The following is a 576,716-nucleotide window of genomic DNA, read 5'->3' on the forward strand; positions in this document are numbered from 1 at the left end:
CCGATAACTCTGGAATTAATATAGCTATACGTAGGTCACTGAGCAATTTTCTCACTTCATCTGGGTTAAAAAACAATTACGATATCTTAAACTTTTCCGAAAATATTTCAGGAGAAAATAATAACTGATCCCCACCGTACGCGAAATACAAACTACACTCCTGGAAATTGAAATAAGAACACCGTGAATTCATTGTCCCAGGAAGGGGAAACTTTATTGACACATTCCTGGGGTCAGATACATCACATGATCACATTGACAGAACCACAGGCACATAGACACAGGCAACAGAGCATGCACAATGTCGGCACTAGTACAGTGTATGTCCACCTTTCGCAGCAATGCAGGCTGCTATTCTCCCATGGAGACGATCGTAGAGATGCTGGATGTAGTCCTGTGGAACGGCTTGCCATGCCATTTCCAACTAGCGCCTCAGTTGGACCAGCGTTCGTGCTGGACGTGCAGACCGCGTGAGACGACGCTTCATCCAGTCCCAAACATGCTCAATGGGGGACAGATCCGGAGATCTTGCTGGCCAGGGTAGTTGACTTACACCTTCTAGAGCACGTTGGGTGGCACGGGATACATGCGGACGTGCATTGTCCTGTTGGAACAGCAAGTTCCCTTGCCGGTCTAGGAATGGTAGAACGATAGGTTCGATGACGGTTTGGATGTACCGTGCACTATTCAGTGTCCCCTCGACGATCACCAGTGGTGTACGGCCAGTGTAGGAGATCGCTCCCCACACCATGATGCCGGGTGTTGGCCCTGTGTGCCTCGGTCGTATGCAGTCCTGATTGTGGCGCTCACCTGCACGGCGCCAAACACGCATACGACCATCATTGGCACCAAGGCAGAAGCGACTCTCATCGCTGAAGACGACACGTCTCCATTCGTCCCTCCATTCACGCCTGTCGCGACACCACTGGAGGCGGGCTGCACGATGTTGGGGCGTGAGCGGAAGACGGCCTAACGGTGTGCGGGACCGTAGCCCAGCTTCATGGAGACGGTTGCGAATGGTCCTCGCCGATACCCCAGGAGCAACAGTGTCCCTAATTTGCTGGGAAGTGGTGGTGCGGTCCCCTACGGCACTGCGTAGGATCCTACGGTCTTGGCGTGCATCCGTGCGTCGCTGCGGTCCGGTCCCAGGTCGACGGGCACGTGCACCTTCCGCCGACCACTGGCGACAACATCGATGTACTGTGGAGACCTCACGCCCCACGTGTTGAGCAATTCGGCGGTACGTCCACCCGGCCTCCCGCATGCCCACTATACGCCCTCGCTCAAAGTCCGTCAACTGCACATACGGTTCACGTCCACGCTATCGCGGCATGCTACCAAATAAAGACTGCGATGGAGCTCCGTATGCCACGGCAAACTGGCTGACACTGACGGCGGCGGTGCATAAATGCTGCGCAGCTAGCGCCATTCGACGGCCAACACCGCGGTTTCTGGTGTGTCCGCTGTGCCGTGCGTGTGATCATTGCTTGTACAGCCCTCTCGCAGTGTCCGGAGCAAGTATGGTGTGTCTGACACACCGGTGTCAATGTGTTCTTTTTTCCATTTCCAGGAGTGTATTTGGGCTTGGGACAAGGGTACTTAAGGCACAAGTAATACAAGCAAATCTTCAGAATATCTGAGAACATGCCGTACAGGATAAATTCAGTGCTGAGTATTTCGTTAAGAATAATGTGACCATTTCAAACTATTTGCCAGACTTGATATTTGAAACTGGTTGTCGAGCGAGCGTCTTTACTAATTAGGCTGCCTGAGCACCAGATCGGACCGGCTCGGATTCTGAATGTTACATGCGTTTATCTCAAATTTCCCCCGAACGTATGTTCATTGTAAGAGAAGTGCTTTCCTCATTGTAAATAGTATGATTCGCTGTGACAGCATTACGACCTGTACTCCTTTCAATCGTTGGTTGTGTTGCGCTATTGCTAAGTTACAGCACAACTTCCTTAGAAGAAATTGGAGGCAAACAAAAGTGACAGCAGTTTGATTTGTGCTCGGGTGTCCTGAAAGATGCCAAAAAAATTGGTGAAGGCGGGCACTCGCGAAAGGTGGGTGATCCAGATTCCAGAGCCGTATATGGAACAACTTTTCTGTATTCGCATTGTAATCATCGCAACGCATGATCTGCGATAACGGACTGCTCTTTTCAATTTCAGTAGCAGGGCATGGAGATGAACATAACCAGAAGACCATGTATCTTGCTTTCTACGTATGTGGAGCTTTTTCACGAAATCAGTCAACAGCCCCAAAAACCTTAAGGCATTTTGAAAGCAATCATTATTGTGTAACGTCGAAACCAAGAAAGTACTTGAAGTGCCTTTTAGAGTCACGAAATAAATTATATCATGTGATAACAAAACACACGAGGGTTGGAACTTAAATAGCAGCAACTATTTATTCACAGCCGATACAAAAGAGTTACATGTTTGCACCTGTTACTATCCTTCAAAGTAGTCACCAGCGTTGTGTAGAACCCGTTGCCAGCTATGTGCAAGGCGCAGTGTACCGTTAGCAGAGCCTGTTGTGTTGACGGTGCGAATGGAGTGGTCTGAAGTTATGATGATTCTCGTGTACGACTGTGATGGTGTTATCCTAACGCATTACGTTCCTCCACGACAGATCATCAATACACGGTATTACTGTTCGTTTTTGGAGCATCACCTGCGACCAGCTTTGCGAAAGAAGCGGCGACACTTCCTGCGCAACCCACCCATCACTTTGCACGTAAATGCGCGGCCGCATACAGAGCAAGCTGTGGCAGCTCTGTTCGGTCGATGGGACTGGTAAGTACTGTACCATCCACCATAGTCCCCGGACTTAGTCCTTGTGACTTTGATTTCATTCCGAAGATGAAGGAACCACTTCGTGGCATTCGCTTCAGAACTGTTCCAGACATTCGACAGGCAGTAGACCCCTCCATTCGCACCATCAACAGAACAAGCTCTGCTAACAGTATACTATGCCTTCCACATCGCTGGCGCTACGGTCGCAGGTTCGAATCCTGCCTCGGGCATGGATGTGTGTGATGTCCTTAGGTTAGTTAGGGTTTAAGTTCTAGGGAACTGATGATGACCACAGCAATTAAGTCCGATAGTCCTCAGAGACATTTGAGCCACATCGCTGGCAACGGGTTCTACACAACACCGGTGACTACTTTGAAGGACAGTAACAGGTGCAAACATGTAACTCTTTTGTATCGGTTGAGAATAAATAGCTATCACTATTTAAGTTCCAGCCATCGTATTTTCATTTCTGAAAAAAAACTGTAATAGTTTCATGTGCGTCACAAGCTCACATTACTGTGCCAACAATCAACACATCAGATACGCACATTACGCAGAATGTAGTATATGATTTTGCGATGTAGATGTCTTTGATCTGTCATTCGCGTGTATGAGAAAGGTCTGGAAGAAGTAAAGCTGTGAGGACGGGTCGTAAGTCGTGCTTGGGTAGCACAGTTGGTAGAGCTCTTGCCCGCGAAAGGCAAAGGTCCCGAGTTCGAGTCTCGGTCCGGCACACAGTTTTAATCTGCCAGGAAGTTTCATATCAGCGCACACTCCGCTGTAGAGTGAAAATCTCATTCAAGGTCTTACACTTAGTTTGTGTAGTCGTTCGACGCGCTGGTTGTATTATAAGAATGTGCCCTTTTATGTATTGATGTTGATAGACAAACAATGATTACAATTTTAGAAAAACTGCATGATTTATTCAAAAGAAAGAGTTTCACAAATTGAGCAATTCAGTAGACGTTGGCCCACTTCCAGCACTTATTCAAGCAATTATTCGGTTTGGCATTTATTGATACAGTTGAATGCCTTCCTCAGGGATATCCTGCCAAATTTTGCCCAACTGGCGCGATAAGAATCCCTAGCTGGTTGGAGGATCCTGCCCATAACGCTTCAAACTTTCACAATTGTGGAGAGATCTGACGACTCTGCTAGCCAAGGTAGGTTTTGGCAAGCACGAAGATAAGCTGTAGAATCTTATAGGGGCAGGCATTGTCTTACTGAAATGTAAGTCCAGTATGGCACGTCAGGGAGGGCAACAGAACGGGCGTAGGATATCGTTTGCGATGCACTGTGGTATAGGGGTGCCGCGGATGACTACCAAAGGGGTTCTGCTATGAAAAGAAATGTAATGTCACCCCAGACCAGCACTCCTCGTTGTCGGGCTGTATGGCGCGCTACAGTCGAATAGGTGCTTGCATAAGGACAGGATTTGTGATTGGTGTAAACAATGGCAGCTAACTCTAAATATAGATAAATGTAAATTAATGCACATGAATAGGAAAAAGAATCCCGTATAGTTTGAATTCTCCATTAGTAGTGTAGCGCTTGATACAGTCACGTCGATTAAATATTTGGGCGTAACATTGCAGAGCGATATGAAGTGGGACAAGCATGTAATGGCAGTTGTGGGGGAGGCGGATAGTCGTCTTCGGTTCATTGGTAGAATTTTGGGAAGATGTGGTTCATCTGTAAAGGAGACCGCTTATAAAACACTAATACGACCTATTCTTGAGTACTGCTCGAGCGTTTGGGATCCCTATCAGGTCTTATTGAGGGAGGAATAGAAGCAATTCAGAGGTGGGCTGCTAGATTTGTTACTGGTAGGTTTGATCATCACGCGAGTGTTGCGGAAATGCTTCAAGAACTCGGGTGGGAGTGTCTGGAGGAAAGGAGACGTTCTTTTCGTGGATCGCTAATGAGGAAATTTATAGAACCAGCATTTGAGGCTGACTGCAGTACAATTTTACAGCCGCCAACTTTCGCGGAAAGACCACAAAGATAAGATAAGTGAGATTAGGGCTCGTACAGAGGCATATAGGCAGTCATTTTTCCCTCGTTCTGTTTGGGAGTGGAACAGGGAGAGAAGTTGCTAGTTGTGGTACGAGGTACGCTCCGCCACGCACCGTATGGTGGATTGCGGAGTACGTATGTAGATGTAGATGTAGGGCCAGCGGTGGGCCAGTGCCTTACTGACTTGTTCAATTTGTGAAGCTCTTTCTCTGGAATAAATCATCCATCTTTTTTGAAATTGTAATCATTTATTAGCCTGTACATGTGCGTCACATCTACCGATTCGGGTAATTCCTTCGCCGTGGGTCTTCTTTTTCTGTCTTAGAGTGTATTTACAACCCTCACGGTCGATGTCTAGATAACATATTCAAAAGTATACTCAAGTATAAATAACATTGTAAAATGTGTTGTCAGTGAAAATTGATAGAAACTACCGAGTTCGAGGTTCTTCTTCTTTTTCCTGCCCTGTATCCCGTGTCTTCACGGTGTCACCACATTAATTTTAAGACTTGTCAACGTTAGTGACAGTTGGCGGTTGGATGTCCTTCCTGTCTCCAAGATTTTCCCTCGGACGGAATTTGTGTACCTGCAACTGCCTATCACTAGTGTTACAGAGGTGAAAATGTCCTGACGATTTCGAAATGTCTACGGATCGGGTAAGTAAGGCGGGACGTGGGTACCAGTCCGGTATTCCCCTGGTCGGATGTGGGAAACCGCCTAAAAGCCACATCCAGACTGGCTGGCGCCCCTTCACTCGTCGTTAATCCTCCGGGTGCATTCGATCCGCGGGCCTGCGCGTCTCCCCGACTCTCAGATCCAGCGCGCTAATGCGTGCGGCTGTCTGGGTTGCTCACTGAAGTCGACCAACGCCTCGAGAATTTTCGATTCGGTTTGAAAGACATAAAACTTCGAACGAAATTTACTCTGTGTAAGTCAGTGATTAGTTCTGTGATTCCCTGGATATCTCATCCCGCATAAGGCATATATGAAGCATATCTCAAGTGCAAAAATTCCAAGATAGTAGTTGACATTTGTAGAATAGTAAGAAGGTACTGTAGCTCAGAAACTTTTCATCACTTTGTTTGTTGGCTTCATATACCCGAGAAAAGAACGCTTGGCAGCTTGGCAAAGTGGGCCGATGCGCGCTGTCAGTATATCTATTTTCTGAAAACTGAACACCGTTGTACAACGTTTACCACTTATCACCAACTATTCCCTGGATATCTCATCCCACATAAGGCATATATGAAGCATATCTGAAGCGCAAAAATTCCAAGATATTGGTTAGCATTTGTAGAATAGTAAGAAGGTACTGTAGCTCAGAAACTTTTCATCACTTTGTTTGTTGGCTTCATATACCCGAGAAAAGAACGCTTGGCAGCTTGGCAAAGTGGGCCGATGCGCGCTGTCAGTATATGTATTTTCTGAAAACTGAACACTGTTGTACAACGTTTACCACTTATCACCAACTATTCCCTGGATATCTCATCCCGCATAAGGCATATATGAAGCATATCTCAAGTGCAAAAATTCCAAGATAGTAGTTGACATTTGTAGAATAGTAAGAAGGTACTGTAGCTCAGAAACTTTTCATCACTTTGTTTGTTGGCTTCATATACCCGAGAAAAGAACGCTTGGCAGCTTGGCAAAGTGGGCCGATGCGCGCTGTCAGTATATGTATTTTCTGAAAACTGAACACTGTTGTACAACGTTTACCACTTATCACCAACTATTCCCTGGATATCTCATCCCACATAAGGCATATATGAAGCATATCTGAAGCGCAAAAATTCCAAGATATTGGTTAGCATTTGTAGAATAGTAAGAAGGTACTCTAGCTCAGAAACTTTTCATCACTTTGTTTGTGGGCTTCATATATCCGAGAAAAGAACGCTTGGCAGTTTGGCACAGTGGGCCGATGCGCGCTGTCAGTATATGCATTTTCTGAAAACTGAACACTGTTGTACAACGTTTACCACTTATCACCAACTTTCATGTGCAGTCTTACTCAACATGTACTTTAAGACAGTTGTCAAAATGCGACCCGCTGGCCGTATGCAGCCCGAATCAAGTGTTCACGCCACCCTCAATCCTAAACCGCGTTTTATAATAATATGTTGTGAGGGGTCCACTTGTACGTGGAGCCTGATTTTGTAGAATATTTCATAAAAAGTGGCATGAAATGGTTATGACATGTAGAAGAGATTGTGTATTTGACACCACTGAACCAAAGATGTTGCCTGAGTGGCAGAATCGATTGTAAGTAAGGGTGCGCAGAGCGCTGAAGTAGCTGCTGTTGCACTCTGTTAAAGGTAGGACGGGTGTGAGAAACTAGCTGTTAGCCTATGGACGCAGCATAATACAGTTTTTTAAGGTAATGAAATCTTGTATATTTAGTTTTAAGTATGCAACAGCGCAATGTGGATGTTGCTAATTTTACAGTACTGACCCTTGAATGGAGGAACCAAGTATTTGCCATCAGATTTAATGTATAGGTTGATTAAGGTATACCTGATTTGTAATATTTTGTGTGCTTTGTACTTCTGACACAGAGAATTTAAATTTTGGAACCTATGTTGCCAAACGATGTCAGACTTTTTCTCTTGTAAAGATCGAAGTATTTTTAATTACGACAGTAAGTGACAATTGAAGAACAGCTTCGAAGTTCACTAACTTTGAAGTTAGTGAAATGTTTCATATAAGATTTTGTGAAGCTGAAACTTTATTTTGAATACTATTTTCAAACTGAAGCATTCTGTCTTAGTATATCTCGTTATCAGTACCTCATATCATGTTCCTTTAAGTCCAATGAGTATTTTTTTAAAGATATGAGTTTTCAATCAGAGTCATAAAAACATTAATGTGCCAGAATCAGAAAAGTATTAATGTTTGTAACAGCTTCAATGCGGGCAGCATTGCACAGTCGTGAACCAATACCCAAAATTATCACTGAACATTTGCAAGGTTATTCATTTATCAATTAATATACTGACATTATTAGTATGAAGGTATTTCACGGCCGGCATTGCACTTCGCTGATCCAAGATTCAATATTTTGTATGCCTACTGTGGAGAGAACAGCATACCAAGATTACATCCGTTGCGACTGAAGAGCTAAGGAAAATGTAATTCATTGTTTATTTGCATAGGGAATTTTATCAGTTTGTTGCACAGGGCCATAGAACTCGATGCTCACGAGACTGAGTAAATTTCAGAGGGATTGATTTCGTTATAGGCATTACATACTGGTTTTCCAGATTAAGTTGCTTTATTTTTTCTTTGGATTACAGTACAACCATTTGAACAAGAACACATTACACAGTAAATTTTCCTAAGATAAAACATTACGCATTGCACATCCATTAACAAACAAAACAGCAAAACTTCTGAAAAGAACGTTACAATATTTCTAGCAAGCAACGGTAGAATACAAAACCGTCAACGAAAGGGTACGAGCTTCTTAACAATGCATTTTTCCTGCTCATTAACAAACAAAAATACTCACAGAAGCAGTAATACTTTAAGATGTCTTTAATTTTAATTGACGTTGGTGAATTCGGTCGTGAGCTAAGAAAAATTTGCTGCTTGCGCCAATGGTACGTAGCGCGGCCACTGCAGGATCAGTAGAAGTGAGACAGGAAATATTCTATTGTTTGTCTCCCATTGCTGACAGTTCACGAGTCTGCACGACCAGCACCGATCAGCTTTGAAGGTATGAATATATAAAATGGAAGCACCATGAACACGGTCGTCTTCAAAACTGACACATGTTTGAAGCAAATAATATGATAAGGCTGTTGTGATACAATGCAATGAGCAAAAGAAAAATTACATTCAAAACATTTAGAAAACATTTGTGATCGTGTCTTATATTGCAGCTATTGTTATTAATTAGTACAACATACACTCTAACACAAAAGAGACGCACCGAGAAGGAATTATTCAAGTGGTAGATGTGATGTATATGTACAGACAACCAAATGATTACAATTTTTAAAAAAATTCATTATTTATTCATGAGAAACTGTTTTACAAATTGTGCAAGTCAACAATGCGTTGGTCCAGCTGTGTCCCATATCCAGCAAGTTATTCAGCATGATAGAGTTGTTGGGATTTGGTACAAAATTCTATCTCACTGGCGCGATAAAAATCCTGAGCTGGTCGGAGTGACCCGCACACAATCCTCCAAACGTTCACAACTTGCGACGCTGCTGGACGAGGTAGGGTTTGGCATGCAGGAAGACAAGCAATTGAAACTCTCTACATGTATGGGTGGGCATTACCTTGCTGAAATGTATGCCCAGGATGGTTTACCAAAAAGGACAACATAACAGGTTGTAGAGTAATGTCAACATAACGCAGTGCTGTAAGTGTGCTGCTGATGGCAACCAAATGGGTCTTGCCATGAAGAGAAATGGTACACCAGACAGTGATATCTCCTCCCAGGTGGTATGGAGGGTGACTGTCATGTAGGCTTCCCATTGGTGACAGGCGGTATGGCAGGCAACTGCCATGTTGGTATCCCATCAGTGCCAGATGGTATGGTGGGCGACTGTCATGTTGGCATCCGATCGCTGCCAGGCGGTATGGTGGGCAACTGTCATATTGGCATCCCATTGCTGCCAGATGGTAAGGTGGGCGGCTGTCATCTTGGCATCCCAATGCTGCCAGGTGATATGGCGGGAGACTGTCATGTTGGCATCCCATCACTGCCAGCCGGTATGTTCATGACTGTCACGTTGACCTCCCATCGCTGCCAGGCAATATGGCAGGCAACTATCATGTTGGCATCCCATTGCTGAAAGGCAGTATAGCAGGTGACTGTCATGTTGTCGTCCCGTTGCTGCCAGGCAGTATGGTGGGTGACTGACTTAATGGCATCCTATCAGTGACAGACGGTATGGCAGGTGACTACCATGAATGCATCCGATCGCTGTCAGGTGGTATGGGGCGACTGTCATATTGGCATCCCATCGCTGCCAGGCAGTATAACGGGGGACTGTCACTGTGGTATCCCATCATTGCCAGGTGATATGGCGTGAGACTGTCATAACAGCATCCCATCGCTGCCTGGCACTATAGCAGGCAACTGTCATGTTAGCATCCCATCGCTGCCACGCGGTATGGGGGCGACTCTCATGTTGGCATCCCATCACTACCAGGCAGTATGGCAGGCAACTGTCATGTTGGCATCCCATCATCGCCAGGTGGCACGGTGGGTGACTGTCATGTTGGCATCCAGTCGGTGCAAGGGGGTGTTGTGGGTGACTGTCATGTTGGCATCCCATTGGTGCCAGGCAGTATGGCAGGCAACTGTCATGTTGGCATCCCACCATTGACACTTGGTATGGCATGTGTATGTCATGTTGGCATCTCATCAGTGCCAGGCAGTATGACGGGTGACTATCATGTTGCTATCCCATCGTTTTTAGGTGGTATAGTGGGTGCCTGTCATGTTTGCATCCCATCGTGCCAGGCAGTATCGCGGGCGACTCTCATATTGGAATTCCATCTCTTCCAGATGGTATGGTGGGCGGCTGTCATATTGGTATCCCATCGCTGCCAGGTAGTGTGGCAATACTCTATCACATTGGCATCCCATCGCTGCCATTCAGTATGGCAGGCAACTGTCATGTTGGCATCCTATTGCTGCCAGGCAATATGGATGGCAACTGTCATAATGGCATCCCATCGCTTCCAGGCAGTATGGCAGGCAACTGTCATGTTGGCATCCCATCACTGCCATTCAGTATGGGGGGCAACTGTCATATTGGTATCCCATTGCTGCCAGGCAATATGGCGAAAAACTATGTTGGCATCCCATGATCGCCAGGTGGTATGGTGGGCGACTGCCATATTGGCATCCCATCACTGCCCGGCAGTATAGTTGGCAACTGTCAGATTGGCATCCCATTGCTACCAGGCAGAATGGCATGCGACTGACATGTCTGCATCCCATCACTGCCAGGCAGTATGGCAAGCGAGTATCATGTTGGCATCCCATCGTTTCCAGGTGGTATTGTGGGCGTTTGTCATGTGTGGCATCCCATCACTGACAGGCAGTATGGTGGGTGACTGTCATATTGGCATCGACGCTGAACCCAAAGTTTTAAGCTTTGGCAGCCGATGGATGAATGTGTGACGATGCAGTGCAATTTACCGGCAGCTGGCAGGGATAGTAAACAGGGAGCATGTCGGTAGTGGGGCATGACGTCTTTGCAAATTTCATTCCGAGTACTTACCTGGACAGTAACTACGCCTCAACTGATGCTTCAGTGGCCAGAAGGACCATTAATAAGCGGCTCACAGAAGGTGCGCCCTTGCGTCAGCTATCTCTGTACAGCAATAAGCCCTTCTGCTGTGGTGTCAGGCCCATTCGGCCTAGAATCTCCTGGACTGGAGAAGAATTCTCTTCATTGATGACTCCCAACACTTTGAAATGAATACAGATGACCAGCAAAGATGTGTCTGTAGTTGCTACAGACAGTGATGAGATACCAACATGACAGTCGCCCGCCATACTGCCTGACTGCGATGGGATGACATAGTGACAGTCGCTCACCATACTGCCTCGCGGAGGTGGGATGCCAACATGACAGTCACCCGGCATACGGCCTCGCAACGATAGGATGTCAACATGATAGTTGCCTGCCATACTGCCTGCCAGCGATGGGATGCGAAAATGACAGTCGCCCGCCATACTGCCTGGCAGCGATGGGATGCCAACATGACAGTCACCCACCATATCACCTGGCAATGATGGGATGCAAACATGACAGTCACCCACCATATAACCTGGCAACGATGCGATGCCAACATGACAGTTGCCTGCCATACTGCCTGGCAGCGATGGGATGCCAATATGATACCTGCCCACCATACTGCCTGGCACAGATGGGATGCCAGCAAGACAGTCACCCACCATATCACCTGGCAATGATGGGATGCAAACATGACAGTCACCCACCATATAACCTGGCAATGATGCAATGCCAACATGACAGTTGCCTGCCATACTGCCTGGCAGCGATGGGATGCCAATATGATACCCGCCCACCATACTGCCTGGCACAGATGGGATGCCAACATGACAGTCACCCGCCAAAGTGCCTCGCACAATGGGATGCAAACATGACAGTCACCTACCATAACACCTGTTAACGATGGTATACCAACATGACAGTTGCCTGCCATACTGCCTTGCAGTGATCAGATGCCAACTTGACAGTCGCCACCATACTGCCTGGCAGCAATGGGATGCCAAGATGACAGTCGCCCAACATACTCCCTGGCACCGATGGGATGCAAACATGACAGTCACCTGCCATACTGCCTGGCACCAATTATATGCCAACATGACAGTCATCTGCCATACTACCTGGCAATGATGGGATGCCAACATGACAGTTGCCTGCCATACTGCCTGGCAGCAATGGGATGCCAACATGACACTTGTGTGCCATACTCCCTGGCAGCGATGGGATGCCAACATGACAGACACCCACCATACCACCTGGCAACAATGGGATGCCAATATGATAGCTGTCTGCCATACTGCCTGGTAGTAATGGGATGCCAACGTGACAGTCGCCCCACATACCACCTGGCAGAGATGGGATTCCAATGCAACAGGCGCCCACCATACTGCCTGGCACTGATGGGATGCATACATCACAGTCACCCACCATATCATCTAGCAACGATGAGATGCCAACATGACATTTGCCTGCCATGTTGCCTGGCAGTGATGGGATGCCAATATGACAGCCGCCACCATACCGCCTGGCACGGATGGGATGCTAACATGACAGTTGACAGCCATACCACCTGCCAGGAATGGGAAGCCAACGTGATAGTCACCCGCCACACTGCCGGTCAGATATGATCCGCACACATGACAGTGGCCAGCCATACTGTCTGGCGGCAATGGGATACCAATATGACAATCGCCAACTATACTGCCAGGCACCGATGGGATGCCAATATGACAGTTGCCTGCCATACCACATGGTAGCGATGGGATGCCAACATGATAGTCGCCAGCTATACGGTCTGGCAGCAATGGATCGCCAAAAGGGCAGTCAGATGCCATACTGCCTGGGAACATCATGATGCTAATATGGCAGTCGCCCACCATTACACCTTCACCGATGGGATGCCAACATGACAGTCACCCGCCATACCACCTGGCAATGATGGGAAGCCAACATGACAGATACCTTCCATATTGCCTGGTAGCAATGGAATGCCAATATGACAGTCGCTCACCATAGTGCCTTGCAGCAATGTGCTGCCAACATGACATTCTCCTGCCATACCACTTGGCAATGATGGGTGGCCAACATGACAGTACCTGCATTACTGTATGGCAGTGATGGGATGCAATGACAGGATGCCAACATGACAGTTGCCTGCGAGACTGCCTGGCGGCAGTGGGGTGCTAACATGACAGTCACCCACCATACTGCCTGGAAGTGATGGGATGCCAACATGACATTTTCCTATCATACTGCCTGTCAGCAATGGTATGCCAATATGACATTTGTCAACCATACTGCCTGGCACCGATGGGATGCTAACATGACAGTGACCTGCCATACTATCAGGCGATGGTGTGATGCCAACACGACACTTACATGCCATAATGCATGGCAGCGATGGGATGCCAACTTGACAGTTGCTTGCCATACTGCCTGGCAGCGATGAGATGCCATTATGACAACCACCCACCATACCACCTGGCAGAGATAGGATGCCAACATGATAGTCACCCACCATACTGCTGGGCAGATTTGATTTGCACACATGACAGTGGCCTGCCATACTGCCTGGCGGCAATGGGATGCCAATACGACAGTTGCTTGCCATACTGCCTGGCAGCGATGAGATGCCATTATGACAACCACCCACCATACCGCCTGGCAGAGATGGGATGCCAACATGATAGTCACCCACCATACTGCTGGGCAGATTTGATTTGCACACATGACAGTGGCCTGCCATACTGCCTGGCGGCAATGGGATGCCAATATGACAGGCTCCCACGATATTGCCTGGCACCAATGGGATGCCAAAATGACAGTTGCCTGCCATACCACATGGTAGCAATTCATGCCATGCTGCCTGTCGGCAATATGATGCCGATATGACAGTTGCCCACCATACTGCTTAGCACCAATGGGATGCTAACATGAGGGTCACCTGCCATACCATCTGGCAATGATGGGATGCCAACATGACAGTTACCTGCCATGCTCCGTGGCATGACAGTTGTTTGCAATACTGCCTGGCAGCAATGAGATGCCAAATGACAGCTGCCCACCATACCGCCAGGCAGAAACATGATGGTCACCCACCATATCAAGTGGCAACGATGATATGCCAACATGACAGTTGCCCTCCATACAGCTTGGCAGCGAAGGTATGCCAACATGACAGTTGCCTGCCATACCGCTTGGCAGCAATGGGACGCTAACATGTCAGTCACCTGCCACACTGCCTGTCAGAAATGGGATGCCAATATGACAGTTGCCCACAATACCTCCTGGAACAGATGGGATGCCAAAATGACAGTCGCCCGCCCAAACCATCTGGCAATGAGGGGATGCCAACACGACAGTTACCTTCCATACTGCCTGGCAGCGATGGGATGCCAACATGACAATTGTTTGCAATACTGCCTGGCAGCAATGAGATGCCAAATGACAGCCACCCACCATACCGCCAGGCAGAAACATGATGGTCACCCACCATATCAAGTGGCAACGATGATATGCCAACATGACAGTTGCCCTCCATACAGCTTGGCAGTGAAGGGATGCCAACATGACAGTTGTCTGCCATTACTGCCTTGCAGTGATGGGATGCCGATATGACAGCCACCCACCATACCACCTGGCAGAGATGTGATGCCAATGTGACAGTCACCCACCACACCGCCTGGCACCGATGGGATGCAAACATGACAGTCACCCACAATATCACCTGCAACAATGGGTGCCAACATAACAGTTGCCCGCCATACTTCATGGCAGCGATGTGATGCCAAAAGGACAGTTGCCCACCATACTGCCTGGTCGGAATGGGATGCCAATATCACATTCGCACACCATACTGCCTGGCAGCAATGGGATACCAATATGACAGTCTCCCACCATACTGCCTGGCAGCGATGGGATGCCAACATGACAGTCACCCGACATGCAGACTGGCCTCAATGAGATGCTAACATGACAGTCACCCACCATATCACCTGGCAATGATGGGATGCCAACACGACAGTTGCCTGCCATAATGCCTGGTAGTGATAAGATGCCAACATGACAGTTGCTAGTCATACTGCCTGGCAGCAATGGGATGCCAATATGACAGCCACCCATCATACTGCCTGGCTCAGATGGGATGCCAACATGACAGTCACCCACCATACTGCCTGGCACCGATGGGATGCACACATGACAGTCACCCACCATATCACCTGGCAATGATGGGATGCCATCATGACAGTTGCCTGCCATAATGCCTGGTAGTGATAAGATGCCAACATGACAGTTGCCAGTCATACTGCCTGGCAGCGATGGGATGCCAACATGACAGTCACCTGCCATACAGCCTGGCAGCAATTAGATGCCAACATGACAGTCACCTGCCATATTACCTGGCAATGATGGGATGCCAACATGACAGTTGCTTGCCATACTGCCTGGCAGCAATGGGATGCCAATGTGACACTTGTGTGCCATACTCCCTGGCAGCGATGGGATGCCAACATGACAGTTGCCTGCCTGAATATCAAATTGTAACTAGTTTTCATGGGTATTTTGTGATGTGGTGTTTCTTTTGACTTTGAGTGAAGTAATTTATGTGGATTGCCAATTAAAAGTAAGCTCCGTAGAGGAAGGTGTGGTAAAGTGGCCAGGATGGGAAAAGTGGCCATTGCATATTTTTGCCCTAAACAGCGCTGCTGTCTGCTGAAAAGTGGTCTAACTAGTCCTAATATCATACATCGCCATTGTTGTCGGTGAGACACAATGGCGGCTTGTTCCGTCATGTTTTAATAGAACTTCCTTGTTTTTCAAAAAAATGGTTCAAATGGCTCTGAGCACTATGTGACTTAACCTCTGAGATCATCAGTCGCCTAGAACTTAGGACTAATTAAACCTAACTAACCTAAGGACATCACACACATCCATTCCCGAGGCAGGATTCGAACCTGCGACCGTAGCGGCCGCTCGGTTCCAGACTGTAGCGCCTAGAATCGCACGGCCACCCCGGCCGGCCACTTGTTTTTCAGTCGCTTAATGTAAGATAAGTAGTTTATATTATTCTTGTTACCTTACTTGTACGGAGGTACTAATTTTTGACAACACCAATGTTTGAACATTATATTTTGGCGTATAAATATCGTTCCTAGTTATTTCTTTCAGTTTGAAATTTCTTTTGTGGATGATTAACGCCGATAAGGAGTCCGATCGGCAAAATTGGCCCAAGTGTTTACCTCAATACGAATTAGTTAATTCCAAAGAACACGCATAACACAACAGATGCAATTGACTTAAATCCTTTTTTATGCAAAGCTATCGTCCGTCATTCTATCCCTTTGCGTCAGGTTTGAATTAATTAAGTTATAGTATTTAAAATCTCCCTGTTCTGTTATATTTGGCCTATTACAAAATTCCAATTGAAAACGGTCTGCTGCAACCGCTTGGTATTGTTTCAGATGCTGAGGACGTGAAGACGCATAGAGAGTGTGCCCGCAAAGGAGAAAAACAAACATGGCACCCTGTTGCTATTGTATTGGCAACATAACCTGCTGCGGTACGGAAAAGTGGTCACTACACGAGCCTTTAGAAAAAAAATATAGTTCCGATATATTATTTTCTTTTTCACTTAAAAATATTTGGTGTGATAGTTTACAAATTGCAGATTCAAAATGTGTAAGTTGTAAGCTTCTATCAGTAACCATGGTTTGTAGAAAATGGACTTTCTGGTTGAGTGGCCAATTTACCACCCTTGCTTTTCTCCCCCCCCCCCCCCCCCTCCTCCCCTGCCTTTCCTATGTGGACCGAGATTTTGCTGACATTGTCAATATTGGTTCCAAGGCAAGAAAGTTTGGCGACCACTGCTTTAGAAATTATAGTTAATTTCAGGAAAGGATTTAAAGGAGTGACAGGAGAGTATCTCATCGCATGAGAGCGCTGAGACACAATTCATAAATTGCAGAGTGCAGATTCCGACGCCTACTTTTGTGTCATTCTGTGCATGTGTTGTCTAAACATGATAACTTATTTTTAAATCTGCAGGTGGTGTCTGAGTGTTGTAATTCGTCTGCGCATTTGCAATGTAAAGGTGGCATGTTTTTTCTACTTTTTCTGCTTGTGTAAAACCTAACAAAGGCGGAAATGCTTAACAAGCTCATTAGTGGCCAGAGTATCCGCTTGCAAACCACATTGAGGCTCTGCAGTAGAGCAAAAACTGAACGATTTGAGGTAGAAAACAGCCAGCACTGACCTCCACGATCTTATGGTCTTGTCAGATTAACGCATACCCGGCTCAGCGGCTTAATAATTTTGCTGTCAGGGAGCGGCACAACAACCGGCTGACAGTAAGTATTCGTTTATCGAAACAGTGTTTTTCGCATGCTGTTTCATTGGAGGTAATAACTGTCAACTATGAGGAATTGTTTACTGTCTCAGCTAATGTTTATTTTCTTCGTGAGGTAATCATTCAAAAATCTAAGTGGATAGCAATTGTTACTGCTTAAGTTAGTGAACATTTTATACATTGCAGCAACATATACGGAACACCTTGAAAGTATGAGAACACTTAGCTGAATAGAGACCTCCAATTCATCAGTGCTACGCACTACGGTGTATCTCTGTGCAACATATTTGCTTAGCTGAACGAGGTTATTATTGATACATTTATTGCTTTTGTAGCAATCACGGTATAGTGGCCTCTAATAAGCGGAGACGCATAGTAAACTGAATTGAGAAGCTTATGTTGACTGTAGTGAAACTATTTGCATTATCTACTGATGACCCGAAACATTATCACAACACACGATCCAGCTTTGGAGCGTAATACCGCAGTGATGCGGCATCGTATGGATTAGGCAGGTCCTTGCTAGATTGCCGGAGGTATGTAGCACCAGTTGTCCACACAAAGGTCACACAATTCCCTGAAATTACGTGCTGCTGGTTTGTGGGCCAAGAGTTGTTGACCAATTCATTCCCATATTTGTTCCATCGGGATCAGATCCTGTATTGAACCACCCTGCTTAACCCGCAGGACAGGACAGATAGAATAAATTGTGGAAAGGGGCCAAAATAAGGGGGCTGTCAGTTACATTCGAACATACAACTTTATTACTTGATCAAACATTGCAAGAGCCCAAAAACATTTTTTTTAAATACAGCCATAATCTTTGGGACTTAATTACCGGCTGAAAGCCACTTTAATATAAAAACGGCTGAAGGCCAATAACTTAAAACGCAAGCATAATCAGAAACATAAAAGGCAAGCCTTATCTTAAAACATTTCTTTAGTTAGGCTGAAGTAAACAAGTTAAATTCAAATCGGCTGAAGGCCGAACACTTAAAATTCCAAAACATTAATTTTTTTAAATACCAAAGTCCTTACGTGAAACTTCTTTAATTTAGGCTGAAGGCCTTAAGAACAAACAACTAGAACTCAAACCTGCTGAAGGCCGAAGACTTAAAAATTCAATAGATTGAAGTAAACAAGTTAAATTCAAATCGGCTGAAGGCCGGAGAGTTCAAAAATTCAATTTTTTTTTAAATGCCAAAGGGCTTACGTGAAACAGTACTTTAAACTAGGCTGAAGGCCTTAAGAGTAAAACAACTCTAATTTAAAACACACAACCGTCTAGAAGCCATACAAGTACCAACAACAAGAACAAATTAAAAACAATAAGGCAGTACACAAAAGGGCGCCCAGATGTTCTAGGGTCGGCCTGCAATTCAAACACTAACGCTCGCTTAGGTGAGACAGGCAGTTGGGCCAACCATTCACGATCCGACGACAACCCAATCGAACGACAGTCAGTGGACCCAGCGACAAGATAACTTCCACTTCATCCGACCAAGGCACAACAGGGAGTTCAACGGAAGAACGTAGAAGATATTGGCGCCCACAACCAATCATACACGGAGATGTCAAACTACACACCGTGCAGGACAGCAACAACACGATGAGGAAACTACACTGCCTGAAATTTACGTCAACGCCCGGGGCAGGTAATCGGAACGTTAACGACTACAAGGCAGAAGATTCCGCTGGTGCACTTTAAGTGAAATGACCAAATACAGCGAAACTCCACCGGAGGGTGGCTAGAATTTTCCAACTTGGAAACCACGTTGTTGGTTGCGGGAATATCCCAACAGCCGACAACGAACTACAAATGACACAATGTGAACAGTCTTGACTTGCTGGTAGGTTAAATCAAAACTCAACTTTCGTGTCCAGGGTCGGTGAGCTGCGGACCCCGTAGCAATGGAAACAGCGCCACACTCTCCGACACCGCGTAGAGACCGCCAGCAGGCCCCGGCCAAACTACGCCCCGCCGAGAATTCCTCACTGCTCCGCGCCAGCATACCGACTCCTCAGAGCCAGTACGCCGACAACATTTAAAATGACATGCAAATCAAAATCACACAAACTACGCACAGTTTTACGAACACTTGCACGAAGAACTAGACAATGCTAACGGCAGTGGCTTTACAATAACAGGGACTAATCACGAGTCGGCACACCCAGCCAACCATTAAGCGATCGCCGGCCAAATACACGTCACCCGGCAAGACGACCGACCGACGACCAACCAGTCGTCCCCATTCCAATCGTCCGTCGGGCGAGTCATGGCGGTCCGGACCTCACTGCTGCCCCGTCCCGACTGAACCTGTGCCGTGTGCCAACTCAAACACTGCCAGATCCGAACTAACTGCTGGTACGTTCCAACTGGCTGCATTGCCCGGTCCGAACTGCACTCTGGCGCGTTCCAGTCCTCTGGACGACACACGACGACCAGGACGATCCAGCAAAGATAATACAGCAGGGCCTATATCGATAAGCGCTGCTGCTGCCGCTCACGGGCAGGCAAGACAGCAACTCAGTGACACAAGTAACTGAAAATTAACGTAACGAGGCGGCAGTACGGTAAAAACAGGGTGTCAAATAAGGGATGGCACGAACACGAGCCACGCGCGACTCGGGTATATTTAGTGGCCAAGACAGCAACGTGTGTTCACTAAAAGTGTCTCTTCTGGCCTTTTGACGAGAATCGTTCAACAAGTAATGCAACACCTTTTTTTTCCGAAAGCTAGTTGGTTTTATTCAGAATTCCAATTCTAATACCCACTCTTTTGACAACCAAACCATATTTTTCACCGTAATCTTTCGATGTGACGGCCTTACACCACCCTTATTGGGAAGGCCTGTATGCCCACATGGTACCACCATATTGGTCGACGTCGGACCCAACGTATTGCTTCATCTGTAACCTCCCCATCACTCACATACTACATCTACATCTACATACGTACTCCCCAATCCACCATACGGTGCGTGGCGGAGGGTACCTCGCACCACAACTAGCATCTTCTCTCCCTGTTCCACTCCCAAACAGAACGAGGGAAAAATGACTGCCTATATGACAAAACTCTACCATCTGGTGAGGACGATGTATGAGACAGGCGAAATACCCTCAGACTTCAAGAAGAATATAATAATTCCAATCCCAAAGAAAGCAGGTGTTGACAGATGTGAAAATTACCGAACTATCAGTTTAATAAGTCACAGCTGCAAAATACTAACGCGAATTCTTTACAGACGAATGGAAAAACTGGTAGAAGCCGACCTCGGGGAAGATCAGTTTGGATTCCGTAGAAATGTTGGAACAGGTGAGGCAATACTGACCTTACGACTTATCTTAGAAGAAAGATTAAGAAAAGGCAAACCTACGTTTCTAGCATTTGTAGACTTAGAGAAAGCTTTTGACAATGTTAACTGGAATACTCTCTTTCAAATTCTGAAGGTGGCAGGGGTAAAATACAGGGAGCGAAAGGCTATTTACAGTTTGTACAGAAACCAGATGGCAGTTATAAGAGTCGAGGGGCATGAAAGGGAAGCAGTGGTTGGGAAAGGAGTAAGACAGGGTTGTAGCCTCTCCCCGATGTTATTCAATCTGTATATTGAGCAAGCAGTAAAGGAAACAAAAGAAAAATTCGGAGTAGGTATTAAAATTCATGGAGAAGAAGTAAAAACTTTGAGGTTCGCCGATGACATTGTAATTCTGTCAGAGACAGCAAAGGACTTGGAACAGCAGTTGAACGGAATGGACAGTGTCCTGAAAAGAGGATATAAGATGAACATCAACAAAAGCAAAACGAGGATAATGGAATGTAGTCAAATTAAGTCGGGTGATGCTGAGGGAATTAGATTAGGAAATGAGACACTTAAAGTAGTAAAGGAGTTTTGCTATTTAGGGAGTAAAATAACCGATGATGGTCGAAGTAGAGAGGATATAAAATGTAGACTGGCAATGGCAAGGAAAGCGTTTCTCAAGAAGAGGAATTTGTTAACATCGAGTATAGATCTAAGTGTCAGGAAGTTGTTTCTGAAAGTATTTGTATGGAGTGTAGCCATGTATGGAAGTGAAACATGGACGATAACTAGTTTGGACAAGAAGAGAATAGAAGCTTTCGAAATGTGGTGCTACAGAAGAATGCTGAAGATAAGGTGGGTAGATCACGTAACTAATGAGGAGGTATTGAATAGGATTGGGGAGAAGAGAAGTTTGTGGCACAACTTGACTAGAAGAAGGGATCGGTTGGTAGGACATGTTTTGAGGCATCAAGGGATCACAAATTTAGCATTGGAGGGCAGTGTGGAGGGTAAAAATCGTAGAGGGAGACCAAGAGATGAATACACTAAGCAGATTCAGAAGGATGTAGGTTGCAGTAGATACTGGGAGATGAAGAAGCTAGCACAGGATAGAGTAGCATGGAGAGCTGCATCAAACCAGTCTCAGGACTGAAGACCACAACAACAACAACAACATATGCCTCTGTACGAGCCCTAATCTCTCTTATCTTATCTTTGTGGTTTTTCCGCGCAATATAAGTTGGCGGCAGTAAAATTGTACTGCAGTCAGCCTCAAATGCTGGTTCACTAAATTTCCTCAGTAGCGATTCACGAAAAGAACGCCTCCTTTCCTCTAGAGACTCCCACCCGAGTTCCTGAAGCATTTCCGTAACGCTCGCGTGATGATCAAACCTACCAGTAACAAATCTAGCAGCCCGCCTCTGAATCGCTTCTATGTTCTCCCTCAATCCGACCTGAAAGGGATCCCAAACGCTCGAGCAGTACTCAAGAATAGGTCGTATTAGTGTTTTATAAGCGGTCTCCTTTACAGATGAACCACATCTTCCCAAAATTCTACCAATGAACCGAAGAGGACTATCCGCCTTCCCCACAACTGCCATTACATGCTTGTCCCACTTCATGTCGCTCTGCAATGTTACGCCCAAATATTTAATCGACGTGACTGTGTCAAGCGCTACACTTACTAATGGAGTATTCAAACATTACGAGATTCTTTTTCCTATTCATCTGCATTAATTTACATTTATCTATATTTAGAGTTAGCTGCCATTCTTGACACCAACCACAAATCCTTACCAAGTCATCTTGTATCCTTTTACAGTCACTCGACGACGACACGTTCTTTATGTAGATAGAAAACAACAGCGGACCTACCACACTTCCTTGGGGCACTCCAGATGATACCCTCACCTCCGATGAACACTCACCATCGAGGACAACGTACTGGGTTCTATTACTTGAGAAGTCTTCGAGCCACTCACATATCTGGGAACCAATCCCATATGCTCGTACCTTAGTTAGGAGTCTGCAGTGGGGCACCGAGTCAAACGCTTTCCGGAAGTCAAGGAATATGGCATCTGTCTGATACCCTTCATCCATGGTTCGCAAGATATCATGTGAAAAAAGGGCGAGTTGCGTTTCGCAGGAGCGATGCTTTCTAAAGTCGTGCTGATGCATGGACAGCAACTTCTCTGTCTCAAGGAAATTCATTATATTCGAACTGAGAATATGTTCGAGAATCCTGCGACAAACCGATGTTAAGGATATTGGTCTGTAATTTTGAGGAGCCGTCCTTCTATCCTTCTTATACACAAGCGTCACCTGCGCTTTTTTCCAGTCGCCGGGACTTTACGTTGGGCAAGAGATTCGCGTCTCTTAGAATGCATTCTTCATTGGGTCTAGCAGATTCTGAAGAGGAAACTGCCAGATGCGGGTGGATTAGGAAGAACAGTGCAATGAAGTTTTGTGGGCTCCTCTCGAGTGCGCGGACTTGTGTGAGGCCTTGCCTTAAGATGGGGAGACTCGTTTGTATTTTTGAGGCGACGAACATCCTAAAGTTGTTTCTTCAATTTCCTGAGGTTGGCAGCACACAATTCAGAGTTGATCGTTGCACCATGGGGGAAGACATCAAACAGAATAAACCTGTCAGAATCCCAGAAGGCCGTCGCTACGTCTTTTCCGCTGACGGTGCGGCTTTGAATGTTTTCTTTGGAGGAGAGATGGTGTGGCGCCACTCCGTGGATTACGGTTTTGTTTTCGGTTCGAAGTGATGAAGCCACGTTTCACCGCCAGAGTCTATGTTCGACAAAAAAATTGTAACCACATTCTCGTAACGCACAAGTAATTCTGCACGGATGATCCTTCGTTACCCCTTATGGTCTGTTAGGCGGCAAGGAACCCTGCGGGAACACACCTTTGAGCACCCCAGTTGGTGGGCGAGTGTGTCAGCGCTACCAACAGAGACGTCCAGTTGAGCAGCGAACTGTTTGATTGTAATCTGTCGATCACCTCTAATGAGAGTGTCCGCACGTCCCAGCACTGCAGGAGTCACAGCTGTGTGCGGCCGAAATGCACTCCTGAAATCGGAGAGGTTTGCGCGAGCTTGTTGCGATGATGACAGACCGGCCAAGGCTGCGGTCCTCCAGCCTCGGACAGCTTCTTGTTGTGTCCCTTCATCTGACTGTAGCAGGGTCATTTGTCAGCGCATTTTACCGCTGTGGCATGCCGATTGGGCTACACTTACGGACAACAAGCTTCGGACCTTGAAACCTCTTCCCACGGCTTGGACGACCTCTTCACGCCCTTCTCGGCGGGAGGAGGTCGTTTTGGCCCGGTTACGAATTGGACACTGCCGGTTCAGCCATCGCCATCTGCCGTCGGCTACGCCGGCGCCGTTCTGCCCATGTGGGCAATTGCTGACGGTACGCCACATTTTAACGTCCTGTCCGAATTTTAATACACTGCGCATTGATCTTGGCCTGCCATGAACTCTGGATGAAATTTTAGTGGATGACCGAGGAGCAGCTGCTCGCGTTCTTCGTTTTATCCACTTGACAAACCTGTCTAAGGACATTTGGTTATACTGTTTTCTTTTTAATCCTATGCCTATTAATATGGGAATTTAAGGAGATGGGACCTGGATAAACTGAAAGAACCAGAGGTTGTACAGAGTTTTAGGGAGAGCATAAGGGAACAATTGACAGGAATGGGGGAAAGAAATACAGTAGAAGAAGAATGGGTAGCTTTGAGGGATGAAGTAGTGAAGGCAGCAGAGGATCAAGTAGGTAAAAAGACCAGGGCTCTTAGAAACCCTTGGGTAACAGAAGAAATATTGAATTTAATTGATGAAAGGAGAAAATATAAAAATGCAGTTAATGAAGCAGGCAAAAAGGAATACAAACGTCTCAAAAATGAGATCGACAGGAAGTGCAAAATGGCTAAGCAGGGATGGCTAGAGGAAAAATGTAAGGATGTAGAGACTTATCTCACTAGGGGTAAGATAGATACTGCCTACAGGAAAATTAAAGAGACCTTTGGAGATAAGAGAACCACTTGTATGAACATCAAGAGCTCAGATGGAAACCCAGTTCTAAGCAAAGAAGGGAAAGCAGAAAGGTGGAAGGAGTATATAGAGGGTCTATACAAGGGCGATGTACTTGAGGACAATATTATGGAAATGGAAGAGGATGTAGATGAAGATGAAATGGGAGATACGATACTGCGTGAAGAGTTTGACAGAGCACTGAAAGACCTGAGTCGAAACAAGGCCCCCGGAGTAGACAACATTCCATTGGAACTACTGACGGCCTTGGGAGAGCCAGTCCTGACAAAACTCTACCATCTGGTGAGCAAGATGTATGAAACAGGCGAAATACCCTCAGACTTCAAGAAGAATATAATAATTCCAATCCCAAAGAAAGCAGGTGTTGACAGATGTGAAAATTACCGAACAATCAGTTTAATAAGCCACAGCTGCAAAATACTAACGCGAATTCTTTACAGACGAATGGAAAAACTGGTAGAAGCCGACCTCGGGGAAGATCAGTTTGGATTCCGTAGAAATACTGGAACACGTGAGGCAATACTGGCCTTACGAATTATCTTAGAAGAAAGATTAAGGAAAGGCAAACCTACGTTTCTAGCATTTGTAGACTTAGAGAAAGCTTTTGACAATATTGACTGGAATACTCTCTTTCAGATTCTTAAGGTGGCAGGGGTAAAATACAGGGAGCGAAAGGCTATTTACAATTTGTACAGAAACCAGATGGCAGTTATAAGAGTCGAGGGACATGAAAGGGAAGCAGTGGTTGGGAAGGGAGTGAGACAGGGTTGTAGCTTCTCCCCGATGTTATTCAATCTGTATATTGAGCAAGCAGTAAAGGAAACAAAAGAAAAATTCGGAGTAGGTATTAAAATCCATGGAGAAGAAATAAAAACCTTGAGGTTTGCCGATGACATTGTAATTCTGTCAGAGACAGCAAAGGACCTGGAAGAGCAGTTGAACGGAATGGACAGTGTCTTGAAAGGAAGATATAAGATGAACATCAACAAAAGCAAAATGAGGATAATGGAATGTAGTCGAATTAAGTCGGGTGATCCTGAGGGAATTAGATTAAGAAATGAGACACTTAAAGTAGTAAAGCAGTTTTGCTATTTGGTGATGGTCAAAGTAGAGAAGATATAAAATGTAGACTGGCAATGGCAAGGAAAGCGTTTCTGAAGAAGAGAAATTTGTTAACATCGAGTATTGATTTAAGTGTCAGGAAGTCATTTCTGAAAGTATTTGAATGGAGTGTAGCCATGTATGGAAGTGAAACATGGACGGTAAATAGTTTGGACAAGAAGAGAATAGAAGCTTTCGAAATGTGGTGCTACAGAAGAATGCTGAAGATTAGATGGGTAGATCACATAACTAATGAGGAAGTATTGAATAGGATTGGGGAGAAGAGAAGTTTGTGGCACAACTTGACCAGAAGAAGGGATCGGTTGGTAGGACATGTTCTGAGGCATCAAGGGATCACCAATTTAATATTGGAGGGCAGCGTGGAGGGTAAAAATCGGAGGGGGAGACCAAGAGATGAATACACTAAGCAGATTCAGAAGGATGTAGGTTGCAGTAGGTACTGGGAGATGAAGAAGCTTGCACAGGATAGAGTAGCATGGAGAGCTGCATCAAACCAGTCTCAGGACTGAAGACTACAACAACAACAACATTAATATGTCCTTTATAGTGTTGTCCTTTTTAGTTGCTGTTTTAACCTTGTGCCTCGCAGTGCATTCCTAACTTAGTCTGGGCGCTAAAGACCGTTGTGCGCCCTAAAACCACAAAAAAAAGACGCCTCGCCCAACGACTCACCGTGGTTTTGTTCACTGTTAGTTCTGCGTAGACACTCAACAAGCCCCTATGAATATCTGCGATGCTATGGCTTTCTGTTAGAAGAAATTCAATGACAGCTTTCTGTTTGAATCACACCTCCGTTACCAGACGGCATTCTGGAGGATACGTACAGCGCCGGCACCCATCGGAAATTCATGAAAGTACAGGGGCTGAAGCGGGAATATTCCACCATGTTCCGCCACGAGTTCCGCATTTTTTCAACCGTAACTGGTCGAGGAAAAGAATGTGTTGCATTACTTATTGCTAGAATATGTCATCACCGTCGGGGTGGACGTGTAGTCAGAAGGGATCCAGATGGCTCGCAGTAATGCTCACGTAGCCTACAGATGTCACGGCACCTTCTATTGCTAGCACACTGCATCTGTGGCGCGGTGAAGTGTTTCAAATATGGATGACGCCGTATCAGGACACGACTATCGATGTGGTGCAACAAGGAACGTGATTCATTGAACTAGTCAGTTTCAGAAAGTTCCCGAAACTGGTAGTGAATAAATGTACTGTATCCAGAATGAGATTTTCACTCTGCAGCGGAGTGTGCGCTGATATGAAACTTCCTGGCAGATTAAAACTGTGTGCCCGACCGAGACTCGAACTCGGGACCATTGCCTTTCGCGGGGAAGTGCTCTACGAACTCAGCTACCGAAGCACGACTCACGCCCGGTACTCACAGCTTTACTTCTGCCAGTACCTCGTCTCCTACCTTCCAAACTTTACAGAAGCTCTCCTGCGAAACTTGCAGAACTAGCACTCCTGAAAGAAAGGATGTTGCGGATACATGGCTTAGCCACAGCCTGGGGAATGTTTCCAGAATGAGATTTTCACTCTGCAGCGGAGTGTGCGCTGATATGAAACTTCCTGGCAGATTAAAACTGTGTGTCCGACCGGGACTCGAACTCGGGACCTTTGCCTTTCGCGGGCAAGTGCTCTACCAACTGAGCTACCGAAGCACGACTCACGCCCGGTACTCACAGCTTTACTTCTGCCAGTACCTCGTCTCCTACCTTCCAAACTTTACAGAAGCTCTGTACCGTAAGGCAGCACAGTGCGTATCATGCATTTGTATTGTGCGTTGCCATTGATTCACGGTACAATCTCGATTATGCTGTGCCCATTTCAGTGATAATGGGCGATTTCGTTGGGTCGACATGGGAGCATGTTAGGGTCGCCTGTTGCCGAGACCTGTGTTCGATAATGTTCTCCGAACAGTGTGCTCCAAAACGTAACGGCACCAGCATTATACTCTATCGTCAGATCTGCCACAGATCATCGCCTGTCGTGCTTTCCAGAGGTTTGTGATGAGGTCTGGGCGTCCAGCGCATCGCCCCTTTCTGGTGGCGTCACCGTCCTTGAACCACTGTCCCTAGACGCTCACGACAGTGGCACGCGAACAGTCGGCCATGCTCGCCGTGATACTCTTTCCTATACGCCTGTCCATAACAGTTTACCCTCTGTCGGAGCCGCTTATGTCTGTGGATTTGCCTATTTGCGGCCGATACCTTCGCCATAAGGATCCCTCATTCGTTTCTGATCCTCTTATGCACTTTCCTTACCTCCTCACGTACGCACAACGCCACATTCAGTCTCGCGGTGTTTTGTCCCTCAGTGTATCTCAGTACATTAATTCATACGAAGCCCCGCCCAGGCCACAATGTTGTTGTTGTGGTCTTTAGTCCTGAGACTGGTTTGATTCCGCTCTCCATGATACCCTATCCTGTGCAAGCTTCTTCATCTCACAGTACTTTCTGCCACCTGCATCCTTCTGAATTTGCTTAGTGTATTCATCTCTTGGTCTCCCTCTACGATTTTTACCCTCCACGCTGCCCTCCAATGCTAAATTTGTGATCCCTTGATGCCTCAGAACATGTCCTACCAACCAGTCTCTTCTCTTTGTCAAATTGTGCCACAAACTCCTCTTCTCCCCAATCCTATTCAATACTTCCTCATTAGTTATGTGATCTACCCATCTAATCTTCAGCATTCTTCTGTAGCACCACATTTCGAAAGCTTCTATACGCCAGCATTGCACCAAGCTGTGCCAAAAAATTTCTACATAAGAGCAGATATATATTCGCAGTTTTTATTGAGGTAAGAATTTTTCCTTTTTTATTCAGAATACAGAGCCGAGGCGCAGCGCTGCTGTCATCATAAAATTTACCAGGTTACTGAATTTTTTTTTATTATTTCCGGATTTAGGAATTGAATTTTGTGGTTACATTAAATGTGAATGCATTTCAGCATAGAGATCACAAATGGGAGCCAATTTTGTTCAGAGATTACAATATTTAAAATTCATTTAATTATTATTATTGTGCGGAGGTTACACTTGGTTCTTGGTTCTTGGTTCATCATCTAATTAATATTATTCTGTGGGGAGGTTACACTTGGCGACATCTGGCCGGGATCGTATTTCTTTGTGAATCTTCTGAGAAGTAGTCATATATCAGCTCTTATTTACTTAAATGTAGTTTACATCTGGCGCAACGCATTTACTAATTTGTCACTCTTTCTTTCACAGATCATCGGCAATTTGTTGCTCTTTGTTGTAATTGTGTTTGTTGCATTTTGCATTGTCCTTGTTTCATTTTGTGCTTAATTGTGATTTGTGAAAAATGCCGCGAAAAACTGTTAACAGTACATCGCGATGTGTAATGAGTGAAATAGTCGACTCGAATAATTTGACTGATAGTACTTGCAACACTCAGTGTAATAGTGACAGTCCTCCATTTACAGACAATCAGAGCGTACCGACCACTAATATTGATTTTGATCCTAGTGTTGAACAGACAAATTCAGTTGTGTCCTCTGTTAATTTAACGACAATTGATGACGCGGCACGTTCTATTACAATGAACGCTGCCCAGCTTGACACACCCGGTTTCCAAAATTTACGTAATGAACAGATAAATTTTTCTAACGAAAATGAACAATGTACTCAAAGTACGTCAGATTTATTTGATTCCGGTGTAGCGACCAACAGTGCACATCCGATTAGCAAACCTTTTCGAGAATTACAGAACGACCAAATGGTTACACAAAACGTGACAATTGCAGATACACCATCACACAGCACAGAGAATAGAGCCGATAATTTTGGCTGGGATCAAGTTATGGCATTATTACGACAAATGAATGAAAAAATAGACAGCAGTTCCAAACACTCGAATAAAAGCCAATACAACAATCACAAACAACTTAGTGAAAATCTCAAACAACAACTTAATGAAAATAATGAAAATCTCAAACAACAACTTAATGAAAAACTAGATAACAATTCCAAATAGCTTAGTGAACAGATTACAGCCGTTGCCGCGCAATGTCATGATACTAAAGAACAATTACGTGAGGAAATTAAGGCTTGTGCTAGGGAAAGTAGTGAAGAAATTAGATCTGTTGCTCAAGAATTAAGGAATATGCAAACAGCTGCAACAGAATCACTTAGAGACGAAATTAGTGCGGTCGGTAAACAATGCTCTGAAAACGCAACACAGTTACGCGACGAGTTTAAATTAATATCAGCAGAACTTTCGCACACACTGGATGCAAAAGTAGACGCGAAATTCGACCAATAGAACAGTCAAATTGACGAACGTTTTAATCACCACCTACAAAACAGTGAATCGCGTTACCGTAAATTCATACAGGAACAAAATAAAGTAAAACGACAAGTCATGGAAACAATTACCGCACAGAGTCAGGAAGATAAACGTAAATTGTTTACGAAAGCAAAAACGTACGTAGACAATAATATTGCTACAGTATCAGACGAAATTAATACAATCAAACAGTTGAACACCGAATTGCGTGATGAAATTTTCGATCTTAAGTCAAAAACAGATACACTCACAGTAGACTTTCAGACAGTGACCGACAGACTTGAACAATTAGAGCTGATTCAGGATCCCGATGCCATCAAAGCAGACGTTAAAAAATTGAACGAAACCACACGTAAAATACAAAAACAAATTAATGCTTGTGATAATAAAAACGATGATCAGGTAAAAATACTGACTGAAAAACATGGTGAATTGGCCAGTCGTATTGACGTTATCGAAAGTAATAATGACACCAAATCGGACGATACGTCACCAGTTTCGTTTAATCAAACACCTGAATTCCAAAATTTACAGCAGACGATCAGTGAGATAGATTCGTCTAATAATACGTTACGTAGAAAATTGTCAACTTTACAGCAAGAAGTGACAGAGATGAAAAATATTTCAGTCAATAACACGTCACAGCATACGGCATGTTCCGAACATTTGTCACACTCACACAGCCAGTATAATTTAGGTAATTTACAGAGAGTACGTGACTTAAATTCCGAGCAATCACAGACAAACAGATTCTCATACAATCCTGAACCTGTTCAAACATTCTGAGACGATAATTTTGATTACAAGCATTTTCTATCCGTGAGAAAATTTAAAGTATTTAAAAATGACAGAACACAGATTCACCCCTTGGATTGGATACAACAATTTAGCCTTGCTTTTCCACCGACTTGGCCTGTAACGCAGAAACTAAAATTTATTTGTAGCGCGTAATTGACCTCAGGGGATTCATTACGCTTTAATGAATATGTGCCGTAGCGAGCACAGGGCCCCGAGCCGTAGTAGTGCTATTTCATCTTTAGTTTTCTGCACTGCTGCCTTCTCTTCTACTATCCTTTATATCTATTAAAACAGCTCTTCAACTATCGATCTATCTAGGATTAAGAAACGTGTAAAGAAAACCTGATACGACAAGTTTTTACCGAAAGTGACAATGTTTCCTTAGACGATCCAGAAATGACAACTACCGCCGTAATTTTGATAACAAACAAAATTTTAATCATCAGTATGTACAAAAATTTCGATAGGAACCACGTTTTGGTAACAATAGACGTTTTTCACCGCAACAGCATCAAAGCCAGCCGGTTAGCATACCTAACCAACAATGTAATGTACAAGGTCAACCAAGCTTTAATGTTTCGCCGCCTACACGTATAGCGTCAGCTCCAACGAATAGTAACGCACAGCAACAAGGGAATCAGTACGTACAGAAAACACACTATTTCAATTCCTATCGGAATGCACCGTATAGAAATGACTATCATGACAGACGTAAAAGTAATGAGCACAATTTTCAGCGTACGTTTAATAACAGTCGGTCTTATCAGCAGCAAAATCATCCGGAACAACATATTATCATGAATGAACCAGACAGTAGATATCATCCCGAACGTAATACATCAGGAAGAAATAACAGAACAGTACAAATAGTTGAAATGCCACAGCATCCTCCCGAAAATAATAGCACATCAGATAGAATTTGACTAGATACAGTACAGGTTGCATCTTCCAGTAACGCAAGCAATACTTTTGACACGCAGAATCTTGTTCACGATAATGTTATTTGAAACATGCGTTGTTGAATGCGCCACTTTTATCACATCCAGATCTTACTAGAAATTTTTCCATTGCCACCGACAGTTCTAACACCGCATTAGGCGTACACATTTTTCAGGAGATTGAAGAAGATGGCACTATAGTAATTAAAAACATAGCCTTTGCGAGTCGCATTCTGTCACCTGCTGAACGCAATTATTCTGTTACAGAACTTGAAACATTATGTGTCGGATGGGCATTTACGAGATTTCGGCATTTTCTTTATGGAAGACACACTACCGTTTACACAGATCATAGGGCGATACAGTTTTTACTTTCGGCTAAATTTACACACGACAGATTAAGCAGATGGAAACTTTATTTACAGGAATTTAATTTTACAATTGTTCACATTCCCAGTACACAAAATATCGTAGCAGACGCACTATCCCGTTCTCTCAGCAACTATCAGCAAGACATCGCAACCAACTTCTGCAAAGCAAATTTCAGCGTCATGTACATTCAACAAGTTGCATTTGAAAATTTCATTTCGTCGTCATTACAAGACATAGCACAAGAGCAGAGTAAAGACAACGTGTGGAAAGAAATTAAACACCTTTGGCAAGATAGGAATAATGTTACCATTAGAAACCATTACAATGTACGGAATAATATTCTGTTTCGCCGCTCTCACCCTGACAGCAACAATTGGTTATTATGTATTCCTGACGAGCTTGTTAACAAGTTAATCTGGTATACTCATTTAAGTTACGCACATTACGGAGCCAGAAAATGTTTTCTTATACTGAGACAGAACTGTTATTTTACCAACATGGAGAAACGTATTCGACGAGTTTTAGCGTCATGTAAAATCTGCCAGAAAGCTAAGTCAGATACGACTTCACATATTCCTCCATTACATCCCATTGCACCTGTTAAATTGAGTCACATGGCCGCTGTAGACATTTTTGGTCCGATTCCCAGAACTAATAGAGGTTTTTGCTACATCTTTGTCGCTGTTGAACTCACTTCAAAATTTGTTACCTTCACTCCGTTACGCAAAGCTACTGCTAAAACTGTTTCGAAAGCATTTGTAAAACATTTTCTATTTCATGTAGGGCATGTGTTGAAAGTAATTTCCGACAATCTCGATCTGCTATATGGACACGTATGTTACGAGCTAGAAACATTTCTCCGATCTATATATCCAGGTACCATGCTTCTTCGAACCCTTGTGAACGATTAATGAAAGAAATTGGTAAACTGTGTAGAATATACTGCTATAAAAAACATATTGATTGGGACACATACATACTCTCATTCCAGGATGTAATTAATTCCATACCAAATGAATCTACTATGCTATCTCCGTCTGTTATACTGAAAAATGTTGAACCACCTAACAAAATTAAAGAATTAGTAACCTTTCTTACATCTCGTCGACTACGACACCATGAAATAATTGACTTTGCGCTGAACAACATCAAACGTGCCGCAGAGCGCCGGAGAAGACAGCAAAAACAGGTTTGTACACGCCGTGACTTTCACATTGGACAGAAGATATTAGTACGTACACACTATTTACCCAACAGAAGAAAGTGTAGATGCAGTAAATCTGAGCTTCTATACGCAGGTCCATGTCGAATTCGCAGCATTCCTCACCCCAATGTAGTACACGTCGAAACTTTGAGAACCAGAAAAAGCAAGGGCAATCACCATGTCTCCAACATCAAACCCTTTATTGAATGAACATACTTTATGATTTATCACACTGTAATGCCATTTCCTAATTTTTTTTATGACCACTTATACAATTATATTTATGTGACTACTTACTGATGATTATCGTATTTTTTCTTGGCAAGTGCCCGGCAAGGTAAGGTTAGCAGGTCGCTCTTCTTGTCGTTATACATCAGACCGTGCATATTTTTCCAGATGAGCTTACACATTTTATGACCATTTATGCAATTATATTTATGTGACTAGTTACTGATGATTATCGTATTTTTTCTTGGCAAGTGCCCGGCAAGGTAAGGTTAGCAGGTCGCTCTTCTTGTCGTTACACATCAGACCGTGCATATTTTTCCAGATGAACTTACACATTTTATGACCACTTATGCAATTATATTAATGTGACTACTTACTGTTGATTATTATATTTTTTCTTGGCAAGTGCCCGGCAAGGTAAGGTTAGCAGGTCGCTTTTCTTGTCGTTACACATCAGACTGTACACATTTTCCATTTTTCATGTATGTATGATTGTTTTCCTGTTTTGTTTGTATGCACTATGAAATATTTAAGATATAACAAACACCAGTTGACTTTGACATTTTGCCTTATATCTCAACATCGTGACTACTTTACTTTTTTTTTTTTTTTTTGTTTTGCTGCTACATTGTGATACTCTGTGTACATTTTTGCCTCTGAACACCGTCTATGTTTTTGACATATTACGTTTTCTGTCATGCTATGCTGTATGCTCAATTATATCACTAGAAACGAGTTTTTATTTAATGGGTATATGATTTAAATGCAAGACATTAATCATTGTTCATCATTTTCAGAAAGAAATAACGTGTAAAAGAAATAAATTAAACAGAAATGGGAATTTCACCTTCGGAATGAACGAAAGAAGATGCAATACCTCGTCACGAAGAGTAAATGGATCAGAATTAACAATCATTAACAAGAATATACTATACACATCGTATGATAGCAGTCTTAACTAATTTTTTCTTTCATAATACGAGGCGATTGATGCAGGCTGTCAGACAGAACTACACATCTTAGTTTTAGTGATGGAATATGCTACAAATAAGGAATAGTTGTATAATGAATAATGAAATGACTTTTTTGCAGATGACAATGAATGTTGATGAAGAGTATGCTACTATGGATAATGAAGTTTTTCTTTACAGATGATGATAATAATGGAGTTATGATGATATGGATAATGAAGTTTTTCTTTGCAGGTGATGATAATGAAGTTTTTCTTTGCAGATGAAAATAATGATGAAGTTTATATATTTACTGTTAGTTAAGAGATGCTATGTAGTTATTTAAGTATTTGTTGCAGTTCGTTTTGACAGTATGTCTTATGTCGCATGGTATGATGACTTAAAGTTTTGTAAAGGACAGCTAGAGAACATATATATTTAATGCACTTTTCATTACCTGTTTATTCGAAGTTCACTACTTTTCAGCATAATATGCATTTCCTCTTTCAGCTTAATAATCCATTTTGTATTTTTTGCAGGAGAAATTATTCACGAAATTAATACGCTATAGGCAGTTAATCATTAAACCTGTTCTAGTACTTGCATTTTTTCTTACCCATTTGTGTGTGTCATTCATGAATGTGATCACATATACTCCACTTGTTTCATAACCTTGCTACAGCTGACTCATGACGGATGATGTTACACATCTTCATTTGCAGCAATAACTCAAAAGCAAATATTGTTATGGCCTAGTAATTAATTATCGATCTCAACGCAATGCATTGCTAGCACAAAAAAAAAATGTATTACCAGTCCCAAATAATGCTACCAGTTTAAGAGAGTTCTGAGTAATACTGAATAATGTTTTCTAGTCACAGACCTTGAATAATAGTTACAGTATGTTACATTTTCAATATGTCCTATGTCACTGGCATGATCAGTTCTGAGTAATACTGAATGATGATTTGTAATAATGCATAAATACTATGCCAATAATTTCTGTAAATAATATTTTGTTATACTCTATAAATGCTATGCCAATAATTGACTCTCATTTTGAATGTTAACTTCTGAATAATACTGAATAAGGTTTTATAAAAATATGAGAATACTTTGTAACTGGCCAATGAGTGCCAATAATTATTTTAAATATGTCGTATGTCACTTGAATGATGAAAAATCTTTTGTACTATTCAATACTTGCTATATGTTTTGTAACTGGCCAATGAGTGCCAATGATTACTATAACTAAATGAATTATGTTAATACTATGCCATTCATTAGCTCCTGTTTTGAATAATGACTTCTGATGGTTTGTAACTGGCCAATGAGTGTCAATGTTCTCTGTAAACAGATTACTTATGAACATTATTCTGTAATACTTCATACATGGTACAGAAATGTTCAGTGACTGGGCGATGAGTGCCACCAATTACTCAAATCAGTTGTTAGACTAGTGTAATTCTCAGTGAAGACTAGTATGTGACTTAATGACCTTCACCTTCTGACCTAATTACCAGAAATTACTGCAATATCCGTTTGTCCTGTCTATCCTCATGATTATGGAGCACTATATTTGGTTTTTTGCACTAATTCTACGTTGGTGTACCTTACAAGAACGTGGTGTTGACATGACATGCTGTCCACCACCTTGAGCGATGGAGATGTTATTATGGTCCCACTGTTTGGTGTACCTAATGTACTACCAAAATGATAACATGGACTATTACTACGACATTTCAGTGTCTTGGCTACACTGATTGATACTTCGAGGAAAAGAACTTCAGATTGTCTCACTTGGTGCTGTGCTTCTGTAGAAAGATATGGACTTTCAATGCAGCTGCGTGCAACCTAAAGTGCTACAACCATGATGCAATCCTTCCCTTTTCTAGCCTAGTTCTTGTAAAATAGTAAAAAAAGTATATACAGTGCGTGTGCACTTTTGTCATTTTGTTAACATGATTTGTATTCATTGCATATACATTTTGTAATTTGCTGATATGTTCTGAACTACAGTGCGTGTGCACTTTTGTCATTTGTTAATATGATTTGTACTCATTGCCTATACATTTGTGATTTCCTGATATGTTCAGTACTACAGTGCGTGTGCACTTTATGTCATTTGTTAATATGATTTGTACTCATTCCGTATACATTTTGTGATTTGTTGATATATTCTGAACTACAGTGCGTGTGCACTTTATGTCATTTGTTAATATGATTTGTACTCATTGTGTATACATTTTGTCTTTGCTTGATATGTTCTGTACTCAGTGCATGTGCACTATATTTTATTTCATGTTCTGCACTTATATGTATATATTCTGTGATTGTAAACTTAGTTAATTAAGAAAAATTTGTTGCTCATGGCAAGTCCAATTGACTCACCATGGCTGCCAAATGTTTGCCCCCCCCCCCAGTGGAGGGTTATGTAAGACGTATGCATTGCCGGCGATGGGCGAGGCATGGCAGAGTCTCTGACCAGAGAGTAGTATGTAGTTAGATGTTGCTTGTTGCGAGTCGGCGTCTGTCGGCTTTAGTCTTCAGTCCGTGCTAGTAAGCTGTAGTCTTGAGTAGTCTGCGTGAGTCGACAGGAGTCGGCGCGTGTCGGCAGTCTGCTCTGGTCGGGACTCTGGAGGATGAGTATTATTGTAGAAGGTAAAGAAGCAGCCTTGCGCATATCTAGTAATGTATATTAACTGTCATTAATTTCTTAAAAAAATGCCCCCAATAATAATTTCTATAATATAAAGTAATTTTTTAAAGAAAAGCATTCATTTCAATTTAAAGAATATTTCCAATGCATGATCATTCCTTCCATGAATCAAAAAAAAAAAAATATATACGCCAGAATTGCACCAAGCTGTGCCAAAAAATTTCTACATAAGAGCAGATATATATTCGCAGTTTTTATTGAGGTAAGAATTTTTCCTTTTTTATTCAGAATACAGGGCCGAGGCGCAGCGCTGCTGTCGTCATAAAATTTACCAGGTTACTGAATTTTTTATTATTATTTCCGGATTTAGGAATTGAATTTTGTGGTTACATTAAATGTGAATGCATTTCAGCATAGAGATCATAAACTGGAGCCAATTTTGTTCAGAGGTTACATTAAAATTAATTTTGTTCTGAGGTTACAATATAAAAAAAAATCATTTAAATATTTCTGTGGGGAGGTTACACTTGGTTCATGGTTCATATTATTGATTTATATATATTCGTGTGGGGAGGTTACAAGACCAATCAGCTGCTGATAGTGCCTGCAGACGCTGTACATGGTACGGAAACAACTGGTTCTCCCGTAGCACTCTCCATACAGTGACGTGGTCAACGTTACCTTGTACAGCAGCTACTTCTCTGACGCTGACATTACGGTTATCGTCAACTGCACGAAGAATTGCCTTGTCCATTGCGGGTGTCCTCGTCGTTCTAGGTCTTCCCCAGTCGCGAGTCATAGGCTGGAATGTTCAGTGCTCCATAACACGCCGATCAATTGCTTCGAACGTCTTCCTGTCGGGACACCTTCGTTCTGGAAATCTGTCTCGATATAAAAGTACCGCGCCACGGCTATTGCCCCGTGCTAATCCATACATCAAATAGGCATCTGCCAACTCCGCATTTGTAAACATTGCACTGACTGCAAAACCACATTCGTGATGAACACTAACTTGTTGATGCTACATACTGATGTGCTTGATGCTAGTACTGTAGAGCAATGAGTCGCATGTCATCACAAGCACCGAAGTCAACATTACCTTCCTTCAATTGGGCCAAGTGGCGGTGAATCGAGGAAGTACAGTTCATACTGACGAAACTAAAATGAGCTCTAACATGGTAAATTAAGCGTTTCCGGACACATGTCCACGTAACATCTTTTCTTTATTTGTGTGTGAGGAATGTTTCCTGAAAGTTTGGCCGTACCTTTTTGTAACACCCTGTATACATTTTTTTTATATTTGTGCATGTAAACCGTATTTGCATCAAAAGCAATTCCTTTGGTTAAATGTTTCGAACTTTCGCGATCAACTTATTTTTATTATTTATAAAATGTAATTTATATTTTGTAAAGACATACAATACGCAATGGACTAACACTGAACCATGTCCGATTCTAATTATGTGCAAAGAAACAACCGAACAAAGAGAAGTCGTCGGCTCCCAACTTCTCTTCTCTCTCACACATTCATTTATATTTCTTTCTTTACCATTGCTACGAATTCTACGGTAGTGCTACTATTTATTTGTTCGATAAATAATGCCCCACACTTTTTTAAAAAGCCATTAATACAGGGTTATTACAAATGATTGAAGCGATTTCACAGCTCTACAATAACCTTATTATTCGAGATATTTTCACAATGCTTTGCACACACATGAAAAACTCAAAAAGTTTTTTTAGGCATTCACAAATTTTCGATATGTGCCCCTTAGTGATTCAGCAGACATCAAGCCGATAATCAAGTTCCTCCCACACTCGGCGCAGCATGTCCCCATCAATGAGTTCGAAAGCATCGTTGATGCGAGCTCGCAGTTCTGGCACGTTTCTTGGTAGAGGAGGTTTAAACACTGAATCTTTCACATAACCCCACAGAAAGAAGTCGCATGGGGTTAAGTCGGGAGAGCGTGGAAGCCATGACATGAATTGCTGATCATGATCTCCACCACGACCGATCCATCGGTTTTCCAATCTCCTGTTTAAGAAATGCCGAACATCATGATGGAAGTGCGGTGGAGCACCATCCTGTTGAAAGATGAAGTCGGCGCTGTCGGTCTCCAGTTGTGGCATGAGCCAATTTTCCAGCATGTCCAGATACACGTGTCCTGTAACTTTTTTTTTCGCAGAAGAAAAAGGGGCTGTAAACTTTAAACCGTGAGATTGCACAAAACACGTTAACTTTTGGTGAATTGCGAATTTGCTGCACGAATGCGTGAGGATTCTCTACCGCCCAGATTCGCACATTGTGTCTGTTCACTTCACCATTAAGAAAAAATGTTGCTTCATCACTGAAAACAAGTTTCGCACTGAACGCATCCTCTTCCATGAGCTGTTGCAACCGCGCCGAAAATTCAAAGCGTTTGACTTTGTCATCGGGTGTCAGGCCTTGTAGCAATTGTAAACGGTAAGGCTTCTGCTTTAGCCTTTTCTGTAAGATTTTCCAAACCGTCGGCTGTGGTACGTTTAGCTCCCTGCTTGCTTTATTCGTCGACTTCCGCGGGCTACGCGTGAAACTTGCCCGCACGCGTTCAACCGTTTCTTCGTTCACTGCAGGCCGACCCGTTGATTTACCCTTACAGAGGCATCCAGAAGCTTTACACTGCGCATATCATCGCCGAATGGAGTTAGCAGTTGGTGGATCTTTGTTGAACTTCGTCCTGAAGTGTCGTTGCACTGTTATGACTGACTGATGTGAGTGAATTCAAGCACGACATACGCTTTCTCGGCCCCTATCGCGATTTTGTCTCACTGCGCTCTCGAGCGCTCTGGCGGCAGAAACCTGAAGTGCGGCTTCAGCCGAACAAAACTTTATGAGTTTTTCTACGTATCTGTAGTGTGTCGTGACCATATGTCAATGAATGGAGCTTGCATGGGGGCTTTATTTTATATTTATGGAAAGCAAATATTTTTTTGTTAGCTGTATGTCCGATTACGCAAGTCTCGTAAACGGCTGGCCCTGACTAGTTTTAGTACGCAATCTGACTGCTTAGAATGACAACAAAGAATGTAAGAAAATTTCTGTTAGCACAATTAATTAATTAAGTCCCCAGCAACTATAAAACCTACGAAACAACAAACACAAGTGTAGCTGTTCTGTATGTGGTAGTATGACTCAACGCACATCTGGCACGGTTCTTCTTCAACAAGACAAGAATTTTAAAATAGCAATTATACTGACGTGATAAAAGAAAATTACAAATACCATAATTGTGCAAGAAAACCAAAATTACACTCTAATACAAGAACACAAGCCAGATGCTTTGTTGACTGAACCTGTAATGAAGCATTATTCAGGACACACAAATAATAAGAAAATAAAGAACAGTAGTTAGTTACCTTAATTCATATTGACGAAAAGCACTCAGATCATTACAATATCTCCATTGGAACAACATCTGCTATCTCTCCCACCAAATAACTGCATAAACATGGAACAACACTCTCCACTACCGCATCTCACTCTGACTTCAGCTACAAGCAGTGTCCACCACAACTTCTCGGCAAGAACTGCCTGTCGCTGCGTCTCAATAATCACTGCCAGTGGAGGCGGCGAAACAATACTCTCTGGCGCTGTGGCTCAGTGTAGCCACCTTTCATATGCCCTTCCTCCACGGACTAGAATTCGATGGTATTTTTGCCAGCATTGGTGGTGAAAATACCACCAAATTCGTCAAAAAAATACAGACAAAAATAAAAGATAATATTAATACGTAAATATCATATAACTAGATAAAATTTTGGCTTTGCACTGACCTTACAATAGCCTAATATATAAAATACAGTAAGGAATACAAATTCTTTCATACATATGACTTTACATAATAGTTTACACAAATATCATATGGTTAAACAATTCAATAGATAGCGTCAGCAATGACGAATATGAGCAGGTAAGAGTCTTATAGCTTTTCACAAACAGTAATACACAAAAAATCAGTTTATACAAATATTCCCATAAAATGTTTTACTACAAGTAGTTGACAGTTCCAGCAGTAGCACCCAGCAATGTTGAATAGGTGCTGCAGCAACAAGTGACATCATCTCAGTAGAAGCAGTCCATCAGTGGCACCCAGCATTGTGGAACACGTGCAGACTCCATCAGGTGACATCATTTCAGTAGAAGCAGTCCATCAGTGGCACCCAGCAATGTTGAGTAGGTGCAGACTCCAACAGGTGACATCATTTCAGTAGAAGCAGTCCATCAGTGGCACCCAGCATTGTGGAACAGGTGCAGACTCCAACAGGTGTCATCATTTCAGTAGAAGCAGTCCATCAGTGGCACCCAGCAATGTTGAGTAGGTGCAGACACCATCAGGTGACATCATTTCAGTAGAAGCAGTTCATCAGTGGCACCCAGCAATGTTGAGTAGGTGCAGACACCATCAGGTGACATCATTTCAGTAGAAGCAGTTCATCAGTGGCACACAGCAATGTTGAGTAGGTGCAGACACCATCAGGTGACATCATTTCAGTAGGAGCAGTTCATCAGTGGCACCCAGCAATGTTGAGTAGGTTCAGACTCCAACAGGTGACATCATTTTAGTAGAAGCAGTCCATCAATGACACCCATCATGTAGAAAAAGTAGAAGTAACAGTCCATAATTTCACCATCACTGATCAGACAGTTCAAGCATGAACACCCAGCAATGTTAAGTAGGTTCAGACTCCAACAGGTGACATCATTTTAGTAGAAGCAGTCCATCAATGACACCCATCATGTAGAAAAAGTACAAGTAACAGTCCATAATTTCACCATCACTAATCAGACAGTTCAAGCATGAACAATAGTTTGAATGCACATACAAATGCTTTTACAATGCTCTTACACTAAACATATAAATCATAACAAACACACAAATTATATCAGATAATTGTCATATTAACTATTACAAGTACACAAACATCAGTAAACCTATAATATTTATGGGTGTCAGTGCAAGCCACTACAAACAAATAAAATAATATTTAGGAGATAGGTGGGTAGGATTAGGAAAGGAAAACACACAAAACACACTCACTCATCTTTCATCCACATTAAGTACTACTGTGTAATTGAATAGTGTTCTGTGTAAATGCACTTCTGTCAAATTTCATGTTCATCATGTGTATCAAGTAGTAGTGACAGCAATGTATAACAGTCAATAATAGTTAAGTCAACGTCATAGTCATCATGTCAAGACCAATGTTTGCCAAGCCAGATCAAAATGTACGGTTGCTGAACAACTGTCAGTGTGCCAAGATATGCAACTTCCTCTCTCCAAAAAAAAGTACATACTGCTTAGTGATTTAATAAAGTGTGTGTAGACAATCTTCCTTCCATTTTAGTGTTCTAGTCTGCTATCTTCATCCTCCTTGTTCCATATAGACCAACAACAACAAAAAAAATATACACCTCACTTATTTTACCTCTTATACACCATAACTCCAATCAACTTCATATAATCTCAATACCTCCATAATACCTCTTCAATACGTCGATACATATAAACCTTATTGCCAGTATCATTTCACTTCCATAACAACTCTTTCCTCTAGTCAGTCTCCTCGAACACGTACAGATAAAATCCTAATGCAAACCTCATCATCCTATACAATCCGAAGACACACTGTCAACACACAACCTCTGTGTAATCCATCTGACCAAAATCTTCTACTCATTATGAATTATAGACAAAGAATGCATACATGACCTCTAACAGACTTAGTTCGAATAACTCTCAATAATTAAGTACGATTACGGAGTGTGAATGATCCTAATATTTCACAGTGTGTACACCACTTCAAGAATTATGGCAAACAGAAGCAAACATGTGGAGTATTTCTTGTGTCAAGTGTCACTTCCTATTTCAATTGCTCACGAAAAATGCAGTATAATAACTGTGTTGGTATGTCATGTCGTTAGCTTCCTTCCTATTGGCATACATTTATACAGCTTTCATAAAACCTCCAGCTCATGTGACTTCTATGAAGTTTCTTGTACTAATGTCGTTCGTCGAATTATAGCAGTTCATTTTCTTATCTTAAAAATATAAGGCACTGAGCGTAAGCAAAGCAAGCAACAGCGAGTAAATATACCAGTAGTGAACAGAATGTCAACAAGTGGATGAAGCACAATTTCTATAACGAGGCTTCGCCAAGCGAACAATCCGTAACCCATACCACATCGTAACCCACACTCCATGTCCGTACACTGTACATCAGCATTGCTATATACCAAATTAAAGTATAGTTATGACAACAAGCAGATATGTGTAAATGTGCAATCCATACGCATAGCAGTAAACATATATCTTACGTACTAAACAGGTCATTAGCATCGTATCTTAATAAGTAAACATGAAGGCGCAAGCAGATAAATCACAAAGTATAACTTACATACCTAACCACATCAGCACAATTAATCAGGTGACAGTTATAATTTAAATAAATAGGCACAGCAGGCACATAATTAAGAAATATGACATCAGTGAAAAAGCAGTGCAGCCAAGCGATGCATAATATACACAAATAACAATCCAGTTCATTAATAATCATTGTCAAAATCAGTTAACGTACGCAAGCACGTCGCTTCACAAGTTATTTCATTGAACATGTAATTAGCACAAAGTATGAATCACGTAATCGCGAGCAGCAAATTACGTCTAAAGTACGTACCTAAGTGGAAATACGTTACCTGAAAAATAAACTCAATTAATAATTACCTTTTTAGTTTATTACTTTCTTCTTCGAAATGACATTTTTCCTGAAATTTTCTCGATAGCAAGTCGTCTTAACGTCGGACACGCACAGAATTTACCTGAAGTTCTTAAATATTTTATAGAACCGTATCCTGAAAAATACTGAATTTTAATAACATAATTCATCAAGTCACTATAGCTTTATACTGAATTTAGTCAGAGAAATTAGACTGTGTATTTATTTACGGCTGTAGGCGCGTGACGTAGGAAGTGATTGTTTGCGGTCAACGACTGCCTTGTGCGGCGCGCAGACTTGACTGTTGCTTTGAGTATATGCCGCCGCCAAAACACAGCGCGGTATCCTTGTACTCTCCGTGTGTTTACATACAACTGTTAGTTTCTCAAAAGTATGTCATTCTACAAAATTTTTCAAAAGTGTATCATTCCACAAAAATTTTAACGTTAGATATATGATGTATTCCCTTAGAGCGTCGTGATTTAAGAGTTTCTACTTCGACAGTGTTATCATGAATAATTTTGCGAATTCTATATGGACCGTTATAAAGCAGAAAAAATTTCCGACACAAGCCTTTTCCTTTGTGAGACAAACGATGAGCCTTAATTAACACCTTCTGACCAACTGACAAGATTTTTAAACGACCAGGACGCTTAGCTGACTTCTCTCTTCTAGCAGCCGCAGATGCAATATTTTGTAGAGCCAGGTTGACAACTTCAGAATGCCGCAGTTTCTGTGTAGGCGGAAAAGGAACGATTTCAGAAATGCGATTTGTCGGTGCTTTGTTTTTTAATATCAGTATAGGTGGTAAAGAAGTTGAGTCGTTAGGAAGTTCATTCAGAATGTTTTGAAAAATATGAAGATACTGATCCCAAGTTCTGTGATTCTGATGACAATAAAGACGACACAATTTATTGATTTCCTTCATCCATCTCTCTGAAGCGTTAGATTGAGGGTGAAAAAGTGAAATGAAAATTGATTTAATTTTACGACGCCGTAGAGTACGAAGCCAAATTTTAGAACGAAACTGTGATCCATTATCTGATATAACCTTATCAACATGACCCACTTCTTTAAGAAAATGGTTAATGAAAGCATTAGATACTGAACGAGCTGTTGCTTTGCGTAACGGTGTAAAACACACATATTTTGATGTCAACTCCACTGCTACGAAAATGTACGCAAAACCATTAGTAGATCGAACCACTGGACCGAACAAATCAACTGCAGCCATGTCCTTTAATTTCGCTGGAATGATAGGAAACAACGGCGCTCTGTGAGATACTGTTGGCGGCTTAGCCTTTTGACATAATTTGCATTTGGCAAGAACAAATCGAATACGTTTTTCCATATTATTGAAGTAGCAATTTTCTCGTAATTTATGAAAGCATTTTCTGGGACCAAAGTGCGCATAACTGAAATGCGTATACCAAATCAGCTTATTAACCCACTCATCAGGAATACAAACTAACCAAACAGAGTTGTCGACCGATTTTCGTTTAAAAAGAATGTCATTGCGAACTAAATAATGCTGTCTAATCGCTACGCTTTCCTTTCTCCTCCACTTCTCCTTAATGTCCTTCCAGATTGGATCCTTATTTTGCTCCTTAGCAATGTCCTGGAGCGAAGACGAAATAAAGTTCTCAAACGCAACACCTTGAATATACATCAAACAATAATTGTTTTCCTTGCAGTCCTCTTCAGCACTTTGCTTCAAACCCATAGGTGCACATGATAAAGCATCAGCAACAATATTTGAAGAACCCTGTATGTAAACAATACTAAAATCAAATTCCTGTAGGTACAACGCCCATCGTGACAATCTGCCATGAGTTAATTTTGTCGACATAAGAAATTCCAGAGCTCGATGATCGGTGTAAACCTTAGTATGTCTGCCAAACAAAAATGTGCGAAATTTTGTAAAAGCCCAAACAACAGCCAAAGCTTCAAGTTCCGTAATCGAATAATTCTTTTCTAATTTAGAGAGAACACGACTTCCAAATGCAATAGTCTTTTGTACTACAACGCCGTTTTCTTCTATCTCTTGAAATAAATGTGCACCTAGTCCTTTGTATGATGAGTCCGTCGCCAAACAAAAATCTTTAGATAAATCCGGGTGTGAAAGAAGTGGAGCAGCAACTAAAGCATCACGAAGTTGTTCAAATTCTGACTGAGCTTCCTCATCCCAACACCAATTAGATTTCTTTCCGGATAGTTCACATAAACGAGGTGTGGCCAAATTGTCCAATCTAACAAAGCGTCTAAGAAAATTACAGACACCAAGGAAACTACGAACATCACGTTTTGTGGTAGGAACAGCATAATTACGAATAGCGTCTAATTTTTCTGGATCAGGAAGAATACCTTCTGTAGAAATAATGTGACCGAGAAATTTCACCTGAGAACGACCAAATTCAGATTTTTCTAAGTTCACCGTAATGCCAACTCTTGCAAAAATACGTAATAATGAATCCAAAATTTTGTTGTGCTCACTCCAAGAACGTTTAGCAATAAGAATATCGTCAACATATGAAGTAATATTGTCACGAAGATAAACAGGTAAAATTTCATTTAAGCTACGAATTAATGCTGCCGAAGATACAGTAAGTCCAAACGGTAATTTCCGAAACTGGTAACAGTTACCAAAGGCTAAAAAGGCAGTATATTTTCTACAATCAGGGTGGAGTTCTATTTGCCAAAAACTTGCGCGCATGTCAATCGTGGATAAAACTTTAATTCCATGGAAATGTTGAAGAAGTTCATCTAAATTTTGTGGGCGGTCAGTTTCAGGAATGATGATATTATTTATCTGTCTGGAATCCAGAACCAAACGAATTGACCCATCCTTTTTAAGAACAACGTGTAATGGGCTAGTATAAGGACTGACTGCAGGCTCAATAATGCCCTGATCTAACATGTACTGAAGTTCATTCTTAACCTTGTCTCTGTAAGCCAAAGGAATAGCGTACGTTTTCCCGCGAAATGGTGTGTCTTCTTTTACTTTAAATAAATATTGTAAGCCTTGTATAGTTCCCGTGTGATGACTAAACACTGTAGCATGTGAAGTCAAAATTTGGTGCAGCTCTTCTCTTGCAACGTCATCTGGCACTTCAGCTTTCTTAACCTTTTCATTAATTAGTTCTTCGCTATTAATTATATCATCCATCGCGTCTCTGTATCTATTGTCATTGTCATGAATAAACACATTGTCGTCGTAATGCTCAACGAAAACATCAGAAGTAAGAAACCTTAAACATTTTGTATCTGACTCAGATCTTGTTAAACACTCGAAAAATTTCAAACATTTCGGCATTCCGGCAACAGTCAAATTCACATTTCCTTCTTTAAAGTTCAAAATTGCCTTATGTGCGTTAAGAAACTCCATACCTAATATAATTTGTGTACTGAGTAATGGAACAATAATAAAATTAGCAGAAAATTCGTATCCTTGACAATTGAAATTTAGGTTCGTCTGTTGTTTAACTTCTACACCCTTTCCAGAAATCGCTCCTCGAATTGTAGTTTTAGAAATAGGTAACACAGGACAGGCAATAGTTCTTTCACATATACGAAAAACTGATTCACTAATGACATTCAATGGGCTCCCAGAATCTAAAACTGCAGTGAACTTATTCTTACCCACTTCAATAACAGGATGTAAAAATGCGTCTACATTATTTTCCTTTTCGTCTAACAAAATGTCTCTCATGTCTTCCAGGCGTACGTAGTGTAAAGTCGTAGTGTCATTACTTTCTGAACCGTCTATATTGCTGCTAGAAGCCGAAGCTGCTAGTCATTGTCGATTGTTTGCGTCACGTCTTTGATTATTCGCGTCATTTCGCGGATCCATTTCTACGATTTGCACTTGTCTCTCTGAAGTTCTGTCACGTGGAGGATGCCAATTAGGTCCCTCCTGTCTGTTAGATACAAATTCTTGGTTGTGTCTGTTATTAAAATTTCTGTTTTCCTGTCTGTCTGCATAGCTACTTCTTGTGTAATTTCGACTGTCACTTCTGAAATTATTGTTGTATCTACTACCCTGATTATTTCTGTAGTAAGAATTTCTATTACTGTTTGAATAATTTCTGTCTTGATAATACCGATTACTGTTTCCGTATGATTGATCATTCCGGTACGAATTACCGTTATTATAATTGTCTGTGTAATTTCTGTTAGAACGTCTGTTATTGTCATAGGGCTGGTAGCTATTGTCCTGTCTGTTACGTCTGTCATTCTCAACATTACCCATATAACGCCCGTTCCGATCACTATCCCTTTTCTCTGAAAATCTACTGTAATTACTGTTACTGAAAAAATTACAGGAAGTCCCATCGTCGTTGTCATACTCAAGTTCTTGCAACAAAGTCTTAAAAGTCTCAATGTCGTCTTTACATCTTCCGGCTAAAGCAATTTGTCTTATGGCTTGTGGCAGCTTAGTTAAACAAATGCGAATTAATTCAGTCGGGCTGTAAGGGTTGGAAAGGAACTGATTCTTTCGAATCATGTCTTCAAAATATTCCGCTGGCGTGCGGAACTCAGACTGTTTGAAATTACGCTGCATAATAAGACTGTGTTTGACTCTGTCTTGCGTGTTCTCGGACCAATATGCCGATAGAAATGCATGATAAAAATCATTCAGATTATTACAATCTCTAATGAGTGCGCGCATCCGCGTCGCCGGTTCGTTTTCTAAATACCCACACATAAATTCCAGTCTGTGACTTAGTGGCCAATTTGGTGGAAGTGCGTACATAAATTGATCTAACCATGAACATGGATGTATGTCATTCTTAGAATTGCGGAAGATCTTAAATTTCCGAACAGTCAAAAAGTGTTTATAGTCAAAGTTTTCGCCTCGTGGCGACAAAGACCTACCGCGTCTGTCCCAGTCCCAATGTCGATTATTGTTAAATTCACGCGCCTGGCGCTCTCTTGTTGCATCCCGTAAATGAAACAAATTATTTTCTTCAAACCCCTCTGGTATCTGTGATTCTAAATTTCTTGTCCCGTCTTTTCCTACGATTTCGCCTTCAATCTGTTTGACTTGCTTTTTTAATGCCTCAGATTCCCTTTTCACGCGTTCATTAAATTTTCCCTGATTTTCAACATGTTTATTTATGTTCTGGTATTCTTCGGTTTCTGCAAATGGCAATGGTGCTGTATCATCTGAATCTCTGTCCCCATTTAGACTAAGATTTGTCAATTTGTCTGAAATCTCCTCAACTTTTTCCGATAAATCACCTATTTGTTCTTTCTGTTTATTTATGTCTTCCGTAAGTGTCGCGACTCGCATTTCAGTATTACCACAATTAGTGGTTAACTGTTCATACTGTTGCGTTAAGTTATTTATTCTATCATTTGGTACGGATTCCTCGATTCTCTCAAATATTTCTTTCTTATCGTGTGCACGTTGTAAATTTAACTCTGAAAATTTCTGTACTGTCACGCGATCTCTTTCTTCCTGTTCTCTATCCTGTTCCCTTTGTCTAAACTCTACTGCAACTAATCTATTATTGTGAGCATTCAAAATCGGTTGTACTTCTTCTCTGATTTCTTTCTTTAATTCATCTTTCATATTTTTGAAACATGTCCCTATTCGTGAATCTATCCGTGTTTCCATTGTTCCCATTTGTGATCCCAGTGAGTCTAACCGTTTTTCCATTGTTCCCCTATCTGTTTTTAATTCAGATCGTAACTGTGATCCCAGAGAGTCTAACCGTGTTGCCATTGTTCCCATATCTGTTTTTAATTCAGATCGTAACTGTGATCCCATTGCTCCCATCTCAGTTTTAAATTCAGATCGCAAAGTTCCCATCTGTGATCCCAAACGTAATATAGCATCCATCAACTGCTCCATGTTAGCCGGTTCGAAATTCTTTTCGCCCCTAACATTTCCCGCAAAACTAACTTCCTTCTGCATAGCCATAAGGCTATCTGTGTTCGATACTATTTCAGAATCTTCTGTCGTTAATCTCGTACTCTGTGAATTTTCTGATTGAGAAAAATTTTGAAATGGTTCCGGACTATTTTCCCGACTTCTTACATTGTTTTCCACTTCATTATTCAACATACTGTTCTCCTGTGTTGGCGAGTTCGCCATGTTAACAATTTCGTCATTCTCACTATCCATCATTTTTGCCTTTTTCATAGATCGCGTAATCATTTACAAAACATACAAAACTCGTCACTATATGAAAATTACACACAATGACACTTTATCACCAACAATATCAATCACACGAAATGCTTCCTTCAAACACGATTAACGAACAATAGAAGAATGACAATCACCAAATCTACACATGCAATATAGACTACAATTACTAAACTACAAATTACTACAACAATACTGCTGTCTACTATTTTTACAATCAGAAGAATTCCAAGGGACGATCCGAAGCAGCGGTCGCCACGTGCATGGGGGCTTTATTTTATATTTATGGAATGCAAATATTTTTTTGTTAGCTGTATGTCCGATTACGCAAGTCTCGTAAACGGCTGGCCCTGACTAGTTTTAGTACGCAATCTGACTGCTTAGAATGACAACAAAGAATGTAAGAAAATTTCTGTTAGCACAATTAATTAATTAAGTCCCCAGCAACTATAAAACCTACGAAACAACAAACACAAGTGTAGCTGTTCTGTATGTGGTAGTATGACTCAACGCACATCTGGCACGGTTCTTCTTCAACAAGACAAGAATTTTAAAATAGCAATTATACTGACGTGATAAAAGAAAATTACAAATACCATAATTGTGCAAGAAAACCAAAATTACACTCTAATACAAGAACACAAGCCAGATGCTTTGTTGACTGAACCTGTAATGAAGCATTATTCAGGACACACAAATAATAAGAAAATAAAGAACAGTAGTTAGTTATCTTAATTTATATTGACGAAAAGCACTCAGATCATTACAATATCTCCATTGGAACAACATCTGCTATCTCTCCCACCAAATAACTGCATAAACATGGAACAACACTCTCCACTACCGCATCTCACTCTGACTTCAGCTACAAGCAGTGTCCACCACAACTTCTCGGCAAGAACTGCCTGTCGCTGCGTCTCAATAATCACTGCCAGTGGAGGCGGCGAAACAATACTCTCTGGCGCTGTGGCTCAGTGTAGCCACCTTTCAAGCTACAGTGAATTTATGAAATCGCTTCAATCATTTGTAATAGCCCTGTATATATAGACAAACGTCCTTGTTGATGCGTCACATTTGATGTTTGTTCAGTGCGCCCGGTGGCGTTTCGAACCGTTCTGGCACATAGGACAGCGTCAAAATGGCGTCTAACGACTCACGTTACAAGCAGCGTGCTGTTATTGAATTCTTGTGTGCAGAAAAAGAAACCGTGGTCAACATTCAAACACTTTTGTGTGCAGTGTATGACGCTGATGCTGTTGATAGGAGTACGGTTGGACGATGGGTAAAGAAAGTTACAGCCTCACGAAATGCAGAAACACAGCTCCGTGATCAGCCACTTTCGGGACGTCCTGTCACAGTCACTGCTCCAGACATGCTGAATCTTGCGGATGCCATTATTCGTGTCGACCGGCGCATCACAACTCGATAATTGGCTCTACAGTTGTTGGTCAGCATTGGAAGTACGCTGCAATTATCGAGACTCTCTGATATTCAAAGAGATGCTCACGATGGGTTCCACGAATGCTCACAGCGGACCACAAGACTCAAAGAACAAGACTGACAGAGAGGCTTTTCTGTCATGGATCGTTATGGGGGACAAAAATTGGTCCAAATGGCTCTGAGCACTATGGGACTTAACATCTATGGTCATCAGTCCCCTAGAACTTAGAACTACTTAAACCTAACTAACCTAAGGACAGCACACAACACCCAGCCATCACGAGGCAGAGAAAATCCCTGACCCCGCCGGGAATCGAACCCGGGGACCCGGGCGTGGGAAGCGAGAACGCTACCGCACGACCACGAGATGCGGGCACAAAAATTGGGTGCACCACTTTGAACCAGAAGCCGAAAGGTACTCCATGGATTGGCGTCATTCTCATTCACCACAAAAGAAGAAATTCAAGATAACCCCATCTGCTGGAAAAGTCATGGTGACAGTCTTCTGGGATTGTGATGGCGTCGGTCTCGCGGATGTTATGCCAAGAGGGTCAACCATCAATTCAGAGGTGTACGTGAAGACTCTGAATAAACTCAAGAGCCGTTTCCGATGTGTTCTATCGGACAAGAATCCAGCAGAAACCTTGCTCCAACACGATAATGCACGCTCCCGAGAACCCGGGAACACATCGCCAAATAGGGTTGGACATAATTGCCTCATCCACCCAACAGTCCAGACTCGGACTTCCATTTCTTTGAGCCGCTTAAAGATTCTCTGTGGGGACACACTTTGAAGATGACAAGAGTGTCAGTCATTCAGTGAAAACATCTACGCCTTCAGGACAAGAGCATTTACTGGCAGGGAATAGATACTCTTGCACAACGTTGGCGTACGGCCATAGAACAAGATGCAGAATATGCAGGAAAATAGGACATGGGCAAGACATGTCGATGCATATTTTCACCATATTCTGACTCTTAACAATACATGTGATCTGAGAAAAAATGTGGTTCATTACTCTTTGAACGACCTTCACACCACGTCTTCTTCTTCTTTCGTTTTGGCCATCTTAGAACCACGTTAATTCGCTTCAACTTCGTTTCTTCTGGCCTTTCTTCTTTCCCAATATCCTTTCATTCTCATACTTTGTAACCTTCTTCGTTATCCTGTACAAGATGATTTTGTTCTGGGTCTCGTTCTGCCCTCGAAAGCCTGAATTTTTTATTCAAAAATCACCCTGTTGTATATCTCTGGTTCCAGTATTCTCATGTCTTCCAGATCTCTTTGTATCTCTTGGATCCATCGTACTTTCGTTTTCTTGTTCATCGGAAATTGTGTGATTCGCCGTGTTAACCTCCCTTGGTCCATTCTGAGGATGTGTCCGAAGAACATGCTCCCTTTTTTCCTGATCACGTCAGAAATTTTTCCTATCTTGGTATACAGTTCCTAGCTGGCTCGGTTTCTAAATTGACCATCTTCTGTCCTTCGAGGTCCTAATATTCTCCTGAGAATCATTCGTTCTATCAGTTTTAGCCTTTTGATCACTCCGATTGTTGCTAAGTTGAGAGTTTCTGCTGCATATAGAGCTTCAGGGCGGCTCACTGTTTGGTAATGTTTCAATTCTGCATTTATCGAAGTATTCTTCTTATTGTAGGTGTTGATAGTTTATATGCTAAGTTCATTTTCTTTATTCGTGCTCCCATTGCTTCTTTTCGGTCAGTCCAGTGTCTGTCCATTCTCCAAGGTGTTTGAATCTCTACACCCTCTGAATTTTCCCTCCTCCTGTCGTGATGTTTGTCATTTACGTAGTGTGCCAAAAATACAGAACCGTATCTTTGATAGAGCGCAGCTCTAATCCTGATTCAAGAAAACAACACATTCATTACGTAATGCTGTTGACCTAATCGATAAAATACAGCTGAGCACCCAATCTGTTAATCACTTATTGCATTAAACCAGCTAGGCTCCGATAAAGACAGAGAAATGGACATCGACTGAAAAGTTTTTAATTACACTTAACTCAAACTGAGAGCGAGGTGTAGGGTATAGACACGAACTCTTTCAAAAATAACTGCGCCAAAATTCTTTCTTTCTTATTCAGCATAAACTGTAGCCTGCCGGTATGTCCTGAGATCCCAGATGTCATTACACCTCCACGACGGCTGGGATGCGCCCATACGACGTCGCGTCATGCTCGAACCGTATTTTGGCGTTAAGGTCGGTATAGAAATCTATCATTGCGTCCCATTTGGTTCTGATTTTTCGCTGACAATGCGTGAGACAACAGAGATGTGTCACTGCTGGTGTTAAGGGGCTCCGGAAAGGCTCAAAATCATGAAAAGTTCAATTTCTACTTTTTTGCGTTTTCTGAATCTGCAGACTATTGCCTTTTAATAGATATATAATTTATTCAATTCCGAAGACTACAACTATTTTTAAATTTTTTTTAAATGTGTTCTACATGGGCGTGACCCACTGTGGAGCTGTTAAACTGCTGTCAAATGGTGTTATTATTAACGTCCATGTTCATCAGGTACATTTTAGTGATGTGAGATAAAGTATGTGTTGTGGCTAACCTGTGATGGTTCAATGTATATCGCTGGAGTGATTGTCGATTGTTTCATGTTTATTTACTCTGTCGTTATCTCGAAAATATTCGTAATTAATTCTGTTTCTTGAGTCTCTGTTTTGTTGAAGTATAATAATGAGTAAAAGTAAAGTTATTAGAAATCCTCTGAAGGCTTTTAAGAAAAGGAGAAATGTTGGAAAGCCAAAGGTATGTGTTATTACTGTAAATAATAACATTCTAACATGGTACGAGCGATGCTTGCTTTAGACAAGGAACGCCTTCGGGCTGCAAACAGGGCTGTAAAGTGTCTAGCAATACAAGCAAGAGTAAACAGGAGGAGGAACAAGAGGAAGCTGGAGGAGGAGTTTGCAGAGGATGAAGATAATCCATCCTATGGACCTAGAATGCACTAAAAAGTTAATCCAATCTTTGTCGCTCGATTCCCAAAACTTTTATTTTCTCATACTAATTACATGTTTTCTAAGGATCTTCCAAACATATTTGTTTCAAACTTTCAGTAAATGTTACACAGTACCTTCTGCATAATTTAACACAGCTTTCTTCCAAAAAACTGTATATTTTTAAATATATAAATAAAAAATTGCAAAAAAATGTTGTGAATTTTCATTACAATTGAAAAAAAAATCATCTTTAATAACTGAACTAAAATTTTGTAAAATCCCTGTGTTAAGTTATAGCCCATATTCCAATAAATAATCTGTAAAAAGTTCAACTTCCTAACTCAAATACTTTGTGAGGAAAGATGTAATTTATAAGCGTTATTTTAACATTGCAAGTATAGGGCGTTCCGGAGCCCCTTAACTGACGGGATTACAAAATTACCGGAGTTACGAAGCAGCGGACGGCTGAGTCCAGTGCCGGGCAGCGCGTGCACGTTTTTATAAGCGCGGTGACTCGCGGTCGAAAGTCTGTCGGCGCGCAGATAACCCGGTGCCCCGAGATAAAGCCGGCAGCTCTGTTTCCGTCGTGGCTCTATCAGCGGCCTGTAGAAGGCGAGACCGCCTTTCGGAGCGGCTGCTGCCGAGTGCCGGGGGAGGAGATTCGGCTCTCATGATTGGTTGCCGCCAGGAAGATAAGAGCCAACGGACGGGGAACCACGGCATGCGTTATCACCAAACTCTTCCAAGGAATCAGAGGAAAACTCTGTAGTGACCTGCATGTCGTAGTATTCCACCCCAATCAGAAAGTAATGAATTTAAACACCCAACAAAGCGAGCGCATTTTAAGTACAAGTACTCACCAATTCGGAACCACATAGTTATCATTGAAAGAAAATAATTAGAAACAATGATTTTAGTATCGAAGGAAATTGTCGGAGATCCGAAATGTGAAATAATTTGGGTGAAGGTCACGGTTAAAGCAGGCTCAAACATGGTAATTGGATGTCTCTATAGGCCCCCAGTCTCGGCAGCTGTTGTGGCAGAACATCTGAAGGAACATTTGGAAAATATTTTGAGTAGATTTCCCGACCATGTTATAGTTCTGGGTGGAGATTTTACCAGATATAGACAGGGAGACTCAAACGTTTATGACGGGTGGCAGGGACAAAGAATCTCCAGTGAAATTTTTTTAAGTGAATTATCTGAAAACTATCTTGAGCAGTTAAACAGAGAACCGACTCGTGGCGATAACATATTAGACCTTTTGGTGACATACAGACCCGAACTATATGAAACAGTTAAAGCAGAACAGGGAATCAGCGACCATAAAGCGGTTACAGAATCGATGATTTCAGCCGTAAATAGAAATATTAAAAAAGGTAGGAAGATTTTTCTGTTTAGCAAAAGTGACCGAAAGCAGATTTCAGAGTTATTGACAGCGCAACAAAAAAGTTTTGTCTCAAGTAAAGATAGTGTTGAGGATCAGTGGACAAAGTTCAAAACCATCGTACTATACGCATTAGATGAGTATGTGCCAAGCAAGATCGTAAGAGCCACCGTGGTACAACAACCGAGTTAGAAAACTGCTGCGGAAGCAAAGGGAACTTCACAAGAAACATAAACATAGCCAAAGCATTGCAGAAAAACAAAAATTACACGAAGCGAAATGTAGTGTGAGGAGGGCTATGCGAGAGGCGTTCAATGAATTCGAAAGTAAAGTTCTATGTCCTGACTTGGCAGAAAATCCTAAGAAATTTTGGTCTTATGTCAAAGCGGTAGCTGGATCAAAACAAAATGTCCAGAGACTCTGTGACCAAAATGATACTGAAACAGAGGATGACAGACTCAAGGCCGAAATACTAAATGTCTTTTTCCACAGCTGTTTCACAAGACTGCACTGTAGTTCCTTCTCTAGATTGTTGCACAGATGACAAAATGGTAGATATCGAAATAGATGACAGAGGGATAGAAAAACAATTAAAATCGCTCAAAAGAGGAAAGGCTGCTGGACCTGATGGGATACCAGTTTGATTTTACACAGAGTACGCGAAGGAACTTTCCCCCCTTCTTGCAGCAGTGTACCGTAGGTCTCTAGAAGAGCGTAGCGTTCCAAAGGATTGGAAAAGGGCGGAGGTCATCCCCGTTTTCAAGAAGGGACGTCGAACAGATGTGCAGAACTATAGACCTATATCTCTAACGTCGATCAGTTGTAGAATTTTGGAAAACGTATTGTGTTCGAGTATAATGACTTTTCTGGAGACTGGAAATCTACTCTGTAGGAATCAGCATGGGTTTCGAAAAAGACGATCGTGTGAAACCCAGCTCACACTATTCGTCCACGAGACTCAGACGGCCATAGACACGGGTTCACAGGTAGATGCCGTGTTTCTTGACTTCCGCAAGGCGTTCGATACAGTTCCCCACACTCGTTTAATGAACAAAGTAAGAGCATATGGACTATCAGACCAATAGCGTGATCGGATTGTAGAGTTCCTAGATAACAGAACGCAGCATGTCATTCTCAATGAAGAGAAGTCTTCCGAAGTAAGAGTGATTTCAGGTGTGCCGAAGGGAGTGTCGTAGGACCGTTGCTATTCACAATATATTTAAATGACCTTGTGGATAACATCAGAAGTTCGCTGAGCATTTTGCGGATGATGCTGTAGTATATCGAGAGGTTTTAACAATGGAAAATTGTACTGAAATGCAGGAGGATCTGCAACGAATTGACGCATGATGCCGGGAATGTCAGTTGGATCTAATGTAGACAAGTGTAATGTGCTGCGAATACAGAGAAAGAAAGATCACTTTACCATTTAGCTACAATATAGCAGGTCAGCAAATGGAAGCAGTTAATTCCATAAATTATCTGGGAGTAGGCATTATGGGTGATTTAAAATGGAATGACCACATCAAATTAATCGTCGGTAAAGCAGGTGTCAGACTGAGATTCATTGGAAGAATCCTAAGGAAATGCAGTCCGATAACAAAGGAAATAGGTTACAGCACACTTGTTCGCCCACTGCTTGAATACTGCTCACCGGTGTGGGATCTGTACCAGATAGGGTTGATAGAAGAGATAGAGAAGATCCAACGGAGAGCAGCGCGCTTCGTTACAGGATAATTCAGTAATCGCGAAAGCGTTACGGATATGAAAGATGAACTCCACTGGAAGACTTTGCAGGAGATGATGATGATGTTTGGTTTGTGGGGCGCTCAACTGCGTGGTTATCAGCGCCCGTACAATTATCCAATCTTTGCTCAGTCCAATTTCGCCACTTTCCTGGATGATGATGAAATGATGAGGACAACACAAACACCCAGTCATCTCGAAGCAGGTGAAAATCCCTGACCCCGCCGGGAATCGAACCCGGGACCCCGTGCTCGGGAAGCGAGAACGCTACCGCGAGACCACGAGCGGCGGACTTTGCAGGAGAGACGCTCAGTTGCTCGGTACGGGCTTTTGTTGAAGTTTCGAGAACATATCTTCACTGAGGAGTCAAGCAGTATATTGCTCCCTCCTACCTACATCTTGCGAAGAGACCATGAGGATAAAATCAGAGAGATTACAGCCCACACAGAGGCATACCGACAATCTTTCTTTCCACGAACAGTACAAGACTTGAATAGAAGTTAGATCCGATAGAGGTACTCAAGGTACCCTCCGCCACACACCGTCAGGTACAGCTACCCATGCAGCTTCAACACAATACCACAGTTCATCAAGAGTAGTGACTGGCGTATTGTGACGAGCCAGTTGCTCGGCCACCATTGACCAGACGTTTTCAATTGGTGAGAGATCTGGATAGTGTGCTGGCCAGGGCAGCAGTCGAACGTTTTCTGTATCCAGAAAGGCCCGTATAGGACCTGCAACACATGGTCGTGCATTATCCTGCGGAAATGTAGGGTTTCGCAGGGATCGAATGAAGGGTAGAGCGACGGGTCGTAACACATCTGAAATGTAACGTCCACTGTTCAAAGTACCTTCAATGCAAACAAGAGGTGACCGAGACGCGTAACCAATGGCACCCCATACCATCACCCCGGGTGATACGCCAGTATGGCGATGACGAATACACGTTTCCAATGTGCGTTCACCGCCATGTCGCCAAACACGGATACCACCATCATGATGCTGTAAACAGAACCTGGATTCATCCGAAAAAATGACATTTTGCCATTCGTGCACCCAGGTTCGTCGTTGAGTACACCATCGCAGGGGCTCCTGTCTGTGATGCAGCGTCAAGGGTAACCGCAGCCATGGTCTCCGAGCAGATAGTCCATGCTGTTGCAAACGTCGTAGAACTGTTCGTGCAGATGCTTGTTGTCTTGCAAACGTCACCATCTGTTGACTCAGGGATCGAGACGTGACTGCACGATCCGTTACAGCCATGCGGATAAGATGCCTGTCATCTCGACGTTGGGATCCAGCACGGCGTTCCGTATAACCCCCCTGAACCCATCGATTCCATATTCTGCTAACAGTCATTGCATCTCGACCAACGCGAGCTGCAATGTCGTGATACGATAAACCGCAATCGCGATAGGCTACAATCCGACCTTCATCAAAGTCGGAAACGTGATGGTCCGCATTTCTTCTCTTTGCACGAGGCATCACAACGTTTCACCAGGCAACTCCGGTCAACTGCTGTTTGTGTATGAGAAATAGGTTGGAACCTTTCCTCATGTCAGGACGTTGTAGGTGTCGCCACAGTCGCCAACCTTGTGTGAATGCTCTGAAAAGCTAATCATTTGCACATCACAGCATCTTCCTCCTGTCGGTTAAATTTCGCGTCTGCAGCACGTCATCTTCGTGGTGTAGCAATTTTAATGGCTAGTAGTGTAGTTTATTTCCACGTCGCTAGAGTCACGTAAAGACTTGCGTCACTAAATCAGTGTTTGTGCTGTAACATGTTGAGGCCTGTGTCACTCCTTGGTCATAATACCGTTGATGACTATGTAATACTCGAAATCTAGTTTTGCTCCAATAAATGACGGATTTTGAAAGCGAGAACTGTCCTCCTTTAAATTTCAATACTCAACGGTCACTGCGTACTCTAGGATCTAACGTAGGGAAATTAGCCGGATTGGCATATCCTGCTAAACAAAATTACTATAGAATTTTTACTATTGTCACAGAGGTGTTGAATTATTTGATTATGTATGTTGCTGGTTCTGCGGGACGTATCTACGGTATTTTAAAACGTCGTTTAGTTCCCTGAATATAAATGCTTCATTGTAAGATTCTACTGCTTTTGAATTAAAATACAGAATACATTGATTTAATAGGCGTAGATGAGCGATGTTATGATAGCATTTATGGTATGCAGGCATCATTGCATAATATATTGGTAGAAGTTCAGCACTTTCTGATGAACTGGTGTTTATTTCTCTTACGTCAAGCATCCATTGAAGCCTATTTGTGCATTGATGGCCGTAATTTGGCCCACACTTGAGAATTTTGGATATGATCTTTCATCATCGTTCCTATCGTTCTTTCTTTTGTGGTGTAACGAGGTATCGTACTTTTTCTCGTGATCCGAATAAAACTAAACTGTCGGTCAAGGGGTGTCACTTACGTCGCTGTAGCGCTGCTCGTCTTTCTCTGGTGGCATCTCCTATTTCCTTGTTCCACTATGGGACAGCATATGCAGCTTGGATGATTCTTTTCGTTGTACCTTGTACTAATTCGTCAGTTCTGTTTTCTCAATAAAACCTTCTCGGATTTCAAGCCATGTAAATTCGAATAAAATTTTCGACCTCTCCGTGGCTATCTCCGCCGTCGCCCTCAGGAGTAAAAACCAGTGACTGCCGGGGCTGGGTTTTTTACTTTGTAGTTGTTTCAATTCCCATAACTGGGGCGGTCTGGCAGCGGGTAAAAACCGCTCTTCAGTCAAAGGTTGCATAAACTGTATTTAGAGATGGTTAAAATATATAAAACGTGACAATAACAGATGATTTTGCAAAAACTACACGGGTGGACGAGACTGACGACTTTTACATAAAAACAAATAGCAGTAAACGAGGAATCTGTAAAATTCTCATAGATGAAAAAAACTCATGCTTTTTAAAACTCGTTTGACGATTTTGTATTACAGTTGAAATATTGACACTGTTGAATGTGACAGGTACCATCATGTAATGTGTAAGTAGGCTGTTTATGTTTTCTTATTGGCAACGTTACGAAGCGCTCTGTATGAAAATCACTGGCTGTGCTGTGTGCATTCTGTGGCTAGTTTGCATTGTTGTCTGCCATTGTAGTGTTGGGCAGCGGCAGCTGGATGTGAACAGCGCGTAGCGTTGCGCAGTTGGAGGTGAGCTGCCAGCAGTGGTGGATGTGGGGAAATGAGATGGCGGATTTTTGAGTACAGAATGGATGTCATGAACTGCTATATATATTATGACTATTAAGGTAAATACATTGTTTGTTCTCTATTAAAATCTTTCATTTGCTACTTGTAGTTAGTGCCTTCCGTAGTTTGAATCTTTTATTTAGCTGGCAGTAGTGGCGCTCGCTGTATTGCAGTAGTTCGAGTAACGAAGATTTTTGTGAGGTAAGTGATTTGTGAAAGGTATAGGTTAATGTTAGTCAGGGCCATTCTTTTTTAGGGATTTTTGAAAGTCAGATTGCGTTGCGCTAAAAATATTGTGTGTCAGTCTTGTATAATTGTTCTAAGGGGACGTTTCAAATGGAGATGCTAGGTGGCACATGAAGAAATTGTCATGATGATTATGGGGCCCTGTAGAACCGCAGGTAGCGGCTTGAAGTCAGCATGATTGATAAAGGGGGAAGGAGAAAATTGGAGGATGATGGGAGATGGAGCGCTGTGATTAGATTTTTAAAGAGGGGTATATCTCGGGACTGGTTTCATCGTTGGAGAGTGGGAATTGGTTAGTATTCCGGCGGGAGTGGATGGATAAGGCATGGCGGTGCATTCCATGTTAGTTTTCTGTCAAGAGTTAGTCCGAAATAGGTGGAAATCTGGGCGATGGAGCGACCAAAGATCTGGATAGGGGTGGGCAGGGCTTTCCGCTTATACAGGGTGTTCAAAAAAAGTGTAGAATACTTTGACAGGTGGTAGTACTCATCGAAACAAGAAAAGCCGGCCGCTGTGGCCGAACGGTTCTAAGCGCTTCAGTCTGGAACCGCGCGACCGCTACGGTCGCAGGTTCGAATCCTGCCTCAGGCATGGATGTGAGTGCTGTCCTTAGGTTAGTCAGGTTTACGTAGTTCCAAGTTCTAGGGGACTGATGACCTCAGATGTTAAGTCCCATAGTGCTCAGAGCCATTTGAACCATTTTGAAACAAGAAAAATAAGTCTGATAAACATGGGTCCGGAAACGCGAGATAGACACGTGTTTATAGGAAGGTCTGCGCGGCGCTTGGATGCAGATGTTAGCACTGCCGTTACATTGGTGCTCCGTGAAAGACGTATACATTGCTGGCGATGGGCGAGGCATGACAGAATCTCTGACCAGAGAGTAGTTTATCGCTAGTTGTTGCTAGTCTGCGCTTGACCGCGTGAGTCGACAGTAGTAGTTGTCAGTCGACAGTAGTAGTCAGTCCGTGCTAGTCCGTGCTAGTCGGGGAGTCGGCATGCGTCGGCTGTGTGCTCTGCTCGCGACTCTGGTCAGGACTCTGGAGGATGAGTATTGTTGTAGAAGGTAAAGAAGCAGCCTTGCGCATATTTAATAATGTATGTTAATTGTAATTTAATTTGTTCAAAGAAATGCCCCAAAGAAATGAGTACTACCACCTGTCAAAGTATTCTACACTTTTTTTGAACACCCTGTATAAGAGGAAAGCCCTGCCCACCCCTATCCAGATCTTTGGTCGCTCCATCGCCCAGATTTCCACCTATTTTTATAATATAAAGCAACTCTTTTAAAGAAAAGCATTAATTTCAATTTAAAGAATATTTCAAATGCATGATCATTCCTTCCAATAATCAAAAAAAAAATATATATATGCCAGCATTGCACGAAGCTGTGTCGAAAAATTCCAACTTAAGAGCAGATATAATTGCAGTTTTATTGAGGTAAGAATTTTTTTTTGCTTTTTTTATTCAGAATACAGGGCCGAAGGTCAGCGCTGCTGTCCTCATAAAATTTATCAGGTTACGGAACTTTTTTTTATTATTTTGGTGTTTAGGAATTTTTCTGTTTCGAACTTGACATTAAATGAGAAAAGAATTTTGTGGGAATATTAAGTGTGAATGCATTTCTGCACACAGACAATAAATGGGAGCCAATTTTGTTCAGAGGTCACAATATTTAAAAATTCATTTAATTTAATAATTGTATTGGGAGGTTACACTTGGCTCATTTTCATGGCTCATTTTCATTAACATTTGTCTTTGCGGGGAGGTTACATCCGTCAAATGTGTTGGAAGAGTATTATGATGTCTTACTCACAGTACTCTACCTACCATTAGGTGGTCTGCAGTCAGTTGTGTGGTTCGAGTCGTGTTGTACGCTACGTCAGTTTTCGTCGTGTTTTGTGTGCCTTACTGTACAGCACTGTCAGCCCTGGGTACTTATCATGGTGTTTTGCCCTCTTCCAAACGCAGATTCACTTATGTGTTTACTGTTACTGCTCGGTTTTTACGTACAAATGGTGTAGTACATTTACATTTTCTCTCTTCCACCGCTTGTTAGCAATGGAAGCGTAGTTCTCGACAAGTGAAATGGCGGATATGATATTCTGCTATGGTTTAGCAAACGGATGTAGCCTGCGGGGCCGTGGCCTCTACGCTGAAAAATATCCACAGCGCAGAGTGCCCTCTGATAATCTGTGCGGCAGATTTTTCCATTGTTTGAGGGCTACAGGTACCCTTGCTCCTCGAAAGACTGACAGTGGAAGGCCACGCTCAGTCGGCACGCGTGACGTGGAGCAGCGTGTGCTGTGTTCGGTGGAAGAAACCCCTGGGTCCAGTGTGCGACTATTAGCGGCAGCAGAAGGCGTATGTTACTCACTTGTCAGGGGGTTACTTCATGAACAGTTGCTGTATCCTTATGATGTCTAGCGTGTTCAGGCCATAAGCCCACTGGATCGTCATGGCAGACCGCGGCTGTGTCAATGGCTGTTGCAGAACTTTTTCGTTGCGGTAGGACGTTATCATAAAATTTCAATCACCAGCTTTCTCCTCAGAGTGTGAAAATACTTCGTTGGTGCCCACCCAGACAGGGAAGAATGATCATCACAATAAAATAACAGAAATCAGAGTTCGCACGGGAAGATATTAATGTTCGAGAACGTAACGGTACCGAAATAGCTTGAAGGTGGTTCGATGAACGCTTTGCCACGCACTTAATTGTGAACTGCAGAGTAACCATGTAGAAGTGGAAACATGTATTCCAATGCTTGTCATAAGTGAAAGACGTGGACCATCATCTGGATCATTGTTGCAAATAAAGGTTGCAGGACAGCTGCAACAGTTAATGGTTCGTAATTTTTTAATGTTTACATACCAAATACGAACTGCGTTGATTTGCAGCCTCTTAAAAGAGTGCTATTGAGCATACTTTGCGCCTTTGTAAACAAATCCCATAAGTATGATTTCTTTACATCTACATCTATATCTGCATGGTCACTATGCGATTCACACTTAAGTGCCTGGCAGAGGGTTCATCGAACCATTTTCGTACTACTTCTCTACCTTCCCCCTCTCGAATGGCGCGTGGGAAAAAGGAACACCTAAATCTTTCCGTTCGAGCATTGATATCTCTTATTTTATTATGATGATCAATCCTCCCTACGTAGGTGGGTGTCAACAAAATACTTTCGCATTTGGAAGCAAAAGTTGGTGATTGAAATTTCGTAAATAGATCTCGCCGCAAAGCAAACCGCCTTTGTTTCAGTGACTGCCACCCCAACTCGCCTGTCATATCAATGACACTCTCACCCCTATTGCGCGATAACAAGAAATGAACTGCCCTTCTTTGCACTTTTTCGATGTCCTCCGTCAATCCTACCTGGTAAGGATCCCACACCGCGCAGCAATATTCCAGCAGAGGACGGACAAGTGTAATGTAGGCTGTCTCGTTAGTGGGTTTGTCGCATCTTCTAAGTGTTCTGCCAACAAGCCATCCCCACAATATTATATATGTGGTCTTTCCAATTTAAGTTGCTCGTAATTGTAATTCCTAGGTATTTAGTCGAATTGACAGCCCTTAGATTGGATTGCATTGTTTGGGGGACGAGACCAAACAGCGAGGTAATCGGTCTCATCGGATTAGGGAAGAACGGGGAAGGAAGTCGGCCGTGCACTTTCAAAGGAACCATCCCGGAACTTGCCTGGAACGATTTAGGGAAACCACGGAAAACTTAAATCAGGATGGCCGAGCCCTTAGATTTGTGCGATTTATCGTATACCCAAAATTTATCGGATTTCTTTTAGTACCCATGTGGATGACCTCGCACTTTTTTTTGTTTAGTGCCAATTGCCACTTTTCGCACCATACAGAAATTCTCTCTAGATCATTTCATTTTGTAATTGGAATTGATCGTCTGATGATTTTACTAGACGTTCAATTACAGCGTCATCTGCAAACACTCTAAGGGGACTGCTCAGATTATCACCTAGATCATTTATGTAAATCAGGAACAGCAGAGGGCCTATGACACTACCTTGCGGAACGTCAGATATCACTTCTGTTCTACTCGATGATTTGCCGTCTGTCACTACGAGCTGTGACCGCTCTGAGAGGAAATCACGAATCCAGTCACACAACTGAGACGATACTCCATATGCACGCAATTTGATTTATAGTAGCTTGTGAGGAAAGGTATCAAAAGCCTTCTGGAAATCTAGGAATATGGAATCGATCTGAGATCCCTTGTCAATAGCACTAATTACTTCATGGGAATAAATAGCTAGCTGTGTTGCACAAGTACCATATTTTCTGAATCCGTGTTGGTGATGCATCAATAAGTCATTTTCTTCAAGGTGATTCATAATGTTTGAGTACAGTGTATTCTCAAAAATCGTACTGCAAACAGAGGTCAGTGATAAGTGTCTATAATTCAATGGGTTACTCCTATTTCCTTTCTTGAATATTGGTGTGACCTGTGCTACTTTCCAGTCTTTAGGAACAGACCTTTCGTCAAGTGAGCGGTTGTATATGATTGATAAGAAAGGGGCTATTGTGTTTGCATACTCTGAAAGGAACCAGATTGGTATACCATCTGGATCGAAGAATTACCTTTCTTAAGTTATCTGAGTTGTTTCGCAACACCTAAGATATCTACTTTTATATCACTCATGCTAACAGCTTTTCTGGTTTCGAATGCTGGAATATTTACTTCGTCTTCTTTCGTGAAGTAATTACGGAAAACTGTATTTAGTTACTCCGCTTTAGTGGCACCATCATCGGTAACATTTCCATCGCTATCTCGCAGTGACGGTATTGAGTGTTTTTTGCCACTGGTGTACTTTACATACGACCAGATTCTCTTCGGGTTTTCTACCATATTTTGAGACAATGTTTCATTGTGGAAACTATTAAAAGCATCTCGCATTGACTCCCGCACTAAATTTCGAGCTTCCGTGAAACTTAGCCATTCTTGGGGAGTTTGCGTTCTTCTGAATTTGGCATGCTTTTTTCGTTGCTTCTGCAACAATGTTCTGACGTGTTTTGTGTACCATGGTGGATCAGTCCCGCGTCTTATAACGCCTCATCTGTCACAAAACAGAAAAGAACGTTTCACCTCACATCTAGCAGTGGAACTTGAGATGGTAAATTAAAGTTCTCTTATTACACAGCTCATTCAAAGTTACTGTTATGAAATGTTCGTCTACCTCCAATATGACAAATATACGACTATCAAGCGTGTGGAGAAATAGTAAAATACCTGGCGACTGGAGAAGAGGAGACATTGTTCCCATCTTCAAGAAAGGCAATAAAAGACTTTGTAAAAACTACAGAGGAATAACCCTCATGAGCCATACAGCCAAGGTTTTTGAAAGAATTTTACTAAATCGAATAAGTGAAAAGATAGAAAAGGAGCTGAGTGAAGAACAGCATGGGTTTAGGAAAGGAAGGAGCACAATCGACCTGATATTTTTCTATCCGTCAACTGATGGAAAAAAGTTGGGAGTATAACAAAAGGGTGATAATGGTTTTTATAGACATAGAAAAGGCATATGACTCAGTTGACAGGGAAAGACTCTGGGAAGAACTGAAGAAGATAGATATAGAAGATGGAATACATTAATGTTATAAAGACAATGTACAGAGGCCACAATTGTAGACTTAGAACACCATTGGGGAACTCTGAATACTTCGAAATAAGACAAGGACTTAAGCAAGGAAGTATTGTATCTTCTGCGCTTTTTAATGTTGTGATGGAGGGAATGAATAGGGCAGTTAAAGATATAGTAAAAGAAAAAGACAAAAGATGATTTTTGCAGATGATATGGTGATATGGGGTGATAAAGAGGTAGATGTACAGTTACAGCTTGATGCGTGGAAGGAAATAATGAAAAGGTATGAATTAAAAATAAATAAAGATAAGAGTGAAGTAATGGTATTTGGAAGAGAGAAATGAATCAATGGAAATATTACCTTGAATGGAGAACCCCTCAAAGTGATAGAAAGTTTCACTTATTTAGGGAGTGAAATATCTAGGGATGGAAGAATAACTAACGAAATTAATAGGAGGTTACAGAAGGGAGGCAGTTTCTACCAAACAATAAAACATCTGATTTGGAATAATGAAGTTTCAGAAAGAGCAAAACTCCTGATGTATAAGAATTATTACTTCCCTATTGTCACCTATGGTGGAGAAACATGGACAATGAAAGAAAGGGACTGGAGCAGACTGAAAGCAGGGGAAATGAAATTTCTCAGAGCAGTTAAGGGAAAAACAAGAATGGACAGAGTAAAGAATGTAGAGATTAGAAAGGACCTCAAACAAGAAAGTATGAGAGAAGAAATTGAAAGAAAGAGATTAAGATGGTATGGGCATGTTAAGAGGATGCATGGGCAGAGACTCCCCAAAATTATGGAAGAACTAAAGATGGATGGGAAAAGACCTAGAGGGCGCCCAAGAACACGGTGGAAAATGGGAGTGAGAATATCTGTTGAAAGGAGAGGTGTGACCTGGCAGCAAGTGGAGGAAGAGAAGTGGTGGGAGGACCGAGCCAAATGGAGAGGACTCGTCAGCATCCAGACCCGAGAGTAGCTGGAGCGGGATCCGGATATAGATAGATAGACTACTATCCAATCTGTGAATGCTAACAAAGCATCCCAAAAACAATCAGATGAGGTATTTCGTCGATTAGGCATCCCGATCATATAGGTGCCTTTATTTTTTATGTGTTTATCGTCCAAGCCATCGACACTATTGGGCAGGTTCCATAGTATTTTGAAACGAATAGATATTTTGGCTCATTGGGTCGCAGTTTCTTGTTTTTCTCTGAATGATGTCCTTCACTTTGTCTAATGGAGCACAGGAACACTTTTCAGACATGCTGTAAATATTCTGGAAATGGTCGGCATGCACACATGGCATTATACAGGACCGTCCGAAATTCCCATTTCAAACTTCTAGGATATGTAGGGGGGAGTGAGTACACGATATTTTGAATAGGAAACCATGTCCGGAAGTGGTTACTCAGGCAGAGTGTCCCAGACGTTTCTGCGACTAACACCCATTCCACGCGGAACTGATAGAGTACTCGTTGAAGGGTTCTCTTCAGCGCGCTGCAGTACATCTCCAAATTCGCGTGTGCAGCGTTGCCGTGGAGTCCCATAGCCCTGCCTCCTCACTGTGAAGATACCTGTTTCTCGGAGCCTTTGCGTAACTTGAACAAAAAGTTTGTGTGATGGCGCGCAACGTTGCGGAAAACGTTCGTGATGCAGCTGACCGGCATCTCTTCCGTTACCTCGAGCTGCGCCATACACAGGGAGCATGTCTTTGTATTCCGGAAAGGTGTGCCGAACCACGTTTACTGTGTCTGAGACGCGCAGGTACTGCATAGGTCTCGCAGCAAGGCAGGCAGACGCAGACGCACATGACTGAGGGCTGAACCCTCTGCTGGGGACGAAGTTCTACATCTACATCTACATCCATACTCCGCAAGCCACCTGACGGTGTGTGGCGGAGGGTACCTTGAGTACCTCTATCGGTTCTCCCTTCTATTCCAGTCTCGTATTGTTCGTGGAAACAAGGATTGTCGGTATGCCTCAGTGTGGGCTCTAATCTCTCTGATTTTATCCTCATGGTCTCTTCGCGAGATATACGTAGGAGGGAGCAATATACTGCTTGACTCTTCGGTGAAGGTATGTTCTCGAAACTTTGACAAAAGCCCGTACCGAGCTACTGAGCGTCTCTCCTGCAGAGTCTTCCACTGGAGTTTATCTGTCATCTCCGTAACGCTTTCGCGATTACTAAATGATCCTGTAACGAAGCGCGCTGCTCTCCGTTGGATCTTCTCTATGTCTTGTATCAACCCTATCTGGTACGGATCCCACACCGGTGAGCAGTATTCAAGCAGTGGGCGAACAAGCGTACTGTACCCTACTTCCTTTGTTTTCGGATTGCATTTCCTTAGGATTCTTCCAATGAATCTCAGTATGGCATCTGCTTTACCGACGATCAACATTATATGATCATTCCATTTTAAATCACTCCTAATGCGTACTCCCAGATAATTTATGGTATTAACTGCTTCCAGTTGCTGACCTGCTATTTTGTAGCTAAATGATAAAGGATCTATCTTTTTGTGTATTCGCAGCACATTACACTTGTCTACATTGAGATTCAATTGCCATTCCCTGCACCATGCGTCAATTCGCTGCAGATCCTCCTGCATTTCAGTACAATTTTCCATTGTTACAACCTCTCGATACACCACAGCATCATCTGCAAAAAGCCTCAGTGAACTTCCGATGTCATCCACCAGGTAATTTATGTATATTGTGAATAGCAACGGTCCTATGACACTCCCCTGCGGCACACCTGAAATCACTCTTACTTCGGAAGACTTCTCTCCATTGAGAATAACATGCTGCGTCCTGTTATCTAGGAACTCCTCAATCCAATCACACAATTGGTCTGATAGTCCATATGCTCTTACTTTGTTCATTAAACGACTGTGGGGAACTGTATAGAACGCCTAGCGCTTTATGCGCTTCGCCCTCTTAAATGATGTGGTGAGAATGTGGGATGACATGGTGGTTGTTGTTGTTACTGACTTTTGTGCAGGGTTTTTTTTTATGTATATATATAAGTTGAAGGAATAGTCAGAGTGATAGTGGAACAAGTGAGAAAACGAATGGCCCAATTGACTGGCCAGTTTTTTTTTTTAATAAGGAAAGAAGACAGGACAGTAGAAGAGTGGGGGAAAACGAACGGCTCATTGACTAGCCGGGGATTACGACTAAATTACAAAATAAAGGAGAGGAGGAGGAATAGTGAGAGATAGTGAAAACGAAAGGCCATTATCCTGGCCTCTTCTTCTTCATAGCGGCGTCTTGATGGTGGCTTGATGGTGGTGGCAGTCGGTCTTGGAGTGGTGGGTTGGGGGGGGGGGGGGGGCGGGGAAAGAGAAAGAAGTCAGAGGGTGACAGATGAAGAAGTGAAAAAAGGAAGGGCCTGTCATGACTAGGCCAACATTGGGGCAGGCGTTAAGCAGTGGCGGATACATATTGCCCCTCCCCCCCCCCATGCGAGGCCACCCGCATTGCCATTGGCGCCGCCCCCGCCTGTCAGCCCGCACGCTATTCGTCCGTTTGTTTCGTCAGTCGACTCGACTGAATCGAGTAGTTGAGCTTTCCTACCAAGCACGCACGTCCACGTCAGCGTATTTTATACGCTTCTGTCTGGTGCATAGACGGGTAGCCGGCCGCGGTGGGCGTGCGGTTCTAGGCGCTTCAGTCCGGAACCGCGGGACTGCTACGGTCGCAGGTTCGAATCCTGCCTCGGGCATGGATGTGTATGATGTCCTTACGTTAGTTAGGTTTAAGTAGTTCTAAGTTCTAGGGGACTGATGACCTAAGATGTTAAGTCCCATAGTGCTCAGAGCCATTTGAACCATTTGAACAGATAGCTAACACATACCTACGAGAAAAGTCGCGGCCATTCTAGTGATCTCGATACGTTATTTAACTAGGAAGAATAGGCGCATATAATTAATCATTTAAGGGAGAGAACCACAATTGTAAGTTTTTTATATCATAAGATGCCATTGCTTGTATATGTGCATAATCAATTTAAATAAAACTTTTTAAACTTTGCATGATTATTTTTTATTGCGGTAAAATTAAAGGTGGCTCAAGATATCTCTAGCGCCCCCTCCTTGTGGTTTTTCTGTATCCGCCGCGGACTTTAAATGACATCAACTGACGGTTTACCGTAGTACACGTCACTCTGTCTACCCTATTACAGACCAGGACAAGCAACTCTGAGACTTTTCTCTTTCTCTCAACAAACGTGGTCGCCTTAAACATCTGAACCAAAACTGTAGTAGAAAGGAAGCGATACGTTTCTGGACATGGGTTCCGACACAAAATATTATACACTCATTCCCCTATACAAATCCTAGAAGTTTGTAATGGGAATTTCCGAATACCCTGTGTATTTCTTCTCCTTTTAATCTATAATGGAAGCATCCAATATCGTGTTCGGTGTTGATCTTCTTCTTCTTCTTTTGCATTTTCCGGCTGCGCTAAGGAGTCACCATTACTATATGGATTTTGTCCATGTTAGCGACAGATGGTGCCGGATGTCCTTCGTGACACCAACACACCCTGTGGGACGGAAACTTACATCATCTCTCTGCGTCTACAGGAACTCGCATGTTCAGGGTGGCCGAGCGGTTCTAGGCGCTACAGTCTGGAACCGCGCGGCCGCTACGGTCGCAGGTTCGAATCCTGCCTCGGCCATGGATGTGTGTGATGTCCTTAGGTTAGCTAGGTTTAGGTAGTTCTAAGTTCTAGGGGACTGATGACCTCAGAAGTTAAGTCCCATAGTGCTCAGAGCTATTCGAACCATTTGAACTCGCATGTTCAAGTGAGAGATCGTTTTCTAATTGTTTGTGTAGCTTGTATTTGAGGCGGGACGTGGGTACCAGACTGATATTCACCCAATGGGATGTGGGAAACCGCCTAAAAACCACGTCCAGGATGGTCGGCTCCCCAGCGCTCCTCTGGGCTCGGCTATGTGGGCTGATTCGCTGCTGAACGTGTACAATTTGCAAAAAATCGGGTGCATCACCGTCAGGGCGTGGTTTAGGTGCCTCCCGGCACCACCACTCCAGTGGTCTTGTCCACGTCTTGCCCGCGCCACGCCATCAAAACCGATACCGACAAACTTCGGAAAATGTCTTGAGGAACAAACTGGAATCCATGTCCGGTAACGTCATCCAACGACGTCACAGAATGTAAAAGCTGTATGGCCCAACGTCTGCCGTTAGGCCACAACTTCGGCACAAAATAAAACGTGAGTACGTATACTGATGGAATACATGCGGAACTGCAGCATTCAGGATGTTACATGGTGACAAACCACTCCACGCCTGTCACACAATTTTATTATTATTATATGTGTGGTATCTGTTCTTTCGAGCACTCATGATTCCAGGGCAATATATACACTACTGCCCATTAAAATTGCTACACCACGAAGATGACGTGCTACAGACGCGAACATTTAGCCGACAGGAAGAAGATGCTGTGATATGCAAATGATTAGCTTTTGAGAGCATTCACACAAGGTTGGTGCCGGTGGCGACATCTACAACGTGCTGACATGAGGAAAGTTTCCAACCGATTTCTTATACACAAACAGCAGTTGACCGGCGTTGCCTGTTGAAACGTTGTTGTGATGCCTCGTGTAAGGAGGAGAAATGCGTACCATCACGTTTCCGACTTTGATAAAGGTCGGATTGTAGCCTATCGCGATTGCAGTTTATCGTATCGCAACATTGCAGCTCGCGTTGGTCGAGATGAAATGACTGTTAGGAAAATATGGAATCGGTGGTTTCAGGAGGGTAACACGGAACGCCGTGCTGGATCCCAACGGCCTCCTATCACTAGCAGTCTGCACGAAGAGCTCGACGACATTTGCAACAGCATGGACTATCAGCTCGGAGACCATGGCTGCGGTTACCCATGACGTTACATCACAGACAGGAGCGCCTGCGATGGTGTACTCAACGACGAACCTGGGTGCACGAATGGCAAAACGTAATTGTTTCAGATGAATCCAGGTTCTGTTAACAGCATCATGATGGTGGCATCCGTGTTTGGCGACATCGCGGTGAACGCACATTGGAAGCGTGTATTCGTCATCGCCATACTGGCGTATCACCCGGCGTGATGGTATGGGGTGCTATTGGTTACACGTCTCGGTCACCTCTTGTTCACATTGACAGGACTTTGAATAGTGGACATTACATTTCAGATGTGTTACGACCCGTCGCTCTACCCATCATTCGATCCCTGCGAAACCCTACATTTGAGCATGATAGTGCACGACCGCATGTTCCAGGTCCTGTACGGGCCTTTCTGTATACAGAAAATGTTCGACTGTTGCCCTGGCCAACGCAGATCTCTCACCAATTGAAAACGTCTGCTCAATGGTGGCCGAGCAATTGGCTCGTCACAATACGCCAGTCACTACTCTTGATGAACTGTGGTATCGCGGTGAAGCTGCATGGGCAGCTGTGCCTGTACACGCCATCCAAGCTCTGTCTGATTCAATGCCCAGGCGTATCAAGGCCGTTATTACGGCCAGAGGTGATTGTTCTGAGTACTGATTTCTCAGGATCTATGCACCCAAATTGCATGAAAATGTAATCACATGTCAGTTCTAGTATAATATATTTGTCCAATGAATACCCGTTTATCATCTGCATTTCTTCTTGTTGTAGCAATTTCAATGTCACACACTACTTCCGTATTCCCCCCCGTATGTTTTTCTCATTGCTGACAGTATCTTGCATGATTCCTGGAAGAGGTCGGACCTAGGGAGCATCCACACTGAAGTGGATGATTTGGCTGACAGGGTGGGCAGTAGTCTGCGGTTGTTTGTTGATGATGCCGCGGTGTACGGTGATGTGTCGAAGTTGAGTGACTGTAGGAAGATGCAAGACGACTTAGACAAAGCTTCCAGCTCGTGTGATGAGTGGCAGCTAGCCCTAAATGTTGAAAAATGTAAGTTAATGCGGATGAGTCGGAAGAACAAACCTGTGATTCGGATACAGTGTTACTGTTGTCCACAGTCAAGTCCTTTACATATATGGGCGTAACGTTGCAAAGCGATATGAGGTGGAACGAGCATGGGAAAACTGTGGAAGGGAAGGTGGATGGTCGACTTCGGTTTATTGCGAGGATTTTAGGAAAGAGTGGTTCACCAGTAAAGGAAACCACCTATAGAACGCTGGTGCGACCTTTTCTTGAATACTGCTGGAGTGTTTGGGATTCGCCTATAGAACGCTGGTGCGACCTTTTCTTGAGCACTGCTGAAGTGTTTGGGATCCATACTATGTTAAACTGAAGAAACACATCGAAACAATTCAGAGGAGTGCTGCTAGATTTGTTACCGGTAGGTTCAAACAAAACTTAAATGTTGCGAAGATGCTTTGGGTATTCAAACAGGAATCGCTGGAGCGAAGGCATCGTTCTTTTCAGGAAACACTGTGGTGTCACCGCGAGACACCACACTTGCTAGGTGGTAGCTTTAAAACGGCCGCGGTCCATTTGTACATGTCGGACCCGCGTGTCGCCACTGTCAGTAATTGCAGACCGAGCGCCACCGCACGGCAGGTCTAGAGAGACGTACTAGCACTCGCCCCAGTTGTACGACGACTTTGCTAGCGACTACACTGACGAAGCCTTTCTCTCATTTGCCGAGAGACAGTTAGAATAGCCTTCAGCTAAGTCCATGGCTACGACCTAGCAAGGCGCCATTAACCATTTCTAGAGAGAGTCTCACTTGTATCATCAAGAATGCTGTATACAAATGATGGATTAAAGTTAAGTATTCCAGGAGATACGTACTTTTCTTTATAGCATTCATTACGTATCCTGTTCCAGATCTCACGCCAGTCTGCGTTAGATTATAGCGTGCATTTCGGCCTCCTCTAACTACAAGGTGTTGGCACATCTGCCAACACATCAAACACTATTGAGAAAATTTAGAGTACCGGCATTTGAAGCTAACTGCCTGACGATTCTGCTGCCGCCAACATACCGGGTGACCAAAAAGTCAGTACAAATTTGAAAACTGAATAAATCACGGAATAATGTAGATAGAGAGGTACAAATTGACACACATGCTTGGAGTGACATGGGGTTTTATTAGAACCATATGTCCGACATATGGCGCTTCATCTGATCAGAATAGCAATAATTAGTATAACAAAGTAAGACAAAGCAAAGATGATGTTCTTTACAGGAAATGTTCAATATGTCCACCATCATTCCTCAACAATAGCTGTAGTCGTGGAATAATGTTGTGAACAGCACTGTAAAGCATGTCCGGAGTTATGGTGAGGCATTGGCGTCGTATGTTGTCTTTCAGCATCCCTAGAGATGTTGGTCGATCACGATACACTTGCGACTTCAGGTAACCCCAAAGCCAATAATAGCACGGAAGATGCACATGTGGCGGCTGAGCACACGATCATCACCAAACGACGCGCTCAAGAGATCTTTCACGCGTCTAGCAATTTTTTTGGTTCTAATAAAACCCCGTGTCATTCCAAGCATGTGTGTCACTTTTTACCTCTCTATCTACATTATTACGTGATTGATTAAGTTTTCAAAATAATACTGACTTTTTGATCACCCGGTACATCGCGCATAAAGGCCATGAAAATATACGAGAAGTTAGGGCTCATACAGACGCGTACAGACATTCGTTTTTCCCTTGATCTATTTGCAAGTGGAGCAGGAGACGAAATGACAAGTAGTGGTACGGGGTACCCTCCGCCATGCACCTTCAGTGACATGCTGAGTATCTATATAGACGTAAATGTAGAAGTTCTGTCATGACTTAAGCTGCCCATTCACAGCCAGGCTGGTCGGCCACATCGTCTCACTCCCTTCTGTGAGTGGGTTGCCCACTCGTCTGACTGTGTGTGGGGCACACTGTGACTCCATGGCGAACCCTACCTGCCTGCACTGATGAAATGTGGGATGGCAGTCAGCAATTGTGGCAAGCAGGAAAAGGTCCACCAGCAAACCGACATACCTGGACTATGGACCCGACTGATATAAAATCGCCCACACGAAGGAGAACAGGTCGAGGCAGACCTACTCTGCAAACGGGTCAGGACAGACCTGTTCGACCGTATGGTCGTCCTGTGTATGGGAGCCTTTAGATATTGAGTTGGACATGATGCATGATGCATGATGCTGCTCACGTAAAGCTGGAAATCTGGGTTCGAGTCCCTGTTCGGTAGAAATTTTAACGTGTCACCATTGAACTATTTCAGTACTCTCGTGCGCCTGGTATTTCTCTTTCATCGTGTAAATATACGGCTGCAAAATCATGACTGTGTCGTGTCTGTTCCTTCAAACATGTCCGAAAGGACAGAGACGTCAGATATAACAGTTATATATAAGTCTTGACGGTACTGCATATCTCCAGAGCGGGTGCTCCCTAGGTCTCACCTCTTACGGGAATTATGCAAGATGCTGCAAGCAGTCAGGAAAATGGGCAGGGGAGTGCTATGGAAGTTGTGTGTGACAAGCTGGCAATCTGCGTCAGACGTGAAGTGTGTTCAGCCGAAGCTATTTGGAGTGCCAGACACTGATGAACATCGGTTTGTTTGCGGACCGGCGGCGGAGGTTTGGCACTTGGTTCGACGTATTGTGGCTTTTCTAACGCGGGACATTCCGGATCGGATTACTCCCCTTTCATTATTATTTCCGGAACGTGACTATTTTCCTCGGACAAAGACCAATGCTGTGAATTGGATTCGCGGACCTGCCATTCACTACCTATTTGGACAAACTGTAGACTCTGTACTCGATCTTTGGACATACCTCAATGACCGTCATTATGTCGTTGTCCGTCACCCAAAACACAGACAATTTTTCTCGAACTTCCTTGGGAGTGCTTTCCACAAGCCGCCTCGCAGCTGGAATGTGTTAAGCCAAGAGAGAAGAAGGTTTCCTGTTTGAACCAATGAACATTTCTGAACAATTCAACGGAACACATCCATTTCGAGAAGACCTGACTCAACATACTGTATTACCAGCGGGGCGCAGAAGGCCTCTGATCAAATACGCAACAAAACTACACAAAACAAAATAAAAATAAAATAAAATAAAATAAAATAAAAATAAAATTCAAAAAAAGGAAGATTTTGTTGTTTGTAAGGATAGCCCTAACCTTGATTTCCCATATTTCCCCTGGTATATAGGCAGCTCTCTGGAGTAGGTTTAGCCAGGAGCCAACGCCTGAAGTGGACTAGATTTTTTTTTTTGTTATAGGATGAAAAGTGGCGGTGGCACTTAGTTTTTTTATTAAGGGGCTTTCAAAAAAAGGTAGTAGAAAAATAAAAATAAAAAATAAAAATAATAAAATGAAAAAATATAAAAAATGAAAAAATAAAAAAGCTACTAATGTCACCACTCTCTCAAAGCGGGATATGTGAGTTCGAGTCCCGGTCTGGCATAAATTTTCACTTGTCACCATCGCATTATTTTACTGCTCCCATGCTGCTGATGTTGATACTTCTCTCTCATTAAATACTGGAAGACGCCGTTTAGCACAGTGGAGTCAGCGCATTAACTTACATTTGTTGCCAAAGGGATGGCCTTTTGACATTACGATTCAAGCCACGCTCACCACGTGTGGAGACGCGTACAGTATGAGCATAAAGTCTCTCCTGATGACAAAAATTTATTTATAAGGATCCATGCTAGATACAGCTGGACAGTTAGTTGCAAATTGTAGCTTAAATCATGAAGTTCCTTTTGATACACTTCTACATGTCCTCTAACAGCGCTTCTTTTCTCTCTCTCTCTCTCTCTCTCTCTTGTTACAGTTAGCATAAATTAGGTGTGCTGCTGTTAAATAGTCTCTATGCAAGAGAAAGCGCAATGTGTGAGCCGTAGTAAAGTTAGCTCTGAAAAGCACGTCGCAGCGTGAAGCAATCGCCCTCCGTTTACTGGCGATGTCGCCTTTGTCGCAATTTGAAGGCTTCGGTGTCGCCCTCTAGCGGGAAAGGGGAAAAGTGGGCTGTTCATGTGGGTTTAAGAAGTGGCTGTAGGGGCTCTCGTGGGGAGTTGGCAGTCGGGGCATCAAGAAGCGACTTCTCTGCCGGTGCTGGAGGGACAGCACGCAGACCGCGGCATCAGCGGAAGCGACGCGAGCAGCGGCTCCGTGGTATGGGGCGTTAACTGCTCGTCGCGAAAGCAATCTGCCTGAGCGTGGATCCGCAAGGGGCCTAATCTGCAGTTGGGCCGTATGCTGTCGACCGGCGACGAGGTTCTGAAAATCGGCGCGCCTTCCTGCGTCCGTTGAAACGGCTGGCAGCGGGCGGCTCGGCAGAGCATTTGGAGGTGCTGCGTTGCTTCAGTCCCGGGAGTCGTAACACACCAGAAGTTGAGTATTGATTGTTAACAGATTTTATGAAGTTTAATTGAATTCAATTTACTTATTCTTGTTAATTATTCCAGCTGTATTTTTTGGGTTGTTTCCCGCCATTCGTTCTCGTCTGTCCACCCGCGGGAAGGTGGTAAGATTAGAAAGGGTGGTCCGTTTGTCCCCTTTTCAGGACGAAAGGGGGGGGGGGAGTCAGAGTAAATCTGTGGTTCCGATTGCTTCTTTCCCCTCCCAGCTTCCCTACGAGGTTATTCGACTGTTAGCCTCTGCCATGTCTGCGGGAGTCTAAGGCACCAATGACTGTACTGTTTGAAATGCAAGGCACTAAGACGTGATTCATTCTCTCGCCTGCCATAACTAGTATTACTAGACTCACGCGTAAAAGGTACTCTAAGAAAGAAGAAAAATTCCTTTTGCCTCGTGGTAAGAAATAGTCAATTGCACAACGAATTCCTGCTCATCTAGAAGCTGTAACTTACATAAATTTGTGTTTATGAATATTTGGCAAGGTTGTTAATGTACGCCGTAGTGGATTTTTCATATTGTTTCTAGTCGGCAAAAACTATTGTGAGTTTTTTCCAATTCAATACCTTTTTAAGGCTTTTTACTCAACGTGCTTATGTGTTTTATACAGGTAGTTGGTTATTAGTGTGTTTTCTTGCCATGCAAAAGTTTGCTATTACATTATGGGTAGAAATTGTTGCCTTGAAAGGAGAATGTTGCAAAAGTTCGCAAGTCCTATCTGGCGAGCATGTGTGTTTGCCATAAGTTAACTGGCAGAAATTTGTAAAATTTGTTTTTTTATATATTTTGGAAATGTTAATAACATTAACTGTGAGTGCCCCCCCCGTGTGCATGACTCATGTATTTTGGTTTTTCTATTTTGAGAACTTTTCTAAACAGGATTGTGTTTATATGTTGCAGGCAAGTTAGATTCAACGCCATTTAATGAATGGAGTGAAATTCACCTGTAATGTAGTTGAGCTTGAAATATTATACAGCATCGCGTTATATACGTTAAATTGCTTGTCTGTACTTGCCTTTTACTGGCGTGAATTTTTTTTAATAATTTAATAATTTAAAATCCCTTTCCTATCGTAAATTGTGATGTATTTGTTAAATGATTGTTGGTCTTTTTTTGAAAAAATATCGTAAAGCCTTGCACCAAATTTCAGTAAAGAGTGTTATTGAAAATTATGTGTAATTTCACCAGTTATTCCTTGGCATCTACTTCCACTTTACATTTTGTGTTTGATTGAGATTAATAACCTTTGGTGAACCAGTAGTAATTTTACGGTTCAATGTGTTTTGTGGTTTCATGATACACGGCCACCTGTTACAGTTCAGCATCTGTTCCGAAGTAATCTAGAGCTGCCTAATGTGAAGAGCGTCAAACAAGTGTATGAAATGTTTAAAGAGGTCAGCAGTGGTGGTGACAAGGCAAGAGGTGGTAGACCTGGAGTACGTGACAAACAAGTTACTGCTGTGTGAACAGCATTTCATCGGATTCAGTTGAAGTTGACTTGCTGTGTTTCCAGAGAAAAAAGCATACTTCAGAGCGTTGTGATGAACATTTTACACAAATGGTTATATTTCCCAAACATACAAAGTGCAATTTGTGTAAGAATTGTAGCCACAAAACAGGCCCAGATGTGCTGAGTTTGCTAGAAACATGTCGGAAGGAATTGATACAGACAATAATTGCCTTAATAAAGTCTCTTTTTCCAATTAAGCGACTTTTGACATCTCTGGGACAGTAAAGTATCATGATACTTGGATCTGAGGTTAGGAGGATCCACAAATCGCGGTACAGCAGATAAGAAAGACATGGAGAGAACTTGAGTATTGCCTAGATGTTTTCTGTAGGCAGCAAACTGAGTGCTTGTAGAATGGTACCCATAATAACACAATAAATAAATGAAAAAAAAACTATATGAGTGAAGCTATAATTCGCAACAAACTGCATAGCAGTATCTAGCAGAGTTTCTTAGAAATCAGTATTTGTGTTGTGTACTGCTTTGTACGCAGTGGTAAGGGGAGGTGGGGTACAGAGTGGTGCACCAGCCACTGTTGTAGAGAAGCTGGACGAGAGCAGAAATGCTTAGCAAACACATAAGCATATTAAACACAAGTTTTACTTAACTTGTAGTTTTCTCCAAGCGTTGCAAAGAAACTTTACATACGAAAAACAGGAATAAAGTCCAGCTATTACGAGAAGCATGATGTAGTGTAAAGCTGCCTCTACTAATGTAGGAGCAAACTGTCGATGGTTGATAAGACTAGAGACTGTCGAGAACTGTGACTAAGACTGGCCCATGTAGATGCTGCCGGCCATCCTATGTCGCGGCGGCACGGGGCACTCGTAGTCGGAGCCGCCGAAGGTATGGTCAGTGGGTGCGCATCATTGGACCTAACAGGACCCTGCGCGGCCGTTGTTGGTGTCTGTCAGAAACGTGTATTTACACTGCCAACGGTGAGATGCGGATTGGGGTGGTAGCAATCTATACCCCATTTTTGTAATAAGGGAAAGACTTCCACGCTCATCCTCAATGTGAGCATTCAGTGATCAAATAAAGAGAAAGTGGCTCCGAGTTGATTAAAATAGGAGTCATATTCCTGCAGAATGTTGATTTTCTCATTGCAGCTCATGCTCTGGGGTATCTCATTTTTCTTAATATTAATTTTATTTCGGTGTCTATGTAGTTTAACATGCAGATTTCACCAACAAAGAAAAATCAGAGAGTAGAGAAACAGTGGTAGACACATAGATTCCTTACATACTGCACAGCAGTGTCCCGAAATTTGATCTTTGATGGGAGATAACTTAACAGTTTCTCCATAATGGCGATAACCATTATAATCTGCTGGAAATCTGGGCAGCTCCTCCTTTTTTTTTTTTCAAATATGCGCTTTGATACAGAATATATCCTTCTTTGCTTCTGGTGGTGCAAAGGCAGACTGGGGAAGGTCTGAGGAATGAATACTCTATGCTCCCGCAAATCGAACTTGCCCACTGCCTCTGATCACTTGGCAGGAGACCTATGTTTTGACGTCAGAAGTTTACTTAGGAGCGGTCACTCCGAGGTCATAATACAGTGGAATGCGCCTGTCTCGCTACCATTTACCTTGTCTGGACATCAGCAGTTGCATTTAAATGGCACACACAGAAAAGTCCAGTGATTATCACATGTGGCTCCAGATTATGTCACAAAAATGGTGTACGAAAACTATGCCAAGAAATTTTGAAGCACGATTGATAGTTTTTTGAGGAAAAAAACGGAGGACAGGAACCCAACGCGTCTCATTACAATTTTGCTGATCATTACCTTGTACACAGATGCATAATGATACTTGTGAAAAAGCGCCATGATTTTAATGTGGCGCAGGAGCACTGTAGCAGCCAGCTGGGTGCAGTAAGCTACCTTTGATATTGTCATTTGGTAAGAAGGACATCCTGTGTCACCTTGACCGACCTCTCATCGGTTCAGTGATCACTCCAGTTTATCTCGAAATCTTTCCCAACACTGCCTGCAGTACAGAGGCTAAAATTAGCTCCTAGATTAATGGCACATTGTCCACCATTCTGTTATCACTACATGTTTAATAATTTATAAACAATGCCTGCTTCCCTTTAAGTGTCAGTGTTCTGCTTACAGTTGCCTGCAGTGAATTATAGACTGAAACTGTACTTTTGTGAAGGCCATTCACAGTATTGTAAAATATTCTGGTTTTAATATATTAATATTTTAATGATAATCTTTCTTCTTTATGTGTTGTGACCCCTCTCCACTACCTCACTCTCTTAAACCATCAGTTCATAACTCCCTGTAAGCAGGGACAATTTTGTGACTTCTGGGATTTTCCCGGCGTATTTCTTCTTACAGTAATTTTCGGGTTTGCAACCGGATCCCAACAACATTCTGCCACGACATTTCGGCCCAGAGACGTCCGGCCATCCTCAGGTGAGTAGACGAAGTACTGAAGAGACCTGATGCATATTTATAGTGAATTCCGTACTGGCGGTTTACGGCCGCAGACCGGTGTGTAGAACACGAAAGTGTGCGGCAACCTTAAAATCAGCAGTAGCAGAACATTGCATTTCCTTGGAAGATTCAATGGACTACAATAACACCAAAACTTTAGCGCCGGTTTTCAGCTTCTGGGACTCTGTAATTAAAGAATCCGTGGAAATACGCCTTACCGACAATTTAATGAATAGTGATAACGGCTTTCAGCTGGATAAAAACTGGAATCCAATTATTAAAATTATGCGGTCACAGCGGAATCGACATGCTCTGTCGATACACAGCGATTAGACTGTTCTTACATCACCACTGAGGACGGCACACACTAAATGGCTGTCTCGCGCATGTCACGTCCTGACGCATGCACCCTAAACCGCCAGTACGATTCGTATGCGCAGAATTTGCTATAAATACCATGACTGCATCAGGTCTCTTCTGTATTTCGTCTACTCACCTGAGGATGGCCGGACGTCTCTGGGCCGAAATATTGTGGCAGACTGTTCATGGAATCCGGCTGCAAACCCGAAAATTACTGGAAGAAGAAATACGCCGGGAAAATTTCATAAGTCACATAAAATACCTCTAGGGGAGAGATGGTTCAGGATATTCACAGACTGAGGAAAGAGCCCGGTTACTGTGCTCACTTAATTTCTTTTTGAAATCTAGAGACAATAATTTGATTCCAATGTTTGGTAGAGTTGTTCACTTTATTAATAGTATTGCTGCAAATAAGATTAAGAGCAGGAGAAGTATGGCCTTGGTTGGAGAAAGAATCCGTTTTACACGTCGAGAGTTAGAGGTGATTTCCAAGGATTTATTTTATTTACATCTGAAGATTGCGGCAAGAGGCTCCTCCCTTACTTGCGATTGGATTGATGGTGTAACTTGGGCCAAGGCGGACTGGGCCCACAGAGATAGTCCAAATAGACAAAGTACTGAGTTTAAGCGTCTCGCAACACGTAAACCGCAAGAAGCCCCTTCTGGACGGTCCGTTGTGAATCTCACGGAGAAATCGTTTGACGATGCGACAATGTCAGTGCTTGCGAAAGGTTTAAACTTTGCTCCTGCACCTCCTTTAATGGATTTCATCAGTTCTATTGAGGAGGCTATTAGACCTCTTTTCGCGGATTCCTCAGACGAAATTCGATGGGAATCGTGTCGTACCTTGATGAAATGTGCGCCGCAACTGAGCAACATCTTTCCAGCAGAAAGTGCTGCTCTTCCCGACCTCCGTGAAGATATTGGTACAGTCGTACTCCCTGCTGATAAGGGTAATGTCCTTTTGACAAGAGAAGCCTACAACGAGAAGATATATAGTCATCTAAGTGATTCCACGTACCGCAAAATCCATAAGGATCCAACGAGCCGTATATCCAGAAAAACTGCTGCTCTTTTGAACGATAGTTTTTTACCTAAGCAAGTTATCAAGAGGCTGAGACCACACAGTGCTGTTCCACCAACACTGTATGGGCTGCCCAAGATTCACAAGGATGTTGTTCCACTACGATTGTGAGTAATATTGGAGCTTCTACTTATTCGACTGCAAAACATCTGGCCTCCTTACTCAAGCCGTATGTGCGTAAGTGCTGCCACCATATACGTAATTCCAAGGATTTTATCAATCGTTTGAAGACTGTTAAGCTGAGCAGCTCCGATTTACTGGTTACCTTCGATGTGGTCCCACTTTCTACTAAAGTGCCTTTATTTGACTCACTACATCATATTGGTAACTTGTTCAGTGATAATTCGATGATTTTGTTTGAACATACTCTCTCCTCAACTTATTTTTTATTTAATAACGAATTTTTTGAACAAACTGACAGTGTCGCCACGGGGAGTCCTTTGTCCCCTGCGGTGGCCAATCTTTTTATGGAAGACTTTGAGGAGAAACCTCTTGAGTCTGCTATCTTAAAGCCTACGGTTTCTTTGGCGTTACGTAGATGATACTTCCTCTATATGGCCTTAAGGCAGACAAGAACTGGAAAAATTCCTTTGTAATTTAAACTCTACATGGGAACATCAAGTTTACTATGGAGATTGAGAAAGATGGGACTTTAGCTTTTTTAGAAGTGTTAGTACGCCGTGAGAATGGTGGGTCTTTGGGACATTTGGTGTACAGAAAACCCATGCATACAGATCTATATCTTCAGGCGTCCATTTGCCATCACCCCGCACAAACCCCCGGTGCTCTCAGTACTTTAATTCATCGGGCGCATGTAATATCGGATGCTGATAGCCTTCACGAAGAATTAGTGCATCTGGAGGAGGTTTTTAAAGACAATGGGTATACTTCGCGTCAAATACGGAAGGCCATGCACAATTATAATAACAAGAAGCAACGCTATGAGGACACTGATGACTATAAATCAACTGCGTTCCTTCCATATGCCGGGAACGTATCTTCTGAAAAAGGCAGATTGCTTAGGAAGAATAATATCAATGTCATTTTCCGCCCACCGGCAAAGAGCAGGGCCTAAGTCGAATCCGAAAGCCTCACCCGTCTGCTGCAACCCTTGAAATCAGCACTAGCGGAAAATTGCATTTCCATGTGACATTCAATGGAATACAGTAACACCAAAATTTTAGCACCTGTTTCCAGCTTCTGCGACTCTGTAATTAAAGAATCCTTGGAAATACGATCTGCTGTCAATTTAATGAATCGTGATAACGGTTTTCAGCAGGATAAAAATTGGAATCCAATTATTAAAATTATGCGATTAGACTGTTCTTACTTCAACACTGAGGGCAGCACACACTACTTGGCTGCCTCGCGCATGTCATCTCCTAACGCATGCGCCGTAAACCGCCAGTACGATTTGCATGCTCGGAATTCACTATAAATACCATGACTGCATCAGGTATCTTCCATTCGAGGGTTGGATCCCCTCAGTTCCACGCGAGGACATACACTGCCTGGGTTAGCTACAATGAAGGTGTACTCGTCGCTTCGGAAGAGCCCCTGTCTGTTTGTCCGTCTGCCGGCCGCTGTCGTCCTTCCGTCCGTCTGCACGCCGTCGCTACCGCCTGGTCGCCCCTGCTGCATCCCGGTGTTCGCCCCGCCGCTCAGTCGACGCCGCCGGCGCCGCCCGGTGCTCACCGCAACCGCCGCCGCCGCCGCCCGTTTTAGTTCCTTTCGCACTTCGGCGATTCCTGTTCACCCCTTCCAGCGCCCCCACACCCTCCAGCAGATTTCCCTCACTGCCCACTCTGTTTTCCACTTAAATACCTACACCACCCACTCCCACAACCAGGCCCACTTTACTTTCACTCACTTCGACACCCTCGTTTAAGCCCCTCTCTCCTCACCCTGCTTCCTTCCCCCATCCCACCTCTTGGCATGTCACCAGTATCGTCTGCTCTACCTCAACATTCGCTCCCTCCCTGCCAACAAATACCTCTTCATGAATACCCTATCCCAGCACCAGGTTGACTCTTTCATCCTTAATGAAACCTTCCTCCAACTTCACTATGTTCTACACACCTCTCCCTATCTCCTTCACTGCACCGACAATCCCCTTCCCTCACCCAAGGTGGGGTCACTATTGGCCACCTCAAGCATCTCCCTGTCTGGCCACAACCCCTCCTCAATGACCCAACTGAACACCTTCTCCTCAGCATCTTGGTTCCCTCCCTCACCATCACCTCTGCCACTATCTATATCCGTCCCACAGCTCCTCTCCCATACAACTTCTTTTCCCATGTTGACCGTACTTTCTCCACCTATGTGATTTCTGCCAACCTCAGCATCCACAGCTGTGACCCTGCCACCCTTCAGCAGTGGCATTAGTTCCTTGTCACCCTCCATGATGACCTTGTTCCTCTACCACAACACACCCATCCTGAAAGTAACTCCATGCCTGATGTTATCCTCACTTCCCCCAACCTCCTCGGTCACATCGCCATGAACGTCCTCGATCCTGTTGGTAGTGACCACCTCCCCATCCTTCTCACCATCTCCTCTGCCTGTGGCTTCCCTGCAGCCCCCCACCCAGCTGCCCTCCCAGAGTCCATCCATGACTACCACCTTGCCAACTGGGATGCCTACCAGGAATCCATCGCCTCACAGGTTGAAAGGCACCCCCTCACCTTTCACTGTCCTGCTGACATCACCCATGCCTCTTCCTTCCTTCAGAAGACCATCACTGATGCTGTGGAGGCCCATGTCCCTACCAAACTCATTCATCCTCACCACCCTTTGCTTCATCCACAGGCCATCCTTCTTCGCAAATCCCGCTGGCTCTACCATTCCTTCCTCTGCACATGTGACCAGGATGCACTCATTCACCACCGGAAATTACAGCAACACATCTGGAACCTCCTTACAGCAAAGAAATGCCAGGACTGGCTCCAGACATACACATGCCTCAACTACACCCTCCCTGTCAACTCCTCCAAGTACTGGTCATTCTTCCACCACCTTACTAGTAGCCATCCCACCTCACATTACCCCATCCCCCATGACGATTGCCCCTTTCTTGACAACCTCCGTGAGGCTAATCATTTTGCTTACCACCTCTCCGAGGTTTTCTCCATTCCTGACAATCCCCATTTTGGTTATTCCCCCTTCCCCACCAACCTTGACTGCACTGATACATCTGTCTTACTGCTCGCCCTTAGTTTTCAGCACTTTGATCAGTTACCCCCCTCAGACATAAACACTCCAATCACCGCACATGACATCACACTCGTCCTCCCCTCCAAACGCAAAACCACCCCTGGTCATGATGGCGTCACCTACCGCCACCTCAAGGAATTCCCCCATCCTTCCTGGTTGTCCTCCTCTCCACTGGCTTTTACCCAGACCTGTGGAAGACTTCCCGTGTCATGCTGTTCCCTAAACCCAACAAACCCCCTCTGATACCTCTTCCTATCATCCCATCTGCCTCACCTTCATGTTCAGTAAGGTCTTCGAGACCATCCTCTCCCGTAGTATTCACTGCCACATTAACCAGCACCACCTCCTTTCCCTTACCCAGTGTGGCTCCCGGCCTGCCTTCTCAGCTGACGACCAGCTCCTTAACCTTACCAGTCTTCTTTCCCTCCAACTTAACTCCCGTCACTCTCCTGTCTTGACCTGCAGAACGTCCGGGCCCCTCTTCAAACTCCAGACCTATGCTCTCCCTATCAATTTCATCCATCTCATTGCTTCCTTCTTCTCCCGTCATCCCTCCTATGTCACTATCCACAATTCCAACTCTCATACCTTCTATCCCTCCACCCCTCCTGTTGATATGCCCAAACCTCCCCACCTATTCATCTCCTCTAATTTGCTGATGACACTGCCTTCCTCGCCCTTCAACAGTCCCAACATACACTCCAAACCCACCTTGACCAGCTCACTGCTTGGTGCAACCAGTGGTTCCTCTGTATCAACCCCTCCAAGACCCTGGCAATCATTATAGGCCACACCACCCACTCCTTCCATCTACATGATTTCTACCTCATCATTTATGGCTGTCCTTTCCACCTCACTCCTACCCTCAAATACCTTGGAGTCACCCTCAACCGCCACCTCACCTGGACTCACCTGGACTCCCCATCTCCTTACAATCCAACACAAAGCTCACAATAGACTCTGCCTCCTGAAACCCCTGTCTGGCAGGACATGGAGACTGTATCCTTCCACCATCCTTCACACCTACAAAATGTTGATCTGCCCTGTCCTTAGTTATGCCAGCGTTGCTTGGATTTCTGCCCCTCCCAGGTTCTATAAAGCCCTCCAAATACTTAGACGCCATGCACTCTGCCTCGCCTTCCCCAACCGCCTCCCATCCCCCACGCACATCCTCTATGACCTCATCCCCTTTCCCCACCTATTCCTTTTCCTTGAACACATCCACACCCTGTATATTTTCTACTGACTCGATCCTCCTCACCCCCTTGTCTCTCCCTTCCTCTCCACCTCCAGCCCGTTGCCACTCCTTTACCAATGTGTCCCACCCTCTCTCCATCTCCACACAATCCACATCCTTTCCCAGCGAAACTTCCAGCATCTACCCCTCCCAGGTGATGAGCTTCACCCTGACATCCATCCTTCCTACCTACTCTACCCCCCACCTTCCTTCTGCCTCCTCCTCAGGGCTCCTTCTCCTCCCCCTCCCTTCTCCTGAGCGGCTTTCCCCCTCCTATGCCCCCTCCCTCTCCTGTGCTCCCCTTCAGTGTCTCTGCACTCCCTCCTGCCTTTTCTTCCCTCTTCATCTACCAACCTGCCCATCTCCTGCCTCTTGGTGCACCCCGTGTTCTTTTAACTTGGGCCTAGAAACAATGGAGAGGCTCCATCCCCGCCACTGCTGCAGTGGTCCAAAACCCCTCGACGACTTCCGTAGTCCACTTCACCCCTCCGCTGCTGCACACTGAACCGCTCTTGCAGGGTTATTGTGTGGTTTGGCCCCCGGTGGAACATCTCACACCAGACAAGTGTAACCACTATGTTTGCATGGTAGAGTAAGGGTGGTGTACACGTATGTGGAGATTATCTGGAGAACTTGTTTGCACAGTAATTGCCAATATAGTGTAGCTGAGGTGGAATAAGGGGAACCAGTGCACATTCACCGAGGCAAATGGAAAACCGCATAAAAACCATCCACAGACTGGCTGGCTCACCGGACCTCGACACAAGTCCGCTAGGTGGATTCGTGCTAGGGACCAGGCACTACTTCCCAATCCAGAAAGCCGTGCATTAGACCACATGGGTAACAGGATGGGCTCTTTTATCTTTATGTTGACTTTTTAGTTGTCCCCACAGTGTCCCCGTATTAGTGTATATTTCAACTCCCATCATCTCCATTTACTGTATTGTTATGTCCCCCCTTTTACCCCCATTTTTAATGTAAGATTTCCCCTTGTATTTCTGTTAAAGCCATTTGGCTGAAGAGCGGTGGACTGTGCCCTGCCCATATGCGGATGGCCAGATGTCTCTGGGCCGAAATATCATAGCAGAATGTTGATGGGATCTGATTGCAAACCTGAAAATTACTGGAAGGGACCATTTTGATTGCCAGATTTGAGACAGTATATCATAATTAATTTTCTGATTGTCTTTCCTTCTCCTTCCCTCTTTCCTGACGAGGCAACCATTGGTTGCGAAAGCTAGATTTTTGTGTGTTTGTTTGTGTGTCTATCGACCTGCCAGCGCTTTTGTTTGGTAAGTCTCATCATCTTTCTTTTTAAATATAATTAATTTTCTGATGGACAAGTTTGAGATGCTTCCTTTCACTCATTTAAACAGTGTGTTCCCTGTCAAGCAAAAAGCTATAAAACAGGTACATCCATTACAGGCATTGGCTTGTATTACATCGACACTCTGTGGCATCATTGGATGACATTTCCAGCCTTGGGTTTCCATCATTTTTGCTCCCCAAGAACCTCTCTACCACACTTCAACATTTTTTGATATAGTTGTTATACATCCTGTTTCTGATATATGTAAGAGTATGTGTCAGTTTGAAATATGGGAAAATATTTATCAAGAACACACAGTAGATGAGAAAAGTCATGTACTATGAGCAAAATACTGTATTTCAAAATTTCAAGAACAAGGCAAGGGCAATTTGGAGGATTATTAGGCAAATGGTATTGCACCCCCACATGGCAATAGCAGTGAGACAGATGATACCAAATTACAGTCACTGACTGCTGAGTCCAATGAACTCTTTGTAACAATAGCTGAACACTAAGGGGGAGGGGGGGGGCGAAGCAGATACAATAAAGAAAGCAGGCCCACTAAAGTTACTTAAGACAGATAGTCCATACCGCACCACCAGTTAACAGTTTTGACAACTCATCTGTTAGAGAAATCACAAAGATTATTAGCTCACTAAATAGTAGGTGTCTCAGCTAAAGTACTAAAATATCGTACTGACTTGGTAGTGCCACCCTTGAGTTACCTTTTAGTCAGTCAATGATTCAAGGAGTATTTCCTGAAAGAATGAAGTATGCAGTAGCAACAATAATATATAAAAATTGAGATAAGCAACTGATCTCTGTCAACCAATCTCACTACTACCTGTGTTCATTTTAACAACAGCTCATTTGGCTTCTGCAAAGGCTTCTGTACTGAGAATGTAATAGATGATCTCTCAAACTAAATGCTAGTAGAGTTAAACAACAAAAATTATCCTGTTGGCATTTTCAGTGACCTTGCCAAGGCCTTTGACTGTGTTCATCGTGAAACTCTGCTATGAAAACTAAAATGATATGGCATTAAAGATCTTCCCCTTGCATGGATGGTGTCTTGCCTCACTAACAGAAAACAAATGGTCAAATTACCAAATTCTACAATAGGAATAAGATTAAATTCAGAGTAGGGAAACATTAAATATCATGTGCCACAATGTTCGGTGCACGGCTCACTCCTGTTCTTGGTTCACATAAATGTTTTACCAAAGACATTGGATGACTCTTCAAGAACTATCATTTTGCTGATAAAACGTCCATGCACATAAATGTCAGACACAACCTGGAGTAAAATGGAACAGGCTAATAACTGGTTTACAGCCAATCCCTTAATCTTGCAAAATTTCATGTTGCATGATTTCAGACAAATCAGAATGTCGTAAAAGTACCAGAAATAGAGACCGGAGGTCATGCGCTGGATGTGGCTCTTTGAGTGAAGTTCCTGCGTATAACGAACTGAGGTGGCACATGTATGTGGATAAGTTAACAAAGAGCTCAGTTCTGTCTGCTTTGCATCCAGCAATCATCTCTCTCAATATGGTGATATACAAACAAGATTGTTAGCATATTTTGTGTACTTTTATTCAGTTTTGCCTTGTGACATAATCTTCTGCAGTATTACAGTGTTTATTCTACACAAGTATGCAATATGAATATCATGTAAAGTTGATAGCCAAACTTCTTGCAGAAGCCTCTTCAGGGACTTTAACAGGTTCTTACGCTTACATGCCAATATGTTAATTCCTAATGGTACTGAAAGTTAACAACAAGAGTCATTTTAAAATGAACCCAGTAACTCACAACCACAATGCTAGAAGTAGAAATAATATCCATGTAGACTATGCATACCTTTCTAGGGTTCAAAATGGAGTTGTATGTTCTGGTGGAAAGCTAATGCTGGTTTGTATGATTTTGAAAATGCTTTGTTTGATATATTCGATAATGACAGGTGCTGAGTACTGTAGGAGGGTAAGTGGCTACTCTCAAAGTAGAAGTTTTTCTCCTAAAATACATATTTTAAGAAATCTACAAGTAATTACCTCAATTATCAATTTGAGGAGAGTAGTACTAGTCATAATTTGTTGTTAGTATATTGTTAGTATGATTAGAAAAGTATAGCAGTGGTTGTTTCTGCCTGTTAATGTATAACTTACTCATTCATCCCTGAAGGTTCTGTTTCACAATGGCATTAATGGAACATGATGTGTGAAAGTATGAATCAATTGCCCTGTTAGCAGCAGTATGCACTTACTTTGTATTTCCTAACAGCAGACTCATACAGCTGTTTCTAAGTCAATCCAAGTTTAAAACTGTGGTGCAACTTGATTTTATTCACATAAGAATCACACAAAATAATATGCACAACAAGGAATTGAACTTACAAGCATTTTGATATGTTGTCTCACTCTTGCTTGTAACACCACAATGTGTCAGAAGGTGTACAATTTAGTACTCAGCAAAATAAATTTCAAACAGGAGAAGAGTATATGTTACACAGGAACCAAAGCAAAACAACTAAAGTGGAAGTAGCAGCAACAATTTTAAAAAAGAAAAGAAATAGATTGAATAACTAGCTTTGGAACGTAGGTATAATCCCAGCATGACAAGTGTATATAGTGAACTGAAAGGAAAAATATGAAGTGAAAATGCTAGGAAGAAGGAACAGTTACCATAATTTTGGATTAAGAGGTTTAAAATGCAGGGGAACAGTGAAAGGTAACAATGAATCAAATTTTGTGGTCCCGTTTATGAGTTGTTTCTAATTAAGAGACAAATAATGTATGTAAAACTGCAAACAAAGTGTATGAAATGAATAGTAATGAAAGGCAAAAAGCAAAAACAGATTATCAATGGGTGAGGGAGGTAGGACGAGAACAAAAAATGGAATTAATAAAAAAAATTGACCAAAAACATCAAAAGAACTACAAAGAGTATATCAAAAAGGGAAAAACAGATGGTTGAACAACATAGTGAAGCAAAATGAAGAAGACTCCAGAATGAGAGGGACGAGAGGGCTGTTTTCTAAATGCAAGCAACATGAAAAGCAAAAACAGAGAGGAAGACAAGGAGGTTAATGTTTAACATCCTGTTGACAGCTAGGTTATTAGGGACAGAGCACAAGCTCAAATTAGGGAGGGATGGGGGAGGAAATCGGCTTGCCCTTTCAAAGGAATTATCTTGGCACTTGTCTGAAGTAAAAACAGAGATTGTGCTGGAGAGCCAGTTCCTACCTCACATGCTTTGTTAGGAAGCTGTAGACTGCTGTGAAATCCAAATGGTCTGAATGGCAAACAAGTCTGCCTACCCTTGTTGTCTGATTAGTAAGTGATGATAGTATAGATGATAAAGTCACCTTTTTGACTGAGGTCTTCATAATATTCATCTCAATATAAAATACCAGAGAAAACTTGTAGGGGAGGTGACACTTTCAATAGGTATGTTTTGTTAGTGCTCAAACATGTTCTAAGGGCAAAGTGAATAGGTCAGGTATTAAATGAAGCAACTCTTACGTGGAGTGATATTAGCAGGGCCTGAAAAATAAATAAAGCTGTTGTTTGGATCCTGTTTTTACCTTAGTAACCACATTGTAATTTTTTAGTATATTTTAGAGAAGTTGCCTGTCGTGATTGTTAATGCATATCTGCACTCATTCCATATCGTCGCATGAACCAAATTAACTTGGTCTATTTAGCAGACATTATTGTATAAGGCAGAACTCCATAACAAATGCATGTGTGATTGAAATGCTTTCTAGCAAAGGAAAGCGCTGCAACTGGGATAAATCTATGATGAGATTTATCAAACTTGATTTGTGAATGAATGAATAAATGACAACACTGGCAATCATCATCAAATAACCATGATCTGTGTGTTGTATCAACAGAGGCCAGTTTACAATGAGCATTCAGGTAGGTAGTACAAATTTTCAGTCCTCAAACCAAGATAATTAACAAATTGTAGAAGGATTGTTGATAATGTGTCCTGTAACTTTATTTGGAATTCACAATTTCTTACACTATGCTCAGAATCTGACAAACAACTTGGAAATTATTTTTGTGCCTTGAACTCTATTTATGTACATCACAAGCCATGTGAAACTCAATTTTGTCTATAGTGATCATGATTAAGGACTGCATCTGGAAGTCAATAGAAGAACTAGCGCCCTTACCTTCAAAAAACAGCTTAATGGGTAAACTTTCTACAAAACATACCAAATGGAGCTTCTTCATTGTGTGTTGTTTTATTCTGTGCTTGTTATCTAGACAGAACAAAATAAGATTTGACTTTAAAATTGTCAAATTCATGTCATTAGGGACAGTGATTTAACTTGAAAGGGACAAGAATGGAAAGAAACTGATCATTTTCATTCTTAAGGAGCCATCCTGATTTTTGCCTTAAATAATTTATCCATCCAAATCTATGCTTCCATGTGGGAATTTGGACTACATTCCTCCCCAAGCTCAGTAGTTTCTTCACTTTCCCATAGTGTTACTAGCATTTATCATAAAACTGCATAAATTTGCTTTGCTGATACCCATTTCAATTTTAAAGTATGACAGAAAAACAACAACAAAAATCTGAAACAATAAAACTGGCATAGTACCTGTAAATTACATTATTAACACAGATTACAAATTCTAGAAAATTATACACAAACCATAAAATAAAATGTTAGCCAATGTATATGAAGTACCAGTCTTTGTCCTGAAACTGTGTATACACATACAATCTCCCTTAACAAACATAATATCTGAGTTTTTTGCGTCAGTAATTTTTCCAGCATATCTAAATCAGGCAGGAGTTTTGTATCTGTTAGAGAAAGAAGACATAGGAAACTCGAGAACCATTTCCCTGCTGTCATTCTCGGAAATAACAGTTATGAGAAATTGATTAATGAATTAACTGAATAAATGCAAACTTCTAAGTCAGTTACAGCTGAATCTCCAAAATTGTAGAAAAATATAAATAGGCATAATTGTTGTTGTTTTCAGTCTAAAGTTTATCACATGCAAGTTTCTTCTTCTTTGCAAACTACTGCAAATGACATCCATTTGAATCTGCTTTCTGTATTCGAGCCTTGGCCTCCCTTTACAACTTTTAGCCCCAGCACTTTCCTCCATTACCAAACTGACGATTCCCTTATGCCTCATGATGTGTCTAGTCAAGTGATCCCTACTTTCAGTCAGTACAACAGATCAATTTATGGATAATGAGTATTAGCAGAGTGTCTATAATTAACAAATATCAACCCACAACATCCTCCCAACACTGGTCAACTTCTAGACAAATGGCCAGTTGAATGGGACTTGAGATTATGGACTCTTCGGAAGTTCATAAGGTTACGGTCCAAATCTTCCCTTAAGAAGATCTTCTATCTGAACCTTCCTCCGCATATCATGGACAGACATCTTCTTCGAAGAGATTGACATCATCTAACTGGAGTCTTCCTGAACCTGTTTTTGCTTGATGACATTTGTGGATGTTTTAGAGCAGGATCAGGTACCGTTTCTTCCGCCTGTTACAGAAATGTTCTACCACTTTCTGTCGTCACTGAAACCCATTTGACAAATCTTTTCTAACTGGTGCTTCTGGGCCTGAGAGTAGTGTTAGGAGTCACTGACCTAAAAGAAAATTTGCAGGCATCAGTGGTTCAGATTTCTCTCCCCCTTGCATAATCAATCTTGAATTTAGTGTTGCTTCTGTGCTGACAATGACTGTGTTGAGACCTCCTTTGTTTAATTGCAACAGCCCTAAGACTCTTTTCAGAGCACTATTTGACATACTCCACCATCCAGTCACAGAATCCTCCCCACCAAGGTGCATGTAGGGTGATGAATTTCATTGTGATAACTTGCTGGGTGAGGTACTTGTGCGTCTTGCTCTTCGTGAGAGCTTGCCAGAGCTCTTTCAGCTCTGTGTGGGTGGAATGGAAGGTGGTAGTATTGTCAGTGTAAATCCTGCTGGGCACTCCTCATCTACCCACAAACCTTTGTAGTACTTTAAGAAATCTGTCACTTGAAATATCTGAGCATAGGTCCAGATGTAGGTGGTGGTGGTTAGTGTTTAACGTCCCGTCGACAACGAGGTCATTAGAGAAGGAGCGCAAGCTTGGGTCAGGAAAGAATTGGGAAGGAAATCGGCCGTGCCCTTTCAAAGGAACCATCCCGGCATTTGCCTGAAACGATTTAGGGAAATTACGGAAAACCTAAATCAGGATGGCTGGAGACGGGATTGAACCGTCGTCCTCCCGAATGTCCAGATGTAGGGCTTGTGTTGTTGTGCACATGTACAGAGCAATATATGTCTCCTTCATTACATGTCCCTAACTGGTTTATAATGGACTGGAAAAGTCAATGCCCCAGTGACTTTGAATGGTTTCAGTGGAGCCTTGGTTTGTTGAACAAGGTGAGTTTTCACCACCATGAAAGCCAGGCACCAATGTAGAACATGTTTAACTGCCTGCCGAGATCTAAGAATTCAGAATTCTTTTCTCAGTTCCAATAACACAATGTTGACCCAAAAGTGATGCAGTTGATTGTTGAGTCTGCTGGACCAGTAAACAGGTGAAATGTTGCTGTCCATAGAGAATAATTAGAGGACACTGGTCCCTAGGTAATTCCATGAACTGCAGATGTCCACCAAGATAAATTAGACTTATCCATGAATGTATTGAAATGAGCTATCTAAGAACTTTGTAGCACAGGCATACTGCTGTACAGAGCATGCAGTTTCGCCACAAAATGTTGTTGTTGAACAACTCAAATTCAGTAAGTGCATGCTTCATCCAAATCTGATGCTGCCAGTTCTCCAGACATCCTACTTTCTTTCATTAACTGTCATTTAATGCAAAGTCTCCGTACCGTTTGTAGTAGCTGTTAAAATAGGGAGTGTTGTTTTTACCATAAAGACTTGTTCTGTTATTTTTCTTTTCTTTTCTGGCAAGGAATAATCTTTTGTCTGTTTAAATTGTGACCACTGTGTTCAGTTCTTTATTAACCTAGCAGGTCCATGGAATCATACAGTAGCATACTTAAGTCTGTCTACTATGGTACTTTGGAGATCAGATGAGCTGGGTTTTCCTCAACAAGCAGTGTCTCCACTGTGATGGATTCGTTAGTCTTTGTATTTCCGTAACACGATTTGACACAAAGGTCTTCCACTGATTAGGGTCATGTCATATCCATCATAAGGCTCAAGTTGAGTAAGTATACAGTATTGCACAACTTGCGTCATAGCCCATGGCCTTACAGAAATAGTAAAGTAGACTTTATCCAAGAAGTGTTGCAAGAAGTTCCAGCTGTGGAACAGTTATCCTCTTGATGGGAGCTAATCTATTTTTACAGCACACTAAATGGACTGATATCATGTTTGTAGTGTCACAAATTAAATAAATAACTCATTTTTTTTCATTCACTAATGTAATGTGTTCTGTAGGTATAATCATGAAAAAGAAACTGCACAGATCTGGAATGAATGAATATTAGGGTTTAAAGTCTATTAACCTTGAGATCATTAGAGATGGAGCAGAAGCTCAGATTGGGGAGATATTCAGCCAAGTTCTTCTGAAAGCACCATCCCAGCATTCACTTCAGCCAATTTACAGAAACCATGAGAAACCTCAGTCTGGTTGAGTGGATGATTTGAATGAACTGCTGTCCAGTGTGCTAGCCATTGCACTATCTTGCCTATTGAATGTAGAACAAGCCAAATTATACATTAACAGGCAGACAAAGCCACTACAGGCTACTTCTCTTAATTATGTAAACAAATTATGAATTAGAGTGGATGCACTTTTCATTCCATTGGGTCCATAGTGAAGCGATCCTCTAACATGAGGAATGTCACAAAAACAAGAATACACAGTAAATACTCATAAAGAAATTGCTGAACTATTCACATTTATAATTATGATAATTGCTTCTAGATTACTGTTATATATTTATTTTCCTCTTACACTAAATGATTGGTTCCCAACCAGGGGTCTGTGGACTATCAGTGGGCCACAAGGGCTAAAACAGCTTTCAAATTTCAAATTTCAAACTTCTACTTGTTTTAACCAAGAGACACAATCATAATCCAAGTATACATGCCAACTACGAGGCACGAAGATGATGAAATCGACATGATGTATGACCACCTTGAAGAAGTGATTGGCAGAATTAAAGGAGCTGAAAACCTTGTCATCATGGGAGATATGAATGCCGTTGTTGGGGAAGGTAAAGAAGAGGATGTGGCAGGGAATTTTGGATTAGGATTAAGAAATTAAAGAGGGGATAAACTTGTAGAATTCTGCCAAAGAAATAAACTTTGCATTACAAATACCTTCTTTAATCATCATCCAAGAAGAAGATATACTTGGAAAATGCCTGGTGACATTAACAGATACCAAATTGACTTCATATTAGTGAAGCAAAGATTTAAAAACCAAGTTAAGGACAGCAGATCATATCCAGGCTGTGATGTGGAAAGTGACCACATACTCGTTATGATGACGACTGAACTAAAGTTCAAGAACATTAAAAGAAGAAGTACATGTAAATGGGACTTGACAAACCTGAAAAACGAAAATACACTGAAGCACTATCAACTAGAAACAGACAAGAAAACAAATACACAGGGCTGCAATGACATCCAAAGCAGCTGGGAAAAAATAAAAACTGGTATTTTAGAAGCAGCAGAAAAAGTAATAGGAAAAGAAAGGACAGAGAAAAGTAAGGAATGGATCACTAATGACCTACTAAACATGATGGAAGAAAGAAGGAAATTAAAAAATTCTGTGAAGAAGGAAGACCAAGAGAAATACAAGAGTCTGAAAAACAGAATCAACAGAGAGGCAAAACAAGCAAGAGAAAAATACCTTGTTGATCTCTGTATTTCAGTTGAGGACAACATGAGCAAGGGAAATATCGACAAGGCCTATAAATGTGTGAGACATTGCTTTGGAGACAGAAGAAACAAGTGTAGGGCTGTGATGGATGAAAATGGCAATATGTTGGATGACGATGATGAAGTTGCAAGAAGATGGAAACAATATATAGGAAAACTGTACAGCGGACCAGACCTGTCTGAAAACATCATGGAAGAAGAAACAGAAGTAGATGCACACAACATAGGTGAACCTATATTAAAGGTAGAGTTTGAACTAGCTCTGAAAAAATTGAAAAACAACAAATCGCCTGGTATAGACAATATCCCAGCCGAACTTCTGAAATCTGGAGGAGCAAAACTGAATCAGGAGTTGTATAATCTTGTTTTCAACATGTACGACCAGGGTAAAATTCCTACAGACTTTGAGAAAAACGTTATGATCCCCATTCCAAAGAAGGCAAATGCTACAAGATGTGAAAATTATAGGACACTCAGCCTAGTTACTCACGCCTCTAAAATATTAACCTCAATTATCCTAAAACGCATAGAACAAAAAGTCGAAGCTACACTCTCCGAAGACCAGTTTGGATTCCGGAAAGATAGAGGAACCAGAGAAGCAATATTTGCTCTAAAACTAATAATAGAGAAACGACTAGATAAGAACCTGAAAACATACATAGCTTTCGTAGATGTAGAGAAAGCCTTTGATAATGTTAAGTGGGATAAGATGTTTGAGGTACTCAAAAAAGTAGGACTAGACCATAAAGATAGAAAAATGATATGGAACCTGTACAAAAACGAGACAGCAGTTATCCGTGGACGGACAAAACAAGAAGAGGTGCAGATAAGGAAAGGTGTCCGACAAGGTTGCGCACTATCCCCTGTTATCTTTAACGTATACATTGAAGAGGCACTGAAAAAAGTAAGGGAAAATTCACAGACAGGTGTAGTAATTCATGGCCAACGAATAGATATGATAAGATATGCCGATGATATAGCTGTCCTGGCTGAAAGTGAAGAAGATCTTGTAGTCCTACTGAATAGAATGGATAAAGTTATGGGTGAAGAATATAATATGAGAATTAATAAAGCAAAAACAAAAGTAATGGCATGCGACAAAGAAGATGAAGTGAAAGTCCAAGTTCATGTAGGCAATGAACTGCTTGAACAAGTTGATAAATTTACTTATCTGGGCAGTAATATTACCAGGGCAGAAGTGAGAAGTAGAATAGCTCAAGCAAAGGCTGCTTTTAACAAGAAGAAAAACATATTAACGTCTAAGAGCATCAGCCTTGAAACCAGGAAAAGATTTTTGAAATCATGTGTGTGGAGTGTGGCATGCTATGGGTGTGAAACATGGACTCTCGGGACAGAGGAACAGCAGAAGCTAAATTCTTTTGAAATGTGGTGCTATAGACGCATGCTCAAAATAAAATGGATTGACAAGGTCACCAACGAAGTGGTTCTGGGAAGAGCAGGTGAGAAGAGAAGCTTCTGGAGTTTCATTGTTAAAAGAAGAGTGCAATTTACAGGCCATCTATTACGACATAAAGGACTCCTGAACACAATCATAGAGGGATATGTCGAGGGAAAAAGACCAAGAGGAAGACCACGACTGAGGTACATGGATCAAATCGTGAAAGATGTGGGATGTGACACCTATAAAGAAATGAAGAGAAAAGCTGAAAGACGCACAGAATGGAGACAAGCTGCCATTGTAGCTGTTGCAAACCAATCCTTGGATTGACCACTACAGAAGAAGAAAGACTTGTTTTAAATTTTTAATCCCTTGGGTAGTGCAGGACCACAGCCTAGTGAGTAGTGGCGAGTGTGGGTGGCTGGGGGAAGGCAAAGTGTCCATGACAATTTGACAAATTCACTGTTGTTGCCACGAGTGGAGAAAATTGGCACTATTGGAAAGGTTTACATTTTCAATTTTTCGTGGTGTAGTAAACAGTCCATTAAATTTCAGGCTTGCAGCCACGCAAATAAAGTTTCCTCCACTGATATTTTGTCCGCATATTGGCCAGCCATCCTCAGAGTAAGTCGCAAGACTTGTAACTTACTCTGAGGATGGCCAGACGATACACGGCCAAAACATCAGTTGAAGAAATTTTATTTGCACAGCTGCAGGCCCAAAATTTAATGGGCTATTTGAAAGGTATTCATCTGCCTCCAAGTGCTGCCATTGTTAGGCTGCCACTAGATGCAAAGTATTATTATAACATTGTTGAAGGTAATGCCTCCACAACTGCGGAAAGCAGCTGACATTGCCTACCCCCACCACTCCTCCCCTCGGGAGAGGCGTAACACGCTTCTGCCATTCCTGACATCCACCGTGCAGATCCTCAACTTTTTGTGGACATGCAGTATGCTTTATTTTGTCTTGCTTGCCAATGTCAGTGATTATACAGGGTGGCGCAGGGAAACGGGAAATTTCGAAATAATGTCATTTCCATGAATAAATTCATAAAACTAGTAATTTATTAACAAAAGTGAATGTATTCAGTATGCCATTATTCAGTATGTCTTTACAATCAAAATGTCCAAAAGCGTCTCTTTACTTTTTAAAGATGACATCGGAAAGATGTGCTCTCATTCGGCGTTCACACTCTAACAGCCTGTTATGAAAACTATGGAATGCGCGGTGTATCAAATCTTGGGGAATGGCAGTGATTTCGTTTTCAATGTTCTCCTTCAGTTCATGGATTGTTGCAGGACGTGTACAGTACACCTTGCCTTTAAGATATCCCCACAGGAAGAAGTCACAAACACTAAGATCTAGGGATCTCGCAGGCCATTCAATGTCACTGTTACGTGAAATAATGCGTCTTCCAACAATTGACGAACTGCTGCCATCGATTGTCAAGCAGTGTGTGACGTGGCTCCGTCCTGCTGAAACCACATGTTTTCGACGTTAAGATTAAGCTCGCACAGTCTCTGTGTAAAGAATGTTTGAAGCATTTCAACATATCGAGCGGATGTTACTGTCACTGCACTACAATCCTCACGTGCAAAAAAATAAGGGCCGATAACACCATATTGTGACCTTGGTGTTATGTAGTGGTCGCTGGTGAAACTCACAAGGATTGTCCTGTGCCCAATAACAAAAATTGTGTTTGTTCAAGAATCCATTCAGGTGGAATTGGGCTTCATCTGATATCCATAAGTTACCAAGGAAATTCGCGTCCTCGCTGATTTTAGCCAATATCTGGCTACTAAACTCCATACGTGACACTGGGTCTCATTCATGTAAGTGTTGCACAATCTGCAACTTATAGGGATGGAAGTCCAATTCGTGCAGTATTCTTTGTAAGCTTCATCGCTTAATCCCTAGGGAAGATGCACGCTGTCGAACGGAGCGGTGAGGACTTCTCTCGATTGCAGGTCTAGCAGCTGCAATGTTCTCTGGGGTATGTACCGTTGGAATGCCACCTGGAGGTTCCTTTTTCAAGGCAGATCCTGTTTCTTCAAAATTACGGACCCACGTTGTAATCGCATGTGCAGATGGGACATGTCCATGAGGTCCAAGCTGGTAATGGTGTCGAAATGTTCTGTGTGCAGCAGTCGCACTATCACCATTTTTGTAAAACGCTCTCACAGCTACTGCATGTTCCGCACCAGTCCAATTCTCGATGATTACTAAATGGCAATGCGTTCACATCAATTGTGCAAAGTTTCAAACATCTGCCGGCGCTACAGTGCTGCCAACTGTAACGTTCAAAACTACCCATTCCCCTGCGCCACCCTGTAGCTGACTGTTTAGTGGTTCTACATAATGAGTAGTTTAACTGGCAATAAGTTCTCAACATTCTTATAAATTTATGACTTGTGTGAAAGAGGTAAGTACACGCTTGTGTATGTTAAACTCTTTTAATCAAAAGTACGTATTACAAAAGAGAATATAGGCATTAGTATAGCTACATGTTTGTGTATTATAAGAAATGCACAATACTTAGGCATATTTTGTTGACTCTGTAATTAGAATATCACATTACATAGGGATACACAATTAAAAACAAAGATAGTAAAAGTATACTTATTTATTTATTTTAGTGTGAAAGTTACATTATTTTCAAGCTTTTCCTTGCTATGCATATATTTGAGTGCATTCCTGATTTATTTTCAGGCAATGGTGCCTAAGAGAAAAATACAACAGTAGTTACATTAAATTTGGATTTACTTTGACAGAAGGTAAGGGAGAAATAAAACCAGAGTACATTACACACAATCACTCATAAATGGCTCCTTGAACCCAGTGAAATTAAAATGCCACTTAGAAATAGGCTACCCTAATTTCACTAAGCAACCACCAAAATTCATTGCAGGAAAATTAGAGAATCTGAAAACAATGAAACTCAGGTCTACTGATACAAGATTTCTATCACTGGTGGACACATTAGTAGCACTGTTACAGATTTCAAAATTGCTGTGGCGACACTAACAGCAGGTACCAGTAGCTACCCACACAACTTATATCACAGTGGAAGTATGCCAACAGACCAGAGGCTGCGGCAACTCAAACTGGAGAGCTTCCCCACCATACCAACAGAGGACAGTACCAGCAACTGGGTCAGCACGCCAAGACGTGTGTACATCTACAACCGGTGCATGTGGGCTGAACTATTTCCTCCTTCCATGGAAATCATCTACAACCAACCACACATGGCATATCACTATGAGAGGAAATTAATTTTGTCTTGCACTCTGGCTCCAGAAGTCAGCTCTAGCACACCGAGCAGCCCCAGAAAGATTTTGCCATGACACCACTTGCTACAATGCAGATGCCTCTCCATTCTGCACATCATCAACAGACCAGACTTCGTCAACGCAACAGCGCTGCGCCAGGGGGCATTGGTGTACTCTGCTTCACTACTTCTTCACTGCTTTGACAGTGTTGGACTTATTGCTGGTATTATTTGCATAAACTTAAGATATTTATCTAGCTATCTCACTGAGACTTCATCAACAAAGTACAACCCCAAGAAATTCCAAGTGTTATGATTCCATAACAACTTTTGTACTTGTTTGCCGAAGACTCCAGACTTTGAGTCCGTATTTCACAACTTTAAGTAATTTGGAAATTTTACATTGCACTTCAGATTTTAATTTGGTCAAACTTACAAACTTTTGTTTTGTGGAACTCTGAAGTTGTTTTTGTTGTTGATCACTCAAGACCCATGTCTGTTTCTTTGGAAGTCATTGAGTGTGTAATCATAGAGCCAATTACCTGTGAGACATACACTTTGTTTACAACAAAACTTTTTAATGGTGTGTCTGATATGTTTTCATATGATATTCGCACTGGGATGGGATATATCACAAATCAATAGTGCAATCAGAGAAGCTTACACAGTAGGAAAAACACTTGTGAAACCTTGTTTGATCGAAGTAGGTAAAAGCTTGCATTGCACAAATGTCAGATGTCAAGGAGCATCTTGTTTCAAGAGTTCAAAAATCACCATGCTTCGGTTTGCAATGTGATGAACTGACTGACATTTCTAATTGTTGTCAGCTACTCGTGTGTCCACCTTTTAGACAATGACACCATAATCAAAGAGGAATTATTCATTTTGTGGGAACTAGAAATGACTTCAAAAGGTATGGATGTCTTGGAAATACTAACAGAATATTTTCTGGAACATAACATTATGTGGGAAAAACTCATTGGTTTCTATATGGGCGGCACTCCAGCTATATTAGGATTCTGCTCTGGTCTAGTGACATTAATAAAACAGAAGATTCCTTCGGCATTAACAATGCATTGTCACAAAATTTGCTTTTACCTGTCATTCGTTTGACAATCCATCTGGGAGCATTCTGCTTTATAAATGACAAACCATGTTGAGTTTTTTTTAATGATTTGCACTTTGTTCTTAAAATGTCAATGACACATGTATGTTAACATATATGCAAAGGTATGTAAAAGTTTTTGAAAAATTTGGATCATCCCAAAAAATGGTTGTATCTTGTGCAAATTAACGATAACCTATTTTATTTTAACACAGTGTAATGCCAATCTGAAGATGACAGCACGATTCTGTCAAAACTAGCAATTTGAATGAATATCTTAAAATCAAGCGATCTTGGCTTTCACTTATATAATAGTTTGCTGTACATAATGACCAGTCCTAAGGCATTGACTGCACACACACTAGGGCAGTGCTGCAAAACGACATCAAGACGTCATTGATCTATCCACCAATGGGAAGAAAGGGCAGCGCCTCACCTGCAGGAAGACAGAGCTCAGTACTCCCAGTCAACACCAATTTAACCAGCCACCCATCACTGATTGTCTCCAGTTCAGTTGCAGACTTCAAGAACATCAGTACTGACAATAGGAAGACGATACTTAGCCTGTGTTCTGCGAGTGGTAATAGTGAGTACAGTAACTGCATGTAGGCGGCACAGGAAGCAAGTTAAGTTCTATTTCTTTTTAGAAATAAATTATTGTAATAATTTGGAAGTGTTATTTACAGAACATTTTTGATTCCTGTCGCAGGACATTGCAACTACTCTCCTTCCTTGTTTGTGTGATGCAGCTGTGTTCTCCTGTTAGGGAGGATAAAAAAATCATCTCCTCATTCTCACAATGCCTGTCCAAAGTCTGGAAAAAGAAAAGAGAATGAGAAATGTCACGTGCATGTATAGAATTTACCATTTAAAGCACAGTGAACTGTGAAACTAGACAAAACTCAACACACAGCTACGACATCTTACACCTCGTAGGCTAAGTGTTAATAAGATGAGGTGTTCCTCATTACTGCTTTCTAAAATATTTTAGGCAGTCTTAGTTACAGAATTCAAATAAAGTAGTGACATTTCTTCAAAAACATAGTTTTATTACAACATAATATTATGTGCATTTTGTATAAATTATTGCACACCATGTTGTGAAAGAACATTGTTATAAAATGACTATAGTAGGTATGGGGAAACATGAATACTCAAAGTCACTAACTGAGGCTGTAGCTTGCCCACAAATTTTTACTATTTTCAATGGTTTTTATGTTGACGTAACTTATGTCAGACCACAGAAAATGCTGTTGTCAACATAAATTATTATTTTTTCTCATGGTTTCCATAAACACCTTGTGGTGAATGCTGGGCTGGTACCTTTAGTCAGGGCATAACCAGTACCACCATTCATCCTTACCCGATCAGAGCTTGTGATCCATCTCTACTGACATCATCAATGGGAAATTAAACCCTAATTTTCATTTCTTGGTATTCCGCTAAAGACAATCATTTGCTGTGCTCTAGTTTAGCGTTGACAATTACAACACTTCACTCCTTTGTAATTTCCATGTGCAAAGCACCCAGAAAGCCCAAATTAAATAAAATCAAGCAAACAGAGATTATGCAAATGTATGCTGAAGATTAAAAATTCAAAAACAACTGTCGTGTCTTCAGCCCTGTCTCAGAATGTGACATTCTTCTGGGCCTGTATATGCATGGAAACATTGAGCATAAGAGTGCCCTAAGATAATTGAATCTTTTTCTCTGGCAAGATGGATCCCAACAGTACCAATACATCATGGATTTAATGAAGACTGAGATTTCATTCAGTGAGAGCTTCAAAATGTGGGAAGGATTTAAAGAGGAGCTACACGGTTTGTGAAATATTCAGTTACAAATAGTTGATGTGACAGTAAGCAGATATATGCAACAAGCTACTGACACATGTATTACATGAAGCTTTCAGCTATTAGATCCTAAGAACATCAATCCAAAAAAGGGCTTTACATCACATTAATCCTCACACATTAATATAGTTCTGTGACTAAAGAGCTGAAATTAAGGTATCTGGTGCAGACATATAAATTTCTCCTTAGTTTGGCCATATTTTCACCAAATTGTTATTTATGAGAGATTTTACTGAAATAATTGCTGAAAATTGTTCTTCACAAATTAGACATATACATCATGTAATTATAGTGCAATTCCAGACACACCAGTATATGCTTTGTACTTGCTTGGAGGTATGAATTTATACCTTGTCTGCTTCATTATAAGGAAATGTTGTAAAATAAAGTAAACTCTACTAGCTGCATCTGAATGGCAACTGTAAAAAGATGGAGAACATCCTTTGTGGGAAATTGTGTGGTAGCCTTCCCTCTGTCAACCAGAAGAGGAACAAAGGTGTAGTCTTCTTACACATCCATTGGGTCACGATTGAATGAACATTTCCTGCAGTGACCATAACAGCCAGTGATTGCAGTGTTTAACTTCCTGCCCTCAAGTCCACAATGAAATGACTTCTACCTATCAGTGTCACTATTTGACAATGAGGCATTCAGTTTCATATCATCACTCAGTGTCACTCTGTGAAGTTTTCCATCCCAATGGTTTAGCATGTAGAGCTTTCTGGTGTCACATCCCCAGTACAGATGAGGATATCACAGCTACAAACCATTTATGAACTTCTGGGTGCAGTTATAGACTCACTGCTGTGGCAAGCAGGCATTACCATACTACTGTTGAGTCAGTGTAAGTTTATCCTGGGAGTTGCAGTGGGCTGGACATAGCAACTTAACACTACTACCTCATCCAATCATTATACGTGATTTTATAAACATCTGTATGACAACGCCTTCACTCCTGGCTGTTGGGATCTTCTAATGTCGACTCAACTACAGAACTTCATTCTGTAATGAATAAGTTTCACACCTTCACTCCTCAGAAATTGAACAACAAAACACTGTTCATCCCCCAATGCATGTTGCTTTTTTTACTCTGCTGTAGTGCCAGCATTGGACCATCTTTATGATGCTGCTATCAAGTGAAAACCAGCACACTGTTTGGCACTGTAAAAACAGAAGCAAAATAACTAACACACAGATATACAAATGTTTTAAATCACAAAGTGACACTTGAGTACTAATGTCATAACTGTTTTCTTACAGTCAACACTCATGAGCTGACCAGTTATTACTTTCAACACATACAACTGTCAATGCTGTCAGTAGTAAAACACGAAGATAAATAATGACCATAACCTAATCACAAGTTCCTTTTACAAGAGAGAAAATAGGAAATAATTGGGACAGATTGGGAAGAGGGTGGCAGTAGGTCTCTTAAAAGAAACTTCAACACACACACACACACACACACACACACACACGAAAACAACTTTGTTCATTCACTTCACTTTACATAGCTTTTATTCTTCACATGTAAACATATTATTAAGGCACATATATTTTATAACAGCTTGTGAATTCTTACGTAAAAATAAATCAGGTGTTATTAAGATTATAACACAATAAAATGTCAATGTATAAAATAGTTTTCTGTTATTTTTTTTATTTTAGCAATAGAATTTAAATGAGGGATTGAACACAAACATGTAAAACTTTGTTCTTTTCACAAAGAGTATGAATATGATTGTAAAATGTTTCTCTATAAAATCACTGAACAGGTCAGTGAGCACAAAAAAGTTCATAAAGTCTCATAAATGCTTCAGCCACTGTTCAGAAGTAACTGTTTTACAGCTCATCTTTTTTCTTGAGTGCTCTATACCGTTCTTCTAGGAACTTAAATACTGAGTCAATACTTGATGAAGATGTCATTTCATGCCTGGGATGACCTGAAAAATGTAAAAATAATGGCAGTTAAAAACATTGTTACTTAAACATTTCTGAAGAACATCATATGTACACCTGAAATAAAGCCAAGGTGTTCTTTAGGCAACATAATTTTATTAGTAACAGCCACTGGCAGATATTTTTAGCTATCGGTATTTTACAGTTAAGGTACTTTCATAGAGAAGCACAAAAAACTAGCACAGATGCTGTAGGTTTATTCCCAACAATTATGTATTGCATGTAAGAAAAGGAGAATAATACTTCCTATGAAAGGATATTGTTACTTCATATTTCATTTGCCCCAAGTGCTTGAATAGCTACCCCTCTCAAACACCGCTGTAGTTATGTCCTCATCATCAGGAATACACCAAGCTTGCCTGCACTATACACAGTATTACAGGCTAATGCTAGACTCTCCACAGCCATGGATGAATCATCTTGTTTTTGCTGAGTGGAATTACTCCTTTCCAGCCAGCTACAAGCTTCTTTCATTTAAGCAGTGGATCAAACAATGAGCAGTGAAATGAATCTGCTAACATTAAATGAATCTGTAAATATTTAATGAATTGCAGATACACACCATAGCTCATTCAATGCATTTTAAATGATAGGGTTTCATGAAGCAAGATTTTCTCTTGGTTGGTTGGTTTGTGGGATTGAAGGGATCCGATTACAAGGGCCATCGATCCCTTTTTCCATGAGCTTTAAACATGCACAAAGAATAAAAACAAACAACAGAGATGACAAGGGACAACACAGGGCAAGAAAGACACAGACAGAGACCAGACAAAAGGAATTAAAATCACACAGAGTGTGACAGTAGTTGGCCGACCATGAAAACAAAAAAGGAAAACCCAACCACTAAAAACCACAATCTAAAACCAGAGGCCAAAGGCCAGACTCAACATAAAAAAGGACATGAACCCTTAGATTGAGCGATAAAAGCCCCCTGCACAAATAAAACTCAAAACTAAGTCTGCCATTGTGGCATCATCCAATAAAAGTGCAGGGAGCGTATTAGGCAGCGCAAATGTCTGCCTGAGCATAGTTAAAAATGGACAGGCCAACAAGATGTGGAGCACTGTCAACACTGATCCACAGCAACAGAGAGGTGGGTCCTCATGGCGCAAGAGATGACCATCAGCCATGTGTGGCCAATGCGCAGCTGGCAGAGGACAACAGAGTCCTTGTGAGAGACCAGTAAGGAGGAGCGCCACGCACCAGTAGCCTCCTTGATGGCCCGAAGTTTGTTGGGTGAAGGCAGGGTGCGCCATTCATCACCCCAGATACCAAGTACCTTCTGCTGCAAAACTGATCTGAGATCACTCGCTGAAAGGCCAATCTCCAAAGCCCGTGCACCGACAGCCTGTTTGGCCAGCGTGACAACACGTTCATTACCCGGGATGCCGACATGACCCAGGGTCCACAGAAAAACAACAGAGCGGCAGCAATGGGCAAGAGTATGGATGGACTCCTGGGTATCCATCACCAGACAAGAGCAAGGAAAACACTGGTTGATAGCTTGTAAACCCCTCAGGGAGTCACTACAGATAATGAAGGACTCACCTGAGCAGGAGTGGATATGCTCTAGAGCGCGAGAGATGGCAATCAGCTCTGCAGTGAAAACACTGCAACCAGCTGGCAATGAGCCATGTTCATAATGATCCCCCAGAGTAAGAGCATAACCAACTCGACCAGCAACCATCGAACCGTCGGTATAGACCACGTCTGAGCCTTGAAACATGACAAGTATTGAAAGAAAGTGGCAGCAGAGGGCCTCAGGAGGGCCCGAGTCCTTTGGGCCCTGTGCCATATCAAGCCAAAGGCATGGGCAGGGCACACACCGTGGGGGTATACTCGTATGTAGAGGAAAAGAGGCAGAAGAGGAAAAACCTCAAGCCCAGAGAGAATTGCCTGGATGCAAACCGTGATTGTACAACCTGACAGGGGCCGCTGTTCTGGAAGATGGATGACCAAGTTGGGGAACAGCAGACAGTAATTGGGATGCTTGAGCAAGCTACAAACATGTGCAGCATAAGCAGCAGGTAGTTGGTGGCGCCGGATCTGCAATGGAGGGACACCAGCCTCTACAAGTATGCTGTTGACAGGGCTTGTCCAGAAAGCTCCAGTGGTGAGTCAAATCCCGCTGTGAAGGATGGAGTCAAGCAACAGCAACACGGAAGGTGATGCTGAACCATAAGCCAGGCTCCCATAATCTAGACGGGACTGAATTAATGCCTGGCACAGTCATAGGAGAGTAGACCGATCGGCACTCCAGCTGGTGTGACTCAAGCAACAAAGAGTGTTAAGATGCCGCCAGCATGTTTGTTTAAGCTGCTGTATTTGAGGCAGCCAAGTCAACCGGGCATCGAAAACCAATCCCAGAAACCAATGTGTCTCTACCATGGCAGGAGGTTCGCCATCAAGATAAAGCCATGGCTCAGGGTGAACACTGCGACACCAGCAGAAATGCATGATGCAGGTCTTGGCAGCCAAAAACTGAAAGCCATGCGTTACAGACCAAGACTGCGCCTTGCAGATAGCGCCCTGCAGCTGCTGTTCAGCAGCTGCAATGCCAGTGGAGCTATAGTATAGGCGGAAGTCATCAGCATACAAGGAAGCTGAGACAGAAATTCCAACCACTGCAGCGAGCACATTAATTGCAACTAAAAAGAGGCAGACACTCAAGACAGATCCTCGCGGGACCCCATTCTCCTGAAGTCGGGAGGAACTATAGGAGGCCGCTACTTGCATGCGGAAGGAACGAAGCGACAGAAAATTTGGTATTAAAATCGGGAGATGGCCCTGAAGATCCCACCCATTAAGTGTGGTGGGGATGTGATGTCGCCATGTTGTATCGTACGCCTTCCGCATGTCAAAAAAGATGGGAACCAGATGCTGATGGCAGGCAAAGGCCGTACGGATGGCAGACTCCAGGCAGACCAGATTGTCGGTGGCAGAGCGGTCCTTACAAAACCCAACCTGAGACGGAGCCAGGAGGCCTTGAGGCTCAAGTATCCAACTCAACCTCCGGCTCAACATGCATTCGAGCAACTTGCAAAGAATGTTGGTGAGGCTAATGGGGTGGTAGCTGTCCACCTCCAGTGGATTCTTGCCAGGTTTCAACACAGAGATTATGATGCTTTCCCACCACTGAGATGGGAACTCACCTCGACCTTGATGGGGTTGAAGAGGTCGAGGAGGCATTGCTGGTTGTCCACCAAGAGGTGTGTGAGCATCTAACAGTGGCTGTGATCTGGCCCAGGAGCTGTATCTGGGCAAGCGGCTAGGGCACTTTGGAATTCCCACTCACTGAACAGAGCATTGTACAATTCAGAGTGGTGCGTGTGAAATAAAAGGGTTCAATGTTCCAACCGCTCTTTCAATGAGCAGAAGGCCGGTGGGTAATTCGCAGAAGTGGAACTCTGAGCAAAATTCTCCGCTAAGCGGTTTGCAATTGTGTATTAGTAAGTACAAACTGCTCCATTCAGTGAAAGCACAGGTACGCTGATGGGGGTCTGATAGCCATAGAGTCGCCTAATCTCGGCCCACACCTACGATGGAGAGGTACGGAGGTCAATGGTGAAGACATACCTTTCGAAGCACTCCTGCTTGCGTCGGCGAATGAGGCGGCAGGCTCACGCATGGAGCCGTTGGAAGGCGATGAGGTGTTCCAATGAAGGATGCCTCTTATGATGCTGGAGGGCCCGCCTGCGATCTCTAATCGCCTCAGCGATCTGGGGCGACCACCAAGGCACAGTCCTCTGCCGAGGGGACCCAGAAGAACAGGGAATTGCAGATTCTGTGGCAGTAATGATGCCGGTTGTGTCCAAGTGAACCATCGCATCAAGGACATAAGTGCAGATGCCACCAGATACCCTCTCATAAGCTGCCCAATTCTTATAATAAACCCAATAGCCACAGAGGGCTGGAGTTCGCATCGCCAGAAACCAAGTTTCCTGAAGAGCAATGCAGAGGACAGGGTGAAGACTGAGAAGTTGTCAGAGCTCAGGAAGATGGTGGAAAAAACTGCTGCAGTTCCATTAGAGGATGACACTGTCCATGGCTGAGAAAGGTGTGAAGGGACTGAGGAGGCAGACTGCGCCACTGGGTCACCTGCTGCCACCGACTGAGTACCTACGGGAGCGACATCCATTGTGTCTGAGGGACCGGCGAGTTCTAGGTCCTCAGCAGACGCCAGAATCTCTACCTCCTCCTCAGACGCAGAGCTTGTAGGTAGCGGTAGAGTGGCTGTCACCGCAATTTCCTTGGTCTTAGGGGGTCTTCGATTGTGATTTCTCGCATTGTTTCTTTGGTTGCTCTAGCTGGGAGGGCTCCTTTGATTCAGTCTCCAGGACTGAAGAGGACCGTGCAGCCCTACGACCAGCGACCTGTGGCTTCTTCAGCCACTGGTGGGTGTCTGCCATGCTGCTGGTAGAAACCTGGGAAGGGAGTGACCAAGGGATGCCTTCCTAGCGTGAGAAGCCGAAGAAGACTGGTGTCCCCGATGGTTGCTAGGGGTGGGTGGGTGGGGGGGAGGGTGGGGGGGTGTGCTCCCGAGGTAGGTGGTGTGGGAGCAACAGGAAGGGAAGTGCCCCCCACCATCAAGGGGGCAGGTGTGGTCTGAGTGCTGACTGTATTTGGTGCAATGGATGGAGCTGTAACAGGTGTGACAGTGGCGGTGTAAGATGATGTCGTGTGCAAGGGATGGCGCCATTCAAATTTCCATTTAGCCTCAGTGTAGGTCAGTTGGTCCAGGGCCTTGTATTACATTATTTTCCTTTCCTTCTGTGGAATCCTACTGTCTGTCAAGCAAGGGGGATGCTGCTGTCCGCAGTTAACACAGATGATGGGACGTGGGGCACATGGAGTATTGGGATGGGATGGTCGACCACAATCTCGACATATGAGGCTGGAAGCACAGAACGAAGACATACGGCTGAACTTTCAACACTTGAAGCACCACATCGGGGGAGGGATATATGGCTCGACATCACAGCGGTAGACCATCACCTTCACCTTCTCAGGTAATGTGTCACCCTCAAATGCCAAGATGAAGGCACCGGTGGCATCCCGATTATTCCTTGGACCCCGGTGGACGTGCCAGACAATATGGACACCACGTCGCTCTAAGTTGGCGCGCAGCTCGTCATCGGACTGTAAAAGAAGGTTCTTTTGGAAGATAATGCCCTGGACCATATTTAAGCTTTTATGGGGCATGATAGTAACAGAAACATCCCCCAGTTTCTTACAAGCAAGTAATGCTCATGACTGGGCAGAGGATGCTGTTTTTATCAAGACTGACCCAGACCGCATTTTTGACAAGCCCTCCACCTCCCCAAACTTGTCCTCTAAATGCTCTACAAAGCACTGAGGCTTCATGGACACAAAGGATTCCCAATCAGCTCTCATACAGGCTAGATACCGGGGTGAATACGTCTCGCTGTAATTCATAGCCTTTCGTTCCTCCCATGGTGTGGCCAGGGAGGGGAACAATTTGGGGTCATACGTGGTTGCATTAAAGTGAGCCTTCGAACACTTAGAGACTGCTGGTGGTTGGCCACCAGCAAGAGAAGATGTGCCACACTTCATTGCATGTCATCTGCCCTGATGCCACCCATTCCGACCAAGGGCCCTCCCCACGGACACCACCCAGCAATAGCAAGGGTCACCTGGCAGGATGGCCATTGCTGGGAGTCCCGATGCCCCAGGGAGAAAGGCATCTACTCCTTGGCATACATGGGGATTTAACAGTGCAGGCATCAGCAGAGCAATCCCTGTGTTGTCAGGGGGCTACAACCAACAGGGTACATGGCGGCCCAACCACAACGGACTGGCCACCGTGCTGGATATCAGGTGACATGTAGTTAATGGTTATCGTCGGTGAAGAAAGCGACACTGTATAGTGGATGGCGGAAACTGCAAAGAGTGGAGAGTGAGCGGGAGTGCAGTGTAATGACGAGAAAGTGGGCTAAAGATCTAATGCACAATGGACACAATGCACCTTGTAAGGCACCCTTCTCCAACTGGCTCGCTCTTCGGAAGAATTTTGAAATATGGAGGTCAAATCCGACAGAGGACCATCACATAAAGGCCAAAACGAGTGAGACTCCTTTTAGTCACCTCTTACGACAGGCAGGAATACCGCAGGACCCGTAGGGGGACAAGATTTTCTCTATGAGTTTTATTGTTCCATGTTTTATTTTCACTATTAACCAATAAATTTGTGAAACAGCTAATGTGAGAACTAGTTTTAGACATAGGATGGATGATGTTATCATCAAGACAAATGATTTAGGTGTCAGTCTGTGAATGCATAAGGTATCAGTGTGGCGTGTCAGTTGCAATACAGAATGAAATGTTAGTACAGATTAAGGCAGATCCTGAAACCATTACACGAGATTGGTGAAGGAAAATTGAATTTTTCACTAACACCAGTATGGCAAGTCTAAACCTAAAATGATCTTTAACCATATCACATACCAAAAGTGCAAAATCTCACACGGATCATGAAGCACGTATCTTCTGACACCTGGGGAGCAATTTTATTCATTTTATAATGGGACTGTGTGTTCATCAGCATAACTACTCAGCACATATAAGAATATGCAAATGAATGTTTTCTTAACATGATGGTACAATAAAATGTTCTTGGGGTCCCTAATGCATCAATTCACCGTGTGTCTGCAACATTTCAGAGGGTACATATTCTTCTTCTAAGGAGCCATCTACTCAAGGATGATGACATACAGACTACGAAGTCAAAAAATATACACTGGTAAGATGATAAAGGATGGAGTGAAAATTAAAAATGGACTAATAGCTAGAGAAATGAGAAGTGGGGTTGATAGTGAAATTGAAAACAGAAAAGAAAATAGTAACAACAGGTGGGGGAGAGAGAATAACTGAAAAGAGGATATAAAGAAGATTAAAAATGAAGAAAAGAAAGACATCCAACAATTTAGTAAATCACGAAATTCTACATAAAGAAAAAAATTTTACCAATGGGGAAAATTTTGGAGGGTAACAGGATTCTCAAGTGATGTGAAGTTCAGGAGGGCAGCAGAATGTGAGGATATATTGGAGAGCAAGCATGTATCTCCTGAGTTCAGTGCCAAATGCAGGGATCCGATGCCTTCTGTGACGTAGCACCAAATGGATCCATCTCCACCTGGGGTCTGAGCGAACTGGATAGTGTGACTGTGGCCTCTCATGTTCAGTCTGGTGTTGTTCTATCAAGTGCATGATCTGTCTTGTATAGTATTCCCCGCACTTGCATGGTATTTTCTAAATATAAGTTCTCAGCTGACTTTACCTCTCAACATCTCATGAATTGGCAAATTTTAATTGGAAGCTTGTAGACTGATTTGATGTTATCTCTCTTCAGGGTCTGTCTTAGCTTTTTATCACTGAACTATACAGTGACCAAAATGCAAACTTTTTATTCTCCTTCTTGGCAGTGTTCTGCTTGCAGATTCCTCCCTATATTTTTGACAATATTTGTTTGTTCTAGTAACCATTCTCATAGAACATATTTTGTAGATAGTTCTGTTCTTGTGGGAAGTTAGCATCAAAGATGCCTTCTGCTCAATGAACTACAGTCCATATAACAGAGCATTTTTGGGCCCGGTGGGCGGTGGATGAACATGTGCAGATACATATCCATGTGAGTTTGTTTTCTGCATACCCTACGGCTGATACACTAATTGGGAATTCAAAAGATGAGGACCTCTAGGAAGAGTACAGTCTTCTGCAATCTCCGTTGCACACCTTATGTGGTTATGGAAGATATAAAAGAATACTCCTTTAGCCATACAACAAATGTTTCATCCTCCCCCACTCCCCCGGGAGCAGTGACCATCTGGGCCAGCAACTATCATAAAAAAAGAGACAGGGTGTGTGTGAATAGACTAATTTCTGTGCTATCAAATGTCTGGGTGAGTGGACTAATCAATCCTATTGGTAGCTGAACATGCTGTGTACATTGGACATAAAACTGAATTCAAGACCACCAGTATCACCATAATGGGGTACTGGTAATTTTAAAAAGCGATAGATATCAAAATATCTGACAACACCACTAACAAATACAGAGATCTGCAGCTGAGAACAGCACAGAAGCCAGCCATCACAAGATTAATGAAGGTGTGGCTGACACATTGCCTTATAGGCACTGCACCAAGTACCAGCGATGTCACAGCCAGTATGACAGCTATATAAGGATAATGGCAGTAACCACATGACAGTCAGTTACAATGTGACAATGGCTGAGGAGCACTCAGCCAACAGTTTGTGGACGTGTAAATACTTCACATGTCTGGAAGTCTGAGAACATTTTATTCAGCCACATCCCCGTGGGACCGTGTATTCGTACATTACTTATCATTCCTCCTTTTTCTGTGTGTTCAATGTCACAAAATCATGCATGAGAATGCCTTAACCAACATCAGGAAAAAATGTTTTGAAGTTTTTAGATAACATACTCTCAATAATGGATGAATCAAGTTTACTTACAACCTGTCTCAGGCATTTTCCCTCGACCAGGAAGTGCAGGAAAAGAAGAAGACTGAAATGAAGAAGAGAAGAAGAAGAACAAGAAGAAGAAGAAGAAGTAATGATATCACTCCACAAAGACAACTGTGTTAGCCACAGCAGATTACATTACTGTATAGTTATGCTCCAGTTTAATGTACTGTTCACTGTTCCATCAAAGTGCAAGCACACAATGCAGGATGCCCTGACATAATAATTCATAGTATATGACAACTGCAGGTCGTGAGTTCACAGTATGTGTTCAAGGTTACGACAAAGCTCAAAGGGAATACAATATACAACTATATATCGCTGTCCAATATTTTATACTTGAAATATAAATGTTGGGAAGTTAACCCATGCTGGAATATATACCAACTGAGAACTCTTCATTTTATCAATACACAACTGACAAAGCTTGATTTCAGAACAGAAATAGCTTTACTCATACGACAGTGTACATACTGCACATTGCACATTTGTATCTGATCCCACAAGACCTCATAATTTCACAACGGAGTACAAAACAGAATGTAGTTTGCTCTGTGGAACAAAATAATTAAATGTTAAAGATGTGGGTTTCATATGTTGCATGTCAAATTTTTTTATGGTAATGAAGATCCAATTATTTATTTCATGAAGGGCAAAGAGCATAAGGTAGGCAACCAATGTCTGGCACCTACATTTCATGTCCTGAACGATTTATGTAGAGTTTTACACCTGACTATACACCTTGCACTTGATAGCTAATATAAGGAAAGATGTGTATATAGAAGAAATCGAAATTGGATGTTCAAAGATGTTTTAGGTTAGCTGTTGGTCATAATTTGCTATACTCCTTGATATTTTAACTGGGCACCTGCCAGTCATTCTCAGGTGAGCCATCAAAGACTGAAGAACTTTCCCCACATGCAGTTTATTAACACACTCCCACCTGTAAGTTCAATGCATGCATTAAGATTGTGGTGACAGAATGATCACCCTACTTGGTGGGTAGTGCTGTTGCTGATGGGACTGTGGAGCTCTGCTGTCCTTATGGTTGCTTCTCACCATGGGCATTGGTATATTTTTTCCTCTTCATTCAGTGCAAATCATAGAAATGGTGGAGTTTCACATATTGTGCAACTGGTATTTAGTATTACAGTTCATCTAATTTTCTGCTGTGCACATTTCCATGGATTTTTTGATAATTAAATCCCAAAAAGATATTTCTGTGGCCAAAAGTCATCATACTTCACTGAAAGTCCATTGGAGATACAATAATTTTAGGATTCACAATGGAAATTGCATTATAAGGGATGGTATTGAAGTATCAAAGCCCATGACTTCCAAATGAAGCTGTGAAGGAATGTTTCATTAAAATCAAATATTAATAGCAGAAACTGTGTTACTTACAGCCATAAAAACATTATCTTTAACATATAATCTGTGTAAAACTCATATATCCATTCCTGGGAAGTGTCCTTTCGCTACACTGTTGGTATATATAACACTGCAGTAGTGGTCAAATTTAGAAAGAAATTTAGAATAATTAAAAGAGATGGATAAAAGGCATGGAAAAACACCTAACAATCTAAATTAATTAAGCAATCTGTGACACACAGTTTAATGGACACAGGTACATATAAACTTAAATTTTTCTAAAAGTTACTATGAATTAAAAAAAGTGGACTTTGTAAAAATGAAAATATTAGTGAATCAGTAGCAATAGAAATTTATAACAACTTGCTATAGCAAGGAAATTAATACATTCTGGTACGTGGGTAGTATTATATTTTGTTATTGTTGGTTGCAGAGTTAATGTCTTTCTATTACTTGAACTATTCTAGGCCCAAAATAACAAAGAAAATTATAAGCTTAAACTTTCTTCAAATGTAGTACACATCGATGGATACTGACGTACCTGCTGATATTCTTTCTATGTCAGGACGATGAAATGGTATTGGGGTGTCAAGTGGCTCATCTTCAGCAACCCAATTCCTGGAAACCTATAATATCAAAAAGCGTTACAAATAAGTAAGAGATCTTGTCCATCATATCAAAGTAATGTTTTTATTCTAAATGTCTCCAAACAAAATCAACATCAAATTATGACATTCATCATACTGAAGAGCATTTCAAAAAAACTTCTGAAATCTAGAACAGTTTCTCTCACTACCTACGTGTTGACTTACGGTATTCATTTATGTAACACTGTTCGGATAACTTTACTTGAAGTTTCTACTTGGAAAAGCATCATCAGACTGTTTTGTACCTTTCAAAATTTGAAGTGTTGATGATAGCAAGTAATAAACAGACCATGATATTCAATGATATCTGACAACAGTAGAAAGATTATGAAATTTTGCTTCACTTTTTAATTAACTATTTAACTGTTAATAATTCTTGCTTAACCAAAGTTCATTTTACTCCTAGTTTCTCAAGGTGTATGTCAGTTACTGAAAATGTATGCTACAACAGAAAGTTAGATATAAAATAATATTACAGAACAATAAAAAAATGTAGAGGTTAGTGGTTGTTGCTAATGGCTTTAAATTTATTTTAAAAATTGCAGTATTGTCAGTATTTACTTGACAAAAACTACCCAAGAGTCTGGAACAACATGTACAAAACACATATGTGAACCTCTTCAAATAAAGAATAATAATCATTAGCTGTATTATATGGACTGGGTAGGTGTTGGCAGAATGGGCAATTGAGGAAACTGTCACGTTAGGGAAATAATGTGAGGACAATTTGCACCTTAATCCCACAATCCCCTCTCACAAGAAGTAAGATTTGCTGTAAGCTACTAGTTGATGCATAAGCAGGCTCCACTGGCAGCCAGCTGGGTTCCCTGTAGCAAGCTCCACATATACTGTGTGACAGACCCAGAGGTGTTTCCCTTCCAAGGTTCCTGAGTGCTATCTGCAGAGGCCAATTAGGAGTCCTGTTTGGCACCTGACATGACAGCCTGCAAGGTCACAAGGCCAAGTACCAGTGAGGATGCTGGTAAACCATCATTAACATCATTCTTGTGAAACACAACTAGTTCTTTGTACTCATGAAGTAATGAGTGCTATCAACAGGGGATGTCAAATTAATTCCATATTTCTAGATTTCCAGAAGGCTTTTGACACCATTCCTCACAAGCGTCTTGTAGCCAAACTGAGTGCCTATGCAATATCGCCTCAGTTGTGCGACTGGATTCGTGATTTCCAGCCAGAAAGGTCACAACTCGTAGTAACAGACAAAACGTCATCGAGTGAAACAGAAGTAATATCCAGCGTTCCCCAAGGAAGTCTTGTAAAGTCGTTAGATGACCAGAACGAATTGCAAAATGATTTAGATAAGATATCTGTATGGTGCGAAAAGTGGCAATTGATCCTGAATAAAGAAAAGTGTGACGTTATGCACATGGGTACTTAAAGAAATCCGCTAAATTTCGATTAGGCGATAAGTCACACAAATCTTAAGGCTGTAAATTCAACTAATTATTTAGGGATTACAGTTACAAATACCATACATTGGAACGATCACATAGATAATGTTGTGGGTGGAGCCAAACAGAGATTGCGATTGATTGGCAAAACACTTAGAAGGTGCAACAGATCTATGAAAGAGACTGCTTATACTACACTTGTTCGCCCTATTCTGGAGTATTTCTGGGCTGTGTGGGATCCGTATCATGTGGGACTGGCGGAAGACATCGAAAAAGGCCGGCTCGTGTTGTATTATCACGAAATAGGTGAGACAGTGCCACAGATATGATACGTGAGTTGGAGTGGCGATCATTAAAACAAAGGAGTTTTTCGTTGCGACGGGATCTTCTCATGAACTTTCAATCACCAGTTTTCTCCTCCGATTGCGAAAACATTCTGTTGGCACCCACCCACATAGGCAGAAATGATCATCACGATAAAATAAGAGAAATCAGGGCTCGCACAGAAAAATCTAACAAGGGAACCTCCTCATCGCACCCCCCTCAGATTTAATTATAAGTTGGCACAGTGGATAGGCCTTGAAAAACTGAACACAGATTAATCGAGAAAACAGGAAGAAGTTGTGTGGAACTATGAAAAAATAAGCAAAATATACAAACTGAGTAGTCTATGTGCAATATAGGCAACATCAAGGATATTGCAAGCCCAGGAGCGCCGTGGTCCTGTGGTTAGCGTGAGCCGCTGCGGCATGAGAGGTCCTTGGTTCAAGTCTTCCCTCGAGTGAAAATTTTACTTTCCTTATTTTTCGCAAAGTTATGATCTGTCCGTTCGTTCATTGGCGTCTCTGTTCACTGTAATAAGTTTAGTGTCTGTGTTTTGCGACCACACCGCAAAACCGTGCGATTAGTAGACGAAAGGACGTGCCTCTCCAATGGGAACAGAAAACATTTGATCGCAAGATCATAGGTCAACCGATTCCTCCACAGGAAAACACGTCTGATATATTCTATACAACACTGGTGATGGCATGTGCGTCACATGACAGGAATATGTTGTCGACCCACCTAACTTGTACACTTGGCGAATGGGTAAAAAGATTCTTCTACCTTGCCTGATTTAGGTTTTCTTGTGGATGTGATAATCACTCCCAAAACAGTGATGAAAACATAAGAGTTTGTTACATAAACTGAAAATAAAAAATTAAACTTTTCACTCGAGGGAAGTCTTGAACCAAGGACCGCTCGTTCCAGAGCTGCTCACGCCAACCAAGGGACCACGGCGCACCTAAACTCATATTATCCTTCATGTTGCCTATGTTGCGCATAGACTACTCAGTTTGTATATTTTGCTTATTTTTTCATAGTTCCACACAACGTCTTCCTGTTTTCTCGACTGATCTGTGTTCAGTTTTTCAAGGCCTATCCACTGTACCAACTTATAACTAAATATGAGGGGGGTGCGATGGGGAGGTTCCCTTGTAAGTACTTGTTTTTCCCACGCGCCGATCGAGAGGGGAATGGTAGAGAGACGGCTTGAAGGTGGTTCATTAAACCCTCTGCCAGGGACCTTCTTGTGAATTGTAGAGTAATCACGTAGATGTAGGTGTAAGCCGTGGGACACAAGAGAATGTCAAATGCCCACTGGCTGCTCTGCACTTCTCTCAAACAATTTTAGATAAACTGTTCGGTAAAAAGATTTTCATTCAACTAACAGCTTGATTCATCAGCTTCACCATGACCTGGCTGTTATTTTGTTAACGGTCATAGTTATTGTGCTTAAACTACTGCACGAAATTTGAATAGTTTTCAATGAGAAACAGGGGTGGTTGTTAGTTTGAGTTTCACGGAATGTTAGGTCATACATTGCTGCATACGAAACATAAGTAACATAATTATTATACAGGTGTGGTACCTGTTCTTTCAAACATTCGTGTCTGAAAGAACAGACACCATATTCATATTGTGTGTGTTTCTGACGGCACACCAATCTGTCATCGCAAATGCACAATAATATCTGACCTCTTGTGCGAATAAAGTAGGGCTCAAAGCGAGGAGGAATGATGGACATGGGACACTGATGGAGATGGGGGGACATTCTCACATGGCTGAAGCAGTTTAGGTGACTGCTCGCATGAAGCTGGAAATTCGAGTTTGAATCCTGGGCCACCACAAATTTTCATCTGTCGCCTTAGAGTTATTTCAACAAACTATTGTAGCAAAAGTCGGAAATTTCTTTCGTCAAATATACTGAATTATTCTTTAAGCTGGGAAGGATGTCCGCATCTATCTCCAATCTCAAGGAAATGGGTTGTATGTATTACACACGTGGTATCTTCCAAATATCACAGTGCCGTAACAAAGTCGGTACCGCGCATCGATACCACAGATGGTAACGATGTCTCACTGCAAACTACAATGACGAATGGGAGGCGCTGAAGAAGCCACATCTATTCTCAGCTTCGCAGTGCCACCACACCGAGATGCCGATATAAGGGCGAGCAGAACAAGCTCACCCCATTTTGTGATCAAAGATTAAGGCGACAGCAATGTCTTAGATGGGACGCCAGCATTTATTATGTCTTTGTTGCACTTTAACTGTTAATATTGTCAATCACTTTTCAAGTGAAGAGTCCCGAAAAATTTGTCTGTATCTAGTGATACTTTAACATTCAGAAACAGCTATAAATACTCAGAACATTGCTCTGGAAATGGATGGCCAAAGTTAAGGAAATCTTCAGGTCTCTCTTGTAATAAAGCGAACTGATAAAAATATCAGTGACCGATGACCTCAGCAGTTTGGTCCCTTAGGAATTCACACACACAAGTCATATTTTACATGTTCTCATTCTCCTCTTGGAGCAGGTAAAGAATCCGCAGTTGTACTGATGGTTGCTTTTTCATCAGGTAAAATAGCACTCCATTCTGCTCGTCGACATAAATGGTGAAGCCGGAATGAAATATTCATAGCATCCCTCATATTTCAAATAGTCTGATGTACCAAAACGGAACTTTCGCAAACAACAGTATGCAAAGAGTTAAGTACTGTGTAATGTAATGTGTGTGAAATCTTATGGGACTTAACTGCAAAGGTCATCAGTCCCTAAGCTTACATACAACTTAACCTAAATTATCCTAAGGGGACACACACACACACACGTACACCCATGCCCGAGGGAGGACTCGAACCTCCGCCGGGACCAGCCGCACAGGTTAAACTGTGAAACATCCTTATCTACGCTGACATGCAAGTGGCTACGGACTTTTTGAATCGGATAATGTTATTTTTGACAGGCTGTTGATAGGCGATGAATCGAGAATTGCTGTGGGTTTTTCAATAATGTAAGTGAAGAAATTACACATTTATTTTTGTACCGAGAAGAGGCATTTTCATGAACTATTGACTTGTCTTGCCCTCACTTGTGAGTTTAACAATACACTGTTTCAGAACTCAAAACTGATGACAAAGCGGGGGGGAGAGGGGGGGGGAGGAGGAGGAGGAGGAGGAGGAGGAGTCTGGGGAAAGTAAATCGCCAGTTGTGTTGGAATTTTGGCAGAATCCCATAGCCAAGTGTACTTTCCATAACGAATAGCTGGGACTGAAACTTGACAAAGGATTCTATTTCTGTATCTTGATGGTATGAGAAACATGAAAAAATTCAATCTGCAGAATTCTGTCAACTGCCCATAAAGGTGGAAACACATTATCAATATCTCTGATGAAGTAAACAATATCTGGGAGGCAAAGGTAGAGTCCTTCACTCTGTACACGGATAATAACTAAGAAATGTTATCTTACGTGCTGTGAATAGTTTTCAAATTTCTCTCAAATCGCTGATATATAGAAATAAAATCATTTGGCAAGTTTCAGTCCCAGCCATTCATTATTAAAAATACAATGCGTATAGTATTCAGCCACAACTGCAACAGAAGTGGATTATTTTCTTCAGACTACTTACTCCCTTCTTTTCTTCATTCAGGAAAGTGTTGTCAGTGACAAATTAAGAGTAATACCTAACTTCTCTAGCTGCCATATTAATATTTGTTTCTACTGCCAAAACATAGCAGTTTACAAACTGTTACTTCACTAACAATCTGAGGGCAAGACAACACCAGTTTGTGAAAAAGCGTGTTCTCAATATAAGTGTGTCATTTCTTCATTTCTCGGAGTACATGCTCGCGAGCAGAATTTGACAAGCTTTGTTGAGCTTGTTAAATTCTTCTCGCAAGCATGTATCCCGAGAGGCTGCAAGACAAACTACCTGCAGAGCGTAACTTCAGAAACAGCTACATTGCTCGAATAGTATTATACCCAATACAATGAAGACCTATTCAGTGAGGAAACTTCCCAAATAGCTGGATCTGTCCCCTCCTCAATCTCCGAGGCCAAGAGAACACACTGGGAGAAACTGATGTAAGACTGTGATATGAGTAGAAGTAGTCAAGAGGCATGGCGGCTTCTAAAATGCTTGAATAATGACCCTTCACAGACGAATATGTATGCGAATGTCCGACTGATCAAATTGCACACCAGCTCATACAAAATGGGAAACCACCTTATTCAACCGGGCCTGGTAAGAAGAAATGTGAGAGACGACCTGACCAAGAAACCGGTACTCTGCTTTAACCATTTACCCAGAATGAGGTGGATCTCGCTCTGAGTAAGTGCCAAAATGGGACAGCGGCAGGCCTTGATGATGTAAGACCGATAACAAAAGCATGGCTGAGAGACCTAATGAACAACTGTGTCCAATCCTGCAAGATTCCTAAACTCTGGAGGAAAGCCAAAGTTAGAGCTATCCGCAAGCCAGGCAAGGACTAAAATGATCCTAAAAGCTACCGCCCTATATCCCTCCTATGTTATCTGTATAAACTTCTTGAAAGACTTATCCTACACGGACTAAGGGAGAAGCTAGAGACAATATACATTCCACAGCAGGCTAGATTCAGACAGGGAAGAGATCACAGGAGCTGTATTTATAGATCTAACAGCAGCTTATGAAACAGTTAATCATAGAAGACTTGTTATGAAGCTGTACAATGCCACTAGAGACTACCAGCTAACCTGTTTCATAAGGAATCTCCTTGAAAATAGAAGATGTTTTGCTAAATTCCGGGGCATTGTGAATGCTGTTTCCATGCTCAAAATAAGTTGGCTAAAACTTGTGCACACTTGAAAGCTATCTCGATTATGAAAGCTATCTCGATTATACTTCTGGTATTGTTGACCTCAACAGACACTGATTCATTTCCAGAAAACTTTGGCCTGCTACAGTCTCGTCCACTGGACCGCGAGTGGTGTCCCAACGACAAGACTGTATCCTAAGATGAGAGCCTGGAGCAAATCCATCCTCCCTGTGCCTGCACTGCTTCTACTACGTCCCACATCAGGTAAAAGCAGATGCAGAAGGGTAAGGGCATATTAATTAGCGGTGTGCACTGTATCTCAAGCTGATGGCTGCATCGTGGGCAAGCTACTCAGACATGTCCGCAAAGAGTAATAGGCCATTTTTAATTTTAAGTTATTCACTAGTTATTGCAAAACAATGACCCAAAATGACGACAAACCTACATCTCTGTTTCAAATGTGCGGCATTTTATTATTTTGTCAAATTTCATAAAATGTACTATTACTCCATACATAATATCCTATATATTAAGAAATTTGTTTGTTTTCTGATTTCAGATAAGATCTGCAAACTGCTGGACTTCCGTCATGGACACACCTCCTTATGGGCACGGCAATTAACTCCTCGGATGGGGGGCTTAATAAAGACTGAATTTCTTTAAAAAATAAAATAAATGTTGTCCAAGAATCAATAAATAATGTGCAAAAAGACATACATAGATTGCTTTATTAGTTTTTCTCAAAAATTGTAAAAATAGCTTATATTATAAGTTGGGTGAGGAGAATGGACTCTTAAGTAGCAGCACCTAAATGAACGAAGTAAGATTATTCTGCAGAAACGCACACTCTCATGGAAATGCACTCGGCTAGCATACCAACAATGTGTGAAGTCGTCAACAGCTAGCATAGGAAAACAGTATCACAGGATCTGTCCCCAAAACCCAAAAATGCTTCATCATATGTACAGCCTGTGAGTGCACATAAAAATCAGTATCCAGACACTCGTAGACAAGACAGTCAGTGAAATAGGGAAAATAGAAGGCGAAATACTAAACTCTGCCTCCAAATATTCCTTCACAAAGCTAAATGAAGGAATATTTTCTCCAGTGAACAGCTGTACTCGTGCTAGGTTAAGTGACATAGTAAGCAGTAGTAAAAGTCGCTAAAACACAATAAGGCCCCAGGGTACAGAATTTGCGAGTCAACTCCGCTCCTGATCACAATTTACTGTAGATGTCTTGAGCAGTAGGTGGACATGTTCCCCGTGACTGGGTACAAACGCATATCACACTCACCTAAAAAAGAAACTAAACTGATCCATACAACTACCATCATACATCACTTACACTTGGAACAAAATACTTTCCCCGTAAAAATCAGCAAAGTTTCCGGTAAACGTCGATCATGCGAAACGTATTTCTTGATCTTGACCCATGATATTCTCAGAAGTATAGATACAGAAAACCTTGCTGATTTGGTATTTCTGGGCTATTGAAATGCTCCCGAGTGACACCACAACGGTGCGTTCAAAAGGATGTATATTCCAATCGGATTCCAATCAGGTTTGCTAGTGGATCAAATATAACCCATCAGATCTGGCGCAGCACATCACACTGGGTGGAGAGTCTTCTTCAGGTGGTGAAGTAATGTCTGGTGTGCCCGAAGGGAGTGTAACAGGAGCGTTGCTGTTCATTTATACATGAACGGTTCAGCAGATAGTATCAATTGCATTCTCATTTTCTTTTGCAGTTGCATTCTCATTTTCTTTTGCAGACGACGCCTTTGAATAAATTTTATTCGGTAACAATCGTACAAATGTCCAGTCACATTTGACAAAATATCAGTCTCGTGCAAAGACTGGTAGTTAAGTCTCGATATAGAGAAATGCAGCGGCGAGCACTTCACAAACCACAAAAGCTCGGAATTCTTTGAGTACAGGATTAATAAACCACAACTAGAGCCAGTCACCTCTTAAAGATATCAGAGAGCAATAAAGTTTAGGTAAATGAATTAGCACAACATGGGCTCACTTGTATGTAAAGTAAATGGCAGGCTTCAATTCACTGGTACGTAACTGTAAACTACAATTCTCTGTCTTCCGTACACCACATAACTGAATACTGCTTAAGTGTGCGTCTCGTATAAGATCAGAATAGCAGATGATTTCGAGCATATCTTTGATGGATTGGCGGAAGAATGTAAGAGAAAACGTTGGAAAATCTTATCTGGCAGATAATCTTGAAGGCATGCTGTCACCTCCCGAGAATCCGCCTGGAAAACTCAAGTATCTGGCTTTCGAGGGAGAAACCATGAATATTTTGTAGCTCCTTATGTGCGGAGACTGTAGACAACATACAGATAAAACCAGGCAAGTAATAAATCTCATAGGCGCGTGCCACAAAAGACATTCCCTCAAAATCCCAACCGCATATGGAACTGGAATAAGCCCCAAGATATTTTAAAATACGACGGACCATCTGAAAGACACTTAATATCTATTCACTGATTATTAGTGTAGGCGTAGAGTATTTGTACAGTCAGCTGCAAGTGATAAGATATTCCAATGACAAAAGGGTAATAGCACACTCTAAGTATGGTTAATACTGTATTCAGATGAAACATTTACTAGTAACTGCTTCGATAATGTTAAGCTGACTTCCTTGTGATCATGCAAGAAGGGGTTTTTTTTAAGAACCTTTATGTTGCTAAAACATGGATATCCAGTAACTGCTTGTGTTGATATAAAACTATTACATATGTAACAACTGCGTATGACGAATTTAATAGCAACCAGATAACAATATGCCTACGTGTATATTATTTGCATGTGTTGCATTACCTGCTACCTGGTGAACTGCCATCGCTTGCTTTGAAGTACACCAACAGGAACATGGAAAGGAAATAATACTGAACACGATCTATTTGCTAATTTCGGTTTTAATTTTATATATTTTAGTCACCATTACTCGGACGTTGTTACTGCTACTGTCTAAGCTATTCTCCGATTTTGCCTTGAACGAACTAGCAGTTTATTATTAATGGTAGAGGCAAATCTCTCTACTTGATATACAAAGACACGTACTTCCTTCTCTTCCAGTTTCTCTTTGCAACGTACTAGGGGCATATTATCTCTGGTCAGTGCTGAATGAAGTTCAAAATCGTGTATATTCATACATGCGATACTACTGAACCGTAACTTTTTCCTCGGTTTAATCCGCACTCAGCTTGTCATATGTCTGTTAAATTCCTACAAAAACTGTTCAAATTGCAACAACGACGAACTTTTTTGGGCGCTCGCGGCGAAAAAGAGTGTTTCAGTCACAAAATGATTATCATCATCGAGTTAAACTTCGTGTGGAAGAATTCATCAGGGCAAGTGACGCAATGAGATTTAGGGTTTAATGAATACGTTCCACTACTCAATTAGGGTACGGACGGAAAACCGCAATCAAGAGTACCGAACGAGAACTTCAATTTGACTAATACTGATTTTACAGATAAGGATGTAAGTAACAAGGAGACTCAAACTAGAAAGAAGACTAACATTCCACGTCCCGTCGTAAAGTAGATCGGAAAACCTGAAGGACGGGAATTTGTCCCCCAACTACAAGGTCGTGCCCTGCGAGAGCAAGACGCTCAGCTTCACGTGCCGCAGTGAGCAACGGTCTTTTGCGAGGTAGCCGTCTCTTAAATGAATGCAGTTCCCTTGGCACTGTACACCCGGAAACTCGCTGATACAAACCATCATTCACTGACAGCAGCAATTCTTGTCTTGTTTGAAGCTGATTGTCATTGACAACCGTCTGAGGTTCCCACACATTATGCCGTTGGCAAACAGACCGTACTTTTGAACGTCAACGTTGACCGTGCCGGCTACTGAACGTTCAGAAACGATGGAGACTTATTCATACGGTAGGTGTGTTCCAACGTGGTATAAGTCAGGCTGTTCCAGCTGGTCGGCTCCGGTGTGAGCCGCGGAGCGCTCCCTGCTCCAGGGAGCCGCGTCGCTCGCTGTGGCCACTCGAGTGGGCCGGCACGCCGGCGCGTGGCACGGCTGCCTGAGGCAGGCGGCAAGGCAAGCGTTTTGATGTGCCAGCTGCGTCTTACCAGATCGACAACCTCATACTCTTAGCTGATAAGACGTGATGACATGCTACACCAGGAAATACGATGTTCGGGAAATAAATAAGAAACAACTGTTTTATAAGAAATTGCATACTAAATTTATTGGGCCTCTGTAGCTTGATACTTTCTTTTCATTACAAGATCAGAAATATCAGGCGTCAAAGTGTTCGCAGCGTTAATGCGGAGGATGAGCTTCATTGTTACATCCTGAAGAAACGATCGTTCCTTACTATTTACTCTTTTCATTGCTGAGTAAAGCTGCTCACAACAATACGTGCCAACATGCACATGATCTGAGTGGCATTGTTGTGAAGCTTGGGAAATGTTTTTTGCTGTAATGAACGATACCATCGTGACAGATCCGACGTGTTGTAGTACCTCTCTTTCAACAAAGTTGAACTTTGCAAATCAATAATCTCTAATTGAAGTGACAATGACAAGCATCGGGGGAAACTGGAAAACGAGTGCTGAACACCGTAAGTTCCATTTCCAAACTAGTGAGGTCTCGGAATCGTGTTTCAAACGACGTGATGAGCTGCTTTAACTTTGCTTGGTAATCGCCGAAAGTAGTACCTTCAGGTATTTTTAAAGAAGCAAGACGATTGAAGAACGTTAAATGTTCATTACTCATCTGCCTCTCAAATAAACGTAACTTTTCCATGAACGCTTTGATCTCGTCGTGCATGTCAACGATTAGCTGCCCTTTGCCCTGCAATGACAGATTTAATTTATTCAGATGCATAGTTATGTCAGATAGGAACGCCAGGTCAGATATCCATTTTATATCTTTCAGACAACGCATTTCTTCCCTTTTCATTTCGAGAAAATGGGACATTTCCTCACGAATGGCAAAGAAAACATCAAGAACTTTTCCCTGACTTAGCCAACGAACTGCACTGTGGTAAGGTATATCCCCATACTCCGCTTCCATATCTTTCAGGAATCATTTGAATTGGTGATGATTCATACCGTGACGCCGCACAAAATTCACGCATTTCACGACATCTTTCATTACGCCACCTAGCTCTACTGTTCCAGCACACAGTGCCTCTTGGTGAATAAAACAATGAAGAGTCAAAATGTCTTTCCCAAATTCATCCCTGAGTTTATTTTTCAAACGAGAAGCAAATCCTTGGTGACGCCCAATCATTTGTGGTGCACCGTATGTCGCTACAGAATGGAGCTTATCCCACGGCAAATTCATATTGTCCACTGATTCACAAACAGCTTCAAAAATGTCACGTCCTGTTGCGGTGTCATCGAGTGGTACGACATCCAAGAGTTCTTCAGTTACTTTCAGCTCCATGTCGACACCACGCACAAAGACTGCAAGCTGAGCACAGTCCGATATGACGGTGCTTTCGTCAAGCGCTAGCGAAAATTCAACAAAGTTCTCCGCCTTTTTCCTGATCTGTGTTTCATAATCCGCTGCCATGTCCAGGATTCGACGAGACATTGTCTGCTTCGACAGGCAAACCCCATCGATTGCCTGCACCTCCCTTGGAAACAAACATTCTGCAACTGCTACCATGCACGATTTTACGAGTTGTCCCACCGAAAACGGCTTGCCGCTCGTCGCAATGATGTGAGCGACCCTGCAGCTTGCTCGAACTGCAGATTCAGTAGTGTTTTCTCCGCTCTTATTCACCTGAAAATTATACACGCATTACAGAACACGAACTATGTTGCATATTTTGATACTTTCCGTATTACGAAACCGTTTTTAAACTTACGTCTCCTGGTATGTCGTTATTAAGCCTGGCTACAAGTTCTCTGCGTGAAACGCCTTCTACCTGATCGTAGTGCGCTGCGTGAAGACGCGTATAATGTCGTTGGATATTGTACCTCTTCGCAGAATTAAATACTTTATGACATACAAGACACTGCCGACGACCATCCCTCTCAATGAATAGAAAGGTATCCTCCAATAGAAGTACAGGGCTCCCGCGGCTAGTCATAGCTGTCATTGAACACGGATTATTGGGTCAGTTGCGGCTGTATGCGGCCAGGGGGCAGTGAGTTCGCTTTCCCGCTCCACGCGGGCTCTGAGCTGCCGCAGTGAGCGCTCCGGAGCGCTCCGGCTCCCTGGAGCTCGGTTGGAACAGCCTGACTATAAGCGACGCTGCGCTCGCCTGCGACACTTGTCAGCTGTATCTAGCTCCTGAATCTCACTGTTTATGAAATGGACGGGCGTAAAGTTCCTACTTTCCCTCTATTGAAACACGCATTTCCTCCATACAAGTCGTGTTGTTCTGTCCGTAGTATGCATAAATAAAAATTTGAATATGTTATAAGGCAAAAAGGAAAGTACTATGTCCACTCAATAAGGATATCGAATTATAAAAGTCCCATTACATATACAGTGTTAAGAACCTTACAACAGCTCTCCATATGAGGTAAAAATTATTTAATCATTGTCACTTTTTAGTAAAACCCTAAGGTTATTCTTTCTTAATCACTGTTCCTACTCAATAGCAGAATCTTCGCAACATATGAAATACAAAACATAAAAGAAGAAATATCTACTGCAAGTACTCCAAGCTATCTTTTTGATGAAGCCAATCGAATTAACTCACGACTCAGAAAAACCACACTCGTATTTACATAACATCGAATATAGTAGAATATACCTGTATTAAGTTAATAAGAAAGTATCAGAACATATAACAAAAGCATAAGATAAGTAAGAAAAGTATTTGGATCCAGAAGGACGCGAACCACCAACACATCACGTGATATGTTATAATGATTCTTGACGCTACTCATTAATGTTTGATGACCGTACTTAACATGTTAACAACTCCTGAAAACTTTAATCGTAGGTATGTTACTGACATTTAACTATAACAAACTGTACCACGAATAATACGTTTTTGATGGATGCTAAATGTGCCTTTGTCTTCAAACGGCACAGAAGCATAACACGCAAGTTACAATAATTCTTTAAGCACGCATATGACGTTTCTAGTCATCTTATTACAACGAATCATGCAATTATCGACGGGTTATCGAGAGATCCTCAATTTGTTTGTGCTGAGAAAGGGTACATATACACTGATAAGACAAAACATTAAGACCACAGCCTACTGCGATGATGGATGCTGTCTGGTGGCTTTGCGGGCACGTGGCGTAACGAAAGTATTCAAGCGGAGCAGACACTGGCGAGTGATCACCCTACGAAGATATGGGCTGCAAATGGGGAATCCATTGAGATTACGGCTTTGACAAGCCTATGAACGAGTATCTCGAAAACGGCGAAGCTTATCAAACGTTTACGTGCTAGTGTCTTGAGCATCTAAGAAAAGAGAGAGGAGGACAGTGAAATTACCACTAGGCGCTAAATGGTTGGACGTCGACGACTCTTCACAGAACGTGGCGTTCGGAGGCTCGTCTGCTCTGTAAAGTAGGCTACAGGGTGATCTGTGGCGTCTCTGTCGACAGAGCACAATGCTGGAGCATACGCACAAGTGTTTCGGAGCACGCTGTTCATCGCACATTATTGAACTTGGAGCTCCGCAGCAGACCACCCCTACGTTTCCACACGTTGACCCAACGCCATCGTCAATTACGATTGCAGGGTGCACGGGACCATCGGGGATTCGACCGTCGATCAATGCAAACGTTTCAGCTCTTTAAGTCAACCACATTTTTGCTACACTAGGTCAATGGTCGTCTCCACAAACGCCGTCATCGAGGTAAACGGCGGCTAGAAACGTGCAGTGCGCCACGGACGAAAGCTGTTGGGAGCAGTATTATGCTGTGGGAGACATTCTCCTGCGCTTGCGTGGGATCTGTGGCAATAATCGAAGACGCGCTGACAGCCGCGAACAACCTGCATCCCTTCATGCTTGATGTCTTCCCCGACAGTGATGGCATCTTTCAGGAATATTCTGTGTTGTACATGTCTCGGAGCAAGAATCGTGTTACAGTGGTTTGAGGAGCATTATACAGGGCTATTACAAATGATTGAAGCGGTTTCATAAATTCACTGTAGCTCCATTCATTGACATATGGTCACGACACACTACAGATACGTAGAAAAACTCATAACGTTTTGTTCGGCTGAAGCCGCACTTCACGTTTCTGCCGCCAGAGCGCTCAAGAGCGCAGTGAGACAAAATGGCGACAGGAGCCGCGAAAGCGTATGTCGTGCTTGAAATGCACTCACATCAGTCAGTCATAACAGTGCAAAGACACTTCAGGACGAAGTTCAACAAAGATCCACCAACTGCTAACTCCATTCGGCGACGGTATGCGCAGTTTAAGGCTTCTGGATGCCTCTGTAAGGGGAAATCAACGGGTCGGCCTGCAATGAGCGAAGAAACTGTTGAACGCGTGCGGGCAAGTTTCACGCGTAGCCCGCGGAAGTCGACGAATAAATTGGCTCATGCCACAACTGGAGACCGACAGCGCCTACTTCATCTTTCAACAGGATGGTGCTCCACCGCACTTCCATCATGATGTTCGGCATTTCTTAAACAGGAGATTGGAAAACCGATGGATCGGTCGTGGTGGAGATCATGATCAGCAATTCATGTCATGGCCTCCACGCTCTCCCGACTTAACCCCATGCGATTTCTTTCTGTGGGGTTATGTGAAAGATTCAGTGTTTAAACCTCCTCTACCAAGAAACGTGCCAGAACTGCGAGCTCGCATCAACGATGCTTTCGAACTCATTGATGGGGACATGCTGCGCCGAGTGTGGGAGGAACCTGATTGTCGGCTTGATGTCTGCCGAATCACTAAAGGGGCACATATCGAACATTTGTGAATGCCTAAAAAAACTTTTTGAGTTTTTGTATGTGTGTGCAAAGCATTGTGAAAATATCTCAAATAATAAAGTTATTGTAGAGCTGTGAAATCGCTTCAATCATTTGTAATAACCCTGTAGTGAACTCACATCGATATCTTGCCCAGCAAATGTGCCTGATCTGAAGCCACTGGAAAACACATCGCGTCAGCGGCGTGCCTGTAAACCACCATTCTTTAATTTGTGGGAATTGCTTGACATGAGCGTAGACATCTGGTGTCGCGTACTTCTGGAATCCATGCCGAGCAGAATCTCTCAAAATGTTCAAACGTGTAAGTTCTTAAGGGACCAAACTGCAGAGGTCATCGGTCCCAAGACTTACACACTACTTAGACTAACTTACGCTAAGAACAACACACACACCCATGCCCGAGGGAGGACTCGAACCTCCGGTGGGAGGCGCCGCGCAGTCAGCGACATGGCGCCTCTAACCGCGCGGCCACTCCGCGCAGCGCAGAATCTCTGTTGTAGTATGTTTGAAAACCGGAACGACACGCTATTAAACACGTGGTCATAATGTTTTGGCTCATCGGTGTATCTTAAAGGGTAACACGGGCTAAAAAAGAGCTGTATTATATTCTATCTGAAAGTGTACCTTTCCTTGCAGCTACACGGTACGTATATTAATTTAAAGCATTAACTTTTCCTATTTGTGCGTTCGCTCTACTTAACAGTGATGTGGCTATTGGCTGAATACATCACGTGTCCTATGCTCTGAACATCTGCTGCCATTGGTTGGCGAGATCACCTGACGTGAGATCCGACTGGCTGACAAAAGTGCACCACAATCTCGATTCCAGTGCTCAGGAAGCTACCGTGCTGTATTTGATGGAATTTGTATTTATACTTTCGAAATATATGCAGTGCGCGTGTAGCCGCGCATCGAAAATTTTTCCAAAGCGCGTTGCTTTTTGGTAGGTTCTGTTTACTAATGTACCCGGAAGTTCTATGGCGGTGTGTAAAATATTTACCATTCAAAGGATTGATAAGTTTTACAAAAAAATGGTTCAAATGGCTCTGACCACTATGCGACTTAACTTCTGAGGTCACCAGTCGCCGAGAACTTAGAACTACTTAAACCTAACTAACCTAAGGACATCACGCACACCCATGTCCGAGGCAGGATTCGAACCTGCGACCGTACTGATCGCTCGGCTCCAGACTGCAGCGCCTAGAACCGCACGGCCACTCCGGCCGGCGATAAGTTTTACAGTCACTTAACACGGGACAAATGAGCTTTCACCTGGGGTGTAGTGTACTTTCATCCGGAGAAAGTGTATTTTTAATCTGTAAATTCGGGAGAAATTTTTTTTTTCTTGTCTTCGTATAGACCCCGAAATACTGCTATAAATGCTGTTATATTGCATACAAAACTTTCCAAAAGTAGTCGGCGATGTTGACAAAAAACACATTTGTCTAAAATGCCCAGAAAATTCTGGTACAATGCTTTATAGTCATAAAATTTTTTATTTAATTGTACTACAAGCAGATGCAGATTCTTAGAAGAAACTCATTATAACTGATATGGCGGGATATAGGAAAGAAATCGATGATGACAGATTTAATTCTTCTAGTATATTCTATAGTATAGTCTAGCATATTCTATACGGGAGCTTAACATACTGCCAGACTCTCCACTATCAAAGACGTCAGTTGTGTCGCTTTTTGTATTTATTGTAGATGAGGTACATCCGTAGGTGTTCCCCAGGGAAGCGTCCTGGGAGCTCTGCTGTTCCTGATCTATATAAATGACCTGGGTGACCATCTGAACAGTTCTCTTAGGTTGTTCGCAGATGATGCTGTAATTTACCGTCTAGTAAGGTCATCCGAAGACCAGTATCAGTTGCAAAGCGATTTAGAAAAGATTGCTGTATGGTGTGGCAGGTGGCAGTTGACGCTAAATAACGAAAACTGTGAGGTGATCCACATGAGTTCCAAAAGAAATCCGTTGGAATTCGATTACTCGATAAATAGTACAATTCTGAAGGCTGTCAAGTCAACTAAGTACCTGGGTGTAAAAATTACGAACAACTTCAGTTGGAAAGATATTGTGGGGAAGGTGAGCCAAAGGTTACGTTTCATTGGCAGGACACTTAGAACATGCAACAAGTCCACTAAAGAGACAGCTTACACTACACTCGTTCGTCCTCTGTTAGAATATTGCTGCGCGGTGTGGGATCCTTATCAGGTGGGGTTGACGGAGGACATCGAAAGGGTGCAAAAAAGGGTCAGCTCGTTTTGTATTATCACGTAATAGGGGAGAGAGTGTGGCAGATATGACACGCGAGTTGGGTTGGAAGTCTTTAAAGCAAAGACGTTTTTCGTCGCGGCGAGATCTATTTGCGAAATTTCAGTCACCAACTTTCTCTTCCGAATGCGCAAATATTTTGTTGAGCCCAACCTACATACAGGGTGTTTCAAAAAAATGACCGGTATATTTGAAACGGCAATAAAAACTAAACGAGCAGCGATAGAAATACACCGTTTGTTGCAATATGCTTGGGACAACAGTACATTTTCAGGCAGACAAATTTCGAAATTACAGTAGTTACAATTTTCAACAACAGATGGCGCTGCGGTCTGGGAAACTCTATAGTACGATATTTTCCACATATTCACCATGCGTAGCAATAATATGGCGTAGTCTCTGAATGAAATTACCCGAAACCTTTGACAACGTGTCTGGCGGAATGGCTTCACATGCAGATGAGATGTACTGCTTCAGCTGTTCAATTGTTTCTGGATTCTGGCGGTACACCTGGTCTTTCAAGTGTCCCCACAGAAAGAAGTCACAGGGGTTCATATCTGAGGAATAGGGAGGCCAATCCACGCCGCCTCCTGTATGTTTCGGATAGCCCAAAGCAATCACACGATCATCGAAATATTCATTCAGGAAATTAAAGACGTCGGCCGTACGATGTGGCCGGGCACCATCTTGCATAAACCACGAGGTGTTCGAAGTGTCGTCTAAGGCAGTTTGTACCGCCACAAATTAACGAAGAATGTCCAAGCGTGATGCAGTAATAGTTTCGGATCTGAAAAATGGGCGAATGATTCCTTTGGAAGAAATGGCGGCCCAGACCAGTACTTTTTGAGGATGCAGGGACGATGGGACTGCAACATGGGGCTTTTCGGTTCCCCATATGCGCCAGTTCTGCTTATTGACGAAGCCGTCCAGGTAAAAATAAGCGTCAGTAAACCAAATGCTGCCCACATGCATATCGCCGTCATCAATCCTGTGCAGTATATCGTTAGCGAATGTCTCTCGTGCAGCAATGGTAGCGGCGCTGAGGGGTTGCCGCGTTTGAATTTTGTATGGATAGAGGTGTAAACTCTGGCGCATGAGACGATACGTGGACGTTGGCGTCATTTGGACCGCAGCTGCAACACGGCGAACGGAAACCCGAGGCTGCTGTCGGATCACCTGCTGCACTAGCTGCGCGTTGCCCTCTGTGGTTGCCGTACGCGGTCGCCCTACCTTTCCAGCACGTTCATCCGTCACGTTCCCAGTCCGTTGAAATTTTTCAAACAGATCCTTTATTGTATCGCTTTTCGGTCCTTTGGTTACATTAAACCTCCGTTGAAAACTTCGTCTTGTTGCAACAACACTGTGTTCTAGGCGGTGGAATACCAACACCAGAAAAATCCTCTGTTCTAAGGAATAAACCATGTTGTCTACAGCAGACTTGCACGTTGTGAACAGCACACGCTTACAGCAGAAAGACGACGTACAGAATGGCGCACCCACAGACTGCGTTGTCTTCTATATCTTTCACATCACTTGCAGCGCCATCTGTTGTTGAAAATTGTACCTACTGTAATTTCGAAAGTTTGTCCGCCTGAAAATGTACTGTTGTCCCAAGCATATTGCAACAAACGGTGTATTTCTATCGCTGCTCGTTTAGCTTTTATTGCCGTTTCAAATATACCGGTCATTTTTGAAACACCCTGTACGTAGGAATGATCATCAAAACAAAATAAAAGAAATCAGAGCTCTAACAGAAAGGTTTAGGTGTTCGTTTTTCCCGCGCACTGTTCGAGAGTGGAATGGTAGAGAGATAGTATGATTGTGGTTCGATGAACCCTCTGCCAAGCACTTAAATGTGAATTGCAGTGTAATGATGTAGATGTACTTTATGAAATCTTACAGTAGACGGCTTTTAGATCCATGAAATGAATATTTCAACAAATCCTTTTCCAGACCACGACGATTAATTGAATGAGCTTTTGGAATAATGAGCACAAAGTTGAGCGTATTCTGGAAGCCAATAGAAATTTGCTGACGATTTTGTAAATGTTATCACAATACTGCCATGCCCTAAAGGATCTCTGAATACCGATGAGCGACATGCAGTAGACAATGGCTTGGTTCAAATGGGTCTGAGCACTATGCGACTTAACTTCTGAGGTCATCAGTCCACTAGAACTTAGAACTACTTAAACCTAACTAACCTAAGGACATCACGCACACCCATGCCCGAGGCAGGATTCGAACCTGCGACCGTAGCGGTTGCCCGGCTCTAAACTGTAGAGCCTAGAACCGCACGCCCACTCCAGCCGGCAACATGCAGTAGACATCACGTGGCGTTTATTACAGAGGACCTTTAATAGACCTTCAAACAAAGTTGTCCAAATGAGGCAGTTTTGAAAACCTCTTTCTCACATCATAAAACGTGATTTTCATGTGTTTCCCAGCTATACTACTTCAATTTCATTATCGCCTCTCGTTTTAAGACAATGAAAGACATAAGAGGTTAATGAAATGTATTTTGTGCTTATAGTCTGTAATTCTGCTGCCACCTCGTCACATAACTTGTCCAAAATGAATCGGCTGTGATGACAGTTGTTTCGCTGGCTCCGTAAAGAACGCCGAGTAAAAAGTGCTGCTATCAAGAGCTTCTCCTGACGCTATTTCCTCAGCAGTACAACAGGAGAAACACAAGCGCCAGCAACAGTACCGACCGCTACCTGCAGCAACGGCCGAATGCTGCCGGAGTTGCCTAGACGCAACCCGAGTCACTTGGACGTTCTGGTCGCCGCTTCACTACACTCACGCACGCGCACTGAACAGCACTGGATTGTTTCTCCCGTGGTGCTCTGATCGTGCCGCGTCGTTCAGTGATAACCGCAGCCTAAGCACATTTATTCGCGAAACACCTGTTCCTTTTTGTTACTTATTACGACAGCAGCGCTCCAAGCGGCCAGAGCTACACTTCCGATGAGTGCAAACCATATAGTTTAGGTTGATTTGTAACATAGTTTTCACAATAGGCATCAGATGTAGTGCCGTTAAGATTGGCACTGACTAAAAAATTACACTACATTTGTCTTTCTTTAGTTTCCTAAGGACCTTTGGAAGTACGAAGCGGTACATTACAGGAAACTTTATTTGCAGTTCTCTTCTATCTACAGATATTTACAGCCCACGCCAGGGGCCTCGTCGTATAAGTGATGAGGAAGGAGGATGGGGAATAACAACCTGGTAAAAAAAAAATCAGGGCCATCTGGCCTGGGTGATAGCACCATGTCAGGGCTCCATGCCAGGATTATAGAGGACTTCAATGGTAGTAAATACGGAGAGAGTGGATCTTAGAACGTCGTAATTAGCGGAAGAAGCAATATAAGGAAAAGACTTCACAATGCGTCTGACTTGCGGCAAAATGGTCAGTGTCTGTTCATCAGAGGTGCGGCTGGAAACATATTCCTCAGAGTTAATAAAACTGAGTAGTATCTTTAGGGGACTTGTTCCCCTAACTTAACAAGCAGTCAATAATGGAGATGCATTCTGTAATATCTTTTACTGCATGGAGCACCCAACCATTTACACGGAAATGAAAAGTAGGCATTCGGATTCTGGATGCCTACGAAATCGGGCAAAGAGTGAGTCGGAGCATTCTGAAACCTGTTTAAAGAAAACAAATCCATAAACTCAAACACAAAAACATAAATTACCTAGCCACTTTTAACGTAAATTCACTCCTAAAAACAGGAAAACAGACTAATAAACTTTCTATAGCAAAAAAATTATAACAGTACTGCAAGAAACAAGATTTACTGATGAACATTCCTTCGATTCAGAAGGATTCAGGACTGGACTTCTTAGGGAAAAGCAGGAAAAAAGAGTAATTAAAAAAGTTCCCCATTTTGGAAAACGTTTCAGTGCAAACAAAAACACATTAAACTCACTAACAGCATTTACATTAATTAATGAAAGACTTTCCACACTAACATTTATCATCAAACAAAGTTTACACTATTTTAATTAGACATGCATCAAAAAAATAAGAACAACACAACGGAGAAGTTGCAAACAGAAAATTTTTGGTAAAATATGGCAAAACACCCTAAATCAAATCCCATCGAAAAATACAGTAACACTACTTGCACACTTCAATGCACAAACTGGTAAAGAATGTCAGCACAGATCAATAGAACGAAAATTCCCTGCGTACGCAAATTGAGAAAGACTCTAAAGCCTAAGCAGGCAGCATAACGTCGTACCAAAACATACATTCTACAAAAAAACTTCATAGAAAACTAACTACATGGGTACCACAGAGTACGATTTGTGGTGAAAACAGCTCGATCATGTTGCTATAAGTAGACACTCTGCGATGGTGATACTCAATCTAAACAAAGAGCGCCGGTTTAGATTCAGACCACTACTTATCTATAATTAAATTCAAGGTTAGACCACCATTTACAAAAAAGAACCAATACCAACCCAGAGAGTTTGATATACAGACGTTATCTAGAGAAAATGATTACAGAATGTAGTTGAAAAAAAGAATACCTCAATGTTGGGAACAACTTGAAAGAGACATTATCGAGACATTTCTTAAAAAGAAATGGAAACATGCTTGGTGAAATGATGATTGTGATGAGTTAACTATTAAAAGACAATGAGCTTGCAATATCTGTAACACAAATAAAAACGATAAGAACACGAAAATTTTTATAGAAGCACGCATCAAAAGGTCTCAAGAACATCAGAGTGCAACATATAGATCAACTAACGTCAGTTGAGACAGATTTTAAGCGGAACACCACAACGAACTTTTATAAAACATTCAAAAATAGTTTAAAGAAGCACACACCATCAAGTTTATAGACGTAAAAACACAAAGGACTGTATAAATAACACGGACAACTGCAGAATACTTGCGGACTGCTTAAAAGAATTACACAACTGCGATCCACCAAAAGAAGAATCTAATTTTGATAATGTAATCCAAATACAATCAGACTCAAAACCAGCAACAATAGAGGAAATCAAAGAACTCATAAAACAACTTAAAAACAACAAACCATCAGGAAAAGACTGCACAGTTCCTGAAGTGTGGAAACACTCAAGTGACAACGTCATTCTGTGTATCACAGACGTCATTAATGAAATCTGGACGACAAACAGCTACCATCAGAGTGGAGATCGGCATTAATACATCCACTACATAAATAAGGAAAGAAAACTGATCCTAACAATTGAAGACATGCGCGGAAAAATGGGCTAACCCTCAAATGTAAAATCTTAGAGATAAGTGTTGCCATCTGTTAGCTGGGTACGGGAACTATCAAAATTGACATTGGTGTCATCCATACGTGATATTTAGGGGCGAGACCAATGCCAATTTTGATAGTTCCCGTACCCAGCAACAAATGGCAACACTTATCTCTCAGCTTGCACCTGAGGGATAGCCCGTTTTCCTGCGCATGTCTTCAATTACAGAGGGATCTCCCTCTTACCAGTGACATACAAGATCTTGTCCATGGCACTTCTCAACAGAGCTGACGGAATACTCAACCCTCAACTTCGGGATTATCAAGCAGGATTTAGGAAAGGAAGGTCTTGTGCAGAGCAAATACTAAACCTAAGCAACATAATAGAAATGACGAAAATTAGAAACCTGAAATATGCGATAACTTTTGTAGATTTAAAAAAAAAATATGACTCGACAGAAATGCAATGATCAGCATTTTAAAGGATTCGTAATCGACAGTAAAACAACAGTAATAATAAAAGAAACTTTAATTAACACATTAGAAGTAAAATTTACGGGAGAAACGTCAAAATCTTTCAAAGTAAAATCAGAGGTAAGAGGGTTTATGACCCCTACTTTTTAACTTCACATTGTAGAAGTTAGTGAAAGAAAGGAGAAATTACACCACTACTCAGGATGTTCAGTTAAGAAAAAGCCAAATAAAATCACCAACGACTGTCTAGTATCAAAGAGCAAATCACAGAAATACAGAAACAAGCACACAAAATAGGACTAAAAATATCATTTGAAAAAAATACATTTCATAATAAATATCAATGATGCCCTTCCAAATCTCAAAATGCATAACACAATGTCCAAAAAGAAGTTTTAAATACCTAAGAGAATGGGTAGCAAGCAACATGAAAGAAAAGACCGCCATAGAAAATGGAGTACATAAAATGGAAATGAGGGTTCCAAATGGACAAAAAACATATGCAAAAAAACTTTGTCCTGGAACAAAACCAAGAGACCACCATACAATGGTAAGGCCTGAGACACCGTATGTAGCTGAAACACTTAAACTAACAAGATTTGAGGGTCTTGAGAAACTGGACCAAGCTGAAAGAAGAATGCTAAGGAAATTACTGGGACCTACAAGTAACAATAATGATGAATACAAATTAAGATGAAGCAGAGAGCTCTATTTGAAAAATGGGAAAGCTAACTGATGTAATGAGGAAAAGAAGACTTCAATTTTATGGCCATATACACCGAATGGATAATAATACACTAAGCAAACAGATCTTCGACTTTGTGGAAATGAAATGATCGTATGGCATTGTTGGCCGGAAGACCCCATTCGGGGAAGTTCGGCCGCCGAATTGCAAGTCTTTAGGTGACACCACGTCGGCGAGTTGCGAGTGAATGATGATGAAAGACACACAACACCGAGTCCCCTGCCGGGAATCGAACCCGGGCCCCCTGCGTGGTAGGCGGTAACGCTACCGCTCCGTTACGGAGGCGGACTACAAACCCAAACCGACATGGTTCACCAAAATTTACAAAGATATGAAGAACACCGGAATTAGCATGCACATAGTAGGTAACAGAATACCTTCCAGAGAAGCAACGCAAAAGGCAGGAATTCAGGAAAGAAAGAGGTCTCCAAAAGGAAGGATGTGGACCCAGGAGGAAAAGGAACCTCACTCTCGACGGATGACGGAAGACTGGGAGCAATGAAAGTTAAACACAAAGGAGCGAAACCAAAGTTGATGCATCGTACGCTCCACAGACTTCTTCGTGAATAAATTTTAGCTTGTATCATTGAATGAGCGCGGATTGGGCTTCATTTTAATTTCTTTCACTATTATTTATGTCTCTTGGTCGTTTACTAATGCTTGGAGCGCAAAAATATGAACAATATTCCCCGTTAATTAAATAGAAAAATAATCAAAAAGAAATACTGATCTTACGTCTAGCTTTCAGCCGCTAGGAGCGCTAACGTCGTTCCAACTGTGAGGCGGTAAAATTTTTCACAGCAGTGTACCTGTACGCTGTCCACGGCGCTACAAAGTGATACGTGTGCTCTTTTAATGAGGGGACGGCGACTAATAGTTTGTTCGGGGGAGGGGGGTGGTGACTTAATAATCTGCAGTTATTTACGTTTCTGTGTACCGCATTTCCATGACGCTGTAAGATGCATTAACCCAGGCTGCTGTCTCGAGTGTGCCTGCAGACTACTACGGGCAAAACGAGTTGCGGCAACTGCTGGCGGCGCCCCGCACCGCAGGGGGGGGAAGGAGTCGCGACGCCGCGAAGGAAGCGGGGCTGTGATGAACGTGCGGGCTGGCAGACCAGAGCGGCCCGTGGCGAGGGCGTGGAACGCGGCCAGTGTGGCGTGTCCGCGCGGCCATTACGCGCCGCCCGCACAAAGCGCGCCGCCCGTGGACAATGCGGCACTGCCGCCTCAACACCTCGCTGGCTGGCCGCGTCTGCTGGAACGCTGCCACCGCCCAGAGGACTCGGCCGCGCCGACACTTGTACCCCGGTCGCGAGGAAGGGTGAAATCACAAAATACTACTGCGAAACACCCCACGGAACACACCCTTCCCGTGTCTAAAGCCCTTTACACCATCGGAAAACTGAACACACCCTTCCCTTGTCTAAAGTCCTATACACGATCGGCTTTCCCATCTCAACAAAATGACCTCCTCCATACCAACAAGTATCGATTCCCAAAACATCGATCATGTGAAACTCAACTTGCACTTTTCTTACATGATGTGCTAAAAGCTTTGGATATCTGAAAAGCATTTGACTCGGTACCACACCTACGCTTATCGTCAAAAGGTCGATCCTATGGCGGTGTCAAATGATACGAAGGTCGTTTAACGACTAAGGCCCCAATTTTTTTTTTAAAGCCATTAATAAGAGGTGCATTCAAGTTCTAAGGCCTCCGATTTTTTTTCTCCGGACTGGAAAGAGATATAAACATGCGCATTGTTTTAAAATGAGGCCACGTTCATTGTCAATACGTCCCAGAGATGGCAGCACCGTACGGCAGATGGAATTTTACCGCCAGCGGCGAGAATGAGAACTGTTTTAAATAATTAAAATGGCGACGTTTTCCTTACTTGAACAGCGTGCAGTCATTCGTTTTCTGAATTTGCGTGGTGTGAAACCAATTGAAATTCATCGACAGTGAAACCAATTGAAATTCATCGACAGTTGAAGGAGACATGTGGTGATGGAGTTATGGATGTGTTGAAAGTGCGTTCGTGGATGTGATAGTTTAATGAAGGCAGAACATCGTGTGACAACAAACCGAAACAACCTCGGGCTCGCACAAGCCGGTCTGACGACATGATCGAGAAAGTGGAGAGAATTGTTTTGGGGGATCGCCGAATGACTGTTGAACAGATCGCCTCCAGAGTTGGCATTTCTGTGGGTTCAGTGCACACAATCCTGCATGACGACCTGAAAATGCGAAAAGTGTCATCCAAGTGGGTGCCACGAATGCTGACGGACGACCACATGGCTGCCCGTGTGGCATGTTGCCAAGCAATGTTGACGCGCAATGACAGCATCAATGGGACTTTCTTTTCGTCGGTTGTGACAATGGATGAGACGGGGATGCCATTTTTCAATCCAGAAACAAAGCGCCACTCAGCTCAATGGAAGCACACAGATTCACCGCCACCAAAAAAAATTTCGGGTAACCGCCAGTGCTGAAAAAATGATGGTGTCCATGTTCTGGGACAGCGAGGGCGTCATCCTTACCCACTGCGTTCCAAAGGGCACTACGGTAACAGGTGCATCCTACGAAAATGTTTTGAAGAACAAATTCCTTCCTGCACTGCAACAAAGACGTCCGGGAAGGGCTGCGCGTGTGCTGTTTCACCAAGACAACGCACCCGCACATCGAGCTAACGTTACGCAACAGTTTCTTCGTGATAACAACTTTGAAGTGATTCCTCATGCTCCCTACTCACCTGACCTGGCTCCTAGTGACTTTTGGCTTTTTCCAACAATGAAAGACACTCTCCGTGGCCGCACATTCACCAGCCGTGCTGCTATTGCCTCAGCGATTTTCCAGTGGTCAAAACAGACTCCTAAAGAAGTCTTCGCCGCTGCCATGGAATCATGGCGTCAGCGTTGTGAAAAATGTGTACGTCTGCAGGGCGATTACGTCGAGAAGTAACGCCAGTTTCATCGATTTCGGGTGAGTAGTTAATTAGAAAAAAAGTCGGAGGCCTTAGAACTTGAATGCACCTCGTATACTTAGGCAAATGTCCTTGATGGTGCTTCACATTTCATGTTTGTTCTGTGTCCCGGTGAAGTTTCGAACCGTTCTGGCAGATAGCAGAGCCGTCGTACAGCATCAAAATGGCGTCTGCATACGACTCACGTTACAAGCAACGTGCTGTTACTGAATTCTTGTGTGCGGAAAGAGAATCCGTGGTGAACATCCATAAACGTTTGTGTGCAGTTTATGGCGATGCTGCAGTTGATAGGAGTGCAGTTGGGCGATGGGTAAAGAAAGTTACAGCCTCAGGAAATGCAGAAACAGAGCTCCATGATCAGCCACGCTCGGGATGTCCTGTCACAGCCACTGCTCCAGACATGCTGAATCGTGCGGATGCCATTATTCGTGCCGACCGCCGCATCACAGCTCGACAATTGGCTCTGGAAGTGCGTCTGCAATGATGGAGACTCTCGGATATTCAAAGAGGTGCTCACGATAGGTTCCACGAATGCTCACAGCGGACCACATGATTCAAAGGAAGGTCATTTCACCTGAATTGTTGGAACATTTTGAGACTGACGGAGAGGCTTTTCTGTCACGGATCGTTATGCGGGACGAAAACGGGGTGCACCACTTTGCGCCAGAAACAAAAAGGTAGTTCAGGGATTGACATCATTCTCATCGACCACAAAAGATGAAATTCAAGACAACCCCATCTGCTGGAAAAGTCATGGTGACAGTCTTCTGGGATTGTGATGGCGTCATTTGCGTGGACGTGATGCCAAGACGGTCAGCCATCAATTCAGAGGCGTACGTGAAGACTCTGAACAAACTCAAGAGCCGTTTCCGACGTGTTCTATCGGACAAGAATCCAGCAGAAATCTTGCTCCGCTTCAACCTGATAATCCACGCAACGCACAAATCTGAGAACCCGGGAACACAGCGCCAGACTGGGTTGGATATCATTCCCTCATCCACCCTACAGTCCAGACCGGGCACCCACGGACTTCTATCTCTTTGGGCTGCTTAAAGATTCTCTACGGGGAACACACTTTGAAGGTGCTGGGAGTGTCAGTTATGCAGTGAGAACATGGCTACCCTTGTAGGACAAGAGCTTTCACCAGCAGGGAATATATGCTCTTCCACAACGTTGGCGTACGGCCATAGAACGTGATGGAGACTACGTAGAAAAATAGTACATAGACAAGACCTGTTGATGTATACTGTCACCAAATTCTGACTCTTAACAATAAATATGTTACGAGAAAAAAAATGTGGGGCATTACTTAGTGAACGACCCTGGTATTTGTGACTGGATTCAGGATTTTCTCGCACAGATGACGCAGTAGGTTATCTTGGACTGGACTTCACTGTCAGATGCGAAAGTAACTGAGAAGTGTGTTGGGATCCTTGCTATTCATGTAGTGTGTTGATGACCTTGTGGACAATACTAATAGTAGCCTCAAGACTTTTTGCAGATGACGCATTTACCTATAATGAAGTAACGTCTGAAAGAAACTGCATAAATATTCAGTCTGATCGTGATAAAATTTGAAAGTGGTGCAAACACTGGCTTCTTGCCTTACTTTACATGTTCACAAATGTCAAATTGAGCACTTCACAAAACGTGAAACATAGTATCCTATAACTACAGTATCAGCAAGTCACAGTTGCAGTCGGCCAGCTCATACAAATACCTGGGTGTAACACTTAGAAGGGATATGAAATAGAATGATCACATAGCTTCAGCTGTGCGTAAAGCAGGTGGTAGACTTCGGTTTACTGTTAGAGTACTGGGGAAGGGCAATCAGTCTACAAAGGAGACTCCTTACAAATCACTTGGGCAACCCATTCTAGAATACTGCTCAAGGGTGTGACACCCGTACCAAATAGGACTAACAGGGGATACTGAATAGGACTAATAGAGGATTCTGAACGTATACAGGCAAGGGCAGCACTAATGGTCACAGGTTTGTTTGTCCTTTGGGAGACAGGAACAGAGATGCTGAGGAAACTGAAATCGTGACTCTTGGAGACGGACGCAAGCTATCCCGCTACAGTCTACTAATAAAATTTCAAGAACTCGTTTTAAATCATGACCTAGGAATATGCAACACCCCCCTATGTATTGCTCACATAGGAATCTGGAGGACAAGATCAGAGTAACTACAGCATACACAGAGGTGTTCAACCAATCATCTTTACCGCGCCCCATACATGACTGGAACAGGAAGAAACCCTAATAACTCGTACAGCTCTGCCGTGCACTTCACGGTTATTTGCAGAGTGTAAACGTAGATGCAGAAGTGGATGCAGACTACTCGTGGCAAATGAGTCTTCCGGCTCCCCCTGATTTCTTTACTGAGAAGGGAACGGTCCAACCAGACATGAAGCAACCTGTACTGAAATTTTTCACACAGGAAGAATACACCGAAAGGAAGACAATGCCAAAATTTTAACTGCTAAAACGAACTGCAAGTATTTAAAAAATGTTGAAAAGTGCCAAATTCGTCGCCCCCCAAACGGCTGGAGAAATGTACGCCACTGCCGTAGCTGTAGTAGGCAGCGCATGCGCACCAAATGCGGCGGGAGACATTACTCGGTGGACCGCACATCAGTAAACACACAACACGACTCAACGCGATCATAGCTTGCAACTCATTCAATATCGATAATAATTAAATGTGGTTGTTAAAGCATCTGTCTCTGTGCAGGTCCCAGAGTTTCACAGCGATGTGGAGTCCAATTCATGTTTTCAAAGTTTGCAAAGATGAAATACACACATCAAAAAATGTTTTGCATCACCCCTGTTGCCAGAACTCCTGAAGACAGATGTTGACTGTGGATATTTTATCACAGACACAGTCCCTTTGACTGTTCAAAGATGACACTAAACCCGCCCAAAGACGTAAACAACCACGCATGAGCAACGCCTATTAGACGGAGGGGGTCCGACAGCTGATCAGTTCCAGTCATTCCACCAGGAAGGAGGTACACGGCTCGTGTTGTCTGTAGTTGAACCATGCCTACACGGTCAATACCGCGGTTCGAACGCGTCCGCATTGTTACTTTGTGCCAGGAAGGACTCTCAACAAGGGAAGTGTCCAGGCGACTCGGAGTGAACCAAAGTGATGTTGTTCGGACATGGAGGAGATACAGAGAGACAGGAACTGTCGATGACATGCCTCGTTCAGGCCGCCCATGGGCTACTACTACAGTGGATGACCGCTACCTAAGGATTACGTCTCGGAGAAACCCTGACAGCAACGCAACCGTGTTGAATAATGCTTTTCGTGCAGCCAGAGGACGTCGTGTTACGACTCAAACTGTGTGCAATAGGCTGCATGATGCGCAACTTTACTCCCGACGTCCATGGCGAAGTCCATTTCTGCAACCACAAAACCATGCAGCGCGGTACAGATGGGCCCAACAACATGCCGAATGGACCGCTAAGGATTGGAATCACGTTCTCTTCAACCAGACAATCGTCAGAGACGTGTTTGGAGGCAATTCAGTCAGGCTGAACGCTTTAGACACACTGTCCATCGAGTGCAGCAAGGTGGAGGTTCCCTGTTGTTTTAGGGTGGCATTGTGTGGGCCGACGTACGCCGCTGGTGGTCATGGAACGCTGTACGATGCGTGAATTCCATCCTCCGACATATAGTGCAACCATTTTGGCAGCATTTTGGCGAGGCATTCGTCTTCATGGACGACAATTCGCGCCCCCATGGTGCTGCACGCGCTTGTGAATGACTTCCTTTCGGATAACGACATCGCTCGACTAGAGTGGCCAGTATGTTCTTCAGACATGAACCCTATCGAAGATGCCTGGGATAGATCGAAAAGGGCTGTTTATGGACGACGTGATCCACCAACCAGTCTGAGCGATCACGCCGAATTGCCGTTGAGGAGTGGGACAATCTAGACCAACAGTGCCTAGATGAACTTGTTGTTAGTATGCCACGACGAATACAGGCATGCATTAATGCAAGAGGACGTGCTACTGGGTATTAGTGGTACCGGTGTGTACAGCAATCTGGACCACCTCCTCTGAAGGTCTCGCTGTATGGTGGTACAACATGCAATGTGTGGTTTTCATGAGCAATAAAAAGAGCGGAAATGATGTTTATGTTGATCTATATTCCAAGTTTCTGTACAGATTCCGGAACTATCGGAACCGAGATGATGCAAAACTGTTTTTTGATGTGTGTATGCAGAACGTGGTAAGCAATCGAAATCAACTTGAAGACCTACATATATGTCAGTTAATTTCTTGCGCATTCATTCGTATTTCGTTATAAACTTTGGGAACATTAGAAGAAATAGGAAGTAACTACGACGATTCTGTGAATTGTGTTTCCAACGATCACAGCTGTGGTAATTTTAAAGTCTAGAGCAACAACACAGAACCTTCCTACCCCAAAGAAAACATTACAGTAACAGCTTTCAGTGACAAAAAAAGGCCTGTAAATTGTTTGGTTAAGCTATGGAGCGAGAAAGCACTTAGCGTTAAACAATGTGCATGGCCAGTTTCATTTTGTAAAATCGTAACGTGAACTGTATAAACGGAAGAAAGATTAATACAACGTATGTAATATGCGCCAAAACGAAACTTGTAAATGTGTGAAAGAAAAACTATTAGACAGATTTAGAACTTCTCTTGAGAGTCAATGAACCGTTACTGAGAAAGATCTACGAGACTGGGAACTCTGTACTTCTAGTGGGATGGACGTTACTGATATAAAGGCTTCTTGGACCTGGTTAAACAGATAAAGGAAATTATGCGAAAAAGAAAGCAAAAATTAAGTGTTTACCTCAGGCAAACGTGTACAGGACACGTCATTAACAGTTAATAGTACAGAGAAATTTGTAGTTGACGTGAAGGCTAACTTCACGTTATCCCGTTAAATGCTGTGTATAAAGCCAATCAGTGAGGTTTCGTGCGAGAAGCGTGTGGAAACCGCATTTTATCATTTCGAGTAGAAAATGGAAAAGAGTCACGTGTGCAGTCGATGAATGCTATGACACATTCATATACAAGAATGCCAGAGAAAAGTATCAGTGAATTACTATTTCCGCTGCTTTATATCTGTATTTAGGAACATCAAGGCAAATTAGGGCCAAAAATTAAAAAAAAGGATTGTTTATTTGCAATAATCTTGTTATCTATGTAGCAAAATTTGTAAAAATGGGAGAGAACAACTTTCAACGTTACATCCGAAACGTCATCTTATCTACAGAAAGTAATTCATCCCTTCCGTTGAACTCTTGTCCTGGACATAAAAGACACCCATGTCTTTAGGACGACGACGAAAAGACTTAACATAATAAGCATTCCAACCGGAACTAATAGTGTGATTAAGTGTCTCAATAAAAAAATTACAACAAAATCGTTTTTCAGAATATAGTCGGACAGCACAATAATTTTTCGATAACGCTTTCTCGTTTCAGGTTTAGCAGCAGAACATTATTGTTAAATTCAGTCATTTCTGCATTGTCAAGTTTCGTCAGCACGTTTTACGAATCTGATCCAGTATGCCTGGTACGCAGCACAATATACAGAACAATGGCCACAACCATTTCTTACTGCATTCCAGTTCTGTATAAAGAGAACTAGTAGTGTGACGTGCCTTACTGCATTAAGCTTTCTCGTATCAGGCGTGCCTAGAGTAAGGAAAAAGTTCGTTTTCGTCATTCAATAGACACTTCGTATTTTTGTGACGATTACAGAGAATAAATGAGTAGCTGTTTCATTGATAGTAAAATATACATTATTTACAAATTATAATAAGAACAGGGCTAAAGGAATTATTATAAAATATTTAACATCAACAAATTGAAGTTCCGGTTGATGGAAGTCGTCTGCAATGTAACTTCATAGACTGTCTTAATTTTCTTTCCTCTGCTAGTCACTTGTGTAACAACCACATATACAACAGTTCAGCTGTCGATATGAACTGCAAGTTATTCAACAAATTAATGGTTTGAGACATTTCTGGTATGGTTTAAGTGCTTAAAATTCGCGTGTGCGTATTTTGGACTTCGCGCTATCTGGCGCTGTTATAGGTTGTCCTTCGTGAGGCAAAAATGAGTAGCTTCACCACTAAAAAAAAAAAAAAAAAAAAAAAAAATTGGAATGAGCTTCACCCAGCTCAAATTCTGACAGTGTATTTCTCTTTCGGCGTATACTTCCCGTGTGAAAAATTTCAGGGTAGGTTTCGATATGTCGGATTGGACCATTCCCCTACAAGTCGTGCTTACAGAGAAAAAAAAAAAAATGGGAACTTGCACCAGATAACTAGTTTTACGACCAACAACACTTAACAGTAGATTGCTTGACATTAGACATGGGTTTCACAATCAAAGTCTTGTCTTTCTTATCCATCTTTCAAGACTGCGACACACACACACACACACACACACACACACACACACACACACACACACACAGAGAGAGAGAGAGAGAGAGAGAGAGAGAGAGAGAGAGAGAGAGAGAGAGAAGCGCATCGCAGCAGAAAGATTGGTTGGTTGGGGGTTAATGGGCTAAAAAGTTATATTATCGGTCGCTCAGTAACGAGATACTTCATCTGGAGTTAGTGACGTCCGCCAGAAATTTGATCCAATTATGAAAATATGTGGGAGCGGTAAAATTGAGGCACTGAAAGCAATATTGGTGCCGTAACTGAGAAATAATTTAAGGAGAAGCTGAAGTACATGGGTCGGGCCAGTAAGTAGGTCAGAGGAGACGAGGGGTCTCCCAGGGCTCATCTGTCGCGACAGAAGCCTTACCCGCATCCGAACCCCCGCCACTTAGATTAAGGAGGACGACAGATACAAAATAAAGAATGCCCTCCAGCCATGAGATTGAGAATAGTAAAAGTGATCATGCTAAAAACGGCAGCAGAAAGAGCGGGCGGATGGACACATGGGAGGACACACACACATCGCCAAAAGTTTTGCATCACACATTTATTTCGAAATTCATAGCACAGGAAACAAAGATTGGGTGCTGAGGCATGCGTATGCATTTATTTGCAATGTGTCCAAATCACGAAAAAAAAGTGTATAACGATGAAGTCATCCGTTTTCCATGTGGCCTTTTTCACAGAACTACTGAGCAACATCAACTCGTTGTGGAACGACCCCTTGCTCGGAAGTGCGCTTGAATCCGCCGTGGCATACCACCGATGTGATCATCAGACTGGTCCAAACTGTCCCACTCTTCAATGCCAATTCTACGCAAGGTGCGCGGAGTACGTGGTCATTGTGGACGCACAAAAACAGTTCGGTTCAATCGATCCCACGCCCGTTCGATTGAGTTCATGTCTGGGGAACAGATAGGCCACTTGATTCTGGTGACACTAGCATGCTGGAGGAATGTGTCCACGAGAGGAGCTTGGTGAAAAAGAGAGTTGTTATCCATCAAGATGAAACTGTCGCCAAAGTGTTGGCAATACGGTCCCACTACTGGTTGCAGAATCTCGTCCCTGTACCACAATGCAGTGAGACTGCCCTCAACAACAACGCAAGGTATACAGTGGACCGATGTAATGTTTCCCCACAACATACTCCACCACCATCTTGTTGCACACATGAGCACGGTGTTGAAAGTATTTTATATTGCCGTATTGTCTCTAAACACGTTGTAAGCGATTATCAGGGTACAAACAGATTTGACTTTTGTCCATAAACAACCACCATGCCATCCCTTGGGCATCCATTCCGCATGATTTCTAACCCATTTCTATCGAAGTCCGTGGCGGTGTGGTACACGACGTGGCGCTCACCATGATCGTCTTCTAACACTTTGATGCGGTGCATGACGTCCTGTAGCCACTTCGAACGCCGAATTGAGTTCTGCAGCATTCAGCCCACGGTTCCTTTTGAGTCAAAGTCGCAGATTTCAATCATCTTCTGCACGTGTCGAACGTCCGCAACTCTACCTGTCAACTGGAGCAGAACCCACGTCCTCACCAAATCTGTCGGACTCCGGTGCACACGTAGAGCTACTCCCCTGATTGACAAAACTTCTGTCCCGTAACGTGATGAGGCGGCCCGGTCACTGATGGCGATCGCCCTTCGTGGCATGTTCATTCTACTGTTCCACAGAGGCTCTGAAGCATCCCTACACGTGCTTCACTCTCAACTGAAACGCTGCAATCCACTGGAGCGTGGCGATCTACGCGTAGACAGCAGTCCTTGTAACTGCGTGTATGTTTACACATGACGCCAGGGGTGGCTTCCCGATCGGTACAGGAACAGTCACAACAGTAAAACACCTGAACAACACGTCGGGGTGATGCTAAACTTTAGTTGATGTGTGTACAATGGTTCGGTTCGTTGATGGTACACTGCACCCGCGCAGACTTTCAACGAAAAGCGAAACTACGGAGATTTGAGAAAGGGTGCAGACACTCACGGGAGCGGGGGTGGGGGCGTGGGCGGCTGCCGACGGAAGCTCGTTCCGCAGATACGCGGTGGCCCTTCCCACCCTCTGGCCGAGCATCCCTTTCAAGCCCTTCGACACGAAGCCACTATGTGGCGACTGCGATTGGGCTTCAAGTGTTGCCGCCAGAGAAGAGGCACCGCCTCTCCAATCGATTGCCGTGTGGCGTGAAAAAAAGAGACCACTCCCGCTTCAGACACAATGAGATACAATTACGGGCACAGCCGGAGAAAGAAAGAATCGACGAAATCAGGCGCGCGGGCACAATGGGGCGCCGAAGTGGCTGTCCACTTGCGACAGAGACTGCGGGGTCATATTCGTCTCTCGCGACCGTTACTGACAAAGAGCTTAAAAGACGCCAAACGTATATCGCACTGGACGAAACCGTATAGATTTCTAAGTAGTGTCATATCGGATGTGGAACCGGAGCTTTCGACGGCGGCAGCCTTCTGGACGGCAGAAGGTCTGCAAATTTGACTCAATACTGGCCATTAAAATTGCAACGCTATGAAGACGGCATGTAACAAATAGCAAATTCGCATACTCGGATATGCAAATGATTCCATACTATTAGATTTCCGGAAACATTTTGATACAGTGCCACACGACAAGGGTGTGGGAGAAAGTCTGCGCATACGGAATAGGTTCTCACACGCGTGACTGGTTCGAAGACTTTTTGAGCAACTGAACCCAGTATGTTGTCCTGGACGGCGAATGTTCATCGGAGACAAAGGTATCGTCAAGAGTGCACCAGCGAAATGTGATAGGACCCACCTTGTTCTCTATATACGCACATGATCTGACGGATAGGGTCAGCAGCAGTCTGCAACCGTTTAGTGATGACTCCACAGTGCGTGGGAAAGAGTAGGCTTTGAGCCACTGCAGGAGGCATAAAATTTCTACTTGGTGCCATGAATGACAGCTTGCTCTGAATGTAGGAAAATGTAACCTAACCCAGTCGAATAGGAAAACCGACCCTGTAATGTTCGAATAGAGAATTAGTGGCGCGCTGCTTGATAAAGTCACGTCGATTAAATAAGTAGACGTAACGTTGGAAAGCGACGTGAAATGGAACGAGTACCTAGGGTCGGTTGTAAAGAGGGTGAATGGTCAACTTGTGTTTATCGGGAGAATTCTAGTAAAGTGTAGTCTATCTATAAAGGAGGCTGCGTACAAAACACTGTCATGATTCATTCTTCAGTACTGCACAAGTGTTTCGGATTCACACCAGATCGGATTATACAAAAACATCCACCCAGCAGCTCAGAGGCGTGCTGATGTATTTGTTACCAGTATGTTCGAGCAACACTCGAATATTACAGATATCTTTGGTAACCTCAAATGGAAAGACGTTTTATTCACGAAACACTGTTGACAGAGTTTACACAACCGGCATTTGTGGCTGACTGCAGAGCGGTTGTACTGCAGGCAACGTATATCTCTCGGAAGGGCCGCAAAGACAATACATGGGAAATCAGGGATCGTAAAGAAGAATAAATACAGTCGCTCGCTCCATTTGAGAGTAGATTAGGAAGGGCAATGACTGACAGCGATACAGGGTGGAGCAGAAGAACTTTGTTTATTTGACTTTGGCGCCCTGAAACGACGGTATGCTCCCGGGAGGGTAGGGGTACGCACATCCCAGAGGACGGAGTCTAAAGTTGTAGCTCCGCTTTGTTTAGTTAGCATCATGTAATGGGCGAAAGTAGATCGCGCGTTCGCTGTCGAGGCATAATTCTCTAATGCTCGCTCTATCATTAATATTGCGCACTGCGGTCGTGTTCCCAGCCGGCAGTCGATTGTTTCACTTCCGGGAAAAAGGTGACGTTGAGGAAAAAAGAAATCCTGGGCTCCTGCGAACAGCGAGGTCACCCAAAAACATTGAAATAGTAAGGCTTCATTGGCATTCCCTCAGCGCTCCGCCCGCAAACACGCACCTGCTGTTGGGTTGTCTGATCGTTTTCTGAGGCGTATCCTTCATGAAAAAAAAATTTATCCCTAAAAAATTGCCTGAGGTGCAGGTATTTAACTACGCGATTTTGTTGTTCAAGAAAATGCAACTGAGGCGCTTCTTGGCATGCCTTCCAACACACTTGTTTTTTCCAGTGATGAGGTTCACTTCCATGGGATCTGTAAATAAGCAGAACATGCCCTCACACAACTTCATCAGCGTCCGCTAGATTCAGAACCTGTACTTTTTTGGTGTACACTACCGCAACATGGAATAACTCATAAAAAATAAAAAAAACGAACGGGCAGTTTCGGTGACTTCTGACCGCTACGTTCACACGATTAGGGAATTCTTCCTGCCAATGCTCAACCAGTTGGATGTGGGAGATGTGTGGTGCCAGCAGGACGGTGCCACAGCGCGTGTTTCAATGACTGTTTTGCGGCAGCAACACTTCGCAGGACGCCTCATCTTGCTGACAGGCGAGGTGCAATGGCTAGTACGCTCGCCTGATTTCGCCCCATGCGACAGTTCTTCATGGGGCTATCTGAAATCTCTTTTTTTACGACGAACGTCCCGGGACTGTGGCTCACCTGGTAAACATCATTCGTCAAGCTATCGCCAAAATATCCGTCGATATGCTTGAAACAGTTAAACGAAACTTATGAGTTCGATTAACGCAGTATACTGAGAATCTGCCTGGTACCATCGATAAAACTGTGTAAACATGAAGTTTAAATACTGCCCTTGATGCTGTTCAAAGAATTAAATACACACTTGCATTACTTTTTTAATGGTAACCTCCGCCATGCCTCGTACGCTGGTTTCCAGAATAAGTGTATATGGAGATTGCAGTTCAGCGCAACCGTACGAAGTTAGTAGGAATAACGCTATCAACATTGCGGGTCATTCAACGGCTGCAACAACAGCACAAAAGCCCCCATACTCAATATATTTTTACTGCCTGGTTTCTTGTCAACCAACAAAAGACTCAATGGTGTCATCGGGATATGCTCTTCTGGTAGCGGAAACAGCATGGTTCCATAAAACATGCGATGGTTGTATCTACATCTACATTTATACTCCGCAAGCCACCCAAAGGTGTCTGGCGGAGGGCACTTTACGTGCCACTGTCATTACCTCCCTTTTCTGTTCCAGTCGCGTATGGTTCGCGGGAAGGACAACTGCCGGAAAGCCTCTGTGCGCGCTCGAATCTCTGTGATTTTACATTCGTGATCTCCTCGGGGGGGGGGGGGGGGGGGGGTATAAGTAGGGGGAAGCAATATATTCGATACCTCATACAGAAACGCACCCTCTCGAAGCCTGGTCAGCAAGCTACACCGCGATGCAGAGCGCCTCTCTTGCAGAGTCTGCCACTTGAGTTTGCTAAACATATCCGTAACGCTATCACGCTTACCAAATAACCCTGTGACGAAACGCGCCGCTCTTCTTTGGATCTTCTCTATCAACCCGACCTGGTACGGATCCCACATTGATGAGCAATACTCTAGTATAAGTCGAACGAGTGTTTTGTAAGCCACCTGCTTTGTTGATGGACTACATTTTATAAGGACTCTCCCAATGAATCTCAACCTGGCACCCGTCTTACCAACAATTAATTCCGTACGCATACTCCCAGATATTTTACAGAAGTAACTGCTACCAGTGTTTGTTCCGCTATCACATGATCATACAATAAAGGTTCCTTCTTGCTATGTGTTCGCAACACATTAAATTTGTCTATGTTAAGAGTCAGTTGCCACTCCCTGCACCAAGTGCCTATCCCCCCTGCAGATCTTCCTGGATTTCGCTGCAATTTTCTAATGCTGCAACTTCTCTGTATACTACAGCATCATCCGCGAAAAGCCGCATGGAACTTCCGACGCTATCTACTAGGTCATTTATATATATTGTGAAAAGCAATGGCCCCATAACAGTCCCCTGTGACACGCCAGAGGTTACTTTAACGTCCGTAGACGTCTCTCCGTTATTAATGAAGTCACGTGGACCATTGCTGTTTGCTTCACGACGCGCTGGTCACATCTGAATCTCAACATTCGGAAACGTAACGTACTGTGCTTAAATAGGCGGAAGCGCCCGTTATTGTTTGACAACTCGAGCGCCGAACAATCACTGGAAACAGTCGCATCCATTAGTTATCTTGGGGTACGCTTGCCAGATGATTTAAAGTGGGATGAACACCCAAAAGTACTCGTACGAAGGCAGCTGCCAAACAGATTTATTGCAAGGATCCTCAGCAACAGCATATCGCTGACATACAGGGTGTCCGAAAAGACTTACATAAATTGGTAACTCAGGCTAGAAGTAAGATACAAATGTGAAACTTGTGATGAATTGTTTACAACTATCAAAGTTTTTTTTTCTGTTTTTGGTTCGCAGTACGTAAGTAGTGGATGAGGTGCAGTGCCCAAGAAGCCATGTTAACCAATCAGGAGAAGGCACAGTGTGTCCTGTGGTACCATGAGACACGATCACCAACCACAGTGCAGACACACTTCCAGACAACATTTGGAAGGGATCCACCTGACGTCAAGACCATTAACGCCTGGTATGCGAAGTTCAAGAACACAGAATCGGTTGCTGACCTTCCGAGGTCTGGCAGTCTTTCCTGCGAAGTCCGACGAAATCGGTGCGCAGGGCCTCACGTGAATTGCAGATGCCAAAAAGTTCTCTCCATGACATTTTACACAAACTTTTATTGTTTCGTGCATACAAAGTGCAAATCGTTCAGGCCTTGTTGCCCAATGACAGTACACGTCGATATGACTTTGCAGTCGAAATGCTATCACGTACTGAGGACGATGATGGTTATCTCAGACGAATTACCTTTTCCGACGAATCGACCTTTTTTGTCAGTGGAGTAGCGAATCGCCATAATGTGCGCATTTGGGGCTCACAACCCCCTGGCGAGGTCATGGAGTGAACCTGTGGCATTCCATATGTGAATGTTCGGTGCGCGCTATTGCACGATCGAATTATCGGGCCATTCTTCTTCGCGGAGGCTACCATCACATCTGCAGAGTATCTGGACATGTTGCAACTGTATGCTGTTCCTCAGCTGCTTCAGTATCACCCCAATGTCTTGTTTCAGCAAGACGGTGCACCGCCTTATTGGGGTTTGGACGTCCGTGCCTATCTCGATATGACCTTTCCTGGGCGATGTATTGGTCGTGATGGGCCAACGGTTTGGCCTCCACGCTCTCCTGACATAACCCCATTAGACTTCTTTTTATGGGGTTATGTCAAGGTCGAGGTCTACCGAACACGTGTACCAGATCTTGAAACCCTGCGGCAACGGATAACCACAGTCGTTGAACCGATCCCTCCAGTGATGTTGGCTAATGTGTGAACGGAAGTTGAATATTGCCTAGATGTGCTACGTGCTACCAAGGGTGCTCATGTGGAAGTTTACTGATGTGTGAAAAAAACTTTGATAGTTTGTAAACAATTAGACATCAGTTTCATATTTGTATCTTACTTCTAGCCTGAGTTATCAATTTATGTAATCAGGGAAAGACTTTTCGGACATCCTGTATATCGATAATTTTTTGAATAAATATAGTTATTTTATCAACAGCCCTACAATGAACAGCAGTCATCATGGGTGCATGAAGCACGTGGTTGCTGTGGAGGTCCGTACACAGCAACGTGCACTGAACGGTCGCCGAGCACCTGCTCAACAGTTGCACGTCTGTTCGCCCGAACACATCTCCGCAGCAGTTGTCCACTCTATCATCTACGGCGCGTGATGCACCCCAGTTGCCTCGGCGCCTGTTTTGGATACGGTAGTGCCTTTTTGCCATACAAGGTAGACATCAACAACGGGGGAACAGTTTACAAACTTGTTTAGGAAAAGCTTCCACACCTGGCCTGAAAGTCAATGATCATGGCCTTTTAACCGTCATGTAAATCGGCTCGTTTCCGCATTACGACAACGACTGCACTGTTTTCCGCGTTCCCCCCTACGACCTTTATGTACTATCCACTGCTGGTGCTGCCACGTGCCGTCTGTGAGTGGTTATCGCACGATGACGTTTTAACATAGCTGGTGGTCACATTTAACGTGAATGGACCGTGTATATGTAAACTACTGGCCTTTAAAACTGCTACACCACGAAGATGGCGTGCTACAAACGCGAAATTTAACCGACAGGAAGAAGATGCTCTGATATGCAAATGATTAGCTTTACAGAGCATTCACACAATGTTGGCGACAGCTACAACGTGCTGACGTGAGGAAAGTTTCCAACCGATTTCTCATACACAAACAGCAGTTGCCTGGTGAAACGTTATTGTGATGCCTCGTGTAAGGAGGAGACATGCGTACCATCACGTTTCCGATTTTGATAAAGGTCGGATTGTAGCCTATCGCGATTTCGGTTTATCGTATAGCGACAATGCTGCTCGCGTTGGTCGAGATCCAATGACTGTTAGCAGAATATGGAATCGTTGCGTTCAGGAGGGTAACACAGAACGCCGTGCTGGATCCCAACGGCCTCGTATCACTAGCAGTCGACATGACAGGCATGTTATCCGCATGGCTGTAACGGATCATGCAGCCACGTCTCGATCCCTGAGTCAACACATGGGAACGTTTGCAAGACAACAACCATCTGCACGAACAGTTCGAAGACGTTTGCAGCAGCATGGGCTATCAGCTCGGAGACCATGGCTGCGGTTACCCATGACGCTGCATCACAGACAGGACCGTCTGCGATGGTGTACTCAGCGACGAACCTGGGTGCACGAATGGCAATACGTCATTTTTTCGGATGAATCCAGGTTCTGTTGACAGCATCATGACGGTCGCTTCCGTGTTTGGCGACATCGCGGTGAACGCACACTGGAAGCGTGTATTCGTCATCGCCATACTGGCGTATCACCCGGCGTGATGATATGGGGTGCCATTGGTTACACGTCTCGGTCACCTCTTGTTCGCACTGTCGACACTTTGAACAGTGGACGTTACATTTCAGATGTGTTACGACCCGTGGCTCTAACGTTCATTTGATCCCTGCGAAACCCTACATTTCAGCAGAATAATGCACGACCGCATGTTCCAGGTCCTGTACGGGCCTTTCTGGATATAGAAAATGTTCGACTGCTGCCCTGGCCAGCACATTCTCCAGATCTCTCGCCAATTGAAAATGTCTGGTCAATAGTGGCCGAGCAACTGGCTCGTCATAATACGCCAGTCACTACCATTGACGGACTGTGGTATCGTGTTGAAGCTGCATGGGCAGCTGTACATGTACACGCCATCCAAGCTCTGTTTGACTCAATGCCCAGGCGTTTCAAGGCCTTTATTACGGCCAGAGGTGGTTGTTCTGGGTACTGATTTCTCAGGATCTATGCACCCAAACTGCGTGAAAATGTAATCACATGTCAGTTCTAGTATAATATATTTGTTCAATGAATACCCGTTTATGACCTGCATTTCTTCTTGGTGTAGCAATTTTAGTGGCCAGTAGTGTAGCATGGCCCGAGAGAAAGAAGAAAAAAAAAAGCTTTGTATATTCTTAAAGGGAAAAAAGGAAGCTTTAAATTATCTGCAGCAAACAACTTTAGAGAACTCCTGTGGTTTGCGTAACGGCAAAGTTTGTTTATTTGATGGGGAAACACTAGACTCATGGTCTACTTTCCACTTTTTTGAACAGCAAAATTCCAGACACGTTTGTTTCCAGTGTGGAACAGAAAACGACGGTGGCGAGGCCAAAGGCGAGGACAGAAGCTGGCTGAGCGCTGATGGAGGCCGTGACCCACGAGAGGTGGCGAGCGTGCTCGACTCGGCTCGACGCCGTGGCGTACCAGGGCTGCGGGGCGAGTGGTGAGTGCGTCGAGGTGAGGGGGAGGGGGAGGGAAGCGCCCGAGAGGCGCTACAGACAGACAAGTGGCGCGACGTCCATTTGGCGCACAAAACCCCAGCCCGGCGTCATCGTCACCCCGAACAAAGATCACCTCGGCGGCGGCGCAGGCGGCAGCTGCGATTCGCAGGCGCGCCCTCCGATACTGGCTGGATGCTCCACCTCGCCGGTCTCGGCGCTACTGTTTTTATTTTTATGTTCTACGAGGGTGGCCTGCAAAGTTTCCGGCCTTTCCAATAGACCGCACGGAAGCTGGTACAAAAATCACCTGCCGTCCAGGGATTTTTTTTAACAGTTTGACGCCAACCGTGTATTAACCCTTCTCATCACTTGCTTCGCGAAGAAATGGGCTGTACAACTTAAACGAGGTTGTGAAAGTGACCAAGGTTAACCGAAAAGTGATACCGTAACACCAGAAATCGTCGAAACGAGCACGATATAAACTCGGAAGGAAGCCTTCGAAAGTAAGAGAAATTGCTAAGATTTTAGGTATTTCAAAAGGAAGTGTCGGCTACATTTTGGATGAAGAACTGCACATGAGAAAGCTCTGTGCGAGATGGGTGCCGCGCCTTCTCTCGGCGGATCAGGAATTAATTTGCGATGCAAATTCCCGTCAGTGTTGGGCGTAGTTTCGTAAAATCTGAAAGTGGTTTTCTGTGTAGCTATGTGACAGTGGATGATACAAGGATTCATCACTACACACCAGAATCAAAACAACAATCTAAACAGTGGTCCGAAGGCAATTCTTTAGCATCAAGGCGAAGACAACGCCATCACTGGGGAAGACCGTGGCATTCGTGTCTGGGGATGCGAAACAAATTGTCTTCTTTGAGCAGCCTATCACTAAAACCGTAAAACAATAACTACTTCTAACGGATATGCAGCAAAAATTAGAGGAAACAAACCAGGTTGGCAAAAGAACGAAATAATCTTTCATCAAGACAATGCTCCTGCCCCCAAGAGATGCAATTGGCAAATTGAAATGTACGCGATATGGAGTGTTGCAGCATGCGCACTATTCCCCAATTTGGCTCCCTCAGACTTCCACCTATTAACAAAACCCTAAGCCTCCCCTGATGGTCACCGTTTACCGTCCCACCGAGAACGAACTGCAGCCATTGACGAGTATTTTGCAACACTTCCACACGAACAACACAGAGGAGCCATAAAGCCACTGCAATAGGGCTGGATGAAGTGTATTAACGATAAAGCAGTTTACGCCGGAAAACAAAGTTTTTGACAACATTTTTTCACCACCAGGTCCACAACTTCCCTGAGCTCTCACATGTATAGTTCGTCTACATACGGACTCAAAAAAACACCATTATATTGAGGCACAGTAATAACGCAACTACATGTACATGACTACTCTGCAATTCAGACACAACTGCATGGCACAGGGTTCATCGAACCACCTTCAGACTACTTCTCGATCGTTTCAGGAAAATATTTAAGACGTTCTTCGTTACGATGGGGAAAGAAACAACGAGCACTAACAGGCAACCTGGTGGCTGACTACTGCGATAAGGATATCATGTAGACCAAAGTGGAAATTATATCAAAACGTGGCAAATAGTCACAATAGACCTGCAGCAATCCCTTACAAACGTTACTCTCACGTGGTTAAAATATTGTTTTCCTGTTCTTAGTTCAAAGGTTTGATGCAGCTCTCCATGCTACTCTATCCTATGCAAGCCTCTTAATCTCCGAATAACTATTACTTACATACTTCTGAATCTGCTTAATGTATTACCTCCAATACTAAACTGATGAACCGTTGATGTCTCGGAATGTGTCCTGTCAACCGATCCCTTCTGCTAGTCAGGTTGTGCCACAAATTTCTTGTCTCCCCAATCCTATTCAGTACCTCCTCATAAATTATGTCCTGTATCCATTTAATCTTCAGCATTCTTCTAGAGCACCACATGTCAAAAGCTTCTATTCTCTAGTCTTTATCTTCCATGTTTTACTTCCATACATGGCTAAACTCGATACAAATACTGTGAGAAAAAACTTCCTAACATTTAAGTCTATATTCTGTGCTAACAAATTTCTCTTCTTCAGAAACGCTTTACTTGTCACTGTCATCTACATTTTAAACCCTTTCTACTACGTCCATCCTTCGTTATTTTGCTGTCCAAATAGGAACATTTACCCATTCGTTAAGTATCTCGTTTCCTAATCTAATTCTCTCAGCATCACCTGACTGAATTCGAGTACATTCCATTATCCTTGTTAAGCTTTTGTCGATGTTGATCATATGTTCTCCTTTCAAGACACTGTCCATTCCATCAACTGCTCTTCCAACTTCTTTGCTGTGTCTGACAGATTTACAATGTCATTGACAAACCTCAAAGTTTTTATTCCTTCTCCGTCAACTTTAATTCCTACTCCAAATTTTTTCTTTGGTTTCCTTTATTGCTTGCTCAGTATAAAGACTTAATAACATCGGCGATAGGCTACAACCCTGTCTCACTCCCTTCTCAACCGCTGCTTCCCTATCGTGCCCGTCGACTCTTGTAACTGCCATCTGGTTTCTGTACGTAATGTAAATAGCCTTTCGCTCCCTGTCTTTTACCCCTACCAACTTTAGAATTTGAACTATAGTATTCCAGTCAACACTGTCAAATTTTTTTCTCTAAGTCTACAAATGCTATAAATGTAGGTTTGCCTTTCCTTCTTCTATGAGAAACTGTAGGGTTAGTATTGCCTCGCGTGTTCCTACATTTCTCCGGCATCCAAACTGATTTTCCCCGTTGTCGGCTTCTACCTGTTTCTCCATTCTTCTGCAAAGGATTCGTGTTAGTATTTTGCAACCGTGACGTGTTGAACAGATAGTCCGGTGATTTACACACCTGTCAGCACCTCCTTTCTTTGGAATTGGGATTATTATATTCTTCTTGAAGTCTGATGGTATTTCACCTGTTACATACAACTTGCTTACTAGCTGGGAGAGTTTTGTCATGGCTGGCTCTCTCAACGCTATCAGTAGCAGAATTTCGTCTACCACCGAAGCATTGTTTCGGTTTAGATGTTTCAATGTTCTATCAATTTCTTCTCGCATTATCACATCTCCCAACTCATCTTCATGTACGTCCTCTTCCATTTCAACAACATTTCGTTCAAATTCGTCGTCCTTGTATAGATCCTCAACACATACTCCTTCCACCTTTCAGCTTTCCTTTCTTTGCTGCCATTAGGAAGGCAGAAAGGAAGTGTCTGTAAATATGAGGAATGTAAATAACGTAGTGGCAACATTGACCTAATGAACTAACAAATACAACTGCATTACATTCCACACTATATTACCGCATTCCAAATATCGGAAAGCCGTTGGGGACCGTTGGCAAGACGTTCACTGTTCATGACAGCAACGGACCGCCCTAATGCGTAGAGTATAGATGCCATCTAGAATGAAATTTTCACTCTACAGCGGAGTGTGCGCTGATAGGAAACTTCCTGGCAGATTAAAACTGTGTGCCGGACTGAGACTCGAACTGGGCACCTTTGCCTTTCGCGGGCAAGTGCTCTACCATCTGAGCTACCCAAGCACGACTCACGCCCCGTCCTCACAGCTCTAATTCCGCCAGTACCTCGCCTCCTACCTTCCAAACTTCACAGAAGCTCTCCTGCGAAACCTGCAGAACTAGCACTACTGGAAGAAAGGATATTGCGAAGTCATGTCTTAGCCACAGCCTGGGGGGTGTTTCTAGGATGAAATTTTCACTCTACACCGGAGTGTGCGCTGATATGATTAGGTACTGGCGGCATTAAAGCTGTGAGGACTGGGCGTGAGTCGTGCTTGGGTAGCTCAGTTGGTAGAGCACTTGCCCGCGAAAGGCAATGGTACCAATTTCTAGTCTCGGTCCGGCACACAGTTTTAATCTGCCAGGAAGTTTTATAGATGCCATGTCATGAAACAGGTAGTCTCGGGGGGGGGGGGGGGGGGGTCCTTCAACTTCGGAAACACACTGAAGTCGCGGGGACAACGTGTGTTATCATGCATCAGCGTAGGGCGACTGTCTTGCAATAAACGTGGACGATTGCGCCGCATAGCCAGATTCAGATGTCACTTCAGAAATCGGCAACACTCGTAGTTGTCACTGCAGCGGACTGTCCCTCAGGCACAGCATGCGTAAGAATGACACCCTCAGAGTATATCAGGGTATATACGTGGACAAGAAAAAATATTCCTGGATTTTTCTCGAATCTCCCGGTTAAAAACGCACTTTATCCCACGTGAAAATATACTTCTTTCAACATAAAAATACACTTTTTCCATAATAAGCAACGGTGTAGTTTCCCTCGGAACAGTAGAAACATCAGTCCTTTGAATGATAAAGGTTTAATGCACCAGCGTAGAACTTCCCGGCACATTAGAAAACGAAACTCGGCAAGGGGAAAAAAAAATCGCGTTTTGGAAAGAGCTTTGATGTTCAGGAACATGTACACTGCATATTTTCATATTACGATACCCTTCATATTTTCGTATTACGGAAGTATAAATTCGACCTCCACCAATCACAACACTTTAATTTCCGAAGCATTGAAATAGAGATTGCAATATGCTTTTGTAACCCAATCATAGCTCATGTCACGTGATCTCGCAAGCCAATGACGGCAGATATTCAGAGCATAGGACGCATGATGTAGTCAGCCAATAGCAATATCACTGTTAAGCAGCGTGAACACACATATAGGAGAAGTTAATGGTTTAAATTAATGTATATAGTGTAGCTATACGAAAAGCTAAGCATTCACATATAATACTGGTGTTTTAGCGTGTGTTACACTTTAAGATACATCACACAAATGTGCCAGTAGGATTTTAAAGAATGACAATGTCTGGTCTTCTGGGCTCGAAATTATTCCAAGCGGTTGGTACTCAAAGTATTGACACACAAAAACTGGTGTCGTCTTGTATTATAATATATCTATTCGTACATTTACGTAGAAAACATTTGAGTCAACTTTCTAAAACGGCTAATATGGAAGGACTACAACGGCCTCTATTCCCTGTTGTGAGGACGCCGTTGCCATGGATTATAAAGCGTATATCAGGCGCCCTCTAGTCTGTGTAGCGAGGACGCCGTCGTCATGGTAGCAGCTGGTGTGTTCGTATGGTGTTATGCCACAGGAGATGTTAAAAACAAGATGCTTGCTAAATCAGGAATTTACAAATTGACTTGTGAAGATTGTAGCAAAATTTACATCGGGCAAACAGGGAGAAGTTTTAATACCAGATTTAAAGAATATACTACTGGAACGGCCGGCCGCGGTGGTCTAGCGGTTCTAGGCACTCAGTCCGGAACCGCGCGACTGCTACGGTCGCAGGTTCGAATCCTGCCTCGGGCATGGATGAGTGTGATGTCCTTAGGTTAGTTAGGTTTAAGTAGTTCTAAGTTCTAGGCGACTGACGATCACAGATGTTAAGTCCCATAGTGCTCAGAGCCATTTGAACCATTTAAACTACTGGAACAGCACGTAATAAATCACTCTTCGGGCAGCATTTAGATATGGAAAAACATGCAGAAATCCATATAAAGGAAAATCTGAAGATACTGCATGTAACCCAATAAGGACCTATGATGGAAATTCTAGAGAGCCTGGAAATTTTTATACATAATAAACGGAATCCGGCAGCTATGCTGAATGAACAAATAGTGTCACGATAAAAAAAATTTCGAACTATTCGAAAATATTATTTGTACACAATGATGCTAATTTCCCTTTTATTATTTTAATACTTTAATTCCTTTAATGGGTACTACAAACGTGTCGTAAATTTTTTCCTATCTTTAGATTTGTTAGGTTATCCTTGATTGTCGATATTTCCATAACCTCAAATAAGTGACAACATCTCTTTGGGTGAAGAGCCATGACATACCGCTACCACGGCAACGGACGCCGTGGCCAGGGCACAGATAACACCATACGAACACACCAGCTGCTATCATGACGACGGCATCCTCGCTACACAGACTAGAGGGCGCCTGATATACGCTTTGTAATCCATGGCACCGGCGTCCTCACCACAAGGAATAGAGGGCTCTGTAGTCCTTCCATATTAGCCGTTTTGGTAAATTGACTAAAATGTTTTCTATGTAAATGTACGAATAGATATATTATTATACAAGACGACACCAGTTTTTGTGTGTCACATAATGTTTTAATTTATATTATGGCACATAATGTAATTTACGAATTGACTACGGAACATTTATTATTTTATAATTAACACTATAATTGTAACTCTTTTTAAACGGAATTGTTCCGTTTTCTGTTATTTACTGTCACTTAAATTTATATTAAACCAAGGTGACTAGTAATTACATATAATAAACTGTATTAAATAGCGTTGAAATTGCCGCTGTGGGTGTTGCCGTCTATTCACGTGATCTCAGCACGCTATTTAGGCCCATACGAAGGGTTAGTCTCGCATAGTTTCCTGCCGTTATGTAGACAGGAGTGACACCACCAGCAGTCGACCAATGGGTAACATTTTAAATTTACGTAATTTTAGCTGTTGTATAATGGAGTCTTTTGACGGATATCTATAATTTCACAGTGTAAACGCCCAGAAGATGACCCCTACGTCGGCTTGAAACCGGTTGGCGGTATAATAATAATAAATGCGATTAAGACTGTTTTTGAATAATTGTTAAGTTTTAAATGAGAGTCAAACGTTCTGTGATTTAAGAAATTCGTCGCACATTCTCACACGTAACACATAATTCATCTTGCGTAAAAGCAAATTTCCTTTGAAAATAACGCTTTTCAACACTCGACAAATAGTATCCAATAAAAGTCGCGTCATCTGTTGTAAGGTTCAGTATCAGACATATCAAACCGATCCATGGACCTGGTGGTGTCAAATCGCATAAGCCTGCGCCTGTCATTCCGTCTACCTCCACCAGAAGCAGCACCGTCGGTGAGCGTTCGTTGGTCCGGCAAAAAGAGCCTGCCGATGGCACCTCTGCACATTTTTTCCCGAGACCTAGCGGTGTTATTCACCTGCTCCGTGACGTTGTTCACTGGCAGGATAAATCACCGAAAAAGCAAGCAGGAAATCACTACGGTGTTATTCTGTCAACCAGCTCCTTCTCGATTACCTCAGGACCACAGTGAATGCAGCTTGGACTTGACTCTGTTTCCTTGCATCGTTACTAATTTGGCATTGAAGAACTGTTGCCAAGCACTTGATACGGAATATTTATTTCTAGGTTTGGCCTGTGACAGTTCCGTTACCACTCTGGACAGTATCAGCCATGGCTTTATTCATTCCACAACTCCAGCTTGGTGTGTTCCGCTGTGGTTGGTGAGGGTTGGATTGTCTGGGGAAAGAGACCAAACAACGAGGTCATCGGTCTCATCGGATTAGGGAAGGGAGTCGGCCGTGCCCTTTCAAAGGAACCATCCCAACATTTGCCTGGAGCGATTTAGGGAAATCACGGAAAACCTAAATCAGGATGGCCGGACGCGGGATTGAACCGTCGTCCTCCCGAATGCGAGTCCAGTGTGCTACCACTGCGCCACCTCGCTCGGTGTGGTTGGTGAAACTGGTACTGACTGCAATGTTAAAACTCTTTTACATGGCGCCACCTTGCAACATGTAGAAACAGTCCTCTGCGCACAGAAATCTTGGTATGAAACTCGTGACACTCAACCATCGCTATTTGGATGGTAACTACGACAACAGCAATAATTATAATAAATATATCGTTACGCAATCTTGTGGTACATAGCGACACAACGTATTTGCAGTTCTGGGGCGCAAGCTCTCCTTCATGAAATAGAACAATCAAAAAAATTAACAATATCTTTTCTTTTCTCAATAAAGACTGCGATATTCCCAACTGCAGCAAAAACACCTAAATGTTGGACATCGTTGGCAAAAGTGTTTTTGAAATTCACTCGATACATTATTTGAACAGAGGTGCTGTGGCTGCACACTTATTTTCCTAACCACATGCAGAGAGAAACAAATTCTCTGATCTTACGTGATTTTGTCTCAACCCTTGTGCAGAAACTGCCCTGCCACTAGGCGAAACTGATTTTAGGAACATGGCAGAAAACCTCTGTCGGGCTGAATGGTCGTGGATTTGAACCCAAGGCCTCCCTAATACGGTTTGAACAATGTGCTAATCTCGTTCGTCGATTCATACCGAAAAGCGTCTACGCTAGTACGACAACGTTAGAACTAACGCCCTTTCGACGTCATCATACTCATAAATCACTCTGGGAAATATACAATGCTCGACAAAAACAGAGAAGCACGCACAAGGCATAGTCGGACATCAGTTTAACTTCGTACTGGTACAGAACTCGGGGGGTATGTAAATAATTAGAATTGCAATTTTCTGTAACATACAATGGCCAACAGGAGTACATTAGTGTTGTTCCTATTTTGTATTGTTAACAGGCCTGAGAGGGCATATAAGGGCCATGAACATGATTAGAAGTTGAGTGCGCACTGTGAAAGACAGGGACATACCGCGTCTTTGATGTAGAAGCATGGACAGCTGATGAACGGCGTCGCACTGTGTTCAACAATGAATCACATTTCGGCACTTTCCCAGATGACCGTCGTCGGCGAATATGGAGGCAAGCTGGGAGTGAAACGGTTCTTCCAATGATGTCATATTGTTGTGTGTGCTCATGTTGCCGAGTTCTTTGTAAATTTGATTCGATGTTGTGATCAGTGAAATAACATCACATACCCTCTCTTTCTGAGTGCTCCATTTTTTTGTCAGCCAGTGTAGTATGTCCATTTTACTCCTAGAAACAGATGAAACTGCACAGTGTCTCCATTCACGAGTGAGCTTTTAAGATACAGCAATTTATCACAAGAATACGAACAGCCCCCAAACAGTTAAATCTGCGTTTCTACAAGAGATATCCTTTACTGTCGGCCATTTGAAATGTTTCCAAAGAGACGGAAGAAGGAAGCTCTTGCAAGTGCAATCCCTTCTTTCAGGAGTGCTGCAGTGAATGTAGATATGTATTGAAGTCTTTGTGGTCTAATATTTGAGTCTTTGTGGTCTGACCTCGAAATTGACCTTTGATAACAGCTTATAAATGTTGAAACCCAGACCGGTAGTTACCTAGTAAATTTTAGCCTTGAAACCATGCTACATGAACGAAAGCTTTTAGACCTTGGATGTTTGCTTGTGAATGGCTCTTCCAGTGCAGACAGAAACTAAGCAACCAGAACATCGTTGCAAGTTGCAAGACACTGGCATGACTAACCAGTGGAGTAAACAATAGATCCAAGTTGCATATATAAAACGTTGGGACATCCCGACATCGAAATAACGCTGAAAGCACTAGGCTGATTAACAGATGCTGTTCATGAACCGCTCTAAAATCCACGCTGTCAGATTCTGATCACCACGAGAGGCTCTGAACTCATGTGGAAACATTACACTGTGCCATCTACAACGTTCATAGGTCCACGTGGTCTGTGTCTTGTGCAATCTCTGGACACTGGGAGCCTATACAATTCTTTACTAGCCATTGTCTTATTGAAGGTAACAATGACCTTGCCTTTATCCAATCGTCGAAATGAGCAGCCATTTATGGGAGGACTTACCGTTTAACATGGTTTCCGAACAATAATACAACTTGACACTTTTCACACATACAAATATTTGTCAGAGGCGAATAAGCGTAAGTGACAGAAATAAATCCTTCGACAGACTGAAGATCGAATGCTGCACTTTTGAATTAGTTGTAAGACATTAATCGACTTGCCATCCAGGTTGAAAAATATGACAATTCTTTTATTCGACTTCAATGAAAACATCCTAATCACACGGCTCTGATTAGAAACTGTGCATTGGCTAGCACAGCTGGGAACGAATGGATGGAGCGAGTTAATGCACTGGTTAAGGCATTACAAACGAATTTGGAAATAGCAAGTTTAAAGCCCCCGTCTGGCCATGAACATTTCGTATTTTCGTCGTCTCCTCAAAGTACAGGGTGATCAAAAAGTCAGTATAAATTTGAAAACTGAATTAATCACGGAATAATGTAGATAGAGAGATACAAATTGACACACATGCTTGGAATGACATGGGGTTTTATTAAAACAAAAAAAAAATAGAAAAGTTAAAAAAAAATGTCCGACAGATGGCGCTTCATCTGATCAGAATAGCAATAATTAGCATAAAAAAGTAAGACAGAGCAAAGATGATGTTCTTTACAGGAAATGCTCAATATGTCCACCATCGTTCCTCAACAATAGCTGTAGTCGAGGAATAATGTTGTGAACAGCACTGTAAAGCAGTCCGGAGTTATGGTGAGGCATTGGCGTCGGATGTTGTCTTTCAGCATCCCTATAGATGTCGGTCGATCACGATACACTTGCGACTTCAGGTAACCCCAAAGCCAATAATCGCACGGACTGAGGTCTGGGGATCTGGGAGGCCAAGAATGACGGAAGTGGCGGCTGAGCACACGATCATGACCAAAGACGCGCGCAAGAGATCATTCACGCGTCTAGCAATACGGGGTGGTTCTAATAAAACCCCATGTCATTCCTAGCAAGTGTGTCAATTTTTACCTCTCTGTCTACATTATTCCGTGGTTTATTAAGTTTTCAAATTTATACTGACTTTTTGATCACCCGGTATTTCTTGTTGGTAAAAGCTCTTGTCCTGTGCTCGTAGTCATCTTTTCACTGCGTGAATTGCACTCATCATCTTCTTCAATGTGTATTGCATGTAGAAAGACCTTAAGCAGCCGAAGCAGATGGAAGTGAGACGGTGCCATGTCTGGATTACACGGTGGATGAAGCTGTGACGTCCGACTCAGTTTGGCCATGTATTCCTGGGTTCTCAGACTTATCTGTGGAAGTACATTGTCTTGCTGGAGCAAGAATTCTTTTGGATTCTTGTCCGACCAAACAAGCTGGAAACGCTTCTTGAGTACGTTCTAAGTCTTCAAATATAGCTCTCAACTAAAACTAAACACTGTCGGCAACACATTCAACGAGAATAATTTCATCACTATCCCAAAAGATTGACATTATTGTGTTATCGTCCAGAGACAACGGTACCACACGAAAGTCGGCAACACATATCGATAGCAGAGACGTTAACAAGGTCTCGCTGCTATCCGCAATGACGATTTGGAGGCGTTCCTGAAGACCACATCTCTCTTCTCAGCACTGCAGCACCGTCGCACTGAGGTCAATATAGAGCCGCGTTGGAAAGAGTTCTGCCCCAGTTCATGATCTTATCTGAAGGAATCTATATCATAGTATTGGACCAATGAGTTGTCAGAGTTTCTGATGAGAGTGTACTGTAGTAAGCGTTGAACATTGTGTTGTGTCTAGACAAGACAGTCTAGACACAAGGCGGAGATACCGAAAGGGCACGCGTCAACTCACGCCGACTGGCGTGATTTCTGGAACATGATACGTAATTAATGCTATAAAGAAAAATACGTAGCTTGTATAATACTTATCTTTAATCCATCATTGTGGTACATCGCTCTTGACGATACAAATGAGACTTTAATTACAAGCACTGTAAGGCTAATGGCGCCTTGCTAGGTCGTAGCCATGGACTTAGCTGAAGGCTATTCTAACTGTCTCTCGGCAAATGAGAGAAAGGCTTCGTCAGTGTAGTCGCTAGCAAAGTCGTCGTACAACTGGGGCGAGTGCTAGTCCGTCTCTCTAGACCTGCCGTGTGGTGGCGCTCGGTCTGCAAATACTGACTGTGGCGACACGCGTGTCCGACATGTACTAATGGACAGCGGCCGATTTAAAGCTACCACCTAGCAAGTGTGGTGTCTGGCGGTGACACCACACATTGTACTGCAAGAGACCAGTGTATCAAGTGATGCTTTGCTAGTTAGAAACAGCTGTAAATTAACCAGCAATCCTGTGGCAAAGAAGTGCGTCCGGACGAAAGCAGTTTCGTTTGGTCACAATAAATATGACTTTGCCGCCACTGGGCTCTGTCTTCTTTAGTTTTGGTGATTTCAAAGTGATGAACCAGCTGTCGTCAAAAGTTACCATTTGTGGGAGAAATACCTCCCCACTGGCCTCATACTACTCCAACAAATTACATGAAACAGGTTTTCTTTGGATCTCGTGGTCTATTGCGAGCATTCAGGGGGCCCATCCTGAGGACAACTTTGAATATCTTAGACAGTGTCAAAGCACAGGCAGTTGCAATGTTCACGGATAGCTGTAGACGCACGTGTGGATTTGTGATGCCCCGGTCTACAAGGACAATGCCAGTCGCGTAATTCACTATGTAGGGAGCGGTGGCTGTGACAGGACGGCCCGAACGTGGAAGATCATGGAGCGTTCCTGCATTTCCTGACACTGTCTCTCTTTACACAGCACCCAACAGTCCTCGTATCAACTGCACCACTACCGTACACTGCATACAAACTTTTATGGATGTACGCCACGGTTTCTTTCTCTGGGACAAATAACTCATTACAGCACGTTGCTTGTAACGAATGTCTTGAGAAAACGCCATTTTAATGGTTCAAGTGCAGAAGAAATATCAAATTTGGAGGCGTAAAACGACGTTTTCATATATATATATATATATATATATATATATATATATATATATATATATATATATATATATATATATATATATATACGGCACTGATTACATATTTGTTTATATGTTCAGATGTGCTAACAAAACTAACGGGGTTCCATTTAAAAAAAACCTAGGTTTGTGTTAAAAAACATACTTCCGTGCATTTTTTTATGGTTTGTATTAACCAATTACACTAGCCCCTCTCCTCACGTTCGGTCTGTGGAATCGATTCGTCAGTATTTGATGTGGTTTACGAAATATATCCAGCGGTAATGTTAGGTGACTCACCCTGTATATAAGCTGCCAGACAAAAACAGTGAAGCAGCTAGAAGACACTATCGGATATCAGTGCAAGTACATACACATACACGCCATCGTCGGGTAAGTAGAGCATTGATTTTTTTTCATTGGCAGGTTGAATGGTTACCACAATGCATTAGTATTCTCAGTTCTTAGTGGGCCTGGTTGAGTATATACGTGGCAACGTCAGATGTTGAGGACAAGGAGATGCTATGTACTAGGCTAAGGCAAAATTTGAAAGCGGCCTCATGCTGGGTCACGATTTTGCTGATTGACGGAATCAAGCAGTATCAACATTTGGGGCGCATTCTGGTGTGATACTAGAATGACGTTTGGTTGTTTGGCATCGTGAGCGAATGAATACTCGTCGTCAATGTTCTAGTCAACTACCTGTAAGGATCACAACAGAGTATCGCCACATTGTTCGCCCAGCACATCGAAACTCTTTCACATCTGTGTATCTGTCATCCGACAACAAGTAAAGGACACTCTGCAACGCTGTGTGTCATTCCACACCGTTCGTCAGTCGGACACTAGCAGCAGCCGGACTACGGAATTACCGTCCCAGGCGTGGGCTGCCAACACAGACTGCTGCGTTCGGAGTGGTGCTGTCACCGTGAATCATGGACTGCTGATGAATGCCGTCGCATTGTCTTCAGTAATTCAATTGCGGGTCTGCACTAGCCCAGACGAACATAGTCTGAAAGTATGGCTGTGGTCAAGGGAGACGTTCCACTCTCCCAACGTTTTTGTGAGGCACAACGGTGTTCCTCCTGGCGTCGCTACGTGGGGAGCCACCTGGTACGAGTTCAGGTAATGGCTGGCTGTGACTGAGGGAGCTACGATCTTGCATTCTTATGTGTTACGTCTCATTCGTCAGTTATGTGGAGACATTTTTCGACAGGACACTGCTAGTCCACACATGGCACATGTTTCTAGGAATTGTCTGGGTGATATTAAGATACTCCGGTAACGTGACGCTTATTAAAAACTTTCAAGGTCACCAATACCCTAAATACCTTCACAATGAACAATAGCCACGGTAAGCCATCCAGTACCATGATTAAATTTATCATCCCTTACAAGGGAAAAATTCAAACCATAACCTGCAAAATCACAAGGACCATCGAGGACAGCATGTGAAGCAATGCCCTTACTTTTCTCCTTCGCACCGGTATTGAATTCAGTGTTATCGATGGTCTTGCAAACAGTAGCGCGTGAATACGCCTGGCAACCTGGGATGCTCTTTGTATCAGGCCCCCCCGGTCCATTTCTGTGATTCGCGGCCCATGACTCGCGGTTGCGCAACACTGGGTCGTATGGTAGTGCACTTTGTGGTCTTCGCCCGCGGCTGCCTAAAACAATGAGTCTGTAAGTTTCGTCAGTAATGAAATGAATCCTGTCGATGAAGCCCTTCTGTCAAGATTGTTCTGAGAGCTGACTCTCATACTAAACATTGTCTGGAAATGACCCGATTAAGGTTGAGGACTGCGATGAGTAGTGCCAGACTGATGGGTCGTGCATACCGATTCTCAGATCTGTTCCTGATAGAGAATGTGTGGCGCCCTTGCCAGTATGCTGAATATCAAGGACCAGCTGAAACAGTTGTAGGCAAGCTTGCGTCAGGAAAGGATCTACGGCTTTATGAGAACCTTGCCAACCAAGTCGAGGGATCCGTCCAGATCAGAAGGAAGGAACGAAACTTAATGTTTATGCTCCGTCGACATCGAGGTCATCAGAGACAGAGCACAAACTCGGAGTGTATCAAGGAACACGAATGAAATCAGCCGTTCCCTTTCAAGGGCATGTGCCTGACATTTGGCTACAGCGATTTTGGGAAATAACTAGAAACCTCAATCAGGATGGCTGGACGGGGATTTCAACCGTCGTCGTCCTCCCCAACGCGTGTCCAGTGTGTTAACCACACTCGGTCCCAGGACGGAGAGCGTGCAACGTCATACTTATAGGCGGACTTATGCTGCCAAATTCTTCATACATTTGGATTGATTTCCAATCACTGATATAACATTACACATCCTCATTACCTTTCCCCACCAGGGTGCTTCGCTTGTTTGCCAGGCAGTGTTTATTAACGGCTGTAAAAAAAAAAAAAAAAAAAAAAAAACAGTAAAGTAGTGCACTATATATTGAACGACTCTCGTGCCTTGTGTTTCATCAGCAATCAATTACACCCGAGCTACATTGAACGGACAGGAAGTGCCGTACAGACGATTGCAGGCTCGTGTAACATCACACTGACTCTCCTTTGAGGCAGCTGTCAGTAGTTCAGCTTACGGTATTTGACAAATGCACATGCGTACTTCCCTGCAATGCGCCTCAGCACTTGGCGAGTACACGAATGTTGGGTCTCTTCTGTGCCTGGTCGGTCTCTTTTGTGCCTCAGTATTATGTTATAATTCTCATCACGATACTGTTTCGGTATATGTGCTGGATGAAGCATAAGTCATAAAACAAACGCTATTTTGTCGAAAATACTCCAGTTTAAGCAGAGAATTAAGTTACTCGTACCGCAACGACTACAGGAACTCCCTGAAGAACTGTAATGCTGCGGTTTATAAAAAGAAAGAGCTGCCAATACGGTGTTTCAAACTGTTTGCTAGTTTTTCAACTTGCCGATTTGAAACGTGATAGCTATTGCCTTACCATCGGGGATTTCGGTGAGATTAGGTAAACTATACCCTATTACATGCGTACGAGGGGACTTCAAAAAGGGAGTTACACACTATTACTGCAGGGCCAACTAACTGTTAGTGAATGCTGCACTACACTTCAAACTCAGACAGATACATGGGACTATTTTTCAACATACCCAGGAAGTCTTTGTAAACAACAGTCAAAACATTCACGACAAAAGTCCGCTTCTTGGACAGGAAGCCATTCGGACACCGCTGTGTGGACGTCGTGTAACCTGCGTTTGCTGCGAATCAGTTGGTCAATTACCTGGACATTATCGTCTGCGGTCGATCTCGGCGGCGTTCCTTCCTGATCAGCGTCTCCCACACGTCCGCTGTGCTGTCTTCATCACGTTGTTGTCATAATTTCTCTACGACTGGAAGCTGCATTGCATCGACAGAATTTTACGGAGAATCTGTGTCCGATTTCGACGTACCGTCCCAAATAGTTAAAGTTTCGTGTACATTTCCAGTAGCCGTGCCATTTCACTAGCACAGCATGATTTAGCTATTACTCGCACAGCATGATTACTCGCACCACACCGTAACTGCGACTGCAGGAAACTCGGGAGAGACACGTAGTCTCTTACAACAATGCGCCACTCTTGTTGCGGAATGGTATTTGCGTGGAATGACGTGTTTAATTTGTTTCCTGAAGTCCCCTAGTAATATTACATAAAAAGATGTTGAACGATTGAAAATAGTATTTAGTTTCTCCTATACATCAGAAAAATATGTAACTGACGTCTCCAATTCTCACAGTGCGCAGTGACAGAAACTTTGCTCTTTGCAATCCGTCATGTGACTCATATGCTGGTTTCAAACCTTAAGACGGCAGCGATAGGGACGTCTGCGGTCTGTATACCGCCAAATTTTTCACAGTCTAATGGTGTAAACTACTAGAGCAGTGGTGTGCAGCATTGCAGACATGGGAACCATGTCTGGCAGCGTGGCGTGAGGATGATGTAGGCTTATCATGAGCCATGTATTGATTACAAATGATCAATACTAACCAGCCACGGCAGTCAGTTGTTGCTGGAGACGACGACGGAGGATTTCGCCGGAAGCTGGAGATTTTTCCAGTATCCGACGCGGCAAGTAACCTGAGAATGTTTTATACAAGGATGTCGTTGCGAGAAAATTGAATCGAACCTGAAGGTTTCATCGTACCACACTCATCCAAGTTCTGTAGAAAAACGTGAATAGCTCATTTCAGTGACGCAGTAGCTCTGACGGAAAGAAACCAATAGCTCTGTCAACGACGTTTAAGAGTGCAACGGATGGGAGCTAGCTTGAAAGTTTGATGACTCCTCTGCCAAACAGTTAATAGCGAACTATACTGATATAAGTATAGATACACAACTGGCCATTAAAATTGCTACACCACGAAGATGACGTGCTACAGACGCGAAATTTAACCGACAGGAAGAAGATGCTGTGATATGCAAATGATTAGCTTCTAAGAGCATTCACACAAGGTTGGCGCCGCCGGCGACACCTACAACGTGTTGACACGAGGAAAGTTTCTAACAGATTTCTGATACACAAACAGCAGTTGACCGACGCTGCCTGGTGAAACGTTGTTGTGATGCCTCGTGTAAGGAAGAGAAATGCGTACCATCACGTTTCCGACTTTGATAAAGGTCTGATTGTAGCCTATCGCGATTGCGGTTTATCGTATCGCGACATTGCTGCTCGTGTTGGTCGAGATCCAATGACTGTTAGCAGAATATGGAATCGGTGGGTTCAGGAGGGTAATACGGAACGCCGTGCTGGATCCCAACGGCCTCGTATCACTAGCAGTCGACATGACAGGCATCTTATCCGCATAGCTGTAACGGTTCGTGCAGCCACGTCTCGATCCCTGAGGCAACAGATGGGGACGTTTGCAAGACAACAACCATCTGCACAAACAGTTCGACGACGTTTTCAGCATCATGGACTATCAGCTCGGAGACCATGGCTGCGGTTACCCATGACGCTGCATCACAGACAGGAGCGCCTGCGATGGTGTACTCAACGACGAACCTGGATGCACGAATGGCAAAACGTCATTTTTTCGGATGAATCCACGTTCTGTTTACAGGATCATGATAGTCGTATCCGTGTTTGGCGACATCGCGGTGAACGCACATTGGAAGCGTTTATTCGTCATCGCCATAGTGACGTATCACCCGGCGTGATGGTATGGGGTGCCATTGGTTACACGTCTCGGTCACCTCTTGTTCGCACTGACGGCACTTTGCACAGTGGACGTTACATTTCAGATGTGTTACAACCCGTGGCTCTACCCTTCATTCGATCCCTGCGAAACCGTACATTTCAGTAGGATAATGCACGACCGCATGTTGCAGGTCCTGTCTGGCCTTTCTGGATACAGAAAATGTTCGACTGCTGCCCTGGCCAGCACATTCTCCAGATCTCTCGCCAACTGAAAACGTCTGGTCAATAGTGGCCGAGCAACTGGCTCGTCACAATACGCCAGTCACTACTCATGATGAACTGTGGCATCGTGTTGGAGCTGCATGGGCAGCTGTACCTGTACACGCCATCCAAGCTCTTGTTTGATTCAATGCCCAGGCGAATCAAGGCCGTTATTACGGCCAGAGGTGGTTGTTCTGCGTACTGATTTCTCAGGATCTATGCACCCAAATTGCGTGAAAATGTAATCACATGTTAGTTGTGGTATAACATATTTGTCCAATGAATACCCGTTTATCGTCTGCATTTCTTCTTAGTGTAGCAATTTTAATGGCCAGCAGTGTATTAAAAATGTGTCATTACTGCAGAATCTTCCTATCCGATGATTCTGCCTTCCTGCTAGAGTTTTATTACGGAAATTGCCTGCATACCGTGCGCTGTGGAAGATTGTGCAAGCACGACATGTTTCAAATACGCAAGTAATTTTAAAATCAGCACTTCAGTACCTTGATTACGGAAAGACACGTACACAAGTGGATCGCACAGCGGGCTAAAAGCGCAGTTCCCATACAGTGGAGTACTCGTTTCCGGCAAACGACAGTAGGTTTTGAAACGGGCACAGACTCGGGGCGTATGCACTGGGGACGAACACTGGTATCTCGTCTGACGGCTGTCCATTTGAACGACTTCCCCTGACCAACTGTGGTTACGTGTCACCTGCCCGACGCCTGCTGTACACGAGTACCTACCACAGCGGCGCTGCGAGTGAAAGCGTAAAGCGCAGCCACTGTGCCGAGTGTGCTGCAGGATCCGTCGGGAGCGAGCTGGGTCTGGAGCTGGAGCCTCGCCAGACACAAAAGGGCCCTGCAGCCTGGAGGAGACGCGATTTAGACCTGAATAAGGTTCCCGCCCGGGGCGCTTCCTCGCAGCGGCCGGCGGGCCCGCTACGGGCGCCGGGCAGACAACAGAAGCGGGGGTGAGGCAGGGGGTGCGGCGCGAGACAGGGATGTGCAGCTGGAGGAGCGGGGCAAAAAGGAAAATAATAACAGAAACAAGTCGGAATTACTTCCGGCCGAGATGGATTCTCGGGAGAGGCGCTCTGTTTAATGGATCCATTACCTGATAGAGACGAGCCGGAGTGGCGCGTAGCGGGAAGCTGGCGCGTGTTCGCCCGCCGCCATCTAAATCAATTACGGCTCTAATGGCCAGGCCGCGAGAGGACCTCCAGCGGGCATTAAAAAGAGGCGGCGGCGGCGGCGGCGGCGGCGACGGGCGAGGACGCAGCTGTCCGGCCGGCGGGGAGCCGCCTGCCGCCGCCGCCGCCGCCGCGTGTTTATCTCCGAGTAATTCGCACGGCGCCCCACCTCAGCCTCCCAGCCGCAGCGTTTCTTTGAGACGCAGCAGCGCCTCATTCTGCGAGGTAATGTCCCAGCTGTGTACCGTGCGACTGTCTCCAAGTCCTCGGTTAGTACGCGTCTACTTTACCTACTTGTACGGTAATCCCCGGATAGACGGCTTCCATAATCTGCTGTACATCACTGTCGGTCAATTTCTAGTTAGTAACGTGACTGACTGTCGATGCTCCGGATGACGCTCTATTTCAACTAAAAGTAAGTACTAGGGTTGCTCGGAAAGTAATTCACCCCATTTTTCTCTCAGCCGAAAACAATTCTACGAATGCAAAACGTTGCGTAAGTATTTAGAATGAAATTTTCACTCTACAGCTGAGTGTGCGCTGATATGAAACTTCCTGGCAGATTAAAACTGTGTGCCGGACCAAGACTCGAGCTCGGGACCTTTGCCTTTCGCGGGCAAGTGCTCTTTTGTTCGTTTTTGTTCGTTGCATCTGACCGGGGCGGACGTCGTAAGACACCCTTTTAAGTTCGTTGTTGAACTATTAACTCAGTTTTTTTATTACAGAGGGCAGCTAACCCTCTGACCGAACACGTTGAGCTACCGCGCCGGCAATCCAAATGAGCTACCCAAGCACGACTCACGCCCCGTCCTCACAGCTTTACTTCTGCCAGTACCTCGCCTCCTACCTTACAAATTTTACAGAAGCTCTCCTGCGAGAATCTCTGAGTGAAAATCTCATTCTGGAAACATCCCCTGGGCTGTGGCTAAGCCATGTCTCCGCAATATCCTTTCTTCCAGGAGTGCTAGTTCTGCAAGGTTCGCGGGAGAGCTTCTGTGAAGTTTGGAAGGTAGGAGACGAGGTACTGGCGGAATTAAAGCTGTGAGGACGGGGCGTGAGTCGTGCTTGGATAGCTCAGTTGGTAGAGCACTTGCCCGCGAAAGGCAAAGGTCCCGAGTTCGAGTCTCGGTCCGGCACACAGTTTTAATCTGCCAGGAAGTTACGTAAGTATTATTTGAAGTCTCCTGAGTGATCGCACCAAGTTTCCGTCACTTCCGACAGACAGAGTAGCTGCAGGAGAGTTTCAAAATGGCGTCTGTAGGTGATTTATGTTAGAAGCAACGTGCCGTCATTGAATATCTCACTGCAGAGAAAGTAACTGTGGGTAATATCCACAAACACCTGTGCAAAGTCTATGGAGCATCTGCTGTCGACAGACGTTCAGTTAGTCGCTTGGCACGGAGGGTGAGGTCATAAGAAGGCGGTTCGGCGCAGCTCCACTATTTGCAGCAGTGGGGGAGACCATCCACGGCTGTCACACCTGATCTAGCCCCCTCGGACGTCCAGTTGTTTGTGCCATTAAAGGATGCCATACGTGCAGGACATTTTGAGGACGATGAGGAGGTGATTCAGACAGTGAAGCACTGGCCCCGCCACCAGGACAAGGCTTGCTACCGACAGGGCATACACGCCCTTGTTTCGCGCTGGAGGGACGCCATAGAACGGGATGGATATTACGTAGGAAAATAGTTGGTGTAGATAAAACACCATTCTTTCCTGTGTGTAATTCTCATTATGTTCAGTAAAGAACTGTTGAAGAAAAAAATGCGGTGCATTACTTTCTTGGTAACCTTCGTAAGTTCCATTATTTTAGTTCTCAATGTACCACGAAATTATGTAGTATCTCAAAACCTGTCACTTTAAACATACGTTTGACTGTGACTAGCGACGGCAACTTAAGTTTTAAAGTTGTTTCGGTCCAACTGCAGACCGGTAAGAAAGGTTTTGTTTGGGTTTACGTCCTCCACGTTTGATGACACGCTATGGGCGCCTCTCCCGGCTAATCAGGAGAGACGGCCATACCATCACCGCATAGATGGCTATCCCATAAACGTGTTATATATTAAATAATGTACTGAGCTGATCCGTCTTCAAATCTTTAAATCTTTATTTTTACAGTGCCGTTGAAAAATGGCAAAGGAAATTTGTGGTAAGTTCCTATGGGACCAAACTGCTGACGTCATTGGTCCCCAGGCTTATACACTACTTAATATAACTTAAACTTACGCTAAGGACAACTCTCTCTCTCTCTCTCTCTCTCTCTCTCTCTCTCTCTCTCTCTCTCTCACACACACACACACACACACACACACACACACACGCCCGAGGCAGGCCTCGAACCTCTGACGGGGGAAGCCGCGCGAACCATGGCAAGGCGCCTAAGAGCGCGCGGCTAATGGCACAGGAATTACCCACATTGGAAGCTAGGAAGATTGTAATTTGGCGAGCTACTACAAGATTGTTGAGGAAAAGCTGGAACGCCATGGAACCCCGTCTCTGGATTCAAAATTGCTCTAAGCACTATGGGACTCAACATCTGAGGTCATCAGTCCCCTAGAACTTCGAACTACTTAAACCTAACTAACCTAAGGATGTCACACACATTCATGCACGAAGAACCGCTCGGCCACCTCGTCCGGCTCTGTGATTCAAAGCAACGCGAATTTACCTGTTTAATTCGGATGTACTTCCAGGCTATGCTTTTAGAAAGATACAGATATATTTACAGGAAATGAAAAAATCAACGTATCTAGCCGAACACTCCACGAAAGAACCTTGTCACGTTTGGCATGTTCCCCTATTAGAGCACATATCATCGAATCATCTGGCCAGAAATCCACTGAAAGAGCTCTACTACCCAAGCCGCAATCCACTACTAGATCCATAGACTCTACTTCAGCAGACAAATTGGAGCAAAAATCCCCTGAAAGAAGAGCAACGTCACCTCTACTAGAACCTTCTACAAGACCAGACGATAGGCCTTTTTGGCATGTCAATTCAAATGAATTGAGCCCAGTCACCCCTACAAAAATTCTGAATAATATTTCACCTTTGTCTGCTAGACTCGAATCTCAAACAAACACACTTACGCCTAGAAAAATTAAAGCTACAAACCTGACGTGAAAAGGAAATATTAAAAAGTTAAAATTGAAATTTGATACAAAAGGAAAAATAACTATTGGAAAATAAAACTAGTGAAGAAAGCTCGGATCAGGAAGGTTAAAGGTGCTTCAACAGTTCAGACTCGTCAGATGACGTTCACTACAAGGAAGAGTTAAGTGGCGAACTTATTGGAGGAGAGAAGGAGTGTACTGGATGTGGGGACGACTGCTCGAAAACAGATAAAACCTGTGACTGGACTCAGTGTGTCAGGTGTGAGTGTTGGTTACATGGATCCTGCACGTCACATGTTTGTGTGTACCATCGATGTAGTAATGCAATTTAAAAAAAAAAAATCTAAGCCTATAAAGTAAACATAGTTTTTCACGAATTAAGCTTGGTTCTAATTCAAGTAACTGCAGAGTTGAGACGATTTATCATTATTTTCTATATAAAACAAGCATATTCGAACAAGTTAATAAATATGTTAAAAAATTCAAGAGTTGTAAAATGCTTTTTACACATAGTTCCTCTTATAATTTATATATATATATATATATATATATATATATATATATATATATATATATATATATATATATATATAGCGACAGTTAAAATATTTATAAAATATTTTTTACATGAAGATATTCGATAAAACAAGTTTAAAGTGTTACAAGTTTTTTTATAATTATCTGTTTTATTTTAAAGTTCTTTGTGCGATGGCTATCTATCCCTTACATGTCTGCCCATCTAACCACGATACTCGGGTAAGATGGTCAAGTCTTGCATATTTTTTAAGAATTTTGTAACTACTATGAAATTTGGTATATCTTTGTAAACGAGATCGGCTTTTGTTTTTCATGAATTGAAAAGGCAGTTTATGGAAAGATTCGGGTTGTTCTTGTGTAAGAGGTTGTGAAACTGTCTTTTGAAAAAATCATGGTCGTCTATCTCGGATTTAACTTACCTATGCGGAATGAGTTAATCTCCGTCTAGAACGCAAGTTCACAATCTTTCTCAGGCCATTATCCTTACTAAGACCAGATATTACTCAATAATCCAACAAAGTTGAGCACTCTGAAGTAATCGCAACAACAAGGAGGAGTTGTGCGTTAAAAACGAAAGGTGGTGGGCATGTTTCTACATCTGGAAGACGATGTCTACTCAAATTTTGCGCCAACCGTATGAGAGTGGCGTTAGTAGTACCACTACGCAGATGTAAATCAGGTTTGCCTTAAATACACGCTGTAACGGTCGTGAGTGATAGTTACGTGGTGAATTGATCTTAGTCAACAACGCTTTTAAGGCGACAAAGACTCCTCACTCACTTCGAACGAGGTCATGTGATACAGCTACAAGGAACTGGATGGTCCTTCTGCAATACTGCAGAAAGATTTGGCAGGAATGAAGCCACTGTACGTGATTGCTGGCAGCGGTGGTCACGAGAATGTACCAGGCTCCACGCGGTACTATCGAGACGGAAGAATATCGTGTTCAGCATATGGCTCTGGTGCATCGTACTGCATCTGCAGCAGCAATCTGACCAGCAGTTGGCACCACAATGACACAACGAACTGTTATAAGTCGGTTACTTCTAGGACAGCTACGAGCCAGAAGCTCTGTAGTGTGCATTCCACATTGTAGACTTTTGGAACACGTATTATGTTCGAGTATAATGACTTTCCTGGAGACTAGGAATCTACTCTGTAGGAATCAGCATGGATTTAGAAAAAGACGATCGTGTGAAATCCAGCCCGCGCTATTCGTTCACGAGACTTAGAGGGCCATAGACACGGGTTCCCAGGTAGATGCCGTGTTCCTTGACTTCCGCAAGGCGTTCGATACAGTTCCCCACAGAAGTTTAATGAACAAAGTAAGAGCATATGGACTATCAGACCAATTGTGTGATTGGATTGAAGAGTTCCTAGATAACAGAACGCAGCATGTCATTCTCAATGGAGAGAAGTCCTCCGAAGTAAGAGTGATTTCAGGTGTGCCGCAGGGGAGTGTCACAGGACCGTTGCTATTCACAATATACATAAATGACCTTGTGGATGACTGAGGCTTTTTGCAGATGATGCTGTGGTGTATCGAGAGGTTGTAACAATGGAAAATTGTAATGAAATGCAGGAGGATCTGCAGCGAATTGACGCATGGTGCAGGGAATGGCAATTGAATCTCAATGTAGACAAGTGTAATGTGCTGCGAGTACATAGAAAGATAGTTCCCTTATCATTTAGCTACAAAATAGCAGGTCAGCAACTGGAAGCAGTTAATTCCATAAATTATCCGGGAGTACGCATTAGGAGTGATTTAAAATGGAATGATCATATAAAGTTGATCGTTGGTAACGCAGATGCCAGACAGATTCATTGGAAGAATCCTGAGGAAATGCAATCCGAAAACACAGGAAGTAGGTTACAGTACGCTTGTTCGCCCACTGCTTGAATACTGCTCAGCAGTGTGGAATCCGTACCAGATAGGGTTGATAGAAGAGATAGAGAAGATCCAACGGAGAGCAGCGCGCTTCGTTACAGGATCATTTAGTAATCGCGAAAGCGATACGGAGATGATAGATAAACTCCAGTGGAAGACTCTGCAGGAGAGACGCTCAGTAGCTCGGTACGGGCTTTTGTTGAAGTTTCGAGAGCATACCTTCATCGAAGAGTCAAGCAGTATATTGCTCCCTCCTACGTATATCTCGCGAAGAGACCATGAGGATAAAATCAGAGAGATTAGAGCCCACACAGAAGCATACCGACAATCCTTCTTTCCACGAACAATACGAGACTGGAATAGAAGGGAGAACCGATAGAGGTACTCAAGGTACCCTCCGCCACACACCGTCAGGTGGCTTGCGGAGTATGGATGTAGATGTAGATGTAGACCTCAAACCACAGCCATTTGCGACTTCAATGGTGTCAATTAACAGCTCACTGGAGGGCAAGATGGAACACTGTTGCGTTTTCAGACGAAAGCTGGTTCTGCCTTGTTTGGAGTGATGGCCCTACGTTGGTCAGAAGTAGGCCAACTGAGGGACTGCAGCAGATCGGTGCGCGTGCTAGATCCATTGAACCAACAACTGGAGTTATCGTCTGGGATGCGATTTCGTACGAAAGCAGGACGACGCTTTTCGTTATCCCAAGAACCCTGATTGAAAATTTGTGCGTCAATCTGATTTTTCGACCGCTGGTGCTGCCATTCATGAACAGCATTCCATGGGGTGTTTTCCAACACAATAACACTTGCCCACATACCTCTGTTGTAACCCAATATGCTCTACAGAGTGCCGACACGTTGCCTTGACCGGCTCGATCACCAGCACACCAGCACTATCTCCAATCGAGCACAAACGGGACACCATCGAACGACAACTCCAGCGTCATCCACAAACAGCATTAACTGTGGCTGTATTGACAGACAAAATGCACCAGGCACAGAACTCACCCCACAAACTAATATCTGGCACGTGTACAACACAATGCATGCACGTTTGCATGCTTGGATTCAACATTCTGGCGGTTACAATACTTATTAGTGTACCAGCATTCCACATTTGCAATAGCTTATCTTGTGCTTACATTACCCTGTGATCTTGCAATTGTAATCACTTACTTATGTTACGTAGACAAATGTATTTGCGAAATTTCTTTACTCTACATAAATTATTTTTCGTGTTGCGATTTTTTCCCGTGAATGTGTATATATACATGGTGAGGTTAAGTAACATACTTTTTATTTCCGGAACGGTTCCAGATATCGAAATGAGGTTTTCGGCAAATGGCAATACGCTAACGTGCAGGTATTTTGCTCAACTCTTCTATCGATATATTGAAGCAAGTATGAGTTTTCGAAATACAATAATATACTTTTTATACCGCAACCGAAAGTGCTTGATAATAATCATGATGATGATGAGTATGTGTTAGAAGGGACTAAACATCAGTTCCTCCATTTCATGAGACAAACCCTTAAAAAGATAAAAAGCGAATGAAGTGGGGACTTGACTTCTCCAATTATTTAAGCAAGTCAAAAAGTTTTAAAAAGGGCGTGTCATAGTTGCAACACGATAGGTAAAAGAAAACTAAGAAAATCCAGGCAGCGTCGTGAACAAGACGGTTTAAAGGCACAAGGTGAGGGGGGGGGGGGGGGAAGTAACATACTGTCTCCCACCGCCGCAGTGGGAGATTCTGGGCACAGGCCACCCCCCCCCCCCCCCCCCAACACTGTGGGAGAGTTTATAGTTCAGTGTAAAATCCGCTCTCTCCCAGGAAATGCAGCATTTTGGTACAGGCTGTCTCGTCATCGGCAAGCATCTGAGGCAGTGAGGTAGGCAAGCTGAGAGCTCGCCGCAGATCGGCCAACACGGCGCACTCCACAAGAACATGTACTATCGTCAGTAGACTACCGCAACTGCAGAAGGAACTCGTGGGTGAGTCTCGTGTGGCCAACACGATGGCATCTTTCCGAGAGGCCTGGATAAAAATGTATGCCACACCTAGCCTGCCATTAAAATTCCCAGAGAATCAAAATATTGGCGTCGAAGTTGTAATTTTAAATTTTGGCCCAGTATTTCGAAGTAGTAGCGTCTTTAGCGAGACAGCCGGCAAGTTCATTTCCTGTAATGCCTATGTGGCTCGGTGTCCCGACGAATGTCACTGTCTTTCTAGAGCCGTATAGGTAAATCAGTACGTCCTGGATGTTGGCGACTGAAACATTTTCAAGATAGCGCTGGGATATGCCTTTTAAGCAAGTCATCGAGTCCTACAGATCAGAAACTTCGTCGTGGCAATGGATTTGACGTACTACAAAGCCTGAGATATGGCAACCAACTCTGCAGTGTATAAACTGCAGGCACTCGGCAGAGAGTGCTTCTCGTATCACCTTGCACGTCCAAAAGCGTAACTAAGCCTGTCGTTGACTTTCGACCTGTCCGTGTTATGCATACCGAAATAAATAATAGTGGAGAACCGAACGAAACAGATGGCGGAGTAGGGTAGGATCAGAATCCTCCTTGTGACCACAAAAGAGGTCCATCCGTATCACAGGACAGGGTACAGAACAAGGGGGGGTGGGGTGTATCTACATGGAGCCCTAGGAAAACAGACTAAAAGAGGCTATTGCAGCTCCTCCAGTAGATTATCAAGTCGGTTCCCCACATGGTCTACCCAGTTTTGGGCGGTGCGCAAACAGCCTGAAATGTTTGTGGAAGAGATTTGAATGACATGGGTGGGTAGGCATTTGACAGACTGTGACTGCGTAATTAGCCAGAACTTGTTGCCGTCTAACCCGCAGCGGCGGGACACCGGCTTCCGCTAGGGGGCTGTCAACAGGGCTCATACGAAAGACCCCCGTTGCCAACGGTGCGCCAGTGTGGTAAACAGGGGCCAGCAAGCTCAGTACGGACGAAGTTGCCGACCCATAGGCAACACATCCACAGTCCAAGCGAGATAAAATCAGCGCTTTGTAAAATCGCGTAGAAACTGCGATCCACGTCCCACGAGGAGTTACTAAAAAAACTGAGAGCATTTACCTTCTTCATCAAAGTTGCCTTGAGCCGGCGGACATGTGGCAGCTAAGTTAATTTGTCGTCAAATAAAACACCCAAGAATTGAAAAGTTTCAACGACTTTAAGTAACTGGTCGCCAAGATAAATATCTGCATGCGGGTACACAGTCCAGAGTCGGCAAAAATGCACAACTTGTGATTTTGCAGGTGAAAATAGATAGCCATGATTCAAAGCTCCTGAAGTTGGCACTCAGCGACGTACAGTGATGCAGACGCAAGGTACATGCAAAGATCATCCACATACAGTAGTGGAGGGACACAGGGGCCCACTGCATTTACGATGCCATTGATAGCGAACAGCGTTACGCTCAGAAGCGATCCCTGAGGTAATCCATTTTTCTGTACATATTGATTGCTGAGCAGTCGAACCTATCTGAACCCGAGAAAGTCGGAGAGAGATGAAATTTTGGATAAAAATGGACAAACTGCATGCAGTGTAGACAGGACGTGATGCCGCTAGGTGGTACTGTGTGCCTTCTGTAGGTCAAAGAACACAGCAGTTGAGATGTTGGCGATGCGGGAAAGCACTGCGCACTGCATATTCCAGACGAACCAGATGATTTGTGGTGGGCCGGAAGATCCAAAAGCCACCTTGGAATCATGATATATGCCCTCCAGCTTCAAGGCACCAACAGAGACGGCGGTTGACCATTCGTTTGAATAGCTTACTCAGCCCATTCGTCAGAGTGACTGGCCGGTAATTAGGTAAAATATGTGGGTCTTTTCCCCGTTTCAGGACAGGGATAATAATACCTTCCCGCCATGGAGAGGGAAATTCTCCTTCCCTCCAAATACGATTAAAAAGTCCGAGGATATGTTGCATTTCTGAGCATTTGGTTGTGGATTCTGTCGGATCCAGGGGCCGTATCACGACACACTGCAACAGCACTTCGAAGCTCCCATTCACTAAAACGAGCGTTGTGTGACGAGAGAGCCGCTTGCATGGACGGATAGCGGGTGGCTCTCAATAAGGTGTTTCCGGGTCAGGAAACGAGGATGGTAATTACTGAAAGCGGACACTTCGGCGAAATACCACAGGATCAGTGCAGACGTTACCATTGACAAGAATGCCGGAAACCGCCGTGGGTAGTGGACGGCCGCAAATGCGGCTGAGCTTAACCCATACTTGGGACGATGGGGTGATGATGATGATGATGTTTGGTTTGTGGGGCGCTCAACTGCGTGGTTATCAGCGCCCGTACAATTATCCAATCTTTGCTCAGTCCAATTTCGCCACTTTCCTGGATGATGATGAAATGATGAGGACAACACAAACACCCAGTCATCTCGAGGCAGGTGAAAATCCCTGACCCCGCCGGGAATCGAACCCGGGACCCCGTGCTCGGGAAGCGAGAACGCTACCGCGAGACCACGAGCGGCGGACCGGGGGGGGGGGGGGGGGGACGATGGGGTGTGGGATCGCACAGACAATAAATATTTCTCCCATTACTCACGATTCCTTTTCCTTATTAAAAACCGCGCTTTCACCCGATATCTCTCGAATGCTATTAAATTATCCATTCAAGGATGGCGTTTGTGCTGTTGAAGCGCCCTGCGGCGGTCCCTGGTCGGCTATATCTTGAGACGACCATGGTACCATCGTGCGTCGGGATGAAGCGGAGGAGTAGGGGATCGTTTTTGCTGCAGCATGAATAACAGTATCGATGGTGCCCTGTGCCACTTCGTCCGTATACGTGGTACGACTGGCTGCAAAAGTGGCTGTAGAGGAGAAAACCTGCCAGTCAGCGTTCCGAAGCTGTCAACGTGGAGCATGTTCTAGATGCCTGCGAGAGGAGAGGGGGAGAACGGTAGGAAAATGGTCGCTGTCACAAAGATCGCTATGGAAGCTCCACTGAAGCTGGGGTAAGATACTCGGGCTGCAAACTGTGAGATCAATAGTTGAGCAAGTTCTTTGGGCTGTTCTGAAATCGGTTGCAGCTCCAGTGTTTAGTAAGCAGATGTCCAATTCTGAAAGGAGGTGTTCTAGTACCCATTCTCTGTGGGACATAGTGTCGCTGCCCCACTAACAGCTCGTGATAATGGAAAAGTCCGTCTGGTGGTAGATAAACATTAGAGATTGTCATCCGAGCTGACATGTCGCCACTGACGGCCATAGCCTCCAGTTCAGTGGTAAGTGGAAACTGGACACTGAAAATATCAGAGTGTATGAGGGTACAAACCCCACTGGATGCTCTCTCGACATTAACGTGATTGGTACAGTATGGTTTGTAGTTTTTCAGAGCAGGGAGTGTGTTGACGCAAATAGTGTTTCATCTAGTGCTACGCCAATTACGGAATAAGTACTTCGGTCACATGGCGACAGTAGCCGTTACAGTTCCATTGAACGAGTGTTGGAGTCAGGTCTGAAAAGTGGCGAATGGGAAAGATGGGTGGGATTTCTTCGCTACCAGGTCGCAGTCCGCCTGATTGTGTAGTACATCGTCACGGTGCAAAGGTTGGACCTTTGTAGGGGGCCAGGAGCAGAGCATCAGAAGCCTTACAAAGTAGTTTGTTTTTCTGCTTATCCTTCTGAGACTTCAATTTCTGTGGAGATTTCCCAATTTTATCTGCTGGGAGCGAAGAGGACCATACTTTTCTTCTGCCTGCAGCCTGTGGCTGCAGTTCCTTGGCTTGAAGGGGGAGGGGTTACCTTTACAGATGATTTCGTCCCTGACGACGCCAGAGGATGTAAACGCATCTCTGGCCGCACCGATAGTGTGGGAACCACCGGTGCTATGAGGGTAGGGGCCGAGGGCGCTGCGCTGACATTCCCTCCTTCAACTGTAGGTCAGCCGTCTGAATACTATCAGGGCCAGGAGGTGTCGTCTGAGACCTTGTCATCTCGTGAGGTTTGGACTGGGACACAACAGTTGCAAAATTTGAGACCACATCATTTGGACGAAGTCTTTCAAACTTTTTCTTTTCTTGAAAAAGATAGTCAAGTGTTTTCATAGTTTTGAATTTTCTTCTTAAACACTGAACATTAAGGTGGACGAAGAGGGCACAGTTCCGGACACTTGACATGTTGACGGGGTTGATCACAAGGGCTGCCCTCATTGGTTGCTGTCCACATGCCCAACAGATAGCGTCATTATAACAGCGCACAAGTGCCTGAACCTCTGGCACCTAAAACATCTCATCAGAGGAGGAAAATAAGGCTTGTCATCACACCTATAAACCATGACCTTAACCATCTCAGGCAAAATGTTGCCGTCGAAGGACCAGATAAAAGCTCCAACGTCCACTCTATCGACCGTGGGTCCCTTCTGAATGCGGCAAACAAAATGGATTCCACACCGCGCAGATTAGTGTGCAGCTCTTCTTCAGTTTGTAGCATTAGGTCCCGATGAAAGATAGCACCTTGAATTCTGTTGAGCTTGTTATCAGAAGAAATGGTGAACGGTATATCTTGTATCTTTACACAGGCCTGAAATGCCCGTGATTGGTTGGCGTGCGATGGTTTGACCAGCAGAGATCCATTTCTCATCTTTTCTATTGCTGCGACCTCCCCAAACCGGTCTTCAACATTTTCCACGAAAAACAGCGGCTTCGTTGTAGCGAAAGATCCACCGTCAGTTCGGGAACAAACCAAGAACTCGGCAAATTGTCCACTTCCATTATTCCTTACCTGGCTCTCGTCTTGAAGCATGGTCAAAGACGGAAATGCAGCACGGTTGTAAACCTCTGAATTAAAATTCAGAGGTTTACAATCCTATGGTACTTCCGTCTTTGACCATGCCACTCACTCCGATCGGAGGTTCTCCCCATGAGCGCCACCTCGCCAAGGCAAAGGTTACCAGGAAAGGTACCCGTTGCCTGGAGTCCTGGTATCCTGAAGTTCCTTGGGTGACACGGGCAGGTTACAGCTCAGGCGATCCCTGCGTTGTCAGAGGGCTACCACTGAGACGGTACATGGCAACCCCACCACGACAGACTGGCCACCGTGCTGGATTTCGGGTGCAGAGACAGATCCACTTGACTGGTAGGTGCAAAAGATAACAACGCACAGTAAGGAGGCGTCCTCCCCCAAATGGTCAGCACTTTTTAAAAATTGGAAAGTGGAGGTCAAACTCAAAAGGGGGACCAAAATTTAAAACGCCAAAAACGATGAGGGGGAAAAAGCCTTAAAAAGGCGAAAAACTTCGGAAGTCCAAAGTATAGTCAAAATAAGAAGGTAAAGACATGACCAAATGAAAAGGCACCTGTTTGTCATCTCTTACGACAGGCAAGGAAGGTTCTATTCTATCCCCCGACACCGCAAGATGTGAAAGCGTTTGGGAAGACGAATATAGTGACATAATGCTCGTTAACTTTGAAGTTAAAACTCTTCGCAAAGGAATTCGGGAAATATTCTAAAGCTGAAAAGTAAGTAGGACGAAATCGGTTATTGCGTTGTAAACACGCTCATGACTGGCAACGTCGCTGTATCGAGCCTTTCGACCGTTTACTTGTCGGGCACTGCAGGACTACAACAAGCGCTATAACACTGTAACTGTATTTCTAAGCGTTACTGTACGCAGTTATGAAAAGTATACGGTTCCATAAAATACCCATGCTTGTTTCAATATCTATGTTGATAACAGAGTACAGAGCATTATTCGACAAAACATTACGTGCCTCTGATCATACTATAAACAGCGAAAACATAGTTTCGATATCTGGAACCGTCCAGGAAATAAAAGGGGTTTTACATCTTACATGACTCACATGTAAAAAGCAAGTATGTGTATGTAAAGAGACACTTTTTCCCATGAAGTGGAGTGCCACCCACTCGCGGTTGTGGTGGTAGAAAGCACTTGGTCTCCCGAAGTAAGTAAGTAAGTTTCGTCACGATAGGTGGAAATGGGAGTGTGTGGCAGAAATCGTTTTCTTATACAATCTGTTCATGAGTGGCGTCTAAAATGCATTGAGTGGAGTTTCATGTGTCAGTGAGGGATGAGAGCACAATGGCCCCACAGAGAATCTTTGGGAGTTGTGAATAGATCACTCCAGAACTTATGAAATAACGCGAGTGTAATGTTACTAATATTGTCAAACGATTTTCGTCCCACGCCGTCTATTCCGAAATCGACAGCAGCGGCTGGTGTAAGCGCCTGCTTGAAAAAGTTGTTCATAAGTCTGCGTGTGAACAAAATCAAGTTAAAACAAATACGAGAACGCAGATCTCGGGAGACAAAAGAGTGCAAGAAATTTACGAAAACCGTTTACAAACTGGAGAAGGCATATCTCTAATAAACGAAACTTCTCGGCAAATCATACTGACGAATGAATTCTGTAATATCGTTGAAACACCTGAACAACTCGTACGCGGCACGATCAGAGTAACGCCGGCGAAACAAACCAGTGCCGCTCGGTGCACGTGATTACTACGCTGCTGCAGGCAGAGCGGCAGAGAGCGGCGATGAGGGAATCAAACGTGTCTGTTTCAGAGAGCGGCGTCTGGGCAAAGCTGACGGCATTCAGCTGTCGCTGCGCGTGGCAGAGTCAGTACTGTTGCTGGCAATTGTGTTGTTTTGTTGTACTGATGAGAAAATGGCTCCAGCGGATGCCTTGGTAGCAGCTGTTTCTACTCGGCGTTCTTTATGGGACCAGCAAACAACTATCATCACTACTGATTTATTTTGGACAAGTAATCTGATGAAGGGGCAACAGAATTACAAACTACAATTACAGAACACATTTCCCTAGTTTCTTAGTTATTTCATTGTCTTGAAACGATACGAGATGAAGTAGCATAGCTGACAAACACATGAAACTGATTTTTTATTATGTCAAAAAAAAGTTTTCAAAACCATCTCATTTGGACAGGTTCATTTAAAGCTCTGTTACAGTTTCGTCCCGTCTGATAACTGCCTTGTATGGAACGCTCGATTTCTATCGTATACTGCTCATCAGCACTCTTCTAGGTCAATAGTACCCAACCTTTCATAGACCATTGCCCCTGAGTGCAATCAGACATTATACAGTACCCTCCCCCACATTATCATTAACTTTAGCAGCTAACTAAACTTTAGCAGGAAAGACCTGTCTTGCAACACTTTTATTTTTAAAATGATGACAGATGAATGATATTTAGCCCGTATGTATGTGTGTGTGTGTGTGCATAGCGGGGGGAGAGGAGGTGTTCGAATGAGTGACAAAGGAATTCGTGGTGCATCCCAAGTGCTACCCACAATTCCTTTTCAGATATGACAACTAACTATTCACAATTGGGGTAGACGCTTGTTACAAAGCATACTTCCCCTGCATTACTCCTCTCCACTGCAGCACTTGCTTGACCTGCACACTGCCACCCTATTTCAAATCAACCAAGTTAAAATGTGTGCACTATACTTAATGTTCTTAAATCACTTGATTGCTGCACTCCTTACCTCTGAGCTGCCAGAAGTTGGAAGAGTACAGGCTGTTAGTGGTTTATGTCTGGCCACAGCCACTAACAGTAATAATAATTATAATAGTATAATAATAATAATAATAATAATAATAATAATAATACTGCGTATAGCACTATAGTAGCCCTTATGTAGTTACTACTGTGTCGTGCCGTCAATTATGTCATTCACCTGTTTCGAAGCGAGTAATGAAGCAATTTCTGGACTACTACAGGTGCTATCTACTACTTGGAGAAGACATTTCCTCGAAATATTTACCATTTGTTACGTAAATGTTGCATTTTTATCATCTTTTTATCAGAGAGAAAGCACAGCTGAGTGTGTAGTGGGTGAGTTATGTGAAGGACCTGTAATCTCCACCGCATTAATGTTAGTAATTGTGATAATACTAATGATCTTTCGAAAATTAGTTTCGTGACAAACGGAATCGAATCGTTTAGTTTTTACCTCTCAGGAAATTTCATTTTACTCCTCAGGGAGTAATTAGCCCCAGGCTGGGAACCGCTGTTCTAGGTCAATGACAGTGTTGTGGAGAACATGTACATTTCACAATATCGTCCGCAAATTGTGGCAAGTTTGTATTAGCTTCCAAAATAAGCTACACTTAACGCTCATTCTTCCTAAAGCACAGTCAATTAATTGTCATGTTATGGAAAAGCACCAGTCGAAATATTCTTTCCCTAGATCTAAAACCCATCGACTGTAGGCGCTGATAAAATGTCTCAACAATGGACGTACCTCATCTCCAATTAACACAAAAGGTAACAAAGCTGTGATATCTTTGGCAGTGTGAAGTCTGGCAGTATATTAAGTTCCTCTTCTTGCATCAAGTGAAATACACTATAAGAGTAAAATCTACCACCTGTTTCCTTCCCATGTCAACCAACAAAGATTATAATGAATTTCCTGTGAGGACCTGCAACTGCGTATAGGATGACTGAATGAAAATGTTTTTTAGTTATAAACATTGTACCAGAATTTTCAGAGCATTTTAGACGTATCTTTTATCTGTCAACATTGCCGACTGCATTTGGAAAGTTCCATATGTTGTATAATAATTTGCAGTATTTAGAATATCATCTTCAGAACACAGTTATGTGTGGGGGGCTCGAAGTAATCCCGTAACATTTTGGTAGTGACTCCACAATTCTTACAATAGTGTGAATATTACTGTGAATGTCTGAGCCATCTCTCGAAAACTACTTCTGGTTTCTAGGAACCTGTAACTATGTTCGGTTCACCAGCTGTCGATAATCCTTAAAAAATTGCACTATTCCATTGAGAAAAATCTGTAGTTACTTGTATATACTGGTAGATGAGGTAGTTATACACAGTAACCTTATGACAGCTTACTCTCCTATTTGCGTGCTATTATTTGCCAAAATCTTGTTTCTGTATCTCAAACCATTTATGAGATACAAGAGTGTGTGAATATTTCACGCGAGTGGAACGTAGTGCGCTATATACGATCCATTTTCTAGAGAATGGAGTGAGTTATAGATCCCACACCAAGTTTAAAGAACAGTTCAATACGTTGACTACATTTGGTACGCAGCAACAGATGACCTTACGTGCACTAAACGCAAATTCATAGCGATCTCCATTTTTCATTGCTAACTGTTCGATTTTCTTGGAGTATCTTACTTAACTTTGAAATATCACAACTACTATGACGATTAACGAAATGACAAGCAGTCCATCATGAAAATGACAAATGAAGCCATGGGATGCCTGAGAACCACAAATTTTATTTCACCGCTTAGTTTCTTTAAAATCGCTTGAGAAAGATTGCCGGTCGGTCGACTAGCGCTTTTGCCATACACGCAGTAAGTGTCCTGCCTGCTGCCGCGCCGCACCCTAGCCACATTATATCAGGCAGTGTTGCCAATTTGGGGGAAGAGTCGCTAAGTATGGGGGATTTGACAAGCACGACGGCGACTAAAATTCATGTTTGGGATTGACGACTTCTTTGGGATATATTATGGATAATTTGAAGATTTTTCACTACCAAAACTCCCAAATTATACTCTATATTCGGTGCTTCTGTAACACTTTTGCACTAATGTAGAGAGGCATACGGAGAAAATATGTACCCCAAATAAATCTCTAACGATTGTGGATTCTTTAGTGCGTGAGAGGAAAGAAAAACTTGTTTTCCGTTGTAAGAGGTGAGTAGGATTTATTTCAGCGCATTTCTGACGCAAGCACTCATCTTACACACCAACAATAATCAGTAAGAGCTTTGCTGAGTAAGTGGAACATGATTCCTTCCTGCATTGCACTACCCATGAAGCAAAGGCACCTGAGCTGTGAACTGCCTCGTCATAATCTAAATAACGAAACAAGTAAACATGTTGCAACAATGAGTCTCGCAGAATGCAGTGTACTGTTATACTGTTTGATTGCAGTGTTGAGCTGAGTTACGTTCACCTCAGTGTTTGATTCCAAGTGTGTCCGTGTGCAAAACTGTGCATTTCGCTAGAGTTTCCAAATGGGAACTAACCTTAATACGAACAACATTACTGGTAGGTTTGGAAGTCCTATACTCAATGTGAAGGGTGGTTGCGTTCTGTTGAAAATACCACTATAATAGCGTACTGTACTTACTGCAAGTTCCAAATTAATGAAAAATTAGCAGATATTGAAAAGCATGTTAAAATACAAAAACACAGCAGATTCTGGGATCCTTTCGAAAGTTCTTGACAACGGAAGGTTCCGTTTAAAAAATGAAACTGTAACAAATGCCAAAAAATTATCGGAAGCAGGAATCTGCGTATTCATTGGTGAACAAAATTTCTTTCGTGTGATTACTTGTCAGAATTATGTAAAAAACAATTTTCAGATAGCAAATGTGCAGGAGAAATGCAGTTACACAGAACTAAATGCAGAGAAATTGTCGGAAACGTGTTAGTTCAAATGGCTCTGAGCACTATGGGACTTGATTTCTGAGGTCATCAGTCCCCTAGAACTTATAACTACTTAAACCTAACTAACCTAAGGACATCACACACATACATGCCCGAAGCAGAATTCGAACCAGACTGTAGCGCCTAGAACGTGTTAGTCCACACTTTTCTAAAATGTGGTGAATACTGGTGAAAATAGATTCAGCTTAATTTTAGATTAACCGACAGACATAGCCGTTACAAAAGTACTCGGTGTTCGTGTACGCTGTTTCAGCGTTTCAACGCACAAACTTGTGTGTACTTTCTTGAGTCTGGTGGAATTACTAACTGGCATGGCTGAAACCACTGTTAATTTCATAAAAGTTTCGTTGCAGTGTCGAACTTAAGCCGGAAAATACGATTGACGTCGGGGTTGATAATGCTTCTATACACAGGAATGAACAATGACGTATGAGAGACTGAAACGAGATTTAAACTTACGACACGTGTGTTTGCCATTCATAGCAGTTAGCACTCTCTAATGAAAATGACTACTTGGTTCGAGAAACCTACAACTGGTTTTCGCATTCTTCGAAGCGCCAAGCAATGTACAGGGACATTTATAAAACATTAAATCAAGGGAGGAACCTGTGTGTGAGACGCGATGGCTGAGCCTGTCGTTACAAGAATATTATCATAATGGGAAGAAATGAAACTTAACATTCAGATTGTCAAATCTAAAGAAAACGGCTACACAGCAGAAATGCTGTACAACATGTACTGCGATCCTTCGAATAAACTATATTTGTGTTATATAAAACCAAAAGTGCAAAAGACAACAAAGGCTTTTGAAAGTGAGAACGTTAACCCTACAAAAGTACTTCAGAATTTGACAAATTTCATCCAATCAGTGTGTAGGAAAATAATAATAACCGCAGCAAAAGTATATATTCTGACAAATGGTACTGATTCTTATGTAGATCCTAAACCGGATATGGGGAATGAATTTGAGAAAATGATTCCAGAAATTAAACTGCGCCGTGAACCTGAAAATCTTCTTTGGAGACTGCAAAGATTTCACAATAAAACTCTCTAAAGAACTAAGAAATAGCTTTCCTAATAACATTCAAATCCTCAGAAATCTGTAAACGAGGTTGTCAAGTCTCTGAAAGAACCGATTACTGAATTTGCTGAAATATTTGGTTATATCAAGCCCGAAGTAATTTGATCCATCATTAGTCAGTGGCGAAATATCAGTTTCATAAAATGAAATATTCGTAAGAGACTTGAAAGAAAGGATACGGCAGAGTTTGGCTTAGCCGTTTGCTTCAGAATGAGAACTAAACTTAAAAGTGTATTGCAATTAGCATTCTCAACAGAACCTGACAAAGTTTTTGAACGGCAACGTTCCCAGATCATTACTATTCGCCGACACATGATTCATTCGAGTACGCCAGCAGATAGTGCTTCAAGCCACAACAGACACGGTGTTCCCAAATATCAAGTTCTGACACAGCTATCCATACCGTCATCCAAAGGCAATGGCTCTTTGTGTCCACTGAAACTCTTTTTCCGTCATTTGTTATTTGTTAAACAGTACGCAACACGGCCATTATTACTACACTACTTATAATCAAATAAAACATTTAATAATATTATTACCTATTAAACGAACATGATTTCACATCCTAAATAATATGTCAAGTGCTGGAATTTTTCAAATAAACGTCCCGTTCAACGGATCTTTACAGATCCACCATGAAGCTAAATCATAATTTCTTTTTAGATCACAATCAATATACTCGTAGAATCACCTCAGGAATCTCTCCAGGATTAACATTTTTAATGTCGACACATTTATAATTTCAGCGAACCATCGCCTTATAAGTAAATAACAAATGTACTGATACTGCAAATACAGTTAAGGGACTAATTTTACACGGTCTGATAATCTGTATAACAGGTTGTAGAGGCCGACACAGTTTCCGAATAATAAGCCATGCCAAAAGGAGGTTGGAGATCCCTCATTTCTGAACTTGTGATATTATTTCTTTCAAATAATCTTCAAATTTATGACGCGGAAAAATACTGTGTTTCAATAATAATCATTCTGTTTCATAATTATCTTCTGTACGAATTAAGACAGAAACTTGGGGTAAATATCAACTTACGTATATGACAAAGTTTGTAGGTCCAGAAGAAACATCAGTTTTACTGATCAACGTTTTCACTGCCCTTTCACGAATGTTTACTATGTCCTCCATTCGATGTACAACAAACATCCAGACGATTGTCAAACTCGTCCCACACTTTTACGAACTTGGCTGGTGTTATTTTAGCAGGGATGTCTTTCAGAAACACTCCTAAAGAAGCACATAACATGAGACCTGACGACATTGGATAGTCGACTGTGGAATGCGAGATCAGTACGCCCCTTACGTTCGATCCACTGTTGACACAGTACTCGCGAGGAAAACCACCCCAAACAGTTGTAACTGAATCGCCCCCGTTGACAACAAGAATACACCACGGCTTTCGCTGCTGTATGATCGTTGTCTCGACTCGACACACATTAGGTATGAGCGAGCTACACTGTACAGTCACATTAATGTGACCTTCTGTCAAAAGCCTGAATAACCACCTTATGCAGCGCGAACGTCTGCGAGACGACGTGTTTCTGGAAAGCACCGTCAGGGATGTGGAACATATCTACTCTAGTGCTGTGGCCAGCTGGGCTTGGTTTCTCGATTGAGAATCCATGGCACGAACAGCCCTGTCGACGTTGTCCCACAGATTCTCGATTGGTTTTAAATCTGGGGAGTTTGGTGACCGGAGGGGTGCTCTTCGAACCACGCACATACTGCGAGCAGTGTGTCACGTTGCACTGTCCTGCTGGTAGATGCCATCGTGCCGAGGTAAAATAAAATGCATGTAGGGATGGAAACGGTTTCCAAGGATAGATGGATACTTTGTTGATCCACAGTGCCATCAAGAATGACAAGATCTCCTAGCGGACGCCAGGAAAACATTCCCCACAGCATTAGACTGCCTTCTCCGGCCTGGACCCTTTCGACGATTTTTGCAAGGTGTTTCTTTGAGACGTTCCACGCCGTTCGCGCCAACGGCCGTCTGCCCGATGGAGCATAAAACGTGATTCATCGGAAAAGGCCACCAGTCACCACTGAGTGAACGTCCAGTTGTGGTAATGGCGTGCAAATTCCAGCCTTCGTCACCGACGAACAAAGTCATCAAGCATGCGCCTGCTGCAAAGGCCCATACGCAGCAATTTCCGATGAACGTTTATCGGGGAGACACCGTTGGTAGCCTCTTTGTTCACCTGGGCAGTCAGTTGCTCAACAAATGCACATCTGTTCGCCCCTACACATCACCGCAGCCGCCGTCACCTATTGCCCATAGTGAACCAGTTGCGTCAGTGCCGTTTGTGGCTCAAATGGCTCTGAGCCCTATGGGACTTAAAGTCTGAGGTCATCAGTTCCATAGAACTTAGAACTACTTAAACCTAACCAACCTAAGGACGGACATCGCACACATCCATGCCCGAGGCAGGATTCGAACCTGCGACCGCAGCGGTTCCAGACTGAAGCGCCTAGAACAGCTCGGACACACCGGCCGGCGTGCCGGTTGTGGTTAGCGGAGTTTTGCCATGCACAGTATACTTTAACCACGAGGGCACACGAACAGTTTACAAACCAAGCCGTTTCGGAAATGCTTCCAGCCTTGAACCGAAAGCCAACGATAATACCCTTTTGGAAGTGGGATAAATCGCTCCGTTTTCGCATTTCGATAACGACTGCTAGTGCTGCCACCTGCTGTCTGTGAGTGGTTACTCCACGTTGACGTCGAACACAAGGGATGATGAAATTAATGACTGGACTGTCTAGTGCACCACGCAGATTCCTACAGAAGTAGCCACTTATACAAGAGGACTTTTGCAAGTACGTTACACATTTATTGCATGTTGCAATAAATTTCGAAGTGACGCATATACATGGAACTATTTTGCAACATAATCACCAAGTTTCTGTGATGAACAGTCTGAACTCTCTACCAGTCATTTAGTTTCTCGACGATAGATATCTCCTCCTTGGTCACGGATCCATTCGAAAATCGCTCTGTGAACTTCCTCACAGTCGGAAAATTTGGGAATGCTCGGAATGTGTTCCACGACTGCCTGGACATTGTCCTCTGTCGACGATGTTGACGGCCTTCCTTCCCGATCGGCTTCGGCCACGTCTGTGCGGCCTTGGTCAAACTGTTGGCACCATTTCACTACGGCCAGGTGCTACTTTGCATTTGGTCCGAATACTGCCAAAAATTCATGATGAACCTGTGTGCAGCTTAGGTGTCTTGCCCTTGAGAATCGTACTGTCCAACGTATTTCAAAGAGTACGCTTCCAGCTGCCGTGCCATTTCACTCGCACCCTGTGATGCACCTGTTAATAGTGCGCAGGGGAGCTACAGGACATCGAGCACATGTTCTCTCTTCAGACAAGCGTCGTTCTTGTTGCCCGACGCTACTAGCGCGGGACGACATAGGTAACATACTTTTTGAAGTATTCTCGTGACTGTCACTTTTAGCTTCGAAAAATGAGTAAAAATGAACTCCATGTTTTTATCTTCATTCATATACAGCGTGTCCGAGGAGTAGCCGTTCCTAGCAATGTATGCTGGAGCCAGTGGCGCTATGCGTTCATTTCTTTCGTCAATCGACTCGACTGAATCGAGTAGGTGTACTTTCCTATGTAGCGCGCGCGCCTCTGTCATCGTATTTTATACATTCCTCGTCTTACAGGCAGACACAGGAAAAACTGCGATCATAATGATGATGCTATGACATATTGGGAAAGAACTGTTTTTATTTCAACAATGGACCATGTTACGACTGACATGAGAGAACGTTTTGCCGAAGAAAATATTTATCATTCAAAAATTCAACATACTTTTGGCCTCACAACTACGTAAACATGACGGTAATGATCTGGAATATAAACTGAATCAGTGCTTAACAGAACTGCCGTTCTTTGAAGACCAATCACTTTTTGTGATTAAAAACAGAGTAATGGGAGAGATTCTTCAATACAAGCGAACGAACATAAACGCCATTAATGGTCGTGATTCTGTTATGCAAGCGTTGTCTGTCTGTCCTAGAACTGACTACCCTACTTTGCACACACTGTACGAAATATTTGCTTGTCTACCTGCATCTGTTGCTAAAGTAGAAAGAAATTTTTCAACATTGCGGCGTACAAAGACATGGTTGAGGTCGACAATGAACGAGGATCGACTTAATGGCTTAGCTCTCTTGAACATTCACCATGACATTGATTGTCCTATTGACGATGTAATTAACCAATTTTCCAGGAAGGATAGGCCCATAGAATTCATCATTTAAGGAAGAGAACCACAATTGCAACTTTTTTACTTCAAAAGAATGTATTGGTTCAAAAATGGCTCTGAGCACTATGGGACTTAACATCTATGGTCATCAGTCCCCTAGAACTTAGAACTACTTAAACCTAACTAACCTAAGGACATCACACAACACCCAGCCATCACGAGGCAGAGAAAATCCCTGACCCCACCGGGAATCGAACCCGGGAACCCGGGCGTGAGAAGCGAGAACGCTACCGCACGACCACGAGATGCGGGCAAGAATGTATTGTCTTGTATATGTGTATAATCAGTTTAAATAAAGCTTCCTTAAACTTTGCATGTGACTTGATTATTTTTTATTACGGTAAAAGTAAAGGTAGCTGAAGCTATCTTTAGTGCCCCCCTCCTTTAGGTTTTCTGTATCCGCCACTGGCTGGAGCTGCACCCTGCTGTAATCACCCATGAACCGTGACTCCGTTGCCTTCAAGTTGAGGTATTAAAGCACGTTTGCAACATGTCCAAACAATAATTACTGTACATCCCCCCCCCTCCCCGCCCCTGCAAAAAAGCATGATCCGGACAGGTATTGTTGTGGCATACCGATCCATTCATAACATGAGGCGGGTTCATTTCCAATTCTTGTACGTAAGGGGGATTTTCCTAAAGCCAGAAAACTACATTCCTTCTATGCGATGTGCGATATATCGCACATTAATCAGCAAATAACACAAGTGTGCGAGACACGGCATTTGAAAATTGTGCCAACATAGCACGGCAGACCGCAGCTCGCTGTGTGTGTCGTTGTCAGGCACACAGGCAGTTTATTTACAACGATCCGTTTGAATCCTTTCATTTTCTGATTTTTTTGATGTATTCATGCTTCGCTGACGGCGGTACTTGAATCCCAGCTGGTCTTTCCAGAATAGATTTCACTGGATACTGCTCAACTGGATACTGCTCAACTGATTCAGCGACGACGACGACACACGTTTCCTCTTGCGTTTTCCTAAGTCCACTATTACGCAGTCTGTCTTGAACCGTCAAACGGAGTTGGGGGGTCCTTTTTGATACCAGTCAAACTGTACACACGTGCCATTTCATCTGTTGGTTATTCTATTGTTGGCGGTTCTACATACCTTCTCGGCAGTTAATAGTGAACCTACTGACGAACCAGCAGCATTGTGGAGTTGTTCTCTTTCTCAGTGCACAGCTGTAAAGTTTCGGTGGTGCCATTATTGACCCCACGATTTTATTTTTAGGCTTAGTGAGTGTTTTCATTTATTTTCAATGTTACTATGGCTTTGAGCTCTCATTCACGTATGTCATTGCTCGATCCAAGTTTTCCAGACTTTGCTAGAAGAACTAGAAGAAGGAGAAGAGGGTAGTGATGCAAATGATCTGGACGATGAAAATGAACCTTCTTACAACAGTGAACTTGAAACTGCTTCAGAACAAAGTCGTGACTCTAGTGAATCAGATAAATTAGAGGGAAATAAACATAGAGGGGAATCATCTAGTTTCTATGGCAGAAATAGGTATGAATGGTCCACTCTAGAATCTCAAAGGAATGTGAGAACACCAGCCCACAACTTGATAATTAAAGTTCCTACACTGACAGGCCCTGCAAGCCGATTGGAAGACTCATGCAGTCCATTGGAAGCGTGGGAGTGTTTGTTTACTGGAGATATGTTAGAAGAAATTGTGAGTCACACCAATGTGAAAATTTCTTCATATCGATCAACGTCAATGAACTTAGGGCACTACTTGGATTATTATACTTCAATGCCATTTTCAAATCTAATCATGAATATCTGGGGTCTATGTTTGCAACAGACGGCACTGGAAGAGATATTTTCCGCGCCACGCTATCCATGAAGAGAGTGCTGATATTGCTTTACTGCCTAAGATTTGATGACATAACTAGCAGAGATGAGAGGGAAAAAAATGATCCTGCAGCAGCGATTTCTTGGATTTTCGATAGAATGGTTCACAATTGTCAGGCATCTTATAACATATGGTCACATGCATGCGTGGATGAAATGCTGGTTGGTTTTCGTGGGAGATGCGCATTTAGGGTTTATATGGCTAGTAAGTCAGCGAAATATGGGCTGAAAATAATGATTTTAGCTGATGCTCAAACAAATTACCTTTTGAATGCCTATTTATACACTGGAAAAAGACAGTGATGGCGTTGGCTTGACACCAGAAGCAAAGAAATTTCAGAAACCTACTCAATCTGTCCTGAGACTAGCGAAACCCATTTACGGTACAAACCGTAATATTACAGCTGACAACTACTTTGGCTCTACTGAATTAGTTTCGGAGTTGAAAAAACGTAAGTTGACCTATGTTGGTACATTGAGGAAAAACAAAAAGGAAATCCCACCCGACTTCCAGCCATCTAAGAGGCGTGTGGAAGGTTCAACACTTCATGGCTTCACAAATTACAGAACCTTGATTTCTTATGTCCCTAAAAAAAGGAAAAGTTGTCATTTTGATTTCCAGTATGCATCATTCAAAAAGTACAGATCCCAAAACAGGAAAACCAGGAATAATTCCCTTTTACAATAGGACAAAAGGTGGCGTAGACTCTCTTGATCAGAACTGTGCTACCTACAGCACAGGCAGACGAGCACGCAGATGGCCTCTTGCTGTATTTTATGCTGTTCTGAACATACGCGGAGTTAACTCGTATGTAATATACAAACGTCCTGCAAGAAGTACATACCTATTTCCCGGTTTGAATTCATCAAGACACTTGCCAGACAGCTTACTGAACCCTATCTCAATGAGAGGCTGATGAATGGCAGACTACCAAAATAACTAAGAGTAACAATATCAGGACTTTTGAAGAAACCTCTCCCAAAATCACAAATATCCACTCTCGATTCAAAGAGGAAACGATGTGCTCTTTGTCCACGTGTCAGTGAGAAAAAGACAAACCAATATTGTACCTGCTGCAGTTGCCCAGTTTGCCAAACCTGTTGTTCGGTTGTCTGTAAAGAGTGTGCAGAGGAGAATGCAGGTGATTATTGACGATTTGTGAAAAACTCTATCAATTCATATTTGATGTTCATTACATGAAAGCTAATTTTTCAAACACTATATATTTATCTCACAGCAATCTATTACTGTTTCGTGTTATTTCTGATACAATAAACCAGTTCGAAATTCTACACTGCATTTCATTTCATTGTTAAGTAGTGTTGCATAAACTTGTTTTCCTTTTGTGATTTTTATAGAGTTTTTTTAGTTTAACTGGAGTTTTGTGTTGTAACATAGGCAATTAAGGAATTATAAATAAATATTTCTAATGAAAGTAAAGTAAATTAATTTTCATGGATAAAATTGAGTGGTATCCTTTTGGACCCCACAACACCATTTACGATACTAAGAAGTCACCACTCCGTTTGAGGGTTAACAATGCCTGAAATAAAAGCACGCTTCCCCCAATCAGGTTGTGTCTCTTTACGAGGTGAGGCTCTGTCACAGCAATCTCCAAACTCACTCGTTATCTCTTGTCATTACGTCTGTCATTGTTTTCGCTGCTTGTGCGCGATCGCGTACACACACATATGCCACTAACCGTTTCTCAACAGTGGAATCGTGTCCGCTCACATTAGCCATGACTTAAACAATGCAATACTAAAACAATACTGGCAACAATGATTCTCGTCAGATCCAAAGTAGAGATACCAATAAAACTACTATTTATTCCCCCAGAAGTAAAAAGTCAAGGGGGCTATGGGGACTTCTCCGACTCGTGTAGGGGCATATTCTTGTCAAATCGGGTGAACATTTTTGAAGTATCCCGTGGAAAGTACAGAAAATTTGACAAACAAATCTGATCGTTCACGGGTCCCGAGAGCCCCCCCCCCCTTCACCGTGCTGACAAAATGATAACAGCTGGTTTATACACTGAAGCTCCAAAGAAACATGTACACGCCCGCGAATTCAAATATAGAGATACGTAAACAGGCAGAATACGGCGGCAACGCCTGTACGAGAGACATGTGTCTGGCCGCAGTTGTTAGATCTGTTACTGCTGCTACAATGGCAAGTTATCAAGATTTAAGTGAGTCTGAACGTTGTGTTATTGTCGGTGCACGGGCGATGGGACGCAGCATCTCCGAGGTAGGGATTTTTCCGTAAGACCACCGGTAAAACATCAAATCTCCATCACAGCGGCAGGAAAAAGATCCTGCAAGAACAGGACCGACGACGACTGAAGGCAATAGTCCAACGTGACAGAAGTGCAACCCTTCCGCAAATTGCTGCAGATTTCAATGGCGGGTCATCAAGTGTCAGGTTGTGAACCATTCAAAGAAACATCATCAATATGGCTTGTCGGAGCCGAAGGCCAAATCGTTTACCCCTGATGACTGCACGACACAAAGCTTTAAGCCTCGTTTGGGCCCGTCAACACCGACAATGGACTGTTGATGACTGGAAACACGTTGCCTGGTCGGACGAGTCTCGTTTCAAATTTATCGAGCGGATGGACGTGTACTGGTACGGAGACAACCTCATGAATCCATGGACCCCACACGTCAGCAGGGGAGTGTTCAAGCTGGTGGAGACTCTGTAATGGTGTGGGGTGTGTGCAGTTGGAGTGATGTGGGACCCCTGATACGTCTAGATACGACTCTGACAGGTGACACGTACATAAGCATCCTGTCTGATCACCTGCATCCATTTTTGTTCATCGGGCATTCCGACGGACTTGGGCAATTCCAGCAGGACAATAGGACACCCCACACGTTCAGATTTGCGCTCCAGGAACACTCTTCTGAGTTTAAACACTTCCGCTGGCCACCAAACTCCCCAGACATGAACATTATTGAGCATATCTGGGATGCCTTGCAACGTTCAGAAGAGATCTCCATCACTCGCACTCTTACAGATTTATGGACAGCCCTGCAGGATTCTTGGCGCCAATTCCCTCCCACCATTCCAGACATTTAGTCGAGTCCATGCCGCGTCGTGTTGCGGCACTTTTGCGTGCTCGCTGCTGGGTCCCTACACAATATTAGGCACGTGTGCCAGTTTATTTTGTTCTGTAGTGTATATACCACATCCCAAAAACAAATGAGCGCAGAATACAGATATGAGTGGGCAGTCAAAGCCAGTTCTGACATTTCATGTAAGCAGAACTGTGAAACTCTGTTTCCGAAAAACGGTTTTTGCCTTCTGCAACTTGTGGTATGGAAACTCTAACGCCGTCGTCAAACTTTTGGGGCATATTTCTCGATCTCTCTCTTACCCAAAATTGGAGGATGTAATTTAAGAGAGAGAGAGAGAGAGAGAGAGAGAGAGAGAGAGAGAGAGAGAGAGAGAACGCTGAAAACTATAATTAAACGCCAGACTGGGACTGGAGCCATTTATTTCGATTCTGGAATCAGTTGAAGGGTAATTTGGTCAGTCTGGATGAATGGTCACAAGTTGCGCGCCCACCGGGAGACAGCATGGTCCGCATCTGAAGCGGGCAGCAGCAGCCAAACGAACAGCTGCGGCGCGAACCAGCTGGCGGTCTCTCGGAGCCCAGCGGCCTGGCTAATCAACGAGCTCCCTGCGTCGCCACCACAATGTCGCTCGAGAGCGAACGGCCGCCAGCCTGTTCCCCTCACCACAGTCTCTGACCACCGTAGACGCTGCTTCACAGGGCACTCTGGAATCGTTTCGAAGGCCGTGACATAACTAGGGCCGGTTTTGGGGCCCAAGCGACACAAACGGCCGCTTGAGGCGCCAAAGGTCCCCAGGTCCAAAATTTGTAACACGGTGTACTGCAATTAGTGGAGAAAATTGGTACTGATGAAAGTGTACAACAACAGAAGCAAAAATGTTCTAGTAGAAATGGCTCCACCTGTATGACAATTGCAAGCCACCACTGACTGACTGAGTTACTGCCCCAGGTAGTATAAATGTATTTGAAGTGAAACCTTTCCAATCAATACTGCTTCAGCACGCAAAATGTTACAATTTACTGAAATCTCACACCTGTTGAATGAGTTCCACATGCCGACCTCTCATGACTTTATTAATGGAATATTTATCTTTCATACCACACACAAATTTATGTTTTCTTTTTCATTTGCGTACATAAAAATTTTGAGCAGCGTGTTTATCAATTTTCAGCTACTTTCAAGGAAAGTTTTCTGAAATTGAAATACTTACTGCTGAGCTTTTTATTTATTTTTTGCCCCCCCCCCCTCCTTTACACCACACAACTTATACAGTCAAACAGTGTCTTATTTTAAATATAAAGGTCATACAAACTTAGATAATTTTTGTTCCATTTTTTTCCGATGCAGCATGAAACCATGGTGAGCTAAAAAGTTCAGTTATTAAGTTACTGGAATTTTGTTCTTCATTCCCCCAACTCGATTTAATTAAACTTTTTCATTTAAGTTGCAGCAATACTTCTTTCCGTACAAGCTTTTAAAGAGCTGAGAAGCGGACTTCTTTTCGTTTAATATTCGAAAATTTATTTCTGTTACAGACGACTGTCTATGTAGTATTTATTTTAAAAGGAAACACAACCCACTGATCACTGAATAAAATTTATTTTTGTAGGTGTTGCCAACAGTTCCAGGTACAAAAACTAATGTCTGAGGGCTGGCAGGGTGGAGGGGAGCCCAATGATACGACTCTCATGTGGAAGAGTATTGCCAAAGTGGCATTGGATACATCGAGTAGCTTGGCCGAAGCTGGTACTAGTTCAAACTTCCAGGCACTGTTTTCTTCACAACACAAATATTTAATCCTTTGTTTAGAAACGATAAAATCTTTATATCCATGTTGAGAAAATGATAATTTAATTTCTTTTCAGAAAAAGCTTCCTGACAGTATTTTCACTTATGTACTTTTTGCGGTACTCTGCAAAACAGTCATCATTTCTCATGCGGAGTTGTTTTACAGAATAGACATCACGTGGCTGACACATTCATTTGGTACAATGGAAGCAACTTTGTGTGCTAAGCAATGCACACTTTCTTGAAGTTCCCTTTGGAGGCTTTACCAGCTTAGCTTGTGAAATTATGATTTCTAACAATAAATGCATAGTTCTTTAACAGCTCTTTATATTGGTGAACACAATGATGGCTCTCACAAGTGCTGCAATTACTGAAATTCTAAATCTCCTTGACTCATTCACTCTTCTGTATTAATTTCACTTCTGATTGTTTTAGTATTGACTAAAGTTACACCAGGAAAATTTCCCTCTGTCTGCTGCTACAATTTTGTTTCCACTGTCTCTGGCTGAGGTTACAGACCTCTGATCACATGCTAATGCATCCATTTGTGATACAGCAGGCTACTGGTCAGGTCAGGAGCACACACAGTCCACAACTACACAGCTGAGAAGAACACATAACTACCTATACTTGTCAATGGATAGAGACTTGAACTGCACATTATTATCTTGTTAAGTCCGCAGCTTGTGGTCTAGGGGCTGGCGTTGCTGCCTCTGGATCACGGGGTCCCAGGTTCGATTCCTGGCCGGGTTGGGGATTTTCTCTGCCCGGGGACTGGGTGTTTCAGTTATCATATCATCATCATCATTTCTAAGAGTGACTAAATCGGATTGTGAAAAGAAAATGGACTATCTAAAAGTTGGGACTTTGTATGGGCGCTGATGACTGCACCATTGAATGCCTCACAAACCAAACATCATCATTATCTTGTTAAGTACAAAAGCTATCCAGCAGTAATGACTTGTGGCACACAAAACTCAATTTTAAAGGAAAAAAAAAAAAAAAAACTCTTATCATCAATAAAAATTCAAGTTCTCTTAGCTATATAATCACAACCAAGAAACAATTTATGTGCCGCACAGAACACAAAAGCTTGAGCTACAGCTACGATGTCAAAGCCAGTATAGGCAGAAAATATGTGCTGTCCAACATCGAGAAGTGGAGATGGACACTAGAGTTAGTAGATACCAGAAATCTTCATGGTTCTTCCATCACGTCACTCATATATTAGATAGTCCACCAAAAAAATGCAGTTTTGCACAGTAACAACTGGTAAACAAAGGATTAAAGGTAAGCTCTTGGAATGTTTGAGTGCAAGAGCAAGTAATCCAAATTCTAGCGCACTTTGGATGCTATTAGGAAGCTGAAATTGAATGTTACTAGGAAGCTGAAATTGTGTCCGGCTTTTGGGTCAAGGTCTAAAGAATACTGTAATTGTATTTTCTATTATTTAGCCATGCATTCCTTTTACTAGTCCACCATGCTCCAAACGTGGCTGCTGTAATTGGCAACTCCCACTTCTCGTGGTTTTTCCTTCCCCGGTCTTGCAAGAAAGTAGTTAGATGGGTTTACAACACAAAATATCTTCTTTCAGAGTAACCACTCCTTCAAAATGTCACTATCTTTGCAACTGCCAAAAATCCTTATTTTCAAAACAGTTTATATTTCCTTACATCTTCCCTATAACTAACACCCTAAACTCTGACACCCCCCACCCCAGCATTAGTTCTATATACTGGACTACTGATGAAGTTTGTCCAGTCTTGAACTCTGCAAGTGGGCAGATTGTACATATGAATAATCTACTTTTAAATAATTTTTTTTACTACATGTATGAATATTTAAATTGCTTCATAACAGCAGAGTGAGAGTTGCATGACCACTAACATACACAAAATCCCTTTTGCACTAATTTCCATAGGAATGTGGAATAGGTAACTGATTGTCAGAGGATGCTGTACACTATTTTTTCATTGCAGTCAGTGACATTAAACATATTGTAGGCAGAAACTGTCACTTCTTCGAGTGCACTAAGTGTTATGCAACAGACATGAACAATAATCCTGTGAGGAGAAATGATTTATTCTGCTTTTGCTTCCTTTCATGATGCAGAAAAAGTGGGTTAATTGGGTTAATACTCAAGAAGATGACTATGGTGAATTTCATCATCTCTGACCACTTTGTCATTTTCTTTGATGCAACTCTATACTCAACGAGGCCTGCACCACAAAAACATATCTGAGAAATTAACTTATATGATCTGCGCTGTTTCTTTTGGTAGTTGCATATTGCAACCTTTGTGGAAACTGCAGACCTGTTTGATTCCTAGGACAAATATAAACCATCTGCCACAGCAGCTTAAGTTCTTCTTGCCCAACAGTAAAGATGATACATTATGCACAACATACATGCTGGGTTCAGATAACTCCATCCTTTCTCAGTCTTAACTTTTTTTTCCTATAATAACATTTTGCTAATCTTAACTTCTACTAAAATTAAAAGCTTAACAGTGTGTACTGGTAGTCAGACAGCAGTGAAAAGAAATTATGAAAAATGTTAAGAGACTTAACACTGGAAAAAATCCCAAAATGAGTAATCATATGTGGAATATCACAGCTGCAAAGCAATCAAAAACTCATTTCCAGCAGGGGTTGGCAGCAGCACTCTTCATAAAGGAGATCACTGAGTGGCTTTTCAAGTACTGCCGCATCTGGCTAATAAACATGCCTACCAGCAGGTGGTGCAGCCCCTGTGGCTCTCTTAAAAGACCCAGCATGCTACCACTCAACAGGCCCTGGTACTTAGCTAGAGACCTGCAGCTGACTGCCATTCAACAATAGGCAGTTATTCGCAAAGTCAATGAACAGATTGCTGCTGCCGTAAATACAGCTCTCCAAGCACTCAACACTCCTTTTCGCAAGTTGTTCTGAGGACTCTTTTTCATCATTGCACACCGCACTATTTACAGGGAACAACATATACAGAAAACCGAAACTGCAGCAACAACGAAAGTGAAAACCAAAAACAGTATATGCAACACAGTTATGTACAAAGATTGTCCTTACATGAATCTTTCCAGATAAATTTGTGGACCAAAATTATAGCAGTAATTGTCTCATTCATTACTTAGTTAAATTATGAAACAGCAGGACAGGAATCTGCAATGTTCTCTTGCTGCTGATTTTTTCAACTTTCTCCTCAGTGCTACATTAACTTGTATATATGCTGGAGTGTGAATTTTCTGCTGCAGCTAAAATTATTATACTGTAATTCTGTGTACCGAAGAATAACAAATTGTATTTAATTTTGGTTACTGAAGTAGCATCAGCAGCATTTTTTTCCTATGCATTTAACAAGTGTATTGACTTACTTTCTGTCTATATGGATGAAGTGTGTTCAGTTATCTTTTTTTTTTTTTTGCTTACTCCTCCTGCTGACTTTGCTAATGCCAATTCAAGTTCCACATTGCACTTGCACAGAATTTTTTAATTCTTTACATTATATTCTTGTTCATTTTCAACCTATGTATTTGATATGTCACGTGAGAAAATAACGATGTCGTATTTCCTTTCTCAATGTTTTTCATATTGTCATTTTTAATTTCACAAGGAATCATAATTATTTTTCTCATGACGACTTTTTCTCTTTCTATGTTTTGAGATATACAAATGTTTTGGCTTAATTAAAAAAATTGGTTTTACATGGTGTTGCATTAAGGATGGACAGACTCTTGCAGGTACAGCTGGGTGAGCAGGAGTATTTAATAATAAACTACTGCACAGCTCTACTGTGTTGTCTTAGAATAGTATGAAAAGTGAATGGTTCGCCATGCTAATCTTGTTCATTTGAGAGTTTTACTTCCTGTTGTTAATGTTTATGTCCATTCTAAATAGTCTCACATCACCATTTATTGCTATTTACTTACGATTTTAATCTCGTATATGAAATATAAACACCTTTCCAGATTTCACATCTAACCATGTGATTCCGCTTGACAAAACAGAAGGGATACACTGAGGTTGGCATTGAGGTGTGGGTGGTGGAAGCAGGCAGTAACTATAAAATGCCTCTGAGAGCAGCAGCCCTTCGTAATAATGGCATATATATAGTATGGTTAGTTCTCCAAACCATTGGAAAAGACCCATACCAGGCACTGGCTGGATAAAGGGCACTGGAAAGGGAGGAAGGGATACAATTTATATGTTGAACAATATGTCCCATCTTTTCAGGCCTTCACATTCTTTGTGTTGAATGTAGAACATTACAATTATGTGTGTCGCACACATTAGGTTTTTTGCTTCTTTTTTTTAATCTGTGCCTCTTAATTTTTACAAACTTCTCAGATTAATACAACATGTTTATGTAATGCCTAACACATGTTTTTGAGGTTGTGTAACTTACACAACACAGTATATTGCTTCTCTCTCTCAATCAGACATTTAACTGTGTCTGCATTATTCACCAGAATTTTATTCTCATAATAAAAAGTAAACAATACAGCTATTTAATGTAGGCAAAAACGACAAAAGTTACTTTTTAAAACTGAAAAATCTTATTTTTAAGATGAAAACTCTAACACTACAATACAACCATCAAAGATGCTATATGAATAAAAGAAAACTCATTTGTGTTTTAAAAAATGTGGAACACATTGCAGTTGCAGCTTATATGTACCTGGCACACCACTGTCCAAGGGCTTTTCCATGGTGATTTCTGCTGTGGTTCTCCCCTTGCTACCTACAACAGTCACTCATTGCAGCACAGGAATCCACGATCTGTTAATCGTGAGGTTTTCTTCTTTCTTGTTGAATTCATTGTCATGTTTGTGTCTTTCTATTGTTTTTCTGAACAAGTGGGTGCGACAGCTCTTCTCTACAGCAAGAACTTCTACGTCGGTGAATTTTACTATGTGGTTGGTGTCACACAGCGCAAGCTCGATCATGACTAGTTTCTCCAATTGCACCAACCTGCAATGCTTCTTATATTCATGGTGCTGGTGTTGACTGATCGTCTAGTCAGTCCAACATTGACTTTTCCACATGTGCACGGTATGCGGTATATTTCTGACATTGTACTGGGTTACTTTCCTCCTTTGCTGATCTGAGGTACTCTGTGATCTTTCCTGTCAGTTTTTAAATTGTCTTTATGCCTTGTTTGCACAATATAGGCTGATTCTGTCCATCACTCTGGGAATGTATTGGAAAGGCAGTACCCGACATTTCTTCTTCCATTGTGCCACTCTGACGAGTGCTCGATTCTGTGACACTTCTAAAGTAACTGGTGGAGCACCCACTGTTCCTCAGAATGCTTTCCAGGTGTGCATCTTGATTGAGGTACTGTGCCTGAAATATTCAACTTGCTCACATTCCTTGTGAAAGAGTTGAGCAACCAGAAGCCCTATCACCTCTGCTGTCATGAAGATCCATAAGAATATGAAGGGTATTAGGAAGTTTTGCAGTACAGCTATTTTTTTTTTTTAATTATGAATTTGGCCAGCTATGGACTGCATACAACTTAAGACTTCTGGTGTTTCTTTTTCTTCCGTTCTTCCCAGTACTTCTTCATTTTCTCGCCAACTGCTCGTCTCTGCTCATCTGTCCACACTCTCTTGGGTCGAGGTTTTGGCGCATCTTCTTCATAGTTTGCGTTTTCTATAAGTAGCCTAAAGTTATTCCTGTCAAGTATTATTTCTTCTGTAACACCTATTTTGTTGGCGTCTTTCTTTACTGCTTCTATCCATCCTACGGTGTTCTTCAGCTTACTAACGTAATTAAAAATTTTCTTTGTAATTCGTGTTTCTTCCATTCTTTTTAAATGTCCATAAAATTTTAGACGTCTCTTCCTCATTGTATCTATGATCTTTTCTGTATTTTTGTATAGGTCTTCATTTCTCCTTTTAATCCACCTGTTTTCCTTGTTTTTCTCAGGACCCAGAATTTTTCTTAATATTTTTCTCTCTCTTTTTTCTAGTTCTCTTAATTCGCCTTTCTTATTCAATGTTAGGCACTCTGATCCATATGTTGCTTGTGTCCTAATAACTGAATTATAATGTTTAATCTTTGCTTGTATGGATATTGATTTCTTATTGTAGTAGTTTTGTGTTAATTTATATGCAAATTCCAACTTTTTTATTCTTTCTTTATTTGTTGTATTATCCAGTCCATTGGCTTGGATCCACTCCCCCAGGTATTTGAATCTATCAACTCTTTTAATTTTTCCATATTTTGTTTTCATAAACTTTTCTGTATTGTGTTTGTGTTCTATATACTCGGTTTTTTCGTAGGATATTTTTAGCCCAGTCTTTTCAGCAATCTCGTGTAACATATCAAGCATAACTGTTGCGTCTGTTCGGTTTTCAGTTATCAATGCCATATCATCCGCAAAGGCTAAACATTTTACTTCAAATTTGTTCTTTCCTTGGCCCATGCTTATACCCTTTGTGCCTCTGTTTTTTAATGCGTTTTCCCATGTTTTTACTACTTTATCTAAAACCAAGTTAAAGAGAATTGGGGACAGTCCGTCACCTTGTCGAACTCCTGTTTTGATTTTGAATGCTTCAGAAATTTCGCCTTGAAACTTAATTCTTGATGTTGTATCTGTGAGCGTTTGTTCAACAAGTCTTCTGGTGTTTTCATGATCAGCACATCTAGAAAGGGGAAGCTGGTTAGTCTTTTTCTACCTCCATGGTAAATTTTATGTTAGCTTGGAAGCTGTTCAGGTCTCTTAGGAAGTCACCGTACAGCTATATATATTTAATTTTTTTGAAGCAATTTCTGCCACGTTGAAGACACCTCTCCACTGTCTGAAACGAATCCCTAAACCAGTTCTCCCAACTTTCTGTAGGAAGTAAGGCACACTTTTTGTCCCCAGCCCTGAGGAAGTCCTTATCATTTGAAAACTGCACTCCTTTCAGTTTCATTTTCACATGTGGGAATAGTGCAATGTCACAAAGAGCAGGTATGGACTGTAAGGAGGGTGCTCAAGAAGTTTCAGTACTGTACCCCACAAGTATTTGGTGGATGGTTTGGCAGCAGTGTTGCTGTGATGGAGGAACCAAGTGTCCATTCTTCACTTCGGTCACATGTTCTGCAAAGACTGGATGACTTTGGGCATGTACTGCTCAGTGTATCACTTAGCTGTTAACTGTCTTGTGTGTGTCCAAAACAACTTGCTCCACAGTTTCACTCGATTTGTGAAGGAAAAAAAAAAAAGAAACAGCTATCATTTTCTTCTTTACTGAACTTCAGAGATCTGAACTTTGTTTTGAGTCTTAATCGGTACATCATAATAGTACAGTCAAGTCTTGTTACCTGTCACAAAGTTACTCACGTACTGAGATTGTCCGTTAGAAAACTTCTTTAACATCTCCTGGCACCAAGTCATGTCATCTCCTCTTCCGTCAGTCTATGCTGCACCCAGATAAACAATGTTTCCTTACTTGAAAATGATCATGTGGAACTACTGGTGCATTAAGCCCTAAGGTATCCTCTATCTGCTTGTAGGTCACTCACCTGTCTTCGTCTAACATTTTCCTCACTGCATCACTGTTTTCCTCCATAACAGATGATCATGGCCTTCCCGTCCTCTTAGAATTCTGTGATCCATCTGAATAGAGTGGTACAATGTGGATACACATCGCCGAGTGCAGGGGTCACTTCTTCAAAGCACTGGTCTATGTTTAAATCACGTGCAAAGTTGAACTGCAAAACTGCCCGAATCTCACTTCATGGCCACGATGCCATAGAAAGCACTTCAAACTAAACCTGCGAGTGAATGACTGTGCCCACAGACTTGGCACAGTGACTACAGTATTCTCACTGATATAGAAATTGCTGAAACACTTTGCCTCTCTGCTTCAGCTGCACATGGGAAAGATTGACACATACATAACTGACTTAGGACCTTCCACTGAGAAGCTGAAGAAACTAAAACTTGGACCAAATGACATCTTGGTCAGCTTTGATGTTGTTCCATTGTTTACTAAAATGCCATTCAATGAATATCTCCAATAAATCGGTTCCGTTTTCCCACAAGACATCACCAAACTCTTTCATGCATGTCTCACCATGAGCTATTTCATGTGGAATGCAACTTCTATGAACAGCTGGAAGGCATCAACAAGGGTACTCCACACAGCCCAGTGATCAACTTCTTCACGGAACATTTCAAAGCACAGGCATTGGACTTTGTATCTTGTACACCTGAGGCGTGGTACATACACGTAAACGATACTTTTACTTTGTGAACCGATGGTGAGTAACAGCACGGTGACTTCCTAAGAGACCTGAACAGCTTCCAAGCTAACATAAAATTTACCATGGAGGTAGAAAAAGACTAACCAGCTTCCCCTTTCTAGATGTGCTGATCATGAGGGATGATGAAAACCTGGTGCACTATGTGTACTGAAAACCAACACACATGGACCAATACCTGCACAAACTGTCAAATCACCACCTAAGCTGGAAAAGAGGCTCGACTAATAAGCTTGTAGTGTGAGCAAGACAAATATGTGAGCCGCAGCATCTCACACGCAAGATGCAACACCTGTAAGGTGTTCTGAGGGGCAATGAGTACCCAACTAGTTACATAAGAAGTGTCATGAAATCAAACATACTGCGAAGTGACACATCTTAAAAGAAATGTGAGGTACATGTTTCCGCTATATGTTTCCCGAGTGATGCACAAAGTCGGCCTTATACTGTGCAAGCACAGTATAAAGACTACTAATAAACCGACAAAAAAGATCAAAGAACATCTCAGATCAGCAGTGGAGAAAAGGGTCCCACCTGCAATGTCATGGATAAATCACACACCACATACATGCAGAGAAGTCTGTGTTGGAATGACTGGATGATCACTCAACACCACGATCATTGAACATAAGCGGTATTGCAGGTTGGGGCAGGTGGAGAAATTGGCTGTGGTGGAGCCTGCACTGTGAGAGACTGACCACATAATAAAATTCACCGACACAGAAGTTCTTGCTACAGAGAAGTGCGATCATACCTGCTTGTTCAGAGAATTTATAGTAATACACAAAAACCAAGAAAGAAGAAAGCTCAAGGTGAATGGATCCTGGATTCCCATGCTGCAGCGAACAACCATTGCAGGTAGCAAGGGACAATCCCAGTGGTAATGACTATGAAAAAGCCGCTGGACATTGGCATGCCAGGTACATATAATCTGCAAATGCGAGCTCGACTCCAGTCCAGCAGCAGCAATGCATCACAAAAATCATTAATCAAATGATTGTTGAAGAACCTCAGACAGAAGACAACAGGCAGTAATGTCTTTTACTTTGTGTCTGCCTTTTGGTTCTGCTTTGGCAATTCAACATATGACATTGTCTTCTGCCCTACAGGCCTTTATTTTGTCTTTTGTTTTTAAATCTCAGCTTCATGACAGGGCTTTTCCAGTGCTTAGTTTCTAAAATTTTAGGTGCTGGAATGCACCTCTTTGACCACACAACTGCCCCACCCCCAGCCACAAAAGTCACACGTTCTGATTTTTGAAAACTTGACAAAACTTACAAGGAGAAATCACTTTTTACAAAAAACACTATTGTGGAATTAAAGTTTTTAAAGCAAAATTTCTTATAATCAAAACAATAAAATCACAAGATTTAATACAAACAAACAATACTTCACCCCGAATCTCTGTCCATTGCATCACATTGTTAAACCCATTGTCATATTCACTGGTGCCAGCACAGTGAAAAATTATTTATGTTGCAATTTAATACACATATCCTATTTTAAACCTCCGGTGCTGAGTTGTTCCAGAGAGTGGCTAAAAAAATTTCTGGGAGTTGCTGGAAAGCCATTCTGGCGCATTCTGTCCAAAATTAAGACATGGACTTTTCATTGCAACATCGCACATGTTTCACTTCATGTCTTCGATATTTCTGTGCATTCCAACTCTGTTGTCATCATGCTTTGTTTTATTGATAAGATATTTTGCACCAATGGGGACGTCACCACTAACAATGCAACTTGCAGTTACATATTCATACGATGTGCAGGAATGGTGCACTGCTCCCTCAAAGGAAAACATTGTTTACTACAAGACACAATTTGGAGCAGCAGTCATCGTAATTGTGGGCAGCCCAATATCCTGTATGATTCTCTCCCAATGAGGCTGACTGATGCTCCCGTGTGTACTTTAAATCCTCTTGCACCTTGTCCTTCCATAGGGAAGGATCTCGGGTAGGATGTCTCTCATATTAGCACATGTGATAGATAATCACAGTCATGATGAAGGATCTGGTTCAGACATTCCAGTCCAGGGTAGTATTGGGTGATGTAGGGGGCACTCTTTTGTAGCTGACTCTTGGGGGGTGGTGAGACAATTGGAGATGTGGAGGAAAATGGCATAGGAAATCTGTCTGCAGACTAGGTCTGGGAGATAGTGCCAGTCTCTGAAGGCCTTAGTGACACTTCCAGCATACTGGGATAAACGGAGTTCTTGTCACTTCGGATACACTGTTCTCGAGTGGAATTTTTTTGGTGTGGAAGAGATGGCAGCTGTCAAAATGCAGGCCTGTTGGTGTCTGGTGGGTGAAATGTCAACAGAGGTGTGGATATAGCCATCAGAGAGGAGGAGTTCAAAATCCAGGAAGGTAGCACACTGCAATGAGGGCCAGGTGAAGCGGATGGGACATAAGGTGTTGAGATTGTGTAGGAATGGGGATAGGGTGTCTATGCCCTGAATGCCTATGAAGATATCATCAATGAACCTGAACCAGACCACGTGTTTGGTGTTTTGAGAGGACAAGAAGGTTTCCTCTAGATAAGCCACGAACAGGATGGCACAGGAGGGTGCCATGTGGGTGCCCATGGCTGTGCTGTGGATTTGTTTGTTAGCTTCCCTTGAAAGAAGTAGTTATGCGCAAGGATAAAGTTAGTTATGTTTATGAGGAATGAGGTACTGGGGGTTGAAGTCTACAGGATGTTGGGAAAAGTAGTGTTCCATTGCATTGAGACCATGGGCATGTGGGATATTGGTGTACTGGGAAGTGGCATCAACAGTGACCAATAGAGAACCAGGAGGTAAAAGGGTGTGGGATGGTTGGAGACTCAGTAAAGGATGTGGGAGGCTAGATTATGGGCAATTGGTTGAAGGTGGTGGGTCAATGAGGGCCAAAATTCTTTCAGTGGGGTCACAATAACCACCAACAATGGTGGGTACAGAACTGTTGGATGTGTGCAAGGGCCTAATGCTTTAAGCAGGGACTGGAGAGTATGTTTGACTTCTGGGATGATATTATTCTGGCCAAGCTTATAGGTGGAAGATCCAGACAACTGGCAGAAGTCTCCATCAGGAGACCAGTGCAAAGTAGATCTCCCAGTGGCACAACATGGAGCTGAGCATAACATGCTCGATTTCAATGGCCGCTTCACAGTCCAGGTCACCCAGATCCTACCCTCCACCATGAGCTTTTCTGAAATTCACCAATGGAAGTTATCCTTGAAACATGTTCTCCCCTCCAGAAATTATCCTGGTCTCCACCTACAATAACCTACTGTCCCCACATCCTCCACCCTACAATTTCAACCCCCTCTGTTTTATCACCTCATTGGTTTTCACGTTGCCTCACCATCATTGGGTGCTGCCCTCTGCCAAAGCATCTTGCCATTCTTTCACCTCCCTTGCTACTCTCCTCTTCCACTCCCCATTTTTTATCTCCCCCCCCCCTCCCACATACACACCACACCTCCTGACACTGTGCCTGGCAATCTCATCAGGCTGCCATCCAACAAATGAGTAAAACTAATGCAAAAGACAGTACCTTGTGGTTCTTGACAATACACTAGATATTAGCAACAACTGAAATTTTTCAAGTAATCTGATGCACTCAGAAAACAACTGGATGTTCCACACTATTCCCTATTCCCTCACTCACCATTACAAAACTGACAAGCAGTTTATTTTAAAAAAGAATGATATATCCACTAAGAAAAATTCATTTAATCACTAAAAATTACGATAATTTTTCTCCCAGAGTATTGCATTTATTCATTACCTTGTAGTAACCATCCTTGCACTATATTCCCAGTTAGCTGAAGACTTGAGACATATCTCCTAACACACTAAAATATGCCATAATAGAATCCATTGATAAAAACACAACAAGCAAATTACGAGTCATTTCACCCTTTCCACTAATTTCAAAAACAAACCTGAAAATGAAAGTAATTTAGGAGGAACGGTAACACCTCTCCAAATATCCAGGCACTGAGTTCTCGATAGGCACATAAAGGTTCAAATGGCTCTGAGCACCATGGGAGGCACATAAAGGTCAGAAGGTCTACAGTATAAGAACATGACACATGGGCACACGAGATGGTGAGATCAGGAAGCGCAAGGAAATGATGACATTGGAGAGTGGATTAGAAGGCAGTGACAGAAGAGAGAAAGGGGAAATTGTTGGGAAGAGGGTGTCAGTGCTCAGTGCAGGGGGTTATAGAAGACTGAGCAGGAGGATTACGAGAATGAAGGATGTGTTGAAAGGATAACTCCATTTATGTAGTTCAGAAAAGCTGGTGTTGGGGGTGGGGGCGGGGGAGAGGTTCCAGATGTCACACATTGTGAAGCAGGCATTGAAATGGAGCATGCGGTGCTTAGCAGCGTGTTCCACCACTGGGTGGTCAACTGTTCTTGGCCACAGTTTGGCAATGGCCATCCACAGCAGAGAACAGCAGGCCAGTGGTCATGATATGGCAGTCCCCTGTCTTCGCAGCTGGTGCTGCCCCAGATGGGACAGTGGGGTAAGCCTGTGACAGGCCTGTAGTAGGATGTGTGGGGGTTAGTAAAGTGGGCAGGTTGTGTTCCTGGGTCTTCCATAGGTATATGACCTATGTGGCATATGGCTGAGAGTGAATCTGGGATAGGGATGGACCAGGACAATGCACAGAATGGGTGGGAGGTGGAATAGCACTTTCCGAGGGATGGGAAGGATTATGGGTAGGATGTTACTCATTTCTAGGCACAGAGCGATAAATAGCTGGAGCAATGGCAAAGGATATGGTTCAACTACTCCATTCAGAGAAGCTATTGGGTGATGAGGGGTTACTCCATTGCAGTTGGTTCTTGAGGGTGGTGGGAGAATTAGGAATGTGTGAAGATATGCCACGTGAAAGCTGTCTGCGGACTGGGTTTGGCTTATAGTCTGTGAATGACTTAGCGATACCTTCAGTATAATGGGCAAGAGAGTTCTTGTTACTGCAGATGCACTGTCCAGGGGTGGCCAGACAATACAGTAGTGATTTTTTGGAGAGTAAAGGGTGGCATATGTGAAAATGTAGGCACTGTTAATGGTTAGTGGGCATGATGCGGACAGAAGTATGGATGGAGCCTTGAGGAAGGTGAAGATCAATATCTAAGAAGATGGCACGATGTGCTGAGAAAGGCCAGGTGAAGCAAATAAGAGAGAAGAAGTTGGAGGAATGGGTGTCTTCTTGGTCCTGCAACCAGATCATGGAGTTATAATCAATTAACCTGTACCATTCAAGGAGTTACAGGTTTTTGGGAGGATAGGAAGGTTTCTTCTAGATGGACCACAAACATATTGTCATAGGATGGTGTTATGTGGTGGCAGCTAATTGCTATGACAAGGATCTGTCTATATATTTTGTCCACAAAGGAGGATTAGTTACAAGGGTGGTCCCATAAGTATCCAACCCAAAAAGAAAACACAAAAATTTATTTATTTTTCAACAGCATCTCTTTTCAGCTCTATTCCCAGCTATGTTCAATAAGTTCGATGCCTTTTTTATAATGAGAACTGCGTAACTGCTCAAAACAGCCATTAACTGCTGACATAATGTCTTCATTTGTTGAGAATCTTCAAGTTTGGAAATGGAAAATAATCAAAGGGGGCTAAATCTGACGAATAGAGTGCATGAGGTAGCAATTCAAACTTTAATTCATTAATTTTGGCCATTGCAATAATGGACTTGTGAGCTAGTGCATTGTCTTGAAGAAACAACACTTTCTTCTTGGCCAAATGTGGCCATTTTTGATTGATTTCTTCGCCCAAACATTGCTATAAGTTCACATAATACTCGCCGTTATTAGTTTTTCCTTTGTCAAGGTAGTCAATGAAAATCATCCTATGCGCATCCCAAAAAACTGACGCCATGATCTTGCCTGCAGATGAAACGGTCTTCGCCTTCTTTGGAGTCAGTTCTCCAATTTGTGTCCATTGTTCTGATTGTTCTTTTGTCTCAGGAGTGAAGTGGTGGGCCCATGTTTCATCCATGGTTGTGAGGCAGTGCAAAATATCAGCTCTGTTTCTATGAAACTTTGCTAAACACTCAACTGAAACATCTTCACGACACTGTTTTTGCTCGAGTGTGAGCAAACACGGCCCACATCTTGCACACTGTTTTCTCATGTCCAAATTTTCAGATAATATGGGATGTGCCACACTTTTTGAAATGCCTACGATGTCTGCTAGCTCGCACACTTTCAGTCGACAATCATCCAGTACCATTTTGTGGATTCTGTTTACCATTTCTGGAGTAGTCACCTCATTTGGTCGACCACTGCGATGCTTGTCTTGGCAGCTCATACAGCCTCATTTAAACTCAGCTACCCAATATTTTACTGTTGTCAACGAAGCAGCAGACTCTCCCAAAGTAAAATCTAGCTGAACTACAATTTGGTTGCGCTGAGACCTTTAAAAAAAAATATTCTATCACATAGTAATGACCAATTTTCTCCATTTTCACGAGTTCACTCGTAACATTCACTATTAATGGCTGCCAAATAAATACTAAACAATGTGGTGTCTTCAAACTTGAAACATATGCTTCATAGATTGTATACTTTATAATATAGAGATATTTTTCAACAACGACTTCCATCTCTCGGTCAGGCTGGGTACTTATGGGACCACCCTCGTATAAGTGAAATGACAAAAAGACTGTCACAAATATAGCTTTCAGCCAGTACAGCCTTTGTCAGAATCAAGGTCATGCGCTGAGTATAAAAATCGGCCAACGCAGACCAGCAGAATCATTCCACTGTGAGCTATATCTGCAACACCATTGAAGCATTATGTCCCGTCGACATGCGTATCATCAACGTCGCCATCGCATGCCTATCTACAAACACATTATAAGCCTGGAGAATAAACTTGGCACTAATTGAACTGCACAAAGTGTCATATTGAATGGACCGATTTTTTTCTGTGGATATAGAGTTAATTTCAGTCTTGACGTTGCCTACCTGGACTGGAATCATTCACCGACCGAGATGTCATTGCTTACAAGACCTGGCATTGTGGAATAGATGCTAAGACCCAATCTAGACCTAGTTATGTATATAGTAATATGCCTTATACATTGTATACCCGCTCCTGTCGTAAAGTTAGTAATGATGAAAAAATACATGTATGGATGAAAGGACTTGGTGTACTTGCTGAGAATGTAACTGTAACTGGTGATGTAACTCTGTACTATAATTATTAATAACTCTGTACTATAATTATTAATAAAGTCTGATCTGTAGCGTCAGCCACTAATCGCTAGATGTACATCTGGTGAACGGGGGCTCAAGGATGCAACAATTTAAAAAAAAATTGAAAACATAGTGCTGCGTTGGCTGCTGTGCGCCTGCGAGGCTGCATGATGCAACCTGCTTGGGCTAGCTAGCACACGCGTGCTGCTAAAGAGACTACAGCACGCGTACGGCATAGCACTCCCGCGCCGGCCCTCGCAGCAAACGCACGCACGCACGCACACACACACACACACAACTGCAGTCTCCGGCATCCTGGATTTTCCATTGTTTGATGTAACTGATTAGATGTGTAAATAATAAGGTTGTGGGTTTGGAGTTGGAAGGATGTTGGGAGAGGTAGTGTTTGACAGCAGCACATATATGGGCATGGCGGTGGTTGGTGTACAGGGAAGTCGTATCAACAGCGACAAGTAAAAGCAGTCATTTCATATATCAGCTTCGTTGTAATTTGTGAACAGCATTTTATCCAAGCAATCAGCTGTCCACCCAAATGAATGGCACTGCCAAACTGACTCAAGAGCAAATTTGACCTCCCAGCATCATAACACACTAATGAGCGCAGTATGCTTGATTTCAATGGCTGCTTCAATATGGGTCCTTTCCCTCAACAGCAGCTTTCCTGAATTATACCACAGAGATGGGAATTGTGCTTACAATACATCCATCATTCCCATAACCCCTCGCCCCACATCCCCCTCACCCGACCCTAAGATTCTACCTTTACTCATCCTACACTCATGCCCTCTTCCCTACAGTTCCCCTTTCTCTGTTCTGTCACTCCCTCCCTATCTACTCCTCCATGTAATTGTCATCATCACTGTGCTCTGCATGAAGTCACCGGTGCCGGTGTCAGTGCCTGTGTGTCGAATTCCTGCCTCATGCCTTTTCCTCCTGCATTCCCATCCTGTAACCTGCTGTCTCCTTCCAAGCCTTCGGCTGCCTTCCCACAACCCCCACTCGCTCTTCCTGCCCACTTTCTTCCCTCCCCCACTTTACCCGACACAACCCCTTGCTCCAGTAAACCTGCATCACCAAGGACCTGGCAATGTGTACACCAGTAAAGAGATAGGTGTGTGTGTGTGTGTGTGTGTGTGTGTGTGTGTGTGTTAAGTTCTTTTGTTTCTTTTGACAGTCCAGTACTAATGTTTGTAACTAGGAGATTAATAAGTAGTTCTTCATGAAAGCTGGAACTACTGTCCCTACACACACACACACACACACACACACACACACACACACACAGTGTGAGTCACATAATATGTAACAGCCCTTTTATTTCGAGAATGGTTCTAGGTATCAAAATAAGGTTTTTGGCAAATGTCAGTACACTAATGGGCATGTAAATTGGTATGTGATAAAATGTCTTACCTTGTGTACCAATCAAGATACTGAAGCAAGTACGATTTTTAAAAAATAGAATGTTATACTTTTTAATGGCATTCAAATGGACTTGAAAAGACAAGTATAATGATTTAATGCTTGTTAATGTTGAGGCTGAGACTCTTCACAAAATCGTCTGTGCAATGCACTAAAATTGAAAAGCAGTGTTGCCAGTATCAGCTATTGTTGTGTAAATAATGCCAAGCAGAGCTGTTATGCGAGGCTTCATCTTTAAATTCAGCAAGGCAGGCCTACACTACTAAAATAAAACCTAAAAAAGAAATGAAATGATAGTGCGGCATTGATGGTTGCCAGGTCCCATCTGGGGAAACTTGACCACCGAATTGCAAGTCTTATTTCAGGTGAAGATGAAACAATGACGAGGATGTGATGGCACAGTGCCCAGTACACGAGCAGAGAAAATACCCAACTCGGCCGGGGCCAGCTGCAATGTAGACAAACATGTCATCACTCAGATAAGCAGGCAGACGACAAAACATCATTTTCTGTATGACACAGATACAGGGTCGGAACTATTGCATATGCTTTCTTCTGATATATCAGATGGGACTCAAGAAAACTATTGCAATGAGTATATATTTCAAGATTTTTGCAGAACAACTACAGTTTCGTCAGGCAGTTTTCCGTTTAAATCCTTCTCATTGCCACTTCCTACCAAAGGCAAAATAGAAATGTTAATCATTCATACTTCATAATGACAAACAGCCCTATTCAAGGCCAAGCGAAACTACTATACTGTTGTGTGTTTGACATTATGTCAATAGCTGGGGGTGAACTGAATTTTTATATTATTCCAAAATATCAGTTATGCCAAGATCACTTGTAAATATTTTCCTGATTACCAGTTTCAACAGATCTCTGCTGTCATCATCAGATGACCTTTACAAACTTGCAAGTCACATAGTGCTGTTGCGTTGTTCTACAACATAAGGTAGCAATGAAAATCTGCAAGTCAAATATAAAATATCACAAATATAACACATATATCATGTAGTGCTGATGTTGTAGCACACTTGTTCATTTAACACTACAACGGTGACATTGTGGTGTTAATGTGAACAAGTGAGCTAGGACATCAGCACAGTATGATGTATGTTTTATATTTGTGGTTTTTTATATTTGACATGCTGATGTTCATTGCCACCTTTCACTGTAAAGTGACACATCATCACTATGTGACTTGCAAGTTTGTAAAGATCACGAACTTCTGTTAACATGTTACACGGGCTGATGATGACCGCATTATCTTTATCTTTCTTTGCATGTATGCTTCCCACCTGTTGCTGGACAAATGTGTCTATAAATACTGCTTGAAACAGTAATTAGATGAAATATACTTTAAATAAACTAAGCAGATTATTCAGAAGGACTGATGACATGTCACCTACAAAATAAATACTTTTCTTAATGAAAAGTAGTTCTACATTTTACTGAAGTATGTGCTCAAATCTCCAAGGCATATCAGCACTGGTTGTTTGAGAGAGAGAGATGAACAAAAAATGTAATAGCATCTCCCAAACGATGCATTCTGTGACGATTCGGCAGCGCATGTCATCCGGCGTAGTTGGGGCTTCATGATAAACTGTGTCTTTCAGTGCTTCCCATAGGCAGAAATCAAGAGAAGTCAAATAAAGAGAGATGATCAGCCATTGTGCTGCAGCATTCTGTCCTATCGAACCATCAGAAAATTTTTCATTCAGCATTTGCGTTGCAACACGAGTAGAGTGAGCAGGGAAGCTGTAGTGCCAGGATCACTCACACTGTCACTCCTCCAGTGGCGCCTCTTCTAGAAGAGCAGATAGAATGTTAGAAAGTGTGCATACGTACTTTAGTTTAACATCCCTGGCATGAAGTAAGATCTCACAATGGAATATCCTATGATACTGTACTACAGATTTATGCTTCACAGTCGTCGTCATATCTGATGAAGCCAATGTGCATTTTCAGCTGCCAAATTCTGCATGTTATGCAAATTTACACTACCATGGTTCATAAACATTGCTTTGTCAGTAAAGAGGACATGTTGGAAAAATGTAATAGTCTTCCAAGCAATGCACAGGAAACCAACAAAATTCTACAAGCTTTTCGAAATCATGGGTAGGATATGTTGGTGCAAGATGCGAATTACACTACTCTGGATGATCCAACATTCCTTGGCAATACGTCTCACACCACCATTTGCCTTATAAAAGTACTGTCTCATTTCTCCTCACTGGTGTACATTTATGCATCCAAGGAATGTTGAAGCAGAAATTGGCTGCCAATAGACAGCACAGTTCCTGCTAGTTTTGCAGTGCAGACAAGTAAACAGTCAAAAGGCTCAGTACAACGAAGTAGTCTAGCATGTGTGAGTTTAGAACACAATAGTCGAGTCCAGCTGAGTTGTCTTTCAATTTTAAAATATTTTTTCGGATTCTTCTGTGAAGAACTTCATCATCAACGTTAACAAGCATTATATCACTGTACTCATCTTTTCAAGCACTTTAGTATGTTGGTAAATGAAGTATATCATTCCACCTAAAAACTTGCTGCAATATCTCTTATTTCTGTCAAAACCAATTGCAAGAAAGAATAGGCTGTGCTATACTGGGCTGTGAAAATTTGTGGTTCAGTTTTATTCTTTGCAGTTAGTTGTAACTATGATAGCAAGGCATTTAAACCATTACATAAATTGTTTCTCTCATATATATGCTTTCTCTTCATATATAATTTTAACCAAAAATTGTAAATATGGCTATGTGCAGTTTTGTTTTCTTCCTCGCAGTGAGTTTTAGCAGAAAACAGAAAAGTTGTATTTATTGCTTATTGTCTCAGTATTAGAATACTGTAGGAGTATCAATTTTCAGAAACTTTGTAATCCTACCCCTTTACACATTAAAATTATGCTAAGTACTATCACTGGAGCTACTTCCAGCAGCTGGACAGATCTCTCTCACCCCACATATCAATTATCCCAACTGATTTACCCATTCATTTTAAGCAACTGCAATTCTCAACCCAAGTTTTATTCAGAGTAACAATGAACGAGGCTAAATGTCAAAGAATGGAGAGAAGAGGAGGTGAGAGGGAGGAAGGAGAAGGTCACAGAGAGGGGGAAGGATAAAATGGACAGAGAGGAGGGGTGGAGGAGGAAATGGCTGAAAAGATAAGGGAGGGGCAGGTGCACAGAAGGGGAGGGGGGCGGGGGAGAGATGAGATTAGGACACACATCCCATACATATTTAGCAACTGCAAACAATTGCCGGGTTCACTAGTGATATTTATTGCTAAAAAAAATTGTTTCAACAAAAATTGTTTCATCTGAAATACGATTTACATAACCAGCATTCAAGACACAAAAATAGTATCAAGCAGACCTTGCAAACATATTTAACTGTTATTCAGGATTCACAGTGTTACTGTATTTACTCGAATCTAAGCCGCACTCGAATCTAAGCCGCACCTGAAAAATGAGACTCGAAATCAAGGAAAAAAAAATTTCCCGAATCTAAGCCGCACCTGAAATTTGAGACTCGAAATTCAAGGAGGAGAGAAAAGTTTTAGGTCGCACCTCCAAATCGAAACAAAGTTTGTCTAATTGTAATATGAGACACAATTTAGGTCGAATGAATGACGATACAGCTGCAGTAGTTTGGTTCGAGTCGTAAGTTTAGCAGTTAAAGTTTACCAGGTAGCCATTGCTACGCGTCAGGCGCTCCGTCCGTATTTATACGGATATCCTTCCTTTTTCACGTGCTTCGTCTGGTTTGAATTGATTGCTTATTTTTCTTTGATCTGATAAGCACCGTTTTCTTTGTTATAGGTGTTTATGTCACTCTAAGCTGAAAATGCATTACTGTACTGTGTCATGCATTCTTTGTCGCATTCTGATAGTGCGTGTTTACGGCCTGTCGCCGCTCGCGGCATGGCTTGCTTTTGTGCGCGCTACCGCCGCCTACAAATAAAAAATAGAGAGGAATCATCTCATTAGCGAAACATTTGTTGTTACTTACACTACTGCTTTCTTTGATAATGATCAACAAGAACCAAATAATAGACTGCGTATGATAGATGATGTTCTGAACGAAATTTTAGCGAAAATTTTTCTCCGTTTGAAAATCTGTGCAGGCGCCTCTTTAGTTCATTACATTCTGCACAGAAATTAGAGTCATCTTAGATTTAAAAATCTAGTCAGTTGCCGTGCTTCATTTCTGACTGTATCACTATTAGGCATACGAATAATACGAATATAAACATGACACGATACGCATATTCTTCCGCGTTTGCTGTTGTCTCACTCTAGTTTCGTAGTTTATTAGGCAGACAGGATTTAAATGAGATAGTAGCAAACACGAAACAATACATGGCAAAATGTTTATATTCGTATTAATCTTATGGCGAAGAGAATACTGCATGTGATTCACAATTCATAAAAGTTCCTTCTCACAGGTAGGAAAAAATTCAGAACGTAGAGTTGGCCATATTGACAACCATCCCAAACAGTCTTGCCAGTCGGATTTTCGTAGTACATTGAAATGCTGCTACATTCGAAGATCAACAATACAGAATTTGTATTTACTTCGTTGGATAATGTACCAAAATGCAGTGGTCGAAACTCTAGGCGGAGGAAAAAGGCTCGTCTTCCACTTTTTTTTAATTTTTTTTTTATTTATTTACTGACGCAGAGGTTTTGGTGCCAGTATTTATCTTTGTGCCTACAAAGCATGCCTGTGTAGCGCTACATATATTCGACGGCAGAAGTTAGTTGTGGCGGCACCTACCAACGTTTTTCAGAACTCCCGCTTGCTTTGCACTCGATTCTAAGCCGCAGGCGGTTTTTTGGATTACAAAAACCGGAAAAAAAGTGTGGCTTAGATTCGAGTAAATACGGTATACTATGTTCTGCTGTGAAAATTTTCAATAAGCTCCTGTCAGACATACAGCAAGAATTTGAAAAATCCACCAATTCAATTGAAAATTAAAAACACATCTTAGCAGTCACTCCTCCTACAAATTGTCTGGTTCATTGATTCTGGGTTTGAGAACTCATGTTAGCTTTCTAGTAAACATCAACATGAGTGTAACTGGGTCTCTACTGTTACAAATATAGTTCATTGTTATGGTTTCATAAATACAACAGTGACGATGTAGGTGCTATGCTAGCAGTAGGAGATAAAGCAGATAGCTAGAACTGATGAAACAGCAGTTCTTTTTCACCAAAATCGCTTTCCTGCTAATTATATTAAGTTACATCTAGCCCGTGTAAGCAACTGTGATTACTGACAGGTTTTGATAAACGTATATTTCCACTTGTTTCCCATTACTGGCGGATACTCCTTCCTATGGCACACGATTGTACGCAATAGTTTGTTCTGCTCGGGAGAACAGAAACTAACATTTATTTCATATGTACTTTGGATGAAAGACACAGTCTGTTCATCAGCAACTCAAACACATAATTGATGCTTTTTATGCTAAACAACACAACTATAATATGATTGCTTGCCAAATGAAAATATGTAGAAGTTTCTTACTTTTTTATAATAATTTTAACATACCTTCTGTAGATATTGCACTACTTTTGATGATGATTTCTGCACCTGAAAGCTATGCACAGAATCTGTAAGTGCAATAGCAAACACACGGTCTTGAAAATCGGAGAAATGATTTATGGCCTGAAAAGAAAATTAAGGGAGTTATTACATCTCACATGTTACAACAAACTGCAACTTAAATTGTTAACAATAAACAGCTAATTATTGTTGCTCTTCTTTTTCATTACATCTATTTTACACATACATTTCAATCTCAGGTCTTCACATTCAACTACATTAATTGGAATATTAAATAAAATAATTATGTGGAATTCATAAAAATATACTTTTACATCTTTGTAAAACCCTTGAAGCTAGATACCATAAAGGCCATTTCACACCATGAGAACTATACTGTATCTTCTATACGATAAAAATGTTTGAAAGTTTCAAACACACATTCTATTACCTGATCACCTCAAAGTTGAATTGGATAAGAGTCAAATAAATTAGATGAATTTTTTGTTACTTAGATCCATATAGTAAAGAGATCTTCAAAGACGTAGAATATTTTATAAAACAAGAACATGTAAAAAAAGGTGTAAAGTCCCATGTTCAAGACCCTGTCTGGCACACAGTTTTAATCTGCCAGGAAGTTTCAAAGACATGTAATGCATAGTTTAGAAAATACTGCGAAACAACTAAAGAGAAAATCTGAAAACATGTTTTCATTCAAGAGGTAATAAAAAACTTGTCATAAAATGTGTAAATGTACAATTAGCCGAGGTGCAGGATGTGCCATCTAATCACCCTACACCTCTAACATTGCCAAATCTAGTTCAACATGCCTACCTCATGAAGATACGGGATAAGCACAGGAAAAAGGAGGAGGAAAGAAGATTGCAGCCAAGCATCATCAAAGAAAAAATTAGTTTGAAAAATTGCATTACTGCACTGAATATGTGCAAGAGTCAAATTTTATATAACACAAACATTATTTGATATTGTTAGTAATATAAATTCATGAACAGGTTCTACTAAAAAATTTATCAATGGAGTAGAAGGAGTTGGTCAATAATAAATCCTTAAACTGAGCCTCATCAGCAGTCAAACATTTTATGGTTGTTACCAAGCTATTGCAAATGTGTGTTACAGAATAATGAATGCCTTTCAGGACCAAAGTCAATGATTTTAAATATTTGTCAAGATTATTCTTATACTGAATACTGTTTCCATGAACAGAACTATTCATTTGAAAAAGTGATGACAAATTTCATTCAGGAACAAATATATAGGTAAGCAGCACTTAGTATGACCAGCTCTTTGAACAGGCCTTGCCAGGATGTTCTCGAGTCCATACTAAAAATAATTTGTATTTCACACTTTTGAACTTGGAAAACTTTAGCCTAGCTTAATGTGTTACCTCAAAAACTAATCCTGATCAATATAACAGAATGGAAGTATGCAAAGTATGCCAGCTTTTTTACTTTTATATCATATATGTCTGATGTAATACACATTGCACATAAGGATTGGGGTAGGTGTTTCAGCAGATGTGTGGTACGTTCCTCCCAACTGAATTTATCATCAGACTGTAAACTCCAGTAATTTAACACTGTCAACCTCTTCTATCTGCTTGTCATTATATCTTAACCCTTTGAGTACCAGTGGTTTCTGTCTGAAAACACCATTTTGTTTCTTTTCGAAATAACACGGCCTTTTGCAAACCACCACTGCTACTACAAGTCACCATTTTGTTTCATTTCGAAATAACATGGCCTTTTGCAAACCACCACTACTACTACAAGACAGAGACATCTAGTGGTACATTGAGGTGCAGTGTAGCAGTCACTTAAAGCATTCAGTGCAAGAGTCAGGGCACAGACTGTGACTGAAGGAGGTTCTAACATGCGCCCCCCCCCCCCCCCCACTCCTTTTTTATATGTAAATTTGAGTTTGTTCTACTGCTGTTATGAGAGGTTTGGAATGAAACCACTGCACCAATAGGTACTTTCCATATAAATTTATTAAATTTTAGACCCATTTTTGATGAGTTCACAGAAGTTTCAAAATGTGCGATTGTGTTTAGGGAAAATGCAGAACTGCTTTCAAATATATCTCTAGAAATAATGGTTGGTCGAAAACTTATGTCTCAGTGGTTCCAAAGAGAAAACATAACTTCAAACCAACTGATCATTTACTTTTTGCAAATTTCTTCTTGTATTTGTACCTTACTATGACAAACTATGACAACAAAAGTAAATTTTGTGACATATTTTAAAATTAAATTTTTATATTTTTTGGACTCAAAGGGTAAAGCATTTAGTGGGGCAAACTTCTTAGAAGTTTTGAACTGCACATAATGTGTTATTTGAAAGTTTAGTGACAAAGAATTGAAAGTAAATATTTATTAATGACTATTAAACTACATTTTCCAATATTTTTATAAATTTGATTCACTATTTATTGCAAATGTTCATCTGCATGAAACAAACTTGGTATCTGGTAATGTAACTGATGGAAGGTCATAACATATACATAAAAAGTAAGGGTCCTAGGATGGAACCTTGTAGGACACCACATGTAAAGAGTTCTCGGCTGGATGATGAGCAATAGCTTAATAGTCCTACTGAAACACTTGTATCCTGTCTGGAAGTACAGTGTCAACCATTTCGTGCTATTTACTGTTAAAGTGTAAATTCCAATTCACTTACAAGAACACGGATATTCACAATCAAATGCGTTTGATAGATTAGAAAATTTGCCAATAACTTGTAACTTATTTGTACAAACAAAGCACATTCTTGCAGTATGTGTAAACAGTCTTCCCAATATTGGAACTATTAAGAAACTAAAAATGTAACTTTGCCAATATATTAGTTGAACAATGACATAGAATAGACTGCTATTCGTCACATGGAGGAGTCATTGAGCAGCTGAGAGATATGTTTATAGGACATTTAAGAGTAAATTAAACTTAAGCTACTGAACAAGTTGTTTCACACACATTCATACACGCACAACTCACACATACACATGGTCACTGTTGTCTGCAGACCTCATCACATGGAGACAGTGACCGTGTGTGTGTGTGTGTGTGTGTGTGTGTGTGTGTGTGTGTGTGTGTACGTGCGTGCGTGCGCGCGCGCTTGCATGCAAGCATGTATGCATGCACCTGTGGAACGCCTTCATCTGATAACTAAATCTACTCTTCAAAGTATTTTAATTGTTTGTCCCCTACTCAACAGCTCTTCTATGTGGTAAGTAGCAATCTATCCTATTTCACTGTTGTTATTCCAAGCCAGACTTTCCACTGTTTTAATTTTTGTAGTCAGATGGTTATTCTTATTTCTAGTATTGATTCCATGAATTGAGCTGTTGGTTTGAAAAAGTGATATATTTTTAATGACAAATTTCATTAAGGAATAAATATATTGGGAAGCAGTAGTTAGTAGCCCTAGTTCCCTAAACAGGCTTCTGCAGGATGTTCTTGAGTTCACACCACATATAACTCTACTGCACGTTTTTGTGCCTGGAAAACTTTAGCTTGGCTTGATGAATTACCCCAAAAAATAATCCCATATGACATTATGGTATGAAAGTAAGCATAGTATGCCAGCTTTTTCATTTTTATATCCGCTATGTCTGACACAATTCGCACTGCAAATAGAGATTTGTTAAGACGCTTCAGCAGTTCTATGGTGTGCTCCTCCCAGTTGAATTTATTATCAAGCTGTAATCCCAAGAATTTAACACTTCTACTTCTTCTATCTTCTTGTCATCGTATGTTAAACATATACTCATGGGACACCCCTTACAAGTTCTGAACTGCATGTAGTGTGTTTTTTCAAAATTTAGTGACTAAGAATTGGCTAGGAACCAGTGATTAATGTCCACAAATATTTTATTAGCTGATCTTTCTAAGACTACACTTGATTTGCTATTTATTGCAATGTTTGTATCATCGGCAAACAAAACAAACTTGGCATCTGGTAATATTACTGATGAAAGGTCATTGATATACACAAGAAAAAGTAAGGGGCCCAAAATGGGACCCCACATGTAATTAGTTCCCAGTTGGATGATGCCTTATAGCTTCATACATGTCTCTTTCCTAATAACACCCTTTGTTTCCTGCCAGAAATATAAGATTTGAACCATTTTGCAGCATTTCCTGTTACACTATAATATTATAATTTACTTAAAAGGATATTGTGATTCACACAGTCAAATGCCTTTGACAGATCACAAAATATACCAGTTGCCTGCAATTTTTTGTCTAATGAATTAAGCACATTTTCACTGTAAGTGTAGATAGCGTTCTCAATATCAGAACCCTTTAGAAATTCAAACTGTGACTTTGACAGTATGTTATTTGAGATAAGATGGTTATAAAGCCGACTGTACATTACTTTTTTTATAATTTTTGAGAATGCTGGCAACAGTGAAATTGGACGGAAATTTGATGCTATTTCTTTATCTCTCTTCTTAAACAGTGGCTTAACTTCAGCATATTTCAACCATTCAGGAAATATTCCACTGATAAATGTCTGGTTACACAGATAGCTTAATATGTTACTTAGCTCAGAATCACATTCTTTAATTAACTTTGTTGATATTTCATCACTTGACGTTTTTGATTTAAAGATTTTATGATGGACATTATTTCTGATGGGGTAGTGAGGGTCAAATTCATATTATGGAAGTTACTTGAAATGTCTGGTCTGAGGTATTCCATAGCAGCATCTACCGAACCTGACAACCCCATCTTTTCAGTAACAGTTATAAAATGTTTGTTAAAAAGTTCTGCAACACTATACACATCTGTCACCAATGTATCATTTACTCTTAATGCTATTTGTTCCTCTTCATGTCTAGTTCTACTGGTCTCCTACTTCACTATATCCCATATTGTCTTTATTTTGTTATCTGATATGACTATATCTTTTCCTTGTAATATATTTGCTTTGACACCCATATTACAGTCTTTAATATTTTGCAATATTTCTTGTAATGTGCTATAGCATCAACATCGGAACTGTTTCGGATTGACAGATACAGTTTACTTTTTGTTTAACAAGATACCCCTATTCCTTGAGTAATCCATGGCTTCTTAGTAGACTTTGCTCTAATCTTGGTAAGTTTTGGGGGAAAACATTGTTCGAATAAGGTAAGCACTTCATTAGCAAAAGTGTTATATTTTTCATTCATGCCATGAGCACTGTAAACATCAGTCCAGTGAATGTCTCTGAGGAGTGTCCTAAAATAATCAATTTTTGGCTTATTGATTACCTTCTTGAGCTCAGACTTAACAGATTTTATATCCTGTTCAGTATTAACATTTAACAGAAGGAACTGCATGTCATAGTCTGAGAGGCAATTGACTATTGGTTTTGTAATATAATTTTGTTCATTGGACTTTTCTATAAAGATATTATCAATGGCGGTTTGTGAGCAATTGGCTACCCTAGTGGGGAACTTTACAGTGGGAATTAAGTTGAATGATAGTGTTACTAACTCAAATAAGTTCTTATTGGGAGAGTCTTTAAGGAAATCTACATTGAAATTGCCAGCAACCATTATTTCTTTGTTTTTGGTTGTTAAATGGGCCAGTACAGCTTCAATGTGGTTTACAAACAGATTAAAGTTACCTGCAGGTGCTTGATATACACTTAATATTATGAAGGATTTTTTGTGAAATTCTACTTCTGTTGCACATGATTCCATATGCTGTTCCAGGCAAAATTTATGAATGTCTATGTTCTTAAATTCTACAATTTCTACAATTAATTTTCGGGAATGTTGGAAAAAGTGAAATTAGATGGCATTTAATGTTGTCTCTTTTCTTATACAAACACTTTAGCATATTTCAGCCTATCTGGAAACATTTCATTGACAAATGACAGGTTCCACAAATATCTTGGTACTTTGCTGAAATCAGAAGAACATCCTTCATTTAACTTTGCTGGTATTTTTATTTTGATCTCTAGAATTTTCAACTCAAATAGTTGATTACAATATAGCACAGGCTGTGCAGAAAAATGAAAGCACAAAAACTGTATTAAGTTGTTTATTATTATAAAAAAGATTACATACTATTTTCTATGTGTTAATTTGTCTTGCAGAGATTTCAGAGTAATGAGGAGTGGCTAAATAATATGGCAGTGCATCTAGCAAGTTTGTACAATTTGCATCTGCCATGGAGTTTCCAGCACTCTGACCAACACATATTGGACATCAGACGGCTCTGCAACAATGATCAACTTTCATTATTCTATCTACAAAGATTTTGAGATTACTAACGATGTGGATTTTGATCCAGTAAGATCTGTACAAACAACCATCAGATGAACACACTAATCTGGTTTTCATGAAAGTCTTATCTCCAGCATTTCGGCCAGGTAGTTTCTCGAAGGAGATACATATTACCAAATTGACCATTCCTTGACACCTCACAATGTGTCCCATCAATTAAGCCATTTTTTAGTCTAGATGTTCCATGGCTTTTCTCCCCCAATTCAATTCAGTAGCTCTTCATTAGTTATTATAATATGGTTTCCATGACAGTATTATCTCAAGTAATCGAACACAGAAGGGACACACTGGTCAGTCATCTGATGACACATGGTGTTATCATTAACAGTATCACTCAAGGAACAGTAGAAGAGAAAATACAAGAAGCAGATCAAGACTAGACTATATCAACCAGATAATGGAGAATATCAGCTGCACCACCTACACCACTAACGAGAGGAAGGCCAATGACAAAAATGAATAGCAAACTGCTGGTAACCAATCTGATGGTTGGAGGAGGATCATGTATTCTTAATGTTATCTCCTTTTCTTCATACTTGGCCCTACCAATATTACTCTACACTGTATCTCCTATGGAATGGATGGTGAGGCAATGGCACACATAACATTAGTGCCACGCGATCAAATAATTTGAACACAACATTAAATAGGAATTTAGGTAGGGCAACCTAATTGACATAATTCATTTGTTCACCTGCATTTGAAGTCATAGTACCAAAGTTCATCATCAATGGGCTATCAGCGCAAAAGCATCAAAGAGGTTCTAGATGACAGATTGCCACTCATGTTTACTCACTATGAGGCATGGTGTACTCAAACACATTAGTAATAATATACCATTCACTATTATATCACGTAGTTTGGCAGCTGTTCTAACAATGACAACTTCCGTTCTACACCAGCATGTACCATATTGCCACATTGTTAAGATGAAATTGTCTTTACCCATTTTTGTTTGTTGTGTGCTTATGTCGTGTGCTGCGATTATACGTAGTTAGTACCATTTTTAAACTTGTGAGTATTATTCAGCATGGGTAGTTTGGCAAAGAAAGAAAACGTGTGAGGTAAGCATAATACAGAATTTCAGACTTGGTGGACAGAGATGCAAACCAGAGTGACAGAAATTCATTGCAATTACTATTAAGACAGGAACAGACAAATCAACATTTATGATTGAGTATGTTGGCACAGACTGTGATACTAGCACCACAAGTTTCTCGGTTGCAAATGTGATTGCACAGCATGGTAACCTTATAGCAATGGGGAAGTTTTGAAGGAAGGCTGCTTAGTATCTGCCCCATCACTTTTTGAACATTTTGAAAGTAAAGACCAAAGATATTCATTTATGTAGCAAGACAATAAAAGAGAGATGGAAAATATAGAAGAACAACAAAAAATGACAAAGTCCTCTCCTTATATTCCGCTGTGTCTTGATGAAAGTATAGACGTAACTAAATCTGCCCATTTAGCTTTGTGTGCCCAATATTGTGTTGTAAATGACATCAGATAACAATTGATTGTGATAATATAATTGCCAGCAACTACTAAGGGCACATATATTTGTACAGGTGTTAAAAGATAACTTACTGCAAAAGAAATCAATTTAAGCAAAGTTGTTTCGATAATGACTGACGGTGCTCCCAATATGGTGGGCAAAAGAATAGTTTATTCTAAGCACACATGGGACATTCTATTCTTGAATTCCACTGCATCATGCATCAAAAAGGCTTGTGCCCAAACAGTTATTTCGCTTCCCTTGATAATACAATGAAGCTTGCTCAAAATGGAATCACATGGGACAAAAATAATTTTCCAAACTGGGCAAGTTTGCAGATTTCAGAACCACTAAATCTGGCTTTGTTGAAGCAATTGTTGTTGTTGTTGTTGTTGTTGTTGTTGTGGTTGCTGCTGCTGTTGTTGCATCTTTAGGGTGCTCAATATCACAGTCATCGGCATCTGTATGTTGACTGTATTAGACAAATAGGACTAGAGCACACAAAATGAGGATAGCCTAAAATACAACATAAGATCACATATGATCCCTTGTACTCTTTCTTACACAAACACACACGACTTCTGTGAACAGTACAATGGAGCAAGCAAATCAAGGCTGAACATTAAAAACAACGACATCAGATATCAATAGCCACTAAGAGACAAGTCCAGAAAAGAAGACTGGCTAGTCACGAAAATAATAACTGGTTGAGCCATTCATTCTCTAACATCCTAAAAGCTTTGATTTAAGAGCTTAGGTAAAAAGGAAGAAAAAACATAAAATTGTAAAACACTTGCCACATTCAGCTCATTATCACCTAAAACTGAGGGCAGGTCTGTCGGTAAACCAGCTTGTACCCTGTCATAATTATGTAAAATATAATTGGTTAAAATGTGGAAAACCATAATTAGCACACCACATGCATCACAAATAGGTGGTTCTTCACGCCTGAGAAGGAAGTGCCCTATTCAAAGTCATGTTAAACAGAGTTCATCAATTCTATCTGGCCAGAAAGAGGTTCTCTGTGCCTCACAGTCTCTTTTATTGATTGCAACTTGTTTTCTGTCATTCCCAGCCACTCTTCCTCCCAAAGATGCACATGCCTCCTTGGCCGCAGTATCAGCTAACTCTCTGCCACAGATAACCATGTGTCCCCATATCCAGCAGAATGAGATGACCTGTCATTGCCTTTCCAAGTGCAGGATGGCATCATGGACGTTCTGGACAGTTCTATCTGCTGGGTACACAGACTGAATCATCTGCAGTGCACTGAGCAATTCAGAACAGATGAGGAATTTTGGTCCACATTCATGTTTCATCTAGCCCACAGCTTTAAGAATCACAAAGAGTTTGGCGTCAAAAATAGTGAACACACCAGGCACACTGAACCTGAAGACAGAGGCAGGAAAAATGACTGACAAGTGACAGCATTCCCTTGTCTGGACCCATCTCTACAAACGAGGGCAGATCAAATATAAATGGGATTTTATTTTTTATCTAAATTGATTTATTGAAAAACTCAGGGTAATTATAATTTATTTTTTCACGTAGTCTCCTGCTTTGGAAATGCATTTGACCCAGCATATGGGCAGATTTTTGATGCCCTCATCATAAAAAGAACTGGGTCGTGTCACCAGCCAGTTGTGCACGAAGGCTCCCATACTTTCGTCAACCCTCCTAGAGCTTCTTTAAGCAGTCCAAATAAATGGAAATCACGGGGCAGTAAGTCTGGGCTGTAAGGAGGATGATCACGTGTAGTCCAGTGCATTTCCTGTAGCTTGGAAACAGTTAGAGCTGCAGTATGGGGTCGCACATTGTCGTGGAGGAGGATGACCCGTCAAATCAACTGGTCTCGGCCTTTGGTGGCGATATGTAACTCTTTCCTTGTTCAACAGTTCGCAGTAGTAAGCAGCATTGATTGTGTGTCGCTCATGCAAGAAATCAATCAGCAAAATACCTCGCTGATTGAAAAAAATGGTTGAAAGAATCTTGCCAGCGACAGTCGAGTCTTGGCTTTCACTGGTGCTGCCTCCCCTTTCCTCCGCCACTCCTTACTAGCTTGTTTCTATTCTGGAGTGTAGTGGTGTACCCATGTTTTGTTGCAGGTGACGATCCGGCTCAAAAATGCATCACATTCTTCCGCAAACCTTGCTATAAGCCTCTGGCACACCTCCAAATGTGACAACTTCAGATTTTCGGTCAAAAGTTTAGGGACCCATCTTAAACACACATTATGGAACTGTAGGTCATTTCTGACGATTGCTTGACAGTTCCCGTAATTGATTCCAACTTTTTATGGAATTTCTGATACTCTCGCCTGTCAATCATCATCAATAATTTCTTTAACCGCACAAATGTTCTTGTCTGAAATGCTGGTCTGAGGACGGTGATCATGTTGCTAATTTTCCACACATTCTTCTCCTTCCTTGAATTTTTTATGCCAGTCAAACACGTGTCCTTGATAACGTTTTATCACTGAACTGTGCAATCAATCTTTGGCAAATTTCCACTGCTGTAACTCCTTCATGAGCAAGAAATTTGATAATTATACATTGTGCAATGGAGGGATGTACCTGTTGCTCAGACATTGTGAGCATTACTGACAAAATGGCGGGAAATATCTAACAGCACACTCTCCTCACTTCTAACGGTCCCGCCTAAGCATAGCAGAAGCACAGGGCCAGTCCTACCAACTGTTGATATTCAGGAACAAAAATCCCATTTATATTTGATTCCCCCTTTACTACATTATAGTCCTGGTAATCACTTAAAATGGTTATAAATTTATTTTTAAAAATGTAGCCTGGAGTGAAATTTTTTTCTTTTTTTTGTTATGGTTTTACAGCGCAAAACTGCTACAGTCATAAGCGCCCATTCTGTGGCTTAGTGAAGGGTAAAAAATCGAATTTCAAATCAGCAGCAATGGGAGTGAAACTCAAGAAGGAGGGAAACTAAAAACGGAAGGAAATCTTAGAACACTGCTATTGAAGGTGGGTTCGTTTCCCCGAAAAATAGCTTCAAATGACTGATGTCATCTCACTGACACTGATAAACTCAAGAACGTGATCGGCTGAGTGCGTGTCATCTGGGTCAGTTGAGTAGGCATGGAAGGCAGATGACTAGCATAATGATTCAGAAGGACAGCTCGCCGATTGGACAGTGGAGGTTCAGCAGTCTCAGTGTACAGGCTCTCCACGAGGATGGTGTAAAAAGCTCCAGACGCTAAATGCAGTCTAGTCTAGACACCGAAGAATATATGGCCATGCAAAGGAGTAAGCTATGCTTCCATAGTCCAATTTTGAGCACACTAAGGCGCAACATGGGCGGAGGAGGACCACTCTGTCCACTCCACAGGAGGTACCACACAGAACACAGAGAGTGTTGAGAGACTGCAGACAGTGAGCCAAAAGATATGAAACATCGGATGACAAGCACACTTTTCTGTCAAATGCAAGTTCCAAGAATTTGGCGACATCCACGAATGGGAGGTCAACAGGGCCTACATGTAGTTAAGGTGGATAAAACTCCATATGACGCCAAAAATTTACACAGACTGTCTTACTGGGAGAAAATTGGAAGCTGGTTTCAATGCTCCATGAGTGGAGGCGATCGAGACATCCTTAAAGACATCGTTCAAGAAGGCTGGTCCGTTGAGGGCTGTAGTAGATTGTAAAATAGTCGACAAAGAGGGAGCTGAGACATCAGCAAGGAGACAGTCCATAATTGGATTTATGGTGATGGAAAACAGTACAACACTTAGCATGGAGCCCTGGGGCAAATCATTGTCTTGGGAGAGAGTAGTGTTCATCTGCATCTTAAATGTGCACTCTGTCACAAATTCACGAATGAAAAGGGGTAGCCGACCTCAATAGCCCCAAGAGAACAATGTGGGGAGGTGTGCTTGTCCTCTAACATGTATCATATGCCCTCTCCAGATCAAAAAGTATAGCTACCATTTGGCGTTTCCTGAGAAAATTATTCACAATGTAGGTGGAGAGAGCAACAAGACGGTCAACTGTGGAACGATGCTTTTGGGAACCGCATTGGGCAGGTGTTAAAAGGTTTCGGGACTCAAGCCACCAACCTAAACGGCAATTTACCATCTGCTCCATAACTTTACATATACTCCTTATGAGAGAGATGGGGCAATAGCTGGAGTGGAGATGTTTGTCCTTTCCAGGCTTCGGAACAGGAATGATGATAGCTTCCTGCCAACTTCCCGGAAAGGTACTGTCAGTCCAAATTCGATTATAAAGGTGAAGGAGGTAACACAGACTACGGTATGATAAATACAGCACTATTTAAAGGTGGATGCCATCCGGCCCTGGGGCAGAAGTGCAAGACAAAGTGTTTGTTTTGGAATTCCCGCGTAGAAAAAACAGTATTACTGCTTTCGTGATTTTGGGAGGAGAAAGCAAAAGGTAGCACTTCTGTTGCTCATTTCTTCGGGGGAAAGGCTGGTGGGTAATTTGAAGAGCTCAAAATCTCAGCAAAATGTTGACGCAATGAGTTAGAAATTGCGACTGGGTCCACTAAGGTATCTTGCAAGACAGTTAGCCCAAAGATTGGGGAGAAACTAGATGTGCTGGATAACTGTCGAATTCAACTCGAAACTACAGATGAGGGAGTGAAGATATTAAAGTAGATGGTAAAGAAGTCCCAGCTTGCCTTCTTGCTATCGTGGATGATGCAACATCATGCACGTAACTGCTTATAGCGGATACAGTTGGCCAATGTAGGATGGCGGGGGAAAATGCGAAGAGCATGTCTCTGCTCGGGTATTGCATCACGGCACACCTCATTGCACCAAGGAACTGGGGCGCACCAGGACAAAGGGGAGGTATGAGGTATGGAACATTCCACAGCTGTAAGAATAACTTCCATGACGTGAGTGATCTGATTGTTAGTGCTAGGAAATGGAAGGTTATCAAATGTTGCGAGAGAGGAGAAAAGTGTCCAGTCAGCTTGGGAAAACTTCCAGTGTCTTGGGTGCATAGATGGCAGTTGTGGCTGTAATCTAAGGACACATAGAAAATTGTCATTCGAGTGTGTATCAGCAAGAGTGAACCATTCAAAGGGTCGAGTTAGATGAACAGTACTAACCGAAAGGTCGAAATGAAAGAAGGTTGACCTGGAGGCAGACAAAAATGTAGGTTCCCCAGTGGTGAGGCAAACAAAATCTGATTGGTGGAAGAGGTCAATCAATAGGGAGCCTCTCGGTCAAGGACGTGGAGATGCCTAAAGTGGGTGGTGAGCACTGAAATCGCCAATCAGAAAATAGAGGGGTGGGAGCTGACCAATTAGATGAGGGAGATTGGCTCTTGCCATTGGTGTGGACGATGGAATGTGTATGGTACAAAGAGAAAATCTGTATCCAGAAAGGGAAAGACGTACAGTGATGGCTTGGAAGGAACTGTTTATGGGGATTGGGTGATAATGGATAGTATCATGGAGAAGAATCATAAGTCATGCGTGTGTCGGAGTGCCATCAACAGAGGGGAAATCAAACTGGACTGATTGGAAATGAGTGAAAACAAAACAATCGTGGGCATGTAGCTTTGTTTCCTGAAGAGAGAAGATGACCGGGCAGTAGGATTGATGACGCGGAAGATGGCTGAGGGCGGTTACCGCTGGGTGATGCTGTAGAAGAGAGACACTGTGGCAGAGAAGGAGAGTAACTCTGTTTCTTATGAGCCTTCTTGCAAGCAGGATGTTGATAAGAGGGAGGAGTTGATGGTTGTGAGGTCTGGATATGTAAGAAATCTTCACGAGTAGGCTCTTTTTTGGAAGCCTGGATGATCGATTTTGGGGCCCATGGTTTAGCAGGAGCCGATGAAGGTTGAGCCTTAGAGTGAGCGGGTGATAGTGGGGAGGTTGAACAGGCGATCTTTGGGCTGGCCAGTCTGACGACTGTGGTGTTAAAGGTAAGACCGCAAGTCTGTGTGTCTACCTCCTTAGTAGGCTTAGGAGAGATGAGGACAGTGCTATATTTACCCACTGGGAGCACAGTGGGCTTTCTACTGGTGAATCACTTACGAGCAGCAAAGGTAGACACCTTTTTTTTTTACTTGGATTTTCTGAATAATTTGTTCATCTTTAAAGATAGGGCAATCTCTAGAGGAAGCAGTGTGATTGCCCATACAGTTGATGCAACAAGAGGATAGAAGTGGACAATCAGTCTCATGAGCATCCCTGTCCCATGTAACGCATTTGTCCGTATTGGAATATGACTGGCTGGTATGATTAAACTGCTGACACCGATAGCAACGTGTAGGGTTGGGGATGTAAGGGCAAACTGAAATGATCTCATATCCTGCTTTAATGTTGGATGGAAGTTGAACCCTGTCAAACGTCAAGAAGAGAGTACGGGTCAGTACCAACTGTTTTTCAACCTGTTTCATGATGCGATGTACGGCCATCATCCCTGATCAGACAGGGCATCATTGAGTGATCTTGCATAAACCACCCCACATGCGATGAGTTTAATCTACAGTGTGCTTACACCCAGACAGGGAAGGTGTGTAACAGTGGAGTTCGAAGTAATGTTTGTGCCTGGATGGCACTGTCTGTTTCTAACAACAAGGTGCCATTTCATAACTGGGAACAAGACTCAACAGGGCCTGCAACTGTCTTGACACCTTTCTGAATAATGGAAAGGTTGACTGTCGAGAAGCCTTTACCTTCATCAGACCGAGAAACAACAAGGAACTTTGGTTCTGATGGAAGAATTGTTTGTGGCTGAGACTGATCTAACTTTCTCTTGAGAAAGTATCCCTCATGATTACCGGCATCTCCGATGGCACGCTCCTTTCTAGTGGGGGCCCTCTCAAAGGCAACCGCCTAAGGTGATTGTCCACACCTCAGGTCACACCTCCCGAGAAACAGATGGAGGGATCAATCGGCACATTCGGAAGGCACCAGCTCGGGTAATCACCACTCCCTGGGCCTGGCCTTTACCAGGGGGTATGTACGTGTCCTACTTGTCTACCTGGGGTGGGGAATTATGTGTTACACCGTCACCAGCTATGTGTGGGAACAGGAGTCGGCCTTCAGACATGCACAGGGAGGAAAGTAAGAGAAAGGGAGGAACAAAGAAAAAGAAAGAAGAGGTCTCAAACACCACAGTGGAGAAGAAGGTTAAGAGAAGGATGAAGTGAGGACAGAGACTTTCCAGTATAGAGAGAAAAGGAGAGAAACCACGTCTTACAGTCACAAGCATCCGTCTCCGGACGTAGGCACCAAACAGACTACCAAAGAGAGGGAGAAGAGGAAGGGAAGGGACGGGGAGGGAGGAAGGATCGGGGACAGGGAGGGATGTGGGAACGGAAGGTATGCAGCCCGGAAAGGAAAGAGAGCTGCACTAGCTCCGGGTCCTGTACTTGCCACACACCTGTCAACAAAAGAGTTGTGGACCCCTCGGGGAGGAGTGAAGAATTTGTTGCACTCTGTCAAATCTAAAATTATTGTAGGTCTCAATAACAACCAGGCCAGAGCTTTGCACCAACCCTCTCTCTGTATGTTTGTTGGCGACACTCCTAGATCCAATAAATGCTGCTCTGTCCATATGCCAAACAGTTTTGTCCCTCATGGACAAGTATGGTAGAGTTGTTCCAAGCATTCGCAAATACTAATAGCTGCAGGACAACCAGTGAAGTCCGAAATGACCAGAGCTCGAGCGCCTGTTTAGCCACAAGGAACCACCAACAAGCAGCTAATGGTGGCTTCCCTGACCTTGCACACAAGCTCAGCATAGGGCTCATCCTATAGGATCCTGTGGCCAATCTGATGCCCTCGTGGTGTATGTAGTCCAGCATCTTTAAATATGTTGGTCATGCCGAGGCATAGATTGTACAACCATAATCAATAATCAACGCGGGATCGCATGTAATCCTTATAGGCCAGCAGCAAGCAGGATCTATTTGCACTCCAGTTGTGTCAAGTCTGGCTCGGAGGTGATCTCGCAAGCTGCAGTTAATGCTGTGTCCAATCCCCACATGGACAATGGGTGGTTGTAGGTTTCAGTCGTAGTTTAATACGAAAGCGAGACATTTCCTCTCCCAAACTTCCCAATGGGCATGAAAACCTGGAACCAGACTCATGGATGAGGTTACATCATAAAGGTACTGTACCATAGTGTTAGTGATATCTGCAGGCATTACTTTCAGGACTCCCATACTGCAGTGGCAGAAGTTGGCAAATGAATCAACTCCAGAAACTTGCACTATGATTGCTTCTTGGTCTCCTTCATTGTCCGTCGAGCTTTTGCTACCCAAAAGGTTTGGAGGTTCTCTGCTCTCTGACTATGCTTGAACCTGTGCAGCACTGCCGAACTGTCCCATATGGCACAATGATACTGATTGTTCCACCAAGGAACAGGCTGCCTTCTGTGGTATCCTGATGATTAGGTATAGTTGCATCAGTGGCAGCATGGATTACATAAGTAATGTGCCCCACCTAGTTGTGGATGGTGTTCCTGTACTCAAGCACAGCCAGCTGGCTATAAAGTATCCAGCTCGCCTTGGATAGCATTCACTTGGGTGTTCTTTGTAAAAGGCAGACAGTTGTCTGCCACCCCTATTTGACAGAGTCTGTGAGAGCAGGAGAGAAAACACTCAAATCAATGGTGGAGAATGTCCCTGTTGCCGTGCAGAAATGTGTCATTGCACCCATATTCAAGAGACATGTAGTGCCAGATCGTAATATACTTTCAACTGCTTGACTCCTTGGGCAGGTGGAGGGATTACCCCATAGAGTCTTACGGGTATTAAAAATCTCCTAAGAGCACAAACAGTGGAGGAAGCTTGTCGATCAGTTCGGAAAGTGCCTCGTCATCAAGTGGTCCCTATGCCGGCAAGTAAAGGGAACATAAGGTTACCTGAAAAAGACACAAAATGCACAATGACATCAACTGCCTCTAGTGTGGTGATTAGGGCTAAGGATGAGGAGTCAAGTGTGGCATGAATGAACTCTGCCACACTTCCCTTAGCTCTGTCGCATGCTATAACCCCTAAACATGGGGGTATAGGTCTCCTTAAAATGTGTTTCTTGGACACACACACACACACACACTAGTCTAGTCTAGTCTAGTCTAGTCTGTGTGAGGAACTTTAGTTCATCCACATGAACTATGAAACCATTTAAATGTCACTGCAGTATGTCCATTACCTATTAGTAAATTTTGTCTTCCCTTTCTCTTTGCACCTTTGTGGGGAGCACAAGGTAATTGGTGGTGGACTAGTAGAGCCAACTGGGACCACATTCATCACCAAATTGTCAATAGCAGCAGTAGCTGCTGATTTGATTGATGGTGCTTTAGGTACTGCTCTACTGGACTTTGATCTGGTCTTCGTGATGGCTTTCCCTTGTTAGGCTGAAACACAGGAAGGACCCTGGATGGGTGTACCAGTCGACAGGTAGAACAGTTGCCGTTGGGGGTAATGGCTGTACATTATCAGTCTGAGAAGTTTGTGTAACTGAGTTTCTGGCAAGCACAGGGTTACTAGAGCCTGTCTGTCGGTATATGCAGCAACAGGAGCAAACATTGGTAGTGGCAGTTGCTACTTCCATTTGTGTCATCACACTAGCATTAATTATGGGGCTGTTTCACAGCTGGTGCAAATGAGGTAACAAATGATGGGAGCAGCGTGGCTTTAAACAGTTGCTGTGCTTCTGCATATGACATGTAACTTTTAAGTTCTTGTCTTTGTTTTTGTCCGTATAGATGGGGCACTCAGAACTTCAGACTGGATGTGAGTCAGAGCAGTTAACACATGCTGGTGGGGATGTACATTCCAAACCTGGTTCATGAGCTGCTTGACCACAGTTCCCACAAGTAGCATAACCATTACATGCAATGGTAGTCTGACCAGATCTTTTATACTTAAAACATCCTATTGGATTTGGGGGAAAAAAAGGAGCAAACTGGAAAGTGTAAGAAACATGCTTTAATGTGGCTGGGCAGGTCTTGCACATTGGATGTTAGAATGAATGTAGTTGTTGTTTCAAGCTTTCTATTTACTCTGTTCTTCCCATTTTGAACTTCCATAACACGTTTGTCTGCCCATTCCAGTTGTAACTTCACACGTTACCACCCTGCGGCTGGATTATGGTTTTATGCAGTTCAACAATAATAGAGTATTTGCCCAATGTTGTTGCTTTCATAAGTTTCTGTCCTTGCCCTTAAGTGGCTGTTTCACTGAACGATGAACCATTATGAAGCCTTTTTATTGACTTCAGGCCACTCATAATACCATCTACACCTCAGCAAAGCTACCCTCAGCCCTTTTAACTATCACAAAAACATTTTGACACGTGTGCCCTGTTACTATAACTGATTATGCACTTCTATGAGTATGCTCAGGATAGGTACCCTCATGGTTTCTCTTGCTGGGATGGGTAAGAGTGCTCACCAGTGTCCCACCTGATCCACTGGGAGCATTTTTTGATGAATTAAGAGGCTCCATAGTCACCCCACAAGCAGTCAGGGAATGGATGTCCACCCACCAGATAGAGTTCCGCTTGCTTGGGTAAGCCTCATACAAATGAAGTGTGGCAGGTTCTCCAGAGGTCGCCCACTTATGACTGTTCTGCTCAACAGCCATGCACCCCATCAGTATGCATCACACCCTAGGCAGTTAAGCCAAGATTCCCGTCCTAGTGACACACAATATTCCACTGCTGCGCCACACAGTAATCACTGAAGCATGCCCAGAGGTTACGATGACAAAACTGGCAGTGCTCACCAGTCCACAGCTCGGATAACCTGGTTTTGCCAAGCCTGTACCCAACAAATGAATGCTGAGCTCCCTGAGGGATTGTTGAAGCCCTTGGTGACAGTTTTAGCTTGATTTTCCTTACTGCCAAGCCACTTCTATTTATTGCATCCAGAACAGAAATTGACCACACAACAGGTAGTGCACTTTCTGCTTCTTCAACATAAAGAATATGAGGCAGTGTCAATAATCACCTACAATGCGGCATCAATGCGTAAATAACCCCATGGTCCATGGGCCGTGTGAAGCTGGATGAACCTAATGGAAGAAGAGCCAATTTCATGTTTGAAAGTTTGACTTCTGAGTGGCAAAGTTGCACTATCTACGGAAAGGAGAACTTGGTGATTTCCTTTTTTCATTTTGGCATTGAAAGAGCCCAGCCACTCTTCCAAAGAATACTAACTATCTACGTCATTTTATTTCTTCGCCATGTGACTGGAAGCTTACTGATGTCTAGTTGTTTACAACAATGGAATTTTGATGCCTTTCTAATCACCAGTAGCTTCTCCATTTCAGTTAATATGTCAACACATGGCAATATAGCGAGTCTTTCCTTGGGCATTTTTCCGCAAATGCACTACTCACCTCGGATTGCTACAGATTTTGAAGGCAGTGTGCATTAAAACAGTCCTGTTTCATTGGCACTGAACATGTCCATCTCATAATTCGCAATTATGATTGTGCAGTATTGTCTTCCATCCGGTAGCTACACTTTCCTTCACATCCTTATCTTCCCCATACACTTCATTTCACATGATGATTTGTCTAGCTTTGAAACTGTCCAGCAATCCTCCAGATCCCAAGTTCTTTAGAAGCTTTCAGAGCCTCACTCTGAAATGTGGATCCAGACGAAGGTACGTTTTTGCTGTACTTAAGAACAATTTCCACACTATCTCAATATTTCTTCATATCCTGTCTTCTTTGCCTTTCGTTTCATTTGCCTGTTCCCTTCCATCCATTCATCCCAAATCTTATTTGTGTTTCTTTAAGTTTTACAAATTTGTGTTTTGCTGCATTTGAAACACAACTTCATTTCATGCACAGAGAGTTTGTCTTTTGCACTCTCCTCAGTTACCTTAATCTTTTCATCTTGACATTGAAGCTCTTCTGTCTATGTTTGCTTACAAGTAGATTTGTTTTTGGAGGGGGTCTGCCTTGAACAAAACACACTTTCTTATTTTCCTTTTTATTCAGCAGACAGGTTTTGCTGAAGTTACCGTATCATCAATGGGTTTTATGTTATCTTCCATAAAACAGGAAGAATGCTCTTTACTACTAGCACACAGATAAATTTGAGTTTTATAAAATCAATAATTACATATTTGAAAAACATGTATACCTGATACACAGAACACAGAAGAGCATTAATAAGTAACAGCTGTCATTCAACATTTGCTGAACACCTAATGGACATGAAAAACAGTCCAACAAACATCAACACTGACCTGAAAATTCTCAGATCAGCAACAACCCCTCACAAAAACTGATAATTGAAGAAAATTGTCAATTACAAAAACCCATAACTGAAGCAAAACAAGTAATAAATGAACACACAGTTCTCTGCAAAGGAACTCTGGTTTCTGCCCTCAAAGAACTATCAGACAACACCAAACCATTAATACCCCAAACTCCCTTCCAAACACACACACACACACACACACACACACACACACACACACACACACACACACAATATTCCACATCGTATTAGTTAATGGTAGGCATAACCTCAACAAACACTGCTGTAAATTTTCGAACTAAATAACTGTTCTACATTAAGTTCTGTATGATCACAGATGACAAATTGTAAAACAAAAGAACTAAGCTGATTTACATAAAATCCAGGAAATCCATAGCATGTGCTAACAAACTATTTATTCACACAAAATTTCCTCCATTCTTCAAATATGTAAATACTGACTTTATGAAACTCAAATTTATTCTGTACTAAGAGTAAAAAGCATTTTTTCTATTTTATAGATGACATAAATCCCACTGATGATGGCGCAACTTCAGTGAAATATCTGGGGAATAAAAAGAAAAATAAGATACTGTGTTTTGCTCAAGGTGAACCCTCTCCAAAAACAAATCTTAATCTTTTTGTTAATTGTTGGCAACACATACTTTTTGTTCAATTTCATGTGGTCACTTAGGGTTCTAAAGCCAACTGAAACTGTCAGGAGATAATGTAGACTGTGTATTTCTTTGGAATGCTTGACCTTGCCAGGTACAATCATATTTTTCACATAATGGCATTGTCAGGGCTGTACAGTCTTTGTGGCAAAAGTAGTGCCTTATGTGAACAACTAAGGTGTACTCTAATACAGTAGTACCATACTAGCTTCCTTTCTGCATTATACAATGAATTATTATGTCCTAAAATTTTCTTTCCATTTCTGCTTTAAGCATGTTCTGCTTTATATGAAAAATTAGCATACAAAAGTGTACGAATGTGTTGTGAATAAAACATTTGTACAGTTTGACCAGACCTGCGAATTATACACATTCTGCTTTGGTCAAGTTTTACAGTATAACGGCCAGTCACAAAAATACAAAACCGTGTATCATCACAAGCTTCTCATAAAAGGAAGTTCAAAGTGTTGTTGGGTAAACTCATATTGGTGTACAATGAGTTACTGAAGCATAACAATGTTCACTGGTTGAGCTACAGCAATTTACTTCAAAGATTTGTGGATTGTTTGGTAGAATTCAGGCTGTTTTTACAAAATGGGGGAAAAAACTGAGACAAATTCACAGTTAATGGATGTTACGTGGCTTACAAAATTTCTGTTTTTTTATGAACATATGCCAGCATGTTTCAGTGATTTGAACATATAGGTTCAAGGCACAAAAACAACAGTGATTGTTTGATAGACCTTACTTACACTTTTAAGGTTAAACTGCAAGTTTGTAATAATGATACTGCTTCCAATGACTATTTGTATTTCCCAAATTTGAAAAAAAAAAAAAACTACCAGCAATTTGGATTTAAACAAAAAACAAGACCAAGAAAAGTCACTAAGGAATTTTCTTTGGTAATAGTCTTCAATTGAAGAATTTTCTTCGAGATTTTGGGAGTTCAAACTGTTGTTGGAACACTAAAATTTATTACATATAAAGATGTGACTCCATTGGGTAAAATGAACTTATCTAGATTTGTTTGTTTGGTAACAGAAGAAACTGAAATGCAGCTGACTGAAACAAATGAGAAAAACTATCAGGCAATAAGAGCAAATATTTTGCCACTAAAATTATGGAAACTTGGAATCCAATCCCTGAAACGTGTAGAAGAAAGTGATGGTTGCTAGGTTGACAATATTTTCATTTACCTACTCCTGCGAGTCATTATTTTGCGAAATGCATAACATTAAAGGTTCGCTAAGAGACTGTTCACCAGGTGACTTGAGTTCAGCTTGCATTCTGCTAAAAGTTACAAAGTACACACACAATATAAATTATTGGCACTACATTTTCCACAGCAGAAATCATCTTTTTTTTTTTTTTTTTTTTTTTTGTTAACTTGTATAAACTAAATATGTTTATTTTATGACTGCCGTATGAAAGCTGTATTTCTGGTTGCAAATAAAGAGTATTAATATGGAAGCATTTATTTTCTTTTTTCATTAATCAGTAGAGCCAAAATTTGTATACTATCAAACCTTAAAACATGCATGCATTTAAGCATATGTCTAAACATGCATAAAATCAGCAAAAAAGAAAGAGTACTGTAATATGTGGTGTCAAAATTTAGTTCTACGATGAGTATGATGGCATATCGTGGGCACATTAAACACTTCCTTGCAAAAAATGACACATAGATCTACAAAGGTTTGCCATCCCTACAACGAGGTCTTTATTTTGTTACCTTATGTGATTATATTTTTTTCTCATAATACATCTGCTTTGATGTCTGTATTATCTTCAGTATTATGCAGTACGTCTTGTAATTAACTACTGCAAAAACATTACAGCTGCTTCTGATGGACAGATAAACTTTCCTTTTCATCCTAGAAGATACCCTTATTCCTTTAGTAATTTTATGGATTTTATGCAGTATTTGGTCTAATTTGGGTTACTATGGGAGGAAAACAACTTTCAAATAGGGTACGGATTTTAATAATAGTGTCGTATTTTTTATTAGAGTTATGAGCACAGTATAGAGCACTCCAGTTCATGTCTTTCAGGAGTTTCCTAAAATGCGCAGTTATTTGGCATTCTGACTAGCCTCCTGAACTCAAGATTTTGTAGGTTTTGTCTTCAGATCAGTATTAATATGCAACATAGGGAACTGCATGCCATCGTTTGAGGGGTCACTGAATAATGACTCTGTAATAAAATTTGGTTCATTAGACATTTCTATAAAAAAATTATCAATGGCAATTTTTGAGTAATTACCTACCCTAATTGGGAAGTTTTCAGTATGAATTATGTTGAAAGATAATATTAATTGAATTTCCCATCAGTGATTGGCAAAACATGATAATAATATTATGAAGAAAACACTTCCTAGAGTTCAGCAAAATTATATTTATTTGGTCACGAACTGACTTTCAGTTTTTTTCAGGCCATTTTTTAGTGGCGGCTGAATGTCACAAACAAGAGATAAATATGATGTGCAACTTACACAGATATTATTTTACAGAAGATACAAAAATGACGAAGTGTTTACACAGGAAAATATTACAATAATGACATTAACTAAAAAGGGTAAACAAAGTTTCTATGTTGAGGTAAGTATAACAAATAATGAGAAATAAACAGCCATATGCTAAATTAATATGAATCCCATTGCTCCTATGTTTTATCGCTTTTCCAAAATTTATAAAGACAGTGTTGCAATATGTCCGCTAGTATCATCCCCTTCTGCTCCATGTTACTTACTAGTGATTTAAAGCATTTACAGAAAAAAAAAAAAAATAACACACACACACAGCTACTGATACAGTAATCCTTCAAAGCTCCAGCATCCACACAGTCACAAACATGCAGCTTTCCATTCAATGGTGCATCACCTCATAGCTCTTCCATTATTCAAATTAGCCTTTCAATAAGACTGCAAACCATCAAACAGATCACTTCCAGCAATAACTATAGCTCTGCCCTGATTGATAATATTATATATTTATACTGTATAATCAGAATAAATAATAATTTATACTGATGATAAAATTGCACCACTTCTGTACACTGGCCAACCGCAGTCACTCAGTACTTACAAATCCTGGTACAAAATTTCACAGAATGGCAATATTTCAGATAATCTACCAAAAAAGTAAAAATCTTACAACTCTAAATCTGCATTGTATAACACAAAGAACATACCAAAATTTTTATTCAATAGTAAAGACAAAATGCAACCCTTGACACAGAGTGTTGTATATAAAATCACCTGCAACCCATGTGAAAAAGTGTATATCGGTCAGTCAGGCAGAGATGTGGCAATTAGGTTATGTCAACGTGAGTGAAGCTGGCTATGCAGGAAGAAAGATACAACCTTTGCTGACAATATTTTAGCAGAAAACCATCCATATGATATAGGATATGAAGTTTTACATTCCATCAAAAATTGCATAAAGATGACCCTACTGGAAATCAATAAACACGACACAAAATTCCAGCCTAGTATTAAATGATCACACTCAATTTCCATTTCCCTTCGTTAAATTAAGTTTTCATTACAAACATTAGATTCAAACTGTAAACTCATTTTATTTCTCATCATTTGTTATTTGTATCTCCATATAAAAACTTTGTTTGCCCTTTTTAGTTAATATAATTATAGTAAGATTTTCCTATGCAAACACTTCATCATTTTTGTATCTTCTGTACAAATAATGTCTGTGATGTAAGAGTTGCACATTGTGTTTAGCTGTTTGTGACATTCAGTTGTCACCTGAAGATGGCCTGAGAAGCCGAAAGCTGGTTTGTGACCAAATAAACACAATTTTTCAGAACATTTGAAAGTGTTTTCCTTTATAATATTATTGAATGATAATTCAATAATATCATAAAATTCTTACTAGAAGAGATTTTAATGAAATGTATACTAAAACTGCCAGCAACTTTTATTTCTTTAGTTTTACTGTTACCTAGGCCAACTGAGCTTCCAGATGAGTTTTGAGCAGATTAAAATTATCTGCAGGTGCTCAGTATAGACCTAGTGTTGCAAAGTACTTCTTATGCTGTTATTCTAACGCTCTTGCAAACGCTTCAATGCTGATGAACGTGGCAACTCCTCCTTCCTCCATTTCTGCTCTACAGATATGAGATGCTACCTAAGTCCTATAACACATCTATACCAGTTGTCACATGATGTTCAGAGTTTGATGACTTATTTATAAAACCAAATAATAGTTAAATAATTTCACTCGTCAGTCTTCTAACACTTTGCTGCAATAAAGATAGCTGGAACTTCACAGTACTGAGATATAAAATAAAATATCTGGCGATAAAAAATATTCAAGCAATAGCAGTTGGTATTGATGCAGTATGCTAGAATTATGTTCTTTAGTTTTTTTCACAAACTGAAAATTATACAACTTTGTTTCCTTCTGTCCTGCCTACCTTAAAAAAGATGCTTCTCTGACATCTGTAACCACATGTTAACCGAGAGAGGAAAAGATAGATTGCTACTTACCATAAAGAAGACACATCACAGTGTGGGAGACAAGAATGGGGAGGAGATGATATGATGTGGTGGAAACTTGGGTGGAGGGATTAGGGACAGTATGTTACCGTAGGTTGAGGCTGGGGTAATTATGAGAGATGAGAAAGTGTACGAAGGATGACTCCCATCTGCACAGTTCAGAGAAGCTGGTGGTGGAGGGAAGGATCCAGATGGCTCGGGTAGTGAAGCAGCCTTTGAAATCAAGTGTGCTACGTTCAGCTGCATGTTGTGCCACAGGGTGGTCTACTCTGCTTTTGGCCACAGTTTGGCAGTGGCCATTCATCCTGGTGAATGGCCACAGTTTGGCAGTGGCCATTCATCCTGGTGAACAGCTGGTTGGTAGTCGTATCAACATAAAAGGTGTGCAATGACTGCAGCCCTCTGCCAACGAATCCACCAGTCTTTCCCCACTCAACTCCTTTTTTGTTCCTTTCTTCCCTCACCTCACTGCCCCACAGCCTAATGACACTGCACCTGTTGGTAGTCTAGTCCCTGCACGCTCCACTAGACAGCGTTCGCCTCTCTCCCTACGTGTACACTACCATCCCTTCCCCTTCTCCTTCCCCACCCTCTCCATATTGCTGCTTGCATCCCACATGATGTTGCATTCTGGCTCGAGATGCTGGAGTTTATGGTTGTGTGTGTGTGTGTGTGTGTGTGTGTGTGTGTGTGTGTGTGTGTGTGTCTTTACTAATGAAGGCTGTGGCTGAAAGCTATATGTGAGTGTGTTTTAATCATGCTTGTCTGCAAAAATGGCTCTGAGCACTATCGGACTTAACTTTTGAGGTCATCAGTCCCCTAGAACTTAGAACTACTTAAACCTAACTAACCTAAGGACACCACACACACCCATGCCCGAGGCAGGATTCAAACCTGCGACCGTAACACAAATCTGTCACATGACGTTCTATCACTGTTCCTTCTATTAGCTGTGGCCACTTTACATCTCTTTATTCTTATCCCTCCTTAATGTGACCAGATTTATCTAATTCAGGCTGAAAAATAGTAGTTTCCCCCTACTATTCCACTATCTTCCTACCTTTACTGTATATCCTACAAAATCACTGAAGAACATCATTTACTTTCCCAATTCCCATACCACTCCAGTCACCACAAGGTAAAGATACTACAGCATCCACTGTACCCCAGAATTAATAATTCTACAGCAAGTTAAGGCATTTTTCATTCATATTAATACAATAATTTGGTAAAAAGATGTCAATTAATTCACTGAGCAACAAGAAAACCTATTTAAAATATTTAGCCTATACACAAATTTATGCAAAAATAATACATCTGCAAATTTTCTTAAACATGCCACGCGAGTGAGCCTTCAAGGGGAAGATATACAAATGAATCTTTCGCACAGCCGTGGGCACCAGCATGGCACCTTTCTATGTTAACCAGTTTATAGGCCACCTAGAAGAAACCTTCCTATACTCCCATAACTGTTGTCTGGTGCAGGTTCATTAATATCTTCATGATCTATACCCAGGGCTGAGGTGCCTTTCTCCTCTCTCCTCTGCAGACTCAACACCTTCTCCTCCATTCACTTCACCTGATTTGTGTTACCCCAATGTGTCGCCTACCTGGACACTGAGCTCCACCTTTCCAATGGCTCCATCTACCCTTCTGTCCATGTCAACTCCTATAATCATCAACAGTACCCATGTATTAGAGCTGTCATCCCTTCCATACCAAAAAATCACCAACATATAGTCTGACCACCTGTGGACGGCACTTATGAAGTGGTGTGAATCCCCTTGCTAAGTATGACGTATGCCTCGCTAAGGACTTCACACACAGTCTTTGTCACCCAAACCTGATCCACAGATTTGTGGGCATGACCAATGACCTGATATCGTTCCCAACAAATGGCCCAGGGCCAAACTGTAGAGTAGAATTGACGCGTTGAGCACATCATGCTGTGTTTCAATGGCTGCTGCATAACCTGTTCCATATGGATTCTTCCTCCCAATGTCAATTTTTCTCAACTACATAAACAAGTGTTACCCTTCCAGCACATTCTTTGTTCCAGTAATCATCCTGGCCTCACTCTCAATTAGCATCTTACCTCACATCCACCTCCATCCTGCCCCAGGATTCTTATTAACTTCACTCACTGACTCCTCTTCCTCTGACCTGTCACCCTTCCCAATCCATTCTTCCACATCATTGTCATTGTGTGTTGAATGGACTCTCTGTTGCCTGTCTCAGTGTATCACACTCCTATCCTGTACACCTGTTGCCTCCCTCTGAACCATCATTCACTCTTCCTCAACCCTCCCACTTGCTCCTTGCTGCCTTTCTTCCCTCTCCAACTGGCACAACCCCTAATCCCAGTCTACCTGCAAAACTGCTGTTCCAGCACTGAGTATTCAGCCACTTAGTTGGCACAATGGAGGAGCTGTTTATAAACATACACTCTGATTCATCCCAGTTCCATAAGAGTTATTTTTCACATGAGATTCATGGCAATCAATAAATGAATAACTGGAAGGATAGAGGGATGAAAAAAACTCTCTAGTCCAGTATCATTTTCACGTTGTAAAAAACCAGACCAAGAAAGGCACAGATTGTGGTTCAACTCATAGTCCACCTCATTTTAATCATGTCACAGCTTCTTATGAATGTTTTACTAATGTTAGACATGACAAATCATTCATAAATGGCACAAGTCTAGGAAATGAGCAGAAGGAGCAATAGAGAAAGATCAGGTTACATGTTGCAAGCCATTATTATGACATGTATGCATATTTAGTCATTATTTTTCAGAGACTGTAGGGCATATTATATAGGAACAACCAAAAACTATCATAACACTTACCAGGTCAACTGTAACCACCCCTCCGTAACTATGGGCAACAATTGCTATGTGCTTTGCTTTTGATTCCTTCACATAGTGCTTCCACACATAATCAGCATGTTCTTTAGGATCTCTGCTACCCTGTGAATAAAGTTACAAATGATGAAATAAAGAAAACAAAAGATTTAAATGACAAGATAAAAAAACTCTGCCAATAAAGAATTAAAATGAGTGTGTTTCTGTCAGTAATCAAGAGCCACAACCTTCTGTAATTAAAAAAAGGAGAGGTGAAATCTGTATTACTTAACAGCTAAAATGGTCATTCAGTCCCAGTTGCAGGCTACCTTTCTAACGGCCTACAGGGCAAAAATTTTCAGTATTTCACATAAGTACTGAATGATTTAAAAATTTAAATTGCTGCTATAATCTACTCGTTACGAGCTATAATTTACGGTTTGTCACAATACACTGAGGTGACAAAAAGTCATGGGATAGCGATATGCACATATACAGATGGCTGTAGTATCCTGTATACAAGGTATAAAAGGGCAGTACATTGGTAGAGCTGTCATTTGTACTTAGGTCATTCATTTGAAAAGGTTTCCAATGTGATTATAGCTGCACAATGGGAATTAACAAACTTTGAATGTGGAATGGTAGTAGGAGCTAGATGCATGGGGCATTCCATTTCGGAAACTGTTAGGGAATTCAATATTCCAAGATCCACAGTGTCAAGAAATGTGCTGACAATACAAAATTTCAGGCATTATCTCTCAACACAGACAACACAGTGGCCAACAGCCTTCACTTAATGACTGAGAGCAGTGGCATTTGCATTGAGTTGTCAGTGCTAACACACAAACAACACTGTGTGAAATAACTGCAGAAATCTATGTGGGATGTACAATGAACAAATCCCTTAGGACAGTGCAGTGAAATCTGGCATTAATGGGCTATGGCAGCACATGACTCACGCGAGTACCTTTGCTAATAGCACTACATTACCTGCAGCGCCTCTCCTGGGTTTGGAACCATATCGCTTGCACCCTAGAGGACTGGAGAACCATTGCCTGGTCAGACAATTTCCAATTTCAATTGTTAAGAGCTGATAGTAGGGTTCGAGTGTGGCACACTCCCATGAAGCCATGGACCCAAGATGACAACAAGGCACTGTGCAAGCTGGAGGTGGCTCCATAATGGTGTGTGCTGTGTTTACATGGAATGGACTGGGTCCTATAGTCCAACTGAACCAATAAGTGACAGGAAATAGTTGTGTTCGGCTAATTTGAGACCATTTGCAGCTATTCATGGACTTCACGTTAGAACAATGATGTCATGTCACTGGGCCACATTTGTTTGTTACTGGTTTGAAGAACATTCTGGACAATTCAAGTGAATGATCTGGCAACCCCGACCACCAGATGTCAATCGCATCAAACATTTATGGGACATAATCGAGATGTCAGTTCATGCACAATATCCGGCACCAGCAACACTTTTGCAATTACAGATGGCTAAGGAGGCAGCATGGCTCAATATTTCTGCAGGGGACCTCTAATGACTTCAGTTCATGTTACGAGTTGTTGCACCATACTGGATGAAAGGAGGTCCGACATGATATTAAGAGGTATCCCATGACTTATGTCACCTCAGTGCAGGTCAAGCATCAAAGTTAGAAAGTATATGTCTTGAGGCAGTGTAACTCAATGCGTACAAATTACCCACACTATATTCATCATAAGAGCACTTAGCAACTTCCAAGAAATTTTAAACATAGTTTCAAACCTTTTCTACATATTTTCTCACTTACACCCCCACAAATTAATGAAAGGAAAACAGTGTATCGTTTACTAAATGTCCGTGTCTCATTTTCAAAGTAATCACACATTTGGGTATGTTGTTGTTGTTGTTGTTGTTATTGTTGTTGTTGTGGTCTTCAGTCCTGAGACTGGTTTGATGCAGCTCTCCATGCCATTTGGGTATGTATGGGAGTTTAATTCTTTAAATAATAGGGGGTTGCAGGAGGTTACTGCTAAATGTGGGTATTCTTGAATAACAGTGTATGTTTTAAGCAATGACACATGAAGGTGGTTCAATAAGTCTGGTAAATTTCAATGAAAGAATGGAACATTTTTGTTGCACCTTCATGGTTGGTAAGCTTCATTATTCCAAGAACCATATAAAGAATTTTAATAAAGTACAGCATACAGTTCATTGTTGATATCACCTGAATTATCCAGTGAGTCAACTGTGAATGAAAACAACAAAAACCAAGTTTCGTGTTGTTAAAAAACATTTTCATTTGAAGGGTTGGACAGTCACCCAAATCAAAACAGAACTGGATGAAGTTCACACGGACTCTGCACCATCACTCAATGCCGTTTACTTTTTAATGAATTAAAATGTGGGCAGACAGGAACACTCCAGCTGCTCAGCTGAGGAAACCACTGACAAAATTCAGCAAGACTGCTGAATAAATATTCACGAGATCGCCGAGACTGCAGGCATCTGAACTGAGCGAGTCTATAATATGTTGCATGGACTTGTTATGAAGAAGCTAGGTGGGAGGTGGATGCTGTGATTGCTCACATTCAACCACAAGCACATCTGGCACAACATTTCGACACAATGTCTTATGATGTTGAAATGCAATCTGCATGACTTTTTGCACCTATTTGTGACTGTTGAAGAAACTTGGAGTCAAAACAGCACTCAAAACAATGGACAGAGGTCCCAAGGAATAATCCTCATAGATTACTTGAAAAAAGACAGAACCATATTATGATTAATTGTTGTATCGCTTAAAAATTGTGTTGGATGGAAAAAGACCAAGTTTGGTACGCAAAAAAGCATTTTTTCGTCAGGATAACGCACCGCTTCACACACAAGAGATAATAATGATGAAAGCGTACAAATGGGTTCTTGAATTGGTTTCTCATCCACCCTATTCAACAGACTTAGTTCCAAGTGACATCTTCCTGTTCCCTAACTTAAAACTTTGGTTTGCTGGAAACAAATTTTCATCAAATGAGGAACTTATAGTTGTAGTCAATGAGTATTTTTCAGACTTTGACAGAACCTATTCTTCCATTGGGGTGGAAAATCTGGAGGATTGCTGGACTAAGTGTAGAGCCCTCCAAGGAGTAAGGTGTAAGGTGTTTATGAAAAACATTCCCTCTTGCTATTTTACCATGCTTATCAAACCACTCTCATATATTTCCAGGTTTTTCTATGCAAATACCAGAAGGTACTTCAAGAAAAAATCAATGACAGACAACAGACCATTAGTGACATTTGAGAAAATGGATGAATGCACGAATAGTAAAGACGATGACTTACTTAAACTTTTAAAATACACTTAGAAAGAGTTACAATTAAAACAAACTAACGTATGCTTATTTCTATAACTGCAATTAATTCAGTATCAATATCTGCTTCTACTCTCTGCTAACCACTGTGAAGCTGAACCATTTATTACGGCTTTTCCCCATACAATTTGCGTGTGGAGTATAGAAAGTATGATTGCTTTAATGTCTCTGTGTGACTGTAATTAGTCTAATCTTGTCTTCACAGTAACTACAGAAATAGTGTTTTGGAGGTTATAATATTATGAAAAGGACAGCTGCTACTCACCAGATAGCAGAGATGGTGAGTTGCAATTAGGCGCAATAAAAAGACTGCCACAAAATAAGCCAGTCTGTCAGATACTGTGGCCTCACATGCGTGAGTTGCATTTGTGTGTGTGTGTGTGTGTGTGTGTGTGTGTGTGTGTGTGTGTGTTTGTGTGTTGCCTATTCTCAACAAATGCCTTCTTGGCTGAAAGCTTATTTTGTGACGGTTTTTTTGGTGTGCCAGTCTGCGTCTCACATATCCACTATATAGTGAACAGCAACTATCCTTTGCATAATATTGTTATATTCCATCGTAGATTTTCCACTGTTCGATTTAGGATGTAATGTTATATTCCTAGTTCCTCACTTAATGCTGGTTATTAAAACTCTGCAAGTAGTTTTTTTGTATAATAGTTGACAACTGCCCTCAAGCATCTGCCAATTCTGGTTTTTCAGCATGTCTGTGGTGCTCTCACATAAGTCAAACAAACCTGTGACCATTTGTGTTGCCCTTCTCAGTGTAGTTTAATATCCCTTTCAGTCCTATATAATATGGATTCCAACACCCATACAGTATTCTAGGATTGACTGCACGAGTGTTTTATATGCAATCTCCTTTGTAGACAAGACTGACTGCATTGTCCAATATCTTACCAATGAACTGAGTCTGCCAACTGTTTTACCTTCAACTGAACCTATGTGATCACTGCATCGAAAGGAAAATCATCTCAAGAAAACTATAAAATTATCAGAACTGCTGGTCAGTTCTTTCCTCCTGGGCAAATGTCATACATGCACAGAGGTACATACACTATTCTAGTTTTTGGAACTAATAAGGTTCTTGAGGGGGGGGGGAGGAGGAGGAGGAGGAGGAATTGGTCAGGGGTACATAACAGAAAAAGGGCAGATCACTCATGTCTCAGGAAGGGTGGGAGCCGCCTGTCAGAAGTAAGAGAAGAGAGAAAGATGAAAAGGGCAGGAGGTATTAGAGAGAGTAAGACATCAAAGATATGCTATGATTTCTCAAGCCAGGCCCTGTAATGATATCCTTTCTTTCTGATATCCTCTCCATTTACCTTCTGTCACCCTCCTAATCTCTGTAACATACTAGTCAAACCATATGAAATTCCCAAATCATTACACCAGCCCAAAGATTCCAACCATTGCAGTTGTTGTTGCCACTGTAAAACCTACTCCTGGAATCCTCTCACTACCAGCTACTGCAGCCACACTTTTGACAAATCCTACAATATCAAAAGAAGAGCAACTTGAAAAGCCACGGGTTTATAAACTAACATGTGCCCACTGCACAGGGTTTTATATAGAAATGATCACAACTGAAGTGGCTGAGTATAGAAGTACTGTTCACCTTGGGGTCACCCCCCCTCCCCCCATCCAGTTACAGAACATGCTCTGCAGCATGACTTGACTGTCTGCTATATCACACAAACTATTTGAATCACCCTACCCTATACCAGTTTCCCTGAATTCCAGAGAAGGGAACATGCAATCCAACACATGCTTGCATCTGTACACCATCAATCTCCATTAACACATTCCCACCCCTTCAACTCTTTTCACCACCACCACCATTCCATTATGATACATAGTTTATCTCACTATTACCTTTATTTACTTTTCCCTTTAGTTTTTCATCTACATCCCCCGCTCATACTATTGATTTACTCTTCCTCTTAATCCATTTTTTACTCATCGCCATCTCTGGATTGACTTAGCAACATACTATCCATAGCCTCCTAATCATTCTGATGTGCCTCCCTTCCCACTTCACCTTTGTTTCCCCTCATCCTAACAACAGAATGATTGCTCTCATTGTGGGTTCCTAAATCCATCCATTTCTCCTCCATTAAGAAGGAATAATTAGTTTTGAGAGCTAGAATAGGGATGTATTTTTAAGTGTGTCAATTGGCAGTATTGATGTTTCTCCCAAAAGAGAGTATTAGCCAGCAAACCTGTCTCATAATTCTACATGATCATTCTCTTTCACATCCCTACAAATTGTTACACTCAAGTATTTGTATGAGTTGAGTGATTCCAACTATGACCCACTGATATTGTACAGATAGGATACTAAATTTTTTTAGTTTTGTGAAGTATATAATTTTATGTATTGTACTATATTTTTATTAGCTCTGTGTCTACAAAGGTAGCTTATGTGTCAGGCATGGGGCAAGTCAATTTATATGCATACACTTGAAACTCATTTCTATGCAAACACATTTGAAATTATACAGTTCATATATTTAAATATTCTTCACTAGAGTAAAAGCATGTTTCTGAACATTTAAAGCACCACTTGAAATCTTATTGAACTCTGACTGAATATTTGTTCATATTTTTTTACAGACAGTACTTCATTATTGGTAATTGCATTACCTGCAGCAAGAACAAGGTTACTATTAATACACAGTGCAGTCATATTGTCATATTAATGTGACAACCACCTATTTTCCATGTCAATGTGCAATAACTATTCACAGATGGCAGATGGAAGCAAGTAGTGGAGGCTGTATAAAGCATGCCTGAGGGTGCAGTAAACAGTGCAGTCGTCGTAATGCAGAAATGGAACAATTTATCTGACGTCCAAAAGGATATGATCACTGTCTTTTGGGCCAAAGATGGAAACATTTCCAAAATGGCTAAGTTTGTAAACTGTTCGCATCCCGCAGGGGTTACAGTATACTGTGCATGGTGAAATATAATTATCCAAAACCAGCACTGAGGCAACTGTGGTGAACCATGGGCCATAGATGACAGGGGTGAATGACAAATGTGGAGGTGTGTACAGGTGTATAGATGTGCAACTATTGAGTAACTGACTGCCTAGATAAACCAAGGGGCTACCAATGGTGTCTCCTCAATGACCCTTAAGAAACATTGCTGCGTATGAGTCTCCAGCAGGTGCCTGGTTCATGCACCCATGATGACTGCTGTTCATTGGCGACAAAGACTGAAATTTGCACACCATTACTGCAATTGGATATCCACAGAGTGGCGACAGGTGGTCTTTTCTTATGAATCATGCTTTATGCTCCATCAGCTTGAAATGTCTGAAACCAAATACCCTGCAACAATCGTGTGAAGGATCCAGGCTGGAGGAGGGATTGTTGTTGTCTGGGGAATGTTTTTGTGGCATTCCCTTAGTGATCACGTCATTCTGGACAGCACAGTAGATCAACACAAGCAAGCATCAGTCCTTGGGGACCAGGTCCACACCTACAGCATTTGTTTTTGCTTGGTACAATGGCATCTACCAGCAGGGAAATGCAATGTGTCACACAGCCCAAAGTGTATGCACATGGTTCAAAGATCACCTGGATGATTTTTACAGTGTTTTTCTGGTCACCAAATTCCTCACACTTACACTCAATCCTGACTCTGTGGGACCACCTTGATCTGGCTGTTTGTGCCCTGGATCCTCAAACAAGAAATCTAGTGCAGCTGGCCACAGCAATGGAGTCTGGATAGCTCCACATCCCTCTCGGTACCTTCCAGAACCTTACTGACTCTCTCCCTGCACGTCTAGCAGCAGTTCATGCTCCAAAGGTGGTTATTCAGGCTTCTGACCGGTGGTCACATTAATGTATACTATCTGCTAGGTCATCAATGTCAAGCATGACCATAATGGTCACAATACATTTCACTAGGAAATGCCTGAAGTTATTTCTACACTTATTGATGTCTCTTCATTCATGATAATATGATGTGTCTTCACTACAAACATATCCTTAATATAGTCACAAATTTGATTGTGGTTACGTTAAAAAATTGACGTGGTACTGAGTCAAATACTTTCCGAAAAACAGGGTGTAATGAATCTACCAGACTGCCCCTTTGATTGTTTACAAGTTTCTTGTTGTCAAGAAGAAAAGTTCAAAAATATAGTCCATTTCCCAAATCACTGTTTATAGACATTCAACTGCAATTATATTTAACAAACTATTCAATAGATAAGGAAGATGTTCATTTGAAAAAGATGAGGACAATGTTCACTCAAAAAATTCAAGCAATTCAGGGGAAAAAGGTCATTTGAGTCTTCCATCATATTTTAATACAGCAGTTTAATGTTAAACTCTGAAAACACAACACTGAGGGACCTACTGTCATTTCTTAATTATAACAGTTATGTCTTCCATTTGAAGAAATTATGAGGAAATGGTTAAAAACTGTCATCTTTGATGATAATAGTAAAATAAGAATAGTCGGTGATTTAATAATATTGTTTAAGAGATAGCTTATGGGAAGATCACTGGTAAGAGATTTACAAAGCAAACACTGAAAATTGAAAACTAAAAAGTATCTTGTGCCAGAGAAAGAGCGGTGCTCCTAACTGACAAGACAACAACTTTAGGAAAAAGATGGAGTGCTACTCACTGTAAAGATGACCCACTGAGTTGCAGACAGGCACAATGAAAAGCCTGTTACATGTTATAGCTTTTGGCCGAAGTCGTCTTCAGTGTTGTGGGTAAAATCTTCTCAGGTATTGTTGAAAGGAAAGTGCGAGTATTAGTTGAGGACCAATTGGATGAAAATCAGTGTGGGTTTAGGCCTCTTAGAGGTTGTCAGGACCAGATCTTTGGCTTACGGCAAATAATGGAGAACTGTTATGAGTGGAACAGGGAATTGTATTTATGCTTTATAGATCTAGAAAAGGAATATGACCGGGTTCCTAGGAGGAAGTTATTGTCTGTTCTACAAGATTATGGAATAGGAGGCAAACTTTTGCAATCAATTAAAGGTCTTTACATGGATAGTCAGGCAGCAGTTACAATTGACGGTAAATTGAGTTCATGGTTCAGAGTAGTTTCAGGGGTAAGACAAGGCTGCAACCTGTCTCCACTGTTGTTCATATTATTTATGGATCATATGTTGAAAACAATAGACTGGCTGGGTGAGATTAAGATATGTGAACACAAAATAAGCAGTCTCGCATATGCGGATGACTTAGTTGTGAGGGCAGATTCGATTGAAAGTTTGCAAAGTAATATTTCAGAGCTAGATCAGAAAGGTAAGGACTATGGTATGAAGATTAGCATCTCCAAAACGAAAGTAATGTCAGTGGGAAAGAAATATAAACGGATTGAGTGCCAAATAGGAGGAACAAAGTTAGAACAGGCGGACGGTTTCAAGTACTTAGGATGCATATTCTCACAGGATGGCAACATAGTGAAAGAACTGGAAGCGAGGTGTAGCAAAGCTAATGCAGTGAGCGCTCAGCTACGATCTACTCTCTTCTGCAAGAAGGAAGTCAGTACCAAGACCAAGTTATCTGTGTACCGTTCAATCTTTCGACCAACTTTGTTGTATGGGAGCGAAAGCTGGGTGGATTCAGGTTACCTTATCAACAAGGTTGAGGTTACAGATATGAAAGTAGCTACTAGTAGCAGGTACTAGTAGATGGGAACAATGGCAGGAGGGTGTCCACAATGAGGAAATCAAAGAAAAACTGGGAATTGATGTAGCAGTCAGGGGGAACAGGCTTAGATGGTGGGGTCATGTTACACGCATGGGCGAAGAAAGGTTACACAAGAGACTCATGGGTTCAGCAGTAGAGGGTAGGAGGAGTCGGGGCAGACCAAGGAGAAAGTACCTGGATTCGGTTAAGAATGATTTTGAAGAAATAGGTTTAACATCAGAAGAGGCACCAAATGTTAGCACTGAATAGGGGATCATGGAGGAATTTTGTAAGGGGGCTATGCTCGAGACTGAATGCTGAAAGACATAATCAGTCTTAAATGATGATGATGATGATGATGATAATCTCCTTCAGCAAAGAAATTCACACTAGCAAGCACACCTCACACACAAGACCACTACCACCGAGAGCTCTGATTGGCCGGAGCAGCTGGTGGTAGCGGTCATGTGTGCGTGAGGTGTGCTTGCTTGCATAAATATGTGTGTGTGTGTGTGTGTGTGTGTGTGTGTGTGTGTGTGCTTTCTTTGCTGAAGAAGGCTTTAGCTGAAAGCTATTATATGTAACAGTCTTTTCTTTGTGACTGTCTGCAACTCAACATGTCATCTTTACGAGGAGTAGTAGTCCATCCTTTTCCTAATATTCATATTTCAACCTGCAGTTTCCATTGTTTAATTAAGAAGAAAAAATTTTCTGTCAGGCAACTGTCAACAGCATTGATATACTTGGAGAAATGCATGTTAGACAGCACACTGTGTATCATGCACTTATCCAAGTAATTGAAAATACAACCTGTAATAAAAACATTATAAACACAAAATTATATGTAAAACAAGGGAAAGGAAACCACTGACCTATAGCAAACCAATGCTTGGAGCACAGACACGCATATAAGGAAACAACACTCACACTTAACTTTTCCAGTTCTGCCTGTTTTTCAAGCAAAAGTACACAAATTCAGACACACACAACCACACAGACATCCAAATGCCATCTCCCATGGCCACAGCAAGACTGACTGTTGATACACAATTATTGTAGGCAGTTGTCTGAGCTGACAGAGGTGGGAGGGGGGCAGGGAAGACGTGGTAGCAGGAAACAGCCAGGTCTTTGGACAGAGAACTTCGTGACCACACAACAAAATGAAATGAGTTTAGAAGGTACAGCAAAAAGAGAGGTAGGAAGAGGAAGAGGTAGAGAGGAAGGGGGGGGGGCAAAGCAGAGGAGGGTCAAGATGAAGTTGGAGGAATGGAGGGAGACAGAAGGGAGAGGGTAGAAAAGGACAGGAGGGCTGAAAGGAGAGGGGGGAGAGGGAGAGGGGACAGAGGGGGAGAGGGAGCAGAGAGGGGGGTGGAGAGAGAGAGAGAGAGAGAGAGAGAGAGAGAGAGAATACCCACCCACATGGGAGGGTGGGAGAAGGTAATGCATGATCTGGAAGGGGAAGGAGTGGTGTGAGCAGAAGAAAAAGGTAGGGTGAGGCAGAGAAAACTGGTTAGTGGAGGTTTAGGCCAGGGGGATGGCAAGAATAAAGGATGTGCTGGAGAGAGAATTCATATATGCATAGAGACCAGAGAAACTTGTGCTAGAAGAAGTATCCATATGGCCTGCATAGTGAAGCAGCTGCCGAAGTCATTTGGGTTGTTGTGTGCAGCATGTTCAGCCCATGTCATATCCATACAAAATGCTGTACAGTAATAGCAGGATGGCTGACATATAACAGGGCTGCTTTCATATGTGATCCTGTCTTTTATTAGGTAGGAAATGCTTGTGAATGAACTGTGGTAGGTGGTTGTGTTTGGATGTATAGGACAGGTCTTGCACTTGGGCTGACCCATGGGGTGCAGGATTGGGAGTAGGATTAGAACAGGGATAGACAAAGACATTCTGCAGGTTGGGTGGGCAGCAGAACACTACAGGATGTACATAAAGTCTGGGAACACTTTCAATTATTTATTGCTCAAGAACTAAACATTGTACAGATGTCATACATACTGCATTTGAAGAGAAACTCTGAAAGTCTTTTTACAAGCATCCGATATGTGAACCACGAGTGACCCGGCACACATCAATACGGTACTCGAATCCTTACCACACCCGTCCCAGCATAGCATCGTCGACTGTGGCAGCTGCTTCCCATATTCTCTCCTGGAGCTCTGCTACATCACGTGGTAGAGCTGGTAAATACACCAGATCTTTAATGTGTTCCCACAGAAAAAAGTCACACGGACAGAGATCTGGTGACCGGGGAGGTCACTTCATGAAACAGCAGTTCCCTTCTGTAGCATGGCTGATCTGTCAATGCGGCAGCTCCGTTTTCAGTTACCCACAAACTTCACAATGAAAATGGGGTGGAGCCCCATGCTGCTGAAAGATGAACGGAGAGTCCGATTGCATTTGAGGCATCAGCCATTGCTGCAACATGTCCAAGTAGGTGACAAGTGTTCTTGGTGAAGAAGAATGGCCCGTACAGTTTTTGACATGACAAGGCACAAAAAAAGTTCTGCACTAGCTCCAATTTGAATGGTTTCATAGACCAGCTTCTGTCGCAGGACTTTCCACACTGTGACTGGAGCCATTTCGAGTTCATGACGCACCGATTTCTTTGGACTCCTCTTGTATGCGCTCCACATTCATTTCACTCACACTGGGATGTCCACTTCTCTTTGCCAGGCATGAGCAACTCTTAACAAATTTCTTTCAGGAGTGCTAGTTCTGCAAGGTTCGCAGGAAAGCTTCTGTGAAGTTGGCAAGGTAGGAGACAAGGTACTGGCAGAAGTAAAGCTGTGAGGACGGGGCATGAGTCGTGTTTGGGTAGGTCAGTTGGTAGAGCACTTTTGCCCACGAAAGGCAAAGGTCCCGAGTTTGAGTCTCAGTCCAGCACACAGTTTTAAACTGCCAGGAAGTTTCAAGTACAGGTTAGTGTCTGGTTAATAAGTTTACTGATGGCAGAGGAGCAGATGGCACAGGAGATTTGTTTATGGATGACCTGGATAGGATACTGTCTGACAGTAACAGCTCTCATAAGGCTCATCACTATACTTCAACAACTCCTGCTTTCCACTGTTGATGCGCCATCCATAGGTGGCAAGGCTGTAAGGAAGAGATTTTTTGACACTGACTTGTTTCTGACAGAGTGGCTATGGAGAGAAACTAGTTCACACACATTTTAACCAACAATAGTCTAGCCAGCCCAGTGAACACAATGAAGAAATGGAGGCCTTCACTTTCACAGCCTTTTTGCTTAAATTCAACGTCACTTCTTCAACAAACAGAAGAAATGTTAACACACCCAATATTAAATACATCTTTCTTCTATCTATCAAACTGAAGAACTTACTAGTTTAAATCAAAGATAATCTCAACCATAGGAAGCTGTTGAGAGGCCAGACAAACGTGTGATTTCTGCAGCCATTTCAGTAGTTGCAGCAGCAACAGCCTGGATGTTTGACTGATCTGGCCTTGTAACATTAACCAAAATAGCCTTGCTGTGCTGGTACTGCGAACGGCTGACAGCAAGGGTAACTTTTTCCGAGGGTATGCAGTTTTACTATATGGTTAAATGATGATGGTATCCTCTTGGGTAAAATATTCCAGAGATAAAATAGTCCCCCATTTGGATCCCTGGGTGGGAACTACTCAGGAGGACGTCATTATCAGGAGGAAGAAAACTGGCATTCTACGGATCGGAGTGTGGAATGTCAGATCTCTTAATTGGGGAAGTAGATTAGAAAATTTAAAAAGGGAAATGGATAGGTTAAAGCTAGATGTAGTGGGAATTAGTGAAGTTCAGTGGCAAGAGGAATAAGATTTCTGGTCAGGTGAATACAGGGTTATAAATAAAAAATCAAATAGGGATAATGCAGGAGTAGGTTTAATAATGAATAAAAAATTGGAGCATGGGTAAGCTACTACAAACAGCATAGTGTACGCAATATTGTAGCAATGATAGACGCGAAGCCCATGCCTACCACACAAGTACAAGTTTATATGCCAATTAGCTCCGCAGATCACAAATAGATTGAAGAAATGTATGATGAGATAAAAGAAATTATTCAGATAGTGAAGGGAGATGAAAATTTAATAGTCATGGGGGAATGGAATTCGATAGCAGAAAAAGGAAGAGGAGGAAAAGTAGTAGGTGAACATGGTATAGGCGTAAGGAATGAAAGAGGAATCCGCCTGGTAGAATTTTGCACAGAGCATGACTTAATCATCACTAACACTTGGTTTAAGAATCATGAAAGAATGCTGAATATGTGGAGGAGGCCTTGAGACACTGGAAGGTTTCAGACAGATTATATAATGTTAAGACACAGATTTAGGAACCAGGTTTTAAATTGTAAGACATTTCCAGGCGCAGATGTGGACTCTGACCGCAATCTATTGGTTATGAACTGTAGATTACACTTGAAGAAACTGCACAAAGGAGGGTGTTCTGGTGAAACTTAGGGAATTTAAGGAGATGGGACCTGGATAAACCGAAAGAACCAATGGTTTTAGAGAGTTTCAGAGATAGTATTAGGGAAATTAGGGAACAACTGACAAGAACTGGGGAAAGAAATAGAGTACAAGAAGAATGGGTAGCTTTGAGTGAGGAAATAGTAAAGGCAGGAGAGGATCAATTAGGTAAAAAGATGACAGCTAGTAGAAATCTTTGGGTAATAGAAGAGATATTGAATTTAACTGATGTAAGGAGAATATACAAAAATGCAGTAAATGAAGCAGGCAAAAAGGAATACAAACATGTCAAAAAGGAGACCAACAGGAACTGCAAAATGGCTAAGCAGGCATGGCTACAGGACAAATGTCAGGATTTTGAGGCATATATCACTAGGGATAAGATAGATACTGCCTACAGGAAAATTAAAGAGACCCTTGGAGAGAAGAGAACCACATGTATGTATATCAAGAGCTCACTTGTAAAACCATTTCTAAGCAAAGAAGGGAAGGCACAAAGTGGAAGGAGTATATAGAGGATCTATACAAGGGCGATGTACTTGAGGGCAATATTATGGAGATGGAAGAGGACATACATGAAGATAAAATGGGAGATATGATACTGTGTGAAGAGTTTGACAGAGCACTGAAAGACCTACATCGAAACAAGGCCCTGGGAGTAGACAACATTCCCTTAGAACTTCTGACAGCCTTGGGAGAGCCAGCCCTGACAAAACTTGGGAGAGTCCTTAGAAAATGTAGTCCATCAACAAAGGAGGTGGCTTACAAAACACTCGTTCGACCTATACTTGTGTATTGCTCATCAGTGTGGGATCCGTACCAGATCGGGTTGACAGAGGAGCTAGAGAAGATCCAAAGAATAGCGGCGCATTTCGTCACAGGGTTATTTGGTAACCATGATAGCGTTATGGAGATGTTTAGCAAACTCAAGTGGCAGACTCTGCAAGAGAGGCGCTCTGCATCGCGGTGTAGCTTGCTCGCCAGGTTTCGAGAGGGTGCGTTTCTGGATGAGGTATCGAATATATTGCTTCCCCCTACTTATACCTCCCGAGGAGATCACGAATGTAAAATTAGAGAGATTCAACCACGCACGGAGGCTTTCAGACAGTCGTTCTTCCCGCGAACCATACGCGACTGGAACAGAAAAGGGAGGTAATGACAGTGGCACGTAAAGTGCCCTCCGCCACACACCGTTGGGTGGCTTGCGGAGTATAAATGTAGATGTAGATGTAGAACTCTACCATCTGATGAGCAAGATGTATAAGATAGGTGAAATACCCTCAGACTTCAAGAAGAATATAATAATTCCAATCGCAAAAAGAAACTAAGTGTAGACAGGTGTGAAAATTACTAAACTATCAAGTTTAATAAGTCACAGCTGCAAAATACTAACATGAATTCTTTAGAGACGAATGGAAAAACTCGCAGAAGCCAACATCAGGGAAGATCAGTTTGGATTTCGTAGAAATGTTGGAACACATGAGGCAACACTGACCCTACGACTTATCTTAGAAGAAAGATTAAGGAAAGCCAAACCTACGTTTATAGCATTTGTAGACTTAGAGAAAGCTTTTGACAATGTTGACTGGAATACTCTCTTTCAAATTCTGAAGGTGGCAGGGGTAAAATACAGGGAGCGAAAGGCTATTTACAATTTGTACAGAAACCAGATGGCAGTTGGGTTGAGGGACATGAAAGGGAAGCAGTGGTTGGGAAGGGAGTGAGACAGGGTTGTAGCCTCTCCCCGATGTTATTCAATCTGTATATTGAGCAAGCAGTAAAGGAAACAAAAGAAAAATTCGGAATAGGTATTAAAATCCATGGAGAAGAAATAAAAACTTTGAGGTTCGCCGATGACATTGTAATTCTGTCAGAGACAGCAAAGGACTTGGAAGAGCAGTTGAAAGGAATGGACAGTGTTTTGAAAGGAGGGTATATAAGGCGAACATCAACAAAAGCAAAATGAGGATAATGGAATGTAGTCGAATTAAATCAGGTGATGCTGAAGGTATTACATTAGGAAATGAGGCACTTAAAGTAGTAAATGAATTTTGCTATTTGGAGAGCAAAATAACTAATGATGGTCGAAGTAGAGATAATATAAAATGTAGACTGGCCATGGTAAAAAAAGCATTTCTGAAGAAGAGAAATTTGTTAACATCGAGTATAGATTTAAAAAAAGTGTCAGGAAGTCTTTTCCAAAAGTATTTGTATGGAGCGTAGCCATGTATGTAAGTGAAACATGGACGACAAATAGTTTAGACAAGAAGAGAATAGAAACTTTCAAAATGTGGTGCTAAGAAAAATGCTGAAGATTAGATGGGTAGATCACATAACTAATGAGGAGGTACTGAACAGAATTGAGGAGAAGAGGAATTTGTGGCACAATGTGATCAGAAGAAGGGATCGGTTGGTAGGACATGTTCTGAGGCGTCAAGGGACCATCAATTTAGTACTGGAGGGAACTGCAGAGGGTAAAAATCATAAGAGGGAGACCAAGACATGAATACACTAAACAGATTCAGAAGAAAGTACGTTGCAGTAATTACTTGGAGATGAAGAAGCTTGCACAGGATAGAGTAGCATGGAGAGCTGCATCAAACCAGTCTCAGGACTGAAGACCACAGCAATAACAACAACAACAACAACAACAACAACAACAAGGAATCAAGACGATGCAAGATTCCTTGTCAGTATGGAATGCTGTATATTGCACAGACATGTCTCACGAAACAAAACTGTCATAGTAAACACCAATGTCATACACACCTGGATGAACCACAAGACTTGCAACAGCTGTCTCCACATGGGACATTGAATGATGTATTATAAGACCAACATTATATCATCAGTTTCATCTTTCTGGAGATGTATTGTGAAGGTAATTATTGATAGCTGAATGACACACAATCTAAACAATAGTGATTATGTGTTTCAACTCAGCATAGGTTGGAACTCTGTACTTTGTACTGCCATATTATGAAGAACCTGCAGAATATGCAGTCTTGGTTACTATTACCCAGCAATCCTGGCAGCAGCACAGTTGCCTGAAAATTTGCATAAGGATCCACCTGATTTTCAAGTAGGCAGCTTATTCTGGTAGCAACTATGTTCCAGTTACACAATTTCCTGATGTGGCATCCACACAGTGTACACACTGGCAGTTACTGCCTGCTACAATTCACCAGCAGCAACCATTTGTGTTCGTTAAATACTGTGGAATTTATACTGTTTTATCTGATGGCAGAACCATGAACTGTATCCTCATCTTATGTACACACACACACACACACACACACACACACACACACACATACACACACGGTGACTGCATTAACAGTCACCGTTTTTGCTCATTTCCTGAAAAGGAAGATGCTGGGTCTCAACTGAACAATAAGGCTAGGATAACAATAATATTATGAAAAGGATAGACTGTTACTCATCATACAGAGGAAACATTGTGTAACTGACAGGCACAATGAAGAGGTTGCTATACATTAAATCTTTTGGCCAAAAACCTTTTACTTTAGAAGTAGAAGAAGAAGAAGAAGAAGGGGAAAAAACGTACACGTGCATACGTGGCCATGCCCCAGCTCATTTTGTATCATGAGATAGGGGAAATAGTGTCATGGATGTGATAAGCAAGTTGGGATGGCAATCATCAAAACAAATACAGTTCTTGTTACGGTAAGATCTTTTATTACACTCAAAGATTTTCTCACGCAACTTCCAGAATATATTTTTAGAGAAAAATGAGCATAGACTAAATAATAGAAATCAGACCTTAAACAGAAAGATTCAGGTGATAATGTTTCCCATGAGCTATGAAAGAACAGAAATGTCGAGAAATAGTCTTAAATCCATTCTATGAATTGCCTGCCAAACATGTTGGTGTGAACTGCAGAGTAATCATGTAGATGTGGATCATGTAGATGTACTTGCAAATTATGATTTACTTCAGAAAGACAATATGGATCTTCGAAGTTCCATAATCCCCTAACAATGAAAAAATGTATTTCTTTGATCGCAAGAAAAAAAAAATTAATTCAAAACACCCAGTAAACATTTTTTCTATTATATATGACATTATACAAGACATTACTGATATCAAACAGTTAAAAATAATGAAAGATGCTTTAGTAAATGGCACGTACGAAAATTTAGGTGAATCATTTTTTTCCTCCAGGTCAAAAACTGATGTGTGTCTGGGATTGTACTTCACAAATTATATTCATAAATCAGACTGAAGTTCTAGGGGGCACAGGACATGAAAGGGAGGCAGTTAATTTAGAAAGGAGTCAAATGGATGTGCAGTCTACCTCCAAGTTATTCAGTCCATACATTGAGCAAGCGGTAAAGCAAACTAACAAGTAGAAATTCGCACAAACAATTAAATTTCAGGGAGAAAAAGGAAAAACTTATAATGTTTGCTGATGACATTGTAATCCTGTTACAGATGGTACATGGCCAGAAGATCATTTGAACAGACTCAATAGTGTGTTGAAAAGAGGTTATGGGATAACTATGGGCTAATGATGTACAATGCAGTTGACTTGATTTACTTTCATAGTATGGATGGATTTGCTGTGAATAGAACGATGCCATAATCATAAATTATAAATATGAGAACTGTGGCTAAACTGTGTATCAAGCATTATAATGGCAGTTTACGTCACACGTTTGTGGAAAGAAGCATATTTTATGTTTGTCATTTCATTTCATGCTGATATCCAAATTCGGATTAACTCTGCAAACATTAAGCATTCTTTTTAGATTCGCGAGTGACGCCCACGATTGAGCAGCTCAGGATGATAAAACCAATTATTGGATTACATGCTTAGGTATCATAGACTAACAATGTGAATGTCAACCACTCGCCAGCAGCATCAACTAAGTGGAAACCATTTTGAAGGAATTCTGCCTAAGAGACACTGCAAACCCCATTGTTCTAATCAGAGATGAAAAAACTCTTTATATAGAAATGACACTAACTTTTCTTTGTCATTCATTTTACATAATTGTAAACTGTCATATTGTAATGCTATTCAGCTTTATTTTCAATAACACTCAGAACAGTAGATAATAATTTGTTTCATTCACTAAATTATTTCTTTTCATTATCATAATAACTTTGCAAACTAATTAATTTCTGACACAGTCATTTTTGCAAACAATAGCTACCAATACTAGTGAGGTAAAAGTTAAACAGATTTGTTTCTTTTCATTTGTTCTTAATCACAATTTTTTCTTTATTTATGTAGCTTGTAAGTATTTACCTGCACTTGCATATTGTATTGTTTTGCATTTAATGTCATGTGTATTACAGTGCTGTGTGGATAGTGTTTGCGCACTGATCATTATTAGCTGTTACATTAGTAGGTAGACGCATACCATGAATTATGCAGTTTGTTTAGAAGAATATTATACCAGGGGTAATCAGTTTGATTTGGGATATTGGGTGATCATTCGTAATGATATAGTTTTTGGGTCATTACTTGCATGCATGAGTGTAATGTTCAGCTAAATTGGGGGAAAGTAGAGTATTCCTGGCTTCAGTTATCTTAAAATTTTTGAGAATAGTAAATTTAAGGGAGACGGACTGGAGTATTGTCACTCCAAGCAGTTGGACACAGTTGGTTCTTGTTCATTTGGATCGAAGTTTGAAATTTAGTGGAAAGTGTAATTTGTTTTTAATTTGTCTGTATTCATTGGGTTACAGTGATGGCGACAGGTGTGAATGCGGAGCAATACAGGACTTGGACCACCTACTGATCTGCTCAGATATGTCTATAACATGCACTAAAGATGATATTTTGAAAGTCAATGACAAAGCAATCTACGTTGCTAATTACTGGGAAGGGAAGATATAATTGGTGCATCCGGACACGGAAGAAGAAGAAGAAGAAGAAGAAGAAGAAGAAGAAGAATTGGGTTTACAACATGAAAATTAAAGAGGATGAACAGGTAGCTAGTTTCCAGACATGGGGAAGTGAACAGGTGGTAGATAAAGATACAGGATCTGAAATGAGAATGTAGAGAGAGGATCAATCGCTAAATTAGAACCAGGTGTCAAAAGAGAGGTAAATGAGAAGGATGGAATAGAAAGTATAATAAAACTGCTCTTAGTGGAAGTGAAAACAATGAAAGATGGACGGAAAGAATTGAAAGACGGGCAGAAGAAACTGGAGGAGAAAATGGAGGCAGTGCACAAACAAATGAAGAAACAACAGAGTGGGCAGATAGTAACTGTTCACAAAAATGTAGTTAGACAGGGTTGATTCTAGAAGTCGGTCCAGCGGGGGTCTAATGGGAGGTGGGGAGGGGGTTTGGGGGAATGGAATATTACTTAACAAAAGGAGAGTTGGGGTCCTCCACTGACAAATTAGGAAAATCTGGTGTTGCTTAAAGTAGTTTTTGGCAACTGCTTAGCAGTACAGGGTAGAAAGTGTATTAATAAATAATAAGATGCCCATTTTAAGTTAAATGATATTTATTGGATTAGATAGTAAGCTATTTGCCGCTCCTATTCTTTTGTTAAAATGTGTTTGAAATACATTGCAACCTATATTACTCCATAATTATACAAAAAAGATTGAATCTGTTGGAGTAATATATTCGCTGATCTCTGAAGTAATTTTATTAAGTGTAATACGATACTCCATTTGGGGAGGGGGGACTATAGCTGGATACAGTAATATTCAGCAAGACTTATTACACAAGATAGGCAGTGGTGACGATATTAGAGTCAGACAATCTTTTGAGAAAACTGGTATCTATGGCAGAGAAAAGAATATGATTTTGGACACTGATAGCTACGTTAGCGCAGTTGTTGAGAGCTATTTTATTACTGTAAATGAGCATACTGATGTAACAGATGCGCCAGTAGTGTGACTAAAAATAATGGGTGCTACTGATAAATTAAATATAGTTAAGTGACAAATAATTTTGGAATTTGAAATTGGGGGCATATGTTTGGTGCACAATTTATTTGAAGTTCCTAGTTTGAGTGTACCTTTTATGGATTGGTTAATGGAGTGTAAAGCAAAAATTAATTGTGGTGACAGTTTTTGTTAGTTCTGAGAGTGAAGGTTCAAAATTGAGTGTGAATTTTGAGGATCTGGTAGTAAGATAGGAACAATTTATTGGGACATCTGGTAATAAGGATGACACCAACAGGAACTGATTTTGGAGGATTAAGAGTTGAACCTGGACTATGCCTGTGATAAAGATGAGAGTGAGTTTATAGAAGAATTAAAGAACCAAATGGCTACAGTTGAAAGATTAAATGAACAACAGAAAGAGGAATTAAGAGAAGTTATGGGTAAATAGGGAATTTTCCTCTGACAAACTGGGTAAAGTTAAGAAATTTCAATGTAAGCTAGATATAGAACTGCACAAGCCTTCTGGAAGAAAACCTTTTACTATACCATTTGCAATAAGAAAAGTACTGTACAAAGAAACAAAAAGAATGGTAGAATGTGGATTTATAGAAAGGAGCAAGAGGGAATACAATAGCCCTCTGATTGTTGAGGGGTAAAAAAGATTGTAGTGAGAGTATTACAAAACGAATTAATGACCAGCCTTGACTTGACACATGGTTACTGGCAAGTGTCACCTGCTAAGGAATATCAGAAACAGACAGCCCTTTTGGTGAATGGGAACTGCTACCAATATACTGTTGTCCATTTGTGTTGAATATTAGTGTTCTGGTCTTCATACAAGCACTCAACCAAGCCTTAGGATCAGAGTTGAGTTCCAGAAATAATGGTATATATGGATGACTTGTTGAGTACAACTAAATCATGGGAAGAACATTGTAAGCTGCTGAACAAATTGTTTCAAGCTTTAACAAAAACAGGCGGCATAACACTTAGTCTTAAGAAGTGTGAGTCTGTTCAAAAAGAGATAAAATTTTTAGGAAGAATTTTGTCCATTGCTGGTATTGGAGTTCATTTGAAAAAAGATGAAAGTGATCAAGGAATGACTATCTCCAACACACTGAAAGAAAATATGTTCTTTTCTACAGCTGTGTAATTTTTATAAAAATTTTATGCAGACACAATTTTGCAATATATTAACATTATTTTTCACTGTGCTTTTATGTGAATCTTGTGACATACTAACACTGTTTTTCACTTTAGTGTTAGAAGAATCTTGTGATATTTTCACCTCTCTAGTACATGCCGGTCTGAACTTCTGTTTAAGCCTAATTTCAATCAATGTAGGATGATTGGGCATTGATTTTAGCCTAAAAAAGTACTCCCATAAGTTTCAGTGACCCCCCCCCCCCCCCCCAAAGATTTTGCTATCATCCGAGCCAGTTTACGCTTCCCTTTCCCATTGAGATGCAGGCCATAGCTTGTGAAGTCCCACCTACCAATACCATCAACAGGAACCAAACCTATGCCTGGTATAGCTCCCATATTGACCCTCCTGACAGAGCTGTTCAACTGGGGCTGATCATACCGCATGAAAGCAGGAACCAAGCCAACATTTGCATGGTTTGTTGCAGATGCTATTTTCACCAGGTCACACTCAATATTGTAGCCCCGATTCCCTATCAATACTGTTTCCTGCTCCACCCACTACCACAACATGATCCTGCTTTGTAAAATCCTTACACAATGATCCTACATCCTCTATCACTTGGCTAAGGTACGCACTGGGCTTAAAATACTTGTGACCTGGTACCTGTAACCTAATTTTTCCTGTAAGATCTGGCCCACACCTCTTCCATAGCTACTACCTCACAACAGAACTTTCCTCCTACTTTCTACTTTTTTACAACAATTGGCTTCCTAGTGAAAGTCAGTTGAGTGTTGAATACTCTTACATCTACTTGAGATTCTTTCTTAGTTGCCTGAGGTTGTTGTTGTTGTTGTGGTCTTCAGTCCTGAGACTGGTTTGATGCAGCTCTCCATGCTACTCTTTCCTGTGCAAGCTTCTTCATCTCCAAGCAATTACTGCAACGTACATTCTTCTGAATCTGTTTAGTGCATTCATGTCTTGGTCTCCCTCTATGATTTTTACCCTCTGCGGTTCCCTCCAGTACTAAATTGATGGTCCCTTGATGCCTCAGAAAATGTCCTACCAACTGATCCCTTCTTCTGATCACGTTGTGCCACAAATTCCTCTTCTCCCCAATTCTGTTCAGTACCTCCTCATTAGTTATGTGATCTACCCATCTAATCTTCAGCATTTTTCTTAGTACCACATTTTGAAAGTTTCTATTCTCTTCTTGTCTAAACTATTTGTCGTCCATGTTTCACTTACATACATGGCTACACTCCATACAAATACTTATGGAAAAGACTTCCTGACACTTAAATCTATACTCGATGTTAACAAATTTCCCTTCTTCAGAAACACTTTCCTTGCCATTGCCAGTCTACGTTTTATATCCTCTCTACTTCGACCACCATCAATTATTTTGCTCCCCAAACAGCAAAACTCCTATACTACTTTAAGTGTCTCATTTCCTCATTCAATTTCCTCAGCATCACCCGACTTAATTCGACTACATTCCATTATCCTCATTTTGCTTTTGTTGATGTTCATCTTATATCCTCCTTTCAAGACACTGTCCATTTTGTTCAGCTGCTCTTCCAAGTCCTTTGCTGTCTCTGACAGAATTACAATGTCATCAGCGAGCCTTAAAGCTTTTATTTCTTCACCATGTATTTTAATACCTACTCCAAATTTTTCTTTTGTTTCCTTTACTGCTTGCTCAATATACAGATTGAATAACATCGGGGATAGGCTACAACCCCATCTCACTCCCTTCCCAACCACTGCTTTCCTTCCATGCCCCTCGACTCTTGTAACTGCCATCTGGTTTCTGTACAAATTGTAAATAGCCTTTCGCTCCCTGTATTTTATCCCTGCCACCTTCAGAATTTGAAAGAGAGTATTCCAGTCAACATTGTCAAAAGCTTTCTCTAATTCTACAAATGCTAGAAACGTAGGTTTGCCTTTTCTTAATCTAGCTTCTAAAATAAGTCATAGGGTCAGTATTGCCTCACGTGTTCCCATATTTCTACAGAATCCAAACTGATCTTCCCCAAGGTCGGCTTCTACCAGTTTTTCCATTCGTCTGTAAAGAATTCGCGTTAGTATTTTGCAGCTGTGACTTATTAAACTGAAAGTTCGGTAATTTTCACATCTGTCAACACCTGTTTTCTTTGGGATTGAAATTATTATATTCTTCTTGAAGTCTGAGGGTATTTCACCTGTTTCATACATCTTGCTCACCAGATGGTAGAGGTTAGTCAGGACTGGCTCTCCCAAGACTGTCAGTAGTTCTTATGGGCCTTGTTTCGACTTAGGTCTTTCAGTGCTGTATCAAACTCTTCACACAGTATCATTTCTCCCATTTCATCTTCATCTACATCCTCTTCCATTTCTATAACATTGCCATCAAGTACATCGCCTTGTATAGACCCTCTATATACTCCTTCCACCTTTCTGCTTTTGCTTCTTTGCTTAGAACTGGGTTACCATCTGATATTCATACAAGTGGTTCTCTTTTCTCCAAAGGTCTCTTTAATTTTCCTGTAGGCAGTATCTATCTTACCCCTAATGAGATAAGCCTCTACATCCTTACATTTGTTCACTAGCCATGACTGCTAAGCCATTTTGCACTTCCTGTCGATCTCATTTTTGAGAGGTTTGTATTCCTTTTTGCCTGCTTCATTTACTACATTTTTATATTTTCTCCTTTCATCAATTAAATTCAATATATCTTCTGTCACGCAAGGATTTCTACTAGTCCTCGTCTTTTTACCTGCTTGATCCTCTGCTGCCTTCACTACTTCATCCCTCAAAGCTACCCATTCTTCTTCTACTGTATTTCTTTCCCCCATTCCTGTCAATTGTCCCCTTATGCTCTCCCTGAAACTATGTACAACCTCTGGTTTAGTCAGTTTACCCAGGTCCCATCTCCTTAAATTCCCACCTTTTTGCAGTTTCTTCAGTTTCAAACTACAGTTCATAACCAATAGATTGTGGTCAGAGTCCAGATCTGCCCCTGGAAATGTCTTACAATTTAAAACCTGGTTCCTAAATCTCTGTCTTACCATTATATAATCTATCTGAAACCTGTCAGTATCTCCAGGCTTCTTCCATGTATTCAACTTTCTTTCATGATTCTTGAACCAAGTGTTAGCTATGATTAAGTTGTGCTCTGTGCAAAATTCCACCAGGCGGCTTCCTCTTTCATTTCTTATCCCCAATCCATATTCACCTACTACGTTTCCTTCTCTTCCTTTTCCTACTATCGAATTCCAGTCACCCATGACTATTAAATTTTCGTCTCCCTTCACTGAACAATTTCTTTTAACTCATCATACATTTCTTCAATTTCTTCGTCATCTGCAGAGCTAGTTGGCATATAGACTTATACTACTGTCGTAGGCGTGGGCTTTGTGTCTATCTTGGCCACAACAATGCGTTCGCTGTGCTGTTTGTAGTAGCTTACCCACATTCCTATTGTCCTATAAATAAATATCGAAATTTTTTTGTAATGTAAAAAGGACCATTTGAAGTAGAAGGTATATCTCATGCTATGGTACAATGTATCTTAACTCAATTCTCTACTCCTTCTTGAAATAACTCTGCTCCAAGCCCATAATTACTGCTATCAGTGTTCAAACAAAATGGTAAATTGAAATCAGGTCTGTGTATTAAGTGTTGCTTCCTCATCTCTTGCTTAATTTTATCAAACTCTCCTTGACAACTTTTATCCCGATCCCAAACAGTGTTTTTTCTTAAGTAACTGACTTAAACATGGTGCATTCAGACTCTGATCACTTATATGTTTTTGGTAATAACCACATAACCCAAAGAATGACTTTAATTGTTTTTTAGTCTTAGGAATAGGAATTTCTGAAATTGCTTTAATTTTTTCTGGATCTGCCAAAATTCCCTTGTCTGTGACAACATGACCCAAAAATTTTAATTCAGAAACTGCAAACTTACTTTTCTCTAACTTCATTGTCATCCCCCCTTTCTAAGTTTTTCACAAGCTGACTTCATCATCATCATCATCATCATCATCATCATCATCATCATCATCTAAGACTGATTATGCCTTTCAGCGTTCAGTCTGGAGCATAGCCCCCCTTATACAGTTCCTCCATGATCCCCTATTCAGTGCTAACATTGGTGCCTCTTCTGATGTTAAACCTATTATTTCAAAATCATTCTTAACCGAATCCAGGTACCTTCTCCTCGGTCTGCCCCGACTCCTCCTACCCTCTACTGCTGAATCCATGAGTCTCTTGGGTAACCTTGCTTCTTCCATGCGTGTAACATGACCCCACCATCTAAGCCTGTTCGCCCTGACTGCTACATCTATAGAGTTCATTCCCAGTTTTTCTTTGATTTCCTCATTGTGGACACCCTCCTGCCATTGTTCCCATCTACTAGTACCTGCAATCATCCTAGCTACTTTCATATCCATAACCTCAACCTTGTTGATAAGGTAACCTGAATCCACCCAGCTTTCGCTCCCATACAACAAAGTTGGTCGAAAGATTGAACGGTGCACAGATAACTTAGTCTTGGTACTGACTTCCTTCTTGCAGAAGAGAGTAGATCGTAGCTGAGCGCTCACTGCATTAGCTTTGCTACACCTCGCTTCCAGTTCTTTCACTATTTTGCCATCCTGTGAGAATATGCATCCTAAGTACTTGAAACCGTCCACCTGTTTTAACTTTGTTCCTCCTATTTGGCACTCAATCCGTTTATATTTCTTTCCCACTGACATTACTTTCGTTTTGGAGATGCTAATCTTCATACCATAGTCCTTACCTTTCTGATCTAGCTCTGAAATATTACTTTGCAAACTTTCAATCGAATCTGCCATCACAACTAAGTCATCCGCATATGCAAGACTGCTTATTTTGTGTTCACATATCTTAATCTCACCCAGCCAGTCTATTGTTTTCAACATATGATCCATAAATAATATGAACAACAGTGGAGACAAGTTGCAGCCTTGTCTTACCCCTGAAACTACTCTGAACCATGAACTCAATTTACCGTCAATTGTAACTGCTGCCTGACTATCCATGTAAAGACCTTTAATTGATTGCAAAAGTTTGCCTCCTATTCCATAATCTTGTAGAACAGACAATAATTTCCTCCTAGGAACCCGGTCGTATGCCTTTTCTAGATCTATAAAGCATAGATACAATTCCCTATTCCACTCATAACACTTCTCCATTATTTGCCGTAAGCTAAAGATCTGGTCCTGACAACCTCTAAGAGGCCTAAACCCACACTGATTTTCATCCAATTGGTCCTCAACTAATACTCGCACTTTCCTTTCAACAATACCTGAGAAGATTTTACCCACAACGCTGATTAGAGAGATACCTCTGTAGTTGTTACAATCTTTTCTGTTTCCATGTTTAAAGATTGGTGTGATTACTGCTTTTGTCCAGTCTGATGGAACCTGTCCCAACTCCCAGGCCATTTCAATTATCCTGTGTAGCCATTTAAGACCTGACATTCCACTGTATTTGACGAGTTCCGACTTAATTTCATCCACCCCAGCCGCTTTATTGCACTGCAATCTATTGACCATTTTTTCCACTTCCTCATATGTGATCCTATTTCCATCATCATTCCTATCCCATTCTACCTCGAAATCTGAAACATTACTAATCGCATTTTCACCTACATTGAGCAACTCTTCAAAATATTCCCTCCATCTGCCCAAGGCATCCACAGGATTCACCAGCAGTTTTCCTGACCTGTCCAAAATACTTGTCATTTCCTTCTTACCTCCCTTTCGAAGACTGCTAATTACACTCCAGAAAGGTTTTCCAGCAGCTTGATCCATAGTCTCCAACCTGTTTCCAAAGTCTTCTCACGATTTCTTCTTGGATGCTGCAATTATCTGTTTGGCTTTGTTTCTTTCTTCAACATAACTTTCTCTGTCTACCTGGGTTCTGGTATGTAGCCATTTTTGATACGCCTTCTTTTTCCTTTTACAGGCTGCCTTGACTGTATCATTCCACCAAGCTGTTTGCTTCATCCTACTTTTACACACTACTGTTCCAAGACATTCTTTAGCCACTTCTAGTACTGTGTCCCTGTACCTTGTCCATTCCTTTTCCAATGACTGTAATTGACTACATTCAACTAACTGGTACCTTTCTGAGATCGCTGTTATATACTTGTGCCTGATTTCCTTATCCTGAAGTTTCTCCACTCTTATCCTCCTACATATGGACCTGACATCCTGCACTTTCGGCCTCACAATCCCAATTTCACTGCAGATTAAATAATGATCAGTGTCATCAAAGAATCCCCTGAATACACGTGTGTCCCTCACAGCCTTCCTGAATTCCTGATCTGTTATTATATAGTCAATGACAGATCTGGTTCCCCTGCCTTCCCAAGTATACCGGTGAATGTTCTTATGTTTAAAAAAGGAGTTTGTGATTACTAAGCCCATACTGGCACAGAAATCCAAGAGTTGTTCCCCGTTCCTGTTGGCCTCCATATCCTCTCCAAATTTACCCATAACCTTATCATAACCTTCTGTTCAATTTCCAATCCTGGCGTTAAAATCACTCATGAGCAGAACACTGTCCTTGTCCTTTACTCTAACAACTACATCACTGAGTGCCTCATAAAAACTATCCATCTTATCTTGATCTGTCCCTTCACAATGCGAATATACTGACACAATCCTAATTTTCTTGCTAGACACTGTCAAATCTATCCACATCAGTCGTTCGTTTACATACCTTATTGCAACTACGCTGGGTTCCATTTCTTTCCTGATGTAAAGCCCTACACCCCATTGTGCTATTCCTGCTTTGAGTCCTGACAGGTAGACCTTGTATTCTCCCACTTCCTCTTCTTTCTCACCCCTTACCCGAATGTCACTAACAGCTAAAACGTCCAGCCCCATCTTACTTGCAGCCTCTGCCAGCTCTACCTTCTTCCCAGAGTAGCCCCCATTGATATTAATAGCTCCCCATCTCATTACCATTTGTTTGTCAAGTCGTATCTTAGGAGTCCCTGGTTTGTCAGTTAGAGGTGGGACTCCGTCACCTCCAAAGGTCCGAGGCATTTTGCTCTGATTGTTGCCAGCATCATATTTAAAGTACCAGGGAAGCAGGTTGCTAGCCTTACTTGCCCCGAGTCCCATTGGGTTTTACCCCTAACGGCTGAGGGACTAACTGGTGGATTTGGTAGTCTTTGCCGTATGTGCACAAAGGTGACCACGACTCAGAATATGTCCGAGATGCCCAGCCTTAATCCAAAGTAACTGGTATCCTGACTGTCGGGACCATTGCATGTATAAATTAATAATTTGAAGTCACATGTTAATTGAAACTGATGAAAAAATATTGTTGTAACAAAGACTGAGAGAAAGATTTATTTTTACTTTTTCACAAAAAAAGTCTCCATAGTGAGCATTTCTGAATTTTTCTAATTTTTGGAAGCTAAGTCTTCCCTGTGGGTGAAGGCATGCATGTGAGGACATGCATGCAAAGACAGAAGTTTCAAAACCAATTTTAGATAACGCCTCATGATATATGAGCAATTTATTGTTCTTTATACTGATGTTGTGGGGAGCGAAAGTACTCTTCACAAGAATGTGACTTGTAGTAATATTGTAGTAGAGAGGCAAGTGTACATAAATAATTGTAAAAAAAAATTAGATAATATTGATGTATCTTTAGCTGTACTAAAAAAATGAGTAAAAAAATATATAAAATTCAAAAAGAACATCATAAGCAAAAAAATATACAGAATAACAAAACCATGAGTAAAAAAAATTCAAAAGGAAAATCAGAAGTAAAAATATATAAAAGGCAAATATATAGAAAAAAAAAAAAAAACACTACACTATATATGTCCAGTATCATTTTTTATTGTACAATATGTAAGCAAAATGAAATTAACATTAATATGGGAACAAAAAAAACAAACAAAAAACAAATTAATTATGAGAACCGGTTGGCACAGTGTGACCAAAGAAGTGGTTGTAGATATCTTATTCTAGCAAATGAGTTATACCTTACTATTATTTTCAATCTGTATGCTGTATTTTAGAATATTTCTCATGTATGTTTTATGCCATGTATATTTGTCATGTTAAATAATTTCTTTACTTGGATTTTTTTGTGTATGAGATTGATGGGGAAGGATCATTCCAACAACAGCCAGTAACAAGTCCACAGATTCAAAGAGTCCAAATTTGGAAGAGGTTATCAGACTGCATCATTAATGTACTAATTGTGTATTACAGATCCATTACTGAGTGTGGTCGGGATTTTGTTGTATATGTTCATAACAACAAAAGCCCTGGGGAGCAGTTGTAATGGATCTGGGAGATGTGTTATTTTCTACCGGAGTTGTCGATACCAAATTGTAAATGTTTTCTTATATTTTTGTCAGAATTTTTTAAATTGTAATTTGCCTTATTTTATGCTAATTTACTTATATTTTTCAGAGTGACAGCATATTGATTACTATTAGTAGATGTGACGAAGAATATAAAAGTGGAAGCTTGTGTGTTGTGTAAAATGTCTTTGATGCTGGAGTCGTCTTCGACCGTAGTCAGTCGGCAGTGAACACTTGGTGTGTATTGATGGTAGAACAATGTGCAGGTCGCCGTCATAATAATTTGGAAGTGAACAGAAAAAATGAATTATGTTACTACTTTTTTTATATGAACTTTAAGAAGAAACCACATTCGAAGAAATGGTATTTGAAGCACCAAAAATGAGGCAAACGCATTGAACCAGGTCATTTCTGCAGCCGACGAAACTGCATTGTGGAATCATACTTCCACTAGACGACTGAAGCCAAGACAAATATCATCTTGTAAACATTTCACAGAAAAGGTACTGTCACGAAATATGTCAAATTTAAGTAAATAAAAATAGTGAGCATATTTCAGGAGGTACTGTTTTGGTTGATACAGCTACAGATTGTGATACCACTGATCTGTTATCTTCACATTACATGCATGAGGATATGATCAGGAGCAATGACAGCAATTTCAAACCAATGCTGTTTTTAGTAAAGCACCTGACCATTAATGAAGAAAGCTACCAGAAGATAAATATTATTACACAGAATGTTAATACTGGACGTCTAGTAATCATAAGTGTAGTCTCATTATCTACTGTGATCAAATAGTATAAAAACTATTTTTCCTACATTATAGTCACAAGTTAATGAATAACTGATGGTGTTCCATCAGGGAAGTTCCAGGGTGTTCAAAGGAACAGTAAATTGAGATTAGACCAACATGTGAATTAGTTAACCAAAAATCTAAGCTCTGTTTGCTTCTCACTTGCTCTCATTATGTTGACCTGCAGCCAGAACTGATAGCACACTTCATGTAATTTTACCTAGTGTCAGCCTATGGCAATAATGTTTGGAGCAACACAGCTATGGAAAAAAAGATATTTATTCTACAGATGCACACAATAAGAATATTGTGCAAAGTTGATGAATGAACATCTTCACAAAGCCTCATCAGGAATTATTACACTAAGCCACCCTCAAAAGGTACGTGTTTCTCATAATGAAGCATGTCAGATGTGGTATCTGTCTTGGTTGTTGCACACTCTTGAAGCAACACACTACGTCTCACAAATTGTGCTCTTCATCATGATGTGTAACCACACTGCTCTCCAGCGGCAGTTGCCAGCTGCATCTAGCACGCAAACCAGTATGCAAATCGCACTGTTTGTTTACAAAAATGTACACGCATGAAATAGCTGTTAGCAATAATTGAAAAAGGAGGGAATCAATCAGTAACATAAGACTGCTGTCTTACAATTCACTGGTCCATGTTCCCTGGCACATTCACAAAAACAAATAAACTCTTATATATTATAAAAAATGTATGTATGTTCCACATCTCCAAAGTAACTGAACTACAAAACTTTTTTGTGCTTATAACCTCCACAAAATGATGAAAGGGAAGAAGTTTAATGCTTATTACATGGCACGGAGAGAAGAAGGAGAAAATGGGCAGAGGAAGGGAAGATGATGAGATGGACAGGGAGAGGGGGAAGAAGAGATGACATGGAAAGGAAAGAGGAGAGGGAGAGATAGAGAGGGAGCAACGAGAGATGAACGGTGTGTGTGTGTGTGTGTGTGTGTGTGTGGGGGGGGGGGGGGAGTAGCGGATGGACAGAGAGTGGGGCAAGAGGATAAGTAAATACATACACGGGCAATGCCAAGTACTCAGCTAGATTTAATATCGAATATTGCAGATCATATTTCTATTAAATTAATAAGGAAATCTTAGCAGCTTTTAGGAAACATAAGATAAGATAAAAAGGTAAGACAATATCCAGATGTGAACAGTTACCTTTTCCTTCACACTTCACAAGTATTGGCTATGCTATTGTTCTAAAATGACAGCAGCATCTAGTTATATGTTATACATTTTACACAAATGTCTATGAAGCATTTTTGACAAATTATCACCGCACCAGAGCACTGAGTGGCGTACTTTCATAGTGCGCATGTTATCATACAAAAAATATCATATACGAGAAGCCTTTAACTATCAATATTTAGTTTCCTGTCACTTTATCATCACCAATCTCACAAAAAAAGACATATTTTCAAGACATTCTCAGTGTGCTGATGCTTTGAAGCAGCTTATATTCATAGCACACATGTTATAACAACAAACCCACTTGATATAAATTTCTATTTCATATGGCTTAATCCCATATGGTGCCTCCTAAGTTATGCTTCTAGATAATAAAAAAACAATAACACATCTCACTGGCCTCACTGCTCGCAATCCTCATCCTCGTGGTGGGATTTACTGAACATGATGTTTAAATGAATAAATTAATGAATAAAAATTGAAATTCTTATTGCAAAGATGCCTCCACTTTACAAATGAGACTATTTTACCATCTGCCTCCAATTATTGCTCACCCAGAGAAGAAATCTGACAAAACTCTCTCAAAGATGTAAAGGGAAATGCACAATAAATGACCACATTATTACTTTTTCTGTACTGATGGGGTCAATTGTGCTTTGATGACTATGAAGGAACTGCTTTTTACTGCCCACAGTCAGAAGAGTACAGATAATATCAGTTACCTCAGGGGACCTTAATTTTCACTGCAGAACAATAGATACACTATCGATATAGCTACAAACAAAATCTGGCCTCACTGATTCTATATCTGTACTGAAGTCAGTTACAAAACCTGGAGAATCTCTTTGACTGACATGTGTAGGGTGTGGTACAGAGCTCAGCAAATTGTCTCAAGCTGTGCAAGTAGAAGCAGGTAGCTGCCCCTTTCTGTTTCCAAGAATATCTTCCATGAGCAGGCTATAAGAATAGAGAAAACACACACTAAAGATTTTTGAGTACAGTGTGAGGGATTTTTGAGAAACAATGATCAAATAAGTGGCCTAGCACACAGACTATCAATTCATTGACTTTCCATTCCTATCATAATTTTTTTCAGTTTTATTTTACTCCTCACAATGGTAAACTACTAACGATAAAATTTAAATATATTATCAGTACAAGTCACTTATGTAAAATTAATATATTCAGTTTAGTTATGATGACTTAAATTTAATTAAATAACACACTTAAACACAAACTGTTTTAAAATGATACACTTCTGATGGTTTGTTATTTCACATGTCCTTCAATAGCAACATTCTGTTGCCATCATATCCCCACTCTCTACTATTCTTTGTTCTCTTTTTTGTGTTCAAAGCACATGGCTCTGGCAGCTGCTCCAAATCCCCTACAGTAATCAAAAACTTACTGTATCTGTTTTCTGACAGTTTGTAATAGTCTCCACAGTTGTGAACAGCATCTCACCATGTGTCTGGGTTGATTTTCCACAAAAGCTTATAATTTTATTAGAAAATGAAAACCCAACAACAATTTTCTACCAGTGAAGTGATTGGTGAAAACATCAAAACAATAACTTTTGATGAAGAAAAAAGTTTCACCAATGCTCTTCTTAATACTTTTCAGTTAAAGGTACGGTCACCGACAATCCTCCTGTGTCTGTGAGTCCTGTAGCAACATCTATGTATGGGTCAAGTAATTACAGAGCAGGTTATAGAATTTATGAATAATAATTTCATAGTAAATTATGAAGTTTTAATACTATGCACTGAACCTGCCGAACGAAATCTTTATGAAGAGGTGTGTGGACTGACTCACTCACTCACTCACTCTTCTTCAACTACAGACGTGAAAGATGATTATGATCCTAACAAATGTGCCTCTTATACTTTGGTGTTTTTGACAGATAAGGGGGTCACAGATTTTGTTGATGTTCATCCAAAATGGAAGTTCAAATCATTAAACCATTAAATGAAAAAGTAATCTTCAAGTTTAGGGAATGTAATAGAACAAGGTGGTGCTAGAAATCTCAAAACTGCATTCATCAACTCCGACACGTGGAAAACATTTCAGGAATCACAAGGCTGTTATGAACAAGTGGCATCACAATGAGCAATGACTTTGTGAAAAGAGGGGGGGGGGGGGGAGGGGGGTGAGTGGAAAACACACACACACACACACACACACACACACACACACACACACACACACAGAGAGAGAGAGAGAGATAGAGGGAGGGGGGGAGAGGGGACATGAAGGGGAGAGAGAGGGGGTGAGGGGAGAGAAACAGTCATGGTAGCAGTGAGAATAATATCTGAGTTGTCAAACTGATAGTTGGTGTGCTAAATCACTGGGCTGCACCTCTTACTTCATCAATGTTGCTATAAAAAAAAAAAACACCATCAATCTGTACTCTAAAGTCTTTAGAGGTTGTTTTCTCTTTTCTTATTGACCACTCTGGTCACACATTCCAGAAACTTGAAAGGGACATCTTCCCACTTCCATTCACACAGTTTGAGCCAAATCAGTGAGCTCTGTCCAGTGACCTCCTCTTCTGACTATGTTATCAACACAACAGAAAATGCACTCCACATATCAGACAAGAGAAACTCATAGAATTGAGTAGAGTGAAAGTACACTATCGAGTCAGATACAACAAAAAATTATGAAGGAAGCAATATTAAAAGGGATACATTTAAATACAAAACAACCCCACATAGAATTTTATAACATCACTAAATCTCACATTAAATTCCTTTGGCAAGTATCACGCAACTTATTAAAAAGCTCTTACTACAGACCTGTTCAAGACAGTATCCCAATGAAATCTTGGTTCCACAAAACCAACTACAAAAAAAGAAGTGTCGAAGTGGGTCAAGCTTAATATAGATGAGGCTAAATCATGAGAATTTTCCCAAGCATTTTTACTGTCTTGGACTTCATGAAGAACCTTACTGTGACTGTGAATATGAAACAATTGTCAATGTCACCCAACCCAAACTTGCTTGTAGTTCTATTAAGAATTATGCAGCAAGAGCTAAACAAAAAAAGAATAATTAAGGAAAATGCAACCCTCCCTTTTCCAGCAGCATTCTATTCTAATAAAAAATAGTTGTTGTTTGTGACCTAGACATGAATTACCTCTCAAAGCTAATTTATATATTTTGTGCATATAAATAAACAGTACCCAAAGACATAGATATCAATTAACGCAAAAACAATGGATCTGAAGAACTTGTAAAATTATTCTCAGTATGAAATTTTCACTCTGCAGTGGAGCGTGCTCTGGTACGAAACTTCCTGGCAGGTTAAAACTGTGTGCTGGATTGAGACTCAAACTCTGGACAGAGGGCAAAGGTACCAAGTTCAAGGCTCAGTCTGGCATGCAGTTTTAATCTGCCAGGAAGTTTCATATCAGAGCACACTCTGCTGCAGAGTGAAAATTTCATTTTGGAAACATCCCTCCAGCTGTGGCTAGGCCACATCTCTGCTGTGTTCTTTCTTCCTTGCACAGTTTGCAGGAGAGCTTCTGTGAAGTTTGGAAGGTAGGAGATGAGGTACTGACTGAAGTAAAGCTGTGAAGACAGGCCGTGAGTTGTGTTTGGGTAGCTCAGTCAATAGAGTACTTGCTCCCAAACGGGGAAGGTCATGAATTTGAGTCTCGGTCCGGCACACACTTTTAATCTGACAGGAAGTTTCATTTTGTAAAATTATTATTGCAGTGAAACAGTGGTAAGTAAAGGTGGGATATAAGCAATGTTATGAAAAGGGTAGATTGCTACTCACTATAAACAAGTGGAACGAAAAGACTTACACACTTATGTTTTGTCCAAAGCCTTCTTCAGAAAATAAAGGTAAAAACACATATATTCATACAAGCAATCAAACCTCACATAAAAACTGATCAGAATAAGGACTGATAGTTAGTCAGACAAATGCATGGTGCATGCAGCATTGATGAGCGTGCCGTATTTGTGTACAATGGGGAAGGTGCACAATCAATCCAAGTTTCACTAAGAGCAGATTGTGATGGTCCGGAGGCTCGGTGCGAGTGTTTTGGAAATTGTATGACTTTTGGGTGTGCAGTGGTGAGTGCCTTCAACATGTGGTGAAAACAAGATGAAACAACATCCACACACTGAGGCGTTGGCGGCCACCCCTCATTACAGATGTCAGACATCATATATCTGGGCAGACTGGTAAAACATGACAGGCAGCAAACTGTGGTGAAACTAATATCAGATATAAATACTGGGTAGAATACAAGTGTGTCTGAACACACAGTGCACCAAACACACTTAACGATGAACCTCCATAGCTGACGACCCATGCATGTGCCAATGTTAACACCACAACTACGGCTGAAATGGGAATGTGACCATCAGCACTGATGTTGGCACAGTGGTAGAGCATTGCAGGGTCTGATGAATCCTGATAACTTCTTCAGCGTGCCAATTGGAGGGCGCAAATCCGTCATCTTCCAGGGGAACAGCTCATTGATACCCCTACCCATTAGTAGTGGCTTCATTATGGTATCAGGAACATTAATGTGGGCATCCATGGGTCTAGTGAAGATCGTGCAAGGCACCATTAAGGCTAAGGAGTATCGTACACTGGTTGCAGACCACATACACACCTTCATGACGATGATTTTTCCCAATGGAAGTGGTATTTTTTAACACGATAATTCACCATCTCACAATGCCAAGAGTACAATGGAGTGGTTCAAGGAACACAGTGGACAGTTCCAATTGATGAGCTGGCCCACCAACTCGCCAGACCTGAATCTGATCAGAGACATCCGGTATGTGGTTGAATGTGGCATCAGACCTCATCAACCCCCTCCTTGGAATTAACGGGAATTAGGTGTGCAGATGTGGTGACAAATCCCTCTAGCGGCCTACCAAGGCCTCACTGCTTCCATGCTATGACGCGTTGCCGCTGTTATTTGTGCCAAAGGTGGTCATACCGGCTATTAGGTAGATAGTTATAATGTCCTGGCTGATCAATGTCCATGACGACTCTTTTCAGCTGCTGAGGCCAGGAGGCTGCAGGAGAGGGAGTGGGGAAAGGAACAGGGAGTGAGGAAAGGAGAGCAGCAGAGAGGGAAAAGGAACATTGGGGTTGGCTGACAGCAGAGCACAATGAGGATGGCATATATGAATTGGGAGAAGACGAGGACGGAAACTGGTTGAGGGTGTAGGGCCAGTAGGTTAACTCATGTTGAGGCTGGAATGATTTCATGAGCAGAGAATGTATGGTAAGTGTAACTCCCTTCTGGGCATTTCAGAGAAGCTGGTAGTGGAGGGGAGGATCCAGATGGCCTAGGTTGTGAAGCAGCCACTGAAATAAAACATCTTATGTGCAGCTGCATGTTCTACTACAGAGTGGTCCACTTTGTCCTTGGCCACAGTTTGGCAGTGGCTGTTCATCCTGATGGACAGCTAGTTTGTAGTCATACCAATATAAAAAACTTTACAGATTTCAATAGAGCTGGTATATGACAAAGTTGCTTTCACAGATGGCACAGCCTCTGATGGGGTAGGAACAGCTGTAACAGAACTGGAACAGGAAGTGCTGGGAGGGTGGACTGAGTAGCTCTTGCACTTATGTCTTCCACATGGATCATACACATTGCATTACAATTCAGTAGCTAGACGAGCTATCACTTATGTTTGAGGAATGCTTGCTTGTATGAATGTACGTGTTTTCTTTTCTTTTCTGAAGAAGGTTTCGGCCGAAAGCTACACGTATAACATTCTTTTTTATCGTGCCTGTCTGCAGCTCAATGTGTCATCTTTATAGTAAAGAACACTCTTCATAACACTATTATTAGTGTAGTGATTATGAGCTCATCATGTGTTTCCATAGCTATGATTATTTGTTTTACCATAAAAATTACAATTAAGTACTCATTGGTATTACTTACTTGTTTGGGATCTTAATTAAAATTTGTCATTCTTAATCCGTATTTTATGTAAATGTTTACTCAGAAGATAATTTTATGCTCAACAGAGTGAATACCAATAAAGAACAAACCAGTGAATCAATCAATCAGTAATTCCACTGTGATCTCAATGTCCTTTTAATAACAAAAATTAATAAACCTTTGCATTGTGTTTGGTTTGCCATTCAGACTTTGGCTGTATCCGCTACCACTGGATTGTAACTGACAGGTTTTCATCTTGTGAGTTGTTGTCTTAGTGTCTGATGAACTTATCTATTTGCCAGTTTATGATTCCATAAGTATTTCAGGTGTTTATGTCAAGTTTATTGTGGAAACAAATTTAGAGTGCCATCTATGCAGGTTAATTGCTTTTAGTACAGTTTTAAGTGATAAGGTCAGCCAACGGCATACTTTCAGCCCCATACCAGAGGCAATGTTTGCCTGCTGGAAGGAAGTTCCATGGAATAAGAGCTACCAGGTGAACAATTCAGGTATACCTTATGCACTGTCTCACAGATGCAGTCTCCCAATCCTCCCCTTCTACTTTCCAAATCTCAAAAATGTAAGAGTATGGTGTGGGCAGATCGAAAAGGAGTATTTCTGACTGAGCTATTCAGGCACACTTTCAAAGACAAGGCTATGGGACGAAGTTCAAGTCTGCCACACAGTTTTAATCAGTAAAGAAATTTATATCTTCCTCTCTTTTTTTTTTTTTTTTAATTGTCATATAAATGAAACATTTTATTTTGCAAAACGTACTTACTTTTTAGATTTCCAACTTTTTTCAGTAACAGAAATGAAACCTCACAGCGGCCCACGAAGGATAATGCAGACACTGAATTTTGAGAAATAAGCAGCACAATCACAAGCTTAAAAATAAATGAAGCATACACACCTTTATTTTAACTTCTTTGCCATCAATCTCTCTTGTGTTGTCATTAGTATTGAAAATTATCACTCCATATCCACATTCTATGGCTTTCTTGATATAAGGAATCTGTGTACCAGTTTGAAGACTGTCATTTATTATCAAGCTGGAAGAAAACAAAAGTTGCATTGGTTAGTACAGTCAGTCTTTTTTAACTGTCATTTATCACTACAACTAAGGACAGTGGCACCTAATGTTAAAGAAACAAACATAGGAAATGAATGGCATCAAGCCTGTAGCAGGTTGAGGCTTTGAGTCAGTTGATGAGAACACACAGGGTTTGAGTCCTGACTCAGCACATAGTTTGAACTAGTCACACTAGTCACACAATCATCCAAGGCAATGTTCTATGCAAACACAGAAAAGCTTTTGAGAAAAACATCAGATATTCATGATGATAGTTACACTGACGTTAGCAAAATCTGATACACAAAATTAATATAGTTACATAGAAGAACTTATTATGTTTAGCACTGTTTTACTGTAGTTCCAACTCAAAGTAAGAACTTTGTGCACATAAACAGCTAGAATTGTAAGATGCAAATACCTCTAGTGACAAGATGGATACACAGGACAATTTACTCAACAGTTGCAGACCATCTTAAACAGGGATATCATATGCCAATCACAGCAGAGAAAGATATGAGCACCAAAAAATTCAGTAAAAACAGACATCTCCCCAATTTTCAAGAAAGCTACCACATACACAAAGCTCTAACACATGCAGAAACTCCAACTGGGAGAAGAGTGACGATGATGGGGTGCGGCGTGAATGGACTCCAGCTCTGTCACATATGATGGTACACCACCAACACGTCCCTGACATTTTATACCAAGCATCTACACTGAAGCGCCAAAGAAACTGGTACCAGGCAAGCATATTCACATATGCAGATATGTAAACTGGCAGAATACGGTACTGCAGTCGACAATGCAAACATATTCACACACGCAGATACATAAACTGGCAGAATACGGTACTGCAGTTGGCAATGCCTATATAAGACGAGTGTCTGGTGCAGTTTTTAGATTGGTTACTGCTGCTACAGTGGCAGGTTATCAAGATTTAAGTGAGTTTGAATGTCGTGCTATGGTCAGTGCACGATCAATGGGACATAGCATCTCCTAGGTAGCAATGAAGTGAAGATTTTCCCATATGACCATTTCATGAGTGTAATGTGAATATCAGGAATTCGGTAAAACATCAAATCTCTGACATCCCTGCAGCTGGAAAAAGATGCTGCAAGAACAGGACCAACAATGATTGAATGATTCAATGTGACAGATGTGCACCCCTTCTGCAAAGCAGATTTCAATGCCTGGCCATCAACAAGAGTCAGCATGTGAACCATTCAACGTAACATCATCGGTATGGGCTTTTGGAACCAAAAGCCCACTCATGTACACTTGATGACTGCATGACACAAAGCTTAACACCTCGCCTGTGCTCATCAACAGCAACATTGGACCATTGATGACTGGAAACATGCTGCCTGGTTGGACAAGTCCCATTTCAAATTGTATCGAGCGGATGGATGTGTATGGCTATGGAGACAACCTCATAAATCCATGGACCCGGCATGTAATCAAGGGACTGTTCAAGCTGGTGGAGACACTAATGGTGTGGGGTGAGTACAGTTGGAGTGACATGGGGCCCCCTGATACGTCTAGAAACAACTCTGACAGTTGACACATACTTAAACATTCTGTCTGATCACCTGCAGCCATTCATGTCCATTGTGCATTCCAATGGATTTGGGCAGTTCCAGCAGGACAATGTGACACCCCACACATCCAGAACTGCTACAGAGTGGCTCCAGGAACACTCTTCAAAGTTTAAACACTTCTGCTGGCCACCAAACTCCCCAGACATGAACATTATTGAGCATATCTGGGATGCCTTGCAATGTGCTGTTCAGATGAGATATCCACCCCCTCGTACTCTTGTGGATTTATGGACAGCCCTGCAGGATTAATGGTGTCAATTTCCTCCAGCAACACTCCAGACATTAGTTGAATCCATGCCCCATCATGCTGCAGCACTTCTGCATGCTTGCAGGGGCCCTAAAACTGTAAATTGGCAGGGACTGAACTCAAACCAACAGTGACTCATAGTCTGCAGATGATTACAGATTCAGTACTAGGCACCCCCCCAGCAGGAAAAGTTTAACAAATATCATTTTCTTACGTCACTATACCAGATGTTAATTTCAACCTACAAGTCCACACTTGATCATACCGGGTTGTTCCTGTTTATAAATATCTTCAACTTCAGACAATTCAATCCATGAAACTTCCTGGCAGATTAAAACTGTGTGCCCGACCGAGACTCGAACTCGGGACCTTTGCCTTTCGCGGGCAAGTGCTCTACCAACTGAGCTACCGAAGCACGAATCACGCCCGGTACTCACAGCTTTACTTCTGCCAGTACCTCGTCTCCTACCTTCCAAACTTTACAGAAGCTCTCCTGCGAACCTTGCAGAACTAGCACTCCTGAAAGAAAGGATATTGCGGAGATCCTTTCTTTCAGGAGTGCTAGTTCTGCAAGGTTCGCAGGAGAGCTTCTGTAAAGTTTGGAAGGTAGGAGACGAGGTACTGGCAGAAGTAAAGCTGTGAGTACCGGGCGTGAGTCGTGCTTCGGTAGCTCAGTTGGTAGAGCACTTGCCCGCGAAAGGCAAAGGTCCCGAGTTCGAGTCTCGGTCGGGCACACAGTTTTAATCTGCCAGGAAGTTTCATATCAGCGCACACTCCGCTGCAGAGTGAAAATCTCATTCTGGAAACATCCCCCAGGCTGTGGCTAAGCCATGTCTCCGCAATATCCTTTCTTTCAGGAGTGCTAGTTCTGCAAGGTTCGCGGGAGAGCTTCTGTAAAGTTTGGAAGGTAGGAGACGAGGTACTGGCAGAAGTAAAGCTGTGAGTACCGGGCGTGAGTCGTGCTTCGGTAGCTCAGTTGGTAGAGCACTTGCCCGCGAAAGGCAAAGGTCCCGAGTTCGAGTCTCGGTCGGGCACACAGTTTTAATCTGCCAGGAAGTTTCATATCAGCACACACTCCGCTGCAGAGTGAAAATCTCATTCTGGAATTCAATCCATGGCCAATTTGTTTTCAGCATCGGAAGAATAACGTGTTACGCATTTTTATTTTTACTATAGCCAGCAACTGACCCAGTTTCAACATGACATACTGCCTGTTTGTTCCATACATGTGAGATCCTGCTAGTAGTCTACTGGCATTTCAAAAACTGCAATTGCAGAATGTACCGCAGTCCACTAGCTGTTATTAACCTATAAAATGGCAGTGATTTCCAACTACTTCTGCTTCACCACATTTCATGCAGCCGTCACTAGATTAAGCTTCCCTAAATAAGCATTATTTATAATGGAGCTCAGACAATTCATTCATTTATTCATTCATTCTTTCATTGAGGGTTCATCTGATAATGATATAGGATTTGTCATCACAATACAATGAAAATAAATAGCTCAAATATATAGACACATAATATATATGGATGTTTTTAAAATAATAAAACACATTGGCCATTGCGGAATAAACCATACCAGCATTTGCCTGAAATGATTTACAACCATGGAAAATCTAAATTAGAATGGCCAGATACAGTAAACTCCATCATCCTGAACATGAGATCTGTGTCTTAACAATTACTCTGCCTCGTCTGGATGGTCCCTAATGTTTTACGTTCTTTCATTCATACACAATTTGCGCAAAAACTTACAATATACATAATAGTTCTGCACTGTTACCTCATATGTCTTTACATATCACTCTACTTGTTCTACTTTGGAAACCAAACTGTGTTCTGTTAATAATGTTGTATTAATTCAGATAACTTATCAGTCTTTCTTACATACTCAATTCAATTATTTTTTAGAATACTGAGGGAAGAGGAACTGACCTGTAGTTTTCTATACTCTCCAAATGACCTTTCTTTTAGTGATGGTGCAAGTCAGGTGTTCTTTAGGTACTCTAGAAAAATACATGAACTGAGGGCTCATTCATTAACTTTGTCAATGGGGGTTATAAGCTACCTATGCAAATCTTGAGAATGGAAACTGGAAGCTCATCTATGTCCACTGATTTGTTATTTTTCAATTTCTGTAGTCTCTTCCTGACTTCAAGTCTACTGCAGGAAAAAACATCATTGTGCTTGTTGTGGAATTAACTGTGGGAGCTACATGTTTTAAGAAGATTTTATTTTTTTTCTGTAATACAGAACAATAGTTAATAATAAAATTTCCCAATTCCTGTGTATTTTCTATTACTCTGCTCCAATTTTTGATTTGTATCTCATAATACTTGTGGTTAGCCTTCTCCTGTTTCATGTTTTTATAACATTCCATACTACTTTGCTTCTGTTTTCTGCACTAAACAAAATAATTAATGACATTTTTCTGCAGCAAGCACAACCCCACTGCACATCTCTTTGTACTGCATATTTTGATGAAGAACAGAAAATTCTGAGAAAATGTCTGTCGTGTTTGTCCTTATGATTTCTTTTTCTCTCTGATAACTGGTGAGTGTGTACTCCAATGCTGTCTTCTGAATTCATGTAAACATGATGAAACACTATTAAGGGATCAATGTCATGATTTATCTTAAAAATGACCAGTTCGCCTAACAATGACAAAAAGTATTTGACCACGTGCGATCCCACGCCCACGCGCTATACTCTCACTAATTGGCTCCATCATCCTCCCCTTTCCAATCTCATTGAGGTGCAGATCATCCATAGCGTAACCTCATCTCCCAAGTGTCCCCACCAGCACCACTGCAATGTGTTCAGTCGGCAGTCACTGGTCCCATTTTCAGCTCTACATTAAGACACCAAACAGCATTGCCGAGACATGGTTAATTATACCACCAGAACAGGGCAACTAGAGCACACTGGTGCTAGCAGTCAGGGAAGCTATCTTGCACACGTCACTGCCTATATTGTATACCACCTATATTGTAGACCTTGCCGCTATCCAAGTTGTTCCCTAACACCAGCAATGTCATTATCTGATTACCATACATGAAGTCCTTTCACAAAGATCCTAAACTCTCTACCACCTGATTCAGTAAAGCATTTGGCTTGAGAATGATGATGACCTGATACTCTTTCCCAAAGTTCTCCTGTAACCAAGGGGGCCACGCCTCTGCCATGACTGATACCTAGTGCAAGTTATCTCTTCTTCCTGACATTTGCACTTTTCCTGTCCTTTCTATTCAAGGGCAGAGACTGCTGCACATTTCTTACTCCTACCTACCCTGAGGCTCCACAGCACGAGTGGCAATTCCCTTGGACATGAGCATGGAGGTGGAGGCCTCACTGTGGCCACCACTCCTTCAGTTTGTCACCCGCACCACCATGCCCCTGTGTGCTGCCAGATGCTCTGGGTTCTTTCCTCCAACTGACATGCTCCAGTGCAGGGATTCCTCCTGTGCTACAAGTTCGCCTTCCCAAGCATTGTTGTAGGCACTTCCATCCACCCATACATATCCGTATAAGTGGAAGGGGACCGGTGAGTTTGAAAGCTGGCCACAAGGCATGGACCTTGATGACAGCAGCTACACGGAACTGCTATTAACTGTTGGCACTGCTGTTGCCACTGCAGTACTGGCTACGGAGATATGCTCATACAACCAGCTTGACAGTACTCATGGCTTCCCTTTTAAAGCCAGCCAATCAATCAATCAATCAATCAGCTGTGATTGCACTGCACTATTGTATTGATCTCACTACACATCATTGTTTGGTTCTGGATTTGTGGGCTTTCGATCTTGGTTTACTCATTGGACTTGTTATTCTGTTATGCCATCTCCATTGTTTGTCTTTCTCTCACTGTCCACTCTCGGGCAGCTCACAGTTAATGCCATCAGCCAGTTGGAGTATCTCCGCAGGTTCTTGAGTTGTTCCTCCTCTTGTTCAATTCTGGTCACTAAAATTGGTGACAAGGTAAAAGGTTAGCAATGCTGTTTGGATGCAAAGCTCATACAATTTGTGGAACAATAACAGCTGCTCCTGCAGCGGCAACTACACACAAGTTTCAACAATAAACTGAATTGCTACATCAGGCAACTCAGCTTCTGTTGGACTACTTACAGGTTTAGGGTTCCCAAGCCATCCAGTCTGTGATCACTTGCCACGAGGATAGCCATCAATCCTCGCTTCTGCCATTTAACAATGCCAAAAAGGACTGGGACACACACTTACAGTGGCTGTAAAAGCACTTCACTGCTTTTCTGGTTTCTGACGATGCTCTCCAATAGATGCTCTTCATTTCTTGGGCTTCCCGTAAGCTGTTGTTCTTAGTAAACAATTTGGCTCCACTATCACGTCTTGTCACGTTCACATTTGTTGGTTGCTGTAAATTGTTATTCGTAACAATTTCATGTGGTCACACCATGCCTTGAGTTCCATCAATATCACAAGCAACTTGGTCAGTCGTACCGCTTATGGGTGACGGATTTGCAAGGACTGAGTCGACTTTGCACAGCCCTAAAATTAGACAATCCTTACTGGGATGCTATTTTGAAAATTGCGCAATGCCATATATGCAGCAAATGAATTACTCATGGTTCAAATACAAGTAGCAGTGGTCCAGGCCAGCAGCTGTCTGTGGATGTTGTGCTTAATTGATTTCGGACACAATGGCCTCTGAACATCCAGTCATGTAAGCAGTGAGGTTTCCCGCTGTGTCCTGACTGCTACATGGCCCAATCATGTGGGCTGTCCTGATCACTGGCTGCACTGCACCTATTGTGGGAAAGACGGACATCTCTGAACCATCTATCATCAAATGTTGTGACGGTCTGATGCCACTCTCCACATTCATCAAGGGATGGTGTATGCACTTCAGGCAGTTTTTTCTCAGGGTGATCCTTCTACCACCAAGCTGTTTACCACCCTCACAACAGCACAAACCAGGATTCCATTTCCAAATGGACACAGGAGCTACTGTTTCTTTGATTAAACTCCAAACAAATGCTTATCTTTGTTGTCAACTTGGCCCCTGCCTACCCTATGTCAGTCATGTATGGTGACAGTTTGATTCCCCTCCAAGGTCAATTCACAATCGACGCTGCATACAAAAAGGTCGTATGGATCACAACTCTGTCACTTATGGTCACTCAGGTGGCAACATTTTTGGTCTGGATGCCTTCTCACTGTTCAGGTCATCTCAGACACTGTCCCTTCCAGGAGATCAACAACCTCTACACTGCCTTCACTCCACTATCCAAACCTGGCCAGGGGTACGCCTTGTATTTCCAGACTTAAATCCACTTACAGCCAGACACAATGCCCTGCTCCTGCTGGGCACATCTTATTCCTGCCTCCTTATGTATGCCATTAACTCTTCTTAGAAGTACTATTTCTCTGCTGCTTCTTCTGTTTCCCTGTAAGATTATTACTCCTTTCCTGTTTAAGTATAATTTATTGGACCACCACCTTCCTATTACATAATGATCCAGCATAATCATACTGCTTTAACATAATCACTTGTCATACTCTTACACTCTGCTTGTTTTGTGGTCATGCTGTGCTGTCCTGAGGCGAACCCTGCACCTTTGTGTGCTATGCTTTGTCACAGGCAAGTCTGTCTGATCTTGAACCTCCTACTCCATTTCCATCACCATAACCACCTGCGTCCAGCTCTGTGCACCCCAGGGGGAGTGAAACACATATAGGGATTTCCGGTAACACGACGTTGGTTTGGTCCCAGGCCACTTGGAGCGCTGCAAGTTTAGCAATTTATAGTCTCGTGTTCCTATTGGATGACGTAGTCTTCCATAATTGTTTTGATATCGTAGCAACGTGATCGTGATTTTTTGTTTAAATTGCAGTGTAAGTATGTTGCTATTATTCTGCTTAATTTTTGGATGCATTCGTAATATTTGATGGTGTGATGATTCAGTATTTACTTTTTTACTTTTGTTTCATATAAAACACGAGGTTGTATCATCACATTACGTTCTGTGGACTCTTGTATATTTGTTCCTGCAAAGAAATACAATTTCCATTGCTCAGTTTACTTAAAGGGTAAGTATATTTCTTATTTCTGTTAATATTTCCTTGTATTTCTAAGAGAATCCCATGCTAGCAGCTTTTGACATAGTTTGTATTCAACTTTCTGAATCCTGTAATGGAATATAATTCTGGCTTTGATTCATCTTCCTTTTTGCCACGAAGTACTCTTAATGACATAATAAGTATCATTTATTGTGCCGTTTACTACATACCAAATATTGGACGTGTTACAATTGATTCGTAATGCCTTGAGTGTGTTCTATTTCCCGTTTTCGACAGTAAATATTCTGTACAGTACATAACACTCTATCCAGGTAAAAAGTGTTTGTTGCTGTTGTATCGACAAAGGTTGTGTTCTCACATAATAAGACATTTGTTTCGAAGTCACACAAATGAGAGCGTAATTTGTCAGTGAACCATCGCTAGCAAAGTCGGCTGTACAACTGGGGCGAGTGCTAGGACGTCTCTCTAGACCTGCCGTGTGGCGGCGCTCGGTCTGCAATCACTGATAGTGGCGACACGCGTGTCCGACGTATACTAACGGACCGCAGCCGAATTAAAGGCTACCACCTAGCAAGTGTGGTGTCTGGCGGTGACACCACACACAGAATACTGAACTACAAGTGTGTGAATTGGGCACTGTTCAAGGAAACGCTTGATAGTCGTATTCCTGACACCCACAAAATAAACAACACACAGCAAATGGATGAGGCTGTGGAGCCTGTTACTACTACCGTCCAAGGTGCAATGACTGACGCCATTCCACATCCTGGGCCTTATCTCAATGAGGAACTGCTTCAGGAGATACTGGCAGCGTACCAGATGACCATTCTATAAACTGCACGTCAACAGACTCCAGGGCATAATACGGAATAAAATACAACATTTAAGAATGAGCAATGGGGACAGAAACTTGCTGGGCTAGATACCACACATCCTGGTGTGTGGAAGCTAGCCAGACACTTCACCAAGGAGAAACATTACATTCCCACACTACAGGGACCAGACGTCCCAGCTTACTCCACAACGGAGAAGGCAGAGCTTATGGCCACAGCACTTGCAGCGCCTTTCATGCTCCCTCAGATCCAGTATTCACACTTGAAACGGACCAGGAGGTTACATGACTTGTAGCCAGCCCAAGCGCAATGACATTAGATGCACTAGTGGAAACGAAATCACATGGGCTATCAAGCGTACCAACACTAGGAAAGCCCCTGGGCCTGATGGCATTCAAAACCGTGTCCTCCAGGAGTTCACGGATAGAGCTGTAGAATACCTTACGCACATATTGAGCTATGTTTTCTGTTGTGTCTAGACAAGACAGTCTAGACACAAGGCAAGGAAGCCGAAAGGGCACGCGCTTAATTTACGCAGGCTTGCTTAGGTCTGAAACAGGATACGTAATGAATGCTATAAAGAAAAGTACGTAGCTGCTGGAATACTTAACTTTAATCCATCATTTGTATACAGCATTCTTGATGATACAAGTGAGACTCTCTCTAGAAATGGTTAATGGCGCCTTGCTAGGTCGTAGCCATGGACTTAGCTGAAGGCTATTCTAACTGTCTCGGCAAATGAGAGAAAGGCTTCGTCAGTGTAGTCGCTAGCAAAGTCGTCTGTACAACTGGGACGAGTCCTAGTACGTCTCTCTAGACCTGCCGTGTGGTGGCGCTCGGTCTGCAATTACTGACAGTGGCGACACGCGGGTCCGACATGTACTAATGGACTGCGGCCGATTTAAAGCTACCACCTAGCAAGTGTGGTGTCTGGCGGTGACACCACATTTTCTTTTACATATAATAAGCAATTATAGATGTACAAACAAGGAACTGTGTTTTTTGAAATGTTCCCTGCATGTATCCCTAGGAGATAGACCCACTATACATTGAAGAGCTTTTTTTGCCATCTAAAAATTAATACTGAATTGGGAGAATTTCCCCAGAGCAGAATACCATATGAAAGATGGGGGTGGATATAAGTAAAATATGAATGCAACAGTAAGTTTTGGCTGACATTATTCCTAAGCTTATAAAGTAGGAACATAGCACGTGCAGGTTTAGAACAGACGTATGTGATATGTTTATCCCAGCTAAGTTTCTGGTCAATCATCATTTTTAACAGTTTAACAGACTTATTTTCTTTGTGTGATACCTTCAAATTAAAGAATATTTCCTCAGTTTTTGTTTCATTTATGTATAGGGAGTTTGCACTAAACCAATGAACCGGTTTTTCAAAGATTATATTATTTTTTTCTCGTACAGATTCAAGAGTCTGTCCTGAATTGATAAAAGTTGTATCGTCCACATACATGACTGTTTTAGAGGGTAAATACTGTGGCATATCATTAACATACACTACAAACAGGAAGGGTCCAAGTATGGAGCCCTGTGGCACACCTCTTTTTATTGTTTGTGGGTTTGACAGCTGCCCATTTACACTAACAAACTGTACTCTGTTGCTTAAGTAGGATTCTAATAATTTCAGGGTGTCCTCTTCCATACCATAGTGTCTTAATTTCATGACCAAAGTACTATGAGATACAGTGTCAAATGCTTTACTCAGGTCTAGGAGAGAAGAACAAGAGATTAATGTGTTTTCAAAGCCATCATATATATCACTAACAATATTTTCAACCGCTTTAACTGTGGATAGTTTAGATTTTGTACCTTCTTGTGATTTCTTCTTTTCATAACAAATAAATTGTCAGAATCCACATCTGGTACTGGAAATGTCTGACAATTAAAAATCTGGTTCTGAAATTTCTATCTAACCATAATATAATCATTGTGAAACTTTTCGGTGTCTCCAGGTCTCTTTCACGGACACAACCTTCTTCCATGATTCTTAAACCAAGTACCAATGACGCTTTAATTATGCTCTGTGTAAAATTCTACCAGTCAGCATCCTCTTTCATTCTTTTCCCTCAGTCCATACTAACCTATTTTTCCTTCTCTTCCTTTTCCTGCTATTGACTTCCAGTCCTCCATCACTATTAAATGTTCATCTCCGATAACTATCTGAATAATTTCTTTTATGTTACCAATCTCTTCATCTGCATACAGACTTTTACTACTGTGGTAGGTGCGGCCTTCATGTCTATTTTGGCTGTGATAATCCGTTAACTTCACTGTTCATAGTAACTAACTCACATTCTTATTTTCTTATTCTTTATTAAACCCATATTTGACTTTGTATTTATAAGCCTGTATTCACCTGACAAGTTGTCTTGTTCCTCCTGTCACCAAACCCCACTAATTCCCATTATAATCTAACTTCAGCCTATCCATTTCCCTTTTTAAATTTTCTAAGCTACCTGCTCAATCTGTGGAATGCCAGTTTTGTTTCTCCTGATGATGACATCCTTCTGAGTAGTCCCTGTCTATAGATCCAAATGGGGGACCATTTTACCTTGGGAATATTTTACCCAGGAGGATGCCATCACCATTTCACCATGCAGTACAGCTGCATGCATAGGGGAAAAAGTATAGCTGTAGTTTCCCCCAGCTTTCAGCCATTCACAGTACCAGCACAGCAAGGCCATTTTGGTTGATGATGAATGAAATACACTCTTTGGAATGAAATTCTGCAGTTAGCAGGGTTCATTCACAGGGAGCAAAAGGATATCTGTACAGAAACCAGAGTGCAGTTATAATAGCTGAAGGGCTTAAAGGGAAAAAAATGTGTGAGAAGGGAGTGAGACAAGGTTGTAGCCTAGCCTCGATGTTATTCAATCTGTACATTGAGCAAACAGTAGAAGAAACCAAGTACAAATTACACTTTTTGAGAGGGAATTATAGATCTGGAGAAGAGATTTTAAAAACTCAATGTAACTGATCACTAATTTTATTTTCTGACGTAATATTGAAAAACAATTAAATAATACTAAAATAAGAGACATACAGTATTTCAGGAATAAGCCATCATAAACTAATACCAAAGTCAGCAAAATACATCTAATTTTGTGGAAAATAACACCAGGATATGCTGAATTTAACTGTTGGAAGGGGAAAATATAAAAATGGAGAAAATGAAGCAGGTGAAAGGGAATACAAATGTCTAAAAAATGAGACTGACAGGAATTTCAAAATGGGTATGCACAAACGGACTGAGAAGTATATTTCACTAGAGAAAAGATAGATGCCATCTACAGAAAAATTAAAGAGGTCTTTGGAGAAAAGAGAAGTAGCTGTATGAATATCAAGAGCTGAGATGGAAAACTAGTCCTACGCAAAGACAAGAAAGGTTGATGAACTACATGGAGGGTCTATATAAGGGATATTAACTTGAAATCAATATTATAGAAATGGAAGAGGATGTAGATGAAGATCAGATGGGAGATGTGGTATTGCGAGAAGAATTATCAGAGCACTGAAAGACTTATCTTGAAACTAGGTCCTGAGACTAAATGACATTCTGTCAGAACTACTGATAGCCTTGGGAGAGCCAGTCATAGCAAAATTCTTCCATCTGGTGAGCAAGATGTGTGAGACAGATGAAATACCCTCACGACTTCATGAAGAATATAATAATTCCAATTCCAAAGAAATCAGTTGCTGACAAGTGCAAAGTTACCAAAATATCAGTTTAATAACTTCTGGTTGCAAAATACTAATATGAATTATTTACATAGGAATGGAAAAAGTGGTAGAAGCTGTCCTTGTGGAAGATCAGTTTGAATTCCGGAGAAATGTAGGAAACTGTGACGCAATACTGATCCTAAGAATCAGCTAAGAAGATGGGTTCCCACATATATAGCATTTGAAAACTTAGAAAAAGCTTTTGACAATGTTGACTGGAATACTCTCTTTCATATTATGAAGGTAGCAGGGGTAAAATACAGAGAGCGAAAGGCTATTTACAACTTGCATAGAGACCAGATGGCAGTTATAGGGGTCGAGGGCATGAAAGGAAAGCAGTGATTGAGAAGGAAGGGAGACGGGGTTGTAGCTTATTACCAACATCATTCAATCTGTACATTGAGCAAGCAGTAGAGAAAACCAAAGAAAAATTTGAAGCAGTAATTAAAGTTCAGCAAAAAGAAATACTAACACTGAGGTTTTTGATGACACTGTAATTCTGTCAGAGACAGCAAAGGACTTGAAGGGGCAGCTCAACAGAATGGACAATGTTGTGGATGGAGGATATAAGATGAATATCAACATTAGGAAAAGAAGGATCATGGAATGTAGTTGAATTAAATCAGGTGATGCTGGTGGAATTAGATTACAAAGCAAGACACTGAAAGTAGTAGGTGAGTTCTGTTATTTGGGCAGCAAAATAACTGATAATGGCTGAAGAAGAGAGAATATCAAATGCAGATTGGCAATCACAAGGGAAGTGTTTCTGAAGAAGAGAAATTTGTTAACACTGGATATAGATTTACATGTTAGGAAGTCTTTTCTGAAAGTATTTGTATGGAGTGTAGCCATGTATAGTAGTGAAACATGGACAGGTGTAGACAAGAAATGAATAGAAGTTTTTGAAATGTGGTGCTATTGAAGAACGCTGAAGATCACATGGGTAGAATGACAATATTATGAAAAGGAAAGATTGCTACTCACGTTATTGTGGAGATGCTGAGTCACAGACAGGCATAACAAAAAGACTACTAAACACGTAGGCTTTTGGCCAGATGGCCTTCTTCTGAAATAGACAAGACAAAACACACACACACACACACACACACACACACACACACACACACACACACACAAAATTGCAGCTCATATCCAAATGACCATGTCTCTAGCTGCCGGGGGCAAACAGTATGGCCCCAGTAGCCACAGACAATAGTCGTGTGTGTGTGTGTGTGTGTGTGTGTGTGTGTGTGTATGTATGTAGTGTCTATTTCGAAAGAAGGCCTTCTGGCCAAAAGCTTACATGTTTAATAGTCTTTTCGTTGTGCTTGTCTGCAGCTCAACATCTCCACTATATGGTGAATATTCCCTTTCTCTGTTTCATGGAAACTCCCAGCTACCTCTGGTTCTTTTAGTTCGTTGTAATTACCCTATGGAAATGAAATTCCAGTTCTGCTGATAGCCTCATTTGGGGGGGAGGGGGGGGAATCTAACCGTAGGTTTTAGAACAACTAGTTCTTTCCTCAGGAAGGAGACAAAGTTGTTTCCCTTCACCACCAAAACAGGTGGGTTCCTCTCATCATGTTGCCTCAATGACTTGTCCTGCTTTCTAACCTTTCCCAACCTGTTCAGCTTTACTTCCGAAGAAAAGAACTAATAATTCTGAAAGGTATGAATAGTTTTTTCTCACTTTAAATAAATCTATCAGCAGTATGGAAATTTCACCTTCTGAAGGTAATGATGGCCATTCATTCTGGCTCCCTATCATGCTGTATCATGCAGATCTTACATGAGCGCATTTTAAAGATAGAATCCACTTGCTGAGGAAACAATGAACAAAGAGTACAAATCTGAAAGTGGACTATGCATAAAAATGAAGTGAAGTAGAGTTTCAATGTGAGACTGAGAAATTTTCATCATGCTCTCAAACAGAATGCTGCAGCCAACAGTAAAACTTAATTTATTGCAGCCTGCGATTCACTCTTTGCGGTTATCCACAAGGGCACTTAAAGATCACACATATGATTGATGAGGCATCATCGCAACCTTGCCATACTGGGTTGATCTACATTACAACCATTGTTTAAAAATCTTCTTGGAACGTTAGTACCTGATGTTTGACATACATGTAACTTCACGACACAGAATTCTAAATTTTATCTGTCGGTGTCATCACCAGTCACTTAAATAGTAGTGTGATGTGGTATACAGCTCAGTCAATGTATAACTGAATAGACAAGAAATAAATAACTTATAATCAATATTGGTAACTCTGTGTCCATAACAAATACATGTACATGCAATACTCACAACAATAGTACATATTTATATGCCCACTAGGTTTGAAGGTGAAGAGGCAACTGAAAGAATGTATGACGAGATAAAAGAAATAATACAGATGTATTCAAAAGTTGTAACACAGTTGCTGTAGAATTTTCTTAGTGATCCAGGAAGATATAAGTATTTTTAATCCACTTATGTGTCACAAAATAGTTTACATATCAGGTTATTAATTTCAAACAGTAATGGCCACCTTCATACCTGCTGACTCAATATGATTAGCAAACTGTTTGTACTCAAGATTACTGGACTGAAAAATATATAAAAGTTTCAAAATCCAGTCTTTAAGGTGAAAAAAAAAAAAAAAAAATCCAGAGATGATTATGGGCTCTGACCACAATTAGTGGTAATGAACTGCATATGAAAGCTGAAGAAACTGTGAAAAGATAGGAAATGAAACCTGGATAAGGTGACAGAACCAGAGGTTGTTGACAGCTTCAGAGACAGCATTGGGTAACAAATGACAAAAAGGAGAAAGAAATGTAATAAAAGACAAATGGATAGCTTTAAGAGATGAAGTAGTGAAGGCAGCAAAGGATCATACAGGTAAAAAGAGATGGCCAGTTGAAATCCTTAGTTATTGTAGGGGAGATTCAATTTGATGAAAGGAGAACACACTAAACATCAGCAAGTGAAACAGGAAAAAAAGGAATACATACATAGAAAAAGTGTGACTGCAAAGTGGCATAGCAAGAATGGCTAGAGGAGAAATGGAGCGAAAGCTGAGCTCAGATGGCAAGCAAAGAAGGAAAGGCTAAAAAGTGGAAGGAATATATAGAAAGCCTACGCATAGCAAACAAACTAGAATGCAGTATTACGGAAAGGGAATGGTAAGTAGGCAAAGGAGAGATGATAGATATGACACTGCAAGAGCAATTCAATAGAGCAGTGAATGAGCTAACTTGAATTTACCCTCTTCCTGAGATCCAAAAACCCAATCATCCTGGTCATCCTATAGTTGCTGGCTTCAAAGCACCCACCGAACATATATCTGCCTTAGTTGATCAACACCTGCAACACATAGTACAAAGACTTCCCCCGTACATTTCGGATAGTGCACTCAGTATAATGTCACTTGATGCTCTGTCCCTACCACCTGTCCTAAACATCTGTGTGTCCCAGTCTATATCGAACTCCACTAACTCTTCCAGAATCACCCGTTTAGTTATACCGCGATTTTTCTCCAGTTAGGCATTGCTATATGTTCGTACAGTGCGTTTTCCGCGCTTCTTCCAGAATAGAATTTAAAGTGGCTGCTAGCCGGGGACTGTACAACTGGCCCTTACTAGTATAGCGATCTGGCCAAGAATTTTCTGTCAAAATTTCATTTTCTTAGATACACTGAGAAGGTAATATGTAATCTTTCTTACCTGTTATTCGTTTATTTCCACTCCTGGAATCTGAATCTGTGGATTTAGCTAGTAATTATAACAACGCTCATCATTTGCAAACCCAATCAACCACACAATCAGACAGCAGTTGGCATTCATCCGTTCGGCCTTACTCCACTCAGCTCGTATAGCCCCTTTTATCTGTAGGAAAGTTTGTTTCTACTTGCGACGAGGATTCCCCTGACAGAGACATCATATACACTATGTACGCATTCACAAATCAACTTACGATTCATTAAGAAATCAAGTTAGAATGTGTTCAAAAAACCGACAGGTATGCGTTTCAAAGTCATATGAATAATCGATAGATTAACGTGCGCTGGATGCTAGTCGCTTTGTGAAACAAGGTTTTTTCCCCTCAATAGTATGAATTTGCCCCCCACCTCCCCTCCTAGAACTGGGCCTGCTGTGCATGCAAGAATCTGGCAGCTTGGGTGCTCCAGTAAAATTTTTCCTGGTAGCATCTAGCTGCTTGCTGCGACTACTTACACAGCCAACAGCCACATTTCTGTAGCCAGAAGTGGGAGAAGGTACTACTCAACTGCGCATGTGCATGATCCCGCTCGTAACTGCTAAAACGAATCTAATGTAAACAGTTGTGACGTCATGCTCATCAGAGGCAATTTGTTGTTACAGAACACTGCATAGTCTTCCTAAAGCCTTTGACACATTCTGCTGTTGGCAGACGCTTGTATTAGCACTGTGTTTTGTTGCTGTATATGGCGCATTTCCTTTGCAATTTAAGTTTTATTTTCGTTTTTTCTCTCGTTCATGTTTTATTGTTGCAGTATTATTCTGAAATAGTGGTATACAGTAATATCCTTTGTTAGAGTATCGGTTCTTGCCAGTCAAAATTACAAAACTTTAACTGAAAACAAAAACAAGAATTCTAAAAAATTCCTGGGTTTTTCCTGGTTTTCCCCCGCTTGAAAAAATTCCTGGGTCTTTCCCGGATCTCCCGGTTGTCCTGGGTCGTATACATCCTGGTCTTAGTTTTCTCCATAGGAGGATTGGTTTCTCCGTGCCTATAGAAGTCTTTCTGCCCTTTGGGTCTCTGTTACAATCTTCCTCCCATTACTCTTTGGGCTAATTCCTGCCTGCAAGACAGAGGGGGGCAACAACTATAGCAGTGGTTACTTGCTTTGACACAAGGTCAGCATCAAGCATACAAGTATATGAGGTGATTGCTGAGTGTAGCTCTGCCATAAAGTACCCCTCCACACCCCCTGGTTTTTTTTTTTTTTTTTTTTTTTTTAGGGCGCACAACTTCAATGGTCATTAGCGCCCTGACTACTCTAAGAATGCACCGCGAGGCACAAGTTGACAACAACAACTAAAAGGGAAAACACGATAAAAGACAGACTGACAGGCATAGGATTAAAAAACAGCATCATCAAATGTCCTTAGCGAGGTTTGTCAAATTGATAAAACGAAGAACACGAGCAGCTGCTCGTGGGTCATCTGCTAAAATGGCATCGAAAGTATTTGGCAGGTGAAGATCGAGGCGCAGTGTGTTAAGATCTGGACAGGACATTAAAATGTGTCTAACCGTCATCAAGTGCCCACATGGGCAGAACGGCGCCGGCGCAGCCGTCAGCAGATGGCGATGGCTGAACCGGCAGTGTCCAATTCTTAACCGGGCTAAAACGACCTCCTCCCGCCGAGAAGGGCGTGAGGAGGACGTCCAAGCCACGGGAAGAGGTTTTAAGGCCCGAAGCTTGTTGTCGGTAAGTGCAGCCCAATCGGCATGCCACAGCGATACAATTCGCCGACAAATGACCCTGCTAAAATCGGACGAAGGGACACAACAAGAAGCTGTCCGAGGCTGGAGGACCGCAGCCTTGGCCGCGGCATCTGCAGCTTCGTTCCCAGGGATACCGACATGGCCAGGAACCCACATAAAGCTAACCGGAGAACCGACGTCCACCAGCTGCTGAAGAGAGCGTTGGATCCGGTGTACGAAAGGGTGAACCGGGTACGGATCACTGAGGCTCTGGATGGCGCTCAGGGAATCTGAGCAGATAACATAAGCAGAATGTCGGTGGCGGCAGATGTAAAGAACAGCCTGGTAGAGGGCAAAGAGCTCAGCTGTGAAGACCGAACAATGGCCATGGAGCCGGTAGTTGAAACTTTGTGCCCCGACAATAAAGGAACACCCGACCCCGTCATTGGTCTTAGAGCCATCTGTATAAATGAAAGTCATGTTGATGAACTTCGAACGAAGTTCCAAAAAACGGGTGTGGTAGACCGAACCAGGAGTGACCTCTTTTGGGAGCGAGCTGAGGTCAAGGTGAACGCGGACCTGAGCCTGGAGCCAAGGTGGCGTGTGGCTCTCGCCCACTCTAAAGGTTGCAGGGAGTGAAAAATTAAGGTGTTGAAGGAGGCGACGAAAGCGAACTCCAGGGGGTAGCAGGGCAGAGACATACAACCCGTATTGACGGTCAAGAGAGTCGTCAAAAAAGGAACGATAAGCCGGATGGTCGGGCATTGACAGTAGTCGACAGGCATACCGACAAAGCAGTATATCGCGCCGGTAGGTGAGTGGCAATTCGCCAGTCTCAGCATGAAGACTCTCTACGGGACTGGTATAAAATGCTCCGATCGCAAGTCGTAAACCCCGATGTTGTATGGAGTTGAGGCGGCGTAAGATGGATGGCCGTGCAGAGGAGTATACGAAGCTCCCATAATCCAGCTTGGAGCGGACGATCGACCGATATAGACGAAGTAGGACGGTTCGATCCGCTCCCCACGACATACCACTGAGAACACGGAGGACATTTAAAGAATGGGTACAACGGGCGGCCAAATATGACACATGTGGAGACCAGCTAAGTTTCCTGTCAAATGTAAGGCCTAAAAATTTGGTTGTCTCCACGATTGGGAGAGCAACGGGACCGAGTCGTAAGGACGGTGGGAGAAACTCTTTGTAGCGCCAGAAGTTAATACAGACCGTCTTCTCGGCAGAAAAACGGAAGCCATTGGCGACACTCCAGGAGTAAAGACGGTCAAGAGAACGCTGAAGACAGCGCTCCAGGACACGTGTACACTGCGCGCTGCAATAGATGGTAAAATCGTCCACGAAAAGGGAGCCTGATACATTAGCTGGGAGGCAATCCATTATTGGATTGATCGCGATGGCGAAGAGAGCGACGCTCAAAACTGAGCCCTGTGGCACCCCATTCTCCTGGCGAAAGGTGTCGGACAGGACAGAACCCACACGTACCCTGAATTGTCGATCCATTAAAAAGGAACGAATAAAAAGAGGGAGGCGACCGCGAAGGCCCCATGTATGCATGGTGCAGAGAATGCCCGCCCTCCAACAGGTGTCGTAAGCCTTCTCCAAATCAAAGAACACAGCCGCGGTCGGGCGCTTCCGCAAGAAGTTATTCATAATGAAGGTCGACAAGGTAACCAGATGGTCAACAGCAGAACGGCGCCTACGAAATCCACATTGTACATTGGTAAGTAGGCGTCGAGACTCGAGCAGCCAAACCAATCGAGAGCTAACCATTCGCTCCACACACCCCCTGGTCCTGCCCCTCAGTCCAGAACTACTTATTTGGGTCTCCCCTTTTCATAGTTAACTCCATATTTGAGGGTCACCTGTTACCTAACACCTACAACCCATCCAGTAGCCAAGGTTCGCCTCGCGTTTGACAAGCTGAAGCAAGTGCTCCCTTCTCCCCCACCTCTCTCTCTCTCTCTCTCTCTCTCTCTGAGAGAAACATTCCACGTGGGAAAAATATATTTAAAAAGAAAGATGATGAGACTCACCAAACAAAAGCGCTGGCAGGTCGATAGACACACAAACAAACACAAACATACACACAAAATTCTAGCCTTCGCAACCAACGGTTGCCTCGTCAGGAAAGAGGGAAGGTGAAGGAAAGACAAAAGGATATGGGTTTTAAGGGAGAGGGTAAGGAGTCATTCCAATCCCGGGAGCGGAAAGACTTACCTTAGGGGGAAAAAAGGACAGGTATACACTCGCACACACACACACATATCCATCCGCATATACACAGACACAAGCAGACATTTGTAAAGGCAAAGAGTTTGGGCCAGATGGTCAACAGCAGAGCGGCGCCTACGAAATCCACATTGTACATTGGTAAGTAGGCGTCGAGACTCGAGCAGCCAAACCAATCGAGAGTTAACCATTCGCTCCACACACCCCCTGGTCCTGCCCCTCACCTTCCCTCTTTCCTGACGAGGCAACGCAACAAACTGTTGCCTCATCAGGAAAGAGGAAAGGAGAGGGAAAGACGAAAGGATGTGGGTTTTAAGGGAGAGGGTAAGGAGTCATTCCAGTCCCGGGAGCGGAAAGACTTACCTTAGGGGGAAAAAAGGACGGGTATACACTCGCACACACACACATATCCATCAACACATATACAGACACAAGCAGACATGTTTAAAGAGTGTATACCTGTCCTTTTTTGCCCCTAAGGTAAGTCTTTCCGCTCCCGGGATTGGAATGACTCCTTACCCTCTCCCTTAAAACCCATATCCTTTTGTCTTTCCTTCACCTTCCCTCTTTCCTGACGAGGCAACCGTTGGTTGCGAAAGCTAGAATTTTGTGTGTATGTTTGTGTTTGTTTGTGTGTCTATCGACCTGCCAGCGCTTTTGTTTGGTAAGTCTCATCATCTTTCTTTTTAAATTTATATATATGTCTGCTTGTGTCTGTATATGTGTTGATGGATATGTGTGTGTGTGCGCGCGAGTGTATACCCGTCCTTTTTTCCCCCTAAGGTAAGTCTTTCCGCTCCCCGGGACTGGAATGACTCCTTACCCTCTCCCTTAAAACCCACATCCTTTCGTCTTTCCCTCTCCTTCCCTCTTTCCTGATGAGGCAACAGTTTGTTGCGAAAGCTTGAATTTTGTGTGTATGTTTGTGTTCGTTTGTGTGTGTGTATATATATATATATATATATATATATATATATATATATATATATATATATATATATAGACACACACACACTCCTGGAAATGGAAAAAAGAACACATTAACACCGGTGTGTCAGACCCACCATACTTGCTCCGGACACTGCGAGAGGGCTGTACAAGCAATGATCACACGCACGGCACAGCGGACACACCAGGAACCGCGGTGTTGGCCGTCGAATGGCGCTAGCTGCGCAGCATTTGTGCACCGCCGCCGTCAGTGTCAGCCAGTTTGCCGTGGCATACGGAGCTCCATCGCAGTCTTTAACACTGGTAGCATGCCGCGACAGCGTGGACGTGAACCGCATATTGTGCAGTTGACGGACTTTGAGCGAGGGCGTATAGTGAGCATGCGGGAGGCCGGGTGGACGTACCGCCGAATTGCTCAACACGTGGGGCGTGAGGTCTCCACAGTACATCGATGTTGTCGCCAGTGGTCGGCGGAAGGTGCACGTGCCCGTCGACCTGGGACCGGACCGCAGCGACGCACGGATGCACGCCAAGACCGTAGGATCCTACGCAGTGCCGTAGGGGACCGCACCGCCACTTCCCAGCAAATTAGGGACACTGTTGCTCCTGGGGTATCGGCGAGGACCATTCGCAACCGTCTCCATGAAGCTGGGCTACGGTCCCGCACACCGTTAGGCCGTCTTCCGCTCACGCCCCAACATCGTGCAGCCCGCCTCCAGTGGTGTCGCGACATGCGTGAATGGAGGGACGAATGGAGACGTGTCGTCTTCAGCGATGAGAGTCGCTTCTGCCTTGGTGCCAATGATGGTCGTATGCGTGTTTGGCGCCGTGCAGGTGAGCGCCACAATCAGGACTGCATACAACCGAGGCACACAGGGCCAACACCCGGCATCATGGTGTGGGGAGCGATCCCCTACACTGGCCGTACACCACTGGTGATCGTCGAGGGGACACTGAATAGTGCACGGTACATCCAAACCGTCATCGAACCCATCGTTCTACCATTCCTAGACCGGCAAGGGAACTTGTTGTTCCAACAGGACAATACACGTCTGCATGTATCCCGTGCCACCCAACGTGCTCTAGAAGGTGTAAGTCAACTACCCTGGCCAGCAAGATCTCCGGATCTGTCCCCCATTGAGCATGTTTGGGACTGGATGAAGCGTCGTCTCACGCGGTCTGCACGTCCAGCACGAACGCTGGTCCAACTGAGGCGCCAGGTGGAAATGGCATGGCAAGCCGTTCCACAGGACTACATCCAGCATCTCTACGATCGTCTCCATGGGAGAATAGCAGCCTGCATTGCTGCGAAAGGTGGATATACACTGTACTAGTGCCGACATTGTGCATGCTCTGTTGCCTGTGTCTATGTGCCTGTGGTTCTGTCAGTGTGATCATGTGATGTATCTGACCCCAGGAATGTGTCAACAAAGTTTCCCCTTCCTGGGACAATGAATTCACGGTGTTCTTATTTCAATTTCCAGGAGTATATATATATATATATATATATATATATAATAGAGGGAAACATTCCACGTGGGAAAAATATATTTAAAAAGAAAGATGAGACTTACCAAACAAAAGCGCTGGCAGGTCGATAGACACACAAACAAACACAAACATACACACAAAAATCTAGCTTTCGCAACCAACGGTTGCCTCGTCAGGAAAGAGGGAAGGAGAAGGAAAGACAAAAGGATATGGGTTTTAAGGGAGAGGGTAAGGAGTCATTCCAATCCCGGGAGCGGAAAGACTTACCTTAGGGGGAAAAAAGGACAGGTATACACTCGCACACACACACATATCCATCCACACATACACAGACACAAGCCGACATTTGTAAAGGCAAAGAGTTTGGGCAGAGATGTCAGTCGGGACGGAAGTACAGAGGCAAAGATGATGTTGAAAGACAGGTGAGGTATGAGCGGCGGCAGATTGAAATTAGAAATTAGCGGAGATTGAGGCCTGGCGGATAGCGAGAAGAGAGGATATGCTGAAGGGCAAGTTCCCATCTCCGGAGTTCAGACAGGTTGGTGTTAGTGGGAAGTATCCAGATAACCCGGACGGTGTAACACTGCACCAAGGCATGTTTGGCCACAGGGTGATCCTCATTACCAACAAACACTGTCTGCCTGTGTCCATTCATGCGAATGGACAGTTTGTTGCTGGTCATTTCCACATAGAACGCTTCACAGTGTAGGCAGGTCAGTTGGTAAATCACGTGGGTGCTTTCACACGTGGCTCTGCCTTTGATCGTGTACACCTTCCGGGTTACAGGACTGGAATAGGTGGTGGTGGGAGGGTGCATGGGACAGGTTTTACACCGGGGGCGGTTACAGGGGTAGGAGCCAGAGGGTAGGGAAGGTGGTTTGGGAATTTCATAGGGATGAACTAAGAGGTTACGAAGGTTAGGTGGACGGCGGAAAGACACTCTAGGTGGAGTGGGGAGGATTTCATGAAGGATGGATCTCATTTCAGGGCAGGATTTGAGGAAGTCGTATCCCTGCTGGAGAGCCACATTCAGAATCTGATCCAGTCCCGGAAAGTATCCTGTCACAAGTGGGGCACTTTTGGGGTTCTTCTGTGGAAGGTTCCGGGTTTGAAGTGATGAGGAAGTGGCTCTGGTTATTTGCTTCTGTACCAGGTCGGGAGGGTAGTTACGGGATGCAAAAGCTGTTTTCAGGTTGTTGGTGTAATGGTTCAAGGATTCCGGACTGGAGCAGATTCGTTTGCCACGAAGACCTAGGCTGTAGGGAAGGGACCGTTTGATGTGGAATGGGTGGCAGCTGTCATAATGGAGGTACTGTTGCTTGTTGGTGGGTTTGATGTGGACGGACGTGTGAAGCTGGCCATTGGACAGGTGGAGGTCAACGTCAAGGAAAGTGGCATGGGATTTAGAGTAGGACCAGGTGAATCTGATGGAACCAAAGGAGTTGAGGTTGGAGAGGAAATTCTGGAGTTCTTCTTCACTGTGAGTCCAGATCATGAAAATGTCATCAATAAATCTGTACCAAACTTTGGGTTGGCAGGCCTGGGTAACCAAGAAGGCTTCCTCTAAGCGACCCATGAATAGGTTGGCGTACGAGGGGGCCATCCTGGTACCCATGGCTGTTCCCTTTAATTGTTGGTATGTCTGGCCTTCAAAAGTGAAGAAGTTGTGGGTCAGGATGAAGCTGGCTAAGGTAATGAGGAAAGAGGTTTTAGGTAGGGCGGCAGGTGATCGGCGTGAAAGGAAGTGCTCCATCGCAGCGAGGCCCTGGACATGCGGAATATTTGTGTATAAGGAAGTGGCATCAATGGTTACAAGGATGGTTTCCGGGGGTAAGAGACTGGGTAGGGATTCCAGGCGTTCGAGAAAGTGGTTGGTGTCTTTGATGAAGGATGGGAGACTGCATGTAATGGGTTGAAGGTGTTGATCTACGTAGGCAGAGATGCGTTCTGTGGGGGCTTGGTAACCAGCTACAATGAGACGGCCGGGATGATTGGGTTTGTGAATTTTGGGAAGAAGGTAGAAGGTAGGGGTGCGGGGTGTTGGTGGGGTCAGGAGGTTGATGGAGTCAGGTGAAAGGTTTTGTAGGGGGCCTAAGGTTCTGAGGATTCCTTGAAGCTCCGCCTGGACATCAGGAATGGGATTACCATGGCAAACTTTGTAAGTGGTGTTGTCTGAAAGCTGACACAGTCCCTCAGCCACGTACTCCCGACGATCAAGTATCACAGTCGTGGAACCCTTGTCCGCCGGAAGAATGACGATGGATTGGTCAGCCTTCAGATCACGGATAGCCTGGGCTTCAGCAGTGGTGATGTTGGGAGTAGGATTAAGGTTTTTTAGGAAGGATTGAGAGGCAAGGCTGGAAGTCAGAAATTCCTGGAAGGTTAGGAGAGGGTGATTTTGAGGAAGAGGAGGTGGGTCCCGCTGTGACGGAGGACGGAACTGTTCCAGGCATGGTTCAATTTGGATAGTATCTTGGGGAGTTGGATCATTAGGAGTAGGATTAGGATCATTTTTCTTCGTGGCAAAGTGATATTTCCAGCAGAGAGTACGGGTGTAGGACAGTAAATCTTTGACAAGGGCTGTTTGGTTAAATCTGGGAGTGGGGCTGAAGGTGAGGCCTTTGGATAGGACAGAGGTTTCGGATTGGGAGAGAGGTTTGGAGGAGAGGTTAACTACTGAATTGGGGTGTTGTGGTTCCAGATTGTGTTGATTGGAATTTTGAGGTTTTGGAGGGAGTGGAGCTGGAAGTGGGAGATTGAGTAGATGGGAGAGACTAGGTTTGTGTGCAATGAGAGGAGGTTGAGGTTTGCTGGAATGGTTGTGAAGGGTGAGTGAGTTGCCTTTCCGGAGGTGGGAAACCAGGAGATTGGATAGTTTTTTAAGGTGGAGGGTGGCATGCTGTTCTAATTTGCGGTTGGCCTGTAAGAGGATGCTCTGAACAACCGGTGTGGATGTGGGAGAGGAAAGATTGAGGACTTTTATTAGGGACAGGAGTTGATGGGTGTGTTGCTTGGCTGAGTGGATGTGTAGGTGAAGGATTAGGTGGGTGAGGGCAATGGATTGTTCGGTTTGGAACTGGTATAGGGACTGATGGAAAGAAGGGTTGCAGCCAGAGATGGGAACTTTAAGTGTGAGGCCTTTGGGGGTGATGCCAAATGTCAGACAAGCCTGAGAAAATAAAATATGGGAGTGTAATCTGGCTAGGGCGAAGGCATGTTTGCGGAGGGAATGTAAATAAAACTTAATGGGGTCGTTGTGGAGGTGTTGTGAGGGTGACATGGTACTAGAAGGTGGAAAGTGGAACACGAGGCTGAAATGAAAATGAAAATAAATATAAAAATATATGGGGGGAGATAAAGGTAAAACTAGAAATCAAATGGAGATCTGGTGTGAAAAAAGGCGAGAAAGGGTTGGTTAGAGCTGGGCTATGTTGATCCTATGGTGAACTTGTGTAGGTAGATAATGATGTGCATAAAGGTTAGGTGGCTGTGTTGCCGCCAAAACACGTTAAAGGGTGGAGAAATACGGGAAAATTTCGAAAAAACTACGTGAGGATGTATTAAAAGGGTGGTTTGGTGGTGGCAGATTATGGAAATGAAGCTAAAAATTGTCTGATGAAGAAATAATGACGTTAAAATCTGTGGGAAGCGGCTAAAAATGATCGATGATTTGAGAAAAACGGAAATGGAAATAAAGCAAAAGATATTAAAACTGGCCGAAAAGGTTGTTTAATAGCTGAAAGGAACTGTTTGTGAACTGGAAACGGCGGATTTTATAGCAGCGGTAGTGTTGAAAGCGGAAAAAAAAAAAAAAATTTTTGGTTATGGTTTGGAAGTGGGTTACGTATTATTACGTATTATTGAGTATATATCGGCGGGATAAAATTGTATACTGGATTACGGTAAAAAAGGAGAAGGTGAATAGAAAGTAAAACTGATGGCAAAAACAGAAGGAGGAAATAAGAAGACAGAAAAGACTACGAAATGTAACAGTGACAATAACAATAACAATAACAAACGTGATTGTTGGGTTCAAATTAATGATATGAATATAATAGAGGGAAACATTCCACGTGGGAAAAATATATTTAAAAAGAAAGATGAGACTTACCAAACAGAAGCGCTGGCAGGTCGATAGACACACAAACAAACACAAACATACACACAAAAATCTAGCTTTCGCAACCAACGGTTGCCTCGTCAGGAAAGAGGGAAGGAGAAGGAAAGACAAAAGGATATGGGTTTTAAGGGAGAGGGTAAGGAGTCATTCCAATCCCGGGAGCGGAAAGACTTACCTTAGGGGGAAAAAAGGACAGGTATACACTCGCACACACACACATATCCATCCACACATACACAGACACAAGCAGACATTTGTAAAGGCAAAGAGTTTGGGCAGAGATGTCAGTCGGGACGGAAGTACAGAGGCAAAGATGATGTTGAAAGACAGGTGAGGTATGAGCGGCGGCAGATTGAAATTAGAAATTAGCGGAGATTGAGGCCTGGCGGATAGCGAGAAGAGAGGATATGCTGAAGGGCAAGTTCCCATCTCCGGAGTTCAGACAGGTTGGTGTTAGTGGGAAGTATCCAGATAACCCGGACGGTGTAACACTGTGCCAAGATGTGCTGGCCATGCACCAAGGCATGTTTAGCCACAGGGTGATCCTCATTACCAACAAACACTGTCTGCCTGTGTCCATTCATGCGAATGGACAGTTTGTTGCTGGTCATTCCCACATAGAACGCTTCACAGTGTAGGCAGGTCAGTTGGTAAATCACGTGGGTGCTTTCACACGTGGCTCTGCCTTTGATCGTGTACACCTTCCGGGTTACAGGACTGGAATAGGTGGTGGTGGGAGGGTGCATGGGACAGGTTTTACACCGGGGGCGGTTACAGGGGTAGGAGCCAGAGGGTAGGGAAGGTGGTTTGGGAATTTCATAGGGATGAACTAAGAGGTTACGAAGGTTAGGTGGACGGCGGAAAGACACTCTAGGTGGAGTGGGGAGGATTTCATGAAGGATGGATCTCATTTCAGGGCAGGATTTGAGGAAGTCGTATCCCTGCTGGAGAGCCACATTCAGAATCTGATCCAGTCCCGGAAAGTATCCTGTCACAAGTGGGGCACTTTTGGGGTTCTTCTGTGGAAGGTTCCGGGTTTGAAGAGATGAGGAAGTGGCTCTGGTTATTTGCTTCTGTACCAGGTCGGGAGGGTAGTTACGGGATGCAAAAGCTGTTTTCAGGTTGTTGGTGTAATGGTTCAAGGATTCCGGACTGGAGCAGATTCGTTTGCCACGAAGACCTAGGCTGTAGGGAAGGGACCGTTTGATGTGGAATGGGTGGCAGCTGTCATAATGGAGGTACTGTTGCTTGTTGGTGGGTTTGATGTGGACGGACGTGTGAAGCTGGCCATTGGACAGGTGGAGGTCAACGTCAAGGAAAGTGGCATGGGATTTAGAGTAGGACCAGGTGAATCTGATGGAACCAAAGGAGTTGAGGTTGGAGAGGAAATTCTGGAGTTCTTCTTCACTGTGAGTCCAGATCATGAAAATGTCATCAATAAATCTGTACCAAACTTTGGGTTGGCAGGCCTGGGTAACCAAGAAGGCTTCCTCTAAGCGACCCATGAATAGGTTGGCGTACGAGGGGGCCATCCTGGTACCCATGGCTGTTCCCTTTAATTGTTGGTATGTCTGGCCTTCAAAAGTGAAGAAGTTGTGGGTCAGGATGAAGCTGGCTAAGGTAATGAGGAAAGAGGTTTTAGGTAGGGCGGCAGGTGATCGGCGTGAAAGGAAGTGCTCCATCGCAGCGAGGCCCTGGACATGCGGAATATTTGTGTATAAGGAAGTGGCATCAATGGTTACAAGGATGGTTTCCGGGGGTAAGAGACTGGGTAGGGATTCCAGGCGTTCGAGAAAGTGGTTGGTGTCTTTGATGAAGGATGGGAGACTGCATGTAATGGGTTGAAGGTGTTGATCTACGTAGGCAGAGATGCGTTCTGTGGGGGCTTGGTAACCAGCTACAATGGGACGGCCGGGATGATTGGGTTTGTGAATTTTGGGAAGAAGGTAGAAGGTAGGGGTGCGGGGTGTTGGTGGGGTCAGGAGGTTGATGGAGTCAGGTGAAAGGTTTTGTAGGGGGCCTAAGGTTCTGAGGATTCCTTGAAGCTCCGCCTGGACATCAGGAATGGGATTACCATGGCAAACTTTGTAAGTGGTGTTGTCTGAAAGCTGACACAGTCCCTCAGCCACGTACTCCCGACGATCAAGTACCACAGTCGTGGAACCCTTGTCCGCCGGAAGAATGACGATGGATTGGTCAGCCTTCAGATCACGGATAGCCTGGGCTTCAGCAGTGGTGATGTTGGGAGTAGGATTAAGGTTTTTTAGGAAGGATTGAGAGGCAAGGCTGGAAGTCAGAAATTCCTGGAAGGTTAGGAGAGGGTGATTTTGAGGAAGAGGAGGTGGGTCCCGCTGTGACGGAGGACGGAACTGTTCCAGGCATGGTTCAATTTGGATAGTATCTTGGGGAGTTGGATCATTAGGAGTAGGATTAGGATCATTTTTCTTCGTGGCAAAGTGATATTTCCAGCAGAGAGTACGGGTGTAGGACAGTAAATCTTTGACAAGGGCTGTTTGGTTAAATCTGGGAGTGGGGCTGAAGGTGAGGCCTTTGGATAGGACAGAGGTTTCGGATTGGGAGAGAGGTTTGGAGGAGAGGTTAACTACTGAATTGGGGTGTTGTGGTTCCAGATTGTGTTGATTGGAATTTTGAGGTTTTGGAGGGAGTGGAGCTGGAAGTGGGAGATTGAGTAGATGGGAGAGACTAGGTTTGTGTGCAATGAGAGGAGGTTGAGGTTTGCTGGAATGGTTGTGAAGGGTGAGTGAGTTGCCTTTCCGGAGGTGGGAAACCAGGAGATTGGATAGTTTTTTAAGGTGGAGGGTGGCATGCTGTTCTAATTTGCGGTTGGCCTGTAAGAGGATGCTCTGAACAACCGGTGTGGATGTGGGAGAGGAAAGATTGAGGACTTTTATTAGGGACAGGAGTTGATGGGTGTGTTGCTTGGCTGAGTGGATGTGTAGGTGAAGGATTAGGTGGGTGAGGGCAATGGATTGTTCGGCTTGGAACTGGTATAGGGACTGATGGAAAGAAGGGTTGCAGCCAGAGATGGGAACTTTAAGTGTGAGGCCTTTGGGGGTGATGCCAAATGTCAGACAAGCCTGAGAAAATAAAATATGGGAGTGTAATCTGGCTAGGGCGAAGGCATGTTTGCGGAGGGAATGTAAATAAAACTTAATGGGGTCGTTGTGGAGGTGTTGTGAGGGTGACATGGTACTAGAAGGTGGAAAGTGGAACACGAGGCTGAAATGAAAATGAAAATAAATATAAAAATATATGGGGGGAGATAAAGGTAAAACTAGAAATCAAATGGAGATCTGGTGTGAAAAAAGGCGAGAAAGGGTTGGTTAGAGCTGGGCTATGTTGATCCTATGGTGAACTTGTGTAGGTAGATAATGATGTGCATAAAGGTTAGGTGGCTGTGTTGCCGCCAAAACACGTTAAAGGGTGGAGAAATACGGGAAAATTTCGAAAAAACTACGTGAGGATGTATTAAAAGGGTGGTTTGGTGGTGGCAGATTATGGAAATGAAGCTAAAAATTGTCTGATGAAGAAATAATGACGTTAAAATCTGTGGGAAGCGGCTAAAAATGATCGATGATTTGAGAAAAACGGAAATGGAAATAAAGCAAAAGATATTAAAACTGGCCGAAAAGGTTGTTTAATAGCTGAAAGGAACTGTTTGTGAACTGGAAACGGCGGATTTTATAGCAGCGGTAGTGTTGAAAGCGGAAAAAAAAAAAAATTTTTGGTTATGGTTTGGAAGTGGGTTACGTATTATTACGTATTATTGAGTATATATCGGCGGGATAAAATTGTATACTGGATTACGGTAAAAAAGGAGAAGGTGAATAGAAAGTAAAACTGATGGCAAAAACAGAAGGAGGAAATAAGAAGACAGAAAAGACTACGAAATGTAACAGTGACAATAACAATAACAATAACAAACGTGATTGTTGGGTTCAAATTAATGATATGAATATAATACAGGGAAACATTCCACGTGGGAAAAATATATTTAAAAAGAAAGATGAGACTTACCAAACAAAAGCGCTGGCAGGTCGATAGACACACAAACAAACACAAACATACACACAAAAATCTAGCTTTCGCAACCAACGGTTGCCTCGTCAGGAAAGAGGGAAGGAGAAGGAAAGACAAAAGGATATGGGTTTTAAGGGAGAGGGTAAGGAGTCATTCCAATCCCGGGAGCGGAAAGACTTACCTTAGGGGGAAAAAAGGACAGGTATACACTCGCACACACACACATATCCATCCACACATACACAGACACAAGCAGACATTTGTAAAGGCAAAGAGTTTGGGCAGAGATGTCAGTCGGGACGGAAGTACAGAGGCAAAGATGATGTTGAAAGACAGGTGAGGTATGAGCGGCGGCAGATTGAAATTAGATTTACCAACTGACCTGCCTACACTGTGAAGCGTTCTATGTGGGAATGACCAGCAACAAACTGTCCATTCGCATGAATGGACACAGGCAGACAGTGTTTGTTGGTAATGAGGATCACCCTGTGGCTAAACATGCCTTGGTGCATGGCCAGCACATCTTGGCACAGTGTTACACCGTCCGGGTTATCTGGATACTTCCCACTAACACCAACCTGTCTGAACTCCGGAGATGGGAACTTGCCCTTCAGCATATCCTCTCTTCTCGCTATCCGCCAGGCCTCAATCTCCGCTAATTTCTAATTTCAATCTGCCGCCGCTCATACCTCACCTGTCTTTCAACATCATCTTTGCCTCTGTACTTCCGTCCCGACTGACATCTCTGCCCAAACTCTTTGCCTTTACAAATGTCTGCTTGTGTCTGTGTATGTGTGGATGGATATGTGTGTGTGTGCGAGTGTATACCTGTCCTTTTTTCCCCCTAAGGTAAGTCTTTCCGCTCCCGGGATTGGAATGACTCCTTACCCTCTCCCTTAAAACCCATATCCTTCTGTCTTTCCTTCTCCTTCCCTCTTTCCTGACGAGGCAACCGTTGGTTGCGAAAGCTAGATTTTTGTGTGTTTGTTTGTGTGTCTATCGACCTGCCAGCGCTTTTGTTTGGTAAGTCTCATCTTTCTTTTTAAATATATTTTTCCCACGTGGAATGTTTCCCTCTATTATATTCATATCATTAATTTGAACCCAACAATCACGTTTGTTATTGTTATTGTTATTGTCACTGTTACATTTCGTAGTCTTTTCTGTCTTCTTATTTCCTCCTTCTGTTTTTGCCATCAGTTTTACTTTCTATTCACCTTCTCCTTTTTTACCGTAATCCAGTATACAATTTTATCCCGCCGATATATACTCAATAATACGTAATAATACGTAACCCACTTCCAAACCATAACCAAAAATTTTTTTTTTTTTTCCGCTTTCAACACTACCGCTGCTATAAAATCCGCCGTTTCCAGTTCACAAACAGTTCCTTTCAGCTATTAAACAACCTTTTCGGCCAGTTTTAATATCTTTTGCTTTATTTCCATTTCCGTTTTTCTCAAATCATCGATCATTTTTAGCCGCTTCCCACAGATTTTAACGTCATTATTTCTTCATCAGACAATTTTTAGCTTCATTTCCATAATCTGCCACCACCAAACCACCCTTTTAATACATCCTCACGTAGTTTTTTCGAAATTTTCCCGTATTTCTCCACCCTTTAACGTGTTTTGGCGGCAACACAGCCACCTAACCTTTATGCACATCATTATCTACCTACACAAGTTCACCATAGGATCAACATAGCCCAGCTCTAACCAACCCTTTCTCGCCTTTTTTCACACCAGATCTCCATTTGATTTCTAGTTTTACCTTTATCTCCCCCCATATATTTTTATATTTATTTTCATTTTCATTTCAGCCTCGTGTTCCACTTTCCACCTTCTAGTACCATGTCACCCTCACAACACCTCCACAACGACCCCATTAAGTTTTATTTACATTCCCTCCGCAAACATGCCTTCGCCCTAGCCAGATTACACTCCCATATTTTATTTTCTCAGGCTTGTCTGACATTTGGCATCACCCCCAAAGGCCTCACACTTAAAGTTCCCATCTCTGGCTGCAACCCTTCTTTCCATCAGTCCCTATACCAGTTCCAAACCGAACAATCCATTGCCCTCACCCACCTAATCCTTCACCTACACATCCACTCAGCCAAGCAACACACCCATCAACTCCTGTCCCTAATAAAAGTCCTCAATCTTTCCTCTCCCACATCCACACCGGTTGTTCAGAGCATCCTCTTACAGGCCAACCGCAAATTAGAACAGCATGCCACCCTCCACCTTAAAAAACTATCCAATCTCCTGGTTTCCCACCTCCGGAAAGGCAACTCACTCACCCTTCACAACCATTCCAGCAAACCTCAACCTCCTCTCATTGCACACAAACCTAGTCTCTCCCATCTACTCAATCTCCCACTTCCAGCTCCACTCCCTCCAAAACCTCAAAATTCCAATCAACACAATCTGGAACCACAACACCCCAATTCAGTAGTTAACCTCTCCTCCAAACCTCTCTCCCAATCCGAAACCTCTGTCCTATCCAAAGGCCTCATCTTCAGCCCCACTCCCAGATTTAACCAAACAGCCCTTGTCAAAGATTTACTGTCCTACACCCGTACTCTCTGCTGGAAATATCACTTTGCCACGAAGAAAAATGATCCTAATCCTACTCCTAATGATCCAACTCCCCAAGATACTATCCAAATTGAACCATGCCTGGAACAGTTCCGTCCTCCGTCACAGCGGGACCCACCTCCTCTTCCTCAAAATCACCCTCTCCTAACCTTCCAGGAATTTCTGACTTCCAGCCTTGCCTCTCAATCCTTCCTAAAAAACCTTAATCCTACTCCCAACATCACCACTGCTGAAGCCCAGGCTATCCGTGATCTGAAGGCTGACCAATCCATCGTCATTCTTCCAGCGGACAAGGGTTCCACGACTGTGGTACTTGATCGTCGGGAGTACGTGGCTGAGGGACTGTCAGCTTTCAGACAACACCACTTACAAAGTTTGCCATGGTAATCCCATTCCTGATGTCCAGGCGGAGCTTCAAGGAATCCTCAGAACCTTAGGCCCCCTGCAAAACCTTTCACCTGACTCCATCAACCTCCTGACCCCACCAACACCCCGCACCCCTACCTTCTACCTTCTTCCCAAAATTCACAAACCCAATCATCCCGGCCGTCCCATTGTAGCTGGTTACCAAGCCCCCACAGAACGCATCTCTGCCTACGTAGATCAACACCTTCAACCCATTACATGCAGTCTCCCATCCTTCATCAAAGACACCAACCACTTTCTCGAACGCCTGGAATCCCTACCCAGTCTCTTACCCCCGGAAACCATCCTTGTAACCATTGATGCCACTTCCTTATACACAAATATTCCGCATGTCCAGGGCCTCGCTGCGATGGAGCACTTCCTTTCACGCCGATCACCTGCCGCCCTACCTAAAACCTCTTTCCTCATTACCTTAGCCAGCTTCATCCTGACCCACAACTTCTTCACTTTTGAAGGCAAGACATACCAACAATTAAAGGGAACAGCCATGGGTACCAGGATGGCCCCCTCGTACGCCAACCTATTCATGGGTCGCTTAGAGGAAGCCTTCTTGGTTACCCAGGCCTGCCAACCCAAAGTTTGGTACAGATTTATTGATGACATTTTCATGATCTGGACTCACAGTGAAGAAGAACTCCAGAATTTCCTCTCCAACCTCAACTCCTTTGGTTCCATCAGATTCACCTGGTCCTACTCTAAATCCCATGCCACTTTCCTTGACGTTGACCTCCACCTGTCCAATGGCCAGCTTCACACGTCCGTCCACATCAAACCCACCAACAAGCAACAGTACCTCCATTATGACAGCTGCCACCCATTCCACATCAAACGGTCCCTTCCCTACAGCCTAGGTCTTCGTGGCAAACGAATCTGCTCCAGTCCGGAATCCTTGAACCATTACACCAACAACCTGAAAACAGCTTTTGCATCCCGTAACTACCCTCCCGACCTGGTACAGAAGCAAATAACCAGAGCCACTTCCTCATCTCTTCAAACCCGGAACCTTCCACAGAAGAACCCCAAAAGTGCCCCACTTGTGACAGGATACTTTCAGGGACTGGATCAGATTCTGAATGTGGCTCTCCAGCAGGGATACGACTTCCTCAAATCCTGCCCTGAAATGAGATCCATCCTTCATGAAATCCTCCCCACTCCACCTAGAGTGTCTTTCCGCCGTCCACCTAACCTTCGTAACCTCTTAGTTCATCCCTATGAAATTCCCAAACCACCTTCCCTACCCTCTGGCTCCTACCCCTGTAACCGCCCCCGGTGTAAAACCTGTCCCATGCACCCTCCCACCACCACCTATTCCAGTCCTGTAACCCGGAAGGTGTACACGATCAAAGGCAGAGCCACGTGTGAAAGCACCCACGTGATTTACCAACTGACCTGCCTACACTGTGAAGCGTTCTATGTGGGAATGACCAGCAACAAACTGTCCATTCGCATGAATGGACACAGGCAGACAGTGTTTGTTGGTAATGAGGATCACCCTGTGGCTAAACATGCCTTGGTGCATGGCCAGCACATCTTGGCACAGTGTTACACCGTCCGGGTTATCTGGATACTTCCCACTAACACCAACCTGTCTGAACTCCGGAGATGGGAACTTGCCCTTCAGCATATCCCCTCTTCTCGCTATCCGCCAGGCCTCAATCTCCGCTAATTTCTAATTTCTATCTGCCGCCGCTCATACCTCACCTGTCTTTCAACATCATCTTTGCCTCTGTACTTCCGTCCCGACTGACATCTCTGCCCAAACTCTTTGCCTTTACAAATGTCTGCTTGTGTCTGTGTATGTGTGGATGGATATGTGTGTGTGTGCGAGTGTATACCTGTCCTTTTTTCCCCCTAAGGTAAGTCTTTCCGCTCCCGGGATTGGAATGACTCCTTACCCTCTCCCTTAAAACCCATATCCTTTTGTCTTTCCTTCTCCTTCCCTCTTTCCTGACGAGGCAACCGTTGGTTGCGAAAGCTAGATTTTTGTGTGTATGTTTGTGTTTGTTTGTGTGTCTATCGACCTGCCAGCGCTTTTGTTTGGTAAGTCTCATCTTTCTTTTTAAATATATTTTTCCCACGTGGAATGTTTCCCTCTATTATATTCATATCATTAATTTGAACCCAACAATCACGTTTGTTATTGTTATTGTTATTGTCACTGTTACATTTCGTAGTCTTTTCTGTCTTCTTATTTCCTCCTTCTGTTTTTGCCATCAGTTTTACTTTCTATTCACCTTCTCCTTTTTTACCGTAATCCAGTATACAATTTTATCCCGCCGATATATACTCAATAATACGTAATAATACGTAACCCACTTCCAAACCATAACCAAAAATTTTTTTTTTTTTTCCGCTTTCAACACTACCGCTGCTATAAAATCCGCCGTTTCCAGTTCACAAACAGTTCCTTTCAGCTATTAAACAACCTTTTCGGCCAGTTTTAATATCTTTTGCTTTATTTCCATTTCCGTTTTTCTCAAATCATCGATCATTTTTAGCCGCTTCCCACAGATTTTAACGTCATTATTTCTTCATCAGACAATTTTTAGCTTCATTTCCATAATCTGCCACCACCAAACCACCCTTTTAATACATCCTCACGTAGTTTTTTCGAAATTTTCCCGTATTTCTCCACCCTTTAACGTGTTTTGGCGGCAACACAGCCACCTAACCTTTATGCACATCATTATCTACCTACACAAGTTCACCATAGGATCAACATAGCCCAGCTCTAACCAACCCTTTCTCGCCTTTTTTCACACCAGATCTCCATTTGATTTCTAGTTTTACCTTTATCTCCCCCCATATATTTTTATATTTATTTTCATTTTCATTTCAGCCTCGTGTTCCACTTTCCACCTTCTAGTACCATGTCACCCTCACAACACCTCCACAACGACCCCATTAAGTTTTATTTACATTCCCTCCGCAAACATGCCTTCGCCCTAGCCAGATTACACTCCCATATTTTATTTTCTCAGGCTTGTCTGACATTTGGCATCACCCCCAAAGGCCTCACACTTAAAGTTCCCATCTCTGGCTGCAACCCTTCTTTCCATCAGTCCCTATACCAGTTCCAAACCGAACAATCCATTGCCCTCACCCACCTAATCCTTCACCTACACATCCACTCAGCCAAGCAACACACCCATCAACTCCTGTCCCTAATAAAAGTCCTCAATCTTTCCTCTCCCACATCCACACCGGTTGTTCAGAGCATCCTCTTACAGGCCAACCGCAAATTAGAACAGCATGCCACCCTCCACCTTAAAAAACTATCCAATCTCCTGGTTTCCCACCTCCGGAAAGGCAACTCACTCACCCTTCACAACCATTCCAGCAAACCTCAACCTCCTCTCATTGCACACAAACCTAGTCTCTCCCATCTACTCAATCTCCCACTTCCAGCTCCACTCCCTCCAAAACCTCAAAATTCCAATCAACACAATCTGGAACCACAACACCCCAATTCAGTAGTTAACCTCTCCTCCAAACCTCTCTCCCAATCCGAAACCTCTGTCCTATCCAAAGGCCTCACCTTCAGCCCCACTCCCAGATTTAACCAAACAGCCCTTGTCAAAGATTTACTGTCCTACACCCGTACTCTCTGCTGGAAATATCACTTTGCCACGAAGAAAAATGATCCTAATCCTACTCCTAATGATCCAACTCCCCAAGATACTATCCAAATTGAACCATGCCTGGAACAGTTCCGTCCTCCGTCACAGCGGGACCCACCTCCTCTTCCTCAAAATCACCCTCTCCTAACCTTCCAGGAATTTCTGACTTCCAGCCTTGCCTCTCAATCCTTCCTAAAAAACCTTAATCCTACTCCCAACATCAACACTGCTGAAGCCCAGGCTATCCGTGATCTGAAGGCTGACCAATCCATCGTCATTCTTCCGGCGGACAAGGGTTCCACGACTGTGGTACTTGATCGTCGGGAGTACGTGGCTGAGGGACTGTGTCAGCTTTCAGACAACACCACTTACAAAGTTTGCCATGGTAATCCCATTCCTGATGTCCAGGCGGAGCTTCAAGGAATCCTCAGAACCTTAGGCCCCCTACAAAACCTTTCACCTGACTCCATCAACCTCCTGACCCCACCAACACCCCGCACCCCTACCTTCTACCTTCTTCCCAAAATTCACAAACCCAATCATCCCGGCCGTCCCATTGTAGCTGGTTACCAAGCCCCCACAGAACGCATCTCTGCCTACGTAGATCAACACCTTCAACCCATTACATGCAGTCTCCCATCCTTCATCAAAGACACCAACCACTTTCTCGAACGCCTGGAATCCCTACCCAGTCTCTTACCCCCGGAAACCATCCTTGTAACCATTGATGCCACTTCCTTATACACAAATATTCCGCATGTCCAGGGCCTCGCTGCGATGGAGCACTTCCTTTCACGCCGATCACCTGCCGCCCTACCTAAAACCTCTTTCCTCATTACCTTAGCCAGCTTCATCCTGACCCACAACTTCTTCACTTTTGAAGGCCAGACATACCAACAATTAAAGGGAACAGCCATGGGTACCAGGATGGCCCCCTCGTACGCCAACCTATTCATGGGTCGCTTAGAGGAAGCCTTCTTGGTTACCCAGGCCTGCCAACCCAAAGTTTGGTACAGATTTATTGATGACATTTTCATGATCTGGACTCACAGTGAAGAAGAACTCCAGAATTTCCTCTCCAACCTCAACTCCTTTGGTTCCATCAGATTCACCTGGTCCTACTCTAAATCCCATGCCACTTTCCTTGACGTTGACCTCCACCTGTCCAATGGCCAGCTTCACACGTCCGTCCACATCAAACCCACCAACAAGCAACAGTACCTCCATTATGACAGCTGCCACCCATTCCACATCAAACGGTCCCTTCCCTACAGCCTAGGTCTTCGTGGCAAACGAATCTGCTCCAGTCCGGAATCCTTGAACCATTACACCAACAACCTGAAAACAGCTTTTGCATCCCGTAACTACCCTCCCGACCTGGTACAGAAGCAAATAACCAGAGCCACTTCCTCATCTCTTCAAACCCGGAACCTTCCACAGAAGAACCCCAAAAGTGCCCCACTTGTGACAGGATACTTTCCGGGACTGGATCAGATTCTGAATGTGGCTCTCCAGCAGGGATACGACTTCCTCAAATCCTGCCCTGAAATGAGATCCATCCTTCATGAAATCCTCCCCACTCCACCTAGAGTGTCTTTCCGCCGTCCACCTAACCTTCGTAACCTCTTAGTTCATCCCTATGAAATTCCCAAACCACCTTCCCTACCCTCTGGCTCCTACCCCTGTAACCACCCCCGGTGTAAAACCTGTCCCATGCACCCTCCCACCACCACCTATTCCAGTCCTGTAACCCGGAAGGTGTACACGATCAAAGGCAGAGCCACGTGTGAAAGCACCCACGTGATTTACCAACTGACCTGCCTACACTGTGAAGCGTTCTATGTGGGAATGACCAGCAACAAACTGTCCATTCGCATGAATGGACACAGGCAGACAGTGTTTGTTGGTAATGAGGATCACCCTGTGGCTAAACATGCCTTGGTGCATGGCCAGCACATCTTGGCACAGTGTTACACCGTCCGGGTTATCTGGATACTTCCCACTAACACCAACCTGTCTGAACTCCGGAGATGGGAACTTGCCCTTCAGCATATCCTCTCTTCTCGCTATCCGCCAGGCCTCAATCTCCGCTAATTTCTAATTTCAATCTGCCGCCGCTCATACCTCACCTGTCTTTCAACATCATCTTTGCCTCTGTACTTCCGTCCCGACTGACATCTCTGCCCAAACTCTTTGCCTTTACAAATGTCTGCTTGTGTCTGTGTATGTGTGGATGGATATGTGTGTGTGTGCGAGTGTATACCTGTCCTTTTTTCCCCCTAAGGTAAGTCTTTCCGCTCCCGGGATTGGAATGACTCCTTACCCTCTCCCTTAAAACCCATATCCTTTTGTCTTTCCTTCTCCTTCCCTCTTTCCTGACAAGGCAACCGTTGGTTGCGAAAGCTAGATTTTTGTGTGTATGTTTGTGTTTGTTTGTGTGTCTATCGACCTGCCAGCGCTTTTGTTTGGTAAGTCTCATCTTTCTTTTTAAATATATATATATATATATATATATATATATATATATATATATATATATATATATATATATATATATATATATATGGTTATAATAGAAGGAAACATTCCACGAAGGAAAAATATACATAAAAACAAAGATGATGTGACTTACCAAATGAAAGTGCTGGCAGGTCGACAGACAGACAAACGAACACAAACATACACACAAAATTCAAGCTTTCGCAACAAACTGTTGCCTCATCAGGAAAGAAGGAAGGAGAGGGAAAGACGAAAGGATGTGGGTTTTAAGGGAGAGGGAAAGGAGTCATTCCAGTCCCGGGAGTGGAAAGACTTACCTTAGGGGGAAAAAGGGACGGGTATACACTCGCACACACACACATATCCATCCACACATATACAGACACAAGCAGACATATTTAAAGACAAAGAGTTTGGGCAGAGATGTCAGTCGAGGCAGAAGTGCAGAGGCAAAGATGTTGTTGAATGACAGGTGAGGTATGAGTGGCGGCAACTTGAAATTAGCGGAGATTGAGGCCTGGTGGATAACGGGAAGAGAGGATATATTGAAGAGCAAGTTCCCATCTCCGGAGTTCAGATAGGTTGGTGTTGGTAGGAAGTATCCAGATAACCCGGACGGTGTAACACTGCGCCAAGATGTGCTGGTCGTGCACCAAGGCATGTTTAGCCACAGGGTGATCCTCATTACCAACAAACACTGTCTGCCTGTGTCCATTCATGCGAATGGACAGTTTGTTGCTGGTCATTCCCACATAGAATGCATCACAGTGTAGGCAGGTCAGTTGGTAGATCACGTGGGTGCTTTCACACGTGGCTCTGCCTTTGATTGTGTACACCTTCCGGGTTACAGGACTGGAGTAGGTGGTGGTGGGAGGGTGCATGGGACAGGTTTTACACCGGGGGCGGTTACAAGGGTAGGAGCCAGAGGGTAGGGAAGGTGGTTTGGGGATTTCATAGGGATGAACTAAGAGGTTACGAAGGTTAGGTGGACGGCGGAAAGACACTCTTGGTGGAGTGGGGAGGATTTCATGAAGGATGGATCTCATTTCAGGGCAGGATTTGAGGAAGTCGTATCCCTGCTGGAGAGCCACATTCAGAATCTGATCCAGTCCCGGAAAGTATCCTGTGGCTGAGGGACTGCGTCAGCTTTCAGACAACACCACATACAAAGTTTGCCAAGGTAATCCCATTCCTGATGTCCAGGCAGAGCTTCAAGGAATCCTCAGAACCTTAGGCCCCCTACAAAACCTTTCACCTGACTCCATCAACCTCCTGACCCCACCGACACCCCGCACCCCTACCTTCTACCTTCTTCCTAAAATTCACTAACCCAATCATCCCGGCCGCCCCATTGTAGCTGGTTACCAAGCCCCCACAGAACGTATCTCTGCCTACGTAGATCAACACCTTCAACGCATTACATGCAGTCTGCCATCCTTCATCAAAGACACCAACCACTTTCTCGAACGCCTGGAATCCTTACCCAATCCGTTACCCCCAGAAACCATCCTTGTAACCATTGATGCCACTTCCTTATACACAAATATCCCGCACGTCCAGGGCCTCGCTGCGATGGAGCACTTCCTTTCATGCCGATCACCTGCCACCCTACCTAAAACCTCTTTCCTCATTACCTTAGCCAGCTTCATCCTGACCCACAACTTCTTCACTTTTGAAAATCAGACATACCAACAATTAAAGGGAGCAGCCATGGGTACCAGGATGGCCCCCTCGTACGCCAACCTATTCATGGGTCGCTTAGAGGAAGCCTTCTTGGTTACCCAGGCCTGCCAACCCAAAGTTTGGTACAGATTTATTAATGACATCTTCATGATCTGGACTCTCAGTGAAGAAGAACTCCAGAATTTCCTCTCCAACCTCAACTCCTTTGGTTCCATCAGATTCACCTGGTCCTACTCCAAATCCCATGCCACTTTCCTTGATGTTGACCTTCACCTGTCCAATGGCCAGCTTCACACGTCCGTCCACATCAAACCCACCAACAAGCAACAGTACCTCCATTACGACAGCTGCCACCCATTCCACATCAAACGGTCCCTTCCCTACAGCCTAGGTCTTCGTGGCAAACGAATCTGCTCCAGTCCGGAATCCCTGAAGCATTACACCAACAACCTGACAACAGCTTTCGCATCCCGCAACTACCCTCCCGACCTGGTACAGAAGCAAATAACCAGAGCCACTTCCTCATCCTCTCAAACCCAGAACCTCCCACAGAAGAACCACAAAAGTGCCCTACTTGTGACAGGATACTTTCCGGGACTGGATCAGATTCTGAATGTGGCTCTCCAGAAGGGATACGACTTCCTCAAATCCTGCCCTGAAATGAGATCCATCCTTCATGAAATCCTCCCCACTCCACCAAGAGTGTCTTTCCGCTGTCCACCTAACCTTCGTAACCTCTTAGTTCATCCCTATGAAATCCCCAAACCATCTTCCCTACCCTCTGGCTCCTACCCTTGTAACCGCCCCCCGGTGTAAAACCTGTCCCATGCACCCTCCCACCACTACCTACTCCAGTCCTGTAACCCGGAAGGTGTACACAATCAAAGGCAGAGCCACGTGTGAAAGCACCCACGTGATCTACCAACTGACCTGCCTACACTGTGATGATTTCTATGTGGGAATGACCAGCAACAAACTGTCCATTCGCATGAATGGACACAGGCAGACAGTGTTTGTTGGTAATGAGGATCACCCTGTGGCTAAACATGCCTTGGTGCACGACCAGCACATCTTGGCGCAGTGTTACACCGTCCGGGTTATCTGGATACTTCCTACCAACACCAACCTATCCGAACTCCGGAGATGGGAACTTGCTCTTCAATATATCCTCTCTTCCCGTTATCCACCAGGCCTCAATCTCCGCTAATTTCAAGTTGCCGCCACTCATACCTCACCTGTCATTCAACAACATCTTTGCCTCTGCACTTCTGCCTCGACTGACATCTCTGCCCAAACTCTTTGTCTTTAAATATGTCTGCTTGTGTCTGTATATGTGTGGATGGATATGTGTGTGTGTGCGAGTGTATACCCGTCCCTTTTTCCCCCTAAGGTAAGTCTTTCCACTCCCGGGACTGGAATGACTGCTTTCCCTCTCCCTTAAAACCCACATCCTTTCGTCTTTCCCTCTCCTTCCCTCTTTCCTGATGAGGCAACAGTTTGTTGCGAAAGCTTGAATTTTGTGTGTATGTTTGTGTTCGTTTGTCTGTCTGTCGACCTGCCAGCACTTTCATTTGGTAAGTCACATCATCTTTGGGGATGGGTAGCTAGCGATCCAAAAGGGGGCAGCATATTTGATGGTTAGGAATGTTGGAGGGAGGAGTGGCAGGTGCATGGGCTAGGCATGTGATACAGGAACGAGGCCAGTGATATGTGGCACACAATGAAGACTTGGAAAGGATGACAAGACAATGGGAAGGGAGCCTGTGGGATACTAGGTGTAGCGACAGTGGGTTAGTAGAGATGGCGAACATAAGGGTTAAGGGAGGGGAGGATGTGTTAAACGGATAGCTTCCATCTGTGTAATTCCAAAAAGCTGGTGCTGGAGGGGAGCGTCCAGATGCACAAAGCTATTTGGATCCTCCCCTCCAGTATGAGCTTTACTGAACTATACAGCTACAAGTTATCCTAGCATCGTATCTTGCACTCCCATAAGCCTTCTGACCTCCATCTCTACTAACCCACTGTCGCCGCACCCTCTATCCAACATGTTCCTATTTTCTGTCCTGTCACTCCCTCCCAATAGACATCTCCAGATCATCTTCACTGTGTGCTACACCTCACTGGCTGTGTTACCTGCCCAGCCTGTGCACCTACCCCCCCCCCCCCCCCCCTGCCCACTCCAATACTAAATTATTTACATTCTGCCAGAACTTTTGTAGCTATATTTATATTATAGATATGTGAATGACCTTCCACTTAACATTCATTACAAAGAATACCAACGTAAGGTCATTCACCTATCTGTAATATAAATATAGTAACAAAAGTTTTTGCACACAATATTAATGTTATAATAGATCCCTTTTGGGAGAAACAACAGAAGAGACTGTTGACGATGTTTTTCAAAGTATTGTTAAGTGGTTCTCTGAAAATACTCTCTCTCTAAATTATGAGGAAATATATTGTATTAAGGGCATATTATATTCAGCTCTGTAGAAAAAAAGTATCATACCAACAGTTGATGTAGCACGTTAAGTGGAGTCAGTAAACAAGGTAGAATTCTCCACAATTTTGGATGTACATATTAATGAAAATTTGAAATGGAGTAAACATATTATTGAGCTCTTCAAACAATAAAGTTCCACTACTTCTGCTCTTTGTGTAAATGCTACTCTTGGAAACAAACAGATAAATATCATGACATAATTTGTATTGTCCCACTAAATAATGTCTTATGGAATAATTTTCTGGGGTAGTTTACCACAGTATTGACTGCACAAATGCAAGCAGTAAGAATAATACATGTAGGTAGTTCAAGGTGTTAGGTATTCTAACTGCACCATCACAATATGTGTATTACCAAATGGAGGTTGCAGTAGTATAACTCTGCAGTCTGTTGCAAATGCCAGTTCCTTAAACTTCCCAGTACTATTTCCCAATTTCCTGAAAAGAACATCTTCCCTCCAGAGATACCTATTTGAGTACCCGAAACCTAAATTGGTAGTGACAAATAAGTGAATGTTGGTGTGAAATGTTACACTATTGTGTGACTTCTATCAAGCCTGTTGCTTCCAACCACCATCTTGTGGAGTATCTCTTATGCATTTCTGACAACAGCAGATATTTAAATGTTGGAATATGAACAATTATGAAAAGGAGTCCAGGGAGTCCAGCCAGAAGGCCGGAGATACCAGATGTGTGCATGAGGTGGACCTGCTTGTGTGAATGTGCGTGTTTCTTTTGCGTGTATCTTTTGTTGCAATCATCTGTCAATGCTAGTTTTCAAGATATTTAATTTTGAAATCAGGCACTCCTTCATTGGACACACTGTATGATAGTTAAAATGCAAACCTTAAGCTCATTGCTGCACAAAAGAAAAATTTATAAACTCGTCAAAGCAATCTTGATGTCTACATGTTACAAATTTCAATAACCATTACAATCTCAAGATATCTTGATTGTTACCTGCGAGCCCACTGTCCAGCTCGAACAACCCCACTGCCGTGTATTAACAGAAGTAGTTTATCTGGATTCTGCAAGGCATCTTCTGTTGCAAATATGAAGGACTTTGGTCCACTGCCACTCTGTGGCACATCAAGTCTATGGAGATTCAAGTCATTTTCCAGCAGCCCATAAACATAATCTGTTATCACCTGTAAAACATAACTGATTACAATACATTTATTCCATCAGCACATGAAATTTTTACTTTAACTCTGCAAATAATAATAATAATAATAATAATAATAATAATAATAATAATAAATGTAAAATACCCCAAGTTTTCGATTACTGTTGAACAAAAATAGTTTGAACAATGTGAAAATGCATAACTGAAGGAAAGCTAAACTTTACTGTCAAGGTAGAGGTCATGAACAGCTCCCAAGAAATACAAGTATCATTTGTGAGGTTAATTACATCCATGGTGAACAATAATGGTACTATCGAAATTTTCTGAGGTACACATGATGATCTTTTCCTTTCTGATGATGGCTCCCCATAAGGAACAAATGCCTAAGTTACAATTACTAGGAATCTTCAAAGCAACTACACTTATGGGCTGAAATCCTGTAAATGTGTGCTTTGTGTACTCGTCAATGATATTTTACAGCATCAAAAGTCTGTGTATGCTCAAAACACATTATAAAGTTGGGCTCTGCCATCTGCAGCATCCTGTATCTTGTGCAACAAAATTAGCAATTTGGTTTTCACCCAATCCTTGCTGTCAAATATGTGATAAATTCCAAAACAATTGTATGACCTATGAGAGGGTGGAGCAGAGGGAAGAGGAGAGGCATACTCATAAAAACGAATATAAAATATATTTCATAGTTCCCCAAGCAACTGGCACTTTACCTCAAGCTCTCTGGGGAAAAAAAAGATAGTTACAATAACATGCTACACACACTGTTTGGGTGACCAGTTTAAAATTGCTAGAAGAGGGGCCAGTTGTTTTATGAGTTGCACAATACGAGTTAAACTTAGCCAACATGATAACAGCAAGTCAAAGAGGGGGAAAAATATAGCATCTGCAAAGAAAAACGTGCAAAAAAACTGTAATTTAAAAATCTGAAAAACAAACATTCATTCATACAAATTTAAAAAACGGTTCAAATGGCTCTAAGCACTATGCGACTTAACATCTGAGGTCATCAGTCCCCAAGACTTAGAACTACTTAAACTGAACTAACCTAAGGACATCACACACATCCATGCCAGAGGCAGGATTCGAACCTGTGACCGTAGCAGCCGTGTGGCTCCGGACTGAAGCGCCTAGAACCGCTCGACCACCGTGACCGGCTACAAATTAAAATCAAATGGAATACAATAAAATGCCTCTAGAGAATACATGGAAATGGAGTTACACTTAACTTTTGCAGGTCGTTGTGTCTCTTAGTATGAGCAGGTGCCTTCACATTTTTTATTAACTAAATTTCATCTTCAGAAAAATGATTTTTCTCTCTCCAGCTATTGAAACTGATCTACAAACCCTTTTGTTGCAGTTATATGTAAATGAAAAATGATTTTAGAACTAAGCTGTACTCATTCATTAACTATACACTGATGAGTCAAAATGTTATGACTATCCACTTAACAGCATGTTCATGTGCAATATGCAATACATCAGTGATTCTGCATGGCATGGATTCATCAAGCAAGAGAGAGAGAGAGAGAGAGAGAGAGAGAGAGAGAGAGTGTGTATGTGTGTGTGTGTGTGCTCACATTTTATTAGTGAATAAGGACATTGTCCAAAAGCGTAGGAATGTTTCCAGTCATGTTTTTAGGTATACCAACTGCTCAGTGCCTAACAATACAGACAGCTGACACCTTTATTCCTTGAGTTACTTGTATTTTTAAGGAACAATAATAAAAAAATGTTTGCAACCTCCCTATCATTGTTTATCAAGTGGCTGTTTCCTTTGATTTACACTATTTTCCATAGTACAAAACAATATTCCTTTTATTACAAAATCAATCTTTCTCAGTTATTGTAATTTTCTTTCCTTGCCATGTGAATTTCTAGTTCTGTTGGCTATTTAATATGTGTACTGCCATATTTAGTTTTCATGGCAAAACACGTATTATAGACAGGAAAAAAAAAATTCTAAAGTACAGGGTGAGTCAGGAGGAGAGGCACATACTTTGAGGGTTGATAGTATTTGTAATTATGAACAAAAAAAAAAAAAAAAAAATCTTCATACAAACATATGCCCTACTCTGAATGGTTTCTGAGATAGAACACATTCAATATCACTTCTGTACATTTTTCTTGAATAACTTGAAAACTGCACCTTCCAGTGAAATTGTGTCACAGTACAAAATTAAACTATATTAAACTTTCTACAAAAATTTGCTATTCATTTTTTCTCAAGGGCTAATATTTCGTGTGAAAAGAGTGCGAGAATATTAAAAATCTTGCGTGACGTGCTCACACTGTAGCTTACAGAGCTTTTGTAGACCAATTTCAGGTAGTTTTTCAAATTGATAAACCACAAGTGTCCTGTATAAAATTGTTCATCTACAGTACTGTGTTATGTTGAAACAATGACAATGTTCGAATAATACAGAAAAATAAATAACTATGTACACAATGCCCATAATTCAAGTTCCAATTTGAAAACACTGTAGAAACAGAACCACCGCTCAGTATGAGAAATCTGAACAGTATATTATTCACGCATAAGGAAACATCATGGAACAAAAGAATTTAGCAAAAATGTTACCAATAGATGGCACTGTAAGCATGTTACTGTAAATGGCATCGGCTACAAAGTACACATGAATCGCAATACGACAGCTATGGTTTGAGTTGCACATTATACCATCCATAGTGCACGATGTGCATGATGTGCATGATCGCACAAGTTCGGCATTGTCAACAGCTGTGGTAGTGTTAGGTAAGCCCAACAACTACATCAGGTGGGAAACATTGGTTTTTAATTAGCTTGGGGCCTAAAACCACATAAAATGAAAACTGACATCAGTTTTGCAAGACATGTTCAATATGCTGTCCATGGTTTTCTGTCACAAGTTGTGCCTATCTGCGACTCAGCATTTCCACTATGTGGTGAGTAGCAAGTTTCCTTCTCATAATATTATTGGAGCACATTATACAGGCTCACCTGAGCACTTTGGTAGTTCAGTTTTTGAATCTCTGCATGTTAATCTAATTTATTAGACACAGATCTTGCATTTTCTTCCGTGTCTACAGTGGAGTTCCATAGCACAAGTCTATAGTTGTTTGTTCATTTGTTTTGAAAGCTAGTGACTGCTTGTTGGCATTAGACAGCTAATCAGGAGGCAGCAAGGAAGTAACCTATTTTGTGACATCTGCCGAGTTCCTAAACAGGAGCTAATTGTATAGTTTCATCTGTGTGCTTTGGTAATTTTGTTTCTTGAGTTTCTTCGTGTAAATTTAATAGTCACAGTTATTACAGTTTTGTTTGCTAAAGCAAACTGATTTTGTGGCATATCACAAGATCCTAATCAGAAGCGAATCATTTAGTCTTCTCACTTGAGTGCTTTCATAGTTCAGTTTTTGAATCTCTGTGTTAATCTAATGTATTGGACACAGTTCCTGCATTTTCCTCTGTGTCCACTGTAGTGTTCCATAGCATGTGTCAACTGACCTTGTTTGTCTGTGTAGAGTAGTTTTCTATGGTATTTGGTATGGATAGAGACTGTGATTGCTGTGTGTGGATGCAAGTCAAGTTGGCGACACTTCACTCTTAGTTCCAGGCTGTGATGGCTTTGGTCACACAGCTTGAAGCTCCAGTAGAAGGGCACCACTGTTGTGGGCCAGCTGTGCAGATCCAATGGACATCTGAATCTGCCGATTGGTCTGTACCGGCCAGCCCAGTTACTGCTCTCACTGAGGTTGACCCCCCACCCGTGGTCGAGTAGGAGGTCCCCTCGGGCACGGCAGGTGGGCCTCACTTAGCGCCTCCCTGGTTAGTCTACAAACACATTCCAGGTGGTGTCTGTAGCTGACACTGTCCATCAGCCACATGCAGTCACTTGTCCTGATTCAGAGGAAACCTCTCAGCCTCCAAGATCCGGGCAATCACAGAGAGTGGAATTACTGGTAGTTGGGAACTGCAATGTCAGATGCATTAAGGGGCCCCTTAGAGACATGGCTGCCAAGGGGTGGAAGAAAGCCAATGTGCACTCTGTGTGCATACAGGGTAGAGTCACTCCAGATGTGGGATGGGTCCTTCCAGATGCCATGAAAAGCACATGGTTCAGCAAACTGCAGGGGGAGGGTCATGTCGGTACCCATGATGTGTGTCCCTTCGGACCAGAAGAGATTCTCTCTGGTTTTGAGAGGCTAACAGAAGTGGTAAAGGCTGCCAACCTCACTTGTGAGATGAATGGAGATACAACCATTTGCAGCATAGTTGACAGACCAATTGCGGACCTCTGGTACAGAGCCAAGTGGAGGGTCTGAATCAGAGGCTCAGATGCTTCTGCGACAATGTAGACTGCAGATTCCTTCACTTGCACCACAGTGTGGTTGGTTTTCGGGTTCTGCTGGCAGCATAGGGTGGTTGAGTTTCGGGTTCTGCTGAATAGGTCAGGAGTCCACTACATGCAGGAGGTGACTACATGGGTAGCAGGGGCTGCATGGTGTGGACTGGGCAGTTTTTTAGGTTTGAGAGTCTTGGGAAAACACAAAAAGGGCTTCAGTCTCAAAGGGTGCAGGTTGAACACAGGAAGAACGTAGGCATAGGAATCACCAGTATGAATCGCAATACGACAGCTATGGTTTGAGTTGCACATTATACAGTTGTGTTTGGAAAGTACCAGAGCTCAAAACACTAAAAGAAAGCACTGATGCTTAAATTGTTAAAGGCACTGAAAGCTGGCTAAATCTGGAGATAAGTTCAGGTGAAATTTTCGTGAAGGATCTAGCAATGTTCAGAAAGGATAGGCTAAACACAGTTGCTGGTGATGTGTTTGTTGCTGTTAGAAGTAGTTTATCTTGTAGTGAAATTGAAGTAGATAGTTCCTGTGAGTTAGTTGGGTAGAGGCCATTCTTGGCAACCAGAATAAAATACTACTACTACTACTACTACTACTACTACTACTAACAATAATAATAATAATAATAATAATAATTGGATCCCTTTACCAACCTCCCAATTCAGGTGATACTATTGCTGAAAGATTCAAAGAAAATTTGAGTATAATTTCAAGCATGTACTCAACTCATACAATTATAGTTTGTGGTGACTTTAATTTACCCTCAGTATGTTGGTAAAAATACATGTTTAAATCCAGAGGTATACATAGAACACATCTGAAATTGTGCTAAACGCATTCTCTGAAAATTATTTTTTGCAATTAGTTCATGAGCCCATGTGAATAGCAAATGGTTGTGAAAACACACTCGAATTCTTAGCAACAACTAATTCTGAACTATTGACAAGGGTCAAAACGACTACAGTGATTAGTGAATACAGGGTTGTCATAGGGAGATTGAATACTGTAACCACCAAATCATCCCAAAATAAACAAAAAATATACCTATTCAAGAAAGCAGATAAAAGTTCACTTGATGCCTTCTTGAGAGACAATCTCCACTTCTTCCACATTAACAATGTAAGTGTACACCAGATATAGCCAGAATTCAAACAAACAGCTGAGAGATTTAGACCAAATAAATTAACAAACAATGGAGCTGATCCCCCTTGGTTCACGAGGCAGGTCAGAACACTGTCGCAGGAAAAAAAAAAAGAAAAAAAAAAGGATGCCAAATTTAAACGAATGCTAAATCTCCAATATTGGCGGTATTTACAGAGCTCGAAATTTAGCATAGACTTCAATGCAAGATGCTTATAACAGCTTCCACAATTAAATGAAATGATCGTACGGCACTGTTGGCTGGGAGACCGGGGGGTTCGGCCACCGAAATAGCTTCCACAATGAAACTTTGTCTGGAAGAAAATCCAGAGAGATTTTGGTTGCATGTAAAGTATGCTAGTGGCAAGACACAATCAATGCCTTCTCTGCACGATAGCAATGGAAATACTATCGACAACAGTGCTGCCAAAGTAGAGTCACTAAACACAGCTTCCGAAATTCCTTCACCAAAGAATAACTACATCCACATCTACATGGATACTATGCAAATTACATTTAAGTGCCTGACAGAGGGTTCATCAACCCACCTTCACAATTCTCTATTATTTGAATCTTGTATAGCGTGCAGAAATAACGAAAAACCTATACCTTTCCGTACGAGCTCTGATTTCCCTTATTTTATTGTGGTGATCCCTATGTAGGTCGGTGTCAACAAAATATTTTCGCATTCAGAGGAGAAAGTTGGTGATTGGAATTTTGTGACAAGATTCCGTCGCAACAAAAAATGCCTTAATTTTAATGATGTCCAGCCCAAATCCTGTATGATTTCAGTGACACTCTCTCCATATTTTATGATAATACAAACCATGCTGCCCTTCTTTGAACATTCTTGATGTACTCTGTCAATCCTATCTGGTAAGGATACCACAACGCACAGCAATATTCTAAAAGAGGATGGACAAGCATAGTGTAGGCAGTCTCCTTAGTAGATCTGCTACTTTTTCTAAGTGTCCTGCCAATAAAATGCAGTCTTTGGTTAGCCTTCCCCACAACATATTCTATGTATTCCTTCCAATTTAAGGTGTTTGTAATTGTAATTCCTAGGTATTTAGTTGAATTTACAGCCTTTAGATTTAACTGATTTATCATGTAACCAAATTTCACACCATTCAGATATCTTTTCTAAATCATTTTGCAATTTGTTTTGATCTTCTGATGACTTTATTAGTCAATAAATGACTGTGTTATCTGCAAACAAACTAAGATGGCTGCTCAGATTGTCTCCAAAATCGTTTATATAGAAAAGGAACAGCAAAGGGCCTATAACACTACCTTGGGAAATGCCAGAAATCACTTATCAGGGTGTATACGGGGACAAGGAAAAAAAATTCCCGGATTATTCCCGGATTTCTCCCGGATATCACGTTTAAAAAATATGCTTTTTCCCGGGCGAATATACACTTTTTCCGTGTTAAGTGACAGTAGGTTTTCAGTAGATTTTCCCTCGGAACTGCAAAACTTATCAATCCTTTGAATGGTTAACGTTTTATACAATCGCGTAGAACTTCCGGGAAAAAAAGAAATGACGGGGGAGAGAAGTATGGAGAGACTTTAAATTAAAAAAATGAGAGAAGTTTTGGAAGGACCTTTGATTTGCAGCAACATATACGCTGCATATTTTCGCATTACGAAAGTATAAATTCGAATTGCACCAAACACAGAGCGTTGAAACCGAGGTTGCGATGTCCTTTTGTAAGCGAGTCGTATCTCAAGCCACGAGGTCTCGCCAGCCGATGACAGCAGCTATTCAGAGCATAGGACACGTGTTATAGTCAGCCAATAGCAAGATCACTGGTTACATAGCGCGAACACACAAGAGGAAAAGTTAACGGTTTACATTAATGTACACAGTACCGTATATCTACAAGAGAAGCTAAGCTTTCACATATTATATTGGTCTCTAATATTAACACGCTACATCAGAAGTTAAGCTTTCACATGTAATATTGATCTCTTTTACGTGTGTTATACTTTAAGATACATCACACAACTGTGCCAGTAAATTTAAAATTATGAGATAAATGTGTCGGCTCGAAATTCTTGTAAGTGGCTGGTTCTCAAACTGTTCAGTTTCGAACGCTCTATGATTTAGATATCCATCCCACTTTCTCACACGTAACTTATTTCATCTTGCGTAAAAAGAAATTTACTTTGAAAGTAACGCTTTTCTAACCACCGTTCGCAGTACTATCCGGAGACTGTTAGAAATAGGTTCAATATACCCGTTGCCAGAGAGCGCCAGAAAACAGGCATTATTGTGCGTGTGCAACTACAGTGGTGTAGGAAGCCCGCATGTTCGTGTGTATAGAGCACTAAGAGAGCTTACATTACACCATAAAAGAAACAGGGCATCAGAGGATACTCCAAAGAGCGTTGGAATTTCGTGAACCATACTAAAATGCATAGTTCGGCTTGAACCGCAAATTGGCTTTCTCCAGATTCACAATGAAGTAGGTCCCATCTGATATTAAGCTTTTCAGTGTGGTTTTTGGGATGTAAATTTTCTTGGAGTACCAGTACTCTACGATCTCATTTTTGGTTCTTTATTATGGCACAATGCCATACATGGCAGAAGATGATAACGTGCACTTGAAATTGCACTTGAAATTCAGCGAACAGTTGGAACTAGCCAATACTGTAGAATGAAACACTTCGTTTCAAATAAATTATTTTTTCTTCAGCGGAAAGATTAATAAAGCCAAATTTCTTTAGTAAACTTGCAAAAATAACTTCATTGTTCCGCAAGGCGATTAATGCTTGACTGCTCCTAACTTGGAAATAAAATAAAATCAGAAAATTGAAATTAATAATATATTTTTGCCCTCCGTAATATTGTGAATGTAATTTAATTCAGTTGATAGCTCCCGGCCACAGAAATCCGTTTTGTTTTCATTTGACGTGAGATCTGTACACGAAGATAAGCAGCGAAATCACTTAACGTAAACACGGGTCACGTGGAGACTAACCCCTTCACCACTACAACTCCGTGAAAGCGCGAATCTGGCAGCTATGGCACGCGAGCAAAATTTTTCTCGTTTGCATCTGGCTGCTTGCTGCTACTACCGATACAGGTAACAGCCAAACTTCAAGTAGCGGGAGACGGGCGAAGGTACTGCTTATACGCGATCAAATGCGCATGCGCAACAGACCGCTGGCAACTGGTCAAACGAACCTAATGTGAACAGTTGTGACGTCATGCTCATAGCAAGCAGTTCATTGTTACGAAGAATTACAGTCTGCGCCCTACGGCCTTTGACATATTTTTGCTATTTGCACACGCTTGTGCGTGCACGGTGTTTTGTTGTTGTAAATTGCACTTTTCCTTTGCCACTGCAGATTTATTTTTTTCCTTCTCGTTCATACTATATTGCTGCAGTATCGTTCTCCAGTAGCAGGAAACAATAACATTCTTTGCTAGAGAATCAATTCTGCAGTCAAAATTACGAAAATTTAACTGAAAACTAAAGCAATGAAAAACTCCCGGAAGTCCGAAAAATTCCCGGGTTTTTCCCGGTTTTCTCCCGGATGAAAAAATTCCCGGGTTTTTCCCGGATTTCCCGGTTGTCCCGGGTCGTATACACCCTGCTTATGTTTTACTTTATGACTTTCTGTCAGTTACTATGAACTGTGACCTCTCTGACAGGCAATCACAATTATGAACAACTTAAATTGGAAAGAACACACAGAAAATGTTGTGGGAAGGGCAAATCAAAAACCGAGTTTCGCTGGCTAATACTTAGAAAGTGTAACAAATCCACTAAAGAGACTGCCTACACTACGCTTACACGTCCTCTTTTGGAGTACTGCTTCATGCTCTGGGATCCTTAACAAATAGGATCGACGGAGTCATCGAGAAAGTTCAAAGAAGAGCAAAACATTTTGTATTATCACAAAATAGGGAAGACACTGTCACTGACATGATACAGAATTTGGGGTGGGCAAAATTAAAACAAAGGTATTTTTTTGTTGTGGCAGAATCTTCTCATGAAATTTCAATCACAAACCTTCTATTCCAAATGCGAAAATATTTTGTTGACACCAACCTACAAAGGGAGAAATCATCATCATAATAAAATAAGGAAAATGAGAGCGTGCACAGAAAGATATAGGTGTTTGTTTTTTTCCATGCACTGTTCGAGATTGGAATAATATAAAATTATTATGAATGTGGTTCGATGATCCCTCTGCCAGGCACTTAAGTGGGATTTGCAGACTATCCATGTAGATGTACATGTAGGTGTGCAGAAGACTCCCACACTGTTTACCAGTGATGGTACAGGTAACAGGACCTGCAAGACTCATATCGAAAATACATAGTCCTATGATAAGTGATGCTGCCAACCTGCACCACACAGTCATCTTTGCAGAATGAAATGGTATCGGTTGGCATGTATGAGGATTTTCCGTGGCCTATATTGTGCAATTCTGCATACTGAAATGTCCTTGAAGATGGAAGTGGGCTTCATCTGTCTACAGGATGTTCCACAGCAATTCATTTTCCACTTCCATGTGAGCAAGAAACTTCAGAGCAAACATTTGCTCATTACACTAGAGAAAACAATCAGTGAGCCTAGTATGACCCGTGTGTAGATGGCATAAGACAATGGACTCTTTCTGAGAGGAGTGGAAGGAAGAGCACCAAACTGCAGTAGTTCCCTTGATTGTGTGGATTTTATTACCGAGAGCAGTAGTGCACCAGACGTCGTTCCACTGTTGGGCAAAGAGAGATTTGATGTGTACCCACATATCTGTATGTGGGAACATGAAAAGGAATGGGAAGTATGTATCTGCCTCTCTAGCTAAACAGTGAGCCAGTTCATTCCCTGGGCTGCCCACGACTTGGCACCCAGAGGAAGACAACAGAGCAGACAGCACAGCCAAGGGCAGAAAGAGGTTCATGGATAGCAGAGACCATAGGGTGACAACAGTAGCATTGGTCTAGAGCCTCCAAGCTACTTTTTGAGTTGGTACATATTAAAACACTGTGGAAGAAGGCCTGAGAAACAAAACTGAAGGCCCTGTTTACGGCTAGCAGCTCCGCTGTGAACACACTACATTATTCCAGCAGTAAATGGTGTTCCATGCCAATAGGAGATATAAATGCCTAAGCCGCCTTATCCATCATTTTAGAAGCACTAGTGTAGGGTAGCACCCTGGAACTCTTCAAGGGTGAGACACACAAGATGCCAGAATATCATATGGGTGACAGAGACCTTAGGGCCCTGGAATAGATCCTTCCAAATCCAAGAAGGGTGTGGGCGGAAATACATGGGTCACATTTCCATGAGTGGAGACGGAGATCCTGACACAGGAAGTGACACACATTCCAACCAGGAATCCTAATCGAGGGTAGGTATCATGTGAGAGACGTCCCTTGGTATCAATGAGGACAGGGTACATACTATGATCAGGGAATCCATCAAATGGTGATTGTGTAAGAAACCTGGAATTGACTCCATCATTTTTCAAGAGGGGGAATCCCCACTTCTGTGAGGAGACTGTTGACAGGACTAGTGCGAAAGGCACCGATAGCTAGATGCACCCCATAATAATGAACAGGGTCATGTAGTTTCAAAGTGGAAAGTGGACAAAACCAAGTGTGTGAAAGCTGGAGAAGAGTACCCGGGAGCCACAGAGCATTAATCTTCCGCATACAGGCACTCTTCAGGTGGTGAATATGGGGCAGCCATGTCAGCTATTTATCAAAAATAATGCCCAAGAAACGGGATTGTGCTACAACATCCAGGCACTGGCTAGCTATATAAAGTTCTGGATCAGGGTGTACTGTAGGTCGATGGCAAAATGCGTAACCCACGTTTTGGAGGGAGAAAACTGGAAGCCATGGGAGAGCGCACATGGAGGGGCCTGTTGGACGGCACCTTGGAGATTTTTTTGTTTGTGGTTTTAGGGCGCACAAGGTTTTAGGGCGCACAACTTCAATGGTCATTAGCGCCCTGCACCTTGGAGATGGTGTTCAGCAGATGCTACTTAGTGGGAGCTGCATCAGATGCAAAAATCATTGACATACAACATCCAGGTAACTAGAGGTCCAACAGAGGTCACAAGCCCATTGTGTGACACTAAACACAGTGCCCTGTTGGATACCATTCTCCTGGAACTGTTGGGCGCTGAGTGAAGTGTCAACGTGAACCTGGAGGAGCCAGTGGGATAAAAACTCTTGGATAAAAATTGGAAGGGGGCCAGCATGGAGGATAACTAAAATGTGATGACACCAAGTTGTGTTGTGGTCAAAGAAGACAGTGACAAGGTGCTAGTGGTTAGTAAAAGCCTGTCGGACTACTGTTTCCAATCTGAGTAAAGGTCAGTCGTAGAGCATGTTTGTCAGAAGGCACACTGATATGGGGACAAAAGGCCCCAAGATTCAAGCACCCAACATAATCGGAAGCTAACCATCCTCTCAGGCAGTTTATGAAGTGCATTCATCAGGCTAATCAAGCAGTAGCTATAGAGAGATGTGTTCTTGCCAGGCTTAAGGATGGGGATATTTAGGCTGTCTTACCACTGTGAGGGGCAGGCATCTGTGAGCCAAATGAGGTTGGACATCCTGAGGAGGTGTTTGCCTACAGGTAAAATTCAAGTGTTGGATCATCTGGTTCTGTGTTGAATCTGGGCTTGAGGCTGAGTCATGGGAAGAGTAAAGAGCCTGCAAGAATTCCCTTCCAGTGAAGGTTTCATTATAGGATTTGGCTCAGTAGGGGTTTAAACAGAGAGGGGTTTGTTCAACTCGGTTTTTCTGCCAGAGAAAAGTAGTGGGATAGGAGGAGGACTCCGATGCTGTTGCAGAATGTGTGCTGCAAGGACCAATGGATCTGTATACAGAGCACCCTGTAGGATCAGACCCTGGACAGCTGATTGTTGCTGGTGACCCAGAAGGCTACAGAACCTGGACCAAACCTGTGTTGAAGAGGCATACATCCCCAGGGAGGAAATAAAGCACTCCCAGCATTCCTTTTTACTCTGCTTAATAAGGTAGTGAGCCTTGGCACAGAGATGCTTAAAAGCAAGCAGATGGTCTCTGAAGGGTGTCGTTTAAATTGCTGCAGTGCCCATCTGATGTCCTGGACAGTGACTGCTACATCCTTGGTCCACCACGGCACCAGTCGATGATGAGGGGGACCTGTGAATAGGGGGACACCAGTGCAAGTGGCATGAAGAAGAGTGCCATAGACATATTGTGTGACTGCATCAATGCAAACCAAGAGAGAGGAGTCAAAGTGCACAGCAAACACATATAAAGGCCAATTGGCTCTGTGGAATGCCTAACACGAGGGCCTGTTGTCCTGGTTGCAGCAGGATAGAATCACCAGAAAGAAGTCACTGTCACAAAGATCATCATTATGTGATCAATGCAGCGAATCCACGAGAGCAGGGAATGAGATCGTGAGGTCGATAGCAGAAAAGGTGCCGTGAGCAGCACTGAAATGGGTACGGGAACTCTCATTGAGGAGTCACAGATCAAAGTCTGTAAGAAATTGGTCAATTAGAAAAGCTGTACCCATTGAAGTGGCACTCCTACTCAGGGGGTGGTGTGCATTGAAGTTTGCGAGTAGGAGGTATAGGGGCTGGTGTTCCTGTACTATGGCAGGTCAATGGAAAGAAGTTGCTTACCAGGAGGGAGGTAGGTGTTGCAAATGGTGATTGCTAGGGTCGTTCGCACTTGTACCACTGTTGATTCCAGATTGGTATGAAGGGAGATGACATCGGTGTGAACCAAAGTGCAGACCCCTCCAGGGCTGGTACGCTTCCAACAGAATGCCCAATAACCAGGAATTGTTGGAGAGTGCTAATCATAGAAGTGCGTTTCTTGAAGAGCAAGGCAGAATGCAGAATAAGATGAAACAAGTTGTTGAATTTCTGGTAGGTTATGGTAATATCTGTTGCACCACTGGATTATTGTGTGGCTAGAATCCAACACAGACATATGGAAGCCAAGGGAAGCTCATCTCACAGTGTCAGTGGTCATCACTGATGAGATTCTGATTAGGGACGAGGAGGAGGAGCGAAGCCCTGTTCATTATTCCATTTGCATGACCCAGTGGCAGTTTAGGAAAAAGCCAAAATAGAGTACCCATCATTTTCTTTGTATATTCCTGGTACAGACCTTATCCAGCAGTAGAAAAAGGCTTTCCAAACAACCTACATTTTGGATTTTGGCAATAATTCCAGCACAACATAAATATGGAAAAGACACACTCCACTGCACAACCTGATCAAAACAATAGTTCGCTGTATGTCTGTAGACACAGAAGATGCACGACAGCTTCCTGAATCTACATCCAGTTTTGCACGGCAGAGTTACTGTAGTAGACTTTGGAGATCAAGGCCATGCTATACTATAGGTGGGTACCTCTATATATCTATTGACTTAAATGCACCAGTTGCAAAGACAGGCATGATCATAGACTCACTGAATCAGTTGTATCAAGATATGGTAATTTTAGAATTTTGCTCCCCTCTGGATAAACGTATGTGTATGCCCATGGCAATACCAGGCAGATTATGCATGGTACAAAGTTAAAAACGTTCTGAGAACATATGAAATGGTGCCCTGCTTGCTTGCTTGGGGGTACAGAGAATGGCTAATTAACATCTGGGACCAGGTTCACTGATGTCAACCAATAAATGTGTCACTCCTGGTTGTAACAGAGTGAAAATAATTATCATTTAGTGGAACTGAAGAGTCATGTAAAAAAACAATTGTCTGCTTCTGAAACCTTAGTTGTCAGTACAAGAGATGCATTATGTACATAATAATAGTTGTGTGTGTCTCAACAGCTTGGTGCAAGTCTTTGAAATGTATGCCACATTCTTGGCTTTTGTGTCGTTAACCTACCCCAGTAACCCTACTGAGGGAAGAGAACCTACAGTTTAACATGGAATCCAAACCACTTGTCATTATTGATGAATCTTCACCGTCACTGAGCGATAAAGGCTAGGTTAAATGCAGACTGAAATATTCAGTGGTCTAACTGGGATTCAATCCAGTGACCTTTCAGTTTCTGGGCAGGTGCTTTACCACTAGACCACCAGGCCTGGCATAACATATACAAAGGAGCACACATCTGTGCCCCCAAATGTAGTAACGTCTGGGTGTACAATGCCCTATAATATATGTAGATTTAGAATCTGTAAGTGGTAAGCTTCTATCAATAACCGAGGTTTGGTAAAAATGGAATCTGTCTTTCAGTGGTCATTTCACCCCCAAGCCTCCTCTTCCCATGCGGCCTGAGTGTCAATATTGGGTCTTAAGCAAAAACATCTGACAACCACTGGTACAGTAAGTAACTGCTCAAAATTACATTATTTTTAAACATACTGAAAACCAGTTTTGAAAGAAATGGTGGTCTACAACTCTACGATTCACATTTGGAAGTGACTGCTGTGTCAAACCTCACGTGAATGAATCACACACAGCATGGCCCACATCTCAATGCTTTCAGTAAGAGTCTACCTACACAGCTAATTTCCAGAAGCATTCAGGATAACTACAGCACTGTCTGTCCAATCCCTGTGGTTTCCGATATCTGAACTAGGCCCGTTTTAGGGTCAATTTGTCTTAAAGATAGGTTTGCCAAATAACTATAAACACAGTTGTAACAACTATTAGAGATGCAAAAAATGGTAGCCTGGTCAGCACAAATGGTAAAACAACAATACCTTTGGACTTTTCCACCAAACATGCATAGTTTTTTCAATAAAAATGATGAGCTTCCTTATTACATCGGCAAACTGAAAGATCTAAAGGTATTTCTAGAGTGGCACTTACCAGATCGTCATTTGGAAGCCACAGAACAGGCACACCTATATGAATACAAGTTAGTATCATATCAAGCATCAGCACCAACATTGTCTACTATAAGCAACAGCTTTCTTTATGTCTATTTAAGATAAATCGACTCTCAGACAGTAATGCAGTGTTTTATGTTCATCCTGAAACTATAGGGAAGAAAGGTTCAAATGAAGTAGTTTCTTTCCTGCATCATTATGTTACCTCATTTCTGGATATTCATGTGGTGGTCAAAACAAAAACTAAACCTTTTCCAGTTTCATCCATTATCTTGTCCGTCATGCAAAGCGATTTGAATCAATTCGTGTGACATTCCCAGTAAGAGGACATTCATACCTGGAAAGTGACAAAGACATGGGCCTCATCAGTCGTAAAACAAAAGTTGTGTTACCAAAGGACTGGTCAGACAATCAAATATGGGCATGTGAAACCCACTCCTTTTCAGGTTGTTGAACTTGATGTCTCAATGACACGTGACTGGACTGATTTCTTGCAATCGAGATACCGACCAAAATGTCCATTCCCATCCCCAATTATTAAGGAGTAGAAGATAAAATGTCACCGTCCAAGGCCTATCGTACATTGTGACACTTACAATGGATCTTGGATCACATCAGTTGTTACGGCTCCTGCTGGATGGATGGAAGAGGAACCAGAACTTGCAGAAGGAGAGTTTTTGTTCCCTTTACCCTGTTACGAAGATAGGCTGGTAAAGACTTTAGTCACAGTAATTAAATGAAAAACAGGTCCTACTTTATTATAATAAACCCATTGAGATACCATGCATGTCTAATGTTTCAGGACTGCTACCCATCACCAAGGAGAAGTATCGTGATCTGCAAGAACTGAAGGAGTTCTGTGACACGGGAGGAGGGGGGGGCACGAGTACTACACAAATATTCCTTTCTGGCAGTGAATTTAGAAACACATTTTGTATTGAAACTTCCTGGCAGATTAAAACTGTGTAACGGACCGAGGCTCGAACTCAGGACCTTTGCCTTTCGTGGGAAAGTGCTCTACCAACTGAGCTACCCAAGCACGACTCACGCCCCATCCTCACAGCCTCACTTTTACTTTTGCCAGTACCTCGTCTCCTACCTTCCAAACTTTACAAAAGCTCTCCCGTGAGTAAAAATCTCATTCTGGAAACATTTTGTGTTATTTGTTTGTAATAAGTAAAAAGTGAGAAATGAAGACTCTAGGATAAAAACTGTGATTTATGCTGATAACTGAAATTACATCCTATTAACTATATTTTAATGTATGTGTTGTAACAATTTATTGAATAATTGTTGGTAGTTGTATACCAGGTGATTTCAAGATACAAAGGTTGAGACTTGGGCTTATGAATCATTATGATTTACATGAGTTGAGTGAAAAAAAAAAAAGAAAAAAAAAGAAAAAAAAACAGAATACTGATAAATAGTATTGTTCTTAAAACCTGATTAGTCATCAATGTCCTATACAATAATGACTACACTCAAAGACGAATAGATCTTTGTCAAGGGGGTTGCAGGGAAGTTTCATAGTGAAGTATCATCCCAGTATCACGTTACATTCTGACTTGTGCAATCTAATTAGTGCATTATACAAATAAATTAAGAAATAGACATTCAGATAAAAAGACATTCAGCCTCCAATTTTTAATAATATTTTTTCCACTTTTAAGGAATCCTAAAGAAAATGTTGTTGAATGTACTATATAAATTACAAAAGCGTATTTCAATAACCAATGAAACTGTAACATTTTAAACTTTGAAATTCCACTCCTGAAAAATCTATAAAATGGACTTAACCCCTTCTTTCCGTGTGGCCTTTATATACAAAAAGTAGAATGAAATCCCTGATCATAGACTTAAATGAGTACTGCATTAAAAAGCTCTTTTAATGCTGTATCTGAAATGCATTCTTGGAAAAAATACAAGACAGCGGCTCTTGCAGTGTACAGGCCCCTTAGCAAATGTTTTAAACTTCATTAAGCAATTACAGAAGATAGTAATAAAACTTAAAGGAAATAACACACAAGTAATTGTATGCAGAGATTTCAATATACACGCAACAAAAAAAATTTTGCATCACCCCGGTTCCCAGAACTCCTGAAGATAGATGTTGATGTGGATACAGTATCACAGACACGGTACCTTTGACTGTTCAGAGATGTTAATAAACCCGCCCAAAGATGCAAACAACCATGCATGAGCAGTGCCTATTAGACAGAGAGGGACTGACAGCTGATCAGTTCCAGTCATTCCACCAGGAAGGAGGTACAGGGCTTGTGTTGTCTGTACTTCAACCACGCCTAGATGGTCAATACCATGGTTTGATTGCGTCTGCATTGTTACTTTGTACCAGGAAGGACTCTCAACAAGGAAGTGTCCAGGCATGTCGGAGTGAACCAAAGCGATGCTATTCGGACATGGAGGAGATACAGAGAGACAGGAACTGTAGGTGACATGCCTCGCTCAGGCTGCCCAAGGGCTGCTACTGCAATGGATGATTACTGCCTACAGATTATGGCTCAGAGGAACCCTGAGAGCAATGCCACCATGCTGAATAATGCTTTTCGTACAGCCACAGGACATCGTTTTACGACTCAAACTGTGCACAATAGGCTGCATGATAGAAAACTTCACTCCCGATGTCCATGGCGAGGTCCATCTTTGCAACCACGAAACCGTGCAATGCGGTACAGATGGGCCCAACAACATGCAGAATCGACCGCTCAGGTTTGGCATCACATTCTCTTCAGCGATGAGTGTCGCATATTCCTTCAACTAGACAATCGTCGGAGACGTGTCTGGAGGCAACCCGGTCAGACTGAACACCTTAGATACACTGTCCAGCGAGTGCAGCAAGGTGGAGGTTCCCTGCTGTTTTGGGGTGGCATTATGTGGTGCCGACATATGTCGCTGGTGGTCATGAAAGGCTCCCTAACGGCTGTACGATACGTGAATGCCATCCTCCATATCGGCAAGGCATCTATCTTCATGGACGACAATTCGCACCCCAATCGTGCACATCTTGTGAATCACTTCCTTCAGGATAACGATACCATAGTGGCCAGCATGTTCTCCAGATATGAACCCTATTGAGCATGCCTGGGATAGATTGAAAAGGGCTGTTTACGGACAACGTGATCCACCAACCATTCTGAGGGATCTATGCTGAATCCCCATCGAGGAGTGGGACAATCTGGACCAACAGTGCCTTGATGAACTTGTGGATAGTATGCCACGACGAATACAGGCATGCATCAGTGCAAGAGGACGTGCTACTTGGTATTAGAGGTACCGGTGTGTACAGCAATCTGGACCACCACCTCTGAAGGTCTCGCTGTATGGTGGTACAACCTGCACTGTATGGTTTTCATGTGCAATAAAAAGGGTGGAAATGATGTTTATGTTGATCTCTATTCCAATTTTCTGTACAGGTTCCAGAGCTCTTGGAACTGAGGTGATGCAAAACTTTTTTTTTTATGTGTGTAGATTTCAGCTCTGTTACTGCCAATCAAGGGCACTTAAGACTTGCTATGATTTAACCCCCGAACATTCCCAACTGTGAGTGAGTGAGGTAGGGATGGGGGGGGGGGGGGGAGGGGGGCAGGGGGACTGATGGAGAGAGATGGAATGAGGGAGTAAGGGTAATATTGGGAATGGCAGTTAAGTTGTCAGCATGTCACCATATTTTTTGGTGAGAAACTGTAATATTATAGGAAAACTGACTAATTCCATGTCTTAGGGAGAGATCTTGATTATGACCCACAGAATGCGCATAACTAACACAAATGATTTACCGGGAACACTGGAGGGCTCTTCAAAAAGTGCATCATTTGCTGATGAAATTAGTATAATGATAAAAGACTCAAAACACAGCCATACAATGCACAGCTAGGATAATAATGGAACATTGTTATGAGAGGTTCACAGCTAACAGTTTAGTTCCTAATCTTACAAATATTCAAATTAGTTGCAAATAAATCAGAAAAAAATGTAGTAGGAATCAGAGTTTAAGGAGAAGAAATAAATGCGTATTGCACTGTAATTCTGAGACAGCAAAGGACTTAAAAGAGCAGCTGAACAGAATTGACAATATCTGGAACGGGAGATACGAACATCAAGATAAGCAAAACAAGGATAATGGAAGGTAGTTGAACTGAGTCAGGTGGTGCTGAGAAAATCACATAAGGAAACGAAACACAAAGTAGTAAATGAGTTTTGCAATTTGGGTAGCAAAATAACTGATAATGGCCAAAAAAGAGAGGACATAAAATGGAGACTGGCAATGGCAAGAAAAGCATTTCCGAAGAAAAGAAATTTGTTAACATCAATGTAGATTTAAGTGTTAGGAATTCTACTCCGAAAATATTTGTAGAGAGTACAGCAATGTAAGGAATTAAAACATGGATGATCAACAGTTTAGATAAGAAAAGTACAGAAGCTTTTGAAATGTGATCCTACAGAAGATTTGTTGGGTATGAGAAGGAGGGATCAGTTGATAGGACATGTTCTGATACATCAAGGGATCACCAATTTAGTACTGGAGTAAAGTGTGTATTTGTGATGAGAGGAGGAGGAAGGGGTAAAAATTGTGGAGGGAGACCAAGAGATGAGTACAACAAGCACATTCATAAGGATGTAAGTTTCACCAGTTATTCAGAGCTAAAGAGGCTTGCAAAGGATATAGCAACATGGAGAGCTGCACCAAACCAGTCTTTTGGCTGAAGACCACAACAATAACAACATCAACAACACATTGGAATGACTTACAGTTACCGAAAGTAGAGATTGATGGGCACACACTGGATAAGGGTCCATGTGTGAAGTTCCTAGTCAAATAGACAAATAATAATCTGAGGTAATGCCAGAATGTATATACATTAAGCAAAATGCTCAGCTCAGTCAACCTTTCACACTGAAATTTCTCTGATTGTGTTGACCTGTGGACACAACTGCTAGCATACTTTGCATAATTTCACTCAATACTGTCATATGTCACTTCTGGGGCAATGCACCCAAGATAAAAAAAGGATATTTATCTTACAGAAGCATACAATAAGAATATTGTGAAAGTTGATAACCAAACATCTTACAGAATCTCCATCAGTGAGTGATTCTTACACTTACGTGCCAACACATACATTCCATAGCGATATTTGTGCTGCTTTTGCCTATTAATTTCTAAGTTGGTTCACTCCGCATGCCTACACACTCTCCTTCAAGAAGGGCTCTGTAGACCATGTTGTATGAATGAAAGGAAGGAAGACGAAATGGATGAAGATGAGATGAGAAATGCAATACAGCAAGAAGAATTTGACAGATCAATGGAAGATACACACCAAAAAAGGCTCTACAGCAAACAGCATTCCTTTGTCATTACTAAGGCCCTTGGGAGAAGCAAGCATGACAGTAGTTGACCCCAGGGTATCCAGGACCTATGGGACTGGCGAAAAACCCTTGTGATTCAAGAAGAATACAATACTTATAATATCAAAGAAGGCACCTGCTAACAAGTGTCAGTATTACTGAACCATCAGGTTCATAAATCATGATTAGAAAGCACAAATACAAATTAGGCACAAAAAATGGAATGACTAGTAGTAAGCAAGATGGGGGAAGATCAGTTTTTGGTTCTGGAGAAATGCGATGTTATGACTTATTTCGGAACACAGACTGAAAGATAGCAAGCCAACAGTTACAACATTTGTATATTTTAAAAAGGAAAAGAAAACTTTCAATGTTGAGTTGATAACACACTCTGGAACTCTAAAGGTCGCAGGGATAAAATACAAGGAGTGAAATATTATTTACACCTTGTACAGAAACCAGATTGCAGTTACAACAGTGAAAGGACATGAAGGAGAAGCAGATTTAAAGAGCAGTGTGTCAGTTTCATGTAGGCAATGGGTGATACCTTCATGTGTGCCCAGCAGTGAAATTGCTTGTTGCAAACATTTGGTTACTTTTTTAACAACTATGACACAATTTCCAAGGGTGTAGTCAGGCTGGAATCCAGCAGTGTGGTTACGATGGAATCCAGCAGCACAGATTAAATTTATAATCTTCATTGTCATAAATATTTTACTATTTTTTCCCACTACATCACAAATTATGGGGTTGTGGTTAGGTTGGGATGTTTGCTAGTCTGGTTGGGAGTTGGCAACACCAACAAATGTGAAAGGTAAAAACCTGGTTGTGGTGACCGACTGATCGGTAGCTTAGCCCAACATTTAGTTTAGATTGAAATACGACAGTTTTACCCATGAAAAATAAATTATCATCATTGTTGTCATATATATTTATTTCTTCCAAATATGTTGTGAATTTCAAGGTTGTGGTTAGCTTGGGACATGATAGCACAGCTTAAATTAAATTAATAATCTTGATTTTCAAAAAAATTTGCCTGTTTCTTCCAATGTGTTACAATTTTGCAGGTTGAGAATACATTGACATGAGAATGTGACAAGATTCCTTTGAAATACATCATCTGTCCACCGCATAGACTCAGCCCCTGACACAAACTCTTTCCTTTCCATCATACCTCACGGCAAGGCTATCCTCAAGTCATTCAATCTGTTCGTTGACCTAGCATTAAAGGAAACCGAAGAGAGATTTTGGATAAAAGAGAAATTTTGAATTAAAGTTCATTGAGAAGAAATAAAAACTTTGATGTCTCCTAATGCTGTTGTAATTCTGCCAGAAACAGCAAGGACTTGGAAGTGCAATTCAGTAGCTTAACTAGTGTCTTGAAACAATAAGATGAATATCAGAAAAAGTAAAACAAGGTTAATGAAACTTAGTAGAATTAATTCAGGTGATGTGAGGGAATTCGGTTAGGAAATCAGACACTAGAAGTTGTAGATGAGTTTTGATATTTGGACAGCAAAACAACTGATGATGGCTGAAGTAGAGGGGGATATAAAATGAAGACTGGCAATATGAAGAAAAGCACTTCTTAAAAAACTTGTCAGCATCATATATAAACTGCATTTCTTTGCATGTGAAACTCTCATTCACACAGTCAGATGGATCTCCTTGGGATATGCTGAGCCTTTCTGTGCAATGGCTTGTACAACAAATGGTGTGGTACCTATAAAGAAAACAACCTTCTCATTTTGAGCTTACCTCATTCAGTCCTAAGGCTAACTACAAGCATATGTAAACTCCTCCCCTCGGATTCACACACACTGTTTTAAAAATCAGGAAGTATGAATGATCAAAAACCACAGCTCATTTTCAGTATAAAATCCCAAGGCATGTCATTTGAGTCTTCCCCCTATGACATCACAAAGCTATAAAAGACAAAACTGCTATAACAACACAAATGAAAATACCAGAACTGCCCAAAATGTTGATTCCATACCCCTAGTCTGTAGCCGTGCCCAGGGGATAGGTTGGGATACTTTTTTTGGTTTCAAATAAAAAATGTATGGTTGCCATAAAACAGTGTATGCCATATTGTTTTACGTCACACACAAGATAAATGTAAACACAGGCCCACTGACTGGCTCTCATGAGTACTTTAAATTCTATCAAAACCACTTTGCAAGTTTTCAAAACAAATGATAATGATAATTATAATTACCTAACGATCAGGAGAAATAATGGAATAATCAAGAAGCAGGAGAAAAAGTGGGAAAGTTGGAGTCTCCTGCCTAAATCGGAAGAGTTGGCAGGTATGCAATAAACTGTCAGTATGCTGCTGACTGCTATTCCCACTTACGCCATCCAAACTTAATGCATTTAAATTAATAAGGTACTGTTACTTTGGAAAAACCTGCCACTTCTCCAGTTTTACAGAATAACTGCTGTTTATCTGTCACTAGACTACAATGTTTAGATTTACTTTTTTATAAAAGCTACTTCTCAAAGAAAATATTTGTAATACAGTACTACTTGCCATACAGCTTTATAACAAATATTGTTACATTCCATGCAGCTAAGAGAACTTTACTGTCTCTGGATCTAGATATTCAGACAGGTTTGCAAATTTGTAGAAAGAGTGGCTATGTTTATTTTATATAACTGTTTATTGCTTGAGCTGCTTCTATTTAAATTGGGCTAGTAGGCACAAAACTGAGCAAAATGGCTCTGAGCACTATGGGACTTAACATCTGAGGTCATCAGTCACAAAACTGAGGACAGCGTCATAACCCATGACATGTTTGAAAAAAAAAAAACAGTGACAAATTTTTTACCATAGATAGTATAAAGGTAATTGATATGCCTCTCAGTCACAGCAATTTAAAATATCCTTGTAGCCTCAAAGCTAACCCTACCTTTGTAATTTCTAACATATTCCTGTAAAGCCAAAGAAATTGTTGTGACGATGAAAAAGATGAAAGTAATTCCTGTTTGTTTTGCAAGCAAAAATTTATGCTCTGCTATTGCAACACAACAAAAACAAATATTGTAATTGATGACAAGTTTGGAAAAAGGAAAGGAACATGCATCACATGATATGTTATTATTGTAATAGATGAATGTTTCACTGCCAAAAAACTGAGTATGTTATTAGGTGCCTATGTAAACACAGGCTATTAATTCATAGTATGTTCAGAAAGGAGGAAAGAAACTCTTGTGATGACGAATATTATACACTTAATTCTCTCATTTACTAGCAGAAATGAATGTAAGCTCATATTTTGTGACATGTTTGAAGAAAAAAATAATGAAATATTTCTTAAGAGCAATATTATAAATGTAATTTAACCTAGTCCTGAAGACCAGCCCATCACAAAAAGCAGAGTTTTTTGCTTTCATACTCATTGGTTCTGCTAACTCACAACCAACTGTTGTCTTTGAACCTAACCAAGACCTCAGGCTAAGCTACAGATCAGCCTGTCACCACGCCAGAGTTTTTTTTCCTTTCATATTCACTAGCTTTATTAACTTGCAACCAAATTGTTGCCTTCCAGCATAACCTAAACTTCGTGCTAAGCTACAAATCAGTCTGTCACAAAAACCAGGGACTTTTGCTATGACACTTGTTGGCTTCGTCAACTAACAACTGAACTGCTGCCTTACAACCGAACCTATACCTCAGGGTAAGCTACAGATCACCCTGCCATCACAGCCACACTGCTGTGTTCTGGGTCATTCTATTTTGAATTTTCCAGGGCAAGTAATCCACCATCCCAGACTTTCATGAAAACTTTGTATAGTTCCTTATACTTATTACATATGGACTTCTGAAAATTCTTTTTGGTCTCAGACTAAAACTTTTCTTTTATGTTGAATTTTCAATATAGTGATGTTATCATAGTTTAGCTCTGTGAGAATGACCATACAAAGGGGCACTTCCTTCAGAAATACTCACAGTCAGGTGTATATGAAGTTTCTGATTTGGAAAGACAGTTATATTATTAACAAGAATGCATTTATTTAAGGTGGAAAGTTACAAGGAAATATTAATTTACAATATTTTCAAAGGATGTTGAAAAACAGTTATATTACATTTCCCCAACCTGCTGGGAATCTAATTTTAATCTTAAATAATTCCCAAAATAGTATGCTTCCCAAGAAAATAAAAATATTAATGTGTCTTATGTATAATGGACACACAAATTATAAATCAAAAAACTTTTTACTGTGATGAAAAATGAATCATTCCTAGTATGTTCACCCAGGCCTGATGCACACTGTATCGGATTTACACAATTTTTTTTAAACTACTTGTTACTTTTGCTATGGTAATAACCAGTCTAAAATGTCTTCCACTTTCAAGAAGTTCTTATGGTACAGGTATACGCAAATACATATAGCTTAATGAAAATCTTAGATGGAGGGTTACAAATCCTAGACATATTTGATCTGACATGGAATGGCCCTTCCATCTAACCTAGACCTCACAGTAATCAGCCTATCACCACAACCAAAGTTTTTTGCTTTCACATTCTCTGGCTTTGACAATTCACCACCAAACTGTTGCCTTCCAACCTAACCTAGACCTCAAGCTAGGCTACAGATTAGTCTGTTGCTGAAAGAATGTTTTGGTTCGGTTTCAGACTTGCTGCCTTTGTTAACTCGCAAGCACCCTTTCACATCCAAACTTAACAACAACCCAGCAGGTACCAATGTCAATTACGAAAAATAGTCCAATATTTGTGGCATGCAGTAATATTAATATAACCGCTGGTCATACTAGGAATGATAGGTACCAGTGAGAAGAAAGCAAAAATGAAACTGCAACAATTTCTATTCATTTGGATTGTAAACTAATGCAGCAGCCTGCAAAATACATGAAATCATGTCTGGCTCTTGTTGATTGTGCTTCCTCTACACACACTCAAAGAGGTAGCTGTGAAAGAAATTCTTGCATGGCCTTGTGTGATGGAGGGGCCATTTAATAGCAGCCCATGTGCCATCTATAGTATTTGTATGGGTACCCGTCTCGGGATCTTTGAAGTTCAATTTACGATTCATTTTAATGTGTTGGAAACCTTCATTTTTCAAATGCTTGTATGTCAAGAAACAATTTGAAATAATAGTTGTCCCCGATAAAGTATTCTCTGTAATAAGTTTTAAAAGAACTGCTTTTGAGCTCCTCAGCACAACACAAAAAGAATACTTCTACATCTCTTGCTGGACAGTACCAAACACCCATCATCATCATCATCATCATCATCATCATCATCATCATCATCATCATCATTCATGACAGCGGCTGGATTAGACTCTGTAAGGGCATTGGTAACCGTGTGGCTGAGTGACCCACAAACCAGTCATCATCATCATCATCATCTAAAATGACATTTGTTGATGTCAAGGCTGTGTCCTTTGCCACCAAGTTTGTCAATGGTAGGCAAGTTCCATTCAAACTTTTGTACAAAATTGCGGCCAGTCCACCACATTTTACTTCACCCAATCTAGTTCTCAAGAAATAAATTTAGATTTGTGTTTGTACATCCATAAGTATGTAAACTGCAAAATGGTGCAAATTTTTAACTTGCTCCCAAAAGTGGCTGTTTTTGCTACATTTCCATACACTCTATCAACACAAACCTTAGACTCTTTAAGAGCTATTTCACTGTCACACTTTAATATATTTCTGTGCGTCTGCAATTAATCTGTGACACATACACCAACAGATGATGTCACCGTGCAGAACTAAATCAGCCACTACACTGTACACCATTTGCTGCCACAATCACAAAATCTCTCTCTATACACCCACTAACGCACCGAAAAACACCATAAGTATATTCACTCAGTTTCACAAATTTTGGAACTCAAACTGTGATTTGAATGAGACACCTGCAGTTCATTTCTGCTTGTATACAAAATGTACCAGTAAGTGAGGTTTCCTCAATCTACTTTGTGCAGTGGTTTTAAAATGATTTCCAGGCATGCAGTATATATCACACCAATTTTACATTCGTTGCACGCCATTTACATAGTGTAATTGGTCCAGCTTACCAGCCCATTGCTCCACTGCAAAAATGTTAGAGGTTATATGGCACTGTTTTCTCTATCAGTATGCAATATTCTGCAATCATCTCTGACCTCCCTATGGAGAAATATCAGAGTCAATTAATTTTGAGCACTTCCATTAATAAATGCCATACAGAACAATGTTTCACAGGAATTACTTATTGACACACAGGACCTACTCGATGCACCAACAACATAGCCATTATACGGCCGATATCCATATTCCATATTCCTAATCTAGCAATTATGGAAACTAACAACAGAGTAACAATGGATGTACTATAGTTTATATATTGTCACTAGCAAAGAGTCACTATCTGAATGATGATGATGAGGCCCCATTCTCCGGGGAGCATAGGGGGACGATGCAGGAGACCCACACCAAAGACTACCGTAGGCAAGGTCCTAGTGGAGGTGGTTTGCCATTGCCTTATCCGCCATCTGAATAGCAGTAAGTAAATCAATAACCAAGAATAAAAATGGGCTGCAATATTGGAAGCACCTCATACCACCACAAAAAGTAAAATTTAATCTATTCCATGATAAATTCATATCAGTATTTGAAAATAGTTTGCGCATAACCTAATCAGAAGGGACATTAAACAGCCATATAAAAACCATGGATGACTAAGGGGATTAAAGTATCTTGTGAAAGGAAAAGGGAAATGTGTCTTTTGGCAAGAACAAGTAGAGACCCTGCAGCAGTTGCACACTACAAAAACTACTCAAAATTACTAAGAAAGGTTATTTAAAAAATCAGAAATCAGTATATCTGACAACAGAGTTAAGACAATATGGAATATATTGAAGCAAGAGACAGGACAGCCAACCACAGCAGAGGATAACATTACTATTGAATCGAATGGAAGGGTTATAAATGACAAATCACAGGTGGCAAATGTATTTAATAATCATTTCTTAAACACAGTAGAAAGCATAGGGACCAACAGTTCAAGAGAAAGATCGTAGCAATATGTTGAAGAAGTAGCTCTCATAAAATTACATCATATGAGTGTACCACCAACTTCTACTTCTGAAATTAAGAGGGTCATACATTCTTTCAAGAATAAAAGCTCTTCTGGTTTTGATGGGATTTCCAATAGAGTGCTAAAGATTTGTCTCCCTATAATAAGTCTGGTATTGTCCGAAATATGTAATGCATCACTAACTCAAGGAATTTTTCCAGAAAGACTAAAATATGCCATTGTTAAACCCCTCTTTAAGAAAAGTGATAAGAGAGATGTCAGTAACTACCAACCTACTTTATTGCTGACATCATTTTCCACAATTTTTAAGAAGGTGATGTATTCTAGAATAGTATCTCACCTTTGCAACAATAATAACTTCAGCAAATCACAGTTTGGGTTTCAGAAGGACTGCTCTACTGAGAATGCCATTTACATGTTCACACACCAGATTTTACAACCCTTAAATAACAAAATAGCACTGGTAGGTATTTTCTGTGACCTATCCAAGGCATTTGATTTTTTGAATCATAGTATACAACTAGATAAATTTAATTTTTATGGGATTGATGGTATAGCCAACCAATGGATCATTTCATATCTAACCAAAAGAATGGAGAAAGTTATACTTAATAGTAATCCGACCAACAGAACACAGGGGAGAAATCACATATGGTGTTCCCCAAGACTCTGTCTTAGGTCCACTACCATTTCTCACATATGTAAATGATCTACCGTCTAATGTACAACAAGCAGAATTAGTTCTTTTTGCAGATGACACCAGTATTGTAATCACTCCCAGTATACATACAGAAATGGAAGAAATGGTGAACAAAGTTCTCAAAAGTATCATTGACTGGTTTTCTGCGAATGGTCTCACCCTGAATTTCACAGACACATCATATTCAGTTCTGCGCCTCTAGGGGTACTGCACCAATGATAAGTCTAACACATGGTGATGAAATAATACATATGGTAGAAACTTCAGAAGTCCATATGGCATGATCCATATCACTTCAGGCAGGGGGGGGGGGGGGGTGTTTACCATTATAGTCTTGGATGTTATTAAATTTAGCATATGTTAAAATTCCGCAGTAAGAAAGAAACACTTTTTTTTTTTTTTTTTTGTTTACTCCAAAAAAAATTCCTGCCCTGAGATACATGCCTTCAAAGATGACACTGCAAACACCATTTTGAAGATGTGAATTCGGAATTTTTTTAAAATGCTATATCTCTGTAACAGTTCTAGATTTTTGTTAGAGTTTTTTTGTTTTTTTTTTTTTACTTGACAGATAACTGCTTTATGATTACAGTGGTATTCTCCATTTAGACATATCTGTCAAAGTTCTTTTACTGTCACCTTTTGATATTTTTTTTACAATTTTTTTTTCAAAAATGCCAATCCAGAAAAGTTAGATTCTTTTCTGTTGATTAGTACCATGTAATACTACATTCTCTGGAAAGGAGAGCTTCCACTTTTAAGTTGGACAGGTTTTATTTTTAAAAATCATTTTTTAAATTTTCACTTTTAATGTGTCTTCAATGAAGCTGTTTCTAAATAATTTCTTTGTTATAATGTTTATTTCTATTGTCTTTGTTGCAGATATTTCTTATCACTTTCTTTGTTGCAGTTATTTCTTACACTTTGTTGTAGTTTCTTGTCAGTTTCTTTGTCGTGGTTGTTCAGTGCTAACTTGTTTACTGAAGAGGCTTCTAAGAAATCTGAGAACATTAAGTGAGTTACGTGTTTTCGTGAGGAATTTGCCAGTCGACACAGTTACAGCATGTTGTGTGAAAAGGACTGTTTGAAATTTCTTGTGACTGGGGCCAGGGAAAGTGAAGTGTGCTGACTATTTGCTTATCCATCAAAGAGTGATATATAAGACAAACAAAAAAACAGTCTTTGTTCAGGTTGGGAATAAGTGTTCTCATCTGAAGACTCTGTTTCAAAGCAAAGATGTTTCCAGTGATGACTTTTTGTGTTCTAAATGTTTTGACACAATAATGACAATGATAGTATATGAACAAGGTGAAGCCTCCCATAGAGCAGATAATGCATCAATAGAGGTAGAATTAAACACCCTGAATCAGTCAACTACAGAGGTAGGTGTTAGTCCTGTTAAGAAACCGTGGTCAGTGAAGTCGAGACATAAGCTCTATGAATAAAGAAAGCGCAGAGAAATTATTAAAGCTATGGATGAATACACTACAGCAAAACTGACTACAGTCTTCAAAGTAGAAATTTCATCTTCAGAAAGAAAATGAACCCAAGCACTCTTTCCAGGAATTTTTCACAAATATCAATTCAGCTATTGAATAGTGAGCATCCTACAGTGAAAAGGTGCAAGTTTTAACTATTATTCCAGAGACATTTTCAAAGAAAACAATTTTGAACCACATTCCATCAGTATCAATGCACATGGTAGACAAATCAAGAAATTTGAGGTCTGCAAAAGAACTCTTTGGAAGACCAGATCCCTATTATGGTCATCTGTAGAAGCAGCTCAAGTTCAAATAGTGCAGTCATTTTATCTGGAACATAAATGGGACTGTTCTCGCCAGAGCACCAACAAAAAAGACACTATGACTGTAACAGCTGAAGGTCAAAAAGTTGTGAAAGTGATGAGGTACATGACTCACATTATGACAAAAAATTTACAAGAGCAACTATAAAACTTCACGTATTGGAATATCAAAATTTTATGCACTATGACCTAAGTGGTTAGTTCCACACCCACCCAGAGATGTCTTTTTATGTGTGTACTGCATGAATTTTGAACTTTGTGTGGTACCTTTGAAGAACTTACTGGAGCATGTGACATATGACACCTTGGTTGGGCATGTGAAGTCATTAGTAGTCTGTGACATAAAGCGAGAGACTTGTTTGTTTCAAGAATGTGGACTCTGCAGAAATTACATAAATTACATGAGAGGAAAATAAACAAATTACGAAAAATGTTGCTTTTGACAGTTTCATTGATTAACTTGGTAAATGGGTCAGTGAAAGCAGTAACACATCAGCATCTGAAGAAATTGCAACAACAACACATTGCAGAAGTGGAAGAGTGTGTACAGGTTGAAGAACTGTGTTTAGTGCTTCACTGTGATTTTGCTGAGAACTGGTCAGTAATTCTTCCACAAGAAGCACAAGGGTATCATTGGAGAAATGACCAGGTTTCAATTTTTACAGGAGTGACATATTTTCAAAACAAGACCACAAGTGTTATAGTTAAAAGTGATGACACAGGAAATGACCCGGCACGCTTTGCTAGCAATGCGCAAAATTCTTCAACTGCAAACAGGGGCAGAGAAGATCATCATCATTTCTGATGGTGCTCCTACTCATTTTAAAAATCGTTACCAGCTGTTTGAATTGAGTAAGACACTTGTGCCAACTGACTGGGTATACAGTGCTACTGGTCAGGGGAGGGGGCCTTATGATGGTGTAGGCATGTTGAGTATTTTACAGGAATTGAGAAATCTTGCACATCCACAACCTTCGCTATTTTGCCCAAGGAGGAAATCGAAGAATTCTGTGAGCAGATAAAAGAAGAATGGTCCAAACAAACTACTTCTGTGAAAGGAATTCAGAAGACACATTTTTGGACTCAAAGTAATGGGCAAACTCGTACTGCACACACTTTAAAGAGCAAGAAAAAATAAATTTTGCTCATTTGGCCAACACCCCAGAAAAAGCAGGGTAATATTCAGATTCACAACCTGACAAGGGAAATGTTTGTGGCATGTGTGTATGACTGTGACTGTTGGATTGCAGAGATTATAGACACCAGTTATGAGTTAAACAAAATTGTAGTGAACTTTATGCTACCTCATGGACTAGCTGCTGGATATAGGTTTAGAGCTGAAGGGCAGCAACAATGCCATTAGTTCTCACTTCCTCTTTACAATGTTTTGGAGACTGTAAGTGCTCCAATTCCTATTGGTTCAACAGAAAGGTGTCACTATACCAAAGGAAGATACTGAACCAGTGGTACACATTTTTAGTTCATTGACTCGCTAATTTCAGTACAAAAAAGAGTGCACAGAAGTTGTATGAACTGAAAACTTTAAGTCTTTGGACCTTTCACACACATTTTGGAACCATTTAAAATGCTTAAAAAATGAATTTCTTACTCATCTTTCAAAAATAAATCATGTTAAATAAGGCTACGTTTTGATTTTTATGAACCTGTTATGTGTTAATGTGGTAATAAAACAAGTTTTATGTATGGCAAAAATTTCAATTGTTTTAAAACCTGTTCAACCTAAAAGTGGAATCTCTTCTTTTCAGGGAATGTATAACTATATGGTACTAATCAACAGAAAAAAAACAAGATTTTATGAATTGTCATTTTTGAAAATAAAGTAAAATAAAAATATCAATAAATTATAAAAAATGTTCAATATGCTACAGTAAAAGAACTTTGACAGGTAAGTCCAATTGGAGGGTTTCTTTGTAATCATAAAGCAATTATCTTTCAAATAAAAAAAATAAATAAAAAATAAATTAAATAAAATATCTACAACTGTTCCAGAGATACAGCATTTTAAATTTTTTTTCCAAAATTCACATCTTCAAAATGGTATGCACAGTGTCATCTTTGGAGGGCTGTATCTCTGTGCAGAACTTTTTTTTGGGGAAAACAAAAAATTGTGTGTTCCTTACTTAGTCCTTCATTTTAACAAATGCTAAATTCAATAACATCCAAGACTATAAAGGTAAGATTTTTTCCTAGTCTGCCTGAATTGATGAGAATTGAAATGGAAAGAAAAGCAGTTTGGAACTCCTAAAAATATGCAGTTCAGCTACATTTGTACTTAGAATTATAGCAAATTCTGGGGAGAGAGAAATCAGTAAGTTGACGTATTTTGCTTATTTCATTCAGTAATGTCTTATGGAATAATGTTCTGGGGAACTCATCTTTAAGAAAGAAAGTCTTCAATGTCCAAAAATGTGGTGTAAGAATAATATGAGGCGTTCATGCATGATCATCTCATAGACATCTGTTTATGGAGTTGGGCATTCTGACTACTGCTTCACAGTATATTTATTCCGCCATGATGTTTGTTGTAAATAATTCACTACAGTTCATAAGGATCAACAAGTTACATACTAACAATACTAGAAAAAAATGGAATTCATTACTCAACATTAAGGTTGTCTTCAGCACAGAAAGCAGGTGCACATTGCTGCAACAAAAATTTTTGACAACTTACCCAGTGACATAAAATGTCAGACAGCAACATACAATTTGAAAATAAACTGAAAAAGTTTCTACTTGATAACTCCTTCTCTTCCGTAGAAGAATTTCTATGTTTGTAATGTGCAAAAGGTGGTGGTTAGGAACTGCTAACTCAATCTGTATAGCCTACCTTCTTTTCATTTTGGGGAGGGGGAATTATATCACGATGTCCAGAGTACAAATACAAATTAATTTTCAATATGAATGTAGAATGACTTGGTCCACATCATGATGATTTTATGTGCAGAATGATCCATGGAACATGAAAGTAACTAACTAACTAAAGGACAAATAATGCATCCATAACAACAACTCCAACATCTTCATGGCATTAAAAGCACAAGGTAACACCATCAGATTTCCTTTCAAACAGCTACATAATTGTGTTTACACTTTTATTCACCAAGTGCTGAGTTTTTTTTAAAAACCAGCGTTTTAAGCATTAGGCCTAAATAAATATTAAATCATACCTCTCCCAAAGCTTCATAGTGCCTCTGACTAAAAGAATGGTCCTCACTCACACTAAACTGAAATGGTTCGTCGCCTGGTTGTCCGGTGCTGCTGCATATTTTACGAAGTTTGCCCTCTGCAAAATTATGAACAATGAACAATAGGTATCAACATGCAGCAATAACAATTGAAGAATTCATACGCCTGGTGGTATGAATGAGTTAGTAACCAAACATACGCAATTAAAATGTTGCAATTACATGAAATTTGCCTTTAGACTCGGGTTCAGTTTAATTTCTTGGCTAAAAAAAAAAAAAAAAATGGAAGAGCATTCTACAACACGTAGAATATCATCATGTACGCACATGCCGGTTTGCTACCCACCAGTACGCAATACTTCGTACATAATTGCTTACAACTTGATGAGGTAAAACAATTATCTTGCACAGAAACACTGCGACTCACATGTTACAGGTTAAGCTGTACATGATATTTACATTGGATTCGCAAAACTGTCACAAATAACAAAGAACGCTTTACCTGAATTGCATAAGAACTTTGAATCATTTAATTAGCTGAATTTGACACAGACACAATACAGCACACCATCCAGTTATTTTGTTACATGGACCTTCGGTAATCGTAAGATGAAACTTGAAACTTCCTGGCAGATTAAAACTGTGTGCGGACCGAGACTTGAACATCGTAAGATGCACAAATATTGTGCCCTCCGTTTTAATTACAAATAGTTCACTTTAAATACCTTAGTATTATTAATGACTGCGTTGATTCAAACACACTGATCTCACTTCTTCTGATATTACTTTAGGTATGTTGATACAGAAACATTTTCAGCACATTCACTATATACATAATAAATCAAGCAATACATTACGAACATGCCACACGAACATGACAGGCATCAGCACCTTTATTAAATGCGTAGCCAAATCCTTCCAGGGTTCGTGGAAACTTTTCACCATTAGATGTCATTGTAAAAGTAGTCATCTGCAACAGAAAAAGTTTGAAGCACGCTCCCACAAGATGTATGTAAACAAAACTGACAGATGTTCCTATATGGAATATCTTTGCCATCGGTTCTCCAAACAGCTATTGCGTATGTCGCGCGGTAGTTCCCCTACGATTGCTCACAGATGCGACGATTACGTATTTCTTCCCATTGAAACTAGGAACTGATGCAATAAGCACCACAAGCGTATACGTCTCATGAGTATGCGAGGATTCAGTTTCTCCTTACTGAGATATTTGAAATCTAACGTAAAAGCTCTTAATCATTCAAGAACTGCAATATTAGTAATTTTTTATGTCTCAAATGTCCGTTATAGACGTGCCGAAAGCAGAAGACAGTGTATTAATTTCTAGCGTAAATTTAGACGTCACTCCTTAAAGTGTCTATTTTAGATACCCATCTCCCATGTGGTAATACATGCAATATGCTCACATGCTAAGACGTACTTTATCGTATACGTCACAATAATAATAAAATAAAATAAATGTGGCCAACACAGTTTTATGTAAGACCGATTTTTTCATAGGACACGAACTTCTTAGTAACCAAGTGAGCTTCATACTACGCAAATACGGAGCTCTGGTCTGTCAATATAGAACTGTAACGCGTTTCCAGATCCCTGTCTTCTGCATTATCTGTTATATTGCAGTTAGGCAAAACATTTCGATCGATGTGTATGTGATTAAGGATTATTAACTCATTTCAGATTATAAACCTTATGTCAAGGACTATAACAATGGCTGCAGCAGGGATGATCAGATCAGTACGAATTGCAATACTTCGTAAGAAGACCCAGTGACCAAAATAATCACGCAAGCTAAGACTTTTGTAATCTCTCCCGTGACTTTGATCCTGCAAATGGTAACAGAAAATTTAGTGTTCCAGAAATATTTCGTGTACTTCGTATCTTTACAGTGTATATCCTACAGGAAATTGACAAGCATTTGCAACATTTTTCCGAAATCCGTTGTCTGTCTCCTTGTACATGTATCTGAATTATCAAAATAGACCACATGCAGCACCTATAATTGCAGCTAGTTTTCATAAAAACTCGGAAACTAATGCTCTGACGAAGGAAATATATTGTCCATTTGCAGAATGTGTCTCTTGACATTCACTTGCAAAGTTCTAATATCAGTTTATGCTTAATAAGTACTTGCTTCGTTCATACTAATATTTATTAATGGTGGGATATCTGAGCAAACGATTCCAACTATGCCAATGAGGCGTGTGGAGCTTATTATTATCTCAGTTCATTGGCTTTCGGGTCGTGTCCACTCAACCAGTGCAAAAAAGGACAGACGATACGACAATGGGTTGGGTTGTCTGGGGAAGGAGACCAGACAGCGAGGTCATCGGTCTCATCAGATTAGGGAAGGATGGGGAAGGAAGTCGGCCGTGCCCTTTCAAAGGAACCATCGCGGCATTTACCTGGAGTTATTTAGGGAAATCACGGAAAACCTAAATCAGGATGGCCGGACGCGGGATTGAACCGTCGTCCTTCCGAATACGAGTCCATATGACAGTGCCTCAGAGACGATTTACTTGTCAGGATACGAACGTGAGCGTTAACACAACACCTAGTCTCTGAGTGAAGAAAATCTCCGAAACGGCTGGTAATCGCACCCAGGCAGCTTTGGTTAGCATATTTGTTGTTTGCTACTCTTCTTTTTATGAATGATGCGTATTTTAAAGGTTTGGCCGCCATATTGTAATTGGGCAAAATGCAAAGTAAGAGTATCATTTTATTTATTTATTTATTCACCCATAGACAAATTTCTTTGTATAGATGTTTTCATTACTCTCTCTCTCTCTCTTTCTCTCTCTCTCTCTCTCTCTCTCTCTCTCTCTCTATATATATATATATATATATATATATATATATATATATATAGAGAGAGAGAGAGAGAGAGAGAGACATTTATATACATTTGTAGCTGAATTACATATGGCAGAAAGAGCATGCTTCAAACGAGCAAAATGATTCTTAAGATTCCTTTCATAGCACACCTTAGTTCTGGATTGCATGTAGTAAATTAGAAACTATAATGTATAGTCATGTATTGTGTTACTTAAAACATACTACATCCTCTTTGTCTACTTTGATTCTTTGGTAAAATACAGTGCTTTGGGTCTTTGCTCTGTTGTTTCTACTTAGGTACAAGCAATCACCGTATCTGGTCTGATGATTATGTATCGAGCTGTTTGTTGCCTATTGCTCAATGGTTTTTGTGTAAAAACTGCAGTTTGAAGTATGTATTCTCTTGGAACTGTCATAATACCCCATTTTTTGAATAACTAAATGTAGTGGGCCCTTTCATGACTTCCTCATTATTCTGACGGTTTGTTTTTGCAGTTTAACACATTTCCACATTCGGAGCATTTATACCCCAGAATATTATGCCAGAACTGATGACAGAATGTATGCGTGGATAGTATACTGCTTTGCCCTTCGACCACATATATTTATCATACATCACAGATACACAATATTTATTATCGAAGGTGTCATGCTGTAACCATGGAAGCAGGTAAACACAAAAAGGAGCAATCCACAAACTTTTCTCAATGTGAGAAATTGTGCTGGGCCAGTATAAAGATGTAATTTAGTGCAAAGATATGGATAAAGTCACTGCAGCCAACAAGGTAAAGGCATGGACGGTAGTTGTTGTTGACTTTAATTCTCATAACGTTGGAATAGATCGTGACTGAAAGAGTACGAAAACGTGTTATGAAAATGTTAAGAAAAGGACAAAGAAAGAATTTGCACATGAAAAGCTATAATTTCAAGGTGTACTTTTTAATAATTAGATTTCATTTTTTATGTATGTGATATGTGAATTGGAGCAAAAACAGTGTCAAAATTTTTCAAGGTACAGTATATGCAAAAAACTGGAAGCAATGGTTTGGTTAAGTCTACTGCTATCAAAAGTGGACAAAAACTAATTGCAGCCCTGAAGCCACAATTTTTTCCTATTTCCAATGTCTACAATGACGATGCAGATTTTCACCCTGAAGGTATGTGCAGTGGTTTGTAAACATTTTAATGCGATCCCAGGTAACACAGACTGTAGTTCATTCACAACATTAGTAAATGAGGAAAGAGCTGTAACATCAAACAAAAATATTGCTCTTGTTGATGACAATGAAAACGAAGATGCAGGAACGAATGTATACATTGAGTTGGTAATAAGAGTAATGCACTAAAATAGTGTAATAACTTTAGTGTTAGAGCACAACATCACGCAATTTTCACTGAAAATAACCTCTAACAACAGGTAGATGACCAACACGCAAGCCAGAATTCTGTAATTCTGTAATGTTCTCCATAAGTAATGCCAGTTATACAAGAGAAGATTAGAATGCCTCGAGTGTGAATATAAAATCAAAGTACACTGCTTACCTGCAGAACATGAAATAAGAATGGAAATCCTCAGAATAGATAAAGAAATTAAATAATTGGAACTTGAAGAAATGAAAAGACAATCAGACCTTTAATCTGGCACATTGTAAATTTCTTCCAATCTTGTACCTTTTTGTATAAATATCCTGTTAATAAATTTCGCACTCATTGCGTTATGACTCCTATTTCCTTGGTTTTCTGTTGGTATGTAGCCTATTGGAATTTCTTCATGGACAGATTTTCATCCCAAAGTTATATGAGGTGTTTTGTATTCATTTAAATACGCTCTGATTAATGTTTCGAGACAAACTTGTTGTGTAAAACGTAGTTTATAATATAATTCGTCATATTCTTGTTCTGATACAGAACTCAATAAGCTGGAGACAGAGAAGCAACTAGAACTAAAAGAAGGAAAATATAATCTGGCTTTGAAACTTACACTTTGTACATTTATTCCAGTGTTTTAACTTCTTACATAAATACATTATTAATAAATGCTGTCCTCACTGCAATAAAACCTCTGTTGGCTTCATATTTCTGCATTCACTCTTCTCCCAGTAAATACATTGTCTTCAGATTCATGCTCCTCCTCTCATGGATTGACAGCCACATTGTGCAAGACAAATACTGCAACTATTATAACCGCTGCACGATTTACTTTCACTCTGAGTCCTAAACTCGGACAGGGAAATCGTCTTTTTACTACGCCAAACATTCTTTCAACTACTGATCTGATTTTCTTGTGGGCACGAAACTAGATTCGTTCAGCCGCCATTTCATCACGAAGTACCGGCGTCAACAAATACCTGCAACACTGATAACCACTGTCTTCCAGAAGTGTGACTTCCAGAATTTCTCCTGTTTTTAACTAAGCATGTACGCGTGAGTTTCCGAAAATATTGCTGTCATGGACATTTCCTGGCCATCTAGCCACGATATTTAAACATCACATCTTAGCGTCTGTACATTTATAGAAAATCGCCTGTGATGATTTCTAAACATGTCAGCACTGTCGCGATTAGGTGATTTGATGGGGTTGTGAGTGCAGTCGATAGCGCCTAAAACGCAGGAAAATGCGCTGTTTGGTAAAAATCACGCTGTGTGTTCCTAACGTCATGTTCATCCACTGGCATTTTGATAAATTCATTTTTCAATACCTTATGGACAGTTCTGTAAGCTGTTGTAATATCAACTTTAAATAGATCACCAAACACTATTTGAAAGATTCCTGTGGCAACATGCACATTGCAGTCAGAGGTTTCATCAGATAGTCTCTGAGCCTTAGCTCCAACTGCTCGACAGTACTTTTCTGCAAACGAAACCTCAGCTTAGATGACTTTTTATTTAATTCCAAGAATGGACGCATCCTTTCACGGAACATACCGGGAGCTCTCTGGATCTCGTCGTCGTCGCCCTCTGTGGACACATCTGTATGCTCAGATATCTGTAAAGTAAACGAAAGGAAACAATGTATTTCACATCGTGTAGGGCTGCTGCCCACAGAATTTTGTCCACAAGTGGTCCAGAACTCTCGGAAAACGGAGAATATAGTATGGTTTCAATGGTATGGGATGGAGTGGCATGGTAATGTTGTTTAATTATGTTTACAATCAGTTAAGTAGAGGAAGTAGTAGCAACTGGAAAAAAGAATTTCCGAGAATTGACGTAGGTTCGAACATCTAATGCACTGAAGCCAACAACAGAACCTCTGTGCCACCGAAAAGAATAAAACTATGTTACATGGTTAGGTTTTTTTTCCAGAAAACTTGCTTATGTTCTATTTATCCACACATGTGGAATTGTCATAGCAGCTAAAGGACGTGTTCGGCAGTTACAATTCAGTTCAAATTGCATAGTTACTGCTACTTTAGCCAAGAAGAGAACGAATGTAAGAGATGTTGAATCGTAATTGTCTGCTGTAAAAATTCTCATGTTTAAGAGTTCACTGCAAATATTTCGAATATTCCTTTCTTACTCAGTTGCTAAGTGTCTATAAATTGCATTTGAACTAATCACATAAATTACGAGTCGTCTTCCAAGAGGTATTACGAGACTGATCATTATGTACAAGCAGTAGTCGAATATCATCCGACTTCACGCCGATATAATCTGGAGTTAAAGTTTCTACAACACAGATTTCCAGGTTAAGTTTGATCTGAGTTCATTTTCTGCCTCAACCTAACGTCAAATGCTTTATAAAATCGGCCTTAGTTACTTTTTTCTTATTTGTCCAGTGGTGGCCTGCCATACATGCTTTTCCAGTTTTTGCTTCCGATATTTCTGCTGACCTATCTGTAGTTATTTTATTGCTGTCATCAGCGAATAACACAGTTTCTCCTTGTGTGACCTGCAGTGGGAAGTCATTAATGTGGATGAGAAACAATATTGTGCCTGACATGTTCCCTTGAGATACTGCAGTGTTCAGATATTCTTCATCTGAAAGGTGTGTTACCATATAACATGAGCCGTTTGAAATTTGGGATATATCTACCCTTTGCACTCTGTCTGCTAGGTAAGACCTAAACCATTTATTTACCACTTCCCTTATTGCTAGTGCTTCAAGTGTACCTAGATGTATTTCATGATCAATTATGACAAATGCTTCACTGTGGTCTTGGAAAATGCCTGTTATTTGTTCTCCATTACCTAGTGCTTCTAAAACAACTTTTGTGAATTTTGCTGTAGCAGCTTCTATTGCTTTTTGAGACTTGAAAGAAACCGTTCTTTGTATAGAGGCTGCTATTTATTTAAATAATTCAGAAGTCTCATTTTCATAATAATTTCTATTATTTTTGAAAAAGAAGACAATAATGAAACTGGGCTGTAATTCTCTATATTTTCTTGATTACTTTTTTTATGCATGGGAAAAAATAACATGCTGTAGGTAATCAGGGAAGCAACGTGATGAGAATGACTCATTCTTAATGTCCATTAAGGGTGCTTTTATGGTGCTAATGCAGTCTTTCAGTAGACAAATTGTAACGTCATTTAGATCTGTGGACATTTTACTCTTAAATATGTGTACAATCCTACTGATTCTCTCCCTAGTGGTGGGTAGCATCATCATTCTGTAAGGTACATAGCTATTTGTAGCTGTTTGTTGCATTTTTGGAAGATTTTCATGTGGTTTGGTTGCTATATTATTAAAGTAGTTATTTATAAAGTTGGCAAGGTCCTTTTTTCTAATTTTTATATTCATCTGTTTTTGTTTTGTATTACCTGTTTCTTGTTTTACTGTATTCTAAATGGCTTTTCTTTCATTGTTTGTGTTCTCTATGGTCTTGCCATTTAGGATTCTTTTTGCTTCAAGCAGCAGTTTTCTGTATGTCTTTTTGCACCTGAGAAAGAACTATAAGAAGGCTGAGTCACTCTTATTTTCTTTAATAGAAATGAGATACTTCAGGGTTTAAGAGGATTTTCTGATACCTTTTGTTACCAACTTCTTTCTACTTGTTGTCACTGCTGTTGTTGCAGCTGTACAAGCTGACACTGATACCTCTTCTGACAATGTTATTAAAGCTGCTTCATTTGCAACTATTGCTTCTGCAACATCAACATGTAGGAAGGTAGGCTCAACATCAATAGCCAGTTGTTGGTCGCATTCCTGAGTGGAGTCTCTTCTGTCTGAGTGTTCTGTTGTCTCCAGTGGAATTGGAGCGTTTCTTTCACTGTTTATATAAATATTTTTCATTAACACACCAAGTTTTTTATACAAATAGGTTTTGCCTTTTTCGTTTAAGTGAATTTCATATTTCATGTATCACATTCTTTACAAATCGGTTGTATCAAGAAAGAAAAATTTATATGTGCCAAATAACTGCAAAAATGGATGCACATTGTTAAATAATTCAGCAATGGTACTTTCTTTAGAAACACCTTGCTGCTATAATGAATTAATCACTTTAAGACGTAAATACAACAGCAAGCTAGCCAGTTACACTTCTCCAGATTGTCAGTGGAATCAATCTCAATGATGTCTGTGTTCTCACAGTTGGATACTCTGAAAACTATTCCACAAATCAGAGTGTGTAGCACAGTTGCTCTTCTATTATACCCCTACTTGGATTGTGGTGTCACTTCCCTTTACAACTTTATCAAATTGTAAATTTCATTGCACATACCTTGGAACTTACGTTTCACGTATTAGGCGCCACCGATCTGTATGTAGCCTCTGCTACCTTTTCTAGGCTTAATATTTAGATGTTTCTTTCTTGGGGAACAAATACTACATCTGCTGTAGTTGGTCTGTTGATCTGTGTGTAGCTGTTTATGAATGGAAACTGTTGCATATTTTTCCCATACTTTGTTCTTCAATCCAGAAAGATCTCTTATTCGTCAGACAACACATACCTTATCCTTTAACTAATTTTGCTGTAGATCGTTGTACTGTTATACATGCAAGTATCCTACAAACTTACTCTTGAATGAGACTGCAGGAGTTTTTGTGTTTTCTATTACACTCCTGAACTCGACTACAGCATCTACCAGCCTCAAAACCTTCTTATACGAACAATTTTGTGATATGGAATGCTTTTTGCTCATGTGAGAGACGCCATTTCTGCGGACTACGACTAAACTAAATATGAAATGATACACGCGAAAATACACAGTGCGCTCTTAAATTCTTGCCTGCTTAACAGGACGGGAATGCTATTCTGGAAATAACTAACTGCCAGAATAAAATGGTGTCATACAGTGGGTGCTCCAAGTTAACTAATAGTTAGCTTATTACTCTTTTAGCTATCCCTGGATTTAACGAAAGATTGTACAACTGACCCTAAGCTTGCTAACCAGCCAAAATCGTTGGTTAAGTTATCCCAAGTTTTTTCTCCAGTTAGGGGTTATTCTGGTTCTGTACAATGCGTTCTTGTGCTATTCAGGGGAATAGAGCTTAACCGGCTGCTAACCGGAGATTCTACAGGCTGTCCTTATATGCAAGAAATAGCATCTGAGTGTGATTTGGAAGCTGTTAAACTAAAAATTAGTTATTTGAAGTGTCTAGATCAACGAATACAATAAGGTTCTAACATTCTGGAAGAGTGGCGTGCCTGATATTTACATACTACTGGTTAGTCTGCCATAGCAGACAGCATTTTCGTCTTTGAGTGTTATTACTTTTGAAAGGTGTTTGAGGCCCCTGATTCATCCCTGCACGAAATCTATTTTTTGATCAAACATTTGGATTTCATTTTTCTTGTATTTAACTCTTGTCACTGCTCTAACACCATAATATGCCCTATAGCATTAGTATCCATCTGTATGATTTCAGTTGACACCATGTTGGAAGCTGTGCAACTACGTAGAGTTTGTGGCATCCTGTGTGAATAATAGCTCATGGTGCCTCTACAGGATCCACCAAGACGTGGCATCAGATTAGTTGTGTGTGTGAACCTGGCCTTACGTACAAGTTACTGAGAGCTTTTATAAAGATCAAGGATATTACTGTGGAATAGCATTTCAGTTAGAGTTAACTCTTGGAAGGTAAACTTATGTAAGATAATTTTATATTGAACCACAGATGGTCAAATGTAGAATCGATTGTGTAGTATCATCGCTGCTCAACAGCGATCGCTGGTTCAGGGTGTTATGGGTAATGTGTTAGAGTAACTTTAGATAGATAGATGTATGGGGTACTCCCGAGTGTAAAGACATGTTGTATCTGATGTGTGCTGGATATATACTTACTTGCTATGGGCAATATTGATTTTTTATTTGCAAGATACTATACTGAAAATAATCAAGGTAAAGAAAGTTGTTTTGTTACTAATGCAATGCGCATATTCATAAGTGATAATTGAGACAATGTACAGCACTCACACCTAATGGTTTTGTAAAGCTAATTGTTAATGTATAATCGGTTTCTTTAGTTTTAATTGTGAGCATTATTAATTTTCAAAGATCAAAACACAAGTTTTAAAATTAGTGCCTTATTGTTACAAGTCAGTACCAGTTCCCAGACTCATGTCGTTTTTGATTAACAACTTTGCTCAAGAGGTTATTGTCTCAGTTGTATTCGATTTAATTAAAATGTATTCCAAGCAAAAGCCTTGCACAGTAGCTGTTTGCTAACTATACAATTTAAAGTACTAATGGAGGGCAGAATGTTATCATTGCACAGATAAAACTAAGAAATTTTATTACTTCAGGGATAGCATTCATTAAGCTCAGGGACCATTATTTCCAAATTGATCAACTTTTGTTTTATTACCAGGGTCAATTTCTAATCAATAGTATTGCATCAGATTTATTTTATGTGTTAGGTAAATTCATGCAGTTTTGGTTTGGTTTAAAGTTATTGACAGTTTACATCCTCACAGTCATAAAAGTTCAGTACACGGAAAAGTGCATAAGCGACAGGTTAAATACACACGTACACATGCCATTCCCATTCTAACAGATGTGTCACGGGGAATTGTCATTTATGTTACTTCAAATGTACTTGTTTCACTGGCGATAACATTGTGCAGTTCTAAACTCTTTTTGGAATCGTTTGGAATAATACAGTCAGGTATACACTCTGCTCGCTTTTACTTAGTAAGTGTAGTTAGCAATTTTGTTCTGTGCATTTACTAACCTGTGTCAATGGCAAATTATTCTTCATTTCTTGTCTATTTGTTTGTTTTTTCATTGTATCTGTGGATTATGCAATGTAAAACAATTAATAGCCACACGGGATTAGCCGAGCAGTCTAAGGCGCTACAGTCATGGACTGTGCGGCTGGTCCCGGCGGAGGTTCGAGTCCTCCCTCGGGCATGGGTGTGTGTGTTTGTCCTTAGGATAATTTAGGTTAAGTAGTGTGTAAGCTTAGGAACTGATGACCTCAGCAGTTAAGTGCCAAAAGATTTTACACACATAAGATTTCACACACACAAAACAATTAATAGTACTACATGTAGCTCAGTCATGGACAAAGCCAAAAACTCTGTTGCAATGAGCACCGATTCTGACAATACTGCACTGATGACAGTGCATCACATGACAGTCAATGAAAGTGCATCTTCAATGCCAAACAGTCAAACTACCTTGAATTATCCTTTACGTACTGATGTCACAATTAATCAGATGGCACATTCCACAAACACGGAAGCCGCTGATACACGTAATTCCCATATACAAAATTCGCACTCTGATCATTTACCTTTAGAATCCAATCGAAAGGATGATACCCAAACCTCAACAGATATGCCAAATGCTGACACTATTGAACAGTTTACGCAAAATACTTTAAATACTGATGGTCAATTACGAATAATGCCACTATGATGATGTTTGAAAATCATGCATAGCAATAAAAAGTCACAGCAGGAACAAGACGAAGTTTCACTCAAATTAGTGATGTGATGAACCAGCAGACACAAGAACTCAGTCATGAAGTTAATAAAGTCTCACAAAAACAAGAGGAACTGACACATAGTATACAACAACAAATTAACGAATATTTTGAACAACAAGAAACGCGACCTATGAATGTGTCTGTCAGTTCATAGAGGCATGTAATCGATTTCAAGACCAAGTTACACTTGAAATCAAAGAGCAAAATGAGACCATTAACCAACAAAACAAAAAGATCGACCAGATACGCCAAACTCTAGTTCACCAGTAACATAAAAAATCAGCAAAAATGTAACAGCTCACGTAGAAAAATACATAGACAACTGGTACAGTAACGTTTTCAGTTATCTTAAAATCGTACAAGAGATGAACACACAGCTTCAAAACGATTTTAAAGAGCATAAAACGCAAGTAGAAACTCGTTTGAGTCAACAACATAAAGAACACCAAGAAGACATACAAACTGTCATAAGTAGACTTGAACAATTAGAATTTGATACTGATTCTGTCATAATGAAATCTGACATACTCAGACTTAAAAAATATACAAAGAATCTCCAGAAACAGATCGTCGAAAATGACACCAACAATACTGCTCAAATTTCATCACTTACAGAAAAACTTGATGACATTTCGAACAGACTAGAAATCCTAGAAACTAATACCAATACTAAATCTGAAGACACTTTGCCTTCTCGTTTCATTCAGTCTGAACAATTTCGATCTATGAACTGTGCTATTAATGAGCTGAACGCACATAGCATTGCACTGAATCTTAAAGTTAACAGTTTTCACCATGAAATTGCCACATTAAAAGGTCAGACATCATACAATCAAGTACATATAATCAGGCAGAATAATTTGATACTAAGCCACTAGAGAAAAATCTTGGCAGATTACGACATGTGAGAAAATTAGAAGTGGAACAACGTCTGCAAAACACATTTTTTAACAATAATGAACCGACACAAAATTTCCGAACGATGGTTTCGATTACAAGCATATCTTGTCAGTATGTAAGTTCAAAACGTTCCACAATAAGAAAACAAGTCTCTATCAATTAGACTGGGTATAAAAACCCTGCAAAATTCTTCAGAAGGAGGCAGCAGGGTTATGAAAGGCATATACACAAAGTAAAATTTTGTAAGAAAATTTTATATTAAACCAGAGATGGCCAACTGTAATATAGATTGTGTAGTAGCGTCGGTGCTCAACAGCGATAGTTGGTTCAGGGTGTTATGTGTAATGTATTAGAGTAACTTTAGATAGAGAGATGTATGGAGGACTCCCAAGTGTAAAGACATGTTTTATCTGATATGTGCTAGATATATACTTACTCACTATGGGCAGTAATAATTTTTTATCTACAATATAGTATACTGCAATTACACACATAAAAAGTTTTGCATCACCTCGGTTCCGAGAGTTCTGGAATCTGTACAGAAAATTGGAATCAACGTAGACAATATTTCCGCCCTTTTTATTGTTTATGAAAACCACACATTGCATGTTGTACCACCATACAGCGAGACCTTTAGAGGTGGTGGTCCAGATTGTTGTACCCACCGGTACCTCTAATACCCAGTAGCACGTCCTCTTGCATTGATACATGCCTGTATTCGTCGTGGCGTACTGACCACAAGTCCAGATTGTCCCACTCCTCAATGGCGATTCGGCATAGATCCCTCAGAGTGGTTGGCAGGTCACGTCGTCCATAAACAGCCCTTTTCAGTCCATCCCAGACATGTTCATGCCTGGAGAACATGCTGGCCATCCTAGTCGAGGAAGTCATTCACAAGACTACACGATGGGGGCGTGAATTGTTGTCCATGAAGACGAATGCCTCGCCAGTGTGCTGCCAATAAGGTTGCACTATCGGTCGGAGGATGGCATTCACTTACCACACAGCTGTTACGGTGTCTAAAATGACGACCAGCGGCGTACGTCCGCCCCACATAATGCAACCCCAAAACAGCAGGGAACCTCGACCTTGCTGCACTCGTTGGACAGTGTGTCTGAGGTGTTCAGCCTGACCGGGTTGCCTCCAAACACGTCTCTGACGATTGTCTGGACGAAGGCATATGCGACACTCATCGGTGAAGAGAACGTGATGGCAATCCTGAGCGGTTCATTCAGCATGTTGTTGGGCCCATCTGTACCGCACTGCATGGTTTTTGTTGCAAAAATGGACCTCGGCATGGACGTCAGGAGCGAAGTTGCGCATCGTGCATTGATGTATGCCTGTTTGAGTCGTTACACGAGGTCCTGTGGCTGCATGAAAAGCATTATTCAACATAGTGGCGTTGCTGTCAGGGTTCCTCCGAGCCATAATCCGTAGGTAGCGGTCATCCACTGCAGTAGTAACCCTTTGGCGGCCTGAGCGAGGCATGTCATCGACGGTTCCTGTCTCTCTGTATCTCCTCCATGTCTGAACAACATGGCTTCGGTTCACTCCGAGACGCATGGACACTTCCCTTGCTGAGAGCCCTTCCTGGCACAAAGTAACAACGTGGACGCGATCGAACCGCAGTATTGACCGTCTAGACATGGTTGAACAGTAGACAACATGAGCCGTGTACCTCCTTCCTGGTTGAATGACTGGAACTGATCGGCTTTCGGACCCCCTCCGTCTAATAGGCGCTGCTCATGCATGGTTATTTACATCTTTGGGGGCGTTTAGTGACATCTCTGAACAGTCAAAAGGACTGTGTCTGTAATGCAATATCCACAGTCAACGTCTATCTTCAGAGGTTGTGGGGACTGGGATGATGCAAAACGTTTTTTGACGTGTGTAATTAAGGTAAAGAAAGTTGTTTTGTTACTAATGCAATGCGCGTATTCATAAGCGATGACTGAAACAATGTATAGCACTCGCATCTAATGATTTTGTGAAGCTAATTGTTAATGTATAATCAGTTCATTGTGTTTTAATTGTGAGCATTATTAATTTTAAAAGGTCAAAATACAAGTTTCAATGTTAGTGCCATATTGTTACCACAAGTCAATACCAGTTCCCAGATCCATGTCGTTTTGATTAACTATTTTTCTCAACAAGTTATTGTCTCAGTTGTATTCGATTTAATTAGAATGTATGCTAAGCAACAGCCTTGCACAATAGCTGTTTGCTAACTATACAATTTAGAGTACTAACAGAGAGCAGTGCGAAGAATGTTATCATTGTGCAGATAAAGGTAAGAAATTTGATTATTTCAGGGATACCATTCATTAAGCACAGGGACGACTATTTTTCAAATTTATCAAATTTTGTTTTATTACCAGGGTCAATTTCTAATCAATAGTGTTGCATCTGATTCATTTTTGTGTTAGGTAAATTTATGCAGTTTTGGTTTAGTTTAAAGTTATTGACAGTTTACATTCTCCAGTCATAAAAGTTCAGTACACGGCAAAGTGCATAAGCGACAGGTTAAATACACACGTACGCATGCCATTCCCGTTCTAACAGATGTGTTGCAGAGAACTGACAGTTACGAAATTTCAATCACATTACAAACGTAAATGTTTCACACTTTACAAAACGAAAATGTTTCACTCTTAATAATTTTTCTTTTATTACGTCGCTTTTTCCAAAAGGAAAAATCGGTCGAACGAAGAAACGATGAACTAATCCAGTCCCTGTATATAATAAATTAAATATGGCGGAGCCAGTATGACGCGAAATCCAGGGATTTAATCGTCTGCCGCCCTGGTTACTGGAGAGGCCCAGAGTGATTTTAGATCTGCTGTAGTACGGGAGAGATTGCATCCCTGCTTCAGTTTTTAATGCGAAATTTTCTGAAATTATGTCTGAGTACCACGACTATGTCTATGTTTTTATGGATGTGTCGAAAAGGGGGGTTCTGTTGGTTATTCTATTGTTTTAGCAGATCGTGTTCTCAAGTTCCGACTGCCTCAAGCCTTTACTGTCTTTAGTGCTGAACTGCATGCAGTCTTGCGAATATTGGAGCACACGAGACGTTCTTCAAGTGCTAAATTTCTTGTCTGTTCCGATTCTCTGAGTGCCCTTCACTCCTTGAAACGTTTGTACCCGGCACATAAAGTAGTCCAGACTATCCAGGATGCCCTCCTCCATCTACAAAGACTGGAAAAGGGGGTGTCTATCTGTTGGGTATTAGAGCACCCGCGAATTATGGGAAACGAAAGGGCGGAGCTAGCAGCCAAGGAGGCATGCCGTGATCCTCAGGTATTTCAGTGTGCCATCTCCCTGTATGCTATGACCTCGCTGTTTAGCTCCAGAGTCTTGCGTCGGTGTGAAGATGAATGGCTGCAAGTGACCGAAATGAGCTCCATGCCATAAAGCCCACAGTTGTGGCATACCTCCTTCCAGCCTCATCAACAGGACAAGGTCCTCCTCACTCGTCTTCGCATAGGCCACAACCCTATGATGCATGGATTCTTGCTCTCGCAAGGGGACCCTCCAGTGTGCAGTGCTTCTGGCATACACATCATTTTATTTTCCCACCACCGGGTCGCAGCTGATTTGGCAATGGATCTGCAGTCTATTTTAGGTAATAATGAAACGAATGTGACTAGAGTATTAAAGTTTTGTGAACTGTCCAACATTTTAGCAATATTTTAGGGAGCTGGTTTTAATATGTTCACAGGGTGACTGACTCGCCCCTATTTTATGTAAGAGGTCAGCTAGTGACATTTTCCTGTGCCTTCCTTTTAGCTGCTTTGTCGATTTACCTGTGTTTTAGTCTCCTACATAGCATCTTTTATTTTTTCCCTTTGTATTAACATGTATCATCACATTTTAATAATTTTTTCCACCTTTTTTTTGTAATATGTGTAAGGGCACTGAGGAGCTGAGTGCCTCTAAACAACAAACACACACACAATTAAATCGAACTCAAACCAGTGGCTTCATCAGAAGATAAGCCAGATGGTTCTGTCCATCGATGAATCAGTCTTGAAATTATCCATTAAAAGAAGGGTCTCATCACATAAAATTGTTTTACCGGCATTTTCCTTGAAGCAGCTACAGCTAACAAAGTTTGAATGTTATCATAAGATTCAAAATGACTAAGAGTAACTTCATAATTTTTGTAGCCTTTTGAAGATAACCTTTTACACTCAGTAAAGCTTTAATGAGAATACTTCCATCAGCTGCAACTTTCTGACAGAGAACATGGTGGTTGTGCAATATGGTGACATTCTTATGATGCTCAACAAATACCCAGCAATTATTTTTCTTTAGTGATTCAATTTCTTGTAGTAGCTTGCGTAAATGTTTCCTTTTCATTTGACTACAATAATTCAGAAAAACAGTTGGGATCTTTATGTTCATTGGTACCAACTTGTGTTAGCATAAAGAATTCATCACCTTTCATTCAGCCTGGCTTTTTATGTGGTCATTTGGTTTAATGTATCCATTTTTTAGAACATTCAGGAGCATCTGCTATCAGAAAATTGTTGACTCTTGTATTTATTTACAGTGACTTGATTCTGGCCTTTCTACAGAATCAAATATTCCAAGCTTTTCTTCATTTTAATTTAATCTAGAAGCAGACTGTGTGTGACATTTTCCACATCCTGCATCCGATACCATGTCCCTCCATTTCAGGTATGGGAATTTTTCACAACAAGTATCAGATTGAACAAGATTTCTACAAAAACTACAAACTGCTTCTGGCTGAAATTTTATGCGATGACTCAAAACTTGAAATGCGTTCACCACTTGACTGGTTTACTCATCTCATGAGGTCCTGTTTTCCGGAACTCTGATGAAAATGATGAATGTAGCAACTTCAAAGAGAAAGAGAAATAGAAATAATTACAAAAGACGAGTAGTCATTACCATTAATGTCAAGAATTCTTCCACAAGGAATTTTGGTTTTTACTAAAGGAAAATAAGCTGAATTTTCCTGGCTAGAGGGATTCCAGAGTGTGGTTGCCATGGGGAAAGTTATGGATCACAGTCTAGCCCGACTGCTTCTGGTAGGCGGTCTCTTTCCTGTTTTTCATAAGGGCGCCTAATCAGTCACATTTCGAAGTTTCTGGTGTAAAGAACTCCTAAAGGCAGTCAACTCTCATTCAACTCTCATGCTATGGGTTGACAACAGTCTAGCATCTCTGCTGACTGTTACGCATTTCAAGTGCATTCTTGTCGTTCACATTGGTGACTTGTCGTTTACATCTCAAATTTTCTGGGCAGAGGGACTTTTCAACACTGTGACACTTGACATGTCGGTTACCATCAAACCCATTTTTTTAATTACAGAGATGCTTGGCCTGATTTTCGAATTTTCTCTCAGAAGGGGGAACTCCATTGTTGATATCCTCCCATGTCACAGGGAGACAGCAGGCTGTGAGCCTTGACTGGCTGACGCTAGTGTAGGTGCATCTTTTTTACAGGGACACCTGGAGGAGAAAGAAGCAAAGGTTTTGGGCACTCTAAAACTTTGGCACTAGACTATGACTCTGGAGGCTGGTTCAGTAAGTGGCGCTCCGTATGTGTAGCTGATATGAACGAAAAAAAGGAGTGTGTAGCTTCGAAAAAGTATCGTTAGATTTTAAGATCTGCATGGTGACTTTTGATTTGCTTCCTACCACACTAACGGTTTCCTTAATTTTTTAGATTCGTGAGTGAACTTCGTAGTGAAACATCGTGTACATGCTTCAACGTGATTGCTCACAACAATGCCAAGTGTATATTTATAATTCCTTTGCATGTGTTAATGGCAGCCCCCTCTTACAGCATAAGCAATGAAATTACTTCCGCAAGATCAGTGACTGTAGATTCAAACGTGATTCCTGGAGGTGTGAGCGTCTAAAGTATGATCAGTATAATTTAATACTTTTCCATGTATATTGATAGTTTGTAAATTTTCTTTATATTCAAGTTCTTATGTGTGTGCTTATTACAGTCAGATAAACTGAGCAAAGACTAGCGTTTTCTATTACTTCTGTGGCTAGACAATCCCTGTCTCTATTATACAATAATCTGGCTAAACTGGCACCCATTATTCATTTACAAAGTGCCTCTTTTGTTTTAAACTGTTGCGAAAACTTTCAATTGCGTATCTCAGTAAACGGGGAGCACTGACTGTCTGAACGTCTAGCTGGCATCTGTTGAGAAGCACTTAGGTCACGAAAATAAAAGGCATGCTTTTTGGACAGATAACATGAAACTGTTAAGTATTTTGACTGCTGCTTATTGATTAATCTTGCGTTTCTTTTTCAGACTGATTAATGCTTTGTGTTTCTAATGTGTTCATGTGTGTCATTTGTTTGGCATCCCTTCTTTGTTGAATTTCTCTTTCTCATTCTATGACATTGCTAAACTACCCTAGCACTGCAATTTTTGGAATATATATATATATATATATATATATATATATATATATATATATATATATATATATATATATATATGGGGTGTGAAATTGTGTATGCGTGTGTGAACTGTTATCGAGAGAGTGGTAAAATCTTGTTTTGGCTAAACTGTTAGGCTCATTACGACGCATAGCGGAAGATAAATCAGAGGAGTAATCCCTGAGTAATTCTGTAGGTATTGAGATGATAAATGAAGAACAATTACGGCTATATGAGGTGCAGTTAATACTACCGATATTTCAGTCGTTTACACGAGGGGAATATCTGGTCGGGGGACTTTATGAACATGGAAAATTGTGAGAGAGACGCAGGATCAGTTACTTGTGAGAATAAAGCTGGAGACGCTCTAATGTCTCTCCAAACACGTACCAGATTGTTCATGAAAACACAGAGGAGAGACGTAGGGCATTTTAGACCGATCTTCAAATAGTAATGCTCAACTGAGCCAGCCAGCCACTGCTTTATTGGCAGAATCATCATGTGGAAAAGAGAAGCTCTACATAAAAATGGAATTCATGGGAAAAATGATCAGGAAACGAAGAAAGATGTACAAGAAATCAGAGAGAGTTGGAGTAAGATCGACCGGGTGGATAGGAAAAGTAGCGACATCACGAACGAGCGGAAATAACAGTACAAATAGTGGAAGGAGACCGCACATATCGAGGGAGAGAACGTAGGAGGTATGGAGGAGCGACTAGTTGAAGCATACAAGCAGTTGGAGCAGTTTTTCAGAATAAAAGAAATGGTTCAAATGGCTCTGAGCACTATGCGACTTAACTTCTGAGGTCATCAGTCGCCTAGAACTTAGAACTATTTAAATCTAACTAACCTAAGGACATCACACACATCCATGCCCAAGGCAGGATTCGAACCTGCGACCGTAGCGGTCGCGCGGTTCCAGACTGTAGCGCCTAGAACCGCTCGGCCACCACGGCCGGCCAATAAAAGAAAAAATGAGCCACGCTGGGCAGTCTCAGAGTGAGCGGGAGCAATGAACTGATAAGGAACAGCGAAATTTGGATGTATTAGAGGAGCAGATTCGTAAAAGGTCAGAAGGATGTGAACAGAAACTGGCAGAGACAGTAACCAGCCCATGATTAGTCATGGAGAGGTAGTCGAACAATAAGGCCAAACGGTGAGAGGAGGCACTGGAAAAAGCATTCGGTACAAGTAAGCGATTGAGAAAATTTAAGACGTGAACCGAGTTTGGAAGTGAGTTGTAACTATGAGTACTTTCCTGCTCAACACATGCAAACTGATGAACGTCGTTCACGGATGGGCAGTCATACAATGCCACATGTATGATTACAAGCACTTCCTATCAGCGCAAAATTTGTTGGTGTTCAGGAACAACGAGAACATGTTACACTCACGCTCTTGGATCGAGCAATTCGATCACATTGCCTCCCACTTGGCCTCTTGGTCACAGGCGAGAATCTGTGTGCGCATACCTCGTAGGTGAACCCGCTGCATGGATGTGACCTGTAGCACAAGAATGCGACTCCTATTTACTCTCTGACGCCATGCGATTTTTACCTTTGGGTGCTTATAAAGAATTACGTGTATGTGCCTCCACTACCAACCGACTCCAGAAACAGCATTGTCGCAACAATTACTCCAGACACACTGATCAAAGTTTGGGAAGACATGTCCGAAAGAACAGATACCATCGCTGACCATGCAGCTCGTTAGAATGAAATTACAATGAAATAAACACCCATAGCTGCTTACAGGCATACGTCAACGGGGACAGATGAAAGTCTTAGAACTCGTTTATTCATTCTGAATAACCGCCTTCCTTTAGGTCTTCAGAACGCCCCAACGATATTTCAGTGTCTGGTGGATACTGACTTAAGAGGACTGACTCACATTCAATGTTTACCTCAACGATATTATCATTTTGAGGCGAGACATTCGACAACACGCCGAAGGACTGCAAGCTCTATTTGAGAGACAGTGCCGAGCAAATCTTTTCTTATCCATGATAAAATGTCATTTTGCTGTAACCGAAGTAGAGTATTTGTGACATTGGATAACGGCAGATGGAGTCAGATCTAATTCAAAATTGTTGGAAGCCGTGAAGATCTGGAACTGACAAATGTGAAAGAACAACAGTCTTTTCTAGTCACTGTAAATTTCTACCGACGATACATTCAGGGGTACGCCGAAATAGCACGGCTGATGACTCAATTACTGAAAAAAAGGAGCAGTTTTTAATTGGAGTTCTGTATGTTCACAAGCGATGGACGCACTGAAAGCAGCTTTGACAACTCCTGTATTGGTTTATCCAGATATCTTGAAACCTTTCATCCTAGAAATTGACGCTATCAATTTAGCTGTTGGCGAGGTTCTTTTGCAGATAATTAACGGAGAAGAGCTTCCAATTTCATTTTCTTTTCGTCTTTTGAACAAGGCTGAGCTCAGCTATTTGACAACAGGAAAGGGGTTATATGGTCTTGTCTATGGCATAAAGTACAATCAAAGCTTTTTGGAAGTGATAGATCACGCCGCAGTGGAGTGCTTACTCAACCTAAAAGACCCCAGTAGTAGATTAACTACATGGACTTTGCGGTTAAGTGTGTATCAATTCAACATAGTCCACCGACCTTGGAAGCTGCACAGTACTGTGGATGGATTAAGTAGTAAGGTGAGAACATGTTTCACAACCGGCCAGGAAGAGGACTTAATAAATGTACATGAGGCTGACATTCAGCGTCAAGCATGGAAACATGATCCTAAATTCGAAGTCATTGATGGGATACTGTACAAGATTACTGTTAAAAGAAATCTCATTGTCGTACCTGAAGTACTATGGAAACAAGTGTCAAAAGAATATAATGACAGCCCATTGATAGGACATAGTGGCAAAAAGGCAGCTAACCTACAAATAGCACATCTCTATTGGTAGCCATTCCGGAAAACTGATGCTTACAGTTACGTCTCACGTTGTGACTCATGCAAAAAACGGAATGATGTGGGCAAAACCAAAGCACATCCGCAAGAACTCCCAGAAACGAGCGCTCCTTTGAACGAATACGACTTGACATCGTAGGACCTCTGCCGAAAACAAACGATGGAAATCGTTATATTTTGACCATTTTGGATCATTTTTTGAGATATCTATTAGTGACACCAATGACAGACCGAAGTGCAGAGAGTGTGGCACGAATGTTTGTTAAAGAGTGGATTTTGAAATATGGCTCACCGTCTTCTATAATTATTGGTGAAGGTTCCAATTTCACTTCCAATTTACTACAGCAGGTTATCGAAGATTGAGAACGAAGGACAACACCAGCTCACACAGAGGGGAATGGTCGAGCGGAACGAGTTTCCAAACTCTCATCAGGAGTCACTACGTGGGCATTCCACATTTCTGCCTCACAACACAAATGCGCACACCAGCACGCAGCTCAATCCTTATAAAACCGTTTATGATAGGTGAATGACTTCGCCTTTCGACGTCACAACTTAAGCAAGAGCCAGAAGCAGTGAACACGTCAGGGACAGGCCTCTTAGATTGTTTGCAGATGATGTTGTCATTTACCATCTTATAAAGTCATCAGATTATCAAAACAAGTAGCGGAATGATTTAGATAAGATATCTGTATGGTCAAAAAAGTGGCAATTGACTCTAAATAATGAAAAAAAAATGTAAAGTCATCCACATGATCACTGAAAGGAATCCTCTAAATATCAGTTGATAAATATACAAATTTAAAGGCTGTAAATTCAAGTAAATACTTAGGGATTACAGTTACAAATAAATTAGAACGATCACATAGATAATGTTGTGGGGAAAGGGAAGACTGCGGTTTATTGGCAGACCGCTTAGAAAATGTAACAGGTGTACTAAAGAAACTTCTTACACTACGCTTGTCCCTTTTCTGGAATGTGGAATCCACATCAGATAGAGCTGGAGGAGGCCATCGAAAAAGCTCAAAGAAGGGCAGCTCGTTTTGTATTATCGCTAAATAAGCGACAGAGTGCCAAGGATATGTTATACGAATTGTGTCGGCAATCGTTAAAACAAAAGTGTTTTCGCCGCTACAGAGTTTCTCATGGAATTTCAGTCACCAGCTTTCTCTTCAGAGTGCGAAAATATTTTGTTAGAGCACACCTACACACGAAAAACAATCATCATATTAAATAAGAGAAACCAGAGCTCACATGGAAAGCTTTAAGTGTTCGTTATTTTGCCGTGCTGTTCGAGAGTAGAGAGATAGCTCAAAGATGATTCGATGAACTCTCTGCCGGGCACTTAACCGTGAACTGCAGGTTAATCTTGTAGATGTAGGTATGTCCAACATTTAGATATGTTGGAACTTTTCTTTTTCCATGTTGACTTTACATAAAAATGATGCTAGTCTATAATCCCTTATAGTTAATTTCTCTGTCGCTGTGATTATCTGGAGATCAGAAAGGCACGGAACATCAATCCTTTCGGAATTTTCCATTTCTTCCGGTCATACAAGGAGCTCATATATCTTATTTTTCAGTCCTTAAAGTTCTGATGAAACAAACTAAAGTCACTCTTCTGGAAACAGTTCCATAAATGATGGTCCTGTACTGACCTAGTTTCTTTCATGGTGTCCTGTCTATAACCTTACTCTACCATACACTGAAACATGAGCGCCTCTGACTCCAGTAATCACGGGGATTTTTCCTAGTGTGCTTGTGGCTGCCCTTGTACTTTGAACAAGGTGTTCAGCTGTTGTGTCCTCCTTCCCCCTCCTATTCTGGAGGAAGCCATAAACCATGTTTTCCGTTTAACTCAGCAGTCCACTGAGCTCATCCGAGCGAAGTTTTTAGCGACAGAGTCATTGGATAAAAAGTTCCCAGTAAACTTGCCGCGTCAAATTAGGATAAAATCTTTTGATGACTACCTCATCAACATCGTCTGACTTCGTGAAACGGGTGAGGGTTTCTCTTTCTTGCCCAAAGGACGGCATCTGATTGGTGGCTGTATTACGCCATGGGGACACCACAGAAATGGTGCGAACTGAGGTGGGACCGTCTGTGACCATAGATTACGTTTACGCACTAAATCCACCGTTGCTTGCAGAGCCATCACTCACTCTGGGCGGCAATCTACAAGAAGTCTCTTTCTGTGCTCTTTCTTTACCAAGTGCACACTTCTATGCATTGCTAAGTGCGTATCCGGTATCGCTATTGAAGTTTTTATCACAGAGTCTACTTTCCGCTGCTTCTCGAATCACAGAGTCCTAATCGTTCGAAGCATATTCGTATGCTCAAATATAATCTTGTGTTTATTTAACAGGCTCTGCTACTCTACCATTGGCCGTATGAACAGCGTACATCCAAACATAGGGCTCTAAATGTAGAAAACTTTAAGTTAATGCAGATGGGTGGAAAAACAATCCAAAGCGATATGAAATGGAGCAAGCATATAAGGATTGTAATAGGGAAGGCGACTAGTCGACTTTGATTTATTGGGACAGTCTTAGGAAAGTGAGTTCCATTTGTTAGGGAGACCACATATAGAGCACTACTGCAAGCCATTCTTGAGTACTGCCCAAGTGTTTGGGATCCGCACCACGTCGGATTAAAGGAAGGCATCGAATCAATTCAGAAGTGGGCTGCTAGGTTTATTAAAAGAATTTTTGTCAACACGGAAGTATTACAGAAATTCTTCAGGAACTCAGATCAGAATTTCTGGAGGGAAGGCGACGTTCTTTTCGAGGAACGCTACTGAGAAAATTTAGACATCGGCATTTGAAGCTGACTGCAGAACGATCCTACTGCCGCCAACATACTTTTCACGTAATGACCACGAAAACAAGTTAAGAAAAATTAGGACTCGTATGGAAACACACAGACAGTGGTTTTTCCCTCATTGCATTTGCTGGTGGAAAAGGAAGGGAAATGACTAGGGTGACTTGTAGAGTACGGACGTAGATGTAGATGTATATACAGGTTTATGGTGGATATGGAGAAGGACGCAGAGTTGCCTTTTTTAGATGTGTTCATTAAATGTAGAGCAAGTAGATGACTCGCTCATTCTGTGTACAGACCAGTATTTCAACGAACGCAGCTTGCATCATCCATCTGACGAAAGTCTTTAGATCGAACAGGTATTCCGTCGGTGATACTAGGTCTACATCTACATCTGCATTTATACTCCGCAAGCCACCCAACAGTGTGTGGCGGAGGGCACTTTACGTGCCACTGTCATTACCTCCCTTTCCTGTTCCAGTCGCGTATGGTTCGCGGGAAGAACGATTGCCGGAAAGCCTCCGTGCGCTCTCGAATCTCTCTAATTTTACATTCGTGATCTCCTCGGGAGGTATAAGTAGCGGGAAGCAATATATTCGATACCTCATCCAGAAACGCACCCTCTCGAAACCTGGACAGCAAGCTACACCGCGATGCAGAGCGCCTCTCTTGCAGAGTCTGCCACTTGAGTTTGCTAAACATCTCCGTAACGCTATCACGCTTGCCAAATAACCCTGTTACGAAACGCGCCGCTCTTCTTTGGATCTTCTCTATCTCCTCCGTCAACCCTATCTGGTACGGATCCCAAACTGATGAGCAATACTCAAGTATAGGTCGAACGAGTGTTTTGTAAGCCACCTCCTTTGTTGATGGACTACATTTTCTAAGGACTCTCCCAATGAATCTCAACCTGACACCAGCCTTACCAACAATTAATTTTATATGATCATTCCACTTCAAATCGTTCCGTACGCATACTCCCAGATATTTTACAGAAGTAACTGCTTCCAGTGTTTGTTCCGCTATCATATAATCATATAATAAAGGATCCTTCTTTCTATGTATTCGTAATACATTACATTCGTCTATGTTAAGGGTCAGTTGCCACTCCCTGCACCGAGTGCCTATCCGCTACAGATCTTCCTGCATTTCGCTGCAATTTTCTAATGCTGCAACCTCTCTGTATACTACAGCATCATCCGCGAAAAGCCGCATGGAACTTCCGACACTATCTACTAGGTCATTTATATATACTGTGAAAAGCAATGGTCCCACAATACTCCCGTGTGGCACACCAGAGGTTACTTTAACGTCTGTAGACGTCTCTCCATTGATAACAACATGCTGTGTTCTGTTTGCTAAAAACTCTTCAATCCAGCCACACAGCTGGTCTGATATTCTCTAGGCTCTTATTTTGCTTATCAGGCGACAGTGCAGAACTGTATCTAACGCCTTCCGGTGGGTCTCTGAACAATTAAAGCGATTTGGGTCTCACACGATCTCTGTTTCCGGAGTCCAAGTTGATTCCTACACAGTAGATTCTGCGTTTCCAGAAATGACATGATACGCGAGCAAAAAACGTGTTCTAAAATTCTGCAACAGATCGACGTCAGAAATATGGGCCTGTAGTTTTGCGCATCTGCTCGACGACCCTTCTTGAAAACTGGAACTACCTGTGCTCTTTTCCAATCATTTGGAACCTTCAGTTCCTCTAGAGACCTGCGGTACACGGCTGTTAGAAGGGGGGCAAGTTCTTTCGCTTACTCTGTGTAGAATCGAAGTGGTATCCCGTCAGGTCCAGTGGACTTGCCTCTGTTGAGTGATTTCAGTTGGTTTTCTATTCCTTGGACACTTATTTCGATGTCAGCCATTTTTTCGTTTGTGCGAGGATTTAGAGAAGGAACTGCAGTGCGGTCTTCCTCTGTGAAACAGCTTTGGAAAAAGGTGTTTAATATTTCAGCTTTACGCGTGTCATCCTCTGTTTCAATGCCATCATCATACCGGAGTGTCTGGATATGCTGTTTCGAGCCACTTACTGATTTGACGTAAGACCAGAACTTCCTAGGATTTTCTGTCAAGTCGGTACATAGAATTTTACTTTCGAATTCACTGAAAGCTTCACGCACAGCCCAGCTTACGCTAACTTTGACATCGTTTAGCTTCTGTTTGTCTGAGAGGTTTTGGCTGCGTTTAAACTTGGAGTGAAGCTCTCTTTGCTTTCGCAGTAGTTTCCTAACTTTGTTGTTGAACCACGGTGGGATTTTCCCGTCCCTCACAGTTTTACTCGGCACGTACCTGTCTAAAACGCATTTTACGATTGCCTTGAACTTTTTCCATAATCACTTAACGTTGTGAGTGTCGGAACAGAAATTTTCGTTTTGATCTGTTAGGTAGTCTGAAATCTGCCTTCTATTACTCTTGCTAAACAGATAAACCTTTCTCCCTTTTTTAATATTCCTATTTACTTTCATATTCAGGGATGCTGCAACGGCCTTATTATGACTGATTCCCTGTTCTGCGCTTACAGAGTCGAAAAGTTCGGGTCTGTTTGTTATCAGTAGGTCCAAGATGTTATCTCCACGAGTCGGTTCTCTGTTTAATTGCTCGAGGTAATTTTCGGATGTGCACGCTGTCGAGAAAACCAAGACGTTATGCCATTCTACAAAACAATGAGGACCAGGACACAGGGCGACTTCCATTATGTGATAAAAGAACTTGGAAAATAGGAAATATTGTGAATAGGAAAGGAATGAAGCCGATATTCTACCGACCCAGGAAACTTAAGGAAATGTTGAGAACTGTTGAAGATAATCTCGGCGTGAGTGTGCCATGGATTTACAGTATTCCGTGGGAAAAAAAATGTTCAAATGTGTGTGAAATCTTATGGGACTTAACTGCTCAGGTCATCAGTCCCTATGCTTACACACTACTTAACCTAAATTATCCTAAGGACAAAAACACACACCCATGCTCGAAGGAGGACTCGAACCTCCGCCGGGACCAGCCGCACAGTCCACGACTGCAGCGGTCGGCTACTCCCGCGCGGCCATTCCGTGGGAGTGAGGCGGGAGTTACATGTTTGGTATGCTGCCGATGAGTCATGGCACCGGAGGGCGCGGAACGAACTATGCTGTCAGCGAGCAGATTGGTCACTGCAGCTGTCGACAGGGAGTGCCTGCGCTGTTTATGTTGGAACGGGCATCTGGTGTTCGAGGCAAGAAGGTCGGAGCGGCCGCCGACACTGTTCACTAGAGATGGGCAGACTGAAACACGTAAATGTTTCGAAACGAATGAAACAGTACAATGTAATGTTTCGGTACGGTGTTTCGAAACAGTGAAACAGTTTGTTTTGTAATCTAATAAACCTACACATTTTATCATCTGGAATGTCTACTGTATAAGTATGTCCATATAAACACAAATGAGGTGCGAGAGCGCTAATCATATCGCAGAAAGTATGAAACTATCACTTAGGCGTCTTGGCAGTTTCGTATTTCCTGCAGCAAATGCGCTGCTTTTGTGTCATGTGAGTTTCATACTTTTCAATTGGCTGAGGAAAGCCATAGCTGAAGACAGAAGAACCACCACGAACGGAACTGGAGGTGGTAGCAAACTGCAGAAACAACGGATATGCTACTGGGATTCCCACATTCTATTAGTATGGCTAATATACCCATCCTGCTAATTTCCATGCACACAAAGGGAATCATTGTGGATAATAGACACAGTGACTGTAGACTCACAAATAACGCCAAATAATTCGAATAAATAACAAAATATAACAGAAAAAAATTGTGTTTCAAGGTGTTTAGAACCGTTACTATGAATTTACGATGCTTCCCGTTCACCGTTACACTATCAGTGATATGTCAAACAGATTGCTTGCAATTATACCTACATCAAATTTATATACATGTCTAATAACTGTCACTCTACGCCTTTTTTTATTTAAAATGTTGTAGTCTTACTTGCGTTTCTTAATATGATTACTGTACACGAACAGAGAAGCGTATGTTATAAAAAAAGTGTAATTTAACTGAATGATTTTCACATATTTATTATTTTGAATGCGAATAGTATGCGTTGTTTTATTGTTTGGTTAGTGTGTATAAAGCAGATGTTACGCCATTTCGGAATAGGACAGTCAGCTAGAAACGAAGCTTTATTTTCGGATATCTTGAGCTTCATGCTATTGCTTGTCAAAAGATTTCGACACTCTTGAAAGTGTTTCATGAAGTGGTATGTTGTGTTTCAGTACCTGTGCCGAACCCGAATCTCGTCCGACACAGAGCGGAATGAATCATCACTGTTTCGATACAATTAGTCCGTTCCAGGCGCAGGTGGACTGAAACAGTCTTATTTTGAAACAACGATACAGTTTCTGTGTCTGGCTCGAGATCCGAGAAAATGGCGGAATGAAACACCACTGTTTCGAAACAGTGAACCATAGCCGTTCCGAAACACTGAAACAGTTCCAGATATCGATACACTGTATCGAAACATAGAAACAGTGGCCAAGTCTACTGTTCACTCTTGTGTTCGCGAGATTACAAGGCAGACATAGGCGGCTGCCACTCATAGACGGCTGCTTGACTTTCTCGCGGTTTGCTCCTTTGACGTATGATGTGTTACGTTGACATTCCTGTGTTTTGTCCAGTTTCGATTGGTTTAGATCTTCGGATGTTACAAAACTCGCTGTCGCAAACTTGATACGGGCCAGACAGAACGCGGTGTATTCCCCCAGATTGCGAGTTCATACTTTTAAACCAGTATCCCGAGAAAGAGTTGTAAAAAGTGGCGTCGAGTCGGACTTACACGTGCTCGCGTTGCCATCACCATTGGCGACCCATTTATGGTATTATGGCAGCAGCAGCAGCTGCTGCAGATAAAACAGCACCAGCAGCAACAATAACAACTTGTGACGTCACACTAGTCGGCCTGCCCGCCACACTCAGCGAACGCTCAGCTCCGTGCAGGATCCACGGGAAATCAGTATTTAATTGAAAAGGTACCTGCTAAAGGTCTCAATTTTTTCGTGTGATATCGAGAACTTGAATGCATTGAAATACGGAGTCAAGAGTTATTAAACTCGTCTGGCATAGTTACTCGCTCCCCACCGGAGGCGGGTGGTTGTACTCGTTAAGACCTGCAGTTGTCACGTCTTGTGATGTAGGCCTCGGGATACGAGCGACAAAAAAAATGGTTCAAATGGCTCTGAGCACTATGAGACTTAACTTCTGAGGTCATCAGTCGCCTAGAACTTAGAACTAATTAAACCTAACTAACCTAAGGACATCAGACACATCCATGCCCGAGGCAGGATTCGAACCTGCGACCGTAGCGGTCGCTCGGTTCCAGACTGTAGCGCCTAGAACCGCACGGCCACTCCGGCCGGCACGAGCGACAACTAACAGTAACGCTTCTTGTTCTACTGCAAGGTAAAGAAAGTTGCTGACACTGTAGACATGAGTGCACTCATCCTTTCTGATACGTCCTTTCTTCATAAGTCGGCGCAGTAGCTTTGTCCGCGCGTCAAACCTCCTTCGTTGATGGTTCAAATGGCTCTGAGCACTACGGGACTTAACATCTGAGGTCATCAGTCCCCTAGAACTTAGAACTACTTAAACCTAACTAACCTAAGGACATCACACACATCCATGCTCAAGGCGGGATTCGAACCAGCGACCGTAGCGGTCGCGCGGTTCCAGACTGTAGCGCCTAGAACCGCTCGGCCACCCCCGCCGGGTCCTTCGTTGAAAGTTAATGTGTTGTGTATGCGTTGCGCTGACAGCACATTCTGAGCGTAAATCACATGTTAGGGAAGTGCGCCTTAAGGAAAATCAACGGCGAAATCGGTTTATGAGTCGTACGCAGTACGAATAGCAGAGGTACAGGGTTTGTGCAGAACAGGGGTTCGCAAGCTTTTCCACTGACGGAGCACTTTGAGAATCGTGGTAATTTGATGGAATACCTTGTTTATTTTGAAGGTTAATGAAAGTGTGGTGTCACCGCCAGACACCACACTTGCTAGGTGGTAGCTTTAAATCGGCCGCGGTCCATTAGTACATGTCGGACCCGCGTGTCGCCACTGTCAGTAATTGCAGACCGAGCGCCACCACACGGCAGGTCTAGAGAGACGTACTAGCACTCGTCCCAGTTGTACGACGACTTTGCTAGCTACTACACTGACGAAGCCTTTCTCTCATTTGCCGAGAGACAGTTAGAATAGCCTTCAGCTAAGTCCATGGCTACGACCTAGCAAGGCGCCATTAACCATTTCTAGAGAGAGTCTCACTTGTATCATCAAGAATGCTGTATACAAATGATGGATTAAAGTTAAGTATTCCAGCAGCTACGTACTTTTCTTTATAGCATTCATTACGTATCCTGTTCCAGACCTGACGCCAGTCTGCGTTAGATTATAGCGTGCATTTCGGCCTCCTCTAACTACAAGGTGTTGGCACATCTGCCAACACATCAGAAAGTAACAAAATTTTTGAAAAATAAACTTGTTTCATTCAGTTATTACTTTAGTTCTAAATCGTAAGTAATAACATAGATGTCATAATAAAATTTTTAAGGCCGCGCGGGATTAGCCGAGCGGTCTGAAGGCGCTATAGTTATGGACTGTGCGGCTGATCCCGGCGGAGGTTCGAGTCCTCCCTCGGGCATGGGTGTGTTTGTTTGTCCTTACGATAATTTAGGTTAAGTAGCGTGTAAGCTTAGGGGCTGATGACCTTAGCAGTTAAGTCCTATAAGATTTCACACACATTTGAACATTTTCAAAATCTTTAAAAATAAAAAAACAAGTCAAAATTGAAATACCTCGTTAGTAATATCTCTCTTTAGCGGAGCACTTATTCACTTCCCGTGGAATACCAGACTTCCACGGAACACAGTTTCGGACACCGTGGTCTAGAGATTGTAACCGGCCGCTGTGACCGAGCGGTTCTAGGCGCTGTAGTCTGGAACCGCGCGACTGCTACGGTCGCAGGTTCCAATCCTGCCTCGGGCGTGGACGTGTGTGATGTCCTTAGGTTAGTTAGGTTTAAGTAGTTCTAAGTTCTAGGGGACTAATGACCTCAGATGTTAAGTCCCATAGTGCTCAGAGCCGTTTGAACCATTTGTTTTAAAACCGTCCTAGGAGACTGATGACCTCACATGTTAGGTCCCATGGTGGTCAGAGCAATCTGAACCATTTTTCTAGAGACTGTAAGTTTTATACGAGTCGGTGTGGCGTATCTTATGCCAATTCCATTGTCCACGAAGTAATTTTTCAGCTAGCTCCAAAGAAATCTTTTTAAGCGGACGTCTTAGAGTTGTCTGTCCGATCTCTAGGTGATGCGGCACAGTTACCACGGTCGCATGAGCTTTCTTCGGCGGTCCAGGAAGGCTTTGTCGCTGAGTGCCACATAGCGGAAGTGGACGTTAGTTCTTCTCGTAGTGCATCGTCAGATGGCACAGCAGTATCTCCTTTACTAGGGGCAGACGTGCCCGGGTCACCCATATTTGCCAAGAATCGGTCTCGCCGCTACTCGGTTAAACTTTTCCCGCAATTGGACCTTGCCCTCACGCGAGAGGCGCTGTGGTCGTCCCAGTTCTTGGTCTGGCTCAGCAGAGAGCCCCTCATCCCTGGGCGTCGGGTGGTTCTTTCGATTATGTTGCCACACACAGCGTAAGTGGTGGAAACATCGACAGTTCGATGAAGTTTGTTTCAAGTGCATCCGCAGGGGTCACATCGCTGCTGTCTGTGCTATGTCCAGTTGGCTGTTAAGGGGCTCCGGAACGTCCTATACTTGCAATGTTAAAATAACGCTTATAAATTACATCTTTCCTCACAAAGTATTTGAGGTAGGAAGTTGAACTTTTTACAGATTATTTATTGGAATATGGGCTACAACTTAACACAGGGATTTTACAAAATTTTAGTTCAGTTATTAAAGATGATTTTTTTTCAATTGTAATGAAAATTCACAACATTTTTTTGCAATTTTTTATTTATATATTCAAAAATATACAGTTTTTTTGGAAAAAGGCTTTGTTAAATTATGCAGAAGGTACTGTGTAACATTTACTGAAAGTTTGAAACAAATATGTTTGGAAGATCCTTAGAAAACATGTAATTAGTATGAGAAAATAAAAGTTTTGGGAATCTAGCGACAAAGATTGGATTCACTTTTTAGTGCATTCCAGGTCCATAGGATGCATTGTCTTCATCCTCTGCAAACTCCTCCTCCAGCTTCCTCTTGTTCCTCCTCCTGTTTACTCTTGCTTGTATTTCTAGATTTTTTACAGCCCTGTCTGCAGCCCGAAGGCGTTCCTTGTCTAAAGCAAGCATCGCTCGTACCATGTTAGAACCTATCTTCATTCCCATATTTCTAAATACCTTGCACCTTACAATGTTGCCATCATTGAAAGTCGCAACAGCATCATACACACCAAAGTGAAGTGTTTCTATTCCAACAAATACAGTCTCGACCATATAACACTATTTACACTTTCATTGGGGTTTTGAGTTTTTCCGTGAATACACTTTTTCAACAGTTCAGGTGCTGCTAAGTCTCTGAAAATAGGTTAGCCACAACACATACTTTATCTCACATCACTAATATGTACCTGATGAACACGGACGTTAATAATAACACCATTTGACAGCAGTTTAACAGCGCCACAGTGGGTCACGCCCATGTAGAACACATTTCAAAAAAAAATTAAAAATAGTTGTAGTCTTCGGAATTGAATAAATTATATATCTATTAAAAGGTAATAGTCTGCAGATTCAGAAAACGCAAAAAAGTAAAAATTGAACTTTTCATGATTTTGAGCCTTTCAGGAGCCCCTTAACGCGCTTTGCTCTCCAAGCTCACATAGCTGGAAAACGGCTCACAGGCTTGTGCTCCAGTTGTCTATTTGGGACACTCAGTTGAACTTGATACTGGAGCTGCAGCCTCGTTGATCATTTTGGGTGCGTTTCATGAGATCAGTAGCCCCCCTACTGGAAGCAACTGGCAAAACAGTAATCTCTTATTTTCGTCAACTAATTCCATTAAGGGGCCAACTGGTCATTGATGCTATTACAGAATGTTCATAATTAAAGTTACATTTTAAAAACACTGTAGAAAGAGAATCACTGTTCAGAATGACGTCAGATTTGAACAACTTACTATTGACGTAGGGGAAAACGTAATATAAAAAACTTACGGAAACTGTACCAATAGATAGCGCTGTAGGCTTCTTAACGTGGATTACAAATGACAGGTGAATCGCAGTACGACGGCTACGGTTTGAGTTTTGCATTACACCATCCGTACATTCAATGTGGATGACTGCCCCAGTTCAGCAGTCAACAATTGTGGCATTGTCAGTTAGGTAAGCCCATGCACCACGACAAGGTAGTACCACATCAGGTGGGAAAAATTGGTTTTTAATTGTCCTGACACCCGTCGCATAAATGCAAAACAACATCGGTCTCTAATTTTCGTGAGACTGCCGCAAAACATGTTTAGTACGCTCCCACAAGGTGAAATCGAGAAACAGAAAGTTCAGCAACAGATGAGTGTGTCTCTGGGATCACGTTCAGAATGCGTTGCTCATTCATAAGTGGAGCACTGAACACACCACTTTCTGATAACCTGACCCCCCCCCCCCAATAGAAATTGCACAGATTAATATCACCTGATTTGGACGACCAGGCTGTAGGGAAATGACGGTCCATTATTGTAGCTTTTCCGAGATTACAATGAAATGAACACCCTTAGCTGCTTACAGGCGTTGACATAAGTCAACGAGGACAGATGAAAATGTGTGCCCCGACCGGGACTCGAACCCGGGATCTCCTGCTTACATGGTAGACGCTCTATCCATGTTTTTTTTTTTTTCATTTTGTTCGTTGTTGATCGTTGTGTTTGGTCGTTGCGGACGTCACATGACATCCATTGAAGATCGTTGTTGATCCTTTCTCTCAGTTTTTTATTATAGAGGCCAAGCAGCTCTCTGACCGAACACACTGAGCTATCGTGCCGGCAATCCATCTGAGCCACCGAGGACACAGAGGATAGCGCAACTGCAGGGATTTATCTCTGGCACGCCTCCCGCGAAACCCACATTCTCAACGTATTGTCCCGCACTACATTCGTAGTGCCCCCGCCCATTATACTCATTACTCGCGGCGCGTTGCCGATTCCCGTAAGAGTTCGGGCACTGTTTGTGCATTCGCACAGAAGAAGAAGATGGTCAAGTGGCCGGTGAGCCTTAACTATATATATACTAAGATGGTATCTGTTTTTTCGGGCATGTCCGAAAGAACAGATGCCATCTTAGTATATATATTTTCCGAAATGCCTCTGCAGCAGCTGCTTCACTGGTTGTGTAATGTATCGAGGAGCGCCATCTTCCGTAAAAATCCACCTTGTTTGACGGCCGGGACGTTGGTGCGCAAAAGACTCTCAGACAGTTTACCAGCGACAGTACAGGTAACAGGACCCACAGGACTCGTCCCCTTGGAAAAATACGGCCCTACGATCAAAGATGCCGTCAACCGTCACCGCGGAATGAGGTGGTATCCGTTGATGTACGTGTAGATTTTCCGTTGCCCATATTCTGCAATTCTGCGTATTGACGTGTCCTTGGAGATGGAAATGGGCTTCCTGTGTCCACAGAATGTTCCATGGCGATTCATTGTCCTCTTCCATGGAGCAAGAAAATTCAGGGCGAACGTTTGTCTCACTAGCGGGTCAGCAGGAAGCAACTCAACACCAGTGATTTTGTAGGGATAGTAATGCAGGATGCTTCGTAGGATTTAATTCACTTTGCTCCCGATGGCATGTTCAACGTTCGGGCAGTTCCCCATGCACTGCAGGTTTGCACACAACTGCTCGACACCTTCTGCAATGCTGTGGCCTTATCTCAGACAGACGATGGGCCAACTGCATTTCTCCCTCTGCCACACTGCACATCAAAAGCACCTGTCTTTTCAAATACTGTAATTATTTTCTCCAGACCTACACATGGACCAGTGCGTTTTTTCATATCCTTGAGTGTGTCTGGCTTCTGCAGGGTGTGACGGTACGTCACATAAATATTGACATTTTTATCGGTTGTAAGCAGTGAACAATATTGTGAAGTGTTAAGGGTGTACTAAAAATTATTTGTAAGCACTTAACGTATTTTATGAACATAATCAGTATAAAAGATACAGTTAATGTTCTTAAAAAACTGATATTCAGTGATAATTTAAAAGTAGCATATTTATTTAAAAGATGTCTGTGAAAATAAAAAAGGATCGCTAAGGGACGCGATTGTACGGCCGAGGAAGACGGACGTACTTTATGGTACACGCACTGTTTTGTTTCGCGATATGGAAGGCAGCCATTGAGCGGCAACACATATTTTATGGAAATTATTCTGTATTCTGCTAAAATAAACTAATTATTGTTATCACAAAATGAATTTCTTGCTAACAGTTGTCACCTCAAATGGTCGCAGTGCCTAATTATTTTTAATAAGCATTTTTTTCAGTTATTTACGCTACGGGAAGCTCATCTTCCGATGCAGCCTCTGGTCGGCCATTACGCGCCGAAGTATTAATTTATTTTTCAAAGTGTTAACAGTAACTGTAAATGCGAGGGATTTCGTTGTAAGAACCTTTCTAAATTGCAACAGATAATTAATTTAACGTTAAAGTTCATTTTTTAAATTATACAGATTCCATGAGTTCAGTAAGTTTTATCTTGGCCGCTCCACGGCAACAATCGAAATTCTCTCGAGATTTGCTTTGCAATCAATAAATAGAAATTAACAAAATTGCATTCAATTCATTTAACGGCAACTATATTTTAGTCATCATGTTCAAAATGTAAAGTTGGTGCATAAATAACAGTGGCCCTTCAAGAACCCGTTTCATATTTACTTATGCACGTAAGTAAAAGGTATAAGAAAAGATAATATCCCTGAGAGAAAGAATCACGCTCTAACAAAAAATATTCACCTGATAAATAAAAAGTAAATATAATTTTTATATATATAACGTAACAAGGGCTATTGGCGGACAGTCACCATTTTTGCCAGCAGCGCGCGATCTAGCGTGGAGACAGGCATGACAGGCGTCTCGGACGCAAAGTGAGGAACACCTGTGTACCGTGCGTCTTTTGGTCTGGATATTCAGGCGTTTCATTACTTTTTTTCTTTGTTCCATGGCGTTTATCCCAGCGTCAATAATATACTGTCAAATTTGGCGTCATTCTGCGTAATGTTTCTCTTTATGCAGCGTTTTTAAACTGGAACTTTAATTATGGACATCCTATATAAGAATGTGGAGTAGCAGGTAACATTATTAGTGGTCTGGTCTGCTTCGGCATCAAGTATTTTTGGTTTGGAGGTTTTACAGCATTTCATTTCCAATTCGTTGATCGAAATAATTTAGTGTCACCACTCAGTCATTTTCACGCCGTTGAGACAATTTTGCAGTCCCAACGTTGGATAAAGGAAGAGTTTTTTGGCTCACATTCAGCTTAATCCATCTGCGACCCATAAGTTTCGCCGTGCTCCCTTTTTCCATTTGCTATTCGAGATGAAAATCTAGTAGTCATGGTGAACTGGAATGCGGTTGAAGAGGAAGGGGTAGCAGATATGGTTACAGGCGAATATGGTTCTAGGAGTGAGAGAGAAGAAAGACAACTGATTCTGCAACAAATATCATCTGGTAATAGCGAATACTCTGGTCAAGAGTCACAAGAGCAAGATATATACTTGGAAGAGGTCGGAAGGTAAAGGAAGTTTTCAGTTAGATTACATCACAATCAGACAGAAATTTCGAAATCAGATACTGGATTGTAAGGCGTACCCATGAGCAGATGTAGACTCAACTCACAATTTAGCAGTGATGAAAAACAGACTGAACATTAAAACACAAGCCAGCAAGAATGAATGTATAAAGAAGTGAGACACAGAAGTACTGAAGAACGAAGTGATACGATTGAAGTTTCCAAGGGTACAGACAAGAAACAGCCCAGAGAACAGTTCAGGTGAAGAGAAATGGACATCTCCAAAAAGGGCAATCATAGATGCTGGAAAGAAAGACATTGGTGCACAGAAGGCAACTGCAAAGAAACCATGCGCAACACAAGAAATATTTGTTGATTGATGAAAGGAGGAAGTACAAAAATGTTCAGAGAAATTCAAGAATACAGAAATTCAAGTCAGTTAGGAACGAAATAAATGGGAAGGTCAAGGAAGCTAAGGCGAAAAGACGGCATGATAAATGTAAGGATATCGAAAAAGAAGTAATTGTCGGAAGGGCTGACTCAGCACATAGAAAAGACAAAACAATCTTCAGTGAAATTAGAAACAAGGGAGGTAACGTTAAGAGTGGGTTGGAAATTCGGCTGTCAAACTGAGAGGCGAGGGTGGATAGGTGGAAAGAGTACACTGAAGGCCTCTATGAGGAGGTGGACTAGTCTGATGGCGTGATAGAAGAATAAGCAGGAGTCGATATAGAAGAGATATGGGACCCAATATTAGAATGAGAAAACTGGATTGTTTTGGAAATCAGCTTTATGCAAACACAATTAGTTTATTTTTATATTTACCCAGACATGTTTCGACACCAGTGTGTCAATCAGTGACTGAGTGTGTTGTCAGAAGTGTCTGTTCAGATCACATTTCATCACATTGTATGTAAATGCATGTGAGGTGAAGGAGTAAGCGGAAATTTGTGAAAAACCGAGTGAAAACAATGCACTAAATAGCAGCTGTTTGAGACACCAACCAGGGACCCGAAACAGGACGGAAATTTTGCAGGTGACATGCTGTCAAAAAAAAAAAAAAAAAAAAAAGTGGAAGTTATCCACTGATGCCTTAACAGATGTCCTCTCATCCTGTTCCTTCTTTTTGTCAGTGTTTTCCATACGTTCCTTTCCTCGCCGATTGTGTGGGGAACCTCTTCTTTCCTTACCTTGTCTGTCACATAATTTTCAACATTCATCTGTACCACCACATATCAAAGGCTTCGATTCCGTTTTGTTCTGGTTTTCCCAACAGTCCATGTCTCACTACCATACAATGCTGTGCTGCAAACATATATTCTCAGAAGTTATCCCCTCACCTTAAGAGTTATGTTTGACACTAGCAGGCTTTTCTTGGCCTGGAATGCCTTTTTCGCCAGCGCTAACCTGCTCTTTATGCCCTCCTTACTCTATCCGTCATAGATTATTTTGCTGTCTAGGTAGCAGAATTCGTTAACTTTGCCTACTTCGTGGTCCCCAACTGTAACGTTAAGTTTCTCGCTGTTCTCATTTCTGCAAGTTCTCATTACCTTGGTCTTTCTTCGATTTACTCTCAATCCATATTCTGCACTCATTGGTCTGTACATTCCATTGAACAAATCCTGCAACTCTTCTTTACTTTCACTGAGAACAGCTATGTCATCAGCGAATCTTATTGATGTCCTTTTACGCTGAGTTTTAATTCCACTCTTGAACCTTTATTTTGTTTCTCTCGTTGATTCTTCAGTGTATACATTGAACAGTAGGGAAGAGAGACTGCATCGCTGTCTTGCACTCTTTTTAATCCGAGCGCTTCGTTCTTGGTCTTCCTTTTTGTTTCTTGTACATGCTGTAAATTCTTCTCTTTTCTCTATAGCTTACCCCTATTTTTCTCAGAGTTGTGAACATCTTGCACGATCTGACACTATCGAACGCTTTTCCCATGTCGACAAAACCTCTGAACGTGCCTTTTTCTTTAGTCTTGCTTCCAATGCCACCTACAGCGTCATAAATGTCTCTCTGGTCGTCATTAACGCTTTGTCAATTTTCTTTTCCATTCTATTTTATATTATTCTTGTCAGTAGCTGTTAAGCCGGTTGTGCGGTAATTCTCGCTCTTTTCTGCTTTTGGTATCTTCGTAATTGTGTGGATGACGTTTTTGCGAAAGTCTGATGGTATATCGCCAGTCTTATACATTCCACACACACCAACGTGAATAGTCGTTTTGTTGCCACTTCAACCAATGATTTTAGAAGTTCCGGTGAATGTTATCAATCGCTTCTGCCTTATTTGATCTTAAGTCTTACAAAACTGTTTTAAATTCTCATTCTAATACTGGATCCCCCATCTCTTCCCTGTATATCACGTCGTCAGACAAGTCTTCCCCCTCATGGAGGCCTTCAACGCACTCTTTCCACCCATCAGCTCTCTCCTCAGCATTTAACTATGGAGTTCCCGTTGAACTCTTAATATTACCACCTTGCTTATAATTTCACTGTAGGTTGTTTTGACTGTTCTATATGCTGAGTCAGTGCTTCCGACAATCATTTCTTTTTCGAAGTTCGCACACTTTTCATGCAACCATTTTTCCTTAGCTTCCCTGCACTTCTTGTTTATTTCGTTCGTTAGTGATCTGTGTTTCTGTATTCCTGAATCTCCCTGAATCTGTTTGTGCTTCCTTCTTTTTCCGATCGGCTAAAGTATTCCATCTGTTATCCATGGTTTTTTCGCAGTTGTCTTCCTTGTACCTACGGTTTTCCTCCCAAATTTTGTGAGTGCCCTCATCAGAGATGTCCATTCCTCTTCAGGTACACTGCCTACTCAGATATTCATCATCACAGTGTCTATAGTCTCAGAGAACGTCAAGAGTATCTCTTCTTAGTACCTCTGTACCCCACTTCTTTGTGCGCTGATTCTTCCTGACTTGTCTCTTGAACTTCAGCCTACTCGTCTTCATTACTAAATTGTGATCTGACTCTGTATTTGCTCCTGGGTATGCCTTACAATCCAGTATCTGATTTCGGAATCTCTGCCTGACTGTGATGTAATATAACTGAAATCTTCCCATATCTCCCGGCCGTTTCCATGTATAGCTTCTCCTCCTGCGGTTCTTAGAGTATTTTTGTCTATCTCTTCATCTTCTGTTTGTGACGTCGGCATGTATACTTGAGCTATTGTTGTCGGTGTTGGTTTGCAGTCGATTCTTATGAGAATAATCCTATCACTGAACTGTTCGCAATAACTCACTCTCTGCCCTACCTCCCTATTCATAACGGCTGCCACCCCCGTTATAACGTTTCCTGCAGCTGCTGGTATTACCCTATAGCTTCCCTGCCACGTTCAAATACTTGCCATTCCACGGCCCGACTCGTAGAACGTTATCATTTCGTCGGTTATTCGACCTTCTTTTCATGGTCCCCTCCCATTCGGGAGTCCGCTCCCGGAGGTCCAAATGAGGAACTATTCCGAAATCTTTTGCCAATGGAGAGATCATCATACCGCTTTTCAGTTACAGACCACATGTGTTGTGGATACACGTCGTCACATCGTGTCTTTAATGCAGTGGTTTCCGTTGCTTTCTGCGTCCTAATGCCGCTGATCATTGATGATTCTTCCACCGTCTTAAGTTCAAGAGAATGCCCTGAATCTTTACTCTCTCCTCCACCCTCTTTGACAAGGCTCGTTCCTGAATGAGGGCGATTTCTTATGCCAGAAGCCTTCCGCCGCCATTGCTAATAATTTTTATTCAAAATTTAAGCAGTGGCTGGATTCAAACCCAGGACTCATGACATTTTGACAATGAATCGAAGAGGTGGTGTTGTAGCGAACACGTTAACACAAAGAACAGAAGATTTCCTTATCTATAGAAATTTTTCCAATCCATCTGTGGCATGAAACAGCAAACCAGTGTTTAGTAGTCTTAGTTGAAAACAGTCTTGGTTGCAAGTTTAGTTTTTTATTTATCAACTACGCGTTTCACCTTATTTAGGCATCTTCAGACTGATCTTAATTTGGTATTTCTTAGGACGACCCTTTAGACGATGTAGCTAAAGGGCATCGTCGAGTACATCAGGCCAACATCGCCTTCGTTAACATCAGTAAATAGTTTCTAGATGGACGTGAGTGACTCCAAGGCGTGCATAACGCGTACACGTTCACCAACGTGTACGCGTTATGTAGGTCTTGTAGTCACTCACGTCCATCTAGAAAGTATTTACTGATGTTAACGAAGGCGATGTTGGCCTGATGTACTCGACGATGCCCTTTAGCTACATCGTCTAAAGGGTCGTCCTAAGAAATACCAAATTAAGATCAGTCTGAAGATGCCTAAATAAGGTGAAACGCGTAGTTGATAAATAAAAAACTAAACTTGCAACCAAGACTGTTTTCAACGAAGACTAATTCCTTAACTTGTATTTCTCCAAGGATATGAAGACTCATTACAAATAATGCAGCAAGAATTAGAGGCCAGCTCGTACAATAACAACTAGGGTGAGGCTTCTGTACTAAGCACAAATGTTGATGTTGTAGCGACATAGCTCCAAGTGCAAGTAGGCTGAGCAGCTGCCGCGGACCGTCCTTTTGCAGCGGTACAGGGCGCTCATAGTCCAGAGGCACTGTAGGCATGGATCAGCGTGCGTGCACCACTGGGCCCACGAAGCGCAGCATTGGACAGAAACTTGCTGTTCCATTGCTATGATGCTCGTGGTGTGGTATCGATACATGATATCACGTGTAACAGATCACCTTCTGATGTTGTGTTGGCCCTAGAATCTTTCAGTATTTTATAGAGCAGCGAGTTTTCCATATCCTAATGTATGCAACTGGATGATTTATCACAGGTACCATCAGGGAAAAACATGTGAAAGACTTACAGGCAGTCTTTCAGGCTCTGGGTGATAGTGATCTGCTTTGCAAATTAGAAAATTCTACGGTTTTTTTTTTGCATCCAGTATCAAGTCTTTACAACACGTGTCAAGTCGGGAGGGCATTAAACCACTTGATGACCACTTCACAGCGTTTGATAAGTTGCCCATCCCTTGGAACTGGAAGGGGTTGAGTTGGACTTTGGCAAGGTGAGCCTTGTATTATAACAAATTCATACCAAATGCATCGGACGTCTCATACCCTCTAAATTACCTCCATAGGAAAGGTGTGAAATTTGTTTGCTTGCCAGTAAGCTTATTTGTGGGCTAAAACAATGTTTACGCTCTACCCATTGCTTTGCTATGTTTGATCCAAAGAAAAGCTTCATTCTGGCTAATGACACAAACCATTATTGGACTGACGCCATGCCGTCGCACAGAAAGCCAGGTGGATCAGAAAAACCAACTGCTTTCTTATCTAAGACCTTCTCACCCGCCCAAAAGAGTTACTCCTAGTTAAAGAAAGAGTTGCTGGCTATCGTGTATGGTGTTAAAAAGTTTCACATTTTCCTGTATGACTAAGTTTCACTTGGTCATGGATCATAAATCGTTGGTATCGTTGTGTAATCCTAAGGCTGTACTCCCTGATAAGATGACTCAGAACTACAGTGTTGGGCATTATTTCTCAGCGATTATTTTTATGATATCTATTTTCGACTCACTGTACAGCATGCTATTGCTGATGCATTGCCCAGGTTGGCCATAGGCCTGGATACGGGGTTTGAAAGGGAAGAAACAGTTTCTTTTGCGATTGACTGTGCTTTAGAATCAACGCTGCAAAAAGTTTCCCATTACTGCCAAAGAAGTAACAGTAGCCACAAGTCTCGAGCCAGTGCTGCGTAGAATTGTTGCAACAGTTCAAACAGGATCACCCAAACAATTTCCTAAGGACACCCTTTCCGATTTTCGAACTTATTTTAGTATGAAAGAGCAGCTCAATGGGCGTCAGGGAGTGATGACCATACGAATGCTGATTTGTAATTCGGCCTTCACTCTGCCCATATTTCCTCCCGTTGCTGCATTCTTCTTACTGGGGTTTGTGTTACACGAAAGCATTAGCTTGACGACGTTTATATTGGCCTCAACCACCTCAGTTGTGGGATGGATTACACATGGATTTCGTGGAGCCTTTCTTGGGGAAATGTGGTTGATATAGGAGGTTGCCCTGTCCAGCTCCCCCTACATAGCATGGATGGTCATTGCAACAGCAAGATCTACTGTCTGTGTGCTGACATTCATATTTACCATACAGGAAGCACCAGTCACACTGATATCCAATAATGGCCGCCAGTTTATGGTATCAGAGTCGCTGTAATGGTATCGAGTACATGACTACTCCTCCCTTCCATCCGGAAACCAGCTCAAATGCGGAGAGGATAGTCAGGACATTTAGGACTCAAACGAGGAAGGCAGACCAAACCATGGTAGTAAATGATATTTTGCACTTCTTAGTCATGTACTGAACCAATCCAGTAAATGGGGTGTAGTCTGTCAGAGTTCCTGCTTGGAGGGCTGCCACATACATTGTTGGATCTTTTGCATTCTATCCCCCACCCCAGTAGTCATGTTTTACACACTATTTCTGGAAGGTTGTGTTGGTTTGGAGCCATACATCTGGGTGTTGACCAGGGTGGACGGAAGTGATAGTCCCACACAAGGGTCGACTACTTTTTGAGGTTGCGGTTACAGACAATGGGTGTACAAGTCACAAGAACGAATTACGGCCGCAGCAAGAGCGTAGCCAGCTGCCACCTAAGGAACCGCTCTGAAGATGAAGGAATGGGACTGCCACACGTCCACCATGATTGTTACTTAAGGTCATGGCATTGTTCATCTTCCACAGCGTGGGAACCAATGGATGTTGAGCAGTTCCCTCCATCGCCGCCTTAGCAACCTGTTGAACACAACGAGGAAGAGTTGCTATATTCTGAGCCTCCTCTGGTCTCGGCAGCCACACCTAACGTTCAGGTGGAACTGCTGGGTGGGTTTCCGACGTATTTCTCTCTCCTCCTTAAACGTTTACGACATAGATCTGCCGGCCGCGGTGGTCTCGCGGTTCTAGGCGCTCAGTCCGGAGCCGCGTGACTGCTACGGTCGCAGGTTCGAATCCTGCCTCGTGCGTGGATGTGTGTGATGTCCTTAGGTTAGTTAGGTTTAAGTAGTTCTAAGTTTTAGGGGACTGATGACCACAGATGTTAAGTCCCATAGTGCTCAGAGCCATTTGAACCATTTTTGAACATAGATCTGGGCGCTGTCGACCTTACGTGCCCACTAAAGAGAAAAGGGATTTGGTATCCAAGCCTGCCAGTAGGCCATGACAACGAAGGATGGAGAACCAATGATACTTTCAGCCAGCGAACTGGTCAAAGCGGCTGCCTGCAGAGCCGGCTTCGCCATGTGTTCCTAGTAAGAACCTCTGGTTTCCGAGGCGAGACTTGTGTGTTCGATAGTTAAGAAGGCAGAATTGCTCATCATTGTGTATAAATTTGTACACAATGGCAAGGGGAGTTAGGCTACGGTGTGTTGTGGCACCTGTCGTCATAAGAAAACTAGACAGGAGGAGAAATGATTAGCGAAAAAGTTAACACAACGGACAGAAAGTTTACTTAACCCGTATTTCTCCAATGTATGAAGACTCCTTACAAATAATACAGCAAGAAGTAGAGTCTAACTCTCAGTATCAACAAGGACGAGACTCTCTGAACTAAGCCACGAACGATGGTGTCGGGGCCACGTGTCTGTGTAGCATCATGGAACGAAGGGGCTCCAAATGTGAGTGGGCTGCCGCCAGCCGTCCTATATTGCGGCAGCAGCGCGCGCTCATAGTCCAGAGCCACTGGAAGCGTAGCACCACTGTTTTCGCTAGATCCCACGTGACTGCTACCGGCGTCTGACGGGAACTAGTAATTCCACTGCCAACATCGACGCCTCTAGAGCGGTATCGATACGTGATACCATGCTAATATTCTGCCACACATGCACGGTTGCTTGTTTAGGGGTATCTCTCTCTCTCTCTCTCTCTCTCTCTCTCTCTCTCTCAGTTTGCTCTGTTGATGTATTATGTGAGCTGCTATCGTTTCTGTCTTGTGTGAGGTTCCGAATGGTTTAGTTCCTCAGATGTTAGAACACTCGCTGTTGGCAAATTGGTACGGCCTGAGAAGAGTGCGACATATTCCCCCAGTTTGCGAGTTTATACTTCCAAATCCATACCCTGGGACGAGATGTTAAAACACGATCACTGATCACTGTGTTGAACATCAAAGTCACTCGAAGCACACGAATTTGGGAAAATAAGCAATGGCTGAGCGCAGCCTGTTAAATAAACAAAATATTGTATTTGAACATTCGAGAATACTGTCCCATTGGGACTGTGATTAGAGAAGCAAGGGAAACTTGATTCTGCGATAAAAACTTCAATAGAGACACTGGATATGTACTTAGTATTTCATACAAGTTTGCATTTGATAAAGAAAGAGCACAGAGAAAGACTTCTTGTAACTTCCGTCCAGTGCGAGTGATGTCTTTGCAAGCAACGCTGGATTTAGTGCGCAAACACTATCTATGGACATGAAGGGGGGCCACATCAGTGTGCGCCATTTAAGTAACGCCACAATGACGCAATACAGCCAACCAGATGCTTTCCTTTGGGCATAAAAGTGAAAGCCTCGCCAGTTTCACGAATATCAGGCATAGCCTATGGTGGCGATGACGGAGTTAATTTCATCGAGTTGGGATCGGCAAGTTTACTGAGAACTTTTCATCCATTCAGCTCTTTGTTTTCACATGGCTGACAGCTGTGTTAACTCAGGGCTGAAAATGGCGCTGCAAAACCTCCAAGAAACTCAGCTCGAGTGCGGGCAGTTGTACCTTACTCTAAATTGCCAGCCAGTCTGTTTCCTGGTCCTCACACTATAATTATCTGATCTTCTTCAAAAAAATGTCTGCACAAAGTACCTATGTTTTCTGTCACCTGTCTCAGTTTGGGACTTGATTTCTCGATGCTTGTGACCTTGTATTCTACAGCTAGCTATTTCTGCAGCATCTGGCCTACACTTCTCCTGTGACTGCCACTTAACAGCAGGATTCTTTTCTTTCTACTTGACTCTTCTACTGATCGAGCCTTAAAGTTGTTTCGATGAGTCTGCTGCAGTCTACTTTGCTCAAGAACTAGTTAAGGCTCTTCCCATATTTCAGGTTACAAGTCATACTGACTGCTAACCGGAATTTGTAATGTAATTTCTCAGGTTTTCTGCTTTTCTCCTTCCTCCTTCAACCTATCTAATTCAAAATATGTTAATAATTGACAACGAATTTCAGCAATATGAAATTTATGTGCATTATGGATAAGAACTACTCGTTGATTTCTCATTTTTAAACATTCTACAGTAATAAATCTGACTTGTCTCCAAAGCTGATCATTCACTTTGTGAATCACCGTGTAAAGTTTAACCAGTCGCACACTCATTAATTCCCATACCGTTTAGGTAGAGGCAATGCCATGTAATGAACATAGGGCTATACATGCCACCTCTGCAACCAACATGTGGCGACTATGATGTCATATATTTGCATGTATTTTACTTTAAATAACAAAAATAAGGGTCTCTGTTAATAATGGGATTTTGTCCAGGGACATTCTCATTAAAAATATAACAGGTAGATAAATATAATATCGTCCACAGCAAGTTATATAAGAGAAGTGTTTGCACTCTGGAAATATTGGTTGCGAACATTCCTAGTAAATTGTAATAAAAAAAGGAAATTGGACAGTCAGTTATGATAAACAAAATATTATAAATCACAAGTTAAAATGTATCAACATACTGCTAGTGTAAAATGTTTTTTTTCAGTCATGAATAAAAAACTGAGTACATACAGGGAGGATAAAGTGAACTATGTATTTCACACTCTACAATGTGTTGTGGTCTTCAGTCCTGAGACTGACTTGACGCAGCCCTCCATGCTACTTCTTCATCTCCAAGTAACCATTGCACCTACATCCTCCTGAATCTGGTTAATGTATTCATCTCTTGGTATCCCTCTACGATTTTTACCCTCCACGCTGCCCTCCAGCACTAAATTGGTGATCCCTTGATGCCTCAGAACATGTCCTACCAAGCGATCCCTTCTTCTAGTCATGTTGTGCCACAAATTATTCTCCTCCCGAATTCTATCCAGTGCCTCCCCATTAGTTACGTGATCTACCCATCTAATCTTCAGCATTCTTCTGCAGCAACACATTTCGAAAACTCCTATTCTCTTCTTGGCTAAACTAGTTATCGTCCATGTTTCACTTCCATACATGGTTACACTCCATACAAATACTTTCAGAAAAGACTTCCTGACACTTCTACATTTTATATGCTCTCTACCTCGACCATAATCAGTTATTTTGCCCCCCAAATGGCAAAAGTCTACTACTTTAAGTATCTCATTTCCTAATTCAATTCCCTCAGCATCTCCTGATTTACTGAGACTGCATTCCATTATCCTCGTTTTGCTTTTGTTGATGTTCATCTTATATCCTCCTTTCAAGACAGTGTTCATTCCGGTCAACCGCTCTTCCAGGTCTTTTGCTGTCTCTGACAGAATTACGATGTCATCGGCAAACCTCAAAGTTTTTATTTCTTGTCCCTGGATTTTAATTCCTACTCGTAAATTTTCTTTTGTTTCCTTTACTGCTTGCTCATTATACAGATTGAATAACATCGGGGAGAGGCTACAACCCTGTCTCACTCCCTTCCCAACCCCTGCTTCCCTTTCATGCCCCTCGACTCTTATAACTGATCTAGTTTCTGTACAAATTGTAAATAGCCTTTCGCTCCCTGTATTTGATCTCGGTCACCTTCAGAATTTGAAAGAGAGTATTGAAATCAACATTGTCAAAAGCCTTCTCTAAGTCTACAAATGCTAGAAACGTAGGTTTGCCTTTCCTTAATCTGTCTTCTAAGATAAGTCGTAGGGTCAGTATTGCCTTACGTGTTCCAACATTTCTACGGAATCCAGACTGATCTTCTCCGAGGTCGGCTTCTACCAGTTTTTCCATTCGTCTGTAAAGAATTCGTGTCGGTATTTTGCAGCCTGACTTATTAAACTGACAGTTCGGTAATTTTTATACCTGTCGATAACTGCTTTCTTTGGGATTGGAATTATTATATTCTTCTTGAAGTCGGAGGGTATTTCGCTTGTCTCATACATCTTGCTCACTAGATGGTAGAGTTTTGTCAGCGCTGGCTCTCCCAAGACTGTCAGCAGCTCTAGTGGAATGTTGTCTACTCCATTGTTTCGACTTAGGTCTTTCAGTGCTCTGTGAAATTCTTCACGCAGTATCATATATCCTATTTCATCTTCATCTACGTCCTCTTCCATTTCCATAATATCGTCCTCAAGTACATCGCCCTTGTATAGACTCTCTATATACTCCTTCCACCTTTCTGCTTTGCCTTCTTTGCCCAGAACTGGTTCTCTATCTGAGCTCTTGATATCCATACAGGTGGTTCTCTTTTCTCCAAAGTTATCTTTAATTTCCCTGTAGGCAGTATCTGTCTTACCCCTAGTGATATATGCCTCTACATCCTTACATCTGTCTTCTAGCCATCCCTGTTTAGTCATTTTGCACTTCCTGTCGATCTCTTTTTTGAGACGTTTGTATTCCTTTTTACCTACTTCATTTACTGCATTTTTATATTTTCCCCTTTCATCAATTTATTTCTATATCTCTTCTGTACCCAAGGATTTCTACTAGCCCTCGTTTTTTTACCTATTTGATCCTCTGTTGCCTCTGTCTTTCAAAGCTACCCATTTTTCTTCTACTGTATTTCTTTTCCCCGTTCTTGCCAATCGTTCCCTAATGCCCTGTCTGAAGCTCTCTACAACCTCTGGTTCTTTCACTTTATCCAGATCCCACAACCTTAAATTCCCACCTTTTTGCAGTTTCTTGTTTGAATCTACAGTTCATAACCAATAGATTGTGGTCAGAGTCCACATCTGCCCCTGAAAATATCTTATAATTTAAAACCTGGTTCCTAAATCTCTGTCTTACCATTATATAATCTATCTGAAACCTTCCAGTCTCTCCAGGCCTCTTCCATGTATACAACCTTCTTTCATGGTTTTTAAACCAAGTGTTAGCTATGATTAAGTTATGCTTTGTGCAAAATTCCACCCGGCGGCTTCCTCTTTCATTCCTTTTCTCCGTTCCATATTCGCCTACAACTTTTCCTTCTCTTCCTTTTCCTACTATCGAATTTCAGTCCCTCATGACAATCAAATTTACGTCTCCCTTCACTATCTGAATAATTTCTTTTATCTCATACATTTCATCAATCTCTTCGTCATCTGCAGAGCTAGTTGGCATATAAACTTGTACTACTGTGGTAGGCGTGGGCTTTGTGTCTATCTTGGCTACAATAATGCGTTCACTACGCTGTTTGTAGTAGCTTACCCGCGCTCCAATTTTTTTTATTCATTACTAAACCTACTCCTGCATTACCCCTATTTGATTTAGTATTTATAACCTTGTATTCACCTGACCAGAAGTCTCGTTCCTCCTACCACGGAACTTCACTAATTCCCACTATATCTAACTTTAACCTACCCATTTCCCTTTTTAAATTTTCTAACCTACCTACCCGATTAAGGGATCTGACGTTCCACGCTCCGATCCGTAGAATGCCTGTTTTCTTTCTCCTGATAAGGATGTGCTCCTGAGTAGTCCACACCTGGTGATCCCAAATGGGGACTATTTTACCTCCGGAATGTTTTACCCAAGAGGACGCCATCATCATTTAACCATACAGTAAAGCTTGCATGCCCTCGGGAAAAATTACGGCTGTAGTTTCCCCTTGCTTTCAGCCGTTCGCAGTACCAGCAGAGCAAGGCCGTTTTGGTTAATGTTACAAGGCGAGATCAATCAATCATCCTGACTGTTGCCGCTGCAACTGCTGAAAAGGCTGCTGTCCCTCTTCAGGAAGCACACGTCTGTCTGGCCTCTCAACAGATACCCCTCCATTGTGGTTGTACCTACGGTACGGTTGTACCTACAGTACGGCTATCTGTATCGCTGAGACACGCAAACCTCCCCACCAGCGGCAAGGTCCATGGTTCATGGGCGTTATGAATTGGAGAAAATAAACGAAAATATTCAACTGAAAAAAAGAAAAAGACAATGTAATATGTGTTCCAAACAAAAACATGTAGCTATACAGTAAGTTGAGAAGGCGCTGCAGACTATGGACTAAGTTACAAGTTTAATTATCATGAGTAATTTGATGCCTGTGTTTCAATATAAACTTCAATGTAACTGTAGTGCAGGTTATGATATACATATGAACTGTGGAAAGTATGTACTGGGAGTAAGCATGTATTACAAAACGTAGTTCAACAGAAGACTGCAATGTACAGTTATGAACTAAGAATATTTCATAGTTTAGAATGTCAGCATATTTTTTTGAAAAAGAAGAAGAAACCCGCTCCTAAATCAGAATACGATGGAGGAAAAGGAGAAATGATGCACTTACAAAATTTTACTCTCACAGTGTAATCAGAGGAGTACATTTCTGTGACTAAAATCGTACGAATACATTGACATATCATGGTGGATACTATCGTCGCAATATTTCGGATTTACGTTTTAAATTTTTGTTATTCATAAATGTGTAGGTAAGTACTCATTTGAGTTATCCTTGTGTTTAATGTGTTTATTTTCTCTTGTTGATACAGTATTTTACTCAAATATAGCGCGATTTTTAGATCTCAGCTTTGGGTCAGCTGTGTCTCTTTCACAAGTAAAGGTAACACATTTGAGTAAAAGCAGTAAGGTTTCACAGCAACATAGTTTACGTGGCTCTCTGTTGATGCTTCGTTACTCAAAACTATTTGTGTCATCTACAAAAAGGACTCTGCCTTCTGAGAAATATTTCTTAAAACAAAGCACATGCAGCGATGGGACAAGGAATGAACACTTTAAATGCCTTGAAACCTGTACTGCTACAGAAGATACTGTGCTACACTGCAAATTACTTGACTACTTAATACAGGATTTTGCATCCTATTTTTTTAAAGAGGCAGTTAAAACTGGTACTCGGATGAACGCAGTCTTCAAAAATTTTTAATCCGAAATGTGATTTTCTAGGTGTTCTATTATTGGACAAATGGGTGACAATCCTTGATGGTGTCAACTTTCGAACATTTTGACGATTTATGAGAGAAAAGGTACAGACCTTTAGTTACTGGTCTGATATAGTATATAGGGTGGTCCATTGATCATGACCGGGCCAAATATGTCACGAAATAAGCGTGAAACGAAAAAACTACAAAGGACGAACTTGTCTAGCTTGAAGGGATAAACCAGATGGCGCGCTAGATGGCGCTGCCATAGGTCAAACAGAAACTGCGTTTTTTTTTTTAAATAGGAACCCTCATTTTTATAACATATTCGTGTAGTGTGTAAAGAGATATGAATGTTTTAGTTGGACCACTGTTTTCGCTTTGTGATAGATGGCGCTCTAATAGTTACAAACATAGGGCTCACAATTTTAGACGAACAGTTGGTAACAGGTAGGTTTTTAAAATTAAAATACAGAACGTAGGTACGTTTGAACATTTTATTTCGGTTGTTCTAGTGTGATACATGTACCTTTGTGAACTTATCATTTCTGAGAACGCATGCTGTTACAGCATGACTACCTGTAAACACCACATTAATGCAATAAATGCTTAAAATGATGTCCGTCAACCTCAATGCATTTGGTAATACGTGTAACAACATTCCTCTCAACAGCGAGTAGTTCGCCTTCCGTAATGTTCGCACATGCATTGACAATGCGCTGACGGATGTTGTCATGCGTTGTCGGTGCATCACGATAGCAAATACCCTTCAACTTTCCCCACAGAAGGAAATCCAGGGAAGTCAGATCCGGTGAACGTGCGGGCCATGGTATGGTGCTTCGACGACCAATCCACCTGTCATGAAATATGCTATTCAATACCGCTTCAACCGCACGCGAGGTATGTGCCGGACACCCATCATGTTGGAAGTACATCGCCATTCTGTCATGCAGTGAAAAATCTTGTAGTAACATCGGTAGAACATTACGTAGGAAATCAGCATACATTGCACCATTTAGACTGCCACCGATAAAATGGGGGCCAATTATCCTTCCTCCCATAATGCCGCACCATACATTAACCTGCCAAGGTCGCTGATGTTTCACTTCTCGCAGCCATCTTGGATTTTCCGTTGTCCAATAGTGCATATTATGCCGGTTTACGTTACCGTTGTTGGTGAATGACGCTTCGTCGCTAAATAGAACGCGTGCAAAAAATCTGTCATCGTCCCGTAGTTTCGCTTGTGCCCAGTGGCAGGACTGTACACGACGTTCAAAGTCGTCGCCATGCAATTCCTGGTACATAGAAATATGGTACGGGTTCAATCGATGTTGATGTAGCATTCTCAACACCGAAGTTTTTGAGATTCCCGTTTCTCGCTCAATTTGTCTGCTACTGATGTGCGGATTAGCCGCGACAGCAGCTAAAACACCTACTCGGGCATCATCAGTTGTTGCAGGTCGTGGTTGACGTTTCACATGTGGCTGAACACTTCCTGTTTCCTTAAATAACGTAACTATCCGGCGAACGGTCCGGACACTTGGATGATGTCGTCCAGGACACCGAGCAGCAAACATAGCACACGCCCGTTGGGCATTTTGATCACAATAGCCATACATCAACACGATATCGACCTTTTCCGCAATTGGTAAACGGTCCATTTTAACACAGGTAATGTATCACGAAGCAAATACCGTCCGCACTGGCGGAATGTTACGTGATACCACGTACTTGTACGTTTGTGACTATTACAGCGCCATCTATCACAAAGCGAAAAAAGTGGTCCAACTAAAACATTCATATTTCTTTACGTACTACACGAATATGTAATAAAAATGGGGGTTACTAACTAAAAAAACGCAGTTGATATCCGTTTGACCTATCTGATTTCCCCCTTCAAGCTAAACAAGTTTCGTTCTTTGTAGTTTTTTCGTTTGATGATTATTTCCTGAGATATCTGGCCCGGTCATGATCAATGGACCATCCTGTATTTCTGCCCATAAAAGGGATACTGTGTTTTAGTGTCTTATTGGAAGTATACCCTACCGAATTAAGGATTTCGATTTTTTATTGAAGACAATGATGTAAGTGAATTTGTTCACATTACATTTTTTCTACAGGTTATCGGTTTTTTGGAGTACTGTTTGTTGAGACAGGATGCTCAGCTGTTCCCACAAAGGCACCACCAACACAGAGCCCTACTGGCAAAAGAAGCATAAATGCCAAGCTGTTTGCTGCGTAGCGCCACAGGTCAGATCATACTTCCATTTTTTATTTGTCCGCGGGTTAGAATGCCGTCAGCATATCTTGATGGTACATCACCCATATCAGTTGATAGCTATGAATCCGGCTGGATGAATGTTGAGAGATTTGTAAAATGGCTGGAGCATTTCATTAAACATCTAACACCATCAGGAAGAAACCCAATCCTTAGGTTTGCGGATAATCATACTTCACATCTCATTTTTAAAGCCGTTACTTTCTGCAGAGATAACTTCATAGCACTTTGACGTTTCCCACTGCACACAAGCCACATATGTGTCATTTTACGGATCTCTGAAGATTGCTGTCGTAAAGCTTGTATTGACTAGCATGCTAAACAACTGATAACAACATAGATCATTGAAAGATTGTCAGATTGTTCAACAAAATCTTTAGCAAAGCTGCATAAAGAATGCGATCAAGAGCTTTACAGAAACAGGAGCTGAGCTAGTAAATTCTCAGGCGTTTAGTGATGAAAACTTGGCACCATCACTAACCACAAACAATGCCATCAATTAAATTGTGTCCGAAACAGATGCTCTACCTGGGATATCAGCAAACCCAACTGCAGGATTTGATGCATTACCAGGGTCTTCATTTAACACCACAGCTATCTCTATTGTACCACCGTTACCCCAAGAAGGACCTCTACCAGGGCCTTCATCCAAGCCTGAACATACTATTTTAACTCCATTACTCCATGCAGAACTTGGTGCATTATTAGTGCCAGCACCTACCTCTAACTCCATATCTGCCTCCTTTACGTCAAGCTGCACTTAAAGGAGATCCAAGAAAACGAAAGAAAAAGTTGCCATCTCTACACATTAGTAACAACTCCTTGAAAACAGCTCTGGAAGAAAAGAGACAAAGAAAAGAGGACAATGAGAAGAAGAAACATGCAGAGAGTTAAAAAATTAAAAGAGAATGCGAATGCAATAGCACAGAACAAAGGTCCTAAACGTAAACTTGCATTCAGTGGAGGTTTTGGAATGAGACAAAGAAAGATTTCTGAAATAGACTTCTGCGATTCATCCTTATACTAATCCATCAGAATTGAGTGTGCCGACACTGATTCCGATTATGTCGATGAAAGAGACTGAATCCTTTGTGGTGAGTGTGGGAAGACAGAAGTGTGGTATCAATGTTCTCGATGCCAAGAGTGGACTCATGCTCAGTGTGCATGTATAAACTTCGGGGAAATTACGGGAGAAATTTTAAACTTGTGACTTTAGTGATAAACAGGTAACCACCAATAAAATGTCTTTGTTTTCTAAATAAAATGTTCATTTCGTCATTTTACTCATACTCCAAAGTCATCTTACCCTCCCTGTAGGGTAAGTTGACGAATAGTTCAGACACTAATAAAAAGAGTGTTCCTGGATCCACTCTGTAGCGACTTTGGACGTATGAGGTGTCGCATTGTGCTGCTGGAATTGCCCAAGTCCATCGGAATGCCCAATGGACATGAATGGATGCACGTGTTCAGACAGGACGCTTAATCACCTGTCAGAGTCGTATCTAGACGTATTATATCACTTCAACTGCAAGCTCTCCACTTCATTACAGAGCCTCCATCATCTTGAACAGTCCCCTGTTGACATGGAGGGTCCATGGATTCATGGGGTTGTCTCCACATCCGTACACGTCCATCCGCTCGATTCAATTTGAAACGTGACTCGTCCGACCAGGCAACATGTTTCTAGTCATCAACATTCCAATGTCGATGTTGAGGGACCCCGGCGAGAAGTAAATCCTTGTGTCGTGCAGACATCAAGGGTACACGAATGGACCATCGACTCTAAAAGCCCATATCGATGACGTTTCGTTTAATGGTTCGCGCACAGACACCTGTTGATGGCCCAGCATGGAAGAGTTGCACTTCTATCACGTTGAACGATTCTCTCCAGTCGTCGTTGGTCCCGTTCTTGCAGGATATTTTTCCGGCCGCAGCGCTGTCGGAGATTTGATGTTTCACCGTATTCATGATATTCACGTTACACTCGTGAAATGGTCGTACGGGAAAATCCCCGCTTCATCGCTACCTCGGAGATGCCGTGTCCCAGCGGCCGTACGCCGACTGTAACTGTCTTTATAACCCGACATTGTAGTAGCAGTAACCGGTCTTGTTGTCTTATATAGACGTTACCGACCGCAGCGCCGTATTCTGCCTATTTACATATCTCTGTATTTGATTACGCGTGCATATACCAGTTCCTTTGGCGATTCAGTGTAGATGCAATGTTGTTTACGTCATATGGTGCATATTCTGAATGTCACTGAATAAAACCTATGGCTCGTATCGCAGGTTCTACATTATCTGACAAACTTACATAGTCATAAGGATGAAGTTTCTGTGGTATATTTACTGGGTTCCACAGTTTTCATAAGCTGGCCGCAACGCTGTTTCAACAGAGATATAGTCGTTTTGTTTTCTTCTTCAACTGTACAGTGCGGTATTGTACAGAGATCGTGATGCCATACATGCATTAGCGCGGGCTCGCTGCAAGCATCGTACTTCAAGAGAACAGTTTGTGATTGTTTTGTATCAGCTGATGCTGTAGTTCAATGGCTCTGAGCACTATGGGACTTAACATCTGTGGTCATCAGTCCCCTAGAACTTAGAACTACTTAAACCTAACTAACCTAAGGACATCACACACATCCATGCCCGATGCAGGATTCGAACCTGCGACCGTAGCAGTCACGATGCTATAGTAGTCATTGACAACTGCACATTATCAAGTACTGCTGTGGCAAAGAAATGTGTCAATGTTAAGTAAATATTTCGTTCATTTACGTAGTAAAGTGAATTAATATTTCATCTGTTGTAGCTAAACATGAACCATCTCCCACAGCACTCAAAGAACCAACAGTTATGGCCAAACGAAAGTAATTTCGCCTAATCTCAACTCACAGTCGTCGTGAAGATATTCGCACCTTTAGTGGCCGACAATGTGACAGAGTATGGTGACATCGCTGTCTCGCCCAAAGTTGGGGCACACTTTTTCCAAGTGCCTTACGCACAGTGTCTCAACCTGTGGAAATGAGAAGCCAAGACAGCCATCTCAAAAGTGTTTTGCGATGTAAGTCTTGCTGTCGATTGGACGTTAAAATTCATCGTTTACTTTTAGGTAAGGACAGGGTTCGTAGTGGATTGCATCTGGTAATCCTCAGCCCAGCTGACACGAGTTATTATACTCGAGTAAAATGTTCAGATCTCTATGAAATGTGTGCAACGTCCTGAAAACTTTAAAAGGACAGACCTAAGTTTTTGAAATTGTCCACATCGTACTGCGTAACTCGCGGCTTCTTATCTGCGTTTTTGTATTTGTACGATAATTATTGTCAGCTCCTGGTATGCCACCTCACATATTTCTCCTCAGATTTCCTGCATCTCCTTTTGAGTCTCTGTTTTATGCAACGCTTCGACAGTAGGATAATCTGCAGAACTTAGCATATTAATACAAGATAACATTAACAGGTAGCCACCACACTTTGTCTGGACATCTCATCAGTCAACATGAACAAGTCTGGGATTGAGTCTGCTATTACAACTGAAATGGACTTTTTTAATGAGTTAATTTATTACGCCGGCACAAGTGATCGACTAGTAGTGGTAGAGTAACCTGTAATCGCAATAAGATAAAGGATCTTATATCTACAGTTCTAAATTTAGGAAACATCACTGCACTAGTTACAAGTATGCATAAGATGTTCAAGAACTAATACAATTTTCCTGATCCACTTCTCGCTAACCAAAGACAGTACCTGTGTGTGCTACTGAAACACGTTTGCATCCAGGGCTGTTCTTGAAGTCACCGGTTGTGGAGGATATACACTCCTGGAAATTGAAATAAGAACACCGTGAATTCATTGTCCCAGGAAGGGGAAACTTTGACACATTCCTGGGGTCAGATACATCACATGATCACACTGACAGAACCACAGGCACATAGACACAGGCAACAGAGCATGCACAATGTCGGCACTAGTACAGTGTATATCCACCTTTCGCAGCAATGCAGGCTGCTATTCTCCCATGGAGACGATCGTAGAGATGCTGGATGTAGTCCTGTGGAACGGCTTGCTATGCCATTTCCACCTGGCGCCTCAGTTGGACCAGCGTTCGTGCTGGACGTGCAGACCGCGTGAGACGACGCTTCATCCAGTCCCAAACATGCTCAATGGGGGACAGATCCGGAGATCTTGCTGGCCAGGGTAGTTGACTTACACCTTCTAGAGCACGTTGGGTGGCACGGGATACATGCGGACGTGCATTGTCCTGTTGGAACAGCAAGTTCTCTTGCCGGTCTAGGAATGGTAGAACGATGGGTTCGATGACGGCTTGGATGTACCGTGCACTATTCAGTGTCCCCTCGACGATCACCAGTGGTGTACGGCCAGTGTAGGAGATCGCTCCCCACACCATGATGCCGGGTGTTGGCCCTGTGTGCCTCGGTCGTATGCAGTCCTGATTGTGGCGCTCACCTGCACGGCGCCAAACACGCATACGACCATCATTGGCACCAAGGCAGAAGCGACTCTCATCGCTGAAGACGACACGTCTCCATTCGTCCCTCCATTCACGCCTGTCGCGACACCACTGGAGGCGGGCTGCACGATGTTGGGGCGTGAGCGGAAGACGGCCTAACGGTGTGCGGGACCGTAGCCCAGCTTCATGGAGACGGTTGCGAATGGTCCTCGCCGATACCCCAGGAGCAACAGTGTCCCTAATTTGCTGGGAAGTGGCGGTGCGGTCCCCTAAGGCACTGCGTAGGATCCTACGGTCTTGGCGTGCATCCGTGCGTCGCTGCGGTCCTGTCCCAGGTCGACGGGCACGTGCACCTTCCGCCGACCACTGGCGACAACATCGATGTACTGTGGAGACCTCACGCCCCACGTGTTGAGCAATTCGGCGGTACGTCCACCCGGCCTCCCGCATGCCCACTATACGCCCTCGCTCAAAGTCCGTCAACTGCACATACGGTTCACGTCCACGCTGTCGCGGCATGCTACCAGTGTTAAAGACTGCGACGGAGCTCCGTATGCCACGGCAAACTGGCTGACACTGACGGCGGCGGTGCACAAATGCTGCGCAGCTAGCGCCATTCGACGGCCAACACCGCGGTTCCTGGTGTGTCCGCTGTGCCGTGCGTGTGATCATTGCTTGTACAGCCCTCTCGCAGTGTCCGGAGCAAGTATGGTGGGTCTGACACACCGGTGTCAATGTGTTCTTTTTTCCATTTCCAGGAGTGTAAAATCGCCTTCGCTGTGGGTCAGGGTGTTCTGGTCGATGCCCGACTTAGTTCTCTGTCGGTCGTTTAAACTTAGAAAATCGTCAGTTCTGATTTGCACGGAATTTTCCGCGCACTGAACCTTTCGAGCGCCATTCAGGGCTGCATCCCGTTATGTTCCATTAGGTAGGCAGCTCCCTTACATCGGGCAGCTACTGCAAGAGGTTTCCAGTCACCAAACCAGGCTTGGTCTTTTTCATCCAGCCTGTGGCGTTGAAACGACGTATACTAATACAATTAGCACTTCGGACTTTCATTCCTGTAGATTAATAAATGATGATAAATTGTACGGAAACTTGTGGCTTGGACTGGCTAGCTAGCGCTTTTTTCGCATCTTTCTCGCTTGAGCATCTGATCAGCCGCGTACTCTACACTTTATTTAGTGCCAAATTAATTAATAGGCGTTCTTCCTCAACAGGCACCAATTTGTCGAGCCGTTTCCGCTACCTTTGCTCCTGTGTTATCCATAAGAAAAATCTGTTGGTTAGGTTTGCAGCAGCTCCTCTTATTTTTGCCCCACTACCTTAAAAAATTAATTAATTAGGGTGAGGTAAGCCATGGTCCTACGATGACACATTACTGCAACGGACATGATAACAGCGCAAGTTGTTCCTCGCGAGCCGGCCGGTGTGGCCGTGCGGTTCTAGGAGCTTCAGTCTGGAACCGCGAGACCGCTACGGTCGCAGCTTCGAATCCTGCCTGCATGGATGTGTGTGATGTCCTTAGGTTAGTTAGGTTTAAGTCGTTCTGAGTTCTAGGGGACTGATGACGTCAGATGTTAAGTCCCATAGTGCTCGGAGCCAGCTGAACCATTTTTGTTGTTCCTCGCGAACTGTCGCGTGTTGGAGGGCTACGTTGAAAAACTCGTAACGAGACTATCCAGCAGACCTGCGCGTTCTCTAATCCTCCTTTAACAGGTTTTCTTACCTCGTGTCTTGTAAAGTTGACTCGATATTGCATTGGTCTTCTTCTCTGCTGGTCGCGTCTCCAAACGTGCGTAAAAGCGACTATTAATGATGAAGTGGCAAGCGGGAAAGTTTCGACGCTACTTTAATGAAAGTCTCGAAACAATAGGATGCCGCCTTGTCTGTAATAAAAGAGAATACCTGAAACTAATTTCGCGGATTCTAATTTTCACCTACCGAGCACCATTTCTAGCTCATAAAAATACTAGCTGACAAATCCAGCATTGCTTGGAAATTCATTTTGCAAATTTTCTATTAGAAACGAAAAGAAAAATCGAACTTTGTTTCTGGTGTAATATCCCTGACAGTTTCTGTACGTTGGGTGCAACTACTCCCAGTGTCTGCAACGCGATTTTGTAAAAACGTCTCTATGGCAACGCTTCTTCATAGTTTTATAGACGAGAATTGTGCTCGCCTACAGCCGTTCGCGGTCCGCACGTGAAAGCTGTCAAAGGTGCTAATAGGTGCCAGGGCTTTACTTAAATTAGCTCGACTGTAGGAATGTCTTAGTAGTAAAGAACAAATAATATTAAAACTTCATGCATGTTGCGACATTTTTTCACGCACCTCAGTGTTTATGACATCACACCTCTTAAACCATATGATGCGCAATGACTGTGTAGATACATTTAGCTTCATATGCAGGTACTGTGGGCGAAGTGTGTTGCGAACAGAGATAGTGGCACAAAAGTAACGAATTTAAACGTCACGCATGATGCGGCTGTCATTCACGCATCTCATTGTTTACGACGTTATATCTCCTTAACTATGATAGCTAGGTAGTTCTTACACCTACAGCGATTGTTGTTCATCAGTAAGGGATACGTGTACCAAGTTTGGTTGAAATAGGCCCAATGACTTAGGAGGAGAGGTGCAACATACACACATACACCTATTTTTATAATATTTGTGGATTTCAACACGAGTTTCATGACAGTTCGAAGCCGCAAACACTCGCATATATACGTTCTTCAGGGCGCTATTAATTATTAAATCACTTTTGAATCCATGATACCAGAATTTGTAAAGCACTCATACTGTCTGCATGGCCGCTGATTACGAACTGCCTAGCGAGCTGGTTTCAGCTTATCGCTCCTACCTGCACGGGGCACGTTTCTGATTCGTCGGTGTATTCAGCCAATGACTGACACTATTAAATGAAATTCCAATTGAAATATCTCATAATTAGAGAGCGGAAGGAGTGAAATGCATTTGCTTTGAAGAAACTTTTGATAGCTGAGATCGCATTCAATTCGACTTGTTTCTGATGATCGGTTTCAACAGCTAAGATCTTCAAAAAGAGTTGTTATATGTCCTTTTGCATTAGGACTCTATCACATACGTCATGTTGGCTTTATAGTGGATACAATGTGTGGTGTCTAGGAAGCCTGCATACTCGGTTCGCTAGACAAACATTCGAATAAATAGTGTTAATGATTTTTATTACAAAAATAAAATTACAGTACTTAACTTTTGTTATTACACAGATGTGTCGCAAGGAAAGGGCGACATACGAAATAATCAATATCAGTATAAACAATTCCAAGTCTGTGTTACGTAGAGAGTACAAGCAAAGTGCAAAGTGATCTAGCGTTGGCGCTGCTATACAAGTGCCCGATCTTGTGTGTGTGTGTGTGTGTGTGTGTGTGTGTGTGTGCGTGTGTGGTTTGGGATCTTATGGGCGCCCAAAGGTGAGGTTATCAGCGCCCTAACAATGATTAAAATAAACGAATGGGGATAAGAACGAAAACTGTAGTACACGCATGCGCACGAAATGACCACACAATTACTCTATCGCACAGGCACTCTGACACGCACTAAAACCAAAGAGGAGGCAAGACAGCTAATCAAGAAATTAAAACAGAGGGAAAACAAAACACAGAAGAGCTAAAAGAACAGCACAGGGAAATGTGACTGGCTGACCACTTGCAAAAAACTTGGGTGAGCCAGCCACCCTGTTGACACAGTAAAACATCTCTCCAAACTCTTGTTAAAAGCGTGGGACAATTCGCAAAACTTCAAAACGTGAACCAGATTCGTTTGATCATTGCATAAAATAGACTGCAGATCCGCCGGCAAATCCGCTGCAGTCACCTGGTCAGCAAATAAAATGCAGTCCAATAAAACGTGGTGCACCGTGGTCTTCGCACGCCACAAGCACCACACATCGGAGGGTCCTCTCGCCAGAGTAAAAATCCATGCTTCATAGGGCTGTGGCCGATGCGAAGGAGGACCTCGTACCTTCGGCGTGCCTGGAAGGAAGTGAGCGACGGCCGAGTTGTGGGCCTGACGACACGGAGCTTGTTGTCGGTCACTTCTGGCCACTCATGTTCCCAGCGACACAGGACTTTATACCGCAACAGCGAGGTGAGGGCATGGACAGGGATAGCGCACTGAAAGACCTGGAGGTGAAGACACGTCTCCTTGGCTGCCCGATCCGCCCTTTCATTCCCCACAATTCCCAAGTGCCCTGGTACCCAGCAGAAAGACACCTCCTTCCCCAGTCGCTGTAGTTGGAAGAGGGCGTCCTGGACAGTCTGGGTTACTTTATCTGCTGGGTAAAAACGCAGGAGAGAGTAAAGGGCACTCAAAGAATCTGAACAGACGAGAAATCTAACACTGGGAGAATGTCTCATTTGCTCCAGTGCCCGCAAGATTGCTTATAATTCTGCGTCAAAGATAGTAAATTCGGGAGGCAGTCTCACTTCGAGAACACGACCCGGGAAGACGACAGAGCAACCAACGGAATCACCCTGCTTAGACCCATCTGCAAAAACAGCTGCATGGTCGTGGTGCTCAGGTAAAACTGCAGAAAAGACCGCATTAAAAATGTGGTGTCACCGCCAGACACCACACTTGCTAGGTGGTAGCTTTAAATCGGCCGCGGTCCATTAGTACATGTCGGACCCGCGTGACGCCACTGTCAGTGATCGCAGACCGAGCGCCACCACACGGCAGGTCTAGAGAGACGTACTAGCAATCCCTCCAGTTGTACGGACGACTTTGCTAGCGACTACACTGACGAAGCCTTTCTCTCATTAGCCGAGAGATAGTTAGAATAGCCTTAAGCTAAGTCCATGGCTACGACCTAGCAAGGCGCCATTAACCATTTCTATAGAGAGTCTCACTTGTATCATCAAGAATGCTGTGTACAAATGATGGATTAAAGTTAAGTATTCGAGGAGCTACGTACTTTTCTTTATAGCATTCATTAGGTATCCTGTTTCAGACCTAGCGCCACCTGCGTGAGTTGACGCGTGCATTTCGGCCTCCTCTTGCCCCACAGTGTTGGCTCTTCTGCCAACACTAAAAAAAACGTAGGCAGGAGTGCTATCTCTCGTGTACCGCACCAAATGTAAAATCACTTTGGGCCGTTCCAGTACACAGGGTGGCAGACGGGTAAAACCCTGGACTTGGAGTCGCACTGGCGCCACACCGAGTGACTCTAGCACATGCTGCACACGGATCCCAAATTGCATCGTGGCTTGTGGACGGTTCGAAAAAAGACGCTCCAGATGTGCACGAACAACAGTATCGTGTGCGGATGAAGCTGGAGCTGCGAGGAACTTACATGCTTGGCTCACCATGAGCAGCTGGAAGCTGTTCCCCGCCTCAGCACAGAGGCTGGGTATGGGACTGGTCCGATAAGCGCCTATGGCGAGCCGAATTCCCTCATGGTGGACAGCATCAATGATTCGAAAAGAAGAGGGCCTCGCTGACTCATACACCGTGCACCCGTAGTCCAGCCGCGAGCGCACAAAAGCCCGATAAGACTGGAGGAGACGCGCCCTGTCCGCTCCCCAAGATCTGTGGCTAAGGCACTTGAGGATGTTCAGCGCCTTCTGGGTTCGGGCTTGTAAGTGTCGCAGGTGTGGCAACCACGACAATCTGGAGTAAAAAATGAGGCCGAGAAACCGCACTGTGTCTCTAAAATGTAGGGTGGTGTACCCCATCTTCAAGGCAGACAAACTAAAAAGACGACGAGAATACACACACACTTATCAGCAGAAAACCGAAAACCTGCCTTTGCAGCCCACTCCTCTAGCCGCCGCACTGTAAGTTGCAACTGACGACTCGCCGTTGCAACACTGGAGGAGGAGCAGAAAACAGCAAAATCGTCCACAAATAAGGAGCACTGTACAGGACTCCTTACCGTAGACGTTATACTGTTGATGGCTATGGCAAAGAGGGTAACGCTTAAAACACTGCCCTGATGGACGCCATTCTCCTGCTCCAATCGATCAGAGAGTGTGGCACCAAGTTGGGTCCGAAACAACCGCTGAGACAATAAACACCGAATGAAAATGGAGAGATGCCCTATCTTGAAGCTGCCATTCATCTGGGGCCGTCACCTGTCGGTCGCGGCGCTAAAGTCCTTTCCACATAGGGGCGGCTGCTGTCGCGTTGTCGTCCTGGAGGGAGGTTTGGTCAGCGAGCGATTGGCTGTCGTCGTCTCACAGCCATCTCTTCTCTATCGTTCTCGACTGGCGAGCAGGCGCTTGACTTTAGGCCGTAACAGTATGTAGCATTTTCCACAAAGATTTGTTAAAAATAAGACCAATACACGTAAAAAGCACCTTGCGTCACTAGGGATGCCCACACACATATTCCACTGATGTTTGCGTAACAGTGCATATGTCTACCTGCTTACATGACGCGTTAAATACATCATGGACTGATATCCTTCGAAGTACGGAGTTCAGCTGACTGACTCAAGTCAGAGTCTTTGAAGACAGAGTTAGTCAGTTAAACGCTGTACTTCAAAGGATATGGATTCATGGTGTATTTAATTCGTCATGTAAAGTTTGGAAATTTGTCGTAAGGTCTTATGAGACCAAACTGCTGAGGTCATCGGTCCCTAAGGTTACGCACTACTTAATTTAACTTAAACTAAATTACACTAAGGACAACTCATACACCCATGCCCGAGGGAGGAGTCGAACCTGCGACGGGAGGGAGCCTCGCGGACCGTAACAAGGCGCCTCAAACCGCGCGGCTACCCCGCGCGGCTCGTCACGTAAAAGTAGATATGTACTGTTACGCACAACATCTAAAAAGTATCGCTGAACACCCCTAGTTACACAAGGTGTTTTTTAAGTGTACTGTTTTTATTTTTAGCAAATCTATGTGGAATGTGCTATATACTACTCACTGGCATGTCAACATGGCGTGTGTGATAGAGTCGTAATGGCATAGGACAAGAACAACAAGTTTTTTGAAGACCAAAAGATGAGATCTTAACTGTTGAAACTTTTCATCAGGAGTAAATGGCACTGAAAGTTTCTTCAAAATGTTAATTGAAAGTTGAGCTCGATTTTGGACTTTTCGAAATCGTGATTAGGAAGCTGACAATGTGGATAATGTCGACAGTGTAGTTAGATTCCTGTATAAACATTGAAACGATTAATATTAATAAACGAAGTTATGTGTTTGCCGCCATGTCCGGCATTGGGAATCACCGCGTTGTCAGTTCTCTCCAGTGCGACGTGGCTCCCACTGGCGCCGTCATTATCATTCTCCGTGACCATCTGTCGTTTATTGGGATGGGGATTGCTGCCTGTCCTAACTGCTTGCTGGCTTACAGCATCGTAGTAAGCCTTTCTACACTGTACGACGAAATCTAATAAAATATAGGCGGACACGAGGCATAAATGCCACAGGTTGTTTAGCTGTAATTTTTTACACTCTATATTCCTTAGCTCACAAGTGGCATTAGTGAGACCTGTATTGTAAATTAAAGAGACCTTTGGAGAGAAGAGAACCACTTGTATGAATATCAGGAGCTCAGATGGAAACCTAGTTCTAAGCAAAGAAGGGAAAGCAGAAAGGTGGAAGCAGTATATAGAGGGTCAATACAAGGGCGATGTACTTGAGGACAATATTATGGAAATGGAAGATGATGTAGATGAAGATCAAATGGGAGATAGTATACTGCCTGAAGAGTATGACAGAGCAGCTACTGGACAGAAACCAGATGGTCCGCAGCTCGTGGTCGTGCGGAAGCGTTCTCGCTTCCCGCGCCCGGGTTCGATTCCCGGCACGGTCAGGGATTTTCTCTGCCTCATGATGCCTGGGTGTTGTGTGCTGTCCTTAGGTTAGTTAGCTTTCAGTAGTTCTAAGTTCTAGGGGACTGATGACCATAGATGTTAAGTCCCATAGTGCTGAGAGCCATTTTAACCAGAAACCAGATGGCAGTTATAAGAGTCGAGGGGCATGAAAGGGAAGCAGCGGTTGGGAAAGGAGTGAGACTGGGTTGTAGCCTGTCCCCGATGTTATTCAACGTGTATATTGAGCAATAAAGGAAAGAAAAGAAAAATTCGGTGTAGGTATTAAAACCCATGGAGAAGAAATAAAAACTTTGAGGTTCGCCGATGACATTGTGATTCTGTCAGAGACAGCAAAGGACTTGGAAGAGCAGTTGAATGGAATGGACAGAGTCTTTAAAGGAGGATATAATATGAACATCAACAAAAGCAAAACGAGGATAATGGAATGTAGTAGTATTAAGTCGGGAGATGCTGAGGGAATTAGATTAGGAAATGAGACACTTAAAGTAGTAGATGAGTTTTGGTATTTGGGGAGAAAAATAACTGATGATGGTCGAAGTGGAGAAGATATATAAAATGTAGACTGACAATGGCAAGGAAAGCGTTTCCGAAGAAGAGAAATTTGTTAACATCGAGTATAGATTTAAGTTACAGGAAGTCGTTTCTGTATGGAGTGTAACCATGTATGGAAGTGAAACATAACGATAAATAGTTTGGACAAGAAGAGAATAGAAGCTTTCGGAATGTGGTGCTACAGAAGAATGCTGAAGATTAGATGGGTAGATAACTTATGAGGAGGTATTGAATAGAATTGGAGAGAAGAGGAGTTTGTGGCACAACTTGACAAGGAGAAGGGACCGATTGGTAGGACATTTTCTGAGCCATCAAGGGATCACAAATTTAGTATTGGAGGGCAGCTTGGAGGGTAAAAATCGTAGAGGGAGATCAAGAGGTGAATACAGTAAGCAGATTGAGAAGGATGTAGGTTGCAGTAAGTTCTGGGAGATGAAGAAGCTTGCACAGGATAGGGTAGCATGGAGAGCTGCATCAAACCAGTCTCAGGACTGAAGACCACAACAACATATTGTAAATAACGAACAGCAAATACTGTACGTTTCAGTGGAGTGTTAAGAATCTTTTAAAGGCTCGTCCTTCATTCATTGCCCGGACGGCCTTATTACACCTACTGGTGATCCGCTTTACGGAGCTGTCCCCCTGGGTGTTGCTGGTCTGTCAGCGCCGAAGCCGTCGCCGAGTTCACAGGCAAGAGCGGTGTGGCGGCGCGCCGGCTGCCACGCCCCTGGCTGTGATAGCTGCGGCAGGAAGCGTGCCTCCATCCCGCCCTACCCCACCACACCGTCGTCTCCAGTGAAGATACAGCGCCAGCCCGTGGTGCCGTAGCCGTAGCGGCAGACACTGCCAACGGCGGCGTTTGACTGCAGTTGTCTGGAAGCGCGCGTGCGTGAGGAACTCTGTCCAAGTAAAGCACCTTCCCACTACCTCACCTGTTTTGTTTTATTGTTTTGTCGTCATGGTATTACATCTACATCTACATCCATACTCCGCAAGCCACCCGACGGTGTGCGGCGGAGGGTACTTTGAGTACCTCTATCGGTTCTCCCTTCTATTCCAGTCTCGTATTGTTCGTGGAAAGAAAGATTGTCGGTATGCCTCCGTGTCGGCTCTAATCTCTCTGATTTTATCCTCATGGTCTCTTCGCGAGATATACGTAGGAGGGAGCAATATACTGCTTGACTCCTCGTTGAAGGTATGTTCTCGAAACTTCAACAAAAGCCCGTACCGAGCTACTGAGCTTCTCTCCTGCAAAGTCTTCCACTGGAGTTTATCTATCATCTCCGTAACGCTTTCACGAATACTACATGATTCTGTAACGAAGCGCGTTGTTCTCCGTTGGATCTTCTCTATCTCTTCTATCAACCCTAGCTGGTACGGATCCCACACTGCTGAACAACATTCAAGCAGTGGGCGAACAAGTGTACTGTAACCTACTTCCTTTGTTTTCGGATTGCATTTCCTTAGGATTTTTCCAATGAATCTCAGTCTGGCATCTGCTTTACCGACGATCAATCTTATATGACCATTCTATTTTAAATCACTCCTAATGCCTACTCCCAGATAATTTATGGAATTAACTGCTTCCAGTTGCTGACCTGCTATATTGTAGCTAAATGATAAAGGATCTTTCTTTCTATGTATTCGCAGCACAATACACTTGTCTACATTGAGATTCAATTGCCATTCCCTGCACCATGCAGATCCTCCTGCATTTCAGGACAATTTTCGATTGTCACAACCTCTCCATATACCACAGCATCATCCGCAAAAAGCCTCAGTGAACTTCCGATGTCATCCACAAGGTCATTTATATATATTGTGAATAGCAACGGTCCTACGACACTCCCCTGCGGCACACCTGAAATCACTCTTACTTCGGAAGACTTCTCTCCATTGCGAATGACATGCTGCGTTCTGTTATCTAGGAACTCTTCAATCCAATCACTCAACTGATCTGATAGTCCATACATATGGTCTTGCTCTTCAAATCGGCATTTATCTGTCCTATCCACTAGTTTAGTTCCGTTGTGAGCAATTTGGGCTCAGTAGGAAAAGAAGGCGTAGCGCCAGGCCCCTAACGTCAAAAAACGAAAAATCGCGTAACAATCATACGAGTCTTTACTCTCTGTCTCAAACCATATTGTGAAAAACTAGTTAACTAATAACGTTATTACATTAAAACCATTAACATGGCTGTACTAACATCAGTACCACAGTCTATGTATCTACCAAGCACTTGCGAGGCGAATATAACGATAAAATAACATTGTTTTTTTACACTGAAGAGCCAATTCGTGTAGGGCCCCGCGAGCACGCAGAAGTGCCGCAACACGACGCGGCATGGACTTGACTAATGTCTGAAGTAGTGCTGGAGGGAACTGACACCATGAATCCTGCAGGGCTGTCCTTAAGTCCGACAGTACGAGAGGGTGGAGATGTCTTCTGAACAGCACGATGCAGAGCGTCCCAGATATGCTCAATAATGTTCATGTCTGGGGACTTCGGTGGCCAGCGTAAGCGCTTAAACTCAGAAAAGTGGTCCTGGAACCACTCTGTAGCAATTCTGGACGTGTCGGGTGTCGCATTGTCCTGCTGCAATTGCCCAAGTCCGTCAGAATGCATTTTGGACATCAGTGGATGCAGGGGATCAGACAGGATGCTTACGCACGAGTTACCTGTCAGAATCGTATCTAGACGTATCAGGGGTCCTACATCACTCCAACTGCACACGCCCCACACCATTACAGAGCCTCCACCAGCTTGAACAGTCCTCTGCCGACATGCGGGGTCCATGGATTCATGAGGTCGTCTCCATATCCATATACATCCATCCCTCGACGTAGTTTGAAACGAGACTCGTCCTACCAGGCAACATGTTTCGTCATGAACAGTCCAATGTCGTTACTGACGGACCCAGGCGTGGCGTAAAGCTTTGAATCGAGTGGGCCTTCGGCTCCGAAAGTCCATATTTTGTTGAATGGTTCGATCATTGGCAATTCTTGATCTTCCAGTATTAAAATCTGCAGCAATTTGCGGAAGGGTTGCACTTCCGTCACGATGATCGATTCTCTTCAGTCGTTGTCCGCAGCTCGTAGTCTAGAGGCTGGCGTTGCTCCCTTAGGGTCCCGGGGTCCTGGGTTCGATTCCCGGCCAGGTTGGGGATTTTCTCCGACCGGGGACTGGGTGTTTCTGTTGTCCTCGCCATTTCATCAATATTCATGAAAGTGGAAAGATGGACTGAGCAAAGATTGGGAAATTGTAATGGCGCTGATAAACGCGCAGTTGAGAGCACCGCAACCAAACATCATCATCATCATCATCATTATCATCATCATCATCATCTTCGATCGTCCTTGCTCCCATTCTTGCAGGATCTTCTCCCAGCAGCAGCAATGTCGCAGATTTCATGTTTTACCGGATTCCTGATATTCACGTTACACTCGTGAAATGGCCGTACGGGAAAATCCCCACTTCATCGGTACCTCGGAGATACTTTGTCCCATCGCTCGTGCGCCGACTGTAACACCACGTCCAACCTCACCCAGATCTTGATAACCTGCCGTTGTAGGTGCAGTAGCCGATCTAACAACTGCGCCAGACACTTGTCTGATATGGGCTTTGCCGACCGCTGCGCTGTATTCTGCTTGTTTACGTATCTCTGTATTTGAATGCGCATGCCTATATCAGATTCTTTGGCGCTGCAGTGTAAAAGTTGTTATTCTTTAATAAAGTCTCTTTCCATGCGCTGCAGACTAACGTCGATAGTCAGATAGAATGTTCAGCACATATTGCTTCTGTTTCTAGTTTTTTGTAAATAATTTATTGTATTCCTCCATTATCTTGACATCTTTCTCAGTCTAATCATTTACAACTCTCTGTTTCATAATTGTATGCAGAGTGTTGATGAAGTGTGTCTTAAATAATTTGTCTTTCAAGCCAGCTCTGGAAAAATGATACTTTTATTTAACTAACTGTTCAGTGCTGTTATTGATAATAATTAATGGCATTTGAACCTTTTCTTCCCCAATGACAGTTCTCGTTTTTTTTATTAAGGAGACTATGTAGGATCAAAATTTTCCCACGGTGACAGAACATCAAATAAATTTCACAAAGAATTTTTCAGTTTTACAGAGTTGAAGAATACTTAAATGCAGATATGGCGCTTTGTCTTCATAAGGGGCATAGAGGTTTCAAAAGGGGTTCGCATACAGAATGAAATACAAAACAAAAATTGCATTCTCTTCTTGCGGACATAATTCAGATTTATCACGAACACAAAAAAAAAAATTCCAGAAAACAATCGTTTCTGTCATCCACGTTGCATGATAGATAAGCTCTAGAGCAGAGATGATGCATCAGTTGATGGTCGTTCAATGAAAGAGATTGCAGTTAATTGTAAAACTATGCTTTTCACTGAGATTTTCACATAAAACTTTTGCCTTATCTTGTCCATAGTAAGTCAAACTACCGGAATATGCAAAAAAACATCAGCATTTAATGAGTAATACATTTTTCTTTATTTTATTTTTAAACAGATTCACGGATTAAATTTATAGTAGAAGTACATAAATTCATAAGTTAGGGAATTGTTGCATTTGCTTTCGCTGTGGTCTCTACCTGTTCATGGCTAAATTTGCTCGTTCGGAATGTCTCTTTCTCAAATAACTGGTGATGGATTCCATGCGAGAACAATGGTCCGCTTTTCAAGCTCTGATGCACGAAAAGCTGCCCAGTTTCCTCAATAGTAATATTCCTCAAAGGATTAGCATGTGCTACATCTTCATGTTTTCTAAAAAATCTTGTTTCTTTTCGCTTTGATACAGTATATATTTTTAGCTGCCTCCATTTTTTATAAAAAGTTTCCAATTTTGGTATTCAGTTTCTCAGCTCTGTTGTCGGAATTCGTACTTTTCGCACTCAGCTGGTGCGGTACTTTGATACTCAGTTAACTCACAGACTGACAAATAGGGAAAAGAAGTTAGCCTTTGGGGTAAATAATCTTCATTGGGTAATGAATGAATCTCCCATACTAACCTAACATTCTGCTAAGTTTAGGACATTATTTTATTACTGTTATTATTCCTGTTATTTTTTATTATGTTGGTGGATAAGTTCTTAGCGTTTTTGTTTTACATGTTGTTATTCGTCATTTTTATTTGTAGTTCACCGTTGCTATTTGAGTTTACATTTTGTCATTTGGAGGTAGTGAGTAAAGCTGGGGATTCTAGAAGATGGACTCCCAACTGCAGAAATCGGGACATTTACGACATTTGCCCCTGTCTGATTGACAGCAGCGGAGGCAGCTACCATACATTTACACCGTTTATAGCGTTTGTTCAGGGCATGATAAAAAATGGTTTTTGTGTTTTAAGGAAGATCGTTTTGACATTCGTGACGCTGCACTTTCAGGAAGACCTCCGGGGTTCTATGAAGTTCATTTAAACCCTTTATCCACAACGGTCGACGTCAGTATCAAATGTGATCATTCCACCGTCATGCTACGACATCTGCATGCAATGGGGATGGCTCAAAAATCGAGTGCATGGGTACCACTTGCTCCAAGCCAAAATCAGATAAATCTGCTCGTCATCAGTTGGTATCACGGTATAAGTGTATATGGGGATGTGTGGGACAACTTATCACGGGATAGTTATATATATTTCTTTTTATAATTAAATATTTTATGATTTTGATTGGGGTGGCTTTAAATATTGTGGGCTAGCATGAGACTTTTAGTTAACTTACACCGCGATAACCCTCGTACGGACATCGGCTGCCCCGAAGTACGTACGATATAATATGTTTTAAACACAACGCGCGACTCACCGCCTTCTAATAAATAGTTTGCGTGAGCGCTGCTATTTAGAAAAGAAAATATGCGTATTCTTACGCAAACTGTAATCATTAATATGGGTCTCAGGGGCTACTGGTTAATTATGTACCAAACTACACAAAGATTAACTGAGATATTGCGGAATGTAATGATTTTCAATATTTCTTGTTTATTACTTGCAAGGTAAAACTGGAGAGAATCTCATCTGCCGCTAGGCGGCTAAAAATGAAACATGCTGAACTCATTCAGTATTCTAAATATTAGTAAACGAAATCTACACTCCTGGAAATGGAAAAAAGAACACATTGACACCGGTGTGTCAGACCCACCATACTTGCTCCGGACACTGCGAGAGGGCTGTACAAGCAATGATCACACGCACGGCACAGCGGACACACCAGGAACCGCGGTGTCGGCCGTCGAATGGCGCTAGATGCGCAGCATTTGTGCACCGCCGCAGTCAGTGTCAGCCAGTTTGCCGTGGCATACGGAGCTCCATCGCAGTCTTTAACACTGGTAGCATGCCGCGACAGCGTGGACGTGAACCGTATGTGCAGTTGACGGACTTTGAGCGAGGGCGTATAGTGGGCATGCGGGAGGCCGGGTGGACGTACCACCGTATTGCTCAACACGTGGGGCGCGAGGTCTCCACAGTACATGGATGTTGTCGCCAGTGGTTGGCGGAAGGTGCACGTGCCCGTCGACCTGGCACCGGACCGCAGCGACGCACGGATGCACGCCAAGACCGTAGGATCCTACGCAGTGCCGTAGGGGACCGCACCGCCACTTCCCAGCAAATTAGGGACACTGTTGCTCCTGGGGTATCGGCGAGGACCATTCGCAACCGTCTCCATGAAGCTGGGCTACGGTCCCGCACACCGTTAGGCCGTCTTCCGCTCACGCCCCAACATCGTGCAGCCCGCCTCCAGTGGTGTCGCGACAGGCGTGAATGGAGGGACTAATGGAGACGTGTCGTCTTCAGCGATGAGAGTCGCTTCTGCCTTGGTGCCAATGATGGTCGTATGCGTGTTTGGCGCCGTGCAGGTGAGCGCCACAATCAGGACTGCATACGACCGAGGCACACAGGGCCATCACCCGGCATCATGGTGTGGGGAGCGATCTCCTACACTGGCCGTACACCACTGGTGATCGTCGAGGGGACACTGAATAGTGCACGGTACATCCAAACCGTCATCGAACCCATCGTTCTACCATTCCTAGACCGGCAAGGGAACATGCTGTTCCAACAGGACAATGCACGTCCGCATGTATCCCGTGCCACCCAACGTGCTCTAGAAGGTGTAAGTCAACTACCCTGGCCAGCAAGATCTCCGGATCTGTCCCCCATTGAGCATGTTTGGGACTGGATGAAGCGTCGTCTCACGCGGTCTGCACGTCCAGCACGAACGCTGGTCCAACTGAGGCGCCAGGTGGAAATGGCATGGCAAGCCGTTCCACAGAACTACATCCAGCATCTCTACGATCGTCTCCATGGGAGAATAGCAGCCTGCATTGCTGCGAAAGGTGGATATACACTGTACTAGTGCCGACATTGTGCATGCTCTGTTGCCTGTGTCTATGTGCCTGTGGTTCTGTCAGTGTGATCATGTGATGTATCTGACCCCAGGAATGTGTCAATAAAGTTTCCCCTTCCTGGGACAATGAATTCACGGTGTTCTTATTTCAATTTCCAGGAGTGTATTTTTACTCTGTTAACTCTGAGACTATTGTAAGATCAAGGTAGAGAAACCTCTCACATTTACATTTAACATTATGACATGGAATTTTAATTGAATAATACAGTCAGCGTAATCACCGTCTAAATACTGCGGGGGGAGATGAGCTCCCTGCACTGCGAAGTTCTGTAAAAACCTTGTTAATGAGAATTAATGGTTGCGATCATTAGAGGTGACAATTAAGTCAATAATACACACTTTCCGATAACTATTGCTATTATTTTTTTTCAAAAATACAGATAAAACTTACTTTAATTATCAGACAGCACTGCAATGGTGGCCTACCGCTAGACGAAACAAAACAGGAGCACTTTCAATAAAGCAATAGTCTCTGGTAATATCCATTTTCATTACAAAGATAAAAAGAATGTTCTTTTATTTTTATATCACATCACTGTTTGTGATTTTGGTGATATTATTTAACACTTTTAATCTTTCTTATACATCGCGCACACGTACACAGTCTTGAAATAATTTATAATTCACAAGTCGCACAACAAAAACTTCCATTCCCTTTCTCCAAATGTCCATTTATGTGACGTACCGTCACATTGGCTCGTGAACAACTCCGACCATTCCTATCTCGTGCCATTACTGGTGACGAGAAATGGTGTCTTCCTGCTAACTTAAGGAAAACAATGGAATGGTTCAGCCCAAACAAAGCAGGAACTCCCCGTACAAAGACCAGCGCGCATCCATAAAAGTTACCGTTTTGCATCTGGTGGAAAAGAGACGGTGTGACGTACTACGAATTGCTACCACGAGGTGCAATTATCACTGCTGACTTTTTTGGTCAACAACCGATGTGTCTGCAGATGCAATCCAAGAACAACGACCAGGAAGACTGCGTGAAGTGATGCTAATCCACGGTAACGTCCGCCCGCATTCTGCTGTACTGACAAAAAAACAATACCCAACAGTTGCGTTGGGAAGTCATTCCGCACTCACCTTATGTACCTGATCTTCCGCCCTCAGATTTTCATCTTCTCCGCTCTCTACCGAATAACTTCAGAGAACTTCCTATCCCGAAGAAAATGCTCGCAGAACATGGCTCAACGAGTTGTTCCCCGCAAAACCACGTGGTTTCTGCAGTCGCGGAATCGAAAAAGTAACCCAGTGTTGGCAGACTGTTGTAAATAGTGAGGGGGAATACACGACTGGCCATTAAAATTGCTACACCACGAAGATGACGTGCTACAGACGCGAAATTTAACCGACAGGAAGAAATTGCTGTGATATGCAAATGATTACCTTTTCAGAGAATTCACACGAGGTTGGCGCCGGTGGCGACACCTACAACGTGCCGACATGAGGAACGTTTCCAACCGATTCCTCATACACAAACAGCAGTTGACCGGCGTTGCCTGGTGAAACGTTGTTTTGATGCCTCGTGTAAGGAGAAGAAATGCGTACCACCACGTTTCCGACTTTGATAAAGGTCGGATTGTAGCCTATCGCGATTGCGGTTTATCGTATCACGACATTGCTACTCGCGTTGGTCGAGATCCAATGAGTGTTAGCAGAATATGGAATCGGTGGGTTCAGGAGGGTAATATGGAACGCCGTGCTGGATCCCAACGGCCTCGTATCACTAGCAGTCGAGATGACAGGCATCTTATCCGCATGGCTGTAACGGATCGTACAGCCACGTCTCGATCCCTGAGTCAACAGATGGGGACGTTTGCAAGACAACAACCATCTGCACGAACAGTTCGACGACGTTTGCAGCAACATGGACTATCAGCTCGGATACCATGGTTGCGGTTACCCTTGACGCTGCATCACAGAAAGGAGCGCCTGCGATGGTGTACTCAACGACGAACCTGGGTGCACGAATGGCAAAACGTTATCTTCTCGGATGAATTCAGGTTCTGTTTACAGCGTCATGATGGTCGCATCCGTATCTGGGAACATCGCGGTGAACGCACATTGGAAGCGTGTATTTGTCATCGTCATACTGGCGTATCACCCAGCGTGATGGTATGGGGTGCCATTGGTTACACGTCCTGGTCACCTCTTGTTCGCACTGACGGCACTTTGAACAGTGGACGTTACATTTTAGATGTGTTACGACCCGTGGCTCTACCCTTCATTCGATCCCTGCGAAACGCTACATTTCAGCAGGATAATGCACGACCGCATGTTGCAAGTCCTGTACGGGCGTTTCTGGATACAGAAAATGTTCGACTGCTGCCCTGGCCATCACATTCTCCAGATATCTCACCAATTGTAAACGTCTGGTCAATGGTGGCCGAGCAACTGGGTCGTCACAGGACGCCAGTCACTACTCTTGACGAACTGTGGTATCGTGTAGAATCTGCATGGGCAGCTGTATCTGCACACGCCATCCAAGCTCTGTTTGACTCAATGGCCAGGCGTATCAAGGCCGTTATTACGGCCAGAGGTGGTTGTTCTGGGTACTAATTTTTCAGAATCTATGCACCCAAATTGCGTGAAAATGTAATCACATGTCAGTTCTAGTATAATATACACTCCTGGAAATGGAAAAAAGAACACATTGACACCGGTGTGTCAGACCCACCATACTTACTCGGGACACTGCGAGAGGGCTGTACAAGCAATGATCACACGCACGGCACAGCGGACACACCAGGAACCGCGGTGTTGGCCGTCGAATGGCGCTAGCTGCGCAGCATTTGTGCACCGCCGCCGTCAGTGTCAGCCAGTTTGCCGTGGCATACGGAGCTCCATCGCAGTCTTTAACACTGGTAGCATGCCGCGACAGCGTGGACGTGAACCGTATGTGCAGTTGACGGACTTTGAGCGAGGGCGTATAGTGGGCATGCGGGAGGCCGGGTGGACGTACCGCCGAATTGCTCAACAAGTGGGGCGTGAGGTCTCCACAGTACATCGATGTTGTCGCCAGTGGTCGGCGGAAGGTGCACGTGCCCGTCGACCTGGGACCAGACCGCTGCGACGCACGGATGCACGCCAAGACCGTAGGATCCTACGCAGTGCCGTAGGGGACCGCACCGCCACTTCCCAGCAAATTAGGGACACTGTTGCTCCTGGGGTATCGGCGAGGACCATTCGCAACCGTCTCCATGAAGCTGGGCTACGGTCCCGCACACCGTTAGGCCGTCTTCCGCTCACGCCCCAACATCGTGCAGCCCGCCTCCAGTGGTGTCGCGACAGGCGTGAATGGAGGGACGAATGGAGAGGTGTCGTCTTCAGCGATGAGAGTCGCTTCTGCCTGGGTGCCAATGATGGTCGTATGCGTGTTTGGCGCCGTGCAGGTGAGCGCCACAATCAGGACTGCATACGACCGAGGCACACAGGGCCAACACCCGGCATCATGGTGTGGGGAGCGATCTCCTACACTGGCCGTACACCACTGGTGATCGTCGAGGGGACACTGAATAGTTCACGGTACATCCAAACCATCATCGAACCCATCGTTCTGCCATTCCTAGACTTGCTGTTCCAACAGGACAATGCACGTCCGCATGTATCCCGTGCCACCCAACGTGCTCTAGAAGGTGTAAGTCAACTACCCTGGCCAGCAAGATCTCCGGATCTGTCCCCCATTGAGCATGTTTGGGACTGGATGAAGCGTCGTCTCACGCGGTCTGCACGTCCAGCACGAACGCTGGTCCAACTGAGGCGCCAGGTGGAAATGGCATGGCAAGCCGTTCCACAGAACTACATCCAGCATCTCTACGATCGTCTCCATGGGAGAATAGCAGCCTGCATTGCTGCGAAAGGTGGATATACACTGTACTAGTGCCGACATTGTGCATGCTCTGTTGCCTGTGTCTATGTGCCTGTGGTTCTGTCAGTGTGATCATGTGATGTATCTGACCCCAGGAATGTGTCAATAAAGTTTCCCCTTCCTGGGACAATGAATTCACGGTGTTCTTATTTCAATTTCCAGGAGTGTATTTGTCCAGTGAATACCCACTTATCATCTGCATTTCTTCTTGGTGTAGCAATTTTAATGACCAGTAGTGTAAATTATTGATGACTGAAGTTTCTGTTATCTGTATCTGTTACGTTTATGACAGATGAGGACGAGTACCTCCCAGCGGTAGGAAGGTATACATTCGATAACGTCATTGCCGGCCGCTGTGGCCGAGCTGTTCTAGGCGCTTCAGTCCGCAGATTCGAATCCTGCCTCGGGCATGGATGTGTGTGGTGTCCTTAGGTTAGTTACGTTTAAGTAGGTCTAAGTTCTAGGGGACTGATGACCTCAGATGTTAAGTCCCATAGTGCTTAGAGCCCTTTGAACCATTTTTTGATGACCTCATTTCAGGCTGTGACATGTGCCCCCGGCAGTCTGTGACGTCATCAGTGGTGACCGGCAGTGGCCTAAGGCCACCCTGGCGACGTAGTCCGTGTCGTCGACTGTATACGCGGCAAGCTCCTACTCCAGCACTGTCCACAAGGACCACCATCACTCGTGTGGTACCTGCACAAACAAGCACTTCGGTACTCATTTATTTATTGCTGCTACATCAAGACTTCTGCTCTTGGGTCTCTATGCAGGCACAACAATCCACGACAGACAGAAACACAGGGGGCACCCCCCCCACCCCCTTTCCAGGGATTTGATTATTTCAGTTTTTTATTGATCAACAAATTCTCAGATATTTCTAGCAATGATTGCCAGTGGTTCTAATTAACGAATTTAGCACTAGAAATGTTGTAGACTTAGCAATCACCTGTAAAGGGATAAAATTATAAATGATGGAGCAAAAATTTCTAACACCTCCTGCAATAAATGAATTGCAATAACAATTATGTCTCATCAATTTTTATTGGAAATATATCTCAAAATTCGCTGAACTTGCAATATCCGTCGTACTGTTAAGGAAAGAGGTAAAGTTTCATTGGTCACCAGTGCGCCCCTGGTAGCTGAGTGGTCAGTGCTACGGAATGTCATACCTAACGGCCCGCGTTCGATTCCCAGCTGGGTCGGGGATTTTCTCTGCTAAGGGACTGGGTATTGTTTTGTCCTTATCATCATCCTTTCATCCCCATCGACACGCAAGTCGCCGAAGTGGCGTCAACTCGAAAGACTTGCACCAGACGAACGGTCTGCCCGACTGGAGGCCCTAGCCACATGGCATTTCCATTGGTCACCAGACTGTGAAGCAGCATTTCTAAAACTAAAAGATTTGTGAACATCGAGTTCTTGCCTGTCCAGACTTCTAGAAACAGCTGATACTGTCCTGTGACTCCTGCAGTTTTGCCTTAGACTGCGCCTTGAGTCAGGAAATACATGGAAAGGAATATCACATAGTATACGCATCCAGACAGCATAATCGGGGAGAAACGAATTATTCAACAATTGATGAAGAAGTCTGGCATCAATATTCAGAATAATGTACTGCGAATGTTATATTGACGTCATTTTAAAGCAATAACCGTTTCTGCAGAACTCAAGTCTTTATCAGCACTTAAAGCTTCAAGTAGTAGAAAAACTACATTAGCATTGCATCTCAGACCTTTATTTCAAAGTAATCCCAGAAGATCACACACACAACTGAAGCCAGTCTGAGACGCAAACTACGCCCTGTGGCGTGTGCTTGGCATAGACAAGGCTGAATGGATCAAAGCACAAAACAATGACCCAGGTTGTCAACAGTTCACCTGACAGCCACACTCAGCACAGAGGATGGAGTATTGTAAAGGAAGACGAGATTGGGCTGTGCGTCATAGCCCCAGAGACATTATGAAGCGAAGGGTTGAGGCAGACCCACAGTTCAATTTTAGCAGAACACGCAGCTTCCAGGGCAACAATATGCACATTAACACAAAATTACTGTTGGCTAACACGCAAACAGGATGTCGATCATACATAAAGAATTGTGTACCATACACAAAGGACAGTGCTCAGTCACCATGGATTATGTTACAAAGGATACCTGAGGCAGATGAACCATTTCAAGTTTTAGGGTTTGGTGTCATCGGACCATTTGCATAAACACCAGCAGAAAACCAGTATGTTTTGATGATAATCATCATTTTTCACGTTTCGTTCCTAGGATAGCGATACCGAATCAGCAGGCAGAGACAGTAGAAAATGCAATGGTAAACTAGTGGATGTTCAAGTACGAAGTTTCTGAGATGGTAATAACTGACCCATGGATAAACTTTATGTATGATTTAATGGAACAATTATGCCGGTTATTGCAGATTAGGAAACTGCTTTATATCAACAGACAAAACATCATAGATCTGGGTAGTGATGTGACGCCGAGTGCATGCTCAAATGGCTCTAAGCACTATGGAACTTAACATCTGAGGTCATCAGTCCCCTAGACTTAGAATTACTTAAACCTAATTAACCTAAGGACATCACACACATCCATGCCCGAGGCAGGATTCGAACCTGCGACCATAGCAGCAGCGCGGTTCTGGACTGAAGCGCCTAGAACCACTCGGCCACAGCGGGCGGCGGGTGTGTGATACCATATACCATGTGGATAATACAGATGCTCCTGACTCAGATGGGATATGAACCGCTGCCATTATGCCTCTTGGCCCCAGAGGCAACCCTGCACTTTGCTGCTGCCATGGGTGTACAACGCCGAGATCGATCCATCTCTGCTCTCGCCGGGGTACCAACAGAAGACCACTATGTTCTGAGCTGTGGAGTGTAACGCTGCCTAATGTTCCCATAGCCACCGCCTCCAGCCATATTCACAACAGCTAAGAAACACTTGAACGTGACGAAAAGCATCAGCAGTACAACAGCAGAACGTACAGTCAGCAGCTGGAGGCTGTCGCCACTGGGGAAGACACTGTCATATACCCTGCGCCACTCACTAATGATTGTAAACAAGCCTCAATAAAGAAGTCATTGTAATTATCATCGGTTCTTCTTCATCCACACAACATCCTCCAGCAGCTGAGAATCCTACCCCACCCTACGCTATCAGATACATCCTGTTATACACCATATATGATGTTTTATATGGATTGTCGCTCCGCCCCTGACAATGGACCAGTTTCGGAGCTGTCCTAGGCTCAAGGTGGATGTATATCCTTACAGAACACAACAAAGATAGTGTTTCCAATATTTTTTCTGTCGGTTACGCGTTTATCCCTTATCGAGCAGGAGATGTACATCAGTCCAACATCCACGCTAGCAGATTGTAGCAACAACCAACTGTCCGATGTAACCATGGCTGTAGTACACCTGCCAGACATCCGTCGACAGTTCTCAAATGGACACCCTTTCCCATACTTTCCAACAGTAGTTTCCAATTTTGACACTGACGAAACGTGACAGATTGATGAGTCTACTCTTAGTTTTACATGGAAGAGCTATAGTACCAGATTAAAGAACGTACCGGTGCTACACACCGAAACTGCTCACGAATCCATACTACAGAATTCATGCCAACTTCTCTCGAGCAGACTAATACCGCCCTCAGAAGCTGCCTCGCCATTAGGCGGGTGCTGTACTACTCCATAAGTATCGAGGACATTGTCAGAGACATTCTGCTAGTGTACATATATGATACTTTCGGGGCTACTGTCTCCACATGGAACCTCTCCTGGGAGTCCAGTAGATTGTATCTGATGCACCACTGCCCATTTATAGTAACCCACGTACCCTCACATTGACGATGCGTTATAGAAATTGCATTGCGATTGAAAACTACAGGCCCCATGCTGATTTCTCTCCAAGAGACTAACGCGGCAACCGTCACAGCATGGAACCTCGTCTGGGAGTCCAGTAGTTTTGTATCCGATGCACCACTGCTCGTTTACTGTAACCCACGGACCCTTACATTGTCTAAGCGACACAGACATTGCCTTGAGAATGAAAACTACAGGCTCTGTGTCGTCTTCATTCCAAGCGACTAACAGGACTATGGTCACTTCATGGAACTTCTCCAGGCAGTCCATTAGTTTGTATACAATGCTCCATTGCTCGTTTACTGTAACCTTCACACCCTCACATTGACGATGCTTCACAGAAATTGTATCCCTATTGAAAACTACAGGTTCCCTGACGACTTGTCCCCGGGAGACTATCGCGGCTATGATTGCAGCATGCAGCCTCTCCTGGGAGTCCATGATCTTGTAACGAATACTCCAACGCCTATTTACTGTAACCCTCGCACAATCACATTTACGAGGCGACACAGAAATTGCATCACGATTGAGAACTAGATGCTCCAAGATGACTTTATACCAAGAGACTAACGCGACTAGGATCACCACATGGAACCTCTCCTGGGAGTCCAATAAATTCTATCCGATGCACCACTGCCCGTTTACAATAACCCTTGCATCCTCACATTGAAAAAGTGACACAGAAACTGCATCACAATTGAAATCTACGGGTTCCATGCCTACTTCTCTCCAAGAGACTATCGCTGCTATTGTCACAGCATGCAACCTCTCCTGGGAGAACGGGATCTTGTATCCGATGCTCCACCGCCCATTTACTGTAACCTTTGGACCCTCAAATTTACACTGCAACATAGAAATTGCACTATGATAGAAAACTAGAGGACCCAGGCCATCTTCTAATCAAGAGACTAACACAACTAGGGTCATCGCATGGATCTTCTCCGGGGGGCCCAGCAGCTTGTATGTGGTGCACCACTGCCCATTTACTGAAACCCTCGCACACTCACATTGATGATAAGACACAGAAATTGCTCGCGATTGAAAACTAAAGGCTCCATGCCGACTTCTCTCCAGGAGACTAACGCAGCTATAGTCACTGCAATGAACCTCTCCCGGGAGTCCAGATGCTTGTATTCGATGCAGCACTGACCGTTTACTGTAACCCTCGCATTCTCACTTTGAAGATGGGATGCAGAAGTTGCATCGTGATGGAAAAGTACAGGGTTATTACAAATGATTGAAGCGATTTCACAGCTCTACAATAACTTTATTATTTGAGATATTTTCACAATGCTTTGCACACACATACAAAAACTCAAAAAGTTTTTTTAGGCATTCACAAATGTTCGATGTGTGCCCCTTTAGTGATTCGGCAGACATCAAGCCGATAATCAAGTTCCTCCCACACTCGGCGCAGCATGTCCCCATCAATGAGTTCGAAAGCATCGTTGATGCGAGCTCGCAGTTCTGGCACGTTTCTTGGTAGAGGAGGTTTAAACAGTGAATCTTTCACATAACCCCACAGAAAGAAATCGCATGGGGTTAAGTCGGGAGAGTGTGGAGGCCGTGACATGAATTGCTGATCGTGATCTCCACCACGACCGATCCATCGGTTTTCCAATCTCCTGTTTAAGAAATGCCGAACATCATGATGGAAGTGCGGTGGAGCACCAACCTGTTGAAAGATGAAGTCGGCACTGTCGGTCTCCAGTTGTGGCATGAGACAATTTTCCAGCATGTCCAGATACACGTGTCCTGTAACGTTTTTTTCGCAGAAGAAAAAGGGGCCGTAAACTTTAAACCGTGAGATTGCACAAAACACGTTAACTTTTGGTGAATTGCGAATTTGCTGCACGAATGCGTGAGGATTCTCTACCGCCCAGATTCGCACATTGTGTCTGTTCACTTCACCATTAAGAAAAAATGTTGCTTCATCACTGAAAACAAGTTTCGCACTGAACGCATCCTCTTCCATGAGCTGTTGCAACCGCGCCGAAAATTCAAAGCGTTTGACTTTGTCATCAGGTGTCAGGGCTTGTAGCAATTGTAAACGGTAAGACTTCTGCTTTAGCCTTTTCCGTAAGATTTTCCAAACCGTCGGCTGTGGTACGTTTAGCTCCCTGCTTGATTTATTCGTCGACTTCCGCCGGCTACGGGTGAAACTTGCCCGCACGCGTTCAACCGTTTCTTTGCTCACTGCAGGCCGACCTGTTGATTTCCCCTTACAGAGGCATCCAGAAGCTTTAAACTGCGCATACCATCGCCGAATGGAGTTAGCAGTTGGTGGATCTTTGTTGAACTTCGTCCTGAAGTGTCGTTGCACTGTTATGACTGACTGATGTGAGTGCATTTCAAGCACGACATACGCTTTCTCGGTTCCTGTCGCCATTTTGTCTCACTGCGCTCTCGACCGTGCTGGCGGCAGAAACCTGAAGTGCGGCTTCAGCCGAACAAAACTTTATGAGTTTTTCTACGTATCTGTAGTGTGTCGTGACCATATGTCAATGAATGGAGCTACAGTGAATTTATGAAATCGCTTCAATCATTTGTAATAGCCCTGTACTTGATCCAAGTTATAATGAACGAATCGTCGCCAATGTGAATGACTAGTGGCCAATACTAAATACAAACAATCAAATCTCTTCTTTGCATATACAGCAGGTTTGTCAGGGAAATCGATAAGGAGCTGACTGAATGGTCTGCGTCTACAATGACTAAAATAGTTAGAAGGCGTTGGTAGAAATAATATGTTGTACTTAATTGGTGGTACAGGAGTCTTCATGGTCAGGAGGAATGTAATAACAGAGAGCTACAGAGGCGTCACATGGGCCATACATTAACTAAGCGCCTTGTTAAAGGTTGCTTCCTATGAGCTGAAGGCTATACTACGACGTCCCGAGCAAGAGTGGCCGAGCGCACGCTAGAGACTTGTTGCAAGCCACGGAGAGGCGCTGGCGGAGCTACACTCGAGTCGTGGATCCAGCGATACAAGTACGGAACGCAGTCGATAAATGATACCCCTAACAAGTGTGGTATCGAACACATCCTCACATTGAGGATCAACACAGAAATTGTATCGTGATTGACAACTAGAGGCTCCAAACCGACTACTCTCCAAGAGATTAACGCGGCTAGGATCGCCGCAAGGAAACGTTCCTGGGAGTCCAGTAGATTGTTCACGATGCACCACATCCCGTTTACTATAACCCTCCCACCCCAACATTACCGTTGCGACACAGAAACTGCATCATGATTGAAAACTGGAGGCTCCAAGCTGACTTTACTCCAAGACATTAACGTGGCTGCGGTTGCATCATGGAAACTCTCGTGGGAGTCCAGTAGCTTCTATCAGATGCACGACTGCCCATTTACTGTTACATTCGGACCCTCACATTTTCGATGCGACACATAAATTGCATCGCCACTGAAAACTAGGGGCTCCAAACCGACTTCTCTGTCTAACGTGGCTGCGGTTACGGCATGGATGCTCCGTGGGAGGCCAGTACCCTGTATCCGATGCACATCTGCTCGTTTACTGAAATCCTCTCAATTTCACATTTACGATGCGATGAAGAATTGCAATGTGATTGAAAACTAGAGGCTCCAAGGCGTTTTCTCTCCAAAAGACTCTCCTGGAAGTCAAGTAGTTTGTTTGTGACGTACCGCTGCCAGTATACTGTAACACTTGCACCATCACATATACGATGCAACAAACAAAATGCATCGTGACTGAACACTACAGGCAACACGCCGATCTCTCCAACCGACTATGACAATTCTCCTGGGAGTCTCATAGTTTGCTTCTGATGTACCACTGTCATTTTACTATAACACTCTCACCCTCCTCCATCCCAGCCTCTCTCCATGCGAATAACGCAGCCAAGACCATGGTATGGAACTCTCCTTCGAGTTAAGCAGATTGTTTCCGATGCACCACAGACAGTTTACTCTAACCCTCGCAACCTCACACTGCCGATGCATTACAAAAATTGCGTTGCGGTTGAATATCATAGGGTCCATGCCGACTTCTCTCCAAGCGACTAACCCTGTTACGACCTCCGTACTGAACATCACTGGGGACTCAAGTAACTTGTCCCCGATGCACCATAGCCAGTTTACTGTAGCCCTTTCACCTTCACAATGACGATGGATCCCTCAAATTACGCCGCGATTGAATACTACAGGGCCGGCCGTGGTGGTCTCGTGGTTCTAGGCGCGCAGTCCGGAACCGCGCGACTGCTAAGGTCGCAGGTTCGAATCCTGCCTCGGGCATGGATGTGTGTGATGTCCTTAGGTTAGTTAGGTTTAAGTAGTTCTAAGTTCTAGGGGACTGATGACCACAGATGTTAAGTCCCATAGTGCTCAGAGCCATTTGAACCATTTGAATACTGCAGGCTCCATGCCGACTTCACACAAAGCGACTAACACTGCTACAACCACAGTATGCAACTTCTCCTGCCAGTCAGGTACCTGTTTTCCGATGCACCACTGTCAGTTTACTGAAACACCCACAGCCTTACATTGACAATGCAACACACAAACTGCGACACAATTGAATGCCTCAAGCTCCATGCCGTCTTTCCTCGAAGCGAATTACGACGATACGACCTCCATATGGAACCTCTCATGGGAGTCAAGTAGCTCGTTTCTGATGCACCAGTGACAGTTTACCATAACCCTCGCACAATCACGTTGACGATGCAACACAAAAATTGCGTCGCGATTGAAAACTACAGGCTCCATGCTGACTTCTCTCCAAGCGAATAACGCGACTATGGACACGGTATGGAACCTCTGCTGGGATCAAGTAGCCTGTTTCCGATGCACCAGGTCCAGTTTACTGTAACCACTTGACACTTAAATTGACACTGCAACACACAAATTAAATCGCAGTTGAATACTACAGGATCCATGCCGACTTCTGTCCAAGCGAATATCGCGACTACGAGAACGGTATGGAACTTCTCCTTGGAGTCAAGTAGCTTGTTGCTGATGCACCTCTGGAAGTTTTCTGTAACCCTCGCTCCCTCACATTGCCGACACAACACACAAATTGTGTACGGATTAAATACTACAGGCGCCATGCAGATGTCTCACATAGCAACAACGCGACTACGGACACGGTATGGAACTCCTCCTTGGAGACAAGTTGCTTGTTTCCAATGCACCACTGCCAGTTTTCTCTAACCCTCGCCCACTCACATTCCCGATGCAACACACAAATTGCGTCGCGATTGAATACTACAGGCTCCATGCTGACTGCTCACAAAGCAACAACACGACTGCGGCACAGTAGGGACCTTCTTATTGGAGTCAAGTAGCTTGTTTCCGATGCAACAGTGCCAGTTTTCTCTAACCCTCGCTTCCTCACATTCACGATACAACAGACAAACTCCATCGCGATTGAATGTATCAGGCTCCATGCCGATGTGTCTCAAACAACTACCGCGACTAGGGGCACGGTTTGCAACTTCTACACGGAGTCAAGTAGCTTGTTTCCGAAGCACCACTGCCAGTTTTCTCTATCCCTGGCTCCCTCACATTGCAGATGCAACACACAAATTCCGTCGCGATTGAACATTACGGGCTCCATGCTGACTTCTCTCCAAGCGAATAACGGTATGGAACCTACGCTGGAAGTCAAGTAGCTTGTTTCCGATGCACCAGTGCCAGTTTAATGTATCCCCTCCACACTTACATTCACAATGCAACACACAAATTGTGTCGACTGAATACAACAGGCTCCATGCTGAATCCTCACATAGCAACAACGCAAATACGGACACAGTATGGAACTTGCGTTTGGAGTCAATTAGCAGTTTTCTCTAACCCTCGCACCCTCACATTGCGGATGCAACACACAAATTACGTCGCGATTTAATACTACCGGCTCCATACTGTCTTCTCACACAGTAACAATGCGACTACGGACAAAGCGTGGAACATCTCCTTGGAATAAAGTAGCCTGTGTCCAAAGCGGCACTGAGAGTTTTCTCTATCCCCCGCATACTCACATTGCCGATGCAACACAAAAATTGTGCCACGATTGAATATTACAGGCTCAATGCCGTCTTCTCACATAGCAACAACGGGGCTACGGGCAAAGTATGCATCTTATTATTGGAGTTAAGTAGCTTTTTTCCAATGCGACAGTGTCAGTTTTCTCTACCCCTCGCACCATCATATTGCCGATGCAACACACAAATTGCGTCGCGATTGAATACTACAGGCTCCATGCTGACTTCTCACATAGCAAGAACGCGACTATCGACACAGTATCGACCTTCTTATTGGAATGAAGTAGCTTGTTTCCGATGCAACAGTGCCAATTTTCTCTAACCCTCACACCCTCACATTGCCGATGCAACACACAAATTGCGTCGCTATTGATTTCTTCAGGCTCCATGCTCATTTCACACATAGCAACAGCGCGGCTACGGACACAGTACGGAACTTCTCCTTGAAGTCAAGTAGCTTGGTTCTGAAGCAGCACTGCAAGTTTTCTCTAACCCTCGCACCCTCACATTGACGATGCAACACACAAATTGCGTCGTGATTGAATACTACATTCTCCATTCTGACAACGCGAGTAATGACACAATATTGATATCTTATTGGAGTCAATAAGCTTGTTTCCGATGCAACAGTGCCTGTTTTCTCTAACCCTCACACCCTCACATTGCCGATACAACACACAGATTGCTCCGCGATATTATATTATAGGCTCCATACTTACTTCCGTCAAAGCGAATAACGTGACAATGGACACGGTGTGGATCCTCTACTGGGTGCTAAATAGCTTGTTTCCGATGCAACAGTGCCTGTTTTCTCTAACCCTCGCACCCTCATGTTGCCGATGCAAAACAAATTGCGTCGTGATTGAATACTACAGGCTCCATGCTGACTTCTCACATAGCAAATACTACGGACACAGTATGAACCTTGCTATTGGAGTGACGTAGCTTGTTTCAGAAGTACCATTATCAGCTTTCTAGAACCCTCGCACCCTCACATGGCCGATGCAACAGACAAACTGCGTCGTGATTGAATGTTTCAGGCTCCATGCCGATGAATCTCAAGCAACTACCGCGACTTGGGGCATGGTATGCAACTTCTTATTGGAGTCAAGTAGCATGTTTCCGAAGCAGCACTGCCAGTTTTCTCTAACCCTCACACCCTCACATTGCCGATGCAACACACAAATTGCATCGCAATTGAATACTACAGGCTCCATGCTGACATCAAACATAGCAACAATGTGACTACGGGCACAGTATGGAGTTTCTTATTGGAGTCAAGTAGGTTCTTTACGATGCAACAGTGCCAGTTTTCTCTAACCCTCGCACCCTCACTTTGCCTATACAACACAAGTTGCGTCGCGATTGAATACTACAGGCTCCACGATGACTTATGAGATAGCAACAACGAGACTACGGGCGGAGTGTGGAAATTCTCATTGGAGTCAAGTAGCTTGTTTCCGATGCACAACTGCCAGTTTTCTCTAACCCTTGCACCGTCACATTGCCGTTATAACACACAATCTGCGTCCCGAATGAATCTTTCAATCTATATGACGACGTGTCTCAAGCATCTACTGTGACTAGTGGACGGTATGCAACTAATACGCGAGTCAAGTAGCTTGTTTCCGATGCAGCACAGCCAGTATTCTCTAAACCTCACACCCACACATTGCTGTGGCAACACGCAAATTGCGTCGCCATTAAATACTACATGATCCATGCTGACATCCGACATAGTAACATTGCAGCTACGGACACAGTATGTAACTTCTCCTTGGTGTCAAGTAGCTTGTTGCCGATGCAACAATTCCAGTTTTTTCTAACCCTTGCACCGTCACATTGCCGATAGAACACACAAAGTACGTCACGATTGAATGTTTCAATCTTCATGCCGACGTGTCTCAAGCATCTGCTGCGACTAGAAGCACGGTATGCAAAATCTACATGGAGTCAAGTAGCTTGTTTCCGTATGAGCACTGCCAGTATTCTCTAACTCCCACACCCTCACTTGCCGATGCAATTCACAAATTGTGTCGCCATTGATTACTACATGCTACATGCTGACTTCTCTCATAGCAACAACGCGACTACGGACACAGTATGAAACTTTTGGTTTTATTAATCTAGATTGCTTCCGATGGAAGGGAGTCAGTTTTTTCTTACCCTTGCACCGTCACATTGCTGAAACAACACACAAACTGCGTCATGATTGATTGTTTCAATCTACATGCCGACGTGTCTCAGGCATCTACTGTGACTAGGGGCACGGTATACAACTTCTAAACGGAGTCAAGTAGCTTGTTTCTGAAGCAGCATTGCCACTTTTCTCTAACCCTCGCACCCTAACATTGCCAATACAACACACAAATTGCGTAGCAATTGAATACTACAGGCTCCATGATGACTTCTCGCATAGCAACAACGCGACTACAGTTACAGAAGGAAACTTCTCCTTAGAGTGAAGTAAGTTGTTTGAGATACAACAGTGCCAGTTATGTCTAACAATTGCACCGTCACATTGCCGATACAACACACAAACTGTGTCCATATTGAATGTTTAAATCTACATGCCGACGTGTCTCAAGCATCTACTGCTACTAGGGCCACGGTATGCCACATTTACAACGGAGTCAAGGAGCTTGTTTCCGAAGCAGCACTGCCAGTATTCTCTAATCTTCGCACCGTCACTTTCTATTGCAACACACAAATTGCGTCGCAATTGAATACTACAGGCTCGATGCTGACTTCTCTCATAGCAACAACGTGACTACGAACACAGTATGAAACGTCTCCTTGGAGCCAAGTAGCTTGTTTCCGATGTAACAGTGCCAGTTTTCTCTAACCCTTGCACCGTCTCATTGCCGATACAACACACAAATAGCGTCCCAATTGACTGTATCAATCTACATGCTGTCGTGTCTTAAGTATCTACTGCGACTAGGGGTACGGTATGCAACTTCTACACCGAGTCAAGTAGCTTGTTTCCGAAGCAGCACTGCCAGTATTCTCTAACCCTCACACCCTCACATTGCCAACGCAACACACTAATTGCTTCGCGATTGAATACTACGGGTGACATGCAGACTGCTCACGTAGCAACATCGCGACTACGGTCACAGTACGAAACCTATCCGTGGAGTCAAGTAGCTTATTTTGGATGCAACAGTGCCAATTTTGTGTAACCCTAAGCAAAATCACATTGCCGATAAAACAGCAAACTGAATCCCGATTGAATGTTTCAATCTACATTCCGACGTTTCTCAAGTATCTACCGCGACTATGGGCATGGTATGAAACTTCTACACGGAGTCAAGTAGCTTGTTTCTGAAGGAGCACTGCCAGTATTCTCTCACTCTCACACCCTCACATATGAAATGCAACACACAAAATGCGTCGCGATTGAAGACTACAGGCTCCATGGCGGCTTTTCACCTTGTAACAACGTGACTGCGGACACAGTATGAAACTTCCCGCTGGAGTCAAGCAGCTTGTTTCTGAAGCAACAGTGCCAGTCGTCCCGATTGATGTTTCAATCTAGATGCCGACGTGTCTCAAGCATCTACTGCGACTATGGGCATGGTAAGCGACTTGTACACGGAGTCAAGTAGCTTGTTTCCGAAGCAGCGTTGCCGGTATTCTCCAAACTTCACATCCTCACATTGCCAATGCAACACACCAATTACGTCGCGATTGAATACTACAGGCTCCATGTTTACTACTCACATATCAGCAACGCGAGTACGGAAACAGTATTGAACTTCTTATTGCAGTCATGTAGCTTGTTTCCGAAGCACCACTGTCAGATTTCTATAACCCTCGGACCCTCACACTGCCAATGCTACACACAAAATGCGTCGCGATTGAAAACTACAGTCTCCATGCTGACTTCTCACATAGCAACAACGCGACTACGGAGACAGTATGAACCGCCTCCTTGGAGTCAAGTAGCTTGTTTCCGATGCAACAATACCAGTTTTTTTATAGCTTTTGCATCGTCACATTGCCGATACAACACACCAACTGCGTCCCGATTGAAGGTTTCAAACGACATGCCGACGTGTCTCAAACACCTACTGTGACTAGGGGCACGGTTTTCAACTTCTACACGGAGTCAAGTTGCTTGGCCGGCCGGTGTGGCCGTGCGGTTAAAGGCGCTTCAGTCTGGAATCGCGTGACCGCTACGGTCGCAGGTTCGAATCCTGCCTCGGGCATGGATATGTGTGATGTCCTTAGGTTAGTTAGGTTTAATTAGTTCTAAGTTCTAGGCGACTGATGAACTCAGAAATTAACTCGCATAGTGCTCAGAGCCAACCATTTGAACCAAGTTGCTTGTTTACGATGCAGCAATGCCAGTATTCTCTAACCCTCACACACTCACATTGGCAACACAACACACAAACTGCGTCGCGATTGAACACTACAGGCTCCCTGCTGGCATCTCACATAGCAACTACGCGACTACGTACACTGTATGAAACTTATCCTAGGAGTCAAGTTGCTTGTTTCTGATGCAACAGTGCCAGTTTTCTCTAACCCCTGCACCATCAAATTGCCAATACCACACACACTGCGACCCGATTGCATGTTTCAATCAACATGCCGATGTGTCTCACGCACCTACTGTGACGCGGGGCATGGTATGCAACTCCTACACGGTGTCAAACAGCTTGCTTCCGAAAGAGCACTGCCAGTATGCTCTAACCCTCACACCCTCACATTGCCAATGCAACACACAAATTGCGTCGCGATTGAATACCACAGGCTCCATGCTGGCTTCTCACACAGAAACAACGAGACTACGGACACAGTATGAAACGTCTCCTTGGATTCAAATTGCTTGTTTCCGATGCAACAATGTCAGTTTTCTGTAACCCTTGCACCGTCACATTGCCGATACAACACACAAACATCGTCCCGATTGAATGTTTCAATCTACATGCCGATGCGTCTCAAGCATCTACTGTGACTAAGGCACGGTATGAAACTTCTACACCGACTCAAGTAGCTTGTTTACGAAGCAGCAATGCCAGTATTCTCTAACCCTCCCACCCTAACATTGGCAACACAACACACAAATTGGGTCGCGATTGTATGCTACAGGCTGCATGCAGACATCGCACATAGAAACAACGAGACTACGGACACAGTATGAAAATTCTCCTTGGAGTCAAGTAGCTTGTTTCCGAAGCAGCAGTGCCAGTATTCTTTAACCCTCGAACCCTCACATTGCCGATGCAATACACAAAATGCGTCGCGATTGTATACTACAGGTTCTATGCTGATTTCTTACTTAGCAACAACACGAGTACGGACATTGTATGAAACATCCCCTTGGAGACAAGTAGCAAGATTCCGAGGCAACAGGCCCAGTTTTCTCTTATCCTTGCACTGTCCCATTGCCGATAGAACACACAAACTGCGTTCCTATTGGTGTTTGAATCTACATGCCAACGTGTCTCAAGCATCTAGGGGCAACTTAACTTCCACACGGATTCAAGTAGCTTGTTTCCGAAGCAGCACTATCACTTTTCTCTAACCCTCACACACTCACACTGCCAATGCAACACATACAGTACGTCTCGACTGAATCCTACAAGTTCCATATTGACTTCTCATATAGCAGCAACGCGACTACGGACACAGTATGGAGCTTTTTATTGCATTGAAGTAGCTTCTTTCTGACGCACCACTGCCAGTTTTCTCTATGCCTCGCACCCTCACATCGCTAATGCAACATACAAATTGCGTCGCGATAGAATACCACAGGCTCCTTGCGGCATTCTCACATAGCAACAACGCTACTTTGGACACAGTATGAAACGTCTTCTTGGAGTCAAGTTGCTTTTTTCCGATGCAACACTGCCAGTTTTCTTTAACCCCTGCACCGTCACATTGCCTGTACAACACACAAACTGCGTCCCGATTGAATGTTTCAGTCTACATTCCGACTTGTCTCAAGCATCTACTGCGACTATGGGCACGGTATGCAACCTCTATACGGAGTCAAGTAGCTTGTTTTCGAAGCAGCACTGCCAGTATTCTCTAACCCTCACACCCTCACATTACCAATGCAACACACAAATTGCGTCGCGATTGAATACTACAGGCTCGATGCTCAATTTTCACATAGCAAAAACGCGACTACGGGCACAGTATGGAATATCTTATTGGAGTGAAGCAGCTTGTTTCCGATGTATTACTGCCATTTTCTTTCCCCTTTGCACCCTCACACTGGCAGTGCAGCGCACAATTTGCGTCGCAGTTCAATACTACAGGCTCCATGATTACTTCTCATATTGCAACAACGCTACTATGGACACAGTATGAAACTTCTCCTTGGAGTCAAGTAGCTTGTTTCGATGCAACATTGCCCGTTTTCTCTAACCCTTGCACCGTCACATTGCCGATACAACACACAAACTGCGTCACGATTGATTGTTTCAATCTACATACCGAAGTATCTACAGCATCTAACGCGACTAGTGGCTCGGTATGCAACATCTACAAGGAGTCAAATAGCATATTTCTGAAGCACCACTGTCATTTTCCTCTAACCCACGCAACCTCACATTGCTAATGCAATACACAAATTGCGTCGCGATTGAATACTACAGGCTCCATGCTGACTTCTCACATAGCAACAACGGGACTACAGACACGGTATGAAACTTCTCCTTGGAGTCAAGTAGGTTGTTCCCGACGCAACAGTGCCAGTTTCCTCTAACACTTGTATCGTCACATTACCGACACAACACACAAACTGCGTCCCGATTGATTGTTTCAATCCACACGTGGACGTGTCTAAAGCTGGTAATGCGACTAGGGGCACGGTATGCTACATCTACAATGCTTCAAGTAGCTTGTTTCCGAAGCAAACTACCAGTACACTCTAACCGTGACACCCTCACATTGCCAATGCAACACACAAATTGCGTCGCGATTGAATACTACAGGCTCTATGCTGACTTCTCACATAACAACAACACGACTATGGACACATTATCAACCTTCTCCTTGGAGTCAAGTAGGTTGTTTCCGGTGCAACAGTGCCAGTTTTCTCTAACCCTTGCACCGTCATACATTACACAAACTGCGTCCTGATTGAAAGTTTCAATCTACTTGCTGACGTGTCACATGCATCTACTGTGACTAGGGGCACGGTACGCAAATTCTACACGGAGTCAAGTAGTTGGTTTCCGAAGTACGAGGGCAGTTCAATAAGTAATGCAACACATTTTTTTTCTCGGCCAATTTTGGTTGAAAAAACAGGAAATTTCTTGTGGAATATTTTCAAACATTCCCGCTTCGTCTCGTATAGTTTCATTGACTTCCGACAGGTGGCAGCGCTGTACGGAGCTGTTAAAATGGCGTCTGTAACGGATGTGTGTTGCAAACAACGGGCAGTGATCGAGTTTCCTTTGACGGAAAACCAGGGCATCTCAGATATTCATAGGCGCTTGCAGAATGTCTACGGTGATCTGGCAGTGGACAAAAGCACGGTGAGTCGTTGGGCAAAGCGTGTGTCATCATCGCCGCAAGGTCAAGCAAGACTGTCTGATCTCCCGCGTGCGGGCCGGCCGTGCACAGCTGTGACTCCTGCAATGGCGGAGCGTGCGAACACACTCGTTCGAGATGATCGACGGATCACCATCAAACAACTCAGTGCTCAACTTGACATCTCTGTTGGTAGTGCTGTCACAATTGTTCACCAGTTGGGATATTCAAAGGTTTGTTCCCACTGAGTCCCTCGTTGTCTAACCCAACACCATAAAGAGCAAAGGAGAACCATCTGTGCGGATTGCTTGCTCGTCATGTGGCTGAGGGTGACAATTTCTTGTCAAAGATTGTTACAGGCGATAAAACATGGGTTCATCTCTTCGAACCTGAAACAAAACGGCAATCAATGGAGTGGCCCACACCCACTCCCCTACCAAGAAAAAGTTTAAAGCCATACCCTCAGCCGGTAAAGTCATGGTTACAGTCTTCTGGGACGCTGAAGGTGTTATTCTGTTCGATGTCCTTCCCCATGGCCAAACGATCAACTCTGAAGTGTATTGTGCTACTCTTCAGAAATTGAAGAAACGACTTCAGCGTGTTCGTAGGCACAAAAATCTAAACGAACTTCTCCTTCTTCATGACAACGCAAGACCTCACACAAGTCTTCGCACCCGAGAGGAGCTCACAAAACTTCAGTGGACTGTTCTTCCTCATGCACCCTACAGCCCCGATCTCGCACCGTCGGATTTCCATATGTTTGGCCCAATGAAGGACGCAATCCGTGGGAGGCACTACGCGGATGATGAAGAAGTTATTGATGCAGTACGACGTTGGCTCCGACATCGACCAATGGAATGGTACCGTGCAGGCATACAGGCCCTCATTTCAAGGTGGCGTAAGGCTGTAGCATTGAATGGAGATTACGTTGAAAAATAGTGTTGTGTAGCTAAAAGATTGGGGAATAACCTGGTGTATTTCAATGCTGATCAAAACAACCCCTGTTTCAGAAAAAAAATGTGTTGCATTACTTATTGAACTGCCCTCGTAGAACTGCCGATTTTCTCTAACCCACGCACCCTCCAATTGCGAATGCAACACAGAAATTCCGTCACGATTGAATAGTACAGGCTCAATGCTGTCTTCTCACATAGCAACAACGCGACTATGGACACAATATGAAACATCTCCTTGGAATCAAGTAGGTTGTTTTCGATGCAACAGTTCCAGTATTCTCTAACACTTGCACCATCACATTGGCGATACAACACATAACCTGCATCCCGATTGAATGTTTCAATCTACATGCCGACGTATCTCAAGCATCTACTGCGACTCGGGGCACGGTATGCTACTACAACACGGAATCAAGTAGCTTGTTTCCGAAGCAGCACTGCAAGTATTCTGTAACCCTCACATTGCCAATGCAATACAGAAATTGCGACGCGATTGAATGCTACAGGCTCCATGTTGACTTCTCACATAGCAGCAACGCGACTACATACACAGTATGGAACTTTTTATTGCATCTAAGTAGATCGTTTCCGGAGCACCACTCTCAGTTTTCTCTAACCCTATTAGAAGGCTGGAACTGACGAGAATTAGAAGGCAGTGAAGGATTTCGCGATGATGCTGTTCGGGACTGCCGTTTTGTGCACATAATTTACCCTGGAAGAGACTTTGGAGCATCCATCAAGAATTTACTGAGAGATAAAGTTGTATCTGGGAATTGAAGAGGAACCTCCGGCTGCAGAAGAAGAAAATGTTGTGCTGAACTGCCATCAGCTTAAGGTGACAGTGAAGACGCTACATGTGTGCTAGTGTTAAAGACTGAATATTGTTCCTCATTCAGTGAATGCTATAATTTAGGACTGAAATTAGCTGTCACCTTATTATGTAATTCCATTGTAAGCTAGTCATTTTTGTTACTGTTTTTGTGGGAAAAGAAAACCTTAAAAATGTCGATAGCGTTCGCGCTTAGCTTGAGGGTCGTGGACGAGGCCACGGTTCGAGCCTTGTTAACACTTATTTTTTAATCTACATTTCTTTTCATCACTGGCCACATTATTTAATTTCTATAACGTTTTAGAGGTAATGTTATGTGGCTGTTTATTGTCTGTATTAAAATTTTCAAGAGCGAAAGGCAAGCGTGGAAAACGCAAGTCAAACCCCGATAAATAATGATACAAATTACGTTATTCACAATCAGTAATGTAGAAAGTCACTATGTGCCAGATCGCGAGAGTAATGTACAATTCCTCGTCGGAAGTGCTCTCGCCATCACGCGTTGTGGGATGTCATTTGTCCTACAGACATGGAAAACATAAATTGAAACTTAATGAAAATACACGTGTTGTTCTTTTTTTTCATTATATTACGTACCTCTCAGATGTGATTTAAATTAAGTAATATGACATGTAATGAAAAAATAGATTAATAATCAACTCTGAGCAGGAGTCGAGTCGTCGGCTCATACATGTTCATTTTACGAAGCTCGAACGCTAATCACTCGAACAGCGCGGAGTGGCCGCGAGGTTGGAAGCACCATGTCACAGATTGCGCGGCCCCTCCCGTCGGAGGTTCGAGCCCTCACTTCGGCATGGACGTGTGCGTGTGTTGTTCTTTGCATAAGTTAGTTTAATTAGTGTGTAGGTCTAGGCACCGATGACCTCAGCAGTTTGGTCCCTTAGGAATTCATCCACATTTGAACATTTTAATCACTTGACCACCATGTACTCTAATTTCCGGCACCTACGCAAAGATACATAAGCCACATAATAGACCCGTAAAACTTCTCTCGCAATCTTCTCGGAATTGCCAGAGTAGTGCACCTTACTACTTTGGAAGGTAGGAGGGTAGCTCAGATGGTAGAGCACTTGCCCGCGAAAGGCAAAGGTCCCGAGTTTGAGTCTCGGTCCGGCACACAGTTTTAATCTGCCAGGAAGTTTCATATCAGAACACACTCCACTGCACAGTGAAAATCTCATTCTGGAAACATCCCCCAGGCTGTGGCTAAGGCATGTCTCCGCAATATCCTTTATTTCAGGAGTGCTAGTTCTGCAAGGTTTGCAGGAGAGCTTCTGCAAAGTTTGGAAGGTAGGAGACGAGGTACTGGCAGAAGTAAAGCTCTGAGGGCGGGGCATGAGTCGTGCTTGAGTAGCTCAGATGGTAGAGCACTTGCCCGCGGAAGGCAAAGGTCCCAAGTTCGAGTCTCGGTCCGGCGCTCAGTTTTAATCTGCCAGGAAGTTTCAGCCTGACCTCTGTTAACAACTCTGTCAGGCGTGCTTCAAGGTTCGGCCGGTTGTATAGGCAATTGCTCCATCCTGTTGGAAGCAACTGTAGGTCTTTTCCTCCTCCGTTAAGGGGACCACACCGTGGTTCAGGTCGAAAAAATCGATTTTCGGTTTTCATCATATTTCGATAGATTAAGGTTTTAGTTAAGTACTATGAAAAGGATTTTGCTGAAAAAAATTTTTTTCGAGCATGTAAAGAGCATTTTCCTACTACGTGTGTTTATGTGCCACGCCCACTTTTCTGGCACCCACATTTCTGCATATATTTCAGATCTTTATATCCCCTACATTGCACGTTAGGGATTTTTTTTATACTCCCGAGTGTGTTGGCTATCCTTGGAATGCAACGGTCGGTATTCTTTTGTTTCTGCTGTTTGTAAACAACACGCTTTCAAACACGCGGTTAGTTTTGTTCAAGTGTGATTGCGAGTAGTTGTTATACTTACGTTTGCAGTGCTTGTTTACGTGTGTATTGTTGTGTTTATTGAAGATGACGAAACGTAAAGGCATTTTCAAGAAACGACAATTTAGAGGAAACAAGTTTAGAAAGATTTCTGTACAAGAGGGTATGTCTCCTGGCAACGACGTTTCTAATTGTAATTCTTCAACAAGTGCATCATCAAAGAAGCCCTTACCATTTCAAGAGAGTTACAACAAATTTACTGTACATGACAAGGGGTGCAGTAATATTATTATAAATTTGATAATATTATCAGATGTAATTTCTAAATTTGTACAATGTAGACAGTGTGGTGAGTCACGGAGTGTGAAAATTTGTGATAGTGCCAATGGGAGGAAAGGCCTAGCAAGTGTTTTGGATTTAATTTGCACTAAATGCTCAGCTGTGATTTCATTTATGAGTTCTTTAAAACCAGATGCAAGTAGCCCTTATGAAATCAATACTAGATTAGTTTATGCCTTACGATCCATTGGTAAGGGAATGGCTGCAGGGAGAACATTTTGTTCAGTGATGAACTTACATCAACCACCAAATAAATTTGAAAAAACTGACTGTAATATTAGAGAAAGCTGTATGTGAGGTCAGTGAGGAAAGCATGAAACTGGCTGCTAGGGAAGCAGTGGAAGAAAATGATGGATGTTCGGATATTGAAGTTGCAGTTGATGGAAATTGGCAGAAAAGAGGACATACTTCTCTGAATGGAGTAGTGACTGCCACGACTGTAGACACCGGTAAAGTGTTAAATGTGGAGATAGTGTCTAATTATTGCAAATGTTGTAAAGTCAATGAACATAAAGAGCACAACTGTGTGGCTAAGGAGCAAGTGGTGGTGTGGGAGTTCATGCAGTACAACAAATATTTCATCGCTCCGTAGAAACAAGAGGCGCACGGTATACCAAATATTTGGGCGATGGTGACAGTAAGGCATACAATAATGTGGTGAATTCTAAGCCATATGGAGATGCCATTATTAGCAAAATAGAATCTGTAGGCCATGTTCAAAACCGTTTGGGAACAAGGCTGAGAAAACTAACTGTTGATATGAGAGCAAAAAAATTAGGAGATGGAAAATTGTTGAATGGACAGAGTCAGTTAGCTAAAACTGAAATAGAAAACTTGCAAGTATACTATGGGCAGGCAATTAGGAGAAATAAATAAAATCTGGAGGCAATGAAGAGAGATGTTTGGGCAATATTCTTCCATAAGTCCTCTACAGATGGTAAGCCATGTCATGGATTGTGTCCATCAGGAGAAAATTCGTGGTGCAAATACAATAGGGGTCAGGCAGCTGGAGGATCTTATTCTCACCAGCATTCTCTTCCTGCTGCTGTTATTACAACAATTAAACCTATTTTCAGAGACTTGGCTCATCCTGACCTTCTGAGGAAATGTCTGCATGGGCAGACACAGAACACAAATGAATGTTTCAACAGAATAATTTGGAACCGCCTTCCTAAAGCTGTATTTGTAGGCATGCATACAATGAAACTGGGAATTAATCCTGGTGAAAATATGATCACTGGGCTGAAACATTGCGATAAAATGAGGATACCCGATGCAGACAGGTCTGCATCTAATATGGCCAAGAAAGCAAGACAAACATCCGGGGAGGTGAAAAAGAAGCTGGAAGACCTGCTAGAGGCCAAAGAAGGGCTATCATTTGCAGCAAGACACTTTTAATTACCTGTAAGTAACAAATTTCAGAAGGTTTTTTTTTTAAGTCAATTTTCCGCAAACTAAAATTTTCAGCACATGTGCCCCATTATATCAGAAACTATCATAGATAAATGAATGAAATTTTTAGAGACTCTGCATAACATAAAAAGCCACCTCTGGTCCTACATTCATTAATATTCCCCAATTAGGAAGTTCACAAAAAATATTTTTTGCAGAAAAAAACTTAATATTTTTTGCTAATAAATTTAAAAAAAGTATTTCTTAAAAACTATAAAATGGATAAAGTAGATTTTAGTACAGTTGACTCTATTAGCATCATGTAACATACAGTAAAAATATTAAGATCCTGCACCAAATAGTTTTTTTCAGAAATGGGTCAAATACTTGCCTAAATTAACATGGGTTAGATAGGCATGGTGTGGTCCCCTTAAAGCGTCACAAATTGTTTCAAAATGTTGGCAATTTAACGCATCGATGTCATCATGTGATGAAAAAGGTGGGACGAATATTGCTGCGTGCAGACATTGCACACCAAATCTCAACCTTCTGATCATGCAATGGTGTTTCGTGGAAGTTATGCGGATTCTCCACTGCCTTGAACCAGTGATTCTGTGAACTGACAAAGCACTTAGGTGAAACCAAGCTTCATCAGACAGACACTCGGTAGGGATGCATGTGTGGGTCCAGATGGAGTATCCGTTCGCATGATCGATGTGTTATGGCAATCCTTTGCGAGAGACGTCGGGTTGATATGGTAGGAGTATGAAGCATTTTCTAGAGAACTGCGGCCACATTTCCTAGTATGCGGGCACGTTTTTGAATATTTTTTGACTTGCTAAAAACAGATCCTGTCTGATCTCATTTTCGGACTAAGCGTTGCATGGCACTCTTTACTGGCACTTTGACACCATTAAAGTTCTCAGCAAACAATTGACCACACCGTTTCCACGACGTTGTTGTAACTTTCCGCAACGAACACCTGCTGTTCCACTGTGAGCACCATCGTACCCTTTGGCCGGCCGAAGTGGCCGTGCGGTTAAAGGCACTGCAGCCTGGAACCGCAAGACCGCTACGGTCGCAGGTTCGAATCCTGCCTTGGGCATGGATGTTTGTGATGTCCTTAGGTTAGTTAGGTTTAACTAGTTCTAAGTTCTAGGGGACTAATGACCTCAGCAGTTGAGTCCCATAGTGCTCAGAGCCATTTGAACCATTTGAACCATCGTACCCTTTGCACTGCTCCTCTCACAGCTGACACAACCCGCACTGAACCGCTGTGGACCACGTGGTGTGTTTATCCCTGGGTGTGGTCAGCTGCATACATTCACGTCCAATCATTGCATTCACGTCCAATCGTATTCACTCGTCCGGACCACTTTTATTTAACCCCATCCTCTGTTTGCTATGGGGTGGGAATACTGCTACAAAGCTCGTTGGCAATGAACCAAAAGTAAACATAATTCGCCGAGAAGACTTACATTTTTCAGAATTTACCATGATACCATACTCTCTAGTATCAAAGTATCTTCATTAATATTTGCCACATCATACGACATCTCACACACTGCAGTATCAAAATATGTCACCCCATCATTTCTTTACCTCCACCTCACGTTACAGAGAATGACGAAAACTCATGTAATTGGAATAATAATAATAAAAATAGCTTGTTATTACAAATACCAACACTCTAATACTCTCATGACAATCCACAGGTGTACAATGGAGAGTAAATCGTAAATTGCCTAAGAGCAGTGGAGCCCTATAGCTATTGTCTGACAGCAGTAGCACGTGATTAATAAATAATTCAAATCATATTGGTACCGTGGAATTGTGACATTATGATTAGCTCTTGCTCAAGTGCTGTAAGGCGAAGACCTACACTTAACACGAGGCAGCTAATTATTTACATTGCAACCATATTTTTCTGCAAGAATAGATGCATTTACACAGTAGGCAGAGATACATGCTCATAAGATGTTCAATTCTTTGCGTATCTTAGCAGTTTTACCAATTTCCAGAGTTGATGTCATATTAATTTACCAATTTCACCAACTCTGATAAATTTTCCTACCAAGTTGCCAATTTTTCAGCCAGTTGTGCCAATTTCCTATCAACCTACTAAACGTTCAATGACACCTATCTCCAGGTTTGCCATTTTTCCTACCAATTTAATAAAACAAAAAACTTGGTACAATTCACAGATAGAAGACTCGGCTGTGCTACAAGCTTAACTCCTAGCACTTTGTAAAATGCGTGTTGTTATTGGCTGACAGGGTTAACAAAGTGAAAAGCAAAGTTATTATACGATACATTTTTTTAACTACGTATATACATTGTAAATTCTCCCTAGCTATTACTGCTTTCCTCTTCTTCGCAGAGCCGGCCACGCCCATTCACGGCAATCACTCGCCAAGTAGTCTCACTTCGTACCCATCGTGCAAACCGCCCCCCCCCCCCCCCCCCCCGGTGAATAATGAAGGCACTCCAGGGCACAGAAACGGTTCAGATTACATAGTGTGCATCTTACTACATACAGGCCACCGTCCACCTCTCCCGTATTGTCTCTACATTCTAGCACCTGATCATGGGTTGGAACAGGGACAACAAAAGCTATGTCCCAACATTACTAATTGATCATCATAGCTCAGCACACCTACAAAAATGCACATAGAACTGTTCTCTAAGTCTTGCACGGAAGCAGTATAAGGGTAGCTACTGCTCTCACGCAAACTGACTTTGCTAGTAAAAAAAAAAAAAAAGGGAATTGACACAATATTTACTGTCACACTTGTACTGCCCAGCTAATTACTGCTGCTGCTGCTCCCACTACTGGCACTTCATACAGGACTAAGTGCAGACGAAAAAATGATAGTGCACATGCAATCAAATTACAAATTGCTCGAATGATCTGAGTTGAGCTTGCGCGCCATTGGTAGGCGGAAAATAAAGTCGATGGGCGGGGGGAAGTAAGGGTGCATGGCTTTCATAGGACAGTGACACAATGATGTCAGGATTCTAGGAGTGATGAGGTCACGGCCTTGGGGATGCCAAAATTCCTGGAATGACGACGTCAAAAGCATGCTGATGTCATCATTGAATTTTGCCCGAACCCACTGTGCCCCTCTACTATTGTAGGGGAATGAAATAGTTGAAACTTCCTGGCGGATTAAAAGTGTGTGCCGGACCAAGACTCGAACTCGGGACGTTTGCCTTACTTCCGCCAGTACCTCTTTTCCTACCTTCCAAACTTAACAGAAGCTCTGCTGTGAGGACGGGTCGTGAGTCCTGCTAGGGTAGCTCAGGTGGTACAGCCCTTGCCTGCCAAAGGCAAAGGTCCCGAGTTCGAGTCTCGGTCCGGCGCACAGTTTTAATCGGCCAGGAAGTTCGATAACAGCGCACACTCCGCCGCAAAGTGAAAATTTCATTCTGGAAACATCCCCCAGGCTGTGGTAAGGCCATGTCTCCCCAAAATCCTTTCTTGCAGGAGTGCTAGTTCTGTAAGTTTCGCAGGAGAGCTTCTGTGGAGTTGGAAGGTAGAAGACGAGGTTCTGGCGGACGTAAAGCTGTGAAAAAGAGACCTGAGTCGTGCTTGGGCAGCTGAGCTCGTAGTGCACTTGCCCGCGAAAGGCAAAGGTCCCCAATTCGAGTCTCGGTCAGGCACACAGTTTTAATCCGCCATGAAGTTTCATATCAGTGCACACTCCGCTGCAGAGTGAAAATTTCATTCTGGAATGAAATAGTTATCTATTAAGTAATATTACACAAGTTGTACGTCAGTGTGAAATAGCAACCATTTCTCCCAGTCTGGGTGATGGACCTGAAATGCTGACGCATAAATTGAGTGCTCGGTGTTAAGTAAAACATGTTGAGAATGACTTGCAGACGTTTTGATGGTCTGTGCTGTGTGGTGTATTACGAGTCCGTTTAACCAGCTTTATTCGTGTTCGGAAATTAAGAGCTGGTACATTACAGTGAGAACATTTACTACGTTACAAGTGCGGGAGCAGTAGGAACGTTCCTCCGAACGTCGTTAAATGCGCATCAGTATCTGTCGCGGCGCTATTGTAGTCGCGCAGAGTACTTTGTGCCATTACTCAAACACAACGGCCGGCGATACGAATGAAGCGGCAGGCGTTAAACGTTCTGTCGATATCGACGTCTCTGGAGCTGAGATTCTCTGCGTTCCTACTGCAGAGAACATGAGAGGGTTGCGTTGTAGCTTTTGTTGGGCATCACTTCCATTCCTTGGTATGCAGAAACAGTGTCCTCATTTTTTTATGTGTCATTTATACTGAGCCACTGCAAAAGATAATTTATACACATACACAGGTCATTCATATGATGAAATAGCGATGACGAAGTGCTTATGGTGAGGATGTATGTGGCTCCATAATCGATAGTGAGGATTGCGTTGAGACTCCTGGTAACGGTAGATGTGTATTTTGACGGGCAAAGGACTGAAAGGAATATTACATAAAAAGGGTGGACGGATGGATCTCGTTGTGACTCTAATAGCTGGGGCATAGGTGTCAGAAGATATTTAGAATTCTACTTAGGAAGGAGGAACGTGTGGAGAAACGGGTGGCGTGTGCTAAAGTTGCTAGGCTGGGTAGATTACAGTTGTGACTTCAAGATCGGGAAGGGGCGTATGGTTAAACTTACTCTGGGGAAAGATGCGGAGTCTTTGGAGATGCAGAGAAGATTCGAGGACAGGCAAATGTGCAAACGTACTTCGGCCGCTGCTGAGAGCCGTCATCCTTACAGACCAACATGCTGCGCAGCTATCGCAAAACGACTTAATGTTTCACATTTTGATCAGACTTTGCCCATCAGAAGACGCTTGACATCGAATGACTGCCGCGCGGGATTAGCCGAGCGGTCTGAGGCGCTGCAGTCATGGACTGTGCGGCTGGTCCTGGCGGAGGTTAGAGTCCTCCCTCGGGCATAGTTGTGTGTGTTTGTCCTTAGGCTAATTTAGGTTAAGTTGTGTGTAAGCTGAAACATGGTCTATGATGAAAAAAGACAGAGAAAGGCTGGAGGCTTTTGAGATCTGGACATGACGGAGGATGGAAAGAATAAGTTGGATGGACAAAGTAAAAAATGAAGAGGGACTGAGAAGAGTGGGAGATAAAAGACAGTTACTAGATGTAATAAAGAGAAGAAAAAGAAATTGGATTGGGCATATATTAAGAAAGAATGACGGACTGATAAAAACAGTTTTAGAAGGTTATGTAGAAGGGAAAAGGAAGCGAGGAAGGAAGAGATTCCAGATACTGGATGACACGATGGACGGTACAACATACAGCAGCCTTAAGAAGGAAGCAATGGATCGCAGAAAATGGAGAGGCAAAGGACCTGCTAAAGTAGCAGATAACTGATGGTGATGAGTGTGTAAGCTTAGGGACTGATGACCTTAGCACTTAAGTCCCATAAGATTTCACACACATTTGAACATTTTTTTTGAACATCGAACGATTTCTTCCACACTACAAGATGTAATAGGAATACACCTGCCCATAGCGAGTAGTACCGCGTGCGTCAAAAATAATTAACGAGGCAGTGTGAGACCGGGTGCGACAGGAGCCAAGCGTGGACTACGTTTCTGTCATTCCGACGCCAACGTAGAGAGCTCTTTACCGTTAGCCTCACCAGTCTCGACGAATTATAAGAATATTCGAATATCCGCTCGAACTACTCGCGTATGCCGTCATTGCGGCGCTCCGACCCTATAGCAACGTCCTGGAACATTTTGCCGGACGATGGGTACTGTTCCTGAACCTATCCCATCTTAAATGGCGACACACAGGTTCGTATCGATCTGCAGAGTCACCTGCACTCTTACCTTCGTATTGGAGACTGCCTTGCCATCATGTGTTCCGGTTGCGGTCAGGAGGGCCAAATGCGGTCTGAGTGCGTGCAAAGACGTGTCGCGCAGCTTCAGCTGTCAGAAGTGTCAGCGCCACCCACGCTGATCGCCGTATCAGTAATTTAGAGGCGCAGTCGGTCTACACGACGGCATGGCCGCCACCGGGACTCCAGCGACGGAAGCCATGGAGACAGGTACCTCTCCACAGCACAAGCTCGATTCCTTCAGTGTACCTACCGAGGCCTTCAAACCTGGTCGACGCTCCTCCTTCCCGTCGTCCGACACTGAGGAACACGTGCTCAAATAACCATCACCGCGTCGCTACAAACGTTGTCGCTGCTCGCCCACACGTCCACGTGACACTTTTACCCAAGACGATGGAGAAGCGACCCAGCCAGACAACGGTCTCATGCAGATGTCGACCGATGGCCAACACGTTTTGCCGGATGCGCAGTCAGTGGAGGTCGCCACAAACATAGTACCCATTGTGCTCAGGTTGACACGCCTGTCTCCCTGCCGACGCCTCATGATCTCTCTCACCAAGACAAAGTTCACATGGACATTGGACAGACCATAGCCCAGGGGGTGTGGAGTGACGACGTGGAGGACGAAATGTCTCCTCCATGGCACTGTCTACCTCCCCTGAATCGACGCAAGGCGGGATGGGCCATTGTTGCGTTCCCTACCCCACAGTGCCCCAGCAATGGTACACTCCTGGAAATGGAAAAAAGAACACATTGACACCGGTGTGTCAGACCCACCATACTTGCTACGGACACTGCGAGAGGGCTGTACAAGCAATGATCACACGCACGGCACAGCGGACACACCAGGAACCGCGGTGTTGGCCGTCGAATGGCGCTAGCTGCGCAGCATTTGTGCACCGCCGCCGTCAGTGTCAGCCAGTTTGCCGTGGCATACGGAGCTCCATCGCAGTCTTTAACACTGGTAGCATGCCGCGACAGCGTGGACGTGAACCGTATGTGCAGTTGACGGACTTTGAGCGAGGGCGTATAGTGGGCATGCGGGAGGCCGGGTGGACGTACCGCCGAATTGCTCAACACGTGGGGCGTGAGGTCTCCACAGTACATCGATGTTGTCGCCAGTGGTCGGCGGAAGGTGCACGTGCCCGTCGACCTGGGACCGGACCGCAGCGACGCACGGATGAACGCCAAGACCGTAGGATCCTACGCAGTGCCGTAGGGGACCGCACCGCCACTTCCCAGCAAATTAGGGACACTGTTGCTCCTGGGGTATCGGCGAGGACCATTCGCAACCGTCTCCATGAAGCTGGGCTACGGTCCCGCACACCGTTAGGCCGTCTTCCGCTCACGCCCCAACATCGTGCAGCCCGCCTCCAGTGGTGTCGCGACAGGCGTGAATGGAGGGACGAATGGAGACGTGTCGTCTTCAGCGATGAGAGTCGCTTCTGCCTTGGTGCCAATGATGGCCGTATGCGTGTTTGGCGCCGTGCAGGTGAGCGCCACAATCAGGACTGCATACGACCGAGGCACACAGGGCCAACACCCGGCATCATGGTGTGGGGAGCGATCTCCTACACTGGCCGTACACCACTGATGATCGTCGAGGGGACACTGAATAGTGCACGGTACATCCAAACCGTCATCGAACCCATCGTTCTACCATTCCTAGACCGGCAAGGGAACTTGCTGTTCCAACAGGACAATGCACGTCCGCATGTATCCCGTGCCACCCGACGTGCTCTAGAAGGTGTAAGTCAACTACCCTGGCCAGCAAGATCTCCGGATCTGTCCCCATTGAGCATGTTGGATGAAGCGTCGTCTCACGCGGTCTGCACGTCCAGCACGAACGCTGGTCCAACTGAGGCGCCAGGTGGAAATGGCATGGCAAGCCGTTCCACAGGACTACATCCAGCATCTCTACGATCGTCTCCATGGGAGAATAGCAGCCTGCATTGCTGCGAAAGGTGGATATACACTGTACTAGTGCCGACATTGTGCATGCTCTGTTGTCTGTGTCTATGTGCCTGTGGTTCTGTCAGTGTGATCATGTGATGTATCTGACCCCAGGAATGTGTCAATAAAGTTTCCCCTTTCTGGGACAATGAATTCACGGTGTTCTTATTTCAATTTCCAGGAGTGTAGATGCGAGTGACTGCGTGCGAGATAGCTCTCCAAGTTTTTATATATTTTTAGGTTTCAGATACATATTTTAACTGTTTTTGTGATAATATTTACTATATAAGTGACTTATTAGTGGTTTCTTCATTCACCTCTGCCTTTCTTTCGTTGTGACGTGATATTTGTGAGTGTTTCGTATCGAGCAACGTAACCTCTTACCTGTGTTTACATTCCACGCTGACCGGTTGCAGCTGTAGCGGCGCATCGAAAGCTAAGTACTAATTAATTGTTTGTGTATACTGGTTTATTTAGGAACTTTAGTAGTCTTCAACCGGAGTTTTTTGTGTTTTCTGGTGAAATAATTTCAGAAGAACCTTTTGGGAACTGTTTTCAGCTTCGTTACTGTGTTATTAGACGTTTGATTCTCTTTCTGTATTAGTCTTTTGTTATATTCACATTTGTTGTTTATTAATACTGTTAATAATAGTAGTTACTTCCCTTGTAAAGTAAGTTTGTGATTATTGTAGTCAGGTTTTTAACATCTTCTTATTGTAGTAGTGGAACTTAGAAAAAGTAAAATTTTACCATGAGTGAGAAGTGTGGGCTTTGCCGTAGGTTCGTGAGTAGTGGATTGCGGTGTGAGACTTGTTCGAAGTATTTTCACTGGGGGGGAATGTAGTGGGGAAGCCAGTGGGCATTCTGGTGAGATCCTCTCCTGGAACTGCAGGTTATGTAGCAAGAGTAAGTTGATAGAAGACCAGGAGCGTAAGATCTGTGCCCTTAGGTGCAGTTAAAAAACGCACAGGAGCAGCTAGATAGGATGTGGAGGGAGAAGGGGGCTGGGAATGGGAGCTGGCTGTTTGCAAGAGATCTGCTAGGAGAAGAAGATTTTTCAGATAGTTTTACTATTGGTTTTTGCAATAGATATGACCAACTGTCAGAGTCTAGTGGAGAGGAATCTCTAGTAGCTGTAGATGTAGGAAGTATGCAGCAGACCCCAGTAGTTACGGTGGCTAGAACAGTAGCAAAGTCGAAGAGGAAGAAGAAGGTTCTGCTGTTAGGTAGTTCTCATGGCAGAGGTGTAGGCTAGCAGTTGCAGGAAGTGCTGGGGAGTGAGTACCAGGTCACCAGCATTGTGAAGCCTAATGCAGGATTGGCTCAGGTGACTATTAACATAGGGGGGTTATGTAGGGATTTTACTAAAGAGGATCAGGTAGTGATTGTGGGTGGGGCTGGTAATAGAATTGATGGGAAGTATAACATAGATGGTGACCTGGAAAAGATAGCCACTCAGACTGGCAACACGAATGTGCATTTCGTGGAACTGTTTCAGCGTCACAATCAGCCTCATCTTGATACAGCCGTCAGGCGTAATAACATGAGACTTGGGGGTGCGCAAATGACAGAAAGCATGGGTCACATTTCAGTGGTGTCGGTGGAGTCTATCAGCAGGATGGGTTTCACTAGACATGGCCTGCACCTCAACAGGTATGGGAAGGGGAGGCTGGCAAAGCTTATAGGTGACAGCATAGGTGGGGTTGGTGGGATCACTCATGGGAAAATTCCTGCAGTAGTGGGTGTTAGAGCTGCACCTTTTTTAGATTGAAGTCAGCTGATAGGTATTCCTGCTTAAGGGGAGTCTCTCTAACAAAGGAACCACTTTTGACAAAGCTTAGGTATCCGAGTAATGAGGGAATTAGTATATTTCCTCAAAATATACAAGGTATTACAGATAAAGTTAGTGAACTGCATATAGATGTTGACTCTGAAATTATTGGTATATCTGAACACTTCTTAAATAAGGAGATAATTCAGAGGCTTCCTTTACCAGGATACAGGTTGGCTGGCAGCTTTTCGAGGAGCTCTTTGCGGTGTGGGGGAGTAGCCATGTATGTGAAAAACAGCATCCCATTTGAGTCAATTGATGTTTCGAAGTACTGCACTGAAAAGGTGTTTGAATGTTGTGCAGGTGTGGTTAAATTTAACGGAGCTAAACTTCTAACTGTTGTTATTTATAGATCCCCAGACTCCGATTTCACAACATTTTTGCTAAAGCTAGAGGAGGTTCTTCGTTCACTTTATAGGAAATACAAAAAGTTAGTCATATGTGGTGACTTCAATATTGATTGTATAAGTGATTGTGCAAGGAAGAGGATGCTGGTAGACCTCCTTAATTCATATAATCTTATGAACCATAGACAACATTTTTGTTCATTCCTCATTACTAGAAGGGCATTCTGTTAGCAAAAAGGTGAATGGCCTTTCAGATTATGATGCACAAATTTTAACTCTAAAAGATTTTTGTGCTGCATCACGTGTTAAATATAGTCATCAGCTGTTTAGGAAAGCTGATCCAGTTGCTGTAGAGACCTTTGTAAACCTCATCAAGGAACCAGAGTGGCAAGATGTTTATAGCGCTGATACAGTAGACGATAAATATAACGCTTTTCTCAAGACTTTTCTCATGCTCTTTGAAAGTTGCTTTACGTTCAAAACAGGGTACTAGCACAAACAGGCAGCCTGGGTGGCTGACTAGAGGGATAAGAATATCTTGTAGAACAAAGTGGCAATTATATCAAAACGTTAGAAACAGTCAAAATCTAAATGCAGCAGCCCATTACAAAGAATATTGTAAGGTGCTTAAAAATGTTATTAGGAAGGCAAAAAGTATGTGGTATGCAGATAGAATAGCTAAGTCTCAGGATAAAATTACAACCATATGGTCAGTCGTAAAAGAAGTGGCTGGTCTGCAGAGGCAGGTCGAGGATATAGAATCAATGCGTAGTGGGAATGTCCGTGTTACTGATAAGTCGCGTATATGTACAGTATTTAATAATCACTTTCTGAATATAGCAGGTGAACTAAATAGAAACCTAGTCCCAACAGGGAATCATATAGCGCTCTTAGAAAAAAGTGTTCCGAGACTGTTACCTGAACTGCTCCTTCATGATACTGACAAGAGGGAGATTGAGTTAATAATTAAATCACTAAAGACCAAGAACTCTCATGGGTATGACGGGGTATCTAGCAGAATACTGAAGTATTGTTCTATGTATGTTAGCCCAGTAATTAGCCATATCTGTAACTTTTCCTTTAGGAGTGGTCGGTTTCCTGACTGAATAAAGTACTCGGTAGTGAAGCCACTTTATAAAAAGGGAGACATTGATAATGTTGACAATTTTAGACCTATTTCTATGCCATCGGTGTTTGCTTAAGTTATCGAGAAGGTTGTATATACAAGGTTACTGGAGCATTTAAATTCACATAATTTGCTGTCAAATGTTCAGTTTGGTTTTAGAAATGGTTTAACAACTGAAAATGCTATATTCTCTTTTCTCTGTGAGGTTTTGGACGGATTAAATAAAAGATTGCGAACGCTAGGTGTTTTCTTTGATTTAACGAAGGCTTTTGACTGTGTTGACCACAAAATATTACTGCAGAAGTTGGACCATTATGGAGTAAGGGGAGTAGTTTACAATTGGTTCGCCTCTTACTTTAAGAACAGAAAGCAGAAGGTAATTCTCCGCAATATTCAGAGTGGTAGTGATGTTTAGTCCCAATGGGGCACTGTTAACTGGGGCATTCCCCAAGGGTCGGTGCTGGGGCCACTGCTGTTTCTTATTTATATAAATGATATGCCTTCTAGTATTACAGGTGATTCAAAAATATTTCTGTTTGCTGATGACACCAGCTTGATAGTGAAGGATCTTGTGTGTAATATTGAAACAGTATCAAATAATGTAGTTCATGGAATAAGTTCGTGGCTTGTGGAAAATAATTTGATGCTAAATCACAGTAAGACTCAGTTTTTACAGTTTCTAACTCACAATTCAACAAGAACCGATATTTTGATCACACATAATCGGCATATTATAAGCGAGACGGAACAGTTCAAGTTGCTAGGCGTTCGGATAGATAGTAAGCTGTTGTGGAAAGCCCATGTCCAGGATCTCGTTCAGAAACTAAATGCTGCTGTATTTACCATTAGAACAGTATCTGAAATAAGTGACACTTCAACACGAAAAGCAGTCTACTTCGCATATTTTCATACGCTTATGTCGTATGGTATTATTTTTTAGGGCAATTCTTCTGATTCAAAAAGGGTATTTTTGGCTCAAAAACGGGCTGTTCGAGCTATATGTGGTGTGAGTTCGAGAACCTCTTGCCGACCCCTATTCAATAGTCTGGGAATTCTGACATTGCCCTCACAGTATATATTTTCTTTAATGTCGTTTGTTGTTAGCAATGTTAGCCTATTCCCAAGAGTTAGCAGCTTTCACTCAGTTAATACTTGGCAGAAATCCAATCTGCATGTGGAATGCACTTCCTTGACTCTTGTGCAGAAAGGAGTGCAGTATTCTGCTGCATCCATTTTCAATAAGCTACCACAAGAACTCAAAAATCTTAGCAGTAGCCAAACTCTTTTAAGTCTAAACTGAAGAGTTTCCTCATGGCTCACTCCTTCTATTTTGTGGAGGAGCTCCTGGAAGAGCTAAAAAATTAAGCAAATTCCAGTGTTACATTGTTGATTTTCTTTATTTAAACTTACTAATTGTCACCTGAATATTTTTTTTATGTTTCATTTTATCTGTTTCCAATATCCTGTTATAATTTCACGTATTGACTCGTTCCATGACCATGGAGACTTCTCCTTAATTTGGTCCCACGGAACAATAAATAAATAAATAAATAAATAAAATCACTCTGGCGCAGACGTACCGGTTCATCACACTGAACGTCAATTTGATCGGCACCACACCAGTGCTGTAGTTCTTCGATGATATGCTTTTGGCCTCTGACATCGACGTCGCCCTTCCTCGGGTAGTTCATGTTCCCACACTACCATCAGTTAACAGCAATGGCTCATACACGTCTGTAGGCGATCACTCAGGGTGTGGAGTGGCCTCTTACGTACGCAAATGGATCCCAGTCACAGACATGACACACCTCTCATTCGGATGGGGCATGGATAACCACATTTGATCTACAAGTCGTCAGCACCTATGCCCCATCGGACGAATCGTCGGCAGCGGTCCACGTTTTTCGCAGATGACGTGGCCCCCCGGTTTCTGGATGCTATGATCGCCTTGTTGTGACGTGATTTCAACTGCGTTATACATGAGCTGGTTCATTTCTGGCGCCAGTTTCCAGCGATCGTCATTTTGATCTTAGAGTCGACTTCGATGCTTATTTGTCTTCTGCTCGTTTTTGGCCTCTCGGATTTAACGGCTGCGCGTGTTCTCTGCTGGGGAGGTGTGTCGGGATCGGCGGTGAGCGAGAGTCACGTGGGACTGTGTACGTAGGCAGGACAGCAAGAGGACGAGTCGGACAACGAAGGAGCGTGGCCACCGGCTACGGCGTGTTGAATCGTGAGTGCAGATCCACGGCCCAAGTTGATTTGGTTTTCCTAGAGGTCGCAAGGACAAGCTCCTTCGAGTCTGCTATAAGCTACGCCGGCCGATTGAATTGTAGTTGCTGAGTTGCTTCGGTGGGTTGTGTGCTGCTTAATTGAATATGCCAGTGTACTAAACATCCTTTGGAATTGTTTTAGTTGTTTATCACTTGCCTCAGTGTCGTGGCTAACTATCTTGACGGCAGTTGAGGAAGTGTGGCTACGCCCAACCAACCGATATGAAGTGTGGTTAAAGACGTAGCTAGAAGTGTAACGAGTAGTGAGTAAGTCCGGCTCTGGCGTTACAAAACAGGCCGAGATACGTACTGTATTCTACCTTGTAGTTCATTTGGTAGTTTGGCGTGTAAATGTGCGCTGATATAATTCTTGTCATCTTAACTTTAGGGCATGATTTTTAGCGAACTTATTAATCAAAGTTTAAGGGCTGGCACTGGCCAAGTAACTCACGGAGGCTAATTTGTTTCTATTCAGTTGTACTGATCACCTGTTATCTAGATTAGATTGTGTCCCAGAATATTGTCTGCCGTTGATGTGTGTTGTGTTAGAGATATTTGGCAGCGGTCGACGCGAGCATACTGGGAGCAGAGCACAAGGGGGGGGGGGGGGGGTCAGAGAGAGATATTTAAGGCCCTGTCCTCTCCTTTACATCTTGGGTTATGTTGTCACTGTTGCGCGATTCCATCTTTTCAGTGGAGAATTATAGCATCTGAAGTTCAATTTCAACGCAAAATTGAGTACATTTGTATGTCATTTCCTGTCTTGTGGATCTCTCGTATTGATTTGAATCCTTGGTCTGCTCGCGTCTATCGCTAATTCATATGCAATATTGAAGCAACCTCATTTTAGGGGTATTGTCATATGGTCATGTTCTAGTTGTAATCATTCTAAGAATATTGTTGATTAATCAACTCAGTAAGTAAATTTGAAGATAGGTTTGGTCAAAATTACAGCACCTTCTTAATTGTTTTAGTCATCTGTATATAGTTTTGTTTAGGAAAGTTGGCTATCCAAACCTTAAAAGATCTATGTCCTTACCCTTAATCTGTTCCTCAGCTGATTGGAAGTAATGAGAGTTCTGATGGGAATTGTATGGACATTTATACTATTTAAGTAAAGCTTTACCTGAGTATATTTACCTATTCGTATTCAGAAGTTTTATGGGCCTTGTTCCGGTTAAAGAAACTTATTTTTTATTTGTCCAAGTGAGGAGAAGGAGGACGAGGTTAGTGTTTACCGTCTCGTCGACAACGAGGTCATTAGAGACGGAGTGCAAGCTCGGGTTAGGGAAGGATGGGGAAGGAAATCGGTCGTGCACTTTCAAAGGAACCATCCCGGCATTTGCCTGAAACGATTTAGGGAAATCACGGAAAACCTAAATCAGGATGGCTGGAGACGGGGTTGAACCGTCGTCCTCCCGAATGCGAGTCCAGTGTGCTAACCACTGCGCCAGCTCGCTCGGTATTTGTCCAAGTGATCTGGTCTTGTAAGGAAGTCTCCTGTATTATTATAATTATAATTTTATAATGCTTTTGATTGTAGTAAAATATGTAGCAACTACAACGGATTACTATTGTGATTTTGGTGTGTCACTACCTTGAAAAAAGAGACAGCATTGGTCGTATATTTTTTACTATCGCAAAATCGATTGAGTCTATGTGATTGCCGTAAGCTTAGTGACAACAGTGCATCCTAATTTAAGTTATACAATATAGCACTGAAGATGGTCACTCAGTGACAGAAAATCGATTTTACGATAGTAAAAAATATACGACCAATGCTGTCTCTTTTTTCAAGTATACCTGTTATCTGGTCGTAGTGCACAAGACAACATGGAGTTGTGTCACTACCATTACACATTGCAATAAACCATGCCCAACAGGCACACCATCTCGTTGATGTCTGGGAGAAGATTCATGGCGATGCACCAGTTATATCTATTATACAGCACTTTCTGCGAGCAGACTCGACCGATTTTGCGTCTCTGTCCACGTGGGAAATGTAGTCTCCTAAACAGAAAAACGGCCCCTTGCGTTTTTGGACCATATCGACATCACTGGCATAACACTTCCGGACTTGGATACCCACAATGCTGACAACGTACTGCCACTACATGGGCGTTCTGTGTAAAGTGTCTCCACAGTACGCGTCCATATTACACTGGTGGCTCAAGCGTGTGGAACCAGCAATCACGAAGGTCTTCATGCAGCGTGGCAAGGAAGCAGCGGCACAGCGTCAGGACACTGCTACCTTCCAGTACTCCGTCCTTTTCGAGCTCAATGCTCTTGCGTATCACCAGATGTCCAAGAAGGAACGTCAGCGTACTGAAGCTCGTCTCCTCACAAGCCTTCGGGAAGACAGGACCTTCTACCGAGGAATAATAGCTCTCCATAGTCCACGCTGCATCAGACCATCGTTGTCGACGTCGTGTTTACGTCTCTACCATCACTACATCCGATGATACTCGCCAGACAACGCAAGGGACGGTGGTACCTGCCTTTGCTGACCACTAATGTCACTTGACGAAAATCAGACGGTGGCGCGAGTTCCGGATGACCTCCTCCCCGCTACTTAACGGATACTCACCGCTGCAGAGTCGACATCATTGATGTCTGCAGTCACCACGGACGAGGTGGCGGACACGATCGACAAGTGGACGATCCCGAAGATTGGCTAAAATTTAGAGACGCACGAATTTTGGCACGGACTTCAATGCGAGATGCCTTTAATAGGTTCCACGACGAAACATTGTCTCGGAATTTGGTATAAAATCCGAATAAATGCTAGTCGAATGTAAAGTACACAAGCGGCAAGACGCAGTCAATACCTTCACTGAGCAGTGCCGATGGTACTGTTACCGACGACTGTGCCGCTAAAGCGGAGTTATTGAACGCAGTTTTCCGAAATTCCTTCACCAGGGAAGACGAATGGAATATTCCAGAATTTGAAACACGAACAGCTGCTAGCATGAGGTTCTTAGAAGTAGATACCTTAGGGGTTGCGAAGCAACTCAAATCGCTTGATACGGGCAAGTCTCCAGGTCCAGATTGTATACCGATTAGGTTCCTTTCAGATTACGCTGATACAATAGCTCCCTACTTAGCAATCATATACAACCGCTTGCTCACCGATAGATCTGTACCTACAGATTGGAAAATTGCGCAGGTCGCACCAGTGTTTAAGAAGGGTAGTAGGAGTAATCCATCGAACTACAGACCTATATCACTGACGTCGGTTTGCAGTAGGGTTTTGGAGCATATACTGTATTCAAACATTATGAATCACCTCGAAGGGAACGATCTATTGATACGTAATCAGCATGGTTTCAGAAAACATCGTTCAAATGGTTCAAATGGCTCTGAGCACTATGGGACTCAACTGCTGAGGTCATTAGGTCATCACACACATCCATGCCCAAGGCAGGATTCGAACCTGCGACCGTAGCGGTCTCGCGGTTCCAGACTGCAGCGCCAGAACCGCGCGGCCACTTCGGCCGGCAAAACATCGTTCTTGTGCAACGCAGCTACTCTTTATTCGCACGAAGTAATGGCCGCTATCGACAGGGGATATCAAGTTGATTCCGTATTTCTAGATTTCCGGAAAGCTTTTGACACCGTTCCTCACAAGCGACTTCTAATCCAGCTGCGGGCCTACGGGGTATCGTCTCAATTGTGCGACTGGATTCGTGATTTCCTGTCAGGAAGGTCTCAGTTCGTAGTAATAGACGGCAAATCATCGAGTAAAACTGAAGTGATATCAAGTGTTCCGCAGGGAAGCGTCCTGGGACCTCTGCTGTTCCTGATCTATATAAATGACCTGGGTGACAATCTGAGCAGTTCTCTTAGGTTGTTCACAGATGATGCTGTAATTTACCATCTAGTAAGGTCATCCGAAGACCAGTATCAGTTGCAAAGCGATTTAGAAAAAATTGCTGTATGGTGTGGCAGGTGGCACTTGACGCTAAATAACGAAAAGTGTGAGGTGATCCACATGAGTTCCAAAAGAAATCCGTTGGAATTCGATTACTCGATAAATAGTACAATGCTCAAGGCTGTCAATTCAACTAAGTACCTGGGTGTTAAAATTACGAAGAACTTCAGTTGGAAAGACCACATAGATAATATTGTGGGGAAGGCGAGCCAAAGGTTGCGTTTCATTGGCAGGACACTTAGAAGATGCAACAAGTCCACTAAAGAGACAGCTTGCACTACACTCGTTCGTCCTCTGTTAGAATATTGCTGCGCGGTGTGGGATCCTTACCAGCTGGGATTGACGGAGGACATCGAAAGGGTGCAAAAGAGGGCAGCTCGTTTTGTATTATCACGTAATAGGGGAGAGAGTGTGGCAGATATGATACGCGAGTTGGGATGGAAGCCATTAAAGCAAAGACGTTTTTCGTCGCGGCGAGATCTATTTACGAAATTTCAGTCACCAACTTTCTCTTCCGAATGCGAAAATATTTTGTTGAGCCCAACCAACATAGGTAGGAATGATCATCAAAATAAAAGAAGAGAAATCAGAGCTCGAACAGAAAGGTTTAGGTATTCGTTTTTCTCGCGCTCTGTTCGGGACTGGAATGGTAGGGAGATAGTATGATTGTGGTTCGATGAACCCTCAGCCAGGCACTTCAATGTGAACTGCAGGGTAATCATGTAGATGTAGATGAAACAGGTCGCTGGGACTTTATGGTTTCCGGTTGAGTTCTAGTCACCACCTTAAGGCTAAGCGCAAACTGGGACGCGTATAGCACGTGTGACGTGACAGGACACTTCAGCGCGACGCGCACGTTCTGCACGTGTCGCGATGGTCCAATGCGTATTGCGACGCGTACACATACTTCTCACGCGTCTATTGGCGACGCTCTGCGCTGACAGAACGAAAGTGAGCGCACCCTTTCTCAAACGATTTTACAGAAAGTATTCACTGAAAATACACTCCTGGAAATGGAAAAAAGAACACATTGACACCGGTGTGTCAGACCCACCATACTTGCTCCGGACACTGCGAGAGGGCTGTACAAGCAATGATCACACGCACGGCACAGCGAACACACCAGGAACCGCGGTGTTGGCCGTCGAATGGCGCTAGCTGCGCAGCATTTGTGCACCGCCGCCGTCAGTGTCAGCCAGTTTGCCGTGGCATACGGAGCTCCATCGCAGTCTTTAACACTGGTAGCATGCCGCGACAGCGTGGACGTGAACCGTATGTGCAGTCGACGGACTTTGAGCGAGGGCGTATAGTGGGCATGCGGGAGGCCGGGTGGACGTACCGTCGAATTGCTCAACACGTGGGGCGTGAGGTCTCCACAGTACATCGATGTTGTCGCCAGTGGTCGGCGGAAGGTGCACGTGCCCGTCAACCTGGGACCGGACCGCAGCGACGCACGGATGCACGCCAAGACCGTAGGATCCTTCGCAGTGCCGTAGGGGACCGCACCGCCACTTCCCAGCAAATTAGGGACACTGTTGCTCCTGGGGTATCGGCGAGGACCATTCGCAACCGTCTCCATGAAGCTGGGCTACGGTCCCGCACATCGTTAGGCCGTCTTCCGCTCACGCCCCAACATCGTGCAGCCCGCCTCTAGTGGTGTCGCGACAGGCGTGAATGGAGGGACGAATGGAGACGTGTCGTCTTCAGCGATGAGAGTCGCTTCTGCCTTGGTGCCAATGATGGTCGTATGCGTGTTTGGCGCCGTGCAGGTGAGCGCCACAATCAGGACTGCATACGACCGAGGCACACAGGGCCAACACCCGGCATCATGGTGTGGGGAGCGATCTCCTACACTGGCCGTACACCACTGGTGATCGTCGAGGGGACACTGAATAGTGCACGGTACATCCAAACCGTCATCGAACCCATCGTTCTACCATTCCTAGACCGGCAAGGGAACTTGCTGTTCCAACAGGACAATGCACGTCCGCATGTATCCCGTGCCACCCAACGTGCTCTAGAAGGTGTAAGTCAACTACCCTGGCCAGCAAGATCTCCGGATCTGTCCCCCATTGAGCATGTTTGGGACTGGATGAAGCGTCGTCTCACGCGGTCTGCACGTCCAGCACGAACGCTGGTCCAACTGAGGCGCCAGGTGGAAATGGCATGGCAAGCCGTTCCACAGGACTACATCCAGCATCTCTACGATCGTCTCCATGGGAGAATAGCAGCCTGCATTGCTGCGAAAGGTGGATATACACTGTACTAGTGCCGACATTGTGCATGCTCTGTTGCCTGTGTCTATGTGCCTGTGGTTCTGTCAGTGTGATCATATGATGTATCTGACCCCAGGAATGTGTCAATAAAGTTTCCCCTTCCTGGGACAATGAATTCACGGTGTTCTTATTTCAATTTCCAGGAGTGTATTTTATTTTTGCCTTACTTGTAGCGTTATATGTCAGCTTCGTGGCGAAGTGTTCATCATCCCGCTAATGGTCATGCTTATTGTAATAAATACATTTTAGGAAGACACTACGCAAAACTCAAAAAGTTTGCAATGAAAAATAGGGGGCGCTATGATTTTGCGTTTGGTGCATATTACACCATATGTTGCTGCGTATGAAATTTAGCTAATATACTGAATTTTCTTTAGACTTGGGAGGATGTCTCTGTCTGCGTCCGATCTCGAGAAAATGGATCCTATCTAGCGCATTCACTCCCGACCTCACGCCAAGGGGAGTGAAATATTCTCACATCCTTCGTATCTCCTAAGCCGCCCGAGACATCGAAACGAGATTTTGGGGAATGATGGCACACAGGGAGGAGAGTACTTCGCCAGTTCGTAAACACACTTAACTTTCTTACCTATGACGATAAATCAGATCGTAAACACACTTAACTTTCTTACCTATGACGATATACCCAGAAGTTGTACTATCTATTTTATTTTTTCGTTCCAATGACTGTAATTCTTTAAGAGTTATCGACAGCTAGTGAGACAAGAGTTTCCTAGTATGAAAACAAACATGAAATTTCTTCCCTTATGTAACAAACCGACACAATGAAGTTTTTAGTAAGCTATTGAGCTCTCTGGTCGCCAATTACTTGTTTAATGAGACACTCTGTTTCGGAATTCTGTCACAGTAGTTGCTGCAAAAATGAGTTTGTGCAAATTATAGTGTTTTGGCAAAAGAAGTACTCTCAAACCCATCAACAAGAGAAATGTAGCCTTTACTCGTAAATGGTAATGCTTCGAATGAGAAAAGGTTAACAATTCACACAAAAATAAATCGCCAATTCTGTTGGAATTTTGGTTGAATCCCATAACCCATCGTATTTTTAACACTGAGCGACTGGAATGGAAACTTACCAAAGGATTTTATTCCTTTTCTTCATCTGAGCAGTGTTAAAGTAATGACGAGCGCACCCATCAGGCAGAGTGAACGCGACACCTTGCCAAACGGACAATGCGTGATTCACGAGTAAAATAGTTGTTTCCAGAATGAGATTTCCACTCTGCAGCGGAGTGTGCGCTGATACGAAACTTCCTGGCAGATTAAAACTGTGTGCCCGACTAAGACTCGAACTCGGGACCTTTGCTTTTCGCCAGTAAGTTTCAAAATAGTTGTTATTGACAAAAGTAAACAATTCATACGTGCCACAACACATTGGTCAGTGTATCGTCAGCAGCTGAGAATAATGCGAGCGACAGGAATGGGGACGATAGTTAAGTGTGCTTTGTGAGAGGAAGAGATCACGTCGTTCGTAAAACATTGTCATGAAAATACACTCCTGGAAATGGAAAAAAGAACACATTGACACCGGTGTGTCAGACCCACCATACTTGCTCCGGACACTGCCAGAGGGCTGTACAAGCAATGATCACACGCACGGCACAGCGGACACACCAGGAACCGCGGTGTTGGCCGTCGAATGGCGCTAGCTGCGCAGCATTTGTGCACCGCCGCCGTCAGTGTCAGCCAGTTTGCCGTGGCATACGGAGCTCCATCGCAGTCTTTAACACTGGTAGCATGCCGCGACAGCGTGGATGTGAACCGTTATGTGCAGTTGACGGACTTCGAGCGAGGGCGTATAGTGGGCATGCGGGAGGCCGGGTGGACGTACCGCCGAATTGCTCAACACGTGGGGCGTGAGGTCTCCACAGTACATCGATGTTGTCGCCAGTGGTCGGCGGAAGGTGCACGTGCCCGTCGACCTGGGACCGGACCGCAGTGACGCACGGATGCACGCCAAGACCGTAGGATCCTACGCAGTGCCGTAGGGGACCGCACCGCCACTTCCCAGCAAATTAGGGACACTGTTGCTCCTGGGGTATCGGCGAGGACCATTCGCAACCGTCTCCATGAAGCTGGGCTACGGACCCGCACACCGTTAGGCCGTCTTCCGCTCACGCCCCAACATCGTGCAGCCCGTCTCCAGTGGTGTCGCGACAGGTGTGAATGGAGGGACGAATGGAGACGTGTCGTCTTCAGCGATGAGAGTCGCTTCTGCCTTGGTGCCAATGATGGTCGTATGCGTGTTTGGCGCCGTGCAGGTGAGCGCCACAATCAGGACTGCATACGACCGCGGCACACAGGGCCAACACCCGGCATCATGGTGTGGGGAGCGATCTCCTACACTGGCCGTACACCACTGGTGATCGTCGAGGGGACACTGAATAGTGCACGGTACATCCAAACCGTCATCGAACCCATCGTTCTACCATTCCTAGACCGGCAAGGGAACTTGCTGTTCCAACAGGACAATGCACGTCCGCATGTACCCCGTGCCACCCAACGTGCTCTAGAAGGTGTAAGTCAACTACCCTGGCCAGCAAGATCTCCGGATCTGTCCCCCATTGAGCATGTTTGGGACTGGATGAAGCGTCGTCTCACGTGGTCTGCACGTCCAGCACGAGCGCTGGTCCAACTTAGGCGCCAGGTGGAAATGGCATGGCAAGCCGTTCCGCAGGACTACATCCAGCGTCTCTACGATCGTCTCCATGGGAGAATAGCAGCCTGCGTTGCTGCGAAAGGTGGATATACACTGTACTAGTGCCGACATTGTGCATGCTCTGTTGCCTGTGTCTATGTGCCTGTGGTTCTGTCAGTGTGATCATGTGATGTATCTGACCCCAGGAATGTGTCAATAAAGTTTCCCCTTCCTGGGACAATGAATTCACGGTGTTCTTATTTCAATTTCCAGGAGTGTAGTTCTGCCTTTGTCAGCATTTCAACAACACTCTTTCGGGATACTCATACTTTCGGAATAATACCGGCCACTGCTTCATTTGTGTAGCCTGTTGTGTAATTAGTTTATTAATGCTGATAGCGCGTATGCAACAACTGAAATGCTTTTTATCGTCACGACGAGCCGGTTAAAACATCGTTATTCGTGAGGGCTGCTCAACTGTTTCTAGCTCGCAGTGGAAATGTGATGTCCACATGTGCGTAGTATAATGTCTCTTATTAGACTAATATCCACATAATGATAGTGAAACTTATGTACTTCATATCTTGGACAATTTTTACCAGGAGCTCAAATGGTCATATATGTGGAGATTACGTCTTTTCGACTTTTTGTAACAGTTCCTAGAGATACGTCAGCATAATAGGCAGCAAGTAGATAACCCTGTTTTACTTCCCTGCCTCGCTTCTACATCACATGATTTTATAAAATTCCTTATTTCCTAATTCACTGCCCTCACGATGAATCGTCTGCCCCTTCTTACGATCTGAAAACATTGTGGAGGCAGAAGGCATGCTTCCAATGGCTAATGGCACACCAGTTATTGAACTGTGCATTGTTCTTGACAAAATAATAAACAAAACAAAAAATATACAAATATATGTAACTGAAAACCACTACGAACTATTCACTGCCCTCACGATGAATCGTCTGCCCCTTCTTACGACCTGAAAACCTTGTGGAGCCAGAAGGCCTGCTTCCAATGGCTAATGGCACAACACTTATTGAACTGTGCATTGTTCTTGACAAAAGAATAAACAAAACAAAAAATATACAAATATATGTAACTGAAAACCACTACGAACTAACGAAAAGATACGGAGCGCTTAAACGGCGAGAAACTGAACACTACTCAGTGACAATAAAACTCAGTATACCGTAAGGCTGATTTTTCGGATGGGCAATACTTCCCACTATCCATATGCGGCATGCCGAAGTGAGCATATCGCAGGACTGCCTTCCCGCTCCCCGCCTCACTCCTCCCGAGGTGCTCGCGTAACGCGAGCTGCGAGAAACTGTGCAGCAACCACAACGCCGCGCGACCTGGCGCAGGCGCGTGTCGCGTCCCAGTCGCTTCGTATGGCAATTTGCGGGGTGCCATTTGAACATGTGAAGTTACAAAAACGCCCGCTATTTTTTTAGGATCTAGAGAACTTAATTGGATCAAATTCACTTATTTATAAGTACACAGGGTGAAAAGTATTTAAACCGACAAACTCTGGGACGTTTTAGGAGACATCAAAACAAATATTTTTCCCTTATGTCATTTTTTCCTATGAGGATTATTTTTAAACCGGTGGAGGCCCTATTACGCTCTTCAGTTGTTAGAGGCCATATTACGATCTTCAGTTGTTAGAGGGCGTATTACGCTCTTCAGTTGTAGGCAACTGCTGTCCACCAGTGTAGTATTGCATTGTCTCTGTTTACTAACATGAGCGATACACCTGGACTGAGTACACTGATATGGTTGGCGCGTACTACGTAGCGCACCACAACGGACGAGCTGCACAGCGGGTTCATCAACAACAATATCCTAATCGCCGTATCCCGCATCATACGACCTTTGCTGCTGTGTACCAACGTCTGCGTGAGACCGGATTTCCATCCTCTGTGTTGTTTACCGATGAAGCAACGTTCGGGCGTGATGGAGTGTTTAACATGCACGATTCGCATGTTTGGAGTGAGGGTAACCAACATGCCACAGTTACTAGCGCTCATCAAGTGCGGTTCTTCGTTAATGTGTGGGTCGGTGTTGTTGGGGACTGTTTAATTGGGCAGTATCTTCTACCTAGGCCATTAAATGGCAGGCACTATTACAATTTTCTCGCCAGAGCATTGCCAGAATCGCTGGACGACGTCCCGCTCCCTACAAGACAACGCATGTGGTTCCAACATGACGGGGCGACGGCACATTTCAGTCGTCTGTGCGTCGATTCCTGTACTGACGGTTCCCAGAAACGTGGATTGGCAGAGGTGGTCCTGTACCATGGCCTGCTCTATCCCCAGATATGTCCCTTCTGGACTTTTTTGTGTGGGGAGGGATGCGCAACCTTGTATACGCAACCCCTGTTGCATCAGAAGAGGATATGGTTGCCCGGGTAGTAGCAGCAGCAGGAACAATTCAGGGTAATCCTGGGGTTTTTGCGCGTGTCAGACAGAACAGGATCCGACGGTGTGTTTACATGTCAATGGAGGCATTTTTGATAATCTACTGTAATTGGAACTGGGTTGTATTAATGTGTTGTCTCTTGATTATAAAAAAAATGGAAAAGTGTTTGTTGGTTTAATTAATTGGCCGCCAGAGAAATCTTCCTCTACTGGTTTAAATAATCCTCGCAGGAAAAAATGACATTAGGGAAAAATATTTGTTTTGATGTCCCAAGCAACCTCCAAGAGTTTGTCGGTTTAAATACTTTTCACCGTGTACACACACACACACACACACACACACACACACACACATATATATATATATATATATATATATATATATATATATATATAACGGGATCCTACTACCGCCACCAGAAGTTTCCGAGTCGTCTGTCGTCTTCGCGTAATTAATATAAGGGGGACTCCCTCTAAACCGTCTGCTCTGAGGATCAATCGTGGGCCGTGAATCATTTTTAAGTGCGCCTTCTAGTACTCGGAACGCCCCAAGGGGCAGGAGGATCCTCGGATAATGCGCCTAAATAGTTCGATAGTCGTGTGCGATACAATGTATGGTTGCGGGACGCCTCATGAGTCTGGGCTGCGCCGCGCCACATGTGCTATACGCGTCTCAACTTGCGCCTAGCCTTATGCTTCCTCGTCTGATGGAGATTCTTCAGGAATTCTTTATTCTGCCCTTCCCGAAACCGCCTGAACTTATCACTGGCGCTTTTTACCGGTGAATAAGTTGTCGTGAGGTACAAATGTCTCTGCTTACCACCCCCTTACATTAATGAACGCCGATTATGAAATTTAGGCCCGCCTCCTAGCGCCACACATATGCACAGTCTTACCTACGGTCCTTTCACTGGAACAGACTGCACATCGGTGTGGAGCTTCCCTTCAAAGACTTTGGGAGAATGCCGTGACCTCATCGCAGTAGCCGCGGTCTAGCGGCTCTGTGCATCACCATTGATTTTACGCGTGCCTCCGATCATGATCTACATCCAGATCAGCAATCAACGCTCTTTGTACATACTATGTTGCGGCACTAGGGGTTCTTCCTCGTTTTTAACTCGCAGTCTCTTGAATGTCCTCCAAATATCTTCTCTCTAACCACAAATCGACACAGCACATATCTTACCCTTATCGTACCATATCGTAAATTACTTCGTCGCTTCAGCTACGTTCAAAACGATCTCCAGATCACGCGCTATCCCTCTGCGAAGGACATCTACATCATATTCCGCAAGTCACCTAATGGTGTGTGGCGGAGGGTACTTTTGGTACCACTATCTGATCCTTCCAACTATCTTCCACTAGCAAATAGTGCGTGGGAAGAATGATTGTCCAAAAAAGCCTCTGGTTTGGCTCTAATTTCTCTGATTTTCTCCTCGTGGTGAATACGCGAGATGTAGGTTGGGGGGGGGGGGGAGGGGGGGAGTAATTTGTTGTCCGATTCCTCCTGAAATATGCTGCCTGTCCTGTAACGTCTGTCAGTGGAGTTTGTTTAGCATCTCCGTAACGCTCCCTCGCCGGCTAAATGACCCCGTGACCAAACGCACCGCTCTTATAACTAACCTAAGGCCATCACACACAGCCATGGCCGAGGCAGGATTCGAACCTGCGACCGTAGCGGTCACGCGGTTCCAGAATGTAGCGCCTAGAACCGCTCGGTCAAACGGCCGGCTGCACCGCTCTTCATTGGATCTTCTCTATCTCCTCTGTCAGTCCTACCTGATACGGATCCCATTTGGATGAACAACACTCAAGAATCGGGGAGCTGGCGCCTTATAAGCCACTTCTTATATTGCCTTAAGATTCTTCCGATGAATCTGAGTCTGATATCTGCTTTTTTCACTATCTGTTTCATGTGGTCATTCCACCTAAGGTCGCTCTGGATAGTTAAGCCTAGAAATTTTACGGCAGACGCTGTCTCCAGATGTTTGTAATCAATAGTGTAGCTGTACAGTAGTGGGTTTCTTTTCCTATGTATGCACAATATGTTACATTTATTTACGCTCAGGGTCAACTGCCAGAGCCTGCACCATTCATCAATTCTCTGTAGGTCGTTCTGAAAATTCTTACTATCTTCTGGCGTTGCTACTTTGGTATAGACAACTGCATCATCTGCGAATAGCCTTAAAGAGCATCCGACGCTTTCTACTAGTCATTTATATATATTGTAAACAGCAACGGTCCTATTACATTTCCCTGCGGTACTCCGCATATTACTTTTACATCTGTAGATTTTGTACCCTTAAGAGCGACCTGTTGAGTTCTTCTGCAGGAAAGTCTTGAATCCAATTGCGAGTTCTGCTCCGATACTCCGTAAGCTCCTTTTCTTTTCAGTAAACGGCAATGCGGGATGGTGTCGAATGCATTACTGAAACACAGCATCAACCTGAGCGCCGTTGTCCACTTTGCTGCGGATCTCATGGACGAACAGAGCGAGCTGTGTTTCGCAGGATCTCAGTTTGCGGAATCCATGTTCATTTTTATAGAGGAGATGTTCATTTTCCAAAAACGTAATCATTCTTGACTATAAAACATGTTCTATAATTCTACAACAGATGACAACGATATAGGTCGATAATTGTGTGGATCTGTCCTTAAAAACGGGAATGACGTGCGCTTTTTTCCAGTCGTTAGGTACCTTTCGTTGCTCAAGCGATCTACCATGAATTAATGCTAGAAGGGAAGCAAGCTCTTCTAGCAGTAATTCATGGTGATTGTAGCTGCTTTTCCATGCCACGATCGGTTATCTCAATATCAGCTACTTCGAGGTTTGTACGACGATTGAAAGGAGGGACAGTGTTATGATCTTACGCGGTGAAACTACTTCGGAAGACCGAATTCAGTACAAAAACGGTCTTCTTGATGTTGCACTAATTTACTTGTGTAATGGCTTCGCCACAATCTCCAGATGTACTGTCCGAATTTTATCGCTTGCAGAATCAGCAGACGCAGGCCTTATTGGATGCCCTTGGACAGCTCGTCCAGGGTCCACGTGCAATGCAACACGATGCGGCAGCCGCCGCTCCACCGCTACCGCAGCCACAACACGCTGATGCACCACCTTTTCGTCCTTTTGATGCGGCACTGGAAAGCTGGACGGAGTGGTCACGCCAATTTGCATCCCATCCTCGTCGCCAACTTTAGTGGACTGACCCGACAGCCAATCCACTATGACTTGTAGCCGAATAGCACGCGTTAAGCTCACGCAGACTGGCGTGAGGTCTGGAACAATGTAAAGTAGTTGAGTCTAGTAAGAAAAGAACGTAGTTGCTGGAATACTTAACTTTAATCCATAATTGGTGTACATCGCTCTTGACTGTACATGTTTTACAATCTCAATATAAACTGGTAATGGCGCCTTGCTAGGTCGTAGCAAATGACGTAGCTGAAGGCTATGCTAACTATTGTCTCGCCAAATGAGAGCGTATTTGTCAATGTAGCATCGCTAGCAAAGTCGGCTCTACAACTGGGGCGAGTGCTAGGAAGTGTGTCTAGACCTGCCGTGTGGCGGCGCTCGGTCTGCAATCACTGACAGTGGCGACACGCGGGTCCGACGTATACTAGCGGACCGCGGCCGATTTAAAGGCTACCACCTAGCAAGTGTTGTGTCTGGCGGTGACACCACAGGATCTTTCTCATCTTCTTAACCTTACTCGGAAATTACTTGTGTAGGACATATTGAACGATTGAATTTTTTCCATTTGTTCTCCACATGTTCGTCCTCCTCACCGAATATTTGATGCTGGCTGCTGAGATATCCTGAAATTTGTATCCTGTCACCCTTGCTGAGCAAATATATCTTCCTACCTTTCTTAACGTTCCTTGTAGGACCCGTCGTCATAGCTGTCACTGCCTTATGATCACTGAATGCTTCCTCTACGTTAACTAATTCGACAAGTTCAGGTCTGTTTGTTGCCAGGAGGTCTACCTGCTCAAGGTAATTTTCGGACAAGACATCCAGAACAATGCCGCACGAATCCCTGCCTCTGGCACCAGTTTTGATGGCATAACACTCCCAATCTAAACCTGGCAAGTCACCCCCTATCACAACGGCATCAAGAGGAAAATTACTGATGATATGCTGCAAATTGTGTCTGAAGCGCTCTACAACTGCAGATCCTCATCCAGGTGGTCTATAAATGTATCCAATCACCATTTTTGACCGTTCTTTCATACACAGTTTCACCCAGATTAATTCACATTCGGAATCCGTGATGACCTCGCTAGATTGTATCGAATGTTTTTAGGACATATATTTTGCTTACATCGTCCATTCCTCACACGCCCGTAGAGGTACAGCACCCAAATGTCAACTGGCGAACGGTCTGGAGGTGCAGCCACTCACCCTTTTTACCACCGAATTTGTCTGCACTCTGATACGTCGTTCCCAACGGTAAATCCCGACAAGTCGTCGAATTCATCATACAGGATTGGCTACTTCCCCACTTTGCTCTAACTGCCAACTCGGCGACACCAGTGAGCATCGTCTTGCACGGCCTCTGAAGTGGGACGTTTGGCTCCTCATCCAACGCACCACGGGCAGCTAACTTCGTGCCCCGCCAGTGACGGTTAGGCCGGAGTTCCTTCTGCTGTCCCAGATCTCACACGACCATCCTGCGAAATACCACGCACTCATATGCTTTCGAGGACAGGCTTCAGAATACCTCTTTCTCGATAGTCCCCATACTGTCCTTAACTTCTGGAATGGGGTTGTGATCGCGCGCAGTACACCCACCTGTTCGACCCATTACCAATAAAACTTCGCAGCATATCTCCTAAGCGTCTTTCTTCACCCTGTCTCCCAATTTCATGAAACATCGGTGATCACTTTCCCCAATACGTGTAAGGACACGAACCGATATAATACGGAATAAATAAATGAATAAAAAATAATAAAAAATTAAAAAATAAAAGATAAATAAAAACAAAAAATTAAAATAGTAAGTAAAAACAAAGGTAAATAAATACAAAAATCTTCTTTCACACTTATTGGGATCTTCTATCAATGTTTCTATCGTCCTTAAGGACTGGCGCTCGAACGATTGCCCTTTTAGTTTCCTTAGGTACAATTAGGATGTCGAAGCCTGAAGAGGGATTACTTTGTTTTTGTTTGGTAGGGTCAGAACTGGTGATGACCGTAGGGTTAGTACAGCTTTTTTTTTGTTTTCTGTGGCTAGGTATCCTTGAAGCGTAAGTGAAAAAAGAAAAAGAGATAGTGTAAAAAAATTAAAAGCGTTGGTAGAGCTGTTGTTCGCGAAAGGCAAAGGCTTCGAGTGCGAGTCTCGGTCCGGCATACCACACTGATTTGTCAGGATGTTTCATGTCAGCGCACACTCTCCTGCAGAGCGAAAATTTCGTTCTGGTAAATGAGTATAGCTTTTAACCGTAATATGTTATTAAATTAAAAATTAACAATTGAAAGGTAAGGTTATTTGATTTAACTATGGTTCTCGAACTGCACAAATCCAATTTCTGCAAACATTTCTCAGTGTCGAATAATTATCACGTTATTTTTATTATTATTAGTTTTAATATTATTATTTCTAGGTAGCCTTAGTGAAGAGAAAGAGAAAGTATTACTCATCTGCATAAAGAAGTTGCAGATGTATGGACTTCCACCAACCGGAGAAACTCCGCACACGCTTGTATTCCAATTTGTGGAAAGAAATGGAATTTGCCTTAGATTTTTTAAAATAAAATCAAATGCCCGGTTGAGATTGGTTACAGTACTTTCTAAAACGTTACCCAAAGCTAACTACGAGAAAGCAGCAAGGCTCTTTATTGACAAGGTTATGGCAATAAAAAGGGAAGCAGGTGCAGCTCATTTTTCTTTAGTTAGCGAAATATTAAAAGTAAATTCTTTATGCGGTAAGCGTGGGTGCCTGTATAATATGGAAGAAACTGGCCGTCAGATGAATCCTAGACGAGAAAAAAATTATAGCAGAAAGAGGTTCTCCTACACTGTGTCAAGTAACTTTTGGAGAAAATGGAGAAACTATAACAGTTATCACTTGCAATGCTGAAGGCAACTTTATTCATCTGGCGTGCATTGTTAAAGGTAAGCGAGAGAAACCTGAATGGGAGGATGGACTTCCGAATGGCTAAATTGTATTTATGAATGAAACATCGCGGTATTTCAGCTCAGATATATTCATGAGATGGATGGAAGATCACTTTTGCCGCGCGGGATTAGCCGAGCGGTCTTAGGTGCGCCAGTCATGAACTGTGCGGCTGGTCCCGGCGGATGTTCGAGTCCTCCTTCGGGCACGGGTGTGCGTGTTAGTCCTTAGGATATTTTAGGTTGTGTGTAAGCTTAGGGACTGATGACCTTAGCAGAAAAGTCCGATAAGACTTCACACACATTTGACAGACCACTTTTGACCCAGCAAACATAAAGGAAAAGTGGTTCTGGTTCTCGATGGCCATACCTCACACTCTACGGATCCCCAGATATGCTACAGGTTGCTACCGATAACGATGTGATCTTGATTTCTTTACCTACTCATTCAATGCACTATCTTCAGCCTCTTGATAGCTGTATTTCAAATCACTGAGACAAGCTTTTTACAGGGCAATGCTCAACTGGGCAATGTCTCACCCTGGACGTAAAGTCACAAGAGAACAGTTCCCGCTCTTCCTCAGTGAAAGCTGCGGTTCCATCCAATGCTCAGTCTGGGTTTGAAGTTTGTGGTTTGAACCCAGGGATTTAAAATTTCTGACATGGCTGTTACTGTTGAGGCAGATAGGAATAATGAAGCAGAGACTAAGAATGACCAGGTGCCAGGAACATCCTTCGAAGACATTACTCCTGCGCTTATCTTGGATCTGTTATCATCTAAGCGCATAAAGAAAACAGCTGAAGTTCTCAGAAAACACCGTCGAATTGATGAGGCAGGAGCTACGTCATAGCGAATTAGATCTAAGAGCAAGAAACCCAATACAAGGCAATGTATGATTAGCGAACCAGAAATTTCACAAAATGACAGTGATTATTGTGTTCAGTGTGCCATAAACTACCAAAATTAAAATGGATCACAGGTGAACTGGATTCAGTGTGCCATATGCAAAAAGTGGTTGCGCGAAGCCTGCAGAAAACAAGAAAACCTGAGCAATAATTGTGCAGAAAATGTCTGATTTAATGTAGAAGCAATCATATTATTTGCAAGTTTCCTAAATCAATTTCATCATCATCATCATCATCATTTATTGCCTTATCGGGCCTTTAAGGCCTACAGCAAGAAGAACAAAAGGAAAAGTAAAGACAAAAAGACTTACAAAAGTACTCTATACAGTAGTAAAAGTTACATATGTACATTACAGCTTAAAGAAGAAACGAAAAAATAAACAGGGCATTCAATCAAAGGTTTAAAAGGCAAGAGGGATACATTACAGAAACAAAAAACAAAAAAAAAACACACACGCAGTGTCTGTCAATTACACGAGAGGAGGGAGCTGTTGCAGATGGCAGTCCATCTCATCCGGTCGTTGGCGTCCTCCTCCACGGCTGCTGGTTCCACTTCTTTCAGGATCGTTGTTATCCTATCCTTCCATCGAGTTCTTGGGCGTCCTCTAGGGCGTTTTCCTGTGGGTTGAGAGTGGAGGACTCTGTTTGGAAGGGATCCGTCTGCCCGTAGGATGTGGCCAAACCATTGGAGTCTCTTCTGCGCCAATATTCGTCCAATGTGTGGCTTTCCATACCGCTGGTATAAATCTTCTTTTTTTCTTCGTTCCCATTTACCTTCCATGGCATTGTAGATGGGTCCATATATCTTCCGAAGTACCTTCCTTTCAAATGCACATATTGCTTCTTCTGCTGTTGCTGATGTTGCCCAAGTTTCACAGCCGTATAAAAGTACTGGTCTCACCAGTGTCGTGTATAGGTGGATCTTGTTCTTCTGCGATATCAGCCGAGATCTGAAAAGATTGTTCAGGCTAAAGAACATGCGATTAGCATTTGTTATACGTTGCTGTACTTCTTTCGTTACTTCACTTCTATTTGTTAGTATGGAGCCCAGGTACTTGAACTCTTCAACTCGTTCGAAGGTATGCCTGTCGACATCAATGGAAGGAGGGAGATCTCGGCGGCGTGATACAACAAGATATTTAGTTTTTTCCTCGTTCACCACCAGCCCAATTTTCTCTGCATTGTGGAGGAATCGGGAAGTATCCCTGCGTACTTGCTCTAGAGTGTCGCCAAGGATCACAACATCATCAGCAAATGCCAAGATTGTGTCTGCTCCCACCATCTCCATCTCTCTGGTTCGACAAGTGTCACGGCTTACTTTTTCCAGGGCCAAATTGAATAATATTGGCGCCAATGGATCTCCTTGTCTCAATCCATTTTGTATACTGAATGATGGTGATAGTTGATTACCAAACCGCACTTGGGCCGTAGACTGAGAGTAGCAAGCAGCAATTAAGCGGATGTATTTTGATGGGATGCCAAGTTCCTCTAACGTTTCCCATAACGTGGCGCGGTCAATGCTGTCATAAGCTTGTCGAAAATCGATGAAGATGAGGTGTAGATCCTTATTGAATTCGTAGAATTTTTCTATCAACTGCCTCAGAGTAAATATTTTCGCCATTGTAACCTATTAAATTTGCTTTCCGAATTATCTACACTACCGGCCATTAAAATTGCTACACCAAGAAGATGACGTGCTACAGACGCGAAATTTAGCCTTTAAGAAGAAGATGCTGTGATATACAAGTGATTAGCTTTTCAGAGCATTCACACAAGGTTGGCGCCGGTGGCGACACTTACAACGCGCTAACATGAGGAAAGTTTCCAACCGATTTCTCATACACAAACAGCAGTTGACCAGCGTTGCGTGGTGAAACGTTGTTGTGATGCCTCGTGTAAGGAGGAGAAATGCGTACCATCACGTTTCCGACTTTGATAAAGGTCGGATTGTAGGCTATCGCGATTGCGGTTTGTCGTATCGCGACATTGCTGCTCTCTTTGGTCGAGGTCCAATGACTGTCAGCAGAATATGGAATCGGTGGGTTCAGGAGGGTAATATGGAACGAAGAAAATTAACATTGGAACCTGGAATGTTCGAAATATATATGAAGCAGGAAAAGTAGCAAATGTTCTCCAAGAAATGACACGACGAAGTATTGATATAGTTGGTATACCAGAAACTTGGTGGCCTGGCAGTGGAATGTGTTCTACAGCTGGATGTACACTGTTTCATTCTGGGAATCAGGACCGAGATCATAGTAGAGAAGTGGGCGTTATTGTCTCAGAGCGCTATTCCAAGAGGTTTACGGATTTTGTGCCACTTTTCGATACAATTGCCTTGTTAAAACTCAGTGCCAAACCAGTTAACCTCAATATTATTCAAGTATATGCACCAACTGCAGATGCTGATGAACAAGGAGTGGACTCTTTCTATGACTAAGTCAGAGAAGTGTTTACCCCTACAAAACATCACGAAATTAATATAATATTGGGAGATTTCAGTGCCAAGCTGGGACATGGCAGATATGAGGACCTCGAAGGTCCTTTTGGTTTAGGAACACGAAACGAAAGAGGAGATCGTCTGCTACAATTCTGCCAAGAAGAAAACATAAAAGACACTAATACATGGTTCAAATCACTACGAGGACGACTTTATACATGTAAATCTCCAGCTAACTACAAAGCCATCATAGTCAGTAACCAGAGAGACTATATTTTAATTAATAAGCGTTTTGGAACTTCAGTTACAAGAGCATCCACTTACCCTGGAGCAAATGTGCGATCTAACCATATACTACTAGTAGCTTCTCTAAAAATAAAACTTTTAAAACACAAAAAACCAACTCAACAAAGGAAGATAGCTTATGAAAAACCCAAACAATATGAACTAAGAAGTGAATTTAGCAAGGACATCAACAATAAAATAGTGACAATGAAACCTCTGATTGACCAAAAAAACAGTACCAGAGTATGGGAAGAGATGAAAAACATTATGCTAACCGCAGCTCGAGAAAAAATATGATATAAAACAAGAGATCGAAAACAGAAATGGACGCTTGATGAAATTCTTTCATTGATGGACGAACGGCGAAGGTATAAAGCCCTGTTAGATCAAACTAAGTACAATAATATACAGACACTCATAAGATCAAAGATTAGAGCAGCAGAAAATGAATGGCTACAACATGAATGTGAAGAAATTGAAAGCTTGCAAACTTCGCATGACGATTTTAACTTACATAAAAAGCTAAAAGAAACTGATGGGATGTATACAAGAAAAAGCATCTCCTTATTAACCAACAAAATAATAAAATAGTTCTAGATACCATTGAGAAGAAAGAGATATGGGAAGATTACATTAAGAATCTCTTTTTTCAGATAATAGACCAAATGTTGAGACTTCTAGGAACACCAATCTGAACAGGACGTCCAATTATGAAAGAAGAAATCGAAAAATCCATCAAAAACTCAAAAACCAATAAAGCCACAAGGCCTGATGAAATTCCAATCGAACTTATTAAACTCCTTGATGAAGAAGATATCAAAGTCTTATACAAACTGTTTAACAAAATGTACGACACTGGTCATTACCCTACCGAATGGCTATTATCAACTTTCATTCCCTTACCAAAGAAGAGGAATGCGAGAGGATGTGAAGATCACAGGTTTATTAGTCTTATGAGCCACTATTCTCTGACAATATTTCTGAGAGTCATCCATCAAAGGCTATACGAAAAATGTGAGAAATTCATTAGTGAGACACAGTTTGGATTTAGGAATGGTTTAGGTGCAAGAGAAGCAACAGACACACTACAAGTTCTAGTATAAAACTGCTATGATCAGGGTAAAAATGTAGGCCTCTGTTTTATTGACTGCGAAAAAGCATTCGATAGAGTACAACATCATAAACTCATGGAGATTCTCAAAAGAATTGATATAGATGAGAAAGATATCTGCTGTATAGAGAATTTATATTGGAATCAGACAGCGTACGTCACAGATTTGGTCAATACATGTAGAGGAGTTCGACGAGGTTGCATACTGTCAACCCCTGTTATTTAAGTTCTAAAGTATTTTTCAGGAAGCGCTTGATGATATATATCAACAACATTCGCTATGCTGGTATTGATAGCTGACAATTTAGATGACGTTCAACAACTCGTCAACATAGTAGGAGATTACAGCAGTACTCCAGGTCCGAATATTAACATCAAGAAGATTTGTTACACGAGAGTCAGACTCATTGAAAGATGCAATCTACGATTTAAAGGGTCTGTAATACAAAGGGTCAACAAGTTTAAATACCTCGGAACCTGCCTTTGAGAAGACTGGCGAACAGGCTTGTAAATAAAATGTCGCATAGAGAACGCCCGAAACACCTTCATAAAATTTAAGAATATTCTTACAAGCACAGACCTAGTCCTGAATCTTAGAGTCCGATTTGTAAAATGCTACATCTGGTCCTTGCTTCTATATGGCTCTGAAGGACGGACACTGAATATGACAGCAACGAAGAAGTTAGAGGCCTTTGAAATGTGAACTTATCGTAGAATGCTTAAAATAAATACCATGGACTGCAAGAATAACCAATGCTGAAGTACTGGAACGAATGAACAAGCAGCGAGAAATGTTGACAGTGCTTAAAAGAAGAAAAACTGCATACCTAGGACATATAGTACGCAACACCAAATATATACTTCTGCGGTTAGTAATGGAAGGGAATATTGAAGAAAAAAGAATACAAGGGCGAAGGAGGACATCCTGGTTGGACAATATAAAGCAGTGGACCGGAGTACGCGTGTAGACCAGCTATTGCATTCTGCGGTTCACAGAAGAAAGATGCAACTTGTGGTCGCCAACATCCATTAATGGATAAGCAGCAGAAGAAGAAGATCGGCCTAGAGCAATGAGTGAATAAATAGTGAAAGATACAGCAGTGGAAGTAACAGCAGTGGAAGTATTTAGAGGACCTAGAACTGCATGTAGTGTCATTAAACACCAATTTTTTTAGAAAAATAATGAAAATGTAAAAAGCATAAAACAATAAATTATAAAAGCGAAACTATGTGCAGCTACTAAGGTTATATGGAACAGCGTGTGGCAGTTACGGTTAACTGCGTTTGATTCTGCTTGGTGGCGTTGTACGGCGCGCAGTTTTGCAGTGTGGTGTGTAAGGAAGCCGATCCGTCAGCACGCCGGCCAGTCCATTTGCCGAGTATCCTCGCTTTCCTAGGGCCCCTCGACCTGTTCGATGCGGTCGCACAATGTCATCCATAAAAATGAAGTCAGCGCTGAATGCGCCCCTGAAAAGACGCGCAGGGGGAAGGAGTACAGTTTCACAATAATGTTAACTGGTGAATGTACCGTGTTCCAACATCTGGAGATCAGAACACCAATACAACATTATGCCTCTCCAAACCAAAACATGTGGCCTGAAAAGATCTAGTTCGACAGTGTTCCCAGGTACAATACGTGTTCCCACCGCCCGAGACATTAGAGTATATACAGTATACAGAAACATATAAATTCAAACATATGTGTGCTAATCCCCTTAAACATATATACCTGTATATACACACATAAATATATACATTTATGTACCATATCTGTACAAGGTATCTCTCCAGTAAGTCGTCATGCGCATTTTCAAGGATGCTTCGGCAGATATTTTCAATTTTCTGTTGTAGTCAGCCCAGTCAAATACTACTCACCACGCCTTTGATGCTCCGCCCAGTGTCGAGAGAAAGCGCCGACGTGTTTCCCGTTACAAACAAAATGATCTTTTAAGTGGAGTTTTACGTGCCTTCAAAATGGTTCAAATGGCTCTGAGCACTATGGGACTTAACTGCTGAGGTCATCAGTCCCCTAGAACTTAGAACCACTTAAACCTAACTAACCTAAGGACATCACACACATCCATGCCCGAGGCAGGATTGGGACCTGCGACCGTAGCGATGCGCGGTTCCAGACTGAAGCGCCTAGAACCGCTCAGCCACACCGGAAGGCTTTCCGTGCCTCCTCGATTGAGCGGTCCCAAATTAGTCTACTGCGATATTAGTTTTATCGATACGTATTAACCGGGACAATAAAACACGAAGAATAACCAGTATTCCAGCAGCGACAGCACCTCCCTGGTCCGTACTGACTGCTACTTCCATGCTTCAACGCTGCTATAGTACCTGTTATTGTTCACGTTTTACAGTCACTACCAATACAAAGATCCTATCGATAAAACAAATATCACACTGCATTAATTTGGAACCGTTGTATCGAATGGGCTTGAACATTTTGTTGTTGTTGTTTTTTTTTTGTGGTGGGAAACAGAACTTCGCTTTCCACGGACAACGGACGTCGTTTCGTCGTTTGAAAGGCATGATAAGCAGTATTTATTTCGGATGAATCCAGCTGCTCATTGTAAACAAGAAAGTGGAAGTATATGCCGAAACATCAGAAAAATGCACCTGATGATGGGATAGACACGGTGTATACACACTCATGCATATACAGGGTGGTCCATTGATAGTGAACGGGCCAAATATGTCACGAAATAAGCATCAAACGAGAAAACAACAAAGAACGAAACTCGTCTAGCTCGAAGGGGGAAACCAGATGGCGCTACGGTTGGCCCGCTAGATGACGCTGCCATAGGTCAAACGGATATCAACAGCGTTTTTCTAAATAAGAAGCCCCATTTTTTATTACATATTCGTGTTGTACGTAAAGAAGTATGAATGTTTTAGTTGGACCACTTTTTTCGCTTTGTGATAGATGGCGCTGTAATAGTCACAAACGTATAAGTACGTAGTATCACGTAACATTCCGCCAGTGCGGACAGTATTTGCTTCGAGATACATTACTCGTGTTAAAATGGACCATTTACCAATTGCGAAAAAGGTCGATATCGTGTTGATGTACGGCTGTTGTTGTTGTGGTCTTCAGTCCTGAGACTGGTTTGATGCAGCTCTCCATGCTACTCTATCCTGTGCAAGCTGCTTCATCTCCCAGTACCTACTGTAACCTACATCCTTCTGAATATGCTTAGTGTATTCATCTCTTGGGCTCCCTCTACGATTTTTACCCTCCACCCTGCCCTCCAATACTAAATTGGTGATCCCTTGATGCCTCAGAACATGTCCTACCAACCGATCCCTTCCACTGGTCAAGTTGTGCCACAAACTTCTCTTCTCCCCAATCCTATTCAATACTTCTTCGTTAGTTATGTGATCTACCCATCTAATCTTCAGCATTCTTCTGTAGCACCACATTTCGAAAGTTTCTATTCTCTTCTTGTCCAAACTATTTATCGTCCATGTTTCACTTCCATACATGGCTACACTCCATACAAATACTTTCAGAAACGACTTCCTGACACTTAAATCTATACTCGATGTTAACAAATTTCTCTTCTTCAGAAACGCTTTCCTTGCCATTGCCAGTGTATATTTTATATCCTCTCTACTTCATCATCAGTTATTTTGCTCCCCAAATAGCAAAACTCCTTTACTATCTTAAGTGTCTCATTTCCTAATCTAATTCCCTCAGCATCACCCGACTTAATTTGACTACATTCCATTATCCTCGTTTTGCTTTTGTTGATGTTCATCTTACATCCTCCTTTCAAGACACTGTCCATTCCATTCAACTGCTCTTCCAAGTTTTTTGCTGTCCCTGGCAGAATTACAATGTCATCGGCGAACCTCAAAGTTTTTATTTCTTCTCCATGGATTTTAATACCTACTCCGAATTTTTCTTTTGTTTCCTTTACTGCTTGCTCAATATACAGATTGAATAACATCGGGGAGAGGCTACAACCCTGTCTTACTCCCTTCCCAACCACTGCTTCCCTTTCATGCCCCTCGACTCTTATAACTGCCATCTGGTTTCTGTACAAATTGTAAATAGCCTTTCGCTCCCTGTATTTTACCCCTGCCACATTTAGAATTTGAAAGAGAGTATTCCAGTCAACAATGTCACAAGCTTTCTCTAAGTCTACAAATGCTAGAAACGTAGGTTTGCCTTTCCTTAATCTATTTTCTAAGATAAGTCGCAGGGTCAGTATTGCCTCACGTGTTCCGACATTTCTACGGAATCCAAACTGATCTTCCCAGAGGTCGGCTTCTACCAGTTTTTCCATTCGTCTGTAAAGAATTTGTGTTAGTATTTTGCAGCTGTGACTTATTAAACTTGATAGATTAGTAATTTTCACATCTGCCAACCCCTGCTTTCTTTGGGACTGGAATTATTATATTCTTCTCGAAGTCTGAGGGTATTTTGCCTGTTTCATACATCTTGCTCACCAGATGGTAGAGTTTAGTCGGGACTGGCTCTCCCAAGGGCGTCAGTAGTTCCAATGGAATGTTGTCTACTCCGGGGGCCTTGTTTCGACTAGGTCTTTCAGTGCTCTGTCAAACTCTTCACGCAGTATCGTATCTCCCATTTCATCTTCATCTACATCCTCTTCCATTTCCATAATATTGTCCTCAAGTACATCGCCCTTGTATAGACCCTCTATATACTCCTTCCACCTTTCTGCTTTCCCTTCTTTGCTTAGAACTGGGTTTCCAACTGAGCTCTTGATGTTCATACAAGTGGTTCTCTTATTTCCAAAGGTTTCTTTAATTTTCCTGTAGGCAGTATCTATCTTACCCCTAGTGAGATAAGCCTCTACATCCTTACATTTGTGCTCTAGCAATCCATGCTTAACCATTTTGCACTTCCTGTCGATCTCATTTTTGAGACGTTTGTATTCCTTTTTGCCTGCTTCATTTACTGCATTTTTATATTTTCTCCTTTCATCAATTAAATTCAATATTTCTTCTGTTACCCAAGGTTTTCTACTAGCTCTCGTCTTTTTACCTACTTGATCCTCTGCTGCCTTCACTACTTCATCCCTCAAAGCTAACCATTCTTCGTCTACTGTATTTCTTTCCTCCATTCCTGACAATTGTTCCCTTATGCTCTCCCCGAAACTCTGTACAACCTCTGGTTCTTTCAGTTTATCCAGGTCCCATCTCCTTAAAATCCCACCTTTTTGCAGTTTCTTCAGTTTTAATCTACAGTTCATAACCAATAGATTGTGGTCAGAGTCCACATCTGCCTCTGGAAATGTCTTACAATTTAAAACCTGGTTCCTAAATCTCTGTCTTACGATTATATAATCTATCTACCTTTTAGTATCTCCAGGGTTCTTCCATGTATACAACCTTCTTTCATGATTCTTAAACCAAGTGTTAGCTGTGATGAAGTTGTGCTCTGTGCAAAATTCTACGAGGCGGCTTCCTCTTTCATTTCTTAGCCCCAATCCGTATTCACGTACTACGTTTCCTTCTCTCCCTTTTCCTACACTCGAATTCCAGTCACCCATGACTATTAAATTTTCGTCTCCCTTCACTATCTGAATAATTTCTTTTATTTCATCATACATTTCTTCAATTTCTTCGTCATCTGCAGAGCTAGTTGGCATATAAACTTGTACTACTGTAGTAGGTGTGGGCTTCGTATCTATCTTGGCCACAATAATGCGTTCACTATGCTGTTTATAGTAGCTTACCCGCATTCCTATTTTCCTATTCATTATTAAACCTACTCCTGCATTACCCCTATTTGATTTTGTGTTTATAACCCTGTAGTCACCTGACCAGAAGTCTTGTTCCTCCTGCCACCGAACTTCACTAATTCCCACTATATCTAACTTTAACCTATCCATTTCCCTTTTTAAATTTTCTAACCTACCTGCCCGATTAAGGGATCTGACATTCCACGCTCCGATCCGTAGAACGCCAGTTTTCTTTCTCCTGATAACGACATCCTCTGAATAGTCCCCGCCCGGAGATCCGAATGGGGACTATTTTACCTCCGGAATATTTTACCCAAGAGGACGCCACCATCATTTAATCATACAGTAAAGCTGCATGCCCTCGGGAAAAATTACGGCCGTAGTTTCCCCTTGCTTTCAGCCGTTCGCAGTACCAGCACAGCAAGGCCGTTTTGGTTATTGTTACAAGGCCAGATCAGTCAATCATCCAGTCTGTTGCCCTTGCAACTACTGAAAAGACTGCTGCCCCTCTTCAGGAACCACACGTTTGGCCTCTCAACAGATACCCCTCCGTTGTGGTTGCACCTACGGTACGGCTATCTGTATCGTTGAGGCACGCAAGCCTCCCTACCAACGGCAAGGTCCATGGTTCATGGGGGGGATGTATGGCTATTGTGATCAAAATGCCCAACGGGCGTGTCCTATGTATGCTGCTCGGTATCCTGGACGACATCATCCAAGTGTCCGTTCCGATCGCCGGATAGTTATGTTATTTAAGGAAACAGGAAGTGTTCAGCCACATTGAAGCGTCAACCACGACCTGCAACAAATGATGCCCAAGTAGATGTTTTAACTGCCGTCGCGGCTAATCCGCACATAGTAAAAGACAAATTGCTCGAGAAATGGGAATCTAAAAAACGTCGATGTTGAGAATGCTACATCAACATCGATTGCACCCATACCATATTTCTATGCACAAGGAATTGCATGGCGACGACTTTGAACGTCGTGTACAGTTCGCCCAATGCGCTCAAGAGAAATTACGGGACGATGACAGATTTTTTGCACACGTTCTATTTAACGACGAAGCGTAATTCACCAACAGCGGTAACGTAAACCGGCATAATATGAACTGTTGGGCAACGGAAAATCCACAATGGTTGCGACAAGTGGAACATCAGCGACCTTGGCGGGTTAATGTATGGTGCGGCATTTTATTGATGGCAATCTAAATGGTGCAATGTATGCTGATTTCCTACGTAATGTTCTACCGATGTTAATACAAGATGCTTCACTGCATGACAGAATGGCGATGTACTTCCGACATGATGGATGTCCGGCACATAGCTCGTGTGCGGTTGAAACGGTATTGAACAGCATATTTCATAACAGGTGGATTGGTCGTCGAAGCACCATACCATGGCCCGCTCGTTCACCGGATCTGACGTCCCCGGATATCTTTCTGTGAGGAAGGATATTTGCCATCGTGATCCACCGACAACGCCTGACAACATGCGTCAGCGCATTGTCAAAGCATGTGCGAACATTACGGAAGACGAACTACTCGCTGTTGAGAGGAATGTCGTTACGCGCATTGCCAAATGCATTGAGGTTGACGGACATCATTTTGAGCATTTATTGCATTTACAGGTATTTACGCTGCAACACCAAGCGTTCTCAGAAATGATAATTTCAAAAAGGTACATGTATCACATTGGAACAGCCGAAATAAAATGTTCAAACGTACCTACGTTCTGTTCAAATGTTCAATTGTGTGTGAAATCTTATGGGACTTAACTGCTAAGGTGCGTCAGCATGTAACTTCCCCCTTCCATTCTATCGACAATGTTAGAAATATATTGTGGTGTCACCGCCAGACACCACACTTGCTAGGCGGTAGCCTTTAAATCGGCCGCCGTCCGTTAGTATACGCCGGACCCGCGTGTCGCCACTATCAGTGATTGCAGACCGAGCGCCGCCACACGGCAGGTCTAGAGAGACTTCCTAGCACTCGCCCCAGTTGTACAGCCGACTTTGCTAGCGATGGTTCACTGACAAATTACGCTCTCATTTGCCGAGACGATAGTTAGCATAGCCTTCAGCTACGTCATTTGCTACGACCTAGCAAGGCGCCATTACCATGCGTTTTAGACAGGTACGTGCCGAGTAAAACTGTGAGGGACGGGAAAAACCCACCGTGGTACAACAACAAAGTTAGGAAATTACTGCGAAAGCAAAGAGAGCTTCACTCCAAATTTAAACGCAGCCAAAACCTCTCAGACAAACAGAAGCTAAACGATGTCAAAGTCAGCGTAAGGAGGGCTATGCGTGAAGCGTTTAGTGAATTCTAAAGTAAAATACTAGGTACCGACTTGACAGAAAATCCTAGGAAGTTCTGGTCTTACGTTAAATCAGTAAGTGGCTCGAAACAGCATGTCCAGACACTCCGGGATGATGATGGCACTGAAACAGAGGATGACGAGCGTAAAGCTGAAATACTAAACACCTTTTTCCAAAGCTGTTTCACAGAGGAAGACCGCACTGCAGTTCCTTCTCTAAATCCTCGCACAAACGAAAAAAATGGCTGACATCGAAATAAGTGTCCAAGGAATAGAAAAGCAACTGGAATCACTCAACAGAGGAAAGTCCACTGGACCTGACGGGATACCAATTCGATTCTACACAGAGTACGCGAAAGAACTTGCCCCCCTTCTAACAGCCGTGTACCGCAAGTCTCTAGAGGAACGGAAGGTTCCAGATGATTGGAAAAGAGCACAGGTAGTCCCAGTCTTCAAGAAGGGTCGTCGAGCAGATGCGCAAAACTATAGACCTATATCTCTGACGTCGATCTGTTGTAGAATTTTAGAACATGTGTTTTGCTCGAGTATCATGTCGTTTTTGGAAACTCAGCATCTACTATGTAGGAATCAACATGGATTCCGGAATCAGCGATTGTGTGAGACCAAACTCGCTCTATTTGTTCATGAGACCCAGAAAATATTAGATACAGGCTCCCAGGTAGATGCTATTTTTCTTGACTTCCGGAAGGCGTTCGATACAGTTCCGCACTGTCGCCTGATAAACAAAGTAAGAGCCTACGGAATATCAGACCAGCTGTGTGGCTGGATTGAAGAGTTTTTAGCAAACAGAACACAGCATGTTGTTATCAACGGAGAGACGTCTACAGACGCTAAATTAACCTCTGGCGTGCCACAGGGGAGTGTTATGGGACCATTGCTTTTCACAATATATATAAATGACCTAGTAGATAGTGTCGGAAGTTCCATGCGGCTTTTCGCGGATGATGCTGTAGCATACAGAGAAGTTGCAGCATTAGAAAATTGTAGCGAAATGCAGGAAGATCTGCAGCGGATAGGCACTTGGTGCAGGGAGTGGCAACTGACCCTTAACATAGACAAATGTAATGTATTGAGAATACATAGAAAGAAGGATCCTTTATTGTATGATTATATGATAGCGGAACAAACACTGGTAGCAGTTACTTCTGTAAAATATCTGGGAGTATGCGTGCGGAACGATTTGAAGTGGAATGATCATATAAAATTAATTGTTAGTAAGGCGGGTACCAGTTTGTGATTCATTCGGAGAGTCCTTAGAAAATGTAGTGGCTTACAAAACACTCGTTCGACCTATACTTGAGTATTGCTCATCAGTGTGGGATCCGCACCAGATCGGGTTGATGGAGGAGATAGAGAAGATCCAAAGAAGAGCGGCGCGTTTCGTCACAGGGTTATTTGGTAACCGTGATAGCGTTACGGAGATGTTTAGCAAACTCAAGTGGCAGACTCTGCAAGAGAGGCGCTCTGCATCGCGGTGTAGCTTGCTCGCCAGGTTTCGAGAGGGTGCGTTTCTGGATGAGGTATATTGCTTCCCCCTACTTATACCTCCCGAGGAGATCACGAATGTAAAATTAGAGAGATTAGAGCGCGCACAGAGGCTTTCAGACAGTCGTTCTTCCCGCGAACCATACGCGACTGGAACAGGAAAGGGAGGTAATGACAGTGGCACGTAAAGTGCCCTCCGCCACACACCGTTGGGTGGCTTGCGGAGTATAAATGTAGATGTAGATATAGATGTACCAGTTACTATTGATGCTGTAAAACATGTACCGTCAAGAGCGATGTTCACCAATTATGGATTAAAGTTAAGTATCCCGGCAGCTACGTACTTTTTTCTGAAGTCTAAGATCCGTGTCCTGTTTCAGACTTCACGCCAGCCTGCGTGAGCTTAAACGCGTGCCTTTCGGCTTCCTGTCATACTGTGTTGGCTGTCTTGCCACTCCACAACATGTATGACCGTGCAAGTATGTGCCTAAACAATTGGAATAAAATTTTGAAAAGGGCTATCGTTCCGAAGATTAAATATAAAGTCGGTAAATGAGGGGGAGGTTAACAACAAGATGCCTTCTAGGCCAACTTATTCCGCCTATTTAATGGTATGGTTGTTCGTAAGGTTTGTGGTATCATTCAAGCACTGTGCCAACGAGAAGGGGCACCACGTGGATCGGAACAGAATAATAAGAGATACTGAAATAATTATAGCTAAAAGAAATACGGTCGCCAGCCCAATTGGGCAAAATTATTGTTCGGTAGGTGAATTAATGAGGCGAACAGTCAATGTCAAGAATCACTCGAACACGCGCGGCAACAGAGGGCTGCACGCACATTAGCAAAAACAATTGCTAATTTCCGTAATAAAGCGAAAAAGAAAATAGTTTGCACTCGAAATATCATTAACTAATAGAGCTGAAATTTTGAAAACATACAAGATAACACTTAGATTAATGGTTACTTACTGTTGAAAGTGACAATGGCGCTACCTCAAAATAACGTCTACTATTTTCATATGAATTTTGGAAAATGGCAAAAAAATAATTAAAAGATACTCTATTGACTTCTGAACAGGGAAATAGAAATTGATAATTACTGTATCAAAAGGTAATTATTATACTTTAACACGACTGCAAGTCAAAATGTGAACCAGAACTTTACTATCAACAAATTACAATAATCACTGATATCTGCACTCACTCATTGATTCTAGTTAGTGCTTTTGTTCATAATGCCAGGAATCATTTTAATTTGATTAGTCGATTTACTATTTGCAACAATTAGATCGCTTCATATTAAAGTCCAAATTTAAAGTTAGTGAGCCTGAAATTACTGAATGCTTTAAGTTCAAATCTTTAATCTAACCGAATCATTTAGTTCATAAGCAAAATTAACTGGCACTGCAATTTTCATTTTTCATAAACGGTGCTCAGATTATTGTAACACTAGGACAGGACAGGAACCTACTTGGTGAATGATTTTAGAAGAATCATGGGTAAACAATTTTGATTAAACTATGGTAATTATTCACTCGCAAAACACCACAAAGCTGAGTAACGCCGTTACAAAACTAGTTGACAATAAGCTGTGATGCAGCAATCTTACTTCAATCCATTCTCGCTGTGACGAAGTTGCTGACGACGATACTGCTGCTGGCTCCTTTCCATGATAATTAGCGAGCACGGGAGTTATTGGCAATGATATTGGCGTGGCGGGTTCTTGATGTTGCTACAGCCAATATTTCCACCGCCCACGCTCATCACTTGCCACGTGCCGCTAAACAATCACTCCTCCGGTACAGTGCAAGCCATCCATGCGTCCGCAATTCACCGAAGTCCCACACCAGAGTTCTCTGTCTGTGTAGCGCGCGCTCCGACGTAGCATCCTCCCGCGTCCAGAGACGCCGCTACTCCAACGATACTTATTCGTAGACAAAAACCTAACGTTTCCCTAACATTCCCTCAGCGATTACTCAGCGATATTTACATAATATACGTAATTGATTATACAGCAAAATAAACAAATTAATTCATGAATCGTGTATATATAAATTTACATAAAGATAAAAGCAAATAGGTAAAATAGAGCGAGTAAATAAATTTAAATATCTTGGAGAAACTATACAACAGAAGGACTAGAAAAATCAGCAATAGATGTAAGAATTAACAAAATGGAAAGACAAACTGCCTATTGGCTTCTGTCTCGGGTTCTTCGGCCGACGTTCATCTAATGATTTTTCTGACGTTTCGCCAGCACGAGTGGCTGGCATTGTCAGAGCTTCACCCTCCACTGCCGGTGGTGAACTGGAGGCGAGCTCGCGGCCGCAGACTATATGTACCTGGCACGCCAACGTCCGAGGGCTTCTCCGCGGTCATTTCCGGTGCGGTTCTCCTCTTGCTACCTGCGACGGTCGTTCGCTGCAGTACGGGAAGCCAGGATCCGTTTACCCTAAGGCTTTCCTCTTTCTTGTTGAAACTGTTCGCGTGTTTTTGGATTTCTACAGCTTCTCTGAACAAGCGCGTGTGATAGTCAGCAAAATCATTAGATGAACGTCGGCCGAAGAACCCGACACAGAAGCCGATAGGCAGTTTGTCAACAAGTGGCCACGAAAGCCTTAACAATTTTGTAAAATGGAAAGAGCATATGTTTTGACCAAAAATATTTACAACAAGAAATGTATATCTAGAAAAACAAAACTAAAACACTACACCACAGTGGTACGATCAGAATGTTTATATGGATCTGAATGCCTAACGATGAACTATGAGATGGACAAACTAGAGATACTGGGAGGAGGATTATTAGAAAAATAATGGATGCAATGAAAACTGCAGATGGTTGGAAAATAAGAAGTAATGAGGAGATCTACAAAAATATAGAGAAAATATCTGAATTAATGGCCAAACGAAGATTAACCTTTTTTGGACAGCTCTACCGAATGGACGGAAACAGACAAACAAAACAAATACTCCTATATTTCTGGAAGAAGAAATCAACAATAGCATCGAAAGATCTTGCAAGAAACAACATCAAAGAATCAGAAATAGCAGAAAGAAACTTTTTTTTGACAGCTCTACCGAATGGACAAAACAAATACTCCTATGTTTCTGGAAGAAGAAATCGACCACAGCATCGAAAGATCTTGAAAGAAACAACATCAAAGAATCAGAAATAGCAGAAAGAAACCTTTTTTGGACAGCTCTACCGAATGGACGGAAACAGACAAACAAAACAAATACTCCTATATTTCTGGAAGAAGAAACCGACAATAGCATCGAAAGATCTTGAAAGAAACAATATCAAAGAATCAGAAATAGCAGAAAGAAACCGTTTTAAAAACAAAATCGGGAACAACATGGACAGAAGAAAGGAAGAGACTTCATGGGGAGAAAATGAGGGAATACTGGAAAAATAGGAAACGACAACAAAGGAAGAAGCGGAACTGAAGTTGTTAACGTGATCCTAGTTGGTCAATATGATTGTAAAAAAAAGCAAGTATATATATAATAATAAATGGTCAAAGAGCACATCGGCATGAAAGTGTCACAAGCACTACCAACATAGGCATCCGGTTGTGCAGCGAGGTGTTTGACTGTGATCCGTCGATCGCCCCTAATGAGAGTGTCCGCACGTTCCAACACTGCAGGAGCCACAGATGTGTGCAGCCGGCCGGCACGCGGGGGACGAGACAGGCTGGCGCGGCCTCGTTGCGATGATGACAGACGCCACGCCCAACGACTCACCGTGATTTTGTCCACTGCTAGGTCTTCTTAGATATTGTGCAAGCGCTTACGAGTATCTGCATGCTCTCGTTTTCCGTCAAAAGAAACTCAATGACAGCTCTCTGCTTGGAATGCACATCTGTTACGGTCGTCTTTTTGAAGACTGCGTATAGAGCCACCAGTTTCCGAAACTTCATGAATCTATAAGGTCCCAAGGGGAAACTCAGTCCTGGTAGTCAAGGGAAGGCAGGATTCGGTTACGACTGTGTACGGGGCCGTAATCAATTACTATTGGTAGCGTTTTACAGTTACTCAGAATTTATTTTTAAATAGTAATTGCAGACTCAACAATAAATAAAATACCACACGTTATTAATGAAGTAATAAACAACCGTGTAAATAATAGTGTCTTCAGTGAGCTACAATTTAGCAAATCACCATTAAATACAGATACAACAGATAATGTTTTAAAAACAAACCACTGTGATCTGGGTAGAAGGCCCTACATGCCATAAATGGCAATAAATTAAGAATCGTTTAAAACTCGCTGCAAATTAAAAATTACAGGTACTGAAACACAGTATTAAGGGCAAGTCGCCACAAACACTGCAGACGGCATCAGACTCCAGGAATAGCAGTAAATAAGGTTTTAAAGGCTTACTGAGTAAATACAAACACCAAATCATAATTTTAAGGCAAATGACCACAATCACGGCTGAAGGCCTTACACGCCAGGAATGGCAGTAATATAAAAAATTTAGAAACCTTCTGCAAAACTGCAAATACAATAGCAAAGATTAATTAAAAAAACAAGCAACTGGTCACCAAACGGGTGAAATAAGATCAAGGTAAACTTTTTAACACAACCCTTAACATCCACTGAACACTACACTGCTAGATTTATTCCATAAGGCGACCAGAACTGTTAACTAGACATATATAACCTTTAATGTAGGCATTACAAGGTACTGTAATAAATAATGTAATAATAAAACACAAGGATCAGTACATAAGTTCCTTAAAGTGTACTGAGGCATATTACACCCGCTGAAGGCGTGGGCAGAAGGAGCGTTACATTGAACTACTGGACATCAGACCTCCTTTTAAACACACGTCTTACAAGAACCAAGGGGCCACAGACGGTGCTCCAGGAATCGACCTCTGAGAGAGTCCGGCTACAAACACTTTCGCGAGCGATGAGATAGGCAGCCAACAGTTGCATTCACTTCACGAGATGCCAACTCAGACTAGTGGCAGTCTAACGAATGACTAATGATAATGTTGCTGAAACTACCTGAAGTCCGAAAAACCAAATGCAACGATGGAACAATACGCCAAAACCGGAACCGGCGGTCTGCACTATGCCCCAGAATACTGTGCTTAGAGTGCCCGCAATGAAAAAGGAACCATTACCACCAGAGTAGAAAGCACTCCACTCGCTGCTCTTCGCCTCGGCGACAACACGAGCAGCCACACGAACCCAAGTCACTGGAGAATCTGCGAGATATCACAATGATGGAGGTATCAGTACTTGGATTGAGATGCACTCACCTTAAGGCTTGCTGGGTCCGGTTTACGACGAGGTTGTCACCTCCCCGCAACGATTAATAATTAAATAAAAATGCGTGAGCCAAATGTAACCTCCCCACAAGAAATATAATTTATAATTAAATGAATTTTTAATTATTCTGAGCTCTGAACAAAATTGCTTTTAACGTAACGTCTGAACAAAATTGGCTCCGACTTATAGTCTCAATGCAAAGAATGCATTCACACTTAATATTCCCACAAAATTCTTTTTTTCATTTAATGTCAAGTTCGAAATAGAAAAATTCCTAAACACCAAAAATAATAAAAAAGTTTCTGTAACCTGATAAATTTTATAAGGACAGCAGCGCTGACCTTCGGCCCTGTATTCTGAATAAAAAAAGCAAAAAATTCTGACCTAAATAAAACTGCAAATATATCCGCTCTTAATTACTCATTTTTCGACACAGCTTCGTGCAATGCTGGCATATATTTTTTTTGATTCTTGGATGCAATGATAATGCATTGGAAATTCTTTAAATTGAAATGAATGCTTTTCTTTAAAAGAGTTGCTTTATATTATAAAAATTATTATTGGGGCATTTCTTTGAACAAATTAAATTACAATTAACATACATTATTAAATATGCGCAAGGCTGCTTCTTTATCTTCTACAACAATACTCATCCACCAGAGTCCTGACCAGAGTCGCGAGCAGAGCACACAGCCGACGCATGCCGACTCCCGCCGACTAGCACGGACTAGCACGGACTGACGACTACTGTCGACTGACTGCTACTACTGTCGACTCGCGCGGTCAAGCGCAGACTAGCAACAGCTAACCATAAACTACTCTCTGGTCAGAGATTCTGTCATGCCTCGCCCATCGCCGGCAATGTGTACGTCTTTCAAGGTCGCTCACCCTCGTGACCGCAGCCCTTCCATCCGGCAGTCCATGCGTGCCGCCAGCGGTCCCAGCGTGTTCTGGCACCGCACGCACCTGGCTCCTCCTGAGTCCCAAACCGAACTGGCACACTCACACGATCCGGAAAAACAACGGCGTCGCCCCAAAGATAGGGCAACAGTTACTACATATCGATAACCGCCGCTGCTCCCACATTCGGACAGGCAACGCTTGCGAAACCGACTGGCGCCAGTCAACACGAGAAGAAGACAAACAACCGCAACCATGCCAACTAAACGATACCGTCTGGCCTCCAATAGAGGGCGGAAACCTACAAACAGCACCAAAGCGAACCGCAACACGGCTCAGAAACATTTCACGATGTCACACAACTTATTGAACGCCCTTCGTATCTATCATTGGACAAGCCGCACTTATGATGCTTCGGCCTGGCGCAGTACTATTATGTCTCCAGCTAACTTTTAAAACATTTGGAACGTCCCCTTAGAACAATTTATACACGACTGTGCTTAAACAGACACACAATATTTTTTAGCGCAACGCAATCTGACTATCAAAGATCCCTGCAAAAGAATGGCCCTGAGTAACATTAAACTATACCTTTCAGAAATCACTTACCTCACAAAAATCTTCATTACTCGAACTACTGCAATATAGCGAGCGCCACTACTGCCAGCTAAATAAAAGATTCAAACTACGGAAGGCACTAACTACTGATAGGGATAGTTAGCAAATGAAAGATATTAATAGAGAACAAACAATGTATTTACCTTAACAGTCATAATATATATAGCAGTTCATGACAAATTACAAAACTCCGCCATCTCTCTCCCCACATCCACCACTGCTGGCGGCTCACCTCCAACTTCGCAACGCTACACGCTGTTCACATCCAGCTGCCGCTGCCCAACACTACAATGGCAGACAACAATGCAAACTAGCCACAGACTGCACACAGCACAGCCAGTGATTTTCATATAGAGCGCTATGTAACGTTGCCAATAAGAAAACATAAACAGCCTACTTACACATTTTGCATTCGAAACTTTATCACTCTTGTCATGATCTTAAAACCACAGTTCACCAATGTAACTGGGTGCATTTCATCACTTCTATTTCCGTTACCTTTCATCGGTTCTGGGTGTGCAGTGCTAAAGAATCGACTGCGCACCAGCCAGCACAGCGCCGCGAAACGGCGTCAAGAAGGCGCTGACCAGCGCGCCAACGGAAAGAGCGCCACACTCCAGGAGGACAGAGTTTCGATGCCCCCTGTCAAAGCTGACTTAACCAGGCACCCTCTACTTCGAGAAAATGGGTACTGAGCATTAGGAAGACGATACTTAGCTTGCGCTCTGCGAGTAGTAATAGTGAGTAATGTAGTTGCATGTTGGAGGTACAGTAGACACAGGAAGCAAGTGCAGTTGTGTTTATTTTCTTTTTAGAAATAAAATGATTAATTCATATGTACACTACTGGCATTAAAATTGCTACACCAAGAAGAAAGTCAGATGATAAACGGGTATTCATTGGACAAATATATGATACTAGAACTCACATTACATTTTCACGCAGTTTGGGTGCATAGATCCTGAGAAATAAGTACCCAGAACAATCACCTCTGGCCGTAATAACCAATGGCACCCCACACCACCACGTGGGGTGATACACCACGCGATGTCGACAAACACGGATGCGACCATCATGATGCTGTAAACTGAACTTGGATTCATCCGAAAAAATGACGTTTTGCCATTCGTGCACCCAGCTTCGTCGTTGAGTACACCATCGCAGGCGCTCCTGTCTGTGATGCAGCGTCAAGGGTAACCGCAGCCATGGTCTCCGAACTAATAGTCCATGCTGCTGAAACGTCGTCAAACTATTCGTGCAGATGGTTGTTGTCTTGCAAACGTCCCCATCTGTTGACTCAGGGATCGTGACGTGGCTGCACGATCCGTTACAGCCATGCGGATAAGGTGCCTGTCATCTCGGCTGCTAGTGATACGAGGCCTTTGGGATCCAACACGGCGTTCCGTATTACCCTCCTGAACCCACCGATTCCATATTCTGCTAACAGTAATTGGATCTCAACCAACGCGAACAGCAATGTCTCGATGCGATAAACCACAATCGCAATAGGCTACAATCCGACCTTTATAAAAGTCGGAAACGTGATGGTACGCATTTCTCCTCCTTACACGAGGCATCACAACAACGTTTCACCAGGCAACGCCGGTCAACTGCTGTTTGTGTATGTAGCTTGCCTCATGTCAGCACGTTGTAGGTGTCGCCACTGGGGCCGATCTTGTGTGAATGCTCTGAAAAGCTAATCATTTGCATATGACAGCATCTGCTTCCTGTCGGTTAAATTTCGCGTCTGCAGCACGTCATCTTCGTGGCGTAGCAATTGTAATGGCCAGTAGTGTAAATTGAAGGGGGAACACTGCTGTCAGCTGCAGCGGGGCATTAAGCGGAATCAGAGACGACGAGCGAAAATGTGTACGGCACCGGAATTCTGACCCGAGATCTCGTGCTTAGTAGGCCGGGGTGTTAACCACTGCGCCATCAAGACACTGTGTTATCACAACTACCCGGGTTCCCGGGTTCGATTCCCGGCGGGGTCAGGGATTTTCTCTGCCTCGTGATGGCTGGGTGTTGTGTGCTGTCCTTAGGTTAGTTAGGTTTAAGTACTTCTAAGTTCTAGGGGACTTATGACCACAGCAGTTGAGTCCCATAGTGCTCAGAGCCCTTATCACAACTATACGGACTATCTCGGGACGCCTCACGGCCGATCCACATTCCCACGGAGCGCCACCTGTCCGGCGTCCCTGTCCATGTATACTCTCGTTCGCTGCTTAAAGGTTCCCACAGGAAATCTCACGTATTTGTGCATTCGCACTGAAGAAGTGGATCCATTTGCCCAGCCAGGCTTATCAATAATTTGAATGCGTGGTGTCTGTTCCTTCGAAGAATTGAAGAATGATCAATTAATCTTAAAGCGTGTAACGTCCCCTTAGAAAAATTATGAATGACTGTGCTAGTAAACTTCTACGTTATATGATTTTCAAACAGCTGAGCAAAACTCAACGTGCTCAAAGAGTTTTCTCTTTACTTATTCTGATCATCACTAAACTGACACACAATGTTTTTTAGCGCAACGCAATCTGACTTTCAATAATCCCTACAAAAGAATGGCCCTGACCAACAATAACCTACACCTTTCATGAATCACTTACCTCGCAAAAATCTTCGTTACTCGAACTACTGCAATACAGCGAGCGCCAATACTGCCAGCTAAATAAAAAAATGGCTCTGAGCACTATGGGACTTAACTTCTAAGGTCATCAGTCCCCTAGAACTTAGAACTACTTAAACCTAACTAACCTAAGGACATCACACACACCCATGCCCGAGGCAGGATTCGAACCTGCGACCGTAGCGGTCGTGCGGTTCGAGACTGTAGCGCCTAGAACCGCTCGGTCACTCCGGCCGGCAGCTAAATAAAAGATTCTGACTACTGAAGGCACTAACTATCGATAGGCATAGTTAGCAAATGAAAGATTTTGATAGAGAACAAACAATGTATTTACCCTAATAGTTTAAAGTCATCATATATATCAATTCATGACATCCATTTTTACAAATTTTCTTTTTCTGGCGGACACACGTCCAGATCGTCCGCTTATAGCAACGTCTCAAAACTTTGGCATCTCTCTCTCCACATCGACTATTGCTGGCAGGTCACCTCGAACTGCATAACGCTACGCGCTATTCACATCCAACTGCCCAACACTCCAATTGCGAATTTTCCTACAATGAGTCGAACTAGCCACAGACTGCACACACCGCAGTCAATCATTTTCATACGGAGCGTTACGTGCCGTTACCGACATAAAAACCTAAACAGCCTACTTACAAGCGTTATGTACAGATCGGTTTGGATCTTTGGCACCGGCCATCACAACTTCTTTCCTTCCTCGTTTGTCTCGGTGCTGACTCCCACAGTAGCCGACACAACACTGGAATAATGAAACCATACTTAAGCTCACGTGCGATGTTAGCGTCGCTCCATACTTTGTCATTCCGACTAGAGTAGGTCCAACGATGTTCCAATGACGCTGGTAAAACTCAGCACAGATGCCGTCAGCCCTAGGAGTCTTCCGTTTGGCCCCACTGTTGCCGACAGTCTCAATTTATTCGCTAGTGAGCGGTAGGTCAAATGATTCAGTCTCTTACTGACCAACACGGCGGCATGTTTTCTCGGGCACATATCACGAAGAGATCCACTTATAAACCTCCTACAGTAGAGATTGTAGTGGTAATCCTTGATTTTCGATGTTGTGTCGCGCTCTTCAGTGATTTTATTCCCCGTTTCAGCTATGATGTTTCTATATGAGCATTACGGCGTCTGTTTGATCTGAAAATATGAAAAAGAGAGACCGTTTGATACTCCGTAATTTTGGTCGTTCGCGATCGCTCGGTGCTACCTTCTACTTATTTTCGGTAAAGGACTATAATTTCTTAATATCGAGGTACGTATCAACATCGTGCTTATTGACAAACTGCCTATTGGCTTCTGTCTCGGGCAGATTATATGTACCTGGTGCGCCAACGTCCGAGGGCTCCTCCGCGGTCATTTCCGGTGCGGTTCTCCTCTTGCTACCTGCGACGGTCGTTCGCTGCAGTACGGGAAGCCAGGATCCGTTTACCTTACGGCTTTCCTCTTTCTTGTTGAAGCTGTTCGCTCGGACGTTGGCGCGCCAGGTACATATAGTCTGCAGCCGCGAGCTCGGCTCCAGTTCACCACCGGCAGTGGACGGTGAAGCTTTGACAATGTCAGCCACTCGTGCTGGCGAAACGTCAGTAAAATCATTAGATGAACGTCGGCCGAAGAACCCGAGACAGAAGCCAATAGGCAGTTTGCCAACAAGTGGCCACGAAAGCCTTAACAATTTTGTATCGTGCTTATTGCTGCTTTGGTGCAGCTCGTGTAGGCAGTGAAAGCAGCATTCCGCCGTTTGTTTTCGCTGCGTGTATCTGATAGTCTGGTGCTGTGTGTCCACCATTTGGTGACATTGCCGTAGCGACCTTCACATCGCACAAGCCGTCCACAAGCCTCGTGAATATCGTCATCCAGAGTCTTCTAACGAACTGACGTTGAAATTCCAATATCTGAGGCACCGATAAGCTTTATCACGTTGGAGAGTGAAATCAGGCAGTAGTGGTATTTTACTTTTCAAGAAGGTTGGACGGTCGCGTCTTAAGTTGCTACCAGGTGGTCTATACTTTAACTACAGATATACTGGACCTTTCACTCTGCAAGATACACTTCTGCCGTCAAGGAGACGTTTCACTTGCGTAAAGTGGATTCCTTTCACAGTAGATTAGAATTACCAGTTGAGGCGTCATCGTGTTTTGGTAGTCGAGACAAACCCGGACACAAAGATCTCATCTGTCACCTCCTGCAGCAGCGTAGCTTTTACTTTGGTATTACAGAAGGAGAACTGTAAGCGCACGCACCTCGACAATATTTCGGATTCTGTGCACGTTGACCGTTGTGGAATTGTACGTCGATCACACTTCAGCAGGCAGACCTCCGCTCACTTCCGATCACTGTCAAGCCATCACGAGTCGTTTGACTGTGTGACAGGTGGACGGACGTCCGTTTCCATTAGTTCTTCATTTAATATTTTTGTTGACGACAGCAGATCATCTGCCCGCTCGTTGAGCACATTTACTGATTTCCGAACTTTCGGTCGAAGTTTATGAGGCAATTCGGCAGCATCTGAGCGCTCAATGAGGACATTTTTCCTTATTAGGATGCAATAAAGCAGGTGGGTTCCACCCAGCTGCTATGGTTTTCTTCCCTCCAGAACTACACTACTGGCCACTAAAATTGCTACACCAAGAAGAAATGGACAAATATATTATACTAGAACTGACATGTGGTTACATTTTCACGCAATCTGGGTGCATAGATCCTGATAAATCAGTACCCAGAACAACCACCTCTGACCGTAATAACGGCCTTGATACGCCTAGGCATTGAGTCAAACAGAGCTTGGATGGCGTGTACAGGAACAGCTGCCCATGCAGCTTCAACACGATACCACAGTTCATCAAGAGTAGTGACTGCCGTATTGTGACGGACCAGATGCTCGGCCACCATTGACGAGACGTTTTCAGTTGGTGAGATATCTGGAGAATGTGCTGGCCAGGGCAGCAGTCGAACATTTTCTGTATCCAGAAAGGCCCGTAAAGGACCTGCAACATGCGGCCGTGCATTATCCTGCTGAAATGTAAGGTTTCGCTGGGACCGAATGAAGGATAGAGCCACGGGTCGTAACACATCTGAAATGTAACGTCCACTGTTCAAAGTGCAGTCAGTGCGAACGAGAGGTGACCGAGACGTGTAACCAATGGCACCCCGTATCATCACGCCGGGTGATACGCCAGTATGGCGATGATGAATACACGCTTCCAATGTGCGTTCACCGCGATGTCGCCAAACACGGATGCGACCGTCATGATGCTGTAAACATAACATGGATTCATCCGAAAAAATGACGTTTTGCCATTCGTGCACCCGGGTTCGTCGTTGAGTACACCATCGCAGGCGCTCCTGTCTGTGATGCAGCGTCAAGGGTAACCGCAGCCACGGTCTCCGTGCTGATAGTGTATGCTGCTGCAAACGTCATCGAACTGTTCGTGCAGATGGTTGTTGTCTCGCAAACGTCCCCATCTGTTGACTCAGGGATCGAGACGTGGCTGCACTATCCGTTACAGCCATGCGGGTAAGATGCCTGTCATCTCGACTGCTGGTGATAAGAGGCCGTTGGGATCAAGCACGGCGTTCCGTATTACCCTCCTGAACCTACCGATTCCATATTCTGCTAGCAGCCATTGTATCTCAACCAACGCGAGCAGCAATGTCGCGATACTATATACCGCAATCGCGATAGGCTACAATCCGACCTTTATCAAAGTCGGAAACGTGATGGTACGCATTTCTCCTCCTTACACGAGGCATGGCAACAACGTTTCACCAGGCAACGCCGGTCAACTGGTCTTTGTATATAAGAAATCGGTTGGAAACGTTCCTCATGTCAGCACGTTGTAGGTGTCACCACCGGCACCAACCTTGTGTGAATGCTCTGAAAAGCTAATCATTTGCATATCACAGCATCTTCTTCCTGTCGGTTAAATTTCGCGTCTGTAGCGCGTCAACTTCGTGGTGTAGCAATTTTAATGGCCAGTAGTATACGTCTTTGTAAATACAGGATGACAATTATTGAACTATATGAAAAAAAAGTAAATTAGTTACAAACTTCGGCATGCACACACTTTACTCAACATGTAAACGTCACTACAGATATTCGGATTTAGGTTATGACATGTTTGAGGTTCCTGCCGTCATTGGCGATGATGTGGCCCAGACGAATACCGAAATTCTGCATGACCCGCTGTAATGTCGGTACATCAGTGCTGTCGATGATCTCCTGAATGGCTGTTTTCAGCTCAGCAATGGTTTTGGCGTTACGTGTTTGACACCTTGTCTTTAACATAGCCCTAAGAAATGGAATCGGATGTGTTCAGATCCCGAGAATATGGCAGCCAACGGAGGTCCATGCCAGTGGCCTCTGGGTACCCCAGAGCCAGAATGCGGTCCCCAAAGTGCTCCTCCAAGACATCAAATACTCTCCTGCTTCGATGGAGTCGCATGTCTTTCATGAACCACATCTTGTCGAAATCAGGGTCACTGTGGATGAGGGGGATGAAATCATTTCCCAAAACCTTCACGTACCGTTCGGTAGTCACTATGCCATCAAGGAATACCGCACCAATTATTCCGTGAGTAGAAATTACACACCACACAGTCACCCGTTGTGGATGGAAAGACTCCTCGATCGCGAAATGCGGTTTCTCAGTCCCCTAAATACGCCAATTTTGCTTATTGACGAACTCATCCAAGTGAAAATTAGCTTCGTCACTAAACCAAACCGTGCATCCGCAAACTAATTTCCATCACACCCCGCGCCAACCGTGCAGTTTGAACGTCCTAACGCAAATCGTTCAGGCGTTATGATGATTTTATTTCATATATCTCAATAATTGTCTCCCTGTATCCTCACTATTGTTATTTTTATGACACGTGCACAGTATCTAAAAATATCAAATATTGACTCAGTGCTTAGCCAACTTAACTTTATTATTCATTAAATTCTTTTGGTCAACTAGTACTTATAAATGTAATTACTTTAAAACAGTGCTAATTGCAAATACCAGTAGTATAAATCTTCGTTATCATTGTACATACGCAAACATATACCTGATTAATAACGTCCTGATAAAGTAGATCAAAAATATATTTGTATAAGTAAGTTAAATACGTGTACAGTTAACGACAAAAGTTTATTAGTGAATCTTTCACTCATTTAGTTTCACAGTAATTAGCATTCATAGTTAAAACATTATTACTGAAATTAAATAACGTATTTTGGCGAACTAGACAATGTAATTCAATAGCAGTTGATCTATATGTTCCAATTCAGTCTCCCTGCACTCTTCAGTTATTCAGAAATATAAATCATTATTTGTAACTTAGGAAAATACAGCAAGCAGCAAGAGCTGGATGTAGCTCTAGTCATTGCAAACATATATAAAAAGTTTCTCAGAATCCACTTAAGACAGTCTGCTGTGAGTGGGAAAGGAGCAAGATCTATGTCCACTGATATACGAAAATGTACAGTAGACGATGTAGTACGAATTACAAGCCGGAAAAATACTGCGTTTTGCATACATTTTGTGTCAGGTAGTTTATTCAATAATTCAGTGATTGTCTTAAATGATTGACAGTGAACTAGTTATTAATTTCATCAACTGTGTTAATCATCAATAATGTTTCCTGTGTCAACAGGATGAGATTATGAACAGTGTTACTTCTAATAATTATTCACCGTGAATATTGTTTTCAGCCGGCCGGTGTGGCCGAGAGGTTCTGGCGCTACAGTCTGGAACCGCGCGACCGCTACGGTCGCAGGTTCGAATCCTGCCTCGGGCATGGATGTGTGTGATGTCCTTAGGTTAGTTAGGTTTAAGTAGTTCTAAGTTCTAGGGGACTGATGACCTCAGCAGTCCCATAGTGCTCAGAGCCATTTGAACCATTCGAGTATCGTTTTCATACCAATTTGAGATCTGAAAGACAGTGTTTTAAGAGTTTAATTCTCTGGTTGTGTTAAATATTGGCTTGTCACACGTGGATTTTAGTGTCACTTTAGTATTAGGTTACTGCACTCGAACAAACACATTACAGGACATCAACGGACAATAGTATGTGGCTAACCATTTATCTGTGCATAAACTGCAATAAATGATACAAGACCTCGCCATAAACCATAAGTTATTCGATATCTTAGGGCAGATAAAGCGTCTGAACTGCAAACCTGGTATAGCTTACGTCATTTAACGTCAACGCCCATTAACTGAGGCTTAATTTTACTTGCAATTAATATGGAAAGCAGTTCTGGGTTGTTAACTCTTTTTATATTGAAATGAAAAGCAATAGCCGCAACGTTAAAAGAAATTGGAGCCTCTTTCGTTAAATGACTGACTTAATTCAGATCTTTTATAAAAGTTAATGCAATTTCTTCTGAAAGCAATAACGGCCGACAGTTTTGGCTAGGAGAGTAAATCTTTTGCTAAAAATTGTTTCTAACTGTGAATTTAAATATGGTCCCTTTCGTAAATTAGTATTAAACTGATAATCGGACTTCGTAATATTGAAACGATTGCAGGTTTATAGTATTTCAGAAACATAAGGCTACGGCACACTAAATGGCGCAAGCAAACTATAATAACCACAAGAAATGCTTCGGCATTTAAGAAAGCACACAAAATTTTGAATCTGTAAAGGAAGGACAGGTTTATGGTAAAACTTTAACAGTATATTTTGAAGAAAGAAAAGTCAACTTACACGATTCCACACAGCAAACATTTTATGCCTAATATTTAAAAGAAAAGATCCTATGTCTGAAACGCGCGATATTCAAATTCACGCACTTGATATTCTGATTTCTAATGACAGTTACAGTAATAATTAAGCAACAGTCCAAGAAAGATGTCGTATGACCATTTCATCGGATCTGCAGAATTACTTGCGTAACACGAATCAGGGTAACCGAGAGAGAAAAGACACAGTGGGAAAAAGAAAAGAGCAAAAAAGAAAAGAGAGCGGTGTTCCTGTTTCATTATTATTTACACTGTTTACACGTTATGATCTTTGTTTATCCAGTGGTGTCTGGCATAGTTACATTACTTTGGATAAATTTCGTGTGAAAGTTGTTGACTTTATAGTTATTGACAATAGCCTGCTTTTGCCAACCACCTTTCAGCCAGATTCGACGGAGTCGAAGCTACCGTTGGCAGATGTGTACAGGCAAATACGTTTAGTCTACAAGGGGAAGGGAGTCTACCCTCATCATTGGGCTTTTCTTTGTGAAATGCCTTTTTTTGTTTGTTTGTCTGTTTGCGAGTATATTGTGGCATGACCTAGTCATTTGTTACTGAGCTCGATTCTGTTAACGCGCCTGTTTTCCTGTGTTGAGCGTTGTCTAATTGCTGTAGTTCAGGGGAGAAACTTGTTCTGGTGAAGTGTTGTGTATGTCGTCTCGAGGCGCGCTGAAATGGGTTTTCTTAACAGCGGGGCAACATCAAACGGAACTGTGTATTATTGCCATCGCCGGGCGATGTATTAGCCTCCGTGTGTGGATTAACTCTTCTAATTCTTGATTTCAGTTTTCTGAACTGTTTCTCACACACCAACATAGTTATGTTAGACATCGCCATGTTGCACGCTACATTTCGGAGCCCTCTAGAAGCAGAGGGTTGCAAATTGCATGAGCGAAGCCTGATAGTTGATATGCACGACGTGTAATACCTCGACCGATATTGAGAACAAAATAAAACATTCGGAGGCGCAATTTTCATCGCGAACTCGTAGAAACTTAGATCGAGGAGCACCGAAGCTGAAGCTAAACTTCAAGGTTGTTTTGCGAACCCGCGGTTCCAGTTCTGCTTCTCAATACCACAGTAACGACAACAAGGAAGTTCTGCCTCAAACACGGACGCTCGAGGCGCGTCTGAACGCCTCGAAGGCCACGCCGCGTCTAACTGGGTAACATAATTACACAGCGACAGAGGACAGTTGTTGTACACGTGATTACCTTTCCTAGCTGTCCATTATTGACCGAAAATATGTACAGGACGAAATTTTGTAACAGACCATTTTGAACTGCTAGCATTTGGATCACCCTGTATCTCTGATTGCCTAGCTCGAGTTCTCCGTCTCGCCAGTCTAGTTAATGGGCAAAAACATTTGTTGTTGTGCCGTAGAGGACTCATTTACTATTGAAGGACTCCAAGAACGTTCCTGCCCGAGAGTAATTCAGCACTATCTTTAGTAGCGTTCAGTTTCTCCGATATCTGCGTGCTCCGAGTTCCGCTGATGGGCCTGTTTCTCTTTGCTGTGAAAGCATAGGCTTCCTCGCAGCCTAACCAGACCCACTGGGTTAACGTCTGGACATACAATAAGGATTGGTGCCCTCCAGTGGTTATTTTATCGTCCTCTCTGAGCCAGATCGCTGGTCGATCATCAGCGATCGGCTTGTTATCTTTGGCGCGTCCCCGGGCATGAGCATCTTTGCGTTTTCGGCTGGGGTGCGTGGGACGGCGAGAGGCAGTCGGTTCGGGGCGGCCGGTGAGACTGGCGGAGTTGTGGCTCGAGCGTAAGCATATGTGTGATGTCTGTTACGCTGGGGCTGTTTGCTAATCGAGAACCTCCTGCGGCGGTTACTGATGGCCTGGAAGGCATTTCATACAAACTGTGCCATGCCTCGCAGTGAGAGGAGAGTCCAGAGTTGGTGTTGGCCTAGATGTTTGTACAAATTAAGGTGCCTGTGTGAGAAGCACGTCGTATGCCTGTTGGTTGCTTCGTCCTTCTGGCAGCCACCGCAAGCGAATGTTCGGCCGGAATGTCTACTGTTTGTGGTGAGCATAGTGTGAACAAGTTCTCGTAGGATGTGCTCCCGGCCTGACTCTTAGCCTGTGTTACTTGTGGTTGCCGACCCCTTGTCTGTTACTGCTTGCCGGCCGGGGCGGCCGAGCGGTTCTAGGCGCTACAGTCTGGAACCGCGCGACCGCTACGGTCGCAGGTTCGAATCCTGCCTCGGGCATGGATGTGTGTGATGTTCTTAGGTTAGTTAGGTTTAAGTAGTTCTAAGTTCTAGGGGACTGATGACCACAGAAGTGAATTCCCATAGTGCTCAGAGCCATTTTTTTTTGTTACTGCTTCCGGGTGTCCTGTAAGATTTCACAGCAGAACTGCGTTTTTGTAGCATTCTGTGTTTCTGGCTCAGGCTCCTCCTAGAAAGGGGAAAGATTTGGAATTCCTTAATCCTGTAATTTAAAGATATAAAAAAAATTGTTCTTTCAGAATAAGCGTCTGTTTCTTTGGGACACTGCAGTTCAAACAGGAGTGGCGTAATGTTAATGAGTATTTGTCAGTCGTCAAATGAAATGTATTTAATGTCTTGCTGTTTTCTGGGGCACGCAGCTGTGTTATTGAACTCATTTTGAAGCGTTCTGTCGGGTGAATGACTGCACCCCACTTCAGTGTATTCTTTTGAGTAGTATTGTAAGGTTTTTTTTTGTATGTTTGTCAGTGGGGTGTATTGATTCAATTTTGTTTTTCTCTTTCTTTTGAATTACGGTGAATTGTTTAGTTTACCGGGTTATTGGCTTAACTCGCGCTTCACGCACTAAATCAGCTGATATTGAAATTGTTTTTTTTTTATTCCTGTTTAATGTCAGACAGATTCAAATGTAACTTCATTTATGTTATTTGAAATAAATATGTTGGATTGACCTTAACGAATTATGTGCAATGGAAGTAAGGGACGCAGTCCTTCATTAGTGCTTAACAGTGGCGTGTGGTTCGGGTTGTGATCCCCGTGCTCCGAGCACTCTATATCTGTGGCTACAGGCTTAGACAGCTAGATGTGTCTACATCTACAATGTGGATATAATTAAACTTTCACTACTTGAGCATGTGTTGACGAAAAACTATTTACCGTCAGGCTACCCAACATTCCAGGAATGATGTCCACACTGTGCGCTGCAGGATTTGTTAGTGTTGCCGGCAGTGGTACGGCTACGTAGGTCTGAAACACCAGCACCTGTGAGCATTACAGATCAATACAGTCAACATGGGTCTGGGAAAGGTAAGAAGGGCTTTGTTCTTAAACCGTAACAGTGCTGCTACTCTTCGCGAGTATCGGCGCCTTACAGGAATCTGGAGGGTGCTGTTTCCGCACCAGCGTTGAAGATCATGAATCGGATGTGGTGTCACCGCCAGACACCACACTTGCTAGGTGGTAGCTTTTAAATGGGCCGCGGTCCGCTAGTATACGACGGCCCCCCGTGTCGCCACTGTCAGTGATGGCAGACCGAGCGCCGCCACACGGCAGGTCTAGAGACACGTCCTAGCACTCGCCCCAGTTGTACAGCCGACTTAGCCAGAGATGGATCACTGACAACTACGCTCTCATTTGCCGAGACGATAGTTAGCATAGCCTTCAGCTACGTCATTTGCTACGACCTAGCAAGGCGCCATAGCATTTGATATTGAGATTATAACATGTACCGTCAAAAGCGATGTACACCAATTGTGGATTAAAGTTAAGTATTATATCAACTACGTACTTTATTTGCTACTATTAATTCCCTTAACTATTCCAGACCTCACGCCAGTCAGCGTGTAATTAAACGCGTGCATTTCGGCCTCCTCTAGCAAAACAGTGTTGGCTCTTCTGCCAACACTTCATCGGAAGTTCGATTTAAAAGGCGATTTGAGAATTACTTCTGGGAGAGGCCGACGTCCAATTGCGCAACAAATTGTTGAAGAAGTTACTGTTGCCTTAGCTGAGAATGCTGGACGCAATGCGCGACCTTCGAGCAGTGCACAAGCTGTGTCGCGACAGCTGAATATTTCGTGGCCCACCATTCGAAAAGTGCTGTGAACAATTGTGAAATGGTATCAGTAGTGCAGCTCCAGGCTGTCGTCTATTCAGATGGCAGTTACGTTGAGCAACGTTTGTGACCTGGAAAGTAAACATGGTGCGCAATTAACAAATGTGACCCTGTGATGTGGAAATTAAAATGTATTTCTTTGAACGGTTTGTTCGTTATTTACCTTCCGCACGTTCTCAGAAGTGCTTCCACCTAGTTTCATTGTCAAGCCATCAGTCGTTTTCCACTGGGGTCCTCTCAAATAGCGAAAGCTTAATTATAACCACCCTGTACGTTATCTACGCCTACATACATACTTCGCAACCCCGCGTGGCCAATACCAGTCATTTCCCCCCCTGTTCCAGTCGCAAATAGAGCAAGGGAAAAGTGAATTTCTACAAGCTTCCGAACCATCCCTAATTTCCCTCATTTTATCTTGGTGGTCCTTCTTTGGTAGCAGCAGAATCGTTCTGCAGTCCGCCTCAAATACTGATTCTTTAAATCACAGAGAAGAGAGCGTGGTCTTTCTTCCAGGGATACACATCTGAGATCACGAAGCATCTCTATAATACTTGCCTGCTGATGAAACCTACCGGGTAATAAATCTAGCAGCAGGCCGCTGAATTTCTTCGATGTCTTCCTTTAATCCTATCTGCTGGGGATCCCAAACGCTTTAGCAGTATTCAACAGTGGGTCATACTGGCGTTCTATACACCGTCTCCTTTATAGATGAGCCACAATTTCTCAAAATTCTTGGAATAAAATGAAGTCAAGCATTCGCCTTGCGCACTACCAACCTGACGAGCTTCATATCGCTTTGCAACGCTACGCCTGCATATTTAATATATGCGACATTGTGAATCAGCACACCACTAATGCTTTATTAGAACGTTACAGGATTGTTTTTCCTACTCATCCCCATAAAATTACATTTTTCTACATTTACAGCAAGCTGCCACTCATCACACCAACTAGAGATTCTGGCTGGGTCATCTTGCATACTCCTAGCGTCACTCAACGTCCACATCCTCCCACACACCACTGCGTCTTCAGCAAACAGCCGTAAATTGCTGCTTACCCTGTGTGTAGAGAATAAGAATTGTCCTATCATACTTACTTGAGGAAATCCTGACGATATCCTTGTCTCTGATGAACGCTCGCCGTCAAGTACAACGTGCTGGTTTCTATTACGTAAGAACTCCTCGAGCTACTCACATATCTCGCATCCTACTCCGTATACTCATACCTTCGTTAACAGTCTGCAGTGCGGTAGCTTCTCAAACGCTTTCCAGAAATCTGGAAATATGGAATCTGCCAGTTGGCCCCCATTCATATTTCGCGGGATATCATGTGAGAAACTTTGAGGTTCGCCGATGACATTGTAATTCTGTCAGAGACAGCAAAGGACCTGGAAGAGCAGTTGAACGGAATGGACAGTGTCTTGAAAGGAGGATATAAGACGAACATCAACAAAAGCAAAACGAGGATAATGGAATGTAGTCCAATTAAATCGGGTGATGCTGCGGGAATTAGATTAGAAAATGAGACGCTTAAAGTAGTAAAGGAGTTTTGCTATTTGGGGAACAAAATAACTCACGATGGTCGAAGTCGAGAGGATATAAAATGTAGACTGGCAATGGCAAGGAAAGCGTTTCTGAAGAAGAGAAATTTGTTAACATCGAGTACGGATTTTAGTGTCAGTAAGTCTTTTCTGAAAGTATTTGTATGGAGTGTAGCCATATATGGAAGTGAAACGTGGACGAATAATAGTTTAGACAAGAAGAGAATAGAAGCTTTCGAAATGTGGTGCTACAGAAGAATGCTGAAGATCGGATGGGTAGATCACATAACTAATGAGGAGGTATTGAATAGAATTGGGGAGAAGAGAAATTTGTGGCACAATTTGACTAGAAGAAGGGATCCGTTGGTAGGACATATTCTGAGGCATCAAGGGATCACCAATTTAGTATTTGAGGGCAGCGTGGTGGGTAAAAATCGTAGAGGGAGACCAAGAGATGAATACACTAAACAGATTCAGAAGGATGTAGGTTGCAGTAGGTACTGGGAGATGAAGAAGCTAGCACAGGATAGAGTAGCATGGAGAACTGCATCAAACCAGTCTCTGGACTGAAGACCACAACAACAACAACATGTGAGAAAAGCGCAAACTGAGTTTCGCAGGAGCGATGCTTCCTAAATTCTTGCTGATTTGTGGACAGAAGCTTTTCTGTCTCAAGGAAAATCATTGTATTCGAACTCAGAATGTGTTCGAGAATTCTGCAGCAAACCGATTGTAAGGCTATTGGACTGCAAGGTTGCTGCTTCATTATTTTACCTTATACACTGCGCTTACCTGCGTATTGTGCAGTCGCTTGGGACTTGACGCTGGGCGAGAAATTCGCGGTAAGTGCAAACTAAGTAAAGGACCAGTGCCGCAGAATTCTCTCCCCCGCCCCCACCCTTTTCCTCACTGAAACACACAAATACTGACCGACACATTAAAATACTTTTTTTTCTAGCCATCAGATTTCTGACTGGTTTGATGCGGCCCGCCAAGACTTCCCCTCACGTGTTAACCTCTTTAGCTCGGAGTAGCATCTGCCCTCTCCAGTTCCCTCTAGTACTACGTAAGTTATTGAAATTATTTAAAAGCAGTCTTCATCGCAACCGATATTAACTTCCGACGGGTTTCGGCCTTTTAATTACGGCCCATCATCAGAGTTTCACCAGCTGGATGACGGCGATGGCACCTAACCCGCTGTGAATGGCTCAGTCACTGTAACTGAGTACTGGTCATATTTGGTAATACCAAAAAGAGAAGATAATGGTACAAAGGAAGTCGCATAGATTATGAATAGGAACACAAATCAGACAGTGAGTTACTTTGCTCACTTCATTGATAAGATTATTCTTATCTGATTCGACAACAAACCAACGCCAATAATACGAGGGTGAGTCAAATGAAAACATTAAATATTTTTTAAAAATATTATTTATTGTGCAGAAGTGCTACAAAGCTGTATCACTTTTCAACATAATCTCCCCCAAACTCAATGCAAGTCCTCCAGCGCTTACAAAATGCATAAATTTCTCAGGAAAAAAGTTCTTTTGGTCGTCCGCGCAACCACTCATGCACCGCGTGACGTACCTCTTCATCAGAACCGAACTTCTTTCCTCCCATTGCGTCTTTGAGTGGCCCAAACATATGGAAATCACTTGGGGCAAGGTCTAGTCAGTAAGGTGGATGAGGGAGACACTCAAAATGCAGGTCTGTAATTGTTGCAACCGTTGTACGGGCAGTGTGGGGCCTTGCATTGTCATGTTGCAAAAGGACACCTGCTGACAGCAATCCACCTCGCTTTGATTTGATTGCACGCCGCAGATGATTTTTTAGGAGATCTGTGTATATGTACTGGTGACAGTGGTCCCTCTAGGCATGTAATGCTCCAAAATGACGCCTTATTCGTCCCAAAAGAGAGTCAGGATAACCTTCCCTGCTGATGGTTCTGTTCGAAAATTCTTTGGTTTTGGTGATAAGGAATGGCGCCATTCCTTGCTCGCTCTCTTCGTTTCCGGTTGGTGGAAGTGAACCGAGGTTTCATCCCCAGTAACGATTCTTGCAAGGAAGCCATCACCTTGTCGTTCAAAGTTCTTCACAACCATCAACACGTCGTTCTCTCATTTCAGGAGTCAGCTGCCGTGGCACACATCTTGCAGACACTTTGTGAAACTGGAACACATAATGCACAATGTGGTGTGCTGACCCATTGTAAGTAGGCTGTTTAGGTTTTCATATTGGTAACGCCACGTAGCGCTCTGTATGAAAATCACTGACTGTGCTGTGTGCAGTCTGTGGCTGGTTTGAATTGTTGGAATTTGCTATTGTAGTGTTGGGCAGTTGGATGTGAACAGCGCGTAGCGTTGCGCAGTTGGAGGTGAGCCGCCAGCAGTGGTGGATGTGGGGAGAGAGATGGCGGAGTTTTGAGAGCGGATGATCTGGACGTGTGTCCACCAGAGACAGTAAATTTGTAAGACTGGATGTCATGAACTGATATATATATTATGACTTTTGAACACTATTAAGGTAAGTACATTGTTTGTTCTCTATTAAAATCTTTCATTTGCTAACTATGCCTATTAGTAGTTAGTGTCCTCAGTAGTTAGAATCTTTTATTTAGCTGGCAGTATTGGCGCTCGCTGTATTGCAGTAGTTCGAGTAACGAAGATTTTTGTGAGGTGAGTGATTCGTGAAAGGTATAGGTTATTGTTAGCCAGGGCCATTCTTTTGTAGGTTTTATTAAAAGTCAGATTGCGTTGCGCTAAAAATATTGTGTGTCAGTTTAGTGTTGACCAGAATACGTAAAGAGAGAAATGTGTGAGTACGTTAAATTTTGCTCAGCTGTTTGAAAATCAAATAATGTAAGAAGCTTACTAGCACAGTAATTCATAATTTTTCTAAGGGGATGTTTCACCATGACTAATATGTAAACATGCTGCAATGTCATTCAGTGTCACTCGGCGGCTTTCCTTCACTATGGCTTCAACTGCTGCAATGTTCTGTGGAGTCACAACTCGTTGTGCCTGATCTGGACGAGGAGCATCTTCCACTGAAGTCACACCATTTGCGAACTTCTTACTCCATTCGTCGATGAATTTGAATAGGTTTCATACCTTCACTACGCAAAAACCGAACAACAGAACGCTGTTCTTCTCTGGTGCAAGTCGCAACCTTCGGTGAAATTAAAAGCAAAAACGCCAACATTGTACAAGTGCTGGAGGAAATACGTTGTTAAACGTAGAGGAGCGAGTAAATAGCTTGAAAGAATGCATTAGAGACCTGTTTAAGAGGATGAACTGTCTGTTGACGGATACACGCTTCCAATGTGCGTTCGCCGCGATGTCACCAAACACGGATGCGACCATCATGATGCTGTAAAAAGAACCTGAATTCATCCGAAACAATGACGTTTTGCCATTCCTGCACCCAGGTTCGTCATTGAGTACACCGTCGCAGGCCCTCCTGTCTGTGATGCAGCGTCAAGGGAAACCGCAGCCATGGTGTCCGAGCTGATAGTCCATGCTGCTGAAAACGTCGTCGAACTGTTTGTGCAGATGGTTGTTGCCTTGCAAACGTTCCCATCTGTTGACTCAGGGATCGAGATGTGGCTGCACGATCCGTTACAGTCATGCGGATAAGATGCCTGTCATCTCGACTCCTAGTGATACGAGGCCGTTGCATCCAGCACGGCGTTCTGTATTACCCTCCCGGACCCACCGATTCCACATTCTGCCAACAGTCATTGGATCTCGACCAACGCGAGCAATAATGTCGCGATAGGCTACAATCCGACCTTTATCAAAGTCGGAAAGGTGATGGTACGCATTTCTCCTCCTTACACGAGGCATCACAACAACGTTTCACCACGCAACGCCGGTCAACTGCTGTTTGTGTATGAGAATTCGGTTGGAAACTTTCCTCATGTCAGCACGTTGTAGGTGTCGCCACCGGCGCCAACCTTGTGTGAATGCTCTGAAAAGCTAATCATTTGCATATCACAGCATCTTCTTCCTGTCGGTTAAATTTCGCGTCTGTAGCACATCACCTTCGTGGTGTAGCAATTTTAATGGCCATTAGTGTATGTACACTTATCACAAGGAAAGGAAACATAGTGCAGTAGAACAGAGGAACACTACAGACAACAATAGCTACCTGACATGCCAGACAAGACGTTGGGGCCCGATGCGTTCCTTTCACAAGGAGGTGCGTATGTCTGCTGACAGCCTGCCAAACAGTTATTTCAACCTTCGTTTCCTAATCAGATGCAAATGTACATAACATCGAATACTGCGGAACGAACTTGTATTTCATTCATAAGTAAGTCCCAGAATGTGTTAAAAATGCTAAGCGAAAAAATAAACATACACTTAGGTGACGAAAGTCGTTGAATATCTTCTGATATCGTGTCGGACCTCCTCTTGCCCGGCGTAGTGCAGCAGCTCCACGTGTCATGGACTCAACAAGTCGCTGGTATAAATGATGGCTAACTGAAACCCTCAGCTGCCGACAGGTGTTGTTGATATACCTCGATGTGGACAGCTGAAAATGTGTGCCCCGACCGGGACTCGAACCCGGAATCTCCTGCTTATATGGCAGACGCTCTATCCACCTGAGCCACCGAGGACACAGATGAATAGGGCGACTGCAGGGACTTATCCCTTGCACGCTTCCCGTGAGACACTCATTCTCAACTGTCCACAATTCTACATATGTATTGTCCCTTACAGACATTTGCCCATTCACTCATTACTCGCGCACGCTTTGGCGATTCCCGTAAGAGTTTGGGCAACCTGTGCGCATTCGCACAGACGAAGGTCAATGGCTGGGTAGCCTTTAACTATATATATGAAGACAGTAACTGTTCCCGAAAGAACAGAATACTGTTGATGACCGTGCAGCTTTTCTCTGGTCGGGGCACACATTTTCAGCTGTCCACATCGAGGTATATCAACAACACCTGTCGGCAGCTGAGGGTTTCAGTTAATTATCATTTATTCCAGGGAAAAGCTGCACGGTCATCAGCAGTATTCTGTTCTTTCGGGAACAGTTACTGTCTTCCTATATAAAGTCGCTGGTAGTCCGCTGCAGAAATACTCAGCCACGCAGCCTCTATAGCCGTCCACAATTGCAAAAGTGTTGCTGGTGCAGGACGTTGTGCAGGAACTGACTACTCGATGATGACCATAGTTGTCGGATGGGATTCACATCGGGCGATTTGGGTGGCCAAATCATTCGCTCGAATTGTCCAACATGTTCTTCAAACGAAATGCGGTGACACGAAATCGTTGTTTGGGAACATGAAGTCAATGAGAATGACTTAATTTTGCACACGCACATCACTTGGGGACATTTTGGAGTATTAAAGTGTGCTCGGAAGATTCAAGCATATTGCTACTTCCCAAACATTCGCAGGAAAGTGCACAGACAGTTAAGGAAATGTCGTTCTCTTCACAAGATACTCCCGCACGTTCAGTTAGCATGAAACATACACAGGACCATAATGTAGTTACTCTATAAAACTAGACATATATACACACAATGAAACATTAATTACTAAATTACTAACATGGTTATATTTCATGTTCACTATGAGTGTTGTATCAGGATCGTGTCCTGTCACGGTCGCCATTTATAATGGCTCCTCTTATTACTAGGCTAATTACTATTTAGCTCTACAGGGCCTTTATACTGAAATGGTTCTCCACACCACCTAGTATCGTCTTTCTATGTGTGTGAGTAACTGTTTGTTCACTGTTGTGGGTAAGTACATACAGCGTACACAGGGCGGTGTGTGAAACTGGTAGCGATTACACTCTTCCGCTGTTGTAGAAATCTGCTCCAGATGCTGCAGATACCGTGTTGAGCTGAAAGTGGTAACCAAAGTACGGAGAAATATTCTTCGGGGCTCTGTTGCATAGCAATCAGATTGCTTTCAGTTCTGAGAAATGTCCAGTTACTATTGTGGATTTGAATGATCCATGAAGTGACTTCTTTTCCGAAGAAAACATCGAACTATTTCACTAGAACTGAACGCTCCCGTTGGAACTGTTCTCAGCTGGTGTTTATTAGTAGATCACAATAGCAGTATATCGCTGCGTGTATAATAAGACGTACCTTCTTGAAATGAACAATATTTTATTGTTCTATTAACTGATTTCCTTCCATATGCACTTATATTTTACAATGTGAATCAAAAACTCGCAACGGCGTCGATTTTTTACATCACAAGAATGGCTCTCCTCTCCCAAAATTACTCTTAACAAGAACAAACAAAAAACTATACCCTAAGAATAATTATGTGAGCGCTGACCGCCACAGAGTAATAAACAATATCTTTGTCTCTCTCTCGCACTGTCACAGCAAGTTACGCTGCATGATACATCACAGAGTCCGCTGCAGAAATACTCAGCCACGCAGCCTCTATAGCCGTCCATAGTTGCAAAAGTGTTGCTGGTTCAGTATGTTGTTCACGAACTGACTTCTCGATTATGACCATAATTGTCGGATGGGATTCACATCGGGCGATTTGGGTGGCCAAATCATTCGCTCGAACTGTCCAGCATGTTCTTCAAACGAAATGCGGTGACACGACATCGTTGTTTGGGAACATGAAGTCAATGATCGGTTCAGCTGGAACAGAGGACGCAGTCCATTCCATGTAAACACAGCCCACACCATTATGGAGACACTACCAGCTTGCACAGTGCATTGTTGACAACTTGGGTCCAAGGATTCGTAGGGACTGTGCTACACTCGAAACGTACCATCAGCTCTTACTAACTGAAATCTGGACTCATCGGACCAGGCCACGATTTTTCGGTTGTCTAGGGTCCAACCGATATGATTCAGAGCCCAGGAGAGGCGCTGCATGCGATGTCGTGCTGCTGGCAAAGGCAACCGTTTCAGTTATCTGCTACCAAAGCCCATTAACTCCAGATTCACGGGGTCCCGGGTTCGATTCCTGGCGGGGTCAGGGATTTTCACCTGCCTCGAGATGACTGGGTGTTTGTGTTGTCCTCATCATTTCATCATCATCCAGGAAAGTGGCGAAATTGGACTGAGCAAAGATTGGGTAATTGTACGGGCGCTGATAACCACGCAGTTGAGCGCCCCACAAACCAAACATCATCACCTCATCATCATCACATCCAGATTTCGTCGTACTGTCCAACGGATACGTTCGCCGCACGTCTCACATTGATTTCTGCTGTTATTTCACGTAGTGTTGCTTTTCTGTTAGGACTGACAACTGTACACAAACGCCACACTGTTCGCGGTCGTTAAATGAAGGCCGTCGGCCACTGCAGGTGTCCGTGGTGAGAGGTAATGCCTGGAACTTGGTATTCCCGGCACACTCTTTGTGGTGTCACCGCCAGACACCACACTTGCTAGGTGGTAGCTTTTAAATCGGCCGCGGTCCGCTAGTATACGACGGACCCGCGTGTCGCCACTGTCAGTGATGGCAGACCGAGCGCCGCCACACGGCAGGTCTAGAGAGACGGACTAGCACTCGCCCCAGTTGTACAGCCGACGTTGCTAGCCATGGTTCACTGAGAATTACGCTCTCATTTGCCGAGACGATAGTTAGCATAGCCTTCAGCTACATTTGCTACGACCTAGCAAGGCGCCATTACCAGTATAGATATTGAGATTCTATTAATGTATCATCAAGAGCGATGTTCTACAAATGTGGATTAAAGTTAAGTATTCCAGAAGCTACGTACTTTTCTTTATAGCATTCATTACGTATCATGTTTCAGACCTCACGCCAGCCTGCGTGAGTTTAAGCGCGTGCCTTTCGACTTCCTCTCATTGTGTCTAGGCTGTCTTGTCTAGACACAACACTCTTCACACTGTGGGTCGCGGAATATTGATTTCCCTAGCGATTTCCGAAATGAAATGTCCCATGCGTCTAGTTCTAACTATCAATCTGTGTTCAGAGTCTGTTAATTCCCGTCTCGGGGCCTTAGTAACGTTGGATACCTTTTCACATGAATCACCTGAGTATAAATGACCTCTCCGCCAATGCCGTAGCCTTTTATTCCTTGCGTACGTGATACTCAGGACATGTGTATATGTGTATATCGCTATCCCACGAGTTTTGTCACTTCAGTGTATATATAGTATGTATCGGGATGCGAAACTACTTTCTTAGACTCTGTAATCCATGTCGTTAACCATAATGCTTCAGCAAATACAGGGTGGTCCAAAAGTATGGAAACACCCTGATAAAATCCAAATGGAGTAGCAAACACGGAAACAGAGTTCCTACATACGAGGAACGGGAAGGGGGAAACTTTATAGGCTATTCCACTAACATGGCGGCCATCTTGAAAGCCGCCATCTTGGATTAAACTTCAAAATTTCAAATGGGAATGCGGTCATGTGACATATCAAACAGATAGAGAATTTCACCAGAAAAACAATGCCGTTGTTATTTCAAACATAGCTTTGTTCATTCTCTGGCTGTAGCCAATTACTTGCGGCAGCAGTGGGACGCTCGGCAGCGTGAGTATTACGTACTGACAAGTCATAAAATTGAGTCTGAAACGGTGCAAAGTGACTATCCCATGTGTTTAACTGTTAGGTATCATTTATTCATGCTGACGTCTTAATCATTGTTTCCTTATTTACAGGCTACAAAATGTCTTTAACACATGAAGAACGCATTGAAATCATCTTGATATCAGGAGAAAGAAGCACACAGGTCATCGCTGAGGATTTCAACAGTCGTCACCCAACCAGACATCCCATCACTCACAGCGCAGTTGCCAAGCTTCTGCCCAAATTCCTAGCATCAGGTTCTGTCGCAGATAAACCTGAGGTTGGAAGACCAAAATCCGCCACCGATGAAGCAACAACACTGAGCTTGTTGGCATCATTTAGCAAGAGTCCACAACGGAGTACTCGTCGCCTTCACAAGAATGTGGGTTAGCCGTACCTCCATACTGCGAATTTTATCGCAGCACAAATGGCACCCGTACAAAATTCAGCTGCTCCAACACCTGAACGAGGATGACCCAGACCGTCGGGTACAGTTCGCAGAATGGGTGACACAGCAGCTGCAGATAAACCCACGTTTCCCCTATCAGGTGCTGTTCAGTGATGAAGCCAATTTCTTTATCAATGGTGAAGTGAACGAGCAGAATCACAGATACTGGTCCGACACAAATCAGCACTGGATTGATGCTTCCAAAACGGTCGACTCACAAAAAGTGATGGTCTCGTGTTGTGTGCGGGGTACCAAAGTCGTTGGACCTTTTTTTTTATCGATGGTACGTTAACAGCAAACGGTTATCTGAGGTTATTAGATGAAGAAGTGTTCTCCTCGTTGTTAACGGAGGACGGGACATTTCCGACATCTTCCAGCATGATGTAGCCCCACCACGTTATGGGCACAATATGCGAGCATACCTGGAGGTGCAGTTCCCTCAGAAGTGGATTGGTCGTTCGGGTGCTGTGGAGTGCTGGAGTGCCCACCACGTTCACCGGATTTGACTGGCTAAAATGGCTCTGAGCACTATGGGACTCAACTGCTGAGGTCATTAGTCCCCTAGAACTTAGAACTAGTTAAACCTAACTAACCTAAGGACATCACAAACATCCATGCCCGAGGCAGGATTCGAACCTGCGACCGTAGCGATCTTGCGGTTCCAGACTGCAGCGCCGGCCTGATTTGACTCCTTAGGATTTTTATCTTTGGGGTCATGTCAAAGCACTGGTTTATAACAACGGCATTGTTTTTCTGTTGAAATTCTCGATCTGTTTGATATGTCACATGACCACATTCCCATTTGAAATTTTGAAGTTGAATCCAAGATGGCGGCTTTCAAGACGGCCGCCATGTTGGTGGGATAGCCTATAAAGTTTCCCCCTTCCCGTTCCTCGTGTGTAGGGACTCTATTTCCTTGTTTGCTACTCCATATGAATTTTATGGGGGTGTTTCCGGACTTTTGGACCACCCTGTACATCTGCTTTTAATTTTTTGTGTCGGATATCACAGCATCTCTTGAAAGCTTGTATCATTGGTGTGACATTAACTGATCTTCGATTATAAAGGTGATGTGTTTGTGATAAATCTTCAATCAGCTGTTGCCGTGTAACACCATACTAGCAGACGTTGGGGCCTTTCAAACAGCATACTGCCACAACATGCAAGTCAATACGGCGTCTCCAAAGTTGTCGAAGATGCAAGTGCACCAAAGGCCGTCAACGGAAATATGTTCCTCTTTGTGAGAGGAGTGCATCACACCAAACAAGAGTACTAGCTAGCTAATGTTGGCTCCAGCCAGAAATAAATGATTATTGGCCTACACTTCCTGACTTATACTAATTCAGGACTAGGGAGCCGATTGGTTAACTTACAGTTAACCCGCTTTATGGTTCAACATACTATTCATTATTTGACAGTGAAATTACGATGGGTGTTCTATAAGCACTGCAATATTTTTCTTCTGAAAGCTGGTTGGTTTTATTCAGGATTCCAATACCTAATATTATTCCCCCCTGTTTTAGCCACAAAACCCTCTTTTCAGTATAATCTCCATTCCATGAGAAGGCCTAACGCCACCTTATTGGAGAACCTGTACGCTCTCATGGTACCACTCAACCGGTCGACGCTGGAGCCAACGTCTTGCTGCATCACTAACCTCCCCATCATCCATGTACTGCTTCTCACAGAGTGCATCCTTCATTGAGCCAGACCGAAGGAAGCTCTTTATGGTCTTCATTTAGGAGCCAAGGAGCCGAGCAGGTTGACACATTTGAGTACCCCAACTGCTGGACGAGTGTGTCTGCAGAGACGTCTAGCTGAGCGGCAAGGTATTTGATTGTGATCAGTACAGCACCTCGAATAAGAGGCTCGGCACGGTCCAACATTGCAGGAGTCACAGCTAAGCGCTACCGATTGCCACGCTAGAGATCGCATAGGTTCCTGTGTCATTGTCGTGATGATGGTAGACGCCTCGCCCAACGACTCACAGTGCTTTTGTTCACTTCCCGGTCTCCGTAGACATTCTGCAAGCTCCTGTGAATGTCTGATAGGCTCTGGTTTTCTGCCAATAACAACTCAGTGACAGCTCTTTGCTTGGAACGCATATCTGTTACAGACGCCATTTTTAAGGCTACTTATAAGCCGCAGCTATCGGTATTTCATGAAACTATAGGGGCTAAAGCGGGAATATTCCACGACGTTCCACAACATATTATTTATTTTTTTCAAGTGAGAAAAAGATGTGTTGTATTACCTACTGAACATCCCTCGTAGATGTATCAGTATGGGTGCTATGAATTTGACACCTGCAGGTACCAGACTGAGTTTTGTTCTGGAGAAATATTTGATTGATATTATGGTATAATTTATCCACACTAAGATTTGTGAGACTCATCTAGCATGAACGGTATTTTGGTGTCCTCATTTGCATAGGGAGGATCTGATTACACTACAGGTTTTCTGTATGCAGATTCCAGACCAGAAACAATCGAGAAACATTTGAGAATCCCTTTCTGGCCTTATTTATAATTGGAGAGGGAACATGAATCCACTGTTACGTCCACAACAGAAAACTGCGTTTTAGACAACGCGTTTTATGAGGGAGGAAGCACTCCGAGAAAGAAGTTTTGTTGGCTCATGGATTTTCTAAGGTCTCGCAGATTAATGTCTTTACTGGCTAGTTGGAGCTAGGAAACAGGGCGTATCTCTTGTGACGTAACATTACATAACGTGTTAACGTGGAAACGTGTAAGATCTGTGCAGAAAAAGTGTTCTGTAAGAGACTGGACCTCTGCTTACAGGAGCCATTGCGACGTGAAAAACGCAAGCAAGCTAGGGTCGAAATACTTCTGCACCCACTATATTGCACTGACTTGGTCCTAGATGATGTTTTTATCTTTTTTTTATAGCTTCCAGAAATGTTTTAAATACAAGAAATTCTCGTCGAATGAAAAGTTCTCTGGAGTGCCCTTCTGCTGACAGACAGGGATAATATAACAGCCCTCTGGGTGTAGAGCCACCCCATTTTGTAAAATTTCTGTTATTGGACGAATAAAACTGACGTCCTGGCCACAGTTGCTACTTTCCTCTGGATACGTTGGTGTAGCATACTGTTGCGGGTGTAATATGACAGAACAAGTATCTAAGCAAGAGGTAAATTTAATGTTAGATCCGGTAGTTACACTGAAAAATGGTTTTAGTGCTGGTAGAAAAGTGGAAAATAACGGGCAGGCAGGTACACATCGACAAAAAATTTGGAGAATCAGAGTAGCTCTTGGTAAGTGTCCTAGTTGCATGTCACCCAGAGGGAGGCCAGGCTAAAGCGCTCATAGCCCCGAGATGGCAGTCAATGGTCTAGCCTGCCTTGCCCACCTGAAAAATACCAAAGTCCAACAAAAAGTGAGCCAACGAAAAACAGCTCAGCATTTAAACAGGGTTCAACTGGTCAGAAGATAACATGGAACACAAAACTCTTTCCGTCGCTCGAGAGCAGTAGATGCGCAAAACTTCTTTCTCGGCCCTCACGAGCTGGCAGATAGGTTTGATTATAGTGGCGCACAACATTGGTGAGATGTTGTGTATCACTTATCTTGCTCTACTGCCGTTGGTTTTCCCTATCCAGCAAAAACTTGTGGCCTACCAATTTTAGCGCAGATATGTTCTAGATTTAAACAGACCTTCCGAAAAGTTAATCGAAATACGTTGTCGACGATGTGTGACTTAGCTTTGTTTGTTCCTGGTTGGGAACTCGATGACGACCTCGGCATTTTCTTTAATTTTTACTGAAGTTTTTGCAGTGCAATATGTAGAATGCAAAACAAAGACAGGGCGCAGAGGTGAAGGTGAGGGGTCAATTGTGTTTGAGCAGAACAAAGTAGATCATCCTCACTGGCTTCCACTGGTTATGGAAACCGCACGCACAAGCACAATACAACAGCATTTTAAACCCCTAAAGCATACAAGTTGCAGCATTGAAAGGATCCACTTACATTTCGTCAAGGTACCATTACGTCAGAATTTTAAAAATTGTTAATGTGAATTGTTTCCTGTGGTGAAAGACGTGAGAGACATTATTAGCTTGGTTTCTGGTGGTGGAAGAAGTGGGGATATACTGTTGTCTATTGTCTTCTAAGTAAGATGAGGCATGATTGGTTGTCATCTATGAACCATAGGAAACCACTCACAGCAATTTTTTTGTGGCCTAATAGTATTCCTAGTAGAGGTATCACCACGTGACTCGAAATATAAGTCGGTCCTCGATAACGCAGTACACCAGCTGACACAGAGCAAGGCTATTCCAAAAGGACGTTTTCATTCAGCTAGCGACAGTTATTTTACAAAATGATGCGGCACTACACACAGGAGACGCTAACTCAAACAAGAAAGTCTAAATAAGCATTATGCAGAGATGGAAACAGATTTCGTTTCTGAGGAACTACAAAGGAATCTCGCTGAACCAATTTCGTCGAGTTCAAAGGAAAACCTTTTTATTTTTGCAAAAGCATGTTATTTACATTTTTATCAGAACCATCAATTTTTCCTCACAATTCACCCCAGACACTGAGCCGCAGCTTACATCTACATCTACACATCTACATGGTTACTCTGCAATTCACACTTAAGTGCCTCGCAGAGGGTTCATCGAACCATTTTCATACTACTTCTTTACCATTCCACTGTCGAATGGCGCGTGGGAAAAAGGAACACTTAAATCTTTCTGTTCGAGCTCTGATTTCCCTTATTTTATTTTGATGATCATTTCTCCCTACGTAGGAGGGTGTCAACAAAATATTTACGCATTCGGAAGAGAAAGTTGATGATTGAAATTTCGTAAATAGATCTCGCCGCAAAGAAAACCGCCTTTGTTTCAGTGACTGCCACCCCAACTCTCGTATCAGTGACACTCTCATCCCTATTGCGCGATAACACGAAACGAGCTGCTCTTCTTTACACTTTTTCGATGCCCTCCGTGAATCCTACCTGGTAAGGATCCCACACCGCGCAGCAGTATTCCAGCAGAGGACGGACAAGTGTAATTTAGGCTGTCACTTTAGTGGGTTTGTCTTCTAAGTGTTCTGCCAACAAAGCGCAGTCTTTGTTTCACCTTCACCACAATATTATCTATGTGGTCATTCCAATTTAAGTTACTCGTAATTGTAATTCATAGATATTTAGTCGAATTGACAGCCCTTAGATTTGTGCGATTTATCGTATACCCAAAATTTATCCGATTTCTTTTAGCACCCATGTGGATGACCTCGCACTTTTCTTTTCTTACGAAATAAAAAAAAAAATTCTCTGTTAACTCTCAGTCGATCTATGAGAGCCTACCTCTGGAATGTGAAGCTATCCAACGTAAAGTCACACAGTTGGTATTTCTTTTCTTCAAGTTGAGGGTGATCCGATTGCAACCTATCAAGTTTTGCAGTTGTCGGCCCATTATGGAGGCTACAGTCAACCACAGCTATGAAAATCCAAATACTTAAATCTTACGAAGGCGACACTCTCTTCAGCGTGAGTGAAGTCTTCCCTTTGCCTTGGGCGGCTGGGTATGGGATTCTCCGTAATGACGTTGGAGAGAGGAGATGAGAGCTTAGGAGTTTATACGGCGCCTTCTGCTATGCGGAAGGATGGAACGAAGCGAAGGAAGGAAATGGACCAATAAGGCGAATTCCGTCATTTCCTGCCGAGCTGCGTCACATCTCAGATTACGGGACGCGGCGGTGATCTCCCGATGAGCGCCGTGTGTGCTTCCGAGCAGAAGGCGTGGCGTCGCCTCGTAACAGCGGCCTGTCTAAGAGGATCTCTGCTCAGAGAGGGAGCGGCAGACTTTACACCGCGAGTGCACCAAAACGTGCTGCCAACACATAACGCAGTATCTTCACCTTGTAATGGAATGGGGATGTGTCTATAAAATCCATCCGGAGATTGTATTCAATCAGTTTACTAAATATCGATCATGTATACTAAAACGAGTCAAAATATTCACTCCGCGTTCGCAATAAACTTACATAATTCATTTAAGAGGCTGAGAAATTGTCGTTCAGGAACTGAGGCTGTAGAAAATTTCGTTCACTATTAAGAAATGAGCCCTAAATTATGAAAAACATCGTAAACACTTTTCCGACATAAACACACGTAAGATGTAAAACCGTCCAGAAATATTTAAGTAGGTTTACACTTGGCTTTAGAAAACTGCAATACTGCAAGTTGCAGGAACCAGATACAGATTTCCGTCACCATCTAGGTGCCACATTCAAACTACTCAAACTGTCTGAAACTTCCACCAATGAAACATATCTCGCTGTGTTCTGAATGGACAGCATAGGTCTCACAGCTTACTGGTATTTCATAAAGTTTTGCTACGTTTACGTGACACTCAGCTTTATGAATGCGAAACCGCTTTTCGCTGTCGTGTTCACTTGTTAAGGCCCGGGAGTGATTTTGCTAGACTGGTCCCGATTGGCAGTTGTTTTACACAAATTGCAACGTAACCAGCCTACCAATGGTACTGACAAAATTCTACCAGGCAGGACGTTTAGAGTCGCTTATCGTGTACTAATGCGCCTGCAAGTTACCCTCTGCAGTACTGGTGTACGAAACTCGTGTACTCCACGAAATTAAAGACTCCTGTGAGTTTCTGCTGGGGTATTGATAATTTTTAGCGGGTGAGTTCAAATTACCCGTAAAAATTTGATGGCAACAGATAACGCAGCCTTTATAGCCACTACAGAAGGCGCCTATGCAAGGCTTAATAGGGAGCATTGAGCTTTTAATTATTTTTATTTGTTGATCCAGCATGCGACTGAGGTAGGAACTGATTTGTGGGAGTTTGCCTGTCATCTCTATGGGATATTTTATCAAGTCTATCTTCCATTTTCTAGGGAGGTTTGTGTACTTTAGGGTTTACCTATTCATTAAGTTGTTAATGATAAAGGGAGGAAATAATCACTAGAGGATCTCTTTTAATTGCTATTTATTGACTACGTATAGCATTTGAACAATTAGGCGTGTATCTATTGGATACATTCTTATACATCAGCAGGGGCCCTCATGTTATACGTCATGACATATGGTCTCTCTAGTCAGCAGGATTTACTTTCACTACGTAATTATGGAAAGGGAGAGGGGAGCGCAGACCTGGATTCAGTGGAATTTTATGCTGGCACACAATTATACCTAAACCCATGCCTTCTATTGATATTACATTTAATTACTTTAGGTCATGCTGAACAGGTTCAGCAAAAAACACTTCAAGCGAACTCGGTCAGTGCGGAAGAGTCTGCCTAAATATTTAAAATTTCATTAAAACGTGCGCTGAAGAGGTGTAGCAAGTGGTCCACTTGAATATGACTACCAATTTTGGTTTAATCCTGCGTTCCGATACAAAAAACTGAGTTGGGGGCGCAAGAACATTTACTATCATTTGTTGTTGTGGTCTTCAGTCCAGAGAGTGGTTAGATGCAGCTCTCCATGCTACTCTATCCTGTGCAAGCTTCTTCATCTTCCAGTACCTACTGCAACCTACATCCTTCTGAATCTTTTTAGTGTATTCATCTCTTGGTCTACCTCTACTATTTTTACCCTCCGCGCTGCCCTCCAATACTAAATTGGTGATCCCTTGATGCCTCAGAACATGTCCTACCAACCGATCCCTTCTTCTGGTCAAGTTGTGCCACAAATTTCCCTTCTCCCCAATTCTATTCAGTATCTCCTCATTTGTTATGTGATCTACCCATCTAACCTTCAGCATTCTTCTGTAGCACCAAATTCCGAAAGCTTCTATTCTCTGTCCAAACTACTCCATTATCCTCGTTTTTCTTTTGTTGATGTTCATCTTACATCCTCCTTTCAAGACACTGTCCGTTCCATTCAGCTGCTCTTCCAGGTCATTTGCTGTCTCTGACAGAATTGCAATGTCATCGGCAAACCCCAAAGTTTTAATTTCTTCTCCATGGATTTTAATTCCTACTACGAATTTTTCTTTTCTTTCCTTTACTGCTTGCTCAATACATAGATTGAATAACATCGGGGATAGGCTACAATGTCTCACTCCCCAACCACTGCTTCCCTTTCATGCCCCTCGACTCTTATAACTGCCATCTGGTTTCTGTACAAATTGTAAATAGCTTTTCGCTCCCTTTATTTTACCCCTGCCACTTTCAGAATTTGAAACAGAGTATTCCAGTCAACAATGTCAAAAGCTTTCTCTAAGTCTACATATGCTAGAAACGTAGGTTTGCCTTTCCTTAATCTATTTTCTAAGATAAGTCGCAGGGTCAGTAATGCCTCGCGTGTTCCAACATTTCTCCGGAATCCAAACTGATCTTCCCCGAGGTCGGCTTCCACCAGTTTTTCCATTCGTCTTTAAAGGATTTGTGTTAGTATTTTGCACCCGTGACTTATTAAACTTAATAGATTAGTAATTTTCACATCCGCCAACCCCTGCTTTCTTTGGGATTGAAATTATTATATTCTTTTTGAAGTCTGAGGGCATTTCGCCTGTCTAATACGTCTTGCTCACCAGATGGTAGAGTGTTGTAAGGGCTGGCTCTCCCAAGGCTATCAGTAGTTATAATGGAATGCTGTCTACTCCCGGGGCCTTGTTTCGACTTAGGTCTTTCAGTGCTCTGTCAAACTCTTCAGGCAGTATCATACCTCCCATTTCACCTTCATCCACATCCTCTTCCATTTCCATAATATTGTCCTCAAGAACATCACCCTTGTATAGACCCTCTATTTACTCCTTCCACCCTTCTGCTTTCTCTTCTTTGCTTAGAACTGGGTTTCCACCTGAGCTCTTGATAATCATACAGGTGATACTCTTTTCTCAAAATGTCTCTTTAATTTTCCTGTAGGAAGTATCTATCTTACCCCTGGAGATATACGCCTCTACATCCATACGTTTGTCCTCTAGCCATCCCTGCTTAGCCATTTTGCACTTCCTGTCGATCTCATTTTTGAGACGTTTGTGTTCCTTTTTGCCTGCTTGATTTACTGCGTTTTTATATTTTCTCCTTTCATCAATTAAATTCAATATTTATTCTGTTACCCAAGGATTTCTACTAGCCCTCGTCTTTTTACCTATTTGATCCTCTGCTGCCTCCACTGTTTCATCCCTCAAAGCTACCCATTCTTCTTCTACTGTATTTCTTTCCCCTATTCCTGTCAATTGTTCCCTTATGGTCTCCCTGAAACTCTGTACAACCTCTGGTTCTTTCAGTTTATCCAGGTCCCATCTCCTTAAATTCCCACCTTTTTGCACTTTCTTTAGTTTTAATCTACAGTTCATAACCAATAGATTGTGGTCAGAGTCCACATCTTCTCCTGGAAAAGTCTTACAATTTAAAACCTGGTCCCTAAATCTCTGTCTGACCATTATATAATCTGTCTGAAACCTGTCAGCATCTCCAGGCTTCTTCCATGTGTACAACCTTCTTTTATGATTCTTGAACCAAGTGTTAGCTATGATTAAGTTATGCTCTGTGCAAAATTCTACCAGGCGGCTTCCTCTTTCATTCCTCACCCCCATTCAGTATTCACCTACTATGTTTCCTTCTCTTCCTTTTCCTACTATCGAATTCCAGTCACCTATGACTATTAAATTTTCGTCTCCCTTCACTATCTGAATAATTTCTTTTATCTCATCTTACATTTCTCCAATCTCTTCATCCTCTGCGGTGCTAGTCGGCATATAAACTTGTATTACTGTGGTAGGCATGGGTTTCGTGTTTATCTTGGCCACAATAATGCGCTCACTATGCTGTTTATAGTAGCTTACCCGCATTCCTATTTTTTTATTCATTATTAAACCTACTCCTCCATTACCCCTATTTGATTTTGTATTTATAACCCTGTATTCACGTGACCAGAAGTCTTGTTCCTCCTGCCACCGAACTTCACTAATTCCCACTATATATAACTTTAACCTATCCATTTCCCTTTTTAAATTTTCTAACCTATCTGTCCCGTTAAGGGATCTGACATTCCACGCTCCGATCCGTAGAACGCCAGTTGTCTTTCTCCTGATAACAACGTCCTCCTGAGTAGTCCCCGCCCGGAGATCCGAATGGGGGACTATTTTACCTTCGGAATATTTTACCCGAGAGGACGCCATCATCATTTAATCATACAGTAAAGCTGCATGCCCTCGGGAAAATTTACGGCTATAGTTTCCCCTTGCTTTCAGTCGTTCGCATTACCAGCACAGCAAGGCCGTTTTGGTTAGTGTTACAAGGCCATACCAGTCAATCATCCAGACTGCTTTCTCTGCAACTACTGAAAAGGTTGCTGCCCCTCTTCAGGAACCACACGTTTGTCTGGCCTCTCAACAAATACCCCTCCGTTGTGGTTGCACCTACGGTATGGCTATCTGTATCGTTGAGGCACGCAAGCCTCCCCACCAACGGCAAGGTCCATGGTTCATGTTGTTGTTGTTGTTGTTGTTGTGGTCTTCAGTCCTGAGACTGGTTTGATGCAGCTCTCCATGCTACTCTATCCTGTGCAAGCTTCTTCATCTCCCAGTACCTACTGCAACCTACATCCTTCTGAATCTGCTTAGTGTATTCATCTCTTGGTCTCCCCCTACGATTTTTACCCTCCACGCTGCCCTCCAATACTAAATTGGTGATCCCTTGATGCCTCAGAACATGTCCTACCAACCGATCCCTTCTTCTGGTCAAGTTGTGCCACAAACTTCTCTTCTCCCCAATCCTACTCAATACTTCCTCATTAGTTACGTGATCTACCCATCTAATCTTCAGTATTCTTCTGTAGCACCACATTTCAAAAGCTTCTATTCTCTTCTTGTCCAAACTATTTACCGTCCATGTTTCACTTCCATACATGGCTACACTCCATACAAATACTTTCAGAAATGACTTCCTGACACACAAATCTATACTCGATGTTAACAAATTTCTCTTCTTCAGAAACGCTTTCCTTGCCATTGCCAGTCTACATTTAATATCCTCTCTGCTTCGACCATCATCAGTTATTTTACTCCCCAAATAGCAAAACTCCTTTACTACTTTAAGTGTCTCATTTTCTAATCTAATTCCCTCAGCATCACCCGACTTAATTCGACTACATTCCATTATCCTCGTTTTGCTTTTGTTGATGTTCATCTTATATCCTCCCTTCAAGACACCATCCATTCCGTTCAACTGCACTTCCAAGTCCTTTGCTGTCTCTGAAAGAATTACAATGTCATCGGCGAACCTCAAAGTTTTTATTTCTTCTCCATGGATTTTAATACCTACTCCAAATTTTTCTTTTGTTTCCTTTACTGCTTCCTCAATATACAGATTGAATAACATCGGGGAGAGGCTACAACCCTGTCTTACTCCCTTCCCAACCACTGCTTCCCTTTCATGTCCCTCGACTCTTATAACTGCCATCTGGTTTCTGTACAAATTGTATATAGCCTTTCGCTCCCTGTGTTTTACCCCTGCCACCTTTAGAATTTGAAATAGAGTATTCCAGTCAACATTGTCAAAAGCTTTCTCTAAGTCTACAAATACTAGAAATGTAGGTTTGCCTTTCCTTAATCTTTCTTCTAAGATTAGTCGTAAGGTCAGTATTGCCTCACGTGTTCCAGTATTTCTACGGAATCCAAACTGATCTTCCCCGAGGTCGGCTTCTACTAGTTTTTCCATTCGTCTGTAAAGAATTCGTGTTAGTACTTTGCAGCTGTGGCTTATTAAGCTGATTGTCCGGTAATTTTCACATCTGTCAACACCCGCTTTCTTTGGGATTGGAATTATTATATTCTTCTTGAAGTCTGAGGGTATTTCGCCTGTTTCATACATCGTGCTCACCAGATGGTAGAATTTTGTCAGGACTGGCTCTCCCAACGCCGTCAGTAGTTCCAATGGAATGTTGTCTACTCCGGGGGCCTTGTTTCGACTCAGGTCTTTCAGTGCTCTGTCAAACTCTTCACGCAGTATCGTATCTCCCATTTCATCTTCATCTACATCCTCTTCCATTTCCATAATATTGTCCTCAAGTGCATCGCCCTTGTATAGACCCTCTATATACTCCTTCCACCTTTCTGCTTTCCCTTCTTTGCTTAGAACTGGGTTTCCATCTGAGCTCTTGATTTTCATACAAGTGGTTCTCTTATCTCCAAAGGTCTCTTTAATTTTCCTGTAAGCAGTATCTATCTTACCCCTAGTGAGATAAGCCTCTACATCCTTACATTTGTCCTCTAGCCATCCCTGCTTAGCCATTTTGCACTTCCTGTCGATCTCATTTTTGAGACGTTTGTATTCTTTTTTGCCTGCTTCATTTACTGCATTTTTATATTTTCTCCTTTCATCAATTAAATTCAATATTTCTTCTGTTACCCAAGGATTTCTACTAGCCCTCGTCTTTTTACCTACTTGATCCTCTGCTGCCTTCACTACTTCATCCCTCAAAGCTACCCATTCTTCTTCTACTGTATTTCTTTCCCCCATTCCTGTCAATTGTTCCCTTATGCTCTCCCTGAAACTCTGTACAACCTCTGGTTCTTTCAGTTTATCCAGGTCCCATCTCCTTAAATTCCCACCTTTTTGCAGTTCTTCAGTTTTAATCTACAGGTCATAACCAATAGATTGTGGTCAGAGTCCACATCTGCCCCTGGAAATGTCTTACAATTTAAAACCTGGTTCCTAAATCTCTGTCTTACCATTATATAATCTATCTGATACCTTTTAGTATCTCCAGGGTTCTTCCACGTATACAACCTTCTATCATGATTCTTAAACCAAGTGTTAGCTATGATTAAGTTGTGCTCTGTGCAAAATTCTACCAGGCGGCTTCCTCTTTCATTTCTTAGCCCCAATCCATATTCACCTACTACGTTTCCTTCTCTCCCTTTTCCTACACTCGAATTCCAGTCCCCCATGACTATTAAATTTTCGTCTCCCTTCACTATCTGAATAATTTCTTTTATTTCATCATACATTTCTTCAATTTCTTTGTCATCTGCAGAGCTAGTTGGCATATAAACTTGTACTACTGTAGTAGGTGTGGGCTTCGTATCTATCTTGGCCACAATAATGCGTTCACTATGCTGTTTGTAGTAGCTTACCCGCATTCCTATTTTCCTATTGATTATTAAACCTACTCCTGCATTACCCCTATTTGACTTTGTGTTTATAACCCTGTAGTCACCTGACCAGAAGTCTTGTTCCTCCTGCCACCGAACTTCACTAATTCCCACTATATCTAACTTTAACCTATCCATTTCCCTTTTTAAATTTTCTAACCTACCTGCCCGATTAAGGGATCTGACATTCCACTCTCCGATCCGTAGAACGCCAGTTTTCTTTCTCCTGATAACGACATCCTCTTGAGTAGTCCCCGCCCGGAGATCCGAATGGGGGACTATTTTACCTCCGGAATATTTTACCCAAGAGGACGCCATCATCATTTAATCATACAGTAAAGCTGCATGCCCTCGGGAAAAATTACGGCCGTAGTTTCCCCTTGCTTTCAGCCGTTCGCAGTACCAGCACAGCAAGGCCGTTTTGGTTATTGTTACAAGGCCAGATCAGTCAATCATCCAGACTGTTGCCCTTGCAACTACTGAAAAGGCTGCTGCCCCTCTTCAGGAACCACACGTTTGTCTGGCCTCTCAACAGATACCCCTCCGTTGTGGTTGTACCTATGGTACGGCTATCTGTATCGCTGAGGCACGCAAGTCTCCCCACCAACGGCAAGGTCCATGGTTCATGGGGAGGATGGTTCATATGGCGGGAAAATTTTGCAAGTCTCCATCCCATTAAAATCTGAACTTTTCATAGTCACACGAGTTTAACCCATGTATTTTACGTAACGAAGTTCATTATAAGCCAATCAAATAGTTATAAAGGGGGGGGGGGCAAGAAACATTTACTAATTATCACCTTGATACTAATTCACACACGTGGCCAAGCTGGGATAGCCAACAGAAATTCCAATCTTGTGACACACGAGGTTATTTATTCCCTATCTTACACTCACGCACTACCGGATAATTATTTACTCGTACCTTGTATCAATTGATCTGGCCCACTTGCCTATTAACGACCGTTTCGCGCCAAAGTGAATACGCGCACATTTCATGGTCTACAGTTCTAATTCTCCTCACAAAATTACTAATTCGGATTTGCGCTACACGAAACTGTAGTGAAGCTACTGTACACTTTTGGAACGAAACTGCACTTTACTACCGTGGCGGTGGCTCCAACCGACCACGTGGCGGGAAACCAACTACACAAAGAAAACATATCAGAAATTTAAAAAAAAATCCCCCAAAATATCACTGTGAAAGTAACATCACATTAAATGAGTTAACTTCTGTTACGATGAGAGCAATAATACGACCGTGAGCTTCAGGCCCATGGTGCGTGCTTGACCAAGGCACAAACGCAAAGTTCTTTCAGAAATTTAATCAAATTACGGATATAAACTCCCTTGTGGCGGATTCGCGGTAATCTCACGCTTGATTTCCACATATGGACCTTAGTTACGAACAGATTTGAAACATTCTAATACCTTTAATAATGTTACCATAAAATCGAGAACTAAGTCTTCAATGTCTGCACAGCGCCGCTACACAGGAACCAGTGTCCTGCGGGTTACATCGCCTAACCGTTGCACCTGCAAAAGCAGGGGTGGTTCGCCAACCTGACAGAGCCTGTACTCGTGCCTTCGGGACCTCTCTAACCTGACTTGCACACTTTGTCCTTGCCAAACTCGTTGTACCCTACCACAGAACCACTCTACTCATCCAATGCTACATACAACTTTTGGACTATAGCTTTCTGCTACTTCACATAATTTCTCATTCATACAGCCCAGGTCGCACAAGGGAAAGCATGCACGGAAACGTGGCACACACTGAATAAAATCAACAAATAAATAACCAAACGCCTTTTGGTCCATTCTATACTGCTTGTTACCAACTGATTTATTTCTGCAGAGTAAAAACCCTCCCGCTAATAATTCTCTTGTACCGGAAATTTAATGAGAAAAGTACGGAACGGTACAAGATCCGTTTGAAAATGGTCTCTGAAGATCAGGTGTCCCGACTTCTGATCTAGTCAGTGCAATGGCTGTGTCTCTTCAATTGAATATCGGAGGTAAAAAGCATCGTGCTCAGTCGTTGTATTATTACTTCTCCTTCAGTGCACAAAAACGTCAGTCCGTCCAGATTAGCGGAAGAAAAAAGACGTAACTTGACAACCTACGCAGGAATCAATAACGGTTGTACATTTTCTTTGGACGTAAACCGATTATGGAAGAGGAAATCAGGCATCTAGAACCACATGTTCAGAGTCGATATTGGAGTGTATACGTAGCCAATCCTATGCGGTATTGGGAAATCATTTTACGAAATCCGGTTTTGAGAGCCTCCTGTGAACATAGTGCGTATGACGTAAAAAGAAACACTAAGATACGTAAATTTTACTAGCAAAGATACTGAAACAGGCATATCTAAGAGCGCATCCTCCAAAAGGCGCAAGAAAACATAAAAAATGAGCAGAAATCGCATGTCAGAAATTCGTGTATAAATGTGTGATTTTTTTCATTCACATTAAAACAAAAGTTCGAACATCAAAACATATCGATAGGAGATGAAGAACGTTCCTGAAAAATACAATATGAAATGAAATTTTACAAAGTGACTGGAATAGAAGTTTCAAGATTACATTGTAGTTGTATCCTGAAACCAACAATGACTACATGATCATTCAGTTAAGTTCCTGTAAATGCACATTTATTGCAAAAAGATGATTCCATAAAGCCTTCAAAGAGAAGCACATTTTGAAAACAAAAACGAAATGGTTCGTAAATTTTATAACAGGAGAGCTTTGTTTCAGTTTGAAGTTGAAAGTCAGTCAAATGCTCATTTCAAACGACAACTCCTGACGTCGTCAACTGCGGTGCCCCACAGAAAGATATCATGGGAAAATGCAAATTTTTTAAAAAGTAGTCAGCACTAAGACAAGTCAAACCAGGCCACCGCACCGTGTAGCAATCAGAACGACAAACAGGCAGAGAGTTAACACAGCAAAGATATCGCACCCCACAGAAGCTTTTGCTTCGCCTTGCTTGAGCAAAACGGCTGAATCGTTAATTCGGCGACATGACCTCACTCAGGAGGGATCAAACATCTCAGCAAGAACGAGTAAATGTTTGATAAGAACGCCAATCAGTCTGCTGACATGGTGGAAAAGCACCTAGATGAATCCTGAAAGCCACTGTTGTGACACAAAGATGTTCGTCAGGATAGAAGTCAGGAGCGGAGGGCGTTGTAAAATGACAATTAATTGAGTGGAATGGACCCAATTTATTCTGGTAATGATGGTACAGGGGTGCCTAAATAGGGCTGAGCAGCCCCAAGAGGGGTTGCCGTCTGTTCATCAGTGAGGCAGAGGCTAGAGGAGCGACTACTCGGGGCCGAGGTCAGAAGCTAAGAGAGCGCGGAGCTGTTTCCAAGCCGCCCTCGCCGCTCCCGGCCGCGTCCCCACGTGATCACACGATTAGTCTCTGATTGGAGGGTTGATTCCGCCAACGCGCCTTGCTAGTAGCGTACCCCCGTCAGCGCAACCAACCCGTGGGACTTGAGTCTAACCGAGGAGCACGTGGCAGGAATGTGCCGACCATGGTCTTCCGGCCAGCACCTTCCTCCACAGTATGCCTAAGCCGGCTACGCCGAACATTGTGCATTGAAAATTTACTTAATAAAATTTTGTCGGCAATGATCCCTCTTGGGGGGTCTCATCCCTGCACATCCTTTCCCCTTCCGAAGAAGGCTCCCTGAATGAAAATGAATGAGCCTATTCTAGTTGATTATTCCATTTAAAAAAATATATGATCAATATGTGCAAACGTTACAAAGTGGCCTGAAGGGCCTGAAGGAAGGCTCTTGAATAACAAACTTGTGGTGCGACGGCAGTGAGGCGGCGCCATGCTGTGAGTGTGTGTCGGCGGTATCAGTGGTGGTGGGTACCCAGGCGATGATGAGGGGCACCGTAGTACAGCACACTGAAACACTCCACCCTCGTGGGGGTGAGAGAATGCTCCCAGGCCTAACAGTTCCAAGGGGGTTTTTCCCCGTAATATTACTTTGAGTTCTTAAATCTAGGATTACAATGGTAATTGCCCAAGTGGGTGAATGAGAACATTACAAAATAACAAAAATTTAAAGAGAAAACAAAATGACTTACATGAGGGTTAAAACTCGACAGTTAAATATTGATTCCATAGACTTTACATTGAAATACAAATCCATTACAAAATTAGTTCATTGACCTGACACCTAGACTACAACTTAATTCTAAGGGGGGGTCATGCCTGATCACATGCACCAAGGTTGGCAGGTAGTTTCAGGTGTGATATTCACCTTCAGGTTGTGGGGGTGGTACTACTTCTCGGAAGGAAGTGAAACATTTGCAAAACCCTCTTTTACAGAGTATCCAGGATACTATAATCAGAATCATTACAATGATTATTGCCGAACCAGCGCTGGGTAATACAACGGTGGTTAATCGCTTTGTTTGGTGCCAATCAGCAATATGTGAGGCCACTCGGTCAAGAGCAACTTGGTTATGTTCCTGGGTAAGGAGATGATTGATCGGTTGGAGTAGATCTGAGTCATTGGTAATCGGTAAATTCTTTAGCTTCTCATGGTGATGGAGTTTAAAAGAGAGTTCAGGAAGGTATAAGGTAAATGTGGGAATGGTGACATGAAAGGCGGAGTGCAATTGAGCTGATATCCTCATAGAAGCAGCGTATACGTCACATCTTGAACTATTATACACTAGGCCACTATTATTCAGTGTTACCCGGTACGATTGAGTCTCTGACATTGAACGGTGACACACCAGGGTGGCGGTGACAGTCTGTGGGGCAGCGAACAGAAAACTGTTGCCAACAGGCTGAATTATTGGTTGACGAAGTGAGACTAGAACACGAGGACATGGAGGTGTAGTAGTTTCAGCTAAAAACAGTGACATCTCGCACTCAGTAGTGTTAGTGTGTAAAATTAGCGTGGAGCATAAGTAATGTGTTGTGTGGAAGCAACTAGATAGTTCAGCGCGGGAGAGAGTGGCGTGAGTTTGTCGATCCCGACTAACTATTAAAAATTCCTGAGTCTGCCAAACAACATGGTGGTGAAGGGTAGCCCAAGAGACTGGAAAAGTGTATATCTGATAGCACTCGTGTTCGCAATTTGCGCACGTGATTGGGAACTTCATTCGCATCCGAATACCGTCCGAATTACGGGTAAGTCGGACCTCCAACGCAGTATAGTAAAAGAGGAGGTTGCTTTCAGCTTCCAATGTTGATAACGGTCGACTGCGAGAGAAAGTATTAGTGACCCTAGAAGTAAAAATTTCCTGGCTTACTTGACGAGTAATTCAGAGATGACAGAGGGGGTACAACGTTGTAGCAATAATTACCTGGCAAGTAGCGACGATGGACCCGTTCAGTCATCTTACTGCTGAAGAAGACCACGAAGTAGAATCACGGCAGGCAACCAACAGTTTGGCAGCCGTGGGGGTAGCAAGGCGGCAAGACAATGGTGTAATTCAACACTGAGTATCCGCTGATCAATCACGCGTCAGCAAAAAAGACGCTGAACGCAGAGGCAGTACTACGCAGCGCAGACTAAGCGTAACTCGCTGGAAAAATTTTTCAACCTGCTACGGGACGAAGGCCAAGTGTCGTTAATTAATTTGAGATTTTGTACGAAGAAAGTTCTTTTTTTTTTTAAAAATGAATAAAATGAGAAGGAATCCTGTGATCGCGGTGTAAACCTGCACAGCCTAGGTACCTCCCACGCATTGGCCACTACGCAGGGGCACCCACCCCGCTAAGGCTCGACACGGCGAGACAGGTGAAGTACTTCATAAATTTCAGAAATAATATTGAGTGGTTTTTCAGCTGTAGAAAACCCGAATGAGGGTAGGACGATTCGAGTTAACTCAGTAATCATAGGATCTTTACTTACAGAAGTGGTCAATAGAGAGATTAACTGTACTGAAGTCGGAAATGAATGTTAGCGAGAGCGAGTCTGTTGCTCGCGAATACAGAGGCTGAGCGTGAAGCAGTGGAGGCGGCGCAGCGCAGCTTTATCAGCGCTGAGCCGGCAGAGTGCTGAGCTGAGCTCAGATAACAGCGTCGGAGAGCGCTAGTGGCTCTGCGTCCGAGACTAACACATTGTAAGTGCAACTTAAAAGTAACAGTCTATTGCAAAGCAATAATAAACGAATAGCTGATGTCACAAAGACGTTTGATTCCATTTTAACAGAACAACTTAAGTGTTCAACAGGTAAATTGATTACGTCGTTGATTAAAAGAAACTGCTACTGAACATAACGTACATACGTACGTACTTCCCTTTCCCCTTCCGAAGAGCGGAGGGCATAAACGATAAAAGCCTTGTTCATGTACTTAGTATATGACAATAGAGGTTTGGTAACATCAACAAGTTACACCAAGGTAGTGTGGATATGAACAGTGTGAGTGTGTTGTAAGTGTTGTGTAAATGTGTGACTAATGGTAGCTGATGGCGGATACGAATTGAAGGCCAATAGGTGCTATCAGAGATACTTCCAGTCGAGAAACAATGAAAGTTAAAAGGGAATACCGAATGTGACACAAAAATAACGTATAACCATAAAGTGTACTAACATTAATCATGACTATAAATTGATAACAATAAAACATGACATTGAAGTAATAATAATTGACAAGAAATAAAATAAAGAGAATATTTCCCGAACATAACTTCCGAATCGGATACGAAATCCGTCAGGGGATGTTGTTTTTTTAGTCGGTTGACGAAGTGCATAAGGGACTACGTCAGTAGAATCCGACAGTGTGTGTATATAACAACATTGTTCTTGAAAGTGCAGTTTGCACTGTCAGATGGTGAAAAGCAACTAATCCGTTCAGCAACGGAAAAGGCTGCCATCTGGGGAACGGTATCTGAATCTTTGGCAGAATCCGATGATTTTGCAATGGAATTGCCATCTAGAAGAAAGTGGCGTTGTATAAAATGTAATAAAAGAGCGTCTGGGGCTCAGTTCATTTGTGGTTGAGTGCTAAAGGCGTAGTGTGAGCGCAAATTATCTCACGGTAATTAATGTATAAATTGTTTTGTGGTCAACCGAGGAGCCTAGGATTCGGTGACGTGTAAGTACAAGTTCGCGGTGCGTATGAGCTACCTGCGAGTGACTCGACTATTAAGTTCAGCAGTGCATTAGTGCAATCTGCAGACTTGGATTGATGATTATATAATTTGCAGGGCAATGGAGCAACCTGCGGACAGTGCTAAGGCAACCTGTCTAATAATTGAGGGGTAGGCAGTGCATTGGAGCTATCTGCGATACCGTGGTTCAGCGGGCCTAAGGGCGTCCGTCTGACTTAATAAGAATTAGTGTAGGCACATGGGTTTCCTGCGATGCACGGAATAAAAGTATCAGCGGCGTTATCAGCGACCTGCTGTACTTGGAAAATGTCGACTGTTCAAGCAATAAAAATAGCTCTGAAGCTAGAATAGCATACATGCATAAATAGCGTCACTTTTTGTGCGCGCAGTATATAACACTACATAAAATGAAAATCATGAACTATAAATCACTAGTGCTAGCATAATGACATAATTAAACACAATGACATAAATTGACAGGAAAATAAAAACTCAATGATGTATAATAATAACGCTGTAAGTAGTCGGAA

At 42.6% G+C, this 576,716-nt stretch overlaps 1 protein-coding gene and 2 non-coding genes across 3 annotated transcripts; 1 reads left to right on the forward strand and 2 right to left on the reverse strand.

Moving 5' to 3' along the window:
- Positions 1-107,476: 107,476 nt before the first annotated feature.
- LOC126094626 (FAM172 family protein homolog CG10038) lies at positions 107,477-380,340 on the reverse strand. The gene is made up of 8 exons (XM_049909109.1): positions 380,153-380,340; positions 379,244-379,359; positions 345,650-345,837; positions 300,413-300,551; positions 261,707-261,826; positions 233,655-233,771; positions 118,337-118,421; positions 107,477-107,903 (listed from the first exon to the last, which is right to left on the reverse strand). The coding sequence occupies exons 1-8, from the start codon at positions 380,316-380,318 to the stop codon at positions 107,803-107,805; spliced, it is 1,032 nt and encodes a 343-aa protein (XP_049765066.1). The 5' UTR covers positions 380,319-380,340; the 3' UTR covers positions 107,477-107,802.
- Positions 182,161-182,235, forward strand: Trnas-cga (transfer RNA serine (anticodon CGA)). Its single transcript has one exon. It is a non-coding gene; the product is annotated as a tRNA-Ser (tRNA).
- Positions 380,341-551,556: 171,216 nt separating the features above from the next.
- Trnai-uau (transfer RNA isoleucine (anticodon UAU)) lies at positions 551,557-551,630 on the reverse strand. Its single transcript has one exon. It is a non-coding gene; the product is annotated as a tRNA-Ile (tRNA).
- Positions 551,631-576,716: the final 25,086 nt, after the last annotated feature.

This window comes from Schistocerca cancellata, chromosome 8 (assembly GCF_023864275.1).
Source record: "Schistocerca cancellata isolate TAMUIC-IGC-003103 chromosome 8, iqSchCanc2.1, whole genome shotgun sequence".
Classification (NCBI taxonomy): domain Eukaryota; kingdom Metazoa; phylum Arthropoda; class Insecta; order Orthoptera; family Acrididae; genus Schistocerca; species Schistocerca cancellata.

What these genes read in the sequence shown, in the direction of transcription:
- LOC126094626 (XM_049909109.1), bottom strand. Translation starts at nt 380,318, where the DNA reads ATGGCAAAGATATTCCATATAGGAACATCTGTCAGTTTTGTTTACATA. An exon ending in GCTGGACAGTGGGCTCGCAG is followed by an intron (nt 300,552 to 345,649) that starts GTAACAATCAAG and finishes GTTTTCTTCCAG; the next exon opens with CTTGATAATAAATGACAGTC. An exon ending in GGGTGGTTACAGTTGACCTG is followed by an intron (nt 233,772 to 261,706) that starts GTAAGTGTTATG and finishes TTTTCTTTTCAG; the next exon opens with GCCATAAATCATTTCTCCGA.